This window comes from Vicugna pacos, chromosome 3 (genome assembly GCF_048564905.1).
Source record: "Vicugna pacos chromosome 3, VicPac4, whole genome shotgun sequence".
Taxonomy (NCBI): Eukaryota; Metazoa; Chordata; class Mammalia; order Artiodactyla; family Camelidae; genus Vicugna; species Vicugna pacos.
Window position 1 is genome coordinate 47,097,570 of NC_132989.1, and position 576,716 is coordinate 47,674,285.

Genomic DNA, 576,716 nt, shown 5'->3' on the forward strand with positions numbered 1-576,716 from the left:
TAGCTCTAATGCAGTTGGACATCTCAGGCCCTCTTAGTTCAAGAACTCTATTGGCTCTCCGTCTCCCTAGAAGCACAAAGAGTGTTGATAGCCTCAAAGGGCTCAGAAAGCAGCAGGAGCAGAAGCCACACAACCAGGTTTTTTTTTTTATTCGTAAGTAGGCGCTATTGATTGTTTGATCTGACATAAAATACAGGTTTTAAGGTAGTTCCCTGCTAGATTTAGTTCATTTTTATTTGTGCAACATGAAAGCTTTCCAAGAATGTTCATTTAGAATATGGAAAGATTTATTAGGTATGTATGTGTTAGTGTCAGAAAAATTAAATTTCCAAGAAAATCATTCATTATGTAATATGGGAAAAGAACGACTCTAAAGACAAAAGTCAACTGTATTTGAACGAATTACCCATTCATGTTGGGCTCTGTCTCCCTATTCTTTATTAAAAATTTATCAATTTCTTAGAAGGAAAACCTACTATACAGTGACTCTATATCAATATTTAATGTAACAGTGCCTGGAGCAGTGGATTGCCTTTCTTACTGTGAAAATGGGAAAGGAAATTAAGAATCTACCCTATTTACTAATGGCCAGACCCTCAGATAAATTATAATTTTGTTATTGTTCTTTACATCCTGAGAGTGATAGTGATCAGGTTCTTTGTGTTCATTGATACGTGCTTGCTAGTTTCATTTTGTCAGGCTTAACTGCAGTGCTTAGTGTTATTGATCAGTCTGGAAAGTGCTAGGATGCCCATAGAACACTCCTGTGGTTACATGACTTGGCTCTACCTTGTCAAAAATTTTGACTAACTGGTCTTCCCTGTTGGGTCCCTGAGATATCCACTGTCTCCCTATGTTCTCTGAGGGTGACCCCTAATGTACTAATATTCATAGCACAGTAGCAAAATTCCCAGCAGATTTTTGCTTTCATTTTTACGTCTGCTACATTCAGGAAAAGCTTAAAACATTCCTAACAATTGACAGTCCCCTTGTTATTTCTCTGCTGCTTGCCTTCTACCTTTCAGTGTAAGATGTGGTGATTCTGCTGCTGCCTATATAACATCAAGTTTACCTGACACAAAAGACAGGACATTTATAAAGTAAGAACAGGAAAAAGTGTGTATAGAGTTATATAGTTCAGGCCACGGCTATATTGTATCATTTGGGGTGGTCAAGCAGGGGGAGGAAGATCTTGCCTTTGTTGCTGTTGGCTTTCCTTCTAGGTTACCTGACAGCACAGACATGAGAAAGCTGTTCTTATCAGGCAGTCAGACCTGAAGTGTCTTCACTTAGCCACTGAGTCCGAATAGAAACGATTCTAGAACAACTCCATGGTATAAAAGTTCCCAAGATCTTCCCTTGCAGAAGCATCGCCTTAAAGTGTTCCTTAAGAGACGTTTCTCTGGTACTTAACACTGTACTCTCTCATTAGCAGAAATGCACAAGCGAATGATGCTGCTCCATGGACTTGAATGTGGTTAGAACAGATAAAATTCAGTACATGGAAAAGTACCTTGGTAACAAACCAATTAGGCCATTAAATGCATTTGGAGAATCTATCTCTGAAAAAGCAATTCAGCCACAGATTCTATTAAAATAGCTTTCAACCCTGGCATTTCCTGTTGCTTTAAGACCACTTTATTTTGGACCACATATTATCATTGCCAACCAAATGAATCAGGACCAAGAAATTACCTCTTCATAACAGGACAGTTCACCACAAAATGCATAGATGGTATCCTCAGCTTTCATCTCTAGACCATTCTCTTGCCCAGATTTCTGTGGTGAGTGGGTTTGAAGTCAGTTGGCTAGATGCAGAATGGAGAACACTCATTAGTCATCCTTATAGAAATAAACTTCTGATGATACATTGTTTTTCCAAGCAGAGCAATGCTTTCAAATGCGTAATAATTGGAGATATGTATATAAGTATGAATATATATATTCATATATATGTGCATATATGCATACATATATATATAAAATAACTGGTTATATAAATGTAGATATAGTGTGAATAATCCTTGAGTTGTGTATAGCAATATATTGAGAACATACTTTGGAGCCTACATTGAGAGGTATGATGTTTCCATTGCGTATAGAAAACATGCATTCATTCTTCTTCCTTTGATAGCATGGTTATTTTCAAGGTTTTCTCAGGTCATGTAATTTGGATGAAGTAGAGTACGGTCCAGCTTCAAGAGTGGGCATGTGACCTAGGCTGATCACCTAGATTATTACATCTCCATAGATTTGATTTAGAGATGGGCTTATGATCCTGTCATTGACAGTGAGACTTAATTCTAGGATGTTAGAGTAACTTTTGGGGAAAAAAACTCCCTAGCTGCTGGTAGCCGTCTTGATTCCAGGAGTAGAGAGATAACATAAGAATGGAGCCAACACTGAGGATGGGAGAGCCAAGAGGTGAAGAAAACCAGTGGCTCTGATGGTATAGATTGTAGTCAGGTGAACTTATAAATTATCTCTTTTGCTTATTCTAATTTAAATTGAAATTCTGCCTTTTGAAACCAAAGTAGAATTGAATAATAATACATGAGTTTACTAATCGGGTAGGTCAAAGAAATGCTGTGCACACAATGTGTTAGTATTTCAGCAAGGAATCTGACAGTGTTCCTCATGAAATCTTTGTGGATAATATGCAGAAATGTGGAGTGGATGCAAGTACAGTCAGATGACTTCATCAATAATTGAAGAGTCATGTCCAAGAATGCTAATTCCATGTCAACCTGAAGGAAATTTTATAGTGATGTGCCTCAGGGTTCTTCCCTGGCCCTGTCCTTTTTGACATATTTATCAAAGGTATGGATGAGCACACTGATGGCCTTCCTATAAAATTCTATGGATGACAAGATGATTGGAGCACTAGATAGTATGTTGGATAACAGAAATCAATTTCTAAAACTCATCATAAGCTAGAGCTTCAGAATGGAATTTTAAGAAGAACAGATATAAAATATTTGAGTTAGATCCAAAAACTAATTATATAAGTAACTGGGTAACACTAGAAGCTCAGTTAAGTGTAATTTCAAAATGAATCAGCAATGTGATACAGCTGCCTACATAAATAAATAAAGCTATATTAGATTACATAAATGGGATGCATTGGTGATGGAGGCAGATGTCATATTGAACAAATGATAGTTAGGCAGGTAGAACAGGACATAGAGCCAAAGGAACTGAAGTTTTCAAATATTTCAACCTGAATATCTAATGGTCTGCCCCAATGTGCCAAATCATGTAAAGAGGAAAGGGTTTTTTTCCCCCTCTGGGAGAAGAATTAAGTTAAGCTACATAATAAAGTGGAAAAGGAGGACCTGTAAAGGAAGAGACAGAAAAGCCAGTGGGCACAAATCAAGAAAGAGTTTGGGGTTGTTTAAATACAGAGGGGCTCCAGGGCACTTTTAAGGTGTGAGAGAATAGAGAGAAGAGAAAGAGATTTAATTTGGATTATAGTAATCACTAAAGAATGAACCCAAAAATGTATCTTTACCATAATTACCCAGCTTTTGGTATAACGAGTCCCTGGCTTTCTAAGTGTTACCTAAGACTTTTCATATATTTCCTTTTTAGCCAGGTTCTGCCTCCCTCCCCTTCCTCACCCCAGAAAGTTAAAAGCCTTATGGAAAAACCTACCACATTCCTAACCAAGAAGATATGACAGTGGGTTTCATAACCAGAGTATGATTGGGTCTGGAAATACAGAAAGCTAATTTCTTTGAATGCTACTGATCAACATAGTACTGGAGGTTTTGGCCAATGCAGTCAGACAATAAATTGAAATAAGAGGGATAAATTTTGGAAGGGAGAAAACAGAATTACCATAGTTTGTAGATTATATAATAATTTACATAAAAATACAAGAGGACTAATAAACTATAAGAAGTAATAAGGGAGTTCAAGGTCAGCAAGGTTGAGAAATAAAGTATCATTAAACAAAGACAAATAACATTCTTTAACACCAGCAATAACCAACTAGAAAATATAACAGGAAACAATACATCATTTACAGTAACACAAAAGCTAACAACTACCTAGGAGTTCATCTAATGAAGATCTTTATAGAGAGGAGAAAAGATTTGAATAAATGGAAAGTCACCTCATGTAAATGGATTGGTATCTTTATAATTTTAAGATACGGATTCCAAAAATTGATCTGTAAAGTCAACACAATTGCAATAAAAATTCCAGCAGAATATTTCGCAAGAACTGGATAAACTGCTTCTAAGATTAATGTGAAACAATAAAGGTCTATAAACAACTAAGGCAATTTTGAAAAGGAAGAACAAATAAGGAGCAAGACCTAAAAGTTATTAAGAAATATTATAGATATTAAGAAAAACTGTAATAATTAAAACAATATGTCACTAGGGAAAGAATAAATGATAAATAAATAATAGAGTTATGAAATAGACCCTACAGGAGAACCTTGGGACCTCAAGGCAGAAAAGATGTATTAAAATAGACTCTCAAAGTAAAACTCCTAAAAACAGTAAGGATGGAATTTGAATACATCACAATAATTCAAGGTTCCTATTGAACAAGTGACACTACACACAATATCAAAAAGTGACACACAGGCTGGAAGATCTTCCTAGCATCTATAATAGGTAAACATTAACTTCTAGAGTATATAAGGAATTCTCAATAATCTGCAAGGAAAAACCAGAAGCCCAGCAGAAAAATTGGTCAAAGGGTATGAATAGGCAATTCACTGAAAAACTAATGATGCTAAGCCGTTTGAATATATGGCCAATTTCACAATGAGAGAAGTATTAATTAAGACTATCAGGAGATAGCACTGGGTACATTCATATTGGTAAAATTTAAGGCACTATTGACCTGCTAACAAGAGTCTGGGGAAATAGGAACCCTCTTTCACAACAGGTAGGAGCAGAATCTGGTGTATTCATTTTGGATTGCAATTTGGCAGGATTTTGTAACACTAAATATGTGGAAATGCTGTGATTCAGGGACTCTAGTCCTAGTACAGTGATGTACATGGGGACATGCAAGGAAGAATACTGCACCACTGTTTCTGGCAGTGGGAGTTGGGAGCGATGTGTGTCCCTCTCTAGGGGAATAGGTGAATGTGATAGAGTACTTGTCTAAGATGGAATGATATGCAGCAATCAAAATAAATGAATTAGATCTTTATGTAGTAAGACGGCTGATCTCACATGATATATACAAACAGGGAGTGGAGGAAAAGGGAAATGGGGAGTTACTAATTAACAGGCATAGTTTTAGTTAAGCAAGATGAATAAGCTCTAGAGAACTGTTGTACAATGCTATACCTGTAATCTACAATAGTACATTAATTTGTATTAATTGTTAAGAAGGTGAACCTCGTTTAAGTATTCTTACCACAACAAAATAAAATAGAAACATACTGCTAAATTAAACAAATGAAAGGTATAACACACTAACAATTGTGTAAATGTCGGAAAATTTCACACGTATCAAACAATATTTTTACAGATATACCTATATACACATAAACAACTGTACAGAAGGTAGACTGAAAGAATCCACATTGCAAACAAAGAATAGGGAAGTGAAGTCAGGGATGCAGATGAAAGAGGAAAATGTATTAAGAGGAGGGGCCTCACATAGACCAATTAAGTGGTATGAACTAAAGAGAATTAATTCAATTCTGAACAGGCGAAGATCCAAAAAACTGGGGAGATAGGGGAAGGGAAAGTTGAGAAAAAAAAAAAAAAAGACTGTTTATACCAACAAGATTTCCTTCTCCCTAAAACATTTAAACGGGGTTTCATTACCAAATTTCAGGCAATAGCTACTTTTAAATGATCTATAGAGGAAATATTCTTTTGTTCTTGAGGTCCTGAAGTTCAGACTGTCTGCATATCAAAAGAAATCAATGTAACTTATAAATTATGCATTCTTTTCTTCTTTTCATATGTCTGTCCATCTAGTTATATCCTAAGGCATTGTCATCCATACTGTGTCATAGTATATACAACATTTTCATGTGAACTATACCATTTGATTTTCACAAAGATACATGATACTTTTATATAAAGGTGAGACAGGTATTATTATTTTTGTTGTTATTGTTATGTTGATTTCCCCTTTTATAGATCGTGAATGCTCACATTTTGCCCAAGTTGTCACATCAGCAGAAAGGACCAGAGTCGGATTGAATCCAGATCATATGATGTAAAATCTCATCATCTTGCCATTGAATTCATTCCCCATGGATGAATGCACCCAATACATTATTTTCGTTAATAATGGAAACACTTCTGAGAGGGAGGAATTATTACAGAATGAGGAAACTGTTTTCACCCCAGATCAGGCAATAGCTGTGGCAGGAGCCAGGACTCAAACTCTGCTTCTGTGTATTAATCAACAAAAGCCCAACACTGAATCAACATCAGACCAATGGAAGCAAATGTTTAAAAATTTACTAGCAGTTCTGAGTCCTACAGGCAGCCAACTGAGTCTTAAAGGCTCTTGAAATCTCTAAAACTCGGCTATGGTTTGCAGGGAAATGCTGCAGGCAGAGGAGCCAGGCTCACTGGCAGAGTTACCTCCAGGTCCATCTGTTATAGGCCAGCCACCTCTCTGCTCTGAGAGCCTGGAATCAAGGAAGGATGATGTTTTCCCTGTATTGTGATTGACCAAATCTAATGGACAGGCAGGAGTTTAGACAGAAGATGTACACTAGTTCCTCTTAACTTAAGACCTGGGTCAGTGAAAGCTCCTGAATAGATCTTAATTCCTAAAACAGTTGTGGAAGGTCTGTAGTCAAACTCAGGGACTGTGGTTCTCAGCCCTAGCTGGACATTAGAATTGCCTGAAGAACTTAGAAAAACACTGATGCCTTTACCTAGTAAACCACTTAAATCGGAATTTCTGAGAATAGATCCCATGTATCTGAAGTTTGTTTAAAATCTCCCTGGATATCGATGAAAATGTTCTGAAATCGGATAGTGCTGATGGCTGTACAACTTCGGGAATAAATAAGAACCACTGAGTTGTACACTTTAAAGGGGTAATTTTTTTAGTATGCCAATTATACCTCAATTAAGAAAAATTCTTTCCCAAGTTACTCTAGTATCAGCCTGGGCTAAGAACCACTGTGAGACTGGACAGCATTTCCCAATCTGGGCAGCACCCTGGAATCTTCTAGGAAGCTTTAAAAATACCTAGTAATGACTGCCGTAGACTATGATGTTATGGTCTGGTAATAATCTGGGCATTGGGAGTTTAAAAACCTCCTTAGGTGATTGTAGTTTGCAGTTGGGGTTGAGACTGCTGGTCTAGAACAGTGGCCCTCAACGTGTGCTCCCCAGATGAGCACCTGGGAACTTTGAGAAATGCAGGTTCTTCGTCCCACCTGAAACCTACTGCATCAGAAACTAGGGGAGGGTGGTCCAGCAAACTGTTCTAACAAGTCCTTCAGGTGATGCAGGCTGCAGGTTGAGAACCACTGCTCTAGCACTCAGTGAAATTGCATTACAATCCAGTCTTCATTCCTAAATTTCCCTGGTCCCTAAATGTTTGTGAAGGGCCTGTTTCAGAGGTAGAAAGCTTTTTCGTACCTAGCACCATGCTAGGACAAGAACAACTTAGGGTCTAGCTGGAGAGTGACTTACATGGAGCCAATTAGTAAGGAGGAAACTATGTAAGATGCTGGGTTATAATGTTTATCCTCTAAAAAAGGGTGTTCATTTTTGGTTTCACACCAAATCTTTGAAATTAGAATTACAGAATACCACCTAGGTGGTCTGCTATTTTTTTCTTTTTTTTTACCTCCTGCATTTTGAAACTCAAAATACATTTTGTAACCTCAAATCTTTCATTAACCTTAGCCTTTTGAGCCAGCAATTCTATTTTTTCTTGGTTTTGATCAATAAGTGATTCTTTTTTCCCCCTTCTGTAGCCATTTGAGAGCGTTACTGGAATGACTTCGACATTTTAGAAAATACGTCATTTAGAATTTTGCATTCTATAAGTTTATAAGGAAAAAAACCTAGATCTAAATCTGTATTGAAGATCTTGAGACTTGTTTTTTCTACATGCCAGCCCACAGTTGTGAACTAGTTACTGCATCATTAATTGTGGACTCTTAAGGAAGCAGGTTTCCCTAGATGTTCAGCATTTGTGGGAACATCACCTAATAGATGTAAAATCAGTCAGTGAAGAAATGGCTGGATTATCTGTGCTATGATAGGACACTTCGATACAATGAGGTTGCTAATAATCATCCCCCTAATAGTAACTATTCCCAAACTACCTCTACCAATAGAAGGCTTAGAACTTAATGTTCAACCTGGTTTATTTGAGAGCATTATAGTAACACAAACAAACACACACACACACTCACTCACTCACTCACACTCACACTCACTCACTCACTCTCCCCACCCCCCTCCCCGCCCCAGGCTCATTAACACAGAGATGACAGAGCAATATTTCTGGGGCCTGAATTTTGACTACCCTTACACTTGAATAGAGAGAGAATCTGAAAAACAAAGATTTAGTTCCTTTAAAGAGTGAATTAAATTTGGCTTCCAAGGCTTATCAGCATCAGAATGTAGTTTTATGTATCTCTGTCTACCTGTTACTCTCTCCCAACTAAGAGGACTTGAACTCATTCTACCAGACACATGCCTCAGCCCTTGAGCCCTATCCCATTCCCAACAGGACCCTGCATGGTGCTCCATCACCGTGGTGATGTTCTGACGTCTCTCAAGAGACTTGAGCACATGAGTCAAAGCTCAGAGCTCATTATCCCTACAGAGTCAGAAGAAGATTGCATAGAAGAGTAGTTAGAAATCATGGATGAAAAGTAAAGATAGTTACTTAGAACCATTTCTGGGTATTCTTTAGAGGATAGACAAGTAAAATCAGAGAAGAATGAGGTTGAAAATAATTGGAAGTCAGGTCAGTAAATTTTGTATGTAGGAAATACTTTCTAGTAGAGAATAAAGTCTTGAAACATTAGATGGCCATTTCTGTAAATATATTGGGAGTTACTTTTTAAAAATCATAAGTGAACAAATTCTCAGTGATTCTGTAGAAACTTTCTGCCTTGGAGACCCTGGGAAGTCTTTTTAAATATGTCCCCCACTGGTTCTCAGGACTCTCTAAGTCTTGAAAATCAATTTCTACTCATTCTTCATGAAGTTTATTGCCTAAATATTATTGGTAACATTTTTAAAAATTATAGTCATGCATAGTGATTGATCCATTACCTTTCATTCATAATGTATCAGTAATCTCCCAAAGTAGATAATTATATCATTATATGCAACATGATCTCTGAATATAACAGGTGCAGTTAGAAGGGGGCACAGACTAGATGACAGCAAACGATCTGCTCAGGGATGAACACTTTTTTTTAAAAAAAATTGCCTAGTTTTTCATAAACATTACCACCTGCAGATAATCAGAAAATATACCTGATAGCGTGTACTTTGTTTTTCTGGTACTTGAATTACACCTTCTGCAATTAAAAAAAAAATCACATTAAACATTTTTTTTCATTGCATAACCAATCTAAATGAGGTGTATTATGTATTAGCATTAAAGTGAAGTTACATATATATTTATGTTCTTGCTAGCTGAAATAAAAGTGATTAATAAAATAATTGTTAGCATACTTTTCAGAGCCTCAGTAGAAATACCAAGAAGCTATTTTTGACACTTAATGAAATATTTTTCTCTAAAAATCTAAAAATCATTGAGTATTATACAATAATATAAAATGGGAAAATCTTCTATAGTATAATCAGAAAGTGTGTACATTAACTGTCACGTAGTTTGAGAAGAGAATTTCTTTACATTTCTGCCATGAAAATAAACATTACCTCAAGGCTCAAAAAATAAGAGGCCTAAGTCTTGTTGATCATTCAAAAGGCAATTGAATAAAATCATCTCTCTCTAGTTTTCATAGTTAAGTGTGTAGGGAAATTCTAAATGTGACTGTGAAAATTGGTAAGTTTTCTGAGACTACTTTTCAAAAAATTAATGAGCTTTATTTTTTAGAGCAGGTTTAGGTTCACAGCAAAACAGAGCACAAGAGAGATCCAAAACACCCCCTGCCCCTACATATACACAACCACCCCTGCAATGGACATGCATCCTCCACCAGAGTGAACATTTGTTATGACTGATGAAGTTGCAGTGACATGTCATTATCACCTAAAGGCCATAGTTTACATTAGGGTTCACTCTTGGTGTTGTACATTTTATGGGTTTAGACAAATATATAATGACAAATGTCCATTGTAGTATCATACAGAGAAGTTTTAGTGCCCTAAAAATCCTCTGTGTTTGCCCTATTCATTCCTCCCTCCACCGTAGCCCCAGTAACTACTGGATCTTTTTCTGTTTCCATAGTTTTTCCTTTTCCAGAATGTCAGAGATATAGCTAGAAGAATACAGTATGTAGCCTTTTCAGATTGGCTTCTTTCACACAGTAATAGGCTTTTAAATTTCCGCCATGTCTTTTTATGGCTTGATAGCTCATTTCCTTTTAGTGCTGAATAATATTTGATTGTCTGGATGTGGCACAGTTTATTTATCCATTCGCCTACTGAAGGACATCATGAATGCTTCCAGGTTTTAACAAGTTTTGAATAAAGCTGCTCCAAAAATCCATGTGCAGGTTTTTGTGTGAATATAAGATTTCAGTTCACTTGAGTAAATACTAAGGAGAGCAGCTGCTGGGTTGTATGGTAAAATGTATCTAGTTTTGTAAGAAACCACCAACCTATCTTACAATGCATTCTCACCAGCATCCCACCAGCAGTGAATGAGAGTTCCTATTGCTTCACATCCTTGTCAGCTTTTGTTGTCAGTGTTCCAGATTTTGGCCATTCTGATAGGTGTATAGTAGTGTCTCATTGTTTTTATTTGAATTGTTCCTGATCATAGTGGGTTTCTCACCATTAAGTATGATGTTAGCTGTAGGTTTTTCGTAGATATTCATTATCAAGTTGAGAAAGCTCCCCTTCTATTCCTAGTTTTTTTTAATCATGAATAAGTGTTGGATTTTATCAAATGCTTTTCCTACATCTATTAATATGATCATGTGATTTTTTTTTCTTCTTCAGCCTGTTAAAGTGATGGATTGCATCAATTGATTTTCAAATATTGAAAGAACCTCACAAACCTGGTATAAATCCCACTTGATCATGGTGTATAATTCTTTTTATCCATTATTTAATTTGCTTTGCTACTATTTTGTTGAGGATTTTTGCATTTACGTTCATGAAAGATATTGGTCTGTAGTTTTCTTGTAATGCCTTTGTCTGGTTTATTATTAGGTTAATGGTGGCCTCATAGAAGAGTTAGAAAGTATTCTTTCTGCTTTTAACTTCTGGAAGAAATTTAGAGAATTAGTATTAGTTCTTCCTTAAATATCTGATAGAATTTACTAGTAAACTCATCTAGTCCTGGTGATTGCTATTTTGGAAGGTTAATTATTGACTCAGTTTCTATAATAGATATAGGCCTATTCATATTACCTGTTTTTCCTTGTGTGGGTTTTGGTAGATTGTGTCTTTCAAAAAATGGGAGCATTTCACCTAGGTTATCAAATTTGTGGGCATAGAATTGTTCATAATATTCCTTTATTGTCCTTTTAATATCCATGGGACCCATAGTGATGTCTCTACTTTCATTTCTGATACCAATTATTTGTGTCTTCCCTCTTTTTTCTTAGTTAGCATGGCTAGAGGCTTAATGACTTTACTTATCTTTTTGAAGAACTAGCTTTTGGTTTTGTTGATTTTCTCTGTTGATTTCCTATTCTCAATTTCATTGACTTGTGCCTTAATTTTTATTATTTATTTCCCTCTACTTACTTTGGATAATTTTGCTCTTTGTTTTCTAGTTCCCTAAAGTGGAAGCATAGATTATAGGTTTTAAATCTTTCTTACTTTCCAATACATGCATCAGTGCTATTAACTTCCCTCTTAGCACTGCTTTTGCTGCATCCCACAAATACTGATAGGTTGTATTTTCATTTTCACTTAGTTCAAAATATTTTTAAATTTATATTGAGATTTCTTCTTTGACCTATGTGTTATTTGGATATATATTGTTTAATCTCCTCCAAATGTTTTAGGATTTTTTAGTTATCTTTCTGTTAATGATTTCTAGTTTAATTCCATTGTGGTTGAGAGCCAACATCATATGATTTCGATTCTTCTAAATTTGTTAAGGTATGTTTTATGGCCCAGAATGTGGTTTATTTTGGTGAATGTTTCATGTGAGCTTGAGAAGAATATGTAATCACCTGCTGTCAGATGAATTAGACTATAGATGTCAAGTATATCCAGTTGATCAATGATGCTGTTGAGTTCAGCTATATCCTTACTGATTTTCTGCCTACTAGACCCATTTCTGATAAAAGTGTGGTAGATTCATCTATTTCTCCTTATAGTTCTTCACTGGGGCTGTCGTGTGTGTGTGTGTGTGTGTGTGTGTGTGTGTTAAATCAATTCCTGTACCCACTATCTCTGGAGCTTCCGATTTTCCTTAGCCTGAGGCGGAACACAGGCATCGGTCTTTTTCAAAGCTGTTGACTCCCACAATGAATTATCTCTAGTCCAGATCTTTCTCCTGAACTTCGCCTGTATATCCAGTTTCTGATAAACTTGTACCATTGGCTGTCTCTTGAAAATGTCATTCATTTAGTAAATCCCCTTTGCTACAAGCTCCTCTTGAATACAGTCACCTTTGGTTTGTCTCTGGCTACCTCCATTTCTATGAATTTGAGAAATAACTGCTCACCAACTCCTGTCAGTTCTTTCTCCTAACAAATTCAAAAATGTGTCTACTTACCTTCATCCCCACAGCCATTAGTCAGTCATCTCAAAATTATTGAAGCAGCTTTTTAATTCATCATCCATCCTCTAGACATATACACTACAGCTTGTGTACTCTTGAAAAAAATGTAAATTTGATCATTCACCCCAGCCCCTTGCCTAAAACCCTTTAATAGTGCCCCTTTGCCTTAAGGATAAAGTCCAAAGCTCCCACATATAAGCCTCTTGCTAATCTGGTCCATCTGTCCTCACCTCTCCTTCCTTCCCATCTATCATCTTCCCTCTATTCTGGGAAGTGTGAGGATGTCTTCCTAAGGGGTATGTAAGAATTTCTGGGATGGGGTAGTGTATATTTTGAAAAGTGTGTAACTTTCTGATATATATTCCCTTATTCTCCATATACCTCAGTGTAGAAATCACTGCTCTAAGTCATAAATTCCTTGGGGACAGGAATTGTGTTATTTATCAGGACTTCATGCTTGTCACATTATTTGGTACAATCAGCAAAATTATAATGAATAAATGGCTGCTGGCTGATTGGATGAATATATTTGCTGCAGTTGTGAAAACCAGATTACCAAGTATACTAGAAATGTGTGTGAATTAAGAGCAAGTAGACACTGATTGAGAACCTGAAGTAAGTAAACTGTAAGTAAAATTAATTATTGTTAGTTCATGAATTTTGTTACGTATAATTTGGCTGCTAAAGTTTCTAATTTGCTTCCTTTTTGATAATTGTCTCTATGAGGTTAAACATGTGGATGAGTGAAAAACATGTTTTTAAAAGAACTTTTTGTTTTTAAGCAATTAAACTCAATGGCAGTTGCAAAATTAATACATAGAGTTCCATGAACCCTTCACCCAGTTTCCCCCAGTAGTGACATCTTATATAGCTGTAGTAAAATATCTAATCCAGCAAACTGACATTAGTGTAATACTGCTCAGAGACTGCAGATTTTGTTCAGCTTTCACTGGTTTTTACATGTACGTATTTGTGTGTCTGTGTGTATTGTTCCCTGCATGTCCCATGTATAGATTTTTGTAACTACTACCACAAACAAGATATGGAACTGTTCTAGCAACACAAATTCCCATGTGCTGTCCCTTTATTAGTCACACTCACCTCCACCCATCCCTTGACAACCCCTAATCTCTTCTCCATCTCTATAGTTTGTCATTTCAGAATGTTGCTTAAATAGAATCATGAAGTGTATAACCTTTGAGACTGGCTTTTTTTCACTCAGCATAATACCCTTGAGATCCATCCAAATAGATACACTATGTTTTCTAAGCCAGAACATGCAAAAGAGATACAAATTGAGTCCTAAAATTTGAATAAAGCTTCTTGTATTCTGAAATATGTGGACTTGGGTCTTTTAAAAGTCATCTGGGTTTATTCATCCTAGTTCGTGATTAAAATTATATTTTAAAATTCAGGTGAGATTAATTTTTACATTGTTGGGTAAATATTAATGAAGGTTTCAGGTGTCATTTGGAAAGAAGTCGAGACTCAGATTGTGTAGTTTTGAAATTATGGTCTACCACTTGATACATATTGCAATGTAAAAATTCACAGGGTAAACTCAATTTACCATTACTACAGACTACCAAGGGCCAATAAGGATTTTATTGACTGTTATGCTTGGTGGGAATATAACTTTGGTGAGACTGATCTGAGAGCTTATTTAATTTGAAGAAAGTTTTCTTGATTTCCCTATTCCTCAGAATTTTTCTTGTCTGCCATAGCCTCTTATTATTGTCACCTCTCTACAAAAAGCTATTATGGTTCCCGTATTTAAATGCGTTTTCAATTTTATTCATATTTTTGAGCTACTGGCAGCTATCAGTCTTGTGACAGGTAGCATTTATGATAATATACTAACAAATCGTTTGAAAGAAAAGAAAAGTGAATGATTTATGTCTTGGGTTTAAGAGGTTAAATTTGATTTTATTGTAATAAGACACTTTGAGACAGCCTTAGTTTTGCTGCTGTGAGCCTGCTGGAGTTACTATGCCATATTGAGCAAAAGCTTTTATCCATGTTTAGCCTGAAGATTTATTCATTCTGCAAAAGAAAGATTTCTATCGTCACCCAAAGAATTGACTTGTAGTAGATTTTTGACAGAGCCTTTATCTTGCTAATGCCCTGCTTATGTAATACAAATTTATGGAAAACTCTCCAAAATTCATCTTATCCCTGAGAACCATTTTCTTCTAGTCTTCTTCCCCTTCTCGATTTACTGCTCTCCAGCTCTGTCCATACTTCAGGTAGTGTGACCTGTGTTCTCCACTTATCTTCCCATTTATGAGGGTTCCTTCATGTAGACATGCATAATTTGTCAACAACAACAACAAAAGAGAAAAGCCATTTGAAAATCATTATTCTCAGACTAACTTTATTAATGCTTTTACACTTTAATAAGAAAAAGAAGAAAAACTCAACTGAAACTTGGGGAAGCTGTTATGATTGGGCAGTGTGTAATAGAAGGAAATAAAATGCCGAACTAGTGTTACCTTGTTTTCCCTTTTTATTTGTTGAGGATTTTATAAAGATGAAAATTTCCAGATTTGTCTAGGGCCCAGTGAAACAGGCACTTTATGCAATGTCCAGCATACATGCAAATTTAGATAACATTTCTAAAGATAATTTGATAATAAGAATCAGATAACGTTAAAAATGTATGATATTTTATATCATTATCATAATTTATATAATTTATAATATTTTTAATTGAAACAAACTAAATGTCCAACAATAAGATAATGGTAAATAAATCCTGGACCATCCATATTATGAAATATTATTAATTAAACAGTTGTACCTGTAGGAAGATGTCCACAATACATTATTAAGTTAAAAAAAAAAGGTCCAATCTTGTATGTATAATGTGATCTCAGTTTTATCCCCCCAAATAGATACATGGTGAGAGAGACAGAGGACTATAAGAATTCTTAATTATCAATAGTGGTTGTCTATATGCAGAAGCATCGTTGATTTTTCTAATTATGCCTTACTGTATTATCCAAATTTTCTAGAATTTACATTATATATTTAAGAAAATAGAAAAGCAGAAATGATTTTGAAGTGATAACGTGGAATATTCTAAAGCGAATAAATACAGATGGTTGTATAACTGTGAAATATCAAAAGGCCTGTCTCGAGCTGTTCCCACCTCTCATGATTTTGCTGTTGTTTTTTCACCACCAGGGATCATATTTGTTATTCTCTCCCTCTCATATATCTCTTGTTTTGAAATGTTTTATCTACCAAACAAAATTAAGTAAAATTTAATAAATGTGCTTTCTCAATTTTATTCAAAAAATCGTTATTTTCTAATCATAGCTAAGGAAATAGTCATTAGCAAGTTAAGTTGATGTAATTTTACAAAAAATCAAAAATACAGTGCTGCACTCACTGAGCAGCATTGTTGCAGGAAAATATGCCCAGGCCCTCGAGAGGTCAGACTGAAATTTTGGAGATGAAGAAGGACTTCCATGGCCTGAGATGAGTGTTTTTGCCTGGAGTGGCCACATTGTTTAAAAACCTGTTAACTTTTGTCAACCATCTTCCATTTTTTTGTTTTGCCTTCTAGGTAATTTCCTCAACTTTATTTTCTGTGGAAGTTTTACATTTCTCTCCCCGCCCCCACCCCTCCCCCCCACTATTTCTCTGTTCTTTGTTTTTTGTTTTTAATTCCTTTCTATTTTGTGGATGTATATCCTCTTGACTCTCTGGAAAAAAAATGATAGTCTGTTTTATTTCATTTTATTCTGTTTTAGGGATTTCTTCAAATATGTATCATGATTCTAGCTGACCCTGTTTTACCCTTTCAAAATTTTTAATTGAGAATAATGTACATCCAATAATGTGTGGTGATATTAAATGTATAACTTAATGAATTTTTACACATGAGTGAAATCATGTAACCAACACACAGTCAAGATGCAGAAAATTTTCAGCACCACAGATAAGACCCCCAGAGAAGGAATCACTATTCTAACATTTAATACCATAGATGCCTTGGCCTGTACATAAACTTCATATAAATTGGATTTTGCAGTATTTGTGCTTTTACATCTGCCTTTCACTAAAATATTGCCTGGGAGATTTATCCATGTTGTTGGATATAGTAGTAGTTCATTCTTTCTTTAAACTTGACAAAAAATAACTTTATTATTCCACCATATGAATATACTAAACTTTCTTTATCTATTTTTCCACTGATGGATATTTTGATTACTTCTAATTTGAGACTATTATATATAAAGTTACTATAAATATGATTTTACATATGTTTAGTATACATATAAACTCATTCCTCTTGGGTGTAGACCTAGGACTAGAATTGCTGACTTATAGAATGGACATGTATTTACGTTTAGTAGATACTGCCAAAAAGTTTTCCCTAGTGATTGCATCAATTTACACTCACATCAACTAGCAGTGTATAAGAGTTCAAACTGCTCATAATCCTCACCAGAATTTTATATGGTCACTCTTTTTAATTTTAGCCGTTCTGGTGGTTTTATAGCGATATCCCCATTGTCATTTTAAATTACATATCCCTGATGACTAATGATTTCGACTATTTCTTCCTGTGCTTATTGTACACTTGTATATACTCTTTTGTGGTGTTTGTTTTCAAGTCTTTCAGTTAATTTTTACAAATTAGGTTGTCTTTCCTCTTATTTATTTGAAGGAGTTCTTTGCATATTCTCATAAATATTTTGTCACATATCTAAATTACATACATACATATATATATCCTGTTTGTCTTTACTTTCACTGTCTTACTGTTGACTTTCGTGAACCAAGCTCCTTAATTTTTGTGAAGTCCAGTGTATCCAGTCACTTTCATGATTAGTGCCTATTGTGCCCTTTAAGAAAGCTCTGCTACTGTAAGGTCCTGGATGTATTTTTCTGTGATTGCTTCTAGAAGTTAATTGTTTTGTTTAGGTCTATAGTCCATAGTTAATTAATTTCATGTATGATGTGAGGTAGGGGTTAAGATTTATTTTTTTAATAGGGATATTCAGAAAAAATTTTCCTCAGTCTCCATTGGTCTTCTGTACACACTGTCTGGCATTCAGTGAAAAATAAGACAAAATAGCAAGGGAAAAGCAACATATTAGTAAGAGATAAAGCAGTCAATAGAAACAGACAAAAGAGTGATGCAGTAAAATCTGATCTTAAGTGCTCAGTGTACATGGGTGGGACTTGTAAACAGTTAAGCACCACTGCATGGGGATTTGGTGGCTTTTTTATGGGAACCATTATGTTGGTTATTGTAAATATTTTTTCAGGGAGATTCCATTTCTGCCATAAAGACTCTTCCAGTCTTCTGACCCACTTGGATGTTTAAAATCTCCTTTCATTTGGTATGGTAAAGGGGAGCTAGTGGTCTAAGTTTTTTCCCCTGTGGTCTTTCAGCAGCCCTTTACTCCTACCCCTTGGTCCTTCTGCTATGAAGTTGCCTCCAATTACTTAGCTTTGGGGTAGGGGTTTGGTGGGGCAATTTGGCTTCCTTGTCATTGATATTCCCCTCTCACAGATGTGGGAGTTAGAGCCTTTGGTTTTACATACCAGTTTCTACCACTTAACTGCTTCCTTACTAACCTACTCTGCCTTAGAATCATCACTTATTAAATGGAGATAATACTATTACTTACCTTATAGAGTTGTTGTGAGGGTTTACTGAATTGAACTATGGGAAACTTTTATAACAATGTTTAGCACATACTAAATGCTCAAAAATCATTAGCTATTATTAGCTTCCTCCATTCAAGTCATTCAGTTACCATTCCATTTGCTTTCATCTGAAAAAAAAATGCATAGACTCATCTCCTTGGCTGCTATCTCCTCTTATATTCTCTTTGTTCTTTTAAATTCCTTTGTTCTAACTTTCACAAGATTTGTGGAGGAATTTGATGTAAAAACATGTTCAACCCACATATTTAACTAAAATTCACCCAGCTGACAAATTCAAAAGTTTAAACTGCTGCATAGAATCTTTATAATTTTTCCAGACCATGACTGTAATCACTGAGTGAAATAATGTTAGCTCAAAGATTCCTAACTTTAAGACTCCTTTCAGGTCAAAATTTTATTGACTGATGACATGAAAAATCACACCCACAAAAATGGTGAATTTCATCATTTTAAAGAAAGCTCAAATCATTTCTTTATATTTTTTTCTCCTTTTTCCAGGATACTTGCTTTCCTGCCTGATTGGATATTGGTTGGTTGATTGACAGGTGTGAAAAACACTTTAGGGCTGCTCTTTGGAAAGAACATGGAAAGCTATATAAATTCCTTGATCAAATTTAAATACCCTTAAGCAACCTCCATTAACCTCAACACCCCAAGCTGTTCCCCCAGGCTCTACAACTTACTCAAAACTCAAACTAAATTTAGTTTAAGAAAGAGTCCATCTACAAAGAAAGTAGGAATCACTATTGTTTGAATGGATGCAAAAAAGTTTAAATAACATAATTTCTATAAGTATGTTTATGGCATTAGCACATATTGTGTATCTATGTTATTTATGTTGAATAAGCTATGGTAAACACTATATTAAAAGATTATATTGTTTTACTCATGTACAATAAATATGATTCATAAAGTAAAATAACATTTAGGTTTTTTGTTTGTTGCCCCTTTGTCAATTTAAAAGCAGTTAGGTTATTGATTTTTTTTTAATGTTGTTATGTAAGTGAATGACCTAAAACTTAAGGGTATTTATTAATTTTCCCCATAAATACATTGCAGCTGTGTAATATTTTCTAATTGTATATGTGAGTACATGTGTGGTGTATGTATTTGTGTGTGTGAGAGAGAGGGAGAAAGAGACAAACATTAGCCTATCCAAAAAGACCCAGACTCAGCTGGGTTTAATCATTTAAATGCAGACTGCACCCATTTAAAATTAAATTCAAATAGTTTTAAGGTGGATTGGGGAAATACAAAACAGAATAATGGAAACAAGGCAAAAAGTGTATATATAGGGGGGCTTCCCTAGCAGTTAGTTATTTTAGACTGTGAAGTGATATCCCATGAGAAGCCAAGGAGGCTCCATCACTTGAATCTTTTAAAATTGGACTAGACGAAGCTCGGGAGAATATACCATTGGGAGTAATCATGCTTTGACAGAGAAAGACTGAGAGATCTTTTCCAATTCTAATTGCCATGATCCTGCGTAATTCAATTTGAAATGGCCTTGCTATTCTAATTCACAAAGATCCTATTTTTACTAACTCTTCTCTTTTTCATAATCCTGCTTCTGATATCACTACTCCTTTAAAAGGAAAAAGAAACTCTTAAGCTTGGTTCCCAAGTATTCATTGAATTACACTCCTTATTTCCTTTTTTTTTTTCCCTCCTCCAGACGGACTGTTTTGCAGACTCAGGCACTGCACTCAGGGCTTGGCAGACAGTGATTATCATCACCCCTGCTTTCATCCATTAGAGCTGGGCGTTAGCAGGTAAGGCTGAGGGCTGACAAAGAGGTTTTCAAAACTGGTCAGCATAAATGCTTCCAGGAGGCCAATTCAGGATAATCTATTGAAATATGGATCAGAAATATTGCCAGCCGAGGCTAAATATCTCTATCTGTTGCATGTAAGCCAAAGCAATAGAATGCTTTCATGGGGGAAAAAATAACAAAAGCCATAATTATACTGGAGAATTGTCTGTTCATACCATTTGGGGGTTAATTTTGTGAAATGGTTGCCATTCTGTCTGGGTCCAGCATCTGTCTCAGCCATTTTATTTGTTTTGAGATGCTTCAGGGGTAAGGTCCCTGGAGACCTGAGCCCAGGCGGCGTTCTGGTTTCCAGGAGCCAATTTGTGACAAGATCAAAGGGGTCAGTGGTCCCAAGAGCCTGAGTTACACTTTGGAATTTGCAGGTGTACCTCATTTTACACAGCACTTCCATGTTCGAAATGTATTGGAAAGGAAATTTGAGTGAATTGAATTTTATTAACCCACTAATCCTTTCAGTTGGCAGTGGCCCCTGATCATTTAATTGTTGATCAAAATTAAAGTGGAGCCATGAAATAAATCTTCTTATAAACTTAGACTGCTTTTGTGATATAACTATTAGTGTTTTATGGCAAAGTTTGTTTCCCATGTGATTTTTATTCAACAATTTGGAAAGTGGCGAACTAAAACCAAAAGAAAAAAAAATCATTCTGAAAATTTGAGGTAAAATTTCCAAACACTCCCAAAACAGTAATTACAATGCCTTAAACTTCAAATAGTTATCCATTGATAATATTTAAATTATTAGAGTAATAGAAATTGTTCCACTGTGCCTTACTAATATTCTTTATTTTGAAATATTTCATACGTACAGAAAAATATAAAGAGTAATATAATAAACATTCATTACCCACCACTCAGAATTTTGAAATACTAATAGATTTTCTTTATTGTTTAAAAAAATGAACATAAGTGTATCCAGTTAAAGAATGTTTAAACCTCTTCCTGGTGTTATATGCCTTCCCCTCCTCTCCAAAATGACTTCTATCCTAAAGCAGGAGTATACCCTGCCCATCTATTGTTTACATTTTTACTAAATGTATATGAATCCATAATAGGTAAGTAGTATTTTTGTGAGTTCTTAAAATGTTCTTAAAAGATACCATACTTCAATCTTGTTTTATTTTCATTCAATATTTTGTTTTTAAGTTCTATCTTCATCAGTACATGTAGATCAAGGTTTAAATAAATTTAACAAATATGGGACTGTCCATAATTATTTATTCTTTGAATGATATGCATTTAGGGTTGCTTGCAATTTTTCACTATTATAGACTATGCAGCATGCATAGTTTCTTTAAAACTCTGTAACAACAATTTGAGTTTCTGGGTCTAGAATGCATGCATCTTCATGGATACTACCAGATTGCTCTCCAAATTTATACTCTTATCAATGATATTTTAGTTAAATTAATTAATATTTTTCTTTATGATTTTTACTTTCTGAGCTTGGTTTAAGAATTTCTTCCCTCTCCATATTATAAAAAGATATAATTTGTTGTGTGTTCACATTTATGTCTTTCATTCATTTGGAAAAATTTTTTGAAGTGTGACGTGAGGTAGAGTTCTAATTATCTTGTTTTGCATACGGATGGTAAAGCTGCTTACAATGCCTGCTGGTTTTTAAGGTCACCTCTGTAGGCGCCAAGGTTTAGGGTAAGGCTAGGTATTTCCATCTGTCTTAGATTTGGCTTCTCTTCCCGTCATTACTATGGAGACCTTCCCCTAACACCACATTATTTTAGTTGATGTAATAGTACACTATGGTAATTCATGATATCTAATGAAGCAAATCTTTCCTTCCTATTTTCCTTCCTGAAATTTGTCTTGGTTACTGGAACTTTATGCTTTTATATGAATTTTATAGTCAGTTTTTAGAAAATCTTTAATATGATAAAGTCGTAATTAAAATGTGTGATATAATCTATTCTACTTACAGCAAATCGCTAAATCTAACTGATTGCTCATTACTCAGTATTAACGATCTCCTGCCATGTCGTGACACTTAACTTCCTTCAAAAATAAGCTTATCATGTTCCCCTTTCTACTACAAATACTTTCTCTCAATTTCAGTAATTTTCATGTTATTTCCATTCTCGCAACTTCGGAGACTCTGAGTATCCTTTCCTGCACCAAGTTAACAGTTGTCCTGTTGGGACAGTACTTTGTAAATGTAATGCTTTCTCTACCCTGATCCTCCTCTATCTCCCACTCCAGTCAGTTCTTCAGAGAACACGTAGAGCAGCTGTTTTCCTGTTTTAATCATGCCTTTTGTTTGCCCAAGAACTTGGACTCTACTTTGCTACAGGTTTGAGTGACCCTCCAAGGGCAGGCATCCAATTTCTTAGGTGAACAACCTAAGCCCCACGAGGATTTGCCCTGCCCAGTGTCACGCAGCTAGTCAGGAGAGGAATTAGGACTCTGAAGGTAAAACCTAGTTCAGAGCCTAGGTCTTCTGACTCCTGAACTAATTCTCTTTCGACTTTTTGCTCCCCTCCCCCAAAACCTTCAGATGTTGTCCCTAAGTGGTAGCAACACTTCATCAATTTTACTTCATATAAATCTCCCAGAGGAACTTCCCTTTCTTAGTCTTACATCAAAATGTGACTTGTTGTTTCCCACTGCTTTGGAAATACAAACTTTCACCTGAAAATCTGTTCTCCTTACTTTCCACTGAGCTGTCTCACCTTCTTGGAAACATGTACCTTTTCCAGAGTGTGTAATTACGGCGGCTACCACCACTGCTGCTCCTGCTGCCCCTTCTGCCCCTCCTCCTCCCCCTCCGCCTGCACCTCTTGACAGTAATGATAAAACCATCAGTTACTGCACTCTGACAGTGAGTCTAGGTCTTGGATGACATGATCTCACCTTACCTCACAGACGCAAGATTTGGAACCCAGAGAGGTGAGGTACCCTGCTCGGGGCTCCACAGCCTGGAGTAGGACCCGAGTCTCTAGGCCTCCAGAGCTGTGAGTTTACCTCTTCGTTCTGTGCCCTCTAACTCTCTAAGAACTTAGCACTTTTCAGCACTAGCTTACTCTTGAGTTCAGTTGCACTTACTTTTAGCTGCTTTGGGTATATGACAACTCATACCTGCAGTCTTTAGCCTCTCAACTAGATTGTACATCCTCTGAATACAGGATCATTTAAAACTCTCTTTAAATTTCCTTTCCCCTCAGAGCATCTAGTGTGGAGCTCCGCTCTGAGCCTTCCCATGACTGATGAAGGTCTAATTAGCCTGGAGAGTCTCTGACAACCATCCAAGAAGCTTCTCTGTTGAAAAATCTCCCATTGTGGCAGAGATTAAAACTGGGACCGATAGTTTTTGTGACATGGTGAATAGAATGCCACTGAGAAAACAGAGTTACTATATTTCAGTACAACAACTTGTTTGCTGTCTCATAGATAAAATTTAAGAAAAAGCTGATTCCTCATAACTTACAGCTTCTCTAGTGAATATTATATGCTGTTAATTAGAAACAAATTTGGCCTGTCATGTAAAATACATTAGAAACAATTTTGAGTGAACTTTACTTTAAATATTTTGTGAGGAGAAAATATAAAAGCACGTGAAATCACTGACATGAAGAAAATGCATAAATATAATGTAGTTTGAGGTCCACTATTCACAGTGTTCAGATAGTGCTTTCCAGGAGTTCAGATAAGAGTGGTCAGTGGCCAGGTGTGGACGGGGAAGGAAGTCCTGTCCTCACCCCACTTTGTCTTGAGCAGTCATCTTTTAGCAGTAAGTAGTGGAACAATCTTCAAAAGACCTATTTAAAAGACCCTTAAAGAACTTTAATTTTGTTGGGTTTTTTGGTTATAAAATTTATGAAACAGATTTTTTTAAATTTAATAAACTTTATATTTTTAAAGCAGTTTAAAGTTTACAAGGACAGTGAGCAGAAGAAAGTACAGAGTTCTCATACACCCCCTCTCTGCCCCCACACCTCTGCTCCACCCCCAAGTTCCCCTATTATTAACAGCTTGCATTCATGTGATATATATGATACAGCCGATGAGTCAGTATTGGTACATTATTGTTAACTAAACTACCGTTTACATTAGTGTTCATTCTTTGTGTTGTACGTTCGTCAGGTTTTGGCAAATGCGTAACGATGGGTATCCGCCATTACAGTTGGATTAAAACAGATTTTAAGCTAACAAAGTCTAGAAAGAAGACTAGCAGATATCATCTGGAAACATCTAACTGTGGTGAAACAAGTTAAATGAACTGAAACTCAACTAAAAACTTAGTGAACTTATTCTTTCTTTATGGTTCCTACCAGACAGAAAAGCAATAGAGTGAAAATTAAGTAGTCTTGTCTCTGAAAATTGTACTTATTTTGATAAACAGCTCTGTCAAAACAGCAAACGCGAGCCCCACATCCTCAGGCTCGTTCTCTTCCGTGTACTGTTCGCCAGGTTTGGTGTGAATACTTCATAGTTAAAGTATGTCTTCCCTTGAGAATCACACAGCCATTTAATTTCTGTTCTGGCACTTGGCCTATAGTGTTTATGAGGTTCTATTGAGAAGTGGAATTGATGATTTCTTCCATAACCACAAAGAAAAAATTGAAAGTTACTGATTTCAAACCACTATTATAACCTTTCATGTTTTTCTGGAAAAAATGTTTTCCCTCCAAAATGAAAAAAAAAGAAAAAGAATTTCCTATTAAGTGTCTAACGGGTTGGTATCATCTCATCCTTCAAGATGCTAAAAATTCACTTGAGACTTGGCCAGAGAAAGGCTGGAGTTTCCCCTCTATAGTTTGGAATCTACCAGATGTTGCTGCCTGGTCTGATAGATCTCTATTGATTCCTGCTTTTCACGGCATTATTGTCAAGAAGAGTGGATTTCATCTCTAGGGTTGACCCTGCCTGCCCCCCACAGCAACTTTCTTGTCAGTGTACATTCACTGCTCTTGCCTCAAAGACCTCCCTCCCCAACCCCCACAGCCCCTGAGGACTTAAATGAAGTTAGTGGTGATGATTTTTCCAATATCTTCCCCTTTGTGTGACGTGCCATTTTAATACTTTCTTGGAGAATCAAAATCCAAGTTGTGGTGTACAACATTTCCTCTAGAGCAATGGCCCCAGGCCGACATTTGGCAATGTCTCTAAACACTCTTTGGTTGTTACAAGCGGGGGAGGGTACTGCTGGCATCTAGTGGGTAGAGGCCAGGGGGTGCTGCTAAGCAGCCTGCAGTGCACAGGACGCCCCCCCATCCCCATCACAGTATTACTTGACTCAAAATGTCAATTGTGCGTACAGTAGTTGAGAAACCTCACTTCATCATTTTAGTCAGTCGGCCATTTTTGTCATCCCATGTTGAATTACTGCATTTCAAAGTATTGCATTTGTTGAAATATTAAAGCATTACATCCTGATTTTTTAAAAAAGATAATGTCCAGTAATAGAGGAAAATAATGTGTTTTCCTATCACCTTGCTCGAGAAGAAAGCTACAGTATTTACATAGTAGATAACCTTAGTTGTCACTCAAAATGTAAACTGTCATAAAGGATAAGAGATTAACTGATTTCACTGGTAACTTTTATAGTGTTATGATTTTCCCCTCTAACTACCTCCTCAATATCTTCGCTGACAAAGATGTTTTAAAACAGAAGACAATTAGAGGCTTTTTGTTTATGAAAAATGACGTGTTCAGGCACAAAAGCATGCACAGTGGACCTCTTACAGAATGTTTAAAATTCCTTTCATTATAAGATTTTCTTAAGTGGCTACTTCTCACTTAATAGAAATTCCTGTTGCTGCTACTGTCATTTTTATGCATAAACACCAACATCTGTAGATTTCCAGGGTATCCTTTAGAATTTCTCACCCCTTAATGCTGGGTTGCCTCAGATGATTATTCCATCTTAGAAATCACATTTAAAATTACATAGACATTTGTCTGAGAATATGCTAGAAAAGCCATTGCAAACTGGCAGCCAGGAAACCAGATCCTACTCACAGATGAGCTTTGTTCATCCATGGTGAAATTTAAACGTTTTAAAATTAGTTATCAATATTTAAAAAATAATAGATTGTTCATAAGAATCTAGATATCTCTTTTTGCCTTGGAAATTGGAAAAATCTAGCATTTGGGGCCTGCAGTTTTTCATGACAGCACTGCACTGAGAAGGGACAGCAGCCAGGGCAGCGGCCTGCAGTCTAGATCCCACTCAGCCTGGCTTCCCTCAGCTGCCCTGTCAGTCCCCCCACCCCTCCAACCGTGGGCACTGGAATTTGCAGCTCCTGCTCCCTATGGAGCAACTGAGTTCTGCAACTGCCCATGACTAGTAGGTGGGTCAAACCCTCCATTCTATGGTCCATATGCTAATTTAGGAACGCATATTGTAAGTAAGATAGAGAGCTGGGGCAGCTTAGGAGGGAGATGGGGAACGAGATGAGGAGAACAGAGAGCCTGAGATGTGACTGAAGGGAGGACAGGGTCATGAAAAGAATCTTGCTTTAAAGTAGAAACAGATTCAGGGGCTCCCGTCTGCTTTCCAGTATCAGCTCTGCAGCGCAATCTTCTGAATTTTGGTGAGAAGAGAGCAGGCCAGATAGTGTACAGGAATAAACATTGATGATATTTATGACTGTGTCAGAGGCTCTCTGTCATTGACTTGGCCTGTCATCTCTGCCCCCAGTGGCAGTTCCTAGTCCTGGCCTGTGTTCTTGGCACATCACCAGAATAAGAAATGGAATCCAGAAACAGCTCCATGAGGTAAAAGTCAGCCCAAGAGGGGGCGTGGAGGGGATCATGATGTGTTGGAATTAAGGGACAAGGTGAAGGTGGAGGAAAAGGCAAACCCCGTCCAGAGCACAAGGAGTATCAGATGCAGGAAATGAGATTCAAAGTTTAGGGTGTAAGCCAGAAGAAAGGTCAGGTGGGAAAGATGCAGATGCCAGTTGCTGGTGTCTGCGTGCTTTTGTGGGAAGTCTGTGTTTTGGATGAAATGACAAAACTCTTGATCTCCCTGTTTTTCTATCTGTGGTAGTCTGAGGTCCACCCTTGGGTGGGTCTCCACTTGACAGTGTCTGATTCTCTCATCAGCTGCAGTGATTTCCCTGTGGATGCCTGACCATCTTTCTAGTCATCCAAGCTCTGGAGAAAAGCCAAGGGGTGGGGGGTCTGGGTCTCCAGAGCTTCAGCATCCTTTCCTCTCTCCCTGCCCTCAAACAGGATTAACAAGATAAAATCTTCTTTAAGCTGCAGCCTCTCCTTCCCCCTCAACTCTACAGATGTGGAGATGAAGGGGGAAATGCTCAGGGCTGTGGAGATGGTGGGGGGAGAGAGGGAACGACGTTTGGAGTGTGTTTGGCCTTATCTGATGAAAGAGAGAAAAGGACTGAAAAGAAGGACATTTGAGGAAGGGAGAGAGTGAAAGAATATTAAAATTGTTGCTGGAAGGAATCCCAGGAAAATACTATCCTAGGCTGGGTTTTCCCTGTTTGATATGTGTAGAGGGACCATATAATTTACCACCCAAACCTGGACTCTTTTAAGAGTGAAAGAGGGAGCTATTAGTAATTTTTCCAAGAGAACAGCATGGCTCAGGACTGGCCCAGCCAAGCAGGGCATGGGGTCTCAATAGTTTGGGACAAAATAAGGAACCTTCCTCCAGATTTACAGCCGCACGCTACTGACTAAATTGTAGAGGCCCAGAAGCCTCCACTGTAACCTGGTGAATGATGATGTAGAAAGCAAACACTACACTTGGTTAGGATGAAGGGGACGGAAGGCACTTCTCATCTCTGACTAAGCGTCAGAGTGACCCAGGGTCTTTGAAAATTACAGACATCCAGGAATTCAATTTTAATTATTCCTAATTGGGCCTCAACAAGATTTTGGTAATTCTGTCGTGCAACTTACCCAGACCTCCACAGTTTCTCCCTAGCTTCTAGGTGGCCCTCTCTTCCCTTCCCCCAGAATTGGCCTGTGCTGGGAGGTGGTGGGAGGGCCCTGCAACTAGGGAATCTGGGGCAGGATGGAGTAGGGGCTGCAGTCAAGTGACTAAGAATGTGTATTTGTGTATTTCTTGTCAAGGACAGCTGAATATTAAAAAACAAAGGGAAATAAACTAAAACCTGAACAAAACTGGTAAATCAGGTCTGTTGGCTTCACAGACATGAAGGTTGAAGAGTTATGCTGGGGTCAGGACTTTATCCCTACCTCCAGCCACACATACACATTTATTCAGTCAGTTGCCTGACCTATTCCGTGTTTGGAGATGCCAACATCAAATCTACGTGCTGCAGACCCAAAGATTTTTTTCATTTAAAATGTTTCATACTTCTGGAGCATCTGTTGGATGAGGGCGCTAGACACACCCAGCCCCAGATGCTGCTGTGCTGCAGGGGGTCTCGGGGACCACTTTCACTTTCTAGACTGAGTTACTGAACTGTCGCCTGGAACCCAGAAAGAGCAGGGCTGCTCTGAACTGCTTAACTGAGACAGCATAAAAATTTTTAAGAGTTTGTGCTAGAATCGATTGGTATCAGGCTACAGCACCAAAGCAGGAGTGGTAGGGGCACTGGACCGCAGGAGTTCAGGGAAGACTTCTATAGAGAAAGAGTGGAAGCAAAGAAAGGAAATTCTTCGGCTGGCTGTAGTTTAAAGCCTGGTTGGCTGTTTGTGGTTGGTTGTCCTCAGCATTTTGATTTCCTAACTTTGAGGCATTTGCAGGCTTACATTTAGGTTTGCCTACTGGTGACACAGCATTAGGGCCACATCCATCTAATGGCCTCGTTGTTTAATTAATTTAACCGAGTGGCTCTCACCAGTGTCAGTGGTTACACAGCTGGTAGAAACACCAGTTGGATAGGCAAGAATTAATGAAAAGGATTTTAAATCTCATTGCAGCCTCTCAGAAAATCACCAAGGGATTATATAACCCTCAGCAAGGCTTCTTGGGATCTTCTTGCCTCTGCTCATTCTACCTTCATCTCTCTTATCTCTCAGATTCTCATCCCTTATCAATAGCTCAGTATTTCAATTTCATCTCAAATCTCAGTATCTTCCCGGCTCGCCATGGTAACTGTTCTGTTTCCTTTCTCTCTCTCTCCACTCTCCCAAACTCAGCTTCCCAATTCTGGCTCCTGTAAGCCTTGCCTTTTCTCTCCTCCTCCTTCCGGGATCAGTTTCTGGGGCCAGGGCTTGGTTTCCTTTAAGATGTAAATCCTGCAGCTCAGCTCAGTTCTAATCAGCACGACAAAAGGCCGAGCCTGGAGCTGCCAGAGCTCTCCTTCCTCTTAGAGCCTGGGGTTGGAAAGGGGTGGGCGAAGGCTGTGACGGCTCTAAAATGAACAAATTTGCTCTGCATACTTGTATGCAAACCGATTTGTATCTGCATATATACAAGCGTGACTACATAGGGGGTCTACATAGGTGTCTTGGAACATTGTGGAAAGATTCAGGAATGATTTTGTGTGAGAATGGTACGTATGATCCAGAAATACATGCCAGATGAGTGCTTCTAAATTAATTTCTTTTCCTGAACAACTTTGCAGTATGTAAGTCCATGAAATTTTTGTCTAAGGAACTAAAAATAATTTTCAATATCCCACTGCTGTTAATTTTCATAATAACAAAACAGAAATTATTGTTTATTGTGCTAATAAGGGTCAGATACGAAAAGGTATGTATAAATTCTTTGGAAGAAAATTAGAACACAGTAGCTTTTAGATCCATGAGAACATAAAATACAAAACATAAAAGTTTGCAAAATTGTTCTTGTTTGTGTTCCTCATTAGACTGAGTGCTCCTGGATAAACTGGATTGTTTTGTTCGTCATTGTAACTGTACCACCTAGTATGGTGCCTAAAATATGAGATGTGGTCATTGCTGGCATTTGCTAAGTACCTGGCATTGTGCCATAAACACTGTATCTCAGTCTCCCAGATTTTTCTTGCCATTGGTGTTATGTGTAGAAATGCTTATTCTACTATTTGATCTGTCAAAGTTTGTATCTTTCAGTTCTTGAAGATTCTTCATATTTTCCTTCCTTCTTTCCCTTCCTCCTTTTCTCCTTCCCTTCCTCTCTTCTTGTCTGTCTTGTTGTATTTAAATATTTAGACAAGTGCTGCCCAATAGAAACATGCTAGCCACAAATGTGAGCAAGAAAATTTTAATTTTCCTCGTAGCCACATATTTAAAAAAGTAAGAAGAAACAGATGAAATTCATTTAATAATCTATTTTATGTAACCCAATATATACAAAATATTATTTCAACATGTAATGAATATAAAAAAAGTCAAATGAGATATCTTGCAGCCTTTATACTGAGTTTTCAAAACCTGGAGTATATTTTATATATTCAGTGTATTTCAATTTAAAAGATGCATTTCAAGTGTCCAAGAGCCATGTGTGGTCACTGGCTGTGGTATTGGACAACACAGTTTTAGACCATCTGAGTTAGAGATCAGAATTGCTTATGTCACTCCAAGGCATTTTCTGAATAATCCATCCTTTCTTTACTTACATCTAAAATGACTCATTTAGTTATATACTGATATCTTGTAAGTATGAATGGCACTCAATACACATTCGTAGAAAGAGTGAATGATAGAATGACATTATGATTTATTTTAGAAGGATACAATATTAAAGAACTTCAATGAGGGGGATGACTTAACATTAATAATACCTACAGTATTGATCATATGTTGAATCCCTGACATTAGACCATATACTTGATAAACATTATCTTGTCTACTGCTCACAGCATATTTTTATGAGATTGATATGATTAAAGGCATTTTTACAAAGAAATTGGGCCTTAGCAATGTTTAGTAAGTTGCTCAAGGTTAGATTCATAGTAAATTGCAGAGCCAGATTTGAAACTACATTTGTCTGATTCCAGACTGAACTCTTCATCATACCATACTGCCTTCGTAAGATAAGACCATCAGGACTAAAGAAATAGCAAAGTGAAGATGTGTTCCTTCCATCAAGCTAGAAAGAAAGACTATTGCTCACTGTAGTTGCTGAAATGTTCTTTCTCATTGTAATAGAATAGTTTACTAGAGAGTAGCAAATATTATTTTATTTTCATAAGTTCTACAATTTGTTTCCAGAACATTTATTAGAAAGCCATTTGCAGAAAGGAAAAGAAAAATACCATATGATATCACTTATATGTGGAATCTAAAAATAAGACACAAATGAACTTATTTACAAAACAGAAACAGACTCACAGACACAGAAAACAAACTTATGGTTACCAGAGGGGAAAAGGGATGGAAATGGATAAATTGGGAGTTTGAGATTTGCAGATACCAACTACTATATATAAAATATATAAACAACAAGTTTCTACTGTATAGCACAGGGAACTATGTTCAATATTCTGTAGTAACCTATAATGAAAAAGAATATATGTATATATATGTATGACTAAAACATTATGCTGTATACCAGACATTGACACAACATTATAAACTGACTATACTTCAATTTTTAAAAAAAGGAAAACAGAGACATTTAGAAAATTATTTTACATTCCTTTAAAAAGATTGAGAGTGAGAGTATATAAGATATATTTTATGACTTGAAGCCATAAGTGATTAAATAGTTTCGCAAGGATAGTAGAAGAACCAGGAAGTTACCATTATTATGTTCCTCTTCTGTGCCTCCTCTAGCCACCAAAAAATGTCCTCTTTAGATTGAGATTACAAATTAGTATGCTTCATTAGCTGAGTAAGTCTCTTCCTTACCTCTTCTGTAAGGTGGGCAGCCTGTTGAAAGTCAGAAAATAATGCATTCCTTTGCATATGTAATTGTACAGATAATTGCCTCTATCATTTAAAAATATCATTTGCCAAAATGGTGTCTATGATTAATTATGTACATTTATCATTGAGTCGACTGGGGTACATTATAAAATCCTTTCCCTAAGCTCATGCATCTTTCCTCTCTTCTTATTTCTTAACAACGTAAGTTATTTAGTAATTCAAAACTTGTTGTTATTCCTTAAGGCATAATTCACCTGCACAGAAACCCGCAACTCATTTGCCCTCTGGCTCTGAAGTGTTGCTTTTTGACTTGTGATGTCAAGGAATAAGGATGATGACATTTAAAATCTCCTCTTTTGTATCATGTTGCTTCTAAAACTGAAATCCTAGGGAAAGGATCATTTATTGATATGCAAGTTATCTCCATTATTATCTCCTCAGACCCAGACTGTACACTGTTGGGTGTCAATGTCAAATGGTAACAAGGAAAGGAAAAAGTTAATTAAAAATGTAAAAGTATATAATGATCCTGAAATCTTGCTATGTAGAATTTACCTGATGTGAATTTAATGTAATTAATGATAGTGGCAACTCTCCAAGAGCAGACTTTGTCTTTAACATAAGGCCTCCTGATGGTCTCCCAGCTTCTCTGCTCTGCCCTGAATTCGCAGAATATCCAGACTGATCCTCAGACATTGAAGTCTGACCCTCAGCTGTGAACCCTCTACTCTGTTTCCATCTCACTCAAAGTGAAAGTCACAGTGGTATGCAATCTTTACAAAGGCCTGTAATGCTTGAAAGATCTGGCCCCTACTATCTCCTAGGACCAGAGTGAGGTCTGGTCCCTTCACTCATTCTCCTCAGCCAGAGTAGCTTCTTGCTGTTCCCCCAATACTCTGGGTACTCTTCCCACTCAGAGCATCTGTGCTTGCTGTTCCCTCTCCTGGAATGCTGTTCCCTATATTCATGTATCTGCTTTCTTACCTCTGTAAGCTATTTCCTCAGATGTCTCCTTGCCAGCAAGGTGCTCCCTCACCTCTCTAAGATTGCCATCATCTCCCCAGCCAGAGATTGCCCGTCCTCAGTCCCTGCATTAACTTTGTCCTTGGCATGTATCACACTTCAGTGTACCATGTATTTTACCTGTTAATCTTGTTTATTAATTTATCCCTCCACTAGAAAGTAGGCTCCATAGGGCAGGGATTTTAATCTGTTTGGTTCACTGATGACTTCTCAGCTCTTGAAACAGCACCTGACACATAGTAAATGCTCAATAAGTGTTTGTTGATTGAATACATAATTGTGTTTATTTTTATTTGTTAAATCTGGTGACTCTCTTCCCCAACATAGGCAAGATAGTTGCTGGCAGCTCCAGACCTATATCCACATAACTCAAAATCCCCAAAGAGAGGCTCTCTCAATCCTGGTTTCATTCACAAATCTGAGGCCCTGAACGGCCTGACTGACCCTGTAATGGTGATAAAGGGGTAGTAGTGTGGTAGGGTGCTATGTCATGGCAATGGATGGCTTCATCGGGGTCAGAAGGATGAGAGAAGTTCTCTGAAGAAAGGATCACAGGCAGGCAGGCAGCATTAGTACACTATAAGACCCAACAATTTTATGGTAAATTGTTTTCTTAATTGTCTGTCATTGCATCAACCGTGTGTCTAATATAAACCCTGTGAGAGCAGGGACCAGCTCTGTCCTGCTGCCACCAAATCCTCCAAGCATAGCACATATTACGTGCTCAATAAACTTTGAATGAATGAAAAATAAATGAATCCAAGCTACATGGGATGATTAAGTTTGTTTGGTGGCCTCAGAACGAAGGAGGACATGATGTGAGTTAAATGTTAACAATACTGTGCTGAGACCCCTGAGTTGAGCTGTTTACAATCTGGATTGACCTGCCCCCCTGACCTGCACTCTTTCCCTTGGGTTACTCCTTGGGAATTAGGACTATGAACTTGCCTCAGTTCATCTTGTTTGCTCCATTTTTGACTGGCTCCTTTTGAGGTTGCCGCCTTCCTTCTTTAGAAACGAGAGATCCTCTATTAACTCTGGCTCTAGGTCACAAGTACTTCCTTAAGGCTGGCTTTGTACATCTCTGCTGGGGTTCATTGTGCAGGACTTCTCTGCTTACACCTTTTGAGGGAAATCCTTCATCTCCAAGTCTTTGTGAGCCACTTAACTGTCCCTCCCTGTTAACCTACTCCCTTTTGTGTAAGCCCGAGGTCTGGTTCCTCATGGAAAACACAGGGGGAAACACAGTGTAAAGTACTAGGACACTGTTTCCCATCACTCACTGAGTACATGTTAACGGAGAGTCTGCTGTGCTCTGTGTGCAGTGCTAAGCTCTGGAGAGGTGATGGTGAGCAGTTGGACCAGAAGGGGAAGTAGATGAAATGTTTCACAATATACAGTTTCAGTCAGTGGACAAGCTGTATGAAGGAGAGGAGCTCAGTTGCCTGTGGTTATTTAGGGGAGTCCTGCTCTATACTGTGGAGTCAGAAGAGATTTCCCTCGAGAAAATGGCATCTGCGCTGAGACTTGAAGGTTGAATACAAGTCTAACAGGTGGGAGCCTACATGTTTCAGGCAGCATCCCAGGCAAAGATGGGAGACAGGGGTGCATGGCTTCTCGAGGACATGAGAGAAAGCCAGAGTGGCTGCGGTTAGTGTGGGGAGGATTCTGTAAGATGAGGTCAGAGAAGAAGGCAAGGATCAGCTCATGCAGTGCTTGGTCACTGTGTTGAGACTTTTCTCTTGATCTTGCGAGATATGGGAAGCCGTGAAGTGATGGAGTGTGATGCCAGGCTTTCCCCTCGAATAGATGGCTCTGGCAGCAGAATGGAGTCAATATTGGATGGAGGTAAGAGTGAGTGGCTGAGACTGCTTAGGAGGCAGCTTGATATAGGAAGGAGAAGATGAGAAATGAATTTTTACATCCCTTGGCAGAATACTGAGTCCTCTGCTTTATCAAGTCTGTCATCCAGAAGTTCTCATTTGGGAACTGATGGGGGTCTTTATCCTGACCTTGGCCCGCTAGAGAGAAGTACTGTCAGGAAGGGTTGTCTGGGTCTGTTGAATGAGTAGGTGCACTTTTCAGCCTTGCTGGTTTTGAGGTATTATCGTACAGTCATGTGGAAATGTAAATGAGAAGGCGGGGGATGTGGGTCTGATGACAAAGTATTGAATCCTAGAGCCTGGGAAACATCCACCAAGAAAGTATCACTGGAGCTGTGAATACGAATGTGGTTGTTAAAGATCATGTTAGTAAAGAAAGGAAAAAGGGCCAAAGAAAAACACTCATATTTAAAGGATGGACATTCATTCCACAAATACATATTAAGTATTCACTATGTGCTGGCATTGGACTGTAACTCAGAGTCAAGCAGGCAGAAGAAACTAATTGGAGTTAAAGCAGAGAACTCCAAAAAATGTAGAGGAATGAACATCAGAGGATAAGAAAGTCTGAGGAAGAAGGGTGGCCCATGGTTCAGTTATTGCCGAGGAAGAAAGTGAGATGAATACTGACAGGAGAACTTTGAGTGTGTGTCCACCTTGGATGGCACACATAAGAAACTTGAGCTAGTAAGCAGACTAAGGGAGACTGCACAGAAGTCTTGACAAAAACCTTCTCCCATTCTAGAACTTTTAATTATAGGAACATAAGTCTTGATATGTAAAATTTCACTCTTGATCTCGCTTCCATGAAGCACATCTGTTCCGTCTATGGAAAGAGAGTGGTATATCCCCATCCTGCCACAGCTGTCAGCCAAGAGCAGAGATGTTGTAATTTGAGGTTGACAGCAAGATGACCCTTATGGGGTCACTACAGTTTCTGTCTTGTGGCAGATCCTCCTGTGACATACGGAGGTGCCATGATGTTAAATCAATGTAGCGAGTGATGTGGAGGTTTGAGATGAAGCTAAACATAGCTTCCTTTGATTTTACCTTTTCATTTTTTTTTTCTGGTGGGGCACCGCATTAGAAGAAGAATCACTTCTGGATAAATCATCTTTTCAGGTTTGCTGTTGTAACCAAATGACATTATCCTAAGAGGATCAGAAGGGCCTGAATATTAATTGTGCTCATTTAGGGTTCCATGTAAAGTTCTTATTGAAGAAAGGAGACTCCCTATGAAATTTACAAAGTAGTAGAAACAAACATTCCTGTTAGAAATGTTCAGAAAGTCATGTTGCCAGTTACAGATTTAGCACCAAGTAACTTAGCCATGGAAGTCAGAGTTGTGAAAGAATAACATTTATTTGAGCTGAAAAATATCCAAAGTTTTATTTCTAATAATTTAAGAAATAGATGTATCTGTTATTGCTGTATAACAAAGCACCCCCAAATTTAGTGGCTTAAAACAAGAACTATTTATTGAGGACAGGATTTCTTGGGTGGGCAGTTGAGGCTGGGCTCAGCTGTGAAGCTCTTCTGGTTTTGGCTGGAAATTTCTCATGTGTCTGTCAGCAGCTGCCAGCCAGCTAGTTAGCTCTGCACCTGGGGACTGGCTGGGACAATGTGGGTGAATGCACTACATGTCTCTCATCAACCCGAAAACTAGCTTCAGCTTGTCCACATGGCATTGGGCTGGGTTCATAGAGAAAGAGTGGGAGCTTACATGCCTTTTGAGGTGTGGCTCAGAATGGGTGCAACATTCAGCCAAAGATCAGCTCAGATTCAAGGGTTGAAAAATACTTTCTCTATTGATGCCAGGGGCTACCTGCAAACTTAAAGTGGAAGGGAGAAAGAATTTTAGCCATTTTGATATCTACCACAGATTATGCATCATTTTTACGCTATCTAATTCACATACTGGTAGATAAAATGTATGATATTTGAACTATACTTTTAGAAGGGGAAATCTTTTAAATTTTAGCTTTGATGGCGGTTTCAAACTGGGCCCTCCTTCAAAGCAACCAGTTAGGATGAAATTTTATTAACAATATTTTTGACTTCATTTTTTGCTTCTTTAACTTTAAAGAAAATCCTCATGTTTTCAGTGGTTGTCAGCCTCAGACTGTGATATAACCAATCACAGGCAAAGCAGGACTTCATAGTGGCAAGGAACACTACCTAGCTACTGGCCTGGAAATCTTGTATAAAGATTTCAGAGTTGCCATTGGGGGAAAAAGGGGGCATTTATTTGACAAATGGTACTATTTCTATTTTTGTCTGCCCAATTTTAAATTCCCTGTTATTAAAATGGCAAATTCAGGCACCAGAATAAATTGAAGAAATGAAATATGTAACTGGAAGATACACACTTCACCACTTCACTTTGTAATATGTAGACATCTTATGGATGCAAGGACATTTCATGGAAAGGGAGTTTTAAAATGACTTTGTATGTGTATAGAGAAAATAAAACTTTCTGATGTCTTGGCTCAAACTGAATAGGATCTCACTTAATAACCCATATAGTACTTTAAGATGATTTATTATTATGCTAATATTGTAATGTAATATTTATTAAGCATTGGAAGTGTGCAGAATACTAGATAGTCCACATAAAAGATCCTGATGGTTTCAAGGAAAAGGGCTAAGAAAGGCATTCTCCTAATCCCCAGGAAAGGAGGGTAATTCAGAATCTAGCTGAACTAATAAATCCTATTTAATTTAGTACGTATCATATGCCCCCCAAAAAGGTAGACTAATGGAAATAGAGAGTGATATTCTCTGATTAAAAGGTAGTCATTTTAACAGCACATTTACCTCCCTGACGAGTTTAGAAAGAGTCAGTTTGGTAAAATATTTCTCATTTTAAAAGTTTTGGCCAATAATCCTCTGCATTAGTATCTGATGTTCTAAAATCATAACTTACAGCGGTTTCTATAGAGACCAGCTTCATAACTATTATCCCAAACTACAAAATGAAATGCCTTTAAAAAATTATACCCTAACTATAACTTTATGGCATCACAATAAAATTTACAATGTTGGCATAAGGTATTTGAAAGTCTCAGACTAGAGTTATAAATCTGCAGTAAGAGGATAATTTTCCTAAAAAATTAATAGTATACTTTAAAAGAAGATCTCTACTGTGGCCAAGAGAAATGAAAAAAAAAAACTGAGCCAATTATTTAGATGACTACAAAACAAAATCCGTACTTCAAAATACCAGGATCCAAATTCTCCAAAAGGAGCCTTTTATGAGGGGGAAAAAAAAAGGACATAATTTGAGGAAAGAGTTTCTTAGTTTGCCATAATTCTACCTTGTTTAGCCAGTTAAGATCTGGGAAGAAAAAGTAAAGCCAATGCTAAAAAGGGACTTAGAAATAGCATTTCCTATTTCATGAAACAGTGCTCACTGACTTAAGGGTTGTATCCTCAACTCATCTTTAAGTAGAATTGTCACAGAGGTTGATGAAAATCTTGGGCTAAAATTGATGAAAAATAAGTTCTCTGTATGTGCGTTCATAAATATGCTATACATGTATATATGAGTATATATATAATGTTATCAATTTGATTAAAGAAAGATGTTCTAGCTTTTGGGGGGGTCTCTAAGCAAGGAAAATAATACAAAAATGCACCCTTACATGTTTTGTGGGTAATGGTAGGTGGAGCTGGTAGGAGAAAAGTATCCTGATTATTAGTTTGTGTATATACATGGGAAAAGCACAGATTGATTAACTTTCTCTCTGAAAAGGCTACTTACCATTCCTTTTATTTAAACAAAGGTGTGCTGTAGATACCTATGTTGCCATTGTACTAAAACATAAATACAAACTCTTATTTATTTGTAATATGCATTCATGGTAATGCGTATTCTTTTAAGCAAGGAATGTAGTGTTATTTAATAATTCACAAAGAACATTTTAGAATAGTATTCTTCATGCTGGTAGATCGATTAGAATTTTTAAATCCAGATATATTTTATTTGGTGATTTTTATTTACAATTTGAAGAGGGGATTTTATTACAGAGCAGTAAAAGTAAATAACATGTTCGAATAGTATAATACGACATGCACATCTCTTATGGGAATAGTATCACCTACCAATTACAGCTTTATGGTAAAATACTGGTGACAGAGCTCTGCAGTATATACACTGAATCCTCTGAAAAGTGATGTAGAAATTGGTTGAATCAACCAGTTCTTGTTTGCTTCTTTTAAAATTACATGTAAGCACATACGCATTTGTAATACACAGAAACGTAACACATATGTGCCTAATTACATGGTTTAGTTTATCAAAATGACTGCTCAAAATTCTATATGTTTAAAAAGTTTACTATGTAGGTCTTTTTGAAATTATGTCTTGAAATGAGCAAAACAACACAAAGATGGGTAGTTCATAAATAAGAAATTCTAAAAATGCCTCTTTAAGAGGATTTCAGCAACTTGTAAAAGTGCTTCTACTTATTCACAGACATCAAGAGAAGGAATGCTGTGAAACAAACTCCAGGAAGCACAAGAAAACGAAAGGGAGAATGTGGAAAAGTGAAACATTGATGGTGGAAGTTCAAGGTCACATGCTGAAGGCAGAAATGGGATACTGTATTTAGTAGAGGGTTCTCCTCCCATCCCCTGCCTTTCTAGGCTGCAGCCAGGAGAGACAACTAGATCAGAAATAGAAAAAGAACATGTTCTAAGGTCGGTAAGGAGAAAAAAGCTAGCAAAGAGTTAATTCTAAAGATTCTGAGAAAGCTGTTGTAAAAGGGGGTGAAGAGAGGGAGACAGTTCCACTAAGTAACTTCAGTCTCTGGGCAGCACAGCTGGGTGACAGTTTGGTGATAGAACCTGGGTTCTTAGGGCTTTGGAATGAATCATAAAGTTCTAGGAAGATAGATTATCAGGGTTGTCTTAAATACCATTATGTTAGTCACCTGTTGTAAAGTTTTTTTTTTGTCTAATTATTATTTCTTTAGTCTTTGCTTCTGAGTTTATTTCCTTTATTATCTCTTCTGTGTATCAGTTCTAATTTAACTGCTGTATTAAACAAGAGGTGCTTAGACCATGGACTGGGGGGTTTGATTCAACAGCTTATTCCCTTTATTTGTCTGGACACTTGATTCAGTAGATTTCCACTTCTATCTGGTGGCAACTAAAGCAAAAAGGAAGTCCAAACTAGTCTAAAATTGAAGATGAATCTACATTTAAAAGTAAGCTTTGCCCTGCACATTTTGGAAATGGCCATGTGAAAATTATTTTCAAAGTGTCATTTTCTTTTAATAGAGGATTATGAAATTCACTTCTCTGAAATATCAACATTCCTGCCTTGATGGTTACCTGGAACATTTCTAGAGACAAATAAGTACAGAACTTACTTTTTTGCCTGAAATATTGAAGTAGTTAAGGTAAAAATAGGTTATCCAGATCAGTGATTCTCAGTACTCTGTGCGGATTAGAATTTCCTGAGAAGCTTTTAAAAAATTACAAATAGCAGGTCCCCGCCCCTAACCAATTAAAACAGGGAGTGGGGTGCTGGCATTGTTCTTTTGTAAAAAAACCTCCCTAGGTGATTCTAATTCCAAGGTTAGAACACCCATCTAGATTATTCCAGGCGAAAAAATAATAAACAAAGAACTACTGTATTTTAATCTGAAGCATTGCTTCAGTGTCATTTATTTTAAAACCACCAGTACACTCAGTCACCTGTAGTTTTATATCCAAACATATTGAGAATATAGCTAAGCCTTTCTGCAGTCCATTCCCAACCAACTGTGCAGGTCTCTTAGCTCCCTACAACCCTGTTTCAATCTTGAACTCAAAGCATTCAGACACTCCTGGCACTTTTCTTCCTCCATGTTTTAGCTTCTTGCTGTTTTCTTTCTAACATAACTGAACTTTGTTCTATACTTGGCATAATGCTATTTATCCTTTAAAGGCCAGCTTCAAAGTCATTGCCTCTGAGACAGCAGGCTAATCATAATTACTTTATATAATGCTGATTTGTATAAATTCAAATCACTTGAATATTTTCTTGAAGAGACGAAGTCACATTATGTAGCAATAAGTATACAGTTAATAATACCTCTCTCAAACTTTAAGTATCTGTCATATTGCTGCTTAGTTACTCCAATATCAATAATTACTTAGGTATATAATCTCAGAAGGCATTTGATTGAAGTTTATGAATTATTTCCCATAGACATTTGAATTATGTCCTGAAAATTCCAGTGCCTTTTATTCCAACCCCTTGAATCATTTTAGGGAAAACCATAATGTATGATTCTTTTTCTGCTGAAAATAGTACTATCCAAACTTTAAACAAAGCCCTAATATTTAAAATATTAGAACATTCATATTCTTTTGATATGTTGATTTTTCACATTTGCTTATAGTATGTGTTTCAAATAGGAAATAAGGGGATATAATTTCTTTTTCTTTACTCCTTTTAGCTTTGATGCCACAGGAAGTCAGCTTGCTAACTCCCTGATACCTGATATTTCCCTGACAAAAAAGACTCTGATGAGAATCAGCATTTTCCCCAAGATAGGAGTTGTGTATTCTCATCTTCCTAAAGATACATATGTCCCTTAAAAGCATCCAGAATTATTTCCTGCAAAGCTTCCTCAGTCATAGGAGCACTTCTTAGAGCTGCTATCAGAAAAGCTGAGGGAAGAAAAGCACCATTCCTGCAACTGAAAAAACAAATGCAGCCTAAAATAGGCCAAGCACTTGAACATCAGCAAGATTGAGGGGGTAGGAAAGAACATTTTAAATAAAAAATTGATTAAAAAATTAAAGCTTATCCTTCTGTTCTCTAGCTTAAGTTTTCTGACTTCTTTCTCACTGCTGGAATGTTGTGAAATATACAGATGGTAGAGGAGAATTTGTGTTAATACTTTGTATTTCTTAATTTAGGAAGGTGGTTGGTTGGTTAGGGTGGTCTGCAGCACAATCTGTAATTACACAGATTGCAATTTTTATCTAGTCACAAAGGAAGAGTTACTTTTTGGGGACAATATCAGGATCTCTTCAGATAGGAAAAGTTTCTGTAATTGAGAAACTACTCAACTTTTACGCAAGAGCCCATAACATCCAGGTAATTCCATGCCTATGTGGCCTGTTCGTTTCCCCCAGGTCTGTACTGATCATGACCCCAGATTCTCCATCAAACTCAATCCCTGCCGAGCTACAGGCAATAGCCCCGCTGGGTGCGGACTGCAGGCCCACCACTGGAGGGCGTCTGGATGCTTTCAAACAGCTTCGAAGCGCCTGGAAATGTAGAGCTCGAGGACTGGGAAGTGCAGGAGGAAGAACGTGATATTTGATTTTATTGGGCTAATAAGTACAGGAGAGAACAGACAGGTTTGGGAGCCAAACTAAGCTGCTTGCTTTCTTGGGATCAGCCCTTCTTGCTGAGCCAAGCAAACTCCCTAGAGAGCAAGAGAGCTAATCATACCACGTAGGCCCGAGCCCGTGGAGCCCCGCGAGGGCGAGTCTCGAGGGTTTGCAGCCCCGCAGCGCCGGGCGCCTGGCTAGCTTCCCGTGCTCCGGAGGACACCGTGACGCGTCCCGAGGCGCGGGGACCGCCTCATTATCAGGCAGTCGCGCTTCGGTGGCGGCCGGGCTGAGGTGCTGCAACCTGCTCCAGAAGTCCGGGAACGCAAGGCCTTTTCCGATAATAAAGGAGCTCCTTCCCTGACCCCCATTTCTTGACGCATCGGGTTCGCTCAAAGCGTTTATCCTTTGGGGAGGGGGCAGCGAACCAACCTCGGAGTTGAAATAGAAAAGGTTAAAGGGGTTCCTAGTGGGCTCCTCTGCCGCAATTCATTTCCTCCCGGTCAAAGGTTCGCACTGAATTGTAATCACTTTACACTGTGGTTTTTCTCTATTAAAAAACAAAAGTGTTTTCAGAGCATCACTTTGAAGTCTTGCTTCCTGCTCGTGAGCCTTTAAATCCCTGGTAGGAAGAGGGGAGTTGAAAGGCACATGAGAGATGCTCAGGTTTCCAGATAACCTGGCGCCAGGCAACGTGCGTTGTGAACAACAGGGCAGAGATTTACAAGAACACGTATTCACTGAGGTTCCCTGCCAGCCGGCTGCTGGGACTTTGTGTCACTTGAGGGGCCCAGGAGACAGATTTCGGCTCTCTAGCTACAGGATGGGAACTGGTTTCTTTATAATTGAAAGACCCTACTCTCAGGTAAAAAGATGTCAAATCATTCCTCAGCTCAGATGGAATTCAGCATCCAAAGGGTTACGAGCGTCTGCTGGGTTCGGGCGGAGGAGAGGGCGCCTGGGCACTCCCAGTAATTCAATTAGTCAGGTTTCTGGAAGGTGGGGCCGGGGAGTGGGGTAGGAGGCGTGGGGAAGGAGGAGATTAGGAAAACGCCTCTTTCTCGTGGAGCAGACCAATCCGGTTAGAGTGAAGAGAGAGGAAAAAACCCCGAGCTGTAAGCAAACAGCAGGCCGTTCCCTGACTGGCTGCTCTAGCTATCCCCCACCCCTCCCAAGTAAACTGCAAGGAGGAGAAAAAAAAAAAAAAAAAGCAGCCCACATGACCCGGGCCGCGGCAGCAGCAGCGCTAGCTAGGCGCGGGCTGGCGGCGCCTCCCCCTCTGGGTCCGGGGCTCACACCCGCGCTCGCGCCCACCGCCTGCCCCGCGCCCTGTGCTACACGCCCCCCGCCCCCCCGCGCCGCCCACGTCCACGTTCACGCGCGCGGCCTCGCGCTCCGGTGCGGCGGCTGCTGCTGCTGGGTCGACGCTGCTGTTCGCTTTACACGCAGGTCATTAACGAGGGGGCGTGCCCGAGGAGATTTTTTTTCCCATAAAGCATTTTTTCCTCTCTTTTTTTTTTTCCTCTTTTGCAAAACTGACTTTTACCCCTTTCCACTTCTCTCCAGTCGTTTCAATCCCTCCCGGGCTGCTTGTGCTGCTACAGCCGCACTCAAGTTTATTTTCCCGCCTGGTAAAGGTTTTGGGATTCTGTTGGTGATTTTCACCTCTTGTTGCTGCTGTGCCCACGGAGGGAAAGAGGAGCAGCTGCGGGAGGATCGGGAAGGTTTTCTGATGTAGTCATCGGGGAGGTGCTACACGCTTGTGCGCTCGCTCTTTTTTTTTCTCCTTTCGCATTTCAAACTGATTGATGCATCTCTACAAGTTGCCGGGCTTGGGGTCGGACCAGTTGGAGTCGCAGGGACTCTTCTAAGAGCTCACCCGGGTCTCTTGGTACGGCGTCTGGGGGTTCAGTCTTGCTCCTGGAAGGCGATCGGAGACTGACATCAGCCCATCCAGGAGTTGAAGGGATTCATTTGAAAGTGATTGTTTCCCCTCCCGTTCTCCAGTCGAATAGTTGGGTTGGCGTCGTCCTGCAGGTTTGGGCATCCCAGCTCCTCCTGGCTGGCTGGTTCATAACCTCGGCTCTTCGTTCACTCCAGTGTACTCACTCCCGGCCAAGAAAAGCACGCGCGAGAAATCCCCGAGACTCCGCCAGCGGCCGGGGTGTCGCCTCCCTCCTCCACCGCCGCCGCCGTCGCAGTCTGAGCCCGCCGGGGGACCTGCCGGAAGACGCGAAGAGCCAAACTTTTCTTTGAGGTTTCAGAGGCAAGACCGTTCCTCTCCAGCTTAGCTGCCGCTTAACCAGTTCCAGGACGCCGGCGGAGCTGGGTTTGTGGCAACAGATCCCCACCCTTTTCGGCGCGGCGCGGCGCACCGCCCCGAAGCCGCAGCACCTACGACTCCTCCGAGATTTCCAGGGGTCACCCGGTTAAGGCACAGAGAAGGCGGGGGAAAGGGGGTCCTCAGACTCTTGGGGCCACAGGCGCGACGCCCCCCATCCACACGGAGCCCTCCTCCTGCAGTTTCCCACTGGCCGCCAAAGTAACTTGGAGCGAAGCGGGGCGCAGTGAGAGGGCCTGGGCAGCGGCGAAACCGTGAGCAGCCCGCGGCGCCGACGCTGAGCCGGGCCCGGCGGGCCGGTGTATGTCTCCCTTCGGCCGTGGTGCGCAACTCCCGGTGACTGTGCAGCGTGCGCCGCCGCCCGCTCCGACCCGCGCTGCCGCCGCCCGGCCCGGAGCGCACCTCCTTCTCCCGGGGTAACCGGCCTGCCGCCGCCGCCCGAGACACAGCTTGGCACCCCCTTCCCCCGCCCTCGCCGCCGCCACCACACACACACACACACACACACGCACGCTTCTCTCCATCTTGTGATTCCTTTTTTTCCTTCTGAACCTTCCAGTGGGGGTGCGAGTTTGTCTTTATTCCACCCCCCAACTCCTTCCACCGCCTTTTCTTCTCCCTTTCCTCCCCCTCCCCGGCTTGGTGCGCGCCTCTTTATTTTCTCGCCTCTCTGCATTTTTATTTATTCATATTTATTTGGCTCTTGCTCTCTCAATCTCTCTTCCCTTCCCTCCCACCTTCCCTCCCTCCGTATCTCTGCTCTCTCTCCCCGGAGTGGCGCGTCGGGGGCTCCGCCGCTGGCCAAGCGTGATGTTGCACGTGGAGATGTTGACGCTGATATTTCTGGTGCTCTGGATGTGTGTGTTCAGCCAGGACCCGGGCTCCAAGGCCGTTGCCGATCGCTACGCCGTCTACTGGAACAGCAGCAACCCCAGGTAAGGCAGTGGGGGTGGGGGGGGGAGCGGAAAGCCAGGGCTATCCGGGCCTAGGGGCCCTGCGGAAGGAGCGGCCGCGCCTGGGTCCAGTGCGCATCGGCCGCCTGCGGCGCTCACTCTCAGAGCCTGCATCGCCCGGCGCCGGTGGCTTTCGAGGCGCCCGCGGGAAACGCTCCCGTCGCACCCCTCTTTGTTAAGACGCGGCAAAGACCCCGGGCGTCCCCGGGGTTGCTCAGACCCTCTGCCTCTGCGGAGCGCGGGACACTCGAAAAAGGCGGGAGCCCGGGAGTCGAGACTTCGCTTCCCCACCCGGCAGGCTGGCCAGCATCCGGATCCAGGCGCAGGGCTTGGGCACGGGGAGCCCCAGGTGCCCGCCACCAGGAGCCCCCGCTTGGAGTGCCGGTGCGCAGGGACTGGGGAGAGAACCTGCCAGATATCCCGAAGTTTGGAGGGTTTTTTTGGTTTGGTTTGGTTTTTAATTTTCCTTCCCTTTTTTCCGGTGCGCTCCGAGAGCGCACTGGCTGGGGGAAGTGAAGGGGGCTGGGAAGCGGAAGCTTTAGGTTTTTATTTTCCTCTTTAAGTGGGAGGAAATCATCCGGCCCCTAGGTCAGTCTGGGCCCTGCTTTCTTGGCAGTATAGAGGATTCTCCCACCTCCTCCACCACCCGGTGGGCCAAGGTGCTAGAAAGTTTGGTCTAATGCCGGGTTACGTCATGCATGCGGAGCTAGCTGCTGGAGTTGGCCGAACCGGGAGGTGGGAGCGCTTCGTCTGAAGCCCGGCGGCGTGCAGCAGGAGGAACACGCGCGGTTACCTGGAACCGTTTTGCGGGCGTCCCCGAAGCCCGCAGAGTACGCGGGATGTTAGAGGTGGGCGCCCCGGGTCGCACTAGCGCTCCTGCTGGACCCTGGCCACCCGCAGATGTCCCTTGCTCCCACACCCTGGAATGGGGTAGGAGTGGGGTTGTCCAGAATGCCGGGCGGACCCCTCCCGATCCAGAGTGGGTCCAAGTCCTACTTTCTACCGTGCAGCAGCCCTCTGGGCCCATATTGCTCTGCTTCTCTGGGACTGAGGCCAGCTTCCAGCTGTGGACTGGTCTTAGTCCCCACCAAGAGGGAGGGAAATAGCATTGATTATACGTAAAACCCCAGGCTTTCCCCTAGGTTGGAGTGGAAGTTAGGAGGATAGAAACGGGAGGACAAGGGGAGAGTTTGTGGTTGCTGCGTGTCCAGTGCGCCTGGGGAGAGGGAGCTGACGGGCCACCTCCAGTTTTTCCTACCTCCCAGTGGCCCTCTCCAGTCGGCCTCCCGCCTTCCTTTGTTATGCAGGCTGGGGAAAGATTCCCCCGCTTGAAGTAATGTCCTCTCGGATAAGGATGGGCAGATTTCCTTACAAGCTGTCCACCGGTTTCCAAATGGAGAGTCTCCCCAACTTGCTACCCCAGGAAAGGTAGTCACACCCGGGAAACCCAGGTCATATTTGCACTGCCTGGTCCAAGTGGAGACATCCCTGAAAGTTTGGTTAAAAAGAAAAGTCTCCTGAAGGTGGGTGGTGTGATGGAAAGCAATTTCTTATTTGACATGCCACTTACCACTATTAGGAAAAGAGAAAGAGAAGCCATCCTGCCAGAAGAGATGCCTTTTATTAAAGCTGACAAGACAAATAGAGCAAGCTTTCCAGTTGTGATGGTGTTAAAAGCAAGTCTCATTATGTTGGCTGGTTTTATTCCCTTTTGGGCTTTATTAGACAGCATATACGAAACAGGAATTTATATTTCTAAACTTTAGTGCTTTATTAAATAGAAATTGATTAGTTGAATTTGGGACTATTTGCTTTTGGTTGTCTCCCCCTCCACCCCGCTCCAAACTTCACAGCATAATCTTTTTCTCATTGTATTAATTGTTTTGGATACTTGGGTGTTCCAGTCATCTGGGTTAAAACAGAAAGAATTAGCAACATTCCCACTCTGCCCCTCCTTCTTAACCTGTCAAGCTAGTCTGAGTTAGTTTGAGGACATTTTATCTTAGGTTCTCTCTGTTTTATGCTTTTGATACTGTTGTTTGGTTTGAGATTAGTACATTGATTTCTGTCACAGGTCATGTTTTTTAATAGATCTGCCCTGCATGTAGAAAATTCTTCTGCTCAGGAAGCCATGGTGGCTTTGAACCTACCCAAAGTTAATCTGTAGAATTTTAGAATACCAAGAGTATTCTCAAGTCAGTGTTCTTATTTGAGGTTTGTGGAAATATCTTTCTATTCGATCATTAACAATTTAGTAATGTTCAAAAGAAAGAATGAGGTGCCCCCCCCCAAGAGATTCAGCTCTAACTTTAGTACTCTTAGAGGCTTGTAGTTGTGTTATCTTCATATGTTACCACAGTAAAACTTCTACTTTAAAAAGTAATGTAATTTTAAAATTACGTACTGGTGCACAAATTTATCTTAGAAATTTTGAATAAGATGGTGCTTTTCTGGTGAATAAAGAACAGTCAGCTTGGATGTAATTTAAAAGGAGCCAAATGCAAAATAAGTAATTTAGAAATAAACAGTTCATCACAAAAGATAGTGAAAAAATATTTTAGAAAATTTGCGGAGGTTTACTAAATTTAAACATTTTAATGTTTTACATTTCCTTTTCATCTGCGTTATCACTTTGTAAAGTAAGCTAGCCATGACTTTCGGTTTTACCTAAATCCTCTCTTTTAAGATTTTGCTAAACTAATAAATATAATTAGATGTAAATCTTTTGGGAAAAAGTGGAAAACTTTAACTGCGACTTAAATAGATTTAAAACGCTCTTCTCTTAGAAGAAAAGTTAGATTGGACATATTAAGCTGATCATAAATGGATATTGTGGCAAAATGAAGTAAATATATTTAAAGTTATACTAATGAACTATACTAATGAACATAGTTTATCAGCTGCTTTGGATTTCATTACTGACTCTACTGATACCATAAGCATCCATTGATCCACAGAGGGAAAAATTTAAAACTTACTGTCAGATAGTTTTGCTATTAGGATCTGTCTTCTCAGGTATTCACTTCTGTGAAGTAGATATTCAGTTTTCAAATGCTGATAACTTTTTAATTGACAGTATTTATTGGGCCGTGGGCCAAACTGATTTCGTGCTGACTTGCCAAAGACCTCTAACGTAGCAACTGAGACCTGTCAGTCTGAATAGAAATATAGGATAACATTAGAGTAAATGCATTTTTCATAAACATTTGAGAAGTTGCATGAGTTTCACCTCAATAGTGAGAGCAATAGGAGGATCCTTTTAATGTTATGCCAAATTCTGAACCGGCATATTACTAAGTTTGAGTAATGAAAATCCAAGTCAAGAGGAATACAACTGTTCTTAATTTCTTTAATAATTGAGAAAGCTTTAAAGTGCCTTTAAAAAAGACTTTTGATTATAAAACTTTCTTTGTGTTCTCCCTTAGTAGCTCTTCTTAAAAGATAGAGGTGACTCAATATTAAGAGTATGCCTCTTAACCTGAAGCATGCTATAAACAGTTTGGTGCTTCCAAAGAGAATATTTTGTCAAATGCTGTGTATATTGAAAAGTTCTTGGATTCATTTGACCAGTTGCCAAAATGATGCTAGTATAATTAAACATGTCTCTTTCTGGTTGGCATTAATGAATGGAATAGTAAAATAATACAATGTAAAATATAACCAGCACACTTTAAGAGTACTGATATTCCTCAGCTACTACTTTGCTTCTGTCAAGGTTTGAGTATCACCAATTTGAAATGTTATTCTCTTATGGGAAAAAAATATCTGTATAATTCATCCCGGGTTGTCTAAATTTTAACCTAATCATATATTTTCTCTGGACTTGTAAATTAGACATTTCATGTTAGAGTAGCAGGTAATTGGCACCATTTAGTTTTGCTAACATGTAATCTTGGAGTTGTGAAAGTGATGTGAATTCTAGGTCAGCATTCCCAGACCTTTCAGGCAGTATAGGTCATAAGCATGTGACTAGAGAGAAGTAGTAACATTTTTTTCCTAATCATAACCCTTGGGTATTTTTCCTCTTTTAAAATTTACTTGTTTTGTTTGTAAAAATCTGAGCTGTTACTGTTTTATTATATGTGTACTAGTACTGAGCCTTTTCCACTGACAAATGAGATCAATTTGGTTTAAATCTAAGAATTTGTTTGGAGGAAAGATGGAAAGTTGATTTTGGTTTTGAATGTGTTTTATCACCAAACTTGTTAAGGATTAACTTTATTTTTTTGAAATTTTAAGTGTTTTAAATAGTATTTTACACATTAGAGACTTGAAAGTTTTTCAAGTAAAAGGCATTACTTAGAATCTTTTAACTTTATTAACTCTGAACCTCAGTGTAATGTATCACTTTATTGGATGTAATGAGGTAATTTTATTATTTTGATATTTATATCAAGTTTTATCTGAACTTCTGGATAAAAATAAGATAGTGTGATAAAGATTTATCCCATGTTTTTACCCTCATCCATTTATACAAAGCCTGAAATGAATCTTCCCCCTTTCATCCTGTTTTTGATTTAGACATTTGTAGGAGAAAACTATGCGTCTTATTTTTGGCCAGTTTTCCATAGAAGTTTGAAAGCAGAATAAACTACTGAGATGTTATGTTGCATCAGTTTTATGCATTACATTATATATTCGTAATAAGCTATCAAAAACAGTCAACTGTTTTTTTAGGTGACTAAAACTGGAACATCAGTGCTGTTTGAGGCACACTTGGCTGTACAATGTAATTTGGCATTTCCAGTGTGAGGACCAAGGTCAATAAACTCCTTGTGATGAAAAGAACCAGGGTGAGCCTTCAGTAGTTCGTTACTCCCTGTTAGTTGATTTTAGTGATAGTAACTCAACCTTATTGGCTCCCTGGCTGAATATCTTTTTGCCATGTGTGTTCTGGCTGATAATCAGTAGTTTTAGAGGCTTCCACCTTTGAAGGCTGAGGATCGGATTTGGAAGGAGCCCTTAGTTATTTGGGGGCAAATTAACCTTGTGAATTTCTTGCCATTTAATCTTGCAAGATGCCTTCTGAACAGGCATTTCATTGCATTCTGTCCACTGTCCTGATTTCCTGTTGGATAGGGACAGATAAAGATGAGCGCCTCCTTTTCTCCCCTGTTGCTATGAACCAAGCAAGCTACCAGCTTCATGCTGGGCCAAGAAAATGAATGAATACAATTAGTCCTTCAGGAGTCTTGGCCTTTGCAAACTTAGGCGTATATGCCAAAAGAATGTACCTTTGAAAAAAAGAAAATATTAAAATATAAGATGAACCAAACATAAGAATATGTTAAGAACAGAATTTTACTTAGGGGTAGCATTTGGTTTATTGTTAAGTGTTTTTTTTTTTCCCCAATGTAAATCATTTGATTAGACATTTTTTAAAAAGATGCCCCTGAGCCTGCTTCACTTTTTGTGTTTGTTTTGAATAACTTCCAGGAGTAATGAGGGTTTAAAAAGCTGTAATATTTTATTTTAAGTAATGAACCACCCTATGTTAACTGATGCCATATTATTGGTTTTCTTTTCAGAAACTAAAGAAACTGTTAAAAAATATCAGCCCTAAATAGCATGCTGATGTTGAAAAGGAAGCTGGAGTGTGCCTAAGTATAGTGAGGGAGGCCCTGGCCACTAACCCTGAGGACTCAGTCAGGACCAGTTTTCCAGACTGAGGAAAAGTGGCCTTTTGATCATTTGTGACGGATCACACCTTCATATTCAGATACAAAAACCTCAAAGAGGAGTGTAAGAAATGAGATATTAATATTCACTTTTAGTAATTTGTCTTGCGGTAGTGGTCTTAGACAGCTAAACGTCAATAAATTACTGTCTCTTTTAAGGGCCTGATTTATATTATTAGATTTATATTTTAGTCTGCTTCTCAGCCTGTATCCTGAACTGTTTTGTAGAAAAGTTTCTTGTGATTAATTTGAACTTCTAGTGTTTCTGAACGGGATATTACTCACTACCAGGAGATCTGTTTCTTCTGAAATTTGCCTGCATTTATGTTTTCAAAATTGTCAGTTATAAACAAGGCAGCACAATGACACAGAACCACTTAGTTTAAAATTAAAAGGTAATAATGCAGGTTTTCCTGTATGGTAACTATTATGCCTAGTGTTGAGCATAAATGGAAAACGTTCCTTATATTTTAATAGTCTTTACTGCTTATTGTACTCTGAAGCATTTATTGAGAACTACTGAAATCTCCACACTGTTTTCCAATCTGAAATGTATGTGGATGGAAACTCTTGATTTTGAGACTTTTGAATATATTATTCAAACAGTGTGCCATAAATTTCAATAAAACCATTATTTTAAAATTGTGAAAACTCCTTGAGTTAGCTAGCTGCTGAGAGACAGTAGTGTACCACAGTGATGGTTAGTTCAGCTTTCATTCAGGTAGAATTCTATCATTTTCAATAAGGGAAAATAAACCTTTGTCATCTTGAGAAACATCCTTCATGCAATTGACAGTTGACAGGTTGAAGAAAATGTTACTGTCAGGTCTTATTTTCCCCTCAAGTGAGAAATAAAAATAGTTTTGAGTGATTTTTTAAAAAATCTATTTAAAAATGATTTCACAATGGAGGAAAATGTTTTTAATTTTTATGTGTATGTCATAGAATTAACCTGCCCTTTGCTTCACGGAAGGTCATCAAGTTACAGTTCCAGGAGAGATTGTCTGACAGCTAAGTTCCTAGGGTGTTTACTTTAAAAAGTCAAATACAGTTGGTTGGTTTGTAACAGGATATCACTGGGCATTTTATGGTGGAATTCTGTAAGATATAAAGATCGCTGTTACTCCTGTTACTGCTTCTTAAGTGGCTTGATTTTCATGACTGATGATCATGATTCTCGTATGAAGTACAAGTGGGAATTTTGGTTTTGTGAGATCTCTATGTATGTGCATTGGACAATCACGTTATTAGCACACAAAGATCAGACCTTTTAAAAAAATTGCTTTGCTATTAAAATTTTTCAGTAACTGCACAGTGTAATCCATAGGTTTCCATGTGGAAATGCATGAATACATACTTGGAGATTAGAAAAAAAATGACAAAGTTGTTGTTTCTCGATTTAGAAAAGCTATGTTTTTGGCTTTCAGTTAAATCAGCGTTTCTTTTCTTTCCTCCTAGAAGCAGCCATCTTGTTTTAAGACCGATTTTATTTCTTTCATGAAAATGGTCCGGAAATGAATATGGACGATAGAAAAGGACTGAACCACTTTATAATCATTTTGGCAGGGCTCTACATTTAAAGCTCTATCTCAGGTTATTTGTGAGCTCACTAAAATGCTGTCTATTTGTATTTTGTTGACAAAAAAGGGTATTTTAACTTAGTGATACTATATTTTAAACCCAGATATATTATTTTTTTCATGTTAAATGTTGGGCTGTACCATGTGTACCTATGTAGTTTTCTCTGGATGCTTATAATTTATTATAACTTGTAAGTAATATATTAATAGCTTATATTATCACCCTCCACCCTGAACTCCTGACTTCCTGCTTCTGACTATACTTAGTAGTCTTTTTTATTTGTTGGTTGTCATTCTTTTTTCCAAATTGCTCAGCAGTACCAGAAATCTTTCTCTAGTAAGAGGTACTGATAAATATGTAGGTACCTCAAAAATGAAGCATGTGGGGTGCTTTAAGAAGCATTATATGAAGTCAGAGCCTTTTGTCCCTGGAATATAGGCTTTCTTACTAAACCATTCTTGTGGGTTCTTCTAGAAAGTTATTTTGGAAGTGAATTCATATTTGTTATTTAAAATTACAAGTGTACTAATTGAGTCTGCTCTATTTTTCCACCATGTTTTGTATTTTTGGATACATTTGGAAGAACATGTGGTCTAGTTAAACTTTACCAAAAATTTATACTACACTTCTTGCTACTGCATCTGTTTGATGATGTCTGGAAACGTTATCCCCATGTACTGCAGTAAAAACAGAATTTCTTAAGATTAATTTCAAAGTAACCTGACTCAGTCAGTCAGATTAAACTGGGCACAGATTGAATACTGCTTATGTCACAGATTGCTTCAGTCCATTAGAGGTAGGATTTTTGGTGGTTGCAGATGCAGTGTAAAGGCGGTAAATAAAATACATGTCTAAGAGCAGACTCATGGACTTCTCATCAGAGTCCAGCTATGAGTTGACAGTTTTTGTACCAAAAAGCTTTCCTCTGCTATCCATCATCTGTTTTTCTTTGGCTGTTGGAGAAATCTAAAATAACCGAGTATTCAAAGTGACCTTTTTGTCTTAAATGAACTAACAAATGCTTTTTTTTTTTTACTGCTTCTAAGGTGTCAGAGTGTCCATTCTACTTTTATTAGTGATTTATTTCTGTGTGTAGAAACTATAATTAGCAATGCGCTCTTGCCTCCTATTATGAAAATGCATAGTATAGAAGTAAATGAAACTATTTTCTCCTGTTAAAAATGCAGTCTTGTAGTTTGAATAAAATCAAGTCATGGCTTATTTTGGTTGGGTAATTATAGTGCTAATTGTTATCCAGATTTGATGGTGATGGGCATGATACTTAATGTTTTTTGAAACACAGACACCCGTGGCATAAACGGCTTTATCACATTTCCCTAACTTTATGATATAATATATAGGGGACTTAACCTTCTGGTTAAGTTTTTTTTTTTAAATAGTATTTAATTTTATGGAGATAATTGGGAACAGGAAAAAAGGGAAAAATAATTCTAAATATGAAGAAATTATCTTTTGTGTTTAACAATTAGGTTAAACAAAGTGGGAGCAAACGAGCCTAGTTCCCCTTCTATTGTTTCAGGGCAAGAAAATACAGACAGATGTCAGAATGTGGAAGCTGTGACCTCTGACCCACACAGCATGGCCACTGCCGTGGCACACAAGTGTCCTGAGCCACCATCGTAGCAGCACTTTTTGAAGTGACTGACACTTTAGCTGGAGAACCTGAAACTGATTCTGTAGTTCTTTGCAGCTCTCCGAGGTTTCAGTCTTTTTAGCTCCAATTTTAAGTTAACTTACCTTTTATGAAAGATATTTCTTTGTTTGGCTCAGACAGAGCTTTTGTCACTTCTAGATGGATTCTGTATCCCTGTCGTCACTCTCAATCCTTGCCTCCCAATAAATTTATTCCTCTGGTTGGGATAATGGAGGAGGCTCAGACATATGGATCTGCTGTGCCCAAAGTGTCTGCCTGCTTTATTTAGCTAATACGTGTTTTTTTTTAAAGACAGATGAAAGCACTGGTTTTTTTAAAGGTCTTTTCTTTTAGTCTGTGCTCTGCAATCCTGCCAATAATCCCTGGGTTCAGGCAGACCATTAATGTTGTAGATACTGTGGCATTCAGTGTTTTCTTCATATATTTGTTTACTGTTACTGCTTCAATAAACTTTTATACCCATTTTGGTAGTTTTCTGGCAAGGGCTCCATTTATTAAAATTTAGTGACCCAGCACTAAGAGGGGTACAGTTCAGATAGTGGTGCTCCTGACAGGGTTTTATGTCAAACTAGAGAAAATAATAGGGAAATGAAAGCTGCCAAAATGTGTCTCCCAATTACTAATTAATCAGGCGAGAAAGGACCTCAGTGACAGATCTGGTGTCTGCCACAACACCAACTCCGGGGATGCCTTATTTCAAGTATTGTATAAAACAAATTGAAGTAAGCCTCAGGGAATGTAGCACCCAGACATTTGATACCACCAGTGCTAATTTTTTTTAAGTCTGTGAAAAATAAAGCAAAAGACAAAATTTGAAAGTGAATTTGTGTACTCTTCATTGATAGTATCAAGACATAAAGCGACTCTGTATTTCACTTATTAATAAGCAATGCTTTTATTCTTATTCTGATTTCACTATAGATATGATAGTATTCTTGGCTTTAGTATTGATGCAGCATTGTATACATACTTTATTGTCGACAGAGACTCGGGGGAAAATTCAAAACTTTTTCTGTCATATGCCTGTCATCGATATTTTAAGCATTACTGTGTTTGAAATACAAAATCCACCCCCCCCATATATGTTTTTGCTGTGCTGTCCCAGAGGTTTCAGTCTCTTCTGGCAATGTTCCCACCGTGGTTGCTGGACCCATAGTTAAATGCCTGTTATTAGTGTATTTTTTCCATAGCATTTACAACCTAAAAAGAAAGGGTCTTGTCTGGAACTATAGTTGTCAGGGGAACAATGAAAACTAATTATACACTCTGCTATCACCGTTGTCAACTATACTCTTGGGAAAACAACAACATGACACTGTGTGTGTGTGTGTGTGTGTGTGTATGGATGAATGGGGGTGTGTATATGTATACAGATACTCCATATGAATATATATATACATGGGGTCAGACTTATCTGATGGCTTAACTTAAAACTCTGGATTCCCTGAAGCAAAAAAAAAATATATATATATATATATATATGAAGGACGATCTACTTCAGTCAATTAAATAGAAACATAGCAATTCTTTACTGGGAAGAGGGTTCCTGCTTTATTATCTCTCTTTAAAATATGAACTAAGAGATTCAGCAGTATTTATGATTCTGACTATCTCATTATTTTGAGTATTATTTTGGAATAGTCCTGTTATCGGTACATCTATGCTATGAATGTATTTGACTATTACTATATAATTATCTCTTTTACAAATTGTTATGTCTTTACTGAGCTCTAGAATTTTGTGTTGGTATCTGGTTATTTGAGGACTAATCACTTGGTTTGTTTATTCTGTATTTCTCTCTTTCTCTTTTGATGGCTTTGACCATTTCACTGTTCAGTAGGTGGATTTGAGGAAGAAAATAAAATAAATGACTTTTCTGTAACTTATAGTAGCTTTGGTATGAGATTTGGTAAGAAAAGACTGAGACTATTGAATAACTTGAGGTTTTGGAATGAATTTTGGATTTCAGTCATCCATGCCTTCCCTGTTCTCTGGTACCACATAGAATCAGGACTTGGCCCTCTATAATGTTTTCCATTACTATTTCAATTCCTTGGGTGAATTCTCTTTACTATATTTATAACCAAAGTCAAATGGACAGATTCAGAAATTATGTATTGATTTAAACTTAGTTTTCCAAGTTTTGAAAGCAACATTAAAGCTAACTATGTAATAGTAATAATATAGCCCTATATTGAATATCTGGAAGTTACAGTTGATAAAATATTTATTGAGTGATATGTATGGATACCAGAAGACATACAGTGGATTCAGAGATGAATAACATAGCATATGTACCCTTAAGGAACTTGCAGTTTTGTGTAGATTTAAAAATTTTGTACGTGTAATCACAGTACAAAGTAGAAAATAAGAAATCACATATGGATTTATTCTGCAAATACTTATTGAGTGTCCACGGTGGGCCAGGTATTGTTCTTGGCACTGGAGATGTTGCAGTAAACAATATACAAACAACACCCCTGCCATCATGAAGCAGTCAATTAGTGATTTCTAGATGACTGCTTCTCACACTCTAATGTGCACACAAGTCCGCTGGGGTTTTTGTTGACATGCAGATTTATATTCAGATCTGGGGCAGGGCCTGACATTCTGCATTTCTAGCAAGCTCCCACATGATGCTGATGCTGCTGGCCCATGAGCCACAATTTGAGCAGCAAGGTTCTAGAGAAATCAGTGGGAAAGAGATTACTTCTGGCTCTTCGTCAAGGGCTCTTGGTTGTATTTGCCCTGAATTTTCTGTGTAGTTCTACAGTTTCTCAAGTGGCTCAGTATTTGCATGAATGCAAGTTACTCGTCTTAAGCCTAGTAGTCTTCATTTCCAGTGACTATCCCCCGAATCTCAGACAAATCAACAAGATTTTTACATTGAGGTTCCTGCATCGTTAATATACACCACTCATAAAAGTAACAGGCCAGGGACTTTGTTATAAGTCTTGCTCTTCATAGACAAATCTACTGGAGTGAAAATATTGCCTTGGTCCAAAAAGTTTAAGGAGGATCTGATCATAAATGTCTAAATATATTTGCAGATCCTCCCTAGAGGTATTTTCTGGGGCAATGCCAGAATTACACCTCAGAAACAGATTTTTAACACTTTCCAATTTAAATCCGTATGGTTAAATGAACCTCAAATGTTTATTTCACATTCAGCACAGATGATTAACAGTGTCTCTGCTTCTCCTGGCTGAGTTTTTTGTGGGTGACTTTAGGAGCCTCCACTTCCATGGAGACTAGGGGGGGGGAATATCTGTGTGCTCTAAAATTCCACAATTCTAGTTTCCTTAGTTAGAAATCTTTGTTTCTATAGGGTCTGGGGGATAGAGTCCATAAATATGCTTCTGCGTTTTTTCACAGCGTATATATCATTTGCTTTAGCAAAATAAAATTATGCGATGTTTGTGTTAACAAGTAAGGGTGGAACTAGTTAAGTTTAGGTGACTCTGCCTGCCTGCTTCTTGTTTCTCATGCTGTGTGTATAAATACAATATTACTGCTCTCCTGAGTGAACTTTGAAGTCTCTGAATGTCTAAGTAGACTTATTTAACTGATACACCTTGGTGGAACAATTATAAAAAGAAAGATGAAACTGTTTATCTGTGAAACAGTTATACTTTCATGAAAGTAAGCCAAAAAAGGGAAGGGTGATGAGCACTCTTAATTCAAGTATCTTTTTGTTTTTAATAACAATTATACCAACACTTTTTTATAGTTAATTATCAAACAGAAGCAAATCTTTTCAATTTTAAATCCTTGGTGAAATGGATTTCATTAAAACATTGTGTAACTTTTATAAGAACTATCAATATTATTAAGAATAACCAAGACATTAAGAATAAATCAAGACATTTGTATTTTGCTTGTTTTTTTTGTAGATTTATCTTTATGCTCGTCATGGTATAAATAAGGATCTGAGACAGTGACTTTGAGGTGACACCCACTTAAGAGTTTCCAGTTTTATGATTCTCATAGATAAAGGAATTTGAGAATCTTCTGTGACTATGTATGAACTTAACGTGGTTCCTAAAAAATAAGTGTGCTCTGTGCTTAGAGGATTACTAAATGTAGAAATGGGGTATCTTCAGTGATTAAAATGATATCATTTGCATATCTCTAAGGAATAGCTTTGTTCAAAATGGAGTTGATGCCGTAAAAATGTATGGTCATTGCCATGTTTAGGTAAAAAAGAAGATGCTCAATAGTTCTAACTGTTGTTTTGCCCCTCCATTTTTTTAAAACAGGAAAATAAATGCATTAAATAGTTTTTTTTTTTAACTCACAGCTATTAACAGTGATTTGTCCTCAGATTGATAGGTTGTAACCAGATTCCTTGATAGATTGATATGTGTGCTTTTACAGATTGTTTCAACTGCATAAAGTAAAAGCATTGAATTTATATACTTTTTTTGTTTTTAGTTTTAATAAGAGCAGCTATTTTGGGTAGAACTTTGAATGCATTTCAATGTTGCCTAGACAAGGCTCAGAGAGTGAAAATACTGAAAATCCTACATCAGATTAGATTTTTCGATTGTCTTTCTTAAAGTATTTTGTGTTACATTTCAGATCTAGTTAAATTTCAGCTCTAGTTGTGTTGGAAGTATGCCATTTGTAGTGATGAATCTGAACCTCAGTTTCTTCACCCTAATAAATGGGCATAATAAAAACAATGTTTCTCTCAGATCTGTGAAAATTTAAAGGAAAATATATCTGTAACAGGACTTTAAAAATGGTTATAAAAATTAGAATGTAGATTGAGAGGATCACCTCACTTTGCACAGATGAATCTTGCTCAATAATTCTCTATATTCTTGTAAGTTGCATAGAAAATACATTCTTAAACAAAAACTTAGTTTCAAAATATCATGGGAGAGGTGACTTTTTAAAAAATCAAGTTGTCTTATTTTGTAATATATGTTGCTCCTGATAGATACGCGATTTATGCAGTTACATCGGGTTATCTTTTAAAGGAATTCACATTTCAGGCTTTGTCTTGTGATTTCTACATGAGTAATAATGTGTGAAGAGTGACACTTGAGTGGCAAATCTGCTGGGACCTTCTTCCAGAAAGGAATTTTGGATCTCCTTTGTGAAGTTGGTCAAGTTTATTTTTAATGCCCTCTCAGTCTGTCTCGAATATATTGTTTCCTCTTTGACTTCTAACACCCTGATATTCTTCTTTGGACTTCACAGGTATAATGAGATATCTCCATCTCAAAGGAGAAATTAATGAATACCGACACCCTCTTGGAATGCTTGTATTTCCAATGAGGAGCTTGTTGAAACAAATCAATTCCTGTCTGGGGCTGTTCCTTACAGGCAGCCTGGCTGTCCCTGGGACCCTTGGATTCTTCTGAATCCTCCTGCCAGAAGAACAGGGTTTAGCCTCTTGACGCCTCCGTGCTTAAAACACTGCTTAAAAAAAAAAAAGCAGTCATGTTATCAACTGCTTTTAAACTTAGTGTATATTAAAATACACACATTGATCTTAGGACCATAAAGAAATCATAACAGCGTCTAGCTAAGAAAGGAAACAGAATTTGTCAAGGAACACACATTTTAATGCACTGAAACCTGAGTTTCTTTAACACATTACTGTCAAAGGGCCACTTTCCTGAAGACTTGTCTGGTGGTTATTCAAAGCAGGTTTTATGTCATATGTTTATAGTTATTTGGGATAATAGCAAGTGTGCCTGTTACTTGTTTTACAATCGCAATCATATATAATTATTTTATAACATTTGAGTGAGGTATAAATCTTACTTAAACCCAACAAAATGTAATTCATAAGGGAAATTATCAATGGTCCTTATGTGCTATGCCCAGAAATTTAGTGACAACTGAGGGCAGCACTTGGCAATAAAAATACTAAAGTTAATTTTAGCAATACCAAAATTACTTGAGAGAGCATCACTAACTCTGCATAACTGATTTTCCTGAAAACTACAGTCTTAATATTTAGTATTGCCATGCTCCCTGGAATATCCTATTGAACTTTGTTACTCGTGTATCATTTCATACAAAAGTGGGTCTTTTGTTCTGCTAAATTGGAAGTGAAAATTGTTAAGGGAATGAGCTTGCTGTTAGTTTAGTTTAAGTTTTAAACTTTGTAATTTTATATTACATGGATTCAGTGTCTGATGAATGGTTAAGGTTACAATCCCTTCCTGTCCTCAGTGTTCCAGGCTTCCTTCCTTGATAAAAGGGTAGTCAAGAAGTTTACATTTTGATGATTTACTGAGACTTTGTATTATTAAAAAAATTCCTTATCACTCTTATATGTCAGTTAAAAAATACCAACCAGAGACTCCATTCAGCTAGGCTGACTCAGTATTTCCTTTGCATGAGAGCTTGATTGATCAAATTGAGTGTATAGCAATTCAGTAATTCCTTAAGATGTTCAAATGATTGAATTTAGTTGCATTTTAATTATTTAGCTTTTATTAATATGGTAAAGAGTGCAGTGAAGATTAGAGCTGAACATATTTCAGTGCATTTGATGAATTTAGACAAACATGATAGAACAAGCTGATCCTAGTATACCTCACCTTTTACCTTACACTTTCTGAGGAGGGGAGGTTTGAGTTATCTTCATTCTCTTTACAAAGTGCCCAATTAGGTCAATGTATTTTACATGTTTAAAAAACAGACAGTGGTGAACTGCGCTTTAATAGTAGGTAGTCCTAAACTCGAATTTTTGAGTTTGGACAGCTGCAAATCACCCTTTAATTTCTCTCCTAAAAATTTTTTGGATCATCTGACTTCCCTTATGGAGATACTGTAAAACATGAATAGAATGTAAAATTAGGTCTTTAAGAAAAAGAATGAATTCTGTTTATTGATTTGAATGGAATAATGAGCATTATAATTGGTTACAGCAAACAACTATGATTTTTTTTTCTCCGGTATCTAACTGAAATCTCTAGTAATTTTATATGTTCTTAATCATCTTAGTAAAATTTGCCAAATGTCACTTCAGGTTAGTTTTTTGACACTGACTCCTTAAAAAAAAAATTAAACCAACTGGGCAATTACAAAAATATTTACAGTTAAATAGCTTTTTGTTTTTGTTTTTTTAAATAAAGAGAATATCTCTACGTTTACCTCAACAAAAGGCAATGTAAACTTACAGGAAAAACTCCATAGACTTTGATACAGTATTAGAACCACCTCCCTCCCCAGCCCACCTCTCACCTGCCATCCCATAGTAAGCCACTGTGAGTGGTGGGAAGTGAGTGTGACTTTTTTTTTTCAGTCACTCTTTTCGAAGCCACTGATCTCCCTTCTGGACATTGCCAAGACAGCAGCACGTGTACTAGTATTGCCAGAGCACACTCTTAATTCTGGGTGTTGGGTGATCACAGCTTCTTTTTAGGACACACTTGAATTGGTGGTATGTGTGAGATCCGATTTGGAAGCCACTCAAGGAGTTTGGACTAACTCCACCTTGGGCCCTCGCATTGCCCTTCTGGGCAGAGTAGACACAGTGGCAAGCGAGCATTGGGTGGTTGATGGGATCAAGCCCTGCTCACAAGATATACAGGGTCACATTAAGTGGATTTGCACCTCAGTCTGATAGGGCGTTTTAAGACTACAGTAATCAGCGTTGGAAGACGATTGGTTTTTCTTGTTATGAATTGCTAATTAGTATTGAAAGCCTAACCTGTTTTGTTGAACAGCCTCCTTTTTTTCTCTCAGAGAGTGGCTTGGACAGTAATCTATTTACTCTATCTCTACACTCCTCTTCCTTCTTGTTAAAATAAAATCTAGAAACCTCTGAGGACTCCCCACTGTTGAGTTCTGCTTGGAAGGAGCTTTAAAACAGTGGCTCCAAACCGAAGTAAATATTGACTGGGCCTGGGGCTGGCCGGGACGGCTCAAAGCCTCCTATTGTTCCTGCTTAGTCAGCACTCAGAGCTGGCTCAAGTATGCGTGTGTTACGGAGGAAAAAGGCTGCGGAGGGAAATGAACAGGGCCCACAGCTGAAGTCGTAAACGCGCCATGTAGACTACAAAGGCCGCAGGAGCTTATACTGGGTTACAGAGTTTGGAAGACTAAGAAGTGCCAGACCACTCTCTACCCTGGCTGCTGCAGAGAAGGTTAAGGTGCACGAAGCTGTTGGTCTTGGTGAGTCCAGCCTGTTTCTGAGTGAAACCTTCGTGCTGGTGATGCTGTCTTCTCAAGGGCAGATGAAATGTATAGCATTTCTGTGGACTTGAAAGAGGAGGGGTAAACCTGGATCCCAGACTAATCCTTCTGCCTCCCTGTACCTGTTCTGATGCTTGTCAGCCTTTCTGTCTTCAGCTGTCATGTCAGGTTGCATACTCTCTTGGGTCTCTTAAGTGCTTCCCGCATCCCCCAGGGTATCAAATGGGTGAGGGAGAACCATATGCCATCTGAAATGCAAGTTCTGAAGTTCTGAAGCGGAGATGTTCTTATTCTATGAAAAATTTAAACTTTTTTTTTTAAAGGAAAATTAAATCATTTAAATGTAGAACAGATTCCCTTGTTTAAAGTGGAGTACTTTGAGTTAAAAAGCTGCCTATATTATTACCATTCAATTCAAGAACCCAAACAAACAGCTGGCTGACTTATGTTTTAGTAAAAACCATCCCAGTACATTTACTAACTGGAAAAGTAAACATCCTTAAAATGAAATTCTCATGTGTCCTGACTGCAGAGTGATTTTTAATAAAGACACAATAAAGCCAGTAACATTTTTGGATTATTGTTCATTGTGACTGATATTGTAAGCATCCCTTCATCTTAAATGCCTCGTCTTCTAGGACACTTGATGTGAACATGTCAGTGCTAAAGACTGCATGCACACAAATACCAAGACAATTAGGAAACTCATTAATTGTCAAGGCAATGATCAAAATGTTTTGCTTCACTCAGGTCACACTAAGAATGAACAACAAGCGAACAATGTCACAATAAAGCAAGGAATGCTATGGACAGAGAAGGCACATGTGTTCAGGAGTATCAGAAACTACTTTCTGAAAGAAGAATAATGTAGTCTAGGGCCTTGAATGATGAGTATGATTTTAGTAGAGATAGGGAGAAAGAGTAGAAGAATATCTGGGGATCCATAGCAACAGGAGTAAAGACTTGGGGCTGCAACTTTGTCAGTGGATGTGGGGGATATACCAAAAGTAGTTAATTCAGAGTGGGTGAGATTTGGTGGGAAATTGGAAGTTTGGTCTAGAATAGGTTAGCCATGGTGTAGGGTGTCAACAGAAGGTTGAAGATCTGCAAATGAGGCTTGGTTTGTAAGTGGTTAGGTGGTGGGATGGTAAAAATCAGGGCAGTTTTAGTATTTCTAGATGGAACACAGGGGTGCTCTTTCACATCTAAATTATTTCTCCAATTTATGGATTGAGCTGTTGTTTTCAAACTTCTATTTTAGCCAAAAAAAACATTGTTCATGAAAATCAGTAGCAAAAACCTCTACTATGTAAGACAGAAAGAAAGAAAAACAGAAACCACCAAGTAAACATCAGGCTGCATTTAAAAGAGACTGGGGTCTGAGTCTCCCCCTACCTCTCTCCCCTAGCTTTTGAGAGGCTGTGAGGAGCCCCTACGGCTCTTTGAGCCACTTACAAAACCCTCAGGTAAAGCCTTGACGTTTATTCAGAGGAGGGTATAATGCTGCACTGTTGCTTTTACAGGCCCAGACTTGCTTGTGTGCCCCTCCAGAGATGGATGTATTTCTGAATCACTCCTATTTATTGAGCACTTGCTGTTTACCAAGCTGTGTGCTTTACAGACTTCACAGTCATTATGTATTTAATCCTGACGACATCTTTTGTGAGAAAAGGAATTATAAAGATCTTTGTTCTACAGATGTGAAAACTGAGCTTTGTATACTTTGAACTTGGCCGGTCAGTGGCCTTTAACCACTGAGCTGGGCTGTGAGGAGTGACACACTTTGTATGACAGAACTCAGTAAAATGTTGAAAGGTTACCTTGGGACAGAAGTTTGGAGGAGGCGTAGTGGAGAAGAACAGTGAGACCATGTGTGAATATGAAAGGAGGGTTAAAAATGCACACATATTCCTCCTTGTTGAGCATTTAATAGACTGAGAAGTAGCAAGCTGCACCTGTTGCGCCTACCGCAGATAATTAGTATGACTGGAGGTGCACTGTTTTTTGTGAACTCAGTTCTTTGAATCTAATTGTGAGGCCATATGTATACACAATGTATGTTGTGTATGAAGAATAATCGGACTAGTTGGGAACTCACCAGCCAGCGAGCCCTCCTCCTCTGCATTCGGGTAAGCTGGATTCCGGAAGGCTGGCCACAATAGAGAGCTATTTCTGAAGATTTTCAGGAGAAATTCTGGAATTCCTTGAATAAAGACTTCAGACTTCAACAGTCATATCATCAGGAAATTCTTCCCTCTATTTAATCCAAATTCCTGCACTTTCAGTCAGGTTTGGGTTACATAATAACAATATGGATTTGCTTAAAATTTTTTAAAATGCAGCTTTTCACTCCACAGTAAATATATTCTGAGCAAAAAGCATGTGTTTTTTAAGCCATCAGGAGCAGTATCTGAATGCTTGGATTGATTCTATGTTCTTTTGTGTCCCAGAGCCCACCCCCACTCCCACCTTTCTCCTCTTCCTGTTACTTCCTCTCATCACAGGAGATTTTGCCCTATAGCTTAACAGCCAGTAAATTATTCCTGATTAGTTTCAAAGGCAGAAGTCTCCTGATAGGATGTGGGTGGATCAGGTTCCTAGATAATCTCCAGAGAGACAACATGGAGGGGGAAGAAAGAGTTTTGGCACCTTATTCGTTACGGACATCTGCTTTGCCAGGCTAACCCAGGTCTTTTAGTTGAAATGTGTGCTCAGAAACATTAGGTGATTCATGGCCTTTGCACAGTCCTTGGTGCCTCTGCAGTGGAAGTTATTACCCTTCCTTTACTTTCGTGTGTATGAATAATACTGGTATAAGGATGATACTGTAGTTTGTGCACACTGTCTGCATCTTTGTATGTGTTCCATTCCCTACAGTTTAAGACTCTTGAGGTCAAGGATTGTGGTTTACGTGCAGAAACACTATCAAAGGCTGGCTCTTGATGGTTAAGAGTCTAAGGCAGATCCTGGGGACAGTTCTCAGCATCTCCACTAATTAATTATTGTGGTCCTGGACAAGTTACTTAGCCTTTTCCTGCTTCATCTACCTCATCTGTATTTGAGAATGAAATGCATTTATCTGGTAGGGTTATTGTAATGATTAAATGACATATTACATCAGAACAGTGCCTGACATGGAGTATGTGATTAGTATATGTTAGCTATTAATAAATACTTTTGCATGAATTTCTTCATTTTCATCATCTGTTTAAGTACAAAGAAATCTTACAGTGATACAGAGATATGTTAAGGAGACAGCACTGACTTTGGAGTTGGGTGATCTGGGTTCAATGCTTATTACTCTTCCTTAATTCTCAATTTCCACTTGTGTGAAATAGAGAGGATGTATAATTTGCGATGATCCGTTGAGGAAGTAAATGCATGTAAAATGCCTGCTGCATAATATCTGCTCAGTGAAATCTAGGTATTATTGTTGTTAGAGAATCATTTGAGTATTAACCTATGAGATACACTGTTTGCCTATAGACTTCCTCTCTTCATTTCATTTTCTTGCTTGCCTATTGCCAAATGTTTTGATAATTTAACTGAACTCATGTGTTAATCATGTGGAAATGCTTCCTGATTTTGTCAGTTTGAAAGACAAAGTAATATCTTAAAAAAAAAAAATACCCCAGCCTAGAGTCAGGTGACATGGATGTCACTGTTTTTCTCTACCAACTGGATGTTTGACCTTAAGCAAATCACTGAATGCTCCAGGGCTCTGTTCTTCATCTTGACAACAAGGTGATTGAATTAGTTGATCTCTTATGCTGGAGCATCTGACTCAGAAGATCTGAGATGTGTCAGCGCTTTGACACTACTTAACTGTTTGACCTTGGGCAAGTCACTTAACCTTGGTCAAGTCGAGTTCCCTCATCTGTGAAATGAGAGGATTGTTGTCCTCTGGGAGGTTGTTTTCAGCTTCATGAATCTTTTGGTCTCTTTAACTTCCTTGGATAAAATATATAATGTGCTCCCTTTGTCCCATTTTATCTGTGCAGAGGAACTAATACCAACTAATACAATATGTATAAACATTTGAAGAGAACATACACATGGTTTTTCTTTTCAAATTCAACTTTACAGATTAAAAAAAATTTTTTTCTGTGTTACTTCTAATCATGAATTTAAGAATTTATCTGGAAAACTACACTGAAGTTACAGTTAGTCAGTAAGAAAAATGATATACAATGTCATAGCTTTGGGTATGTTTTATGCCCAAACTAGCCAAGTCACCATCATCCAAGTTAATGAATCCAATCCTGAGATTTGACACAGGGAAACTTTGACAGAATTGCATCTTGATTAAACTCTCAGTTTAGTTTGGTTCTAAAAATTAAGCAAGGTTTTTAAAAAAGTGTTTTAAAACAAGACAAAGGAGGGCCTACAACAAAAAAAAAGTTTTTCAATTCACAGCTCTAAGATCTAAATCATAAGTTGATTTACTGAACTGTTTGATTTTCATTTGTTTTCCTTTTGCTTTTTGGAGGAGATATAAAGTAGAAAAGGGAAGACTTTAGAACATTGGGTAAATAGAAAAGTACTGGAATGCAGCATACAACTATACAATTTAAACCTTTATGATACATTAAATCAGTACGACTCCACTGTCAGTCTTTCGTCCTGCGTTTTTGCTTTAGCGTGTCTAATTTTGCGTACTCATTTTTGATTATTAAAAATGTAAATAATGTCATTGTAGACTTTATAATATGAAAGGAATATTTCAACCATTACTTTAATAATCAGTGAAAACCAAAATGGACAAGACAGTTTGAATCTTTAAAATAGGTTTCAAGATGCCAGTTCACTATACAAGAAAGAATGATTCAGCCAGAAAATCAATTAAAATTTTAAGTGAGTTAAGTGCATTTGCATCAAGATGATGGTAAATGTGGAGACGGGTATGTAAACAGCAGTGAGTAATTATTAGCTCACTCACCTGTTTTCTGCCTTCCTTGCATTAGACAGACCTGCTTACAGAGGAGAAATCGTCTCATTTATTTGGAGACACCTGGCCTACTTCAGGATCTGTTTTCTTAGTTGTTTCTAGTTGCATTATTCCTGATCAGTTTCATGGGTAGACTGGACTGGCTTGACCCCATTTCTGTGGCAGTGGTGGGTTTTCAGTGGACTAATCACGATCACAGAGCACGGAGATGTGTCCTCTTAGAGGTCAGGGCTTGTTCTCATCCAAGTAGATTGATCTGTGAGCAGCAGCCTTTACCGACAGCGGGATGTGTGTCCGCCAGTGTGTTTCTGCATTTAGTGATTTGTTGGACATGAACTTAACATTTTTCATTTCCTTGCCATCTAATAAAAGCAGTCTGACTAAATTTAAGAATCCATGTTTAACTTCTGTAGAATCTGTTTCGTTTTTTCCCTTGGCTTGTAATTTTGTAATCTTTGATCTTTGGTTATCAGAATGAGTATTAAAGTAGGTTTATTTTGCTGATATTTATTACTACTTAACAATGTAGTTATGTTGATTAAAAGATAGTCTTAAAATAAGAGTTAATTATAATAAAAATTTTGATTATGAAACTATGATTTTTAAACTGTATTTTTTTACAAGTATTGAGTTTCTGTTAATCCATTACAGTCAGTTGTACCCATGATGAAATTGTGAGATGCTGAAGAAAGTGTATATATAGTAACTTTATATTTAGACTGAAAAGTTTGTATCTGGTTCCTGTATTTCCAGAATTGCGTAAGATAGAAATGCATTGATATTAGTTAATATGCAAAATAAGTAATTTTATTTAATTACATACATAAACTGCACTTTATCTTATCTGCAAATTAGTTTATCCACTATGTCATTTGCTTTTTGTTTTGTATCATTATCAGAGTGACACCATCACAAAGACGCTATTTTTGAAAAAACTAAATAATATGTTTATAGAGCCGTTATTATGCATAACTATCATTCATTTTATATTTTACTTAAACCTACTTATTAGCTGACTGCAACATGCTGATAATAATATTCAAAAGTCCTGATTCCATAGTAAAATTACTGTATCTGGAGGAACTTGGCGAACTGATCTTGAATGTGTATAGTTTACACACAAAAATCCTACATAATGAGTGCTCGCTTCAGCAGCACATATACTAAAATTGGAATGATACAGAAAAGATTAGCATGGCCCCTGCGCAATGATGACACGCAGATTCGTGAAGCGTTCTGTATTTTTACAAAGAAAAAAAAAATCGTACATAATGAAGCTTTTTCAATAAGATTTCTTCACCTTTCTTTGGAATCAAGGGTATTCTATCTTAAGAACTATGTTCAGTGACAGTACCCTCCGTAGTAATTAACAGTATTCCCAGCCCTACCTCCACACTCCCATGAAAACACTTTATTTTTACAGAAGCAGTAGTTTTAGCATTTTCTCAACAGCTATGTCTTTCAATAATGACACATACATAACATGAGTGAGTGACTGTCACTGGCTCCGTGTTTACAGGGAGACTCAGGAACTCAAGTGGGTTTGTCAAAGGGAGAACTAACCACCACATGTCTAGCTAGTGCCTCCCCCAGTGCCTTTCCCATTCCTCAGTAGTAACTTTCTCACCTCACTAAAGACATTACCACACCACATACACTGATTGCTTTGGTGTCAGGGTCACACCTTGTTAATCTTGTGTTGACTGTAGTTAGCGTAGTGCTGGGCACACAGTAGGCACTTTGTAGAATTTTTAAGATATGAGAATGATGATGCCATTAAGCACATAGCATCTGCTTAGATCCTGCTCATCTTTCATTTCATAGAAAAGGAGCTACGCTTTAGTTAACACGTTTTGTACTTGACAATTACAAGGCACAGAGAACCTATGATTATTCTTCACAGTAGAAGTGTAAATAGATCCTTATTCATTGTCTTTCTCAGCTGCATTGTTTGGTCTCAGCCTCTTACGTATTTGAAGAGATGGATTGATGATGGCAAAACAGGTGACAGGCTTTAGGCCACAGGGAATGTGTGGTCAAGTGAGTTTGGCTTTTTTCATGTTACTGAATCATCCATGTTCACCTGGCGAAAACAGTAACAGCAGACCGACTGATTTAGTCAAGGCTTAGGGTGGGCCTTTAAGGGTGCTTGTTGTTTTTGTTTTAACAGTCATGAAATCAAGAATTTCATCTTCAAAAATGCCAAACACTTTAAAATATTTTGGGGCTGTTCTGTAAAGACTTAATGACTTTAAATCTGTGCAGTGTCACAAGCTATGACTAAAGTAAAAATAACATTTTCTTTTTTCCCCTAAAATCCTTTTGAAGTAAGATTTAGACAAAAACATTTATTTGGTCTGGTGTTTTAGGGCAGATTTAATGATAGAATGAGACTAACTATGAAACTTGATCCAGTGTATTTTGAGCAAATTGGTTAAGATGGTACTAAAAACACTGTCACACACATGTAAAGATTTGATAGAAATAAATTTGGTAGTTATGTTAACATATGAATAGTGAATATCACTTAGGGGGATTTTTAAACAAAATATTGTGAATGATAGTATAATTTTAATTTAGATGTCTCTGGATAAAATGCAAATGAACAATGCAGTGTTATGCAAGTTAAAGGTGGCTAAGAAAACACTCAGCTCCTACAAAGCAGATTTACTCATCTTTCTGTCCCCTTGTTTGGAGATTGTCACATAATAGATGTTTTACAATTTTTTCTGGATGAATTTATCTCATACTCAAACAGTTGAAAACACTTGCAAGTCATGGCGTTATATAATCAGACAGTGTTTTCACCTTTAAAAGTAAATGACAGTTTTTACAAATTTGAGGAAATTCATTTTTTAACTTTCAAGCATCTACTGTGTGTCAGGTACCGACTAGCTAATTAACAAAAGTATTTTTGAATAACAAAATCGACAGTTATTCATGAATAAATAACCGAATTTATCTGCTTGTTTTGTTTTACAGCAAAAAGTACAAGTTTCTGTTTACGTAAGAAATGTCTTTGGATAACATTCCTTTTCCCCTTTAAAGAACCTTCTTCTGCAGGCCACGTTTTCTTCATTAATTTGTATAAAGATTTTTTGGAATGATGCAAAATGTTCTACTTTTTTCTGAAATGTTTCTTTTTCTCTCCTTCTGTTTATAAGTAAGTAGTAAACTTTCCCTGAAGGTTCCTAGGAGATACCAAGTAGCAATATAGTGTTTGTCTGACGAATCTGAGTCAAGGTGCCTATTTCTCTCTAATGGAGGATGACAACGATGGATTTAAGAAGTCACCCCCTCATTGTCTCCAGCACAAAAACCTTCCGCCTGCATCTTTCAGCTTGTATCACCACTTCTAAAGGATCCATGGGCAAACTGCTGAATTTTTATTAATCAGCTTAACTTAATGAGATGAAAAGTCCTTTTCAAAAGAATGAAGAAGGGAGAGACAGATACTGAGAGCCACTCTAATTCTTTTCCATGAAAAAACCATTTTCCTCCCAGATTTTTAGAGAAGACACATTCAGTCCTGTTTCCAGGTAATTCATCTGGCTCGTCTTTCTAATTTTCACACACTTGGGGACTTGCTCTAGCCATGTGCTGCCTTTATTATTATTTTTTAAAGAAAGGAGACAGCTATAGAGAAGAGTTAATGAGAGTTGAGGGGGGAAATACCTTTGGGAAAGGAGGCAGGAAAGCTTAAGCTGATAAAACATGACTCTTTTTTGATGGGGGCTCTGTTTGGATAACTTGCCCTTGTCTAAATTCTTCTCCCTTCCCGTTCTTCCTGCCTCCCCCCTCCTTCCTCTCCCCTGTCTTGTCAAGCCTACTTCATAAACGGTAGCAGCTGGGGACCTTTTAGTGGCATTCAGGGATTACTTCCCTTCGGGGTTTTAATAAGCCCTGGTGCTTGAAACACAGTAAAGGCGCTTCTGGAGACAATCACCATTCAGCCTGGGGACCATGGAACCTTTTCAGGGCCCAGATGGTTGGGTCCAGGCAGGACCCCAGGATGTGGAGAGCACAGCAGATCACCATAGCTGGGAGTCCGTGGGCCCTGAAGGATAGACCAGGAGGCGGTCAGTAGAGGGATGGGTTTCTGTGCGGTCAATAGAGGGTGCATCCCATGATTTCTCAACCCACTTGATTCATGCTCCCTTAAATTGCTGGACTGAAATCTGTGACCAGCCAGAGTTGTCACCACCCAAGTCCCATGGTTCAGATCTTATGAGAACCCCCACGGTGGGAAGCCGCCACAGTGGGGACACTAAGATGGCAAGATGCTGACCTCATTTGGTAGATCTCCTCAGGTGTTACAGAGCTGAGCCTGTTAGAGGTCAGGCGGTGCAGAATGCCTCAATGTTGGAAGAGGAGTGTCTTATTGCCACTTTATTGTTTGTGGAGGCCACCTGGTAGCTTTCTTACGTTACCTAGTCATTTATCCCAATATGTGGCTTTTAAAATTTAGTTCTTGAGTGGATCAGGAAAACACATAAAGATGGTGCCACATGGGTGCTTCAAGTTCATCTGATTTTGTTTGTTTTGTCTTTGTAGATGGGAAAAACAGGAGGCAAATGACATTTTAGATGTCACACAGATTACAGATCTGTCTTCTCATCTATGATTTCTGAGATTTTTTCCCCCTTGCTCTCCTGTACGTAATTCTGTGTTTAAAGTGTTTCCAGAAAGAACTAGTAGAAAATCCCAGGGTGCCAAGGAAAAGGATGGCCAATCCCAGTATTTCCTTTTTCTTTCTATTTTGCACGTGTCAGTTTTCCCTCTCCATTCCATCTTGACTTCATGTCATTCAGGAAGGTAAAAACACAGGCATTTCAGAGGATGTCGTGACTGCCCTATTATGCAGCGTTCTTTACAAGTCACATGGGTTCCAGGGACAGAACTTCCATTTCAGCAGTTTGGGAATCAGTCCACTCTCAACATTCGTTTGCCTTTTAACACCAGTGGGTAAATTTTTTCATTAGGTGGATTTCTGGACACAGAAAATACAATTGCTTATGATTTCACTAAAGCATTAAGTGAAGGCGGTAGAAGCTGCCTGTCACAATGCCGTCTGGTTAGATCAGATTCCCTGGTCTTGTCTCCACTTAACCCACTTCATGGCTTTTAGATCGTGTCCTTCTCTGACAGTTTCAACTGGGGAAACGAGAACAGTTTTAAGCTAGTCTTTGGGGGTTGAGTCTGGGCTCAGTGTGGAGCTGGAATATTATGAAACAGCTGTTCTTGGCCTGGGTGGACAGTCATTGATTTTTAAGTACTTGGGCCTCCTGATGGCATAAAAACCCATTTGTGCCTCTTTAGATTAAGGTTAATTTTTGTGGTAGTGAGTGCAGATGCAGTGAACAGATGCTGCACACTTGCTTTGGCTTTTATACATACTCTATACTTTAAAGTGAAATTTAATTAAAAATTAAATGCATCATTAGGTCATAAAAATAAAAAAAAATTCCCTGATAAGGGTGTATTGCATCAAATCAAATCATGGTCAATGTGGAAAGCTGATATATTAATTAATAAAGTTCATAGATAAATGTGAACTGTCCATAATTGATGCTTTTTTTTCCTCCCCCCATAGTTTATAGCCTACCAGGCTCTTGTATAATCATTTCATGAAACAATTTTAATCAGAATCAAACAGTTACAAGGATTGGAAAATGATGTTTATTCATTTTCTCCAACACAATGAAAATTACAGCTTTCAACTTCTGTGTGAGCTTTACTCTAAGTATTCATACATTTTATTTATTTAGACATGAATAGGAATGTACACCAGGCTGCTAAAATTCAACCTCTGAAATACGAGACAAGTGACTGTGGTGTGGCTTGCAAAGGTGTGCTCAGCAGGACCCCCAGATCGTCTTCTGGGGAAGGAGAAACCTCCCAGTTGTCTGGGAGGTTTGTGATTGACCTTGCGTGTGCCAGCGTTCTCATTTGTCTTTCAAAGTATCTGTATAGTGGTTACCTCTGTGGTTAGGAAATCATTTGTAGCTTAGAGTTGTAATGCTGGGAGACAGTCCGCTCACCTGCAGATAATGTTTCATTAGCCTCTTTCAAATTGACAGGGCTGACTGCTTCCATGTATTCCTCTGGTGGAGCTGAATGATCGCTCTGTTTGTTTTCTTCTTTCTTGTTACAGGTCACTTTCAGTAAGGATTCTCCCCTCAGGCCTTATTAAAGTAACAACCAGATAAACAAACTATGCTTCCCAAATCAGGAAGAGGGGAGATGGGACTTGGTATCCCTAACTCACCTTGGTTTTCTTACTGTGAATTTGTTTTCATTAGAGAAGGAGCATTGCACTAGAGAAAAGTTTACACACAATTCAGCAATTCATGCTGGGATATTTCTATGTGAGCTTTTCTCGTATGCTTGGCTATTAATTAGTTGATTGCATCTAGCCCTTTATTTCTTAGTATTATATAGTAAGTATTTTCTCATTGCTGGAAACAACCTGTATAATACTGAAAATTATCCTTGTCGATGACTGCGTAAATTTTCATCAGTTCGGTTAACCGTTACTCACTTAACCACTACTTTTCCATCTCATTCCATGGCACTCTAGTTCAATGGGAAATAATAGATATTAACTATCCTTCCCCTCAGAGTTTCTGTTACCAGTATGTTTGGGGAAAGCTGGATTAAAGAAGTGACATTATGTCTGAGCCTTTCAGTGCCTTTAACATATGAATAATCACTGACAGATCACGATGGAGAAACTCTAGTTATATGTGGCATATCCCAAACTTGCTGACTATTTAGAAATACTGAATTACTGTTCCTTCACATTAGACATACAACTTTTCATAATGTAGTTGTCCATCATATAAATGACCCATAAGTAACTCAATTTTTTTAAACTTGCTTAAAGCATTCCTTATAGTTTTGTTTTTCTCTAGGGTAGAATATTACTGGGTTTATTGGGTCAAACAGTATTAACATTGTATAATTCTTGGTAATATTGTTAGATTGCTTTCTACTCTCATTATTCTCTTACCAGTCCTGGGTCTTTTTTTTTTTTTTTTAAAGGATCTTGTTTAATGATCCCTCAAGAAAGAGCTGTTGTTTTAATACACATTTCTTTGATAATAAGTGAGATGAGATGCTTGTTTATTTATATGTTCATGGTTTATAAAGGCACTAATAATTGTTAAGCTTGTTCTTATTAAGCTGTGCCTTTAGAATAAAAATACTGCCGGCTCCCACAGTGCTGGATCAGGCGCTAAGATGAACGCTGGCTATGTTCATAGTCTGCTCAACAGCCTTAGAACAGGAAAACGGTTGCCTGGCTCTTAGTAGGTACCCATCTCTCTTCAAACAGTGCCGTCTGTTAAGTCATATAATTTATATAACGACGCTGTGAGGTAGGTTCTATGACTGCCATCTTTATTTTGCAGATGAAGAAACTGAGGCATGGATTAATCACAGAGATGTGGGTTACACTGTTGTAAATGGCAGAACTGGGATTATGAACCCAGGTAGTCGGTTCCAGAGACTGAGCTCCTGACTCTTTCACCGTGCTACCTCTGGTACCACTATTATTAAGCAAGTGTCTGGTGTATTCTTAAACTTACCAAATGAATGCTGCTGTATCCCTGCCCATCCCCTGCCGTTTGCAAAGTAGTAATATTCTAGAAAGTGTAAATTATATCCCATATTTGAAAATCCTAATTTATGCCTGTTGCTGTCCTGTAAGTGAGGAGATAGGATGGAGAAAAGTGGGAGAGTGTTCAATGGCCAAAGCAATATGTTGTGTTTTAAAAGACACACCTTTGTAACTAGAGGCTAATTTCTCACCACCTGCAGTGCAGACTCTGTGCTTCTACAGCATTCGATGATTTAGCGCATCTTTGGTATCTTTGGTAAGATTTATTGTGTGGATCGGAAAGTAGGAGCCTTTAAAGGCAGTTTTTTAATGAAGAGTAATTGCCATGCAAAAATGACCTAAAAAAGTAAACCATTGGCTTAGTCATTTTTCTCTTTAGAAGCTTTTCCATTTGAAATTGATTATGAAATTATATTTTTCTTCCCTTTTGAGGATTTTCATTAAAAATAACTTGTTCTTTATCTGTATTTTTAACTGAATAACTCATACTTGAAAAGCAAAAAAAAAAAAGGGGGCTTTGCAGCTCTCTGTGAGTATTTGGTCATGAACCTTTCTAATAATATGCTTTCTCCCTCTGAAGCATTATTCATCTCCTGTTAGCATTCTCCCATGAATTGAGAATTAGGTTTGTGATTTTCTTGACAGATGCTGGAAGCAGGATAGAGTCTCAGGACTTCTCTTGTCAGTCTAAATATTATATATCGAAAAGAGTTATTTTAACCAAAAATCTTTTTTGGGGGGCTGGGGGGTGGATTAAGGATGGGAGAGGATATGGCAGTTGTTCTGTTTTTTTCCAGACTTTTGATTCCCCTTAAGATTCTATAAAGATTTTACTTTTTGGTTATGGTTTAACGAAAAGAAAGTGACCGATACTGAAATTATTTACTGTTGTTGGCTTTATAGAAGAAATTGAAGCCTCCCACAGTAAAATTTAGTGATAGAATCTTTGCTTAGTTCAGCATTTAGACATTTGTAGTGGTCATTACTGGCGTGAGTAAAATAAAATAAACAAAAAGCAGGCAAATTTTAGGAAGATTTATAGTAGGATGTTCTTATAAAACCAGAAAGTTTAAAATATGGTTGATTTAAACCAGAAATGCTTGCTTGGTTCTCAAATATTTATAAAATGCTGAATACTTTTCATGCTCTTTTCTGATGGTTTACAGATTATTGCCCCGTATTGGTATCATGACACCTACTCCTCTGTCTGAACCTTGCAACCTTCACAGCTGGTTATTATGGGACCGTGTTTGCCCATATTTCACTCTTTCCCTTTCAGACAGCCTTAATGTGGTTTAACTTTTAAATTTTCTAACAGAAGTATTGGGTATGCAGGATACGTAGCTTATGATCTGTATTTGAGTACACAGTCTTATCTTCTTGAGAAAAAAAATTGGCTATGATATTCCAAGTTATTTTAACTGTAATAAATCATGTAATTTGATATAGCGTCTCTTCTGGAAACAAATATGTTACAGTAAACTGATAAACAGATCCTTTATTTCAGATTATCCATTTTATTAATAGCTTGAGAGTGTCCTGATGAAGCTTATATGTCAGTTAGTTAAAATTTGTCATGACTTTCTGAAGTTTCTCACAGTTTTGGGTTATTAATCTCTAAAGGATGAGATAAAGCATTTCCTTGTATTGAATTTGAACATGCTTTATGCTTTGGGGTCCATGAAATATTAAATTCTGTTTGCCATTTTTGCAGGCAAGCTGGGCAGGAAAATTTATGCACGCACATGGATGGGGAAGGGATTGAGGTCATGGCATCTAGGTTCAAGGATTTGCTTTCTTTTTTTCTCATTTAATAGTAATGTTTAATTGAAATCTGTTTTGAGAGGCTCACAGATCACAAATAATATATATAAAACATACACACATACACATACATATAAATATGTTTTCATGGTAGTTTCGTTACTAGCTTTAGTTAAGACGATGTAGATTGTGTCTGTCTGAAACTGATTTCAGAATCAGTGTTGTAGCATGCAGAGTATCTAACGTGGTAGCTAAAATGACATATTTAAACAAAACAAGTTTTGAAGTCATAAAAAGGAATAAGAAAGAGGGGAATAATATTTAAAGCATTGATACTTTCAATAATATTTTCAACCAATTTCCCTTAGGTTTAATTGCCCCAAGAAGTTTCATTTGTTCACAGTCTGGGCGAACTAGCACAGCCTTGTGGAATGTTGGCTCACTCAGGAGACCATCCATCGTGAGGCATGAGTGCTTTTACTAACCTGAACTTCACTGTCAGTGTGTCTGCACGGATCTGAATTGATACATCTCCATTTCTTAATGAGGAGTTTGGTCTTAAATGTAGTGAACCCTCTCACTGTGAGGCTGTCTGTTACCTAAGGCTCAAAATCTATCATAATTACCATTTCTCTTAAACACCCATCATTAAGGAGTGCACAAAATGCTTGCCTTAAAAGGATAGTTTCATGGAGATTGCTTCTTGAGTATGTGTCAGCACAAAATGAAATCCCTGGGGTTAAGAAAAAGAAGCACTTACACGCTGAAAAGTGGTGAAAAATCTACAGATTGAAATACTGCTGGCTGAAAGGCAGCCGATGGGATGCATGTTGGTGCAACCACAGAGGCAGCTAGGTCTGTGCCCCACAGAATTGGTGGGGACATTTCTTTCCCTGCTGGTGAGTTGAAATCCAAAAGCAGGAACCCGTTATGTGAGAAGTAGCTGATTTTGCCTAGACAAGAATAGACATCCAGTTTTGGGCTAAAAATGATAAGGAGTTGGCTTAAAGCAAAAAATAAAATAAAAGCAGTCATACATTAAAATAAAAACTCTGCATCATGATTTATTGACTTTGGCCATATCAATTTGCTAAATCATATGGATGCGATTTAGGAAGAATGTTATTTTAAGACGCTTTGCTCCCCTTTAATTTGACATGACTAAACCTGAAGCCTTCTGGAAACCACAGTTCAAAATGGTTTTTCCCCCTAGAGTTTTCATCAATTTGCATTTAGAAATGTAATATTAGCTCGCATGTAGACTAAGGATTAATTTTGGAATATTTCTAGATAATAGGAGCCTCATTCCAAAAATGAAGTTGAGTATCATTTGACAAGAATTAACTGTTGTTCTCCTGAATTTCATGTATTTTTAAGGCCAGCTTTTGATTTATCAACATCCTTACTGATACCTAGTTTTATTCTTTCTCTTTTCCACTCTTGCGTAGACTGCTAGGATTACTCTCCTTTTTTTCTTTTTAAGGTTTGGAAATGTTGCATTATATTTCAAGAATGATCTCCATAAAGGAGATAAATAGGCTTGATACAGTTATATGAATTTTTTCAGTTTTATATGTATATATATATATCAGTTGGGGTGTACACAAAGTTTCAGTTTAAGTTTTAATTTGCTTCTGTGGATGAAGTACAGCACCCTCCTGGCATTCAGAGGCTGTCAGTGTTACCGAGTTTTGAACTTCCCAGGGCATTTCAAGGAGGATACTTGTTTTCTCTGCAGTTTTTGAATGTAAGTTTTGTTTGTTTGTTTTTCTGTGAATTTTCAAATCGCAATGTAAAACATAGAATACTAATGAAGAAACTTGAAGGGTTTCTGAATCACGGTCAAGAGATACAGTAGTTTCAAAGAGAGTTAGACCAGCCATCTCTACATCTGTTGATGGCCTGCCAGCTCCAGGTCATACATCACACTCAAGCCAAGGTATAGACTCTGTGAGAGGCTCCAAGTTTGTTTCCTTAAAGTTGGAGTAACTTTACGTGGAAACAGTGTGTCTTTTCTCTTAAAACCTTTGCATATGTAATTGTTTACCTTTTTCTGGAAGGTCTAAGATGCCAAGGACCTCGAAAGTAGTGTTTCCTGAACTTCCTGGGCTGCATCCAGGGCCAGAAATGCACATCAGTTGTTAGGATGGGTGGCCTTTGCGATTTTTCATCAGTTTTTGCAAGTGTGAATACTTTTGTGAGCAGTTCATTCATTTTGCCTCTCTGCTCCAAGTGGACAGTGAACAGGAAGGTTTCCTGCTGAGTGTACTGGGGGCTTTCTCCAGTGCATTTGAATCTTCAACATGCGTGCCATTCCCCTGGCCTCCTATCAGTGGTAAAAGGAACATGGCACGTAGGTGTTTAAATTATTCATCGTCATAATCGGCCTTTATGTTACACTGCCTTGCCAGGCCTCTGTTATTCTAGTGCATAATTGATGGTGCTCACAAGTGGAAAAGTTAGAAAAGCGGAAGTAATGTGCCGCAGCAGCAGTGCCGGGAGGCCGCGGGGGCGCGGCGGCGGGCGGGGCGGAGGGCGGCCGCTGCCCAGCGCCCAGCACGCGCGCAAGTACCGGGGCGCATTTGGCATCTGCTCAGGAAATATTTCCCTTATTTTCTGCATGCAGAAAGGGATGGGAAAGGTGAAAAGAGTCAGCACATCAGATTTTTGCAGCCTAACTGCACCTCTGATCTGGGCTTTTGAGTAGAACTGACTAGTTTACATGTAATTTGACCGAAAAACAGATTTTTAACGTTTTTGGAGGAGTCCACTGCAGAAAAGGGCCCTGAGTCTGGCCTCGTTGGTATTAAGATTCACAAATGGCTCACAAAAAAATGAAAGCAGGAAGAAATTTTTAAAAAGCAGAGTGCACGTAAAATAACAAGTTCAGTTTAGACTTGAGGGACTTTTCCCTTCTTGTTATACCTCTGTGTGCACTTATTGGAAAGCAAGAAATGGAAAATATTCTGCACTGTGCATAAAAGTGCACTAGTAACGATGAGTTTAGGGCAGACTGCACATAAAGAAACAAAATACTGAACTTTGAGGTGAATTCTGAAGTCTGATTTTGGCCAAGTTATTTTGAAAGGACAGTTTTTAAACTTAGTTTAAATAATGCACTTTTGGGTACATGAGTAGATTAGGAAAATATTTTCAAAGAATGTTGTCAACAACCATATTGGAGATCTCTTCTGGTGGATTAAAAAGTTGGCTCTATATAGTTTTAATTTCCATCCTTGAAGAGTGTTCATTTGAGACATGTCCTCTGAATTTTCTGCAATAGGCTTGCTAGTGAGAGGAGAGAGGATGGGAGAAGGAAGTGTTCTCTAGATAAAACATGGTGAGATTTTGTGTGTATTTGAAGTGGAAGGTTGTGGAGCACCTGGTTAATTATAAAAGGTATATATCATGTATCTTGGTTAATTATGGAAGCATAACTCACATAACTCAACTAGTGTTATAAAGATGGAAAGAAGAACAAAGAAGAGGGGGAAAGGATGCAGGAGAGAAGGATCAACAAGACGGAGAATAATGTGCTTTTTAAAAGAGAAAAGCAGTAGGTAGTTGGCACGAGGGGAGATTGCTGGTAGAGTGAAGACAGGAAAGATCCAGTATTTGCTTATCTTTCTCATCTACTGTGTCAATGGTTTTCCCTACTGGAATTTTCCCAAAGTGTCATAATTTGGGGGTATTCTTGCAAGGTGCCAGGGCTGTTCCGGAAGGGCACCACTTACAACTACATGGAGCCTGTTAGAGGAGAGGAGAAACTGACCTGGAGAGCTGAGGAGTGGAGAGCAAGTGAGAAGACAGGGAGGAGAGGAAAACAGAGTCAGACAAGAAGAGAGGGAGGAAGATGTAGAAAAAGACAGGGCCCTTGGGAAGAGAGAGGGGAAAGGAGAGGGGAGGGAAGTAAGGAGAGAGAGAAGGGAGGGAGGAGATTGAGTGAGAGAAGCAGCTGCCTTGTTTCTACCACTCGGTGCCTCGGTCCACGTCCGTTCTTCCTTCTCTCTGCCGGGTGCTGGGTGGATGGGGCCAGCACCTCTGCAAGACCGCCAGGAGGACCGAGTGCAGGGCCTCCCTTCCAAGGGGCTGGTTTCTTGCTTCCTTTAGAAACTGGTACCCATCCCATGATAAACTAGTGAAGAACATCAGAGTGATGCCTAAGAAATTTCAAATAAATGCAAAATCTCCAAATTTCTGTTACTTGGTGAAATCTGACCCTAACTAAAGCTCTTCTGATAACTTTAGTTTTCTTCTTTTATTTTTCCCTCGAGGAAATGAATAGTTTCTGTTGAATCTTTTTTAAATGACAGTGGTTAAAGTCTTTTGTGCTGCAGAGATAATTAAGAGGATGTAAATACATATTTATCTTCCATTTTTATTAGAAAGATATTCATCTCTGTGTCTTCAAGTTATACTTCATTTGCATTAAGAAGTAGGTATAAAATAAACATTTGGTGGTAATGATTTCATACCCCTCAGTGTTCTATTGGAAGAACTGTTCTTGTGTATCCACATGAACTAGTAATTTTTCAGTGTTCAGGAAAGCTATGTTGGCTCTGTGGATGTCAACAATTATACCTTTTTAGTTTTACCATGGACAAAATTTATATATGCATATTTATTTCTGTATATATAGTCCACATATATGTATATATGCAAAGTTTACATATATTTTAAAATATAAGTTTATATTTTTCTCCTTGGCCTTTGTTTTAGATGCAGAATATGCAGAATTATTTGCTAATCGTTTATTAATTGTTAAAAACGACTAACTAGAATTTGCTAAATATTGCATTTTTTTGATTGAGTGTACCGTAACACTAAAATTTTATTTCTATTAAAGTAACACACACATAATAATTTTCAAACAGTGCAAAAGCAGTTCAAAGGAACAGAATGAAAATGTCTCCTTCTTTCCCACCTTTTTCCTTTTCACTAGAGGCAAATATAGGAGACTTTAAGAAAAGTATTTAGGATACCTAAAAACCACATGTTGAGATAATATGCTAGCTCTTTTGCATTTATTTTCTATAAGTGCAGAAAATAAAATAATTATGTGAGTTGGCTTGTCCATCCTTCCTTCCTCATGTCTTTCTCACATGATTGGTTTTTTAGTATTGTAATATTAATCAGGATTGATGTCATTATCTTTCCCAGATCTCAAAAATACTACCTTCCTTTGTCCTAAATAAGAACTTTTCACAGACCTCAAAAGACTAAGGGACGACTTGACTGAGACTCACATCCATTTTATTTCAGCTTCATATTTCATCCTTGAGTTACATTGTAATTTTGTTTTCAGTTGCCATTACTCATTGTCAATGTAATATTTAGTATTTATCAACTGTTCTCTGGGTACAATATGGTGTGGCATTTTCAATAATGTACAGATTAGCTGTTTTTCCAGACCATGAATAGCTTGTAGCCTAGGTAGGAAACAAAAAGAAGTACTTTCAGTATTATATATACCTAGTGACAAATTTTCATAATGAATGGATTTGGGAAAGTGTAGCAGGAAGTACTCAATTTACACAAAGTATTCTAGATACTTTGTGTTTTGAGTTTCATTTTATATGCTAATATGTTTTTTGAGACTGTGTCTAACAGGAATCCTCTAAAGTGCTACAATGTATATAACTTAATAAACCTATTACTTTTTTAAAAAATTAAAGTTCTCTCGGTGCTGGTAATACACAGCATTTGATTAAATGTGAGACTTCCTAAGACGCATCACGCCATCCTAGCTTCTTTTAGAATTTAGAAAATAAGCTCTAGAACTGATTACCTGCCACTTGGTAGCTATGTAGTCTTGGGCAAATTCTTTAACTTCTTGGTTCATCATTTTTTTTTTCCCTATCTGTAAAATAGTGATGGTAACAGTACCTACCTCACAGTGTTGTTTTATGGATGACATTGAGTTAATATGTACATAAAGTCTTGGTTCTGTGCATGGCACATTGTAGGAAATTAATAAGCATTAACTTCTATTATTTGAGTGATACATTACTGTGGATGTAGCCTAGTAATCTTGATGCTTTATTTTAATTTATTCTCTCTGATTAATGACATATATTTTGAAACTAACTATTGTACAGCTCTGATGGTGAAAATAAATGTATTTCATAATTGACAATGAGCAGTGCTAATGAACAGGACTTATTCTCCTCTAGTAAAAACAAATGTTTGCAGCTTATGTAAATACCATTTTGATAATTGAAATTGAAATTCATCATGATATAAAATACATGATTCAATAAATGAAACATTACACTTAAATATATATAAATGTATTTATAGCTGAGAATTGGGGCCTTATGACATAGAAACAATGCCTTGAATCTCTTAATGCTAATGTATTCTCATCTTCAGTAGCATGCTCAGTTATTGGTGTGTGTTGTAAATGACCAGGCACTATTTGATGAAACCTTGGCTTGCATTCTGTTGAGGAAGAAGGTAGCTCTGATATAGGCATTTGCATGCTAAATGCTCCTTTGGTGACAATTCCTCAGGTGATAAACTGGCTAATAACATTTATTATTATGTCTTTGTGGAGAAAATGAATGTTTCATCCCTATTTGTTGGAAAGGAGAGAGATGAGAGCTCAAATCAATTCATCCAGGAATTCTAATATTCCTCTTTAGTAGTATTTTTATGTTAATTTCATCAAAGTTAAACAAAAACTAAAGATGGAAAAAAATCACTTAAATATTATTATGACAAGAAGACTGAAAAGGGAGTACACATGATTTCTTTAATAGAAAAAAGCAACATTTAATGAAGCAAAAGGAATCATAGCGTATTTGATGATGCTGTGTAAAATCTAATATTAGCCACGAAAAAAGGCATCTCAGCACTGTTTACAAATAAGGCCAGTTTGAGGGTTAGTGCTGCAGCTTTGGACTGAGGATGCAGGAGGAATGGTCTGGATATGGGGCTGTGGCTTACAGATCTTTTTTGTTCTTAATAAAGAACAGGGCTCAGGGCTCTCTGATTGTCAAGGAAATGTTAAGAATTATTTTTCTCTTAAGTTAAAAAATCAAAACCAAATCCATGTCCCAATACACCAAAAACAATGCTAAAAGAGTCTGAGTTTCACGAACATGTTGTTTGAGGCTGTTTATAAGGCATGTTTCACCAGAATGATACTTTATCAGGGCTAAGCACATAATGTGGGCTTTTGGTCCAAAAAAGCTGCTGTCCATAGTATAGATGTCTCATTAGCAAATTCATAGAAAATATTCTGTGTACTCTTCTGTTTTCTAGGATAATGACTTAGGAATTTTAATTTGGTGGTTCTGCTTTTCCTAAGCAATTAACCATCATTTATGCACAGTAACACATTTTAATTGGACTAGGGCTCGTTTCATTCAAGGACTTATGTGCAGCCAGTGCTTATTGGTTAAATAACAGTGCTAATCAATTCATAAGCTCATGATAACGAGTGATCATCCATCACGGTAGACCAAAAACAAGTTTGTGACACTCAAATATATCAATTGTTTTAAGCTAGCAAAGGAATTGACTTTCACTGTCTATAAACTATAGTGTTGAGACATTCATTGAGCCTATATGTAATCTCCTATACTGTAACTTAAGAAAACCAACTTAAATATGTACAACTGAATTGTACATTTCATTGAAATTTGAAAATATGGTAGTAACAAGACAGGGATTTCTGAGTTATAATCAATAAGACTAATTTAATTTAGGGGTAGCTGAGGAGAAAGACGAAAATCAAGTACTGTAGTTTGAATTATGGAAAGTGTCACATTTAATTTCACAATTGGTTCTGGTGTGTTTGGGGATTTAGAATAATTTTATACCTTAACATTCAATCTTTATTTTACAGTGAATAAGCTAATTTTAGATGACTGCTCAACCTGTGTCTGCTTGCTGTGATGGAATATTAGCTTTGGAATAATCTGGTAATTCTCACTTAACACCAATTAATAAGGAATTAGAATTATAATTTTAGATGTGAACAGAGCACTTCAATTCATCATGTTATGTAGTTTATATAAATTGGTATTAGTGACAGGAAAAGAATCAAGAAGGCATACTGCCTGGCGATGCTTTTTTTTCACTTGTCTTCGTTCTGCTTTGTACATATATGTTGGAAGAAATTGGCTAATTTTGAATTTAATAATCGTGCTAACTTATTGGTGGTTGCTAGACACAGAAATGTACATGAGTCTGTTTCAAAACACCTCATGTGTCAGAGTAGAGCGTATGTCACCTAAGCCACCTAACGTCAAAACAGCCAACTAAATTCACTAGATTGAGTCAAACAACTGATTATTGGGAGGAGGGGGAAGAATTCCCTTGTTTTTTAGCTCTGAGTAGAATTTAAAAAAATTAATTTCTGCAGCCTAAGTTTAGAAGTTACTTTGGTGAGAGTTTTCCTTCTCCCAATTGATAAATCTCTCAGCCATATTTAGATGCTCATGTTTTGGGCTGTGTTAGGGCCAGCCTCATGCCTGCTAGATATGAGCCCAGAAAGTTTATGGAAACATTAAAATTAACCTGATAACAATCACAGAAATTGCTTTTGAACTGTTTGTCTGGCTATTAAATAGTTGGCAGATGAATTTTTTTTTTTTTGGAGGGGGAGAAGGTAATTAGGCTTATTTACTTACTTATTTTTTAATGGAGGTGCTGGGATTGAACCCAGGACCTTGTGCATGCTAGGTACGCAGTCTACCACCGAACTACACCCTCAGGTGAATGTTCATGTGTAAAATATAATCTTTCTGAGAGCCATATTTTTTCCCTTAAATACTATTGTTCAAAAAGGAAGTTTTAAAGGTAAACAACAAATACCTCATGTATCACATGATTTTGCTGAGGCTGCTGTATATGCTGTTACATGTGCATAAGAACACTTGAAAGTGAATTAGCTAAAGTGACTTGTGACTTTGGCGCGGTCATTTTCAAAATGACCCCTTTTGGGGGGTAAAGGGAATCCTGTGACTTAATTTTCATATGGGAAAGCTATTTCTGCCACCACAGTTCACTACTAAGTTGCTGAAGTTCATGGAGAGAGTATTTCTAGTCAACAAAATTAGTAAAACTGATAGGCGGAATTTGGCAGAGAAAGATACATGTGCTGTGACTTTGGGACCAGATGTCCAGAAGGAGAGGAGATAAAAACAGTCTTTTAAGCTAAGCTTAAACCAAGTAAGTGATCTACTTTGTAGTGAAAAATATGCTATCAACACAATCTTTGTGTTATACTTAATGCACTGATAGTTAAAACTTTTGGATTTTATTAAGTCTGCAGTCATGGTACATGGTGAAAGAATGAAAACCATGAAAGTTGCAGGATGTTGCTGGTTATCTGGTAGGGTTGTTTTAAGGAAAACATGTGAAGGGTGTTTCTTATGCAGGTGGGAATGCTAAACTTTGACCATGACTTTAGTTATTAAAACTTAGTCTGTGGTCACTGTCAAGTTAGCATTCCCTTTTAATTATAGCGATAATTGTTGTCTGGATTTTGCCTATTAAAGATAAATGCCTTGGCAAAATTAGGGTAGCTGTTTGTGGTATTGTAAAATCCAGTTACACAGGGTAAAGATCCGTTTCAGACCACCTTTTTTAGATATTTCTGAAGCAAAAGAAATTTCATTTTAAGGATGTGAGTCGGATAAAGTAGAGGGTTCTCCCAACTGCATATTGGGGGAAAAATTCTATACTTTTTGGTTTCCTTTTACTGATATTCTTTGGAATTGGGAAAGAGGTGAGTTGGAAACAATTCCACGTTGTTCAAAGAAATGAATTTTTAGTATCCTGTTAGACTTTACCCCAAACTTCTTCCTTGTCATCTTTGGGTGGCTGGAAAAGGAATTAGCACATCCTTAGGATCATAAAGGATTTCTCTGCCTTGGTAATTTATGGCATTGACAAAGTAGTGAAGTACAAAATTTTTTTGGTAAGTGACTGAACCCCCTTCCTTTAACAAATGTTTTTGCAAGTAATAAGGCAAAATTACAAATGATAAATTATTGTATTGGTGGCTGTTCACCAGCCTGCGCACCCATTCATGCTGTACAGTACTTCATGGAAAGTTATGTTTAATGTCACATAATGAGTCCTTGGAACTGGTGTTCTCTGAGATACTTTGATGGGCTGTTAAATTTACAAATGTTCTAGGGCTATAAATTATCATTAAACATTAGGAGAGAAAGAGACGCATTTTTCTATGCATTTCACATGATTTATTTAAACTTCTAAGCCAGGCAGCTGAAAATAGGTGCAGATTTTCTGTTCACATTTTGGAATTTAATCGGAACTTGGTACATTTCTGGAGCTAGATCAGAGAGAAGTTTACATGGAGGCAGAAGTAGCTCTACATAATGGGTAAAGGAAAATGACTTTCAGTTAGGTCCATTGTTGAGCAAATCATAGGACCTAAGAAATAAGGTCGACTCCTGGTTATTCAGAGGCGATAGATCTTAGATATTACCAGTGTCCTCCTTCTCCTTCCTGGCCACCGTCTCACTGCTCATTAACGCCTTTGCTGGCACCCCTAAAAGAAGTGAAAGCAAGTCAGATTCACTGGAGAGGAACGAGCCTGCAGTGGTTAGGAGAACTGCCTGGCATTCAGTCAGTTCTGGGCTTGAATACTAACCTATGGGACTCTTAAGTCAATTACTCGTTAATACACCTCAGTTTCCCAGGAAGTAAAAATAAAATGATAATATTGACATTAGAGTGTTGTTAATGGGGATTGAGTTAGAAAATGAATGTGAAAGCCTGCATCGTGGCTTAATGGAATATTCAATAAGTAGCAGCGTTATTATTGTTTTATATTAGTTATGCCATTTTATTTTTTTATTTAAGTATAGCTGATTTACATTATTAGTTTAATGCATTAGTTAGTTTCAAGTTCACAACAGAGTGATTCAATATCTTTATAGATCACACTGCCTTTAAAGTTATTATACGATAATGACTATGTTTCCCTGTACTGTATAATATAGCCTTATGTATTTATTTTATACAGAGCATTTTGTGTCTTTTAATCTACTTATGCCATTTTAACAGAAGTCTTGATGGACTAATATACTGCTTAATATAATGGGATGATAATGATGTGTAAAATCAGTGGATTTTTAACCCTTGCTTCACACAGTTAGTCACCTAGGGAGCTTTTATTGCCCCTGCCTAAATACCATGTGTTGATCTCAACACAGACAATTAAGTCAAGATACTTGAAGGTGAGACATGGGTTTTTTTTTTTTTTTTAAAAGCTTCCTAGGTGGTTCTGTATAGCCAAGGGTTGCAGCCAAGTTAAGAACCCTGCTATTCTGCCATCCCTTGGGATGTGGCCTGTGTCTTCATAGCTCACAATGACTGCTAAAGCTCCAGTCATCAGATTCACTTTCTAGGCACCAGGATAGGAAAAAAAAAAAGAAAAGAAAAGGAGCATGTCCCCCTACTTTTAGAAGGCCCATAGATACACTTCTGTTATGTTACATTTGTCATTACTTAATCACCTATCTGCAGGGTGGCTATAGAACCAAGTGTTTGTTTTTTCCAGGCAGCTATGCATTCAGTTCAAAATTGGGAGATACAGAAATTCGTTAGAAGTTCTAGAAATTTAATCTCAAATCAAGGGAAAGTCAAGTATAAGAGGAGGATATTATCTGCTATCTAAATCCCTCTGTCTCTAACACCAAGCTCTCTTCACTCTAACAACAGCTCATCTAAAACCATATTCACATTAACTTGTTTATTCTTCTGTGTTAATATCAACTCAGATCTACCAAAATTGTGCCTGTGACATCCTCCTCCTTCCTCTTTCTTCTTCTCCATTTAATAATTATGATGATAGTTTTTAGTATAAGCCTCATTTAATTCTCCTAACAAACCAATGAATTAGGTTGTGTTCCTATTTGACAGATGAGAAAATAGAATGGAAAGTAAGTCCCTCACGGCCAGGCAGCTGAGAGGGGTGCTGCCAGGAGATGTGTTTGGTCTTGTCAACTCTGAAACACCATTCCCCAAACCCTTGTGCTCCTTGGCTTGCCACATATAGTCAGTTACTAAATATCGTTGACTTGACCTTAATCAGGACACATTTAGTTGGGTTCTTTTGGCTGAGAAGATGAAAATAGAAAGTCTTGGTACTAATGTTTCTTTTGACCTTGAGTCAGGCACCCATCCCTGGTGTGATGAGTGACCTATTTGGGTAACGAGGGGCCCAACTCAGCTTCCTGGGACAAGGACTCTTTCCAGTGGCTCAAAGGCTGGAAACAGAAGCTGGTTGAGCACAGAACCTTCTCTCCCTTCCCTGGACCCTCCTGGAATCCCATGAATAGAATCACATCTTTTGTTTTGTTTTTGTTTTTTATTTATTATTGTTGCTTGTGTGTGTGTGTGTTTAACGAAAAGTTTTATTTATTTATTTATTTTTGGTGTGGGAGTTAACTAGGTTTATTTATATATTTATTTTTTTAAGTGGTGGTACTGGGGATTGAATCCAGGCCAGTCATGCATTCTACCACTGAGCTGTACCCTCCCCACCATGTGTGTTTTACTGAGGTATAATTGACATATAACATATGTTTCATGTGTACAACATAATGATTCGATTTTTGTATATATTGCAAAATGATCACTACAATAAGTCTAGTTGTGTTTGTCACTATACATAGTTACAAAATTTTTTTCCTTGTGGTGAAAACTTTTAAGATTTACTCTCTAGTCGCTTTCAAATATACAACACGGTATTGTTAACTATAGTCATCATGCTGCACATTACATCCCCTGGACTTAGTTATCTTATTATGGGAAGGTTGTTCCTTTTGATCACTTTCACTCATTTTGTTCACGCCTCACCCCTTGGCTGTGGCAACCAGGTATCTGTGAGCTCATTTTTTTCTTTTAAATTACACATATAAGTGAGATTATATGGTATATGTTTTTCTCTGACTTATTTCACTCAGCATAATACCCTCAGGGTCCATCCATGTTGTTCCAGGTGGCAGGATTTCCTTCTTTTTTATGGCTGGATAATATCCTATTGTGGATGGATGGATAGATAGATAGATAGACAGACAGGCAGACAGACAGACACATGCATACCACATTTTCTTTTTCCATCCCTCTGTAGATGGACACTTTGGCTGTTTTCACGTCTTAGCTGTTGTAACTCACGTTGCCATGAATGTGGAGGCTCACAGCTTTCTTTTGCTTAAAAAACCTTTGAAGGTTCTACGTTTCCCAGAGGATGACTCTACCTTCCGGGGCCACCTTCTCATATATTAATCTTTACCACTGCCCTCCCACCCACTGTTTTCCAGTCAGGCCAGGTCACTTTCCTTGCCCTTAAAGTTCCGTGCTTTCTCACTCCCTCTCACACACAGTCATCCAGATCTGCAGTGTTCTTACCCTCTTCCTCACTTTATTGGTTCCTGTTCATTCTCAGGCCACATTCGTTATTCCTGCTTCCATGCACCTAAAGCTTTACACACAAAACTCTGTCATCATACTGATTATTTTATATTGTAATTATTTGCCTTTCTTTCCTTTCTTCTTTCTTTCTTCTTTCCTCCCTCCGTCTCTCCTACCCTCCTTCTATCCCCCCTTCTTCTTTCCTTCCTCCCTTTCTTTCTCTGTAAGTTAATAGTAGGAACTTTTCAAATATCCCACTTTCCCTGGCCTCTCTCTCCTTAATCAAGCACCATAGTGGGCACACAGTTCATGCTCAATAAATGTTTACTGAAGAATTCGTATCCTGAAGTAACTAATTCTTGGAATATGGCAAAATAAGAGCCTTATGCAGAGTTGTCTTAATTTATATTATATTACATTTGCCCAATATAGTGAAAAAATACGTTTGACTTTGCTCTTTTGAAAAGGAAAGAGATTGTGAAGCCATGCTGAAAATACAGAACCCATATTAAGTCAGAAAATGTCTTTTTTTAAGTATCTCTTTTAATTGGCTTGGTACATCTAGTTTGGAAGACAGTATGTATAGATTAGGGCAATAAAGAAATGATTTTTAACTTTGAGTACATAGCATTCATACATATGTAAACGCATGATCAGTTTAAAATAAGTAATTTAGAGTATTGGGTAATTTATGGTACAAATATTGACAGATTGTTGCTGAATTGGTGATGAAAGTGTATGAAACTTGGCCAGCACGTTTAAAAGTTGTCTGAATGTGGGGATCTTGTTTTTGTTTTTTAGAAAATGAGAGATGCCAAGTGTTAACAAAGATTGTGTCAATATTCTTTATTGTTGCAGATTTGTGCAACTTCATTTATAAATGAAAATCAGATGAAGGTTGACAGCTCTGGTGTTGTCAGATGACTTGGAGGGAACATGTCTAAATAAGGCAGCCTGCATCTCCTATCTGAGAAGCTGGTGGGGGTTGCAATTGTCAGAACACAGTGCTCCTGCAGACATCTACAGCCGTTCAGTGCCTCGGGCTGATTTCTTTTGGAGATCTATTTACAAATGGGAAATTGGAGAAGTCAGGGTTTTATAGCCAGAGGTAGGAAAATGGGTCCTGGCTCTGTGTAGTGCCTTTTGGAGAACTGATTAAGCTGTTTCTTCTTTTATTTGTGGAATATGATTGCGTGCGTGTGCATCTGGAGGAAAGTCCAGTTCGTGGAGAAATTAGAAAGGAGCCTGATGTAGATTAGAATTTGCCAACTTGTGTGTTAATTTGATTTTTTTTTTCTTTTTAATTTGCCAAGGCAAAGGCATGGCAAAGTAAGATGTCATGCAGGGTCCAGTAGAGGCATGTCGTATAATATATTCAGCTAAGTCTTGGTTTCTTAACATTTTTGCTCAATGCTGTTGGCTCATTAACTCATTTGACACACGCTTTTAGACTCACCCAATTGATGCCTCACACAGTGGGAATATGAAGAGAAGGGAAGCTGGGCACATCCCTTGGGGAATGGGTAGGATGGTTTTCATAAGCAGAAATATGGAAAGATCCCTTAATCCTTTTAATCTTAGTGGACGTTTTCCAAGTTGTATGTTTCATTAATTAGGCAGTCAGGCATTTTATAACATTTTTTTCAGAGACTCAAGTGGCATGTCGCATGTTTCCTCTTGCTGCATGTAGTAGTTTTCTCCAAAATAGCAGACAAAAGTGGTTTTTTTCCCTCCTTCTAACTTGGACTCTGAAACTTTGGTACGTGCTGAAACTGTCAGGAAAACTGTGCCTGTCCTGCCATCACCAGATCTGACATTGCTGAAGATTATGCCAAATGTATTTTCTGACACATTTCAGTTGATTCAAGCTGAGAGGTACTTCTTATCTTTTGATTTGTCAGTCTGTTGGCCTGAGGAATATGGCTACAGTCTCTTGGAATCATATAACACGTGGAAGCTGAATCACTGTTTTCAAGTGCTGTCAATTAGTGTTTGGAATTGGAGGGAAAAAAAAGCCGGTGCATAAGAATGTCACAAGTTCAGATAATGAATTTTGTTTAAAATGAATTTCATGCTCACACCTTTTCTTACCAATATAAAGTAACTGAAATACATCGAGATTTCATTATCAAATTAGTACTGAAAGCTTCAAACTTTCCTTCTGTGGCCTTACTTGTTCGAAAGAGAAGGGAGAATTGCTGGTAGGACTAAATGGGGAAATCTTTGAATTGCATATATATTATGCACATAAAGGTATTGTGCCTAGAATGGGCTTGGCAATAGTAGCAGCTCAGCAGATCTCTGATGAGTGAATGAATGATTGTAGATAGTGTGCTAGGGATTTTTTTTTTCTTCTTGAAATGTGTGATTTTTAGTCTACGTATTTAATATGTTCATTTACTTTAAGTGGATACCTTTCTGTATGGAAGTACAGTTGAGCTGTATTTTGCTTTCACTTCTGTTTAAATTTCACCGTGGCCCTGGTAAAACTTGACAGTGTTGATCTGCCTTCCAAGTCTCACAGTGCTACCACAGAATGTAGGAAAGAAGAGGGGTGCTTATTTTAGTAGTGATTTTTCACTTCTTTCCTTTTGAACAGATGCAAACACTTTGGCACAAACTTACCTTTCAGTATGAAAGTTTTTTTTTTCCCTTTCTTTCTATTTTATTTCTTTTGCCTCTTGTTATTGTAAGGTCTAAAGTTGCAGATTACAGCTGGGCAGGTGGTGAGCATGAGGTGGTGGTGGTGTTGCTGGAGGTGACTCTTAGACTGCTTCTCTGATTAGGAGGTAAACTTCCTGGAGCAGAAACCTATTTGATTGAATTTAACAACTCTCCCAGTTTCTGGTGCAGGGACCAGCATCTGGTTGGTACTGAATGACTGTGTTCTGAATGGAACCTTAATATTTGAAGGAGTAGGAAACACTGCTTCAGTTCCATTTTCTCCTGTACTTGGAGATTGTGTGTGGGTATATGTGTGTGAGAGAGAGATGGTCACTTTTTTATGAATTGAAATACGTAGTAAGGTAGGATAGGAAGTAGCAGTATCAGCTGAGGCTGGGTCAGTTTTCCCGGGGTGAAAGCTGGAGAGATGCAGAAGCCTTTAGATTTGGCTCTTGGAAGTACCTTCATGGAGGGTCAGAGTTTGCTCCACAAGACCACTGGTGTGCCTGCTGCTCTTGGACGTGAAGACAGGCACTAGGGTAGAAATTGACCCTCTAATTGACTCCTGGAACGGAATGGAAATGTTAGGTCTGGCTATTCTCAGATGTAGTCAAAAGTACTCAAACTCTTCCAAATTAATATTTGGATTTTTTTTTAAATCTAAATTTTGTTTGTTAGTAAAAAGGATTGGCTCCTAAAAGTTTCTCAGGGGCATTTTCTCAGACGACAACTTGAAACAAATATAGTAGATCTTGATGTAAAGAAGCCTTTATTGGTGCAACTAACTGCTCAACATATTTAAATATTCCTTCATTGGCAAAATACTTTGTATCCACACCTGAAACATGGCTCTTTCCTTTCTTTGCTTCTTTTGTATATATGTGTATAGAAGCACTGGAGCTTTTTTACTTTTTTCTTTTTCTTTTTTTAAGGGAGTGTTTGTGAACTTCATTCATATTTATCTCCCACACTGCATTAGCTCTCTGTTACCCACATGTGGTTTATTCAGCCTTGGGAATTATCTGCAGAAATTTGTCAAATCCCAGGCTGTGCTCCACCATCCTCATTTGTATGAATTATGTTAGTGTCATCAGCGTGTGCTGCGTTGAGCAGCCTGAACCAGGCATAGCTGGGAAGGCAAATCAACCCATCCCCTCTGTATCATATTCTAAGGCAAAATATTCATCATTTTAGTCAATCTTTTTCCCTTTGAAATCATTCTAACCATTATGAGCATTGTTGACTATGAATTATATGCACTTTGATTAAAGATAAAGCACCACATATTATAACATCTTATAATTCACTTTAATTCTCCAAACTTTCTTAGTGAAACTAAATCCTTTTGACTTGATCAAAGGTGCTACATGGAAAGATTTGATTGAACTTGGGATACTGGTTGCAATATAATGCTTATTAAATCCAAGCATAGCTTCTCTAATTACCTCTCTAAACCCTTACTTAAATAAAATACTAGATCCTGAAGTGACTTATAATTTGAAGAATAATTTAAAAGTGGATTTTCTTTTGTTTTGGATATTAACCATCTTTGGGCTTTAACCATGCATTCGCTCTCTCTTACTCTGTGTAGATAATATAAAGTGTGTCTAGTTTCTGACCTGTTCACTGTAAAACATGGCTTTCGGCATAACTGGGGGAAAGAAAAGATGAAAGAAGACACCCCGCCTTGTGCTGATTATATCTCCAACTGACTGAGGTTTCTGATAATGGGATAGAAGAGTTATTAGTCAGATTTTAAGAGAAGCCAGCTTTTAGAGTACAGGAGAATTTTTTTTTTCGGTCTGCTCTCTAGAAACCAGAGAGGAAAGGACGCATAATGGGATGCTGTACTTGTGCATTTTGGCAAAGATCTAATCTTTTTGAATTCATTGCTTGTGAGTTATTATTTCTAATCACACGCTTGATTGACTCCAGCTAAATGACTGTCTGACTGCAAAGGCAGGGGTGTTAAATCCAAAACCATAAGTGCGCATTTTAGCTGAAAATGGGGATCATCACGGAATGCCTTCTCAATCAGTAGTGCCTGACACCCCCCTTCCACCCCGGATGTATTTTTAAATAGAAATCCTCTTGCATCCTCATGTAGGAACAGAGCATCACAGAGCGTGATTGAGCTCCAAGAGAGAAGATTGAAACCCTGGAGGGGATATCAAAATGATAAAAACTGAGGCTCCAATGGTGCCACAATGAGTGTAGTTAATATGCCACTTTAGTCTGACAAGCCAGTCAGGTGCTCCTTAAAACTTGAGATTACTGTGTCATTTTAAAGATTTTTTTTAAAGTGGAAGTAAGAGAGGTTAGCGGTAATATCTTTTAGAAACAGAACTTGGCCATTTTTCTCAATGCTTTTTGTACGAAGATCTAGTAGATACCTGATTTCTTCTTTTTTGGGGTGGGGGACGGGTCGTTCACGTTGGTATTTTCCAACATCAAAACATCGTGGCTCCTGAATAATTTGTTTTCATTCACAACAGAACGAGATAAAGGAAAATCCCATGTAGAAAAAGAAAACAGCAGTAATATCTGAGCTGTCTTTCCACATAGGGCTTTTTTTGGTATCACTTATTTTAAAAAGTTAGAGTTGTTTGAACATTTAAATATACTGTTCATCATACTGTTATATATGGTTTGTTGATTATATCACTATTCTTGCTTTAATATCCTACAAATATTCAACAATTGCTTCTGGATTTTTGAGAGAGAACAATCCCACAATTTGGAACCTAACAGGAGATTAATGTGAATGTATCTGCCTGGCGTTCTGAAAGCTAAAATATAACCATAGGTCTTTACTGGAGAAAAGAGCCTTTTCTAGAGTCCACTGCATGTGCTCCAAGATCGTATGTGTGTTGCCTTCAAAATAAGGCAGAATTATAAATGGACACATGATGAATGGTCTGAACACCTTTCTGCTTGGGAGAACGCCAGTGAAAGCTGAGTGTTTTCATGTATGACTAGCTTGTTTTTTTTAACCAGTATATTTCAGTGGCAATTTAAAAATAATTGTAGCTTTTACATTAGATAATAATTTATATAGGATTTAAGATTCTGATTTTATGAAACCGCCTGAAACTGAAACACCGTTAACACCAAGTTAATATGGTAAATCTTCTGTGTTTTATAGTTTAAAAATAAAATTTTCATTTTATCTCAGCATTGCAAAGCTTCCTTCTGAAACAGCCATCCGGTTCTATCTCATGCCGAGGGAGGAGATTGAAGTTGCTGTGAACCAGTTCCAGCAAGAAGCATTATCTGTGTAATTAGCGCAGCAACTATACGGTGAGGGACGTGGATTATGTGTGTAAACTATACAGGGTGTGAGAGTTGGGTGTTAATCTTTTTATGAAGGTCATTGGATGGTGAGTAGGAACAGGTGCTAGGACGACTATGCATTCTCCAAGGATCAAAAGGTTAGATAAACTGCTTTTAGGATTTATGCAGGGTAGTGATTTTCATGTCAGTTTAATTACCCTTATGTTTTACAAGACTGTCAATCAAGATGCCTAGAAATCTTAAGGAGTTGGAGGCCCTGAAAATTTTTGAGGTCTTTTCTGATAGGGTTTATTTGATAATCATTCTTTTCATGGTGACCTTAGTGGAAATGAAGAGTCGTGAGAACTACAAGGCCCGCTTCAGTGTCAGAAGAAGATTTAATCAGGAGTCTATCATCCAGTGAGAAAAGTGCCTTTCATTCTCTTTTCATTTATTTGAAATTACTCAGTGATTCAGGAATCTCTTACTGGGGTCATTACTTTGCTTTTTAACTTAGCACTGTAACTCTTGAAATACTTTATGTAAATGATTTCCTTCAAGGTGCACTGTGTTTAAAAAGCTATCAATCAGTTGAAAATTGTTTTTAATTTATTTGACGGTAGAGGCACAGTCTGTCAGGAAGAAAGAGAGAGAGAACAGAAGTTCATGCAGCAAGGGTCATGCTGTGCCATCCAGTCACTGAGTTAGAATTTTCAGTGTTTTCTTCCTTTTTAGGAAACGTGAAGCATCTTGAAGATTACGTTTATTTTAATTTGGTGGTAGTAATTACACTGGTCACATTATAGTTAATAACTTGCATGTCATTTCTTCAACCCCAAAGGCATTGAAAGTAAAAGAAGCTTACGTGATATTAAAAAATACCCTCAGCAATTTTTCCAGGCCTGTTACTTTTATAAAACACTTGAGATTTTATTTTTATTAGAGTAAGAACTTAGAAACGAGAAACTAGCAAATAAACTTAGTGATATAATTCAAGTTTCTATTGCTTAGTTAATAAAATGAACAAGATCAGTCTTTCCTAAGGTTTACCTTCTTCTTTCTTTTTCTTTCTTTTTTTTAATTACAAAATAAAATGGTTAAAGTTATATAGTTTCCAGTCTTTTAGGGAATTATCTTTGGTTGTTTGTGTTAATTTATAACTGTTTCTAGATGATGAAGCAAATTTTCTGGCTTTTGCCAAAGTAATGAGTCTTTGAGAAATTTTATTTGGAAACAGTTTGTTTTATTCCCTGTTTTGCTACTGAGCATGTATGTCTAGAATGTTATTTCCTTTAACTGTTACTCATCTAAGAGGATTCTGGGATCTTATTGCAGATTTTACAGTCTGGTAAACACAAAATGTATTCTCATAGTGGCCCTCTTCTGTTCTCAGCAGTTCATTAAGGAGGCTTCCCCTGTGTTAATAAAGTGACTGACGGGACTATCACAACCGGGGCTTTTATGTTGGAGAGCTGCTCACAGCTTTGTTCCAGATCTTCACTGTGCACTGTAGTGAGTGCTTCTCATTGCATCTATGTCCTGATTAAACACACAGCACACGCTCCTTGATAACTTTTTAGTACTGATTCTGTATGGAACTCGACAGTTACCAGTTAGGTTTAGGGTCCAATCGAGGTAGATATTTTGGATGAGCATTTATTTAAAAAAATATATATATTGTTTCAACTTCTTTTTTTTTTTTAATTGAGTTCTAGTCAGTTTACAATGTTGTGTCAATTTCTGGTGTATCAGCTTCTATTTTGAAAAGAGAATTTTCACTTTCTGGGCCAGTTTTTTGCTCGCTTGGGCTATTGATAATGTTCTAAAACATACAAGCTTTCCTGGTTGTAAGAGTCCAGAATCCATAGTTTAGATGGCCTAATTAGACTTTCCTCAGTGATTCATGTATTTTCCTGATTCTGTACAATTTAACTAAGTCATTATAGTACAACTCATTATAAATGACATGGAAGTTATAATTAATCAAGTTTCATGTTTATCAGTAAAATTTACTTTCTAAGAACCATCAGAAATAAATAAAAGAACTAGTTCTGGTCTAATAACCTGAAATAATTTTCATGCAGGTGTTTATATATAACATATACCATAGCGAAAAATAGCTCAAAGTTCTTTTCTGGGTGATGCTATTTAATAAATGTAAATTTTATGTTAAAATTCTTTGTTAACTTCTGAGAAGAATAGATACATCTGAAGGATATCTGTTAATTATCCCTTACTCCCCACTTCCTATCCTATGCTAATGTTAGGTTAGTATGTTGTCAAAATTGTTGCATCACTGGGTACAGAAGCAGTTACCCATTCAGTTTCTTTGAATGAAATCCAGCAGAGAAAATGACTTGAAATAAATACTCCTTGCACCTTCATGCATTCCTTGGTTGCTACTGTGGTGCTTTTTGTTACTAATCAGGTCAAGGATGTAGGTTCAGGCTGCATTAGACTAGTTTAATTCCTTTCTAAGGCTAAAAATGCGTGTTCTGCTTCCTTACCAATGTTTATCTTTGGAACTAATGAAAGATCAGTGTGACTATAGCAGCACAAACCCATATCCTCCCTGGGGGAAAAAAAATTGTAAGCTCAAGCTCTGTGTCTATCATATTCACATATCTGCAATTAGGACCTAGAATTCTTAAAGGAAAAAAAAAACTAAAAAAAAGAAATAATAACCTTCTGAACATATGTGCCTGCCAAGAAAATAGAATAAAGAAAACCTAATAAATTTATATACAAAATTTGAATGCTCATTAATGTAACCCCAGCCTCCTTTTTCTGCGCCATGGGTCAAGCTTAAGTCAAGAGCAAATCGTTTTATTCTGTCTTCTGTGGAATTTTTACCACCTTAGGTTTTTGTAGGCAATGCATGATGTTACATAGGAAATAAAGCATATGCTGACTCAGTATTTGGTTCACTGTGGGTTAAAACATCTACTAACATTTAATTTGTACTTCCTGATTGAATATAAGACTATTTTAAACATTGTCTTTTGTGATATGATTTTTGTAGCTTTTCCTTAAACTATGGCATTTCCAGCTCGGTTTTTATGTCGTTATTTTTGTCCGTGGACTCTGGCCTCGTATGTGTGGTGGAGTGATAAAGCTGTGTTGCTAGGCAGAGTTCTGCCAGGCAGTTCATGCTGGGCTTCATATCTGTCATTGCCCCACTTTCATGTTTCTATGAGGATGGAAATGAGTTGAGACAGAATATCATTGGGAATAGGCGCATAGTTAAGTGCCCAGGTCTCCTGATTCTCCATTGAGTCATCATGAGTGTCTCTGAACAGCACCAGTGGTATTCTTGGCACGCGAGGCTCAGCGGGAATAACACTGAAATAGCAAAGATCGAAACCTGCGTTGCTAGAATATTCTCCGCTTGCTATCTGACCTTTTTGGTCTTCCCCCTTTGAATATGTGCCTATGCCTCGGTGCCGCTATGGAAAGATCAGGGCTGCCATCAAAAGTGCCAGGGAGAAGGCAGGAAAGATGTGAATAAAATGAGCAGTTGGTGACATGACTGTATTAATTTTTTTTCAATGTTCAAGGGATTTATATCAGAAACAGGGGACTTTGACACCGTATGTATTGAAAAAGAATTGAATGATAATTCTCATTTTTCAATAGCAAAACTTGAGAGGATTTAAAAAGAGAGGCTTCTTGTGACGATTCAATGATAGCATGACAGTTCTGTAAATGTAGAGTTGGCCCTAAATAATTTGCCTTTATAAAGACAAAGTATCATGTTGCATCTTAGTAGTTGACAAAAATAACCGGTCATTTGCCTTTTCACATAAAGTGTTTGGCTGTATGTATCTGTAAGTGAGCATGATCTTGCAGTTGAAGGACTGTGTTTATTATTAGGCTTTTCAAAATGTCTGCCGGGCTTTGGAACCTCAGAAAGGGAGGCGGGTGCAGCGTGAGGTTGGTCTGCTCAGCATTTCTCTGTAAATGCTCCTCTCATGATATGCCTGAAAACCTCCAATATTATAATAATGCTAATAAAAATGGAAAACTCTGAATTCTTTATAGATGCATAAAGAAGTGTAATTTCTCTGTGACCTGAATAACTCTTCGAATCACTGCTCTGGCCTTTTGAAAGAAGGCAGCTCGACTATACTGCTTTGTGTTCCTTTGAATGTCTTGCTATCTGACTGTTTTAAGGACCAAAATAATAGAAGTGAATTTAACTCAGGGTTATACTTTGAAGGACAAGTGGGGTCCCCCCCCCACCCCGCCCTGCAATTTTTTCCCTTTTCCCAGTCTATTGAACAGTGCTATCTAGCCTGGCTTCTTAAATGAGAGGTGATCTTGTTGATGAATAAAATTAAATGATAATACAAATTTTCACTTATTCAGACTCTCCACCTTTTGGTTTTGTCCCTTTGAGAATCATAAATTGGATTTGTTATCGCGACCTTTCAAGAGGCACCGCTCAGTCATCCTGTTTTAATCGTTGGCCGGCAGGGACTGGGGTGGCTGGCAGAGTGCGGGGGCACAAGACTGAGCGCGGTACACTTGGAGGCCTGTGGCCTTGGGAAGCAGGTAAATTCTGGGAGAAATGATTCTAACAGTGACCGATTCTCTCAGGATGCTGTGGATGGAGCGGGGGACACAGGGCGAGGTGTGTGCGGCAACACAGCCTCTGAGTCCTAGTCGGGCTGGGGCGATTTGGCTTCCCCGACACGGCTCAGTGTTCGAGGCACTTGCTGTGTTTTAAGCTCTCTTCTGCTTAGGAATTATTTTTCTTGTTTTGACGTGGATCTACTACTCCTGCCACTAACGTTAATAACCAGGGGAGAAAGATCAAAGGAGGCCAAGTCCCGGGAAGACTGGAGGAGGGCAGCCTGGCCTGGGCTGGCATGGCAGACAGTTAGTTTTAATGACCACTTTTATAGGTAATTTTAGTAATGACAGATTTCAGTTTTTGCTTAAATGAATGGAAATTATTGACAGTAAATTTTCATTGTTTTTGTTTCTTTGTGCGGTACTGAATGCCGGTGTAAAAACCGGTTGCAGTCATATGAACGGTACAACCAAGCACGTTTTATTAGAAATTTGGAGAGGACACCCTTTTAATTACACTGTGTAATTTTAGTTGGTCTTCTTCCAATTTCCTTCTTACTTAATTTAACCTCCACTTGATTATTTGAGATTTCTTGCTTTTATGATTATTATTAGCTGCATATAGATGTGTATAGAATATATAAAATCCACTTTTCGCAGGAAGAAATATTACATCCCTGGCTCACAGGGTGAAGAAACCCAGGAAGTTTTGTGGAGCACCTTTATTGAGCATATCGCAATTAGAAAGCACTGTTTAGAGTTAACTTAAAAAGCCTAACCTCTCCAAATTCACAGAGTGAAGTGTTCTGTTGGCTGGGTATGTGGACATTCACAGAGACTGAAGTCTTTGCTCAGCTTCTGGAATCAGCCGAGCCCGGGGTGGGCTGCCCATGACCATCAAGTGTGCTGTTGCGGACGGGAGGGAGGCTGTGGCCACATGGGGCTCTGCAGCCCTTTGTGGAGGGGAGCCCGCGTGAGTGTGGCCGTGTCTCGCCCAGCAGGGGGGTAATGCCCAGCCACAAGGGTGAAGTTGCCTTCCTTCCTCCTCCATTGCCGAGAGCTGGGTCAAGCCTGCTGCCGGCCGGGCTGGGCCTCGGAGCCTCCATCCCCTGCTCCAGGGAGCCCCTCTCTCGGTACCCTGGGGCCCTGGGACTGCTGCTCGTGGCCTCCTGGCACCGTGGCACAAAGGGGACAGAAAGAACATTCTGCAGAGGGCATCTTCAGTTGAAATAATCAGGCAGAAAGACCTGCCTGCATGCTATATACATGAGTATGTCTGCATTAGGGAGGAGAGCCTAGGGTTTGAACGGTGTATCTCTATGGTGAATGAGGCTTAACATTTTAAATTGTGTATGAAGCTGTGGGCCACATCCTGGGATGCTGGCTTTGTTTTGTTGCAGCGATGGCTAGATCGAGTCTCCTAATACAGTTGCTTAAGAGGCGGTACAACGTGTATCACAGTATGGGTTAGAAGGTGCCGAGCCTTTTGGGGACTGAACTGAGAAACATGAATTCTGAGTGTCAGACAAGACACCTAGAGGCCGGCATCAGGCATTTAGTTTTTGAAGCCCTTACTTCAGTGCAAGTTAGACATTTCTCTATTACAACTTGTGCTTCAGAATTAAGTGCAGCAGCAGTGATGTACACATTGCCAGCCCTCTTCAGGCAAGAACGAGGTCTGTGTTCCTTTTGGCTTTGCTGATCACTGTTTTCCTCTTATGGTGCTGAATTTTAAACACTCAGAGAAATTTGTGAGCAGATGGATAGTAGATGGCTTGGATGTACAGGCTCTGACAGCTTATCTGTATTTTAGTGTGAAGGTGGTGGATTTGGAGAGCGTGGAAGAGAAGGGTTGGGGAGACGGGGAAACGCTGAGGGATGTATAGGTTTGTTTGGCCCAGGGCTGTTCTTAGATGGGCCAAACACGATAAGCAAGGTGAGTACCTTTTTGACACTGAAGGTTTATTTATATTTCATTTTCTTCTTTCCTGTGTTTCCTACCCTTACTCTTCTCCTCCCCTGCACAAACTTTGTTGAGAGGCCAAGAAGAGAAAAAGACAAACTTTTGGATTTTCAGCTGAAAAGATGCAAGATCAGCTACCAAATATCATAGTCTTTGTAACTGAGTATTGATTTTAAATGTCACAACAGATCATGTTTTTATTGTTGGCGAGATAGGTTAGTAAAATCTTAAATCCATGGGGGGAAAATCATTAGTTTTAAAAGTTTGTATGTTAAAAGACTAGAAAGTAAAATAGATAGTATTGTCTTGAAACAGTTTTTTTAAGGTATTGATTGACTGGGCTCAAACTCCACTGCAAATGTTTGGAGACGAAGAAATGAGTGTGGTGGCATCCCCAGAAGAGTGCGGGCTAGCCACTTCGCTGTTCTGTTTCAGTGTGTGCGAATGTGTGTCCCTCCCAAGGGCTGGAGAGGCGCACCCCCTCGCCCCTCACCCATTTGTCATCCAAATGTGCTGATATCTGTTATTAGTCCTAGTATCTGATTCAGAGTTGTTTTCATTGGAACTTGTGGACAATTTCTTTTAGGACGTAAACTTTATATTGGCTATCACTGTGTGGGTGAAATTTTTAACGTTTTAAACATAACTTTAGAACTCAAGGCTAATGACAGGATAACTGTATTTATAGTTTTGTTTCAAGTTGGTGTCTATTACTAATATAGTTACAGCACATTAGATCTTGTTACTTTTATAAAATGTTAGAAAAACAAAAACATCAATCCACTGAAGATATGAGAATACAGATTTAAGAAAGAAGTTAGAAGTATTTAAATAAGAAATTGGCACTGGAAAGAACAAAGTGGGGACTTTTCCCAGCATCAGCAAACCCCAAAAGAAACCCTTTCCTATTCATTGATCTGTAAAGTCTACATTTAAAGGCTATTAAAATGCATTGTGCTTGGAGACAAGGAAAGAGGTGGAAACTAGTATTTATAAAGTTCCGAATCTTGTTGCGGGGTATTATTTGCTAGCCCTGTGAGCCAGGAGTATCATCTTGATTTTACAGAAGAGGAAAACTAAAGATTCAAAGATGCTATGTAACTTGCCAAAGTCATACAGCCAGTATGCGGTTCATGTAAAAATTCTGCCACATTACATTACAAGCTGTGTGTGTGTGTGTGTGTGTGTGTGTGTGTGTGTATGTGTATGTTGTACTTGCATGTTGTGTCTGTGATCATGGTAGAATAGCAGGGGCTGAAGTATCAAAGCAATTAAAAACAAAACAGGAAGTTGGATAGATGGATGGATGGGAGGGACGGAGGAAGGAATAATAATTTCCCTTTATGAATCAAGGGGATTCATTTACTCATTCACCCAGTGGGAAGAGAAAAGCTATTTTGAGAGTTAAGACCAACACTATTTTAGCCTGTTCTTTATTCTGCATTAAAGCATTAGATGTGAGCAAGTCATAGAAGCCAGAGAAAGTCCATTTCAGTGGATGTTCATTATGGTACAAGTGATGATACCAGAGTCTGGGAAAGTAAAAGGATTTTTTTTCTTTTTAAAGTTAAGTTAAAATGTGACTTCATTACATTAAGTGGTTGCCACAGCTCTTTTTCTGAGCACATGGAAGTGTTTGATTTGCTGTATTTGGGCAGCTGGAGCGCTGGGTAGAGGGCTTGCTTGTCGTGCTGCATTGATTGGGAGCATGTGGTCTGTGTTGTATACTCTTCACGAGTGTAGTCTCCTGCCCTTGTCTCTGTTTTTCATCACCTTCTCACCTTGAAGTGACCTGGGTGATATTATATAGGAAACAGGAGTTTTATTAAAATAGGAGTGATATCCATCCCCTAGAAAACCATTTTATTCAGTGCCAAGAGAAATAAAAATACCTCCCTTCCCCCTGCTTCCTCTCACTTCCCCATATTGGCTTTACAAGGAAGAAAGAAAGCCCGTTATTGAGGACAATATTGAAGGGAAGAGAGGTCAGGGCAGGCAGGGGAAAGGGAGATTCTTGTAAGAACAATACATTCTCTGTGTTATTTTAAATAGTATGTGACATTAATTTTCAGTTAGAGCTAGAAGTCAAAGCCTCTTGAAATATGTATGGATCAACAGAGCCACTTTTGCACCCAAGAAAGGAAAAAGGTGCTGGCAATGAGCCATATTGAGATCTTGGGTTGAGAGTCTGAAGGTGGAATTGGGGAAGGCTGGGGCAAAGGTCACCACAGCGACAGGATGTACCATTTGTGGACTGGTGGGTCAGCCTTCAGTCTCCAGTTAGCTCAGGTTTGTTGTTTCTTTAAAGTTTCTCTTAGTTATCATGACTACTATCTGCCAGCAGTGCAATTTTCTGCTGTAATTGGATAGAAGAGGACTTTTAACAATTATCAAATAAAAGTTGACAGCAGTTTACGTCAGTGTCGTGGCAGGTAACTTGTGCCTCTAACATGCTGAGTTATGGTCTCCAGCCCTGCGTACAGTTAGGAGAGCCTGTTCTCTCCGTTGGGTCATATGCATGCTTTCCTTCCTAATACCCATAAGAGGCTTTGGGGAGGGGGGAAGGAGAAGAATATAAACACAGAAACCACATCCTAACAGCTGCCTCGAGTTAGCTCTGTTTTCCCCCCAGCTTTAAATCTTACAGCGTCACCTAATTTGTCCCACATGGCTTTCCTCCCAGTGGAGGTGCTGTCCCTTCCCCTGCTGCACTATTGGAACAGAAGCAAGCAGTTATGAAGAATTAACTAGTTTTGCTAGTTTAGGTCACTGTCATTAGGTTGCTGGTCAGCAGGTGCCCACAAATAGGAAGCAGATAACCATTTATAGATTGGGAGACACTTCCAGCAAAGTTGGAACCCATTTAGGGGCCGGCATGGACCTATCAGAATTACCTTCCGTTTAAAAACTCCCTGAAATTAGTTGACCAAATGAAGGAGACTGTGAACCAGTGAGTGGACAACTGTGATTTGAGTAGCTATGTGGTGCTGACCTCAGATGACCTATCACAATCATCTAGGGTGTTCACAAAATTCATATGCGTGCCCGGCTCCTCCCCGATGTTCCGCCTTGATTTTAACAAACCTGGGAGCGAGGGGTGTAGGCTTAAACAGATTTGTGTTCCAACATGTCTCCACGGGAAGTGGGTTGCAACTTGCACTAATTATATTCATTTTTTTTTTAAGTTCCAGATTATTTCTTTCTTGTGTGTTTTATTCATGTCTCTATTCCCTCTTCCAGGTTTTTTTTTTTTTTTAATACAGTGAGGCTGAGGACGGATGCTTATAGGGCAGGAAGAATACTGAATGAAGTTATTTCCTTCACTGAAACCAGTGTTCTCTTTCTCCTTTCCAGCTCCTGTTTATTTCATATTGCTGCCGAGATAGTGAGACGTGAAATCCACACAGCTGATGTCTTTTTCTTGTGACTTCTAAAAAGTGAAATTGGTCCAGTTTAACACAAATCTTGATTTTTTTTTTTAATGACAGGAAACAGCCGTTCTCTTATAGATATTTAGCCCTCCAGTACTGTCTTATTCAAGATTTATGGGTTATCTGAATTTTATTGCATGTATGCAGAATACTTGTTTGTGTCCTCTAAAATGTGAGAAATGTGTGTACTTCACCTTGAAAAAGAAGGACCTGAATTAGTCCTTATAAAATCACCTTGTCCTGATGATTCTGCTAAAGAACTGATTGTCTTTTTGTGAAGTAAGGAATAAGCCTATCACGGGCTTGCTTTAAAAGGTCTCTTGCAAAGCGGATTAGCTCACCATGTTCTATGAGCAGGAACCATGCTGCAGCTCTGTAAAACTATACATACAAAGTAAATTTCTGCTCTCATTTTGATTTGCTCTTGTAAAAGAAATTTCATGCCTACCAGTTTCCACTTGCTGACATAAGTCACAACTCCTCACGGGTAGAGTGGGAGAACGATGAGGATGCTGTCTGTAGTGTGCGTCTGTTTTTAATGTTTCTCTGCTCTTAACAAATGCAGATTACCGAGTGTGGGAAACAGGTACAAAAAAACACCAGTGACAAATTTGGTGATTGAATATTTTTGATGTCGCTAGGGCCAGTCTTAGGAGGCGAGTCACAGCAGTCATTGAAATGACTAAACTTGCATTTCGTGAAAGTAACTGACTGAAATGGAACCTTTCCCATGGTTCATGTGTATCGTTCAGAGTGAGAGCACTGGTCTCCTGAGGTCTGGCCTATTAATCTCTGTTAAGTATAAGTCCTCATGTAACAGAGACAGTGGTTTATCCTGTCACTTAGAAAAGCTTGTAAATGTATGTGAAAGTCAGGGATATTTTCTTGAAGAAGCATCATTAATTCTGTGTATTCTTCGCTTGCTAAGCTAAGAATGGAACTGGGGGGTGGGGTGGAGGGGGCACAGTTCCACTAAGAGGCACACTCTTCGGTACACCTTAAACCACAACCTTCCTTAGGGTAGCAATTCGTCTAGAGTGTTCAGGAAGGAGGAGTTCTGCCTAAATCTGCTTAATCCGTTAAACAATGAAACAGTTATAACTGCTCTCATTGCAAATGGTTCTAAAATGTCACAGTCATTACCAGACATGGTCTGGTAGAGTATGGTGAGTTTTCTCAATGAACCAGGACCCTCATTAAGAACACCGGTTATTGAACTCTTTGGTAATACTGGAATGCGTTCGGGAGCCTTTGAGGTCTGTAGGTTTAGCCTGACTTTTCTATGATATTTCCCAGATGGCTGGTTCTCCTGCCTCTTGCCAGTGTCTAGGGCTTTTTATCCCAAAGCCCACAGCCTCTGGTCACTGCACTCCTCTAATTAGTTTTTTTTTCCCCCTTCTTTTTGCCCCCTTTTCATAGTTTCTATTCTCCTCTGCCACTTTTAAACCACTAGGAGCCAGCTCTGACTTCCAGAATCTCAAATTGGTGTTTCTCTCCTTTTTCTGTTTATAACCGAGGATCAGTTTGAGGGTTTCGGGTTGAATCCAGATAAGAATTACCTTGTAATTAAGTAGGGTTATTAGTCCTGTCCACAGCCTGGGAGGTGTGCGGTGGGGAGGGGCAGGGGTAACCACCTTCCTGTTACAGAGAGTACGTATGTGGGCTTTGCAGTTGCTGTGTTCATTTCGCTTGAATGTTCCTTTGTTTTCTTCCTGAGGTTCTGGGATTCCTGACTAAACGTTGACCCCCAAACAAGAAGCAATTCCACTTTCCCTTCTAAAGGCAGGCAGTTCACAGGCTCTGATTTCAGTCTTTGCCCACAGTCTCTTTGCCTTTTTTCTTTCTTGGAATGGTTATTTGTTAGGACTGTACTTCTGCATACATTAACAGGCCTGTTTAGAAGTAACGAAGCCCCAAACCCTGCCCCCTCGTCCCTCAACAATATCTGGAATTATGTTTCATAAAAGGCTGGGTTTTCAGTAGTCAAGTGAAAGTGAAGTGTGTCGATTTTCCAAATTTAACTCCTGTATTAAATGGAGACTGTGAAAGGGCTACTTATATTGAACATGTCTTTGCTTTGAATTCCATTAATAATGTGTGCATTTCCTGAGTGATCATAAATTCCCATTCCTTCTTTGAGGTCACATCTCTTTCCTAAGATTAACCGGAGTGTTAAATTCAGAGTAATGCTCATTGTAAGTATTCAGTAAATAAAGGAAAATTTAAATACATGCATTAAGGCTAGAAAGGGAGAAAATAATTAGTTCCTGGAAAGCTGTGAATTACTCTATCCAAAAACATAGGTTTTTGAGAAAGCATCTAATGTGTCTAATGAGTATTTTGGCATGCATGCTTTATTGTCACAATGAGTCATCATCATGCAGTCACCTCCTCAGGACTCCAGGTTACCCCCACAAATTCATCTAGCTTTTTTTTCCCCCTTCCTGTTTCTATAAGGTATTAATCAAAAGTAAAAGGAGAAATAGTAAAAACATGGTTTAAAGAACTTAGAGCACCTGGAATAGTGTCTTGCGACTAGTTAAGTACTGAGTTCACACACTCACCCTTAGGAAATGTAGTTAGTGTCAGTTTCAGGCAATCCTTTCTGTATTTAAATCTTATGAACTCCTCTTTAAAAAGAAGATCATTGCTTTATCCTTCTAATCGGCTGAGAAGTTTGCCCTGTTATTTTTCAGTCTTCTTGAGATTAAATGATACAGATGTCCTAACCATGTTTACTTTTGTGCACTTGATTCATTTAGGTTGATTTTTCAAAATGGTGTTTATTTCTACAGTCCTGAGAAGATGGTGTAGCCCAGTGCAATTCTGAGCAGAGGCTGCTAGTGAATTACCTTGTGCGTCTCTAATGCTATGCCTTGAGGTTTATATTACCTTCCTTTGAGATTTCCCCTCTGTCTGTCCTGCCAGAAGACCTAAGAGCTGAGATCGAGGTGGTCCTGCATTGTGAGTTCTTTGCTTGCCAGCAGGACAAAGTTTCCCTTCCTTGGAATGTACTACAAATAGTGTTTGTTTCTGGTAATAATATATTGTGATTGTACTTCCTGTGAAATGATGTAAACCTCTTTAGAAGTCACTTTTAGACTGAGCATAAGCCACCCCTAGGGGTAGTGAGTTCTCTAAGTTTGCCACATATTTTATAAAGACTGCTTGCTTTTTTTTTTTTTTTAATTGAAGTAAAATGATTTGTGTTGGTGGGAGGAGGGGAAGTCCTGAGGTCAGGACTGGAAATAGTGATACAAAACAGAAATCGCAAATGTTTCCATCAATCCCTTCCCTGCAGCCTACTACACCCCAGTATCACTGAACTGTTGCAGGTTCCCCAAAAGGCCTGTGGTCTTTAGTCCCCCATGCCTCCATGCAGGCCAATCCTCCTCTTGCAGGCAGAGACTAGGAGAGAAATTTATCTCCTCATAATCATCGGAGGATCTGATTTCTTAAACACGGTGAAGCTCTGAGAGGCTATGCCAAGCAAACAGCTGGATTGCACACAGGTGGCCCTTGAGCAAAACCTAACATCGCTCCAGGCTCTACTGATAACTTCCTCTCTCTTGACACGCACACTAGTAATTGCTGGCTACTCAGTGACCTTTGTTGGAAACCCAAGGGTGTCCGTTCCCCCAGGGTCCCTGGCCTTGGCCCACATACCAGACCCTCCCAACCCAGTTGGGGCTGCTGCTTCTGTGTCTGAGCTCCCTTGGGGTGGCCTGGAGATACCCTGCTAAGTTGATGCCCCAAACCTTCCCCGCAGCCCCTTGGGCACTGCTCAGAACTGACCCTCCCCCATGTACCTAGGGCTGGGCTGGCCAGACAAGGTGACATGACACCATTCAAGACTACTTGCTTTAATTTCTCGTATTTGCCAGGCTTGAAGGGAATAAGAACTTGATCATCACTTTTCTCAGCTTTCTCTCTTGTAGACAAAGGCACTCTAATCTTTAAAGGTCTTCTGAGCCTCTCCCTATCTTGATCACAGTAATTTCTCTCCTCTGGACTGTCTTCAGCTCTTTAGGTGGTAGAGTCCAAATTTAAGATGGAATACTTGAGATTTGTGCATTAAGAAGGAAACACTTTTAACAACAGCTGATTACTTTGGGCTATGGTAGTGTATGAGTTTGCAGTCTGTAGTGAATAGTCATCAGTGGCCAGCAGTTCCTCTTCTTGGGTTCTGACACCCTGTAGCATGTGAATCATCCTCCAAATGTAATTTATATTCATTTCCCTTAAATGCCCACCATTACAGTTGCCCTTCATTTTAGCTCATGCCACTGTTCTGTCTCTTCACGCAGCCCTGTGAAATCTGCAGTTCATCTATTGTCAACTTCGCGTTGATTCCCGTTTTGTCACTTCTAAACCTTGGTGCAAATTCACTTCCTCTGGGAAGTAGAGTAGCCTGCGGTGAGCTTTGACTCACACTGATGACTCACTCATCATGCAGATGACGTCACGAGGACGTCAGCATCCAGTTTCTTCTGCTCTTCTGGGTTTTGTTGTAATTATCATTTCTTGACTCTATCTACCTCATATTTCTTTTTATGAGTTTGGAATGTATTCAAGAGATAGGGGAAAGTCCCGAAGGGTAGCTGCTCTTTGAACTATAGCAGACACGTTCAGGGTTTTCCAGATGTGTTCCTGGAAGCAACTGCCACTGAGTGTTTGCAGGGTACACCCGAGGAGATGCATTTCTGGAAATGGGAGCTTTCACTGCGTCTTCATAGCAAAGTACCTACAGGAAGATTTTCCTGGAAACACTGGTAATTACTCTTCTTTCCTCAATAAATCTCCAAAGCTCTATAGGTAGCTGCTTTTCATGAAGTATTTGATGCTTAGTCCTTTAGACTTCAGTGATATTTATAATCACTACATATTATCAAAAATTTTCTCTTAACTTCTGTTATCTGTAGAACTTCTATCTGATTTTACGTTTTAATAGTTAATGCATTCAGGAGGTTAAAAAAAATCAGCATGATATAAAAAGATACATATTAAGTTTGCCCTCACCCTGTCTCCATCCCCCTGGTCTCCATTATCCTCTATAGAGAGAACCTCTTTTATTAGTTTTTTGGGTACTCTCAAAAATACAGGCACATCCCAAGATAGATTTTTATAATCCCTACTTTCTTACTCAAAGCATATTATGTGCTGTGTTCTATACCTTGCTTTTTAAATTGGAGATTTAAATATGGGAATTCCATATCAGAACATAGAAAGCTTCCTCATTATTCTTACTGCTTCGTACCATTTGATTGTGTGGATGTGCAGTCGTTTATTTAGGTGGTCCCTAGTGATGGACCCTGGGGTTGTTTGCAGTATTTTTCTATATAAATAATGCAATAATGTATAACCTTGTGCACACATCATGTCAAATATCTACCTACTGATCTTTATCCTGTTTCCTTACCCGTTTCCTTGTAGACCTCATAAGCCACTGTAAAACTGAGTCAGCATGATGTTTTTATCTGCTTTAATATAGCCACAGTACTTCCTGAGTTGGGAAGCAATGTCTTGAACTTCAGGATGCCCCCAGTCCAGAACTCTTGGGATTCGTTTGAGTCCTAGTTCTTTGGGCATCTTTAACTTAGTGAATTGAGCTAAAAGACAGTGAATATAATTTAGATGATGTATGCCCTATTCAGATAAGCTAAAGAGTTAAACTTGGTAGTATTTGCCATACAATGAAATATTAACATTTTAATGAGATTATTGGCTCTTTAGAGAAAAAGAATTAAAAAACGTTACATTGCAGTTTAAGTACTGAGAATTTAAATGTAACTGGATGAGCAACAAATTAGTGTCATAGTACACTGGTCAGGCAGGGTTCATAATTCTGATTCTAAATTCTGACTTTCATGGACCTTTTATATGTTGATCTCTATGTATTTATGGATTCAGAAGTTGGTTTGTGTGTGCATTTATAATACATAGCCTCCCAAAGGAAAGATTGTAAACTTTTCAGGTGAATAATTGTTTTATTCCCCAGTCTTTCTTTTTTCTTGTATTTCCCATTGTACCAAGAGCCTGTGGTCCATTATGAATCTTGCTTTTTCTGTATTTGAGCTTATCTAGTCTTTCCAGAATTTAATTTCCTCCATTCATGGATAAAGTCCGTTTATTGCTTATCGTCTAACCTATTGGAGTATTCACTATCCCAGTCAGTTTTGGTGTCAGAGCCAGTCACTATGGAGAAGATGTTTAAAATGATGCAGGGGCCAGGGCAAGACTCAGGTAAGGAAAATTACTCAACTCCTCTGAGTTAAGTAATTTACAGGGGCATCTCTTCTGTAAAATGTGAGTGATAGCACAGTGTCCCCCTCCAGGTTATTGAGAGGTGGATAGTGGCAAGGCATGTAGTACCTAGCATGGTGTTTGACACGTGTGAGGCGCTCGGTCAGGAGCAGAAATAGTAGATGTTCTACATTATCTCCTACATGTATTACTTGATGAGTTTCTGTTGTCTTTGAGGACTCGTAAGGATTATTGTAAATGGTTGAATAAATTATTCGAATAGTCTTTAATGATTTTCTTATTCAAAAATAGGAAAATGACCGTGGAAGTTGGTAGAGATCTGTGTTAGTGAACTGTGATTGTTTGTGCTCTCTAGTTTGTTTAATGCTTCTCCGTTGTTCTGGCAGTTGATTAGGCATTCTGCGGGGGGATGCACTTCTATCAGCACATTATCAGCAGCTGAAGAATTTTCGGTTTTCTGCTCACTCAGTGCTTGTAAAAATTGAATATATATCGTTTCCCCTTTATCATGTTGAAAATCTCTGGTTCATGGTCTGTTGAAATTCATCTTGTTATATTCAAAATGCATCTCCTGGAAGCAGCGACAATGCACAAGGCTTGAGTACACTTAATTCGCAGTATTTTTGTTTCAGTTCCTTTTCTGCACTTTTTACTTGGAGATATTTTGTTTTAATCTGTTCTTCCCCTTTTCCCTAGCCAAGTTTTTTGTTTGTGAAAAGTAATATTTTTCCAGGCTATATTCTGTGTGCTACAATATGGCTGTGTTTCAAGATGCTCTTCAGCTCTTGCATCCAGCTACTAATTCTGTGCTCTGAAAAAACTAGATGATGTTTGTGGTGATGGGTCAGTGCCAGTGGAAGGAAATAATTTTGCGGAAGATGAATCCATTTCCAAGTAATGTTGGCTCAGTAGAAGCTTACGTTGGAATTTGTTAGGCTGTCTGATAGAAACCAAATTTGACCAAGACAAGGTTGTATGTATATGTCTTTGTCTACTCATGTATACCTTATGATATGTGTGTATATATATGTGGTAAAATTTCATTTTGATAGTTAACTTTTAGGCTTTAAAAGGATTAAAACTAGTAGCTTTAATTCCACTTAGTAAAATTTTTTGGTGGGTGTTTTAAAACATTTTAAATCAAATTTTATAATAACAAGCTATTTTCTGAAATAGTTTTTACATGCCTGGCTATATTTCATTGAATCATTGCACCAGTCCTGAGACAAGTATTATTAATCATAATTTACAGGTGTGGAAATAAGCTCAGAGAAGTTAAATAACGTACTCAAGGCTTCAGAGTTTAATAAGTGCCAGAGCTCGATTTTGAGTCTTGGAGTCCTGGGGTCCTGATCTCACTGATCGAATTTTTTGATTGATTTGTCATAGTGAAGTGACAGTTAGATTTCACTTTAGGACTTATTTTGGGGGGTTTTCTCAGAATATAAAATCTTAGTGGTGACAGAAATAGAGTCCCCAGTATTTCCCCCTCATCTGCTCCGGGCATGGAGGAGTGTGGTCACAACCTGCTGATTCCAGATATCTCATTGCCAGGGGATAGACAAATTACAGTTTTACAAGTTGCATAGCTTTTCAAACATTTTGAGGCCAAAGATAAATTTGGGTGCTCTTCCAAATGATCAAAATTATTATTGATAAATTAGTAAAAAAAAAAAAAGACATCTGTTATCACTTTCTACTGAGAAAATTATGTTTTCTTCTAACAAAATAGTTTTAAGTGAAATTGTAGCTTTGCTTCTTACCCTTGCATTTTATTTCTCAATCTGGATTTGACAAGCAGTAGTAGAAAGCAGGACTTACTTTTTTCCTAGACAACTTAAAAAAAATTAGTATTTGGAGTCTTTTGATTATCTCCTGCTAGGAATATGTCGTTTTGCTTGTTACCACCTGGAAATATTTCCTTCTTCACTTTTACTTTTTAAGGTTCATGTATTATTTTCTCTCAGGTGTCATTCATGGAGTGTATTATACCCCCATTTTAGAGATGAGGGAATCAAGGATGGCTTAATTAACTTGCGTGTGGTATACAGCTCACAGTGGCAAAGCTGGGCATGAAATCTCAGCCTGTCTGATTCAGGATCTTGTGCTTTTGATTCTGTCCGTGCTGAGGGGAGTAGGTGTGACTTGTAGCCTTGCCTGGGTTGGGGGGGGAGTTACTCAGAAGTGAACTCTTCTCTCAGTAAGGTTTGTAATTTTTGAGAAAGTGGAGTTCATAGTAAATTAATTTTATCTTTCCCTGCTCAGCTTCCCCCACGTGAGTTACTGCTGCTTTTTCTGTAAAGGATACTTACTGAATAATAGATTTAAAAGGGTACATGGCAGTACATAACAACAGAGCTTCATGATCGGGTGAGGTGATTTCAATTATTAGGGTTTGGTATAGGCTTATGTCAAGTGTATCCATTTCATAATGAGCCCCCAGTTGTATAGTGAGTCCTGCCTTTATTAAATTGTACAGAGAAATTCCTTTGTAAAGTATGACTGACTTTTCTTCCTCTTAGGAAGACAGATTAATAATTTTTCACTATTAATGAGGTTCCATCTGCTCATCCGGCCTTCCATTCTAAAGGTTATACTTATTACCATATTCACAAACCAACCCAACTGTGTAATCGAAGTTTAAAAAAAAATTTTTTTTAAACCAGACTCCATCTTGGTTTCTATCATGTATTTTTTGGCTACTACAGAGCAGGACAAGTGAGTCCACTTCCTCCTCCTTCCATGTTTTCTCAGGTTCCATTTCGTTTCTTCTTGTCAGCCAGCCATCTGCCACAAGTCACAGAAATTAAACTGCCTGATACAAGGGATAGTCGTAAAAGAAGGAGCGCACCCAGCAGTGCCGTTCTGGCCAGAAGTCCCCTTTGGGATGTGGGTCCCGGAAATGAGCAGAGGAAGGGCCTCCATGTTACCTGCACATAGGGATGGAGACTTGCGTTCCCTGCTTCTGTGTTCTTCTCATTTCAAGCAGGGCACTTCGGCATCTGTGCTGAGCATCTGGCAGGGCACGTCTGCGGGACACCGCATGAGGGGAAGGATGAGGAGACGGTTGGAAGAAAGCAGGCCCTGACTTGCTAGCTAAAAATACGAATCAGTGAAAGTTCCATGCCACAAATTGAGTAAAATTTGATGATAGGGGATTACTGGAACATTTTATTAACTTGGGTTGTGCTTTAAAACATTAACTTTTGAAAACAGTTGAATCTCCGAGCTTATGTGTAAGGGTTTGGCTTGTGGATGGTGGTGATTACAGCAGCTAGTGCTGGTATCCAAACCCCGTCTGTCACACCCTGCAGTGACCGAGCTCATTTTTTCCTCTCTCTGCGTCTCCTCCCGCGCCCCTCCTGCCCCACCTGCCTTCCTGCTTTCCTTCCTTTTCTTGGCCCTGAGCCCCTAAGGACCACCAGGTACCCCTTCTTGTTACCCGTCATTATAAGCCTGACGTAGCTTTGGTGACTCATCCAATCGCTTTATTTAGAAGGTAAGTACGAATAAGTGTCAGTTTACGTAATCTTTACCAGTCCACCTTACCTTCCAAATTGGTCTTTGATAAAAGAGCCTTTCAATCTTCCACACTATCACAGATGTTAGCATTTTCAGTACGGGTGAAGCAGATTATATCAAAGAGGCAGAGGTACCCAGGCTTACAGTATTTGAAACAAGATTCCTTTTTTCTATTCAAGTTGAATTGTTCGAAGAGCCAGTAACAGACAGCAATGAGAGGACGAGCACATACCTGGTTTTGTCTTCTCTCTTCACTAATCAAATCACCTTTTTTTTTTGGAAGCCAGAATTTGTCAGTAGGCAGAATGTAGGAATGTAGTTCTACTTTAGTAGCTTAAAACAAACGAACAAACAAAAAGTGGATTATAAATAACTGAAGGATTTTCAGGTGGAAATAGAGTGATAGCTGGGTCAGGAGAGGAATTAGATCTGAGCTGTCCTGGGAGACCGCGGGCAAGTTTGTAATTATTTGGTGAGGGGGGTCCTTTATAGCAACATCCTGCCTTTTACCCTGCTTTTTTCTGAGTTAGCATTTTCTTTCTGGTGGTTTCTTTTTTCACTTCAGTCCCAGATCTGTGGTTCTCAGCACCAGCTGCATGTTTGCATGCCTGGAATCACCTTGGTGGGGAGGGGAGGACTTGCTGGGATCCCACCCTTGGAGAGTCTGATTTGATTTGGATCAGGTGAGGCCTGAGTGGTGGTGGTTGTTTTAATAGGTCTCCAGGTGATTCTAATGGGAGCCAGAATGGGAGAACCTGTACTGTAGAGGTTTAAAAATCACTGACCAAACTGGGCATGCCCAGGAACCCCGGCGTAGGTAGGATTTTAAGTCAAAAGCAGGGCAGTTTCCCTGCTGAAGACTCAGCCTTCTCGACCACATTAGCAGATTGGCTGGAACTCTCCTTCCAGAGAGAACAGATTTGTTCTCCTGGTGCACAGCCATGGAATAGTTCAACACTGAAGTCCAGTTCTCTCCTGGGAAGGCGCTGCCTCCTGGAAACAGCCTGGCCTTGCTTTGACAATCCCGGGCGGATGACTAACAGTCGGGAGAGTGCATAAGGGCTGAGTCGTAGCTCCCCGCTTCATGGGCTCACTCAGCTGCTCTCAGAGCTGTTTCAAAACAGGTGCTAATGTACATCCTTGGACAGCAAGAAATCACCCAGAAACTGCTGACCAGGAGCGTGAACAGAGATCACATGCTACGACTTCTTCTGGAGGTTAGTTTCTCACACCCTCTTTTAATATTTTTCACTGCTGTTTTTGTGAAATGTTAAATTTGACAGATTCTGCTTCATTGATGCTTTCTTGTGGCTACTCAGAAAAATGAGTCGAAAGAAGCTTGGCTTTTCCCGTCTCCACTGCAGCTTTTGAGCTGAACTCATTCACAGAGAAGATGGCCGAGGGCTCCCTGGTTTGTCATTTGGGTGGAGAAGTTCGTGTGAGGGGTTATTCCCAGCCACAGATTGCACTCTTCACCTCCCCAGCCGTGCGCGGCTCCCTGGCCCGTGCTGCTCTCTGATGGCAGTTCATCCAGGCTGAAAAGGCCCTGTCTCGTCTCTGGGGTCCTTCCCTTCTACGGGGGTCCTGTTTTGCTTGAGTCTGTATGTGCGGGTTTTTGGTAGGAGTGTTCTGATTGGGATGTCCAAACTCCATGGAATTTAAAGTTTACAACCATCTGAAAGAAGTCATATTGTTGGTCTACCTCATTTCCTCTGCTTGAGACAAGTTTTCAATAATTTTTAAAGCAGCAGGATTCAGGGGTGTGGTCAGATTTTCAGATTTAAAAAAAAATTAGAGGATTCATAGAGTATTTAAAACCTGTCCATGTTACAAATAACCGTGCAATATTTGACTTAGCTTTGCTCAGGAAAGAGGGCTGGATTTACATCCACCAATTGACTTCTTGGTCAGATTTGCATATCAGACGTATACTGATTTAGCAGAGATTGAATGTTGGTATAACGGAAGATCCCTCTACACAAACTATTTTTTTCTTTTCATTTTTTTTTACATTTTTTTATTGAGTTACAGTAATTTTACACGAACTATTTTTTAAATCTTGGAACCCATTTGAAAATACATTTTAATATGTCTGTAACTTTAACAGCCGTAAAAGTAACTACTTTGAGAAACAGACTGGAAAATATTTTGGGCTTGTCTACACTGAAGTTTTAAAAGTTTGATCCTTCATGGACTCGGTCGATCTTTGCTAAGCATCTTCCAGGTGTTAAACTCCTTGATCTATGCCAGGTGTCTCAAACTCAAATGCCAATGAAGGTCAAGAGAGGGTCAGAGAAATAGGTGAGGAAGATAGTGTTGTAGAAAGAAAGAAGGACCGTGGTCATCTGGAGGGTGGAGGCCCTACCTCATGGGGCAGCTGCTGTTCAGCTCTGGCTGGGCATGAATATTAATCTGAACAGTGTTGCCAGATGTTACCACATTTTTATGAGAAGCTAATAAGCTCGATTTTTAGGTCAGTTCAACATGGACTTTTAAGTCTTGTTTGGAGGAAAAAAAATGCTTTGTCAGCCAAGTCAAGTATGTATGTACTGAGAATTTTTGTGACCCCTGATCTTTTATGGCTCTGTTCTCTGCTCCCCACCCGACCCCAAATCCATGGAAACCATTTGAACAAGGCAGCTTACTTTAAATATATTCTCAGCACTGAGTATCGTATGTGAAGTAATTAAAAATCATTGAAACAACAGATGGTAATAAAATATGTACAATGATAGATTCACTTCACACATAGACTCCCCTCTTGACCCACCCACACAACTGTTAAAATTTTTACACTAAGAACCAAATGGGCTACAAGCGTCTGTGATTATTGGTGTGGAAAATGCTCATGAATATGGGCACATAAACTATCCCAATGAGTATCTAAATGAGTTCTGGTCCCATTATTTCTCAAAACAATTTCTGAAAGCACTTGTGGTTGCAGTGAGCGTAGTCCAACCGTATGGCCTTGGAACATGCGAGATTCTTGCCTTACGTGTACATGCCATTTACTTTTAAGATAAGATCATGCTGGTGAATAGAGATCCCAGATCACTGACATTTGACACAGAACTATAAATTCTCTTCCTCTGGATAGAACTCATTTGGAAGTATGTCAAGAATGTCATTCTTCCTAAGGTTGTGGTTTGGAGGGCAAAGAAGGTTAGAATATAGGAAGGAACTACCACTGTAAGAGAGGAGATGAGTGATTCCTGTTTCTTGAGCATTTTTAGGAAAAGTCTTGACAGCCTTCCTGAGTCATTTACATTTGTTCTCTTAAGTGCTTTGATAGAAGGCATTCTTGGGGTACAGATGAGGAAGCCTAGGAAGGGAAGCCTAATTTGTCTATTCAAGATGACTATCTCCAGTGAGAGCGAAGTTGACATTCATTAAGGCATTTCTGGGCCACCTTAGCTGGGGCTACCTCTTCCTTCTGCTGGAACAGACTGTCGGGCTGCGGTGTGTAACCTGGTGGGTGCAGAACCACGCCTGGAGCCAGGGTGTGGAATGTGAATAGCTGTGTTCCCCAGTCTATGTGAATGTTGTGTCAGTCACATATTTGCATAAAACAGGGTAATACAAAAGTAATTCATGGTCAAGAGAAGGCAGGAGCATGAGGGAATTTCTTTCCTTGCAGGGTTTATAGAGGGAGAAATTTAGGAAATTGAAACTGTAAGCAGAGAACAACACAAGTCATTTAAGTTTATTAGCAAGGGGTAAAACTCAAGCAAACAGATGCCTTAGTATCTAAGATAATTACTTCCACAGAAACCCCTCTCCTCTTTGGGGATCAACATAAGTAAGCAAAGGAGAAGGTAAACAAAGAGCTTTAAAGAATGATCTCTTCTGGACTTAAAAAAACAAAAAACAATGATGATAAAATACGAAAGATACAGGCAGATTGCCTCCTTTTCATTTCAAGCCCCATTTGGGAGATGTATCTCTTTGCAGGAGCAACCTCATGTAGTTCAATTTCATTCTAGAGTTTTAAAATATTTACTATGGAAAGGAGTATTCATTCTCTTTACTGGGTGTGTGTGTGCATGTGTGTGTGTGTCTATGTCTATGTTTATAATTAGGTTTTCATTTGTTGGAGCCTATTTAACTCAATTGGACGTTATAAGAGCTCTTGATTGTATCTTTTCCCTCTTACTTGTTTTAGGTCTTTTCAGTTGCTTTTTGCAATCTGGATAGGGGAGTATGGGAATTAAACTCAAAGGACTGATTCTGGTTCTTTAAGCAGTTTGGGGACTTAGTCTATGAGAAAGTGAAATCTGTTGCTTATATTTAGAGTTTGTGGCTCTCTGTAGGCTTAATTCATTCGTCCTGGTCCTCCTTGTCAAGTATAATTTGGTTGGCTTAACATGCCTAAATCCATGACCATCTGCATAATTTCTCTTTGAGTTTGTTCTGTTTGCCCCAAATTTGCAGCCTTTTGAAATGGCAAGTCTGTCGTCTGTCCCTAGACTCTACATATCACTCTCACAAGACCACATACCTGGTAGGGGCTCAGGAAAAACTGTCAACAAGGTTGGAATGTTGGAAATCTTTTTTAGAGCAAGTTGAGGACCTTGGTACCTTTTATAGGAGCTGGAGTGGAATGCACGCTCCTCACTTTGCACTGCAGCCAGAGCACCTGTTCAGTGAGAGGAATCAGCTAAATTACTAGATGTAATTGATGTTTGTGCAAAACATAGAACATTTGTTTTTCTCTCCTTGTGGTTAATGCTCAGCTTGATAATTTAAATGAGGCTTTTCCCTCTCTCTTCCCATCCCTCTCTACATTCTGTTGAGCACATTTTTTTCCCTCTTAGCCTTTGTCTCCTGGGCACTAACAGTTGTTAAATGTTTCTTATGGGGGATAATATATTTAGGAAACAATTTCCATTCAGGATTGTCATGCTGCCTGGCCCCTTTCTACCACACAGGTGATGAAATGCAGATACGATAGTTACCTTCCGCAAGTCGAGTCATTTTAAAGTGTATGCACGTAATACATAGTTTTTAAATAATCTCGGCTAAGAGCATAAACTGGTCTATGAACAAGGATGGCCTGATGAAGCTCGCTTCCCTGTAAACATGGCCTGAGCGGAATCAGCCAATTTCAAGGCAGATCAGTGTCAGTGCAGAGAGACCAGGATAAATAGCCAACAAACATCTCTTGAAGAAAAGAAAAATCATGAGAAGATCCTCTTCTGGGACACGAGGATAAAGTTGAGGTGACCAGAATGGGCCTCCCAGGTCTGTATTCTGACTGTGCAGCAACGTGCCAAAAGGCCTAGTGGCTGCCTCTGTTGTTGTTTTGTCCGTTTTTAATAAAAATAAAATCTAGTTGTTTGAAAAACTGATTCTGACCATGTAAGCAGCAAGTAGAATTTGAACACACTTCCCAGACAGGGATTTGGCTTGTCTAATTTCTTGCCAACCCATTTATTTATTTTTTATTTATTTTCTATTATAATTTATTAAAATTTCTCTCGTTTTCCTTTTCCCTACATCTTTTTTTTTTAATCAGTTGAAGTACAGTCAGTTACAATGTGTCGATTTCGGGTGTACAGCACAATGGTCATGCATATGCATACATGTATTTGTTTTCATATTCTTTTTCATTGAAGCCAACTCATATTTTTAAATGAGTTACTGCATGAGCCAGGGAAGGTCATTGTTAAGTTTATAGCTTCATCCTTGCTCGTGGTAAGTCGTGCAGCTCTCCCAGTTTGTCTGGCTTTGATCACTTTCTCTGGTGCATGTTGGTTTGCAGCCTGATGCTTCACATCATAGGGCCTGGGGTTAGTCTAGTGCACTGGGGGGTCCACATGTCTTCCCTTAGCACCTCCTGCTGCCTGGATTGTTTGGCTACTTGTTAGAGTAGCGACCCCAGAAGAGAGGAACTGTTATCATATCTTAGAATTGTAGGTGACAAAGAGAGAAAAGTGATGACACTGTCTTACAGATACAGGGCGTAATCACTGTTACATACACAATTTCAAGTGTAAATGCCTGATTTTCATACCTCTGAAAACCTTACATATTATTTCTGCCACTTTTCCTCTCCTCCTTTCCCCCAGCATACAAGTAGGTCAAGAAGTCTTCTGAGAGTCCTGAAATAACTTTCAGGTTTCTTTGGAGGCCAGGAGGCTTCCACTTTCACTGCTTCCCGAATTTTCCATCAAAAGGAGGAGAAGAGGGCAAGCAGAGAAGGGAAGTGCATGGTTTGGTTAAGCCTGTTAGCAAGCATTTTTCTGTTTTATACATGTCAGTCATTTAAGTGGCTCTTGACTGCTATTATGATTTTACTTAGAAAATTAGCCCTATGGCCCCTTATTTTCCCTTGCCTTCTGCATTTTGCTAAGCCACAGGTGAAAATAAATGGGATCTCTAAAAGATTTGGTGTGTCCATTTAGTCTGCATTGAGGTACAGTCTGAAGGTTCCATGAGAAATAATCTAGTTGACCCCTCCATGTAAGATTACACCTGGTCATACCTGAGAGGCATTTGTTAACTCCAGAAATGGACGCTCTGCAGTCTTCTTTGATAATTCACGGATATGCTTAAAAGCTGAAAACTTCTAAAGACCAAATTGTCTCTAATTTTTAACCTAAATTCTTCCCTTATGATTTTTGATGGACTGTTCTTGGTTTCCCTTCTGAAGTGACAGGCTTCACTTTATAGAATAGGTGTGTTCCTTTAAGATTGGTGCATTTCTGTAAATACTAGGCCATTGGAGCTATTTTCCCATTGACTTGCATCATAAAATTGAAAGCCACATTTAAACCACTCCCTGCATTTAAAATGTGCACATTAATGGAGAATAATTATTTTGGGGAGAGGGGTAGTAAAAATAGTCATCAAGTAAAAACACTCCAGGGGTGCCTGAAATACAGTAGCACAAGGTACATTCTCTCGGGTCTGGATGCGTGGGAGAGCGCTGTCCTACATTTCTACATTCTGTTCGTGGTTCTAAGCCCTTGCTCAATCTCGTGCTTTTAGCTGTTCTTTCTAAAGATGGATTTATGAGGTCTGCTATTTCAGCTGCTTACTCAATAGGCCTAATTAGGGGTGGGGATGTATTTGTTTACCATCTTTGGTTTCGTTCTTTATAGGAAAGGCTAGCTAGCGTTTCCTGATTTCTAGGTATGAAGTGCCTTTAAAAACCATTACTGTGAGCAGTTATTTTCATAATTGCAGATCTTTATGTAGTGAGTTTTTTTTAGGCAGGCTTTCTTCTTAATTAAGCATGATTGAGTAAAACAAAAATACCTGAATATGAGCAATCCCATGAGTCAGCCAAAGAATTCGGAAACAAAGGAAAAAATACTGTAAATATAATATTTTTCAGTCCGGTGGTATGAGAAGTTGCATGTTAAAAACAAAACAAAACAAAACAAAAAACTGCACTCACTCCAGCATTAGTTTGGGGATTTTGATGTCAGTCTGATTTTTCTCTTTGAGTGATCTGCTTTACATAGTAGTCTTCATTTCAGCAGTTTTACTTACATGCTTTGCAAAGCATTAAACATACCAGTGAACTAAACTGTCCCCAAAATGTAGTTTCATTTTATATCATACAATATCTTCCACTGATTTATCACCAACCAGATGTTCTTATGTAACTTAACTTATAACCACAGTTCTGAAACATTTAGGGCTAATTTCTACTATGGTACTGTCTCAACTTCTCTCATGGAAAGATAATTATCTTTTTCATATTTGAGGACTGACTTATTTTAAAGGGTTGACTAGCTCAATGAAATCTACCCCACCCCCACTTTTTGCCGTTAGTTCACGTGTCTTGGATAGTGGATGTAGTACCTGATTTGGTGCCACACTGTGATTCATCCCAAGTTCATTATGAAAACTGTTTATTTGTAATTTGCAGCCACGAAAAGAATGCTGTTCAGTTTTCCTACTTCTGCGTATGGCTTAATATTATTTAAAATTGATCAGCACCTTAACTTGATAACCAAACTACCGTTCTGTCTTTTGAAATAATTTATCCTTCCAGATCCCAAAACTGCTTTCCTACTTGCCTTGGACTGGCTGTTGCTTTTAATAGAAATGACAAGACAGTGAGGTACCCCTCTTTGCCCTCTGTGTGGTACAACAGGAATAAACCAGTGGTGGGTATCAGTGAGAGGGTCCTTGGTTTTCATATTTTACAGAAGTTGACTTAGAATTTCCATTCAGTAGCTCTTATTATAAGTGAGAAGCAAGAAACTGACCCCACTGCATCTTGCTGTGGGTATTGCATGAAACTCTTCTTCAAATCCCAGTTTGGTTTTGTCCACATCTGTTGGAGGATGACTTTTCCCCCTGATCAGAGAACATTCTCCATCTGATGTGCCCTTTTTTTCCCTGCAGTAGAATAACCAGAGGACTAATAATTAACCATGATGGCTTTTTTTTTAATTGAAATATGGTTTACAATGCTGTGTCAATTTCTGGTGTACAGCATAATGTTTCAGTCATACTATACGTACACATATTCATTTTCATGATGACTGTTCTTACCACCACTTCTGCTCTTGCTTCACGACAGTTGAATGCCTGCAATTGTCAGACCCCTTAAGTTCTTTATGGGGAGCCTCAGGATATTCTAGCAGCAATGCAGTTCATTCATTTATTCCACAAAGATTTATTGGGTACTAGGAAATTCACACAAGATACCATAGTGAAAGCAACTATAAAAATTGATAGCAAGTTGTTCATCAGCAATAACTATTAGTAAATGCTGTCAGTTGGGACGGAAAACAAATCAGACGTTAATTGTGCCCATTAAATTTCTTAATGGTTGAGTTTTTATACTAAGAGAGACTGGCAATATTCAGAAGATGATGAAAGACTCAAATAATATTTGAAATAAAAATGTTCAGTTATCACACTTAAAACTTAAATAATAAATTTAGGAAATGCTTAAATAATAAATTTAGGAAATACATAAATCTCAGGGAAGACACTGTGGCCAGCTACCAGGACTGTGCCCTGGCTGTGTGCCTTTTCCTAAAAGGGCTGAATTCTGGGCAGCCAGTTTTGCTATAAAGGACATCAAAAAAGGGGGTTTAACTTCAATGAGCCCAGCTCCTTGGTGTCTGGAGGCCATTTGTTCAGGTGAAACTGGTGGCTACTGAATTCTGGTCACATGAAAAAGTTTGAGGTTACTTCAGAGGATAACTCCAGCAGTGTTCTTGGCTTACTGCCCAATCATTGGTTTCTTAAGAACAGAGTTCTGTTTTGTAGACTTCCTAAGGGGGTTCTTATTGGTTCTGTGGGGAAAGTGCTGATATTCCCAGAGGAGCTTGGACCTCCTTAGTATTCCCATGGAGCTTATTGGAACCTTTGGGAGAGTTTGGTTTGCACATAGTGTTTCTCCGGAGATGTGCACTTCTCCATGGTCACTGAGCCTGCCTGGGTCCATGATGCATTCTCTTCTGGAGCTGTGACTAGGAGTAAAGCCCTCATCTCTGCTCTGAGGTGCAGGTCAAGTGTACAGATCACCAGATGATCTACCTGTATTTGACCCGCCCATTCTGTTTGGTTTGCTGTGATTGTCTTCCAGAGTTGGTGGTGAGAGGAATGAAAATACTCAGTTTATCTGTGCATTCTTGAGTCACCAAATAAGACATACACTATTCTAATTGAATAAGAGCTGTCTTCTTCCAAATAAAATACTCATTGGTAACAGCACTTTTCAAGTCTATATTCTAAGATGCAACCTGGTTTTCCACCCAGGGTGGCAGTGCTGACATCCTGTTATACAGACCCTTTTCCTCCCTTGTGTCCACTTTGCCTTTGCTCTCCAGTCCTAGCGTGACCCATGCTGGCCTTCCAGGGGCAGGTGTTCCTACAGAGTGCCCACTCTGTTTGTAGCAAGCCCCAAGAACTTCCATCGAAATTCTCATTCATTGGAAAGATGTCTGAAGAAGCAAGTTCATGTTTAATGAGTGAGGAAATTATACCCCCATAATCTCATTGCCTTGTCAATGCCTGGTACACAGTAGTGCGTAATTAATATTTTTATATCCAAATTATTGTTCTAGTAAAACCTGATATTTTCATATTTTCCTTTTTTAGGTACTTCAATCTGAACCAGAATTTTTGGCCAAATTATTTCTACTTCATTTTTAGTTCTTTTAAACATAGTGAAATTTGTTTGGACAGTCACTTAGGCTGCTGTATTTGGGGTGGGGTGAGGTGGCTGCTCTTAGGACAAAATATGCTAATTCATACTAAGCTAGCTTCTCACTTTTTCCTCAGAGAATAGTTGTGAGAACTATGGATCTTTGTTTACCTAAATTTTATAGGATTAAAATTCTTTATCTTGGTTCTTTATTACTAGTTCATATATATGGATGTTATACACATGACCTTGTTTTTGAACTTTAGAAGGTGTCCTGTTGTTTCCCTATCGGAGGGAATTAAAGTTTTTGGTCAGGGAAACTTAGGACTCCTGTTGTTACAACCTTTTGAGCATAAAGGAACCCTCCTAACTAGATTATAGTTCCTTACAGCTGTTTCCTTGAAAAGCTGATCTTCTATTCATCTGTTTTAGATGGAATGTGAAATTAATTGACAATGATCTGGCCAGAGAGTAAAAGATAAAGAGCACATTTGTTTTTACTTTTTTTTTTTTATAGGATCGTGGTAAATTCCTTAAAAATTATGCTTAGTTTCGTTCTCAATATTCATTTTCTTCAGAGTGGATGAAAATTAAAATAATATTTAAAAATTAGCTGAAAAGATTATCATCTGGTCACTTTTATGTTCCCAAATACTATGCTCTGAGGCCTGTAGCAGAATTCGGTGGAAAATTGTTCCTGATTGAGCAACACCAAACATTTTTGGCTTAGCTTCCTGAACTAGTAAAAGATACGTAATGTACAAGTCTTTAAGTCTTCAGAAGGCCCTGTTCTGTCTTCAAACATACATTAAGTCATTTATTATCTGTGATAGTGGTTGATATGTGCTCAGGTGAACAAAACATAATCCCAGTCCCAAATGAACTTAAATTTCTTAGGCAGATATGCTGAAGGATTTTGAATACAAGCAGTTTTAAAATTTTTATTTGTTGAACCCACCAAAATTTATTGAGTAACTGCTATGTGCTAGCCTTCAGCATATCAAAAGCATGTAACACTACACTAATTAAAAGTGAAAACAGGCTTGTAAGTAATATTGCATCACTGTCAGAGCTACTACTTTGTAAAAGTCTTCAGTCTGTCTTTTTCACACTCATCTCCCACTTAGAAATGATTGATTTATATACCCTTGTACTCAGAATGAGGCTTGGCTACTGGGGTTTGTCCAAGTACGTGCAGAAAGCAGTTCTTTTTCTCCCTTTCTTTGAAGAGAGAGGATTTGAGGTGTTTTCTATCTCTGATTCTCTTTCACTTGTTGGCATTGACCTCAATTGATGTCAGCCATCCAAGGAGAACCCACAACAGGCAGTTCACTTCGCTTCTGAATGTTGAGCAGAGATGTTTTGGCTGCTAACATGATACAGAAGTCTTGGTTCTCATGAGGCCCTGGGACAACCAGTTTGTCTCTTAAGACATAAAAGGATCTGTTTTCCCTGCACTAGGGACATAGACTCTACTCTGTTCCCATTTACACACGAAGGCAGGCAGCTGCGCGGGTGGAACTTGAGTCTCAATCACAGGGAGTTATAACATACGAAACTTGAATGTGGCAACTGTTATTGTCTGCAGTCGTGAACTGTCTGGGGAAATTCAATCTCAGCCTTGGGCCTGGCAGTGCAGGCTCCAGCAGCACCGGGTCACCAGTGCAGATGACTTTGGAGCTGATTTTAAACACTTTTCATTGGAACTGAAGTATAATTCTGGCCTGCAGCTTAATCACATATTCGAGGTGCTCTGGACCAGTGGAATTTTTTTTTTACTGTTTTTGGCTGTGACCATCCCTAAAGACACAATGGGTCTCTGGTGCTCTTTGTTATTCCTTCATATGCCTCGGGGGTAAAGGACCATGATAATGAATAATCTCTCAGGATCACATCACAGGGGGAATGAAACTTTATAGCAAGTGGGGAATGAGGTAGACTAAATTATTTCTAAAGCCTCTTTCAGGACTGTCTATGAAACAGTTTACCCTGTATTAGTTTGTTCCAAGGTGAAAAATAGGATGTTACTGGAAGCGATGAGTAGAATTTTGGCAGACAAGTGTACTGGGGACGAAGGAGCTGGATCTGAGTTACACGGGCGGGCATACTGATATTGTTTACAGCCTGAATTGCTCAACTTTAACTAGATCTTGCCGCAGTCGTACTCTGATAAGTTTTATACACAAACATGCACATGCACACATGTCTTAAAAATTTCTCATTGAGAGTCATTTTCCAGCTTTACCTCAAAGCACAAATTGACAGTAAAAATTATTCTTAGTATACTGGCTCAGTGCTGAGATCAGGAAATTCGCTAAGCTTTTTTCTTTTTAACATGCTGTTGTTAAGATCAGAGATTCCTATTGTTTGAAAGGCAGCAAATTGACCAGAACAGCCAAAGTCTTGTGTGGACAACAGAATGGGTTATATACGAAAGGGTATGTCTTTGTTTTTGCTTTGCAATTGTTCACCCCAATTTGTCATCATTTCAGATAATCATGATGAGAAGAAGATCCCTGCAAGGGGGCATAAATAGCAGGAGAAAAGGAATTTATTAAGGTATAGGTCCTGTTCTCACACAAATGTCCCTCATTTTTAAATTCAGACATAGAATTTGGTATCTTATCAAAACTGTCTCCGAATGGACTATTCCTCACATTGTTCATGAGGTCCTGTCAGAGATTTCTTTTAGAGTTAAGTATCCTCCATTGCAATGGCAGTTGGTGACTGAAAAGAGCTCTTTAAATTGTAATTTGTATGTAACTATACAGACTTGTCAAGTCCCTTCAGAAGTGTGATTATGTAGTCCTCTAATGTACCATTCTGAGGGGCTGAATTATTGTTAAAGTCCTCATCAAAGGCATATAAAATCAGCCTTGAAAGTCCAGGAAATGCTATGGGTGACTGCAAACTGTTAAGAGATTTATGGATAAAGACTTTTATTATAAATGTCCTGACTTGTGGTTGATTAAACATCCTACCTCCTTTGTTATGTAGTTGAAATGCTGTAAACAGCTGCAGAGTTGGATTGACTAATAAGTGAAGTCAGCGAATGACACAGGTCAGAAGTGCAGCTCTTGGTGTTAAGGTGGCAGATGAACATTCTGCTGGAAGGGAATCAAGGGGTGCAGCCTCTAGGGTGGATGAAAGCATTTTAACTGAGTCATTAATTCACCCTGCGTTTTCTTAAACTGAAGTTACCAAGTCATGTGGCTGATTTCTGTTAGTAAGAAGACTATGGCACTATTAATGTGGCTTTAATTTTTCTTCCTGTTCTACATATAATGATTTTATTGAAGGTTAGGTGGTCTCTCCCTTTTTTCTTTGAAAGACTGCATCGCAGAACTCTAGAATTGTCGGGACGTCCTGTCTGCTGTATAGGTCTAAAGAAGAACATGGCTGCATTAAGAAAAGGCCTCAGCAGCAGACCTGAGTTTGAATTTGGGTTCAGCCACTAGCTGTTTAACCTTGGGCAATAATAATGATTACAGTAATAGCCACTGTTTATTACATATTCTTTGCGTACATTTGAACTCACGCTCTTAGCCCTGGAAAGTTGTCACATAGCTGGTTAAATGGAGAAGCCAGAATTCCCATCAAGATGTGACTGTCCCTTAAATTCATGATCTGTCTTCAGGGTCACAATTACTTAAGCTTTGTGCACTTCAGTATCCACATACATAACATCGAGACATGTTAATACTTCTAGAGATGTTGGGAAGAACAGAGAGGGAAAGTTGAGTTCACAGCGTCCAGGAGGCCCAGCAAGTGGCAGTTCTGATCAAAGTCACAGCGTGATTGGCGTAGCCTCCACCTCTTGCGGCTTCATAGGCCCTTTCCTCCTTGAGAAAAATACTGAAAATTCTGTCTTAAGATTGTGCTGGTATAAAAGCAAATATAATTAAGGTAGACTTTATTTGTGTTTTCTTTTATTCAAAACAAAAAAGGAAACCTTGTATAGTCCCTCAGGACTGGGGCTCCCGGGCCTGGCTGTAAGTTGCCCAGATCCTCACAGGTTCACTTTTTACCTTCAGAGCCCTGGCTTTTTCTTTGGGAACCATGTTGCTGTTATGTCCTGTCACTTTGTTGTGAATTCTGCTTAGCCAGTGTCCATGGGTGTGTGTGTGTGTATTTGGGGGAAGAGATCTGTCATCATTGGTGTTCGCTGGACAGATGTTCTCAGCAGTGGGTGCTTATGAGGATGGTTCTTGACTGACACAGTCTGGCTTCTGCTGTTTATCACTTATTTTTCATGGTGCTTGACACATCTTACAACTTTCGGACCACTCATCTTCGTACTGAAAGCTATGTATAGAATGGTCTGGAAGAGTTTCTCACTTCTTTTCCCCTCTACTGATGAGAACTGGCAGTTACTTTTGGCCCTGTGTGGCCCCTCCTGGTCCTCTCTGGATTGGAAGCTGGTTTCCAGGGCAGATTTTCCTTGTCTCGTACCCATGAAATCCACAACCAAACACTGATTACAATCAGCATTTCTCAATTTGCAGAATGAAACTCATGGTTACTTCAGACTTGATGGACTTGGGCCCAGTCCTCATGCCTCACCAGTTGGATTGACTCATAACTAGTTTAATGACTTGGTGTTGGGCTGGCTTAGCTCACAAACTTCTCCAGGAGAGGCCCTCTTGTATCTTCTCAACACCTAAGCATTGAAAAATTCTTGTTGACTGACTGAAGGAATGAGTGGCTGGCAAAAAACCAGCCAGTTACGTCCAAGGTGCCTGTTTGGTTGTGTTTATAGATTCCATCCATTAAAAGCTCGGCTGTCTGGGTGAGGCCCCTACTCCCTCCACAAAGTTGAGAATTTGAGAGAAACCTTGTATAATCTTATCAGGATCCAGGCTTTGTTCTTTGATCAGTTAAGGGAAAAAAATACCAACTGTCAGGCATAACCCAAGATTTCAGGAAGCCTTCCACAGCGATGTCTGAACCCCAGTGCTCCGAAAAGCTTTTGTCCCTCCCGTGGATGGCAGACAATATGCTTGCTGAGGCAGCCGGTGATATAATTAAACTTTTGACCACATGCATGACTTTAAGTAAAAAAGTGGCTAAAGCTCTGTGTCTAACGTGATTGAGGGTTGGAATCCAATGCTGGGGCTCCCCCAACTAATCTCTCCTTTCAGAGTTCACTAGGGGCTGCCCTTCTGGGGGTCCAGAGTTTACAATAAGACCCTTTTATACTTAGAATGTCAGCAAAATACTAAGACGAGCTCTTCCCGATACATGAAGGGCTAAGCCTACCCATTCTCTCCTCTTGCCATTTGGTCTGATTCTGTCCAGGACAGAATCAGATAAGTGGGTGTCAGATGTAATCTAGCAGGACTGGGGCATCCTGAAATTCCCCCACTTCGATGTGCTCTTTGTATCTCACCCTTATCGCTAAACCTTCCCTGGGTTTTCTGTATTTGCAAAGGGCATAGCTGTGTCTTTTTGGGTGGGGGGGCTGTGGTAATATCTGATATTTAGATTTCATAGGAACTACGAAATGTTGTTCATAGACACAACAGCCCAGCCAAAAAACTGACTGCATCTGGGAATGGCAGATTTCCCGTTTTCCCATGCTCCTTTCTCCAGCAAGGTTGCAGTTTTATCTTCATGATCGACTTGCTTCAGAGTGGCCGGGTGGCCAGAGTGCCTCTGAAAACTCCCTCAGGGCCTGAGAAAATCTGTATTGGCATTTAGGTTAGTCACTTTGCAGGTGAAAGGTATTCTGATTTACATTTCACAGTCTGATCTGCTGCCAGCTGAGGGTGGAAAAAAAAACATAAAAACGGGTACAGTTGGCCACTAGATGTTTTTGAACGAAGACTGAAATATATATACTTATTCTTCAGGTGAAATTCTCTGCCTGAAACTTACCTAGGTGGGCAGGTTGAAACAGATTGCCACGTTCTGGACCGGAGATAACCCTGGAATGTTAACCCATGGGGTGAGGGGAGTTTGTGTGTGCAAGGATTTCACTATCAGATTGTGGATTAGAGAAAGGGTTTCGTCACACTTTAATATTGTGCAGTCTAAACAGTTCTCCTAAGACTCTGAAGGAGGGAGGTTTAGTACGTTTAGAGTTCAGTAACAGTAAAGCAAGCTGTCTGATCATGTTCCCTCATCTTCATGAACTAAAGAATTTTGAAGCTTTATAAGAGGCTTTATAAACAACCATTGTTGTGGTTTCCTCTCATATAGGACTACTCCTACTCGCTTGGTAAACAGAGTGTTAATTAATACAGACATATATCCCGCTTTATTTTTGTGGATAAACATGATCGGGAAAAAAATCTGAATCAGTCTCATCTAGGACAATTGGAAAAAAGTCAGCGTAGTTCCTGAGGATGCATTTTTTAGTGTAGTTCTTTTGTATTTGTTATGATTCAAAATTGATTTTATGAATAAGGCTGCAGATTAACCTTTCTGTAACTGGCTGAAAAAACGATCACTTGAAAACAGTCCCCCCTAATAGCATTCTTTGTAGCAATCAGAGGTAATCTGCTTGTGTGCAGTCAAGTTATTAGCTCATTTCCTTAAGCCGTTTCCTAAACTTGTTATCTGATTGCCAGGATGGTCCCAGTTATTGGATTGGGGCGTAGTTCCTTTGCTGGATGTAACTTTGCTCAGTACAAAGGAATATGATACGGACCATGGAAACGGACGTTCTGTTGGAACACTGTGGTAAGAACAGAAGACTAGAAAACATCCACTAAAAACTAGACATTTTGTACCATGCCAGTGCCTTTGGCGACCAGTTCTGGGCTGTCATCATTTTGGGCCGATGTCCTTGAGTTGCGTTTAGCACAACCTTTGAGTTACTGTTTGCCTGGTATTTCCTTCTCAAGGAGATGAGGAAGTTTGCGAAAAAGAAATTAAATCCTGCCTTTTTTTTTTTTTTTTTTTGCCTTTGAGATTTCCGTGAAAACTTTTATCTCTGGGGACTGCTAAGTATATTTGCTATCAGCAAATGCTAATATTCTAACTAAATGATTTTGGAAATTTGTGGAAGTAGGTCATATGCTAAGTAGGTTGAATTCTAGACCCTATGTATTTTTTGTTTGATCTCTTTCTTCATAATTTCTTGAACTTTTACTTTTTTAGTCCAGTTTTCCTGTGAGCTGTGAAGTCTTGGAGGGTGGGGACCGCATGCTGTACAACTTGTTTTCATTGTGCATAGTAAGTCTGCTACGGAGTTATTAGGATCCCAGAGAGCATGACTCATTTCCTTAAAAAAAAAAAAGGTAAAATTGATCATCTTTTCACTAGTTTGTAAAAATATTAATAGAAATATTAAAACATACGAAAAATCTCTAATATTTTCTGAACTAATAGGTATAAAAAGAAGTCTTCCTGTACTTAAAAAATTCCTAGAAAACAGTTTTCCCTTCAGAAAATATAGTATGTGTCCAGGTAACCACAGAACAAGCCGGGTATTTTGGGGAGATAATGTAGTTCACTTTCTGAATTTTAAGTACAGCTGAATGTTCTTAAAAATTTTACTGTGGTCAATCTGTTGATAAAATACGATATTTTTCCTGATTATTCAAAGATCACTTCCAATCCATCAGGGGAAGAATTTCTTACAGATTAAGGGTTGTTTTTTCCCTCTTGGACCTTTTTCACTAACCACTTGTTACATTTATACCTCCAGAATAAGACTAAAGACAAATTCCATTTTTATTCTTTGTTACGTTTGAAGAATTAATGTGAAAGAACATGGTGTGTTGTGGGGAAATGATTTTTCATGTTAGCATTAGCAGAAGCAGAGCTAGTGCCCTCTGCTGTGCTTCTTACCATATTAGACAGGGATGTCCTTCAGTGTCTTTGGTGATGATGGGCATAAATCAGATGGAGAACAGTGGTATGTAGTGAATTGAGCACAACTGCATTTTTTAATATGTAAGTAGGCTTAGGTTTTTATCTCCCTTATCTTAAGCCCCGTCAAGATCAAACTCAAGCAAGCATTCACATCCACAATTGAATCTCACCAGCCTTTTTCTTTAAGTTAACATTAGTTCAAACTCTCCCCACTGCTTCTGTCAATAGATCTTTTAAAGGCAGGCATTAGAGTTAAGTTTGCCTTAGTCTTTTTTTTTTCCCCTTCCACAGCTCCAAGCCCAAGGGCTTCTTTTAATAGGCATTAGTTAAGGCCCAGAATTGAGTAGACATTTGTGAAGGAGACTTGAAGTTGGGAACAGAATTGGCCTTTATAGCTTTTCCATGGGGGGAAAAAAATCTTCTTATGAGAATAAAGGCTGCCTACTAATCTGCTCCCATCTGGAGAATGGAGAAGCCAGAGGTTGTTGGCACCAGGTCACATCCCTTATGTAAACTGTCAAATTCTTTTCATATTAATGGCATATTGAGCTTAATCTAAAGGGCTTTGGTATCAGTCAGAGCTTATTTATTGATTTTTTTTTCTTGGCAAAGGAGGGGGTCTTAGTATTGTTACAATATGAGAGAAAGACACTTAGTATCCAAACAAGAGGTTTTGATTCTTGAGGACTTTTTCTCATCCTTACACGTCGCTTTCCATTTAGTGACATTTGAGGCCATGAGTACAAACCCTCAGCATTCTTCCAAGCAGCTGTTTTCCACCTGATCTTATTGAAGAAAGTGTTAATATGTCTTAAATTCAATAAGAAGGCCAGTTGATCGCTATTGTGCTTGTCCCTACACTTGAAATAAAGCAATAGTGAGTCTAAGATTGTTTCTCTTACAGATTATTTTGCACATATGTGCATGCGAGGGTAAATATAGATGTGCATTTTTGTGCTTCAGGGTATAATAGAAAAGTGAAAATCACCTCAAGTCTTATAAGGCTCCTGCTACTGGAATGGCAAAGGATAAATATCCCTTACTTTTCGATTATGAAACCTTTAACCTCCTGTGGACACAGGGCCAAACATATTGCGAATGTCTTGACAACTCTATTCAAAGCAGAACCTTATTCCCCAAACTGGTACCAATTGATTCTGCTCATTCTAAAATTGTTCTGCTCTTCTTCTCTTATATATAAAAATAGACCTACACCCTCACTTTGAGACCTTCTGATAGGTAAAGGTTGAACTCTCTAAACCACAGCATGGAAGCCCAAATAACCATGTCATTTCCGGGGATAGATGTCTGCAGTACAGGCTAAAAGAAGTGGTGAATAGAAGCCACTGTTGTGTTATATATTGTCCACGTAGGATATTTTGGCAAAAACAGGTCTAACTTTGAGTAAGTGGTCATTGACCAAATAAATAACAGAATAAATGCAAACCTTCTTTTTGCCTGGACAGTCTCTTGGTTGCATAAGGAATATGAAGAAATGAAACCTAAAAATTTCAACAAAAATGATGAAATAAAGAGGAAGCACTGAGATGTCCAGCTTTTAGAAATTCTTCTTAAATTCTCAAATGAGAGCATTTGTCCTTGGGGCTTGTATTTGACTGGCACTTCTTACCCCTTGATTACATATGTAAACCAGAAAATGAAAACCAGACCAAATGACCCATCGGAGATGAAGCATGTTTGTTCTGCCCATTATATTTCTCTGCTCATGCCTAGATGCCTTGCCTTCTCTCTCCCCAGTGTTTGAAGTTGAGAGCTGGGAACAGACATGAGATTGAGGTCCCAGGGAGAAGCCACGCTCAGCCTGAACTGGTGAACTCACTGGGACTAAGGGCAGATAACGTGAGCAAAAGATAAGCAAGTGTGACATTTGTGCCAGTCAGGGAGAGACCCACCCGCCCTTTACAAACAGGTTTCTCTTTGGTTGTCAGAGCGTCCGGGTGCTTTTCCTTAAGTAAGAAAGCCTTCCCAGTTGTTGACGGTGGGAATGTGCTTACACCTGAGCCCATGCTACATAGGATTTTCTCCCAGAGACATTGAAGGCTAGGATTCCCAAGGGATTTGTTGTAGGGGACAGTGGGCTGATGTTACCAAACAGCAGGGTGATTTTGTAAGAGCCCAACAGCACAAGAAATGAAAAAGAATTAGGTGAAAAGGAAGGGGATTGAAAACTGTGGAGGAACATGAAAATATCTGTGTGGATAGTAGCATCGTATAAAAGAGAAACAGTGGGAACGCAAAAAAACTGATTTTGTTCTCAAATTTTGTTGTCACTCAGTTCTGCCCTAAAGTTTGGATGTGTTTTAATCCAAGACTGCAGTGATGTGCTCAGGATTTAAGTAATTACTATTAAGAATGTCATAATAAACTCTTGCCTTTAAAAGGGTCGTCAAGATTTCCTCCGGTGGTCAGGCACTGTATATGTGAGTGACTGAAGACTTTTTATAGTGGGACCCCTTTTGTGTCTGCGCCCCTCTCCCCCTCCAACTTTCTAAACTTCTCACAGGCAAGACAGCAATCAGGGTCGTATTCATTCTTTTCAGCCAGCTTGGAATTTTTTGACTGCAGAGAACCGTGACTGGACAAAGATTGTGGCACTGGGACGGGACCTTCAGCTCCCATTGTGTGCTTTACAAGGGAGTTACTCTGCCAGAGCTCTTTACCCCTTCCCGGCCTTATATCCAGAGAGATCTGCGGGCTGCCTGGAGCTGGACCAAGAGGCGGAGTTCAGCGCCGCGGCCAGCAGGGGGTGCCCTTGCCAGATAAGAACAGGTTTCTCTGTGCCAGAGCAACTCAAATCATGTTCTCTGCCAGTCTGTCCTTTTTAGTCAGTGTGGCTCCAGATCCGACCCCAGAAGCATTTTATTTTGCCCTCTGAGTTTCGGCCCACACCTATGTGACTGTACTGTCCACATTGCTATTTTCAGTTTCTTTTTTGTTGTTAGCAGTAGGCTCTGCTTTGCCATAGCTGCCGTTTGGTCACCTTTCACTTAGAAACTGGAGAGTGGTTTTCTTGCCTGGCCCTGTATCTCAGGTCAAGTTGAAGGGCACAGTCACCTGCAGGGAACAGGACTGCATGTGTTCATTGAGCATTTTGCTGTTTTACATGACCTAGCCATAAAGCAATGTCTATGGGAAGGGAAAAACCTGTTTCATAACGCAGTGCCCAGCTTTGTTTTCTCTCATCAGGATGACAGCCCTTTGGTTCCTGCCAGTGGGTATGCGGCGGGAAGGTGGGGAAACTGGATCATGAAAATTCCATGGGCTGGTGACTGCTCATTCTTTAGCCTTGTAGCTGGGAGGATACCGTCTGGTTCCCAGGGTGGCTCAGTACAGTGTTTAATTCAGAGAGCCCAAACCTATGTGATTAGCATTTTATTCTCTAAGAGAAAAAAAAAAAGGACGATTCTTGGCAATTTTTAAGCAGCTTCAGCATAGTCTGGTGGGAGGGGGTGATTGGAGGAAGTGTTTTGTTTCTGGAAACTTGGATTCAGTGTACTTGTCGACTGGACTGTGCTGGGTAATGCTTTCCCCAGACAGCGAGCCATCTGCGCAGGGAGAGTTCACGGGCACACCCGGGGGCTTGTTCCCACAGTGTGGTGCTTTATGCCTGAGAGCCTTTTCTTGAATGCCTGAGCCACTAGGTTCCTGTGCCCTCTGCCCCGTGCTGGATTACAAGCGGCCCGGACGCTGGAGCGATTCCCGCTCTGGCTGGGCAGGCTGGAGAGCACAAGCCCCACAGCAGGTGCTGATGCTTCCGAAGTCCTTTTGTGCAGGCCCCTAAGCTCTTCTCCCCACTCACTCACAGCTCCCCAAACCCGGCCACCCTATGTTCCCAGTTTTTGGATCTGTTCTCAGGCAGCTGCGAATACTGATGTGCAGTCTCCTGTATTTAAAAAAAAAAAAAAGCTTTTGCAACAGGTAACCCCCAGGGAGGAATGTAAAATCACTGAGCTCACATCTTAGTTCGCTTTCAGAAGCCTGTGTTCACTGAGGCTAGTGTAGTTTATTTTTAGCCAAAGCAACTTATTTAACAGCATCAGTTTTCTTTCTTTTCAAGCCCCTTGTAAGTAACTCGGTGGCATTTCAGCTGTATAAGGACACAGAATCAAAGTTCTTCGCTATCTATTGGGTTGCTCACATAAATGGACCTCTTCAAACAAGTCATGTGCAAAATAGAGTTCTGAAATTAAAAAAAAATTTTTTTGGAGAAACTGATGCTTATATTTTGGTCCTCTCTTCCTACTATTGATGAAATTGATTCCTGCACCCTCCACTCCATCTCCCTTCTAATTTTAAAAGTCATCTCTAGAAGCTGTCCTTCCCAGAGCCTCATTGTCCATGAATTATATTGTGAATCCATTTGGACACCGACCAGGAACTTGCTATAATTGCTCACATGCAAGTAAAACCTTTCTCTGTGTATTAATTAGTTGATACAAGGGATTAAGATGATTATATGAAAGGCATTGCTGCTTCCCTCTGAATAGTTAGACTAAGGTGGGTGCCAAGGCATCGTTTGCTCCCATTTGCTCAGCATGGTCCCTTGATAAAGGCACAGAATCTGACCAGTGAGGTTTCCTGAGACAGCAGAAAATGGGGACCATTTGGATTCACTGTTTCTGTTGATGTGAAATGTGGGATATTAATCAAGGCTAATTACACGCACTGGATTTGGAACAAACTGAAGGCCAGTTCAGGGCATGGTTCTCTGCGTAATTACGGACTTTAAGTTACCAGGGTAATTACTAGAAATTAGAGGCCCTTCCTTTATGGGTCTGGCCTCTCCAAATGTGGAAACAGTTTCTTTCACCATTAGGAGGTAGCCCTCTGCTCAGGGTTCGGTGTTACACAGATACAGCCAGTTTTTAAGTAGGCCTGGGTTACGCTCTGTCAAGGTTCTGGAGTTAGGGCAGCAATCCAGGTAATTTTGGCCTATTTTTCTCCTGTCAGAGACCTTCTAGGGCTTGAATTCAGAGTAAAAATCAGTATATATATGGCCTAAAGAGAGGAACTTTATAGTTTTTTGTTCTTTGCTAGCAGACCATTTCCTCTGGTACTATATTCTTTTAAAAAAGTAATCTGCAAGGCTTTCTACTAATTGAACACCAGCTTTTTCCTTGAAAAACTGTCGTGTATAATGCTTCCCAGCGTATAAGTGTCTGAGAGTATAGCTGTCATGTTTTGGAGGTGTCTAGCTTCTTAAAGGCTCTTCCTTGCGGGCTGGGACCATCTACCATTGTGAGACACCTGTGGGGAGGTGACGGTTCAGTTCGAGCACAGAAAGCCCCAAAGGCCACATTCTCATTCCCTGGGACATCTCGCAGCTAGCGCATATGTGTGTGGCCTAAGAGCACCAATCCAGTGTCCCTGCCCATGACTTGGAGTCCAGAGGGAGGGACATGGAGAATCAGGGACACTTGAGAGCTCCCTCCATTGGCAGTGGTCTGCAGTGTCTGCTGATTGGGGCAGAGTGGCAGTGGGGTCTGGAATCCAGCAGCTCAGCAGAGTGGCCAGATGTGGCCAGGGTGGTTGGCTCCAGCGGCTGCATTCTTATGTTTGGGTCCATTTCCTTCTAATCTTCTAGGAGATTTTGTGAAAGACTTGATTCTCTGGTAGGAAATACCACTTTTCCTTACGTTCTCTGAGTTGGCTTGTGTTCTGACTGATATGAGCACCATCATAAGTGTCTGTATACCCACCTTAGAGTCCATATGCTAAGAATAGATTTAATTATGTGTGTGTGTATAAACACACAGATATCTATGCTGCTATAAAACACACATGCATTCTTTGTGTGTATATCTGCATGTGTTTATTACAGTTGTGCTCATGGAAAGGACTTGGTTTCCAGGCTAAAAAGAACCAGGGTGGGAGAGAAACTACTGATTTTTATAAAGTCATACTTTTGGCCATCCATGTATGAGATATACTCTATATGATGAAGTTGTTAAAAACTTTTTTCAGGTAGTTTTCACAAGTTTCGAACAGCTAACAGTCTTAGGTTTTGTTTATGTTGGCATTTCTGAATCTTTGAGGTGCCACAGTTATTTCTATGTCCTCCATCCTACATTCCTTGCTCAGAGGAACTTGAGCACATTCTGGGCCAGAGTCTGAGAATGAGTGGTGGATGAAGGAGTCATTGCATCCCCGAGTGGAGGCAGTCAGGGACCGAGCTGTCGGTGCTGCGTGGTTTCCTTCTTGCCTCAGTTTTTCCCCTTGAATTGTTCCATCATCACCATGCTGCTTGTGGGCATCACTTTACCATTCCTCCTTCCCCCACCTGCCTCAGCGTGTCCCCACAGCAGGACCTTGCAGGTTCCCCCAGTCCAGCCGTCTCTGAGCTCTTTCCCAGCTCTCCCATGGTCATTCTCTCCCCGTGATCTTTATTTTTCCTCCTCCTCTCTTCTCTCCATTTGCTGCCCCTCCCCCAGAGGAAGGTGGATGTCTAGATTGAGATCCACAGATCAGCCATGCAGAGGGTTTATGTATGTTTGTATAAAACTTGAATGTATGTATTAGACACACTTTGCATTCCAAGCCACCCACTGCTTCACCCAAGAACTCACACTTCCAGTGCTCAGTGCCACACACCCCTATTTCCAAGTGCAGCCTGGAAATGCCACCTGGACTGCACCCTTAGGCTTTTCCTTGGCTAAGAATATTTCAGGGAACCTGGTTATTAGTATTTTAAGGTTGATAGTTCTGCTACCTTATGAAATCAGAAAGAGTGCTGTTACAACTGTGGGAATGTCTACCTTTTGTCCTTTCTTGGGAACCTGTGTGTCTTGGTTTCAGGCATCTCAGCCCGAGGTAGGTATGGGGAGAGGACTTTGTCTCAAATTCCGTTTACCTGGCGTGGCATTCTCCCTGTTTCCAGAGTAGACAGAGGACAGGTTCAGGGCCCAGGTTTATGTACACACATGTGTACACGTGCTTCCACTTCTAGCAGGAGGGAAGCCCAAGGTCACAGGAGTAAATCAGCAAAAGTGGAAGCCAGGGTTGTTGACTTTTATTTTTTTTTTAATGTTATTCCCTGCAGGCTCCCTCATAAATTCTTGAAGAACTCATATACATTTTTTTCTCCCCTGCATTTTGAAGATTTATTTCATCTCTGGCAGTACAGTAAGGAAGTGGAATTTGGTCTGTGGGGATTTTTTTTTTTTTTTGTACAGAATATCAGTGATGTCATGGAATGACCAGAGTCCTGTTTTTTATTAAAGGACACATGGAAAGTTGTACTCCACATAATGACAACTCTTTCTTATCCTGTTGACTTCAAATAACTCACATCTAGGTTTAAGTTCTTTTCAGCAGTTTGTAAAAGTTCAAGTAGTCATTGGATAGAATTTGGTGGATTTTTTTAAAGTAAGCATTAACTTATCAAATTCAGATGAGAACTTACAAAGGGAAACTGTAGTAAGAAGGTTTATTGAGGACAGTAAACTTCTTGCGATCATTCTTTAAGGATTAGCCAAGGTAATTAAGGGAATCATAAAGGACTGCATTTAGGGACATATTTGGAAGTATTTATAGTGTGGTAAGAAACAGGAATTTGATGGATACTCTATTCCTTAATACTTTCACACTTTTGTAAACATAACTGGAAGAGACCCAAAGCTTAAAACTCAAACGATATCACAGGCAGTGTTTATCGTCTTCTGCTTCCTCTATGGTTGATAAAAGTTGACTGATGGGATTTGAAAGGAAGCCAGGAGTCTTTTTTTGTACGTGTGTGATGTCTGTAAAGCGGCAGTAATTTCAGGCGCTCCCTCTTGTAAAAATCTACGTATGCGTGACAAGGAATGCAGCATTTAGGAATTTGCTTACGTGTTTTAAAATATCATTAACAAAAGCATTGGAGATGATGGCTGCGCTTTGTTGTTTCTATTTTTTTTTTTTAAGCTGGACTGTTTCGTTGTGCTTTATTCCAAGCTGCTTTTAGCAAGCTGGAAACCATCTCCCCTGACACAGCCTTTCCCTTTACGTTTGAACTTTCCTGGCAGAAATGGCTTGTCGATAGAGTCCAAGCGAGTTCATTCCCTTTGTGTGTAGAGAATTAGACACATGAATGCCACAAATTAATCAAATGTAAGTCTAGAATAGAAGGCTCTCACCCACTAACATGACTGTGAAAGCCGCTTTGAGTAAGAGGGAAGGGACCCATCAAATATACATGAAAAATCGAGAGTTTATGAAGGCCCGGGAACTGGGGGGCTTGCCCGGACCTGCACACCACCACTTATGGAGGCCCGAGCAGAGGGTGGGAATGGAAGGACCACCAGCCCTGGAGGTGGGGTTTTCCTTTTCAGATGCTCTTCTTGCATTGAGAGAAGCTTCTGGGACTATCAATGAGCCCCCTGCTGAGGCAGGTCAGAGGTCAAAGTGCAGGGCCAGCTGCCAGCCTTCCTGAGGGACAATAGCAAAGCCCTTCTGTACATATGACAAAAGGATATTCCCAAACCATGTTTTTAGACACTGAATGAGACAACAGTTAAATTAAAATTATTCTACCTCCTGTAAAATTAACCTTTTCCTCCCTTGTCTGTCTTCGATTTGAAAGTTGATTGATTTTACTCTTATTTGTTTTGATGTCACCCACTCATTGGGTGATTTACAGAACTTTAATCATTTAGCCACTAAGTTTTACGAAAATTTATGCCCCCTTGAACACTCAGAAAATAATATTGTAAAGGAAAAAGTTCCCTTGAGGTTTTTTGTGTTGAATATACCTAATATTATTCAGCTTCCATTAATGAGAAAAAATACATGTTTCTAGATGGACATAAACTATATACTAGCTACAGCAAGTTTTCTTGTGGAAACGGTGATAAATAGCAGTATCATCATGTGATTGAATTTAAACTCATACACGCAGGTATCATTTCCCAGAGAAACATTTAAAATCAGAAGTTGAACTCTTATGAAAATATTAACGAGAATTACCCAAGTATTTATTCTGAGATGCTCCAAATCTGGATTTGATAGAAATGTAATTTATGTAAACATAAACAGAGGTGAAATACGAGAAGTCCTAATATTAATGTAAAAACAAAATGAAAACTTGGCATTCAAGTCATATCACATAGCTACACGTACTATTTTCCTGACTCTGTCTTGAAAAAATTGAAAGTTACCCATAAAAATACTACTTTGTGGTCTTTCAGTTCATATTTTTTGTTCCCGGTGTGGCTTAAATTTCATATTGTGTTTATTTTTCTTCATTCTCTTCGTCCTCGCACTGAAACCACAGAAGGTTTCCAGTGGAAGGCAGGGTATTGTATCACACTTCCTGGTTGGTGCCAATTAGTTCCAGTGTGGACTGTCTTTGTGGCTTTCCGTTGGAGTGATATCATATTATTGGTCTTCACAAGTGCCAGAATAGTTCCAGTTTTCTGTCTTCTAGCACCAAATCCCTGAAAAGGTCACGTACAATTTAACCACTGGCCAAGCACACATGCTCTGAGGGGTGTGTGGTTTCTTGAGGGGATGACTAAGAATGGAGATGTGCAGCTTTTTACATTCAGTCCTCACAGTCAGCATTTATGGAGCCCCTCCAGCTACAGACTCGTGGATCAGAGAGTGATAGTAAATCACTGCTGGACATTTATTATTGTGTATCGTTAGCACATTAATCATCCTAAACTTGAAAAAGAACCCTTGAGAAAAACCAGAAAAGGATAAGGATCTGGGCCAGAGTCCCTGTCATCGCTGATGGTCCTGTTAGGACACTCTTCATCAGATGATAGTCCAGCGTATCGGCTCAGAAAACTAATCAAAGCAAGCAAGAGTATCCCAGTTGTGGCTGAACCATCTTTCCTTCAATAGCGTGACAGCTGACAAACACTGGGTCCCTCCAGGATGAGTTAGGTGCTTTGGGGGTAGTAGTGCAGTTTATATCCTAATAATGGGAACAGGGCAAGGAAATGATTATTCATCAATAGCCAGACTGATGTAACAAATACTATCAAATATATAGCACACGCTTTTAGGATTTAAAGAAAAGGGAAGAAGTCTTATGTGATGGGGGAGGTCAGGGAGGATTTCGTAGCAGAGGTGGATATGCAGTGTTAGGATTTTGAAGTGCAGAATGGAGGGAAGGTTAGGAGCCAGGCCAGAGAGAGACAAGAAGGTCTGCCTTTAACAGTTGTCAGGCCACTTTGCCTGGAACATCTTCCCACAAATAATGTGTGCTGGCCACTTGGGTAAATAGACCCAGCTGCTCAAGGCCCGGAGGCAACAGATCCTGTAAAATATCTCTCTCAGACCCAGGACGGGCCTCCCAGCCCCCTCCCCCCAATGTGTAACCCCTCTGGAGCACAGTAGTTGAGACGTCCTGATGGTCACAACAGGTATAAACAGTGGCCCATTGAGGAAATCCTCCGATAGTAAGCCTGAGAAATTGTTTGTACCAGGAATGTAGGTGGGAGCTCTGACAACTTTTGAGCAGGACTGTGATGTCTTGAGAATTGTGCTTTAGGAAAGGTGCTCTTGTAGGGAGAGACTGGACATCGAAAGCCTAATTCAGAGGCTGCTGCATTAGCACACGAAAGAGAATGTAAGTTTGTACACAGGTAGACTCTGGGCAAGGAGAAGAAAGTAGATGTCTCAAGATTTGGAAGAAAAGGCATCTGGCCACAGGAGGAGGCACAGATGGAGCAGGTGGTGACGTCTACAGTGTAAGGCTGGGGTGGACGACGGGGTGTTTGGAAAAAGTCAGGCTTGACCTCAGATAGGGAGCTGGATGTGAGGAGTTAGTGTGAGACTGTGCAAAAATGGAAAATAAGAGTGATCTCTTTTGAAAAGATTTTATCATCAAAGAGAATGAACTATTCCTTAAGGCCTGTTTCTCCAAAGAAGTTAGAATCTTTTTTTTTCACCCAGAGTTGGGTTCATCTTTAGGAAAACTTTTGCATCCATCTCATGACATCATTGTATGATTGCAGAGCCAAAGGGTGATTATCTCCACATCCCGCTGACTTTCATGTTGGTTTGCGAATCCATGGAAAAGGACACCTTTCCCCCTCACATTTTACAACACAGTCAGCCCAGTAATTTAATGCTGGTTCTTCCAATATAAATATTACATTATGAATATAATTTCCCATTATTACCGCAAGAAATTTAGCTGGATACTAAGAATAATTCGGCTTTATAAGGTCATATACCAGTATGTTCTTTCCAAACCAAAACATTAAAAATGAAGGGAAGTTCTTCTTTTTTTATGTCTTGTATTACATTAAAAATTTCTCGCTGGAGGAGTCAAACTTCTGCACAGTGTGCACTCAGCAGAGGCTGTTACGGTGGTCTGCTCAGTCTACTGTGGATTTGGTAATAGTTTTTTAAAAAATATTCATGCTCACTTATTTCCTGTGGAATCCATTCATTACTATATGTCTAATTCTGATGTTTTATTAGCCACGGGACAGAGTAGAATACACCAATTACACTCTATTCCAATTGGATTTCAAGCCAAAATCCCATATGGAAATACTGTGTGTGGGAGAGAGAGACACGAGTCATGGTGAGTGCAGAGACAGTGGAGCGGGGAGACTGAGAGATGGGGGAGGGGGAGCAGTGAGAGAGACAGAAAGGATGGAAGGAAAGAGTTAGAATGATAAATGAAAATCTAAAAAGGTGGGCTTCATTTCACTGGTATTAATTTGGTAAATTATCCATAATTTATTAGAGCTTGTAAACATTGTGGTACAAGGTACATTTTTTTGCTCTGTTAGTAATGAATTGCTGCATCATTAATTTTGTCAAGGGATCAAGAAACAACATTGCTGAGCTTGAAGAGAGCTCCTAGCTGAGTAGAGTTAGGTCTGAAGCTCTGGTGTAGCTAAGGAAATTGAGCAGTGAATCCACAGGACTGTTTCCTGACGGAAGAAACCGCCTCTCACGTGTGGCGGGGCGCACTGACCTGGGTGGGAAGGAGGCTGCATGGTCCAGTCTGCCTTGGGGTCCTTCTGTTTCACTTTGCCACTGTTCTGGCCCTCAGGATGCAGATGGCTTCATCCTGAGGAGGGGACTGGCTGAAGTATTGTAATATATTAACGTATCTTTTCCTTACTTTCAAGTATGCTTTGAAGCCATGGGTAAAAAAGATACACCTTTAAAAAAAAAAAAAAGTCAGTTGAAATAAAGATTATAAAAGGTGAGGATATTTTAGGGATAATTTAGTAGAAGAAGTCAGCGTATCTATTTAAGCATTATATTTGGCTTTTAGTGTCCTGGTAGCCATGGGAAAGGAAAGACCTAATTATGTAGTTGTCATTTTGTCATGACCAAAAGATGCACGTGACATGGCTCTGAATATAAATGGGACCAGGTAGGATAGAGTTTGAGTCTTGTAGTTCAGATTTTATGGCTATTTCTTTTTTTTAAATTGAAGTACAGTCAGTTACAGTGTGTCAGTTTCTAGTGTACAGCACAGTGTCCCAGTCATGCACATATACACACATAGTCATTTTCATATTCTTTTTCATTAAAGGTTATTACAAGACATTGAACATAGTTCCCTGTGCTATACAGAAGAAACTTATTTAAAATCTGTTTTTATATGTAGTGACATTTATAAGTCTCAAACTCCCAAACTTAGCCCTTCCCATCTTCTTTCCCCAGTAACAATGATTATTTACTATGTCTGCAAGTCTGTTTGTTTTGTAGATGAGTTCATAGTGTCCTTTTTCTTTATGTTCTTTTTTTTTTTTTTTTTTTTTACATTCCACACATGAATGACAATCATGGTATTTTTCCTTCTTTTCCTGGCTGGCTTCTCTTAGAATGAGGATCTCTAGGTCCATCCATGTTGCTGAAAATGGCAGTATTTTATTCTTTTTATGGCTGAGTAATATTTCATTGTGTATATATACCATGACTTCTTTATCCAGTCATCTGTTGATGGACATGTAGATTGCTTCTCTGTCTTGGCTATTGTATATAGTGCTGCTATGATCATTGGGGTGCATGTATCTTTTTGAATTAGAGTTCCCTCTAGATATATACTCAGAAGTGGGATTGCTGGATCATATGGTAGGTCTACTTTTAGTTTCTTGAGGAATCTCCATACTGTTTTCCACGGTGGCTGCACCGAACTGCATTTCCATCAGCAGTGTAGGAGGGTCCCCTTTTCTCCACACCCTCTCCAGCATTTATGGTTCATGGATATTTGAATGATGGCTGTTCTTACTGGTGTGAGGTGATAACTACATTATAGATTTGATTTGAATTTCTCTGATAGTGATATTGAGCATTTTTTCATGTGCCTATTGGCCATTTGTATGTCATCCTTGGAGAATTGCTTGTTTAGGTCTTCTGCCCATTTTTGGATTGGGGTATTTGATTTTTTGTTGTTGTTGTTATTAAGTTGTATAAGCTGTTTATATAGTCTGGAAATGAAGCCTTTGTTGGTCATATTATTTGCAAATATTTTCTCCCATTCTGTAGGTTGTCGTTTTGTTTTGCTTATGGTTTCTTTTGCTGTGCAAAAGCTTTTAAGTTTAATTTGGTCCCATTTATTTATTTTTGTTTTTATTTCTATTGCCTGGATAGATTGCCGTAGGAGAACATTGCTAAGATTTATGTCAGAGAAAGTTTTGTACGTCTGTTTCTTATTCATGACCCTCTACAGACCAAACCCATGGCTGTGAACGGTAGCTCAGAGAAGACATTTCAGCAGTAAAGGTAAGGCAGGTTGCAGTTTTCTAGGTGCTGAGATGGCCCAGGTGTGCTTAACTTAGTTATCTGGCCGGAAAAAGTAGAGTCTGGTAACCTAGAGATATGAACAGGATTGTATCCCTTACTCTGCACGTCTACTGTGAGATGCTTCACTGGTTCTTCATAGGACTAGTTAATTGACAGTTAAATCCTCATCAGTGTTTAAAGCAGTTATTCTCTGTTGGTTGAAAAATAGAGCCTGTTCTTTAGAAACCTGCTGTTGAGGTAGCCCTCCCATACAGAGCTACAGCCTCTCAGGGTCCTTAGAGCTAAGCCTCCAGTGATGCCCTTAGTGCCTCGCCTACAGGATTCTGATCTCAGGGTGCCTCACCTCAGGCTCAGTCTAAGCACCAGCTGTGATGGTGGATGAGGTCTGTCCCTGCTGGGTTATAAGGATGTGGCTGGGACAGGGGCAGAGAGAGGAGCCCAACTCTAAGCCAACTCCTGTTTTGACAGATGAAAAATCTGATACTCAGGAGCATTAAGCCACATACCCACATCACCTATCTAGGATATAGCATATGTGAAACTAGAATGTATAGAAATAAATAGCTTGACTTATGTTTGTGGCCAAAAGCTGATCCCCATTAGAAACAGCAAGTGGGAGATGGCACAAGTAATTGAATGGAAAGGACAAGTGGGTACCATTAAAGGTGAATGTTGGATCAAGGTGTGTTCACATTGCTTTTTACACAAAGAGCCAAATTTACCTGCTCTTTATGGTTGGGTTCCTGGACCCAGTTTCATATGTGGAGGGGGTGGTTTCCCATACCCACAATCAATTCTCAGAAATTTTAGGATGCTGGGTGTCCTAAAAGTCAACCCAGTGCTGACAGTATCTACCCAGAGATAGCATCAGATTCTACAGGTAAAGGGCTCGGTTCCACAAGACTGACACCGGACCTCCCCACCCATTCACATACCAGTTACCAAGTCCGGGTTGTTAACCTGTACCGGTTATAAATCAGAGGTTCTTCTGACACCCTCCTTGAGTTCAGTTAGCTTGCTAGAGCAGCTCACAGAACTCAGAAACATTTTACTTAGTAGATCACTGGTTTATTGTATGTAAGAGGATATAAATCAGGAGTAGCCAGATGGAAGAGAGGCGGAGGGCAAGGTGTGGGGAGAGGGCACAGAGCTGCCATGCTTCTCCAAGCTCAGCTTTCTCCAAATTGCTGCGAAGCTCTCGGAACCCAATGATTTAGGGTTTTATGGAGGCTCCATCACAGAGGCATAATTGATTAGATCATTGGATTTTGGTGATGGAGCTTAATCTTCAGCCCCTACAACCCCCAGGTCAGGGGGTGGGTGGAAAGTTACAGCCTTACAATCGCAGGGTTGACAATCAGCCCCCACCCTTAGGTGCTTCCCCAAAGTGCCTCATTAACATAACAAAAGACACCTTTTATCCTTCTCAATGTTTAAAAAATTCCTGGGGTTTTGGAGAGCTATGAGCCAGGCATCATGGAGGAGAACCAAGTAAGCATGAGAAATTTTGGTTGCCTGAATTATCAAATAGATATTTTTCTTATAAATGTATTATTGCATCATACCATACTGAAACAGAAGAGGAAATTCCATCAGTTAACTGGTTACCTTGTTGAGGGAATCAAATAACCTTTTCTTCTCACTGTCCCTCTCCACTTTATATTATTTGAAAAGTTTTAATTGGCCCGTTGTTTTTAATAGCAGAGCCAATGACTGCTTTTTAAGTAAAAACGGAAAATCTTCATATATTGGCTGATAAGCATTATGTAAAATTCGAAGTTGAAAGTAATTCTTTAGCTTTTCAATGTAAAAGCAATCTTTTAAAAATATAATTTCAGCATAAGACGATTGGATCTTCAGTGTTGGAGCATTTGGAAAAAAAAGAGTATCTAGTTTTATATAACTTACCCTAATACTCTTAGAATACCAAAGTGTTTTTACTGTTTTTACAGTAACAAGCTTGAGATAGGATCCAATATGAATATATTATCCTCACAGCAAGCCTTTTCCTTTAGTCAATTTCAGAACACATAATAAGCAAAGCAATATATAAGCACCATGTATATATATGTGCAATCCTTGTTTCAAAGTATATTCATGTTCTCAGATTTGGGACGGGGTAAAGCATTCAGAAAGAAATATTTTTTTTGAAAGCAAATAAACTCCCTAAAGGATAATTGCTCTTCTAGAGACATCAATATATATTTCAATATTTATCTCTGCAATGTGGTACAGTTCTATTTGGGGGCAGTAATTTCACTCCTAGCACCAGGATGGCTGCAGGAGGACTCCTTCCAGAGATGTAATGAATGACCTTTAAACAGCTCTATTTGAGACTGTATTTTCCTTCAGAGAGAGTATAAATATTCTTTGGATTGTACATATTACTTAATACTTTATCTGGATAGCGAAGTGGACTTAAACAGATGTAATCTTTTCTTTGTTAAATTAAGAGTTCTCATTCTGTCCTGAATTATATTGTAGGAGAGAAAAATGAGGAGGGGGCCCTTTAGAGAGTGTTCTATACAAACAGCATTATGGCCAGGAAGAATTCACTCATTCTGTCATGTTAGTCAGTAAATACTCACTGAACATTATGGGCCTACCACTGTACTGGATCCTAGGAGGGTTGCAAATAAGTAAGACATCCTCAAGAAATGTGTATGTGTGTTTTTCCTTTTTGGTGGAGACATAGGGGAGAGACTTAAATGACAGTTTAAAGGGAAGAGTCACGATGAACAATCAGAGAATGAACTCCTAGACAGCAGACATCGCTGAGAAGGGTTTTGCAGGAGGTGGGACTGCAAAGATGGTGAGCACTGGAGAGGCCCTCCAGCAGGGAGGGGAAGGGGTGCTTCCTTGGGGGGCAGGGCTTCTGGCCCCCGCTGGGACCAATTCACTCTCCCAGGGATGGACTAACCTTATTCTGTGTCAGTTTCTTCAAATATAAGATGATGTCCAACATCTCTACTTGCCATTCTGCCATCTAAGCACACCCCCCCGAGCTGTAGAATTCTCTTCACGTCTACCTCCAATTTTTTGCTTAAACATTAAAGTGAAAAAACCTCATATAAACTAACTTTCTTTTCTCTTTTCTAAAATTCAGCCTAGATTCTTCGGCTCTGTAAATATTTCCCATTTGGATAGTAATTACATCAAGGGAAATCTATACATTTAAACGTATGTGGTTTTCATGGTTGCATAATAACTGAGTCGTAATTGGATAATTCTCATTAATGAAAAGACAAGAAAATTAGTAAGTCAAGACATGGTTAGGTCACAGCATCTGACCATCGTGACTTAACCTTCCCTTTGCCCTTATCTGCTAACACTTTGGCCTTAATCTGGACAAAGAGCAATTTAAATCTCTTTCCATTTCTATCTTTTTTCTTAAAGCAGCTTCAAGTCTAAACCTCTAATAAAGAAAGGGATAATAAAATAGCAGGGAAAGTATAAAGGAAATTATATTGACTCTCCTAGAAGTTTTGGAAGAGAAATAGATTCTCTTTCCTCAATGTTGTAATAATAATAATCATGGTATGATTTCTACTTTGCTAGACTCAGGACTATTTGAAAATCTATAATGAGTATAATCAGGTATTAAGCATTTAAAAATTACTATTTCCTGAAAGCCAGGAAATGATTTGCCCAGTGGAAAATTCAAAAGAAAAAGAAAAAAGAAAAAATCCATATATATATATGTGTGTATATATATATATATATATTTTTTTTAAACAGTATAATCCATGTGTGATGGAGTCAAGGGTGGGAAATGTATCTTGGAGTATAAACTCGAGTGAATCATTTAATCTCTTTGGGGCTCAGATTTTTTTTAATTGCAAAATAATAGCTAGTATTTATGTTAAACATATGCCAGGCACTATCCCAAACCTTTCATATTTGATCTCTTAATCTTTGCAATACCACTATAGAGTACGTACTACCATAGGATTGTAATTTTGTTCCTTCTTGCTTTATCTTCCCTAACATTTCTATGAAATTATTTGAACTCAAGTCTCTTTGATTGTCTCTGTGCTATGAACCACTATCCTGGACTGGCTTGTTACTCACATTTTATAAGAGACCAAATACTTTGATTATTTAAATGTGAACATATTTCTAAACATATACAATAATAATAAAACTTTGAATGTAAAAAGTACCTTATCTTTAAAGGAACTCTAGGAAAGGTCTTTTATTAATTTGTAGCAAAATATTTCACATCAGTAGTAGAAAGGCTTTTTTTTTTTTTTTAATCCCTATTGTACAGAGGAGAACCACAGCACACACAGAAGTCCTGGGAGAACGTAGGAGAATCCCACAACTAACTGGGACTGAATTCACTCCTGTGTATGTTGTTGACAAATATCATAGTTTAGAAATGAGGAAGCAAAAGTAGGTTTCACCACAGTGCCCCAGACACCACAGTCTCTGAATTCCGGTCAGCCTCAGCATTGGCTGCATAATTCTTGAGGTGACATTGGTCCAGATTCATGCCTGGATGCCAGCCCCCTGACCTGTCCTTCCCTCTCTCACCCCTTCTTACCTGACTAGTAGTTGCTGGGTACCCACCATGTACCTGGCACTGTGCTAGGGACCAGGGCCAGACAGTGACTGCCCGCAGGCATGGACGCTGCCCTTGTGGAGCTTACAGGTCAGTGGAGGGTGATAATATACAAGGGGACATAAAATTGCAAGTGTGCTGAGTGTCATAAAGGAGAGAGATGTGGGAGGCTACGGGGGGGGGGGTTGTGGGACAGGAGCCTTAAAGTCTGGACTCCAGCAGTCATTTAATTTCTTCCTAAGTGTTCCAGCCTCGATACGAACAGTCTCCCACATCGTGGGTAATTTCAGGCAGATGAAATGTGCTGAAGGGATCTGAATAAGATCAAAATTTTGATCAAAAGATATCTTCCTGTGGATTTTCATTAGTGGAAGTTGAAGTGGAGTGATGAGTTGGCTTCATAAGGGCATTGGTTCAGGTAACTTTCCCTTGCAGCAGACCAGCTGGAGTGGAGAAATTTATTTGGGAAGACCATTGTGGGCAGGGCAACAGAGTTCAAGGTTGAAGGGTAGAAAATGGGAATTTTGCTTTGTGCTCTGTCACCAAACAACTTGTGTGTGTTTTTTGGTAAAATCTGGCAAGACTCTTGCGACCGTTAAGAAAGGCGTACATGTGATGGTTCTCACAGGGCCTGGCACCTAGTAAGTACTGATTAAATTCACTCCTGCTTGTCACTGGGTGGTGTGGAAGGAACCAAGGTGGACACCCTTGATAGAGAGCTGATGTTGATCTACAGAAAGGGTAGTTTGTGATAAATGTGAGCCAAAGAGGGGCTGTTGGATGGACTTAACCAAATAGGCAGTAAGTGGTACAGGGACTCAGGAGGGGAATATTCCAGAGGGGGATAATGGTGTGGTAAAGGGAAAACATGGGTGTGTCCAGCAGCACAGACTAAGTTGCCCAGTTTCCTGGAGTGCCTGATCGTCATAGGGAAGGACGGAGGATGGAATGGGGAGGCTGGGTGGTGGCACTTCAAGGGGGCTGGGGTAGTTCAACCTGTCTCCCAAGAAAGCTTTCCTTCTCTTCTCAGCCTCTTGGATGGAGATCAGATCAGAAAGGCGTTGTAGAATGTTATTTTTACTCTCTGTTCTTGAAATGGAGCTTTGCACTAGCTGGTATATTCCAAAGAAGTTCCTTTCCATTATTTTTAGCTTGAGATTTAATGAAGAGTGGTAGTAAAATCAGATTAGCGGCAGTGTGGACTCCCATTATGGAAGAATGTGTATATCTTACATCTGACTTGAAGCTGTTAGCCATTCTTTGCATTCCTTTCTTCTGTCACAGGTTAATTAAACTCATGTTGTGGTCAGCGTGTACTTTATAAGGCAGAATCTTAAACATGTGGGATAAGATGACTAGATGAGAAGTTAAGGGGTGGGAATGCAGATCATTGACTTGAAGGCTCAATTGTCATTTAAAATAATGATGAATTGACATGTCCACAAATATAAGAAAATCTCCATTCCCCTTCTACACACAAAATAAACAAAACAACGGACACGAAAGCACTGAGAAAACCTTGAGCACGGGTAACTGCACAAACAGGATTAGAAAACTGCACGTTGACCAACCGAACAGATTAATGTGCGATACGTATCTGGCTGTCTTGAGGTTCTGAAGGTGTACCAGAGCAAGATAATAAAATTGCCTGTCAGGTAATCTGATTTGAGAATTCCAGTCATCTGTGAACTGGTGTGAGGGCTAATCAGCCAAGAGTTTGCCAAGACTCATTGTGTTCTAAGCTGCTGCACTCTCTGCGTCTCTCTCTGCAGGACGTGGTAGACAGTGTCCTGCGCAGAGCAGGAGGTGAGGAACCCGGGAGAGGTCCCAGTTCAGAGGATGTCTGAGGCCCAGCTCTGGACTGAGCCGAACGTTTCTCAGTTGTTCAGAAATGGGACAATTATTCACGCCCAGCTGCTCAGCAGACAGCACAGGGACCTCCATCCCTCTCAGCTGGCAGAAGTTGCTGTTGCAGAATTGAACAGCAAGTGTCCCTCCCAAGGTGTGCAGGGTGTAGGCCTTTGAATCTGGGTGCTGGCAGATAGTAGCACTCTGACCTTACCCACGATACAGAACCTTTCTGAGACTCGGTTTTCCCATCTGCAAAGTGGGCCTAACTCCTGGGGTTGTTGGATTCAAATCCACCTCACAGTATTTGTACCCGATAATCTGTAGATATAATCTAAGGTGTAAATAAACTGATGTCTTTTTGCATGTCATTGATATTTTTCTTTGCCTATCAATTAGTTTCTTCCCACTGTCTTTTTTCCTGAAAAGGTTATAATTGTTTCCTTCTCTTTCACTTAGTGTTTCGATGGGGATAACTAGAGAAAGCTCACAATTGTTTACTATTTACTAGTAGGTTTTTGTTTTATTAGGATCTTACATGTATTATGCAAATACTCATTGTTCTTGTATCAGTGACGTACTTTGGGTACTTTGGGTACAAGATTCAACTGGAACTTCAAAATGGGACTATTCTTAAAAAGGTGCTCAAAGCTTTAAATTATTTTTCTTTCTAATACAAGTGAGGTGTGTGCTTTTAATATATACATCTGTTTATATTCTAGAATAATTTAATTTCTCCCTTTTGTAATTTATTAGCCTTGAAATATTTTATAGGAAAAACAATAAAATGCCTCAGTTATACGAATTGTTACTGTCAGTACCATTTCAAAAAAAGTGCTAACAAGTTACAGGGTGATCAGCCAGCTTTCTTTCTGGACATCAGTTGCTGCTCGCCTTTTATTTGAAATAACTCTTCAGTGTATGTATAGAAGTTATAAAATTATTCTACTTTTTAAAGAAATTATATCTGAACTCCTTAAGTATTAATTTCCTTTTACAAAGTATCATAAAAGATATTATCACATCCCAGTAAGATAGTAATCAGAAAACAACTGCAGAGATGGATAGAAAATATAATGTGTGGAAGAACATGCTCAGTGTCCTTTTTTTTTTTTTTAACAAAAACATTTAAATGCCTTTTCACTGATTCTATAAGGAATTGGTCTCACAGAATGATTTTAAAGTATATATAATTTGGGGGGAAACATCTTTCAAAATCAGTATACTTCATTTAGTAGAGAGAAAATCATAAAGGGAATCAACTTCTCATCTCTATTATCTGTTTAGTGAATGCTGTAGAATTCCCATTGGATGTTGCAGAAGATACATCAGTGTCAACAGCAATGGCCACAAAGTACAGTATCCTGCCAGGTAATGGCTCTATCACTAGGACAAGGGAGTCTGTGTGAGGACAACAAGGATTCTATTCAAGGTCAAGGTCTCCTCTGTATGTTAAAACAACTGTACCTCAGGGAGACATGAAATGGAGATGGTCTCTCCCCTCTAGGGATATACAATCTAATGGATGGGTTTAGCTTCCCTGGGGTTACTGTGGCCTTGACCTTTGGAGGATATGAGAGCTGGGAGGTGGCAGGGCATTGGTGGAAGGGGGCCAAGATGTTCGTCGGCTCCCATCTTTCCCATTCCTTCATCACAAACGTCTTCCCTAAGGTCACAGCAGCACTGATTACAGAGCAGGTACTTAGTGCTCACCCCGTCCTAGTGGGGACTCCTGGCTGCCCAGCTCAATGGGGTCCCTGGGGGAAGGCAAGTAAATACCTAAGTTCCGAGGTGTTTACTTGAATTGGATCAGTGGCAGTTCTCTTGCTCTCCCTGTCACTCTTTCTTGATGTATTTGTATCTCCTCGTGGTCAGGATTCCCCCTCTGGAGGGAAATTTATATCCAAAGCCTAATTCCTTAGAGGAGAGTGTAATAATTAAACAAGTTGCATTTGTTTATCCCTTCACACACATTGTCTCTTTTGTACCTTGAACTAACTCTCAGAAGTAAATTATTATTGTCTCCATGTTATGGCTGATACAAATGGTTGCTCAAAGTGGCAGAGCCAGGAACTGGACTCAGAAATCCTTTTCCTGACATGGGCTAGCCTTTTCCTCTTCACCATTCTGCTAACGGCTGTCTGCAATATCTGGTGCATGTGGATGGCCTCAAAACAAATTATTTTCTAAATTTTTAAAAATATTTGCCCTCTTGACTTTGTAAAATAGAGAGCTCTGTGAATATAGAGTCCTGTGATGAGGTGATGTCCATTCATATAAATGGTTTATGGAGTGATATAATTTGAGTTATCGGCATTTTTAATAGTGCCTTGCTCTAAGTAGACACCAGTATTGTTTCATTCGTGGAACAGTGAGAATGGTTCACTTAGACCTTGGAGCCGGCAGTCCTAGCCTTAATCACAGCTCTGTCACTTCCCAGCATTCTTCTCTCATGAGTTACCTGACTTTCCTCTGCCTCAGTTTCCTCATCTGTTAAATGAGGATGATAATAGTACCTTCCTCGTGGGTTGCTTGAGGATCAGATGATTTAATACATGCCTGGAACAATGCCTGGCTCATCGTCAGCCTTCAGTTAATATTGGCCGCTATTAGTACTGTCATTCTTAGTATCGTTACTGCTGTAATTCTTGTCCCTCACTTCTGCTGTTGTCATGACCACACAGCTGGTGTGTGGTAGGCTCTTGGGCGTTTTCTCACTTTGCCCAGCAGTTACCAGAGACCATGAGAACACTGGGCATGTCTTGCAGTGTTTTGGCTACAGTATGTGGCCAGGATTGCATACCTCTGCCAAAGCTAGAGTTTAAAAAAAAAAAGTCATATTTTGGTAATATATGTATTTCATAGTTTTGAAAAAAAATGAATCTCAATTTAAAAAAAAAGAAAAAAGAGAGATTGTCATGAAGTACTCTTTGAGCTGCATGTGTTGGTCGTGGGACAGAGTAGTGGGGATTCGTTCAGCTTCGTAAAATCTAGCTGACTTTTTTTTCTTTAACCTTACATATTTTGCTTATAGTTCTTTCTCTGAGTTAAAAGAACTACCATGTCTTAGGGGAAATTTTATAGTAAATGTTCAGAGACACCAGTTCTTCTGATGAGACAGAGGAGAGAGAATGAATCAATACTGCAGAGAGGGGTAAAAAGGTGTCATCACTAGCTCTTTCATGATCGTGTTTCTCAGTGCACTGTCTGGTGGAGAGGAGCATGGAGATCTGTAAGCAGTTGCTGGAGTCAGTCAGGAGTCCTTCGCAGATCCCCGAATCGAGAATCTAATCACGTGGGTTTCTTGTAGTCTCTGTGGCTGATGTAAGGGACATATATGTTGTGCTTTGGTTTCCTGGCTACTACAGAAGATTTAGTGAGAATCAGATGGGTTACATGTCAAACTAATTTGAAGATTAAAAGCATTTGAGAGTCAGAAGAGTGTAATGGTTTCAACCAGGAGCTGGCAAACTACACATTAGGGATTGTCTACGGCAGAGGCCACGTGGCCCACAAAGCCTGAAATATTTACTCCCTGGCCCTTCAGAAAATGCTGGTGGACCCTGGTTTAGACCATGGACTTGGATGCCACTTCCTGGGGTCTGAATCCTCGCTCTGCCACCTACGGAGCCCTTGGGCTGGTGAATGAACCTCTCTCAGTCCCTTCATCTGTAGAATGAAGGTGGTGACAGTACCAGTGCCGTGGGATGGCCAAAACTGTGAAATGAGTTAATGCACATAATTAGACATGGGAAGAGTGCTCAGGGCACCAGGTGGCACTTATTAAGTGCTATGTAAGTTTCCATGGTATTAAAGCACCTTGCCTAATGTAGGCTACCAATGGATGAAATGACATTTTTTACTGGATTCTGATCATGTAACGTTTGATATTTATACACTAAAGCTCTTAAAATTGCTCAGTTGACAGTTATAGAAACAGACTACGTATGTGCCTTTGTACCTGGCAGGACTATTACCTGAATATAACAGTATTTTACCTAGAATGCCTGAACACTGCAATGGCCTCGAAGTATTCCCGGAACTGTGGAAGTCGAGTTGCAGATTACTAGGTAATAGCATTTGAAGTAGCTTCAGCTGAGACTAGGCCACCTTATGATGTTGGGTAAATTGAAATAAAAAGGGAAAGTTTGGCATTCTATTTGAGTTGAACTGTCAAATAAAATGCATAAATTTTATTTCAGTTTAGAACATGAAACAAAAATGATGTGTCATAAAATTAAGGTACATCACATACATTTTATTGTTTAGCCCTCATACCTGAACTGCAAGGTATGTGTTTTTCTTCCCATTTGAGAAGTGGAAGAAGAAATTGAAGCCCAGAAAGATTAGCCAGTTTGTCTGAAATGTAGATGGTAAGCACACAGTCATTCTCCTCTACAGCCATGTCAGAAAGGAATGAAGTCCAGTCTCCTGTGTCCAAGTCCCAACACTGTCTCTCATACATACATACATGAGGAAACTGAGAGATAATGTAAATGGTAATATATTATATGTACTGTTTAATTCAGTCATATAAAAATAAATATTCCACACTGAGTTGTTGTACTGTTTCTATGTTAAATTGGTATTGGGCATCTCTGAGAACACTGCTGAACACAGTTACTGCTTACGTGAGAGGACTGGCAGTTTTATGTACCCGTTAGAAATTAGACGTTATCTGAAAGCATTTCTGTGCTTAGTGGGACCCTGTGTGAGAGCACGTGGGCTGGGATGAGAGCTATTTTAGAGTATTCTTGGCTAATGTCTTTTCTGCTCCAAGAAGACCCTGTAATAGGCAGTCCCCTACTGGAGTATGGCTTGCTGTCGTAAGAATGTGTCTAAGAGGCAGAAGCCTAAAAGCTACAAGGTAGACGTATACCATAGAAGGAACAACTTACATTTCCAGAGAGCTGGAAGTGATAACCCGTGGCTCTCTGTTTTTGAGGCACCCACTGCTTCTGCCTGGGTCGGGCAGCCCGGTGGGTGGGGAGAATCCTGATGGTATAGGAGGCCTGGAAAGGTAGTCTGCTTGTTCCTCGTGACTATAGAGAGCAGGGTCCCGGGTGGCCACAAGGCCTAAGCCAATGCAGGGACTCACATGGGGTCATGCCCTCCCTCTCATGCCATGGGAAACTTGGGACCCGTCATGTTTCAGATAATGTCTAAGAAGGCTGAATTTGGTGCGAGATACTGAAAGATGTGGGGGCCTGTGTGGATGAGCCTGAAATATGATCGTTTCAGGCCCATCTGTTCTCAAAAACCTCAGTTTACTCTTAGGGACTAGATACTTATCTCAGTTTCCATCTGCTGGAGAAGACTGGAAAGCTGCCACTTATTAGCTCTACGAGTTTAGCAAATTATGAGCTTCCATTTTCTCACCTGTAAAATAAAGATAATTCTTGCCCTGCCTGTCATAAAGACCTTGTGAGGATCAAATGAAATAATGTCTATTGTATCTGAGTAGAAGGATTATGGCATGTAATTATTTCCTGATTAATTACCAGGCAGACAGAGATTGGTGAAGTGCCTATATATTTGAAAGCCTCAGTACTTTTGGCCACTGTTAATTGTTAACCCAAAAGAAAATAAGCATTCCTGAAACTATCATGAAACCTATTACAATTTCGGCTTAATTTTTTTTTTCTTTTTACTCTAAAATGTATCAGGATCACTACTTTAGGAAACAAGGTTCTTGGCAAACTTTGAATTTTTTTACTCTCCTTGAGTTCGCATATAAAAGAAATATCCAGCTTGCAAAGTATACGTGTGCAAGTGTGTATGTTCCCTGCTCAGTGTGTACAGTATGTCATTTTACTTAATTCAGACACTGAAGGGCTTGAGTCTAGAGGAAATCCTCAAAGTTTTTTGGCTAAATCTGCCAATTCCACTTTGCACTGTTGAACTTGGTGGAGGACTAGTTCGACTACCAAAATACAGTGAAGCCAACTCTGTTTTGAAAGACTGCTTCCTGCAGATGGAGAAACTGACAGGTGGTCTCACATTCTGCATCTCTGGGCCTAAAGCAAAGGGATGAGTCAACAGATACTTAGTATCAGTCCCTGTACCTCTGCTGGAGACGTCTCCTGCTCACATCTCATGCCAGCTGTGCTTCTCAGCACTGGGTTATCTGTGTGGTAGTGTCTTGTAGCCCATTTTGTAACAGGAATCAAAGCAGCTGTTTCCCAGATTTGAAGCTTTACCTGTTGATCATTTCGGAAACTTGTATTCCCTGCAAAAAAATGGTCTGAAGGCATGTCTTTATTTTGATTTGTTGCCCTTATAAAAATAATAATTACCTTATGTTAAGTGTGAGGGAGAACTGTAGGAAAAAAATACTTTGATCATTAACGGTAGCATTATGTATCTGGGATCCAGCTTTCCCCTATGTATAGTTCAAGTGTGGGAAAAGAGATTGTTTTAGAAATCCTTTGTTTCATAAAGTTTATGTTAGTTCTAAACTTCAAAGAATTAAAAGGAAAGAACACATGGTTAGCTTTATCCACTTGACCCCAACTAAAATAATGACTCACATTCTGAGGTTTAACTGAATTTGATTTCAGCTATGTTAGCTGTATTTCTTTAGGTAGGTTAGTTTGCCTCTCTAGTCCTCATTTTCTTTATTGTAAAATCAAGGTCTAGACCACTTGATTTTTGTGGTTCTTAACTTAGACAATCATCACAGAATTTTGTAGAGATCTTTTTAGGGACTTGGAGCCTACTACATAAAGAATTAACCACCTTCTATGAAACGGAATGCTATTTTAGGGTATGAGTTTTGTTTGTTCAAAAAATAGTGATTCCATCTAAACCAAAGCACTTATTTTAAACTATTTTACCAAAGTTATATTACCATGGAATTTTTTTGGGGGGGGGACACAATTACACATTTGTAATCATTCACAATTAAGTATATATCATCAAGAAGAAATTACTCTTTTTTTTTAAATGGTTAAAAATCACAGGAATCTTCATATGAATATATAATCCACTTTATATCTTTTTTAATGTTCTGCAGTCAACACAACCAAAAATACCCTGCCAAGGATGAACACTAATTCTGTATTTATTTGCACAGCACACGTTGGTTTCATGAGGTCAGCTTCTGTGTCTTTGAACAGCATCAGTGTCTTGCCCTAACTTTTCAAACCATAAACTGAAAACCCCTACCAAGAGAGCTTTGTTAGAAGGCTTGGAGAACCAATCACACCTGTGCCATGGTCCCAGAAGTTTCTCCTGCAGGGAGGAACCAGTGTTAGTCCAGGAAAGCAGCAAACCTATCTTGATCCTCCTCTGAAAAGTCAGTGCTCTCAAGAAGATGGAGTATGAATTTCTGGCATCTCTGGAAAAATGTATGGCTTAAACGACCTTCCTCTAGGGGCCTGGAGGAAACTGTATCTTCTCTGCTTTTTCTACTGCATTTCAATTTGCAGCCAGTCCAGTGGGATACAGTATATCCATGATCTACGTGTACAGTAGGAGAATGAAGCCACAGTAAGTGATACAAAAAGCCACTTCTTTTGCGGCTTGATTAAAACAATCCACTTGTCGTTGCTTGGTTGTCAGCTTGGGCTTGTCTCTGTGACTTCTTCTCTGGAGCTCACTCCATCCATCATTGCAGAGAGCACAGAAGAGGGAATATATACAGTGCCCTGTGCTTGCTTAGGCCTTAGCAAATATCAATTCATCACCAACTTGACTTTAAAAAGGGACCATTCATTGGCATGTTAGAAGATTACAATTTACCCAGTGTTCCCTGGTGCCAAAAGAGTCACATGACCGGATCTGAAAACAAAAAGAATTCCGCAATATGTTCGTGGAGTTACTAATAAAAATAACTGCTGGTTGACAGGAAAGGCATATGGCAGATTTAAGATGCATGACCACAGCATCTTTTTCTTAAAAAAAAAAAATTGTTTCCTATATTAGGGATGAGTGAGTGTGTGTGTGTGTGTGTGTGTGTGTTATGCACCAGAAAAATCCCCAACCCTGACAAGCCATTGATGAGGTGTTTTCCATCTTCACTAGCTTCCTATTTCATTGCTCTGCCATTGAGCCCTTGTAATACTGCAATGAATAAATGTAATCAAAGCAATTGGCTGCCTGAGATCTTTTTTAATGCACTGCTTCGGACGCGGTACATATGCTGTGCAAATAAATACAGAATTAGTGTTCCTGTTGGAAGCATTTGGTGAGAATGAGTGATTTGTCTTGCTTATGAAAGGTGCATACATTTCCGCTCATAGCTGTTTGTCAGCAGACCTCTTTCTGCTTATGGAGTCAGAGATGGAATTCATCATCTGTCAGCGCGCACGCAGATGTGCTGGAGACCAGATTGATCCATGCGGATGGGCAGAGCAGCAGCGCCCGTGCTGGAGGGCGGCCCCTACAAATTGTATTATCTTGTGAGACTGTTGTCTCCTAGCTCTTTTCTAGACTGTGGAATAAGAAGGAAGGCTGTCTTTTCCCACTCTCTTTGCTTCTGCATCTGAAAACATAGCCACTTCGGGATAGCTTAATGGAAATGGAAAACCATCTCAGTCTCTCTGAGTAGTGAAATCTACTGAAAATCCATTTCTCCAAAGGTCCACTCCCTCCTTCCTGATCACAAATACGTTTTTTGATGTTGAGTTCCAATTGAAAACCAAACACTAACGCCAGGATTAGGGAAGTGTCATTTGCTCTGTTTTCAAAATGCTACTGACAAGATTTTCTCTTAGTTCAGAGAAGTCATTGTTGCAACGACAACATTAAGAGGCAGGAGAGAGAGTGTTTTACTTGGAGAAAACCAATGGCTTTCCAAAAGTCTGACTTGCTTTCAGTCTGTGCAAAAGGCTCATTGAAGCTGAGTTGAACCTGAGTTGTCAAAGGCCCTTCTTGCCAACAAACCTCTTTTGCACTTGTGTATGGTTGAAAATGACCATCCAATGCCGGCAGATTGAAGCGCTGAACACCCACTGCACAGGAGCTGCACGGGGCTTTCCCACCACAGGGTCTTGACTCCAACCTAAAGTGATTAAGGACTTCAGAGCCACATAGTCCTCTAAGGGCATCTGGGAGGAAGAATGCATCCTCATCCTTAACGAATGAATGGATGAACTCGGAGGAGCAGAGCTTGCTTACATCATGAAACAGGGGTACAACTGACCTGCTGAAACCCAGGTAGGGCCAAAATGTTTTTAATTGTACTTCTGTGGCCTCTGGTTTTCTTCTGTAGTCCCCCCATGAATATTTTCCTTTGGGTGATTTCTTTTTAATCAGATGGGTAGGAAAACCATTTCCTACTCAATATATCCAACACATAAGACCATCAGAAATACTGCATGTGTTTAAAATGTGGCCCATAGTCCCGGACTGATCTGGCTCACAGCCGATATTACTGAACCAACACTGAGGCCTTTGGCCAAGCCCTGATACCGTGGCAGGCAGGTAATGCTTGTGAAAGATGTGGCTTTGATAAACTAAGGAAAGTAAAAGTCTCATTGTGTGATTTTTTTTATTCCCTCAGTTAGCTGAGACCTGGACAGGGCTTTAACAGGTAGAGAAGAACGTAAGTTTTCGCTTGTCATTCACCTTTTAGAAGTTGTCCATTACACTTGTCATCAGTGATTTTTTTTTTAAAGTCACATGGCTTCAAAGACAGCATCAAGGATGGAGAGGGGAGAGGTGGACAAAAGTAACTAAAACGATGTGCAGATGTGTTATGAGATGAACCATCAGAAATGATGGCAGTCTTTCAGGGTTTGTTTATCACATACTCGAGGTTATTTCACCATGTATTTATCTAACAATTAATGTGCCAGGTGTTATGCTAATCATTGACATTAAGATGTGACTCAGACATTCTCTGCTCTGACTACCCGGGAGGGTGACAAGTAAATAAATACAGTCCTCGGTGGCAAGTGCTGTCACTGAAGAGCATGGCAGGAGCATGAGGAGGGAGTGGTTTGTTCCGTGGGACCAGCCCCTAAACTGCACTTCTCCCTTCACATTCTTTAAGTAGGCTCTGAAGATACTGTTTAGTGCTTAGAAGGATTTATTGTCTGCTTTTTCCAAGTGCTGCTTTTGTGTAATTTGAAATTCATAGTTTTATATTCTTTCACAGATCACAACCCCTCTCCAAGAACCAGCTCGCTCCTGGCTTGCAATGAGGCCCTCAGAAAAAGGGCTCCTCATTCGGCCTGGTTCCTGGTGCTCAGGGACACCATGGAAACGAGGGGACAGCTCTCTGATGCCCCATGCAGTGCCCTCTAAGATTTGTCAAGGGTGTCTGCGGGGCTGAGCTCCAGCATTGATGCGTGCGTTCTGTGGGCAAATGCTGCCTCTCAGCCGTGAGCTGTCACTGCAACTGTCTGACTGAACACCAGCAAGTGCGCTCTAGGAGGGAGAGCCTTATTGCCTATTTTCTCTGTTTCCTAAATGATCTTAATTTCTTGGGTAAAGAGGCATCCATTCTAAATCTTCCTCCCACCGGGGGTGATTCGCACAATAACAAAGTTTAGATTACCCCAAATGTCAGGACCCCCACGGATATGATGGGCTTCCCTCCAGAGCCCACCTGACAAGCTGCTTCTCTCTCAAATACCTGTACTGCCCAGAACTCACAGCCTCTTGGACGGTACCATTTCCTGCCTCTTCACGGAGTTTGGGAGCCAGAGCTGACTCTCTGTACCTTTTGATTTTTGAGTTTCAGAATCTGTGGAATGAACAGAGTGCTTATTTGGGAGGCATTTTTAATCCCATTTTAAAAACCTATGAAATATTAAAATATCTAAGTGATAGTCTCACCAAGGGTAGTGTTTAGGATATGAAAGTTACAGTTGTAGTTGACATTTTGGCTTAATGGCTTCCAAAAAGTTGGAAATCTTAAGAAAAAAAATTTTGATTATACTTTGGTATATTTGCCACCTTTTTACCCCGTATGTGGTCTGTGTTCTTCATTTCTTTCAGTCTGTTGTGTTCCCAAATGATATCCTTTGAAAATGTTGTGTTTTCTTTGTAGAAAGTTTATTTAATCAATAGTAAATGGAAAACAGCTAAATTAGAAAGAACACTGAGAATAAACCATGTGAATTACTTGCCCCCACCAAGATACTCTTTGTGTGAATTTCTGGGTGAGAAAAATAACTTCCCCCTCATTTCCATCAAGCCACGAGCAAGTTAGGGGTAGAACAGTATTGTCATATTTGAGAAAGGAAATGATTGACACTGTCACTTAAATTCATATGTCTCCTTAAAGGAAATATAAAAGGGCCTTTGAAGAAGTTGCTTTGAAATCTTTTTTTTTTTTTTTAATATGGAGTCCTCAACTTCTTTTCCCTTCTACTGGGTTCTTTCAGGTTGTTTGGTGAATTTGGCTCTTGTCAGAGCGGAGGCTCCGGGAATGTGCACCACGTGTCTGACATTGTGCAACTCTGCCGGGCAGCCCTGCCCGTTCGGGCTTGGAGCTGACCTGTGGGTCCTTCCTCGCTGGCCTCTCCCACTTCTGGGGATCACAGGCTTCTGGTGTTGCCAGGCTGTGTAGCAATAGCGTGAAACACGTGAACGGGCCTGGTAGGAGGTCACCGCTTTTGTTTTACCTTGTCCTTCTGCTCTGAGCATTGGAGCCTGGAAATCAGGATGGCGCGAACAGTAGCTACCCACTAGGTTGTGAGGCAGGCCTGTTTACTTCCTCTTGGGTGGTTAAAAAATTCCCGCAGCTGAACTATTTATTACAAATGAGAAGCATGTTCACTGCCCAGACGTTGTGAAAGCGACTGATAGACATTTCCCTAAATACCAGCCAGAGTTTCTGGATACTTGTTCTGGAATGCCAAGAGGCATGAGTCAGGCTGGCTGATAAGCAGGTGAGTGCTTTCCCCCCCTTCCAGTACACACGAGTCATATGTGCCAACAGACAAGGCGTGACTCTCTGTGTCGTCCCCTCACCCCCCCTCGGTTTTGTACCGCAGCACGGACAGTGAAAGTCAAGTCAGGGGAGCGGTTTATGAGCAGCCCTCGCGCAGGCGGCAGACTGTCCTTACTCCACGTGCAAATCAGTTCATCCTTTTTACTTTCAAAGTTCACATCCCAAGTAACTCTGTCCTCTCTTCATCTTTTACTGATCTGACACCAGCTGTACTTGTCTTTTCCGCAGGAAATTCTCACTGAGCCCATAGGACTAGGGAAGTGGAGGTCTTATCAGAGTTTTCTGTGTCCTCTTTGGCAATTTCTTTTCTGTACAGTTTTGGGGGCAGGGGGTTCTCATTTCTTGTTCTTCGAGATTTTAACTTTTGGTAAGCAATCTTAGGATATTAAAAAGTTTTAAATTAGACAAGATTTAAAAGACATGCTATGACAATGTATTTTTTTCTTAAAATGTGACCCCCATTGTGTACTCAGCTCTTCAAGCATATGGGAAATAGAAGGGTTACGTGTAATTGGATTTTAACAATCAGTATTTTTTTTTTGAAAGGAACTTTTCATAAAGAATTTTCAGTGTTTTAATATATCATTTGCTTGAGAACATGTGAGTTTGAAGGATGTTCACTCTATACTATACCAACAGAGTTGTATAAAAAAAAGTAAAGCTGGAGTCTATCAAACATTTATAATACAAAAATAATTTAAGTATCTGAAGGTATCAGTAGAACAGAGAGAATAATTAACATGTTGGCTGGCCTGTTTCGAAAGGTCAGCCATGAAGATTCACCATACGGAATTCAGTCAGGTTCTCCAAAGACAGCTCTTAGTTTTCCCCTATCCGCTTACCAAGTACAAAATAGAGCTGGCTTCTGGCTACTTAGAATATTATTTGTTTTTCCTCATTACAGTGTGTTTATTGGGCTTGAGGCTGAGGTGTGCCTGCCTTAATCTGGGCGTGTGTGTGTGTTTGTGTAGACAAATAATGAGACCTTGGCACCTGGCCTGTATACAATCTATAACCAATATAAGTTTCAGGTCAACATGATATTATGTTAGAGGAAATGGACCATAGCTACTCTAATTTTTGTTATTTTTTTTCACAGATAATTTGTGGAGTAGCTCTATGGTAACTTTTTTATTGCTGTTTTTGAAGATGTAGACTTTGATTACATTTTTCTGATTATAATATTTATCATTTGTAATGTATTTGTAAAGTTCTAATGAGCTAAATGTAAAATAAGAATCCGTAGATAATTGCCATTAGTGTTTTTGGTGCATTAACTTTTGGTATTTTTATTCTGTATATGTATGAAAGCTTTGATTTGTTACTTCTATGGAATCATACTGTGAATATAATTCTGCAACTTAATTTTTCTCACTTAATATTATAATTGTTTTTACCTATCATTAAATTTTTTATAAAGTTTTTTTCTCTTGAGTTAAACTTTTAAACAGACATCTTTATCCATATTTTGATAATTGCCTTAGGATACATAACCAGAATCAGACTGTCTTGGTCAATATCTATGAACAGTTGAAGATTTTTGAATGTATATTGCCTAATCGCTTTTAATAAATCTCTTACAAATTAATAGTCCTACAACATCTGAAAGTACCGTGATCTTTTTATTAGCTTTAATAATTTGTAGCAAAAGTGACTTAACTTGCCATGTCTTTGATCACCTCACTGAATGGCATTTTCATGTATATTACATGTTTGCATTATTCTTCAATCTGCTCATATTCTTTGAAATGATGTTTTCATAAAGCTGGGGCAAAAGGTTGAAGATAATCAACTTTTTTCAGTGACATCCTTTTCATTTCAAGGAGACTTTTTAAAAAAATGTGAAAGAATAAATAGGATTTTTTTAATAGTGGCAGACAGTCATGCATTCTCAATCTGGTTTAAGGTGATACATTAGAATAACTACTTGGTGCTGCTTTTGTCTTGACTGTATCTCAGTTACAGGCAGAGTTGTGTATATTCTTCAAGTTTAAGGAATGGCATCCACTTTGTGTTTCCCTTGTCTGCTTTTTAACTCTGGCCTCCTCCCCCACCTCACCCCCAGGATAGATCCTCACCTCCCTTGAGTCCATCTGTCAGGTCATCTGTCTAAGGAGTTAACATTCCCTCACCCTCCCAGAATTATCTGGAACAAAAAGTTATGGCTAAGGTAAAGCTGATGAGCATTCCTGCGTGAAAGGCAGACTTAGCACCTTAACAATCCCTATGTGTGATCTGAGGCAAGAATCGACTGGCCAAGGTGCGATGGCAAGAGCCATATCCAGAAGCCTGTTCTGACCTCCAGCTCTGGCCCTAATGCTTCTTGCATTGAGACCCCTCCCCACCCCTCTTCTGCTTTTAAGTAGAATTTTCCTCCAGTGGTCTGCTAACTGGTTGGAATCCTTCTAAGAGCTTTCAAAGTCAGGTGATTTCTCCTGCCCCCCTTAAAGCCTGCTTGGCTTCCATGCGTAGTCTCCACATGTGTGGTGGGCCTGGATAAAGTGCATTACCAGCAACCAGGTCGCAGTTGATGTTTTCCATTTTCTCTTACCCCATGTGCAGAGGAGCAGGGGCATCCCATGGGGATTCAGAGCTGAGCGTAGCCCTTTGCATTCCACTCCCCTTGCAAATGGTGCAGCTCTTCTTACCACCATAAATTAAATGAGCACGGGTGGCCTTAAGAGTCCAGGCTTGGAAGGCACGATCATTTCTCTGAGAAAATGATCAAGGCCACATTAAAAGAACCCAGAGTCTCCCAGGCACGTCAGTGTGGCATGATTTTCCTGGATGTGAATGAGATTTTCGAGTCTGCCTTGTTGCTAGAGTACTGGTGTACGATGCCTTGAAAGCTGTGAATATTGTGATAGTGGCTTTTGTTCTCGTGTGTGCAGTCCTTAACTTTATAGGCCGGAAATGCAGAAACCATATCAAAGCCAGGCAGCCTTAACAAAAGAGAAAAGCTGAGTGCCTCAAAGGAGCTGCTGCACACAGCAAAGAAGCACATTCTTCCCCCCAACCCCTGTACCCAGACCCAGATGTTCACCTGATGTCCCTGTAGCCGAGTCAGAACTTTACTTGATGGAATATAAAATTGGAGCATAATGTACAGTAACTATTTCATCTCTGCTTGAGCCTTCTATTCCTGCTCTACAATTCTTGGTGAAGTTTGTATCTCCAGTGCTTACACAGTCCTACACAGAGTAGAACCTACAGTCTGTCAGATGAATTCACTGGATACCCTGGACTTACCTCATCCTTGTCACCTTTGCTTGTGCCAGGTAGCCAGGACTACTGTCCCGGCATCCAGCTCATCTATATCCCCCTCTGCCTCTACACGTTCATTACACTTACTGATCAGATCATTGTTACGTTTCTTAGTCATGCGATACTTAATAGTTAATCTAAATTTTTGTGTCTGGATTCAGTGAGACTGTAAACTATTGGCGAGTAAAGACAGTGCTTGGTACTTCTCAAAATGCCAAGCATAGTGTTTTGCACATAGTAGAGGCTCAGTAAATACCTTGGTGATTAACTTGTTAATTTTGTCTTTAAGAAAGAGGTTTTGAATGGATAAGTTTCAGAGAAGAATCCAGGTGTTCCACTATATCGAGTTAACTTGGGCATGGTGCTGAAATTTTCTTGGCCTCAAGTTGTATACTAAATGAAAATTGGTGATGCGTACTCAGGGGAATTATTTTTAGCCTGAACTTTCCAAATTGACTATAATGAGACACATCTCTAGAACTTCTCCCTCCCCTCTTCCTGCTTACCTAGCCTTTTAAAACTCACCCCAGGGTCCACCTTATGGCAAGGCCTTCTCCACCTTTCTAATCTCAGTCTGCTCCTTCTTTGCAACCCTGTAGGATGCTGACTCTCCTCTGTTGTTTGCTTAGTATTTGCAAATACTACAGTGTATTATATTCTAATCATTTGTGTGTATCTGGCTTCCTTCCATAACTAGATTGCAGCCTCCTTTGAGGTCTCAGGACCGTAGTTGAATCCTTTTGCATACAGCACAGTAATTAGCGTGATGTTTGTCCCTGGATCTAGGGGAAAACATTCAGAAACTTGTTTTGCGTGGCTCTGTTACCTAATAACTGTGTGGGCTGAACAGATCATTCTATCTCTCTGAACCTAAGCTTTGTCTCACAGAACTTATGAAGAATATTAAGATTATTGATGGGCAGGTGTTACAATTGTTAACCAATGTACTAATGAAAAGATACTGTTATTATTAATTGTAAAAAGTTTTTTGATCCCGCTGATAGTAAGTTCCTTGAGGGAACTCTGTGTTTTCTATATCTCCAAACTAAGAATCATACCTGATTCTCACACACACGGTGCTGAAAAGTATGTTTTTTCTGACCGATACATTAGTAGGCCAGTTGGAAGACCCTGAGAGTCAGTTTTACATATTTTTAATAAGCAATACTTTCTGACTTAAGAATTTGGGCATGTTGTCTATCTTTATTTCGAGGTTGGTAGGTAGAGCATCCATAAAAAATAAGAGATTCCAAGCAGTGTCCTAAGTGTGCTTGGAATAAGTTTTTAAAATATTGAATACTTTTAATTAATAATATATTTGGCCACAGCAAATATAAAGATGCAGTTGAGTGGCTTGTGGTAGGAAATGAAGGAACGAACTTAAAAAAAGAAGTTATAATTCTTTGTCAGTAATTTTATACCCTAGATAGATAATAGAATCACCTGAGTTACCTTTAAAAAAAAATCATATACTTGGGCTCTGCCCCAGTGAAGTCAGGATTTATTCTTTGTGTAGAGTGGGCCATTGTTGGTACAGGTGAATGGTGTGAAAGGAACAGGTTCTTTGCTGATTTCTACATGCTGTCATTTAGTGTCTTATTAAACTAGCTGCTTCCCTGGCAGTAGGTACGTTGCAAAGAAATAGAACACGGAGGGTGGAACAACTATATGGTGTCATCTGAGTCTTACTAGGAATTCAGTGAATACCTCGTCCATAGGAGGTACATGGTACTAAGTGTGCAGACTTGCTCAGGCAGTGGTCCCTGCCATGGATGAGGGCTTGGCTGTAGGAAGAGGGCTGTAGAAGATGCCATGGAATCAGAGGAGACAGGATGCATTGCGCCTTTAAAGAGTAAGGAAAGACTTCAGAGGATGAAATTGGAACTTCCCAGGTAAACAAGAAGTGTAGGACTAGATGTTGAATAAGGAATTCTGGCTATTTGCAAAACAAGTGATACCAGCATCTCACCTAGACGTTGCACACAGTGGCTGTTCCAGGGATGTTAACTGTGAGGAACGACAATGCTGATCTTCATGACTGGAATTAATTGCTAACTCCAGTTCAAAAGGACGTCAAGAAATGACTGTCACTGAGTAAGAAAATAGCCCAGACACTACATTCTTTGCATATGACTTTCCCAAATCCAGAATTGTCTTCTTATTACTAGTAGAAATTATTTGTGCTAGCAAAAATTATCTCTGCTATGAGAGTGCTCTGTATTTTCCCAAATTTAAGAATACTTAGTTTTTGTTCTCTGTAAAATATTCTTGTGCAATGACGAATGGTATGGAATGTTTCTTTTCAAGCTTCAATGATCTGTCAGTTTTGTTTTCCCATCCTTATTCATGACTCTGTTTCTGTATTTTACCTTTAGAGTCGTCATAGTCTTAGGAGGAGTGCAGTCAGGCCCATGTAAGACTGTTACACTGAAGTTTTTCAGCGTCATTTGTCTGATGCTGCTGGTAGATCACTTTCTTTTTAAACAGCACACTGTGTTGTTCGTTAGGTGGGGGCCATTAGGTCCCCAGTCTCTCTTCTGCTATGTCTGCAGTCATTGTTCACCTGGTACCCGAGATAGTTATTTTCCTTTCTCCCCTCCCACCCACCCGCCCACCACGGTTGAATGCCGCCCTTCTATTTCCCTCGTCTCTTGGACAATACAGGTTATTATCCTCCATTTATCCCCCAGGTCTGAGAGAGAGCTGGATGAATTAGGTCCTCATATTTTACCCTCTTTTTCTCAGAAAAGCATACATGTAGGAGGGTAGGTCATATTCTTTCACAAAACATATAAAAAGTCATTTTTCCAGAGAAAATGGAATATTTTCCTTACTGACAAACTTCCATTACACTTTTATTTATTTATTTTTTGTGAAAGAAATTTGTGCTGTACAGAATCAGGCTCCATTGGAAGCTATACCACTCCTTCTATCAGTTGCATTTTCCATTAGCACATCACTTGATTGATAAATTTCCTAGTATCCTGTTAAGCTGTCAGATTTTGATAAGGTTTCTGGGGAGCTCACATGGAGTGTTCACTTCACCCCGTTTCAGTGCTGTTTTTCTTATCTGTGGTCCAGCAGAATTAACTTGGGGTTACGGCTTGGCACTTCCTCCTGGTGCTTTCGCTTTGGCGCTGCAAGCGTGTCATGAAGCAGACATAATATGTGTACAAACAGCTAGAGACACTAGTAGACTCTTGTCAGCTAAAGAGCAGAAAAGCCTCTGAACTGTGAAGGAAGGAAAATTGTGTTGCATACACTAAGGATAGCCTGCTTGAGTTTATCAATGAAACCGCAGCCAGTGTTCTGTATTAAGAAATGAACCAGGTTTCTGTTCCTTATCTTCCCTCCTCAACACTAGATGGAAAGGTAATTAGTAGCTCATGCAGTTTGCATGTGTTGCTGGCCCTTAGCTCATGTGTTTATGTGAAAACACTCACTGACATACCCAAAAGGAAAGAGGCCTCAAGTACTGTTCCTTACCTACGGGAGATAGCATTGGACCTTTAGGAATCTATGTATCCTCACACTCTCTGGTGAAAGTCAAGATCTTGAAGTATTTACTGCTCCCGGGTCTAATTGGTTTTAATCTGTTGTTATCGTAACAACCTTATCTCTGCAGACAGTGGCATGGATAATATTTGGAGATCAGAATTCAAGCCCAGACATACAGTGTCATCTAGCAATTGAATGTTACTTGATAGTTCTGTGTGTGGCTCAGGTGTTGGGGAGCTCCTGCCTCTGGCTGGCAGTCTTTATAGCATCATAAAATGGTTCTCAGGGGAAGTCCAGATATGGAAAGCTTTCCGAATAGAAATGGCTAGAGAAGCTGGGGTAGAGTGTAGTTCAGGCTCTCGTGCCGGTTCCAGTCATTGACTATTGCCTAATGACTATGCAGTTCAGGTCTGAGGGATGTTTAATTATTTCTGTTATTGCATTTTGAAAAAAGGATAAAGAAGCCATCTAGCTCCGTGACACGGATGCTGATATATATTTTGGGGGAGTCCATTAAATGGACCAACATTGCTTTCCACATGCCCAATTTAATCCCTTGCATGAGAACTACATAAAACATACTCTTTATAGGAGAATTCTTGATGGATGTTTAACTGCAGAGATCTAATTAGATGCAGAGCAAGACTTTCCCCAAATGATTAACTGGCAAGATGAGGTAGACCTTCCTTTGTTTTGTTGGGATTTGGGCTTTCTTCCTGTAATATTCCTTTTTATCTTTTAAAATGAGTTTCTGAAGGCAGAAATGGAGACAGAGCAAGCACTTGACACAGCTAAGGCTTGAAAAGTATTATAGTTATTCTTCTGGGCTTTTCCAGGAGTGGATTACCTCTTTAACTTCGTGTGGCCTGTGTGGGGGAGATAGGGAGAAGCCCGATTCAGGCTTCTGTGTAGGTGAGCGCCAGAGTGTTCTGCTCATTATATGTTTTAATTGCTCAGTTCTGCCTGGAATGTAGATTAACTCTCTCACACCTGAAAGAAGATTCCCCCTTCATATGGAGAGCAGTGAAGACAAGACACAATAGGATGACAAATGAGATCGCTAAGTGGAGCCCTGATCAATAGAGAGTGCTGTCCATTTGGGTAATGGACATCCTTGTCATCTCAGCTGTTAAAGAATTCAGCAGAGATGAGTCCCCAAAGGTCTGCAAAGTCTAAGGCATCCAATACAGGAAACATTACCACCTCCCTTCCCCAACCCCAATAAATAAAAAGGTGCATCTCAGGAGCTCACTCTTTAGCTGCAGTAAGCTGGCGTGCATGGAATTTATTGCACTCTGTTTTCAAAAATCTGTGCACAAAGCAGAAAGACAACCTGGAGACTGGGGAAGGATGGTCTTTGTTTTCTCAGGCATTAATGGTGGTATGAACACCTTGGGTAATCTTGTGTGTGGCGAGGAGAGAAGACTTCCGATTTCAAATTAGGAGGTTGTTGAAACTGCCCTTTTAAAATGTTCTCCCTTCCACCTGGCAATTTAAACCCCACATATTTGGCACCCGAGAAGCTTGACGAATAGCTTTTGTCAGACAGCCATATGGCAGATGGGGTGGAGGTCACTGCGACGCCCAGCCTTCCTCTCAGCGTTGAGCACCATTCCGTCCACACGTCTGATTCTGACAGAGGACTGTTGATGCTTTTTCCTTTCTAAATGCCTTCAATATGGCCAGTCTCTACTCCTCAGGAGCTCCAGGCTTTCGTCCACAGTGCACCGTGGAGGCCGGATGGAGGCGATTTCTTCATCCGTCTTGCCACTCCTCCTTTAACCCAGCTAGTTTCCCCGGCCCACCTCCCTGCTGGAATGTGCAGCGAGGGTTTCCGGACGGGTGTGCAGAGGAGGGTGGGTGCGCTGGGCAGTCAGGTGTGGGTCATTAATTTTCAGTGCTGTTGTTTAACTATTAATGAGGTCATGGCCCCAGGGCAAGACGGACTTCACCGATCAGATGTCTCTCATCTCCCAGCAGGCCGTTCACCTTTAGTCAGAGTTCCACGCTAATAATTGTCCCGGGCGGTGTTCACACACCACTGCTTCATCTCTTAACCTCAGCTTCTTCTAGATAAGAAATAATTCCTCCTGCCCATCTCCCCGGTCATCCATCTTCAGCAGGGCCCATAAAACAGAGCCGTTCCCATTTTCCATTAACCTCTATGTCCTGAAACTTAGAGCCATATAGACTTCCTCTTCTTGCTCAGTAAGAGACGTCTATCGGCCACCTTTTACAGGAGGTCTTAAATTATGCAGAAAAGGCAGGCCTCACCTCTGTTGACCTAGCCACCTGCTTTACCTCTTCTTTCTCTCCTATTTACCATTATAGTTGATCATTTGTAGAACTCAGGAAAGTAATTCACAACTGTCAGCATCTTTATTATATTGCAGCTAGCAGCAGAAATCGTAACCTGAAGGGATATCTACTAAATCAAGATTTCTGTAGCATAAGCAGTGTAAATGAATTCCTGCACTTTACATTATTATTTTTATAATGTCTTTATTAAAAAGGAAAGGAGAAGATGCCTATTTAGGAGAAGTACGGAATATCCAAAGGCTGACAGATGCTTAGGGTTGGGAAAAAAAGCACATTAAACATCCTAAGCTCTGGCTCCGGCCCATTTGGAATTGTAGCCATCCCCTCAGCAGGTCAGCAGCTGACCTCCGCGTGGCTGTGATCTCACCAGCAGTCGAGGGGTGATCCCTATTGCTTCATCCTCCTCCTGTTCTCGAGAGGAGTGAGAGAAAGATCTGTTCTGCATGACAACCCTTCAACCCAGGTACTGGAGAGTAAGTGTCATGTTTCCTGAGACAGTCTCTCTTCCGGCCAAAAGATCTCCAGTTTTTTCAGCCATTCCTCATCTGTCACGCTTTCTACAGGTCTGCCATCTTGTCTGCCCCTTCATTTGTCAGTAGAATTTTACAAGAGGACGTCCTGAGCACTGCAGTGGTCTGTGGTGTGACTATGTAACAAATAAGGCATAGGGTATGTCTCTTGAATTGGACTCTAGGTTTGGATTAAAGGCCAAGATTATTTAGGGTTTAGGGCCCAGCCTTGTCTCACTGGTTCATGGTGAGCTTGCAATTAACTAAGATCCCTCAGACCAGTTCACATGAGCTCCAGTTAAAGTGGAGAGTCCCCTCCCTTTTAGCTCTGGGTAGTTGACTCTTTTGAATCTGACTGCAAGGCTTTATTAAAAAATACTTTATTTAAGGGCATCTTGTCAAATTCTGAATCTATCATCTTTTACAGTTTTAATTCAGTAGAAAAAAAATTTTTTTTAATTCTCTTTACAAAGTGATGCATCTATTCTAGTAATGTATACAAATTTGGCAAAAGGAAATAACACAACTGGGTGCTTCTTTACGAGAGAGGCAATGCACAGCTCCCAGAAAACAACGATTGGCACCAGCTGCCTTTTATCAGTGTGTCCCCTATGCCGGTCCCAGTGTGGAACAGTGTCACCATTATTTCTCATCCTTACAACAAACCTACAAGGTGAATATTGTTTCCTCTTTTACGACATGAGGACCAGACTAGGATACGTTAAGTGACTTACTTGAGGCCATGACACTAATAAAAGGCATGACCAGGATTTGAGCCCAGATTTTTCTGTCTTTTCTCTGCCTTGATGTCTGTGTTCAATTGTGTATATTAATTTGGCTTTTAAGATAAGTACCCAAGTTCCTGAAAATTTTGCCTAGCAAATCAATGGATTAGAAACCAAGAATAAAATGTTCCCTTAGTGGAGATAACTTTCCCCATATATCATCTATGGTAGTCATTCAGACATTTACAAAGATTTGGTTCTCTTACTTTGCAGGCATATGGTTGAATTGCACTTCCCAACTTTATTTTGGTGTGACTAAGTGACTAGCGGCGGTCAACCAAGTGTGAGTGGAAGTGACCCATGTCACTTACAAGCAGGAGCTTTAAGCAGCAGCATATGCTTGACCATAGTAGCCACACTGTTTCCCACCTCTGGCATGAGCATAAACAGATGTCAAGATAGTAATTGTCGACCTAGTAGTCTCTGACTACAGTAAGCTCCTCACTGACCTGCAGTGGGCATATAGGCAAGAAATAAATCTTTATTGTTTTAGGCTACTTAAATTTGGGAGTTGATTGTTACTGCTTTGTAACCTAACCTATCCTGACTATTCCAACTAGATTACCAAAGCTAGAACATGATTGAAATGTTTGTAATGAATCCTAACCCTTGTTTAAGATTAAAAGAGAAAATATGCACTTACCTTAAAAATAAAAGCAAAAACTTCTGTACATGAAAACACATAAGACAATCCTGTGTCGGCAATATCTAAAACCTCTATTTTCTTATTATCTATGTTACTAACGCACAATGGAATCAGCATTTACATATAGAACATTATCTTAGCCTGGACTTTCTAGGAGGCAGAGCATGAATCAAAACTTATGTGCTAAAACTTTGTTGGGAGTCGGGGAGGGTTGACCATGCTATTCCAGGGACATAAGAGTGAGGGGAAAAAATGAATTGAGGCAGGAAAGTTGGGAAAGCAGTACAAGGTGATGTGTTGTTAAGCTGGCCATAGCTTTAGCACAAAGCAGAAGTGATCACTTGGTCGTGTGGGATGGCACCAGAGAGGCAGTATTTCAGAACCACTCTGCCTTGGACCAATCCATCAGAGAAAGAAAAGGCAAGCAGTTCATCTACCAGCTCTGTGCCTTTTCCTGTCTCTCACTTGTCAAAATCCCATGATTTCCAGTTTTGCTGGCTATACCCTGCCAGGCAGCTTCTGGGGAGGCCAGAGCACTTGTGGGCACCGTTGGACAGTGTGTGGAGCATAGCTGGCTCTTCTAGCCAGCTGGTTTTCTTGGTCTGTGGTGTAGTTAGTGGTGGCAGCCAGAGTTGATCTGGTCTTGTGCATAAATTGAGTCTAGTACAGACATTAACAAACCTTGAGTCTGGGGCCTTTTGCTACTTAGGACTTCTGTTCCTCAGCCTGTGAACTGAGTAAGTGGATTGGATGATTTGAAAGACTCCATTATTCTAACATCCCAGTGATTTAGGCTAGTTTTTAAAGTTGTACCAACCATTTGACTACCAATATCGAAATAATGCATCAGCTGATCTGATTTAATTGTTAAGAAAATCGAATTACTTGAACCTGAACAATCTTTTTTTTTATTTAGTTTTACTTTTTTATTTTAAAATTTTAAAATTTTTATACAATTTTAAAGGTTACTTCCCATTTACAGTTATTACAAAATATTGACTGTATTCCCTGTGTTGTACAAAATACATCATTGAGCCTGTCTTACACCCAGTAGTTTGTACCTCCCGCTCCTCACTGAACAATCTTAAAAAAAAAGAAAGAAAGAAAATTTTACCCTAGACAGTGTTTTTTAAATGTTTCTTTTTCACAATGAGCCATAGTAAGAAATTTAAGTATTGGAGAAAACACATATACACAAATAGGCACACATAATGAAAATCAAAACTGTACAAAAGAATATTTCCCTTAACATATGTAAGTAACTGTGATATGTTCTATTCAGTTCTATTTCTTAAAAAAAAAAAAAAACTCAAAACTAATACCTACTAATGGCTCATGATCCAGTTCGGAAAGCCTAGAACATATCCTACCCATCTGTCTTATCATGTTGTATATGGTAAAGTAGCCCTTTACACCTTAATCTAAGTGTATGATAAAACTAAAGTATTACATTTCATTTGCAGTACTTTTGACTATAATGGCATCACTGAAAGAAACACTGCGCATTTAATTTTCAAATGGCTTTTATTGTTGTATTTAGGAAGAACCTTCCAGCTGTGAGAAGAGGGAGAGAAAAAATTAATGAACTATTAATACAACCAAGAATAGAAGTTTATGGAAGTTAGCTGGAGGGTTTCTTGTCACTTTAGACTCATAGTACGTCCATAAGACTGCCATAATTTAACTGAGAGGTCAGTCAAGTTTTATCATTCCATCTTTATTAAATTCAGAATATAACTTTTTTTTTTTAACATTATGGAGTTTTAAGTGCACTTCGGAGATGCTCTGAGTAAATTAAGTTGATGTTCATTGTGATGGCAATAAAAAAAAGTTTCCTAATCATGAATAAGGTACTTAGTAAAAGCCATTGTTACTTATTTTTTTGTAATAACTAATAGCCATGGAGTGAGGCCCAGAGGTCCTGTTTCTGGCTTAGTTCAGTAACGAGCGATGCAGATGAAGAAAGATATTTTCCTGTGTCCTCACAGTCAGTGGACACAGCAGCCCTGTGAGGTGAGCAGGGTGGGTACTCTTTCCGTTTTTACAGATGACTAAGGTGATGAGTAACTTTCTCTGGAGTTACCAGCCCTGTGTCAAGATGTGATTTTTGCATTAACAGTGACAGCACGGTTTCCTCTAGTCCATTTATCCGCCAGGCTTTATTTCTGGAACATCATTTTATTTCTTGGCTTCTGAAACAACATCTGTAGGGAACATTCTGAACAGTGTGTACTTCTAGGGGTAAGAGTTATGTGATTGTTCACGTTCTAAGGTTGGGTAGGGGGGCAGGAACGGAACCTGGCTGCCTGATGGGGTTATTGTGGGTCATTATCTGACCTTCCTCGGATCCTTCCACATTTTCCACCTTAGTTTTCACATCTGTTAAGTGAGGTTATTATGAAACTTCACTACCTGACACGTAGGGTGCCTGTGCACCTGATAAAAGATAATGTATTTGAGAATAGGTGAATTAATTTTATCATTATAATCCTATTGAGATTGTTACTATTTTCCCTCATCCCATTCTCCCAGTACATACACACATACACACACACACACACCATTAAGAAGAATCCTAAATAGTCATTTTTAAAAGAAAGTTTATCTAAATAACCAATTTGCAAACAAGAACATGGGTTATTTGGGTTTTCTGGTTCTTAGACAAAATACGAGGCCGTGTTTTCAGGCCAGGTACTTAAATAACGTAATTTTTCCCAGCACAAAAGTATTTTCTCCTGATCTACCCAGGAGAAAATAAAGTAGAAATCTGATCTTTTCTAGTTGGTGATTCTGTATCAAAAAATGTAACTACACATGGTACCTACAGTTGTTATATTAAAAGAAGAGCATAGGTAGAGTCCCTTTCTTTTCACTTTAAACCCTCTTGTCATAACTTGCAGACTTTTCTAATGGCTTGACTGTATTTTTCTGGCATGCTCAGTTAGAGGATCACTGCAACTGAAGAAGTTGGAATTTCACATTGTACTTAAGAGTTTATCCTCTCACTCCTCTTTTTTACCATAACGCTTAATTATTTAGGAATCTGCTTTCCTGATCTTAGGATGACTTGCTCCTCCATTGATTTAGTTGTTAGCATGAAATAATGCACTTTCACATTCAGAAGTAAATCCTGTTCTGGTCTTCTCTGTACCCTTTTCACTTGGGAAACTGTTTAATCAGAGAATCTATTTATAATCCATGACAATGTAAAAGCACACATAAAGATGATTTCTAGAAAGGCAGACTCGTATGGCTTTTGCTTGTGGAATATAGCAGAGTAACCATGGCAAAGGGTGTCTGTGTTCAGATCCAGACACGTCTGGGCTGTTTGCTTTCTCCTGGCAGAGTGAGCAGAAATCCCATGTAAACCCAGTCCTGGTTTCAGGAAGAATGTTTCCATGTAAACCTTATGTTGGAATGAATTGATGAAGAGAAAATGTAACTCCGGCTGTAGACCCAAGGAGCTAGAACCAGGATCAGGCTTCTCTTTTGAGTCTTTGAGTCTTCTAGATGAATTTGATTGTTAGAAAAGCAGTGTCCTCCTTCTAAAATCTAAAATCTAGTTTGTAAGATTATTCTAGAATGATACAACTTCTTTGTCCTTTTAACTTCCTCTATAAGCTAATAAATTGCTGTGGTTTTCTGTGATTGTGTACTGATGGTTATAAGCAAAATGGTATCATGTATTCTTTTGATTGACTTTCTGGGGCAGTTCTGGTGCTTCTGCATGTCCGTCAGAAACATCTCCTATAGAGCAATCTAAATTTGATTGCTAACTAAATGAAAGCTTTGAAAGAAAGAAAAAATTAGAATTAGGTTTTAGGAGAATCAGAGCACTTCCCATTGCTGCAGATTTGAGTGAGGTGCTCATTGCTCAAAAAAACCCTTGAAATTGAAATATCCTCATTAACATAAGAATTAGGGAAACAGAGAAGAAAGCAACATACATTGACTATGCTGTAAACACTACGTTTATATCCACTGTGACATGTGCTGGCCACATATCCACTATGTGCCCAGTGCTTTTTCCTATCCATGCCCTCATTACTCTCCCAATCACATTAATCTCAAACCTTCCCAGAGTTATCTTCATTTTTATGTAAGAAATGGAGGCTCAGAGAGGTTAGCTTTTCTGCCTGAGGCCCTCCAAGCAATGCTGGATATGAAAGAAAATCCCTTTAGGGTATCTCTGACTCTGAAACTCATGTTCTTTTCCCTTATGCCATGCTGTTACTCTGAGATTAATAAATGTAATTCAGAAGTGCAATTTGTGTATCACACACGCATATATGCCTAATCTGCATTAACAGTATGAATTTAATTAAAAACTGTGAGCTCACATGCTAATACTTTTTTATAAATTTAATTATTTACTACAATTGAAATTCTCTTAAGAATATGAAGCAACTATCCAAAAAGTTATTAAAGATGTAAGGTGGCATGACTACAAGCAAAGACAGATGAATACAGGTGAAACCCTGTATCCCTTCTGCCCGTCTGCTGATTTTCTGCTGGTTCACCATAGGCCTGAAAGAATACCAAGTAAAGTTACCTCTCCTTGGGCTTTATTATGCGGTCCAGCAGTATCTGCTGTATAAAAACCCACTTGAGTTTTCAGTAAAGCAAATAATTTCAAAGTTCTCTATCTTCAGTATATTGTCAATATCATTAGAGCTGCAATTAGTTAAGTGTATGTTAATGAAGTGATAGTAGTTGATGTGTTATGAAGTGAATAGTAGATGGTGTGTAAATAATATGGAATGTCCTTTGTTTTTCACCTACCTTAAAAATGCAACAGTGGCTTAAGGTACTTAGACACTAGCCTTTTCTGAGGTACTTTCTGCTCTGTTGTGACTCATTCAGCCCCTGTTCTGGGCCTTTTTCCTGTGATCAGGCAAGCAGTAGTGTTTTGCTGTTATTAATATTCCTTCCCACCTATTGAGTCATTGTTCCTACTGGGACAGCTGGGTTCCAAGAACGGCCTTTATGTGAGCTCCAGTGAATTTTGTGCCCACAAATCTTGTCTGCCAGGAACATAGGTGAGTAACTTCAAGTTGAAGAGTCACTCATTGTAATTTTAAGTTAGAGTGTGCATGGCTCAGTGACTTCATCTACAGTAAAGATTGGCTGGGCAGAAAGAGGTTAAATACTATTATTTTGGTTGATTAACTACATGAATTACAAAACAGAAGAACCCAACAGATTGACTTTAAAGGTACATACTACTGGCATTAAAGAAGAACCTTTTAATTACTATCTCGCACCACCTTAAAGATACTCAGAAACAAACCTGTTACTTTAAATTGCCGCACAATTTAATTATTTTCTATTAGAAGAGTGAAAGGAATTGGAAGAAAGGAGATATATCTGCTCTTGTTAATTGCAAATGGTAATCTACAGTTCGCTTCTGCTCCCTGCCATTCTTCCCCACCAACGAAGTGTGAAAGTACCCATGCCTCGCTCATCTGCATAAGGAGAAGGAAACTCTCATTTGTTATTACAAAGGGATTTATTTCAATAAAGAAATAAAGTGAAGGGATGGCAGATAAGTGCACTTTTAAACCTTCTGAGCATCACTGAAAGGGTGGAGACCTTGGGTCCTGAAGATGATCTCTGTATTCTGCTAATGACAGAGCCTCTTGGTCAGATGGATATTGTGCCTGGAGCCATGATAATCCTCTGTTTTTGGCACTTTGTTGCTTTTTAGCAGGCAGGAGACACAAACTCATTGCTGATTCTTTTGCTGTCCACCTGCTGGCCCCCTTGTGGTCCAGAACTTTTGAGTGATGTACCTTTTTGGGTATTTGTACCAAGGGCCAGGCACATTGGTGAGCAGTGTGCCTGCTGCAAAGCAGTGGGACAGCCTTATACGTAGCTTAGATTTTTTGCATTTAAACAAATGGAAAACAGACAAATTGAGTATCTGAGACTATTCATAAAAATAAAAGGAAATACAAATTTCCAGTTTTCATAACTGACATACCATGGTCACTTCCCAACTCTAGATAATGCTAAGATAGCTACCCTCCCGAGGGGTCTGGTATATGTAAAATGTATCAGAAGTAAAGGTAAGAACAAACCAAAGAGAGGGCAATATTTTACAGGCTGTGGAAAGACTTGCCATTGTTGATTTTTTTTAAAACAGTAGTAATGGAGCTTAGTAACATTAACTTGGTAAATTAAGCCATTTTGTCTCTTTTTTTCATTTGTCTTGTGGAATCTGTATCAGTGGAAGTTAAATGGTTTTTAAATTGGATGCATCCTGTTTAGGTATTGGAAATACCCTTCTGTTTGTTAACAAGACAAGGTCCCTGCTTTATTTTGAGTCAGGAAACAGACAGCCTTCAAATAAATGAATAAACAAGAGAAGTGGAGATGGTGGTGATGTGAATTAATAAGGTAACTAAAAATCAGAGATGTGATAGAAAAGAAGAGGTGGAAGAAAGCTGCTAAAATGGCTTGGGTGGTCAGTGAAGGTGGTGACTCTTAGGTAGTGACATTTGAACTGAGATCAGAAAAATGAGAGCCAGGGGACATAGGTTTTAGTGGCTTTGGGGAGCATAGAGTCCTGGGTGACCTGTGGATGTTTCAAAGATGTGCTTACATCCCCTTAAGAATTCGGTGGTGGACTGTAAAGTGCATGCATATGTGTCTTGGAGATACACATACCATTGTTTTTCAACCAAATATACATGCTATTGGGATTAGTAAAATACAAATTCATATAAAAATACTATTGCAGTTAGAGTAGTGTTTGTCGTTTTGCATTTTTTTAGGGTTCGGATAAAAGAAATACAACTACTTGCATGTAGGAGTTTTCATTCTTGAAAAGATTAGGACCCACAGCTATATGATGATTATTGATAGCTACATTTCTGCTGCATGAACTCTTCCATCAGAATAAGGGAGAATAAACTAATATGTAGGTCTAATGATAAAATGGCTCATGTTCGTTTTCCACTTCGATTCAAATCGTATTACATTTATCTGATAATTAATATTTATGAACCAAATTTAAGAGAATGGAAGCGTGGAAAACAGAAGGGGTATTTTATTCAATATGATTCATTTAAATATTGTGTATGATTATATGACCAGGATATGAATAATTAGTAACTACCCTGAACTATTGCTGTAAAGATAATTTGTTAAAAGAAACAGCAAGAACATCTTGATCCATAGTCATTATCAAGTCACTCTGCCTTAAGCCGACCTAAATGATAGCTAGCAGACAGTAACATGGTCTCACACATTCCCAAAAACTTTCTAGTTACAGTTTGAAGGTTAGGTTTTCTTGTACTTCAGCTGTTCAGAAGAGAAGCTTAAGGTGGCAGAATTATTCAGTTCTGTGAAACAAACACTGAGTTCTTAAACTCAATAGGAGTTTTGATCTGCCTGCTAGGTAAAAAGAACAGTTGATCTGAACACAGGTAACAGCAGATGCTCAGTATTTTGTCCCTATTATCTTGAGAAGACTGTCATCTTGAGTATGCCAAAAGTAGCCACATAGCTGAAACCTTAAAACTTACCGTGCCTGTGTGCTTTTTCATACATGTTCAGATTTAAAGTACTTTGATTTCATACCTGAGACGCTTTTATTATTTTTATTTTCTTTAGTAATTGGTTTCTTGAGTTCTTTATTAAGAGGGCTTTCTTGTATTAAGAAGAAACCTTGCCCTTTTCTCACTCTCCTTGATTTGCTGCATTTGTAATGCTTTTAGTGATGTTTAGTGAGGCAGACGTGGTATGCAGACGGACTCCACCAGCAAGCAGAGCAGGAGAAGGCCTGGCGTACAGTGCAGGAGAACAGCCTTTGTTATCCCAGAGTGACATGGTGATTTATGAAGTGTCAAACCCTTTTGCCTTTGAAGAATTCCGGCCTTCACATCTGTCTTGTGTGTTTATTTCAGTTGTCCCAGTGACACACTGTCGCTGTAAGCCCTGGATTGATTCTGTGGACCTTGTGGCAAATGAATGGAGGGTCCTTTCCCCCTTTCCAAGAAAAGACACAAAACTGTGAATGAGGAATCAGGAGAGGAGCGGAAGTCAAGTCACTGTGCTGTGTCACTGCCGCCCGCACGTCACACTTCACACCTTACACCTCAACACGGCCGGGCCGTGCTCACTGTTCAGAGGCAGACGAAGCTTTCCTTCAGAGGCCAAATTTCAGTCTTGACTGCCTCAGAATGAAGATGCTTTAACAACCCTCTCTTAAAAATAACTGTATTTTTCAAATGAAAATATTCAAACACATTCCACCTTAGCCATGTGGCATTTTTTTTAAAACTTGAATTGTCTTTGGAATACCTGATCTATGGCTTGCTTACGGTGTTTGTTTAAATGTCTGATTTTGTATTTTTTCTGCTGTGTGTGTTTTTTAAGGAAAGCATGTCTCTCAGTACCCCCAAGAACACTTTTTTTAAAAAATTTAATTTTGGAAGAGACAACAGTCTTTTAAAAATCTGTGTATTTTTCCCTTAGAACTTTGACACTGGGCATGTCTGTTTATTGTTTCAATATTATATGAAACTCCGAACAGGGCTTTCTACAGGATGAAGTGGATTAAGTGAGGAGTTTTCCAAAAGGATTAAGCTAGGAAAAACCTGGTGTGACCTTGTCAAGACAAGATTAGTTTTATTCCTTTTCCTCAAAGAATGGCTTGTGTTTTCAGATGAAGGAGTACAAATTGACCAAATTTCCAATTTGGTAAAAATCTACATGTTAGCATGTATACTCAGGTAATTTTAATTGATGATCTATGATATAGAATCAGCAATTGGACCATGATTTTGCTCACCAGGCTTGAGTTTTAGATTGAGAATTTTTTGATGGCTAAAAATTTGCATGGGCAGCAGCTGATAAGTGGTCTCTTTAATAAATGGAAGTCTAGCACAGAGACAGGAAAACACAAGTTCTTAGAGCAGCTGTCTTTGTGTACCCCAAAGAGTGATATCTTCCTTGGCTGAAGTCATATTCATTAAATTAATTTAATAATGTATCCCGAAAATAGATTTATTCTCTGTAACCACATATCCCTAACATCATTGTATCAAATGAAACAGGCTGGGTGTTCTTGTTAAATCTGAGTCACAGGGATCTTCAAGTGTAAGACTTGAATAATTAACACAGTTCCTCTAATGACTAGAAATCTAGGAAATACTTTTCACTGAGTCTCTAGGAATTCAAGTATGACAGGGAGAAAGAGTTAAGTTTGGCTTTGAGGTTTAAAGCTGTGTTTTGTTTGTTTGTTTGTTTGTTTGTTTGCCTCTGAGACATGCCTAATGAAAATAACACTGCCATACGTTATAGAAACCAGTGTTGCTTTTCCAAAACGACTAGAGCTTCAGCAGTACAGAAGGATGCTTTTGGGTTCTGGGGTTACTGAAGTGTACCTAATGGAAATGGCTACAGGGGGCCTTGCCTTTGGCAAGGGAAGATCCTTGCCCTGGGAATTTTTAGTTTTCTTTTTTTGGCATGGTGTACCTCGGCTTCCCAATGGGTACTGATTGACTGGGAATGTGATTTGCAATCCTTGAACATCCGTCCGCCCACCAGTCCCCCAGGCTTTGCCTGTTACATTGTTCTCCATAGTCCCTGCCCTTCTATTAAGCGTGGTCAGGACTCTCAAGAGATGTGTGTGCATTATCAACCCTCCTGCCAACACCAAGATCCTGTCAATCACAGTGACCTCTGGGGGCCTCCAGTAAGCCTGGTAAACAAGGGACCAATGTCTGCAGTAGCTTTTTTTTTTTTTTGGAGTGGGGCTTTCTAATTACCCAGTTGTGTATGCAAACACTGAAGGCACATTGGGCGCATCAAGTGGGTCTCTGCTTTTATTAGGAAACTCTTTTGTTTTCTAAATAGAATATGTCAAACATATTCCTTCCTTTTTAGGCAGTTAACCTTTCATCTCTCCTGTAGCAGAAATTCCAGTCTCTGGGGCTCACTAATTTTGTATCTGAAATATTCTAAAGTAGAAGGAAAGTGCTGTTTATAGTGCCTTTATTAAAAAGCTTTTAATTGTCTTCTGTTGCTGCGTATATAGCTTGGATCCCTGCTGAGTATACTTCACTGCATGAGAAAAATACAATATTTTTAAAAGGCACACCAATAAACTCAACCTAATTCCACTTTGACCCTGACAATTGAGTAGACAAAGTTCTTTTATAATGTTCTTTCTTACTAAATTATAATGAAAATATGAATTCAGTAGATCTTTAGGAATGTGTTTCTAAGTGATCTCCATCCTCTTATTTTTGAAAAAAATCTTTTTATGTAGCTCACTCAGTTTTTTCTTCACACGTTATCACATACGTTTCAATAATATAGCAGTGCCACTTATAATATGACTTGTCGTAGAAAATGATTCAGACGTAATGCAGTTTGATTCACAGGTAAGGCATGCTTCCCAACTTTTCTCCTATCTTGGCATACACAGAAGACTATTTCTAGTTCATACAGAGAGGGGCTAAAGGGATAACGATCCCAGCAAACACTGCAGGAAGTGTTCGACACTTGAAACGTTTCTCCAAATACTGAACTGAGTATTTACAGCAACCCTGTGGGGTAGGTACTATAATTATTTCTGTTTATGGACAGGGAAATGAAAGCACAGGGAGCCTTGAAATCACGGAGCCAGTAAGTGGTCTACCCTCTTTTGACCCAGGTAGTTCATGCTGTTACCTGTGTTGTACTTGACACCCTTGTCATCCTCTGGTGGCCCATCATGAATGCACAGGATTGGGGAAGAGAACAGAGCCATAATTTGCAAGGTGAACGCTGAGGTTGCATCATTTCCTTGTAATTGCTTCCCCCTCCACCATCATAGTTTATAACCTTTTATAGATACTAGACTTTCTTCTCTCTCACTCTTTTCTTAAATCAGTTTTACTGAGATGTAGTTTACATACCATAAAATTCAAGGGGTTTAAATGTGTAATTCAATGAATTTTAGCGTATTTACAGTCATGCAATCTAATCACCACAATCTAATTCTGTAACATTTCCATCATCCTAATAAGTTTTGTGCCTATTTACAGCCATTCCCCCATTCCCACCACAGCCCTGGGCAGCCTCTCATCTACCTCTGTTGCTAGACACTTGCCCCTTTGTAGGCATTTCATATTAATGGATCCGTCCAATACATGATATTTTATGTCTGACTTCTTTCACTCAGCATAATGATTTTGAGGTTCTAGATCCTGGAATTTCATGTAAGACGTTTCATTATTTGCAGACCGCTTTCAGATGTCTTCTAAACCTGCTACCATGGAAGTGGAGTGTTGGTTTTACTGACTCACTGCTGGGGTTCGTAGCTGTCACAGCAGGTTCAGGTGGCTCTGCTGGAGCCCGAGGAGTTTATCACTGAGGGGAAACATCTTCGTCATCGAGCCTCCCACAGAGTCAAGGGCTTAGATGTGGGCTTCATGCTACTTAAAGCATCCTTTTATTGACAGCTGCATATGTACTGGAAAATAGGCAGTTTGAGAGGAACAAAAGTTGTCAATACCATGAAGGAAGGAAACTGAGGTGGTTATTTCTTATGTTAAAAGTTAAAACATTGGTCTTAATAGATTAGCAGATCAGCAGGTTTTGTGGGGATTGGGGGTGGGAATTATGTAGACACAGGCTGAATCATTCTATTTCTAGAGGTTTTCCTGTTTGACTTTTAAGGATTCTCAGAAATCCCAGCTGCTTAGAAAAACAAAACTCTACAATGTATAGGACTATGATCATTTGACTTGTAAGGATAAGTAGCACAACATCAAGGGTAATTAAACAAATGGATGATGTAACAATCTGTATAGTGAACTCAGCTTTGTACATTTTAAAAATGACTTTGCCATGATTTTCAGTTGCCTGGGTGTGGATTTTCTTCTATACAGCAGATCTCATGGAGAGAGAGATACCTTTAGGGCATGAGCCATGAGAAGGAGCAGTAGGATGAGGTTATGAGATTAGGAAGTACCCAGAGTTCTATATTATAATTCATTGATTTGATTTGTGGAGCCCAGGCCTTGAGTAGATAAAATAGAGCACTTTGAAAGCTACTGCCCAAGCCTGGCTCTGATTTGGAAAGTGAAATCACATTTGAGACTGTGTATCATTTGGGAAGACGCCCTCGTCAAGAAATAGTAAATTTCCATTCAAAAAGAATGGAACTTACTGAACCTTGTTGTAAGTCAGGCACTGTCCTAAGTGCTGGGGACAGAGCCATAAGCTGGTGTCAGTGCTGTAAAGCAGGGCGAGCTAAGGGGGTGAGGGGTGTGGGGATGTCATGGTAAGCTCATCTTTCATGCAGAGGTGAGATGGGAGGAGAAGCCCGGGAAGTGTAGGTGTAAGTCAGCCAGGGTGGTGTCTGGGGGGACACAGGCCAGAGCGTGTTCCTGGCGTGGCTGGAGTGACACAGCTATGAGGGGACAGAAGGAGATTATCAGAGGTGGAAGGAAGGGCCCGGGGAGGCTGGTCAGGTAAGGCCTCCTACCATTGACATTTGCAAATTCTCCCAGGTCCTAGCTGCCTAAAAAAACCAAAACTCTACGATGTCTTGGACAGTGGTGGTTTGAATTATAAGGATAAGTAATACCATGTCAAGGGTAATTAAACAAATGGATGATATAGGAATCTGTATTGTGAAATCAGCTTTGTTCATTTAGAAATAGCTTTGCCATGATTTTACTCTCTGAGGGAGGCAGGAATTCACTGGAGGGTTCTGAGCATCGGTTTCTCCCCCCTCTGAAGCATTTGGGTTTGGAGTTTGTTTTGCTTGACAATAAAAGTGTTGGCGCCTTCCTATTTTTCGGGTCACCATTAGCTGTGGCACTCACTGACAGTTCCCTTCTCATGGAAACATAAATTTGCCCTTTCACGTCTGCTTCATCAGGTCTCTCTTTCAGCTTCGAGAGTTTGGATTAAGAACAAGCATTTCACAAATGACTCTCATTCCAGGTGGGCTGATGTGATCTTGGCCTACCCCAGGGAGGGGAAGTCACTTCACCTGAAACAGTAACCTTTCCTCAATCTGCACAGTCTTCTAGGAGCAGAAAAACCATGCAAATACTTTCTGATTGTGTATTTGGAATTTTCTTTAAGACGGAGCTCTGCTGAATTCCCGAGTGAATGCTTCAATCTGTATTTAGTCTGAAATTCTGAGCAAAGATGAAACCTCCCTTGATAGGGGCCCTGGTCTCTTTCACTCTGGGAAATCAAAGGTGTTCATAAGTTGGTGCCAGCAGGGAAGGGAAGGGTGATGAGGGTCTTCTGAGGTGGCAAGGCACATAGCTAAATTTGGGGACGGAGATGTCATTTTAGCATGGCAGACACAGCAAAAAAAAAAAAAAAAAAGGAATGTGCTTAATTTTGTTCTTTTTGTTAAGGCAATGTGAGGTTTGTTTTTTTCTCTCGCCATGGTCCTGTTTTTGTGTTCAGCACAGATGTTCAGGAAATGAATTCCAGCGCCAGCACCTGTGCGACACTGACCCAGGTCTGCTTTGCAACATCCTCTTCTCTCACTGTACCTCACAGATCAGCTCACATGTGACACTTACTCCCACTCCCCTCTGCGCATCCACCCAGAGTTAGCCACCCGGCATTTCTGTCCCTCCATCTGAGTTTTTGGACTTAATGCAAAAATGATACGGGGCCTGGTATCTCAGTGGTAAGTCTATTTTAACAGACAGGTACCGCCAGCCTCTCCATTTAGAAGCATCATACGACTCCATGAGTGCAGTTTTGCAGGCTTGTAAGAAGCTGGTGCCCCACTGCACCCTTCATGTAGAATAAGTAAATGAGCGGTTGATTTCAGTGGGGTGGCAGTGTCCTATTTTTAGAATATCATGTTTTCATCCAGGGCCGTTCACATAGTTCTCATTGTAAAACTCTAACATCTGTCCAGCATACAGCTTCAGACATCTGGCTTCCACTTGCTATACAACAGGGACACTTGGACTCATGTCCCCATTTTTACAATGGAACAGTACCTGTTTCTGGATTACTCTGAAGGGGGAGGTTAGCAAATGATACAAAAGCATACTGGGAACAAAACCCACAGAATCAACATGCTCATCACATTTTATTGCTCATTGAGCTCCCAAGTTAAGTGTTTCCTTGTAAATCTCAACAGGCATTTTCTTTTGATCAAGCTTATGGTTCTGTCTCTTCCCTTAGCTCTGGAGGGTGCTAAGCTGCCTCTCTGGAAAAAGCCTTCTCTCTTTTTCTTGGTCTCGAATTTATGACTATGTTTAGGTTTACACATAGCAGCTGGACCTCACGGCTGAGGCATTTGTACTGCAGAGGTGGGGACCCAAGGCAGGGAGCAGGTGGGGAGCACACATCACCCAGGATGATGGGGTGAGTGCCCCCAGCCAGAGCCCTGACTCCCTCCAGACGACAACATACACAAACACCTACGAGAAGGGGTCAGAGCACCTAGAAACAGAACAGCCCAGAGAGAGACTTAATTAAACTCACTTGGCAACTTCTTCACCAAAGAGCATAGACTTAAATCCACAGTTGATCTTCTCTACAGCAATTTTAAGTCTTCACAGAGCTTCACCCTTATTTTTGTGACTTTTTCTTGGTAAGCAATCCATGTGGAGGTAGTTCAGAATGAGCAACCTGAGGTGCAAAAGAACTTAAGTGATTTTACTCAGAAAAAAAGTGGTTGGCAAGGTTACCTTTCAATGCAGAACAGTGTTATTGGTAATTACTGCCCGATGGAGCTGGCCCCCTAGAGTTAAGGTCCTGAATATACTTCTGTGAAAATGCCACAGTATTTGTGTTGCTCTGGCAAAATTTTATCTCACGGCTCTATTTTAATGGCAGTAATCACTGAAAATCCACACAATGTCCTCAGCTTCCTAACCTGGGAGAGCTTTTTCAGCTTTGGGCCTTCTGTGGCTCTATAATAAGAGCCTGTAGCTTCTAGAGAAGATAGAAAACACATCAGAGCATTGACTTCAGAGTATGTGAAGAAACCAGGTCCTCCCCCCCCCCGCCCCTCAGCTTGCAAATCGGTTGCTTCTACCTAGACTGTTGGAGCAATTTACACCCTACTGAGGAGCCTGCGTGGGGTTCTTTAACCACAGAGCGTGGATTGATTGACAGCCCCTGTCTTCAGCTTCAACAGAGATGGAGTGAGCGCTTATACAGACTCAGTGGGGTGGGACTTCCCGTTGAATGCCGCTTTATGTCTTTTCAGCCAAATGCCATTTACGTCTGCCCACCATTTGAAATCTCCTTTGACTTTCTACTTCTTACAAAAGGAAGTAAAACAGCAGCCATAGATAGCATCATGGCATTTCCTTCGTTTTCCCAAAATGCACCTTTTGGGTGTTTTGTGCACCAGATCTTAAGGAAAGTGGGTCTTTTCAAATGAAAATTTTGTGAAATCTTACTATGATGTAAGCTAATGAAAATTTGGGGCAGTGTACTGTGAGTGGATGGGGGCTATAATTGCTTCTTTGCCCTTTGAACAAACCACATCTGCATATAACATGTTCATGAGCCACGTTAAATTAGTCAGTTTGGCTTTTTTTTTTAAGAGAGAAGTAAATGTGTGCATTGATGGACAATGACTGTTTTGTGAGTTTTTAAATGGACAGTTTTGATGTTAAATAGGCAGTTGTGGTGAGGATGAATTTAGAGCTGTGCTATCAGACAGTTTAAGGTAATTTACGGATTTCAATTTAAAGGAATTTTTTACTTTTCTGTCTGAAGTTGGGATGTAGCATTTTATGGACAGCTGGGCATAGAAATCACTCCAGCAAAATACAGTGTACATCTAAAGCAAACGTATTTTGCAAGAGGGAGTATACCATTTACTTTAAGAAATAAATGTTCAAAAACATCTTGATCTCAACATCACTTTTTCAAACTGTGTGGGAGGATTAAGTCCAGGCATGCAATTATGTTGAAATAATTATGTAACCGTTGTGATGACCATCTCACCTATATGGTTGAGTTTACCAGTTAGGTTTGTGTCTGAGAAAATTCTAAATCAAGAATAGATTTCTGATCCTGACAAATTCCTGACTGGGATGGTTCATCAGGATCCTAGTCTTTCTAAGTAGTTTTGGACAACCTAATCACAACTTTTTTTGACATTAAAAAAGAAGTTAAAGCCTGCATTCCAGGAGGTTTATGAGAAATGATTGGGCAATTCAGCTGGTTTTCAACGCCTATTCAAGATATCCATGTAGTTTTGAAATCATGATGTCTCATTTTTCTAAACCCTGACTCGGTCTTTGCAATTTATTTATTCATCCGTTTATTTGAGAAAATTTATTAAGCATTTACTTGTCATTAACATTTAATCATTTCTGACAGCTACCATTTAAAATGTTGACATCGTAGCATACAGTGAAATGGTGATCATGTAGCATATTGTTAATAACTAATGGTTCACCATTACCATGAATTATTTAATCATTATCCGTTTATATTTTGCATGCCTATTATGTGTCATTCAGTACAATACACAAATATTTATTGAGCATCTACTATGTGTCAAGAATTCTTCTGGGTTCTAGGGACATAGCAATGAACGTAACAGGCAAAAACTTCTGCCCTTGTGAAGATAGGCTAGCATTTCTCAAATACACTTTAAAATCATTCTGACATATATAATTGTGTTTTTAATGAATGTAGAAAAAGTTGGTACCGTGTTGATTCTTTTAGCTGAAAAAAACTAGTAGTTGTATCAAAGGGTCTGAAAGGTCTACCTGAAGACTTCTAGTCTTATACTTTAAAGGAATGTAAGAATATTTTAGGCAAAATTGCAATGAAGTTAAGATGTTATGAGTCAACATTGTTATGTAAGTGACACAAATTCTCATTAGCTCCAGAGCAAAGCCATTCTATAAACAAATTTATAAGGTAGTGCTTTGTCCAAAAACAACTTGAAAAATTGAAGTTTTCTCCTAGATAATTTAGACTGTAATACCCAAAGTAAGTAATTGAGAAAGTATAAGTATCAGAATAATATGGCATACAGTAAAGAAATACTGCGAAAAATAAGTGTATGAATGATTAAATGAAATGTTTTAAGTAGTAGATAAGTCTAATTCCTGATGGCACTGGACATGAGAAAACGAGTTAGATTATTAAAATTAAATATTGAAACACCTTTAATTGAAATTAACTTCTAGAACTTTTTTCTCAGTGTAAAAACAGAATTATTCAGTGTTATACATATTTGTATTACTAGCTTGTTGTATACTGTTTTCTGTGTGAAAATAATACTGGTTCTAGCTTGAGTTACCTTTAATTTTAAGAAGAATCTACTTGTTATAGGTGTATATCTCAGTGACCAAAGATGATTAGAAAATGGCAGAATTGACCTTGATCTTTCAACTCTTGCCAGTTTGACAACATGAAGCCATTCCGAAAGTTTGTCTACAGTTCATGTATTTAAGGTTGGCATAATAGAGGTGAAGACCACATTTATATTTTAAAAGCAGAATAAGTTGAAGAAACTCTGCAGCATAAGACATAAATGAAAATAGTGTCTGTTCATACCGCTACGAAAACAAAATTCAACTGAGAATAAATCTGAAGATCTAATTGGCTTCATTTAATGATTCATGAATTGGTCCATATCCCACCTAGCAATAGGAGCTCCGTGGAGCTGTACAAAGTAGAAGACCTTTATTGGCCAAAACTGGGAAGCGACAACGAAAGAGCAGATTGTTTCAGGCAAGATTACCTCGCTTCCCTTAGGGGGACATAAGAGGTCTACTAGATAGATTCCCTCACTAGTGCTGACCAGGAAATTCCAGACTGACTGGTTAAGATTACGTTCCTTGGGGAGGTTGATACCGTGATGAGGTTAGGTATTCAGTCTTGGTTTGGCGGTGTGGGCTTAGCATAAGTAGCTCCATTCGGGGCCTGTTGTCTCTTTTTAAACAATATCTAGCAGCTCTGTGATGATATCTATTGTATGTGCGTGTGTGTGTGTGTTACTTAATTACCCAGACAGCCGCATCTGTGGTCTGGTGACCTTGTGTGTGAGGACCCAGGATGCTCGCATGGTAATTGTGGTCACTGGAGGTGGATGCTTTTCTGACCTAAGTCCTGGCGTGCTTTCAGTTATATTCTAAGAAGCCCTCCATCTGCACTTCTCTTGGCTCCTGGTTCCTCAGAGAACCAACAGAAAGATAAACTGCAGGTTTAGTTCAGTGGGAGGAGGGAGGAGATCATTTTTGCCCAAAGGCATTATTCTGTGATGTTCCAAAGATAATGGGAGAGATTCCTTTCTCATGGGTAACTCCCCAGATTTTTTCCTATGAGATAACATACTGCCTTGAAGACTAGTCTTTTTTTTTCCTCTTAAGATCTTTATCTCTGTAATTGTTAGATTACATCTTGTCTTCTTTCCGGGCCTTCCTAGGCAGGCCAGAGCCCAAAGCCAGTTAATCTCCTTGCTCTTTCTCAAGAGCAACATTGTCCACTAGAAATAAAATGTGAACCACATATGTCATTTAAAGTTTTCTAATAGCTATATTTTTAAAGGTAAAAAAAAGAGGTAAAATTATTTTATCATTAACCCAACATATCCAAAATATTATTATTTCACCATTTAAACAATATAAAAATATTAATGAGATGTTTTACATTTTTTTGTACCAAGTGTTCAAAATCTGGTGTGTATTTTACGCTTAAAACACATCTTAGAGACTGTGAACATCTAGAGAGTAGGGCTTGGCATTTTTCCTGATTTACATCTGAACCTTTCCTCCACCCCCACTTTGCCTGGTTAGGTTCTTAATACAGGCTGCTGAATGAATGAATGAAGGCTCCATTTTTATTAGACCTATTGTTTTAATCTTCTAAAGTTCATGTAGATCTTACTGAAGAGTTAAAAATTTATTTTGTGCCAAAATACACTAGAAATTCTTTTTATAGTGTAGTCACTATAAAAGTTTATAGTTGTAGGGGTTGGCGGAAGCAAAGCTGAGTTAGGAGTCTAGATTTGTATTCCATCGAATACTAGCAACCTTCTGTGTGACCTGGGGCTAATTGCTTAACTTCTCTGGTCCTCTCAACCTAGTCATCTGTAAAATGCTGTGGGATTAGATTACCTCTAGTATCCTTTCCTAGTCTCTGATTGTGTAATTTGGGTTTGAACAAATGTAGTTTTTTCTTTTGACAGTTTATATTATAGAAGAATAATAGCTCTCCTTTGCTGACCTTTGCAAACAAACCTGTGATCATTTTTATGAATTACTTCTGTATTCATATTCTGTTCATTTTCAAAAATTGAGATTCTTATCCCTGAAGGTGGTGGCATCATTTTCTGTATCCTTAGCACATAGATAATAAGGCAACAATGAATCATAAATGAATTTTTACTTATATTAAAAGCTATTGGCTATAGTTTGCTTGGTGGAGAAAGTTGGGGTATTTCAGCAGTGGTGGATGGAGCAGCTGCCTTTGTTTTTTGTTTTTTTTTTATTACTAAAGAAATTCTGAGTAGACTTGATCCCTAAAAACTCGATTTATCACATTTTTCCTCATTCATGTTTGTCTTTACTGCCACCAAAAATGTTTTCCCTACCTTGCTCTTCTGACCATGTTATTCTCAAGCTCAAACTGTTCAGTGCCCCCAAAGAACACATTTGAGGCTTCTTAGCTTGTCATTAAAGGTACTGGATACTCATTCTGCCCGTCGACCTGCATTGCTCACTTTTCCTCACACTGAGTCTCCCTGGAATTGCAGGTGGGTCTGCCTGCCCCCCTCGACGTGTCTCAGGCAGTCCGTTCTCTAGCCGTTGCCCCTGCTCTTCTGCCCCCAAGACTGCCCCTCTTCTCCTCCAATTATCAGAATCATTCCCATCCTCCAAGGCTAGGCGGGGTGAGTTTCAAGCCCTGTCGTCACCCCAATCCATAATTCAGCAGCTGTGCCGAAATAACCCTCGCTCTTATCTGTCGTCCTCGCAGGCTGTCTTAAACAAGCACCGACTTTTATACCAATAGATTTTGGACTGTTTCTCCTACTAAGTTGCAGTGTTCTCAGGACAGATTACTTTTTTTATTACTGCCGCAATTGGATGCTGGGTTCTAGTCCAGGCCCCAAATATAAAAGGGGCAAATGTGTAGGCAAGTAGTTATAATTGAGATGGAATAAGCACAAACATTGCAACATGCATAGGGCACCTTGGTGGACCAGTGGAGGGAGTAGACAGCTGTTCCTGAGGGAAATGTGGGGAAGGTTCACGGGGCTGGTGAGTCATTTCAGGCAGTGGGGACTGCACTGTTAAGCCTGAGTGCCGTGGAACATGGAGCATTTCCTGTGCCTCCTTTATGGGTCTCCTTTACAGCAGTGTGGCCCAGTGATTGGGTGTACAGACTGGGGACAGAGGGCCTGGGTTCGAATCTGGATCTGACTTTTGTTGGCTCTATCAGTTTGGGAATGTTTAGTCATTTTGTGTTTCAGTTTTCTCCAGTGGAATATGGGAATGATAATAATAATAGTTTACTTTGGGGAAAAGTAGAGAAAGAAAGAGGAAGACAGATACTTAGGAAGGAGGAGGGGGTTTCAATGAGTTAAATTAAGTAAAGAATTTAGACTAGAAAGTTTTTAATCATGGTTAGTTATTTTTATATCTCTTAGTGTTGATTCTCACGATGCCATGGACATAGAAGGTGTTCGATGAATATTTCCTGAATGAACATTGCCACTAATCAATCAGTTACCTATGCATAACTTCTGTCTGTTACAAAAACAGCCATTTCTAATGATAGCTCTCAGCAATACACTACTTGTTTGAGGGGTGGGTGTGTGTTAGTGATATGTGCTGGGTTCATATTGGCTCGCTGGGGGAAATTTTCCAATTCTGAGATCAGTGACCTGAAACTTCATGTCTACTGTGATTTCCAGCTGCCTAGATTTCTGAGACAGCATGCCATAGGCAGTGTTTGCAGATTTGTTCATGGAGAATCAGTACACAGTGTCCCTTAGAGTTTCACATCTTTTGTGTGGGATTCAGTTTCTTTACTGAAATACATATGAAATTAATAACATGGTGATGCCATGAAGCTCTCCTGAGTCATTTAACTTAAATGATACTATGTAAAATTGCCTTTCATACAATGAACAGTTTTTTTTCTCACAGATAATGCAATGTCTACTGCTTCACAAATTATAAACTGTGAATATTTACTTAGTATATAGCAGGTTCCTCATCTTAAAATTCATAGCATTTTTGCCTTAAACTGAGATTATCTCCAAGTCTTTGTTAGGTGCTTTCTTTTTACAGGACTTGGCCTTTTATTGTTAATGTTAGAGTAGTTCTTCCAGAACAACCTGCATGTAAAATGCAGGAAACAACGGCTACTTTTTAAAAAAAATACATATAGTAGCTTATTGAAACAATAATTGAATAATAAATATGATACTATAGAGCCAAAATTTAACTAATAATTATGTTAGGTTTTACTGTTATAGCTGTATTTTTGAAGCATTTGAAAATAAAATAGCAAGAAGTATTCCAAATGATTAAAATCTGGAGTCTCCTAAAATAAGTAATGAAAATCATTATCACTGTATTTCCCCACATACATGCAAGACATTTTAGGCTTGCTGTCTAAATAGGCTTCATCAACACTTTTTCCTGGGCTCTCACCAAACACCTTGGGAATAGGTAGGGAGCCTGTTCTATTGCTTTTACAGATGGGTAAACTGAATCACAGAGCAGTTAAATGATTTGCCCAGGGTTATGTAGTAATTAGGTATCTGTATCTGTACTCTTTTCGTTAGATCATTCTGCTGCTCAAAATGTTTATTTCTGTAAGCATATAAATGTTTCGTACTTCGGTAATTCATTTTTATTTCTATGTAAGAAGATAAGAGAGGATAGCAGGTTAAGTTACCTGTGAGAGGGTGTGTATTTTAGTAAGGTGGGTCTAGCCTCTGGTTCTTTTTTATAGCGTATCACTAAAAATGTGTACTCCTGGAGAATAAGAAAGAACACATTGTGTCAAATTCATTAATGGCATACATTGAACAACAACAAAAGAAAAACTTTGTCTCATTTCAAACAGCCACCTTTTAAAACAGTATGTCAAAAGATGCTTTAACTCTTATCAGTCTGTAATGCCAACCTGAAGAATGAAGCTGTTATTCAGATAATTTAAAAAATACTCTTGCCTCAAATACCTTCATCCTGCCACAAAAAGACCTTTGGGGAATTCCTTTCCTGTGTGGCAGAGTTCCTTACAATAAACATACCTAAAGAAACCAGAAAACTCACTTCTCATATAACTGCTGCTTGAAAATGTTGGTCTGACTGATATATGAAGGTAAAATTTTCAATAATGTGATTTTTTAATGAAGAATGAAAATTGTCTGATTATTTGTTTAAAGGTAATTTTATGCATGCTGTCACTGAGGTTTTTAGTTTTTTTTAACAGATAAACAAGTTTCACTGGTGCGAAATGTTATTAATGATTATGAGGAAAATAATTTCAAAGTGACTGCTGATACTTTGGGTTAAAAATGGCCTTACCTTTGAAGACTTTCTCTCTTTAGAACTTAAGTGTCTTTACATATTTTGCCTCATTTACTTTTACGGCATCCTTTACAGTGATTTGCATGGGTGGCACAGTACTTCCCACATAGGTAGTGAAACCCAGGCATAGGTTAAATGATTTACTCTTAATTTTATGCTGCCTTTTTTTCAGGCACTTTCTAAGGCTTTATGTGACCATTATTCTAAGCAGTGCATAATTCAAAGCAGTGAGGAATTATGGGGACTGACTTAGAACACCACTGCTAAGAAAATCAAGACTATTCAGGGCCCTTAATGACCCTTACCTCCTAAATGCAAGAATGGTTACAACTGTTGACATTTTGCAGTCATCGTAAAACGAAGGCATTGTAACTGGGAAAAACATATTCAGAATATCGGGTAATATTCTATTTGCTTCACAGCTCATCAAGGCGGGTGTCTATATGAGCTGGTGATGATTATACCAATTCTGGAAACTTTGATAGTGAGGGCACATCATCTTGCATGGTAGACAGGATTACTGGACATAGACGACCAGGTAGTAAATAGTGAAGTTCACAGTAGACTTTATCCCGTGCTGGCCCTTTCCCAACGTGCCGTGATACATTTTGAGCTCTTCCATTTTAGTTTCCATTATCTACCACCCAAGTTCTCAATTCAATTTCAGACTCGGGCAAAAGCCTGTAATTCTATTTGTTTTGGGTAAATTTAGCAAGCTGCTCCTGATTACACCTTAGCCAGAGACCATCTGTTGACTGGCGTGCCTCTCAGAGGAGTGGTTTCTGTAGGCGATGAATGGGAAGAGGATTGGAACACCGCTGCTATTAGTAAGCAGATGCACTGTATCAGGGATCGTCCTTCCCGCCTTTCAATCTGCCAGCTCTCTGTGTTGATGGAGTGTCGTATGCCTGCGAGTCCTTCCATCCCGAGGCAGCGAGAAGTGCTCTCCTAGGGGCCATTTATCAAGTGCTTCTACTGGCCTTTGATGGAAAGGAATTTAGGAGTCATAGTTTGATACACTTAAAGCCCGGCCACCTTCTCCTCTGCACGTCCTGAGTACGGATGTATGTGTATATATATCAACCCCATGTACATGGTTTTCAGCAGCTGTGGTCACGTGCTGTCAAAAGCCCCACAGACGAAACAACAGGATACAGCTGTGCTCTGTAATGTACTGCGTAAACCTCCACAGGATCAGGCTCACAATTCTTTAAAGCGGTAAAATTATTGCCGGTTCATTTGCATCAGATGGGGAAGATGTGCTAGATAAATTTAGAGTGTTGAAGAACAGTTTTGATGCTGACAGCGCTATGATGAGGGTTCTTTCTAAATGATGGTGTCGTTAGCTCAGGGCTGAGACGAGGCGGGTCTAAACACAACACAGGCAGTCGCTTCCTGTTGCAGGGAGGCACGGTGGGGGGAAATGGACAGAATGAACATAAATTAGCTTCATCTCATTTTCTGAAAGAATTGGAGGAGGGAGTGAGGGAAGGAGGCTGTGGATTACCAGGGTGCTTGAAAACTGAAATTAGATCAGTGAAGTGAGAGGATTGGTTTCCGCCCTGTGTTGGGGGAAAGGGAGCAACGCCTCCGTGCTAACAGCTGCAGGTTGGCGTAATTAACTGGCTTCTGTAGGAAGTGCCTACGGTCATTGTAGAAACCCATCAGCTAGGATATTCCTCCTTGAGTTCAGCTTCTAAAGGTTGGCAGAAAGGGGTGGGGTAGTAGTATTGTATCCCAGCTGCAATACTTATCTTTAAGGCAAGAAAGAGTTTAAGTGTGATAAAAATCTCACAGGATTCTGGATCCATTACTTTTTTCACCTGTTTGTCACCTATCATTTTGATGTTATGGTTTCTCTATTGTTTTCTCAATGCCACGAATTAAAGTGGGGTCGTTTCCTCCACCCCCAGCTCTCACATACAAACTCAGTATTCTTTAATTCTGGTTATGAAAATCATTTCAGGTTCATCAAAGTGAGGGTTCATGTAGGACCACAACAGAAATATATTCCCTAGTGTATATCTTAAATTTTAGTTAACAGTGACTGTATTAAAATGTTATCTCAATTAAAAAATTATAAACAAATAGAGAATGTGCTACATATAAAGTACTAAACTATTTTCTAAAGGATTAAAATTAACAATCTTGAATGAGAAAAAATAGTTTCTGGGAATTTCTCTGCTAATCAGGGCAATTTGATTCATTGCTACTGAACTGATGAATGTGAGGCTGATTTAATAAGCTATAATATTTGCATTTACATGTCATCTCTAATATAGCAGGATATAATATATTTAAAACTACTGCAGATCATCACCAAACCACATAACAATTGTTAAACGAATTGAATAAGAGGCCTAATTTACAGATAAAGGCTGTAGTTTGCTGATTATATAGTTGATATTATGAAGACAATAAGAAATATCCTGAATTAGCAAAGGAATATTTTAAGACAATATTTAAAAATCATATAGTTGATTCACTTTCTGAGAATGAGGCTTCACCCATAAAAATAGTTTTAACAAGGGTCTGTGGTCTTTAGGAAATGACATTGATAGATATGCTGAAGAAGGCATGTAGAAATTGGTGCTCGTGTTAGTTTAGATCATACATATGCCACTTCCTTACCTAGCCTGGTACGTACCCTGAAACAGGAAACATAAGACCAAGATGACACATGTCTGAATAAGGAGTAAAAGTTGGAAACAGAAGCTAATCCAGTGTGACTCCTCCCCACTGGTTCACGGGTTTCTTCCTGCAGGCTCCAGGAGGAATGATCCTGGCCAAAACAGACCTAGGAAATACTAGGATTTAAAAAAAGTATCTTTCAGTTCTGGCTGAGAAGAAACAGAGTCAAGGTGATTTAAGTGTGAGGCGAGTATCCCTTGAAGACCTTTGTCATAATATAGCTCTTTTATCACATTTGAACATATGCTCAGCTGCCTGCAGTGTCTCATGTTCTAGTCATGGCAGAACAGGCTAATTTTTAAGGGATTTGATTCCATGACACAAGTAGGGAAATAAGACTAACAAGCATACATTCAGGATAGACCTATAATAAAGTAAGAGATAAGACAGCCACACCTTGTGAGGACAGTGCTGGGTGGACATAAGGCCAGGCTAATACAGAGCCTTGTCTCTTTCATCTAGAGAAAATTGAACTCCGTTGAGTACGTATTGAGGCACTGTGGGAGAGACAAGTACATGATAGGTCTCTGCTTTGTACGAGGCTTCCTATGCTGGTAAAATCATTAGAGAACAAGAAGGACTTTGCGATACAGTGCTATGGTAAGAAGACTCTGGGAGGCCACAAACACAGTCTTTAGAGGATATATATGTAATATACATATGTTATGGGGAAGAGATGAAAGATCTGTCTTTATGTCCCGTGGATCACAGTTACTAGTGATAAATTTGCGTTAGTTTTGCCTCATTGTAGGTGATAAACAAAACCCCAACAAGCATATCATTACTGGGGATCAGTTTATAGATGGAGATTATATTGCAGTGGTCTCCCTGGATGGGGGATCTGCTTTGAGAAATGCTCCCAGGAGTAGCATTTGGAAGAATTAAAGAGGAGGGAGAGAGAAAAGCTATAATTGAAGCTTCAGTGAGAATATTGTCAATGCCAAGTCACCACTCCCTGGTGCCGTGGATTCTTTCCTGCCAGCCGCAGGATGGATCATGTGGGCTGAACGTGCCCAGGACACTGCAGAACTGGGACCGGGACCCGTGGGCTTTGTCCTGCTGGCCCCTCTCAGATATTCCAGTTGGTGCTGCCAGCTTTACAGTCTCCATGGGCCTGTTTACCTTGGTGATTTGCATCTGATGCATTTATATTGGTCTTTTTTTTCTCCCTGGGATCCTGGAATCTCATTTATTCACTAGTGCAATAAAAGTAGTGGCATGAAAATCCCTCCTTAAAGCAAGGAAGGGAAGAAGTGTTTAGGGAAAACAGCAACCGTGCTAACTGTGGCTCTAATTAAAATACCAAAAAAAGCCTTGTTCTTATTTAGAGGTAGCTAACATCCGCATCTCTGGATACACACAGATCAACGTTAGTCCATCTGTGGGTATCCCTGCTAACTTTTTTTTTTATCCAGTCAGTGTGTTTTCATTTCAAAACAAAACAATAACAGCCCTAGGATTGAAACACAAGAATTCTTTGGCCACAGCTTGCAAAAACCACGCTTGGTTGTGTGTGTAGGGAAAATTACTTTGAATAACAAAAGCACAAACAAGAACTGATAGAATAAGAAGCAATTAAGGTGGATTAACAACAGTTGCTGAATTCCAGCTGTTGGCTGCAGATGCAGCTTGGCTCCTTAATGCAAACTAGTTGAAACCCGTTGCTATTCGGAGACCAGGAGGGAGGGAAGTGTGCCCACGATGCTGTCCAGACCAGGCATAGCTTTCTTGCTGTCCCTTGAAGGGGATTTAAATGTAGTATCTAGGATGTGTTTTACTTTCTCCTGATTTCTTCTGTTATTTAACTTCCTTTGCCTTCTGTTATTTTGACATCTTTCTCTGTATTTTCTGTGTCCTTTTTGATTGAGAATGAGTAACCAAAATCTGTGTGCTTGCCGTTTGGTTGTGGAACACTGAAAGCCAAGAGAAGAGGGCAAAGTATGTGTTTGTCTCTGTTTTCAGTGGGAAAGAGGAGCTCACAGTAACAGAAATCACAGATTCCTTTTACTGCTCTGAATAATTATCTGGGTTGTTTCCTGGGCTGGGAGCTAGGCCACATTCAGAACCTCCTTATGGAGGACAGCCTCATAAAATTATAGGCCCAACCACGCAACCCTGGGAAACCACGTGAACAGGTAATTTACCGTACGTGGTCAGACACCGTATGCGGTCAGTCCCCTGCCGCCTCACCACAGTGTGTCTTATTGCCATCAAACCCATGTCCTTGGAAAGCCATGCAGTCAGTGACGAGGAGTCGGCTGTCTCACAGAAGTGGCCAGGGGTCCTCTACTGGGCCAGCTTCCAGGGCCCCGTGTTCAGAATGCGTCCCATGTGCCGTTCAATGCTCGCTGTCACCATCTCAGAATTCTTAGTCTTATCTCTGAACCAGTGTTTTGTTGTGCATCAGCAGAAGTGGTATATAAAATACATATTCATATTTTATGGAGGGATAAGTTGGGAGTTTGTAATTTGCAGATATAAACAGCAAGGTCCTACTGTACAGCACAGGGAACTATATACAGTATCTTGTAATAGCCTATAATGAAAAAGAATCTGAAAAGGTATATACATACACACACATATACGTATAACAGAGTCACTATGCTATACACTTAGAAATTGGCACAGCATTATAAACAGATTGTCCTTCAATAAAAATAAAATAAACATTTAAAAAATTAAAAGTAAAATATGTGTTCACCTGTTGGGGCACAGTTGGCAAAAGTGTTCACCACGCCCCATGAACATGGACTACGATGTCTGGGAGCTCAGGGACTCCAAGGGTGGACAGGGTCAGCGTATAATGGCAGCTGCTGTTTCTGTGGAGTGTTGGTAGAACATGCACACATCAAGAAGTAACATTTTAAAAGTTGAGTTAATTTCAATTAGCTTCATTAAGTGCTTCACCGTCCTAGTAAGAACAAAGTACATATGCATGTGTGAACTCCAGTATACAAGCTGTGACCTGGTGATTCCACATACAAGTTAAATGCTCTTACATTCACCTTTAGAACTGTCGTTGAGCCACATAAAGATGAATGGTAAAATTCATGCTAATAATTAAATACTTCAGTTTTTCTTTATTTAGAACAACATTAAATAGCAAATAAAAAAACATCACAAGAAATTGAGAGACCATGGAAGAAAGGGAATAGCTCTGTATTTTAGTGCATTTAATTTTTCCCTGCCTTTTGAACCAGAGGCCCTTCGTTTTTGTTTTGCACCATGCCCTGAAAATTACGGAGCGGGCCCTACTCAACTGGTCTATAGTCTCAGATTAACGGGTCTAATTGAAGAGGATACTAAGATCTGATGCTCCCTAGGTAGCCTGTGAGACGCAGACACCAAACAGATAACACATCTGTGCCTTCTTTTGAGCCTTAGCTGAGGCAGAGGTTCCCGTTTAATTAGACGCCACCGTATTTCAAAGTTTCTACCTGTTCAGAGAAACTTTGGCAGACTTCACGTTCAGGCAAACTATCTTTTCGTGACTGTAATTCTCCAATGATATGTGAGGATCCTTTCACCTTCTAGTTGTGGTTAACAAAAAGAATTCTGTACCAGACTAGTAACGTTATACAATCCACCCCTCTTGCCGGGCCTCTGCCCCGCCCCTCTCCTGACTTTTCTGTTTTCAGCGGAATGTGTACTTGTTCCTGCAGATGAGTCAGAAGACCATGGGCGTGTTGGTTTATTTGCCCTCATGAACGTCAGCAGTTCTTTGACAGAAGTGTGTCTACTACCACGGACAGAAACACTGTCCGGCTTGCACTTTGCTCATGATATGTGTGAGCTCATACACTGCTCTCGCTGAAGGCGACTTACTAACTGGCTTCTTAGTCCAAACTGTGTTACTAAGTGGAAGCAACTCAGGGAGCTGGCTATAAAGCCACAGGCCCCTACTTAGGGCCAGTGGGAGAGCTGGTCAGGAGGAAGGCAGGCAGTGAGCCATGCAGAGGAGCCCAGGGGACATCGTTTCCCAGACTTTAGCAAAAAACCAAGAATGTCTTGCTCCTAGGAGCCAACCACATCAAGTGTCTACTTGATACTTTCCCCAAATCAGTTTATTTCAGCAGGCGAGCTGATGGCCCAGGGTGAGATGGAGAAGCCAAAAACCCTACCCCCGATCTGGTTTTTGTTATAGGTTTGCTGACCCAGATTTCTCTCCAGCATATTTCTCCCTAGGAATTGGTCAGGCACATAAGGAAGCTGCAGTTACACTTGAAGTGTGTGCGCTCTGATTGCTTAGCAAGCCCCAGAGACTGCATCAGCTATTGTCTTGGGCCAGAGTTGGCACTACTGCTGCAGGAGAGACATGTTTGCTCCTTTTGCTGCGGATCTGTTTTTGTGAGGCCAGGCGGGGTGTGGTAGGGCCCCATGTGGGAGGCGGCTGTCATAAGGGCTTCACCTCTCTCCTTGGGCCAAACCATCATCCTCTGTTGAAATGCAGGCAGCTAAGAATGGAGTAACTCACTAAGACTTGACCTCAGAAACTTGACAGGAACCCGAACCCCTCATCTTGTCTGTGGCAAAGAGCTACAGAGTGGAGCATTTTTGTTTTTAAAATTAATATTGGGAGGATTGTGTGGAAACTGGAGGAGGGAGTCATGAAAAATGTGGCCAGGCAGTCAGGAGGTCGACTTCTTGGTCTCATCTTGGACCAGTACTGGAGATGCCCTAGGCTTTCCTCCTGCCTTTGACTACAGAGAGCACCTGCTCCCTGACTGCCTGTCCAGGAATTCACTTCTGCCTGCCCTGGACCCTGTGACCATCAGCACCAGGTCCCTTAAAAGTACAAGTAAATATTCTTCTGCAACTTAGCTGTTTACAAATACAAATGAGTACAAGGTAAGTGTGGGAGTTTTCAGAGTCTTGTTCTTTACTTGGTTTTTCTTCTTGAAATAGGAATTTGGGCCTTATAACCATTCTCCTTTGGCAACTTATTTTCAGTACCTGCAAAGCGGGCTGGTCGGAAGAGGACCCTTAGTGGGGCCCACTGAGCAGAAACAGGGCATGGGAAACACTCTGCAATTACCTGACACATTCAGCTTCTGAGTCCTTTAATTTTTCTTATCAGTAATTCACTTCAGATAACAACTCTGGAGATAAAATAGGCCTTAGGGGGCGGCTAAAGGGAACGAGAACATAGGTTTTATGGGTCTTTTTTATCTCCTGTTTACTAAAAAGTGTTTGGTTGTAAAAGGTAAAGACAAAACTGTTGTGTCTGCTCCAGAAAATGAAGAAGTAAACATAATTATTACAGAGGGGCATTAGTGACAAATAGCATATAGTTACTTTTCCCTCGCCGGTGGCTTCCAATCTCGACTTCATTATTTTTTAGCACTTTTTGGCTCACCATTTGAAAATCAAACACAAGAATAGGCCTTAAGGCTAATTTTCTTCCAGGGCGAAATTGAGGGACCTGACTTATCTTCAGCCTAATTTTGTTCTGAGGACCATAAACAGGTGGCTTCTTTCTCTAATGGAATCCCAGTGTGTGAGAATGAATGATGTGGGTCATTTGGAAGAGAATCAGATAATCATGATAAATAAAGGAAATAATACTTGTTTGCTTGAACTGCTGAATATTTGTCAAGAATGTGTTAGAGGGAAAAATAACATGCTCTGCTTTAAAAACACATTATCTATTTTTTAATATCTAACTTTTGTAATATTGAAGTAGGTAATGGTCTTTCTAGCTGAAGAGTAATCATAATAATAGGATGACATATGACTCTTTCTTAATAGTGTCTGCCTAAGTGCAATGTTTTAGATAGAAAGTCTTGGAAGCATTTTCACAAAATTGGTTATGAATATTGGTTTGTTTTTGAAGAATTCTTTTTTTAAGTTTTGATAACTATAAGAATGGAGGCTTTCCTTTAAACACTTGAGGAAAATTTGGGGGAGGTGCTTTTCTTTATTAAAATTAAGTTTTTCTGTTTTGAGTGTGTAATACATGCATATGGTACAAAATTCAAAAGCTGTGAAAGGGTTACACACTGAAAAATGTCTCTTTCCCACTCCTCCTCTCAACTGTCCAGTTCCCCCAAGTGGCAAATCTTTGTTCATAGGTTTTGTGGGTACACAAAGCCATAAAAATTGCAGATTTCCCTTACTCTAGTCCTTAAGGGAAAAAAAAAACCCAAAACAAAAACAGTGGAAACCTTCTGTATTGCCACAGAGAAACTGCTGGTATTAAGAGTCCCACTGCTTAGAGCACATCCCATCCCATAATTTTTAATATGCCCGGAGGAGGAGCCGTGTCCTCTAAACACTACCTGGGGGCAGCTTGGCTGGACCATGGAAAACCCAGCACAGGTCCTGTCCCTAATGGTGACAAAGTCAAGGGGCCCTGAACATTTTATAGCTGAATTCTGCTAACACTTTTACTCCCTAATTCATAAATCATGTCAAGATGTGGCTTGAATGAGAATAAATGTAAAATGTGTTCTTAAGCCCTAAGCAGGCACGGAGCCCAGTTTGTTCTCTTGGAGCTGGGTTTGAAAAATTATTAAGTTGAAAGGGTTAATGACATCTCATTCTGTTTTCAAATGTATAATGAGTAGCAACTCTGAAAGTTACCATAACAATGCTGGAATGGTTAAGATGGTGTCACGTTGGAGTATGTGTAACTGGGATTAATAAGATTCTTGTCCTCAATGAATGGTGACCCAGCAAAGTGCAGATGAATCTGAGCATCTCCTGTAATGCGTTGACTGTGTGTGTACACATGCAGTCTTCCATACCTGTATTAGCTTCCTTCATCTGTGTAGTGACAGATGCGAGTCAACAGTTAGTGGTTCCCCCCAAGGGAACTTCCCTGTCTGATGTACTTTGAAGTACAGGTGGTAGCTGGCCCCGCCCTGCAAGTGAGGTGAAGTTTGCACCCCACACTGGCATCTCAGTTCTTCAGGACAAGGGTGCAAGAAATGCTTGACTTCCTTTGAAAGTATTGATGAGTTGATTCTTTTTTGGAAAATGTAAAGCAGTCCATAGAGAGAGCATGATTGATGGGAAGTGTGAATGGGGTGGATTAAAAATGATTATACTGGAAAAGCATGGTCCTTGCCATGGGTGTGTGCTTTTTCTCCACCTGTCACAAATAAGTGATTTGAAAAACAGCTTATGTCCAGTTGCAGGAAGGAAACATTGATGTTAGACCTTGTAGGTGGAAGGTGTGAGTTGTACCAACCAAGAAATATTCAGAAGCTTCAGGGTCCAATGAAGTAAGTTCTAGGGACCTTCTTAGTTGATGTTGGAATAATGCTTCCTCAGGTATTATTTTAAAATCAACCCAAAGCAAATTTAAATCTGTGAAATTTTGTTTAAATTTTGTTTACATGCGTTTACTATACTTTTGAATGACATACTGAATGTGTTAGTAGCGTTGGTAATGCTTAAGTTTTTGATAATATAATGACGTGTACCTTGAATTCTGTTTCAAGTACATATTCTACTTTGGAAGATTTATTTAAGACTGAGTTTCTGAGGTTTGAGTATTGGATGATTTCTTAAGAGATATTCTGTATTCACTCTTAATATTTCTTTCAAGATGTAATTTTAGTACATTGTGTGTGTGTGTGTGTGTGATCTTAAGAAGAGGCTCAAATCAAAAACCAGATATAGATTTTGAATGGAATTCTGATTTTGACTTGGGATTCATGAAATAATTAGATGCCTGTAGAACTACATGTTGACAACCATAGCTTTCAAAAAAATATTTCAACAAGAAAAGGCCCCTGTCAGCCCTGCCTGGTGGTGAATAACCAGAGATATTTGGGAACTAAACACAATAGAAGAAACAGGCACATCCTCGTTTTACCTCACTTGTCATCTTTGCCTTTGGGAAGTAAGTGAAAAAGTCAAAGTGAAACAGACAATAAATCCACAAAGACTTCTGAATAAACTTTGAAAAGAACGTTGCCTTGCACAATGTAAATAATTTGTAAATATTCAATGAATGAATGAACAAATGAATGAATCAGTTATTGAATCAGTAAAAATTTAATCATATCCCAAGAAGGGGGGTAAAATTTGCATACAACAATTAGTATTTCTCGCTGCTTGTGGTTATAGTATATTTTTCTTTTGCTTGTCCCATTGCCACTTTAGAAGCCACATCTTCGGCCCAGAACTCATTTACCCCATGAGAAAACCAAATCTTGCTCCCAAGATTTGTGTTTTAAGTATACCATCAATTTTGCAGGACCCCAGGTTTTACAACATGAATTTAAATTAGAGACCCTGAAACCTGGCAATTGGACTGCTAGGCTGTCTTGGATTTCTGCTTCTGTATTTCCATAGGCATAACCTCCCTTAAATACATTTCTCATCCAATGCTGTATGTAATACAAGCCAGCTTGTCTCTCCAACCTTACAGCATAGGGAGTAATTGTTCTAGAATTAAACTCAGCAAATATTTGTTGGCACCTGTTACACAAACACTGTGCTTGTCGCTTTAGGAGATACAGCTGTGTTTAAGACACAGCTTCTGTTTTCAGGGAGCTTTTACAGTCAGAGGGCACGTAAGAGCAGTGCAAATATAGCTGTCACTCAAGGCGCAAGGTGCTATGAGGCTGAACAAAATTTTCATCATTTCCCTGCTCAGGAAGTTACAGTGACTCTCTATAAGCCTTTGAAACAAATTAAAAATTCCCAGCCTTCATAATTTGATAGGATCCTAGCTGCTTAAACTTGTGTTCTACTACAATCCTCTACTCAGCTTCTGTCCTCTGCCTGATACTGTCCTGAACACATCCATCCACACACTCTTCCCCTCCTTTGCTCATTTACCGTTTCTGCAGGTAGCACTGGTGGTCAGATACTGTGCTAGGGACGCTGGGGGGAAACAAAAATGTGTCAGTCCCTGCTGTGAGCAACTCACCATCTAGTGGGAGGAGAAAGGCAAGAAACCAAAGTTCTTACGGATCAGTGTGTTGTGATAGAACACATAAAGTGCTCAGGGAGGCCTCCCGGAGGAAGGGAATCTTGCCAGAAGTTGATGAGGTGCTCACCAAGGAGAAGAGGGAGCGGGAAGCATTACAGGCAGAAATGGTGTGAAGCAGTTCATGGATGCAGGGCAGAATGTGGCATGATCAGGATGCTGGTGGCAGAAATATAGCATAGGACCAAGGGGGCAAAAATAACATGGGCAGAATCCAGGAGCCAGATGATGGCGAGCCTTGACTCCTACGCCAGGGAGTTTGTTCTTTATCTTCTGTTAAGAAGATCCACCTGGAGCTTCAAACACAGATGTGAACAGATGTGGATCTTAGAATGCTCTGGCAGCAGATGCTGGAGGCAGACAGGCCAGAGGGTTGGAACCTTCCCATGCAAAGGAGGAAAGCAATGAGGAGGTCCTAAAATCATTGTCAGAGTTACAGCCCCTAGATCTTCCCTGCCTCACGTATGTATACATATATGTATAATTTTCAGGACAGGATGTGTTGTGCTGCAGTAACAAACAGCTCCAGATCTCAGGGGCACAATCAAGTTTATTTCTTACTGCAGGTAACTGGTCTCCAGTCAGTGACCCAGTATAGCTTCAGTGAGGCTGCTTCATTAGCGGGGCTTTGTCATTTCAACACAAGCTCCCATGTAAGAGAACATGAAGGGTCTTGACTTCAGCCCACAAGCGACTTACCTTCCTTCTGCTCCCAACTCTGGCAGGTGGTGGGAAGGGTATAATGCTCTGTGTGCTCAGAAGGGGGAGAAAGTGGATATGGGTAAACTGTAGAAACCCCTACCACTCCATAATCTGTCGTCATTTTTTTCATTTAGTTCATCGGGATTTCTCTGTATTATCTGATCCACTCTTTACTGTTTAGTTTTGCATTTCCTTAAAATTATCGACTTGTTGCTTTCTGGTGCTTTGTTTCTCGTGCTGCCTGAACCTGGTAAGTTCTCCAAGATGGGGTTCTGTTTTCTACGTCTTCTCAGTTTCATAGTTTCTTACCGGTCGTGACACTGAGGGACCAGCCAGGAAGCTAAGCGGGTGCTTGTGAAAACACATGGGATTGCATTTATCAGGTTTGGCTCTTTTTCTTTCTGAGCCTAGATGGTCTTTTACACGCACCCGGGAATCATCTGATTTGTGTTTCTTTTTGCTTGGGATTTCACGTCCATCGCATGACTGGAATTTGATTGGAACTCAAATGAATCAGTAGAGGTCGACTCTGTTTTACTGTAAAGCCTTTAATGTCACTTTGCCTATGAGACCCTCATTCCTTGTACCTGCCCAGCAAAAATTGCACATTTACCCTGAATGTGACATTGCCTTGGCACATTTGAAAGGTGAATCTGAAAGTTTAAGGGCATCTAAATATGCCATCCTCTCTTCGGCATCCAGTTGGCGAGGTTCAATAGAAAACAAATCAACTGCCATCCTCTGTTGAAAATAAGCACGCAAAGCTCTCGCTGAAAAAAGGAATCTTGCAAAATGAATTCATACGCCATAGAAGGTGAGGTCGGGACCCATGGAGCGCTCTATCTGAAACAGCGTTTGCTCGCCCAGACGGCACATTTCATCCTTTCTTGGTCAATCTCTTTGACTCCTTCCCTCCTAAGCCTGACGTTTAAAATCGGTGAGAGTCAGTGAAACAAACCCCAGTTCCGATTAATTCCCCATTGAATAAAGACAGAGTAAGTGAGTATCTGTAGCTTCTAAACATAATCCATAGGAAGTAGGTAGGGCTATAATTATTTCTGGCCCCAACCCAAAAAGCCAACGGATCAATTCACTCTTTCTCAAGGACCAATCCTACCACAAACATTTTCTGCCCTGAAAAAAGAGACGTTCATTCAGTAGTAACAGGGCTAGCTGTTTATCTGTCATCTGGCGAACCTGAAACACTTACATTATGCTGCACACCTCAGGAAGTTACTTCCCGGCTTCTACTTCTTCCTGAGAATGTGCTGCTGTGATGTGTGTGTGTGGAGTCTTGCTTTATTTTTTACATTGAATTTGCATTTTAACATTTCTTCATTCTTCATAGTTATGAGGGAACTTTCTTTTCTCCAGTCATTGCTACCTTGGGACTGCTGGTATTGGGAGCTGGGCTAAAACTGGGCCATGTAATGCAGACAGAACTGAGATGCAGAGAAGGGATCTGAATAGAAGTTCAAGGAAAAAGAACAGGATTAGGAATTCACCCCCCCCAGATGTTTATTCCCTGCCTTTTTCCATTTTTGTCTTTTGCCCTGTCAGTGTGTTTCTCCTGCAGTGTCTTTATCTTTGTTTCTCTCCCATCTTCCTTTTTTTTTTTTCTTTTAGATCTTGCTTCTCCTTGGCACCTTTATCTGTCAGATAAATTTCCTTCTCTATGCCTCACTGTAGTTGCCTGAAACTCTGCTGTCTCAGAATTGGGATGCAAATGCAAAATAATCAGAACTGTCACAACAATAACAGCTCCTCATCTTCCCTGTGCCCTTCCTAGCTGCCCTGGGCTTTAGAGGCACTGTCTCTGTAATCCTTCACCATTAGTCTTACTTAGTTTATTTGCCTGAGGTCATACAGCAGGGAAGTGGCAGAGATGGGTTTCCTAGTGGTCTTGCTGTCAGTAGTGAGGCCCTTAGAGTAAAATCTTGGGGCAGTTATACAGTTTGTATCACTGACTCACACATCTGAAACTCAGAAGAATTCTCAAGAGACCATCTGGTGCCACCCCAGCTTTCTGATTAGTCTCATTCCAGTGGACTACATGCACAACGTCTGTTCCATTGGATCCATTTACAACTTCTATATTCGTTCTGAATCAGATCCTCAATGTGACTTGGAGGCCATGCAGTGAGAAAGAAATTTCTCCCATGTTATCGTTGCTGGAACCTGGCAAATTCCAGTGCTGACTCCATCAGTAGAAGCAGCAGTTTGGAGAACCAGGCGTCCCCTCTCGCTGTGGGCACCTACTCCATAATTCTCAGAAGACTTGAAACCATTAACCTTGGCAGGGGAGCAGAGAGAGCTCCTGAGCTCAGCTTGATACAGATGCTAAAGGTGTTCAGCAGTTGCAAAGTCGCAGCTGTGTTACCTGTTTGGCACTAATTAGGAGTTACCATGAATCTGCTTGACAATTAAGGACAGAGTGAACTTTAAGGCAGATTGGTACCATGGGACAGCAAACAGTTCTCAGGCAAGCATAATGAAAATTTGCACCAAGTACTGGGTGTTACCGAGACTATAAACTTTCTTTAATAATGCAGATTCAAATGGATAAATAAAAGTCTGAAGTGGGCTTTCTGCCACTTGGAGAGAGTTGCTCTCGGGGAATAACACTGTTTCAAATCCTTGATGGTGCAAGTAGTTATGTGTGTGTTGTATCACCTACCAGATGAGTCATTACTTCAACACTAGCCTTAACCACTTCTTGGATTTCAGTTGCTTGGTTTTGAACTAATGTATCAGAGTCAGAACAGCTTAGCAATTAAATAGCTCTCTAAAGTGGGAAAGCACAAAAAGGCTCAGTTTCTCTAAAAGTCAGACTTGATGGGACATGTTGTAAGATAGAACTTCCCCAGGTTTAGTTTCTGTTCTTCCTTGCTTTCTTTTCTCTCAATAATTTGTGCACATATGCATCTGTCCCCATTCACTTGGCCCTAGGTCATGAGGGCCCTTAGATCACGTGCTTTTGGTGGGCTGGAAAACTGCCTGAGGGCAGGCCAAGGGCTCTGTTCTCTAAGGACCTGCTGCTATGTTGCAGGCAAGGCAAGATTGCCTGTCATCATCCAGCGTCTAAGAAAGAGACAGCAGCCTAGATGTGACGTAGAGCTAGGATTCAGGGAGACGTGCAGAGTTCAGGAGAAACCCGCGTGCCATGAGGTGTAGTTGAAAACTGTAAATATAATTAAGCCAGGTGGATTCCATGACGACAAAGCGGATTAGGGCCTGGGTGGATCTGGTAGACCACTGAGACCTCTGTGAGTCAATGTCAGTTTATTTATACCCCTTCTCAGAGGGGAAAAACAACAACAACATAGTTTGATGTCTAAATGAAGTAATCTCTGGGAAGAAAAGGGAGATTATATTTGTTAAACTGTATAAAAAAATCAGAAGATAATGTGGCTTTGTTCACAGTATTACATAAAGAAGATTAAAGACGAGGAACAAGCTGCTTAAACACTGTAAACTAATTAGTTCGACGAATTGTTTTCCCGAGGTTCATGAGATATGAAACATTGGCATCAGTGCGTGAAATACACTCTGCCTCAGTGCTCTTTTCAATTTATTTTTCTGTTAGTGTCATATGTATGTATATATATAAAAAACACCAGCCAAAAAGAAAGAGGTTACAGAGGAGACCAAAGCCTGTCAGATGACTGGGGCTGACACCTTGTCATCTTAAGCCTGGCGCGGGAGGGTCCTCCTCTAACACCCTGTATAAATACCAGCTTCGTCTTCTGCCATCACAGGCCACGCTGCTCTCATGATGTCCTGACAAGGCCCCCGGGAGTTCCTGCTGCTGCTCGGAGCGCTCTGGCAGCTCCCAGCATGGCGGGGCCAGTCCCGGGTCCTTCCTTAGCTGGTTTCCCGGAAGCTGGGTCTTTCCTGACAGCAGCTGTTGGGGACCCAGAAGGAGGGCGGGGCCAGGGACCTGCCATCCTCAACTTCTCCTGCCCATGTTCAAGCTAGAGATCTACTTTCTTTTTTTTGATTTTAAAATCAAATACTTACTAGGTGGGGGACCAGCAAAGGCTATGTTTTTATTCCCCAAACAACAGCTAAATGTATTTACTTAATTTAAACACGAATAGCAAGTTTCATTTTTTTTTTAAATGTCACACATTTTCTTTCTCAGAAATTTAACTTTGAGTTGTATTATTAGGGCAGTGGATGAATTCTGTTGTCCCCCTGACTCTCCATCATCACTTGTCTGCTTCCCTTCCTGTGTTTATTGTACAAAAACAGGGAACATCCTTGCTCCCTACTGTAAGCATTCTCAGGTCTCCTAGTCGGAATGAATCACTACTTTCTCTGTGTTCTTAGAGAACTAGGTATACAACTGTGCATAAGAACGCTGTCCTCTTTCTTTTTATCTTACCGTCAGACTTCTTAAAGGTGCACTTGCTATTGTCACTTTATCCCTGGCTCCTGGCCCAGCCCTGTGGAGAACGCTGTCCCCACAGCACCTGCTGACCTCCTTATGGTCAGATCCATTGATCTCAGTTCCCATGGCCCCAGGACACCACTCCCACTCCCTCCAGCATTCAGGACTGTGGCCGGCTTCCTTTCTGAAACTCTCCTGAATCCAGGAGAGCCGGGGTTCTCTTTCCTCATGTACAGTTGGACCCCTCTCAGGCCTTATTTCCAGCTATCATCTCTCTGCAGAGGACTCTCATACCCTGCTGCACACCTCTGTGTCTATCCCATTCACTGCTGTAGCCCCAGAATCTCGAACAGTGCCTGCCATAGAGCAGGAGCTCAGTAAATCCGTGCTGAGTGACTCATACAGGACTCCCTAGGATGTGCGCTTGTCAATGCCTCAGACTCAGGAAGTCAGTCACCACACGTACTGCGCTTGTCTGCCAAGCCTGTGTCTCCTCAGTGGTTCATCCTTTAGGGCTAGCTCTCCTCCCCTGGGCTCAGATTCCGGTCATTATCGCGTTCGCCTTTCTGCTCACTGCTAAGCCGTCCCCATCCTGTGAGGTCCGCTTCCCCACCACCTCTCAGTCCTTCCCTCATCTTCACTCCCTTTTCTAGACTCTTGTGCCAGCCATCAGCAAGTCTTCCCTCGACAGCTTAATCCAAGGGTCTTGTAACTGCCGTCCCTGACATCTGTTCATCCTCCTCTCTGCTGTCAGGATGACTCCCCCCCACCAGTCACAATTCTGAGTATATTGAAAACATAGTATCATTCCTTATCATAATGAAGTCAAGAAGGTTAGTGTTTACCAGCTCTTTGCCTTTCAGTCTGGCACTTGTTTATAGGTCTCACTCCAGTCTCCACTATTTCTGTGTCCTCACTCAAGCCCAGCTTCCCCAGTGTCTCAGCACCTTGGTTCTGTTTAAATCCTGGCTTCTTCTGAGAAGGTCCCTGTGAAGCCCTCCTTTAAGGTTGTCTGCCTTCTAGGCACTTAGCAAAGGGCACCAGTTTCATAACTGATTTATTGATCACCTCCCCCTTCCCACTAGAAAGCTTTGGAGGGCAGAGTCTGTGTCATTGGGCTTATATCCATCTAGTACCTAGGACAGTGCTTTACATGTAGCTTGATGCATTACATTAAAAAAATTGAATTCTAGCCTTTATTACACTTTACCATCAATTATAGTTGATAATGGATGGTTGGCATTTCTTGGTTGCTTGTCACTAAACTCCTTAGGAGCAGAGAGGGTCTCTGATATATCTTTGTATCCTTTCATAGGGCAAGAAGTAGGTTCACACAGAATGTGGTTGAATTTCATTTTAAATAAGGAGAGTGAATGTTGACGGGATAAAAATGCTGATGGTGCTAGCAGTATGTTGATTTACAGAAAAAAATTCTTGAATTTGAGCATTAGTGTATATTTCGTTAAGCAGTCATATCAAAAATTGGCTTTTCCAATTTCAACTGGAGCCTGTGTGTATGAAGCATATCTGTAGGGTACTTTGTACATAGAAATACATAGTATTCTGTATTTTCTAATGACTTTTTAAAAAACTGATAAAAGCAGACACTTGTAGGTTTTAGACATCACATTGTAGAATTAAATCAGTACTATTTCAACTGAATTTCTGTATTTTACTTTTTTTTATATATATAAAAGACTATTTCCAGAGTTGCAGGTATTGTACTCTCGAAACCCTATTTCCTTTATCTTGTTTTTCAAAATATACTGGTATGCTTTTTTAAAATTACTACTTTCAGACAGTATAGCAAATTAAGAGTGAGGTGAGTGTGTATATGTCCAAAAAAAAAAAAAAGAGTGAGGGCTCTGGAGTCAGATACTCTAAGACTCAGTTTCCTTATCTGTAAAATGGGGCTAATCACGATCCTACTTCATCATACACTGTGAAGATGTGAGGCTGTGCCTGTAAAGCTCTTAAAATGCTTGGCACACATTTACTCCACACATGGTTAGGTAATATTATTCCTTTATTTTAACTGGGATTTGTGTAGGGAGGGAGTTGTGTATTTGGTAGGGGAAACTGTAAAGAAAAGGACTTTCCTGGTGCTTTCTAGCTCATGGACAGCAATGGCCGTGAGTGACTCCCTGGAAGACTTGTGTCTCCTGTAACCTTAAAACCCTGTGACAGCATTAAATCACTTTTTTGTCCTAAATAAGGATAGTTATCATTTAGTTTTTTTAAAAATATGTTTTCATTTATTGAGGTCAGTGCATTTGTGTCGAACAATTGAAACCTGACAAGAAAAATCAAGGGTAGCCTGGGCACTGCTCAATTATTACTCTGATCAGATTTTAATTAGCCCCAGATGTAGAAGGAAGTGCTATTTTTATTATCCATTACCGTGCGCTTGCTTACATATTTACCCTGAGGATACGAGGGTTTTATTAATTATTTCTGTTGGCAACCAAGACAGTAGTTTTGACTTCTGAATTGAAATTTGCCAACCTGTTTCAACACTAAGAACCACTGTAAAAAATGAGCAGTGCTATTGACTAAACGGGAACAAATTTCTACAAACTAGAGTAAGTCGTTGTTGGGATGAGGTCAGCCTTACCTCTTATTCACCTTATTTCAGACCCCATCGCTTACAGATTATTTTTTTAATCCATTAAAATTACTTTTTGACTTTGAGGACTTTTTTTTCCCCCGTCTTTATTGAGGTATAATTGACCAATAGAATTATAAGATATTTAAAGTGTCCATTGTGATGAGTTAATTTGAGGCCTTTGAATCGATACAAATTGTCATCATGTATTTGCGTCTCTTTCAGTGTAGTATACCTTCCTGACCAAATGGTTAGCGTTGCTTAACTATGTGTTTTTGGAACAGCCTGAGAGAAGGATAAAAACTTCCATGAATAAAATGAAGGTTTTGTTTTAGAAAGCAAACTAATGAAGTATGAGCAAGCCTAATGACAATAGTAAATGGGAGTATGAAAAAAAATTCAGTCCTTTTACAAAAATAATTAAATACTGAGGGACGTCTATTGGTTCCAGAAGTAAACTCAGGTCACCCTGTCTCAGTTACTGAGACTGATGAGCTCCAGTTGGTATGTTTATTCCTTTGCCCCTGCCAGTTTTTGGCATTTTTTAATGCTGTCTAGAAGTTTGCAACTTTCTTGCAATATATTTCTTCCTGTCTGACTTTTACGACTTCCCCCATAAAATGTATTGGTTGTCTGAGTCTCACAAATCCTAAACTACTTAATGGCGGTGGCTGCATCCATTATGCTGTTCTGTGTGTTTGTGTGTTTTTTCTCAGACATCTGTGTAGATAGCTTCTGAAATTTACAAAACCTTTGTGACTAATCCCACAGGTTGACCTGAGCAGGGGCAGTGTTTGTTGCTGCTAATTACATAGGGCAAACCTTTGGGAAATAGGCCCTTTGTTAATGATGAATCTGAGCAAGCAACTAAACATTCCTGAATAATGCGGAGAATATTGCTCACTTAGGTTCTTTCTGCCTGTGGATCCCTGCCTGCCTCTTCTTTCTCTGTAGAGGTCTAGCCACTGTGCTTGATGTGCATATTAATTGGTGGACAAGGAAGAGAAGGGAGAACTTTTTGGCAACAGGGCAGACAAACAGCTGCATGATAAGGCACCTGTGGATTATTAGGTATAGCATAATGAGTAGTAGTGCTGTCAGGGCATTATATATTTATCAGTGTTTTTTGTCAGGCTCTTTCCTTCCTAGAGCTTGAAAACCTGCTCCTAGATTGCAGTGGTTATCACTAAAAATGGCCAGAAATCCCACTGCTAGCAATCAGTTATGCTACTTCTAAATATAGCCTCTGATTGATAGCTTCTTAAAGTGAGTTTCAAAACCAAGGGGAACTCTCTTTAGACTAGGTATGTATTTGATTTAGGGAATATTGATTTACATAATTAGGAAATAAAGTATTATATGATTAAAGGTCTAGAGACATTTACTCTTACCTAACTTAAAAAAATAATACCATTCATATATCGTGGCCGGGATGAGTCACCTAAGAACTGATAAAAGACATTTTCACATCTTGAGATATAGGGAAGTCGTTTGCTTATACATGAATTAACTTCAATTTTATGCTAAGTAAAATAGCCTGCTTGTGGCTTATCGAACATACATTGTACGTCTGCTTTAATTGTTTAAAAAAAAAAAGGGCACATTGACTAGAAGTAAATAATTTAAAAATAAAGATGAAATGCCCCTTTTCCTGGGACACCGGTGCTGGGACTCTTTTGATGGTAAGACTTCTGCCCCAGGTGCCAAGGCCATGCTGTATGTGCTGTACATGTACGTGCTTGTCTTTTTTTTTGTTTTTCAGACCTTGAAGAAATGTATCTCTGACTTGTTTAATGTTCTTTATTCTGACAAGATATAAAACTGCTGAAAACCATGCTTTTCTAGAGCAGTTTCTCAGAGTAATCTGGGAAGCAGGCTTCTGGGCTCATCTTCACTTTGGCTCAGATAAAACTCTATCCTATTCTTATTATTGATTGTTTATTGATTATTTTTATCAACAGAACCATCCTGTAAAAAGAAACCAGTACAGCTAGAAATCAGTCAAGAGAACCCAATAGACAACCTTGAGAACCTTTCACTCGGTAGCATGGTTATTGCTATCAGCTCCACCCTAAAGAAAGTAGGATTATATAGTGAAAAGAAAGGATTTATAACATGTATCGGAAGGGAGCAGGAGGAGTAAATTAGGAGTTTGGGATTAGCAAATACATACAGTTATATATGAAATAGATAACAGAGACCTACTGTAAAGCACAGGGAACTGTATTCATTATCTTGTAATAACCTATAGTGGAAAAGAATCTGACAAAGAATATGTATACACACACACACACACACACACACACACACACATACATTTACATATACTTCAGTTAAAAAAAACTTGCCTGAAAATGAGAAAGGCTTATAGTTATACCAGTTGTTTTTCTATACTAGAAAGGAAATTAATTTCCAGTGCAGTAAAATAAACAGTGTGTATATGGGAAGATATGTCTTCTGGAAGGAAGACATCAAACCATTTCATGAAGGAGTCAGGATATAATATAAGCCTAAAGGAATATGCTTTGTTATATATGATAACATGGTTTGGATGTTCCTCTGTGAGTATTTCTGTGCATGTGTGTATGTGTGTGTGAGAAATTACAGATTTTAAAGGCAGCTAAATGTACTAAGAGTAGAGTATTTCTTTAAGGAGTTAGACTCAAAAAATCCTGACACATAAAATTCTAGGAATTGGAGTTGGTGGAAAGGTAATGAAATATTCCCCCTCTCCCCCAGATTCTTCTCAGATACTCTCATTGAACTGATCATTTGCATTTATTTTATAGTTAATTAAACCAGAGGGGAGAAAGAGCAGGAATGGAAAGGTCTGTTTTGAAACTCTAAACAAGCCAGTTGAAGGCTTTGTAAACAGCACCGATCCCTGTTTCATGAGGGAGTTAAGAAAATTGAGGTTTACATATTTCCGTTCTCAGTATTGTGTACTCTGTTTTGCTCTCAAGAGTGTAGTTCTTTTAAAAACTCTCAAGCCACCCTGGTATCTTCCATCTCATGTTTTATTGATTTTCAAACTATACCATTTCAAACAGGTGCCATGCTGTGAAAAACATGAACACAGTTTGAAACTCACTCTTGTAAAATATTTTGACATTAGACATCTTAAAAGGGTCTGGGAAGTGTTGATATTAATTAACAACATCCCATTGCTCCAGAAACAATTCAGCCTGGGTATTTTGAGGCCCTGAAGTAGTGTAATCTTAGGTAGAACAATCCAAAGGGCTATCTCACTTGGGGGTCGTACAAGTAGGGTATTCTCATGGGTAATATGTACTAAGGTTGCAGATACCCTAGAAAAGTCTGTCTTCTAACGTGTAAGTCCTGTGCGAGGTTACAGTGCTGTTGACAGAATCATTGAGCAGCCCTCAAAATTACACTGGCTTTTCAGGCTCTGCTCCCTTTTTAGCAATGCATCAGGTTAAAATACCTTCTGAAGCACTTTGAAAATATTGTGCTCCTGAAGACTTTAAAACTCTCCTGACATTTTTCTCCCAGGAGCTCACCAAATCCTTTGACATGCACAGGAGTAGCATTTTGTTTCTCTTGAGTTCCTTGGAAAGTTAGCATAAACCCCCATCTTTCGCCAAAACCCTTAAGTTTGCTCTGCTGGATTTTCATAGGGCATCCCTGAGCACTGCCGACCATCTGCTGTTTCACACCCAGCTACCCGAGGTCATTGATACCGATAGCTGGGTAGGTGTGAAGTCTGTGAAATGATTAGCCACCTCACAAGAGTGGGGAGAGGTAGCAACAGTACCTGTTGGAAAAGATCATGTGTGTTAATTCACAAAGACAAATTAATTATTAACATTTAATACTGTATAACTTACAGGGAGGACGAAAGAGATTGTTCATTCACTGTGCCACTGTGACACCTTTGTTCAACAGGGGACGTGTTGCAAATGCCGCTGGTAGTAACCCAATGATGCATCCTTTAACAGCTTATTAGTAGTCATTTCCCGGTCAAGTAAATATCTTAGCCCAGAAATTTACTTTGGTAAGGTGCAGTCAGAGCATAGAAGCAGGAAGTAACCTTAAATTGTGCAATCACTATGGGGCAGAATTCTTCTAAGAGACAGTGATTTTTGTGGGAATGTAATAGCCCTTGAATGTTGAAGCCTGGACAGTTACAAGTTGCCACAATTTGTCCTTTCACTTAGAGTGGCCTTGAATAGTCACGGGTCACATCTACTTTGTCCTTGATCTTTGTGGCTTCTCCTTGTTTCCTATGGCTGGCAGGTTCACCAGCATCATTCTGGAGTAGTTGTGGTCTTCCCTCTGCCTTTAGAATGAGTGACTTGGCTGGAACCTGGTGGCCTGGTATCAGTAATTTTCATTCCCAAGCAGATAGAAGAAGATAGAAGTGGTATTCCCTAAACTAGTCAATATTTGATACCATCAGGCCTGCCATTGCATAACAAGGTTGATGACCTGAGACATTCTCTCCAGCATGTTAAAGCCATCCCAGAATGCTGTAGGTGTGAGAGTTGCAGCTGAGCCACGCTTCACTGCCATCGCAGCGATGCATGGTTGCAAGATAAAACCTCCCTGTATTGTATTTAATCATGCTTGGAAGAAAACTCAACAAGGGTTTCAGCCCCTCTGGGAAATTTTTACATTCAAAATTGGAATTCAGACTGTCTGAAATCCTTGAAAACTCTATCCTGGCTGTGCTGATGAATATTTCTTAAAGTAGAAGGCAATCTGTAAGATATTATTGATTACATGGCAAGCTCAGAGAGGTGACAAAGACAGAGGTTCTTTGGCAGGAAATACAAACTTACACAGCTACTGCAGCCAGGCAGAGACCCAAGTGAGAAAATCAGGCCTGGTGTTCAAGCTTGGTGAGTAAAGACCGTGTGGAAAGGGGTGGCTGCTCACCCGTTCTAGCAAAATATTTTCATGGAGGAAGAATATGGAACCAGTGATGCCAGATCTCCGAATTTTTCACCAGAAGGCAGAAGTCTGTGCTGTATATGAAATCTTTGGATTTCTAAATATTGGTTCAGAGTTTTCTGAAACACTGTGTTGGCTAAAACGTATACATATGGAGCTGAAGGTGGCCCATAGGCCACCAGGTTACAATCTGCCTCCTATGGCGATTTATATCTAAGCCATATCAGTGACTCATTAACTACATGGATGTTAAAGTCAGATGAAAATAAAAGTGTTAATGAATTAAAATATTGAATCAAAACCTGTTCTGGAGCTGGAAGAGTGTGTCATGAGATGACATCCATCCCACATCAAATTATAGATGGCTGAGCTAATTGTATTTTTAGAGTCATTGAACTCTGAGAATCGGGTCTAAGATAGCCACCATTCTGGACTTTGGGCATAGTTCTGTCAGCCACTCCAGTGAGCTGTAGTTAACATCATGAGACAGTGTCCCTAGTAATAGCCTAGAGAAAACAGCCTATTTGTCATTGGTGAAGACATCTAGCTGTTCTCAGTGTATGTATGCAAATCAGAATCAGTGGACTCCAGTGGAATCTGTGAGAAGCTGAGTGCTATCATTTTGGGGAATTGAATAATAAGAACAAAGAAGATGAATAAAATAAGTACTTTAGGCTCAAACTCCACTTAGTTCAGTAGAGCCAGACTGCTACAAACCAGGCCTGGAAGGTAGCATTTGGGAATGACATGGCTTCCTTGAGCCAAGATTGGAGTTGTATAGAGTGTAAGTTCCAGAGGCAAAGTTTCATAGTGTGAGCTGTACAAAGGCTACAACTTCAAGCTAGAGCTCCATCAGTAACAACGTCTTGGAAGAGGGCAGAGTTGTTTACAGAAAAACAGAGGTTAGGATCCCTGGAATGAGTCGGAGCAATACCAGGAGGTAATGTGTAGGTGAATGAAGGGGTCAAGCAGGTGCGGGGGAGGGTAGAGGTGGAGGGGACTCCATTTGCAGTGTTGAGATTCCTGTAGGGGCTAAGAATATCAAAGGTTTATTCAAATACCCTGCAGCCTTTTCATCAGCTCGACATTTGCGTCCCTTGGTCCTACCAGCTTTATTTCAGCAGTGAGTATGCTCGTATGACCTAGCTGGCTCAAGTTACTGATTGCTATCTGTTTGTCATTCTAGCTCTCTTACCTCCCACATGAGTTGTCCCCTTTTTGGTGCAAATAAGCTGTCAGGGCGGGCCTGGCTTGATCTCTGTGCTGCAGATGTCTCTAATTAACTTGATTGAGACAGGTCCCTGGGATCCTGTTGCACAGTCTGACAAGTCCCCTGTCCCAGGAGGCACTGTCCCGTCACCTGATGCATTCTTCTTGCTAACATCCTCTGAGGAAAGTTTGTGAAAGAGTAAAGTCTTCAAGTGACCGTGCTTTTAATATGAAAGCTGTGGAGTGATGGTTGTTAAATAAGCAACTGAGAAATGTAAAATGTATCTCATGTTCTCCTTTAGGGGCTGAGAAACAAAATCTCCAGGGACCTTTACTAACTTCTAGTGTGTTAACATCTAAGATGTTAACATTTTCATTGTTACTAATACTACTAACATTATTTGTCCTGGCTGAGAGGAACCTGGTCTTAACTCATTGCAAGCATGACCCTCAGATGACAGTGATAAAACAGTGTTTGAAAGTACTGGTTTGACTAATTCTGAGATCTGCAAGATGTCCATTACTGCAGGTGAAACCAGCCTCTGGCACTGTGAAAACTGGAGTTGTTTTGATTGCCCTCAACATCTACATTTATTCTCATTTTTTTCTGAAGTCATAACTTAATTACTATTTTGCCTATGTGGTTTTGCACACATACGTATGTGTTTTCTGTAAAGAGCTATAGCGTTTTCTGCAATTTCCGGAACTTCTTGTGTATCACTTCAGACTTGGGGCTCTTTATTTGGACTCTCTGCATGGATATCTTACAGCAGTTATTTCTAAAATATCCTGACACAGAGGTCACTTATTGGATGTGGAAAAGAATAATAGGGAAATCTTCAACTATGTATAAGAACTACTATATGTAGAGTATTAATGTCTTCATTGTCCTTATAACTATAATGACAGGCTGTAGAGGAAATTACTGAGTTCCTAGATGCTTAAATTCTGCTTTCGTTCTTTACCATTTACATCTGAACTGATCACCAAATATATCCCTTTGGCACTTTTTGGTGGAAGTCACACTGTTTTGGATCACAAATACTGAACGGAACTTGAATCTACTACCCCGAAGGGCAGCAAAGCCGATGATCTATGACACCGGGTTGTGGTGAAGGAAATTACAGCAATCATTGCAGGGCATCAAGCAAGGAGAAGTGGCAGCTAGTGCTCAGAAGACCTGAACTCCCCAGTGGCTCTTAGGCAAGTGTTTTCAAAGGCACCATTAGGGATGAAGAGGGCAGGGTGTGTGATCAGCTCACAGACGTTTTTCTGATAGGTTGGTGGTGAAGTAACAGGGTGATATTTTGGGATTCTTCATCCTCAACCTTCTAATTCTGACCAGTCTGGGGTCTGTGTGGTTGTGGTCAGCGCAGAGTCACCATACTCCACCAGGTGGGTGTCATGGTTTCTGCAGAACAACTCAGAGATATGCATCAGATTGTTATCTGTATCCCTTCAGGAGGGACAGGAGTCCTGTAGCTCTGTTGTCCTAACCATTAACTGCTTGAGCCTGCGCTTTGGAGCTCCAGGAAGGCCAAACCAGAAGCGAGGGGCACTGAGGGGCTTGTACCTGGGAAGGCTCCACGGGGTCCTGCTTGGTTTCAGTCCCCTGTTTTCTTTGATACCCCTCAATCCTGAGGGGACTTGGGGAGGGACAAGGAGAGGAATATAGTTTTGGGTATTAATGTTAATTGTAAACTCAGCAGGGGAACTCGGTTTTAGGGGGACTGGATTTCATGACCGCAGTCCATCGTCTGGCATCGCTAAGCAACATGGCCTTGCCTTACCTATGATTTTCCAATGGACTAACCTGTCAGTAGAAGTAGTTCACTTATCAGTTATCTAGGCTGCGTTATTTATTTGGAGGACTGTTGTTTTTATCCGCTACTGACTAGTATGGATTTGTAGACCACATACCCCAAAATGAGGGGCAAAGAAAAGATGAAGACAAGGCCTTATCAATGGCAATGACCATGCCCCAGATTTAGAAAAGATAATCTTTATAAATATATGTTTCATGTGTAATAATGTTCCCAGTCCTGAAGAATTGGATGAGTTCTTTGTGGGCTCTGAAGATGGGGGAAGCTTTATAGAGGCACTCAGCCCCTGAAAGAGTGAGGGAGTGGAAGTCAAAGGAAGAATCAACAGAGGCCTAAGATGGGAGTTCACAGGGCAGGTGAGAAGACCAGGTTGGCAGAGGAGCCTAAGACTTGAGGTTGGATAGGTTCCATGGTGCCAAAGCATGGAGGATGTGAAGGAGCCAGCACAAGTTACATTTGCTCTTACAGAAGAGGAAGCCCTGGGAGGGGAAACTGGAAAAGAGTAAGAAGCCCAGAGGGAGGGAATGATGGTAACCTGTGGCAGTAAGGCCTGTGTCACCCTGTGGTATTTGAGAAGATTCTGATACCTCTGAGCAGGATTTAGTAGATGAGCTTGTGTAGAAGAACAGAGACCAAAAAAAAAAAAAAAAGAGAGAGACATTTTTCTCCTGATTCATTTAATCATTCTTGTGGCCATGTCTATCAAAGAGTAGAGAATAGAGGAATGAAATTTCAAAATGTTCATTTTACTTATTATTAGTAATGTTAAGCTTTGATGAATGAGAGGGGAGGATTTATGGATTGTTGAAGGGACTGCTAACATCGAGGGTGGTTACGGAATTTAGAGGCACATTTTAAACTTCCATCTATGCATCATTAGGAGAAAACATTAGTGATTGACTGATTCTATCAGCTTCTCTCTTCGGTCCTCCAATTTTAATCAAGTAAGACCAAGACAGGCATTAATGGTTTATCTGCTATTATACCCTCTCCCTGGTCAAGTCTCAGTGCTGACATGCATATGGTAATTGGAGATTAGTCATTTCCTGGGATACACTTCATCATCCTTAGAAGCCATACAATGATGATTGGGTGTCATTTGCTTTTGGTCCAGCTTGGAGGCTTAAAACTGCATCTCTGGCTGTTCAGATAAGCCTTGTTCAGGACTGGTTGGCAGCCCCAGGAGCAGCAAGTTGTGGTCCCAGGACCCCTACTACAGCCATTTTTCAGGATCAAGAGCAGACGGCCAGAGAGTGCTGGCAGTGACCCCGATGGGGTCATCCTTACAGGGAAGGAGAGGCTCCTCCCGCCGTAGGTGTGCTTCTGAGTTTTAGAGCCCCTCCTAATGAATTTCAGACTGAGAATCTCATTCTCCTAGAACTATCACTTGAGAATCAGAGTAATTATTTCCTATTGCCCTTTGTGGAATACAGTTATAATTGCATTACTGTTAACGGTGTTCGCATTAACACTTAATTGTTAATGTCCTCCTAATTTGGAGGAAATCGTCACCTCTTCATATTTCATTGCCAGAAAGAGTTGTTAAACTCAAAGAGGATAATTTGAAGCTTCAAAATAGAGAAATGAGAAATGATGCTGGAATTCAGAGGCAGCATGTGGGCAATGACTTCTCTTTCCGGGGTGTGTGTGTTTACTTTTAAGGTATTATACGTCTGCTTCATTTTGAAGTTCAGCCACAGTGCACAGTCGATTGCTGAAAAGTAACAGGGATTCCTGTATGGCGTGGCAGTGGCTCTGGGGTTCATGCTAGGAAAAGGGCAGAAACTTTCTCTCATAGCTGGCGTCCGGTTTGAGTGTTGAAAGACACATTAACAAGAAAAGAAAGACGCCACTGTGGTGAGGTCAGCCAGACGGTGGTGGGCTACAGGCCTTGACTTTCAGATGACTGTGAACTTCTTCCTTTACAACACACTGAGCTGCCTGTTGTTCACAACCAAGAGACTCCTTGGCTTAGCTCTGCAGCAGGAAACTGAAATATTTTGAGAAGTCTTTATTCAGCCTTGCAAAAAAAAAAGAGAGAGCGAGAGAGAGAAAGAGGAAATACCAGAATTTTATCAGTCTTTGAATTTCTTAAGGGGAATATTGTTTGGGGCGTTTGAGGATCTACACCCCAAACAATCTGGACCAAACATTTATGTGAACGTAAGCCGGGCGCCTCTATGACACTGGATGGAAAGAACTTTCTTAGGGGCTGGAAAGAGGATTAACAGGCTGGGTGGATGTTCAGCCTGGGCGATCACACAGGGCCTGATGCTTGATAAAATGTTACACTGCTACTGACTGGAAGTTACTAGTAATTTTTTTTAACACGGGGGTCCCACATTTTCATTTTGCGCTGGGCCCTGCAAATCACGTAGTTGGTTGGACTGAGCACTCCAGGGTGACTGAAGCAGAACGTGGTTTAAATTTCACCAAGTGTGCTCAAAGCCAGATCCTCCTCAACCACCCACAAGTAATGAAATTCTGCACTCTTATCACCACGCAAACTGGTTTGACAACATTGCAGACTTGTTCCTTTAAAAAAATGTCATTTAGTTAAGCAGCTGGATTTCCTTAATGCTTACATGATGCCAAGTAACCCGTACGACCTAATTTTGTTTTGTTTTGTTTTTAACTTTTTAACTGTTTCTACAAGCCACGTAGGCTATGGATTCATACTGAAATAGGAAGCATTCATTAATGAGCTTAGTTTCATAAGTTTTAATATATGTTTCAACCAAAAGAGCTGTTAAAGCTGGTGGGATATTAAGAGTGGTGAGGTTTTAACACACACACCCTGAGGCACATTCCTTAATTTCTCAGGGTGTGATTGTTGAGACCTGGAAGATTTCAAAAGCACCCGAAGGAAGGTCACCTGGCACTGGGACCTTGCAGAATGGACTTTTAATGATTCCTGCTAGCAGAGCTTGGTTTCTTATCAAGTTACTTACTGACAAGTGAGGAAATACTCCATTCATTTTATTTTGCTCTGTGACTCATTAGCTTTATTTCTCATAAGCACCCTTCCCTTCCGCCTACAATCTAAAAAAGTTCTATCATTAAAAGCAATTTTGTTTTTCCTGCCTGCGGGAGACTATTTTCAACAAAATATGTGCATTTTGACAATGTGAGTCTTGCCCATTTAAAGCTGTAAGTATAATTTCATTTTTATTGGGTGATAAACTTTCTCTCTGACAAAACAAAGGACAGTGAAGATTTCTTCCCTTTTAAAAAAATGTGATTTTGCATTTCTTTACGCGTTCTAAAGCACATTTTACATAACTCTGGTTTTAAAAAAAAGAAAGTTATATGGCTTTGTGTGTTATCAGTTCTACAAGGATGTCAGTGGTGTTGAGCATCAAATGAAGCATAAATAGGTCATGAAAAGAGAACAAAATGCTGTGTTGCATCTGAAAATTGGGATTTAAAGGCCTCGTTCCTGTAACTATAATATGATGAATTTAGTGTAAAAAACTCAAAGCCTGGTTTTGATGTCAGCCTGTATGCATACATGCTTTTGTTAGCTTTTCTGATTATTTGTGATCTGCTGTACAAAGGAAAGGACCTTGGTCATGGGTCACAGATCCCTTTCCTCTTCGGCCTGGGAAAGACTGCGCGGTAACATTTCCGAGCCCTGCCTCGAGGTCTGCTGCCCTTACTGCTCAGAGCTGGCTCTCCCTGCTGACTCGCACTCAGATTTTACTTCTGGGTCAGTAAAGCCAAAACGTAAAGCTGCCTTGTGACCTGGCTGTGAGACAGGATTTTGCAAACTTTGGACATCCATGTGCCACTTGCAAAATTTTTGCTGTGTGCATGCCAGAATTTACTTCATGTGTTCTGAAAAATAGACCCTAATATTTTTTACCTAATATTTTTTCATGGAAACTTTTTATCCCTCTCCCAAATATCCCTTTGCCATGAGTAATTACTTGCCGTAAGTAAGCAAACAGGGCTTTGTTCCTGAAGTCTACTGTTAAAAGCAGAGCTTGGCTGGTGTTAGAGAGGTGTCTGACCCACTGGCAACGTACTGAGATTTTCTCCATGACGACTTGGAAGAGGGTTCAGAAGGGAATAATTTTCTCGTCATGTGATTCCTTGTTAATGCTGTATCCACATCTCACCTGTAGCTCCTGCAGTCCTGCTGGGGGTCTAGATCACTCACTTTGAAAATACTGCCTTAAGTGGTAAGATGGAGAGATACTGAAAGGGCCCCTCACTTGTCATGTTGTCCAGATTCCACCTTCATAATCATTCCTGTAGATTTATATTTCGAGTTTGTTCAGTAATTACCTATTTAAATGTAAATTACCCTGTAACCTCTTAGTAGTCTTCTAAAGATTGGAGCCTCAGTCTCAATGAGGAAAACCACCAAAGATGAACACAGGCTATAGAGATTCCATGACTGTGGAATAATAAATAAAACACTTCAGATGAACGTACACTCTTTGCAGTTAACTTCAGGTTGTAATTTCTTCTTAGGGGTTGATCTCAGTCTCAGCTAGTCTCTCTTCTGTCCCTCACCCCTGACCGTGGCTGTCACATCGTCCACAACACGGATGCCAACACCACTGCACCTTTCCCTGATGGGCCACCCCAGATGTTGAAGGCTCTGTGCATCTTAGTTGCAGAACTCAGCACACTAACTTACATGATAGCTAGTGGGAGCTCGCCTCACCTTCTGCAGCAGACACCAAGTGAGCGCTGTGTAAACAGGAGATCTGACTTCATTGATTGTGAAAGTAGAAAAAAACGCGTGTCACAAGCAAGTTTCTTTAAGCTGATTTCGCAAGAATATTCCTCCTGCAACACTGCTGGGAAGGGTAGCATCCTGTTCACCCAGATTTGGCCCAGTGACATCAGCTATGTTCCTGTGTGTATGAATCATTAAAACGGGCAGACACTGAGGCTCACTGAGGTGTGGGAGTAGGGAAGGGAATTTGGGACAGAGAAACCACTGCTATCATTTCAGCCCTGGTGCTCAGCTCCGCTCGAGCTATCTTTCTCCAGGCCCAGCTGCCTGGCTAGAATGTGTGGACAGGGAGGATAAGGTATTACCCCTGCAGAGCATAGCAGTGACTCCACACTGACTGCCTGCACCTTTGACACAGACTGTGGCTTAACACGATTTATGAGCTGTGCATTGTCTGTAAATCCACCGTGGAACTTTGGTATCTTAGGGAAGCACTGGCAGTGCAAGGACAAACTGTTACAGCAGAGGGGTGCATCTCTAAATAACTCAGGCACCGTCCCTGGAGTGATAGTTTTGTGAAAAGTGCTTTGAGGTCAGAAACACCTGGGATCAAGTCCTAGTCCTGCCATTAGAAGCTGGATGGCTTGATGTGAGTCAGTCAGCCTCCTAGTGCTCCAGACTTTCTCATGTAAGCTGGAGGTGATAAGGAGATCGTGGGTCTTACTTGCTGGATATGCTAGTGGAGGCAGGGAGGTGGAGAGCATGCAGCAGTGTCTGACGCCAGTAGTCCTGGAACCTGGTTCACTGCTCTTTTCCTTGGTTCTTAGTGAGCATCTCAAGCCCTTTCTGGCTCAGACTGTGTGTGTATCTTTGGGAGTGCACCCCTCCCCCTTTTTTTTTCTCAAAATACTTAGGCATCATGACAGTACATGTGAAATAGGACATTTCTGCAAAAAAAAAAACTGGAGATGGAGAGAAGAGGGTCATTATTAGTGTTCAGTACATTTCTGATGCTGCTGGGATGGATCTGCTTGGGAATAAACCCTTTGGTTGTTATTTAGCGACCTGTTTGGCTTCTGATTCTGCTGGACTTGAGTGCTCTCAGGCTACCTGCCATAACTTCGTGAACACCGTGGTTTTGCCATCACAGTGGCTCACGCTTTCTGTGGGGCAGTGGCAGAGAGGTAATTAGGTTTGTTTATGTATTTATTTATTCTTGAATGGAAGGACTAGGGATTGAACCCAGGACCTCATGCATGCTAAGTGCATGCTCTACCACTGAGCTATACCCTCCCCCTGGTTTATGCTTTATTAGGTAAAGCCACATGTTTGTGTCATGTCCTTGGAGGAAAGCAGTGGCCCCTCGCTGTTCTGCCCTACTGAGAGCAGCCCACCACTCATTGCTAGGATTTACCTGGCGTATCACTTCTTCTAGTCCTCTCCATAAGCTGCGATGGAACACGAACTAAGAATCGGAAAGAAATTACATTAGGTTGTCATCTTTGGTAACATTCAGCCATTATCTTTAGAGGCTGAAATGCTGCTGTTCATTCTCTCTAGGTACACAAGAAAAGATGGCTTTGGGAGGGACTCAGAGAGACGTGAAGGTGAAGCCTGGGATAAGCCATAATTTGGGTCACATTTGAAAATAGAGCTTTTCGGTCGCTGTTGGTAACCATTGGCCTAAGGAAAAGCAGTGGCTCCGTAACTTCTCTTGAATTGTTTTTCTTTAAAACAAAAACAAAAACAAATAAACCTCACACTGAAGAGAACGTTTGGGTCACAGGTGTAAACCCTTAGGCTCTGCTTCCTCAGTGAGCTCCATGCTGGTCTCAAGGACAAAAAAGAAAGAGAGGAAAAAGTTCTGCTTGAAAAACAGATTTTCCTCTCCAGGCAGAGGGACGGCTGTGAGCACAGCCTCTGTCAGGACCTGGAGTCAGGAGGGAGGGTTGGAAGCAGGAGCCGTGGACTCAAGGTGTTTGTTTCTCCTCTCCTCTTTGCTGGCATGATGAATTTCACTCGTGGATTTAGTTTTTGCTTCAGAGTTTTTTCTCCATGTGATAAGTGAAGGTCAGCTACTTGGGGATTGGTAGTTAATTTGAGCCTATGGGCACCTCCTCTCTTGCCTGGGATTCTATTTGTAACATTTTGCTCTGTGGGTTTAACTAAACTGTCAGGACGGTGGAGGGTAAGTGATTAGAGTTCATGGTAGAAAGCTCAGCCCGGAAATGAAACCGTTTGCCACCCCAGAGAAAAGAATTGTGGCAGGGAAGGAGAAGCCTGCACCCGGAATCCTCCGTGATGCTTTGTTTTTCTGGAAAATGATGTGTGGAATTTCTCCCTTGTCCCCTGGGGACGTACTAACGGTAGATTTGGAAGCAGCGTCACCTGCGTGGTTTGTCCCCACCTTGGCGAGAGCACAGTCTTGCTCCAGTCCCTCCTGGGTAGGATTGTCTCAGAAACTCTCATCAGAAGTCATCTCAGGGCCAGCACTGTGACAAGGGTGATGAAGGGTGTAGGGACAGGCTGAGACACAGAGACCTGAGGACAGCGGAGTGGAACAGGCCACCTCTTGGCTGATACGCTGGCCCTGGGGCTGAATTAAAGCTAGCCCAGTCTCCAAGGTTAGGAGCTGGAGTTTGCCTGAGTTATCTCCTTCCTCCTGTTTAAACCTCATAAAGTTCCTCTTGCCCCCTTTCTGTATTCATTGCTTCTGGCTCAGAGATTGATATTACAACTTCCCAAAAGCTGTCCAAAGTTTTAAAATTATTTTCTTAATGCTTTCAACCATTTTCTTTGCTGCTGTCACATAAAGTAAACCTTGCTCTAATGTGAGGTGGTTGACATTGCCTGGGACGTTCTCACAATCAGATGCTTAGAGCTGGGGGCGGGGTGACTTCACGCCCTTGAAGTCAACATCAGCACCTTCGGGTCATCCTTGAAAGGAAGCAAAGTACATAGACAATGGAAAGAAAGGATGTGAAAGCATATGAAAGAATGTAGAAAAGCTCATTCTTAATGAATTTTAATTGATCACAAGAAAACTCTTCGAGCAAGAACTTCCCCACATTAAACAGTGGTTTAATTTTGCTTGTATCTTGAGTTTTCCACTTTTTTGATTATCAGAATTCTTCTAAGCCCTCAAACAGATTTTAATTTTTACTTGCTTTCCAAATTGTTTAGGTCAGTTGTTTTCACTGAGAGTCACAGTGTCTCTCACTGAATCTTGGTGCTTTATAAATTATACACATGTACACACACGTATGTTTGTGTGTCGTAAATGTTTTTTGGGGTAATCTTGGAAGATAATCCTGAAAATAGCGAGATGTGGTAGCTTAGCTTTTTCATTCCAGTATTATTTTCTGATTATAAAAGAAATACATTATCACTGAAGAAAATTAGAAATATATATATTTTAAGTGCACTTATGAAAATAAACTTTATAATACTACCAACCAGCGTTGATTTTATATATTGAGTTTGAGATACATATATGTGTGAGTATTTTAATGTGATCAAGATTATTTTATATGTTGTAATCTGCTTTTTTATTTAGTGATATGGTAGTTATTTATTTTACTAGATCAGTGACCAAACTTAACTTTCTCAAAATCTTTGGAGAATGATTGTGGTTATATTTTGGAGCAAAATAAAAAGTGTGCTGCCTTTGAACTAAAGCATGTAGGACTAGGGCCCCCTCCCCAGTGTGGTTTTAGCACCCTCTCTTCATAGATAAGGAAACTGAGCCTCTAATTCTTTCTTTCTGCCGGCCCCCTCCCACACAAGCCATCCTTCCCACCGCTTCTGAACCCCTTTGGCTCTTCACCCTTTGCCGTGATGATGACAACCACCTGGAGTTTTGGAGTGTGAATGTGTGTGTCCTGGCATTTTCAGGATCTCTCCAGAGATCCCAGGGCCTAACAACACACCCTGCAAACAGAACATTCTGAAGAGCTGCAGGAAATCATTGATCAAGAGGTTGGTCTGTGCAGGGCACATCGGAATTGAGTTAGCGTGTAGCCTGAAGCAGAAAGTGCCCGGCTGCTTTCATGGCCCTTTGAAAACATGTATAAGTACTTGGTGAGAACTTGAGAACTCAGTTAAGCTGCCTTTGATTCCAAAGATACCCCCAGGGCCAGTGAATAAATTACAGATGGGTTTTTTTTTTTAATTTTTACTTAATGCCTATATTAAATAATTGATTTTTTATGAACCAACATTACTAAATAAGTTAATCAAGTTATTGCTGGATTTGCTTAATTTTCCCCACTTTTTAAAATAATGCCTTGTTTAAAGAGGTAATAGCAGGATCCTTTGTTATTGTATAATTGAACACTTTTGACTGATAGACACAATACTGCGTCAGTATAAGCTGTTTCATGTCTGTTCGGTTGGGTGGTGGTTCACCTTTCTCCCCTGTATTCTCTTGCCTAGATTACAACCTGTAGAAAGGGTCTTTTTCTCTGTATTTAATATCTGGCACATAGGGCCTCTCTTTAGGGGTGTATCAACTGGATTCTCAAAGATACTATTTGGAGCTTGAACTCAGTGACTTACTAAGTGGTACCTTTGTACCTTTAAAGAATTCTGTTGAATAGCTTTCTTGCTATCCTTAGGCAAGTTCAGTTTCTACATCCCTGTACCTTGTCCTTGCTTCATCTGAAAAATTGCGTAGAACTACGTGTTGTAATTATGGGTATTTTAACCTATGCTTTTTCTTGCAATCTCTTTTCAGAAAATCTTAACCTTCCTTGTTCTTTGATGTTTTACATTTCAAGGTCTCCCAAAACCTGGGAATTGGAAGAAACCTCAATGTCCTGTAGTCTGATTCCTAACTCTTTCATTTAAATGGGCAGGTGGTCAGAATTTGAAATTTCTACACTCAGAAAACAAAGAAACATGGGACAAGTTTCAGAAATAAGGGGCTGCTTTTTGGTTTTGACAGCTACACCCACCATATTTGCATGACAAATGTGGAATGAATACAGAGTATCCTTCTGTTTATCTCACTTGAATACCCTAGGATATTTCTGAAGGAGGGGTTAGTCAGAAACTCATTTTCTCTTGTTTTATTGACTTAGCTACATGCCTCTTAACTGTTGTAGACACCCATAAGAAGACACAGCTTTCCTTAGGGAATCTGAAATTGATTAGCGTCTCTGATGAGCCTTCAAGCTTCATGATTATGTTGGCATCATTTTCTCCTCATCTTCCTCCTCTTCTTCCTCCTCCTTTTTTTGGTAGAGAGAGGAAGTGGGTCAGCTCTATGCCAGTTTCAGCTTTTTCCACATTTAAAGTTACAAAGTCTGAGTTTGCTCAGATTTGTTTTTTTACCAAAAAAGTAAAAAAAGAAAAAAATGCAGCTGATATCTTCTCTTAAGAATGAGACTTTACTCCATCAAGTTTTCAATAAATCAGTTACACTGATATGCTTGCTGTGTGACAGACTGCAACCGAACCTCATTATTCATACATGTCTGTGTGATGTTACTGAATCAATTTGTGCTGTATCCATTTTGCACTCATGGATAGTTCACGGTCCCTTATGAGCAGAAATAGTCAGCAGGCAATAATAGAAGGCACGCAGCACAAATGTTGGGACCCATAATCCTTTGCTCTGTGGTGCTGGGTCCATTTTGAAAATTCATTTTTAGTGTCTTTTTTTTTTTAAGTTCTGGTCTCATCAAAATGAGTATGGCATCAGCAAAATAAAAAAGCAGATACTTTCCAAACCTTAACTAATTTTCCTGCTTTTATTCTAAAAATGATTGTCCAGTAAAAGGGTCTCCATCCCTTCTGAGGCGCAGAGCAGACTGTTCCTGCACACGGTTCCTTATTGGATCTCATAGTCGTCTATACAGCACAGTAGCCTGTCCTGATTCAAAAGATGGCATGAAACCAGAAAAGCCAAAACTGCACTTCAAAATGTTACCTTTGCTGCTACGAACAGTTCATAAGGATAAGGAACTAAGTGGCACAAAACAGAAGACAGGATAAGAACCGGCGGGGCACCCCCTGTAGTCGCCCAGGTCGGCGGGTGCTGGTGTCCTTCGGCAGCTGGAGAGGGAGGGCTGTGGCTGTTACAGCAGCGGGCCCACGTGAAGCATCCTGTGGGGCCCTTGTCAGCAGATGTCCCCTTACCGAGATGCGCTGCGAGGTGAGGGCCCACCCATCGCACGCGGGTCTCAGAACCCACTCCTGCCTGTGCTGTTGCTTGACAGCTCGATTTTGACCACTCCCCTCCTAGACTTGTGTGTCTGTGATGTCTCTGAGGAAGAAAATAGTAACCTCACAGGGTCTTCAACTCTTTTACACTTACAGAACTCCAGGAGAGGATCTTTGTAATGTAGTCCTGAAACTCAGGAATTCACTCTACTCTGAGCTCAATCATTAATACACTTGGTGATCTTGTTGAGTGAGTCCATCTCTCTGGGCATGTTACTCGGCTGTAAAATGTGGACACAGGGTGAATGATCCCCAAAGAACCTCTAAACTCTAACCTTCTATTTGTTTGTAGGAAAAAATAGACTTGCTGTTCCCCTGGGCATTTCATTTTTGTGTGTCCTGAGCATTAAAAAAAAAAAGTGTTCCAGTTGATATTTGCAGCCCTAAAATAAAACACTGTTAATTTAAAACATTAATTTAAAGGAAAGAAAAAAATGTTTCTTAGGTCAAAGAATTGTCAGATCAGCATTTACAGAAAAGTATATTTCAATGTCAGGGTAAAAATTTAGACTACATCTAAAGTGCCTTTGTAAAGAATCAGACTTTTAAATAAAATCTAGAATACATCTATTTAAAAATCGGTAATATCTTGAAATTTTCAAAGGAAGATGAAAATTATTCTGGTTTTTTCCCCCTGGTGAACAGTGGGTGATGAATGCTGAGTTTCTGTTGCACATAATGAAGAGGCAATAAAAAAAAATATTGAAAAGCTCACTCTTGCATAGAGAGACTTGGTCCCTTTAACAGATGTTTTAAATGGGGTCGTGAGGTAGAGGGAGTTTGGTGCTTAGTCCCCTTCTGATCTCAGCAAGTAAGTCATGATGCTGACCCACACTGAGATATGTTCCAGCACTGTTTTCGACGTCACAAAATTGCTATGAGCCATGGTTTATTGTCTCACTACTTCCAAAAAGGCTCACGTAGCTCCGGCCCGGACGTCCTGCTGTGCCCTCTGTGCCCTTTGCTCCCCTTGTGGAGCCCGCCCCACCTAGGTCGCTGCTGCTCACTTGAGGGAAGCCCTCTTCAGGCCTTGCCTCCGGGAAGCCTTTTATCTCCAAGGGTGGACTTGGGATCCCGTCTTTACATCTCAGAATATAATTGCAAGTTTGTGTGTCTGTCCCCCTGACTAGGCTGAATTCTGTGAGCCCAGGAATTATAACTGATTCATCCTAGGACCCACGTCCAGCTTGATACCTACCGCTTAGGTAGAGCTCGGTGAAGGCTTTCGACTGACTGATGAGAGGCATATCATGTGAGACCATTCAAATACTGATAATTTTTAAAATGTAAAGAGGTCAGGGAAAACAAGTACATCAAAGGTAATACCTTACTCCTCTTGAGCTCTAAGCTGCCTGCAGCCAAGCCCAACAATAAATATAATGTGAGCAAACATAGTAGAAAGCAATGTGGTTTAGAAGGAACAGCATAGGGTTTGGAGGGAGAGAGAGGGGGCTTTGAATCCTGGCTTCACTGTTTGCTCATGACCTTGGGCAAGTTCTAGGATCTTGCTTCATCTCCTTTACTTCATCTGCAAAATGGGAATAACAGTACCTACTTCATAGAGCTGTTCTAAGGAATGGACAAACTCAGACATGTGCAGTGACTACAGTTACTGCTTGGGAGTGAGGTGGTTGAGTCACTGTGGGTTTTTTTTTAAACTTGGTAGACTTTACTTTTCAGAGCAGTTAACTGTTGCATGTGTGTGTATGTGGTTTTTTTTTAGAGTTAACTAGATAACTTATTTAAATTGCATGCTAAATATATAATTAATTGGGTCAGAGGTCAAGTAAAGTACCTTTATCTCTAAAGACTATCCGGTCATTTTCTGTCACCCCGTGGGGTGCAGTACCAGGTGGCATATGAACTTTCTCCTGGAGAAGATGATTTGAGACATAACAGGTCAGTGTGAAAGTTAAAGCAGGAAAAATCATAAGAGTTGGGTTTCTTTCAGTAGCATTTGGAATTCAGAATATATACAATTTTTAAATGTGTTTTAAAAAAAAAAAGGCGGGGGCAAAGTTTTCAAACAGAGTTGAGTGGGTCACTGGGGCTGTTCACTTGGTAGGTTGACAGGAGGGCCTGTGAGTTTGTGGCCCCAGCTGACCCTGGGCAAAGAGGAAATCAATGCAGAACATGTGACTTACCAAGAGGGAACACCCGACTGGAAAAGCACAATAAGGGTGAAGGGAATAGTGGGTAAGGGCTGCACAGAGAGTCAAAATGGACATCCTGGGTCATGTAGATTCTTGAGAAGCTCTCTGAATATATAAACAGCATTTGCCCTTAAAGGAAATGGATTTTAAAAGCCCACAGAAAGTTCTTTTAGGGCCATGATTAATGAGTGGAAAGCTAGAACAGCCGAGGAGCTCACTTGGACAGGAGGTGGGTGAGAGCAGTGACGGGGCAGCCCCCACCCAAAGCAACAGCCAGGCCAGAATGATTTGCTGGGACAAGTGTGGCTTGCTTGACTGATACAGACAGATACCCCAACCCCCGGCACGGTTGCAGCAGCGTTTGGTTTCAGAACGTCTCTTCCTAAAATGGAATACTTTCCAGCTCTCTAGAGGCTTCGCAAGAGCTAAAAAGATTTTGCTTCTGTTTACTGGGCTGCTACACCTGCCACTTTTTACACCTTTACCTGGATGGAAAGCACTGTCACCCACTGCTTTGCATGTTCGAGCAAGCCTGCTTCGATGGATGACAGTGCAGGAACAGCTGGCTTCTTCAAGAGCTGATTTGCGCTGCCATGACGCTACCTAAACAATCATTACTTACTTGTGCTTCCTTCAGCGCTTAAGCAAGTTGCAGCATGTTAGAAAAGAGATACTGGGAAATGGCCCAGGGCCCTGGGATAAAAATACATGTCACACCCTAGTTAGCGTAGGTGAAGTTAACCTGAGACTGATATGTATGGACCCCTCCTTTTAGGAGCCTAACCACACCCTCATCACCCCAGAGCTCTGAATGGGCCTTCTCCATGTGGAATGTGGACCTGTAGCCAGCCCCCAGTTTCCTAATTCTTTTCCAATTAAGAGTTCTAAGTTAAAGGGACAGTTACTGTCTCCAACTTGGGTCTGTCAAAGCTAACACTGTGTTAAACAGTGGCAGAGTGCGGAGCATTTCCCGTCAGTGGAGGGCACTTCACTGCAGGAAGTACTCAAAATCAGAAGTTTGGCTTCACCCAGTCAAGGCAACTGTGCATTGAAGTTGTTCTGAACATATGCTAATATTAACCAGACCAAAGTGTTAGTTTTACAGATCATTACGATGCTTGTGAAGAATAATTAGCACTGAGTAAAGTGGAGAGAATTACCCATTACCGGGTATTGCAATGATGAGCTTTAACAGCAAAGAAAGAGAGACATTTGGGGTGTCTTATATTACATGCCTGTGTGTTGTCCTAGCGAGAGGGAATCAGGGTAGGTTAAAGGCAGTGAGGCGCTTTCTGTCCTAATCTGATACAGTGTTTTAAGTAATTTGTCTGTTGAAAGCAGTGTCCACTTCTGATATTTAAATGTAGTATGTTGGATCTTCCCTCAGTTAAAGCTTTTCAAGGAAAATGTTGGTCAGATTTGAACACCACATACTCATGAGTTCCCAGGGTGGCTGGTTAGGAGCTTATCCCACAAAGAATTTAAAAAATGTGCCAGCTTAAGGAGGTCAGAGGCTAAAGCATGGAGGTGTTTAATGTGCATTTTTTTCTGTCTCACTAATAGACTGTTGACATGGGTCTTTTGTGACTTCCCTGGCTAACTAAATATATTCAGGATCTGAGCAAGGGGAGGAGCAGACTGCTCACATTTCAGGATATAAGGTTTTGTTTAATTTCAGTCAGTCATTTGTTGATGGCAAGTACACCAGATGAAATGCCTCCTCCGAAGGAGCACTGAGATCTTTGGGTCTGTGTGTATAAATCATCTTGCCTGCCAGGACATCACATCCAGCAAAGCCTGTTGACACTGACAGGGACCAGCTGTGTAAGGCCACGGCCAAGACATTAGGTTTTGACATCTGCTGACTGACAGTTACATTTGGAGGCACCAGTCAAGGGTTTGAGATTTTGTCGAGCCCGTCAGGTAGATGGTAATCGCATTTAATGTTATCACATGTCTTTAAACACTTAACCGAAGATAAACCCACCTCTGTTCATGGACTTGAGCTCAAAATAACCTAGTTTTAGCTTCTTCAGACTTAAACACTTCGTGTGCTCTCGCTCTCGCTCGCTCGTGCGCTCTCTCTCTCTCTCTCTCTCACACGCACCCTCTCTCACGGCTCTGATTTTTGAAGCCACAGCAGGAAGACAGTTTAAGAAGCAAAAGTTATACTTACAAAACAGTTACAAAATGTTTTTTCCTGGAATGTTTTCTGCCTTATTCTATCCCTGCCCATCTCTAAATATACTAAACATGATAAATTGATGAGCAAATTAAAAAAAAATAAACATAATGCATTTTACATTCTTATACTAATAAAATTTCAGACGGGAAATTCATGGTGGCTACTGAAAGTGTTAGTCTTTGCGTATTGCAGAATTGCCCTAAATTTTCACTTTCAACAGCTTAATAACTTCTGGAAGTTTTCTACTTCTAAATCTCGAGGTTTAAAAATCACGAACATAGAATTGTAGTTGAAGTAGATAACCAGTCTAAGTAAAAGAAAGATTCTCTACATGAAGCTGAAGTCATTTTAATCTAAAATTGAAAGAAAGGGAAGATCACAAAGTAGGGCTTCAGATGATGAATTGAACTGACTTTAATGTAGCATTTTGGGTGATTAAATATTTATTCCTAATCTTTATTTAAAAAATAAAGCTACATTTTTATGTATTTTCATCAATATTTAGGTGAAAATAAGTAGAAACAGTTAAGGAAAGAGTTTCATTTATCTTCAATTTCTCATTGAATTTAACCTAAACTGTTTAAAAATAACTACTAAAAAGTGGGTTATAGAATTTTATGACTTCAGTTTCCAGTCTTCAGAATTTCAGTGACAAGATAGGAATACATTTTTACTTTTAGAAAGCCTGAATATCAGCATTTGCTTTAGTTTGTACAAAGGCAATTGCAAAGTGACAGAAGGAAAATGTTCACGCTAATTATGAAGGGAATTGCTGGCTTTGTTCATGTTGGAATCCCTTTCACGTTTGAAGAGTGAGTTAATGGTGATCTGCACTTATTCATCTGTGCGTCCACCTCTCACACACGCGCACACACACCCCTCCATTGGCATTTTTGCCTGCAGGCTGCTGAGAGCTGATTATTCTTCTAATCAAAATCATCACAATCAAGGGAGACAATTAGTCAGGTTAGGCCTCTGCTGATTTCTGCGGTGGCCCTTAGCGTCAGATGGCCTTGCGCACTCTTGAATCATATCAACAAGTATTTCAGTAATACCTGCCCTGCTTCACCTGCTGCCGTTAGGGTCTGTCTGCCTTTCAGCTGTGGAATTGCTTGAGTTTGTGAGTTCTTGTTTTTTTTTAAATTGAGACCATAAGGTATTGAAATTTTCAAAAGTGGAAGCTTGGCAGCCCTCATTGCTGGTGCCATTTTGAAATTACCTAATCAAGAGCTCTAAAAATCATGAAATCAGTTACCTATAAATAGGTGTCTGTTCTTTTCTGCACTTACTATACACTTACGGAATTCAATTTAAAGAGTTTGATTCCTGTGTAAAACACACATATAGTGCACAAGACAGAGCCCCACATGTAATAGACCTACCATATTTTAAGCCTTACTTAAATCTGACATAAAACCCATTTGGCAATAATACACTTTCAAAATTTTCAAATGTCAATCTTGTTCTGAATATAAGATTTATTTATAATAATAATCTGGTCATTGTCTGATTTTCCAGATACTAGAAGTTTTCTAGTCAAAAACTATGCCTGTTATCAACTCCTTTAATATCTAATGTGTCTTAAATAACCTTCACATCCTTCTAGTTGGACATTTTGCCAATTTTAGAACAGTCTAGAATGTAACTATATGTTCTAGGGTTTTGTAGTCAAAAATACATCATTTATTTCAATCTCCAGATTAAATAGTATATTATCATTCACAAGTAAAGTATCTTTAGAATGAAGCCAGAAGATTAAATGGAGATGTACTTAAAATGTTGTGGTGGCTTATTTTTCTTATACAAGGATGCAACGTTCATATATATTTTTTTTTAAAAAAAAGGAGAAAGAGAGAACCAGACAAGTGTTCCTTGTAATTATTTGAAGGCTTAAGGTGTTTTACTGAAATATTAATTTCATGTCTTTGAGTAAAGTCTTTGTGTGTGTGCATTTTAGTGTGTTTTTGAGTTTTCTAATGTAATTCCCCTGTAATTCTTACATTTAGTGGTGACACTAACAGAATATCAGTTAGAAAATGATTCTTTAAAAGTTTAATACGTAAGGAACAATTTGTTTTATGTGAAGAGATTCTTCTTTCATAGTTCTGATCGTTTAATGAAAATAGATTGAAATTTTCCGAGCAAATGTCAGCTTCATACGTCCAGCATTTCTTAAATGGGACAAGGCTTGGGTAATTTATTTAATTTTCCTAGGCATTTATTCACTCATTCAAGCTTTCATTTATTTATTCATTAATTACTTCAGCATCATTCATTCTCTCTCTATATAAAGAAATCTGTATGTATAGACATGTATTGAGAATATTTACTTTCCACTTCTCAAAACAGTGAATATCTCCAAGTGTATTTTCAAGGCTTTTTTTTTTCTGTTTCACAAAGTTTAGAAATATTTGTTGGGTCTGTTTGTTTAGGCGAGTCATATTTTTATCCTAGTTGCTGCAGTCTGTAGCTTGAACAATCTTGCATGTTTTTTTTCTCCCACTACACATATGCCGAGATAGCTAATACAAACCAATGTAGCTGATTTATCCAGTTGCGCTATGGGCAATTAAACCAGGAGTATTATCTCAGCAGGAATAAGTGGGCAAATTACACATGTGAAGTAAATGGGTCTTTGAGGCTTGAGCACATAGGTATTACTGTATAAGAGGCTACGGTAAGATTCCTGTAGAGATCAATGGAGGTTTATTGATGAATGCCAGAGAATAGAGAAGTGATGTTATAAACTTTTAACAGTCTAATAAACTACATTTAAGGTTTTTCATCTTGCTGAGATCTACAGCTTCTATGCAGTAGAGGAGTGTTATCCTCTACGCATTGTCAAGAAAGCTCCACTTCCCAAGGGATTAACCCCAAGGGATCAAATGCCAAGGCTATGCAGTTCTCGGTTACCTGCGGTTGTCTAAAGAAAATGGAAAGCCTCCAGATTCATTACCTTTGTTCTCTTAAGAAACGTGACGAATGATAAAGCATTGTGTCTTTTCAAATCTGGCTTATGAGTTGCAATATGTAAGCAAAACTCTCATATCCTCATTGGCTTGTGCGGTCTCTGGTTGACCTCAAGTATACTATATAATTTTAGAATTCTAAACACCCGCAGTGTCTCTTACAAAACAGAGTCCAGTTCATGTGAAATAATGAATACTTTGTTGGAAGATGTAGTAGATGAACCACATACATCCAGCACCCTGGCTTTCACCCCTCGCCCTCTAATTTTGCTCGATGTTTCATGTGTTTATCAATTATAAGTAAAATTTAAGGGGCAAAAGCAGAAAAGCATTTGAGTTACTGAGCAATACTTTTGGGCATCAGGCTCTCATGACTGTTAAGTATGAGTTATAGCTTTGAACATGTTTAAAAACATAAAAGAGGAGAAAAGATTGAGTCAGCAAAACTAGTTAGGAAGAAGGAGAATGGCAGAAGGCATTTCATAATTCAAGGCTTGGGACTTAATTTAAAGCAAGTCACAATTAGGCTGATAGCATCAGTTTTCTAGGAAGTGAAGATTTTGATGTCACCCAGAGAAGCGGATAACTTTGTCTTTGGAATCCTGAACCCAAACGTACAAAGGTCCCAGGGTGTTCTAAAAGCCATTCTGTTTCATTGAATCAAAATGACCAAGAAACATTTTTGTTTGGCACATCCTGGCCCCTCTTATAAACCCCCCTCCTCCCTCTTAATGCTAAAGTTGAGGCATATAAAATATTTCAAGGCTTTCTGTCATGATTACCCCAAATTTATTGCCAAAAATAACAGATCATTGGAAAGGACATGATTTGCCTCACCTTTGGGACCTGCCGGTCTATCTACCATGCATAACAACTGAACATTTATATCAGCATATCCTTCATCAGCGAGCCAAAAGGGAAAGTTAGAGAAATAAAAGAAATGACCTCCATCTGCTTCACATATTGTCAACAGTTTTGGAGACAGACAAAAGTCTTGAATTACCTCTGCACTTAAGGCACCTAATTACCTTCCGAAAGGCTTTGGAAGAGAAGAAGTTTTATCTGTCCAGAGAGGGTAATACAGATGTGATTTTTTTCCCCGTCGTTTTTAGTGGGAGGGAACAGGTGTAAAACGATTTTGATTAAGTGCACATTATGTATTTATATCCCTGTAACGGGGACGTTGGAACCGGGAGAGCTCCTCAAGGACTTTGGATGTTAAAGAGACCCTATGAAGCAGTTTAGAAGATACGTGGGGGGAAATTTCTAAGGGATGACCTCACTGATTTTCCTCTTCATCACGCTTGCCATTTCCTCTTGTGCTGCTTCAGCCCTCGGTTGGGTTGAGAGCAGGTGGGGGAGGAAATGATGTGATAAACTGGAGCTGCAGCTTCTCTTGTAGCTTTTCATCACTGATGACATTTCTGTCTGGTCCCTAGTTCTGCCACTCTCCACGGGGAAGAGTGGACTCCTTTTCATGATTTTAGCCATATTTTGGTCCATCCCCCTCTTCCATACCAGACACTAGACACTATTTCAACTTTGAGCGTTTGGTTAAAGCTGCTCCTCATGCCGCAGAAATGGATGTAATGAATGGAAATCCAGGGGTGGAATGCTGGTGAAATCTTAGTGTCCTATGTCTTACTTAATTTCAGAAATAATTCAGTCACAGAATATGTGCTAACTCCTCTGCATGATCTCTGTGCTAACTGAAATAGCATTGTAGAACCTTTAGAACTTTGAGTTTTTCATTTATTTATTTAAAAGGTGAACTACAGAGAGATTAAATGACTTGTGCAATTCACACCATATTTAAGGCAGACACAGTATTTAAACCTAGTCTTTTAACGTCACATTGAGCATTCTTTCAGCCACTCCACATGAACTTTTAACACACGCAGTGCTTCTTGGGCAATGAAAAATAATGAACAAATGTTGAGGATTACTTTAACCCTCTTCTGATGTTTCTGCCTCTTTGTAACTTCTCTTATTCGTGTCTTTTTCTTTAATCTCACAAATGCCCTCCTTGAAGCTCCTCACACCGAGGCAGTCCTCAGAAGCTGAGGTGAAGAGTTCGTGTCCTACTCACGTTGTAGCTTCCACATCACAAAGTATCTTGCACAAAGTAGGGCCTCTACAAATAGTGGCTGAATGGATGAGTAAGCGAATTGTTCATTGTCAGGTGCGGGGGAAGTAAGGAATCCTCAGCTGAAGCCTCGGTGTCTGTGTATCTTTGTTTGCCTGGCCTGTTGCAGCAGATGCCTGTGATCATCCTTCCCAGGCTTTCTCCCCACTCAGCCCGTCTTCTCTGACGAAGAGAAGGATTCCTTTAAATACGTATCCAGTCACATCCTGAGCCGTCTTAAAAATCTTCACTGGTTCTTCATCGCCTGCCCAACTCCTTTTTCAAAATAGTTTTCACCTCCCTCTGTAGCCTCATTTACCCTCTCAACAAGCTCCTTGCTTTCCAGTCTTAGGGTTTGTACCTGTCACTCTTGCCTGGAAAGCCCACTTCCTCCCCTCCTCTTGGAATAATTCAGTCCATCTTCCAACACCTGGCTCCTTTGCGAGGTCTTCCTGCACTCTTCCAAAGTCTGTTGCTGTTTCCTATTTTCCACAGCATTTGGTACAGATTTCTCTTCTAACATGTATCACATTTGATTGCAGTGATTTATTTGTGTGGCTGTTTCTCCCACTAGATTGTCAGTTTCTCTGGGGCAGGAGTATGTCTTAGTTCATTTTTGTTCATCTGCCTTCAAGAACAGTGGCTGAGCCACAGGAGGCAGTCCGTATATGCTTGTGTCGAATGAATAAATGAATGAATGAACAAAGAGAGACAGGACATAAATATGTGAAAAGCCAATCAAATTAAGAAAGGATGGAAGTCCATCTAATATCATTGCTGAAGTGAAGGATAATTTTGAAGTCTAAGTGAAAATAGGCCTTTTTGTAGAGAATGTCATTTATTCTAATGAAATGTGATCACACTTGGTCCATAGAGCTGACCTCAACAGAATTGGGAAGGCTCAAGTATTTCTCTGGTATCTCACCCTACACCTCTGTCGTTCTGTCCAGTGCCCCTTTCCTGAGCTCGGTTCTCCCAGCACAGTAAACTCTTCCTCATCAAAATTTACTCACTGTGTCCCATCATCTCTCAGGGTCTTAACTGTGCTAGGTGACAGGTATTAATGAGTCAGAGAAATGAAAACCATGTTAATGCATTAGCTGGTGAGTATAATTTTCCTCCCAAAGTAATGCTTTATACATTTAAGAACTGAACTTCCCTCTTGGGGAGGTAGTTTTGTTTAAAGATGGCTTTTGTGTCCCAGAAAGCACACCACACAGGCAACAGGCCCATCCTTCCTGCATGTATTTTCACATCCAACGTACTTCCAAGTCAGAGTTGTCTTTGTGTGGACACAGTCCCGCCAAAGAGTCAGCAGTTCTCCCCAGCTCATTCTATAAGTTTCTTTTAGAAATCACGTTTCCTTATTTCATAAACAAAAATTTATTGTACTTATACTCTGCCTCCTCAAGAGATGTTGCAATGACTATCAAAATTTTTCCTTTCTAAAAATCTTTGAGATGCTCAAGATATTTTTCAAAGTAGTAAAAGTCTTTGTCTGTCGTGGTCAGGTTATGTGAACAGTGTCAGTGTACATGGTCGTCTTACCTGTACTGTTTGTCAAGCACTGTCTAATAAGCACATTACAGTCAGGCCTCATTTTCTCATTTAATTTTTTGTTTAATCCTAACACACGTCCTAGGAGTGAGGCATGACTATTATTCCAGTGTTGCAGATGAGGAACCCGAGGTGTGGAGAGGGAGGGGAATTTGCCAAGGTTACTCAGTTAGTAGTAGCAGAGCCCCGACTGGAAGCTCAGCAGGTGCCTCGCTGTCCCTTTCTCTTGACCTCTTTGCTGTGCTGCCCAGCACCAGTGATAAGATAGTTGTCTCTTTTTAGTTATCGGTTGGGTGCCTGCAAAGTCTGGAAAGTGAAGATCAAGCTGAAATATCTCTAATCAACTCTGATTTCCTCGATAACCACCAGACATTAGGAAACTTTACAAACCATATGTGCTGAAAAGGCCAGGTGCCACGGGGAGGATTGGAAATGAAATTTTCTCTCCCTTCTCATTTCCACTTTTTACGAGTGACACCTCCCCAGTGGGTCAGAAGATGCCTGTTAGTGTTTCTGGGCATCTTGGACGATCTGCAGCCATCCTTAGAGAGGTCTGGGGGCTGAACTCCACGCCTGCCAGGTGTCCCTCTGCCCCTGTCGACATCCCTGCCTGAGCAGCTCTAGAATAACCAATAAGCTGAGAAGCCTCCTGTTCACAGAATCCACAACTTGACTCCGTTGTCAAATTCGTGCTGCCAGTAATCCTCCTGCAGGAGGAGGACAGCGGATTCTCCCTGGACTTTGACATTTCCCTTCTGCCTTTTTGGACAGAAGTAAATTAGTGAAGTGAAAACCACCAAGAAATAGTTACAAACCTTTCAATAAAGCACATAAGTGCTCTATACAAAATTGATTAAAATACTCTGTAGGGTTTAAAGTCATATCTCAAAAGAGCAAGTTTTGTACTTTACTGTCCTGGGATCACCAGCTTTTAGATCACTTCATACTTAAGTAAGGTTTTTTTTTAATCATTAGTCCCGAGACTAAAATGAAACTTGTTTACTTGAACATATAAACAGAAAGCACTTAGACTAATAAATATTGAAAACTATGTGACAATGTATATGTACACATACATTTTTTTTTCCCTCTAGAATGAAGCACTAACCAAAAGCATTATTTGAGACTGGGAGCAAATAAATAGCAAACCAGGCTGAAAATTGTTCTCCTGGAGTTTAGCCCTTTTGCTAGTTTTCACAGTGAAGGTTATTTTACTTCCAAGTTTGACTGTCTTACCCAAGTGGATTTGGAAAGGGAGAGGTATTCCTGCCCTGCGTGTAGCAGCTGTGCTGACTGGTTTTATAATCTGTAATCTCAGATTGCGCTTCTATTTTAATTTCAGCGTGCCTAAAGCACAGGATTCTTCTCGAGCGTTCCGACATGACTATTAAAAATCGAAAAGCGAGGTTCAGCCATTAAGTATTCTCATCTTCCCTGAGATTTTCTTTCTGATGTGATGAAGTGAAATACTTTTTCCTGTCACCCGTAATTTCTACTTACTCCACCATCTTGCTTATGCAAACTTTTAAATAGGCTGTAGATGGAAGAGCATATCAAAATCTGTAGTACACATTTTGTCTGGCTTTGCATTATTGTTAAGTCAGCGAGGATCTAATGGAGTGCGGGGGGGATGAGAAGACAAGATCCAATCAATAGACGCAAAAGGCAAATGAATTTGCATAAATTAGCACTCTAATAGGAAAAAATACATGCGGGTTCCCTTTCATCTTTCAGACGATACACATTATTGAAAGAGGTCTAACGGATACCACCCTGATTTATCTTTACCTTTTTTCAGGGGTGCAGAAAGTAGAAAATGCAAGGAACTTTGAGCACTGAGGTGATTTTTCTGAACCACTGAAATCAGATCAATGTATCAGATACAGTATGCAGACTCAGCACATTATGTCTGTGTGGATGACACTACCCAGTGTTGCTCAGAGAAGTATAAACACTCAGAGATATCCAGAGGAAGGTTTGTTCCAAGACCAGAGTTTGTCTGGAGGAGCTAGTCTGATCCTGACATTCAGACATTTTCAGTGAACTCTGCCTTTACACCATATCCACGAAGGACATGGCAGGAGGAATTTGTGAGACGAAGAACGTCTTGGTGTCGAGGACCTGGGCAGTCACAGATCATCTGCCCTGCGGCACCACCCAGTAAATGTCATTAACCATCACTACCTTGACTCTGTAAATTCTTGGGGAGTGACAGCAGTGTGCTCTGTTCCCCATTATACTGGTTATCCTCTGCATTGGGGGGGCTGTGGTAGCTCTGGTACAAATGTCAGAGGGCAGCAAGTGTCTGCACTACAGCTTCTTTCTAGTCTGAACAGTTAGCGGTGCCTAGGAATTTTCTCTTTTTCCTATTCCATCCACCTCTTTGTTTATTGCTTCTGCCTATGGGAAAGGAGCTAGGTGTATAAAAGGCTGCCAAGAAACCTCAGGGCCTTTGCTAAAAGGCAGAAATCTCAGCCATGAATTTGCCATCTCACTTGGGCAACATTCAGTCCAGCACAGCGACCTGCCTGTTTGTGCTGCCGGTTGATTTAATATGAGCCAATGAGAAATACCCTGGTGCTTCTCCAAAGAGCTCGCTTACAAACAGGAAGAAGTGGATATCCTCTTTCATGATATTAGAGAATACTCTGGTGTGACGTAGGCACTTTTTAATATATGTGTGAAATTTGTTGTCATTTACTTATTTATTTTTTACAGCACCTGGAGAACTTTTGCTTTTTGGGAAACCTTGTAGACATGCTATCTTAGGGAAAATACCATCTGTATTGTTGGAAGAGAAAGAAGAATTAACTTGGCAGTGTTGTTTTGCTCTCAATCCAGAAAACCAAAAAGAGTTTTAAAAAAAAAGTGTCTGCTGAGTATCAGCATTTCTTATCTTTTTCTTTGCATATTTTAAAAATAGATCTTTCCTTAGGTCTCTTCCATTATTGTTGTTAACTGTAATCAGTACTTTATGGTTATATTATATAGCTTTGTTTCATTAGGGCAATGAAAATGGTATTGAACAATAGCAATATAATGCAGGGAAACAGTTTGTAATTCAGCTGGAAATTGCTAATGCAGTAGACAGTCGATAATACAATCAGCTCGACTTTCCTAGGAAAACACAAGCTCAATTTCCTTTATTTTTCTCTCAAATTTTCTCATAGGGCGGGAGTGAGGGAAATGCTCTGAACAGCCCTGGAAAGCTGAATGCCCCTGGATAGAGAATTTCTTTATGCACTGAATTTTGAGTGACATCCACAGGTCCAGAGAAGAGCTACTATTTAAGACTCAAATTCTCCCAGGAAATTTTTTTTTTTGTAAGAGACTAAATAATTAACAATCCTGAAAGGAAACAGCTGGGTGAGATGGTGCCTCAGAGTTCCTTCCACCAGCAGGGTTCTCTGTAGTCTTGATGCAGAAGTAGGGTTCTTGTGAAATCATTATCGAATATCGGGTCCCAGGGGAAGACCGGGGGCCCTTTCTTTACAAGCCTGTATCAGGCATGCTGTGTGCACTGAGGACTTTATAGTTACTGTAGGTTAAGACTAGTAAAGACGCATGATATCTAGGACTGCAAAGTCAAGCCGCATGGTGTCTTTAAGGACTGGTGAGTTAGGATTCTGTGAATCTTGACTCTAGTAATTTGGTTGTGGTTGTTGTTGGGTCAAAACCAATTGTAGAAAGTTTTATGTGAGGGGAGTTCAGGGATTCAATAGTATACATAAATACTTAGCTGCAAATAGAATGCTGAGAATTCCATTTTTAATTCAGTGAGTGCTTGGGGATGCTGGGTTGCAATTTACCATTAAGAAAAATGGGAGTGATGTGTCTCATTTTGAGTTGCCCTATAAATTTTTTCTAGTCATTAGAACCAACACAGTCTCCTCACATGTGATAAGAGTTTTTAAATGTCCTAATTGTCTAACAGAGAATAGCAGTTATTTCACATTTCTATAGACTTCCACACATTTCTGACATCTTCACAGCTATTAATTATATCTTGAAGCCACCACCCTGATTTTAAAAATAAACAAAGCTAAATGTAATACCCTGCCAGGAAGTGCTGCTGTGCGTAGGTAAGTTGATTGCTTCAGCTTTCATGCCAGGAACATGTATGTAAACTAAACCAAAAAAAAAAAAAAAAACCACTTCCCATAGTTTCTGCTTTTCAGTTCATTCTCTACGGTGGGTTAGAACGGCTTGTGACTCCTTAGGATTCAAAACCCGGTCGAGGTGTGTGCAAGCTCCCACTCATGTGGCGAACACAGCTGCCGGTAAGATCAGAAGGAAAGGGGCTTCTGCAGCCTGGACACCCCCCGCCTTCCTCCGGCTCTGCACGGAGCTCCGACGGGGCGTGTCCTCTTCGCCAGCCTCGCAGACGGTGCTTCCAGGCTGCCTGCCTGGCCAGCGCGTGTCACGTGTTGCTTCCTCTAGTCGTGCCCACGCAACCATAGTAACCGGCACATTTAGTTCAGTTAATGATTGGATCCATTGAAGCGTCCTTGGGTAGGCTTCGGCTGTTGTGAATCTTTTCTCAGCTGCAGTATGCCTGAGACAGGAAATCTGAGACTCTACCAAAGTGAATTTCCTGTTTACTTACACTTGTACTTCCCGGGGATAGGGTGAAAGGTGTATTTTGTATTTGGCAGAATGGGAAAAAATCCAAGCTCCCTTTAGAATACCAAATGGCTTATGATTTTAACTAAGTACTTGGCCTGGACAGAGTAGGTGCCCAGATGTTGAATTAAAACATCAGTAAATGAAATTGTCATATTTTGTGAATAAATTGATCAGTGTGATACAGCCACATTTATGTGTAGACTAGATACAGATTCTGTGCTAAGTTCCAGGCTCATTTGGGCTCATCAGGCTCCCATAGGTTTCATACACGCCGGCTCCTCGACATTGAGTTTATAACTCAGTGTTAGCTCACAGTCTCCCTCTCTCGAACTTGAACAGTTGGAATGGACATGAAACGTTCCTGTGCATGTGGAAGGAACTTCGGGATTGGGGATTGTATGACTGAGTGCTGAGGAAAGCCAGTTGTGACCCTGTCCTCTCAAGGCTCAGGGTGCTGAGTTGTCACCCAGCCTGGAGGGCCTGTTATCTCGCTCTCATTTCATCATCTTTGTGCCCTGGCCTTAACCAGCCCCCAGAAATCTCCAGTGCCCGCAAGTGGCTCATGCAGAGCTTGTCTCGGGACCAAAAATTCTGAAAGTTCAAGAGGAGGGTCATGTGTGTTTGCTTTGAACTTCAGCTCTTTTCCAGGGTAGACATTCTGAAAGTAGAGCTTACTAAAATGAAAGGAGAAGGGGGGAAGCGCAACTCTGTTCTCTGTCACTGAGACAGACAAGCATTTAAGTAGGCAGAGAGATTATAGCACTTGAGAATCCCCTAAAGTGCTTGGATTTATTCCTGAGAAATAAATGGTGAATTGTTTATTTCTTTCTCCCCCTTATGCTTCCTTGGGATGGAGCAATTAGTTTCTTATTTTTTATGATTGCATTATTCTTGCATATATCTTTCTGTGGTCCAGGCTATAAAAGTAAATAGAGGATCCAGCTGTATGAATGAATATCCTTTTAATGAGTGTGGGGAGGAAATAATAATACTAAGTAGTGCAAAACCATTTTTATGTGATGAACCCAAGTACCTTTGCTCCCGACTCTCCAGTCTTGAACCACAGGCCACCAGTAAATGTGTGCATAAAATGACAGTTTTATGGATTCTGGTGTTAACGAGGGTACCTCGCGGTCTGTTTTGTCCCCAGAATGCACTTAATCTGGTTTTTGAAAGGCGGTGGCATATTCTGTTTTAATTTCCAGGGTCAAGGAAGGGTAGAATGGAGTGTGTGACTTTTCTGTAACACCCTTCATTCTGTCTCTGGGCGAAAGCCTTGCTGAAACAGTGAGATAACCAGTTGCTGGGCGATAATACAGTCATTTTCGTGGTGCCATGCGTTAATCTCAGAGATGGAGCAACCCTTACTTAGGAATACACTGTGCCTTCTCCCCTCAGAGCAGCCACTTGCCTGGAACAGCAGACGGGTATTGAGGGTCTCCCCTGCAGGGGCTCGTTTGTAGAGGTGCCGGTAGTGACTCAGCTCCTCTCTCTTCCCTCCCTCTCTCCTCTCCCTCCTGGCATTGCTGCCTTGTTGTTGTTTGGTAATTCTTTGTATCTCTGAAGTCCCTGGCAGTGATGTAATTCAGTAGCACCTAGCCCCAACTCTACCATTAATTAACTTCTAGATTGTATTAGTCTGCTCAGACTGCCGTGACAAAATAACATAGGCTTGTTGGCTTAAGCAACAGAAAATTATTTTCTCACAATTCTGGAAGCTAGAAGTCCCAGCCCAAGGTTCAGCAGGGTCAGTTCCTGGTGAGAGCTCTCTTCCTGGCTTGCAGAGGCATGTGAAGGGAGAGAAGGGAGAGGGCACACTTCCTGGTGTCTCTTCCTTGAAGAACACTAATCCTATTGGATCAGGGCCACACCCTTATGACCTCATTTAACTTTAATTCCATATCTATCTTCCAACACCATCACACTGGGGGTTGGGGCATCAGCATATGAATTGAGGGGCAAACAGTCTGTATCACTCCCCAAATGATAGAAGAAAAAAAATCCTAAAATAGAGAATCATAACATGAACTTTGTAGCAGTTTGTAAACTTTCACCTGACACTCTGCTTCCTCCACCAGCGGTGGCCCATGTAAACACACTCTAATGATCGTAGCCAGGGAGAGTGTGAGAGGTCCCAGGATAAAGCCAAGTAAAGAATCGCAAATACCTGTTGGCCATCCCACCTCCCAACAGTAGAGGGATGGAAGGGGAGATTTAGAACCCCCCAAAATGCCCAAGGACAAAGGATGGGTTCTGGCCTTTTTCTACAAAGATTTGGCTCACTATTTGGTAGCTTGGAGGTGATGAGAAAGTTGCTTTCCTCTCGTGACCCTGGCTTGAGGAATCAAAGCTGGATGTCCTGACAGGAGGGGCACAGTCTGTATTGCCCGTGAGTCCCGTGAACTGGAGCAAACCCTGGGCATATCCCAGCCTGGTCTAGGCCTGACCCGAGCAGAAGGGAGCCTCCGCACCGAGAGATTTGTGAGATTGCCAGCTCGCGGTTGCTGGGACACAGCTCAGAGCAGAACAGTGGTTGGCAGAGGCTGAAAGGGAGCCTTGGGTGTTCCTGCCAGTGTGATAGGCAGTTGCAGGATTTTGTGAAGCAGTCTGATGAACCCTCTCAAATAGAGGCACCTAATGCTGCTCAGCTGTGTAATTGGGATGGAAATGGGCCAATGAGAGGCGGTAGTTTATGCTTAACCTTTTGGGAGTCTTGTTCCAGGAGACTGGGGGCGGGGGGGAAGAGGCATTACAAATAATAAGCTTCTCCGCCTGATTTGTAATGAATTAGTAATAAATGGCCTACCACTCTCCGAAAGTCTGACGATTACAGAGTGGCTCCAGCTAAGTGCACGGGACCACATCTTATTTTGATCAGCTGTAGCATAGCAAAGACATGTAATTATCATAATCTAACAATTAGCCTGGCATCACTTTCCAGTGTTTAATTACCCCGATAAATGGTAATTGAATAGAGGACTTAATGACAAGAGAGAAACTTTCATTCTGCCTTAGGTGCTTAAGTTGTCTACGCGGCTAGGCATGATTTTCGAGCGTTGCGGGAACAACAGTCCTGATGATCATTTTCCTTTCTGCAGTCTGCCATTATTTTGCTTCCTGAGCTTGACCTTTGTTTGTAATATGATTTAGCTCTTCTACAACTTGGATACTGGGATCCAGAACACAGAAGGAGATGATTGGGCGCTTTACCCAGTTTTTCTGTTCTTAAGCATTGCTTCTAATTACCTTCAGCTACACTTCCCCTTCTGGGACGTCTCTCAAGTCACCACTGTGTGCAGACACCATGCCACGTGGCGGGGATGCAGCGATGCGCAGACCTGCACTACCTCGGGGGAGCTCTCTGTGTGGGGGACAAGGTCTACGCAAAAATGCCGTGACACCCCTAGTGCCGGTCATGCGCTCCCAGTGCAGTCTGAGTTTTCACCTACATCTTTGCATTTACCTTGAATGAATTCAGTACGTTCTATGACTCCACCCGCCAGCTCATTTCTCACGACTCCAGATCTCACCATGGCCTCCTTCCTGGTTCCAGATTTGTATCCCAGCTGCTCACAAGGCCCTAACCAAACCAAGTAAAAGTAACGCCTTCCCACCTGCCAGTTTACACAGAAACAGCAACAATTTCTGCTTTCCGTCCTAGAGCTTGTGGAACACTGCTGTTACTGCTGTTCCCTCACGGTGCCAGATACTTGCTTCCCCTTGTCCATGAAGATCAAACGTAACGGGGACCCATCAATACCGACATCCTTTCTTCCAGCTTGTTGTTGTTTGTTTAACAATAAACTAGTAGAGATTAGTTCCATGCCACATAGATTTCGGACACCCCCCCCAGTTTTGGGAAAGTCAGGGCCAGATTTCAGACCTATGTGGTAATGATTTCAATGGGTTATCATCAAGCCAGAATACCAAATATTCATTTTACTGCTCGTACATCCGTTCTCGAGAACTACGAAGTCATTATGTGAGTTGGTTACTAGGAAGGACATTTACCATAGCTCTTTGGCTATTCTTAATTTTGAAACTGGGAATAGCCTGAATTCTGCTGGGTGACTCCATCCCCACAGGATACAAAGGGCTAGATGTATGTGAGCAGTTTGTCAGGTGGCAGTTTGTTGGATTGACTCCCACATCCCCTGAACGGAATTAATTTGTTTAATCCTATTCTCCCAGGACCGTGGCTGGGTAACCTGTTCACTGATTTCCCACGCCTGCTTTTGGATCTGTGTGTGTGTATGTGGCAGGTGTTCTGTTCCTGTGCTTGACATGATGCAAAAATTTGGAGAACTTAGGGCACAGAGGAGAGCTTTGTCAGGGAGCTCCTTGCTAGCAGGAGTCAAGAAAGAGGCTGTTTTGAGTCATGGAAGTGACCTGTGTTAGGACGCACTGATTGCCAGGCGGTAATTCTTTATTTTATTTTAATCCCTTTGTGAAAACCGTTTGCAGTGGTCTGTGCTGTGTCGGGTCTGTCGAACTCTGCCTGGTTAATTCTTTGGCTGATTTATCCTGTTGACGTTGACACATTCTTACTCCATGCCCGAGGCCTCTTTGGGGGCTTAGAAGCAATTAGACTGTCACCCAGAGCTCCCAGTCCCTTCCTGAAGGAAAGTCTTGTTTAGGCTCTGCCAATTTAATGCTTTGTTTCCTTTGGAGCTCCTCAGTCAAGCTAATAAAACAAACTGCAAATGAGTTAAAACACTGGAGGAGAGAACCTTTTGTGGGCCTCGTGTTTAAAACAGGTACTACTCCTGGGAGACACTGGTTCTAAAAAGTCATTCAGCCTGATGTGACTCGTACTAGAAGAGCCACAAGCGCAAGCTATTTGAGATGTCTATCCATCTATTTGATATGAGTAGTTAGTGTTAATTGAGGATTTTAAACCACTTGCTTTTAAAGCACATGCTCTCACACACGCACAGAAAACAAAAAAGGACAGGCTAGTATGCTAAATAAATTCTCAGTATCTGGCCAAGTAAATTATGTCTTATTCCCAGCTTCCACAGTTACTGAATTTAAGGCAGGGCTCTCATGCTGCAGAATTTGTAATTACTAAAACATTTATTTCCTTTCTTCCAGCTTGCATGTATAAGAGCTTGATTGGAATTTTTATTAATGGGTACACAGAGCACCAACTCTGGGTTCTGAATATTTTGTCAGAGCGTGCACTGCAGCCTACAGCATTTCAAGTGCGAAAGAAAATGTGGGAAACCTCTCTGCAGTCCATTTTGGGTAGATTTTTTTTTTAACTTGTAAATCTTCACTTCTGTGGGAATTTGAGGTGTTACTGGTATGTTCTAGAGCCTGGAAGAGCCGGATTGGACTGCTTGAAATGATGTGTTTGGGTCATCATGTTCTATACCTCATTCAGCCTTAAGAACTGGCCTGGTAACAGCAAAACTGTCTATGACTCTGATTGACTCAGAACTGAAAATGAACTTCAATTAGCCATACATTTGAAAGGTTGACACGTTTCAGCCTGTGAGACAGAAGGAACATTTAAATCCGCCAAACAAATCTTTCTTCAGCCCCCAGTAGTGTTAATATGATCTATCTTCCCCAAGTTTGCTTTGCTGTTTGTATTTCTTACTTTAACCTCTGCAGAAAAACAAAACCAAAAAAAGAGCATCTTCAGATTTAGGATCCGAAAGCCATAAGGCTTGCATTCTGTGCTGAAAGGAGTAACAGGAGACAAGAAGAGACGTGTTATGCAACAGAGCCTGCCGTCCTGCCCATCTCTTCACAAAACATATTTATAAACCAAATCTCCTGTCTGTTGCTGGGCCCATTACATCCTTCAGGACAGATGAGAAATTATTCTGGTTAAAAAGAGACATCATATTCTGAAATTAGCCTTTAAATCCATAATAGAATTGAAAGACTGTGCAGCCAAGACATGTTCACTCTAGATTTAGTTTAAAATTTGGGAGGAACCCTGAGCTGATAAATTTGCTTAATCTTTGACCATAAATCATATCCTTCTTTTCCATTTCAATTTCAGACTGTAATGTATTAAGTTGCCTTGTAATTAAAGAAGTGACACTGTAGTTCTGTTCAAATAGGAATATTAAAACAATCACCTCTTTGACAGATTAAAATACATTTAAAACGTAATAATCAACTATCCAGCTCATGAGAAATAACATTTTCATTATTGAATCCTTTAAAACATTACATGAAAGGGGGATAAAAGTGTCTCACAGCTTCCTAACCTCTAGTCACTACTCCGTCTCCTTTCAGTAATGCAATTTCTATATTTATGGAGAGAAGAAATTTCACTCAGGAACTGCTTGATAAAATACCTCAGTACATATTTCCCTGGAAGCAGGCTCTCTGCTGTGCCAGCAACATATGCTAAAGGCCAATTTAGAACGATTTAAATAGGCACCGTACCCTTCCTTTTCCAGCTACTCAAATGAAATGCATTTTGGCTTTTGCCAATGAGGATGGAATGAGAGAAGGAAGACTGCAGGGGAAAGTGGCTGAAGATGAACTCAGACAAAGATGCTAATGGTGCTGGTGGTGGTGCTTCTCTGCAGCCTGAAATCCAAGGCACTGCCTGTGTGTCCTGTGGCCTCAGCCTCACGGCTGTCAGTGTCCACAACCCAAGACCATATGGTAGAGGAGGAAGTAAGGTCAATGAAATGAAAGCCGTCCACTGAGATAGAAGGCTAGGTGATGTCTCCTTGCCCTGGCAAAGAGGAGCCAAGGTCAGAGTGAGTTGAGAACTTCTGCTTGAGGTGAAGGGCTGAGTATTCAAGTACTAGATGTCCCCAGTGGGGGGACTCAAGTTTGGAAATAAAGTATTGAGTTAGGAGGGACAAAGTCTTTTGGTTCCGGTTAACTCTAATCTTGAAACAACATTTTGGTTCCTATCTCAGTAGAAACTTGGGGGTGCGTTGTTGATAACTCAATGAGAAGAGAGACTGTCGACTCTTAACCTCACTTCTGTTGTTGTTATTTCATTTGAATTCTGAGGCTCAAGTCATGATTCACTTTATCCAGGCAGGTGAAATATGGAGAGAGATATTAATAATGGTTTTAAATTTATAATAAAAACTGTGTTTGGCTGTGGAATGTCACGAGGTCAACACTGAAGACTGACGCACACACACAGTCTGCATGTTGACTTTCTAGCTCACATCCCACCTTCAGCTGTCACTTTTGCTATCAGTAGCCCCGAAATGTGCCTTTTATCCAACTCTCCAGGGAGCCTGTGGGTCATCAAAAACAATCAAGTGTATAATTCATTTGGGGTAGTTGTGTTGATTACAAAGAACTAGTTGCTGTGCTGAAATTTATTCTTCTTAATCAACTAAAATGACCCTTTTATAATATACATAACATTCTGAACCAGTCTCCTGCCAAATGTTGATAAATGTATACAGTGTGTTCTTGCCATAAAAGAGTATATATAAACTATTACATATTGTGTGGAACATTGGCCTGAGTAACTGTTGCAACCCAGTGGAGAACAAGGGCCATCACTCTATGCGTATGAGGTGTTTCCTGGCACTTGAGACTTGTATTGTGAGAACACAGGCAAGGCAGTAATCATTTTACTCCAACACAATCACTTTTCTAAGTGTGGTAACCATGCATGCTTTTACATTGTAAACCACTGTGATAATTTAGTAGAGATTGTATTGTAATTATTGTTGGCTTGTTGGTATGCAGCCAGAAATTCTTACAGTTCATAATATGCAGTGGTTTCAGAGAGGTAGAGAACCATGGAGAGAATGGACGGAATTAAAGATAAAGAGTAAAGAGGACACATTTACAAGAACATTTCCCAAGAAATGTACAAGTGTGGTAAAGCAGTGGTGAGCTACCCATGACATTTGTAAATATTGGCATGTGGAATCACTCTTCTTAGAGGTGAATTTGCTCACTTAATATGAGCTAAAGTTCATGAAAGCAGTTTCGTGATGGAAAAAAAAATCCTTTTAAGTGAATGGCTATTGTGTCTAACAGCACTTTATCCCGTGAAAGTCTGGAATGAAGGTCATGAATCAGGGAGCTAACCCTGCGATCTGAGGCTTCTTCTAAACGCTGACGCACCCTTCAGTTTTCTGGGCAGGAGTTTTGGATCACCCTAGTGGGGAGGAGAGCAGGGCTGAAGCCCTTGCAGCAGGCTTTCCTAGAAGAGCACTGTAAACAGGATGGGGAGATTACAACCGGGAAAGCTTTGAGCCATCATGGTTAGGGGGAAAGAGTATATGCTTCAGAATCATATCAGACTGGGGTTAAAAGTCCTGACTCTGCCGCTTATTTCCTGTAGGAAAACAGTTGAACTGAGAGGGTAACAATTTCTCTGAATGTCATTTCCTCACTGATAAAATGAAACTAATTATAACTACCCAAGAAGGATTTTATGCAGCAGTGTATGTAAAGCCATAGTATAGCAGATCCTGGACATGGCAGATATTTGTTGCATCAGTGAAGGAAGGAGAGAACTGAAACCCCACCAAAAATGAGAATTGATGGGGAGGGATAGCTTTGTGGTAGAGTATGTGCCTAGGAAGCACAAGGTCCTGGGTTCAATCCCCAGTGCCTCCATATAAATAAATAAATAAAACCTAATTACCTCCTCCCCGAAAAATGTATACAGTGCTATATATATGTCAATTATATCTCAATAAAATTGGAAGGAAAAGAGTTTTTAAATGAGAATCATCCCTCTGGGGGAAAATATAGCAGACCTAAGAACCTGACTTTAGTAATTAAATCTCAGTTCTGAGGTGAGACTGCTTGACTTTGAATTCTGCCTCCATCTTTTACTAGTTGTGTAACATGGGGCACGTTGCTTGACTTCTTAATCTCAATTTCCTCATCTTTACCCGGGGATACTAAGAGTGTCCTGTGGGACTGCGATGGAGATTAAATTGAGATAATGAATGTAATATAAGAACCACTCAATAATATTAGCCATATATATGTACTTCTTCACAGTAAGGCCAGAAAAGAATGGTTCAGTGCTACTTTGTAGCCAGGAAGCATAATTTGGGATAGTCTTAGAATATCTAACCCTGAACCTTTCTTTGGATTGTCCTTGGCTACACTATACAGACACCTTTTATGAGCTCCAATTCATCATTGTTTTTACGTTTACACTGTCCAGGCTTTGAAATTTACATTAGTAAACTTACTCAAATTAAATATCTGAAACAGAGTGTAAGTTGATTCTCCAGTAAATCATCATTATTTGTCACGTGGATAGAAGGGTATAAGTACTAATTGCTAGTGCAATCTGATGTTTTAAAATTGGCTCCTCAGTGATCCATTTACCACCCCACACAGTAAAGCATCACCAGAAAAGGTAACTAACTAGCCAACGCAATGTAAATCGAGTCTTCAGGCTCCTGGTTTGCTTTATTAAAATTACAGCAACATTAACAGGGATAAAAGTAGAGGTGCCAAAAACTATGACAGTTCGTAAAATAAAGCAATAACAGAATGGGACCGGACAGCGGCAGTTTTTTTTATTTTCACTTTTAAGCAGCATCAAGTGCTGGAAGGAGCTAAAATGAGTGACATTTGGGAAGAGGGAAAACTTCCCCCTTGAATGTCTTTAAAATCTATAATAATAATATAATAATACAGAGCACATCTGGGCACTGGCTTCTGCTGCAGTCCTTGTCTGGCTCTCATCCAGAGCTGTCAGCCCCTCCAAGTGCCGATGATTCATACCCCAGCACCCTTTTATCTGAACGTTGCAGTGTCTTTTCTTTGTACTTTGGCAGCGATGTTACCTTGATGTTCAGAAATCTTTTAAAAGCAACACAGGCTTTCCTTGCATCTTGACAAATCGTTGTCTGCCAGTAATGAAGAAAAAAGCAAACCTGATTTCGTGATCATTGTAAATGTAAAGAAATAAATACTTCCAAGGGTTTTTTGTTTTTACAAATGGTTATATATTTTGAGATCCTCGAACTGAAAAGTGATCTGATCATCTTTTGTTATTTCTCTTGGATAAATGAGCACGCAGCTTTTGAAAAGCATGGGGCAAGTGGAATTTCTGGGGATCATTTGCTATTTGAGGATAGAATTTAGGATTTTTATGTGATTTCCTTTCTTCTGAGATTTCTAAAAAGGGAAACATAGGGATTATTTTTATTTCTGTTGTAGGCTCTTACTGCTGTGGTTTAAAAATTAATATCTTGTTAATTACTAATTTTAATTTTAAGTGCTTCACTGTATCCTGATCACAGTAACAGTGCTTTACAGGCACGTGTATTTTTTCATACATTTCCTCCTCTGAGGCTTGAAGCAGCCGTGTGAGGTCGGCAAGGAAGATTCTCATTATCATTCCACTTTACATCTTAGGAAACTGAGGCTCAGGAGACTTACGACTCTCCTACTCAACCAGCAGCAGATCAAGTCCTTAAATCTAGGTCTACTCTGTCAAAATCAGTAGTATTTCCACTGTTATCATGGTTTATTTCAGAAGGGAGTCTTGGCTTGGTCAATGAATATTTAGCATCCAGAGCAAAAGCAGTAGCACTTCTTCTGCTGGGCTGATTATTGGTCACAACCTGTCAGAGGTCTTTGTGATGTTTGGGTGCTACATCTTAAGGGGAACTAGGAAACTAGAATGATGAGGAGAGCCTGAAACTGTACCAGAAATAACCAAAGGGAATCAGGATTTTCAAGTCTGGAGAAGGGAGGCTACCAAGAGACACAGCTGACATGTCCACATGTTTTATGGGCTACCTGGTAGAAGAGGAATTAGATTTGCTCTTGGTAATTTGAAGCAGCACAAGTAGGATCACTGGATGGGAATTACACAGAAGCAGATTGATGCTCGGTATAAGAAGAAACTTGCTAACATTTAGAGATGTCCAAAAATGGAATAGACTAGCTCACTGTCACTGGGAAGTGTTCTCGCTGAGGCTGTCTGACTTGAAAATTATATGACTTTATGGGCGTCGTATTTCAGCACTAACATAGTTTTATCTTGACCTTTCTAAGGACTCAGAGAAGAATTTCCTTACCTGCTAAAAACAAAGGGATTTTGTCAGCTTTTCCACCCTGATTTTAGAAAGTTGTGTATGTAACAATTCCTGTTTCACACATCACTGGGTCCTGGGAAAAACTGTTCTGTGGACAGGGGAAAAAGCACATTAGTTAAAACAAATAAGCAAAACTTTCTGTCAGATAAGCATTGAAGCAGTGTGGTGTGTGCATGTGCATGTGCCTACATTTTCACTATTTCAGGATGCAGTGGCCACGGTTTTGCAATTTTCGTCTGGCCTGTTAACTTTCCTTACTCATCCGTCCAGCCTTAGAACACAACGTATGAAATTGAAAGAAATGGAGAGGAAAGTCATTCTACTTGGAAGGTTTCAGTTTTCTTAATAGGGAGAGGGATAGGGCAGCAAAACGGAGATTGGTTAAAAGGGGTTTGTGACAAAAGCAGACGCACCAAGGGAGATGCCTAGCGAGGATGTGAAGTTTCTGTCCCAGGTCTAGCTCAGTGGCTCAGTGCTTCATCATTCTGCCTTCTGGTTTTATCTTCCTCTCAAGTGGAAGTGTTGTTCTAGGAATTTTCTTTCTGACTTTCAAATTTTATGATTCGAATTCTCTCCGTTTTATGATTCTAATTCTCCACATTTGCATTGGAAATTAAGAATAGTCTCAATTATAACAAAAACAATTCATGTATTCTTTAAATTTCTTACTCATTTATTCAAAAACATGATTAACTTAAACACTGATTTAGAAATATGAAGACTTTGCTTCAGTATGTGTGATTTTAAGGACAAAAGGAAAACAATGAATCGGTACCTTCAGTACTTAAAATGAAAGGGAAATGCTCCACTGACAGGGTATTTTGAAGCAAATATAATAGAATTCCTCTAAAAACGGCTTGTTACTTAGATTTGGAACAGCAACATTTCAAACCATGCCTCAAGTCATGTGGCATGAAATAAAAACTTACTATAATAAATCTTAAGCTCGAGCACTATTAAAGGGCTCAACCACTGATTCCAAGCAGGAAACCTTTCCTGTATGAATTATCCCATCTTCTTCTTCTTCTCCCAACAGATTCCAGAGGGGTGACTACCACATTGACGTCTGTATCAACGACTACCTGGATGTGTTCTGCCCTCACTATGAGGACTCTGTCCCGGAAGATAAGACTGAGCGGTATGTCCTCTACATGGTGAACTTTGATGGCTACAGTGCCTGCGACCACACTTCCAAAGGGTTCAAGAGATGGGAATGTAACCGGCCTCACTCTCCAAATGGACCACTCAAGTTCTCTGAAAAATTCCAGCTCTTCACACCGTTTTCTCTAGGATTTGAATTCAGGCCAGGCCGGGAATATTTCTACATCTGTGAGTATACAGAGATTTATCACATTATAGGGCAGCTGCAAAAACCCAGGCTAATTTTTTAGCCATGTTTCAGTGAATTGCAGAGAGCTGGACTCTGCATTATAGATGTCTCCTTGTAAATGCGTACACCGGAATTCCTAGATACATTAGCTAAGAATTGAGAGCACAAATTAGATTAAAGACACAGCACCTCTGCCCGTATGAAATTGCATGTCAGCCTGTTCAGTGAACCACTGCTGACTTGTATTTCTTTTATATGAAAATTGCTAAGACTTCTCCAAAGCTCAGGAAAAGAAAAAGATTCCTGAACGAAAAATTAGAGGAAATAATTAAATTTGCATAGCTTGGAGTCGCTGGATTTCTTACTCAGGTGTCAGCAATATCCTTTGAATCACCACATTTCCAGTGGAGAAAACTGAAACTCCTGCAAGTGTCAGCGTGCTGACGATAAATACTCTCTTTGCACCAAGGAGAAAAGACAATTATTAAGAGCAGCTGTGTCTTTAAACAGGAAGGAGCATGAAGAAGCATCTAGAAAGGGTTCCCAGGGAGCTAGTGTAAGTGAGTTTCCCACCTGTGAACTTACCGCTAAGCGACTCTGTCCTGAGAGAGCTCTAAAACTTTCTCCGCCGACCCCTGCGTGAATCCCATCGCCCTGGCCTTGTTTTTTCTCTGTCGTGAATGCTTTTTAAGGCATCGTACTGGTCATATATCCCAGGTAAACGCTTCTCAAACTTGAGCGTGCGTGTCACCTGGGGGTCTTGTTATAATGTAAGTTCTGATTCGGGGCTCTGCGGTGGGGCTTGGGATGTGCATTAAAGGCTCTTGGGTGAAGCGGCTCCTCCTGCTGGTCTGTGGACCACACTCGAGTTAGCAGCGCATTAGGAAGTACCTAATTCAGGCAGCTCGCTGTGTATCTAGACTTTCCTTTAACTAGTGTCAGATATTTAAACTGTCTGACCTTTTCCACATGTTTTCATCGTCGGCTGAAGGAGTTAAAATGTTAAAAATGCTTCGTTCAAAAGTACATTGACCGACAGGCTTATTGTGACTCAGAAATGTGGAGGATGCAGGATGAAAAGACACTCCTGTCCTCAAAGAGTGACCATCGGGTGGGGAGCAGACATGTAAATAGGCGATGAAGGTGGAAGCAGACAGTTGCTGAGTGCGGGGGACAGGGGGATTGGGGGCAGTGGCACCTGACGTGGAAGAACCTGGAGGCGTGGCCACACCGGTGCCCAGGGCGGGTCAGGAGGGGCTCCCAGCGAGCCGAGCGCTAGCCTGTCACCCCTGCTTGCCCAGCAGACCAGGCAAAGGACGGTCTTGGTTTTCTGACTCACTTCTTCAGTCCCGGTGTCCCCACCCACTCCTAACCTACATGTGTCCCTCTACAAGGATTTGTAGCTCCTCTTCTCTAGAAAACAGAGCTCCGTAATAACCCGGATTTCCCCATCACAAGAGCACTCTCACTGGTATCAGAACTGAGTTTAAAAAGGAAATTGAACAGTACCAGTTTTATTATCTCAGTACATATTTCAGTCGTTAGTCATGAGAAAACATATAAAAGTCTTGATAGTATCTCACATTTGATCCATAAAATAAGAAAAGGAATATTGAGTCCCACGGAGGGAAAACACTAGCATACAGTGAATTCACACTTTCTCAGGCAACAGGCTCTTGCTGTTGGCTGATTTTTTTCACTTTGTGAAAGAATCTCATTCAGAAAAAGGGAAGAGGAAGACTTCAGTTGTGGGACCGACACTCATTAAGTGTCTGAAGTATCATCCTGTTGAGAGGAAACGATGGCCAGCTTAAGAATTTCCATATTGGTTTCTCAGATTAAAAAACAACAACAAAAGCAAAAAGCCAACATGAACAGAGAGCACTAAGATGGGAAACACACACTCACCAGCTAGCTGGTTGATTGCATGATTATTAGGAATTATAGAGTCCATTGAGGTTCATAAGCAAGATATTATTATTCAGATGTACCCACAGTGCTTATGACTGGTTTTCCCTCATTTGTGGTTAAATTCAATATTTCACTAAAAATCATTATGTGTCTTCTATAACATTCATTTAATGGAGTCATTTAACTGTCAAGGGCTCCTGTCAAAGTAATTGTTCCAAAATGCTTCAAAATATCAAGAGCTTTTTGCTGTTCAGCTGAGTTTAACCTGAATCATTTTTTTTTTTAATGAAAGGTAAAATAGCACAGAATTAGCAGCAAAAAGATGTTCATTTACAAGAAGCGCCGTGGCCTGGTAGTTGGTTAAATTGAATTTTCAACCAGGTTTTAGAACCACAAGCACATCCTTTGCTGTCTATTCAGTAGGGAAAGGGTTTCCTCTCTTCCTTTCGCCACTGAGAGCAGGGGCGGCAGAGCGAACGTGGGCGTCTCTCACACAGTAGACTGTGGTCATAATTAAACTAGAGGATTCTTAGGGGAGAACTGGCCCTCAGTTGAATTTTCCTCTCTCTTAATATGCGTGGAATGAACAAGATGATTGGGAAATGGCTCTTTTCACCCTTATTACGTTACCAGGCACTCTACTGCTGATCTCAGGAGCAAGCCTGACTGCCCACTCGTCAATTTTATGGAATGTCCTTACTAGGCCAGGGGAATATTTCAGCTCCTCAAGGCCCTTAAAAGCTCTTCCAAGGTTTCCAAGAGAAAAATGAAAGCTGTAGCCTTTTGGCAATCCTGCTGGAGGAAGGCTTAAGTTTAGTGGTGGCTATAGGGGGCCAAAATGCAGATACAAACTAGGATTTGGGAGAAGGGAAGAGGAGCGTTTCATAACAGGAAATCCACCTCGTCACTCAGACTCAGGACCCAAACCAGAGTATTCTTACCAAGTTCTGCTTATCTTCAGCAAGATGTATTTCCTTTTTAATTCTCCATGTTACACAGAATTTTTAAAAAATACAGTTGTTGGATAGATCTTGTATGAAGTTTCTTTCCTGTTTACTTTAAAAATTAAGTACCCTCCTCTGTCTAGGTTCTCTGTTCCAAGCGAGACGCTAGGCCACGTGGTCGTCTCCTTGGGAACAGGCGGTGTATTAAGCTGTTCTCATCGCTGATTGTTGCTCAGGCAGACTCAGCCCATCCCCTCAATCTGACAAACACTGTTTTTAAACTACAGGAGTTATAAGTATAGAAGTTATTTTGGTAAGAGATTGGCACCCGGAAGGTCGGTGGTTTTTCTGTCGGTGATAGGTCTGCAGAACTGTGCGTCAGTAGATTTTGGCCGTTGTCAGGTATGTAGACTTCCCAAGGCAAAGAGTTATTTAAGAAACCTCAAAAATAATCACTTTAGGAATGGTTCTCATAAACACTAACCTAATGAGGACATGTGTGAAAGAAGTTTCATGTTGTTATTTTTAAATCAGAAGATGCAAAGGGGGAAAAATAAGGGCGCAGTAAGTTATTTTTGTTAAGTCAGTAGAAACGCTGATACTGAATGTCCTGTTCTGTAAAGTAAGGAAAACTGAGTCGTGGGCCTTTCTCTTAACTAGCTGTAAGGATCTCGGGTACATCGTTTAATCTCTCTGGATGTCTCATTCCACGCCTGTGAAATAATGAGGTTGCAGTAGATGATTTCAGACTGTCGTGGAGTTTCAGTGTCCCAGCTTGATTGTATGTTGTCGTGGGCTCTGCACACCAGGGTGAGAGCCACGTCTGTAAAACGGCCCAGCCCAGTGCCTTACTGAGTAGATGGTCAACAAACGCCAGTTAAGAGGATATTTTGGGGAAAAACGCAGAGTGGAGCAGTGTATTAGAGTTACTGAACTAGTTCTATCTTGGCCACCCGACCCAAGCACCATCGTCTGGTTGTGACGAATGCAGCGGGCTCCTGTCTGTTTCTGCCTCCTGTCACTGCTTTGTCAAAGCCCTCCTGTCTCAAGACAAAAAGCCCAGGTCTCTAACCTGGCAATCACGGCCCTCCTCGGTGGGTCCTCTTCTCTTCCCCACCCTCGGCCTCCTGGGCTTCTTGTCCTAACACCCACTACCTGCTGTCTCTGCTCCCTCCATCCTGCCTGCCTTGGTCCTCACATCTGCCCAGCGCCCCCTGACATCAAGGCCTTGGTCCTTCATCTTCTCTCTGCCTGGGGTTGTCGCTGGCCCAGGCACTCTCGTCCCTAGGTCTCACTTGCTTTAGTTTGTGCCCCAAACTGTCTTTATCCGAGAGGCTGTTGTGCCCTCCCTGTATAAACACAGCGTCTGTATCTTCTCTGCACTCTTGCTCTGCTTTCTTTTCCCTCAAGCGCTCATCACCCCTGACGTTACTCATTTGTGCTTGCTTGTTCACGAATTTCTGCTCCCTGCCCTGTATAACGTTACTTGGCACATAGTAAATGTTCAATAAATAAGACTCACTAGTGTTTGCACAGCACTTACTCTGTTCCAGGCACTGTGCTAAATTCTAAATTCCTACAGTTCTCAAAACAGCACAGTCAGGAACTGTTCTTAGTTGTCATTTTATAGGCGAAGAAACTGAGGCACAGAAAAGTTAGGTAACTAGAAAAAAGTTCACACCGATGAGAAATAACTGATTGGAGAAGAAATTGAGTAACCAACTGAAAGGAAGTGAAGAGATAAAGTCCTAGGTCTTATATGCTTAAAAGGGAAAAGCATACTTTATTTTGTATTAAAAAAGAAAAGAATGGAAACAATTAACACTACTGTTTAGAGGATATTATTTTATAAACTTTACTGGAACCCCAGATCAGGTAGTAGCAAGATACATGTTAAACGCATTTATGCATTTTCAGCTCTGCAAAGCAGACTTTTCCATCTCCAAAAGGTTTTTCAACTATATCCTCCCAGATGATTGACCCTTTTAATTCAGTAACTTCAGAAGCCAGAAAAGTTGAATTTTCAAAGAGATTCTTCTTAAATCCACTGCATATTCAGCATCCAGACTGAATAGTGATTGAACACTTGATTCAGGAAATGAGTTTTAATGAGAGGCCGACAATAAGGAAGACAAATTCATTTTCTGAAAATCATACTAAAAAGGCGGACAGTTCTAGCATTTGCCACATCTAAGGTATAGCTGATTTTTTTCGAAAGAAGATACTCTAGAGTAAAGACAGTTTACAGTTGCAGCCCTCAGATGGAAACCAGCGCTTTCTGGGAGATTTTTAGGAAACACTCTTCCTAAGCTTATTGGCAAGTAAACTTGAATACACCTGGTGCTTTAGTGTTATTACCCCCCCCCCTTCATACTGATATGCTGATGGAAGTATAGAGCTGGCAAATGTCCATTCCTTTGAAGTTAGAATCCTGAAATGTCATTAACAAAATGAACTTTCAGGGAGCTGAAGACTTCTGCTCCGTTCTTTTGAGCATGTGTGTATATTAGAAGGAAAATCACAGGGACAGTTGATGTTACTGTGGGCATCATTCTTAAATCCATAGTATCTCACTGCTGGAATGCATGTGGTTAACTGCTCATTCCCTGCTTTATATACTTTAATTAAAAGTTTACAATCTTAAGCTGTGAAGCAATTTTAATATGCTCTACACAGTTTTTAAAACTGACAAAATAAGTGACATAAATTCTGAAGGGAAGTCTTACTGAAATGATCAAGATCAGCTTCAGAAATCATTTGATTGTACACGATAATTATTGACTCCTTTAAAAGGTGTAAGAGTATTCAGTAAATTCAGAGAATACTAACATAAAGAAAGTGCTTCACTTGCCAACTGGACATGTTCCAAAAGCTTATTTACAGGTGAGTTGTGTGGAATTCAGAGTGCAGTTTCTCACCGAAGTGTTTCTAAAATCAGCCCAACCCTCCATAATGTGGAAAATCTGCTTAACCATAATGTTGATTTAAAACTGTCTATTTTAAATGAAAAATAGTAGAAAACAGCCAGTAGAAGAGTTGTTGAATATTTGTTGAATGAATAAATACCGTATTAGTGAACCAAATAGAACAAAAAAGCAATTAAAAATTTTCTTGGATGCTGATGTTTGAGAAAAGCAGGCAAATGAGAAGCATCAGGTTTACTGCACCCACGGCAACAGGTCTCTAGTTTCTTGAGTGATGTGTTTTGATCATATGCTGGGGATTATATCACAGGAGAGGGGGATACATTACATCAAGGGAGAGAGTGGAACATGGTTGAAAAGAAAAAGGGAAAAAGGCATAGACTCTGTTGAATGCACCCTTGGACTCACATCACTCTTCTGTACCCTTAATCGCTATGTGACTTTGGGTAACTTAATCTCACTGAGCCCCCGTTTCCTTCATCTGTAAAATGGGTATATAATAATAGTTTACTATCATAATCTTTATTCTTTCCAAGGCTCAATTAAAGACGTATTTTTCAAAGGACCAGTTGACTACCAAAATAATAACTTCAATAATTGACATCCAAAAAGTTCTGTACCCTTTGAAAAGTCGCAGCAACTTGAATAGCCCTGATTGATATTTTAGTTTAGTTAAAAAAAAAAAAAGCAAAACTCATAAATGCCTTGTAAAAAGTCACATTTTAAGTCCATGCCCTACACTCTGAAGGAACATTATGCCAGGATTATATGCCTAAGGAAGTCTTCATCCCCTGTTAGATGTCTGGTTTTTCAGCAGCTTACTTTAGTAATCTACATTAAGAATTATTTTGGTCTTGACAGTTCACACGAAGCCGCCTTTTTTCTGAGTTGTTCCTATTGAAATAGAAGAGTGTCAAAACGGCACATTTATCAAAGCAGGAGGTAATCTTTTTCATCTTTCATAGTCTTTTACTCTTGCAGGGGAGGTGACCTGTAAGTGCAATGTACTTTCTTAAAATGAACAACTCAATATTTGCTTCAATGTGTGTGTGCATTTTGCTTTTATTATGGACAAATGTTTTTGATTCCCGGAGTCCTATTTTAGCATGAAATGTGCTAGCACATACTTCAGCTGAGATTCAGGGGGTTTATAACGGAAATTTCCAGGACGGTGGTCAAATATTAATTCACCTCCTGCATTTTTTGTAGGTATATAGACTCGGAGCATGGTATTTCGTGAGACATGCTTATATTAAGAGAGAAGGGAGTTTAAGGGCAGTGTTAGGAAATTGACAAGTTTTAGTATTTTCTAGAGTAGAAAAGAATGAGTAGGACACAGACATCACATAGTAATTGCTCAGATATAGATACAGAGTGTATCTCAGTTTCTAAAATATAGGGGTTTCTTAAAATGTTGTGAAAAATTTTGAACATACAATGAAACAGGTTTTCTCCACTTGACACTAGAAGTTTGGGATTTTATCAGATTTCTCTCTGAAAATAGTCATTCTCTTCCCTTTGTGTACTTCCAGTGGTCTTTAGTGAACCTGCAGGAATGCACCTTTTTATTTAAAGAATGAGTTGAGAGAATTGTGTCTGTTTCAAGTTGTCCCTAGCCATCTTTTAGGAAAGCTTGAATGGATTTCAAGGGCTCTTAAACGAAAGTTAAATAAAGAGGATGTTTAGGGACTTCAGGATATTTTTCTGTGTTAATTGTAAGTTTCTCATATGAAAACTGTTGTTTATTGCCAGGCGCCCTGTTAGCCTTCTGAACACTATGCTCAGTGTCCGCTCAGGCACGGCTGCAGTGAGGATGCTTCAGCCAGCATGGTTCAGATAGTCTGAGTAAAATCAAAGGTGGAGGAGGCAATTAATAGGAGCAAAGGGTATTTAAAAACACCTTGTTATTTTTAAAATTTTTGACAGTATCGTTTGATCAAGTGGGAGAATTTTAAAAGAAATGTATGCCCTAGTAAATGACTGAGCTAAAGGATGAGGTACGGTTGAAAAGAATCAAATAAATTAATGCTGGGGTTCTGAAAAAGGAAACTGGGGCAAACATCACTGCTTAATAGATTTTGACTTTGGGAGCATTCTTAAAGTTCGCATAGGGAGCCTTAAAAGCTGTTGAATAATTGGGGCTTGATGGCATTTCACGGTATCAGCCTTAAGAAACTGAAGGCTACTCTGCCCACTGATCAAATTTTTCAAAGGCTGTGACACTCAGATAGGAAGTTCAAAAACAAAATAATTTTTATTTGTGTTCCTTTTAGGAATTGAAAATTCTGTTATGAGATTGAGGGGACATGTAGAGTTCTGACCTCCTGAGGGGGAGGAAGGAATTATGTCTCCTTTCACTTCCTTGTAATGCCACTGAGATTAAATGCTGAAATGGAAAGGAATGAAAGGATTGTTCTTTTTATCCCTAAACATCAAAAGTGGCTGCATCTCCGAGAGAAATGACGCACCTGATTAATTGTGTAATTTCACAGGGAAGCAGTAATTCTCAGCCTTATAAACATGTAATGTACTAATTTGGTTTCAGAGTTAACTGAAAACAGTTTAATGAGCTGCTGCATCGGGTGTATGTGCAGTGTTACATAGAGCAGATGCCAGGAGAAATGGAAATAACACGCCAGTGACACTTGGAATAACAGTGTTTATACTTCATTGACTTCAGGTTGTCAGCATGCTATTCTCTGTGTTTCCCTTAGTAACTTATTAGGGCAACTGAACTCCAGCGTGATGATGTCTAAGTGTCATTTATTGTAAATTACACAAGCATGCACACACCAAACGCATAGTCAATCTTGAGGGAAAAAAACAGAATTTCCTCATATAGATGACCAAAATATTTTCTGTGAGATGTGCACACAGAGTGAAAGGTGACCCTCTCAACACTGTGCATGCGGGAAGAACAGTATTTTGGCCTTTCATCAGAAAAAAATACCATTTCTGCAGATTTTCCCACTCATCTCTTCGTGCTCTATTTTAACAGAATGGTCGTGTAACTCTTGGTTTGAAAGTTGTCAGACAGCCTCACAGCAGGCTTATATTATCTACAGAGTTCTTTATGAGGAAATATAAATCACCACAAATGAGACTTTTCACAGCCAGAGATATGTAGAAATTTGTGTCACTGCTTTGCTGGCTTGCTAAAAAATATCTCTAGGCTCCAAAGCTCTCTCACAACTCATCCCCGCTCCCTACCCTTTTGGGAAGCAATTCTCAAAACTTGAGATTTATGGTCCAGAGAGCTGATAGTGGCTATAAAGTTTTCTATTTTCTCTTTTCTTTAATATTAATGCAGAGAATGAGGCATTATCATTCATTATTTTAGTTCATGAGTTTCCTGTGGGCTTGAAATATGGTTTCTGGGGATGTGGTTCACCTCCCTCTAACAGGGGAAATATGTGGACTTAGGCAGCAGGCTTCTTTTCCATCAAATATTTTTAGGCAGGTTGTAGAAAATCCACGTTAGGAACAGAACCTTAACATACGGGCTGAGCCAGGTTCAGTTTTAAAATTTAAAGCTTTACAAAATACTAATTCATTCTGAGCCCCCAAAGTAAAGTATCATGAATTGGAGAATAGCCAGCCAGTCTGTCATTGTTAGAAATTAGAATTATAATAGCTTTTCATTTTACTGTTTCCAGAGATGCACGTATTTCCCCCTAGCCTGATCGGCATTAACATTAGATAAGCTTTAGTTCGTAGTCAGCACTCCCTTTTGCCCTCATGTCTTTGAAAATAAATACTGTCTCTGAATCACTAAGAAAGAGTATATCTTGTTTTTAACTTAAACGTACCCATTTTTTAGTCGATATCTGGTTCCTAATGTGAATTTGCTTTTTCTGATTTTTTTTAACAAAAGTGTTTCAAAGTTAACTTGTTATGTACATTATCACTGGCTCTGAATTGATGAGGTTTCCTGTATGTTTTGCTTTCACAGTTTCAGTGGGTCCCCAACCTTGATTTCAGAACTTCTTGCTCTGTTGTAGGCCTCATTTTTAAGGCAGAAATCTAAACAAGGAGAGTGAAATAGAGGTGAAAAATATGAATAGGTAATTTTTAAAAACTCTTAATAGACTGCTTAAAGGTCTTGCTGTGTACACCAAGGGGAAGTTCAGCTCAGTCACTTTTGAGACCATGTAATGAATATTGCAGAGATTTAAATGAAAAAAAAAGTAATTATTATTGTAAAAGCAGCATTTTGCCAAAGGCTTACTCCTACATGACTGATAACTGCTCCCCGTCACTTGTGACAATTAAAATGGTAGTGACTTAGCATTTACTGCAGGTTCACTGTGCGCCAGGCACCGTATCGAGCACTATATTTGTTTGAACTCATTAAATCCTCATCTGTGAGGTAGGTACTCTTATTATCCCCATTGTGTAGGTGAAGAAACTGAGGCTGAGAGGGGTTAAGTAACTTGCCTGAGATCATAGTTAGCGCTGGAGTCAGTATTTGAACCCATGCAGTTTGACTCCAAGTCTGTGCTCTTTCTTTATTCACTTACATCATAATAAATATTTTAAAGGAGTTAAAAGGAGACAGATTTCAAGCCCCCTTGGCAAATCTTTATGTAAGTCCTGCGTACACTCTGGATCTAAAGGCGGACCCTGCTCTACAGAGGGCTGATGCGAGGTATAGAGGAATGTTTCATGTCAGCTTATCCTTGAGATTCACAGATGAGGAGGTGTGTGGAGTTTGAAAGCAAAGCAGAGCACTATTGATTGGTGGTGGGGTCGGAACATGACGACATAATAAAATGTGTCTTTGGCTCTCCCCACTTCAATTGTGATGAAGACATTTAATGATTAGCAAGACTATTGAAAGTATGCATCTCTTTGGTACCCTGAGTCGTTTTTCAGAGGTTTAAATCTATGAACAGAATCAATAGCACGGTGTGGACATTGGAGGATATTATTTGGAGCCTCGTGGCCGACTGTCTCAACATCGCAGCTGGTTAACGTGACGCGTTGGCAGTTCCCTATTGCCTTGCCTTGTCCCGAAGCAGCACGGCCGCTGCAGTTGGTTTTTTCGTTATTAGTTGTACTTGCTGTTGCCATTGTGGTTATTTAAAATCCACCAGTTTCTCACAGACTTGGTTATTACACATTTTTGCAAATTCAAGAAAGAGGAGTAGAGATTCCACAAGAAGGGCCACTTGGAGAACTGAGAACATTTGAAATCCTCAGAATGAGTCTGAGGAATCGCAGCAGCTGTGGGCAGTGCCCACACTCACACAGGGGTCCTGGCACTGGTTCACGAGGGCGATGCCAGAGCTGGGGCGACCACCGGGCGGTCCTCCAGAGAGCAAGCTGCACGCAGCTCATGGGATTTCCTCTCACCCGCCTCCCTCCGCTGATAAGGGAATCAGAACAGCAGAGACTCTGGGATCAATGAAAAGACAAATGTGACTGGAATGGAAAGTATTTGGAAAATAAAACTGGATAGATTGGGCTAGATTATGGAGGGCTGGTACGTCTGGTCTGAAGAATGTGGAACTTACCCAGTAGGCAGTAGGAGGGAGGAGTATGTTTCTGAAGGGGAAACTCATTTGGGCCTTACCATATGACTGCATTGAAATCACTGGTTTAGGCCTACAAGCAGGCAGGCTACGTAACTATAGCTCACAGATAGTGAGCGCTCAGTCATTTTCCACGTGTACGTATGTTGTCTCATCCATACCTTATCTCAACTATATGTTAGGCACCATTATTGCTCCCATTTTACAGATGAGGAAACTGAAGCACAGAGAGGTCAGATGACTTGTCTGAAAGCACACTCTCCATGGGTCGTGGAGCCAGAGCTGAGCAAAGGCCTCGTGACTCCAATGTCCATGCCCTTAGCTCTTTTCCATGTGTGGCAAGTAACATTTGGAAGCTTATTCCATAAATAGTAGTGGTTCTTAGGAAGAAATTATTCTCGTCTCAGAGATATGCATACCCTTTGCTTGAATTTTTGCTGTTTCTGTGTTCCCTTCAGCTTCCTTGCCATAGCTGCAGAGTTTTATTTTTTTTTCCTTGCACAGGCTTCTACGATGTTTTTATTAAGTGGAATTGCTAAATCAATAACATTTGCTGGATTATTAATTTAATCAAATAGCTGAATTTCTGGCCTCTTGATATGATGTGTGGGTTCGTTATTAAAGTCCGTTTTAGAAGATTTATTATAGATATTTCCTAAAATATTTATATTAAAAATGCTTTACAAATCCATTTGTTCAAGTTTACTTGGGCTGTCAGTGCTTGTATGCCATTAAATTTGTAGAAAATCTACAGTGGCTGTAGAAGGCTCCATTTCAGTAGTATGCATTAGTTTCTCAACAGTCAGCCCTTCAGTACTCACTGAGCTGTGTTTACCCATCAGGTCGATGTAGCAGACACTGTAGGCGACAATAGAAAGCACTTGGTGCAGTCTCTGTCCTCCAGGAGCTCACAGTCTCGTGGGAGAAAAATACGTTCATGAAAATAGTAGCGAAAAATAAATAAATCATAAGAGTGACACTGTCCATTAAAAGAGAGAAAAGATTGCTTCAAGAGGAAGACACTAAAGGTGGGAAGTGCTGATTCAGATCTCAGGGCTTGACACTGTCTTGACTGTAGTCGCCCATCTGCGTAAGCGGGCGAAAACGCAGATTCTTGGAACCCACTTCCAGAAAGTCTAACTCATTAAATTGTATGAAGTTGTGGTAGGGTACTTCATTTTTAACAGGCTCTCTGTAAGTTTCCTTTGCAGGCGATATTCCTACCACACTCTGGAAACGTGGGCTTAGAGTGGGAGTCGGTGGGTCTGAATTCAAGACATAGAAGCAGTGGGTACGGGAAGATCTGGGTGAGTGGCATAGAGCAGCGGCATCGGGGCTGAGCAAAGGCAGGCTTCGTCATGTGAGTGTTGGTTTTAAACTCTGATCAGACAAGGAACACACTAGTCCTAGTCTGAGATAAAGACTTAGATAAATTAGGATTCTAGGAATCAGCTCACTCACCAGGGTCATAACAAACTTTTCCTTCTGCCTCACAAAGCAAATTGTCTCATTGGCTTCATCCATACGTACGATAGAATTTCACCAGGCCGATGCAGACAAAAACCAGGTAACCCTTTGGGGTTTTTTTGTGTTTCTTACACAATTGTAAAAAAATTTTTTGTTATGAAATGATTTCCCTTTACAAAGTGGTAAACTGTGTTGAGTGAGGATAAGAATCAGAAAGCCACATGAAAATAGAGAGGAAGCAGGCAAAGGTGTAAGTGATAAGAAATAATTCATTTTGGACCAAGAATTTAGAAGGAAAATGTGTTTTTGAGGAGGAAGGAAAGAATAGTGAGAGTAGGTCCTGTAATATCCTACTTAGGTGACAGAGGTGGGGAGAGCATGTTGAAGAAGTGGGTGCCTATTGTCTGTGACCTTCGGTGCTTGTCAGTTTATGTTTTCTTCCCCGTCATGTTTAGGTAGAGTCTGACGAAAAAGGAGTCTCTAAATGGGGCCATGATTCGGTTTTGATTAAAGGTCAACAGTGATATGTATTTAATCACTATTTTCTACTGATATATTGAGTTAGGCAGCAGTCACGTTTTTAACCATATACTGTATCCTGATTCTTAGAAAGTAAGGCCATTATTTAATAGGTTCCTTTTAAAAATGTTATTAAGCTTAGAAAAATAGATGAGAATGAGGAGGCCTGGGTCTTGAGTTCATCACTTATGAGGTGCGTTAATTTGGGCAGGAGGCTTCAAGGCATGCCTCAAGTTTTCCATATATAAACGAATTAATTTGCTAGTTTAATAAATGGTATTCTTAATATTGATATTTGAAAGGCAATTAGTTACTTTCCGAGTTTCTGTCAAAATTAATGGTAGCTACCATGACAAGTTTTTATGGGCACTTTAAATTATACATTTACATGTGTCAAAAATAGTTCCTCTCATCAACTAGTTTGAAGTACACTGGTGGTCAGAAATAGCTGACTGTCATTTACTCACAAGGGCATTTTTCTCTTACTCCTTGCAGAATCAAATATGACCAAAATGTATTCAATCAGCTCACTGTGGTTCATTTGGAATGTTCTGCAGGGGTGAAGACGCAGAAATGCCGGTCTGTCACTTAGAGAACCATTCCTTGGATCACATCCAAGTCTGCAGTGGTCAGTTGAATTCATTCAAAATATTTTCCAGGGCTAACAAGAAAATTGGTTTACCACTGGCAGGTTTTATGCACCTGTTTTTTCCCCCCATAGCTTCTCATACCTGAAAAATATGGAGAAATGTTCTTTTCCTAAATTGAAAAAAACAGCTGTAGTCTAAGTGAAATGGGATAAATTATCTTTTTCACAATTACCCATTAAAGGGAGAATTAGAATTAATATTAATCACAGATGTTTCATCAAGTTTTATTATCAACCAGATTGACTGCCAAAGTGCTTTCTGGAAGACATTTTCTCTCCCTCCCCCCACCTGCTACTGAGAACAAACTGTTATTATGGGTCCTTAGATAAAGATTAATGGTTTTGGCAATTCATTTGAGGAAATCGGTATTTTAGTGTACATTCCACTCCAGCTGAAGGCGTCTGAGAAGAGCGTGGCTTGTCACCTCCTTGGTAAAATTATATAGTGAACACACAAGACAGTAGTATAATTCTTTCTGTCATCAGAAACAGATTAATCAATAAGGAGCCCGAGGCTTATGTCACCTGACCTGTATTTTTAAAATTCTTGTTTATAGATAAAATAAGCAAAATGCCTGCCTGTATTTGAGCAGCTGTATTTTTACCTATCACCCTTGAATTTCATTTTTATGTCAGCTCGCTTCCTGGAAATTCATCACCTGCTGTGCGACCCTTATAATAATTCTGAACATTTGATAATGCCCCTCATCCATTTGCAAAGTACCCCACAGATGAGGTTCTCCACTTGTAAACAATTCTCATCAATTCTAGCTAACTTAAAAAAGAATTATTTCCCTACTAAAGAGATTATTTCAGCTGAAGACCTCAGGATGGACATAAACCAAGGCAGTGCTGGGGATCTAGAACAAAGAAATAAGCGGACAATTAGAATTATCTCATCAAGACCCAACCGTTGGATTTTCTTGACTCTAAGATTTCTCCATTCATTGTGTTGCTCTTTGCAAATGTTAGTTTCTGACATCAAGTTTAAGTTTGGGAAATTCTGGGTTAAACAAAAAATTTTTTTTCTCTATGAGACTTCTTAGGGCCTTAAATTTGATACCATGAATTGTAACTCTCCAAAGAGTGATACAGTATATATTGTTCACCAAACTAATTACACTTTGGAACCTTGTTTTCATTGGAGCATCTTGAGGGGCCTGGCTTCCATGGGATAAGGATACATTATTTACAAAATACCATTGAGCTTTAAAATACACTAAGTATATACTTCTCCTAGTCATGAAAAATGTGACATACATTTAAATAGCATTCACCACCCAGCCCTGTGTATGTAGCTAACACAGCCAGACTTGCTCTGTAGTGGAATCCACATCCTTGCCTCGAATCCTCTTTTAAGATGAACAACAAATACAGTTTAGTTGTTTCTTCCTTCAAGGATATGTGTGTTTGTAGTGAATCATGCCACTTAAATTCCTCTGGTTGTTCCTATGAGAGCTGTTTTAAATTTTAAAAACAACCTTTGTCACTTTTCTGGAGTCTTATTTTAAATGTGGATCCAAAACATGAAAACAACACTTTGATTCGATCTGCTAAGTAGACCAGTATAATGCACGTTCACTTTGCAGTCCGCTGTGGGTTTTGTTTCTCCTGAGATAATACCCGTGCTTTTAGTCTGCCTCTCTCCTGTCCGGTGTTTTGTGGTTTTTTTTTTTTTTTTTTGAATTTCATTCTACTTTATGGACCATTTCACATGTTGTCTCGGAGGACTAGTTACCCCACCCAAATAGTTCTACTTATAAACATAGTCTCAATTCCATCCCACGTCCTTTATCAAGTCCTTTGATGAAAATATTAAGACCTCAAGAATGACTAAGCTGAGGGCTGGAGGAAGGGAGGCACTGATATGCCTTCAAGGTTGGTCCTGAACATTGATAATCCTATTTTTGCAGGGAATAACTAGCCACTTTTACACTCGCCAGTACACAGTAGTAATCTTGTCATCTACGAAAAGTCTTTTCCTATGTTGCCAACGTAGCTGCTTCAGGCATCCTCCCTGCTGTACCCTTGTGGGTCCTTCTCCCCCAGGGACCTGTGTGGAAGGTGCCCCTGGTGCTTTGAGTCATTAGGTTCTGCTTGCTAGGCTGAAAGTGTCCCCAAATCCTCGATATCTTGAGAAGCTTTTCTAGGATACAGGTATATAGGGTCACTTCCTACACCGGTGATCCCAAAATGAAAGGTGCAGCACGGTCCCTACCTCCGTGAGTTCAGCTCCGAGGGTGAGCACGGAATATGCATTCAGTAAATGCTTTTTAACTGCCTTGTGTCTGGTACTCCCCTCAGACTAGTAAGAGTATCTAGATGGCCAAAAGGCCCCAATGGAACCTGCCCCCTTGGAAGCTTTTAATGTCTCTATGCCCAAGTTTTATGTAGAATTTAGCTCCTTGGATTAGATCCTTTGATTCAGAGTTGATGCAAGCACCCATCCCATCCCATACAGAGCCTCCAACCTCCATCTGTCAAGTCTTCCTTTAGAACCCTGATGACAGTTTCAAAGTTTGTACCATACTCTCGAAAATGTAGGGTCCTGAGGGCAGGCAGGGACTGTTTATCTTCTTTCTTATTGTAGACATAGTGGCACAGGGAACGGAAGGATGGATGGATGAAGAATAACAATGTACCTCTGTGAGAGTTCAGGGGATTCACCCAGAGCCCACCAAGGCTTTGACAGTGAGGATTCCTGCTTTGTAGAATGTGTGATCGGTGCAGGTTTTTAAAAAAACTAAGACACACCCTGAAAAGTATTTTTTAAATTCTGCTTTCTATTCTAGAGGAAGTGTTCAGCTGTATTGAGGTCAAAAGAAATAATTAATGTTGACTTTATCCCCTTGAGGAAACTCAGGTCTGTATCATTTTAAACAAGTGTGACATATGAAAATTAGGATTTTACAAAAGATATGTTACAGAGTGATCATTCCATTGACAGAAATGGAATTCTTCTCAATAGCCGTTGAGCATTTTTTAAATGATTTCGATTTCCAAAAATCCAGTTTACGTAGACTTTTCGGGATCAAATTGGTTGGAAGGAGCAGAAGGAGTTGAAAACTTTGAAGAGACAGCTGTAGGAATGTGAGGAACATTTCTTTGAGAGCGGGACAAAATTCTAGATGCCCAGTGATTGAGAGAAAACTTCATAAACCTCTTCCTTAGTAAGATGGTGGCAGAGCGGGAGGGGCGTGTGTGCTGGATGGCCGCGGCCGGGTTTGTGTAGGTGTCACGCCGGCTGCAGGTGCACACGTTCATACAGTTTTGTGCTGTGCAGAGAGTAGAGGCTGCTGGCTACTTATGAGAAGTAACAGTTCTGTGACTTCATTAGTTTTTCAAATTAGTATCACAGACAGCTCCCACTTTTCACCACCGTGCTTCCTGGAAATAGAATCATAAAGCAGAGTTGTAAAGTGCCTCCCATTTTCCTCCAGGAGTAATATCTTAATTGAGACTGTGTCTCTGACCATATATTTGAGAAAAAATAAATCAGAACTATGATCAACCCTCTGTCAGAGGCAAAGATGCAGTAGCTGTAACCTTCCACATTTATTCAAAATAGTAAAAATTATACTCTTTTCTATAACGGGGACATAAATGTATTACACACATTGATTTTACATGCACTCTGAAGGATATGTTCAGCAAATAAAAAGTTCAACTAAACTATTTCATAAATTTTAGCAGAACTAGCTATACTATAAGTTCATTAAATATTTAATCCCTGATGATTTGGTTCTTTGTATGTAAGAGGAGCTTTGGGGATGGTTGCTTTGCCCTAGTTATGTCCAAGGTGGTTTGAGTGAACGCTTTTTTCTCTTTTGATGAATGTTCCTGTGCCAGATCAGCCTGTTCAGTGTCCTTCTCCCAAGCAAGATGGACTTTGGCGGGCTACACGGCCTCTCTGAAATGCTAAAAGTAAAGCTCAGTTTCTTAAACGTGTACAATGAGGTGACTGAACTAGTTGGTCCCCAAGGTTCATGACCTTGAGTTTTGTGATTCAGTGACTTGAGCTTGCTGGTGGAGGTAAGGATGTAAAAGTGCTCAGTTTAGCTGTTGGGATGGTGGTGATGAGATTTGCTTCCAGGTCCGCACCACCTCCTTATGCACGTTCAGGCTAAGCAGGGCTGCCGCCACTCGGCACTGATCCAAATACAAGCTACCAGCGGAGACCTGCCCTCCTCCTTGGACTTGATACTAGGCTGATGTTTTGTTGTCACACCCTCACCCTTCACAAGAGTGCCGTGAAAAAAACATCCATCAGATTATTAGTAGAAGCTTTTTCAAAGGTACTTAAAAATCATTTTGCTTTATACAGATATGTTTTAGTGCATCTTAATTGAATATGGAGGAAGAAACCCCACTCTCTCTTGAAAAATAAGCCACCTACCTGTTCACAAGTACAGCAGCCTTAAGGGCCTGCTTACACTGTGGGAAGCTGACATGCCTGCTCAGTGACTGGCTTTTTTATTCTACTTTTTCTACTCCAGACCTGATTTTGTGGGCATTTATGGTAGATCAGTGAGCAGACAAGCATTTTTTGAGGGTGACCTTGTCTTTCATTTTGTCCTTTCTTTCCGTCCTTCATTCAACAAATATTAATTGAGTGCATATTGCTGACCAGATATATTTTAGACTCTGTGAATACAGTAGAGAAAAAAATTGGCAAAAGCTCTGCTTTAATAGAACCTACATTCTAATGACGAGCCAGGGGGTGGGGAGGGGGATAAACAAGCAAAGAAATAAAGATGAAATATGTCAGGTAGTTGGTAAATGCTGTGATGAAAAAATAAAACAGAGTAAGGAGATTAGAGACTGTAAAGGTAGGGAAATCACTATTTCCCATATATTTAATATATAATATATTAAAATATATTTATAGAGGGTCATCTATATATAAGGTTATCAGTGTAATTTCATATTATGTAATGATATGTTTATATAATTATATAGGGGTGATAGAAAGTGAGTGATCAGGAAAGGGCTTTCTAATAGGTAACACCTGAGGAGGGACCTAAAAGAGTAGAGGAAGCAAGCCATGAGTTTGTCTGGCAAAAGGGCTTTCTGGGCAGAGGGAAGAAAAACCCCAAGGGCCTGAGAAGAGTTGTGTGCCTATATTCCGCATGGCTGGGACAGGGTGGACGAGGGAGACCTCTGTGAACATGTGCAAGTGTGTGTGATGGATCAGAGGGCGGGGTCCTGGTGGACCACGGTAAGGATACAGGATTTCACTCTGAGGGAGATGGGAGCCACTGGAGGGCTTTGAGCTGAGGAGTAACATCTGACTTGGGTTCTGCCAGGATCACCCTGGACTCTTCATTTGCCCACAGTAGAGCAGAATCCTTTGTTTCCCTGGTGGATGGGATCCTTTGGCTTCAGTCCATGAAGGGGAAGACTTTTTGAAAAATAGATGGTGCAGAAAAAATACTACATGAGCTGTTGAGTAGGGCAGTCATAGATCAGATACCTGCACTGCGAAGGAAAAAAGAAGAAATAGAAAGATACAAAGTCACCCTTAGCGCACCCTATTAATGACCTCATATCCTTATTGAATTTAAGGTAAAAATTAGTGACTCTGCTGCATGTTATTTTTCTGAGGCATCCGTAAAGCCCGTTGACCCTGTCTATGTGTGACCCCTCCCCCAGACAGAACCCTCTGTTTGGTTTTGGATAAGAGGAATTTCTGCTTTACATGTTAATTTTGGTTTCTGTGCTACAACATTGTCAGCTAATTTACGTCTCCTCTGGGCCCAGGCTAAGGCGCCACACGGGTGGGAGCAGGCAAGAGCTGCCCAAATCCCAGGGGATGCCGTGAGGTCAGAGACAGCAGTGCCAGGCTGAGAAGACTCTCCTCTCGTAGGCTGTGTGTACTAAGGACGCTGCCAATTTTCTGTTTTCTTTTGGAACATTGGGTTACTGTGTGTTATTTCCTCTTTCCTCCTGCAGTGGTGCGTGTGGGTACTTAGGAGTGCATCAGTTACAGTCATACAGTATTAAAAGGCTTTTTCTTGACATGCATTAGGAAATATGCAAAGGGCATGTGTCTGCAGCAAAACTCTCACTTGGTTTTTCTTACTGAAACCCATTGCGAATGCTTAACATTACACTGTCAAGTTCCACTGAGTTTTAACCTAGCCCCAGACTTTTTTGGAAGGACTTATAAGAGCCTCTGGGAAATTATGAAACAAATATTTGAAGTGGGGCTGTCATGAAGAAAAGTAGGATTTGTAAGCTGAGGTTGTACAGTTTTGGCATCAGAAAGACTTGGACTTGACTATCCGCCCTGCCATCCACTAGCTGTGTGTGTCGTCAGCGAGCTCCTTATCCCTCTGAGCCTCAGTTTCCTTGTCTCTAAAATGAGGATAATAATACCTGATTTGCAGAACTGTTCTGAGGATTAAATTTAATAAACCTGGCACAGTGCCTGGTGCATAGAAATAGTAGATAAATGGTAGCTATTATAATAATAATATTATTATGCATCCTGAAATGAAGTTCCCTCCCACCAAGTTCCATATCAATTAAGAAATAATTTAATGTTTCTAATTTGTATTTGGTCAAGCTAAATAGAGAAAAAGAAACATTATGGGGAAATAATATTCTAGAGTAATTGGTGCCAAAAGAATCCTAAAATAAAAATACAAGTCTTGTTATTAATCCCTTAAAGCAATCATTTGTGGCCATTCTGTGACAGATTTATTGACCACAGCATTCATTTAGAAATGCGAACCTAATGAGAACTTGGCCATTAGTTGTGATAATGGTCTGTCATTCTGAGCTTGAACCACGTGTACTTATTTGGCCTCCCTTCAAAATAATAAATTATTTCAAACTCATTTCATTTCTTGAAAAATGTCCCTATGATTTAGATCATGCTTGGGATTGTATGAGTATTCCTATAATCCATCATCCAAAATAAACTATATGACTCTGGGCTGTTTCAAGATTGAGAAACTTCAAACATTTTTTCAGAAATTGCATGAAGGGTTACAGAAGTTTCTCAAGCCTCTGATTTATCTTTTTATGCCTATGTTTGATTGTTATTCTGTATTCAGGTTTATTTTCCTTTTAAAATAGCTCTGCGCAAAGAGAATATACTGCTAAATACTATTCCAGGCGAATGTTTGCAGATGCAAATGACTTCTATTTAAGGAGCCTGTGATTAAAACTTGAAAGAATGTGGCCCTAGAAAGCATGTGAATAACCTTTGAAAAAATCTCACAATGGAACTGAACATGGGATGTTTATAACCTAGGATTACAGCTGTGAGGGTGTGTGTGTGAACACACATGTTCAACATGCTACAGAGGACCGCACGCTGAAACGTGTTAGTCTGATTCCACTTGAATTTAGATAAAGTAACTACTTTATTATCAAGAAACTGTAATGTGGAATCAACTAGAAGGAACTCGTGTTCCATTTGCCTGTGACAAGTGAGCCGGACAGTTTCCGCAATTTCATCTTTCTTCTAAAGACAAGATATCTTTCTGATAAGTTCTTCACTGGGCCATTTCAATCTCTCATAGGTGCTTTGCGGCTCGAGTACATTTCATTTTCTTCACTTTCTGAGTGCTCACAGAGCAGGCTGCTAATAGTGAAGTCAGAAAAGCTGGGCTCATCGGCAGACGTGTTTTTTCATTCAGTCTATTTGTGCCCAGGGATGACCAGCTTTCAGGGTTCCTGTTCTCGAGACTAACCTCCTGGGGTCGCCTGAGAGAGCAGGACAAGCTGTGTGTCTCACTCTGGTGGGATCGTGTCTTTCACCCTCGGGTGCTGTTGGTGGTCCCGGCTCCCGGCCCGCATCTGGGTTCTGGAGAGCAGCCGGGTTCAGGCCCCGCTGAACAGGAGAACTAATGAACATGTCATGCGCGTTTCGAGTCTTCCAGGCCCTGGCACAGCTGTGGCCCTTTCCCCCCCTGCTGCGAGGCACAGCACGCTGGCCATTTGTTGGCAAGTTCATATTTCACACTGCAGGGAATTGAAATGATTGAACAGACAGAAGAAGAGGTTTATTTGCAGTAGCCTGCGTATCCCCAGACTCTGATTTGGCATAAAACATCTGCTTCCTGATCTGCTTCAAGGCCAGTTCCTTTCCTCCGACAAAGGTTACGACTTCAGGCAAGCTGTGCTTCCACTGGCAGGAGGAAATTTGCCCGAAGACTTGATTTAGTCGGAATCAAAGCATCCTGCCACAGAATTTCTTTTTTCAATTATCTCTGAAGAGGCAGCCAGACTGTAAATGTAGCGGTGTAATAAATGTAATGAAATAAGGCAGACACTCCTTTCCCCCCACCCCCGCTGCTATCAAGGGGAGGTCCATACGCAGTTGGGAGTCCACGCCCGCGAGCCCGGGAGACTTACCTGGCTACCTGTCAGCACGTGTGTCTCGGCAACAGCACATTGTGGGGATGTCCCTTGGACGTGTTTTGGCTCATTGGCGTGAGAAACAAGCGCATGCATTGGTTTCACCTGCAATGTTTACATCTTTCTGATTATAAAAGCAAATCGGCATGATGCTGAATGTAATGATTACTATTTTTCATGGTGAGGAAGCTTCATATAGCCTTCGTTTTGTGGTATGGTCCTAATTACTAATTATGTTTACCCTCATGATTTTGTTGTGCAGAGTCATATGTTTTGTTCAAGACAGCCCTTGCTAGCCTTAAAGACATATATACAAAATTAAACCCTGGCATTTTATTATGTTCAAGCAATTAGATGCCATCCTCATAATGAGAAACATGACATCTTCATCGCTGCTCTCTGTATTTTCTTGTTGTTTTAATGCAGACATTTACCAGAATTGAATACAGTCTTCCTCCTACACACACACGACACACAACACACACACACACACACACACACACCCTAATTGAATATCTGCATATCTCCAAGGAGTCCTGTGGGTGAAACCATGTATTCATCTTCTTTAGTTCTTAGGCCACTTTGGTTTAAGAGTAAGAACTGGTGCTTTTATGAAGTGCCTTTTTCTATAAAGTCAAAACCTCACAGCAGTGCACAGAAAGCCGATGGTATAAAGGAGCTAAGTAGAGTCTTTAATAGAGAGAGCTGGGTTGTAAGTGTTTTTGTTCCTATGGAGCAGATAGATTTGGCTCCATCTGTTCCATATTCATAACAAAGGCGCGCACTTACAAGAGGGCCAACTTCCCCAGAGCCGCCTGGTAATGATCTTTTCACCAGAATGAAAGCATCTCAGCCCGGTGGCGTGGCCCCGAGAAAAGCAGCTAGCAGGGTCGCCCTTCAGAACCCCGATTTCCTTGAAACTCAGGTTGACATAAATTTTCCCAGTACGTAGAAGGAATGAAAAATAGACTGATTTCTCATCTCTCTGCAGCACTGTGCAGTTGGGAGGTTCAAAATGTGTGAGTTTTACCTCCCCTTTATGCAACCACAAAACATTGGTAATTAAATAGTATGGGGGGAAGTTTGCACTTGAAGTATCACAGGGGAGAGGCTGTTCTTCAAACTTCTCAGTTGTTTCTATTCAGACTTTTTAATCTTTTCAAAACTGAGGTTAATAGAAATATGAGTTATACCAAATAAGGAAAAACCCCTGTTGAGTTTTGTAATTAGCAAAACTTCAAAGCCAATTTCAACCAAGATCTCTTAGATTAAAAAGATAAGTTGACCTAAGAGTACGTACTTTTTCTTCTACTAAGCTGAAGAAAAATAAAATGAATTTTTTTTGCTTAAAATGCCATGCTATATACAAAAAAAAAAAGTCCTATTTATATGACATATGGAGTCAGCATCAAAATGTAAGTGATCCCTTAAAACTTAAATAGCATGTTGGTATTAATATCCTAGCTGTCTGATAAATGCTTGTGTTTATATGCTAGCTTCACAAGCTTCTTAAGAAATAGGAACATAATTTGAAGTATGCTTATCCTCTTCTCCATTCTGTGGACTTTTCAAATACTAGAAGCTTCTAAAAATACAGCATTGATTTATTAATATACTTCATATTAAAGTCATAACTGTAATGTATCAAGCCTTTATTGTCTATCTTGGTATCATCTCTGCATTATCTGCTTACTAAACTAGGCTTTCTGGCAAATCACACAGTAAACAAGTATCTTAAAAAGTTTGTTGCAGCAATACAGTGGGCAAAGTTTTCATCTAGCTACGAGATTGCTCTGCATTTTAGCAAGAGGAAATACAAAGGTAATACTCAAAGAGAGTGAAAAACATAACCGTTCAGTCAGTGAAGATTTCAACACCTTGGTCCCTTTGGTTATTTTTTGTAATGTAGGGACCTGAATATTTCTGGCTTATCCAGGAGGTGTATGCTCTTTTTATAGTTCCTAGTATAATTGGCAGTTAGAGATTTGTTTGTTTCCTGGTTTATTGTCTGTATCCCAATTAAACTGTAAACTCCAGAAGCAGGAACCATTTTTTAATACTCCACAGTGTTTCCAGAACCTGACATAGTGCTTGGTACAAAGCAGGCACACAAAAAATATTTTTGAAGGAATAAATAAATGAATGAAGTATAAACTGAATAAGCCAGAAATAGTCAGGATAGTTTTTGTCTTTTTAGTTTCGATTTAAAATTTGACATTTAACTTACCAAGTAACAAGTTGAAGAAAATAATTCTTTAAATTTTCAAATTTTGCCTATTCCGATTAGTTTATACATCTTATTATGTTATATGTAAGATGGGTAGATTTAGGTATTTGGCTCCATTTACAAACTTGGTTTAATTAAATTCCTTTAACCATTAAAGATTTAATATATTCTCTTTTCTTTTTAAGTACTTGAACTGACTATAAAACCTTCCCAAGTACTTAAGTAATTCTTACCATCATCATAATTTAAAGTTAAAAATAAGAGGTTTAAGCTCTCTTAAATGTTTTAAAACTGCATGTCAACCTAAAATTTCACTTAGTCACAAGTCTAAATCAATTGTTCCATTACATATTTTAAATTGGAATTACATGTCTGACCTGTTAATCTAAAAGGCCAAAGTTTTCGTACACTTTTAAGGGTTGTTAACGTTCCACATTCTCAGATGCTTTTTAACACAAAAATTACTAGCTCTGTGGTTTTGATTCTCTTAAAAATGCCTCTACTTAGTTTTTAAACTCAGCTGCGACTCAAGTAGAGTTACAGTCCCTACACACAACTTTGAGGGTACGCTCTCATGTAACGTTTGAGGTACCATACCTTGCCAGGGCTTTGAGGGTTTCAGCCAGGAGGGCTTGACTCTCACCTCCGATCACAATCATCCCAGCATCACTTTCCTATTCTTACTTAAGCAGCCTGTGGTCAGCTGGATTCTAGTGACACCATGCCTTTATTCTCCTGTGCACTGGAGGGGCCTGCAGCCCCTACACAGGCTGATCATTTGATGAGATTCTGCATATCTTTGGCTCTAAAGATGCCCACATGTCTTATCTCTTAGACCACATACTCAAAAACATGAAAGTAATAACCTGCTTGCATCTTGTATGTCTCTCTGGGTTCTGGCTAGTAGGTCACGGTTTCCAATATCATTCCATAAGAAGGAGCCAGCAGAGAGGGCAGAGGAACCCTCTGGGACAAGGGATTTTTTTTTTTTAATTCCTTAACTGTTCTCTTCACTTTTTTATTCTAAATGCTGAGTTGCAGTTTCTATTTAGGCAACAAATCACTTTGCAGCTATACAGATTTTTGTTACCTGTAGACCCCTCTTCAAATCTTTATTGAACACATGCTAAGAACAAAGCAGTGGGCTCCCCAGAGGGAGCCCCCAGGGGAACTCCTCACTCCAGCAGCAGAGATGCCATGTAACAGCCAGCTCCAGGACAAAACAGGATATGGGGGATGTGCTATTAAGGGGTCAGAGACAGATCAGTGTAAGAACCCACAAGAAGGATTGTGTGTTGGAGAAATGGAGACATATCTCACATGGCCAGAGGGAGCTGGGGTTTGAAGAGGCAAAGGGAAACCATGTGAGAAAAGGGAGACAGGGAGGTTCTGGGAGGAAAGATTGTTGGGACTAGCTATTAATATGGATTAAAGGAGAGAAAAGAATAAGAGAGATAAAGAAAGAAACCGAGATTGGGGCGGATTATGCAAGACCCCGGCTGCTGCGCCGCAGGGTGATGCCAACAGCAGTGCCCAGCCGTTAACTTTGCTGGGAACGGTCTCTGTGTGGAGACAACCAGGGCAGACCAGAACTCAGCCCCTATCATTCGCTTTGACTTGATGCATTCTGTCAACATAAATTCTCCATCGAGGAAAGTATGTTTTGGTGGGAAACAAAGTGTACCATCCTGGTACCCAAATAACTCCCTCCTTGGTAGAACCTGACGTTCACAGAGAGCATATTAATTTGCTCAGGCCTCTAGGGTTCCATTAGGAGCCCGCTGCCCAAACACACAGCTCCTCCTGCTACTGACTACGAAGAACAACCAAAGAAACAACTAATCTGTGTAAAGAGATACTTACCCAAATATGATGCAAAAGAATACAAGAGACAGGACCAGGACCTGCTGCCAGCAGCACAGCACCCGCAGCAGGCGTGGGCAGGTGCCGCGTCTGCACCACCTCGGACTGGTTTTACTGGGGCTGTGGCTGTGGCTGTGGCACGGTTAGTCTGTGTGGCTGCAGCGGCCGTCTCGGTGCCCAGCCTGGTCGCTTCTCGGCAGGATTTATGTCCTCATCTTTGGCAGTGCCCCTCTACCATAATAGCATGCTCACACTCTGAAAATGGGTTGAAAAAAGACCTCACAGAATCTCAGCATGATTTTCAAGAGGGGCAGGGTCTTCCAGTGCCCTTTTCATAGTCTCTGAACTCTCACCCCAGCCTCTGTGCACATCCTCACATAAACCCCCTCGCCCTCCACCCACTACATACACAGAACTATGGTAGAATCCAGTTTTTCTAATTGAGGCTAGAAATAAAGGGGTTTTGTCCCTCTGGTTTTCCTTATGCCTCATAGCTTTTTACCACAACTACCCAGACCAGATCCCTCCTCCTTCTCCTGTAAATTTGCACTTAAAACCAGAGACTGCTTGCAGAGGGAGCAATACAGACAGAGCTGATGGCATCAATCTGGGGAGCAGTGAAGTGATATTCGAGATCTGTAGGGATTTGTCACCTGAGTTTCCAAGTGCAATATAAAAGTTCACAGCCCCTCTAAAGTAGGTCATACTTCAGCTCTTCTTCTAGAGGGGAAGGCCCCCAGGGAAACTAGGTGGGTTAACCAGCTGGCTGAAAGGCACAGAGTCAGTCAGACTGGGTAAACCAGGGAAGTTCAGGCCACCATTGTACACACACTCAAACCACGAATCCATGTCCCTTCGAGGCCCTTCACCAAGGAGGACTGGGATGAAAGTGGGATGAAAGGTTCAAAGAAACTATTAACCTTTTTCTCGGGGTTTCTTTGAATTGTGTTGACTTGATGATTTCTTAGTAATTTACTGTCCTATATTGACAGTGACACTGTTCTGTTAATGCTGTACGAATGAGTAATGGGATTTGTGGCTGTCACTGCTTACCAGTTAACAGTCACCCCAATAGCATATTACATGGGTGACCCAAGGAGCCTGTGGTGAAATCATCACATACATAGTTCCTCTCTGGCATTTGAGGAATTCTGCATTCATCTGAGTTGTCATCTCTGTTGTTACTACCTTTATTATGTGGCTTCGAGCTGAAGAAGTTTGTTAGTCATTCTGCCTGTTTTCTTTCGTCAGATTATACTTATTTGGTAGAGCAGATGAAATTCACGAAAATCACCACAAACGAGAGATAAAGAAAGATCTGACCTTAATGGTCTGGGACATCATTTCAGTAGTACAGCTTCAGGCAAACCCAGGTCTCAGAAAATAGTTAACAACACTAGTTTATAATGGGAAACTTTTTTTCCTAACCATTCAAAAATGTTCAGTGAATTTTTAAAAATAAAAAAATATCCAGTTAGGAACTTAACTCTGTTTCCTCGTGTTTAAAGGTTTTGTTAACAATTCAAATGATACCTAAGTGTTATTTTGCCCTCTGTGCCTATGTGGACTGGATTCCTTCAGTCGTATTGTAGAAAAAGAAGATAAAGTTTAGATTAAAAATTTGAGATTTAAGTTGACTTAAATTTTTCCTAAAGAGAATTAGAAATGCTTCTTATAGAGGATATTTTGAAACCATTCTCTGAAATCCAGGGTTTTTGTTTTTGTTTTTGTTTTTGATCATGCCTTAACAGATATCAAAGTACAAGGGACGTAGCTTTCCTCAATAAACAGTAGAAACAAGTTTGTTGTCACTGAGCTTTAAAAAGCAAGTAAAAGTTTGTCCACACTTCAGATAAATGTGCACAAAGACATGATAATACCTTGTTTGTTTATTCCTAGAGATCAGTGAAAAGAAACTTGTCCTCAGCCATTTGTTTGAGGTTGCTAAGAAAAAGTAATTGATCTATGAGGCTCAGCTGCTGGGATTTCAATAATATTTAAGTTAGCGTTTGCAATGAGAACTTTGCCTAAGGGCAGAGAGATGGGGGGGCGATGGGCCGAGGGTGTGGGTACCTCCTAATTTCTCTTCTGTCTGAGGCTGCACAGCTGGAACTCATTTTACTTCTCTCACCCTGAACTTTAGTCTAATTTTTCGTCCCTGTGAAGTTCCCTGGTGTTGAAACCAAGTTTTAGTTTACAGAGTGCACACTACCCTTATTTTATTGTTGGAAACACCCCTCTTCCTTTTCTAGATTTTTTTTTTTTTTAGAAACACCCCCAGAACCATATCAAAGTATCTGATATTTACATGATACTTTAAATTTCTCCAAGGCTTCCACCTTTAGTTAGTAACCTTGTTTCCAAGTTTTACATCTGGGACTTTGACCTTAACCTGCCAGGGAGTTAAGTCTTGAGACACCGTGGGCTGCGGGGGAGGTGAATCGCGTGGGCAAACGTAGCGTAGCCGGCTGCTGAGGTCGCTCTTAGGACGCAAGCGTGATACACCCGGGGCCAAGAGCAGGTTATGAAAACATGTGACTTTTAGATCTCAAAAGGCAGACTGGTGAGATGTATTCCATCATAACTGGTGATTTCATTCTTAATAAGAAAATCAGGTATTGTGCTGCTTAAAAAAAAAAAGTCAGATAGCCAGCTGCAAATTGTTGCCTGGGTCTTCTTTCAAGAGGCCTAACTTTTGTTTTAAGATGTTTTTGAGGATCTGGTACCCATTTTCCAAGAAGTCCATATGGCTCTAGTTAATGTCTATTCTATTCCCACAGCCTCTTCTGTTCCCCACCCTCCACCCACGTACACAAAATGGATTCTGTTGATTCATTAAATTCTAGAAGACATTTTCAGTAGTACCACTTATTTAAAGGGGCTTTACTTTTTCTGTATTTATTGTGAAAAGAATATTGCTTAATTCTGCCATTACCTGTCTCATTTACATATACCTGTGTTGTACATTAAACCACAGGAATATCTACACAAGGAAAAACTGGGCTCTGGTAACAACTAATAACCTATCTTTTTTTTTTTTTTGACTTGCACAACGTGAGAAACATTGCCCATGGCAAACATAAAGGAAAACTGCATTAATGCCCCCACACGTGCTCATTTCTTTAGAAAGACGAAAGCAGCCGATTTTTAAAAACAAAATTTCCCAGAGTACCCAGAATGACAAGGGACACAGAAAAGGAGAAGGATTTGGCTAAAGATTTGAGGATGGATAAGGTTAGGCAGAGAGATGATACAGTGGACCAATGAGTACATTATTGGGCCTGAAAATGGGAAGAAAATATGATACAAGAGTCTCACCCCTCTCCTGGTATACTTTCAATTAGTCATGAAGAACATTTGTTATCTTGATTACATCTGAGTTGGTTAAAATCTCATAACATGTATATTTAATTTGATAGCCTATGTAAAATAATTAAGTTTTTTGATACAAAGAGAAATTTTAACTTATTATTCAAGTTCTTTTATTTCTGGTGTCTTCAAGCTCACCTTTATATTCTACTTCTCATATATGAGGAAAGGTCTTCTCTCATATGACTAAGTTTACGTTTTGGATCACATCTCATCTGGGCCCACCCAGCAGCGTGGAGTTAAAGTGAGCCTAATTACAAGCAGCAGCCCAGGACCGCTACACGAGCAAAAACAAACTCAGCGGCTTGGGGAGGAAAATGAAAAACAGTTTTTAAACTCTGGCGTGAAAATAAATAGATGCGTCTCGTAGTGTTTCCTTAACAGCGGCTTATGATTACCTCTCTTCAGGGCCTATTTTAAGTGGCCGTGTAACAGGAGCTTAAAAAGTAAACTCAGTTATTTAGTCAGGAAGGGGCTGCTGTGTGGGACCCCGGGTGCACCAGGGCCTCAGTCCCTGGTCCTTGGTCTCAGGTCGGCTGGGGGGAAGCCTCTGACTGCACGGTTGTTTGTACGTAGCACTGTGACAGTTAGCTCTTGAGTAAACCAACCATCCCCAAATTGGTGGCTAAGACAGCATTTATTATTTCACAGTCTCTGTGGGTCAGGAATCCACGGGCAGCTTAGGTGGGTCTCTCTGGGCCTGGGGGTCTCCCAAGGCGATAGTCATCTCAAGGCTCAGCTGGGAAGGATTCAATTTCCAGCTCACTCACATGACTGTCAGCCAGACTCAGTTCCTTGCGGGTTGTCGCACTGAAGTGTTAGTTCCTTGCACGTGCTTGGCGCGAAGTCTCCTTCTGTTCCTTCTCATGTGGGCTTTTCCATTGAGAATCTCATGATATGGCACCGTGCTTCAGAAGCGAGAGAGAGACAGCAAGAGCAAAAGTGCTAAGGAGAAGGAATATGAAAAGGAATACACACACACACACACAGCTGGATCACTGTGCTGTGCACCAGAAATTAACACAACATTGTAAATCAACTATACTTTAATAAAAAATAAGTAATAAAACAACTGTTAAAAAAATCCTGTGACTAAGTAGGATTAAACTCAGGATAGAAGAAAGCTTAACAAAGAAAGAACATATGTAATAGATGCAGAAGAAACTTTTACAAAATTAACAGCAATTTATGATGAAAAATTGATGGTGACTTAAGGATTAAAAAATAATTTCTTCATCTAACAAAAAGCCTTGCCAATAACCCACTGTATACACAGGTTAAAAAGAAAGGCGTGTTAAGGAGAAGGAAGTCACAGTCTGTCTTTTACAGCATCATTGCTGTATTCTGCTCATTAGAAGCAAGAAACTAGGTCCAGAACACTCTCAAGCGGAGGGGAATACGCAAAGCGTGCATGTGAGGTGAGGATTGTTGACGCTAGGTCAGAAGCTGCCTGCCACACGCAGGATGCCATGTCTAAATGATGGGCCCACAGTGAATTTTGATGTGACTACTGCAAATACTTGCAAAATTTACAGCCTTTCGAAGTGCTGATTTGGGGGCCTTTCTGTATCAAATCAGCACATAAGTGCTGAGCCGTGCTCACCTGAGCCCCAGGAGACCAAGGAAACAGCTTTTCAGGAATGGGTGAAGTGGTGCCCCTGTCTGAGGTCATGGAACAGAGTGAAGATCAGCAACCCTTTATTCACATGATACTCTAAACACAGAGAACCAGAGGGCCCCTAGATTGTATTTCATTATGTGTTGTAAGGTTGTGATTGGTACTTTGCAGGTCGTTAGGGGGAAGAGGCCCTACGGATTGATTTATAAAATTGCTATTAAGATCACGATGTTGGAGTGCGCTTGTTTTACTGGTCCCCATACCCCTACTCCCAGCTTCCTGAGTCCAAAAGTACATTTTCAGCAGTAAACTGAGTAAAGGGATGTGAATTTGCATTACATGACAAATGTTTAAGACATGAGTTAAATTTCTCATTTTAATCTGACAAATTCTATTAGAAAATTCATCTATCTTTTTTTTCATTGAAGTATAGTTGATTTACAATGTTGTGTTAATTTTCTGGTGTCCAGAAAAGTGAGTTGGTTGTACATATATATTCCTTTTCATATTCTTTTCAATTATAGTTTATTACAAGATATTGAACCCAGTTCCCTGTGCTATACAATAGGGCCTTGTTGTTTATTTGTTTTAGACATAATAGTTTGTATCTGTTAATCCCAGACTCCTAATTTATCCCTTCCTCCTCTCCCCTTTGATAACTATAGTTTGTTTTCTATGTCTGTGAGTCTTTCTGCTTTGTAAGTAAGTTCATTTATACCATCTTTTAGATTCCACATTTAAGTGGTATTTGGTATTTGTCTTTGACTTACTTCACTTAGTATGATAACTTCTAGGTCCATCCATGTTGTTGCAAATGGCATTATTTCATTCTTTTTTATGGCTGAGTAGTAGTCCATTGCACACATATACCACATCTTCTTTATCCAGTCTTCTGTCAGTAGACATTTAGGTTGCTTGCATGTCTTGGCTATTGTAAATGATGCTGCTGTGAACATTGGGGTGCATGTATCTTTCTGAATTAGAGTTTTCTCCAGATATATGCTCAGGCGTGGGATTGCTGGATCATATGGTAAGTCTCTTTAAAGCTTTTCAGGAATCTCCATGCTGTTTTCCACAGTGGCTGTGCCAATTTACATTCCCACCAACCACGTAAGAAGGTTCCCTTTTCTCCACACCCTCCCCAGCGTAGAAAATCTGTGTGTCTTTATAGAAAGAGTTCAGGTCGAGGTTTTTCTTTACCTGTTGCAGGTTAATGTTTCTTTGTGGTGGCTAAAGCTCCAATTTGGGAACTTAGAGGTGAAATGTTGTTGTCGGTTGGCTTCTGGGGGACCTGTCAAGCCTGGATAACACCCCCTCTGATAAACACACCCAGGACACCCTCACACGCCCTGACAAAGCTATGCTGGGAACTCACACAGACCTCAGCTACCACACAGAGCCCTGCTCGTCCCTAAACTGTGGTTCCTCTGTGTCCCCAGCTGGGATGAGTACAGCACAAGGACCACACCAGTCTGTCTGATACATCTTTGCATCCGTAGTACCTAACAGGAAAGCTGGTACATAGTAGGAATTTTAAAAGCATTTGTGTGGATGGATAAAGCTGCTGTAACATATCATACATGGTAGGAGTTCTTTGCTGTCAGCTTTCAAATGTTCACTATTTTCTAAGGAAAGCAGCATAAGAATTTATAAATTTTGTCTTAACTAAGAGTGTTGCTTGTTGTAAAATGGTGTGTCTCTAGAATCACAGGGATTAATATTACCTACCTACCTCCTGACAGAAGCCAGGCACGTTTTAAGTTTCTACACCCCCACTCATGTCCATCTTCAGTCTTGCTCATAATTTGATCCTGAGAGAATTTTCTTTATACATTTACTTGTGTAAATATCACATTTTTCAATTCCTCTGTTGTTTGTGTTTGTAATGCTCAAGCCTCTGCTTTTTTTGTTTCTGTGTGACTAGTAAGGCACTTTCATGTTCCCTTGTATCTTCGAATATTACTAATAATAGCTCAGGGGTGTGGGGTTAAGAAACCTGGAACATAACATGGGATAGAGCTGCTACCCCAAAAGGGGAAGGGAAAAGACCCCAGTTCTTGTTGTAGCCGAAAGATAAGAATCCAAACGGGAGACGGAAGCATTGTTCAGCGAAAGATTTTAAAGGTTTTATTTAGCAAAGGGCGAGTACACCTCCAAGAACGGGAGGCAGGCTGATCCAAGGGCAGAAGGCAGTGGGCTTTGTTTGTTCCCTTCTGTTGTACCTTCGCTTAGAGGTGGTCTCTTGATTGACAGCTCTTGCCCCTGGCGTGCTTGGTCATGCTTGTCCCCTTTTGCTCATGTCCTTACCCATCATGCACACAGAATAACCCACGGTGGGGGGCCTAAGCCACAATGCTAATTGTATTACAATGAGCATTGGGTCGTGTGCAGTTAGGTCCTTGTCGATGCTGTGCAGTTGTGGCTGTCAGGTTCTAACTGGTTTCTTGCTGGCACTTGTTTAGAGGAAGTAAAGCCCCTTTAAGCTGAAAGTGGGCACACCACCATCTTCTGGACTCTGGACCACCCTCCCTCTCCTCCACCTATCTGCCCGGTGCCCCCGCTTATCTGAATACCTAACAGAGCCAAACTCTTACTTTTTTAAACCTTGCATGAAAATTGAGTTTTGCTGAAATATGGAAGAAGTTGTTTTGGTGTTATTTTTGATTTTCAGTGTGGTAGATAAGGAACTCAAGTTACACTGACGTAGCAAGGCACACCCTCTTAGGTGGGGTCTGAGGGTTAAGAGTTTCCGTCCTGAGCTTAGTCTGGAAGTTGTGGAGTCAACTGACTTAATGTGATCTGCATTGTGTACTCACATTATGTGTTTATTCTTTGCTTCGATTTTTCTAAGGATTAGCATGTAACAGTCAAACAGCATCATAAGGTACCAGTCACGTTACCCCATCATACAGCTTTTCTGGTGACAGAGAGCAGGTGAGGAAGTAATAGGGAAGTTTGATGGGGAAGGTAAGTCTTTTATACAACCAGAAGTACATTTTGTATCCTTAATTCACAGAAGCAGGCAGGCCATCCGGTAGCCAGGACTAACTGCCCCTCTGAGAGCCGGTGTGAGAACCTGGGACTCCTCCTGGGCAGCTTAGCGCTTGCTGCTGTTCAGTTATTCTAGGGCGCTCTGCAGTGATTTCTATGTCTATAATCTATAGATTATAGGATTCCTCCTCCACATCAATCTGCAAGAGCTGTGCTAACTCTAAGAAGTACCTTCACTCAAACAATTAAACATCTGATCCTGCCTGGAGCCTATTACATCTTACAGGAAGGATCATCAAGTAAAATCAGGTATTGCATGTGGCAAATCAAGTTCTCAGGGCTTGTAGTGAGTCCACCCTAGCTCAAAAATCCATAGAACAGCGGCGTAAATATCCATGTGTCACTTTTTCACACAACCTCTCATGAATAAGACATGAACTCTCTCAAGAATCCATAGTTTTTCTAATGAATTGGAGTCACCTACGTGTACTGTATTTGTGACATGCACATTTGCAGCTGGGGCCACAGGAGGGACACCATTTCCTGGATCAAACCACAGAGTACAAATATTGTGCCCTAAATAACACACTAGTTACTGTAAATGTCAGTAAAGGGAGTTTCTCCAACTTTGATTTAATGAAAGCCGACGGCAAAGCCAGCTGTTAGCGCTTCTTAACTGCTTGTCAGGGAAGGGGAGGATGGGAAGGGCTGAAAACATCTCTTCTGTGTACACTTTGGTCTTAGAATGAAGCACGTTTTCAACAGGTGTTGAACCGCGACACTAGGGGGTCCTTTCCAGCTTGATGTCTTTTAAGTGGTGACTTTGTAAGTTCTCTTCCAGGACGTGGACCCAGAGGGACAGGAGGAGATTTGTGGAAAATTAAGTTTGAAATTTGCATCTTGAACCCTCTCTCCTGCAAAATCAGCATTTTAGTCTTCTGGGCTCCCTATGAGGGACAATAAGAATACAAGAGAGAGAAGGCACACACCCCCTCGTCACTGAGGGTATTACCAAAGTAATTGTGAGCCATGTGTGTTTTGATTGGTATCATCTGCTTTTTCTGAACAAAGAAACCGCATGAAGCAGAGGGAGGGGCGTACGCAGCACTCACTGCTGTAATTTTTGTCATTTCTAGAATGCGTTTGTAAACATGTTTGTTAAGGGGTCTTACTGCCTTGGAAGTCCCTTGGACATTAGGCTCAGTTTGGAGGGGACAATCTTTCAAACGCAGGGAAGTTTTACAGTCTTATTATCTTGAAGAGGAGAAGAAAGTTTCTTCCTCAAATGATTTATAACTTGAAACACGTTGTCATGTTTTGGTAAGCCCACTTTATTAATTCCATCCTTCTCTGTGGCAAATTTTTAAAAATAAGTGGACCATTGCAACACAGTACTTTCTCAATAGCATATTGTACTTATAATAGCATGATGGAAGCTGCCGGGCTGGGTTTAGTCATATAGAATGTGGAGCCAAGTTCCGAGTTAAACCTCTAATTGAATTACCTGCAAAACACTGACAGACAGGCTTTCAGGACAGACAGAGCTCTGCTTTCCCCAGCAGAAGTAGGTCATGTTTAAGTTGGCCTGGCAACTGTCTGTTAGCGGTTCACCTTGGGCTCTGGTGGGCAGCGGGCCCCTGTTCCTGCAGGAGGAGGAGCCGCTGTGTGAAAGCAGGAGGGTTCAAACATTATCTTCTTATTACAGAGAAAATTGGTAACAGATCCAGTTAAATGGAAGAGCCTTTGAAATAAAAATCCAGAGTATTTTTCTGTAGATTACCAGCATTCCTGAAGGATTCTTTCTTTCTTGTATCAAAAAGGGAGGTTAGGGGTAGGAAAGGAGCCCTTTCTTTAGCAGTCAGTGTCAATCTGAAAAGTATTTTTGTTCTGTCTTCTGGGAGGGATTAGAGTGCGTTCCTGTCGGGCATGGAAGAGTTTACTGTAGACGCTCTGCATTGGAAAATGAAGAGTAACCACTGTCCTTCTCTCCTCTCGTCCTTGCTCTTTGTCTCTTTCACAGCCTCTGCAATCCCAGACAATGGAAGACGGTCCTGTCTAAAGCTCAAAGTCTTTGTGAGACCAACAAGTAAGTTCCGGGGAGTGAGCTGCCCAGTGTGGCTTCACTGCGCATGCTTTATTGTGTGGTCTGGTTCACAGCGGTACAACTTTTTTTTACTGTAAATCCTGTGTGGTATCTGTTTGGTATATCAACATCCATGTTTTAGTTTTCATCCTGTTTTTTCTCATCATTTTTCATGATGCTTTTATTTTAAGTACACAGCAGTTGCTAACTTGTTGTTTCTTAGACTGTTGTACGTGCACAGCAAATGGGAACAATACTGGCATTTGGAAACATGCCACTGATTGTAAAACAGTCTCTACATCAGTAAAAGGAAAAATTAGAGAGAAAGAAAAAGAAAGAAATGGGAGTTGAAGGGTGTCTTCACTAACCTATTTGGCTGTTATCTCTATTTTTGTTATAGATAGCTGTATGAAAACTATAGGTGTTCATGATCGTGTTTTCGATGTTAACGACAAAGTAGAAAATTCATTAGAACCAGCAGGTTAGTATGCTTAGAGAATCTCTTTTAACAAATGCATCTCTCTCTCTGGTGTTTCAGTACCTTTTTTCCTTTCTTCCTCTCTGCATGTTTGCATGGTAGACTTGCTCTGCTTTTGCTCATCGCTAGCAATGCTAATATGACTTATATTCTACCTCATCCCTCCAGTATCTTTGTGTAATGCATGTCAGAAATGATGACTTTTCTTTTTTGGACATGGGTTTGATATAATGCATCGTCCTAGTCTAGAAGCCCCATCAGAATGCTAAAATCTCACTACTTTTTGCCATATCCTCAGAGCATGCTGGTGAATCACTGAATGTTAATGAATCTGTTTTCATTGAAGACAGGAAAAAATTTCTACTGTGTGTGCTTATCAAATTTTACTTCTCTAGTACATCGAAATCTATCGATAGGTGTAATAGGGGAGGAGGAGGAGGAGGATTATTATTAATGATCACTTATGCCCAGAACAGATACATCCTCTCCCGATGCTGTATGCAGAGGATTTCTTGTCCACCCCCACCGCCCGCACCCCCTGCTGCTGCATGTGGTAGAACTGTTACACTCGGACTGCACACATACAATAGATTGCATGTAAACACATATACACAAAATCCTCTTTATTTTTGATGGAGTTTTTTACTTTTTAAATTAGCCTCATCATGCTCAGTTATTGGCTGGAGTTGCCTGAGAGGAATGTGCCCTTAGCTGAAAAAATGAAGCAGGTCCTAAATGGAACTAATGACTGGCCATTATTAGCCATCTGCATGTTTGCAGCTGAACAGCAAGTTCTTTCTTTCAGACTGATCCAAGTGACATACCTCCATGGTTGTCATACCTTCCACAAACCTTCATTAACCTAGACAACCTTATGTTTGTGCTTGGCTGATGGCAGTGCCCTGCCTCACAGGTGTAGAGGGTATCGTGACCAGAAGTGACCCCGGCAACCACCTACCAGTCATTTCCAACACACGTTCCTGGTTACCCTGGGTTCTTCCTAAGGGTGTCTGTGGGAATCAGAAAGGAAGCAGCAGCAGCTCTGGATCTTCCAGCCCTCGCACAGAGCACAGAGCACAGATGAGAGGTGTGGACAGTAAGCGAGCTCTCAGAGGCCTTAGTGACTCCCAGGGATCAGTCAGCTGCTTTAGAGAGCTACAAGGGCTGAGTGCTGACATGGAGACATTTTAATTGTGTCCTGAAAATCTAGAAGCATTACTGTGACTTTTCAAGGTACCAGACGCCTCACAAGCTTAAGGACCTTGGGCCATCGTGGGATCTGTGAGTTAGATGAGCTCTCTTTTAAGGACCACAGAGTCTACACTTTTCCTTTTATAACTGAGACTTGCCCAGGCCATGCAACTAGTTACACACAGATCCAGGTGTAATATTCACCTCTCTCAACTCCCACGCCACTGTTAGTACACAAGTAAGATTCTCTTATCATTACTAGACGTAGACGGCCATGAAGAGAAGTTTACCATTTTGGCTTTGTAAGTCAGAAAGACCAGTAGAGTTGGGCGTGTTGTTATAAACATAACTTACCCCGAATTAGATCTTTTTGATGCACAGATGCACAATGTAGGCAGAGCTTTCCAGTCATCTTTTTTCCCCCAGGTAAATTCCATTGCCTATCGAGAAAGCAAGAGGCTGTTTAGAAACATAACAGATTCCATGTTTTTCTCTGGTAATGAAGAGGCACAGTGAGGACTATTCTGACATTAGGAAAATTACCTTTGAATTCAACTAATGCTAAAACGCAAGGTACCAAGTTGCATTACTACATGAGCATATTTCACTCTCTCTTTTGGGAAACACTCTTTTTCATTGAGCACTTAAACCCATGATGCCCCTATAACTGACAGAATTTTGCAAAAGTTTGACAGAAGGTAGTCAGACAGTGGTGGTGGGGACTAGAAATGCAGGTGTACACACAGGAGAAGCTCCCTGAGTCAGTCATGACTTACATAAGACAAGGTTGAGCTATGATCCCCTGGCTGTATGAATGCAATGAGAAATTTGAGTACTTGCCTGTATTCTTTGGAAAATTCAGACTTGCAGCTCTGCACCACTGTGTTGGATGGCTGACTCTAGACCCAGACTAGATGAATCCAGCCAGGCTGAAAGGATTCTACTGCATGTTCTCAGCAATGTCTACTAATTCACCTGTCTTTGGAATGTATTTGTCTTTTTTGTTTGCTTGTACACTCTGCCTGCCAGTTTCCTATCATCAGGGACACAGGATGATCTCAGGGCCAACATATGCCCCATAATATGCTCCAAAGTATGGCTAGCGTTCTCTCTCTCAACCACTGAAACCCTCATGTTGTGGAAAACTGGAGCCAGGAGGCAAGACTTGATTTGGCATCTCAAGAGAACTATTTTCTTCTTCCAAGCCACCTTCACTGTTCCCAGTGTTGGAAATTCCCTGTGTTTAGGGTAATTTCCACTGGGATAGACTGTGCCTATGAATTCCTCCTTGTAAGTCTGGCATTGCTCAGATTTACCCAAAGAACAGCCAGTTTTCATTTTGCTTCTTGAGGGCCATAGAAGCTCAACACTGAGGCCCTGTTTCATAGAAGGATGCTCTGGAGAATCCTGAGCCAGGACCAGTACGTTATGGCACAAAGAGAGGACCGTGGTGCCCCAAAGTGACAGATTTTCTCCTTTGAAGGCAAGATGGTACTTACTGATAGGCTGCTTAGAAAAGGGCTAATTCCAAAGATGGCCATGATTTGAGGAGCAAAAGGCACATTTAGCCTCACTTTACTTACATGACAAACAAAAAGCTTTCCTCTCAAGGTTCTGCAACATTCATTCCCCCGTCTTGTGCGGCATGGGCCTAGAGCATGGACAGCCCTCGCTGAGCACCTGGATGGATGGGGAAGGCGGGCACCCTTCAAGCTCACACTGAGTATCTAAGTGTTACCTGGCACCTTTTATCAGTACACTTCCTGGGAGTGGTATCAGTACCACTTCCCCATGAAGAGGATCTGGTAATCTGCGAGTGAACATAAGATGAAGAGCCCAGTAGGTGGCCTAATTTCAGGTGTATAAATGTAAGTGGTTATTTCAGAACGAACCCTGGAGTCCTCAGGGTTTATGATTCTTTCCCAGTTAAGCATGAAGTGCTCTTAAAAAAGTGATTTGAATTCTCTTTTCAGGGCAATTGAGGGCATTTATGTCTCCTCCTAACTATAGATGTGATATATTTGCAAGGCTCAGGAAGGACAGAGAAGAGAGTCCAGAAGTGTTTGGCTACAGCACGTGGGGCTTTATATTTTCCTCTGCACCAATTTAACTTCCCATTCTCAGTTCCTAAACTTTATTCTAGTCTCCTAAGCTAATAGCCATTCCATGCAGGTTTGCTAGGGTCCAGGAGAAGATAGCACATTTGACCCAGGGATGCAGGAAGGCTAAAGTGGTAAGTGCGCTGCAGAGTAGAAGCCACACGGCTGAGGGAGCATTTCTAAGTCCATATTAGGAGTGAACATAACAAACAGAAACAGCCCACGTGAGCATCTGAAGCAGAGGCCCACCCTGAGCCTGAAGCGTGGTTGCTTTAGGACAAATAATACAGCGTGACTCTACCTCGCAATGAAAAAACATTCTTATCGTGACATGTGCGGTGTGAGGATAGAAATGAATTTACAATTAACAGTCACTCTATTAAGAGGCTCAAGGAGGTCGTTCAGGGGCATCTAGGGATGATCCTTCAAGGTCTATGATAATTGGGAACAACCTCTACAACCTCCCTTGTTCCCATTCCCTCTGACCCTTGAGTGAGTGCAGCATGATGGTCACTGAGATCCTACTGGAAGTTGCCCTGATGCTAAAGTAAAATCTACCACAGAACCCCACTGTTGGCCCCACACGGAGTTCAGAGAGCACTTAGCCTAGAAGCCCAAGGTAGGCAGGTGGAAGGAAGAAGCCAGCAGCCCCGGAGCACAGGGCGCCGCTTAGGCACGCCTCCGGTCTGTCTGTGGTACTAACTAACTGCTGCAAAGTTCCTGTTTCGAAGTTAAGCCTGTTAATCACGCAGATCGAGAAGGTGCTCCAAGGTCAGAGGCAGCCTTATAGGGCACTTTATAGCTAAATAAAAGAAACTTACCTCAGTTACTCCATTTATTGAGAGGAAAATTTGCATCCACGCCGATAATTTGTGTGCCCATCTTCAGCCTGATAAAAATAAAAATAGTCAAGTTCAAGTAATTTAATCCTGGCATTACAGGGTTTGTAATAGAAACAGCACCCTGACTGATTTCCCAATTGTAGGCAAACCAGTGGGTACAGATTTATTTAGGTTTAGTGAGTATGTTGTATAGCTTATTTAAAATGCTGTTGTTCTGGCATTTAATTCTTCATATTTTAAAATTCATCTAGGCATCCAATAACCAGGCATTCAACACTAATCCTGTGAAACCACTAAACAAGAGGAAAATGGGCAGCCCATTCTGGTTAACCACTAATATACCAACATTAACTGCATCCTGCCACCCCCGCCCCCTAACATTTTACTTGCTTCTCCATGACACATGGGGTTTAAAAGGCATATTCACATCTCAAGTTTGTGCATGGTGTGTTTGACGGCTAGCAGTCAAAGTAGCTCACGTGCCAAAGGTTACAGTGTGAAAACATTTTTCACCTCAGTTTTTAAGGAAAGTATGAACATTGCTGAGCAAGTCCAATTTTCCCTGCCTCTCCTTTGTTTGCTGTAAATAATGAGTGATTATGCAGACATCAAAGTCAATGGTGGCACAAGGTTCATTACCCTACTTTGCAGAGGGTGGCGAGGTCTGTTACCAGCAGGCTGCTGCAAGAGAGTTATTAAGGATGTGAAATCTCATTGGAATGTGTGCTTTCTATTTGAACAGATGACACCGTACATGAGTCAGCCGAGCCATCCCGCGGCGAGAACGCGGCCCAGACACCAAGGATATCCAGCCGCCTTTTGGCAATCCTACTGTTCCTCCTGGCGATGCTTTTGACATTATAGCACAGTCTCCTCCCGTCACCTGTCACAGAAAACATCAGGGTCTTGGAACACCAGAGATCCACCTAACTGCTTATCCTAAGAAGGGACTTGTTATCGGTTTTTTGGCAGATGTCAGATTTTTGTTTTGTTTCTTGCAGCCTGAATTCTGGGCAACAACTTGGGGCCAGGGAGAGCTAAAGTAGTTGCTGCCTCCCTCACCCCAGTCACCCCACCCCCGCCCTTGCCCTTTCTCACCTCTTCCAAATTAAATGGACTCCAGATGAAAATGCCAAATTGTCATAGTGACACCAGTGGTCGTCAGCTCCTGTGCATTCTCCTCCAAGAGCTCACCTCCGCTAGCGCAGCGTCCGCGGTACACGGACGAGGAAGGATAGTGGCAGACGCAGCCAGTGATGGCGAGGCCCAGGAGGGTTTTCCTCTCCCACACAGTACTTACGCCTTCTCCTTCAGGACTGGATGACGACCTTGCAGGGCGTCCTGTCACCATGTCAAGTCCAGAGGGGCGGTATTGAGACTAGATATACTATTACACCATATCCTCTAGGAGTGTATAAATGAACAGGCTTCTAAAAGGTTGAGACACTGGGTTGTTTTTTTTTCTTTTTCTTTTTAAAAAGATGACTGTCTTAAAGCATTCTTGACAGCAAAACTTGTGCTCCGTAAAAAGAAGCCTTTTTTTTTTCAAGGAAGCGGGTCGGGTGCCAGAATGCTAGCACAGAGCAAGTTGTGAAAACAGGTGTGGTGGGGGTATGTGTGAGTGCCTCTAATTTTTTTTGGTGACTGGTCAGTGCACACCAGATTTTTTTTTCCTTTGAATACAGATCACCATGGTGCTACAACTTCTTCTTTTTTTTTTTTAACTGAAAGAGGCATTTTTATGAATAAAGTGACCTTCCCCGAGGCTGAGAAGCCAGGGTTGATGAGTGTATACGGAATAGCTTTGGATGCTCCTCTGGGGGACAGTATGGACCAAGGAAAGGATGTCAGTGGCCAGAGGAGATGTCATTTGGCTTTGCTGGAGCGCCAGTGTGCTGTGGCCTTTCCCCGACTCCCACCCTAGTACCCACATTTTGCTCCACACTCCACGACTACGGGGGCTCGGACACCAACCCCTGTCCCCAGGACAGTCAGTCAGCACTACTGGGGAGGGCTAAAGGGAAATTTGGAATAAAAATTCCAAAGCTTGGAATGAAAAAATTCAAGAGTTGCTTTTATATTCCTTCCCTTTCTGACACAGCCTAAAGTTTAGGGGGAACGTGTTTATCTGTGGGAGATAAACAAGATGGAGTCCCAAAGACTTTAACAAAATATTTTTTTAAAAATCCACTAGAATAGAAAATACATTATTTAGATATACTTTATGCTGAGAGTGAGTATATATGCTTGTCCTATTTAAATTTGTGAGAAAAAGTGGTATCCCTTGATACATTTAGAAATATGGGGGGCTATCTTGTTTCATTGTGGGGGCGGGGCAAGAGGAGACTCAACGCAGGGTGACCCTGTTTAAAGAACCTGAGCATGGCCACAATTACCAGGAAATGCAAGCCTTGGGGTTTCTACTGATGAGGCTGTCACGAACTTTGAACTCCAAAGCCTAGATAGGGAAAAGTGTTAGACCGGTGGAAGAAAAGTCAAGCCTTTTTTTTGCTCTTGCAGGACACAATAGAAACCATGCCTTTCAAAACAAAACAATAAATACAATGATCGTATAAGATGTGAAAAACTGGAAGCATTCCAGCACAGTAAGGGTGTTTTCATATATTTTTTTTTAAATGTACATGTTAAAAAAAAAAGGGTCATGTTATGGATTGACTTAATGAATGGGAATTTGCTAAGAATTGTGAGTAGTTCTGAATTAGAGAAATACGTGAATGAAAGGCAGCTGTAAAGGCACTGCACCCTGGAGAGTTGTACACATGTCGAAATGTAATCTGGGCTTACCTGATCCGCCTGGAGTGGATGCTAACGCTGGGTCTGTTCGCACTTGGAACCGCGTGAGCAGGGTTGCCAGCCTCGCAGACACCATCGGCCCTGGTCCCCCGGACATCAGAACTGCTCTCGAGTGGCCGAGTCTTATCACAGAAGGCAGCCACCATTTCACTGAAACAGAAGTTCACAGCATTGGGTTCTTTTCTGCATTAACTAGTTATATACTCAGCACTCTCAGTAATGCTTTTTATTAATAGTGACAGGCTTGTTGGTCCAGTGGGATCTGGGTTGGGGCGGGGAGGGAAGATACCTTCTAAAGTGGATCACTAGTCAGAACCAAAATAATCCTGCATGTTCTATAACCACAAAGAAATCAAATGATCCTGTAATGATTCCAGTTAGTCATAACTACATTAGCAGTGCTAATTTCATTTTAGAAATGGTGACTTCTGTGGTTTTCTAGCATTTGTCTCTAACAAATGATAAAATAATTACTCATGGCCCTCTCTGCCATCGTCTTTCATTTTTCACAGTGAAATTAGACCCCTTTACTTCACCGTTGTGCCACGACAAATTAAGTGTAAAAAAAAAAAAAAAAAAAAGCAAGACTACCCACACCAGTAGACAGTGTGCTTCTTTACCTAGAAGTGACGTCATTGTAGGTAATGCTTGCCACGGAGTTTGAGAAGATGACTGGTATCAGACGGTTTTCATCTTGTCCAAGAAGTGCTGGTGGCCTTTTGTGATGGTGTTACAACCCTCCGGGGGCTTAGGAGGATGTTGATGCAACTTTATAGCAGCTTTTAATTTCAAAAACACTTCAAAAGTCTGAAGGGCAGCCTTTGCCGCCTCTCAGCCCCAGTCAGTCAAACCCCAGCGACCTTTGCCCCTGGTTGCCAAGGGCTTTGCAACATGAAGCAGGGAAATAAGGATCTGTCTGTTTAGTGGATACCGTGTATCCTTTAATAGACCAGGTAACGGTTCGTGTTAGTTTAGACTATTGTTTTGTACTGTACTTTCTTGGGTGGCAGAGGAAAGAAAAGTAAAACGTTTAAAAAAAAACAAACTGCGTTCTTTAAATTCTGTATTATTAGCAACCTCTGTTGTATATAGTGTTTGATAATAAAGTATTAATTTGATTCTTACGTCTTTTGTAAGTGAGAACAATAGTCTTTCAGGATACAAAACACCCATTGAGGCTTTGAAACACCCAATGTAGATGTGGCTAAGAAGAGTCACAAATGGCCGAGACACTGCTCCATACAGGACTCACGTGTGGTCATCGCCCTCCTAATCGAAAGACTCCATCTTGGGACCTGGAACAACATGACTTTTTAATCAATATTTTGTCCTCAATGTTATCAAGGTCTGATGTTGGAGCCCTGTGGTGTTTTTCCCCGCCCCTAGCATGTTGGTTTGGAAAGGTTTAGGGACTTTAGTAGCGGTTCTGTACTTTGGTTTTCTGTTTGTGGTGGTCTTCATAGACTTGCATTCTTCCCCAGGAAGACTCTTGCCAGTATCACGTGCATGGGAAAGGTTGCAAACCGTGCGTTTTGGAAGGTTAAGTGGGGGTTCTTTCCCTCTGTGTCGTTGTGCAAGAAGTGTCACATAGTACCTGTGGCCTTTCAGGGACTCTGTTTTTCTCTGGTGCCTTAGCGACGGCAGCAACCATTTTTTTTTTTTAGTTTCCTGAAAACAAACAAACAAAAAAACAGTTTAACAGTTTAACCTCCTTCCCTCCATTCATTGCTCTCAGAGCTGTGATCACTGGTTTTCCTTTTGGAAGCCACCTCCACTGACACCCCCATTTGTCTACACCTCCTCCCCTTACTTCTTATGTGTATTATTATTATTTTTTGGTCTCTCGCCTTCCTCCCGCGTTTCATTTGCAGTCAGAACCGTGAAAGGGCAGGTCTGTCTCTGGTTTGGCATCACTGAGTTTTTCCCATGCATCTGCCCCAGAGCTGCTCGGGTGTGAGACAGATCTCCCTACAATAGGCTTGCTCCCACTGTCTGTACAGTTTAATAGGTGCTGGCATGTTGGAGGTTACCCATGAGTCAAAATCCGCTTTCCATGCTTACTCTTGACACCCCATTGAAGCCACTCATTGTGTGTGCGTCTGGGTGTGAAGTCCAGCTCCGTGTGGTCCTGTACTTGTACTGCCCGCTTTGCAGTTCCTTTGCACTTACTCATCGAGTGCTGTTTTGAAATGCTGACATTATATAAACGTAAAAGAAAATGTAAAAACAAAACAAGACAAAAACAAAAAAACCAACCACACACTAACTCATACGTTCTGTATTTGTATATACACGTGTCCGTACAAGTATACCTAAATAAAAATTAAAGATTTTCATCATTTTAATTGGAGCCCTCCTTCTACTTCTTTGTTCCTTGAATGACGCCTTTATTTCAGGGGCTACTTGTACTCTGATTTTTTTTTTTTTCAAAATCTTTGTGGACAGAAAACATAATACGACATGCACAAGAGAAGGCCTGAGAAGGTCAAAGAATGCAGGCTTCAAAATGGCCAAGTATCTAGGCACATTCCAGTTGTTCTGCTGAGAAAATGGTGACATTTCAGCCTTGTCTCAGTATCTGAGTCTTCAGACAGGCGCTATGACAAGCCCTGCATCCTAAAGCGAGTGTTAAATACAAACGCTAAATACAAATCATGTTCTCTCACTCCGCACCTACTTTTTCAACCCATCAAGAAAAAGACAGAAATAATCATTTTATAGAAAACATCTTACACTTCCAAAATAATGACAGAAATGATAATCATCATCTCAGTACCACCCCAAACCGCAATTCTCAGTATCAAGGAAAAATTAACTTCCTACTCCGTGACCTTGGGCAAGTCACACAATATCTTTGGGACTCAGTTTCCGTACCAGTAAATAACTGAGTTGTGTAAGTGACTTGCTAGGTTTTTTAAATGGTGCCCTTGCTGGGCACTGTACAGCCCACTCTGCATCTGAGTGCTGTGAGTGAGTGTCTTTGATGATGACATTGCTGTAAGCACGATTTGAGAATTTCATCTGTAGAGGGAAAAAGCATCAAATGTCTAACATAATAGACACCTAATGCATTTCAAGACTTGGCTTTAATTATACCATGTTAACATTAAACTCATTGAAAGCTTTTTATTATACTTAATTATTTGACGGGGCACTAAACACTAATTATAACTTACGGTAACCTTTTTTGCTAATGAAGAATGACAGCTTTATAGAAGGAGGAACAACTCATTAAAGAAAAAAAAGATGTACTGGACTACCTATGTGATATTTTCAAACCAGAACAGCATTACGTGGTCATTATCATCATCACCATCATCATCAAAAGCATTTAACTGATCATGACATTGTGCTTAGCGCTGTGCAGAATAAAGTTAATGTTTACAGCCGCTACTTGTAAAGTTTATGACATAAGGCAGACAATGTGTGTAAGCCTACCGTAGTAATGAATTTATAAAGACAATATAAAATTCAAGCATTTATATTATGCTTAAATGAGAAGGGAAAGAGCTATTTTTAAAAAACAAAGTGAGTGGAAAAAAAGATTGGAATTTTAAGATTAGGAAGCTTAGAGTTAAAGGAAGTCATTTTTACATAAAGTCAAAATGGAGTTAAGAGCTTCTTTATAAGAAACAGAAAATAGAAAAATAGGAAAACTTAGTGAATTAAAAACCATTGTGGAACTTACAAGAATAGTGAAGTACATGGAGTAAATTTTCATAGTGACTCTGGAAATGAGAAAATCCATGACGACACCTGAGTATCACTGAAGCAAATTTTGAAGGGATAGGTCCAGAAAAATCACCCTAGTACCCTAAGAAAGTAGGGCAACTGATGAAAAGATGACAATTTCAGATTCTGCTCAAAAGAATAACCCTGTACCTGTTCCTGAAGCTGATACTGTGCCTACACTGACTTGAGATGCCCAGTACCTCAGCTAAGATGAACCCTACATTTTTTCACACTAAGGGGATAAAGAGCAGAACATACAAAAGTGGGGACCAAGATCACTTGAAAGTAACTGTGAGTTCCTGATTAAGAGGCCAGTGCCCGACAGACAGTGCTGCACATGTAACAGGAAAGCAGGCAGGACCAGAGACGTCCTGTACAGTGTTGCAAGATCCACACTTTGGTAGCAAAGTACTTGGAATGAGTGAATAACCTACTGTGTTAGAAAGAATCAAAGGAGAAACTGATGAGTAAAACTCATATGTACTTGAATCTCTTATCCAGTGATGATGATTAGAATCTTTTATCTCTTTTTATAGGAATGCATATAACTTAGGTGCCATAAAGGAAGCTCAAGATACTGCTGATGAATTGCTCATTGACCATTCTCACAGTTTCTTAGGAACTGTTTGCAATAGTTTCTCAGAGGTTGTTTGCAAAGCTTAGTTTCATGTTCTGCTGATAATGTAAGCATACTTCAGGAAACCACTGGCAAAAACGCTGTGAAAAGCATGACAAGTTTTGCACAGTCCCTCTGGAAAACACGTGCTTCTGAAAGTGCTTATAAATAACTAATCAGGCCAATAGTCTCTGTCAGTTTTTAGTTTGATACATTCCGTTATATTAGTCAAGTCGTTCAGTGGTTAAATACATATGTGTGCCTATTTTTAAAATGGAGTTGTAACTGCTGAAGGACCCTGTTAGTAGTAAATTTGTAATAACTGTGTGTTCTTTTTTCATACGGATGATAAATGAATGTACAAGATTAAAAAAAAAAAGCAAGAAACTGCATTGCCCAAGGAATTGGTCAAGGGCATCTCCAAACGTTCATTTGCTTCGGGGAGGGGTGATTTAGTCAAACCACTTAAAAAATAGCATCTAAGTAAAAATCAGTGAGCTTGTTGTACAAATGCTGCTTCCAGGCAAGTTCTCGCCGTCCCTTCCCCTTTCCAAACAGAAGGCAGCTCCTAAGCCCTTCCTATGTATGATGCCTGGAGCAGCAGAAGAAAGGGGACTAAAGGCCTTGCGTACAGCGTATCCCAACGTAATGACCCTTCTGACAATTCCCATCAGAGATCGTGACACTCTCCCAAGAACCTCGATACATACTGAGAGTAAAACACAGTTTCATTCATTTTCATTAAAAATCACCCCCGAGTTCTGCCGTCTTACTCCCAGCAATGGCATAGTTAGGGTCCATCCAGAAGGAAGGTCAAATAAAAAGTACTTTCAGTTCCCCTCCTTGCTTTTTGACTCAGTTTAGTTCCTAAACGTAGGGGATTCTGGAATACGAATAAAAGAAACCTTTTTAGGAACACGAGCAATGTCCTCACACCCAGGGAGGAGGACACCAGCATCAGAGCCACGCCACAGACATGGGAAGGAAGGCCTTACAATCTGGGGTAAGAGCACTCCCTCCCTGAGGCTGTCAGTCAGAGTTAATTCAGAAGAATTCAATCTAGTGGGTGGCTCTCTGAGTCAATAACATGCTTTGAAATATCCTGGATTTTCGTCATGATTATTCAAGCAAGAACTTCATGTCACTTGGTAACACATGGATGCTTGTCGATCTTGACAAGAACACAAAGAGAGGGACAAAAAAAAAATCTCTAAAAGAGATTACAATGGGGAAAAAGAACAAAATATTTTTGCATGCTGTTTTGTTCACCAGTGCCAGGTGCTCCCTCCAACTGCATACATCATAGGTCACCACAGTCATTTTCCTCCCATCACAGCCACGAGACAAGACACTAAAGTAAGAGAATGAACATGTTTTTTCCTAAACACATCTATGAAAACGCATTTTATCAACACCCGAGTATCTTCTCCTTTTGGTGTTCAGAGTCTGTACTGTTGGACCAGAAAACAGCAGCAAAAACTGATTTATGTAGCACAGAGTTCGGAACACCTAACTCCTCAGAAACATATGCTCTGCGTTACTTGATCTAGACACATTTTCTGCAGTAGACAGAACAGGAAGATCTGTGTCTTTTTTCATTCCCTCCAAAAGACAGTGTGCCAGCCAGAAAGCCAAGTCCATTTATTTCTCCTGCAGGAGCCAGCGTGGTCCTTCTCCTGGAAGATGCAGGTACTTACAATAGTAATAGGCTTTGTGGTTTATTGAGAGTATTTCATCCCAACATCTTACGGGCATAAAGAATAAAATATCAACTAATGGCTCTTTCCAACAAGCTTGGGAAGAATTAAATGGAAAGGAGGACTATCATCATTCTTCCCTGGAGGCACGAGAAGAAAGCAGCCTAAGTCAGGTAGCCCAGGAAAGAACCAGAGGCAAGTTGAGCCAAAATCTGGAGAGGCCCCCAGTCTGTGGCTCTTCCTAAGAACCTGATTAAGAGCTTTGGCTGAAGGAGAACAATGGACATGTTTATTGCTTCTTTAAGAAGCTTCAAATACAGTGCAGTTGGCAGAGGGGCATGAGGCAACGTCCCCAGATTCTCTTCTCTGTCAGTCAGTGTTTTTATTATAAAAGTGGACTTCTCAAATATAACTTTAATTCTCTAATTTCTCAAAATTTCCCCAGTTTTGGTACATATTCCAACTAAAAATGAGGAAGAATTTCAGAAGAGAAGAATTTGTCCTGTTTCTTCTTCATTTTCCTCTGCCCCACATACACACATTCACACTTGGACATTTTTTCTAATTTTATGTATTCACAGCACTTTTTTTTCTCAACATCATCTCTGCTAAGCAGTGTAAGGACACAGAGGGTCACCTGAGATACACTGAAACATCAGTGTGATAACACTGAAAGCCAGAGGGCAAAAATGTAGTGGTTAAAAGAAATCCTGCTAGTGGATGACCAGCCAGGCCCTGTGGTATTCATAGATCTGCCCGTGGTGTAGGTAATTTCCCAGAACCCAGCTGTAACAGAAAACTATGGACACCAGAGCAAGGAGAATCACTGGGCATTTTGAATCCTTGGTGTCTTTCCCACAACCTAGCTGACTTCCCACCCACACAGTTCCCCAAGTTCTGGGGCCGGGCAGAGCCATCATGACACCTGTATTCAGGCCCCCAACAGGCATGAGGGGTCTGGCTGCCTAAGTGTGAGACTGTGGATGATAAGCACCAGAGGGTTAGGATCTGTGCCTCCAAAGGGCTGACCAGCCTGGCGCAAGGATCCCCAGAGACGACAAAAATTCCTGTTGGTTCAGGATTTCCTTAAACTCTCTGTAGATTTACCTTAGTCTGGACCGGACGCTGGTGCAAATTTCAAACCCTCATTTTACTTCTTCAGATTTGAGGTTTCCTGTGAATTAGAGTGCCCTGTATTCTGTGTGGGTCCTGCCCTTCTCTGGTCCCTGTCAGTATTCAACAAAGCAAGTTAATCTCCCCAGTAAGTGACAGCTCTGCCCCTTGTAACTGGCATGGAATCAATTTTTTTACTTGATTTGAGAAGTGAGGAGAGTATCAAGCATTCAGTACTGGCCAGTGGGTTCATTGGCAAGCTGAAGCAGCTTCAGCTGCAATCTGTTCCACTGTCCTCATCTCTTAGTTCTGCTTGTTCTTTTTCTTTTTTCTTTTTTCTTCCTTTTACCAGCGATCCTGCCCACAGACTTTATCTACTCTGTCTACTGAGGACACCAGGCTCCTTTGCTAAGTTGTTCCCAGCGGGCGCACACAGCCCACTGCTGCAGCCCAGCCAAACTCTGACAGCTCCACAGGGAGGAGGAGGAAAAAGTGGGGAGACTATATTTCCACAGAAACTGACCACAACTCCCCAGAAGGCTATGGGGAAGCAAAAGAGACAGCAGAGAAGGCGGCAACGTAACTGTCGTGGGGAAGCCTCCTTACTGTGCGCACAGCGGGGATAGACAGCCTTTCAGGAGTGTGGTCCCCCAAGTACCAGAAAATGTTTTTCATTCAGCAATATAGAAAGAACCAAGAACTCATCTCAGAGGAATGGACTTTCATTTTTTGGTAGGTGATTTGCAAAGGGAAAGATTGATTTTCCCCTCACTACAGTACCTCCTCTGCTTCTAAACCCATCTCTGCCCTGATTGGATTTAAGATGTAAAGGGAGGAACAACTGAATGATGCCTGTGCGGTGGGAGGCAGGCCCAGACAGGAAGAGGTCTTTGTCCAGCATAACCCTGTAATCAGTTCCACACGGCTGTGCTGCCCACTGTGGCCACAGAATCTTGGTGTAGTTGTCATCTGGAGACCATCCCACTGGGAAATGCACGAGGGTCCACAGCACAGTCATGCAGTCTGCCTGCGGTCCCAGTGAGGGCGATCAGTGCCTCCCGCCCCAACCCCTGCCCACAGCATGTGTGACATCAGTCCATGGCCTTGTGGAGCACACAGGTTAGGGGAGGAGTCCACATTCTGAGGTAGGATCTCTAGGCTCCCCTCTCAAGAAATAGGCCCAGATCCCACTGAAACCAGAATACAAATCTACATTCTTTAAAACAACTTGTTTCTGTGGAAGCTAACGGGGTTTATTCTACAGTCTCCTGCGGAGAGTGACTCCAGGGAACCAAAGAGAACAGCTGGAATCAAGCAAGTTTCTCATTTTAAAATGAGATTTAGCCTTATTATGGACTGCATGTTCGTGTCCCTCCAAAATTTGTATGTTGACTTCCTAGTCCCCATTGTGATGATATCTGGAGATAAGCAACTCCCAGAGGCCTTAGATCATGAGGGTGGAGCCCTCACGATGCGATTAGTGTCCTTATAAGAAGAGGCAGGAGAGAGCTTGCTTCTCTGCTCTTCACTGTGCAAGGACACAGCAAGACAGCTGTCTGCAAGCCAGGAAGAAAGCCCTCACAAGAACCTGGCCAGGCTGGCACCTTAATCTCAATTCCCAGCCTCCAGGGCTGAGAGAAGTTTCTATAATTTAAGCCACTCAGTCTATAGAACTGCCCAAGCTAAGACAACCTTCACAGCACACAATACGATGCCTTGATTTTTATAGATCAAGAAAAAAAATCCACTGGAAAGGACAGAGGGAAAGTGAGATACACCATGCCTCAGAATCCAGAACCTTCTGTAACTCCCTGATCTTGGCCAATAAATGACATCAAATCACAGGCAGATTGAAAGTTCTTTCACTTCACCCAAAACGAACCCCAAGAAAAAAAGAGTATCAAGATTCAGTCTTTCATTTAGCTGTACTTTATGGAGAACCCATTATATGCCAGAACCTGTGCTAAGCGCTGTGGGTTATTTTTTAATAGGAGACTGGCTCCACCCAGGTAAGGCGCCCCGTCACTACGGGGCTGTACACATGGGTTGTGGAGTGTGTCACATCCAGTCCCTTCTAAGGAAGAGAAAGGTGGCAGTCTTCAGAAACCATGTCACATACCACATCTTCCCATCCATGGTCAGAGATGATTGGACAGGGAGTGGGCATCTAACTCAGAGGCAGCCAATCCATAGTCAGTGTCCTCTACATGTGCGGGCAGGTGGAAATATCTCTGCCCCTGTTTGCTGTTTAGTAATTACCCACTACAATTAGTGTCCATCTTGAGACGTCATATAAATAGGATGATTCAGAAGAGAGGGGGATTAACAAAAAAGGAACAGATATACAGAAAACATTTTGGTCACATTTCTTCTAGCAAAGCCCTAACTTTTACCTGCTCAGTTCCATAGAGCTGTTTCCTTAAATCCAGAATGGGTTTCCAGTTCCAGTCACTGTAATATCTGGTCATTAACTGGCTTCTATTTGGAAGTTTTCATGAGATTCTGACTCCATTATTGGTACAGGCATCCTTAAAATAAGTCCTCATTATTTGAGCCAGCCTGAGTGAATCACAGTTCCTTGCAAGCAAAAGTCTATTAAACAAATATGATAGGGTAAGAGGGCTATGAAGAAAGTGCAAGGGAAGCACAGAGGGAGTAATTAACACTGCTAGAATTTTAAAAACCTGGTTTTGAATTTCAATGTCATAGTACTGAAGAAGTTTGCCATATTTCTAAGGTCACTGTATCTAAATTGACACAATGAATTATTATAAAATGACATACTTGATTTTCTTGAAGACTTGGAATTCTTCTTTTACTGAAGAGGTCAAACATAAAAAATAGTGTAAAGAGTCTCTCCTCCCTGCTGATATTCCCTATCAATTGGCACAGGGAGGAGTTACAAGAGTAAGTCTCTAATTAGAGAGCATTTGAGATGGGCCAACAGACAATGAGATGAATGCCAAACACCCCCACAAATGAGCTCAAGGATCGAAAAAAAAGGACCCACTCTAATCCCACAGGAGCAGACCAAGGAGAACCTTCTTTAATTGGTCCTCTGTTTGGGAACCTGGAGTACTCTCTTATTAACATGTGACACTTCCTTAACAAAGCGATATACACGAGCAGCCAGTCTAATACTTGGGTTGGTGGCAACTTGTTTCTACTCGGCATAAGCTCCTGGAGGAAAGCAGAACTTGCTGAGCAGTTTCGACTGTAACCAGTATTTTCCAGCACCTGTTAGCCGTTATACAGGGAAGGAATCTCATTATCAGACATAAATGCTGTCAGAAAGGCATGGAGGAGTCCTGTCCTAGCACAGGCAAGGGCCACGAAACACACTGGCATAAATACTTTCTCTCTACAAGCTCATACTGTTTAAAAATTCCTTTTCAGTGGGGAGAATCCTTAAGCTGAAAGGCAGGAAAGAAACATTTCCAGGCATGCATTTGTGGTACGAAAGATGCCCCCGCTGGTTTAAATCTGTGTGCTCTGAATGGGAGGGGTGGCAGCGGGGAGCACGTTATTCCAATTCTACTCAGCTGCTGCTGAAGTTTGCCTGGTTCTCTGACTCCCGTGAAAAGCTCTCAGTACTGATGGAGAGTGCACAGTTTAGATAAACTGGATTAGAAGAAGAGAGAGAGAGATGGATAGAATTCTTTCTTAAGACACTAAAAATGGGATGGCTGTCTGCTATAATAAATCCAAGAAAGGAGCCATGCTTATCTCAACTCCAACCTGACGTCAGTAATTATACAGAACATGAGAAGAGAGGTCCCTGTTAACCAAAGCAGGGGGTTTATCTGGCCTTTGTAGGCTCCTGGATAAGCCCATTAGCACTGCAGCCTCAGGAGTCCCTCTCTTGTAGTACAGTGTTTACCCTTATCTTCTGCGTGACACAAAAGCACAATCAAGACAAAGCCAAGAAATATGTGGCTCTTCACTGCAAGGGAATGCCTCCCCTGCTTATCTCTTTTAATTATTATTTATATTCTACATTTTGTTTTCAGGTTAAAACCAAGTAACACAGGGTAGGAAAGCCACCCCGCATTTTCTGAGCTCTGGTCTCATTAGCCAGATTTCCTTAAAACTCTGGGACTTCAGAGAAGTTTTGCCAAGTGGCTAAATGAAATGCACACAATTGCAAAGTGTTATGAATATTTATGATGGTTTAATGATGGGCCTTTTTTTTTCATCCATGAATAATAAAGATTCTAACAAGAACAGATAACGAGATGGGGACAAAACAGTGAAGTGGTTAACACAAGAACTGCTCTTGGAGGGACCCCACTGAGAGCAGCAGGAGCCGAGGGCCTCTCCTCCATCTCTTGCCAGAACCAAGTGCAAAGCAGGGGCGAGCCTATTTTCCCCACTCTTTTAACAGATACCTTCAGCTAAGAGAGGCATTTTAAGTCCCTACTCTGTGCTAACTTCACGGTCTCCTCTGGAGGTAAAGGAAGCTCAGAGTCACAGACGTCGTTGTCAAGTGACCTTCCACTTCTAACAGCAGTATTCGTTTCAGGCTTCGGCTGCCAGCAGCATTTGCTGCTTTGCCTCTTCCGAGCCAGTTACTAGTTAAAAAGCACCTGGTGAAGGCTGAAGTTGCTGGGCTCTCACTCTACCAGCTGCTGACTCTCTCACAGGCCACAGACCTCAATTTGGGAAGGGTCTTTGGGAGAAGTTTCTAAAAGGTAAACATTAAAGTTGTTATCCCCACCAATATTTCGTGTATCGAAGGCAAGTAGTTCCCTGTGTGACCCTGCCACGCTCTGGCGTGTAGGGACGCTCTGTGTCCCAGCTCCTGGTCTCTTGCTGTCTGGCCTGGGAGTATACAGCCCTCTCCCGTGAAAACCCTGCTGGTGACTCAAAGGACAGCCACTGACGTGATGGGGTCAAGGAGTTCTGGCTAGCTGCCACCTTTGGCTTAGGTGACTTACTCACATGAGGCACAGTTTCCTCATCTACCAAGATCATGCATTCAGCAAGTATTTATTGAGCACTGACTATTATACGCCACCAAATGCTCTAAGCGTGTGTGATCAAGGAAGAAGAGAAACAATGGTCTTGTCTCAAGAATCTTACAAACTGGTAGGTGAAAAAGAATATTTAAAAAACAAGCAAACCAAGTAATTGGTGGATCCTTGATAAAGTGGCTCAAGCAACAAAGAAAGGGGACTTCTGTGTTTATCTTGATAATAGGCTTGCTTAATGCCATAATGATAAAAATTTCAGAAAAGTTGTATGAAGATCAAGTGATATTTTTAAAGCCCTTAAAAACCGTGTGTCTTTAATAGAATCACATGATGAAAACCTTCGTTAAGTAATGACCTTATCCTGCTTCATCTCCTTTGGGAATCTGAATTTTCATGTATTGAGCTTAGTGTACACAGACATAAACGTCCACTCTTCATCAACTATCTTTGAGATTGAAAAACAAATGCCAAACAATAACGCAGCCTAACACTTGGTTAACCCTTGGGTTGGGAAATGCACGATCATGCTCGTGAATCTATTGACGCAAACTTACGGGAAAGCAATTCTCATCTGGGAACTCATTTAAAGAGTAAATTAGGTGCAGAGAAAGAATGCCCGATAGGTCCCTACGATTCCTTCACTCACTCCCCATCTCCATATTCCTCACCGGTATCTCACACAGCCCAACGTCCCTGCTGCCAATTTTATTAAAGCCTGCTGTGTGGGAATTTCCTTTCTCTGCTTTACTAGCTACCAAGAAACCCCTTCAACGTGATTTTTCACACGTTTTCTCTTCCTGTGCTGCGTCTCAGTGAAATTTCATCTCCCTGACTCACTGTTAAGTGCTTCTCATCTGAAATCACACTCACTCATGACCTCAAAGTGCGAAAAGAGCAAGTCACAAAAGAAGAAAGCCCGACCGAAGTCCTCCCTCCAATTACTCAGACGTTAAGCAAAAGCTACATGGGGATTTCTCAGTCAACCAGGACTAACTGAACACGAGCATCTATGGAGCAGAAGATGAGTCCTGGCACACAACACACCGCACTGCACAGCCCTTCTCCCTTAATGGAGCACATACATCTGCCCAGGTATTAAAATCTGAGCAAATGATGGTAGGTGTTTCATGGAGCAGAGAGTAATCAGAAACTGGATTCTTATAGGATAGACCCTGGATCACCTCCCCAGGGAATTAGAAACAGAGCTAGAGGAGAGAAAGCCAGAAGGGAAGGAAGAAGAAGAGAGGATGAAGAGGAAGAAGGCCTAACAGACTGGAGACTAAGAAGCAGGTTTGGAAGGAAAGCCTCTGCCCTTGCCACCTTACTAGCAGGAATAACTCAAAAGTCTCCTGGAAGAAATAAGCAGGCTTTGATTTTTTTCATCATACAAAACAAAAAGCTTAATCACCCCAAAATCTGAAATCTGTGCAGGTGCATTCCAATGGACCTAATTCCATGGACTAGGAGCCTCAACAATATATTCGAGCACCACGTCCACTAACAGCTGACAGGATGAAAAAAACTGTCACAACATCAAAACGTTAAGAAAGAGCAGGACCTCAGGACATTTGCTTCTGACTAGTGCATGATGGTCTCACTTGGTCAGCTGGAGACCCAGTGTAACACTTGGCCAGACGTGAGTCCTACTATCAAGGACTTGAAGTCTAAAATCACAGATAAAACATCCATGACAGAGAAAGGAGGAAGATGACAATTTAAAATAAGCTCTTTGTGTGGCTATGTGGGGTCAGAAGGCCAGGGGAAGGAAGACTTTCTGCTTTCCTGCTCTTTTTATCTCAGTTTACAAAGGATGAGCGAGAAGGGATGTGTGGGATGAGAGAAACTAAAAGGAAAACAAAAATAAGGCACTAACGATCTGTAGAAAAATATCAGTGCTAGTCTGTGTCAACTATTGCCACTCAACAAGTATTTAATTAATTAAGGTAATTAATTTTTAATGGTTGCCTATTGCGGCAGAGAAGTACTGAGGTCATGGGGAAAACAGACACGGACCAAAAACCTATGTGGAAAAAATTTACAAAGTTTTAAAATAAAAGCTAATCAGTAAAGTAAAACAGTACCAGGTTGTACCATGATGGCTAACTGATCTCAATCTAATTGTGGTCCCCTTGATCTCAAGCATTTGCTCTGAGATCTCAAAAGATGGGCCAAGTCTAAAATAAAGGTACATGATGGAATCCACAGAAACCACACGAGACAAGCTCAGACTGACAATCAAGTTGTCCTAAGCCTGTAAGAGAGTGTCTTAGTTGTATCTAAACTTGCTGTCTTATAAAAATCACAAGTGAGATGCTGATTTCTGTTAGCTTTTTGGTATGATTTAAGAGATCACTGGCTTTGGAATCAGAGAAACATGAGTTGAAATCTTGACCAGGCTTACTTACAGGAAAAAATGTCTCCACCTCTTCACCCATAAAGGAGTGATAAGGACACCTCCCTTAGACGCAGTCACTACCAGAGTTATCGAAGATGCTGGATGTCAAGTAACAAACATGGGGATTGGCTCATGGTAAATGTTCATTAGTAACTGTCACCAAGAAGAACATTTGAAACAACACCTATGACATATTTGAACACAGTAACTACGTCCTCCTACTTCTCCTTTCAGTGCTTATCTTCTGTTTTCTCTTCCCTATCTTTCTTTTCCCTTAACCTGTGATGTAAATGTGTAGCTTTCCCAAATTCAACCCTGATTTCTATTGCTTATCATACTCCCTAAGAATGGAGGAAATGATGAAAATGTTCTTGTGTGACAGAATCAGGAAAGCTCTACAGAAGTACACCTGAGATGACAGCTTTATAAAAAAAAAAACCCCTCAGATTGTATCCTGTCAACTGACAATCCCTTGCTTCTCAACAGTCCTCTGGAGGCCATACATGTACTCCCAATGAAGCTACCTTTGTTTAAAAAGTGTTTCCAACAACTCCCCCCTTTTGTAATTGTTCTAAAAATTTTTCAATGTCCTTAGTGATGATAGATTTGTGTGCTTCAAAGGTGCATTTAATTTTGAGAAATAGCCAGAAGTTCTTCAAAGAAAAACTAGTAAGTACAGAAGGTGATCTATCTGGGTAGTGCTGCTTTTAAGCAAAAAATGTGATGTATTTTGTAAAGCATCAATATAACTTTCTTGCATGGATTTTAAGCACTTCTGAGGGAAAGTCTGAAGATATTGTGAATAAACCCATATTTTTGGAATCAATGAGTTTCTAAAGTCATTTCTTTGTTGGACAACTATTTTTGCTATTTAACTCCCTTTGTGTTTGTTTAAAATACACAATCACAGTCATCACTTTAGAGTCACTCCTTATAGACCCAGAGATGGTGATGACATTTCTCACATCTGTAATATATCATGTAATAAAAAATGTGTGAAACATTTAGTAATTAGAAATGTTTACTATGCAGTGAATCAGATTTCTCTCTTTTTTCAGCTCAAGATGTGCGTTTTATATGTTGTGTGAAAGTACTTGCGGCCTAATGGAAACATCTTGGTCTAGAAGCTAGTTAACAATATTTTCAAGGCTTCATGTGAAGGTAGACAGCACTGAAAAAATTTCTGTTACTGGGCACCTTAATTACTGGTATTTTTTGGTCAGTGCAGTAAAAATCTCCTATAATCATAGTCATCCCAAGGTATACGAGACAGCATACTTTATGAAATATCAAAGAAAGACAAAGGTTCTGAGTCAAGATGGAGAACCAGATACATGGATACACTGAATCTGCAGCTACATATAGAATGATTTCCTCCAAAAACTAGCTGAATGACTCCTGTATATCAGGCAAATGAGAAAAACAAACAAACAAACACACAATAAAGTAAATAGGAGAGCCCAAGATAAAAATCTTGCCATCCACCCCACTCAGCTCAGTGACCCACATGATGGAATTCAGAACCCTGAGCTTCTCCTTGAGGAGCACAGGCTTTGCAGCACAACCTGGCACACCAACTTTGCAACTTTTAAGACCTGCACATGAAAGACAAGCTCCCAAACATCTAGCTTTAAAAGCCAGTGGGGCTCGTGCCCACGAGGCCCACAAGGCTATAGCAAACTAAGAAGCAATTCTTAAAGAGCTCACATATGTGGACTCAGCCACCTCAGGACCTGACTGAAAAGCACCCACACACTCTGTGAAAGAGGCTTCCTTGCTTATCTCACAGTTCAGGCCTGAGGGGAAAACATCTAATTTAGCACATTTCTGGGGGGTCTTCTGCTTTATTTTCCAAACACAGAGGCTATCTTTACACTCCACCTCTGCCTCACTCCAGTTCATCATTATCTGTCAGAGAGGAAGCTGTACCTTCATCTAGCACCCCAATTTTTGCTGCTGCCACCCAGAGGACACCTCTGGAGTGCCTGGCTCTGGTGGCCAGCAGGGCTCCCCATTGTGGGTCCCACAGACTTGCAACAAACAGAAAGAGTTCTAACCAGCTACCACCCCAGGGCACAGCACAGACTGTGGCTCCCAGTCTTTCAGTAAAAGAGGCTTAGTTGTTCTTCAGAACTGCCTCCTGAGGAGCAGAAGCCTAATTAAACACACATCTAAGGACTACTACAATCTTCTTGAGAGACCAAAGAGGAAGAGCATATCTTCACGCTCTCCCTCTGCCATGCTCGGGGTACCAGAAACTCCTGGAGGAGAGCTTGTACATGCACCTGGTGCTCAGGTTTTATATCTGGTGCCCTCGTGTTTTGGTTGTCACCTAGGGGTACCCTTAATCATCTAGCTCAGGAAGCTAGCAGGGCTTGTGGTCACAAGTTCAATCGGACAGTAGTAAAGAAAAAAAGTTTTTATTAGCAATCAGCCCGTGGCTCAGCACAGAAGAAGATAGAGAAGCCCATCTCCCAATCTTCCCTGAAAGAGGTATATCCGCATGCTTTAAAAGCTATTGTCTGATAATCTGGCTTCCAATCAGCCTGAATCTAGGTGCTGACTGAGATCCTCCCTTTGGGACAATGACAGGTCTTAGCAAACTCTCAACTACAAGGGGTCACTAAAAATAAAGTAGGCTAATTAGATAATCACAAATGCTTGAGAGACAACCAAGATCTAGAGCAGATCCTTCAAAGTGAAGAGAGGTGACTGTGTTATCTAATGTATAGACACCAATTGAAAGTCAAGCAAAATGAAGAAAAAGAGGAACATGTTCCAAAAAGAACAAGATAAAACCTCAGAAACAGACCTTAATTAGATGGAGATTAGTGATTTACCTGATAAAAGTTCAAAATAACAGTTATAAATATGCTTGCCAAGCTCAGAAGAATGATAAACAGAGAGAAAATGTCAATGAAGACACAGAAAATATAAGCACCAAAGAAAAGTCATTAAGCTGAGGAATATAAGAATTGAACTGGAAAGCACAAAAGAGGAGTCCAACAGCAGACTAGATGAAGCAGAAGAAAGGAAAAGTGAACTCAAAGACAGAGTAGTTAAACTCAATAAGAGAAGCAAAAACAACAACAACAAAGGAATAAAAAAGAGTGAAGATAGTTTAAAGGGGTTATGGATATCAAGCAACCAATATTCACATTACAAGAATCCAAAAAGAGGGGAGAACAGGGCGGAAAATTTTTTGAAGAAATAATGGCTGAAAATTTCCCTAACCTGAGAAAGGAAATAGACACCCAGATCCAAGGAGCCCAGAAGAGTCCAAACTAGAGGAACTCAAAGAGACCTATACATTAGTGTCAGAAGTTAAACACAAGGAAGGAATCTTAAAAGCAGCAAGAGGAAAAAAAACTGGTTATGTATATGGGAACCCCCATAAGGCAATCAGCAGATTTCTGAGCAGAAACTTTGCAAGGCAGAAGAGTAAAAAGGAAATAAAGGTTAAGGCAGAAATAAACTGAGACTAAAAAGAATAGAAAAGATCAATGAAACTAGGAGCAGGTTTTTTCCCTTGAAAAGTTATACAAAATTAACAAATATTTAGCTAGATTCACCAAGAAAAGAAAACGAGGACTCAAATAAGAGGATCCTAAAAGACTACTATGAAAAATTATACACTAACAAGTTGGACACTCTAGAAGAAATGGATCCACTCCTAGAAATATACTACCTATCAAAACTGAATCATGAAGAAACAAGACACCTGAACAGACCAATTAGTAGTAACGAGATTCGATCAGTTATCAAAAACTTCCCAACAAAGAAAAGTCCAGGACCAAATGGCTTCACTGGTAAATTCTGCCAAACATCCTAAGGAGAATTAATACCAATCCTCCTCAAACTCTTTCCAAGAACTAGAAGAGGAAGAAATACTTCTAAATTCATTTTACAAGGTCACCATTACCTTGATACCAAAACCAGACAACAATTCCAGAAGAAAAGAAATTAGATCACTCTTGTTACTATTCTTCAACATAGTATTGGAAGGCCCACCAGAGCAATTAGATAGAAAAAGAAGTAAAAGTCATCCAGATTGAAAAGGAGGAAGTAAAACCACCTCTATTTGCAGATAACATAAAATCATACATAGAAAACCCTCAATACTCCACCAAAAACGTTAGAATAAATGAATTCTGAAAAGCTGAAGGATACAAAAATCAATATTCAAAAATCCATTGCATTTCTGTATAACTAATAGGGAACTACCAGAAAGAGAAGTTAGGAAAACAGTCTCATTTAAAATTTCATCAAAAGAGAACAAAATACCTAGGAATAAATTCAACCAAGGAGAAAAAAGACCTGTACACTGAAAACTGTAAGACAATGATGAAAGAAACTGAAGATGACATTAATAAACAGAAAAAATGATTGTGTGCTCATGAATTGAAAGAATACTGTTAAAATGTCCATAGTACACCAAGCAATCCACAGATTTAATGCAATCCCTTTCAAAATACCAATGGCATTTTCATAGAACTTGAAGAAATAATCTTAAAATGTGGGGGGTAAGCCAAGATGGTGGAGTAGAGAGACTCACAGCTCGCCCTCTCCCATAAGTACACCAAGAATTACACCTACAAACCCACTGAATCACACAGAACAGGTACTAAACTCTGGCAGAGTGTCTCTCGTTTCAAAATACAGGAGGATTCTCACAAAATCTGGTAAGAAAAAAAAAAAAATCAGTGCAGGACCGGTCCTGCATGGAGGGAGTGGCATAAGAAGAAAGGCACCCTCATGATGGGACAGCCCCTCTTCAGCAGGGAGGTCAGTGGGGACAGAAGTGGAATTTCTGAGGCTCAGAGGAGGAAGTGGCAACCGCTTGGCAGGTAGAACTAAAGGAAACTGCCATGAAGGGTCCTTGCAGTCTCTGGCCCTAGCTGGCAGTGATGAACCAGGACTGGCTGCTGGAGATCCGTGATGAGCCGAAGTAGAGGGCTGGGGCCCACTGCACAGAGGCAGCCTCAGGGGACTGGAGGGTGGTATGAATTCTGGCTGGGAGTATGTGTAGAACAGAAGAGCTTGGGATCCCCATAAAAAGCACCACTGGTGGTGGGGAGTGGGGCATAACACAGCCAATTCCTCCTCTTGGCTCCACTGGTTGTGTGTTCTCATGAGAAGAGAGGTGGCGGTTGGTCATAGGCATCACTGCTCTGCAGAGGCAGAGCTGAAAGCTGAATGCATACCCAGCAGCCCTGCAGCTTCACAGGCAGGATGAGATTTGCTTACAGCCCCAAGCAGAGAGGGTGGATTTCTTCTCTCTGGACCCTTTGTGGACCTGCGCCTCTGGGATGAACAGGCAGTGAGCAGAGTTCTGACTCACTGCAGGGGACGACTATGGGTATTTACAACAGGCCGGGCATACTGGACCATGTACGGAGGCAGGGCTGGGGACTGCGTGGACCCTGTGGTGCACTACAGATTCAAGTGTGTGACTGCATGCTTGCGATGGTGGTGGGTCCTACACCTGACACTGGCAGATCTGCACCGGTGATTCCTGGGGCTCAGGACCTGGGGGACACCAGAGCAGGTGGCCAACATTCCTACAGCTAAGAGAGGGACAAAGGTAGCATCAACAAAGAGTACTTTGTAAGCCCAGAAAACAAGTGACAGACATCACCACAGAGGGCACTTCCCAGTGGACATCTCCTGTCTACTCTTCTTCCCAGCTTGAAGCACTCCAACCCTGCCTACTGCACATGACAGCTCAGAAAAAGGTCTAGAAGTCTCTATTCCAGCAACCTGTCAAATCTGTGACAACCACAGAACAAAAAAAGGAGGCCCTGCTCTGATCACACCACCAGCCACACCCCTAATCAAAGGTATAACAGCCAATACACACAGCAGAAAGATGTGGTAACCATTCATACTAAGAACAACCCTCATAACAAAACTATTAGATGCACACAGTCTACACAGGAACACTCCCACTTCAATTAAAAACAAACAAACAAAAAAACCAGCCCTTAAAGAGCACAGTAGATAACTGATACTCCTAAATCCACAGAGCCAGAGAAATATAAGTAAAATGAAGAAGCAAAGGACTACTCCCAATTAAAACAACAAGAGAAATCCCCTAAAAGATCGATGAAACAGACCTTATAATCTACTAGATCATGACTTCAAATAGGGAATGATCGATGATGCATTGAAGGAACTAAAAGAGACAATGAACAGAGACAGAGAATATTTTAAAAAGGAAATTAAAACTAGAAGAGCCAATTAAAAATGGAAAACTCAATTGCTGAGATAAGAGCCAAGGTAAAGGCAGTCTAAAGCAGACTAGATAATACAGAGGAACAAAAAAGTCACTTAGAAGACAGGATAACAGAAGTCACCCTATCAGAGCAGCAGACAGAAAATCAAGTAAAAAGCAATGAAACCAATATAAGGGACCTATGAGATAATATAAAGCATGCCAATCTATGCATAATAGGGACCCCAGAAGGAAAAGAAAGAAGGGGGGATTTAAAAGGTATTTGATGAAGTCATGACTGAAAACTTTCCAAACGTAAAGAAGGAAACAGATATTTGAGTACAGGAGGCACAGAGGGTCCCAAATGAGAAGAAACCAAACAGACCTACATCACAACATATTATAATTAAGATGGCCTAAGTTAAAGATAAAGGATTCTAAAGGCAGAAAGAGAAAAACAAAGAGTTAGGTACAAAGGAACCCCCATATGGCTTTCAGCTGATTTCTCTACCCAAACACTGCTTGCCAGAAAGGAATGGCAAGATATATTCAAAGAGAAAAAGCTGCAGCTTAGGATACTCTATCTGTCAAGACTATCCTTTAGAGTAGGAGAGAAAAATAATTTCACAGACAAGTAAAAACTGAAAGCAATATTAAACCTATACTAAAATAAATACTGAAAGGTCTACTCTAAATAGAAAAGAAACAGGAAACTACAGAAATGAGAACACCATAATTGAAAATGAGATAACTACAGTGAATTGTAAGAGAATAAACATGAAGATGTACATAAATAAATAAATAAAAGAATAACAAAATCTTACAAGGTGGGAGAGAGGAGCAAGAAAATACAGATTTCTTTTCTCTCTTCTTTATTTTTTTTCCCTTTTATTTTTTGTTCTTTCAGGATATGTCTGAGTCTACATGACTATCAGTTTAAAGCAAACAAAAATAGTAAGGGATTAACATACTTGAAGAACAGGGTATCACAAATCAGAATACAATACAAAATACAACAGAGTCACAAAAACTGAAAAGAAACCAAGACTTTAAAACAAAGGCCATAAAGAGAGAAAAAGAAGGACACTATATAATGATCAAAGGAGCAATACAAGATGAAGATATTATACTCATTAACATATATGCATCCAATACAGGAGCACCTAAATATATAAAACAAATACTAACAGACATTAAGGAAGAAACTGATGGGAATACAATAATAGTAGGAGACTTTAACACCCACTAATATCACTGGACAGGTCTTCCAGATAGAAAATCAATAAGGCAATGGAGATACTAAATGATACAGAACAGTTGGACTTGTTTGATATTTTTAGGACATTATATACCCAAAAAACAGAATATACATTCTTTTCAAGTGCTCACGGAACATTCTCTAGGATAGATCATATTTGGGCACAAAATGAGCCTCAACAAATTTAAGAGGACAGAAATTATTCCAAGCATCTTTTCTGATCACAGTGGCATGAAACTAGAAATCAACTACAGGAAGAAAAACAAGGGGAAAAAACAAACAAAAAAACGACTGCATGAAGACTAAACAACATGCTACGAAAGAACCAAAGGATCAGTGATGAAATCAAAGAAGAAATTCAAAAATACCTTGAGACAAAACACAATGAAAACACAATCATACAAAATTTATAGGATGCAGCAAAAGCTGTCCTAAAGGGAATTTCATAGCAATACAGGCCTTCCTTAAAAAAGAAGAACAATCTCAAATAAACAACCTAAACTACCACCTAAAAGTATTAGAAAAAGAAGAATAAACAAAACCTAAAGTCAGCAGAAGGAAAGAAATAATAAAGATCAGGAAAGAAATAAAATAGATTTAAAAAACCCAGAAAAAATCAGTCAAACCAAGAGCTGGTTTTTTGAAAGAGTAGACAAAATTGACAAACCTCTGGCCAGGCTCACCAAGAAGAAAAGAAAGAGCACACAAATAAGCAAAATAAAAAATGAAAATGGAGAGATTACAACCAACACCACAGAGATACAAAAAATCGTAAGAGAATGCTATGAGCAACTATATGGCAATAAATTGGAAAATACAGAAGAAATGGACAAGTTCCTAGAACACACGGTCTACACAAAACTGAATCAAGAAGAAAAAGATCATCTGAACAGACCAATCACTAGAAGTTAAATATAATCAGCAATTAAAAAAACCTCCCAGCAAACAAAAGTCCAGGACCAGATGGCTTCACTGGGGAATTCTATCAAATATACAAAGAAGAGCTCATGCCGATCCTTCTCAAACTCTTCTGAAAGATTGAAGAGGAGGGAATACCTCCAAATTCATTCTGTGAAGCCACCACCATCCTGATACCAAAGCCAGACAAAGACACTACCAAAAAAGAAAGCTACAGACCAATATTGTTGATGAACATTGATGCAAAAATCCTCAGCAAAATATTAGCAAATAGAATTCAACAACACATAAAAAATATAATACACCATGATCAAGTTGGATTCATCCCAGGGACACAGGAAGGTTCAACATATGCAAATCAATCAACATGATACACCATATCAACAAGAGAGGACAAAAATCATATGATCATCTCAACAGATGCAGAAAAAGCATTTGATAAAATTCAACACCCATTTATGATAAAAACACTTACCAGAGTGGCTATAGAGCGAAACTATCTCAACATAATAAAAGCTATTTATGACATACCTACAGCCAGTATAATATTCAATGGTGAAAAGCTGAAAACCTTCCCCATAAAATCTGGTACAAGACAAGGATGCCTACTCTCACCACTTCTATTCAATATAGTATTGGGAGTCCTAGCCATAGCAATTAGACAAGAAAAAGAAATAAAATGGATCCAAATTGGAAGAGAAGAGGTAAAATTGTCATTATATGCAGATGACCACACACAGAAAACCCTAAAGGCTCCACACAAAAACTACTAGAGCTAACAAAAGAATTTGGTAAGGTAGCAAGATACAAAATTACAATATAGAAGTGTCAGTGGCATTTCTTTGCACTAACAATGAACTATCAGGAAAGGAAAGAAACAATCCTTTTTAAAATTGCATCCAAAAAAAATAAAATACTTAGGAATAAATCTGACCAAGGAAGTGAAAAGATTTATATGCAGAGAACTACAAAACATTGACTAAGGAAATTAAAGATGACAAAAGAAATGGAAAGTTATCCCATGTTCTTGGGTTGGAAGAATTAATATTGTTTAAATGGCCATACTACTCAAAGCAATCTACAGATTTAATGTGATCCCTATCAAATGATCTAGGACATTTTCACAGAATTAGAACAAATAATCCTAAAATTTATATGGAATCACAAAAGACCCAGAACTGCCAAAGCACTACTGAAGAAAAAGAATAAAGCTGGAGGAATAACACTCCCAGACTTCAGAAAATACTACAGGGCTACAATAATCAAAACAGCATGGTATTGGTACAAAACCAGACATATGGATCAATGGAACAGAACAGAAAGTCCAGAAATAAATCCACAAACTTTTGGTCAATTAATCTTTGACAAAGGTGGCAAGAACATACAATGGAGTAAAGACAGTCTCATCAGCAAATGGTGTTGGGAAAACTGGACAGCAGCATGTAAATCAATGAAGTTAGAATACTCCCTCACACCACACACAAAAATAAACTCAAATAGCCTAAAGACTTAAATGTAAGACAAGACACTATAAACGTCTTAGAAGAAAACAGGCAAAACATTAATCGACATAAATCTCAGCAATGTTCTTCTAGGGCAGTCTACCCAAGCAACAGAAATAAAAGCAAAAATAAACAAATGGGAACCTAGTAAAACTTACAAGCTTCTGCACAGCAAAGGAAACCATAAGTAAAACAAAAAGACAACCTACGGAATGGGAGAAAATTTTTGCAAATGAAACCGACAGAGGCTTGAGCTCCAGAATATATAAGCAGCTCATACGACTTAATAAGAAACAACCAAACAACCCAATCCAAAAATGGGCAAAAGACCTAAACAAGCAGTTCTCCAAGGAAGACATACAAATGATCAACAGGCACATGAAAAAATGCTCAATATCACTAATTATCAGAGAAATGCAAATCAAAACTACAATGAGGTATCACCTCATACCAGTCAAGAGTGGCCATGGCCATCATTCAAAAATCCACAAATGACAAATGCTGGAGAGGCTGTGGAGAAAAGGGCACCCTCCTACACTGTTGGTGGGAATATAGTTTGGTGCAGCCATTATGGAAAACAGTATGGAGATTCCTCAAAAGACTAAAAATAGAGTTACTGTATGATCCAGCAATCCCAGTCCTGGGCATATATCCAGAGGGAACTTTAATTCAAAAAGATACATGCACCCCAGTGTTCACAGCAGCACTATTACAGTAGCCAAGACATGGAAACGACCTAAATGTCCATTGACAGATGAATGGATAAAGAAGGTGTGGTATATTTATACAGTGGAATACTACTCAGACATGAAAAATAATACAATAATGTCATTTCCAGCAACATGGATGGACTTGGAGATTGTCATTCTCAGTGAAGCAAGAAAGAAAAAGAAAAATGCCATGGTATCACTTTATGTAGAATCTAAAAAGAAAAAAAAACCTAATTACAGAACAGAAACAGACTCACAGATATAGAAAACAAACATGGTTACTAGGGGTGGAAGGGGGTGGGAATGGATAAATTGGAAGTTCAAGATCTGCAGATACTAGCTATATATACATAAAAGATAAACAAGTTTATACTGTATAGCACAGTGAACTATATTCAATATCTTGTAACTTACAGTGAAATAGAATATGAAAACAGGTATATATGTATGTTCCTACATGACTGAAGTACTGTGCTGTACACCAGAAATTGATACAACATTGTAAACTAACTTTATTTCAATAAAAATAATAAAAAAAAGTTTATGGAATCACAAATGATCCTAAATATCCAAAGCAGTTTAAGAACAAAGCTAGATGCTTCAAGCTTCCTGTTTTCAAACTATATTGAAAGCAACAGTAATCAAAACATATGGTAATAGCATAAAAACAGAAATATAGATCAATGGAAGAAGACAGAAAGTCCAGAAATAAGCCTGTGCATGTATGATCAATTAACTTATGACAAAGAAGCCAAGAATATAAAATGGGGAAAAGACAGACGTCATTACATGGGAAAACTGGATGGCCACATGCAAAAGAATGAAATTGTTCTACTAGCTTACACTGTACACCAGAATAAACTCAAAGTGGATTAAAGATTTGATTTAAAAGCAAAAAACTATAAAAACAGTAAAATATAAAAACAAATTAATGATTTATACACCCCGGGGAAAATAATTTTCAGCAAAATACAAAAATTTAAAGCATTCCTTTTTTTAATTTTGTAATTTTTTTTTTTACTGCAGAATAGCTCAGAATGTCACTTCTGTTTTAAATAACAGAAGTGATAGCTGAGTAAGGAAATGTAATTTGGATTATAAAATTCTTGCTTTATTAAAAAATCCTTATACAGTTGGGAAAAAAAAAAAAAAAAGACTTGAAGCCGTAACACTTTTGAAGAAAACATAGGGTTTAAAGTTCCTTGACACTGGTCTTGGCAATGGTTTTTCTGGATTTGATACCAGAAGCAAAGGCAACAAAAGCAAAAGTAAATAAATGGGACTGTATCATACTAAAAAGCTTCTTTGCAGCAAAGGAAACTATCAACAAAATGGAAAGGCAACCTATGAAACAGGAAAAATATTTGCACATCTGGTAGGGGTTAATAACTAAAATACATAAAAACTCATATAACTCAAAACCAAATATAACTCAAAACCATATAGCTAAAAACCAAACATTTCCAACAAAAAAGTGGGCGGAAGAGCTGACTAGACATTCTTCCAAAGCAGTCACACAGATGGCCAATATGTAAATGAAAGACTGCTCAACATTACATATCATCAGGGAAATGCAAATCAAAACCACCATGAGATAGCAGTATTACAGTTATAAGGTGTTATCAGAAAGACAGGAAATAACAAATGTTGACAAGGATACGGAGAAAAGGGAACCCTTGTGCAGTGCTGGTGGAAATGTAAACTGGTGCAGCCACTATAGAAAACAGCATGGATATTCCTCAGAAAATTAAAGCTAGAACTACCATGTAATCCAGTAATTCTTGTTCTGGGTATTTATCCAAAGAAAACAAAAACACTAACCCAAAAAGATATATACACCCCATATTCACTGACACATTATTTACAATAGCCAAGACATGGAAGCAACCTAAATGTCCACTGATGGATGAATAAATAAAGAAAATATGGTAGACACACAAACACACAGTGGAATATTATTCAGTCATGAAAAAGAAAGAAATATTGCCATTTTTAATAACATGGATGGACCTTGAGGGCATCATGCTAAGTGAAATAAAGCAAACAGAGAAAGATATATACCATATGATTTCACTTATTATATGGAATCTAAAAAAGACACATCACTATCTAATTAATAGATACAGGCAATAGATTGTTGGCTGCTAGAAGTGGAGTGCAGGTGGGGTGAGCAAAATGTATGAAGGTAGTCAAAAGATACAAACTTTCATGGTGACTATAGTTAATCATACTGTTTTGTGTATTTGAAACTTGCTAAGAGAATAGATCTTAAAAGTTCCTATCACAAGAAGAAAAATTTTTCTGTTGCATGGATGGATGGTTTGGATATTAATTTGACTTATTGTGGTGATTATATATCACCACAAATATATATATACAATATATACAAGTATTGAATTGTAATGTTGTACACATAAAACTAATACGTGTCAATTATAGCTCAATTTAAAAACTGATGTTCATTATAGTTATGGTGTTAACTATATTTTATTATATTATTCCAAATTTGATCACTCATGCTGATGATTTATGTACAATAGGTAGAACAAATTTCAGTCTGTGCACATGTTCAATTGAACATCATATTCCACCAGGCAATCATAAAGGAACAACAACACCTAATTTTGTTTAAAAGTCTCCAAACTTGTCTCATATTCTCTCTTTGTCTCCTTAGCCCCTAATTAATTTTCGAGCCACTACTAGGTACCAAGTCTGTTCCTCATGTTATTGTCATCGTCCTCATAACAACACTTTAGAGGTAAAGAATCTGAGTCCAAGAAAATGTGGGTCTTTTGCCCAAAGACTGCTTCCTAAGGAGCAGAACACGGACTTGAGGTCAGCTGTGTGTGAACACAAGTCAGGCGTCCACCAACAGGCCCTGATGACTCAAACTGGGTTGAGCAGAAGACATCTACTGACCCCTGCCAAGGTCTTAACTGAACAAGGCAGGGAGACTATGGTATTATCTAATCAATCTAAGAGTTTAAGGGCTGTTATGACACACTCAGTGAATTCAAATATGTCCTCCCCTTGCTCCTTCAGGTAGTATTAACCATATGCTTTCTCACAGCCTTGACTCTGGCTTTCTCCAGTTTTACCATTTGGCTCCTCATTAAACTTATTCTATTACGGTAAACAAGGAGAGACAAAAGAGAGAAACTAAAAAGGTGTCACCTTAGTTGTTTATCCCTCCATGATATATAATTCATACCAACACACTAAGATACTAACACACTTTTCTTGACAACTTCCTTTAAACATCAAGAATTCCTTCCGTCTTTTTTCACTGTAATTTTCTTCTGTGTGTGGGTTTGTCTACAGGCAGAGACTCTGAGATTTAGAAAAGTACTTGGTTTCTTCATTTACTTACATATGTGTGAAATTCAACTGACGATTTAAGTTGGGTTTCTTTTTTAAACTCTGAAAATCGGTATTTAATTTGGGCATTTCACCATCTTCCTTTGTTTGTTGTTATGCACGATAATCTAGTGTTCTCTTACTGTGAAAAATTAAGGGCTGCCTAGTCATGAAAGAAGAATGAGCAATAAATATGCTCAATCCGCTATTCTCAATATAGCTGAGAATAAAAACTGAACTACAGTCTTGATTATGGGACCACATTTCATTCCTTATATTAACTATAATTTAGGTCCTTTAAAAAAGTGAGAATGAACTAACAAAGAGGATTAGGCTTGGACATAATTGAAGCAGGTAGGTAACTTTCAGGGAGCCTGTATTTTAAGAGGTACAACAGAATCTCCTAGTCACCTATCCAGTAATTGTTTTTTTTTCTTAATATCAACCTTAATATCAACCCTCCTGAATGTATTTAGGACAGAGATATTCCCAAGAAAAAATTGTGGTTAATGAGATGCAAGTCAAAGTTGTTTGGAGAACTTCTGAGGAAATACTACAAAAGGGGGACAGTTAGCCCAACACACCCTCACCTATCCTCTTTCCTGCCTGGATATAGACATAAAAACAGCACCCATCTTAGACCACAAGGTGAACTTGAGGATGAAAGATATGCTTTCAAAATAAAGAGGCAGAAAATTGGAAGGGATTGCATCCCTGATGACCGTAGAGCACCCAAACTCCTGAAATGCCTATCACTGGACTTCCTTTATGTGAGAGAAACCCATTTATTTGTCACTGTTATTTCTAGTCTCTGTTACTAGCAATCAAACATAATTTCTAATTGATACTGGAGTAAAATACTACTGCCTAAATTTAGAAGGCAATCTGTCTTGTTAGTTTTAACGTTTGATCTCTGTTTAAATGCCAAGTCCCCTGGAAGAGGCATCCTTGCTGAGTTTAAGGTCATTTCTGTACAGCAGGTTTCACAAAGAAGAGCGAAAGTACAGAAAGCAGGCTTTAGAGTGAACAAAAAAGGTCCCTATAGTTGTCATAGAGGGCATACCAAATAAACAACTAGGAAAATAATAAATTGGCTCATGTTAATGTAAATGGAAGAAAATCAAGAGACTTTGTATTCAGATTTTTGGAAGATGCTAAAACAAAGGGAAAAAAAGTGAATCACTTCAGCAGGACAACTTGTGCTAAGTCAAAAGAATAACACTGCAATCCTATTCATCTGACATGTCTCTTCCTTGAATTTTATAGTCACATTTCCCCCCCAGGGACTAACTAGGCAAGAAGGATCCACCTGGGGGCACCTTCTTATTACCAGATATCCAGCCCCCTCCGTGTCCCATCCATAAAATTTACTATGTTATTCTCAGATTGATCAGCCCCTGCTGATTTTAAGAGTCAGGGATTTTTACAAAAATATTTTAATACCTTTCACTCTTCTTTCTCTTTGAAGTTCCAGCCATTATAATTCAGCTATTTCTTGGCTCATAAACTTGGCAAGGTTTTCTGGAAAAAAAAAATTCATCTTGTTGGCAGAGAGGTTTCTCATATGCTGACAGTTTAGCTTATGTGAAATTGCTGAGTAATAGGAAGGATAAAATAAGGATACTAAAGGGAACAGGAAGCAGAATGCCCTTCACAAACGAATTCCAGACACACTGATTTTTGCTTATCTAAGAAGAGGAAGGGACTTTCCTTTGAAGCAGCATTCACTGACCTCCTGCTAAAAACTGTTTATTCAGTGTGATTTCTCCATTGGATGGAGAGTAGTCTTGTCTTCTTCCCCAGACCTTCCTTAAGTGCTGTTCCAAATGTAATCCTGTACTGTCACATCAGAGCAGCCTTGTCTAACCCTTTCTGCTAAGCAACACAGCTGGAGGCCGAGGACCACTTAGGATGCCTCACACTCAAGTAGCCCTTCATCTCAAAACAAATCTCTTAAAAATCTCTCTTAAAAATATTCCTTGGACCAAGTCTTTGTAGACAGTTCTATCTGACATCTCATAAAAACTGAAAAGAGGAAGCTTGTACACCTCTGAAGAGAGCCCATCTCCATCTCTGCATCTAAAAGCACATGGAAAATATTAATTAGCTAAGTTCTTGAGTATACAATGCAGGAGATACCTGCCCTTGTTTTCTCCATGTTGAATCCCTTTTCCATGCTCCAAAAAAAAAAAAAAAAATTGAAGAGAGTAAAAATGGTTGAAATTAAAAACACTTTCATACAACATTCTATTTTGCTTAACAGTGCCATAATTCTACTGTACTGTAAACAAGTGGATAGAGATATTGTAAAATTAGCTCCAATTTGCATAATAATGCTTTACTGTTATAATTTAGAGACTACATTTGCACAAATCTAATAACAATTCAGCTTACATCTTTTTGTTTTAATGTATTTTATACAAATAATGTCAAATTTACAATTAGGTTCCCGAAAGCAAGCCTGATGAGGACATTGTGTTTTTTCAAGTTTAATATTCCACATGATAAGATAATTCTAGCCTTCTTAAATTAAAGGTCACCGCCTTTTCTGATTTTTTTTCCTTGAGCAGGGCAAAAAAAAAAAGTTTTTGAGACTCCTTATGATCTCGAACAACAAAAAAAAAATACCCATTGATATCTAAAACAGCTCAAAATACTCAAATTATATTTTCCCATTTTACTTTCAGGGAACTACAGAATTTACTCCTAAAATCTAATTTGAAAGTTTTTTTAAAAACATTTTTTATTGATTTATAATCATTTTACAATATTGTGTCAAATTCCACTGTAGAGCACAATTTTTCAGTTATACATATGTATTCATTGTCACATTTTTTTCTCTGTGAGCTACCATAAGATCTTGTGTATCTTTCCCTGTGCTATACAGTATAATCTTGTTTATCTATTCTACAATTTTGAAATCCCATCTGTCCCTTCCCACCCTCCACCCCCTTGGCAACCACAAGTTTGTATTCTATGTCTATGAGTCTGTTTCTGTTTTGTACTTATGCTTTATTTGTTTGTTTGTTTTTTAGATTCCACATATGAGCGATCTCATATAGTATTTTCTTTCTCTTTCTGGCTTACTTCACTTAGAATGACATTCTCCAGGAGCATCCATGTTGTTGCAAATGGTGTTATGTTGTCAGTTTTTATGGCTGAGTAGTATTCCATTGTATAAATATACCACCTCTTCTTTACCTGTTGATGGACATTTAGGCTGTTTCCATGTCTTGGCTACTATAAATAGTGCTGCTATGAACATTGGGGTGCAGGTGTCTTTTTGAAGTAAAGTTCCTTCTGGATATATGGTGAGGAGCAGGATTCCTGGGTCATACGGTAAGTCTATTCCTAGTCTAGTGAGGAATCTCCATACTGTTTTCCACAGTGGCTGCACCAAACTGCATTCCCACCAGCAGTGTAGGAGGGTTCCCCTTTCTCCACAGCCTCTCCAGCATTTGTCATTTGTGGATTTTTGAATGATGGCCATGGCCACTCTTGACTGGTATGAGGTGATACCTCACTGTAGTTTTGATTTGCATTTCTCTGATAATTAGCGATATTGAGCATTTTTTCATGTGCCTGTTGATCATTTGTATGTCTTCCTTGGAGAATTGCTTGTTTAGGTCTTTTGCCCATTTTTGGATTGGGTTGTTTGGTTGTTTCTTTTTAAGTCGTATGAGCTGCTTATATATTCTGGAGCTCAAGCCTCTGTCGGTTTCATTTGCAAAAATTTTCTCCCATTCCGTAGGTTGTCTTCTTGTTTTACTTATGGTTTCCTCTGCTGTGCAGAAGCTTGTAAGTTTCATTAGGTCCCATTTGTTTTTTCTTGCTTTTATTTCTATTGCTTGAGTAGACTGTTCTAGGAGAACATTTTTGAGATGTATGTCAATGTTTTGCCTGTATTTTCTTCTAAGAGGTTCATTGTATCTTATCTTATGTTTACGTCTTTGATCCATTTTGAGTTGATTTTTGTGTATGGTGTAAGGGAGTGTTCTAGCTTCACTGATTTACATGCTGCTGTCCAGTTTTCCCAACACCATTTGCTGAAGAGGCTGTCTTTATCCCATTGTATATTCTTGCCTCCTTCGTCGAAGATTAGTTGACAAAAAGTTTGTGGGTTCATTTCTGGGCTCTATTCTGTTCCACTGGTCTATATGTCTGTTTTTGTACCAATACCATGCTGTCTTGATGACTGTAGCTCTACAGTATTGTCCAAAGTCTGGCAAGGTGATTCCTCCAGCCTCTTTCTTTCTCTTCAGTAATGCTTTGGCAATTCTAGGTCTTTGATGGTTCCATATAAATTTTATTATGATTTGTTCTAGTTCTGTGAAATATGTCCTGGGTAATTTGAGAGGGATTGCATTAAATCTGTAGATTGCCTTGGGTAGTGTGACCATTTTAACAATATTGATTCTTCCAATCCAAGAGCATGGGATGTCTTTCCATTTTGTAAAGTCTTCTTTAATTTCCTTCATCAATGGTTTATAGTTTTCTGTGTATAATTCTTTTACCTCCTTGGTTAGACTTATTCCTAGGTATTTTATTACTTTGGGTGCTATTTTAAAGGGGATTGTTTCTTTACTTTCTTTTTCTGTTGATTCATTATTAGTGTAAAGAAATGCAACTGATTTTTGAACGTTTATCTTGTAACCTGCTACCTTGCTGAATTCTTCAATCAGCTCTAGTAGTTTTTGTGCAGATCTTTTAGGGTTTTCTATATATAGTAACATGTCATCAGCATATAGTGACACTTTTACCTCTTCTTTTCCAATTTGGATCCCTTTTATTTCTCTCTCTTGCCTGATTGCTGTGGCTAGGACTTCCAAGACTATGTTGAATAGGAGTGGTGATAGTGGGCATCCTTGTCTTGTCCCAGATTTTAGTGGGAAGCTTTTGAGTTTTTCACCATTGAGTACTATGCTGGCTGTAGGTTTGTCATATGTAGCTTTTATTATGTTGAGGTATGATCCCTCTATACCCAATTTGGTGAGAGTTTTTATCATAAGTGGGTGTTGAATTTTATCAAATGCTTTTTCTGCATCGATTGAGATGATCATGTGATTTTTGTCCTTTCTCTTGTTGATGTGATGTATTACATTGACTGATTTGCTTATGTTGAACTACCCTTGTGCCCCTGGGATGAACCCCACTTGGTCATGATGTATAATTTTTCTTATGTGTTGTTGGATTCTATTTGCTAATATTTTGGTGAGGATTTTGGCATCTCTGTTCATCAGTGATATTGGCCTTTAATTCTCCTTTTTGGTAGTGTCTTTGCCTGGTTTTGGTATCAGGGTGATCATGGATTCATAGAATGAGTTTGGGAGTATTCCCTCCTTTTCAATCTTCTGGAAGAGTTTGAGAAGGAATGGTATGAGTTCTTCTTTGTATGTTTGGTAGAATTCCCCAGCGAAGCCATCCGGTCCTGAACTTTTATTTGTAGGGAGGTTTTTTTATTGCTATTTTGATTTCATTTCTAGTGATCGGTTTGTTCAAGTAGTCAGTTTCTTCTTGATTCAGTTTTGGTGGACTGTACGTTTCCAGAAACTTGTCTATCTCCTCTAGGTTATCCAGTTTGGTTCCATATAGTTTTTCATAATATTCTCATATAATATTCTGTATTTCTGTTTGTTGTAATTTCTCCATTTTCCTTTCTTATTTTGCTAATTTGTGCTCTTTTTCCTTCTTTGTGAGTTTGGCCAGAGGTTTGTCAAGTTTATTTACTTTTTCAAAAAACCAGCTTTTGGTTTGATTTTTTTTTTTAATTTCTATTCTATTTATTTCCTCCCTGATCTTTATAATTTCCTTCTTTCTGCTGCCTTTTGGGGTTTTTTGTTCTTCTTTTTCTAGTTCTTTTAGTTGGTGGGTTAAATTGTTTGAGATTGTTCTTCTTTTTTGAGGAAGGACTGTTATCACTATAAACTTCCCTCTTAGCACTGCCTTTGCTGTGTCCCATAACGTTGTGTGGTTGTGCTTCATTTTCATTTGTCTCAAGGTATTTTTTAATTTCAATTTTGATTTCCTCATTAACCCATTGGTTTTTAATAGCATATTGTTTAATCTCCATGCTTTCCTTTTCTTCTCCTTTGTTTCTCTGTTGTTTTGTAGTTTCATGGCATTGTGGTCAGTAAAGATGCTTGAGATAATTTCTATCTTCTTAAAATTGTTGGTTTCTTTTGTGCCCAAGTACATGATCGATCCTGGAAAATGTTCCATGTGTACTTGAAAAGAATGTATATCCTATTTTTGATGGGTATAATGCTCTGAAAATACCCACCAAATCTTTCTATTGTATTATTTAATTTCTCTCTTGCCTTATTTATTTTCTGTCTGGAAAATCTGTCTAGTGATGTTAATGTGGTGTTAAAGGCTCCAACTATGATTGTATCCCCATCAATATCCCCCTTTATCTCTGTTAGTAATTGTTTTATGTATTTAGGTGCTCCTATATTGGGTGCATATATATTAATGAGTGTAATATCCTCATCTTGTATCACTCCTTTAATCATTATAAAATGTCCTTCTTTATCTTTCTTTATGGACTTTGTTTTAAAGTCTATTTTGTCTGAAATCAGTACTGCAATACCTGATTTTTTGGCTTTTCCATTTGCATGGAATATCCTTTTCCATCCTTTCACTCTCAGTCTATGTGTGTCCTTCTCCCTAAAGTGGGTCTCTTGTATGCAGCATATAGAAGGCTCTTGCTTTATTATCCAGTCTGCCACTCTAGGTCTTTTGACTGGAGCATTTAGTCCATTAACATTTACAGTAGTTAATGATAGATGTGTGTTTATTTCCATTTTGAACTTATCTTTGCAGTTGATTTCGTATATCCTCTTCGCTCCTTTCTTCTTCCTTTGGTGGTTTGGTAATTTTCCTTTGTATTATCATGGATTTTATTTAGTTTTTGTGACTCCCTTGTAAGTTTTTGGCTTGTGGTTACCCTTTTCTGTAAGTCCATCAGCCCATCACTGTATCTCGAACCCATTCTACTGAGAACAGAAAATTTAAGAAAGAAAGAAAGAAAAAAATACTCTGTATTTTCTTGCTTCCCTCTCCCACTCTTAATGATTTAGATGTCTTTTACAATTTCGTGTTTATTTTACTTGTAATTCATGAGTTATCACCTTTCCAGTTATGAGCTTCTCATTTCTGTAGCATCCTGCTGCTTTTCTATTTAGAGTAGACCTTTCAATATTTCTTTTAGCATGAGTTTAGTGTTGCTAAACTCTTAGTTTTTGCTTGTCTGTGAAGTTCTTTATCTCTCCTTCTATCCTAAAGGATAGCCTTGCTGGATAAAGTATGCTAGGCTGCATCCTTTTTTCATTCAGGACTTTGAATGTATCTTGCCACTCCCTTCTGGCCTGTAGTGTTTGTGTAGAGAAATCAGCTGAGAGCATTATGGGGGTTCCCTTGTAACTCACTCTTTGCTTTTCTCTTGCTGCCTTTAGGATCCTTTCTTTATCCTTGACTCTGGCCATCTTGATTATGATATGTCTTGGTGTGGGTGTTTGGGTTTTCCCTGTTTGGGATCCTTTGAACTTCCTATACTTGGATATCTGATTCTTTAAGTTTGGGAAGTTTTCAGTCATGATTTCTTTAAAAACCTTTTCAATCCCCTTTGGATCTTTCTTCCCTGTTATGCGAAGATTGGCACACTCTGTATTATCCCATAGGTCCCTTATGTTGCTTTCATTTGTTTTTATTTGTTTATCTTGCAGTTGTTCTGATTGGGTGCTTTCTATTGTCCTGTCTTCTAGATCACTAATTCGTTCCTCTGCATTATCTAGTCTGCTTTGCACAGCCTTTAGATCCGTTCTCATCTCAGCCAATGAGTTTACCAATTCTATTTGTATCTTCTTTATAGCTTCGATTTCATTTTTGACATATTTTATATCTCTAAACACTATTTCTTTTGGTTCCTTCAATACTTTGATCACTCCTTTTTTTTGAAATCTTGATCTAGTAGGCTATCAATGTCTATTTCATTGATCATTCTTTCGGGGGTTTCTCTTGTTCTTTTAATTGGGAATGGTTTCTCTGCTTCATCTTGCTCATATCTCTCTGGCACTGTGGCTCATGGAGTATCAGTTATCTACTGTGGTCTTTAAAGGAGTTTATTTATCTATCTAATGCCTATGTAGCGATAAAACTTGCTGTTTCCAGGGGCTCTCTGTTTGCACCCTCATCTGTGCTGCTCCCAGTGCCTGTCGGCAAGCAGATGGCACCCCCTCCCAGCATAGCGTTCCTGCCGGAAAGGCAATGGGCCACCCGCCGTCTCCTGGCGCTGGTCACTCCACGGCTCTGTGCCGCTGCGCACTCTGCCCCTGGTCCCCACTCTGCAGGCGGGCCCTGGGAAGACTGCAGAACAGCCCCGCACCTGCTCCGTGTCCAAACTCAGCTCCTTGTCTGTCCTGGTGGCGCGAACTTTGCGAGGCAACAGGGCAGAAGGATCCTATCTGACTCGGGCTGCAAACAAGTCACTGTCTGGCCTTTGAGGCTGCCGAGCCCTCAGGCACGGATTCAGGTTTCGCCCCCGCCCCCACCTGGGTGCCAAGTGCCATGGGTTATGGTGGCTGCACCTGAGCCCTCCCTCTCCTCACCGAAAACCTTCCGTGGGTTTTCAGAGATGGGAGTATGCAGCCTTCCCCCCAGGACACATCAGCTGTGCTGTTTCATGGAGGGCCCAGGCTGTTCTGCCCTGTGCACCCACTCATCCACGTTGCGCAGTCCCCTGCAGTTCCCCAGGGCTGCCTCAGTGCAGCTGTCCCCATCCTCTGCCCGGCTCGGGCAGCCTGTCCCAGCCCCCAGCTCCTGGCTTGGGTCTCGGGCTGGGTGTCGCAGGGACCCTCTATGCCCGTTTAACTTAGTTCTGTAGGTCAAGTGCTGCTCTGTACAGATCCGAGCTTTGGAGGCTCCCCCTCCGTCCCTCTGGCCTCTCCGTTGGAGAGGGGGAACCCAGCAAACGAGCACCAGTCCTCCTTTGATGTTCCCTCCCTGCGGGACCAGTCCCGCACTGTTTTGCCTTTTCATCTTTTTTTTTTTCTTTTCTCCTACCAGATTTTTGGCGTCTCTGTCTTTTGAAGAGGACAACGTTCTGTCAGAGTTCTGCAGGTGCTCTGGTTGGCTGAGTGGGTCCATGGATGTGAATCTTGGTGTATCTGTGGGAAAGGGTGAGCTACGAGCATCCTACTACTCTGCCATCTTGGCCTCCTCTATCCTGGAAGATGTTTTTAAGTTTAAAATTAATTACATTTAAATATTGGGCTGGTGGAGCAAACTGCATTAAAAGATGTTTTTATTATATTTATTGTCACAGATGTTAACTTAATGGACCTAACAATTACTGTCTTTTGGACTTTTGCATAATTCCACCTGATAGAAACTGAATTGCCACATAAGCTCTGTTCTTATCTGAGGCTTTGTGCTCCCAGGGCTACTGGGTCAATGATGAAATCATCGCAAGTCCTGAATCAATGCTTTCCTTGAGGAAAATTTCAGTAATCATGGCTATCACAGGGCATCTCTTTTTCACAAATGAGAACAGCAGTGGGTTTTTTGTAAAAAAATTAGAAGGGTTATTAGAATATATAAGCAACCTAGTTTGTCAAGGAAGCTGATTAACTATAGAAAAGACTTTCTTGATGAGATTGGTTGTTAAACATTCAAACAAGTTACCAAAAGAGGTGCAAAAAGATATATTCTCGGTGATGCTTTAGAAATCCTTAATTCTGTTCAGGGCTGCTTCATACTGTTGTGTAGGTTACTGGCTAAGGGTCAAAGTGAGGGCTGAAATCCAGCCTACACCCCAGCTGGCAAGCTGGGAGCTCTGAAGTACAGCAACATAAACCCAAAGGAAGAAGCACTTTTTCTGGTTTGCACAAGGGCACTCTATGAGTTCATGAAAGCGCTAAGTCTGACTCCCTAGATTAGTATAACTGTGGTTTGGCCTAATGAAAGAATTACCTTCTAAGGTCTCTCCTTCCCCAAATTCTGTAATTTTAAATAAAGTCCCCATGAGATATAAACTGGAATCACTTAACTCAAAATGCTAATCCCACAATAATTTTAACAAAGAGCGATCCTCATAGTAACATCCAAGTTAGTCCTGGTTCAATGTATTTTTAAGTTCTACCCACTGTTTGGTTGGAACTTGTGATTAAATCTATCACATTAAACAATATCAATACTTACCCAATGAATTTTATCACTTGGACAACTAATCACAATAATTAGGTCAAAATCCCTTTCTATACCCACTTCCATCTTCTTCTAAGTGACAGCAATATTTGTTATTTTATTTTATGTAAACTCTTAGATAAATACTTCAACTGTCCTCTTTGGTTTTCCAAAAAAAAAAAAAAAAAAAAAAACCTAACTTCAATCTTGCTATCTCTGAGGTGGCTCACAACACTGACCAGACTGCTTCTTCATTCATAGAGTTGTCTAGAAGACTTACTGATAAAAAATTGTTTGGTTTGGAGAGACTTTGCACTTTATAAAAATCTGTGCAATTATTTGCTATGTGAGTAGCTTTATTTGCCATGTATTCTGGTCATTTTAAGACATCTGACATACTCAAATGACCAGAAAGCACACAGAAGAAATAATGTAGATTTTAAACCGAGAGAGGGGAAAAAAAAGTGGATAAGGTAATAAAATGCATGCATGGATTAGAACCTAAATTTTAATTTTATATGTGTGCCTTGCAAATAGCTATTTCATTAGTGGTCTGAAAAAAATGTATTTGAGTTAATCCCCTCTAAAATGTTTTTCTGTCATCAGCTTTATAGCTTGTGAAACTTTTTCTTAAGGATCACTGCCCATTAGTCTCTCTAGGTCTCCATACATAAATTGTCAGAGGGCAACTGAGACAGAGTATACAGAAAGAACAAACATAACATAAATTTAGGTGTATGTGTTAGAAAAACAATCTTATATGTAAAAGAATATGACTGAGGTCCTCCTTCAGTTAAGCCTAGAATGCCAGCTGAATTCTTATTCTGGCTTTCTCTGATGAGTATTGATCAAGAGTGATCCTTAATAGTCACAACCCATGAAGCTCTAGCTGAAACCCCTCTAGGACTGACTTAAGGGGAAAATACAACTTTATTAGTTAAGGCAAAACAAAAACAAAACAAAACAAAAAACTAGGTTTTTCTTCTACTACTCATACTAAAATGTGAAGCAAACATACAAAAGGAAAAGAATGCATTCATTTATTTTCTAGGCTAGAGAACAAGAGATCTCATATACTCTGCAGAGAGAATCCTTGATAATGATTCAGCGATTCTCAGACTTCAGTCCCAGGCGATTTTAATATTTAAAAAATCTGCATGCCGTCTATATTATTTGTTTATATTTTCCTTAAATTGCTTACTTATAGAAAAAAATCTAAATACATTTTTTGAAGGAAAATTTATGTCACTACTGTAAAGGGACAAGACAATACCATTTGAGATAACTAACAATAAATATAATAAAAATAATCCAGTTTTACTAAATTCCAGCTGGGCAGTTTTGCTATCAAATGCTCTCAGCCCTAGCCTTGCTGTTTGTTAAAGTAAGAGAGAGATGGAGGGACGTGGGGAGAAAGAGACCGGCACATTTGGGAGAGATATTTTAGAACTACCTAAGTTTTTCTAAAAGCCTGAAAGATCTTTGAAAGGGAAATACATTTCTTCATATGGCATTTAAAGTTATTAAATGTCAGGTCTATCCCACTTACAATCACCCATCTTTAATGGTAGTAGGGGTAAAGGACCCAAACTTTTGGGAACACCGAACAGAGATTTCTGCTATCACTGGGACACCCTTCTGCATACTTCTGACTCAACACCATTTTTATCCCTTTGCCACTTATAGAAATGGGCCCAGATGGTGAATAGTGTCCAGAAGACACTTTATAGGTACAAATTAAGGTAAACACAGTTCTAGCTACTGTGATTACAAAGATGCAGCACCAGTCATTTAAGTGCTTAAGCAAGTGGAATACTATTACCTAACATTTTAGAACTTCAATTAAAAGAAGAAAAAGTATTGCATGTCCTGATATACTTTGTTAGGTATTTCTTCCATCTTCTTGGAAAAAAGAAAAAAAAAGAGGTTCCTATTCAAGACAGCAATATAGAAGAATTTGAGCTAGTAAGTCTCACTGTTAAGACCTACTGCCCAGAAAAAAGATTCCTTCCAAAATATTACTGCTCACTGACAATGCATCTGGTCACCCAAGAGCAATGATGTGACAAAGCACCTGGTCACCCAAAGGCACTGATGCAGAGGTACAACATCCATTCTGTAGCCCATGGATCAAGGAGTAATTTCAACTTTTAAGTCTTAAGAAACATATTCCATAGGCTATAGCTGTCATAGATAGTGATTCTTCTGATCGACCTGGGCCAAGTCAATTGAAAACCTTCTAGAAAGGATTCACTGTTTTCACTGTCAGTAAGAACACGCATGATTCACGGGGACAGGTCAAAATATCAACATTAACAAGAGTTTGAAAGAAGTTTATTCCAACCCTCATGGATAACTTTGAGGCGTTCAAGACTTTAGTAGAGGAAATCACTACAGCTATGGTGGAAATAGCAAGATAACTAAACTTAGAGCTGAAGCCTGAAGATGTGACTGAACTACTGCAATTTCATCATAAAACGTGAATGAATGAGGAGTTGTTTCTTATTGTTGAGCAAAGAAAGTGGTTTCTTGAGATGCAAACTACTCCAGGTGAAGATACTGTGATGACTGTAGAAATGGCAACAAAGGATTTAAAATATTACATCAACTAGGTTGATGAAGCAACAGCAAGGTTTGAGGGGATTGACTCCAATTCTGAAAGAAGTTCCACTATGGGTAGAATGCTGTCAAATAGCATTACAGGCTACAGAGAAATCGTTCATGAAAGTAGAGTCAACTGATGCAGCAAACTTCATTTTTGTCTTAATTTTAAAAATTGCCACCACCCCCCTACCTTCAGTAACTACCACTCTGACCATTCAGCAGCTATCAATAGTCAGGCCATACCCTCTGCTAGCAAAAAGATTATGACTCACTGAAGGCTCAGATGATGACTAGCATTTTTTTAAATAAAGTATTTTTAATTAAGATATGTACATTATTTTTATATATAATTCTACTGCACGCTTAATAGACTATAATAGAGTATAAACATAACTTTTATATGTACTGTGAAACCAAAAATTTGCGTGACTTGCTTCATTGTGACATTTGTTTTTGGTGATCTAAAAACAAATCTGCAATATCTTCAAGGTAAGCCTTAGTAAAAGCAGTGAATTAACCATATATAAAGCTAGTATGAAGGCTAAAGACCAAGCAGTAAAATAATCTATATATAAAATAATTACAGGCTACCCTTGAACAACATGTGTTTGAACTGTGTAAGTTCACTGATATGCAGACATTTTTCACTAAACACATACTAAAGTACTGCAAAATCCATAATGAGTCAAATCTACAGCCGTGGAATTGTGTATATGGAGGACAAACTGTCCAGTTACATGCTGATTTTCAACTGCATGGAGGGTCAGTGTCCCCATTCCCTGCATTGTTCAAGAGTCAAGTGTAGTAAGTGACACACAAAACAAAAAGACGTAAAATATGATCTAAAAAACTTAAAACATGGGAAGTGGGCAGTAAAAACATAATCCTTGTAAAATGCACTTGAACTTAGGCAACCACCAACTTAAAATGGGCTGCTATATACATAGGTTGTTATATATGAACCTCATGGTAACCCAAAACATGTAACAGACAAAAAGAGAAAGGAACACAAATATAACGCTAAGGAAAGTCATCTGATCACAAGGGAAGAGAACAAGAGAATAAGGAAAGAATAGAGAAGAATTACGTAAACAACCAGAAAACAATTAATTAAATGGTAATAAATATATGTCAGTCAATAATTACTTTTGATGTAAATGGACTGAATGCTTTGATCAAGAGATCCAAGGGTGGCTAAACAGGTGAAGAAATAAGACCCATATATATGCTGCCCATAAGAGATTTGCCTATGAGAGATCACCTAAATATATAAAGGAAATATTAATAGATTTAAAGGGAGATATTGACAATAATACAGTCATAGTAAAGGACTTTAACATCACACTTACCTCAATGGATACATCATCCTAACAGTAAATGAGTAAGGAAACACTGGCCCAAAATGACATAGTACTCCAAATGGACTTAATAGATATGTATACAGAACACTGAAATCCAAAACAGTAGCATGTACAGAGATGCTATTTCTTTTAAAGTGCACATGGAATACTTTCCAGGACAGATCACATGTTAGGCTACAATAAAGTCTCAATAAATTTAAGAAGACTGAAATCATAGCAAGCATCCTTTCTGATAACAGTATAAAACTAGAAATCAATCACAAGAACAAAACTGGAAAAAACAAACATTTGAGGGTAAACAATATGTTACTAAACAATCAATGACTCAAAGATATCAAGGAGAAAATTAAAAAAATACACTGCAACAAGTAAAAATGGAAATAAAATGTTCCAAAAAGCTATGAGACCCAGCAAAAGTAGCAGGAGAGAAGCTTATAGTGATTAAGGACTACCTCAGGAAGCAAGAAAAATCTCCACAATCTAAACTTATACCTAAAGGAACTACAAAAAGAGGAATAAACAAAGCCCAAAGTTAGTAGAAGGAAGGAAATAATGAAGATCAGAATGGAAATAAATGAAATGGAGACTAAACGAAACAACAGAAAAGATCAATAAAACCCAGAGCTTGTTCTTTGAAAAGATAAACAAAATTGATAAGCCTTTAACCAGACTCACCAAGAAAAAAGACAGAAGGCCCAAATGAATAAAATCAGGAATGAAAGAGAAAATGTTGAAACCAACACTACAGAAATAAAAAAAAAAATCACTAGAGATTACTATGAACAATTATACACCAACAAATTGAACAACCTAGAAGAAATGGACAAACTCTGAGAAACATACCATTTCCAAGAATGTATCAGGAAGAAATAGAAAATCTGAACAGACCAATCACTAGTAACGAAATAGAACTAGTAATCAAAAAACTATGACCAAAAGTCCAGGACCAGATAGCTTTACAGGCGAATTCTACCAAACATTTAAGAAGAGTTATAACTATCTTTTTCAAACTATTTCAAAAAACTGAAGAGAAAAGAATGCCTCCAAAATAGTTCTGTGGAGCCAGCATAACACTGATACCCAAACAAGATAGATTATAAAAAAAGAAAATAACAGGCCAATATTCCTGAGGAATATAGATGCAACAATCCTCTACAATATATTAGCAAACTACATTCAACAATACATTAAAAGGATCATATGTCATAATCAAGTTGGATTTATTTCAGAAATGCAAAGATGGTTTAATAGCCACCAATCAACCAATATGATACACCATATTCACAAAATGAAGCATAAAATTATATAATCATCTCAGTAGATGAAGAAAAATCTTGATAAAATTCAGCATCCATTTATGATTTTAAAAAATACCTTTCTACAAAGTGGGCACAGAGGGAATACACCTCAACATAATGAAGGCCACATGTGAAATGTCCACAGCTAATATCATACTCATCAATGAAAAGCAAAGCTTTTCTTCTATCATCAGGAACAAGGATATCCACTATCAGCACTTTTGTTAATGGAGTATCAGAAGTCCTAGCCACAACAATCAGACAAGAGATAAAAAGCACCCAAGTTGGAAAGAAAGAAGAAAAACTGTCACTATTTGCAGATGACATATTGTATATAGAAAACCATAAATATTCCAAACCAAAAGGTATTACAACTAATAAATAAATTCAGTAAAGTCGCAGGATACAAAAAATCAACGTACTGAATTCTGTTGCATTTCTATATATTAGTAATGAATTTTCAGAAAGAGAAATTAAATAAGACAATCCTGTTTAAAATTGCATCAAAATAAAACATGTAGGGATAAATTTAAACAAGGAGGTAAAAGTATACCCAGAAAACTATGACACTGATGAAAGAAACTGAAGAGACACAAATAAATGGAAACATATACAATGCTCTGCAACTGAGGGTTAAAAGCTCTAAGTCTGTCATAAAATCAACGTTATATCAATTACCATATGATTTCACGCTTATGTGGAAAATGAAACAAATGAACAAACCACACCAAACTGAACCAAAACACATAGGTACAGAGAACAGAGTAGTGGTTATCAGAAGGGAAGGGGAATGGGGAAGGTGAAATTGGTAAAGAGGATCAACTGTATGGTGACAGATGGGAGCCAGATTTTCAGTAGTGAGTACATTGCAGGGTAAACAGAAGTCGAAACATAACTGTATATACAAGAAACTTACACAGTGTTGTAAACCAATGTTACCTCAATAAAAAATAAAATAAATAAATGTCACAGGGATGTCATGTGTGACTGTAGCTAATACTATATTGTATATTTGAAAGTTGCTTAGAGAGTACATCTTAAAAGTTCTCATCACAAGAAAAATACATTTTTTATCTACATGTAGGGTGATGGATGTTACTGAACATTATAATGATTAGTTTGCAATATATACATATAAAGAATCATTGTGGTGTACATCTGAAACTAATATTATAAGTAAATTATAAAAATATGTCATTTATGAAAAAGAAAATATTATATGTCAATTATAAAAAAGAAAATAATCCCACATACTATTGCATCAAAAAAACAAATACCTAGGAATAAACTTTACCACTTGGGTGAAAGACATGTACAGTACAAACTGTAAGACACTGATGAAAAAAACTGAAGAAGACACAAATAAATGGAAAGATATTCTGTCCTCATGGATTAGAAGAATTAATATTGTTAAAATGTCCACAATACCCAAAGCAAGCTGCAGATTCAATGCAACCACTATCAAAATACCAAAGGCGTTTTTCAGAGAACTTGAACACATAATCCTAAAATTTATATGGAACCACAGAAGACCCTCAATAGCAAAGCAATCCTGAGACAGATAAACAAAGCTGGAAGCATCACAAACTCTAACTTCAAACTTTATTACAAAGGTATAGTAATCAAAATAGTATGTTATTATCATAAAAATGGACACACAGATCAGTGGAACAGAATAGAGAGCCCAGAAGTAAACACATTCATATATGGACAATTAATTTACAGACAAAGCAGCCCAGAATAAACAGTGGGGAAAAGACAGTCTCCTCAATAAAAGCAAAAATAAGTAGTGCTACATCAAACTAAAATTTCAACAAAGGAAACCATCCTAGAAAAGTACCCTACCAAATAGGAGACGTTTGCAAATCATGTATCTGATAAGTAGTTAATATCGAAAAAAAATATGTGAAGAACTAGTGTAAGTTTATAACAAAAAAAATCAAACAATCCAGTTAGAAAATGGATGAGAGTCTGAATATTTTTTGAAAGAAGACATACATATGGCTAACAGATATGTGAAAAGCTGCTCAACATCATCTGACCATAAGGAAAATGCTAATCAAAAACTATAATGAGATATCACCTCATACCTGTTAGAATGGCTCTTATCAAACAGAGAAGAAATAATACTGTTGGTGAGGATTTGGAGAAAATGGAACACTGTGACTGTTGGTGGGAATGTAAATTGGTGTAGCCACTATGGAAATGAGTATGGAAGTTTCTTAAAGAATACAAAATAGAACTACAGTATGATCCAGTATTTAGAATTCTGGGTATTTATCCAAAGAAAATAAATACACTAATTCAAAAAGATATATGCACTCCCATGTTCACTGCAACATTATTTATAAAAGCCAAGACATGGAAGCCAACCAAATGTCCAATGGATGAAAGGATAAAGAGGATGTGGTACAGGAGAGAGGAATGGGCAAGAAAGTGGAGTAGGAAGACCCTAAGCTCACCTCATCCCATAGGCACCAAAATTACAACTATTTACAGAAAAACCATTGATGAGGAAGACTGGTAGATTAACATAAAAGATTTTCTACAACTAAGGGTATGTATACAAGGAACCAAAATGAAATGGTAGAAGGTTAGGAGGGGTAGAAACACAATATTGCCAAGATCCATACCTCCAGGAGTCCTACCCACAAAAGGGAGGATAATTATAATTACAATTGCAGTGTTTCTCCCCAAAGAATGAAGGGTCCAAACACCACATCAACTCCCCAGCCTTGGGGGTAATGCATTAGGAAGAAGAGCCCCCAGAACATTTGGCTTTGAAGGCCTGTGGGCCTTACTTTCAGAACCAGAGGGCTGTGTGAAATAGACTCCACTCATAAAGAGCACACACAAAATCTCACACACTCCAGGACACAGGACAGAAGTATTCATCTGAAAGGAGCCTGGATCAGCCACACCTGCTGATCTTGGAGGGTCTCCTAGACAGGCAGGCGGCAAGTGGAACTCACTCTGGGGACACAGACATTGGCAGCAGCCATTTTTGGGAGTTTGTTCCACCATGAGGACACTAATGCCGACAAGTGCCATTTTGAAATTCTCCTTCCAGCATATTACCCACAGGACCTGGCCCTGCCCACCAGCCTGACAAGAGCAATTCTGGGATGCCTTAGGCCAAGCAGCTAGCTCACCAGGGACACAGCTCTACCCACCAACAGGCTTGCTGCCTTAAGATCAACTGAGCCCATAGCCACCCCATGAACTGGTCCTAACAGGCAGAGGACCTGTTCACCAGTGGGCCAACACCAACTCTGAGACCCCCAGAACCCTGCAGCCAGAAACCCTGGGACACAGCTTTGTCTGCCACCGGGCTGGTACTAGCCCCAGGACCTGGCCTCACATACTAGTGGTCAGAAACCAGACGCAGAACCACCACAACCCTGTAGCCTGCCATGTGAGGACCCAGCCCCACCCACCTCCCTAGCTCTGGGACACTTTGGGCCTGTCAGCCAGCTGACCCAGGGTCTGGCTTCACTCATCCCACACTGACACTAGCTTCAGGACACCTGAGACCATGCAGCCAGCCATGTCAGGAAACAGCCCCACCCACCAGTATACTAGACTACACTAGAACAAGGACCCTGGCCCTACAACCTGCCAACCCAGAACATTGTTTTGCCCACCAGTGGGACAGCACTAGCCCCAGGATCCCTCAGGGTATTTGTAGCCAGCCACCTCATTACACAGCCCTGACTACCAACAGCAGGTAGCATCCACACAAGGCAAGGTCTGTCAACCAATCAGACTAGGGGCTAGCCATGCTTAACAGACTACCCAAAGTAATCAGCTCAGTTCAACAGAAGGACCTAAGCAGTCACAGAGAGAGTTCCCCTGGAGCATATATTTCTGGTGACCAGGGCTGAGAATGCTGCTGGATTACATTAACAGATGTAAAGGGAGAAATTGACAGTAACACAATAATAGTAGGGGGACTTAAACACTCCATTTATATCAAAGGATAGATCATATAGACAGAAAACCAATAATGAAACACTGGCCTTAAATGAACTTATATATATGCATAACATATATATAGACACACACACATATATGTAACATTCTATTCAAAAGCAGCAGAATACATTGTATTTTTCAGTGCACCTAGAACACTGTCCAGAATAGATTACATGCTAGGCCACAAAACAAGTCCCACTAAAGTTAAGAAAACTGAAATCCTATCAAGCTTATTTTCTGACCAGAATGCTGAGACTAGAAATCAACTATAAAGGGAAAAAAAATGCAAAAAATACAACTACATTTGGCTAAACAATATGTTACTAAACAACCAATGGGTAACTGAAGATATCAAAGAAGAAATAAAAAAATATCTGGAGCCAAATGACAGTGAAAACCATAATAATCTAACATCTATGGGATACAGCAAAAGCAGTTCTGAGATGGAAGTTTATAGTGATACAATCTTACCTTAGGAAACAAGAAAAATTTCAAACAACTTAAACTTTCACCTAAATAAGTAAGAAAAATAACAACAGCAAAACAACCCAAAGTTAGTAGAAGAAAAAAAAATTTTTAATGAGTACAAATAAAGACTGAAATAAATAGAAAAGATCAGTGAATATAAGAGCTGATTCTTTAAAAAAATAAACGAAATTTATAAAACTTCAGGCAGACTCATCAAGAAAAAAATGAGAGGACCTCAATCAATAAAATCAGAAATGGAAAAGAATTTACAACCAACACCACAGAAATACAAAGGATTGAAAGAAATTACTATGAACAGCTGTACACATAAAAAAATGGACAACCTAAGAGAAATGGACAAATTCCTAGGAAAGTACAACCTCCCATGACTGAAACAGGAATAAATAGCAAATATCAACAGACCAATTACCAGTAATGAAATTGAATCAGTAATTTAAAAATAACTGCCAAATGTCCAAGACCAGATGGCTTCACAGGGAAATCCTACCAAATATTTAGAGTAGAGTTAACACCCATATTTCTCAAACTATTCAAAAAACCTGCACAGGAAGGAACACTTCTCAACTTGTGCTACAAAGCCAGCAAAACCCTACAGCAAAATCAGACAAAGCTATTACACACAAAAAAATTATACGCTAGTATCACTGATGAACAAAGATGTAAAAAAACCTCAATAAAATATTAACAAACTGAATTCAACAATATATTAAAAGGATCATACAACATGATCAAGTGGGGTTTATCCCTGAGATGCAAAGCTCGTTCAATACCAGCAAAATCAATGTGATACACATTAACTGAAGAATAAAAATCATGAGTATCTTAAAAGATGCAGAAAAAACTTCTGAGAAAATTTAACATCCATTTATGACTAAAAAAAAAAAAAAACTCCACAAAGTGGATATAGAGTGAATATACATCAACATAACAAGGGCTATATATGACAAACCCACAGCTTACATCAATCTGAAAGTACTCCCTCTAAGATCAGAAACAAGACAAGGATACTCACCTTTGCCACTTTCATTCAACATAGTAGTCGAAGTCCTAGCCACAGCTAGACTTTTTCAGACAAGAAAAATAAATAAAAGGCTTTCAAATTGGAAAAGGGGAAGTAAAACTGTCATTGTTTGCTGATGACATAATATTATACATAGAAAATCCTAGATGCCACCAAAAACTACTATAGCTTCATCGATGAATTTGGTAAAACTGGGAAATAAAAAAAATTAATGTACAGAAATCTTTTGCATTTCTATACACTAACAATGAACTATCAGCAAAAGAAATTAAGAAAACAGTTCGATTTATCATCACATCAAAAAGAATAAAACACCTAGGAATAAATCTAACTATAAAGGTAAATGACCCACACTTGGAAAACTGTAAGATACTGATGAAAGAAACTGAGGATAATAGAAACAGATGGAAAAATAGACCTTGTTTCTGGATTAGAAAAATATTGTTAAAATGACCATGCTACCCAAGGCAATCTACAGATTCAAGGCAAGCCCTATTAAAATATGAATTGACATTTTTTCACAGAACTAGAGCAAATAACTCTTAACATTTGTAATGGAACACAAAAGACCCTGAATAGACAAAACTATCTTGAGAAAGTACAACATAGCTGGAGGTATCATGCACCCTGACTTCAGACTATACTACACAGCTACAGTTATCAAAACAGTATGATACTGGCACAAAATATACAGACACAGAGATCAGTGGAAAAAAATAGCTCAGAAATAACTCATGCACTTATGGTCAATTAATCTAAAAACAAGGAAGGCAAGATTATACAATGAGTTAAAAACAGTCTCAATTAGTGGTGCTGGGAAAACTGGACAGCTATATGTAATGAAATGAAATACAACATTTTCTCATACCATATACAAAAAGAAACTCAAAATGCTTTAAAGACCTAAATGTAAGACTGGAAACCATAAAACTCCTAGAAGAAAACATAGGCAGAAACCTCTTTTATAAATCACAGAAACTTATTTTGGCTATGTCTCCTAAGGCAAAAGAAAAAAGCAAAAATAAACAAATGGGACCAACTGAAACTTTAAACCTTTTGTACAGCAAAGGAAACCAGTGACAAAAGAAAAAGACAACCTACTGAATGGGAGAAGATACTAGCAAATGATATGACTCATAAGGGGTTAATATTCAAATATATGAACAGCTCATGCAACTCAATGTCAAAAATAAAAAAAAACCCAATTAATAAAGGAGCAGAAGACCTGAATAGACATTTTTTCCAAAGAGAACATACAGATGGCCAACAGACAAATGAAAAGATGCTCAACATCATTAATCATCAGGGAAATGCAAATCAAAACCACAATGCTGTATCACCTCACACCTATCAGAATGACTAGCATTAAAGAGTCTACAAATAATAAATGCTGGAGAGGGTGTGGACAACACAGAACCCTCCTACACTGTTGGTGTGAATGTAGTTTGGTGCAGTCACTATGGAAAATAGTATGGAGATTCCTTAAAAACTAACAATAGATTTACCATATGATCTAGCAGTCCTACTCCAAGGCATATATCCAGAGAAAACTCTAATTTGAAAAGATACATGCACCCCAATGTTCATAGCAGCACTATTCACAATAGCTAAGACATGGAAGCAACCTAAAAGTCCACTAACAGATAAATGTATGCAGAAGTTATGGTATGTATGTGTGTGTGTGTGTGTGTGTGTGTGTGTACCATACAAAATGGAATATTAACCATAAAAAGAATGCAATATTAGCCATAGAAAGAATGAAATAATGCCATCTATGACAATATGGATGGACCTAGAGGGTGTTCTACTTAGTAAAATAAATTACACAGAGGAAGAACATTATCATATGATTTCACTTATATGTGAATCTAAAAACACAATAATATCACTTACATGTTGGTGAGGATGTGAAGAAAAGGGAACTCCTGTACACTGCTGGTGGGAATGTAAATTGGTGCAGCCACTGTGGAAAACAGTGTAGAGTTTTCTTAAACTAAAAACACAACTACCATACGATCCAGCATTTCCACTCCTGAGTACATAGCTAAAGAAAATAAACACTAATTTTAAAAGATACATGCATCTCAATGTTCATAGCAGCATTATTTATGATAGCCAAGATGTGGAAGCAATCTCTCCATCAACTAACTATATATGTGTGTGTATTTGTATGCCTGTATATACATATATGTAATACAACATTACTTGGCCATAAAAAAAGAATGAAATCTTGTCATCTGTGACAACATGGATGGACCTAGAGGGTATTATACTAAGTAAAATAAGTTACACAGAAAAGAAAATTATATTTCACTTATATGTGGAATTTAAAAAAAAGAAATGGAATAATCATATCAAAACAGAAACAGGGTTATAGATAGAGAATAAAGAGATGGTTGTCAAATAGGAGGGAAGTGGGGGTGTAGGGAGGAAACAGGTGAGGAAGATTGAGGTGCAAACTTCTAGTTGCAACATGAGTCACGGGTATAAAATGTACAGTGTGGGGAATATAGTCAATAACTATGTAATTTTCCTGTGGTGACATATTGTAACTAGACTTACCCTGTTGATCAATCTGAAATGTACAGAAATACAGAATCACTATGCTGTGTAACAGGAACTAACAGTGTTGCAGGCCAATTATACTTCAAAAACAAACTCACAGAAAAAGAGATCAGATTTGTGGTTACCTGAGGTGGGGAATGGTGGGAGGGGGAACCGGATAAGGCAGTCAAAAAGTACAAACTTTCAATTATAAGGTAAGTATGTACTAGGGATGTAACTACATGATGATCATTAGCACTGCTGTATGCTATACATCCAAGTTGTTAATAGTAAACTCTAAGAGAGCTCATCACAGGGAATTTTCCTTCTATTTCTTTAATTTTGTACATACATGGAAGGATATTCACTACAGTTGTAATGATCATTACAGGTTATATGTAAATCAAATTATGCTGTACATCTTAAACTTATACAGTGCTGTGTCTCAATTACATCTCAATAAAACTGGGAGAAAAGAAAATAGATGTGGTATACGTACAATAGAATATTATTCAGCCATAAACAGAAAAATTCTGCTGTTTGTGACAACATGGATGGACCATGAAGGCATTATGCTAAGTGAAATACATCAGACAGGCAAAGGCAAATACTGTATGATCTCACTTATATGTGGAATCTACAATAAACAAACAAATAAATCAAACTCATAGATAAAGAGCACAAACTGGTTATTGTCAGAGGTGGAGTGGGAGGGTGAGGGAGTGAGGAAATGGGTGAAAATGGTGAAAAGGGACAAACTTCCAGGTATAAATTAAGATCTAGAGATGTAATGGACAGCAAGGTATCATAGTTAATAATACTGACTTGTACACTAGGGAAAAAAAGAAACACAATATGTAGCAAACATGTAGATGTTCAGCTCAGGTAATCACAATTCTTAATTATGGTGATCCTGTTCTCACACAGCTTTTCCAAATTCTTACTAATGTGTCTTAATAGCTAACATACGGAATACCCTTAAAATCTGAAGTAAAAAAAGCTACCTAATAAGACTGATACTAAAGCAATAACTTAATGCTTTGGTTTCATAATATTTACAACACTGCAATTAATACTTTCTCAAATGAACCTCATAACGTTCAGATTCAACTCAGAATCCCACTTTACAAAGTTAAATAATTTGAATATTCAAAATGCCAATTTGCCCATGGTCCCATGGCTAATAAATGGGAAAATTAAATTACCTTTTGATTATTTTCTCACCAAGACATCCTCATCATAGATAGCTTTAGTGCACTCCTTCCTCTGTCCAGTTTTCTGTTCCACGCTCATGTCAGTTGATATTCCCTGGGCTCCTAATTTGTACCGGGCACTGGGACAGGAAAGGATGTGAAAAAGAATGGCATACCGTCTAGCTAATCTGGGTTCCTCAGAAACGGCTTTACTTCCTTATATGCCATTTTTTGAGGGGCCATGACCCCTGGAATTAGGATGAAGGACGGCGCAGTTAAGCAGGGAAGGAGGGAGAGAAACACAACTAAGTATTACCGAGTTCACCAACACGAAGTGGAACTGATCCCTCAGAACCGCCCTTTCAAAACTTTGGTAATGTTTATTTCAGACGTTGCATGGACGGGTTTAGAAGCCGTGGAGAAAAGGGGACAAATTCATCTACCAGCTTCTATGTCTTTGGTCGTAGGTTTGTGCCTTGGGTGGTAAGTTTGTTACACTAGGTGTTGCCCATACGTGAACACCTAGGGGGTCCACCTTTTCCCTGTGAAACCGCGGATGCCTAGGGTTGGGGGGAGGAGAGGGCCCATAGTGTGGGCAGAAAAAACGTACTGCCGGGTGGTGCCGGCAGAACGTCCAGATTCCCCCAGTGGGATGACGGAATGAGAGTCAGGGTAGGCAAGGGAGGTGGTACATGAAAGGAATCTTGACAAAACTCAACGTGAAAGTTTTAACACTCACCATCTGGGTTTCCAGCCCTCACGGTGGTGAGCAGGAATCTTCACACAGGCATCTCTCAGTATCTCTCACCTTACAGGTTTCCAAACCGGAAGTCCTGCCTCTCCCTCCTTAAAGTCAACTCTCCTCTAAAACAGTGAAAAGAGATTTATCTTCACTATGATAGAGATAATTTCATGCTTTCAATTAAATAGCCATGAGACAGATAAAAGAAAACGGGATATACAATGAGCATGGCTCAGGGAACAAAATTTAAGTCTAATTCACTCAGTTAACATTGAGAACTAACCTTAGGATTGTGTTACTAGCTGCTCCAATGCAAACACTATCAGTCCTTGCCCAGGAGAAAGTACCTTGACTGCACTTGGAATTCACCTGGGGAGCGTGAACAAGATTGCTGACCCAGGTGCCACCACTAGAGACTCTGATTTAATTGGACTGGTTTATACGTTGGGCATTAGGATTTTAAAAGCTCCCATGTGATTCTTCTGTGCAGGCAAGGTGTTTCAACCTGTGATGTAATGCAGGTTTCAATCTAGCCTAGAGAATGTTAAACTTTAGCGCATAAGAGTCATCTAGGGAATTTTCTAGCATGCTGATTCCCAGATCCATGGGCAGGTTTATGGCTTACAGTCAGAAATCTGCATAGTTAATAAGCGCCCAATGAGACTCACGTGTAGAGGGCTTAGACCTCACTTTGAGAAACATTTCCAGTCTTAAAAGGGTAATGGCAAGAGTGAAAAGACTTCAGAGGAGAACACAAAGGTTGTTCCTCAGTTGAAAAAAAGTATGAGGAAATATTAAGATTATTTATTCTGATGACAGGGCCAAAGGAGGATTTAAAAAATGGAAGCTAGAGATGGTTCCTCCTGGAGGGGAATATGCTGTATGGTGAACAGCTGTTCTTTATCTCCTCCAGGGTAGGTGAGGAGCAACAGCCTTTAAAGTGTAGCGTGTGGGCTTTCGGTTATATGCAAGGAAGGAACTCCTGGCAGTAGGAGTTGTTAAGCACTGATTTAGGTTATTAAAGAAGGCTGTGAAATTTTTTTCTCTGGAGGTTTTCAAAACCAGTATAGATTCTCATCTATCTGCGCTGGCTAAGGTATTATCCTGCTCAAAGGCAGAGGGAAGAGAACAGATAACTTTAAGTTCCTGAATGGCTTATGATGTGGATTTGTAACTAACAGCAACAGCAGTTAAATGTGAGTGTGGAGGGACTTTCAGAATGGCAGTGAGGAGCCTGGCAGACCCTTTTCCCAGCAAGACAACCATTTAACTGATGAGAATTATATTTATATATATATATTTAATAAATATATTTATATGAAATTATAGCTCCAGAAACTGTCCTAAGGCCATACAGCAAACAGAGAAACATTAATTCAAGAAAATCTACTCAATTGCAGTGAGAACAGTCAGCGTCCCTGGCATTTGAGCCACAGCCCCCTTCTCTTTCCTCTCAGCTGTGTTTGGGAAACTTTTTTCTGGGAGTTCTACTCTGGGTGCAGCCAAGAAGACTAGAGGGTGTGGGAGTGGAGGGGAGGGGACTGGCTTTTCCCCGAGCTCCCAGTCCAGGGCTATGTTTTCCCTTTGCAAGGGCTCAGGCTTGCAGGTGCTTATCAATCCCCCTTTCCTACTCATATTACTGAACCTCTATTTAGGGCAGGTGTGGCTGAAAGCACTGAGGTTCCCATCCCCTCATCAGCCCTTTACAGGGCAGAGACTCTACCCGTGTGGCAGTCTGAGAATACTGGGGCTCCAACTGCCCCTGCCCTGGCAGTGTGGATGCTCCACACTGGAGGGCAGGGGCGGGCAAGCTGAGAAGACAAGGGGCTACTAACCCCAACTCCAGCACCCACTTGTAGAGCAGGGGTGTCACTAGGGAGAGACAGACCACTGCCTCAGCTCCTGTGTCACAGTGGAGAGGTTCTGCTCAGGGAGAGAAGAAAGTTGTAAACAGCTCTGTTAGAGGGGGCTGACTATATTTGGAACAGAGCTTGCAGAATTCCAGGCCTAAGGGTATTTTTGAAAACAATGGAGACCTTGGTGGAGTGCAATTAAGAGGGTTTGGTAGCTCCATGATACTGGTAGCAGCAAGTGAAATAGCAGAACAGCCAAAAGTTTAAGAGAGAGAACCACAGAAAGAGACAGCCAAGAATAACTCCTGGAGTCACAGTCAACCCTGTGAGGAGGAAGGGCTGTGCCCATCTACCAGGTACTTACTCAGAAAGAATCCAGGAATTGGGCTGATTTGAAATCATTCCCCAAGTTGCACACAGATTCCCGAACACAGGGTAGAAGCCTTACTGGCACAAGGGATTTAAGCACAACCTCTTGACAAAACACTGGCTGAACAGTAAACTGCTCTAGCCCAGGGCCAAGCCCTAGGAAGCCAGGCTTAAAAATAAAATTATGTGCATCCCTGGCAGTTGGAGAGACTGAGTACATGCCCCAAACTGTACCCTCTCGGGAGAGGTTGAAGAGGGAACTTCCAAGCTACTAGTCTCTGGCTGATGGTGAGGCAAAAACTTAAACTCCCTGAATTGTGATGGCAGTCCCCAAGCCACACAGACATCCAGTGGTAATGGGTAAAGTCTAACTGACCATGGAGGCTTAAAACAACTTTTGACCCGTAAGTAGACTCAGGAACAACCCCCCAAAAAGCCAGGGTAAACAATAAAAACAAGGGGAAAATAATCTGAGCAGAGACATCAGAGACTGCACATTACAGGGGAAGTAGACTTAACAGTTCAACAAAGTCATCAAACAAATAAACAAATGCTCAAACAACAGCAGCAGCAACTCCTCAGAGGATATCAATATTCACAGTTGCTACAATATATTATCTAAAATGTCCAGTTTACCATGAAAAGTTACAAGATGTGTTCAGAAACAGGAAAGTGTGACACATACACAGGAAAAGTGGCAGGTAATAGCAACCGCCTCTGAGGGGCCAAGATACTGGACTTAGCAGACACAGACTCCAAAGCATCTATTAAAAATATGTTCAAAGGACTGGAGGAAACCATGTCTAAATAATTAAGGGAAAGGATGACAATGTCTTAGCAAATGGAGAATATCAATGAAAAGACTAAAAGTTTGAAGAGAATCAAATTCTGAAGTGGAAAAGTACTATAACCAAAACGAAAAACTTACTAAGAAGGACTCAAAAGTCGGTTTGAGTTGGCAAAAGAAAAAAATCAGTAAGCCTGAAGTTAGATCAACAGTGAGCACATAATCCAAAGGACAGAGAGAAAAAAGACATAGACAGAGCCTTCTAGAAATGTGAGATGCCATACACGTATGTGTAAAGGGAGTACCCAGAGGAGGAGGGGAGAGAGAAATCGGCAGAAGATACATCTGTTGAGCTTTCTGGTCACGTAATACTTTTATCAAATTTGGAAGTTTTAGCCATTATTTTTTCAAACTCTGTGTTGGATACCGCAGAGAGATCCATACCTCGATACATCATAATCAAAATGTCTAAAGCCAAAGATAAAGAGAGAATCTTGAAAGCAGTAAAAGAAAAATGAATCATCACATACAAGGGAACTTTAAGAAGATTAATAAGCAACTTCTCATCAGGAACAATGGCGGCCAGAAGGCGGGGGGACAACATACTGACAATGTGTGTGTGCAGCAGGGACTGGAACTTGTGGACCCTATGCCTTGGTGACTTCTCATCACACATTGTCTTTTCTCTCTCTGCCCTGCATGATTTCCTCATTATTCCCTGCATTATCTCCTGATGGTTTCTGAATTCCTGTGTGGAAAAGTTTATTATTTTAATTAGTACAAATTTATTGAAGTTTTTAGAAGTAGTCCTAGACATTCCAGACTCTCTAGGATTAAGACATATCTTTGATTCTAGTTTTAGGTTGTGAGGACAGAGGCCTTTGTCTTGCACATTTGTTGTTATTTGCTCAGCAGCTACTCCTTCTTATGATGGTATATATGATGTTCTTTTGGCGAACCCTACCTCCCTCCTCAGGCCATGAGGCTTATGAGGTTGATCTAAAATTCTGGCTTTGTGAGGGGCATATAACAAAAATCTGCTCTATCAAAGACTTCCCCTGGCCAGGCTAAACCCTGATAGGTTTAGGGATGGGCACATACCCAAGCCATGCTAATGAAACTCAATTTGAGACTTTCATTAGAACAGTTAGGAAGAAGATGTTAATGTTACTCAGCTGGTAGGATGTAAGCCCGGGGCTGTTGTGGGCCACCAGGAGAAGGCTTCCCAGAGACACAGGATGACACAAGGAAAAGTACAACTGAGAGACTGGGAGAGAAAAATCTTGTCCTTATGGCATTAATTTGAGCCATAATCAATCCAGTTGTGACTGAAGCTACTTCTAGCTCTGATTATATGAACAATATACCCCTTTTTGCATATCAAGTTTGAGCTGGGTTTCTAGTAGACTGGAAAGAGTCATGAATAATGACATGCTCTTCTTCTGCACTCTTCATAAACCTATGCATGTGTTAACTTTGTAACTAAAAAAATAAATTTTATACAAGAGGCAAAACAGAAATACGTACACAGAGACTTAAAAACAGCTTAAGATATCTTAGAAAGCCATTTTCTCTTTTTGTGAATTTGTTGAAAAAACTGGAGCAACTTTAATAATGAATTCAGGAAACTGATGCCAATTTGATCTTCTAATAGCTCGTGTGCTGGACAGTGCTCAGTAGTGATGCTGATCTAAGGGGGAACACATCCATCATTATAGCGCGCTTACATCTCGTTAACCATCCAGGCCTGGAGAGGTTGCTGAGGTTAGAGGTGGAGCAGGGTGGGCAGAGGTGACTAGCAAGAGAGCCCTGAACATTAACTTGGCGCCTTGTTGAGCTATGTAGGACATATGAAAAGATCCAGGGAGGCCACATTTAAAAATAGCATAATGAAATTAGTACACTGCAATCTGCCCCGAGGAGCAGACATGACCTGACTTGATGAAGCTTCACATACAAAATGGATTTTATTTTTAGGGCATTCTATCTGGGATAACAATGGCTCTGCTGATAGGAAGGTGGTGGATATAGTTTGTCTCAGTGGCTGGCACTTACGCTTGAAAAGAACAAAATAGCATATTTAAACTGTCAAGCCCTAATTGTTTCATTAGATGGTGGTAGTCTTTGACAAAAGGAGCCGGCTAACTGCTGAAAGCAAGAATGATGAGCAGTAATTCTGGCAGGGCACTGGGGCGCTGCACTAGTTACCTCTCCTCCTTTGTTTCTTCCCAGTTCATCTCTGTTACAAGAGGAAGTCTCATTTTCTAATGTAATGACTGCTATTAAAATCAGTTAAATGCCTTTCATGAGCTCGGTGGTATATCTTCTACATATTTTTAGATATGAATGAACCACGGATGCAAGTTCCAGCATTTGTATGCATCTATTGGGTCTCCAGCATTCGCTTTCATATCAATTATAGTAATGACAGATATTTATTTAGGACTTTGAACCCGGCAGGATCCTAAGATGATTTACACATTTTATACATTCAGGATGAACTGTTTTGTTTACCACTAACTTGCAGCCGCCTCACCTTATATGTCAAGTACCACGTCACCACCAACTGCCTCTCCTGTATGGAAAATGGAGACCCTTCTGTCTGACAAAGGCGAACTTTTTGGTTGGCAGGAGGCAAGAACTCAGCTTAATATCTTGACAGGGCACAGCAGAGAAAGCCCCAGGCTAGGCATTTATGGTAAATAAAGCAGTTTGCACATATTAATTTTATAAAGCATTTTTGCTCTTCCCTCCAATGCTGCACATCTGTGAAGTATCAAGGGAGTGACTGAGTTGGGGTGTGAGAAGGGGGAGTGGGTTCTGATTTATTTCTTGCTGCTCAGTGGAATAAAGACCCACAGCATGTTTTCCATTTACACACATTTAAGAATTTAGAGGCTGCTTAGAATGAGAGAGCGGTTATATTTCACCAAGAGACATCATAAAAGCTTTCTCCAGTTTGAAACACAAAAAAATCAGATCCCATAGATAGCTATTTTTTCTCAGGTACAAGGAACCAAATGTGATTAATGCCTTTTTCAAGGGCCGGAGTCTCCTTTCCTGGATGGCCAGAGAACTCGCCGAGGGATCCTCCCAGCTGCCCGGGTCTGTGTTCTTCGCAGGGAGGGATGGAGACTCCTCCGCCGGTGGGCTGTGTGGACCTCTGCCATGGAGGCTCCCCCTCTAAGTTCAGAAAGCTGATTTATCTTTGATTTGGGGTTTTTAAATTAGCCTTGTTTAAAATCATCTATCTCTTTCCAAGGGCAGCTTTCCTTTTAGCCAAGCTTCACATTACACAGTGTATATAAATTTTAGCTGAGTTGTTTTCCAGATTCAAGAGTCTGAAATGCTGAAGCCCATGTTTATCACCATCCTAGCTGAGTTGTAGCAAGCTTGTCCTTGTCAGACAGTGGTTCTGAGCCTGATTCAGGCCTTCTGCTTTATTGGTTCTTGTTGAATGTTGAAGAACGATGATTTTGTTGGAGAGAAACTCAGTGTTTAAACCCACTCCCTCCTTAACTTAGCTAGCTGGATTCATGAGGGGGTCACAGTCATCAAAAAACTCCATTAAGTGAGAAGAAATCATCAGGAAAATGTGGAAAATATATTGAAGAAGGAAAAGATGCCTTTTGCCAAACTCAAAACTCAAGTGGAAGGACAGTGCTTGTGACCTTTCCACCCATCCTGGTGAAGAAATGCTGCAGAACATTCCAGAATCTGAGGGACACTCACCAGGAAGAAACTGTAAGCTGGATGCACTTAGAGAATGAGCAGGCAAAAGCAGACGCTTAGTGAGCAAGGCTAACCACCCGGCGTGGTGAAACAGGTTTCCCGCACAGGCTGTCTTGCTCCCAGCGTGGACAGGGCTTCAGCTGCTGCTTTCAGCGGGTGCTGACACGGGGATTCCCTTACTCTTATGATTCATCGCTGTTTCCACAGGCTTAGCTGCCATGCAGCAGGTTTCATGGAGGTGTGACGTGCTGAGACACTGGAGATGGGTCCCTTGCCACTGGGGACCACTGAACAGAGGCAAATATCAATCTTTTTCAAACGTTTATTTTGTCTGACTCATGTAAGAATGCATTTCAATGGTCTAATTTGGCAATCTGGTTTTCCAGGTAGTAAGATGAACAAACAAAAACCTCTAGCAATGATTACTACGCCCCCTCCTCCCCCCACCAACCCCTGGTTCCATAATTTTCCGGCAATATATGAGCAGATATGGGAGGATAAAGGGATTTATTTATCAAATACAAAATGTTTTTGATTCTGAAAATTTTTTCTAGAAATTGAATAATTGCATTTCCCAATTTTTTTTCTTTCTCAAATGCAAACAAATAGCCTGGAAAAAATTTTTAAAATTTGGGAAAAATAGTGACCTGGTTTTGGATACTGAAGCAAATAGTTTCACCTAAAGTGAAATTAAAATACAGGGCAATAAATTTCCTGCAGGTCTTCACAGGATTATACTGTTGATCAAAATTGTCATCTGTAGGTGAATAGGTACACTTAATTTCTTATGTTTATTTTTTTCACTCTGAAAAATTAGTATTCCCATTGTTTCCATAGATTATTATATTACACTCATGAATCAATCAAATGGTAAAAAAGTGCTTTGGATAGCAGGCTTCTCTAAGTTTAAGGAGTTATTGTCAAGGCATTAAACAATAATTCACATGCCCATAAAATTGGCAAAGTGGAATCTTGGCTGTAAACAGAATCTGCCATCCTGAACCCTTTTGACAGGCTTCATGAGACTCTGAGTATACACATGGAATTAGAGAATGATGGGGCTGGATATGAACTTACGAGCATCTGGCTTAGTGGAGGGGAGACAGATCCAGCGAGGTTGAGCAGGCAGCTAGTGAGAGATGGAGCTAGTCTTCAGGTATCCATTTGTAGTTGCAGTTCTTCCAAGGACTTCTAGGAGTGTCAGCTATAAAAGTAACACTGATCTTAGTGATTCTCTTGCTATTTTTGTGACCTTCTTTGTAATAATCCTTTAGAGTTTCTTTAGGGAAAAGAGTGGTCAAGCTTCGGAACTAGGGTTTTGTGGTCATTTTTGAATGTTAACTTTTACCCAAGTAGGAGCAGGACAGCCTAAGAAAGAAATTCCACTGAGAAGCCCTCTGCACTTGTCCCAGCCCTAATCCTTCCTAAGAAATGTGAGCAGTAGAGGACTTCTAAGGTACTCTTCAACTCAGAAGTCTAAGATTCCATGCAGGGCAATTCTATTTGCCAAAATGCTTTACTTAGGGGTCACATATGTAACAGTCTTCCGAATTCTTGCCCTTCATCCACTAAATCTAGTCTTGCTTTTAACCACCTAGGACATCCATCTATGATTCTTTTGTGTATCTAATGAAAGGTCAAATGATTTGGCCAGGACTGGAAAATACAATATAGTTTAAATAATTCTCTGCATACTTTTGGGTACACATTCTGAATTTAATAATAGGGATATTATAAAATTGTTTTAGCATAACTGCTAAGACTCAGATAAAGGAAATAAGAAAAACTAAAAACATTGAAATTTTCTTATGCTTCAATGCACTTACATGGAATAATAGTGTATGTAAAATATTAATGCTTCAGAATCACACTAGGTTAGCCTACAGTAGCATGCTTGACTTCATAGAAAAAATAAAGTCAGGCACATCTAATGCATGATACTGATAAACTCCACGGGTATTGGGAGGGAGGGATATTTAGACAACATAGCTCAAATGGTTATGATCTGTTAGAGTTGAATAATTTTTGATGTAGACAAAATGGTAATAATAATTCTAGAGTGGTAGAATGTAGCTCATTAAAAAAAAAGTATTCTAGTAATGTTCCTGGGTGGGTGTGGTGGAAGGGGAGATACTGGACACTACTGAGTAAGCTCATAGGTAGAACATAAGTGATATTGAAAATTTTACCTTAGGACTCACAGATCTCTCTCCAAAATTCTACTCCCCTGTATCACTTCCCTTTGTGTGCCAGACATCACAAAGAGATATCTTGCTGTCACCTCAATGGTAGCATCTTTTTTTTTTTTTTTAATGGAGGTACTGGGGATTGAACCCAAGACCTCATGCTTGCTAAGTATGTCATCTACTGCTGAGCTATACCCATCCCTCGATGGTAATATCTTCTATATAAAACTTCTCTTGTTTTTGAGCACTGTTTTCTAACTCCCAATGTCTCTAATAAAGATCTTCTCTAGGTCACCCAAGTTTGAAATCCTGAATTGACCCCTGACTTATCCCTGTTTTATCAAGTTACCCCTATTTTATCAAGGAAACCTGGAGATTTTTCTAAGCATCAATTCTATTCTTTATTCATTTTTTAATGATGTTATTGTTACTTAAGCCAATCTCTTAAATAACCCACTGGCATTCCGTATCAAGAGGCTTCATTCATTGTTCATCTTTCTTCTGGGTTCTGTGAATCCACTAATGTTCAATCCAAGACTTATTTCTCCATTTGCTGAATTTTATCAAACTTATGCCCTTGCTCTTGTCTTTGTCTTCTAAACCCTAACAATAAGCTAACTTATACCAAAAACTTCGCAAATTATTGCCTGCCTCATGATGTCTGATGTAGTTTACACATAGTATAACCTTCCCACTGAAATGTAAGCTCCTAGGGTGCAGAGATTGCCTCTCACAGTTATTCTAAATTTCCCACAGAACCTACTTGGTGCTGAGGAGTAATAGGTATGCTAAAACAGTATGTGTTAACTGATTTCATATTTACGGAGAGCTACAAAAAATATCATTTATATTGTCCATGAAAATGATCTTCATGTCTAGTTTCAGAAAATTCAGGGTGGGTTACAAATCTAAATATATATAGATTTTCCTTTGGAAAAGGAAACATATATATTTATGTTTGAACTTTGGATTTTTTGTTTCCATGGACCTGTAATTTTTTGCTGTGAGCTGAAAACAACACCTAAGAAGGCAACAGATGAAAGTCTGCTGAAAAAATTTCTAATTCCTATGACACCTAAGAATCCTCAGAAGATTACATAAACACATGTTTGTTTTTATCATGAAATATTTGACATTTTGATCACTTCATGTTTGGATATTATTGAGGTCACATCAGATTACACATTGAGAGGCCTAGAACTGATATGTCAACAAGACATCTGATAGTCACATGAAAATAGGAAAACAGAGTGAAAATGCAAATGTTTTCAAATTTTCTCTTATCCTACGCTGTACTGAGGTTGCCTCCTCTACCTGATTATGTACATTAATACAAATAGCTTCATTGACATTTCAGAAACTCAGTTCAGCGGTACAGATATCATCCAAAAAAGAGACGATGAACAACGATGCATCAGATTCACAATAAATCTATGTGAGACTTTAAATTTTAGGAAATAGCTGTATTTATTTTTATTGTGTTTTTTATGAGGAGCCTTTGGAAAAGCTCGTTCCATGATCTGATGTTTATGGTCAATTCAATCTTTCTTTGAAGATGAGCTACACCCATAAAATAAGCCATGACTCATTCAAATGCTTATGACTACACGATGCTCATTTGTAAGGTTTGAATCTTTACAACCGTATGGACACACCTCATCTTGACAAGCCTGAGGTGCCGGGGCTCGGTAGAGATGTAAGTATGTGTCACTACAGACTCAGGAATAAGCATGCTCTTCCATTATCCCGGCTGACCTCAGTGTCTCTGGCTATATAAACTAGTCTGTCCGCTGTGAATATTAATCATCTTGGCGTTAAACCTGAGAGTCTTTTAAAAGAGACGCTTCCCACTCCTCAACAATAACAAACAGTTTAACATTGTGTTTAGCAACTTGTCAGCTACTCTACCTCTGTCAAAGACATCTCTTTGGTGATTATATCTCAATCATGGCTGGACCACTTTGCATTATGCATCATATAGAAGTGAGATGTCCACAAAGTAAGTTAATAGCATTTTGTAATGTGAAGAAAAAATCAAAATTAAGAGAGATGAGAGCGAGAGGGAGGGAGACGAAAAAAATAAATAAAAGAAGGTTATAGGTAACACTCCTTGGGCACTACCAGAAGCTTCTACAAAATTCATACAGATCGACTCATTTGATCCTTGTCACAACCTCATGAGACAGCTGCTATTATTATCTTCATTTGTTTGATGAGGAAATGGAAGTACAAGTAAGTACAGATTTAGGATTTGAACTCGGGCAGTCTGACACCAAAGCAGAACCTTTAAATTTCTATGGCCTACTTCCTCTCAACATAAAAACTGCTGATTGTTCTTTTGGAAACAGTTATAACACAAAATAAATTTGGGTTTGAATTTTCTATCTGCTTAGGCATTGTACTACAAAATGCTTAGACAGCTTATTGAACACTGAAATATTTCATCAGTCAGTTGATTGTGAATCCATGAAATGGAGCTATTCATTTGTTTGGTGATGGGTGGAAGGAACTGACAAGTAGTTTTCACTCAATGGGTACAGTGAGGGTCATATGAAATCGCATAATGGTTAAGAAATGTATCTATTTTTTTGGGTTCAGTTGGCTTCTTTTTATCAAGTCTTATTCTTCATCACTTTCCTAATTTTATTTTAGAGTTTCATGCAGATGTGCCCAGCCTTCGTAAATGTCAAGGCATTAGCCAGCAAATATTAATTGATTAAACGTTCACTTCCCTTCCTGATGTACATGTCTAGAGACTAGAATCTTGTGGGTGCTTTACTGAGGGCTGATCAGTAGAATTAGTCATTCAGCCAAAAATAAAGGGTAAAGTGTGAATATAAAGTGTGTAATGTTTTATCCACAGACCACTGGAAAAAAATGGTTTGGTTTTGATAGTCTGTTCATGTGAGGTTAGCAGAGCAAAAAAAGAAGATTAGAAGATTTCATTGTTTTGTATGAAATTATTTCCAGGTATCACTATTTGAGTACTATGTCAACTATGGTAGAAATCTGTTGTTTTCCTGCTTGGCATCCAGGCTATACATTGGTAGAAACTCCTCTCCACTAGTCTCAGCTATGTGAACCTAGTTGAGTTGACTCTGTTTCCAATTCTAGAGGCAGAGCATATAGCCAACGCCTAAGCCAAACAACAAATCACATTCCTCTAACACTTGTAATTAATTTGAGCGTGTCCTAATCAGTTCATTAGGGCATTTGAGGTGTACATGGATTTAGGAGGATATAGCCATGGGAGCTTCTGGCTGTCAGTCTGAAGCCATAAGACTGGAGCCAATATTGAGGATATTAAGTTGAGAAATGAGAACAAAAAATTCAGCAACAAAAAGTTACAGATCAAACCATCTAAGCTCTGGCTCATTCTTTGCTTGAATTCAGAATACCTTGTCTTGTTTGATTATAAGGGCCAGATAAAAGCAGATTTCTTTCTTTTTTTTTTTTTTGCTTAAGCAATTTTGAAATATGGTTTCAATGATTTGCAATGGAAAGAATCCTAAATAAAAAATGAAGTGGAAAAGGAAACAAGTGAAAAAGCTTCTTAAAATATATTTAACTTTCCTATTGGGATATTAAGGTATTAAAGTTAGGTGAGACAATTTGAAATCATCTTCATCAGTGCTTTTTTGTTGTTGTTGTCATTGTGTTTTAGCCAACACACTGGGCCTAGCAGAATCTCCCCCTTTTAAGCTGCCACTGATATCCTTGACAGTACCTGCTGAAGTGGTCATCCTAGAAGGCCACGCTGGGTCCCTGTGATGTTGAGCTCCTGTCACATCTCCGGGACCTGAAAAGGGGTAAGTAAATCTAGAGGTTAAACTGAGCCAAATGTTTTATCTCATTTGAGTATTTGCACTATAAGACAGGATTACAACCAGAGAAAGAGGAGCACTTGAGCTGTAGGTCATGTAGGTAATTTTCAGCTGTGTGCAAATTGACTAGTGAGAAGAAAAAGCAAATGTTAGGTCAGGAATAGGAGACTTCAATTGACAAACAAACAAACAAACAAAAAAAAAAAGAAAGAGAGAGAAAGGCAGGAGAGAGCAAGAGAGATGAGAAAACATAAGATTCTACAACAAATAAAAGAATGATCTAAGTTTCTGACTTGCCAGTTTCACTCCTTCTGTAACCTGACTGAGAGTCTTGTCCAGTCATTCATTCATTCACTTGTTTATTTATTTACTTAACAGCAACACTGAGTCATCTCTTTTGGGACTCGGTGTTGTACTATATTCTAGGTTCTAAAGAATCAGTGGTAAACAAGACAGATGAATGTCCTGCCTTTGTCAGGGAGCTTATAATTTAAAAGAGAAAACTGAAAGACAGAAAGAAGGAAAGGAGGGAGGGAAGGAGCAAGAAAGTGAGGAAGAAATGAAGGAAAACTTACATATATATGGTGAGAGAAAGAGTGAGAGCATTAGAAGTGCTTTGAAGAAAATGGTAGACGTGGCAAAGGATACTGTGGTCCAGAAAGGCATGTGAGAGTAATGTTATTTTTATCAGTTGACCAAGGTTTGAGTCTCTAAGGTGACAGTGACAATTGAAGGCAGTGAGAAAGCAAGCTACTCTGATGGCTGGACAAAGAGTTCCAAGGAGAGAGCAGAAAATGCCAAGATGGGAACAAAGGTGGTGCTGGGGAAAAGCAAGAATGTCAGTGTGGCTGGAGCAGAGTAAGCCGGGAGGAGACTGGGAGAACTGGAGATCAGAGTGATATGTAGAGGAGAGAGTCTGCAGGGCCTTGAAGGCCATGCTAAGGCCATTGTGAACAGGTGAACTGGAAGTGCTTGTGTTTTCCAACAGTGTAGTCCATAACTGTTACTATTTACTTAGAGCTAGCTGGAGTAGATTTCTGTTTCTTGAAAACAAGCAACCCATGACTAGAATAGTTATAAAACATTTTTCACAAAAATATTTTTTCCTAATTCAGTATCATGTAAAACCCTTTCCATATAAAAAAGATGAGAGCAGTGCCATTGCTGAAAATTATTTTAAAAGTTCACATTTGTAACATCTGATCACTCTAAAGCTGAATTAATGAGAAAAATGACACTGTTTTAATGAACCAAAAAATGTGAACTCTGGGTTATAGATGATAAATGCAGTCTCAACCTTTAATCTTATTTTTGTATTTTGCACTGCTAGCCCAATATTGAAAAAAATTCCAATTCACACCAATAAATAGGTGCAAATGATAAACGACTTTAACAGCTCACCTTAAAATCTCAAGATTTTCTTCAAATAAACTGACCTGGAAACTTGAAAGTGGAGCAATGGTTAATTCTCTTTAAAACATTTGGATTCTTATCAATATCTAACATATTTGCATTCTTTATCGAGAAGATAATATAAGGGAGGCTATAAAGTTACCAAAAAACTTAACAAAGAAGATGTTCAAACTACTTATATTATGGTATGACAATATATGCGTTAGGCTTCTTTGTTACTACATAGCTGGCTGTTCCACTGTGGCTCCGGCAAAGTTTGGGCTGCCATGAACAAGTGCAGCCTGTTGCCGTAGGTACTTCCTCGAATCATTTTCCATGAAGTGCATATAGGAAAGGACAAATTTATTGAAAGGCCAGGTCGGAATGACTACTTACTCTATCAATAATCCAATTTTAAGAAGTTCAAATGTATGCCCGGAGATCATTATGAGGTCTATACAAACATTTGTTAACCTGCATGCATAAATGATCAGGTTGGTAGATAGTTTCCAATGGGCTAAAATTTGGTATAAAACATTATTTAACTGTGCTATTTGCTTTGTTACATTTTTAAAAGTTTTTAAATTATTTGAAAAATTATGGTTTTAAATCTAAATTTTGCAAAACCCAAAGCTTCTCAGGAATTTCAGCGGTACCTGAATAATTCTTTAAAAATGATGAATCAAATTAGCCCTCAACATCACAGGCTATGAAATTAAAGCCTTGTGAGGAAACCTGGAAAGATAGAGGAGGTCTAAGATGAGAACACACGTCCCCTTGTCTCGCAGCTTGTGACTCTTTCCACTTGTCACACTGCTAAGTTTTTTTCTTAGGACCAAATAATGAAAGCATGTCAAAATTTTTGACCTGGTAAGCTTAATTTTCAGATCTTCCAATAGAGTTTATGAAACATACTGTAACATCTTTACATTTATTTCTATAGCGTCTGTAAAAGGATGTTAAAATCCAGAATAAACTTCTAGTTACTAGAAGTAGCTGATATTAGAATAATTTTGTAGTAGGAAGAAAAGCCAAAACCCCCCAAATCTCTTTTACACCCAACTGGATACCTGTTTCTGAAATGAGACATACTGGTCCATCTCATCTGCGAGTATGTAATCTCCAGGGAGTCAGGGCTCCTCTGTCTTGTTTTCTTTGGAATCACCAGTATGTCTCATTCCAGAACAGTGTGCGGCACACAGTAGGTGTTCAATAAGTTTCTGCCGATGTTTTAGCAAAGTAGCCAGAGAAATCAGCTCAGGACTTAATTCCAAGTGGCCTTTGCTTAGGTAGAATTCATAAATGAAGTTATAAGGGCCAATTTATTGGAGGCCAAAGTTCTTACAGTATTATCATTTAATGTTTAGATTCAGATCTTAAAGTCGTTTCCTAACCAACTTTAAAGAGCTGAGAGACCATTTTTATCCCTAACACCGCTAAAGGTTTTCAAGTTTTCTAATTCAAGTGTGATGAAACTGCATTGTGAATGGCCAATCCTGATTTTAATAGTGTCTCCATTTCACTTAGGAGTGTTATTCTGAAACTTTAGCTATTCATGGCTTATATCCTAAATATGGAGACAGTAGCCTCTGATTTGTCTCAGCTGCTTGTGGTTGGCACGGATGTGCAGGTATACAAATGCTGGCCCATTTTCAATGGATGTCATTGGTAACCTCAGTTTCATTTATTCAGTTTAGTTTGTTTGCATTCCTTGGAATCTGGGTGTGTGCTGTAAAAACTAAAGATGGGGAAAATTATAGAATCAAAACTCTATTTGTATGTTAATTATATCCAGCTGCTATTCCAAGTTTTTGTCCTGTTCAAAACCTGTCTCTCCTGTCTCCTCCCCCCACCTCTCTCTTTTAAATAAGAACCTGTCTTTTAAGATTCTTTGTTTGGTATTATGGATATCACTGATTTAGTGTGCAATTTACTTTGCCCCTGAGATTAGCTCCTCTCTTTCTTCCTTATTCCTGGGCTGCCACTCCTCGTCCTAACAATGGTCCTTTATTCCTTCATGCCAACGCCTTACTGCTGTGCTCATGTGTTGGATCATTGCCAAGGGTGAAACTCTGAAAACTTTATGGAAGTGCTGACGCCAGTAAAGTTCCAAATGGAAGAACATAATAAGAATATGATCTTAAGTTTCTAGGAACTGTTCAGTCTCATAATGACACTGATAAGAGTTTTCCTCAATGGCTTCCTTTAATGGAGTGGCCACCACTCCTCTGTTGAATGATTGCATCTGAACTGTGGGAAAGTTTTGGGAAAATGACAAACAGGATGTAAGTATCGTTGCTCTTTGGAAAAAGACCATTTTGTCGGTTAAACTGTGTCCCCATAAAAGATGTGTTTAAGTCCTAACCCTGGGTACCTAAGAATGTGACCTTAATATGTAAACAGGGTCTCTGAAGATGTAATTAAGTTAAAATGAAGTCATGCTCGGTTAAGGTGGGTTCTAATCAAGAGATACAGAGAGATACAGGGAGAACATCTTGTAATGACAGAGGATTGGAGTGGTTTGTTTACAAACCAAGAACAACGTAAAGGATTTCCGGCAACACCAAAAGATAAGACAAAGGCCTGGAACAGATGCTCCCCTAAAGCCTTAGAGAGAACATGACCATACTGACCTCTTTTTTGGACTTCTGGCCTCCAGAACTGCAACAATAAATTTCTCTTATTTTTTGTGGTAATTTGTTATGGTAGGCTGAGGAAATGAATACATTCATGAAGATAAAAATGTGGATGACCTGAAGAGAATGAATTTGAGTTGTTTCAGTCATTATATTCTGATCTCTTTCCCAATAAAACTTTTGAATAAGTTTCACAAACCATATATATATATATTTTGTTTTCTGCTTTCTTCCTCTATTATCTGGCAGAAGCCTCTCCCCGTCTTCCACTTAGCTGAGGTCCTTGGCCCCCTTCCAGTGCCCTTTGGGAGCTGCCTTTTCATTCCTGACCACTCTCTCCCTTGGCGATGCCTGAGCTTAGTACTGCACACTCAGGATAGCTCCTGTGACTCCCTTTCTTCCTCCTCTCCTTACTAAACAGTCTTGCCTAGTGTCACGTTCTTTCAGCACCTTGAGTCTTCCCAGGAAACATGTGATCTGGTCTGCCAAGTAAATATTGGGTCACTGCATAAATGACCATTGCTGAGTTAAGATGTAAGGTCTCATAAGCAACGTGTTTGTTTTAATAGAGTCAATCTTCAGGCATAACTTGGGCAGAAAAAATAAGGCAAGAAGGGGAAATTTCACAATGGGGAGGGTGTGGGTAACAGGGAGGCCAGATATCTTGGGGCAAACACACCTGTCATATCCTTTGGGTTGTATCACATGGCCAACTGCCTACTGTTCCCCGTCTTTGAACTCTGCTGGTGGGCGTTCGAGTACTGTCCCAAGGGCAGGCTACAGGAAGAAGCGCCCAAGAGCCTAAATTGAGCACACTCAGATAATTGCCTCCTAAGTAGGAAAGGCTTAAAGTCTGTTCACAGTCCTTGGGCTGTTTTTATTTTACTTTCTCTGTAATTGGAGATTTTTTTAAAAAAACACAAAATTCCTCTTTCGTGAGGTGCCTCCCTCTACCACGAAATGATACAAATGAAAGCATGATATATGTAACAATGACATATGAAGTCTCCTGCTGCCGCTGCCACTGTTATACTCCAGACCTCTTAATTCATCAAACACCCAAATAAAGAGTTACAAAGTCTTGTTAGTACTGTAGTGTATGTATATACCCCAAACATTTCGGGGTTCGTATGTATACACCTCAATAATTTTGGGGTGTCTATGTATACACACATACAGCCATACACAAATATATACATATATTATTATACTTAAGTGCTACTAAATAATCATTTGTCTGTAATTTTATATTTTGATTCAAGTTTTGACTGACTTGAATGAGCAATTAAGATTTTTTTTTCCGCCATTGTACAGTCACAGACCAATTCAAAGGCTAGATGCCCAAAGCTAATTGCATATCTATTGTGACTTAGTCTTACACAACTTTGCATTTTTCACTCTGTTTTCTGGGGTCCAGGTGATTGAATATCTGTCTTCTCTCATTGAGCACCCACTCAGGAAACAGCTCCATGAAGGTAGTGCCTCTGCAACAAGATTTAAATAATGACAACTCCTACTGATTTTCTGCCACGGTAAATAGCTGTAAGTACTTTTTGAAATAATAATGCTGGACTAAGTGTTCATCCTCAGTTAATCAATGTGAAAACATCTTAGAACTTATTCAGGTCTAAAAATCCAGAAGGTATCAATCTTGAAAGTTTTTTTTTTTTCAGGTAAAATGCAAATTTCCTTCTATTTCTGTCATGGCCGACAGCATTCCTAAGGCTATTACCAACAAGCCATTGTTTATTGACAGATAAAACCAGAGTCTTCGATAAGGGAATCTGGAGCCAGGAGGTTTGAGTTCAAATTCCAGCTCCTCTATTCCAAAGCAAGGTGCCCTTGGGCAAATTACTGAACTCCTTTTTCCTTGATGTCCTTATTCATAAAATGGAGATAATAATAGTACTTACCTCATGTGGTTGTTGTGATGATTGAGTGAGTTCACACAGATGAAGCGCTTAGCATGGTGTCTGGCACTTAGGAAGCACTTAATAAGTGGTAGCTATTATTTTTATTAATAGTGTGAATTTTTCTTGATTTAAAAGGAAATAGCCCTTCAGATTCCTAGGTGAAGCTGGAACTTTGGTCAAGCGGATTTTTGCTGCTGAAAAGGAAGGCTCCTTCTTGCAAATGAGGGCTTATAGGAAGACATTTTTAGGGCATAGAAAAGTGTGGCAGAGACCAAAGTGGGCAAAAGCTGAGTGGCTGAGGACCATGCAGCTGCAGCAAAGAAGGGGTTTCTGTTCCATCAGTAATGGCCTGAACTGATCTCCGACTGCTCCTGAGTCCCTGGCTGCATCAGATGTGCATAGGGTACTATCAAGATCAATGCTTTAGGCAAGCAACTGGCTGTAGGAAGCAACTGGATTAGAAAACATTTGGCAAAGTTCAGGTATTTGCTAATATATTGTCTTACAGAATGTCAAAACCAGGCCAACAAACAAAAGGATTATCCAAAAAGTGACGTTTGTTACCAAGTTGGAGACGAGCCCAGGATCAGGAGAGAAGATGAGCTGGCCAGAGAGGAAATCAGGTCAAAGTGCAGGGAGGCTGAGTCAGGAGACCAGTCCTGTGCAGAAATGAGATTACTGTGGAATTGTATCTCACCAAGCCATGAGATTCAAAAGGCCACATTTGTAAAAAATTACACAAAATTACCCTTAAAAATTCTTTTTATCCTTCATAAAGTATAGTATAGGTGGTTTGATGCATATAACCCTACATAGTATATGTAAAATATATAAAAAAATTCAACAGTATCTGAAAATTAGTATAAATACAAAATATAATTTTATAGCCTTTTATAATATTTAAAACGGAATCCTGAGCATGGATACTTGAATTCATGTAAGTTAGATGCACCTAACATTCTTAAAACTGTGGTCAGGCCCTGGGCTAATTTCTATTCTCTGGGCTCCAAGTTCTACCATTTTTTCTTAACCTGCAAACTTCTTCATGCATATTGAGACCTAAAGACTAACGTTTTTGTTATTGTTTTTGTTTTTGCGGCCCCCTCCACCCCCAAGAAGAAAGGCAGTTGGTAAAAAGTGATATAACATGTGCGTACTTTGTTCTCCAAGGTTTTAAATATTCTAGGCAGTTGAATATCAGTTTTAACAAAGGTGCCTCTAGGAAAGTAAAAAACAGAAATTCTTGCATCCATGTCTATTTCTAAGAGGGATTGGCAGGGTTTCCACATTTTAGGAGATTAGCAGAAACAAAAAAAATCACGTGTGCCATCACCTTAATATAGGTCACCGAAATGACAGAGCATTTCTGCTCAAACCTTCTTGGATGCTTACTTCCTAGTGAGAATAGAGACTGTTTATACAGAAAAAGCCTTAAATATTGAATGAGAAACCAAATGACTGTGGTGTGATTGAAAGGATATCAGGGAATCCTTTGCCCCCATACCTGGTCTATAATAAATATAGAATTTTATTGTGAGTGATTTTTTTGTTTCAAGACTAGCCCTGCTTTGGTGGGGTAACACATTACACTTAACAGTCACTACGCTACAGACAAGCTAGACAAATCTCCATTTCTTCTTACTGGATGATGTAAACCTGAGTTTCCAACCTCCCTTGTAGTTAGGTTTGGACTAAAGGAATGTCAGTGAAGGGATGCCTACCACTTCCAGGTCTGGACTTAAAATTCCCTGCCTGATCTTCCAATGTCTCATTCTGTCATTACAGAATGGAAGCAGCCTGAACCCTCATTTGGAGGGAAGCCTCCTAGGAGACCTTCCCCCTCACATCAGACTGTACACATGACAAATATACCTTTTCATTGTTAAGCCTTTGGGATTTTGAGGTTGTTTGCTATAGTAGCTAAGGTTATTTATTCAAATAGAGACATTTATATCAGAAGTAAAGTACTTTCATTAAAAATATATATATATGTATTAGTCAGCATTGAATTAACTGTTGAGAAGTAAGTAGTGGGAAAAATGACATTGGAGTCTGGGAAGAAGGCTGTCCCTGTGACACAGTGGCAAAATATTTAGTACAACTGTTACCTGCAATAAATTGGAGGTTGGAACAAGTCCCTATTCAGCCTGCAGCTTTAAGGGTAATGGTTGAAATGAATCAGAGCATCAGTATGGGCCAGCTATTATAGGCTGTATTTTCCAAAGTATTACAAAAAGAGATGGGCTCAGGAAAGAACTGGCTGGTTTACAAACATAAATGAAAGGGAATAATGGAGTCCAGAACTGTTTGGTTGAAAAAGCTGTTTCTAAATCCTAAACAGGAGAAGTTAGGTTGAAAAAATTGTTAGTTGAATCAAGCAACTCAAGGCAAAAATCAGATTAAGGGAGTGTGCCTCCCTTAGCTGACCATCACCTAATTCCGGCTGGTGGTTTACTGATAAGGAAGATTACCTCATCCTCCAGGTTGCAGATAGCCTCGAGATAGCCATCATTAAATTGGAAGAGAGAGGCACTGAGACTGAGAAAGCAAAGTAGCAAAGCTCATTTAAGAACTGTACTTCAGAATGTTGGAAGTGTTTACCTGCTCATGGCAAATGTATTGGAAGCCTATTAAGTTGTTGAGGGAATTGTATTGCCAAAGAAACAGTGAATCCAGACTGAAAAATTCCTTGCTGCTTGAATTTTAAGTAACTCTTGGGCCCTGTAGCAAATGCTATCACTGCACCATCCTTAGTTACCCAGCCTACCCCAGCAAACAGCTGACACATCCCAGGCCTTTATCTCTCTGCTCTGGGGGACTTTGCCTCCAGGCTGCTTGGAATTAGTGCCCCAGGAGTGAGCTTAAATCAAAGAGAGGCAGGAGTTTCTGTACCTCTCATGGAAATTGTGTTCCACATAGTTTCTTAGAGGGTCCTCAGAGGTTTTGAGCTCCAGTTTCTCTACTAAAATCTCCCTTGTGGTAACCTACTCATGAATGCTCCCTTTACTGACTTTCCTTCCTTCTATGTCTTACTTCTCCACAACTCACAGTGCTTTTCCAGATCATCTCTCAGTTAAAGTGCCTGCACCTAAATCCTTGTTCAAGGATCTTATTTTTAGAGAATGCATATTAAGACAAGTCTCAACCTTCCATGAACAGCAGGCAGGGCTTTAAATGCTCTACAGTCTCTAAAGAGGTCATCCTCTGAAACATCTCCATCAGATATCACCAAGGAGGACAATAAGCAAAAACAGGCTGCCCAGAAGATGGACTCAGGGGCCATGGAGAACAACTGACAAAGGAATTTCTCCCAGTGAATCAAAGCCAAATTAAGGAACTGTCCCATCTGTCTAGCAGAACTTTGGAACTGGGAAGGACCATCAACTACTATTTGATTTGTATTCTTCCTCTTTCTAATGGGAGTGTTGATTGCAGTTTTCCTGTCCCTGTTACACCACTGTTCAAGGAATATGCAAATGAGGAACAGATAACTTATCTTTTAGGTTCATTTGTGGCAGCAACTAGATTACTTACATCCAGTCTGGGTGAGAAGACTATGCTTTGCCCAGAGAAATAGGATTTTGCTAGATGTAGTAATCAGAAGACAGTGTGGGAGAAATACTGAAATAGAGATTTGATGAACAGAAGGGATATTTGTGTAACAGACTGATTAGATGTCCATCAATCCTGTTTCATTCTCCTGAGCACAAAAGAAAAATACATTTTTAACTTCCACTGAAGTGATTTAGGGGTCATGGACTATGGGCAAATGTGCTGTCTGCAACTTCCAGCCCTGGTCATAATGTTTCCTATATCATTGTCCATGCTCTCTCTTCCCTTTCCTTGATGAGAATGTAGGCCATCTGTGGAAGACGGTGGCATAACAAAGGTAGAAGAAACTTTTATCCTGGAGCCACTACTTGGAGATCTGCCCAAGGAAGTTTCCCAAGCTTTCTGGACTGAGATGTAAGCAACAAGTAAACTTTTATTTTGTTAAGCCACTGAAATTTTGGGATTGTCTGTTATAGCAGCTAATATAACTCATGAGGACTCATAGAGACACACATATCAGTGTATTTATTCTCTTGTTCTAAGATATGCTTAGAACTTGCTTTGATGGTAGAGAGGGCAGCTAGATCATGATGAGATCAGTGAACATTTAGCAAGGGAGCAATTGCTTCTGAAAGAAATCACTTGATTTCCATACCATCAGATGAAAATCACTTAATTTAAGCTCTTTGTTGCTGAGATAAATATCCAAACATTAATTCATAGCAAATTTTAATTCTGAGCAATTTTAATCTTTGTAACAAAGGTTTACCTATTTCTCTTATCCCTTTTCCTCAGACATATTTCCTATCCTTCTGCTGTACCCAAGAACAGACATGCTATAGCGATTATATAGGTAATAATATCACAGCCCTGCTGTGTTTCCCCAGCGCGAATGCAATCAGCTACACCAGACTTCCTAAATTTCTTTCCTATAGATTTTTCCTATTACTTTTCTCTATGGCAACAGCCCTAGAAATCTAACCCCCCTTTTATTTAGAAAAACCAATTTGATTAGAATATAAAACCCTGAATAAATTTGGTCTTAAAGACATATTTGATATTATCTTTTCTTTGAATTTCATTTCTAATGACAGTTTCACTCTAAACTCTATAAAACATGGAAATGAAGTTCTAAATGTTAAATACTAACCATGTGTTTGAGATAGTTGGAGGGGAGGTAGGGATCTCAGGGCGTTTGGATCTATACAGCAACAGATGTAAAGATCAAAAAGGGAAAATCAGGAGTACGAATGTAGGGAAAATACTTTGAAGTGTAAGTGTCTTTTACCAGAGGAAACCAATTTTCTCAATTTACTCACATAACACTGGAATGAACAAACCCTCAGCATGCTTGAGCTGATGCTGAAAGGTTGGTAAACACGCTTACTGACGGAAGAGTGTGCTGTTAGTTTTCTCCCTTCTCAGTCTCTTTCACTACATGAGGAGAATACAAAAAACCAAACAAAACAACAAATAAACAAAAACAGAACACACGGTTTGGGAAGATGGCTTCGGACTACTTAGAATTCTGAGTAAAAGGACAAATGGGACATTTTAAATAACTGCATATGTCTCTGTAAGCAATGATCAGTCAGCAACTCTAAATCTTTATACATCTTTATGTCATAAGTACTATTATGGAAGTAGATTTGTAAGACACCATCCTCTTGCTCTGAATAAAAAATTTTAAATTTTTTGTGGTTTAGCATTTATAACTATTGTCCAAAATTTTAGTAATTTTTTATTGCCCTTATTTAATGAGTAATAATTACTATTTGGAGATCTTCAAAGGTTGCATGATTAAGAAACCCTAGGGAGTCTTAGGGCAAGAGTAGCATGTGGTTTTAGAGCCTTTTTTTTAAAAGAGGCTTCAGGATCATCTGTTTCCTTTGGCTTCTCTGGAACGACCGTGGATCACTTTGCCTCTTCCTTTGGTGTGTGTGCTCTGGTGATCTCAGTGAACAACATGTTGGACTCTGTGAATTTGCTTCCATATGGAACAAGTTAGCAGCTATTTAATTTCTAAAAATGTTTATGAAGTCCACAGCCCATTGTTATTTTTAGAGACGCTCGTTCAGATCTTTGCCAGACGGTTATTTCAGGACTCCAGAGATTCTTCATGAAACGCCTCCAGAAAACACACCACCTCAAAACTATATTGAGTTATTGTAAAGATTAAAATTAAAGTATTGATTCTTTGTCTTGTTTACATTAACTCTCTTCTAATAGAATTTGTTTGTAGTTAGCCACATGACAAACAGATATTCTTAAATGTAAAGATTTGCCTATAAGCTTATTTTGTTTTATAATCAATGAGTGAATTATATTCACAATTGACTAAAAAGTGTATATGATAGTTTTAGGAATCATGTAAATCATTAGATAAACTTACCCCAAAAAAGCTGATTTAAATTCTTCTGTTTTTAGCATGTAAAGTGAGCCTTAGAGACAAAATTTCACTTATGCTTGTGTCAGGTTTCTGGTATCATGGTCCTTAGGTGATTTAATTTTTCTTCTTCGCTGATTAGCTCAGAGTTACCCATTTGTTGAAGGAATTGGCACTAGTTAGTATTCAGCCTTCATTACTCCTTCTGAAAGCTCCTTGTGGTTAAATGTTGAACACTCACAAAGGCTGATAGGTATTTAAACGTGAAAATGAATCCTTATAATTAGATTTACTCTTTTTAATCAAGGATGCAAAATACTGTTTCTTGTTCTCAATGAAATTTAGAGGATGAAGTTGAGAAAATGTAAAAGTAAATGCATCTGGTTTCTGCCTATTTGAAAATCTGAATTTCTCTTGAATTGTTCTTATCTGATAATGTTCTTCTCATTACATGATTACTTAGTTGTAGCTGGAAGGGAATATGTGAATTATAAAAATGCTAATCTGGTGGCATGAGAGAAACATTGTGGTGACGTTTATCTCTGGGTGGCAACTTAGGGTAAAACAATCGTGGAAAATGGAAATGCCATGAGAAAGGAAGTGGGAAAGGAAAATGACTCATATAAGGAAGTGTAATTTGGCTTCTCATTAAGTTTGGAGTTCCAGGGACCTTAGTCATTTTTTACACATACTACCTGTTGTGGAAGACATCATAGGCAAAATAGTAAAATGAAAGCTCTTTTTATTTCTTTTTAAAGTTGGTAGAGATTCAATGGAGATTTTTTTCTTATATCATTAATTTTAAAATAAAATGAATTTGTCAGTCTCAGGAACCTCAATCTCTCTACGATGAAAAATAATTTTGTTTTGATTTATGCATTTAATATTTCACACTGGAAATGTAAAACTACAGCAGTTATTTTATAGTGACTGAGATCAGGAAATATGGAGGTAATTCATTATATTTATTATTTTTCTTTATAAAACTATAAATCAATGTTATTGAAAATTAAATGTATGGTCTACTGTAGGGGCACTTCTGAGATATAACAGTACTTTCCAAAAGGCTTTCTAGGATATGACAGAAACTTGAATTATTCATAAAAGTCTTGGATTTTCCTTCAACCGAATCAAATTAATAAAACAATTTCAATCCCAAAAGCTACGAATGCTCTGTGAACAAAAAAAGAGAACAAAAATCATGAATTTATCTTCCATTTCTTTTTGAATTTTGTATACTGGGAATCACCAAGACCAGAAGAGTAGATCTAAAAAAGAAGTCAGAGGACTGAGTGCTCTATCATTGTTACTTTGCTAGTTTAACACACTAGCATGATAATGTTTGTTCTTCCATTGTCATTGTACTTCCAAGAAAGACTGTTCTTGTCATAAAATTATATAGATGCATTCTAGTTTTCAGGATTAATTATCATCCTGCATCCAAAATGTTTTGAAGTCTTTTGTGAAGTGGAATCATAACATGTGATAAGATAAATATAATCAGCTATATAAAATAAATGCAGAAAGGAACAGGGGTACTATGTCACTGGGTATACTAGATAAACAAACTATTTAGTTGGCCACTGAACTGAACTGATTTGAAATTTCTGGCATCCACAGCAAGAGGAAAATAAGTTGATTATATAACCTTTCTTGTTTAATCTCAAAGCAAGCATTTTTATTAGTCTGTGGAGAAAAAATTATTTCACGATGTAAACTCAAAGAGAATTTTTTATATCTTTGTACAAGGGACTTTTAATAATAAAGTAAACAATGTCTTTAAGTCCAGCTTCATCTTATAGAAGCATTATTCAAATTGATCATTCTTGAATCTGTCCTCTTTGAAGGCTGAGGATGTAATATTAAACCATAACTCAGTGAAGGCATTCCTATGGGGGCTCTGATAAAGTATAAGTATTTCACTTGTTGAAGATCTGGCTTAATACAGGGATACAGCTGGGAGAATCCAGAAGGGGGAAGTGCTTTCAAATCTCCTTCGGTCTCTCTCAAATTCAGATGCTTTAAGCAGGCCTCTAGTAAGTGCTGGATCACAGTTAATTTCAGGATACAGTTCTCAACCAGAAACCCACAGATAGGAGTGAGGTACAGTTATGCTATTACAAAACCCAACTTGCATTCTCACCTGCTCAGAAAGCACAGCAACTCCGATGCTTGGAGACTATGCCAGTGTTTTCTAAATCTTCCTATTTGCCTAGCTGTTGTAAGCACAGGGCATGATGGATTCAAATCAGCCAGAAAAATGTTTATCGTACCTGTGGAAAGTCCAATTTCTAAGCAGAACTATATTTTGATATCCCTGCCAGGAAGAGAAACCTGCAAGATACATACAACATACCTAAATCTGTGGAATGGTATTATTTGCAAACGTCTTTTTAAATGTTAGAGGATGCCTACCAGATGTTACCAATTTTGATGGACATGAGACCAAGTGACCCCTTTTGATTTTTACAAATTGATGAGTCCAATGCTTAAGGTCTTTGTTTTATTGTCAGAGAAAATTCAACTCTTTGGCCACCGTAAAGAAGGATGTTTGGCACCTTGTTTGCTGTAGTTCATTCATTGAATGGCTCTATCATATCGTGTATTTGAAAAGATAAAAGCAGTGAGGCTGAGTGCAGCACTCTTAGAGACCACTTTAAAATTAGACAAGTGGTCACCATGATGCCCATGTCTACTCATACACTCATGGTCTAATGGTCATATCAAGTTTGGGCTGTTTGTCCCACAGACTGAAGACCGGCAAGATAAGAGGGGGTGAGGTCAAGGTATTGGAAGTTGAATAATGGTGCTGGAAAGCAGTTTGTGGCTTAGAGTTTAAAAAGCATGCCCAACGGATCAAGCAGTTGAAATAAAGAACACAGAAAGTATCCATTTGTAAAAAGCTGGCTCTTCTGAAGGACTCTGATTTCTAATTTTATCAAGATAAGAACGTGGTAAGTAGAGATTAGAAATAGTCTGGGGAACAAGAGTGGAGTCTCTTAAAATCACTAAAGTGATTTATCTAGTACTTTGTCTGTCTTGGGTATCATTATTGTCTTCCATCAACTGTATAAAATGTGGAGACAGTCAGGTGAATTTAAGTGGAGATTTATGCTTCTATTAATTCTTCCTCAAAAGTCAAAGTATAAATAACCATTTATCCAAATCTTCATTGTTTTCTCTATGCCTGAATTTGAAGCTTCTCACTGAAATCTTACATGTTTTATAAAATGTATCACATGTTTTTAGCATATATATAAAACATCTTCTATATTTATTATATATATTTACATATGCTGACAAATTTTTGAATATGGAAGTAAGAGCAATGCGTTAGTTTCCTAGGGCTGCCATAACAAATTTCCACAAGTGGGTGTCTTTAAACAATAGAAACTTATTCTTTCCACAGTTTTGAAGGCTACAGTCTGCAATCAAGGTGTTGCCAGGATCATGTTCTCTACAAAGTCTCTTTTTGCCTCTTCTAGTTTTTCGGAGCCACAGATGTTTCTTGACTTGTGGAAGCACAACTTCAACCTCTGCCTTGGTCTTCACATGGTCATCTTCTTTCACTGTGTCTCTCCTTCTCTTTTTATAAGGACACCGGTTATATTAGATTAAGGGCCTACTCTATTCCAGTACAACCTCCTCTTAACTGAATTAATTACATCTGCATCCAGATGAGGTAACATTCTGAAGTAATGTCAGTTAGAACTTCCACAGATCTTGTGGGAGGACATAATTCAACCCAAAACTAGGGAATATTTTGGGTTTTTTTTTTTTTTTGGTGGGGAGGGGAAAAGTGTCATTCTTTATAGAATCAAGAATATGTAAGGCCATACCTTTGTTTTCCCTGATAGAAAACAGCCAACACAGGGTTTACTTCTCAATTACCTGTGATTTGAAAAGGAAAGGTAGAGATTAGTGGACGAATTGGTGAGATATACCTTCTACCTTGACTTCTTCATTTTGCTGTAAACTCATATTCTCACCCATCCAATTGTGGAGTCAGAATCAGGAATAATGATATTGAAAATCAAAGTACATTTAAGGAAGAAGGAAATAATTTCAGCAGAGCTAGGGTATCAATTTGAAGAGTGAAAATAAAATAAACCTATAATATTAATTGATCATTAGTGATGATATCTCTTAGATAGCCCAGAGGGTGCCATTTATACTATAAAGATACAGAGAATGATTTTGACCAGCTATTTTCATCGAAGTTTCAAACATTTATCTCTATAGGAAGAGCCCATGGGAAAACAATTTTCTGATCTAAATCTCCTTTGTATGGAAGGAGATGTGGTTCACCATTCATTAGTTTAATGACCTTGGGTAAATAAGCCCATTAATCTTTGAATTTTTCCTGCTTTTGTAAAAGGGGAATAATAGTAACTTAGTCATTAATTTAATAGGCACTTTACTATAAAAGCTGTTTATATACTATATTGTAATATACACAAATGTTAGAATTTATTTCTGGACAGTGTCTTCATGGAGCCTTCAATAGGCAGTAAAGCATAGCACTTGTGAGCACAGGTACTGAGTAAGACTGATTTGGATAGAATCTCAGCTCCACCATCTACCAAGGTGTGATCTTAATCTCTCTGTGTCTCTGTTTATTATCTGTAAAATGAGGATAGCAGTATTTACTTCCTGAGTTGTTAAGAGGACTATGCATGTTAATAAATGGGAAGCAACTAGAATGGTACCTGGTACACAGCAAACACTCAATAAATGCAAACTGAGGATGATTAACATCAACTCTGGCATTCAGGTCTCCCCAGTGAGTGCTTAGAACATACATTTTTTAGAAGACAACAAAATAGGTTCCAAAAACACAGGATGTTAATAAACTCAACTGAAACCAGCCTTAGCAAAGGGAAATGGCCAAATTTAGTGCTGCCCAAATAATGTCAATGGTTTCTCTCCACCGGCTAACTTTGCCTCTTCTGCTGCCTCCTTTCACATGTCTGGCAGCAGCCAAAGAGCTGCACTGCACTGATTTCAGAGTATTCATCATTTTAAAATAAACCCTATAGAAAATGAGTGAGCTCTACCATGAAGCTTCCACAACAAGTCTAAATTTCACTGATGTAGCAGTTTTGGTCACATCCCATTCTTGAGCCAATCCCCATGGGCAAGGATGGATGATGTGCTGACTGCCCTGGAGTGGTTCAGAGATTGAGATAGAAGGAAGGGGTGGAAGCTGAAATGAAATTTAGGGCTGTTGAAGAAGGGAGGCTGGATGTTAGCGAAGCAAGTGCCAACTACCCGTTGAATGCCAGAGCATCTTGGACAGTTGCCTAAAATACCCTTGACATGATTAATGTGTTAAACTAATGATAAGAAAATTGTATCGTATGGAAGTGTAGATAATATTCTGAACAAGTACTAGGAGATGATATGCCTTGAGTCATTCTAAATACAACTCTCATTAATTTCAGGCATCTAAGCTAGTGATTTCCTTATGTCTGTTTGCATGAGGTAATGATTGAGGATATGACCACCTTTATTCCTTTCATTGCAAAATTTGGATTCAAGCTAGTCATAGAACTGAAAGGCTAATTTAGATGAACCTCTATGAATGCTTCTACTCTAAAAAGCAACTAACGTTTGTTAATTTTTCTTTTCATTTAAATATGATAGATTGAAATGTTTAAAATCAATTTTCAAGTGGTTTAGACATTAAAATTGGCTTTGATCTTTTAGCATGCTTTTATTCTTAAATGTGTGTTATACTGTTAATATAATAGGAAGCAGATATTTAAATTGAATTAAAAATGGCCTGACAGCTAAAAAGGAATAATTATGATTTAAATAAAACCAAAACTGTAGACATGTATTTTTGTGACTATAATTTTTACAGAAACTCACTTTCATGACTATGGACTTTATAAAGTATAATGTAAAAAAGTGACTACAATTACATTTACATAAAACATCACAAATACAAAGAGAGAGTATATGGTGCCAATTTTTCCACACTATTTTAGAAAATTTGGGTTTTACTATATTACTATTCTCTAGAGGGAAAAAAAATGCTTTAATGTAAAAGTATTAGCTAGCCATAAAAGTGTTACAAAAACTTTAAAATTAGTAATGTAAATGGCTTTCCCAGTTCTTCCCTGCAAAGTAAAAACACTAGCCAACAAATTGGAAGCAAAAAAGTCTTTGAAGAAATCACAGAGCTAGATACTGCATTGACGTATGGGGCACTTCCAGCAAGAATACGTCCCAAAACATCATGAGAACTGTCTATTAACACAACAGTTAACTTTGTATCTCATGGATCTACGTGTTTCACTACATTTTGATAGGTTTATTTATACAAATTATAATCACTTAAGGACACAAAAAGTTACATGGTTTAAGGATTTCAAAGAGGGAGAGATGTCTTTAACTTTTATCAGAAATTTTGTAACTGATTATTTCAAATTGGGGTGTGGGCATTTATAAAAACTCCTTGAGAGAAAGAAAAGTGCTTCTTATATGCTATCCAAGTTGGCTGCTGTGTTGCTTGGAGTTCAAGAATAATAACCAGGAGTATGCCTGCTACAATGCCTTTATTACTAAATCGTTGGCTAACTAACATTCATTGGCAAACTATTCTCTATTGTACTATGACTTGTTGTCTGAGGACAACAGTCTGCTTCAAGACTGACCAGACTGAGGTGGGTGGTGTTTTCCTATCTTTGGCGCAGCTAGCTATCCCAGCAAAACTATAGTATGGGAATCTGTCTGTTCTCTCACAGTGAGGGAAAATTTCCAGCCAATACATTTGATTGTTCTTGTGTAAACAGCCCAAGTATTCAAAGGAACGACTTGACATAATGTTATGTGAAACCAGCTCCTGCCTGTTTCTGCTGGATACACCCAGCTCAGAGAGCTCTTTGTTAAATTACCTAGAGTCTGGGAGACAGGGCACTTTCAGCATGGCCATAAGAGTCATTAAAATACTGAATTACTTCTGTACCAGTTGGTGAATAGCCAAGGTCTTGAGTAGCCTTCCTCACCAACATCCCCTGGCCATCTTCACCTAGACCCTGGGCCCCTTCACCTCTCCATGATACAGCAACTCAAGGTGTAATTCCTGGCAGAGCAGAGGCCCTCTGTTCCACTGCTACAAGCAGCATCTGCTCTAATTGGCCAGTGCCTATGTGCTTCTGGCTGTTGAATCTATTGAATCCCACCCTGAAAAGAGCTAGTGAAGTATTAGTTGAAGAACAGAAATCAAAAACCTCAGGACAATGATCAAAACAGAGCAAAGGGACTGCAGCAGGAAACCAGGTGGCCTTCAGATCCCCCTGCTTCTTTAAGGACAGTCTTCCTTCCTCATTCTTCCTGCCTCCACTTTTGGAGTCGGTTCTGTTTACAATTCTTCTTAGGACTTACAGCGATTGCTCTCAAGTTCCATGGTGGAGCATTTCTGCTAATGAGCATATGCTGGAAATGTGTGGGTAGGATGATAACAACCCACCCACTTTTAAGCTTATTTTAGAAGATGCAAACATTAGAAAATGAAAATTAATTAATGAGCAAATTAAGGCAAATGCCAAACATCATGCATTTGAGATTTATGTATTTCCTTTTTTCTTTTGCCTTTCTATTTTCTTTTAAAAAACCAAATTACAGTGTGTCTCTAGTGACTTAAAACTCTCTGGTAGCTTCCCATTACTCTGAGAATGAAATCCTCACCCCCTATCATGACCTGCAAGGTTCTCCACAATCTGGCGATGGCTGTTCTCTCTGAGCCGATCTCGTTGGTCCTCCCCATCCTCACTCCACATCTGGCACACTCGCCTTCCAAAGATGCGCTGAGCTGACTCCTCATCTTGGAGCCTTCGCACTAGCTGCTCCCTCTGTTCCAACTCTTCTGTGTGATCCTGTCTGTCATTCAGTTCTTGTCTCCATAGAGAGCCACTTCCTGATTGTCCTTTATGATATTGCTCTCCTTTGGTTTATCCATAGCTCCAGTCACTATTTGAAATAATTTTATTATTTGTTCATGGTCTGTCTCCCTCCTTCTGAATGTGAGTTGTGAGTACAGGGACTTTTTTAAGGCTTGTTCACCACTGTAGCCCAGTTTCTAAAAGAATGAGAAGCAGTGTAACATAGAAGAGGCAATACAGAGGAGTGGTCGATATGCAGGCTTTGGAGCTAGAAAGCTTGTGTTAGAAACTCAGTCCTACCACCTAATCATTGCTGCTTAACTGTAGGAAGCAGTAGCATCCATGCTGTAGGTTCCTGAGAAGATTAAATGAGCTAATACATTAGAAAATTCATTTAGAACAAAGTCTGGCACATGACAGACACTATATAAATATTTGATGTTTTTATGTTGTATTGTTTTCATCAGACTATAAGCTCCATGAGGGCAGGATTTTGCCGTTTTGTTTACTGGCCAATCCTTAGCACCTACAATGGTATGTGGCTCATGTTGGTACTCAAAAACTCAGGATGTTGAAGTATCTTTTATTCCCTAAATGACATTAACTGTAGGAATTTGAGGGTAAGCTTTTTAAATTTCCTTCCTTATTTCCCCTGACATCTTTAAACACATAATGCCATGGTTAAATATTGGGTTTACTTATGGCTGGAACTTTCCAGTTCTGGTGACTATAGCCTATGTAAATTGCTCCAGTTGTTAACTGATGGTAATACTCTTTCTTTCTAAGCTTAGCTGGACCTTAGAAACTCTTCTCAAACCAGTGTTGCAGGATGATGACGCTAATCAGAGTAGGATGCAAGGTAAAACCCATCGACTACCCTAAGGTCTAGGGGATGTGCTGGTTCTAGGACCGACATATATGGAGTTTATTTCTGTTCTACCGTCATTTGATAAACTTTCCTGTCCTTGCATCTCACTGGCCACTCACATGTGACAGAGAGAGAAACCAGGAAAGCTATTTCTGATTTCTTCCCAGGACACCATGGGACTTTGTTTTATCTTTTACAGGGTGGTTTACACTCAGATCACAGATAAGAGGACTATGAGAAATTATTAAATCTCACTGCTTTAATTAAATGTTCTCCACCTGACTAATGGCAGCCAAAGAGGTACAAACTTGAATTCACTCTACACTCCTGAAGTGTTACCATTGCCTAAATATGAAAATTAAGTACTACTGGCTTCTCTTTAAAAAAAAAATGTTGTATATATGAAAAATCTCAGAGACGCTGATAAGGGTGTCAAAAACATTCAAAGGAGAAAGCAATTGTTATTTGAAAATCTTACTCTTCTTTACAATTTAATGAGATTTTGTTTGTTGAAGTTGCATTCACATTTATTTCTTGCTTTCTGATCCAGGGATTGTTTAAATTGGCTGATTGGAGCATGGCATTAATGAGCTCATAGTCAGGGGTTCAGTTCCCTGTCGTCCTGTCAGAGTCAGTTTCAACACAGACAAGGCTGTTCTACAGTCACTGACCCTACTGTCATTCTGTTCCCTGCCCCCTACACATGTGGCCAGATGTATACAAGGTAATGGCTTCATTCTCGCATTCAATACAACAACATTTACTAAACTCTTATTACGATTATTCCATCAACTCTAAGATAACAATGATGATAAGATGCACCACCACTTTAATATTAGGAGTAAAAGAAACTATATTGCATTAAATAAACCCAAGGATCACAACGTGTATAGAAACATAAAATGTAAGAAAACACATTTGTCTTAGAATTTGGAAAATATGGTTTGGCGTGTAACTCTTTACCATTACAAGGAAACAACACAGAAGTATATATTTTGTACTTTCGATGGAGTCACCTTTAATTTAATACACACTTTATTAGATCTAAAGCTCATTCTCTGTATAAGACTAAACTCCTTGCCCTATATACTGAGATAGTATTCACTCATTTATGTAGCTATCTATATTATTTTAAATATATATTTTTATATAAAATGACATATTTTATAAATACACAGTTATATATAAATACAGTTGACCCTTGAACAACACAGTTGTTGTTGCATGGCTCCTCTTATACGTGCATTGTTTTCATTAAATATGTACTGTAGTACTACATGATCTGTGGTTGGTTGAAACCAGGGATATGGAGGAAGTGGGGATATGGAGGGCTGTCTGTCAAGTTACATGTGGATGTTCGACTATGCAGAGAGTTGGTACCCTTAATCCCCACGTTTTTCCAAGACGCAACTATATATTATATATTTATGCATAAATACAAGTATGTTTTATATATATATATATATATATATATATATTATCTATATCTATGTATCCTATTTTCATGTACCAGTAAGGGTGAAAATTAAATATAAAATTAAAATAAATGAGAGTGATAAGACCCCAAATAGAAACAAGGTAATCTGTTAACGAGTGCCTGGGAAGAGGAGCAATCTACTTGGGGTTGGTCAGGGAAACCAGAGGAGGACACAGTTGAGCTAAAACCCTGACGAAGAGATATAGCAAACAATAGGAAGCCAGGGGGCAGAATGTTCCAGGTAGAGGGAACAGAGCAAGAGTTCTAAGGTGGAAAGGAAACTGGCATATTTGAACAGCAACTACAATAACAACTAAAGCCAAGAGTCTGGAGCTAGAGAGTGAAAAGTTGATGATATAATATGAGTTCAAGATGATAGGCAGGGCAGAGATGACAGGGGCTGGGAGGCTACAGTAACGAGTTTTTATTTATGATCAATGGGGAGTATTGGAATAGCCAAACAGAATCATAATGTGTTTTGCTTTGCACTGAAAAAATTTCATTAGATAGTTATGTGTGTCCTAAGTGGGGCAGGAATGGAGGTAGGAAGATCAGTTTGTGGGTTATTACAGGATAGAAATGATGAAAGCTTGGTAAGGGTGAGAGTGGTGATGACAGGACAGATTTGGGATCTGTTTTGGAGATAGAGTGTCAGAATTTACTGATGGGATTGTTTTTCGAGTGGGGAAAAGAGGAATCAAACAAAATTTTGACTTGATCAACAAGGTGGGTGGTAATGCCACTTTGAGATGGGGAAAGAATCACTTTTTTGACAGAAGGTTGAGAAGTCAAGACTCCTGCTTTGACCATGATAGTTTTGAGAAATGCCTATAACACATTTAAATAGAGATCCCAGTCATCATAGAAACAACATAAAACAAACTGATAATATGAAAATTTTGTTTTATGTCATTTTTGAAAATGTGAGATATTCAAAGTGAAGAAACTAGAGTCATCGAGCCTAACAATTATTTAGCAAGTTAATTCTAGAAAACCACGATTCTGGTTCCTGAATTCTTATCTTCAATAACAGCTCAAAAAGGAATATTGGTCTGTATTGATGTGGTATTGCATTATAAGATACATTTTAAAGATGTATTTTAAGAAATGTTTATAACATAGTAGTAGGAAATACTATATAAAGTCTTATTATTATTATTCCCTCAGCTCTGAGACATCACTGATGATAAGATGTGCCATCACTTTTTATTAGGAGTAAAAGAAACTTTATTGCATTAAATAAACCCATGTAATACAAGATTTATTTCTATAATAATGGCATTTGAGCTACTGCCTGTAGGCCAAAGGGTTTTCCAAGCACTGAATCCAAGATAGATAAAAAATGATGGACAAAAATTTAACAGATTCTATTCTGGCAAATATCTGCAAGAGTACATGATGGACAAGAAGTTTAAAACATATTATGTTGTGATCCAGACAGAATATACCACATTCCTTGGAGTTCTTAGAGGTGTATCATATTTTGTTACTATATAAATAGCCTTAGACTTACTTAGGAATAATGAACCACAAGATTCAGTAACATGGTCTTGTTTATAATACCAAAAATATGAGGTATTCAAACTTATGCAACTTAGGATACCAGAGCTTTTATTTATATAGTGCTGCAAATGTACAGAAAGCTAATAGATTTGAGTGGTGCCAAAAAAAACCCCCAAAACGACAACAAAAAAAAGCAAGAGCCAAGTGTTATAATTTGGGTTCAATGGAAAGCCAACTGCAATGGAGATATGTGTGGAGCTGCTTTACTGGGTGTGGTCTTGGGAAAGGCACTGCTAATGGGAAGAAGGAAGCAGGGTTGTGTAGAGGGAGAAGCTGAACCACAGTGCAATTGCAATAGAGCCCTCAGCCAAACTCACAAGGAGCTCTCAGCTGGAACGGCTCTTTTGAAGTGTCTTGGGTTAAGGTAAGGGGTCTTGGCTTGTGTAACCGCTCACTGACTACGGATTTAATGTGGGTGCAAGCTTAGGTGAAGCACCTTCCTGCAGCTGAGGGCAGTCCCTGAGGAGGGACTCTACACTGGGCTGTCAACAGACAATACAACCAGCAGCTGGGAATGAGTGCCTTGGTCCTGAAAGTGGGTGCTAGAGTCCACCATCTGTGCTACTCAGATCCACTTGCCTTGTGTAATAGGCTCACCCTACCTGGGAATGACTCCTCTGGGATTCCGAACGATTTCTTTTCCTGGGGACACTTACTACAGTGATGTTTGTAAGATGAACTATATTCCCCTCACCACAGCTGGTGGTCTCAGGGCTGCAACTGAGCATCTTCTTCCTCGACTACCCCTTCTAGATTCCTCTTAGCTTCAGCTCGCACCTCTCTTTGTCTAGGTGGTTTACCTAGACCTTATCTCTGACTCAGATCTTAACTCTGGGAGGTCATTGTGCCCTTCTCAGATCATAGCTGGTGCACTTGTCCATTTATTTTCAACTAAATGACTCCTTGAGGAAAATGTTTCCTTACCTGCTGATCACTTGGCTCAAGGAGCCCAAAGTGACTGGGAAGTAGCTTACAATATGGTGGGAATCTTTCTCTCTCCCCTCATGAAAGCATTCTACTTTCACCAATACCAAGACAAGATGAATCACTGCCAGCAACAGAGACCAAGGCTGAACTCATGATACAGTACCACCTCTAGAGGAGACGAAACATTCTTTGGTGGCAAGTCTATTACACTGAACTTTTCTTCTATCCTGTTATCAACTCTATTATACTACCTGTTTCAGGATGGAAGAGGTCCAATGTAACTGACTGCCACCACAGGATGTTTTAATTCTCCATGGGATAAAGCCATAGTTGGGGTTTGGTTTTAGTCTTTGTTGTCCATTCAGGAGCAGTGTCACTAGATAAGCCTGAGTGGAAAGTCTGTGCTGTTTGGAACATCATGCCCTCTATCCCTGCCAATGTGGCTACTCTGTTCATGCAAATACTGTTTCAGCATTGGGGTGGCTGATTATGTAGGCTGCAAAATGTCCCCTGCCCAAAACATCTTGTCTACTTTGTTGATTGATACCTCTTCTGAGGTGGATGACCTTTGGGAGGCAAAACCACATGACACAAAGATCTTCAGACTTTATGCCCACTCCTGCATCCACACACCTCTTTGCCTCATGGTCTCTGACCTTTTAACCTTTCTCCTTTCAGGCTCCTGAGCAACCACTGAAGCTATGTACCACTTCGGGTAATATACCTGGCTCAGGCCACTTCTTTTTCTGCACAAAGTGGATGACTAGTAGCACCACCTGAAGCTCCACTGGGAGGATTTCCTCACTGATGTCTTTCAGGTCCGCCCTGAAGATGAAATGGCAAACCATCTTAGTTTGTACCTGCATGCTAAGCTAAATCATCCATGCTTTCTCCTCCAGCAGCTGGTTATAAAGGGACACCCCATCCTGGGCATAGGTGTGAGATGAGAAGACACTGGTGAAACAGGGGTGGCTGTCCTAAGGAGGTATGGAAGGTAGGGTTGGGCAGAGGGAAAAGTTAAACTGTGGCTCAGCTGCAGGAGAGCCATTAGCAGACCCCACAGGGAACTGGAAAGTTAGTATGGCTCTTTAGATTCATACTGAATTCCAAATTAAAGCCAGAAGCTGGAAGCTGTAGTTCTGCCTGGACCAGTCATTAGATGTGGGCTGCCTCTACAGAGAGAATGTAACCTTGGGTGAGGCAAGTCCCTTGAGTTTAGGGCAATTCCTGGTGTGGGATTAGCATCACTACAGGTGGTTGGAGGAGTAAGCGCCTAAGTCTTGAAGTAGGGGATCTTGGTGGCACACCAAAGATCCATTACACCAACCCTCAACCATACAAATTTACCCAGGATAATTCATACCATTTGAAGAAATAAGGCAAACAATTACTGGATTGGTTGAAGCCAAAATAATACACAATAACAGCACTTTGAATTGGGGAGACTACTGGCATTCTGATAACCTCAATAACTGGGCATCATACAGGTAAATGTTGAGAGGGGAGAGGCAGGAATAAAGGAGCAGAGTACTGGGATCGAAATGAGATGTATTATCACATCTATGTCCATCTGAAGCCTGGTCTGCCTCCCTTCATGCTTGAGACCGAGTGAAAAACACCAAAAGGCAGCCCCAGTACATTCAGTCATGTGTGACAAAAACCTGGCTATCATCTTTGACTCTTTTCTTGCCTCCACATTAGGTTCAATCCCCGCACTCTGTGGGCAGGCACTCTGATTTTTCTTAAACGCACCCACTCCTCTTTATACATACTGCCGTAGTTCGAGCTCTTAGTCACTTTTCCCTGGCTCATGGAAATGGTTTGTTTCCCTGCCTTCCACCTCACAGCTTCCTTGGGCTTTTATACACTGCACTAAACTTTAGCTACAATGATTTTTTTAGAAAGCAGATGTGATAATGTTATGTTTAAAATTCACAAATGGCTACTTATTGCTCTCCTTATTAATTCCAGTTCCCTAAATGGAATACAAAGCACTTCCTGACCTAGTCTCTGCTAACCCCTTGTCCCCTCTCTCACCACTCCTGCCTGGCCTCCTTCTCTATTAGTCTTCTAAGCCTGGGTTTCACTCACACTGTTCCCTCTGTCTTCTGGGCTTTAGCTTCAGTTGCTGCCTTTCCCCAGAAAGCTCCTGTGGAAGGGAGACCAGTGGTTCCCCAAAGACATCCACATTCTAGTCCCTGCAACCTTTGACTATGTTACCTCAAATGGCCAAAGGGCCTTTGGAGGCTTGATTAAGCTAAGGCTCTTGAGATGGGGAGATTAGCTGGGATTACCCAGATGGACCCAAAGTAATCACAAAATTCCTTATAGAAAGGGGGCTGAGAGTCACAGAAGGTAATGTGCTGAAGAAAGCAGAGGTCAGGGTGAGGTCATTGCTAGAAGGGGGCTGTGGACCAAGGAATGCTGCAGCCCCTGGAAGTGAGGGACAGATTTGCTCTTAGAGTCTCCAGAAGGAACACAACTCTGCTGACACCTGGATTTTAGCCTAGTAAGACCCATTTCAGATTTCTGACCTCCAGAATTGTAAAAGAATACATCTTGTGGGTTATTTTAAGCCACTAAATCTGTTGTAAATTTAGTGTAACAGTACACCTCACCTGTGGCCGAAGTCTGTTAACTCAGGCTCAGCTGAAGCAACGATTCTGGTGGCGAGATTCTCCTCTATGTTCCCACAGCTGATGCAATATTCCTTCTACTTTGTACAGTTATCTATTTGCTCTCCACCCCCACCCCTTCCCCTTCTAAACTTTTAGACCTGCTTGAGAGCTGTAACTCTGTCTTACCTTCTTTCAGTCCCAGGCAGCAAAATACGTGGTACATAGGTCCAGTGAAGTCATAACACCTCTTTTGCCACTGTCACCCCAAGGTTTCCCTCTACAATTCAAAGCCACCGCTGCTGCTCAGATGTAGGGGACATTGTTTTCTATTTTTGAGGACTTAGGCTTATTTGGGGTTTATGCAAAAAGAGAGTGTAGTAGTTCACACAAGTCAGCTCAGATGAGCTGGCAAAGTCCCAGGCACAGGAGGGGTCCTTCTGCAGGGCATTCATGGAGGCCTGGGCAGACCTTGAACTGAGCTTCCAGTCACAAAGAACACTCCATCGGGCTCTTTGCACTGTGCTCCTGGAATCTGGAGAGGTGGCCATCAGCTTTCCCTGGGGCCCCTGGCGCTGGTCGAGCAGCTCCCTGCTGTCCACTGTGACCTCCTCCTTTCTGAAGCCTCTAGGTCTGTCCTGCCTCAGCCTTTTCTTTTACCTGTTCTATTTCTATGGCCTGAACTTCCTTATTTGCTTCCCTCAGGCCCCCTCTTTTGATTCTCTAGAGATTGTTTTAGAAATTAAAAACAAATACCCCAAATTGACTTCTCCTCAAGGCTATGTGCTTGCCTCTAGCTGATTGGGGTGGGGGGGAGTCACAGGAGTTCAGAAGAAAAACACAAATATTCCAAAAAATTATCTCGCTGCTTTCCAGTCTCATTATAAATAAATACTGATGAAATGGATGAGACGTGAGTGAGAGGAAATGGGCGAGAATATCAAGGTTTCAGTCAGGGAAGTATTTTTACTTGGTGGTCCTGATACCACTGGTTGACAGTCTGTTTTTGACAACCTCCAGGCTGAACACTTTGTCTAGAAACTGAATAACCTGGAAAATGCTGTCAAAGGCTGCTGTGAAGAAAGCTCAATTTGTAAGGAACCAGATAAGAGAAGATGCAGTTTAGGTACCCCAAGCATCCACCTCTCCCACACTCTTCTTCCCGATTCATATTTTTGCATATAGTGGGAAAGAGGGTGGTTTTCTTAGGCCTCTCAGTCCTCCTTAGCACCAAGAGCCCCTCTTGGTCACTCCCTTTTCCTCTGGGCCAACACCCCCTTTGCTGTGACTACCCTCTTGAACTCCTGGAATCAGGCCCCATGGCTACTTGATGACACCTCACTCTTTGCCAGGAGAGTCCGGTTGTGGAAGGGCTGCCTGTGCTGCCTCATTCTTTCATTCTGCACACCACTGTCGCACTGGGGGCAGAGGTGACTGAGGCTACAATGGACTGAGTTGACAACACAGCAGGAAACAATCTGAAGTTCCCCAAGCCCCTCAAGGAGATGATCTCTTCTCAAAATTTGTTCTCACTTCTCTTCAGGTCTCTTGGCAAAACTGGGTACTTTGTACATCTACCCTGGGTCACACCACCAGCTTTCAGGGAACCCCGCCTGGTACTCAGAAGGCTTGGTCTGATCTCAGATTCCATCTTCTTCCCCGTCCTTATCCCTTCCCTTCTGTAACACAAAGACCCATTTCCATTGCTTTGAAATGACAGCCTGTCAAGACTTCATTGTGTTCTTATCTGAGGCCCTCAGTGCCTCAGTCTGTCTCTGGGAAAGCAAGGGGGGAAATTCAGTTCTCTAGCTAGATTTATCTCATTTGTAGACAGCAGAAAATCCACGGTCATTGCCAAACCTCTGCTAATGGTTTTTAGTGGGAGATAGCAGAAGTTTTCAAAGGAGTTTTCATTGTTACACTGGAGGGAAGAGGGTGAACGGGAGAATATAAAGCTATGCTTTACAGTTTGGTGAAGTCTTCGTCCTGGGAGGGGTGGTCTTTTCATTCTACTGCTCAGGAAGGGCCCTTTCGTTCTGATGGTTGCCTAGCTTTGTTCCCACAGTGAACTTCTTTTATTCTCTTTAAAGATAGCAGGATCAGATGTAGAGTGACCCCCTTAGCACCTCCCCCTTCCCATCTTGAGCTGCTCAGAAGCCTGATTCTTAAAACAAGCTCAGGTATTTCACCAAGTGATGTGTCCCTAGTGGGGAAAAGTCACAGCTTTATTGATTAAAATCTTGGTATAACATCCATAATTGGACTTTTCCTGTTAACTTGGTGCCAGGTTGCCTCACCACTTTCTCTAGGGACTATACATCAGATGCTATTTTTCATGCTCCTGTTTGCTGATAAGGGCTTGATAAAACCACTAGTTTGACCTGATATTAGATTTCCGGAGATGAAAGCATTGGTACAGATTGCCAAATGTCCTCAAATGCACTGACAATCCATACCAGTATTTTAAGAGAAATGTATGACTCGGGGGAAAAAAATATCTTTAGGTTTGGGGGTGTGTGTGTTTTCATTCTCTACCTTCAGCATGTATTTTTATCCATTGCAAACAAGTTTCAATCAATAATTAAAATTGGTAAACAGATCTACAGGAGAAAAATCCTTCAGCTTGAGTTTAACAGATTGCCTCTCCAAGTCACTCCCTGACACAGCAAGTTACTGAGGGAGTTTGTGCCAGTAAATAGGAAAGAATGGGGTTGATTAAAAAGTAAAACAACACAAAACCTGACATCCTGTTGTGAGTTTAAAAATAAAGCAAAATGACTATTAGCAACCCATGTTGATTTCTGTCAAACTATCTTTTATCTGTGCAGTAAGGACAAAGAAATAACACAGGGCTTCTTGTCAGAGTAAGTTTGGGCTTTATGGGAATTCATGATTTCTTCCCCCCCTCAAACTTCTGTCTTTTTTGTTTTCTTAGGATGTTTCTCCTCCTGTGGAGACTCAAGAGACACCTATTAGTCAGTCTGGAGCCTACAGGTATCTGAGTTGCAGCAGGAGGAGAAACGAGATGTCTTTCGGCTTTCCTTTCGTGTAGATTTGTTGCATGTTTACCAAGGTGAAAGGATTAGTGCCCTGGAGATCATTTGCTTTCATAAGCTTTAAACTAGAGCAGCAAAAGTTTCATGCCTTGATTCTCTTCCAACAGCTCTTTCTCTCAGCAAGGCATAGAGGAGCAAGCTGAGACTTACAGATTGCCAGCAGACTTTTCCAACAAAATTGCCCTGTCTCAATCAGTTAAACTGGGTGGGAAGGGAGAGCTTCTGCCAGTTTTCTCCCATCTCTTCCACCATGTGGAGAGACACCCGAAGCATTCCACAGCGCTTTATAATCAAGATGAAATACTCCAGATTTCTAAGTCTCAATAACACCCAAGCCCCAGACCATATGTACGGATAATTCACGTAGTTTCTAACCTCTGCATTTTGCATATAACCTCCCTGTCAAACACTGGTTTTCTGGTGCTTCAGAAAGAATAACAGTTAAGAAGAATACCAAAGCTAAGCACTATTTTCTTTTAATGTGAAAAAAATAGTTGTTGGTATAGAAACTAAAAATTTTGCTCTGCAGCAATTTATAGCAGGTACTTTTCCATCTGACTGACATCTACAAGATAATGATTTAAAATGTTGGTTATGAAATGGAATATAATAGAAGCTAGAATGACAGCTGAAAAACAAACAATAACCCCAAAGCTGGATTGAAGCAAATTCAAAACCAGGTAAATGCAAGCAGCCCCCGTTCCCAAATTACTTTACTTAAGAAATACAAGAAGAAAAGAAAAGCGAAAAAAAAGAAATTAATTTACCCTCTTCATATTGATCCCTCCCAACCCTCCACCCTGGAAATTAGGGTGTGGCAGGAGTGACTATGCCCTTTAATTACAGTATTTATGTGGGAATGGACATCACACTCTTACAAGGCAGTGATCTAATTCCCAAATAAACTGATTAAATGAGGGTTTCCATTTTGAGCACTAGAAACAAGGAAACAATGGGAAAAACCAAAATAAGTTTCCACTGTGAATTCACAGATTTTTTCCCCCTTTATTTTCTTACACAAGCCCCAGCTGATATCTTCAGAATAACCAACATCAGAAACTCTAAATATTAAACTGAGTTCCCATTAATCAATTCTGTATTTGGACAATTTAAAATCTGAATTGCCTATCATACCACTCATTCGCAAAGAATGACTTCCCCTTGTATTTCACCTCAGGGGGAAATAGGTAAGGTCTTTTTCAAATTGTTAGCATGTTATTTATAAGGCTTGCCTTGCCTTTGCTTAAGTCCAGTCTACCTCTGCTTCTTAGCTGCCATGACTGTTGTTCCTCTTTTTATTTATCTTAAATCATTCACCTTCTCCAGAATCCTTTCATCAATGTTTAAATGTGCTGGTATCTTTTCCATTTAAACACACAACAAGTAAACAAACATAAGAAACCACTTTCCTCACTGTAGCTCACTCTCTCTGCCTCCTTCCTTCCTTTCACAGCTACACGTCTCCAGAAAGTTGTTCTTACCAAGGGACCTCCAGCAAAATTTGCATTTCAACAATGGGCAAGTTATTTAGTAAATATCTGTAGGCTCTGATCCTTAGAGATAGACAGGTGAGCATGGCTCCTCCTTATAACCTCACTTTCAGGTGGTGTTATACTGAATGCAAATCTCAGTTTGAAATCTGCTACTTCTGCAAGTATTTATTAGAAAATAGGCACAAAATTCATAGAACCAGTTCCCATAAAATCAACTAAGTCCTTAATCGCTGTCCTTTGGCAAAGCTTTACTCTAAAGCAGACCCTGAGACACTCAGGAGAACTTCTAGTTGGATTAGGCAGCAGAGCTCCATGCATGGGGAGGACAAAGGAGCACTGCTGCTGTAGACTTAGGCTCTAGAAAAAGATTTGTGGCTAGTAGGTTTGCTAGATTCTTTAATTTCTTTCAAGTGGGGATGGCAAAACCCATATTTCTTTGGTTCTCCAAACATCATGGACACTGTCCATTGCACAAAAGAAAATTTATTTCTAATATTGATTATGCTAATTAACTACCCAGGGTAGACTGAGTTAATATTTGAAGTGTTTGCCTTAGTGCCTCTGTAATCTAGATTCCTAGTTAAGCTCCTCTAAGTGCTAACTAACCTCTCACTGGGGTTTGATTACTATTAACTTACATACACATGTAAATCACTCTACTTATCCTGAAGAATTTTAAAGAGTATTAGTATCTAGTTGTCCAATAGGCATCCTTCTCCCTATTTCTGCTTCTACACCACTCACAGCTCGGTCCACTCTCAGCTGGCTTCTCTCCCCGTGTCCAATGAACTGGTTCTCTAGAACGTCATAAAAAACCTTCGTGTCAAAAAATTCAGTGGATGTATTTTACTCATTTCACTTAACTTCCAGTTACATTTAGCACTGTTGATCACTTCCACTTTCTAAAGGTCACACTCTACCCCATGAAGACATCTTGGCCTCCTTGTCTGCCCCCCACCCCCATGCAAAGAAGATGGAAAACAAGCAGAATGGTCCATTTCTCTTGGACGACTTCCCTGGCTCACCTCAAATATTATTATCTATTGCTCCCACCAGAAGATGACAAAAGAACACAGGGCCAAGCTCTGGAGTTTTCCAAATACCAAGATCAACCAGATGCCTAGGAACCAAGAAAGGAGTCTGAGAAGGACTGGCCATGGAGGTAGGATGAAAACCACCACAAAGTGAAAAGCAGAGAGCATGTTTAAGGAATAGGAAAGAGACAACAATATGAAATGCTACTGAGAACCTGATTAAGATGAGGATAGTAAGAATTGACAGTGTGGAGTTTGTTGCAGGTGGTTGTGACAATATTAGTGCAGTGGTGGAGACAGAAACCAAATAGCTGGGGGCAATGAATGGGAGATAAGAATGTGAGAATTTCTTCTGAAAAATATTCCTGTGAATTGGAGCAAAGCAATTGAGTGACACTTGGAGGGGGATATGGAATCAAAGAAATTTTATTTATTTATTTATTTTAACATAGACAAAACTGGAGCATGCTTGTATGCTGATGAGAAAGAGCCAACACAGGGGCAGAAACTAAGTAGTAAATCCTAGATAGGATCAAGGAGTTGAATTTTGCAAAGTTAGTAGAAGGATTGGTACCTGATAGCAACTGGGCAGTCCTTCAAATGTAACAAGCATGGTGAAGAGAGAAAATGGTTAACTTTGTAATTTTAAAGGTGAGATGAATAAGGATCTAATAATTTTTTAAATGACTGGGGTCTATAAATAGCTAGAAAGATGGAAGAACTTTTGATTTTATCAAAATTGTATATAGGTAAACCCCGTCAGAATTCTGGAGGTGGATGCTACCAGGGAAAGACTTTCCTTATAATATGCAAAAGTATAACAAAGAATATCAGGTGCGTGTATGTACATGTGAATGGTGTGAGATGCTTGTAGATTCTGGACTTTGATGTGACTGAGTTAAGATGCACAGTGTCGTTATTTTTAAAATTTTGTTGTATGATTTGAAAGGCACCCATTTCAATGGAAGATAGTAGTAACAGAGATGACAATAATAAATAACCTGATTCAATAAAGTCACTTCCTTAACTGCTGAACCAAATGATAGACATCATGTTGACCGACCACCTCCTGCTCACATAAGAACCACCCTGGCAATTCAGTGTTGGCTGGTTCTGCAAGAAGCCTGTGCCTTGTTCTGGCTGTAGCAACTTCAACTCAGAAGTACAGTTTGGCTACAAAATTCACCACTGCCATCCCACAGGAGTCTCTTGAAGAAAGGCTTTCGAGGAGAGATTAAAAACAACTGTCATTGGCCACTCCATTTGTTAAAGAGTCTCAGACAGCATCCTGCTCTCAACTTTTGGATCCTTCATTTTCCCCTTAAACATTTGAAACAGTTACCTCTTCCACAAATTTTCCAAAAACAGGACATTTCTCCTACCATTTGGGAGAAATGGAGCCAGTGTTTAGACTGTCATGCATGGACTTCCACTAGCATAGTTTTTTCTAAAAGGTAACTAGATATTCATGTTACTACTACTTTTCCCTGGAAACAGAAGTCTCCTATCATTATTATAGGCTTAGAGCAAAAGAAACAGTAGGGCAGAAACCCAGTTTGTAAACATTACTGAAGAACCACACCAAATATACGCATCAGGTCAGATACGGGGAAACTCTGGATTTAGTGTTCTTAAAATGATATTTAAAGAGTGTTTAAAAAATAAGCTTTTATAAGGACTTTTAAAAATTTGTTTTTAAAGGTAGTTTTAGCTTATCTGGTTGTGCAGATAATCTTCCCTCCCTAAATCAGTGCCTCCCTGTTTTGTTAAGTCCATGGCCCAGCAGACTGAAACAAAAGGTGTGAAGTTCCTCTCATCCATCTTAATGGGGTGTTAATGACTGTAGAGGCTGACTGTGACCATTTAAATGTGAGCGCTATTAATCACCTAGAAAAAACACAAAACACCCAGCTTGAACCACCAAAATGTAGTTGCAAGGGACAGTTGGGTCCAATTTTGTTTTTGAATGAAGACTTGTATTTTAAAAAATGAGCTGCCCCCATGCCAGCTTGGCAGATTTAGAGCTAAGCCAAATAGGCAATGGCCTTCTAACCTATTGAGACTTAAAGAGCTGGTTTTCCCCATGAACTTGCCATTTAGCTATTCTGTATCCAGTTAGTAACTTTTACCAGTGCTGTAAATTTCTACCAGGCAGTCATTTGGATGTGTGTGTGTTTTAAATGCCTAGAGGATAATTATTAATTAATTAAAATAATTTTCTATTTCTATAACTTTCTTGCCCTGACTCCTCTTGCAATGTACTTGTCATGTCTGGAATTTTTTTTTTTTCCTTTGAAGAGGAGGAAATCATGGCTTTATCATTGGCAAGGTTGACAATATTTGCAGAAGGCTAAATTAAAAATCTGGAGGAGAATGTCTTACTGTTGATGTTTTGCAGCGTGGACTAATGGAAGAAAAGACATATACTGATTCTACTTTACAGAAAATCAGAGGCTCCTCCCTTCTGATGTTAGTATTTCTACTACTGTGTCAAATTAACAGAAGTACTAGTGGTGCAAAGTTTCAATCGAGGAATGTGCAGTTCAGTGTGTATTCTTGGTCACCTCACTGATACCTTGCCTGGAGTCAGAGATTAGTCATCAAGGGGTGGTTTATTTATTTTTGTGTTTCTGTAGACAGCACTGAGACTATGCCAAAGTGCGCCATTTGGCTTTGGAGTACGGCGACATGCAGGCAAGGAGCCCTATTCGGTCCAATGTCCTTTGCTGTGACATTATACTTCTCCAGCAATAACTACCATTGGGAAGGATGGCCTGGCCTGTTCTGACCCTGCTTCATGTACAAGATGCAAGTTTGAAGCATATTTATCTCAACTGCTGGACATGCTGATTTTTATTTTGTTTTGTTTTGTTTTTTTCTGACAGGAGCAGCCAAGCCACTTTTGGTTTCACCACTTCTTAAGTTCACCCCTTACTTGTTGCCTGGGGCAGAAGGGTCTTGGAGAGTTCACAAAGAAAACAAAGTACTCCAGTTGCCTCTGAAGTTAAATAAAACACTTGCCTATGGGCCAGATTATTCCCTTCCCCCTCTCTCAATAGAAAGAGGCAGAAAAGCTGTGGATTTTAATAAGGCTAACATTCGAGGTTTGGAAAAGGTCAAATGACCACAACTGCCTGATAAAGTATTTGCTTTTTTTCAGTATAATATTTGAATTTTAAAATATGATATTTAAAGCAATTATTCTTCCGAAGTTCACTAACTTCAAATGAGTAGGTTCTAAAGGGCTAAAAATGCTCAGTGCTTCCCAAGAGTTGTCACTGATGCTGTCGTTGAGACTTCAGGGAGGATCTGAAATTTAAGGCATTTAAGGTATACCAGCCCCTTCCCCAAACTACTTGCAGGTGGGGAGAGAAGGCAACCTGAGCCCAGACCAAATAATATCAATGTATACAGAGAACACAGGTTACTACCATTGTTTGTCTTCTTCAGAGTTCTCCATTATGAAAACTCAAGGGTGAATCTTCGGAATAATAATAAATGTTGCCCACATCATCTTTTCTCCCCCTGTCCTGTTGTGGGTTATTAGTTAGACTTTGTTGAGTCATTCTGAATCGAATTATCCCCTTGGAAGATTGAACATTATTCTACTACTTCTAAGGCTACCTGTGTGTGAAGACAGCTATGTAGGAGGGAGAGTCGGGGAAACTGACTGATTTAGTTTTTCCACCAGAAGCCCTGGATTCAAATATTAGTTGGCTTTGATTCCAGCTCTGAACTGCCTTACTGCGTGGTCTCGGCAAGATGGTATGTTTTGTCTCAGTTTCCCTACCTGTAAAAAAAAAAAGTGGTGTAATTACACTTGCTTACACAGTAGGCTGTAGTCTTGAACAATAAATGAATGACTGCAAAGGACTGAAACTGACCAGAGAATGTAGAAATTCTAATGTTATAGTCTTATTCTCTTACAGGGGGTGATAAAGTAAAAGTGAGGCTTAATTAGTTAATGTAAGTAAACTGAAATTCCTAGATGAAAGGGGCTGGAGAAATTCAAATTCATTTTATTATTGTTAATAAGAGGTGTTACACCCCTCTCTCTCATCTTCCTCATCTAATCAGCATACATTCCTTGGTTTAAAGGGAGTGTTCTCTCTCCATGTAATTTTATCTACAGTGTTGAGACATTGCTTATCATGTTTTATGGATATGGAGTTTTGAATCACTATAAACAACTCCTTTTTTCATAAACCTTTTTTTTTTTTGGAAGAAAGAGGAGGCAAGTTGGCTCTTGGTTCATAAGTATGTGAAAATGTTTTTATGAGGTTCCTTTACAGATTCTGTTCCTCTTTGTGACCAAAACCACCTTGCTCACGGGTTCATGTTCACTCCACATTCTTAGGCAAGTCTCCCTCTGTCTACATGGCGAGACTCCACTTTTATTTATATATTATTTTATTTAGATATATAAAATATATTTATAAATATATGTATATATATATATATATATATATATATATATATTCTCAAATTGTACTTCTAGATTTTAACACAAAACCTCTGTTAAGTCAGAATAGTTCAGTGGAGGGCATATTTACTTTACTTTAAAATACCTGACTTAAAAAAAATTTGCAAGAGTGGAGAATGGAAAGTAGAATTCTCTAGTGAAAGAAACTTGGCATTTCTCTGACGAATGTGAGCCTCACCTGGCTGAGTGGATGAGAGGGTACGGAGCCAGCACTGGCTTTAGTCAGAGTGAGAACTGGCAAATATAAACACTTGGCTCCAATCACTCTAGTTCTGGATCTTTCACCCTGCTTGGTGAAAACCACATTGAATAAGTATGCAAAATTTACTTGTACAAAAGCGTAAACAATGACTTATTAAAGTAGCATCTGGAGGGAAGTTCACTGACTCTTTTATTCAAGACATTAATAAGGATCTTTATCACACTGAAGTATGCTGGGATTATGAGGCATAGATGTTTACTGAAAATCTAACGAATATATAACCATCAGGATGATTAGAGTTAAGTAATGACAGAAAAAGTGTTCCAAAGCAGGTGATGATTAAATGTCAAATGAGAGTGGCAGGTGATGAATGCTGTGGGCCTGAACTACTTTTGAATGAGTTCATAGTAAGTAGATCTCACTGAGGGTTAGAATGGCTGCAAAGTCTTGGTGGCAGATGCAATAATTGAGATGACTTCTTGATTCAGGCATTGGGATTGATGTGGAGAGAGAATTAAAAAAGGCTTTCTAAACTTTCTTTGATAAGATGAATAAATTCTGGAGATCTAGGGGCTACAGTTAACACTGTATTGTACACCTGAAATTTGCTACAAGAGTAGATCTTAAGTGTTCCCACCACCCGTCTCCACACGCGGTAACTATGTGGGGTGGTGAATATGTTAATTAATTCAATCGTGGTACTCATTCCACAATGCAGACGTATTTTAAATCATCATGTTGTATCCCTTAAATAGTTTTACAATTTTTATTTATCCCCTCAGTAAAGCTGGGGGCAAAAAAGGCATTCTAAATTGGAGGACCACGGAGAGAGTTTTGTAAGGAGGGATGATCACCATGTGTTCATGAAAAATGAGTAAATCTGTGACTAGAGCAGAGGACCTGCAATTCTTTAATAAAAACACACTGCAATGTGTAGACTATCCACAGAACTGTACAGTTTCTACGCACTGTAATCTTCTAGTATTTGCTCAAGGCTGGAAACCTACGTAGTGAGCTGGAGCAGCAGTCTTTTGGGAAGCTGAAGCTGTGCTGCCAGCACTTCACAGGGAGATGCAGTTTTGAGACTCTTCTTCAGAGAAGTGACAGCTACTAATACGCAAGCATTGGTACTTAAATAGGCATAAGCTACATACATTCCTCTTCTAGGGTAGATTTTTAAGCAATTGTTAACTGTAAGCAGGTGAGCAAGGAAAAGTCCAGGTGGGTGAGCCAAGAACTTCAAGAAGTCCTTAATTTGCTGTGACTGAAACCACACCATAGACAACCTCCTACATTTTTCAGTATATAGAACCTCTTATCCCTGCCCCAACCTGGATGAAGAGATCTTGGAAATAGTTGGTAATTGGAATCTGGAAGCAGAATGAAGAATGACTTGTCAGTGACTAACTCAGTATACCTGTTCTGAGTTGATTTTTACAAACTCATGTTTTACAATCTCATTAACGGTTGTTAAAAACACCAACAAAGAAAAATAGTGCCGTTTTCCCCCATAGTGCTGTGTAAAGCCAGCTGCCATTTAATGACTGCCTGTTACATTCTCAGGCTCTGAATATTCCCTCTCAAAATATCATCTCCAACCCTTCCCCAAATCTCCAAAGTGGGTGCTGTGATTCTCTTTTTAAGAAAAAGTAGGAAAACTGAGTCTCAGAGAAGTTTAACAGCCAGGATTAAAAAGTAGGTGTAAGTCCAGTCTGTACTCTTTCCACTATGCCATTCTGATTCTTCTCTGTTTAAACATTAATTTAAAAATGAGTCATTATGCTTTCTAGCCTAGTATTACTCTTCTAAAATCTGGAAGTAATATTACCCAGAGTACCCTGAGACCATTTTGTGTTGGCTTTTTTTTTTCTTTTTTGATACTTGGTATTTAATTACACTTATGTAAGTCTGGAGAACATTTCACAAGAGAGACTCAATGCACTTATAGCCTGCACATTATATCTGTGAAATTTGAAGCTGTTCTAGAGGTGGAGATTTAGAGCCATGCGAAAGGAATTCCCTGCCCCTCTCCTTGCTGACTCCGCTTCCCTGAGGCTGCTGCACTGCACAGGGGCTGCCGGAACCCACGTGTCCGTGCAGATATCAGTCCACAACACAGAAGTTGGCAGCGCCTGAAGATTAGAAATGGCTGCAGATGTTGAGGGATGAGGAGTTCAAAAGCAGCCCTGCTCTGTGGAATTCCACATTTGAGACTCTCTTTCTTTTGGTCAGGAAACTAATAACTCTCCAGTTTGGAGTTAAAACACTGCATTGCTTTCAACGGAAATATAAAAGCGCACTTGCCTTCTCTGCCTAGGCTGAGGCGGCCCTACCCTTTATGGCTCATCAACCGTGTGCTACAGCCTTGGCCCCGGACTCACACCTCCTCCTTGTGACTGGCACTGGTTGAAAGGAAGGATTATGGCCAAGATGTGATCTGGCTGCACAGAAGGGTGTGGTGCCAGCACGGAGCCCCTCTCTCATCTCCAGCCCCCAGCACTTCGTCAGACATAGCTGTTTCTTTGGCTTCCGATTCTTCCATGATTTTTTTTAGACTTGGCATTTTTTAACTCAACAACATCCTCATTATTTATTAAATACAATTCCTCAATTATAAAAACATCAATACATCAATACATTGCCTGTTTTCCACCTTGTTCCTTTATTCCTTTTCTGCCACTCCCCTATCCCCGACAAAGAAGTCAGGATTCAAAATCAGTTGAACAAAATTTAATCGTGTTGTACTTTCCAGTACACCCACTTGTTCCCCAGAAAATCCTTTCTCTTAATTAGGTCCTGGCCAGGTATAGATACCGCCTTTGTGGAGCTTCATGGCCCTTGCCTGTACGTGTGTGCATCTCAGGCCAGTCAACCAGATCAATCTTTCGTCTATGTGTCAATACACTAACCACACCACCCACTCGTCAATTTCTCTTTCAAGTTTCAGTCTTTCTCAATTTCTCACTTATGTTCAGTTTGCTCATATGACCCAATGAATAATTCCTTTTGTCTCTCTTCTCAATCACCTTTTGTCCTAGTAATAAAATTGGAGGCTGTGACTTGGCCCTTGAACAAGCTTCAGGATCACATGGTAGAATTGGATGAGAGCTATGGATTGAGACTGAAGACAAGAGTACTTTTTCTAGTTTAGCAACATGGGACTTTGAACAAATCTGTTTAACTTTCTGAGCCTCAGTTCTTTCTTCTGAAAAGGGACTGGACGATTGATCTCTAAGGTCCATTAATTCATTCAAGAAGTAGCTAATGAGTGCCTGCTCTATGCCTGCCCTGAGCTAGGTGCCATGGATGCAATGGTGAGAACAGAGACACAGTTTCTGCCCTCATGGTGCTTATAGTGTATGGGGTTATCAGCTGTCAATGAACAATTCCACAAACAAGTGTGTGTTTATCAGCCATTATAAGTGGAAGGAACAGTGCCACAGGAACAGCCAACAAGACATACTGTGGCAGTGGGAGCAGGGGAGGGGGATCTGTCAGGAGCGGAATATGGGGAGTCACGAGGGGGATGGTGCAGGAGGTAACTAAGCAAGAAGGAGGAGGGAGATGAACATTCCAGGCAGAGGAAACAGCAAAGGTAAATGCCCTATGGCAGAAGGGAACGAGGACTATGGGAAGAAATTAATAAAGACCAGCAAGGCTGCGAGAGACCACACTGCAAAAGGCGGCTCAAGGTGAGGCTGCAGAGGTAGAGGTCAGATTGGTGAAGCCTTGTAAACCAAGTCAAGGACTTTGAAATGTATGCTAAGCATGATTAGAGAATATGAAAACAGTGGAGTGGTTTGAGACTTGATTTTAAAAAGGTCACTAACCCCCTGAGAAGACAACTGATAGGAGGCAGTAAAAACAAAAGTGGAGAGTCTTTAGGACCTCCAGGCAAGAGAAGAGTATGACTTAGAAGAGGGTGGTGGCAGAGAATGGACAGAAACGGACTGTCCTTCCAAGCACATCTCATGTTTTCCCCCGTGACTCACACTTTCAGTTACCCCAGAAGTGATCTGACACTTCCTGCACTACATCTTTATTTCGACATCACATATGGCACATCATTTACTTTTATTTTGTTTGGTTATTCATTGTCTCATTTCTCCCACTGGACTGGAAGCCTCTTAGAGAAATGATAACATCTTGCTCATCTTTTTATCCCCTGAAAAATCCAGCCTCATATCTAATGGGTGCCTCGTGGGTGCTCAGGTGGAATCTGTGATTTTCTCCATGGGCAACTTTATGAGCTGCTGTGATACCCACCCCAGAGACAGGTGAGGAATTCCCTGGCCAGCCTGAGTGGCCTCTGTACGTCAGTTAAATTTTCTCTGCCTTCCTCGAGGAAACAAAAAAAGGGGAAGGGCTGTGGTAGGAGGAGGAAGGAAGAGAATTTTTCCTGTCAAGATCATACTTTGCAGTCACATTCTTCCCGGCCTCCCGTTCTCCTGTAGTCCTCCTGCCCATGGAATTCTCACATGCACACAGTTGTCTGGCTGTTTCAAGTGTTGGACGAGAGTGGGAGAGAATTCTGGATTGTCAGGATCATATAGGCCGAGGCAGATAAAGCCCCCTTGCCTGGTGCTGGGTTAAAGGTTTAGTTCCTTCCATGGGGCCACTGCTTACTCTCTGAGCTTCAAGGTGTGCCCCACATGGTTAGGGGTCCTGTCAGCAACCTGTTCACATTGTTTCCAGCCTCTCTTCCAAGGCAGGAACTCTCTTCAGGTCTTTTGTGGCCTGTGGGAGAACAGAGTCCTTTCTTACTTGGGACCCAAATCTGGCTCTTTGGGTTTCTGGCTGAAACACTTGTGTGACTGCCAGTTTGTTTCTTGAGAAATTAAGAGCCCTATGTTGGGTTCTCTTTCCATGAATTCCATTTTCTCTAAGTGTCTACTCTCTTTTGTACTTCTAGGGGCTTAGATTAGTCATTCTCCAAATTTTGAGATTTTAGAACAGTTCATCATGGATTTTTCCTTTCCCTCATCTACTTTGACAAAGAAAAAAAGGAGAAGAAATTTTAGACTTCCTCAGTGCTCTTTCTTGTTCCTCAGAGCCTACTTCAAACTCCCTCCGCCACAAGCCATTTATAGAGTTCTGTAATAGACAATAATGTGCTAAAAGGAATAAGACTCCTTATTGTCTTCACAGTTCTTAATCCCTGCCTCTCCTCCGCCGCCAAGAACATTTAAACTCAGAAAGCTAAAACCTTTCTCTGGGATCACCCTTCATTCCATATTTATTTTCTGGTGAGAGTGATATTTTTCTCTGGCTGATAGTTTTTAATCTAGAATTAGAAAATACTAACACTAGAAGTAACCTTAGAGACCATCTAAATTTTTATCCATTCTTAGTCTATTGTTGGGAAACCCAAAGGCCTGTTGAGTTAAGCAGTTTGCCCTAAATCATTTCATTATTTAGTACTAATGACTAGAATCTTTGTCTGCAAAGGCTTCATTCTCTACTCTATGCTTTACAATTCTCTCCTTCAATTCTCTACTGAAAGTCACACAGCAGAACAAAGACAGCGTGTACCCACAGGGTGTTGCATTATTCACCCATCAATCATTCGTCAAATATTTATTGAACACCTATATAAGCATGGCCATTTGCTGGTGCATAACTAACATGCATAAACAGCCTGCTTTAAATGCAAACCAAATATAACTAATTTCTGTTAACCACCTACAAATTTTAAGTTCTTTTCTAAGAACTGAAGCAATAAAACAAAAACTTTTGAAGTTCTATAATGTACAGAGTGTCATTTTAGGAAGGACAGGGAGAATGCCATCTGTTTATTGTGCTGAGTCTTGGATTTCTTGAATTTTATGTAAATGGTTTGGTACAAAAAGATACAAGTTAACTTTTAGAGTTTGTGAAAAAAAAAGTATTGGGAATTAAGGTCATTCACAGAACAGCTCTATGGCGGACAAGTGTTTGGGAAAATCTACATTTAGAAGGAAATTGTTATCATGTTAATTATCCCTGAAAACTGTGATCAGGTTGTTTACGTGTTTTATAGGTAGCTTGGTAGCAGAGCTCAAAAGGAGTGGATTGGATAGCTGAGAGCTGTCTGAAATTGCACTTGACTTCACTGGAGGGAATGCAGAAAGATGGAGGTCGTTTCTCAGCAGTCTCTTTATTAACTGCTCCCCTTCAGATTCAGCTGTCTGTGGTCATTTTAAATAGCAAGCTTCTGAGACAATAACCAGGTTTGACAGTAATTGCAAAGGTGGAAGCGACTGTGCCCAGACCACAGCCCAGGGTCAGAAGGCTCTTCATCCATTTGAAGGTAAGAATCATGATGTGATGTTGAGCAAGCTCTGATCCAAAGTCAGAAGTCTGGGTGCTCTTCCTCGGTCCAGCTCTTCATCACTGTGTGACCTCGGGCAGGCAGCCCAACCCGATGGACACTCTCCTCACCTCTCAAATACTGATAAAATCTCCTGCCCTTTCATGGCAGTGTTGTTGTGAGGATCAAATGAGATCACTGATACAAAAGTGCTTTCAAAACTCAAAGTCCTTTGGAAATATAAGGCAATTTTATTCCAAAAACTCCAGAATTTTTACCAGTAACAGAAGTATTTACCTCACAAAAATTAATATACCTTTCTTTTGTGTGTGTTGGGAGTCTGTGTGCATATTTTACTCTGTGAATTTTTGTTACTCTTCTTTTGAAACTGGCATGAGATAGACTCAGTGCTAATAGGAAATAGCAGGTCTCTCTTACTCCTTTGAAGAACAAAGAGCAGGAGGGAATGTTATTACAGAGGCTCAGTCTGATGGACTGATGAGGCAGCAGCCACTGGATGGCCACCAGTCATCTCCCACTCCCATAAAGTCATGGGGGTGCATCACAGAGCACTGCTGTAAGGTTCCAAGTGGTGTTTACAGTGTATCTAGGTGGTGACAAAAATTTGTTTTGCCAGTGCTGTGGAGCCTTTTGTGTTATGGGAGAAAGGACTAAAAATCCCTTTGTAATGCTGGATTGCATAGAACATGCCTTCACATCCCACTGGTTCATTTCGTAAGAATAACTGAGTGGGCACTGCCCTGGGCACTAGATATAGGCCAGTGTTGTTGGGAAGACGGATGCCATGGAAAAGTTATATCACATGGTGATACAGTTCCAGGCTGACGTCAGGCTAGAATACTTCCCCCAAGCCTGCGTCCCTTACCCTGGCCACCTCAGAAGGTATGTGTCCCAGAGAGTACAGCTACAAGATGGTGGAGATCTATTAGCTTAACCTCTGTAGTACACATTTTCACCCCCATTCCACCCTATCTCTGGTCACTGTGAAGATAACAGAAGTGAGAAAGAAATTTGAGTTTACCTAAGATAGTCTCACAGAAAATAAACTTATGGTTACCAAAGGGGAAATGGGGGGGGGGTAGGGACAAATTGGGAGTTTGGGATTAACATATAAGATAGATAGCCAACAAGGGTCTACTGTATAGTACTGGGAACTGCATCCAATGTCTTGTAATAATCTATAATAAAGAAGAATCTGAAGAATAGTAGATTCATATATATATATGTATAGCTAAATGATTTTGCTTTATACCTGAAACAGTGTAAATAAACTATATTTCAATCAAAAAAAGAAAAACAAATAAAAAATTTTGAATTTGAGGTAGTAGTAGTAATAAGTTAGTTACCTCAATACATTCATATAGCAAATATTTAATTAATAAACAAGATTTTTGTCCTCAACCACCTTATTCTACCTAGGGACACAATGGTCAGACAACTAGAAATTCCTAACCTGGGGCAGAAGAAGTTTTACTGTAAAGGGCCTGCCATAATACACCAAACATAGAATGAACAAATGATATACCTGGACATACATATGCTACTATTTTCTAAGTGCATGTATGAGCTGTTTTGACTAACAAAATACATATCCTCTTACAAGTTACTAAATTCATTGTGTCTCTCTCTACCATTTTGCATTTTACTTTTGCCTGTGTGATTATTTTATTATGTCTCTCCCCAACAGACTGTAGGCTCCATGAATCTGTTTTCACACTCCATTAAGTCCCTGGTTACTCAAAGAACGTTTGTTAAATGTTGATTAAGTGTATTTTCTCAACCAACAGGTTGAGAAATTACAAATATCCTTTGCTGCCCCTTGAAATTTTATAATATTAAAAAGGTTCCCTCCTTTGGGTTGAGGTTGTGACTCTGAGTGTGGGTCAATAAATGAAAGATAAATAAGGTACAGAAAAAAGGCCTAGACGAGAAGGGGCAAAGTACAAAGAATTAAAGCGGATGGTTAGGGATGACTAGCTGTGGAACGTCACCTCCGCCTTCAAGTCTCATTGTCTTGTGTTGCTTTATAATCTCTTGATTTCCAAAACTTTCTGACAAATCTTGCCTCATAAGAGCTTTACAATAACATGTGAGTAACCTGGTGAGAAAGGGAATAGAATGGCTGTTGCCTGGTTCTTTTCTCTTAAGACTTTACACAGTTGCTGATGCTCTGAAGGACAGAGCTGGAAGGACTGAGGAGATTGTTCTTGTCCTATAAGTGTCATTTTACACTAAGGAAACAGAATTCCCCTAAGGTTTCTATACAAGGTCATACAGCTAGGCAGTGGCAGAAGCAGGACTAGAATCTAGTCGGATTCAGACTCTTTCCAGCCCACTTTGCTGACTCTCTGTTAGGGTTGGGTTCACAATCACTCAAATATTTGATTTGGGAGGAGAACGTGGTACAACTTATGAATAAAGTATGGATTCACATTTATGGTTTATGTCATCAACCTTCTGTTTTCATTCAACTTTCAAAACATATGCTCCTTCAAACTATCAACAGCTCAAGAATTAGCCAAAAATATAACTTTGACTGTAAACTTGATGTTAATATTTATCTAATTCTACTAAAAATTATAACCTTTAAGTCAGCATGTATTTATTCTGTTAAGTCTTTACAAATATGCTACTCACCTTAATAAGAGTGAGCAAATATGTTCTTTCTTCATCATTTGGTCATTCTTTCTACACAATACTTCCCTTCTGTAGTCAATATCGTTGCTATTTCTGTATTAAGAAAGATAAAGACATAAAACAGTGTTGCAATAAATAGCTGGCAAGCTACAGAGACACTATTTTAAAGGAAAATTGTCTCAAGACACTTTAATGCTTTCTATTGCTATGGTTGCAGAATTACTTGAGGGCGCATTGCTAAAGGGACCTCTAGTACATCTATTAATGAGATTTATAAGAACATTAATAGGTAAATCCAAACCCAACTCCATCAATAGTAATGCAAAGGAATGCAGATCTAACTATTCAACTTGGGGTTATAAATATTCATGCAAAGTATCTATTATAATGAATACAGATTCTGTGTGTCCTAAATATGTGTGCAAAAGAACATGACACATATGTTGACATCATAACAAAAAGCAAACTATCATTTATAGTGAATATTCTGATCTCAGTTAAACTAATATAACCACTAGTGACACATCTGCTCTTATCAGTAAAGAAAAAATGTGTGCTATCAACTAGAGACTTAAGGATAGAGAGTTAAAATATTTCCCAACAACTTTCAATGCCGTTGTCACACTTAGTCTTTGTCATCAACCTGAATAGTACTTTTAAGACCATCTGCTGGGTTCCAAGAAGTACCATCATTTGGTGAAGAGTGAAGGAGATTAAAAAAATGACACTGGAGAACAGCTCAAGCATGGAGAAACTGGAAAACGTATCATGGCAGTATGATTAACATTAAGTAGCTATATGAGGAGAGAGAGAGAATTCTAGATAGGTGGAAGTGAGTGAGTCCATCCTATAAAAGTATGTGATCACAGCACTGAATGTCTTAGTGAACTCTGCCACTCAATGATTTAAGAAATCAATGTCACTTCAAAATATTACCACTGCCCCCCCCCTTTTTTTTTTTTACAAATGCCTTGCTTTATAGTTCTCCTTGGAAATACTGCTTGATAAATAAGATTGTCTCACTATTAGGTCTCTGTGTTCCTTAAATATGAGAATTCATTTAGATTAAGATGAACACAAGCCTGATTTTTAATTAATTCCAGTGCCACATTCAGGTACTGAAGTGTTTATTTCATATACTGATACAATAGTATGTGGCCTCAAAGAGTTAATACATTTTTTCAAAGTTAGAATATGGAGGATGTACAGTATTTTCCAAGCTTATTAAAAAAGCAAGTTCATTAACTATGTGCTTTTAAGAATAGTTTTTTACATAGATAAAATTATTGGACAGCTTCTTTTTCTTTCTTTATGGACTATTTAAAATATAACTGAAGATCCCTATGTTTATTTATTGTATGTGATTTATGATTTTTTAATTGACATATAGTTGATTTACAACATTGCATTAGTTTCTGGTGTACAATAAAGTGATTCATTTATATATATATATATATATATATATTCTTTTCCATGTTCTTTTCCAATATAGTTTATTATAAGATACTGACAACAGTTCCCTGTGCTCTACAGTAGGAACTTGTTGTTTATCTATTTTATACATGGTGATTCATGACTGTTTAACGCTTTGGTCTATATGTTTTGCCTCTAACAGCCCAACCTCAGATAGCATTGTTGTTTCAAAGGCAGCCATCAGTCTTGATGCTGTATAAACACATTCAAGGAAAGCTAAGGTGGGCTTGCAAATTAACACTCTTAAATGTTCATTTGAGATGTGATTATTTCATATGTGTGTTTGTATTTTTTTGTATGCAACCATTACTTTCTTTATTTTATACATATTAAATTTCTGGCCTTTATCATCTCCCTCATGTTTCTTCTGAAAATGGTTTATTCCATCAAATGTTCCTTCAAGAGCATCTTTTGTCAATGATGCACTCTAGCCAATACTCTGTGAACATGTATTTCTGCTTCAGAGGGCTTCCCACCCAGGAAAGACATCTTTCTCTACTTAAGATAATATTCATTGGCATTCTAATCCACAAATATCTTCAAATCAGATGCTTATGAATTGAGCCAAGACACCTAAGGGTTAGAAAGAGACCTAAGAAACTGAAGGATAGCCAGCTAATTAAATCTTGTTTTAACCCTTAGATTTTTCCACACTTACTAATCAGCGTCAGTTTAAATAAATTCAACGGCAAAATGGTATATAAAGAAGCAACTTTTATGTCCTTCTCCAGAGTTCTTTCAAAGTCTGTCTTTTTAGTTTTAAAAATATATACATAGTAAAGAAACAGCAGCAGCAGCTCAAACCAGAAAAAAAAATCATGGAAAAGAAATAATGAGATACAGCAAAAGAATTCCAAATCACTACCAGCTGCTGAACAATTAGCCTCAACTGCTAACAGGTGTGTAGAAAAGCCCATGTACAAAGTTACCTTTTGTCACTGTGCCTTCCAAAAGGGCTTTTGGTTGTAAAACTCCCAGAGTATTTGCACTATTTAGAGGAAATGCTGTGTGTGTGAGTGCATGCATGCATGCGTGCGTGCGCGCAAGCGCCCATCTTAGATAAAGCTATTTTCTTTATAGATCTCCTTTTATATCGAAAAGAAATTAAATTTTCATATCACTCAGGTCATGGAGCCATGGGTTGATGGGGGATGGAAGGAAGTGGTGGTATTCACAATCTGTGGGCCTTGAACCTGCAGGTTTGCACAGAGGGCTTCTGGAATAATGAACTTTTCAAAGTGCATACAAATTATGTTTTGCATTGATTCTTCATTGAGATTTCAAAGCTTTCATCAGCTTTTCAAGAAAAACACCCTCCTCCAGTGTAAGACTAGGATGGTCAAAAGTGCATGAACTTTTAAGTCAATCAGCCCTGGGTTAGAATCTACGTATTATTTGACCTTTCTGAACGTGTTTCTTCATTTATAAAATGGGGATAGTGATACTGACCTCATTTGACTATTTAATTATTTAAAGCAGCAATTTTCAAACTTCAATATGCCTGTTAACCACTTGGGAGCTTGCTAACATGAGCACTGTCAGTAGGCCTGGGGTGGTACATGGTATTATTCTACAATGTCCAGGGAGCTCCCAGATAATACTGATGCTGTTGGTCTGCATCCCACAATTTAAGTGGCAAGGACTTCAAACACTGGTTCTCAAATTTAACTGCAAAGTGGAATCACTGGAAAGTTAAAAAAAGATAATGATATCTGGGACCCACTCCCAAAGTTTTTGATTTAAATGGCACTGGGTATAGCCTGGGTGTCACGATTTTTTTAAAGCTCCCCAGATGCTCTGAATGTGAAGTTTGAAGCATCACTGATTTACAGCACAGTACCTGAAACATATCACATGCTCTGCAACCATTAGTTTCCTTAGGAGACTCCTCAATTATTGGGGTAGGGTAATGAAAAAAAAAATTCTTTCCAGTGGTATAAGAACAGAAAAGATTGCTGGCAACTACGCAAGTTGAATCTCATTCTGCAATAGACTTGCTGTGAGACCAGAGGTGTGGTTTCTTATCCTGTCTGTGTTTCTTATACTTAAACAATTGGAAGGAAAGGGATAATTATCCTTTAACCTCACATATTTGTTGGGAAAATTAATGTTTATACTGTGCTTTGAGACTCATGGATGAAAAGATATTCAAGACATTTAAAATATATAAAGGGAAAGGATAGATACTCTTTAAAATTTTTCAGTAATTGGCTAAACAAGCGCAGATAATGTTGGGACAGTAGGAAGAAAGATGTCAGTGAAGGGGATGTTGACATTGGCATGTTTTCTTCAGTTGCTTGGAGACACAAAACCTATATTGGTTCATTTTACTGGCCTTAATAATTTCTAAAGGATTTCTTTTCTGGTGGGAGCTAGAATTTCAACTCAGTCTCTGGGTTTTTGAAGAGTTCTTACCCAGGCACAGGCAATGGGCACCACTCCTAAGCTGCTATCAACAACAATCCTTGGCAGAAAGAACTCCCAGCCCTTCACAGTGACCTTTTGGGGTGTTTTTAAGCAAATGCTTTTAGATTTGTAAGTGTTGATCTCATTTACGAGTGTCCATATTCCTTGAGCATGTTCTTTGCCTTTACTATAAAACATCAAATATTTGGAAAGGTCATTTATTGAGGCGGGGTCCAACACAGTGTATGTAAAAGGGAGTGAGCTCCTCTGTGCACTGGACTCAAGCATTTGGAATGTAGAGATAAGGATGCCAGGCCAGATGTCTTCCATTCCCCTCCAGATCAAGTCTCTACTCTCCATCATTCTGCTCTCAGCCCTGGAGGCTGACCTGCATGGGCTCCTTAAGTGGCTCCCTTGTCTTCTGGCCTCAGGTTGGATTTGGTCAAGAGGGTGCCCTGGCAGGAGACACAGGGAAGGAGGAGAGAGAATGGAAGTCTTCATTCCTCTAGTTCCCTTCCTGAGTGGGCTGAGCACATGCCTTGACTAAAAGTCACAGCTTCTGTCAAGGTGGCCCTCTCCACAGGACTCTCTCCTTCTTGGTTCTAGTATCTTTCTCTTCACCTACCCCTTCAAATTTATGATGGTGACAGGCATGTATTACTGGACCCAGAGTACTGCACTACTGCTTATAGTTTCCTTCACTCTGTCCATGATTTTGTAAATGGTCCTCTATTGACAAAGAGTTTACCCTCCTTGAATGATTTTTATTTGGCACAAATAGAAATACTGTGAGAGAAGGGACCTCATCTCTCTTATTTGCTGTTGTATATCCATTGGTATTTCCTGAATGAACAAATCAATGTTTGAGCCTCTTCTTCATTGGCTGCATTTGTACACTTGACTTAAGGGTATTGATGAGTTAACAGGGGAGCAACTGTGAGCAATGGTGGTATCCTTGTGGTTAAACTTCTTTAAGAATTAAGGCCTTACATAGAAATTGTCCATGTTCCTTTTGCATATATTTATTTTTAAATCCTTACAAGTTATATGGAATTTTGAAAATATGATATAGTAATTGTGGTAAAACAAACACTTGTTTTTCACATTCCTCTCGCATACCTAATTCAGTAGATTACGCTCACACACAAGCTGAGTCTGCTGCACAAATGTGCTAAGCAGTGTTCAGTAAGTAGTACGGCTGCATCTCTTGAACCCCATTCTTCTTAGTTGCCCTATCAGCTTCTCCACCTCTTTTTTTCTCCTTTAGCAGTAAAAGGTGCATTCACACTCTGAGATAAGAATTAGCAAGCTTCACTTCCCATCTTGAGATTAAAACAGTCAGATTTTCATTGGTGTTCAATTTGAGCCTCCACTTGTCCAAATTAACAGTAAATTCAAATGTTCCCTAGTAACTCTCTTCCGAAACTTTTCTGCAGAGAAGCTTAAACAAGTTGGTGAGTTAGGGCTCCTCCTAAGGAGCCTGGATGCACTGTTGGGGCCAGGTCTCTCCAGTTGCTAAATTTTGGACAGCCTCCTCCCGACTCTTACCTGCTTCCTCTGACAGCTCCTTGCTGCTGTCATGACAAGAAAGTTCTGTTGTCACTGCTAGAAGCTGGTCTTTAATGGCTCTGACGTTTGAAGGTAAACCTGATTTTGTGGGCTGGATTGTGTGACTCCAAGTTCATACACTGAAGGCCTAACCCCAGGACCTCAGAATGTGATTTGTTCTTTTCGTAATTTCTGGTTTTTTTTTTTAATTTTATGGACAGTGTTTCTTTATCTCTTTGAGGTTTCTAAAATATCCTTCCCTTAATTTAAACTTATTTTCAGATTGCTTTATTATTTTAATTTGGTATTAAGTAAATTCATCTTCCAATCGGTGACTTGGTTGGCTTTCCTTTTTGGTATTATTTTTTGCTCTGTGTTTTGTAATTCTGTTGTGCAGGCTCATCTTGAAAAAGAGGTCCATCCCCTCTCCTGTTCTCCTTTTCTCTCTGGACATACCTATCCCTGTCTAGAGATTTTGTGGTTGCATCCAAGCAGCTTCTTAGGAACCCATTTTCCCCAGCTAAGAACATGGTTCCATGTAGTGTTAAAGCTAGTACACACTTAGTGGATGATTATTGGGAGCCTGACTGTGACGTTGTGTTTGCAACATTCTGCCTCTATAGGTCTTGTATTAGTTTTCTAGAGCTGCCATAACAAAGAACCAGAGCTAGGTGACTTAAACAATAAATTTATGTCCTCACAGTTCTGGAGGCTGGAAGTCCAAGATCAAGGTGTCAGCAGGGATGGTTTTCTGAAGACCTCTCTTCTTGACTTGCAGATGGCCATCATTTCCACATGTCTTCATGTTGTCTTCTGTCTGTGACTATGTGTCTGTGTTGTAATCTCCTCTTCTATAGAAAACAGTCATGTTAAATTAGGGCCAGCCCCAGTGATCTCATTTAATCTTTTTTATCTTTTTAAAGATCCTATCTTCAAACACATTCAGAGGTCCTGGAGATCAGACCTTTAACATATGAATTGAGAGGCAACACAGTCAGTCTATAATAGGCGTGATATTTTAGATAAGCTATAACCTCAGAAAATATTCAATTGCAGCTCTTTTTAGCCTCTTTTCTTCAGCATGAAAACCTATACTGGCTCTGTTTTCAAGCAGAGAGACAGGCTTCAGCCCCTACATCCATATGGATTCAGTCCCATTATTCTACACGTACCAAGTTCCTGGTTGCCCCTGACTGTTTCTAGACATAGAACCCAGTACAACTGCTGCTTCTGTCCCACTGGCTTCTTTGTACTTCCAGGCCATGGAGATAACTGCTTTACTTTGAGCTTAGCTGTAAATTTTCATCTTTCTCTTATAATATTTAATCTATCATTTCTGTATGTTTGGATTGTGGCTGAGAGTTTTCAATGCATAGCTTAACAGTACCATTTTAATGAAGTTCCAAAAATATTTTTTTAAGAGAAAAATAAAATTTTTGTTGATATCAAACTTTCACAAGAAGCACAAATGTGACCAGTTGATCAAGTCTCTAGTTAGAAGTATATTTAGACATTTCACCAAACTAACATGATTACTAATAAACATAGGATATTAATTAACTTGAATCCAACAATGTTCTTCCAGATATATATCCAGTTTGTCTAAATACATAGTAGTACAATTTAAAAAGTTTAAACATATCCCAATTTTTAAACATTGCACAATGTAGTCAGTTATTTTATAATTTAAACAACTGGGGTACAAATAATTTTTGAAAGTTTGAATTACTTATGGTAATAGGGGGGAACATTGACAAGGGTAATGAAAGAATGATAAATTGCAAATAATTTCTATTTTGTTTTGCTCTATATTTCTGTACTCTATTTAATCCAGGTGTTTTATGTGTTGGGAGTTTATACCATTTCCACTCCAATGATAGAAACACATTCTGAATATCTGATTTGGAAAATTCCCCAGCTTCCCATCCTGTTTTATCACTTGCCAAAGGCTTTCCTGTTACTGATTTCCATGCTCAAGAGAGATACTGGATTGTTTCTGACTGATTCACAACATCTGGAGCTCACCTTATCTCTTTCTAAGCTCATCCATGGTCTGACTCACATCTCCCTTAAGGAGCAGAGTGGAAGGTAATGATGTGTTTTGGCTTCCATGGCTTTATGCAATGTCTGACCTTAAGAAGAAGAGAAAGAAATGTTCTAAAATCTTGCAGAGGTTATATGTAGACTAAGACAACAGAAATGAGAGCTCATGTATGCCCTGTGAGTAACCCACAAAGGGACTGATTCATTCATAGATGTGATTGTTATATTGCTGAAAGTTTACTGTGATGATTTTGACAAAGACTTCAAATTATTGTCAACCTGTTCCAGTCTGCTTGCACAATGAAAACAAAAAGACAAGCTAATAAAACCATACTCTGAACTATTTTGGTGATCACAAATATTACATAACATCTCGAGATGATCTGACATCTCCTGTTCACAAACCACTCAGAGGCAACCCCTTGCACATGGAAGAGTGAATCTACTTGAGCCTCCCAAACAGAACACAATCTTTGGCCTTGACCTATAAATATTTACTGATATAGTTTACTCTCTAACATATAGTGCTCGGACTACTTGTCAGAACTGTTGTAGGTACTGAGATATAGCAGTGAATAGGACCAAATTTCAGTCTGGGAGGGACTCAGAGCTTGGTGTTCATGTTTTCCTATTGAAATATGACCAATTTGGACCCATTAATAAGAGCGATCTATGCAATACTTTTCTACAAAAATGCTAACTCAGTGCTTTGAGATCTAAATTTTTGAATTCCAGTTGAACTACTTTGATGCATATGTGGATAAGGTGTGGTCAGTTTTTCTGACTGTACTTTATGATTCTATAATTTTTCTTTTGTAACGCACAGGCCCAGTCAATGATGAATGTAATGGTTGTCTGTAGTTAGGTTACGCAAAATGGAGAATCAAAGAAATTACCCAGAAAACTTAGAAGAAAAAGATGTTGTTAAGGAAAATCCGAGGTTTTCTTACTCAGATTCAAGGGTCCATTACCCAGATTCACAGGACAATTATATAAATTTCCAATTTGCTTTATGCATATGGACAAAACCAATCAGAAAATGTTGAAAAGGCAGAGGAAAATGAGTTTCAACTTTTCCAATATAAATAACTACTTTTTTTCTATAACCTCAGTTTTATTACTCAACACCACGCCAATAATTTACTGTAATAAAAATGTGCTATAAAAACAGTTCACATGGAAATTGGTTTTGAACTTAAAAAGGCACAGCCAAGTTTAAGAATGAGCTGACCAAAGTTTGCATGGAAATTTTGTGTGGTTCTGAAATTGTGTATGTGGGTTTAGAATTGGCTTGTAATTAATCATCTTTTAGGATATTTCATATGCAAAAATTTCTGAAAATATCATATATAGCTTTGTAGCCCAAACTTTCTCCAATTATTTGGAATCAAAGTTTAATTCAGTGTTTCTCAACACTGAGATTTTCAAGTCTTCTGCTCAGGATCACTTGGCCAGATTACTGGGGTCCACATTAGACCTTCTGAATCAGAATCTTAACAGCAGTATTGAATCTTGCAATCTACATTTGAAATAAACTGTCCAGATGATTTTAACGCATACTAAAGTTCAGAACTCATCTTAACCTCATCATATCAGAAGACACTTAATTTGCTGCTCTTAAAAATTGCCTTCTGGCTTCTATAAAATTAAAATTGTTGTATTAATTTAAAAAATGATAAATTTAGTTTAGGCAACTGAAAAACAGTGAAGAAAAGATGTATTATTGACGATTTTTTACATCTTGTAGGACAGTTCACACGATGTAAAAAATGGCTGCCTAACCTCATTTCTGTTTCTTCAAGTTGACTAAATCTAGTAATTTAATGTCACAAATATGGTTTGTAAATTGATTTTGAAATTAAGGTTTTAAAACATAGGACTCTTTTCCTTGGACTTGTATAATAAAAAGGGAAAGGATTTACTATAAACATATAACTAGAATGACTAAGCTTGTAATTCATCTATTTTGGGTCACTTACATTTCTTTGTAACCCCAAATGAATCTTGGAGCCCCAGGTAGCATAATTTCCACAGATAATCATATTTATAGAAAAATGCGCAGCCAAAAAATATAATTAAAAATGAATTCCAACATCATATAAAGAGGATCCCCTGATTAAGTTTCTAAAAATTCCTTCCTAAATTCTCCAGTTCTCTTGCTACCCTGAACAGTTATTGAACACATCATAAATTTGAAACTCCCTTTCCATCTTCAAACTGGTTAGCTTTTCCCCTCTTCCTCCCCAGTCCTCTCTATTATTTAGGTAGATATAATCTCTGTGCATACCCTTCTGTTTCTCTTCACTTGTATTTCACAAACTAATCTCTTGATTACTGTAAGTCAGATGACCTGAGAACCTGATTGACAGATGCTCTCTATTACTCACTTCTAATGTGAATAATTAGGAACCGACTAAAAATAACGACTGCACACCTGGAAGGTTTGATGGTGGTTTTAGATTTTAAAATTCCATTTCAATCAATATATCCTTAATATTACCGTTGCCAAATGAAACTTCAGCTGTGTGAGTTCTATGAAATAAAAAATATTTTCATTTTTGTAATTTTGGCACCTATTAAATGATATAAAATCTTGCGGTCTACAATTTCAATATCTACTATGAAATATGATATATAATTAAAAATGGAATGCTACACAGTACATATTCATTGCTAATTCTAGACTGCAGCAAAAATATTTTCATGTTAATGTTGGTACTTTCACAGTTAAATGTGATTTAAACACTATGGAACCATATATGGACCTCAATTTTTGCTGCAGGGAAATTTTTATTACATGCTTTGTCTTCAATTTTCTTTAGTAACACTCAATAATAATACACTGCATTTATGTGGCACCTTTTATCCAATGACTGCAAAGCACAACATAAACATTAATTCTTAAAATTCTCTAGAAGATCACTAAGTATTTTTAAACTCATTAAAATTTTTAATAAGAATATAAATGAATGCAAAGGCTGGAGCTAACATATTAAATGGCATGGTTTGCTACAGAATAGAAGCTTTATAGTTTTTGCTCCTGGATTTTGAAATTCAGTGTTATTAAAAATAAAACAAAGGATTTTTTTCTGAGTACAAAGTAATATATATTCATTGTAGAAAAATCTGGAAAGTACTTAAATATGAAGAATATAAAAATTACTCACAATCCAACAATATAGAGGTAAGCACTCAATATTCAACATACTTTCTACAAATCCTCTTTATATGTTCATATACAAATATAATTCTATAACACACCATGAAGTATGCATATGTATTTTTCAGCTAATATTATATTTAAAGCATTTTCTAATGTTTTAAATATTGTTGAATAAATTTTTTTCAATGACTACATAATAAACACTAGGTAAATACATAATAATTTAACTATTCACCTACTTTTTCAATATTTAGGTTATTCCAGGTCTCCAAGATTATCAGTAATCTGTAATGACCATTACTATGCAAAGCATCTTTATCTTCCCCTATGTTTATTCCCTTAGGGTAGACTTTAGAAGTGAAATTATTTTGTTAAATGATATTAAAATACTTAGGCTATTTGTGTTTAGAAATTAGTTTCCAAAAGGTTTTACTGAACTGTTTGTCAAATCTTTTATTTACAAAGTTAAAACTGGGTTTAAAACCCATGATAAAATTAATTTACAACTAAAGAATACAAAATAAAATTACAAGGATTAAGAGCATCACCTTCGGAGTCATTCTCAGGTTTGAATTTTACCTGTGTGACTCCAGGCAAAATAATTAATTTCTGAGTCTCAATTCCACATCTGTAGATTAGGGATTACAATGCCTATTTTATATCTTCCCTATTGCTGTAAGTTTTAAATGAAATGAGATATACTAAATAATTAGAACAATTTCTGGAAATTTCTCACTTTAATGTCTCATCCATTTCCTTGCTTTAAAATTTATTTATATGCTGACAAATCACAACTATATAGCCCCAGCTCAGACCTGTTTTCTGAGTTCCTGACTTGTATATTCAGTTCTCAACTTGACAATTCCATTTGTGTCTCAGGTACCCCAGACATAAAAGTTTCCAAAACTCTAATATTTGGTATATTTTCTGCAAGTCTTCACATGCACATATGCAAATATATTTTGTTTCACAAAATTATTTCATTATTATATGTATTTTTTTAGGGTTCCCCAGAGAAACAAGGTATATCTATATCTATACCTAGAGAGAAAGAGAAAAAGGCATTTTAAGTGTTTCGTCCATGTGACTGTGAGAGCTGGCTAGTTCAGTATTTACAGGGCAGTCTGACAGGCTGGAGAATCAGGGAAGCCTTAATGTCGCAGGTCAAGTCTGAAACAGTCTGGAGGCAGAATTCCCTCTTCCTTAGAGATCTGTCTCTTCTCTTTAGGCTTTCAGCTGATTGGATGAGGCCCACTGACACTGTGTAGGGAAATCTGCTTTGTTCTAATATTTAAATGTTTATCTCACCTAAAAAATACCTTCCTAGCAACATCCAGACTGGTGTTGATCAAATACCTGGGTACTATGACCTAGCCAAGATGACACTTAAATTAACTACCTCATCAAATGTATGTGTGTACCAATTACTAATCAAATGACTCCTTACTGCATAATCTTATGACTTTGGCAGCTTTCCCCATCTGACTATATGCTTTCAGAATTTATCCATTTGTACAAGCTGGGTACCTGGAATTGATACAGTCTTCTCCCTATCACCACATAAATCTTTCATCAAGTTATGTGTATTTCACTTTCTAAATGTTACTCCAACCTACCCCCTTCTTTCATCCACTTCTATCACCCTTGTCCAAGTCATCACTGTCTCTAGTCTGGGCTATTACACTGTTCCTACTCTTGCCCCATCTATTCTCAACCAGACAAGCAGAGTCAACTTTAAAAACCCAAATTTTTTCTTTAAAAGTTTCCTATTTCTCTAAGAATAAAACCTGATTCCTTACCATTGCCCACAAGGCTTTGCATGTTCCGGCCCCTTCTCTCTATACTCACTCACTGGCAACAATGTTGTCTGTTTTTGTTCCTGGATACTGTCTCAATCTCTCCTGCTTCTGGACCTCTTTATAAGTTGTTCCTTCTGCAGATTCCCTTGTTCCCTAGTTTTTTTGTGTGCCTAGGTCCTTCATATTTCAAAGTCTTAGCTTAAATTTTCCATAAGAGCAGCCTTCCCTGCACACTCTGCCTAGAACTACCCTTTGTATGGAACCTTGTTCTTTTCCCCATATGAATAGCCACAATGCTTTGTAAGTTTATATTTAGTTGTTAATTGAATGTCTCTCAGACTAGCCTATAACTTCTGTGAAGACATGGACCATGGCTGCTTGATTCACTATGGAACATCCATTGTCTATAAAATACTGTCTGCATGAAGAGGGCATTTAGTCAGTATTAAATAGAATTAATACAGACTTACTTAATAGGTAAGAGCTACTACTTTCTATAATTTATTACTATTAAAATTGGAAGATTATAGTTTGCTATTGATTACAGTGGGTTTAATGGTGGCCCCTAAAGAGGTATGTCCATGTCCTAATTCCCAGAACCTGTGAAAAAGGATCTTTGCAATATAATTACGACTCCAGAGATGAGATCATCCTGGATTATCCACATAGGATCTAAATCCAATGGCAAGTGTCCTTATAAGAGACAGGAGAGAAGACACAGACACAAAGAGAAGTCTATGTGAAAATATAGGCAGAGATTGGAGTAATACATCCACACAGAGTGCTGACAGCCACCAGAAGGTGAAAGAGGCAAGGAAAGACCCCCCTCCAGGGCTTCTAGAGAGAGTGTGGTCCTGCTGACACCTTGATTTTAGACTTTTGGCCTCCAGAACCTTGAGAGAATACATTTCTGTTCTTTTAAGCTGTCTAGTTTGTGACGATTTGCTTAGGCAGCCCTAGGAAACTAACACAGTGGTGGAGTCTGGTATTAAAGTCTTCAAAAGTTTCTATATTCGGGAAGACCTGCATTTTGAAATTTTCAGCAACCTTTTAGTATGAGAATGTCTGTATCTTTAAAACCAATAGAAGTGTTGTCTGTGTAAAATACTGACACCACTAATTCAGAATATAGACCACTGTACTGTAATACTGATTATTATCACCCCTCCCACACACAATTACTCCTTATTTGCTGAGATGAAGGCATGTTTGCATTTTTCTTTATCTTTCTATATCAGTGATTTCCACTTCTACAGATTTTTTCCTAAAATAAATGCATCACATATCATTACAAAATGGGTTCCATTTTTCACTGTGCATAAGGGAAGTTTAAATATATTTAGCCTTCAGTTGTAATGAAAAAATAATTATTATTATTTAGTACTTACAAGAATATAAGGTTAGTTTTTTGTTTTTAATTTTTTACTAACTGTACAAATGAGAAAATGGAGGCTCACAGAAATTAAGTAACCTTTAAATCTACCGCACTAATAGGCAAGAGAGTGGCAATTGGATATGGGCCCTTTTAACTATTTTGTATTCTTTACCAACACACCACATCCATATGGAGGGTGCTGCCATGCTCCTTCTAGAACTCATAGGAAGTTACTTGAAAAACACATTCATTTTAATTGGCTAGAAATTTAATGTACTAGTCCTCTAAGGAGAAATTTTGTTTTGTAAGAATACCATAAAGCACTAATAGTAGAACTTCTGATAGGGGAAAATATTTTTAGGATAGTCTCCTTGAACTACAGCCAGTCTGGGATATGAAGGTACTTACTGTGCACACATATAAAGCTGACCCTGAATTTGTAGGATGTGACTCATTGAAACAGATGGAAAATTGAAATCTGATTTAGTGATTTGGGCTGACAGTACAGTTTTATTAAACTGATTAACTTCATATATACTTGTATAGAACATCATCTGTTCTACTTCGGGGGAGGAGCTCAGAGAAACTGTGTCTGTCACATAACTGTGTAGTGTAACGTGGGCTGCCGAAGCCCCTCACATGATGTGTGCTTGCACTGATCAGTGCTGAGTAGCTCAAGCATGGGAGTGTGAGAGCCTTCTGTCCTTCCAACCATTGAAGTTCTCTTATCAGTATATTTTTCTAGTGGTTGGAGCAATTATTTCACCTTGCCAATGTGGAAAATCCTACCTGGAGGAAAATTTTGACTCATATGCAAATTCTCATTTTGTTATATACTAGCTGTCAGTCTTTCAGCAGAGTAACCAACTTTGAATTCTGGATCCCTCATCCCTAGCATCTGATGAAAAAAATATCCTGGTATTATTATTATTCTTATTTAAAAGCCCAAATACATAGTGTATTGCCTAGTACTTAATTATGTACTCAATTCATATTAATTTCATTCTTTAAATCACTCAACCAAATCTTCTGAAAACCTGCTATGTGCCAGTCAGAAGAAAGGATCATTAAGTACTTGATGTCAGGTGATATGAAAACCTGATCAAAAACTTTTAGTGGTACTCCTCTTCCCTCCTGCTATTTCCAACCACCCAGCTCAGGGGAAGTCTGAGAAAATGAACTGGAACTCAACGGCTTCAGTGGAAGACTAGCCTGGTGGAATGCCATCAGTAGCCCCAGAGACCCTTCTCTCTCTGGCAGGCCACCTGTGAGCACTGCTGCAGTGACCAGCAGATGAGGGTACTCAACATCACTCTGTTAGTAATGTTTTTTGATAGCTGTCAATTCTTAGGGAAGCCTTAATGGACGAGGAACAGTCTGTGTAGGCCAAATTATGTAGCATCAGAGACAAGGCTATAAATGACGTTTCAAAGCACCTAACCATATCAGTGGAATGGAATTGGAAATGGTACTGGAAGACATTGGCTGGCTTTATGTTCTGATAGCATTTTTGCCTTAATATTCTTCTTTGGTCAGTGTGTTGGCGAGCTATAATTCTAACCATTTTGACTAAATCATATGATTGTATCTTCTTCAGTTACATACATAACTGGGCCAAAACAAAAATATTTACTTAAATTACTAAAACTGCTCTGTGACAACAGGAAACTCAAAATTTATAAAACCTAAACAGGTATATATTACTTGCAGAGTATAGAGCTGCCTTATCAAAAATACCAATTGAATGAATAAAGTATACAATTAATGAAAGAAGAAACAAGAAGCCTGTCCTCTGGGAGCCTGCAATGTAATACTGGCATGAGGAGTCCCACAAGCATGTATGTAGCCAACGATCACTTTTTCAAGGGTAATGAGTATTATTACAATGATAGGATAAAGGCAATGTGAATCTGGGAAGGCTTCACGGAAAATGTGAGTTTTGAATAACGTTTTGCATGTTTTGAAGGGATAAGTCTTGGCAGATAGATTGTTTTTTGGGTAACACAGGCAATTTGAATGTCCTCTACAATCTCTTCTTCTCACTTTACACCCTTTCTACATCCCTAGGCCACATCACAACTTTGAACTCCTCTTATGTGTTGAATATTCCCAAATTTGCATATGTGATCCAGAAGATCCAATTGCTTACTGAGATCTTTACTTGTCTTCACTGGAAGATTCCTAAACGCAAACTATTTAAGACAAAATTCATCAATACCCTCCCCTTTGCTCCTCTTCCATGCTGCCTCTCCCAGTGAGGGGCATTATCATCCATCTACAGGCTTAAAGGAGAAATGTATGACTCATTTTTAACATCCCTACACCCTCACTCTTACTTCCAATCAGTGGGTAAAGCCTATCAATTTTAACGCAGAAATACTTCTGTTAACTGTCTACCCTTCTCCACCCTCATAGCCATGTTCCTAGTCCAAACACCTGCAAGAACCTCCAAATTTGTCTTTAAGTAATCATCCTTGTCCCCTCCACTTCATTTTTTACCTTTCACTTAGAGTGATCTACAAATGCAAGTCAGATCAAATTACTCTTCTGCTTAAAACTCTTAACTGTCTTTCCATTATTAGCAGGTTACTAACCAAACTTCTCACCACAGACTTCCAGGGCTGCTCTATAATATGACCTCACCCGCCTCTTCGATTTCATTTAGTGCCGTGCTACCTCTTACTATCTCAGTTATACTGGATTCCTTCCAGCATCACAAACCACCATCTTTCTCTTCTCTGATCTTTTCCCAAGGCTCTTCCCTTTACATGGAGAAACAACTGGAAGGATTCTTTCACTCAGAAATAGATGCTTACAGATGGTGATAAGGGCAATGAAACAGAAGTACAGAGTGTGATAAGGAAATTAGAACGGAGGCTGGAGGAAGCACTGAGTAGGTATTGGCTAGTGTGGGGTAAAGAACATTCCAGGAAAAGTGACAGAATGTTCAGTGGCTCTGAGGTAAAAAGATCATGTCAAGTTAGGGGACATGAAAGGAAGAAAACAAAGAGTGCATGAGAGAGCAAGTAGCATGAGCTGAGGCTGGAGAAGTAGGTGGGGACCAGGTGATAAAAGGTCTTTGACCACGCTGAAGATACTGGGTGTGAGGAAACACTGCTTGTTCTGTGTGATGGGCAGATGGGATCAGAAGAATCTGGAAACAGGAACATTTGTTTGTAATCTTCTAATATTAATGCTGGTGGTTGTGGTTTAGCGGTGGGAACGAAGCAGTGAAGGTGTGAACACATGAACCTAAAATCAGGAAGAATGAATTAGTAGAACTTGTGCTGAACCTTGGGGACAGACTGAAGAGGGACTGAAGAGGACTCCACATTTATAATGCTGGGTGCCCAGATGGGTAACGGTACCCCCAGACCACAGGAGACCAGTTAAAATGAAGCAAGGGTTTGAGGGAGAGGACACTGGGCTCAGTTTTGTCATAATTAGTTTTAGATCCTGGCAGATCACCAAGGAGAGTTATTTTGTAGACAACACAAAATATGTCATTAGAAAAAAAGATGAGGGGTCAAGACCTGAGATACTGATTTGAGAGCCATCTGTGGTCAGGGAGGAGTAGTTACGTTGCTCTGCAGTAAGCAGGCCGGTGTGACAATATAGAATTTATTAAGCCAGGTCAGCTGGGTTCCTGGATTTTCATTAAGAGTGCTTAGCTGTATCAGCATGAGGCAGAAGGATGGACACTGGTGCTTGCAAGGGAACAGGAAAGCTCACAGAAGGGAGGATACAGAGAATGAGAAACATTTAACAAGCCTAGTGGCCACTGCCAGAGTTAGCATTAGGGAACAACTATAGAGAACACTGTGTTCACATCAACATTTCAGAAAGCCTTAAACAGTGAAAGGAAGAATGGCAGTAGTAGAACAGGGGCTGGAAAGTGTATGCAGATGGAAAGAAAGAGCTGATAATGTGTTGATTTTATATGAAGGATGTGTGTGTATGTGTGTGTGTGCGCGCGCACAGGCACGCAACACTGGGGGCAACTGCCTCTTCCTTTGTGGTCCCTTTTTTGAGTGAGAATCTTGCCTTGGCATTTGTTAGTGATCTTAGGCAAGGCACTTAACCTGTTTGTATTTAAGCTTCCTCAACGATGAATTAGAGACAAGCCTGCTCTTCTAGTAGGTGGCCATGAGCTTGAAGTGAGTCGATGCACAAGAAAGTGACCAGCAGTGAGTATGCTCTGTTTCGGCCCTCTGGGTTCCAGCAGGTCATCAAGGGAGTGAGGACCACTGCCTCTGGTTCTCTCTTGCTGCCCACAGCTGTTGGAGCCCTCATGCTCTTTCACAGGGCCTCTTCATTTAGAAGGAAATCAGATGCCATCCGCCTGACAACTTCATAGATCTATTTCCATGAAAGACTATTGCCACAATTTTTGAATTCATGAGGATTACATCGATGCAGCAATGAGCATCAGTGTCCTTGATAACTCTTTCATCTCTAGGTTACACGGAATAAGACTGCACATGTAAACTCATTGTAATTTGCAGAGCTGTACATATCTTTGAAAAATGATTTGTAATTCTCATGGCTAGCTCGCATTTTTTAAATGACTCTGAGCGGAACAAGGACAAGCCAACCATGTAAGGCTTTAAAGAGACACCTGACAGACACAGATATCACGTATCTGTTTTGATAGTCACTGGGACACTGGGAAGAGGTCTAATTCCACTGATCACAAATACATTTCACAAAGACTTATACCTGGATGTTTTCTCATGTTTCTCATATATTCTATGAAAGTGTGTTACTTTTGGAACTTTGCTTTCCTTGACTTAGGGGAAAAAAGGTAAAAAAAGATCTTAGATCTTTATTTTTTTTTTTCAAACTGGCATGGAGTCCAAAAGCACTTATAAGTATAATAACAAAGCAAGCAGGGATAATGTTGTAAAGATTGCTATGAATGGATGCTCACTTATTTCTGACTATAGCCGAAAGATTCCAACTAATAATCCCCAGTGGCTTTGCAGGAACAAGTTTATTTTTCTTCTGGGAACATTTCAAGTTTCTACATTAGAATGTGACAAAACACATTTTATTTTTTAAAACTTGAGATCAGGGCAAAACCATATGCAAATGACAAAATACACAAACTTGAATGCTCAGAACACACGTACCATTTAAGTGGGAGCTACTGGAAGATTTGTTCTTACAGTGAATGGGAAACGGAGTGTTTGAGGACCCATGCTGTGTCTGCGCCAGGGGCTGTACTTAACCTTGGGAGGCAGGGCTGTGGTGGAGTGGGAGGTGAAAGAAAGACTTAAACTTCATCTACCTACAATTAAATACCCTTTAATTGGCCCAAGGCAAAACCGCTGTGTTCACTCCCTTCTTTAGAGAAGCCTCAGGCTGCATACTTTGGCATCACACATATTCTCTCTAAGGGGGTCTCTCACCAGCACTTCACTTTGGGTTCCCTTATGCAAAAATGTTGGAAGGATGATGAGAATTAGCAATAATTAACCGTCTCTTTAAAGCAAATAAGACTTTTGCCTTAAATACTGTATTCATTCTGAGTAATAAATTGTAAGAATTTAACCTGAAAAATATGGATTGATTACTACTGTCTCATTCTCAAAGCATTAACTTTGGACTTACTAAAAATAAGCATCAATGGCCATAGCAACAAAATCATAAAGAACATGAAAGGATCACCCACATAAAAATGTCTTTATTATTAGCTCATAGGTTTTAGTCAATTAAAAGTCATTTTGTTCCTAGAGATTCTTTTGACCAGCTCTATTTTTCCTATGCCTTCTTTTGAGTGTTTTCTTGTTGCCAGCTAAGTAATTTATTTAAAATGCAGCACTATTTAAAGCATATGATATTAGCATGATTTGCTCTGAGGGTGTTAACCTAATTTTAAAAAATTTCAAATTCAGTTGTAATATCTCAGTGGTATTACGCTTTGTTAAAATTGCATTTCTGGAAAAACTCACTCATCTGTAACAGTTTAAACATGAACCCTTTACCCATATATTAGCTGAGTAAAAAATGAATTTCCTTTTTACTGTTTTTCTTTTCAATACATCTTGTGAAATCATAAGAGAATTCTGCAATTTATATAGGGAAATTTGGCTGCCATTTGCTTGGACTGTGACATATGACTATAATTTGTAACTTTCCTTCCAACACTTGGTTATTTGTTATCTGAATATCTGAGTTTCAAAAGTATGAATTAGTGTATGAACAATGGAAAAAGAAAAAAGGTATTCTGTAACTCTCAAGGGGTATGGTGTGCTACCGTCCTTAGAAATATGGGTTGGGAAACATAATTAAGTACAGAATTTGTATTCTGCTTATCTTAGTGATTTACATGACTCTATGTGACTTGCATCTTCATTTGATTTTTACATCTTTCTATTTGTAGGTTGTTCATTTTGTTTTGTGTTTGAGATTGTGCACGTCTTTGGTTGTTTCTAAATGTCTTTGAAATTTTATCAAATTCACTTTATTCTTTTAGTGTGTTTTAAAGAAAAATATATTAAAGGCATAGACGTCTTGGAGAATAGGGCATTTATTCCTTTAACGTGTATTTATTAGGCAACTGCTATGTGTCAGTTACTGTACTGGGCACTGGAAACACAGTCTTAAACAAGGCAGACGTGGTCCTGTCTCAGTAAACAAATAGTTTAGTGGTGGATACAGAGGAGCAAACATGATGTGGCATGGGATAGGTGGCAGCACTGAGGCACACAGGAGGGGTACCCGCCCCAGAACTAGCAAGTAAGGGAGGGCTTCTGGGAAGAAGTGACAAACTCGATACTTGAAGGATGAAGCAGGAATTAGTCAGACAAAAGGAGTTTAGGGTTTGGATGGCAGCAATGGATGGCAAGACAGTATTCTATTCAGAAGGAACAGTTTCATTATATAAAAGACTGGAAGTAACAGAAAGCATCAGCATCTGAACAATAAAAATCGGCCCTCACTGGTAATGGAGGTAGAGCCCTAGAGACAAAGTTATGAGATATTTGGGAAGTAAGAGTCAACAGAAATGGTAATTATTGACTGGATACAGGCCTGGGAGAGGTAAAAATCAAGGGTGACACCCTATTTTATTATTTCAGCAACTGGATAGTTGAAGAAGAGTAGGTTAATTGAGAGCAAGGCAGGCAAAATTAGTTTCAGGAACATTAAAGAAACATAACATAACGGTAGGACTTTTAGGTGGAGATGGGGTAGACAGACATTGAGTTCAGGAGAGAGAGCTGGGCTGGACTTACAGTGCTGGGATTCTTTAGCATATAGCTGGTATTTGAAGTCATACGAATGGACTTGATAAAGTTTGGGAGGTCAGTATAATTAACTAGAATTTAAGCCTGGACAACAGTGTGTAAAAGATGGTTCAGATGGTTCCAAAACAACTCTCAAAGTCCATGCTTTGAGAGACCATGCCTTATTGAGTTAGAGTAAGTTGTCATCAAAGAGCATGTAAGAACCACAGAGGTCCTCGGATAGCTCCTACTTAAAAGTCCAAATAAACAGAAATGTTCTAGCAACTTAGTCTCAGCCTTGGTTTATGCTTCAAAGGGAAACTATCCTCAAAGATGGAGACACTAGCATGATTTGAAATGAAGTCCAAAGATCCTATCGGACATGTCCGACACGGTGCGTGCCATACCAATAGTTTCCTTCTAAGGGAAAGTGCCTTACCAACAAGAGGGCTGTAGAAACAGCCCTGGGTGGTCATGCGTCCCCTTCCTACAGACCTATCTGATTGGACCAGGGTGGTCCTATCCCTAACCAATTCCTAAGCTGGCCAGTGTCCTGAGATGGTTTGGCATGAAGAACTGCCTGAACAGGCAAAATGGTGATTAGCTGGGTCAGATGTTCTAGCTCAGGAATTTGAACTAGGGCATCTGGGGAAGGAGTCAATTAGTCGGTTTTGGGAAGGAGTATAAGCTAAAAAGAACCACAAGAAGAGGCCCTGTGGCAGCAAGAAAAATGAGTAAACTGATGGTATAAATAAGCAGAATTTATGAGTAAGTAGAAACTGAAACAAAAATGACAGGGAGTGGAGGATAAAGTGGCTAATTAATACCAGTAAGAGGAACAGATGCAGCCAGAAAGGAGCTGAGTCACCACCATAAAGGCAAAAGATAAAGACCTTCTATTAAAGAGCCAATAAGGTTAGTGAACCATGCTGGATTTTTCTTATTCCCAAATATCCTCATCTCTAAAGATGTTCCACAATACTCTTTTGTGTTCTTCAATACCCTTTAGTAAGCTCTAATTAATTAAGATAACCAGAGTCTTTATTTACTGGAAACAAACTGTTTTACTAACAGGATCCTTCAACCCCCAAATTTCTTGTAGGCTTGCCTGACAGACAGCCTGAAAAAAATACACCATTAGAAATGCATTTGCTTGCCAATCAAAACTACAAAGAGATATCACCTCACACCAGTCACAATGGCCATCATTTAAAAGTCCACAAATGATAAATGCTAGAGAGAGTGTGGAGAAAAAGGAACCCTCCTACACTGCTGGCGGGAATGTAAATTGGTGCAGCCACTATGGAGGACTATATGGAGGTTCCTTAAAAAGCTAAAAATGAACTTACCATATGATCCAGCAATCCCACTCCTGGGCATATATCCAGAGAAAAATATAATTCAAAAAGACACATGCACCCCAATGTTTATAGCAGCACTATTTACAATAGCCAAGACATGAAAAGAACCTAAATGTCCACTGACAGATGACTGGATAAAGAAGATATGGTATAGTTACACAATGGAATACTACTCGGCCATAAAAAATCATAAAATAATGCTATTTGCAGCAACATGGATGGACCTGGAGATTGTCATTCTAAATGAAGTAAGCCACAAAGAGAAAGAAAAATACCATATGATACCACTTATATGTGGAATCTCAAAAAAAAAAAAAGACACCAATGAACTTATTTACAAAACAGAAACAGAATCACAGACACAGAGAACATACTTATGGTTACCAGCAGGTAAAAGGGGTGGGGGAGAAACAAGTTGGGAGTTTGAAATTCGCACCTCTTGGGGAGTGATGGAAATGTTATGTATCTTGATTGTGGTGGTGGGTTCATAGGTGTAGACATCAAAAATCATCAAATTGTACATCTGATATATGTATAGTTTACTGTACAGAATTTATACCACAATAAAGTTGCTTTAAAAAAGGAAAAAGCTTAACAATAAACAATGAACAACCAACTCATAACTATAGAGAATATCCATGAAGTGAATTCTAAACAAAAGTCCAAAGAGACAAAAATAAATAAGGGAGGGAGGGATGGAAGGAAGGATCAAATCTTATGTGAACCAAATTAACTTTTATTAAACCAAGTAACTATTTAAAAAAGAAACTGTGTTTCTTTGGGCTTCTTTAGTAAAATATAATTATCACCAAGTGGTATAATATAGAAAGCCATTCTTCAACACAAAGAACAATTGCTGAACCTCTGTTACATACTGAATATTTTTCGTGTGTGTGTGACTGTGTGCTGAGATGAGGGTGAGGATGAGGGAGACAGTGGTAAAAAGCACTGAGGAGTAGTGTGTATTCATAAGAAAAAGTCCTTTCCTTTAGAAATTTACAGTTCAGTTAGGCATATATTCAAGATTAAGAAGAACTTTAAAGATCATCGAGCCTTGGGTTAGTAAACTCAAATGTCTACAGGGGTTGCATAAGGATAGTGCTGAATGACGTGGGCTGAGTGGGAGCTGTGGGGAACTGCAGAATGCACGTCCTATCACAATATGGTTTCTGGGCAGAAGGTCTGCCCAATGCTTATACATCAAAATTTTCAAGACAGCTCAATTTTTATGTAAAAACTCCTAAATTTTAAATGTTGTTGTGTACTTCAAGTTAAAGCAAAACAAAAGTCTTTGGAACCAAAGAAAAACATCTGCAGATCGCTTTCAGACCATGGGTCAGCAGTCCATGATCTCTGTTCCAGACTAGTGAGTTTCAAAATGTTGAAAGATTCAGAACCTTCTTGCAAAATAAATTTTATGCCTGAAACTAACACATAAGAAGACAGAAGCAGAAGAATTGGGGGTGAAATTGGGCGAGGAAGTGGAGCCTTTCTATCCTCATCTTCCACTTCCACCCCAATCAGGCCCAAAGGGACCTCAACCAATCTTGAGAACCACTGAGGTCATTCAACCCAGTTTTAACATAAGAGACAGGGAGGATCCCAAAACTACTGGCCCAAGATAATAGTACTTAGAGAATTATGCAGATAATGTCCCTTTTTACACTAAGGAGTGTGTCCTGCTTTATATAAGATGGCTACATATTCTTTTTTTTTTTTTTTGAACCTGCAGGACCACTTTTCTTTTTTGTGTGTGTTTATATTTTTAAAATTTTATTGATTGATTGAAATATAGTCAGCTTACAATGTTACATCAGTTTCTGATATACAGCATGTTTCAGTCATCCATATGCATACATATATTCCTTTTCATATTCTTTTTCATTGTAGGTTACTACAAGATATTCCCTGTACTATACACTAGAAACTTGTTGTCTACCTGGTTTTTTGAGGATTTTCTTGTATTTCCAATTGTAAGAAATCTTCTGCCAAAGTTCAGTAGGTATTCTGTGAGAACTGTCCCCTATGTAGATGCAGTTTTTGATGTATTCCTGGCAGTGGGGGAGCTATGCTTCCTTGTACTCCACCATCTTAGCAACCCTTAAATATTCTGACTCTAGAGTCACACTGTCTGGATTTGAACTCACTTCTCAAGAGCGAATTTAAAAAAGTGACACTTAGTCTCTGCCTAAATTTCCGTATCTTCAGATGAGAATACTACTACTACTAAACTCATTAGGTTGTTGTGAAGAGTAAATGAAATAACGTTTTTTATGTACAGTGTGAAGTGCAGTCCCTGGCACATGGTACGTAGTGAATAAATGCTATTTATTATGGAGTATCTTTGCAAGTCATTAACATCTTAACAAGGTTTATTTCATGTGAAAACAAGCTGTCACCTATAAAACAGTCCTGGGAGAAGGGATATAAGTTTTGATGAGAGCATCTTATACCTGGAGCATGGGGAACTTATAGAAAGGGTGGGCAATGGTGGGTGGATTTAGCCTACGGTTTTTGTTTTTCTTATTTTTTCTCTGTAGCGCTAGCCCTTGTAACTCCTTAGAAGTGAAGAGTTTAGAGGTTACCAAAAGACTTCTGACCTTCAAGCATACACATAACTCATCATTACGATCTAAAGGGTTGTGAAGGTACCCAGAATCAGATGTGATAAGCTGATCAAAGTGTTTAAATATTTGGGGGTTAATTCTTCACAACAGGAACCATGTCCTAATTGGTGGATACACTCCCTCCTCCACCCACAATGGCAGATATGGCCCCTTTATACCCCTTGTCAAGCACCTCAGGACAAGAGCTGTCACTGTCTGGGGGAACAGTTTTGAAGCCTCTCTCAGTAGAATCTGTTTCTGTTGGCAGTCTCCTTGGGATAATAACCCATGTAGACATTCAGTAACTCCTAAACACCTACCATGTGCCCAACTTTAGGGTTCAACTGTGTCCCAGTCCAGATGGCTTTATCAGCCCTGTTGGTCTGGACGGTGATTCTAGGGCCAGGTCAGCACCAACCTGGCACCGGGCTCCCTCTGCAGGCACTTTAGGGGCATCTGGTCAAAGGAAAGACTGGTGCCTCTTGGCAGAAGGAAACTTAACTAACAACCATAAAAGGATTTTCTAAATATGTCCACAATCCAATATAACCCTAGGTAATTTGATTTGTAGGAAATGGAAAGCAGAACATTACACACAGAGTGCTTATCTATAATTCATAATAATTACTGTAACAGGGAATCTATTGTACAGATAGATGCAGAAGCACAAATTATACCCCCGAAGGATGCACTTCTGGCCAAAACAGCCCTTCACGTCCTCCTGATCTACCTACTCTGTAGAACCCCTTACTGAGGTGTTCATAGATTTAAAGCTTTTTTGGGTCACCTGTTGAAAGCTGGGGAGTTTCTCTTTTCAGTGAGATCACTGACCCATTTTGCAAGAGAAATTCAAGCACCTTCTGAGCCTAGCTGTACTCTGCATTTTGGCCTTTGGGCAATCACAGCATACTATATGGGAATTTATTGATTTATTTATTTGTGGTATCTGCAATCTAGTGTTATGACAGGAACGTTTTCTCTTCAAAGGAAAGGATGGGGCCTCTTTTGTCTCTTGTTCCACTGAAGCTTCAAATTCAACTGTGCTGAAGGTTGATATGCCTTTAGCGGATGGGGTCCCTTGTAAAGGGGCTATGGGGATCAACGAATTTGCAATAAAAAGAATGGAGAAAGTAACCTTTGTTTCGAATGCAGACTTTAGAACTGCATATTCTTATACTATACAGTCCATTTATCTTTGCTGGATCGTGAGATATGAAGAGATATTTCCTAAGAGTAAGTGTTGAGGATTGCAACATATTTCACAAGAAAGTACTTGTAGCATCTTTCTTTTTTCACTTTAAGCATTACTTTAGTATCTGACATATCTTTCCCAGATGCCCCTTCTGGCCCTCCCAGTCCACCCTGAGAGCTTTTAGTAGCTGTGACTTCAAACACTGATCATAGTCTCTTTCAGTTGTTCATTTTACAGTTTATAATTGTCCATCATCATTTGCTTTGGTCTGTCTGGGAGGCATTCAAAATCTAGCCACTACTTTATTTTTAGTGGCAGAGCGTGTCTACCCTTCAGCTGCTGGGAATGCTGGGCCTGGCTGCGAATCTTGTTTGCTTTAAGTTGCAATGCTTTCGGCCCCATGTGTTTTAGTTTTTGGAAGCAGCTGTATTGGTAAAGCTTCTGGCTGAATTACCGGACAAAGCCCGCATTATAAAAATCCTCAACTTGTTTGCTCTTCACTTCAAAAAGACTGTGGGCTGCCAGCTTGTCATACTCATATTACCCACATGCCTGCTTGAGTTTTCACCAGCAGGCATGAATCTCTTGGTCTCTCTTTTCTTTCTTTCCTTTTTTTTTTTAATCTGTTGGCCTATAGCTATTTGGTTTGATACTGATCTGTCAAAGACAAATCATAAAGGGGCTGGCACAAGACAGCTGGCAGTCGATGGCCCTCCCAATAGCAAGGAGGTTTTGGATGAAAGATTTTACTTTTCCCCCTGGTCAGCATCTTCAGAACATGGCTGAAACGGGCACAGAAGACTTCTGCGGGCTTTCGGAAAGCTGATGGCTTGGTCCTTGAACTCAGAATGTGTGTGAGGTGAGAGTGTGTGTATGTATTGGCATCAGGGACCCTAAGGCAGTGCAGCAGGTTATGGTAGGAAACAAAAACACGGTGTGGTTCGTAAACAGTTCTATAGGCCTAGACATCAAGAGGAGAAGGAAGCTGCAGTTGGTTGGTGGCCCATGAAAGCACTGGGATCTCATCATTGCTATGTCGTTGCTCAATTGCTTAACTTGCCACCATATCACTGCTTTCATTGCTCCTAAATGAAGCCTTCTGTTTCCCTAATGTTCAAAATGCTTACTGGGCCTTCACTGCCATTTCTGATTTTTATTATCACCACAACCCAACTGTTTTTCATCTTTCCTTATGATTTGTTCCCTGCCTTGAAGAACTTCTAGATAGTTGAAGAGATCAGTGGATAGAAGTTGAATTGATCTGCAGTTGGTTATTGGTATTTATATTGGATATTATGGATTCCATCCTGTGTTCAAGAAAAATGACAGGTGACAAAGAGAATTAGCTTCCTTTAGGATTTTACAGAGTCTGGCTCTGACAGGAGACATCAGGGCAGACTTGAATAGTAGAACTCCAGATTTAGCTTTTGGAAGTGTTGTCAGTTTCAAAACCTTAGTTTAAGTAGTAATGAATCCTGTGCTTGAATTAAAATCAGAAAATTTTTTCTGAGCACTGCCAAGACTAGAGGTGCAAACTTTTAGCGTTTGGACCTGATCTGGTCCACAGATGAGATTTTAGCCTGAACATTTATAACTCCACCAAATGGCTGTTTTTTCTTTCAGTTGACTTAGTTGTCATCACTTTAAAAACTTAAAAAATGAGAAAATTCACATAAAAATCTTGCTTTCCAGCTCCTCGGGAAACTGTAAGATCTGGCAATACTGGGCTTATATTTTTGCCTACAAAACAACTGGCTGGAGATTAATAACCACTGACTCTCTTAGACAGGCATGAATCTAAATGGAGTCATGGGCTCCATGAATCTCTGTGAATTCTCTGTCACTGAGGCCAGCATTAATTGCCACTCATCCTATTTGCAATTTTACCTTTTTAAAGGCAGCACATGGAAACTTTAACATTGTGCTTTCCTCTCCCATTGTACTTACCTGCTTGGATCCTAAAAATATTTGCATTTGTGGTACCTGCCTTCATCTCCCAACGAGGTATGGGAAATACAGAGCAAAAAACGATGGTTTTATCAAAATACTTTGGTACTTATCAAGACACTCAGGCACTAGGTGCTGCTGGATTTATTTTGTATGGTTTGTTTTCATAAGATTCTGGTGTCTGAATACTTGTGGTATCAGGAATAATGTCTAAGGCAGATGCAAAAGAGACATTCTGTTATCTCTGTTAGCTCTAAGTGATTCAGTATGGCAGTAAGGCACTAGGGCGGAGAGGGAGTCTATGAGGCCACAGGACTGTGGAAAGCTTAACTATCATGAACTATGAACACTTTGAAGAAAAAAAAAAGCCCTTCAGATCTTTCTCAATGCTAGAGATTACAAAGGAAAACCCAGGCTTGAATCCTACCTCCTTTCAAGACTGCATCAAATAAGGAAATGTGAGAGCCACTGGGTATTGTCTTGAGGCTCACTGGGGTACAGATTCCCCAGCTAGGTTCTATGTGTGTATGTGGGGAGAGGACCACAGATGGAAGAGCCCACTAAGAATTCATTCACTTTACTCTGGGCCCCTTGGATTTGGGGCATTCTGTGCCTCTTTGTGGGAAGAGGCAAATCAAAAGGAAATCTCATAAAATATCCTCTGGGTGCTTGACAAATATTTTTAGATGAATTTGCAGCATGATGTTTGTTTGTTTGTTTGTTTGTAATAAGAAAATCAGGGACAAAAAGTGATCGGCTCCTGGCTTTTTAAAGACTGGCTCCCCAGGAAGACATTGCCATTTGAAATTACTTAACATTTTTCCCCCAATATAAATGCTTAAGGCAAGAACTAGATTTTATACCTAGCAAATAGCAATGTAAATGTCAAAGAACATATTCCAGAGCATTACACTTACAGCTCTTAAAATGGCATCTTAGAATGGTATTAATCACTGTCAGTTTTGTATACAACATTTCATCAATTAAATAGCAAGAGGACCTGTCCTTTCATGGAAAGCAAATAACACATATGGATTTCCTCTTGGCAATTAGCTGAACATTCTGCATTTCCTTCTTGTTTGCAAAAAAGGGTTTGGACTGAAACCATCAACATGTTTGTCTTCTTCATTGGTAAAGCAAAGCAGATGTGTAACAGCTTTAGGAGAATCCAGATTCATTTATAAACTATCTTGTGAAACATCTTGATGTGGAAGCATTTCTGCATCGTTAGATCTTTCAGAGCTAGATAGAGGGTGACACCCTATAAAAATTGTGAAGTGCTTTAAAGTTTGTCGTGTCTTGAGCCGAGGTTTTCAAGACTGTGTCACTATGTGTATGTAGAGAGGAGTTTAAAATGTTCAAGCTTAATGTGAAAAACTTGTTTCCAGCAGGGACTAGTTTCAACTAGGTCTATGGATTTATAAAATGATGAGGCAATTTTAGGCAGCAAAGACTGATGATAGAAGCGCAGTTTACATAAATGGCAATGGATTAGCACTTAAACCACTTTCCATGTATGTTTAAACAATCTTCCACAACCCTCAACAATCTCTTTTTATAAACTTCATCATTTATCTAGGATTAAAAGGGCAATGTTTTGACAACATTGTTGATTTACATGTAACTCATCATTTGTTTATCATTTATCTGAGATGATTAGTGCCTGAACTTCATATGCCTGGAATGTGTATTACACTTGTTTACATTTTTGGTAGATGATGCCCTTTTTAATGTACTTTTCAGGGCTCAGGACAGCTTGGTGACTTTGATGATCTTTCTAGCAATCAGTCCCATCTAAGCCTGAGGGAAGTTGAAGATTTATAACTTTTCAGCACACTTCAATTTTAGTGATAATCCATCAAAGTCCTCAGTATTCTTCTCAGATCCTAGCGTCAGACCTGGTCCGACAAGATGCATTGGCCTCTGAAAATTGGTCCTGAGGGCCATGAAATCTTGTAAAGAGTCAGGAGTACGGCACCAGGCATAGGTATTCCCAAATGCATAAGTGTAAGTGAATGGAAAGAAATGTAGGTATCAGTACATCAAGAGATTCTCTATATTTGTAAAATGCACACACACACTTAAGCAAGATGTAATTATTATGCCCCAAAACTGTTTATTCATCTAAAATAGCTTTTGCATTCATTCCTATTTCCAATGATAGAGTATGCTTGGCTGCCAACTATATGTTACAATTTTTTTCCCCATCTAGAATCATCTTAAATTGATTTTGGAGCTTAAAAAAGAAAGAGGCATCCAGGGAAAGTGATGGAAAATAATTTCTATTTGTAAAATAATTTCAGTGGTTGGGTGTTACATGAAAGATTGTACACTTTATCAATTCAAAGTTTAAAAAGGTGAGGATTTGTGTTCTTATTCAACATAAGAACACACATTTTTGTTTGTTATGAGAAAAGCACTCAGAGCAGAGCCAAATTCTGCTCCATGGGGGCTGTGGATGGTATGGGGATTCACCAGCTGGGAGAGCTCTAGGTGTGTAAGCCATGAGGGGCAGAGTAGGAAGGAGAGAAATATGGCAGGAACTGAGCATGGAAAGATAGTTAAGTGGCAACTTCCATGAAAGGGAGAACTGGGATGAAAAAGAGATATCCAAAAATAATATTAAAGAAGAATTTCAGTGAAATTTTGTGTAAATTCTCCTCATTATACCTTAAAGCATTTCACAATCAAGATCTACATAGTATTTCAGGCTTTCTGTGGCCAGACTTCCATTTCATTGAATACAGTACCTCACAGAGACTTGCCCAGGTGGGAGTCAGATATATTTGGGCTACATCTGAGATTCTGCATTCAAACCATTACCCTAAAACTAAACTGAAAATCCACTTTCACTATGACCATGTATGTTTTAGAATTATATGGAAATGAGTACAATGAAACTTGGACTGCATGGTTATTTCAATTGAATGCAATTTTATAAAAAATGGAAATATAGGGATGTTGCTTCTATTATGTGTGTATCTGTCTATAGACTATATTTATAGCAGGGAAAGATAAATGCAGAGGTTTGAGAGGGAGTTAGTGGTAAGCCACATAGTTCTAGAACTAGAACAAAAACAGGGAGAACTGATCTGCATCAATACACATGATGCCCAGGTAGAACTTAGATTCAACAGTATGTTATTAGATGATGGACTAGCCAAAAGTATCAAGAGAAGAAGAGCTAACTGAAAAGACTCAGTCTCTCATCTCCTAGAAGATAAAGCCCCCAGATGAGGAGGTCATGGGATATCAGTAAGAAAACAGTTAAGTAAGGAGGGGTATCCAACAGCTAGAGCTTAAGGTAATGAGGACAGAGTGGTGAGTTGCTGGAGAAACTGGAGGTGAGAAAGGGGAGAGCAAAGGAGACAACAATTTCCTTGTATTACGTTATAAACTAGATCACTCATGGTGTCATTAATTCTTGGCCTGACTCTACCTGGCTAAGGATTGCTTTTAAAGACAAAGCTTTCAGATGAGATGAAGTTAGGGTAGTTCATGTGATGGCTACAGTTTCTTAAGAGGAAAGATGCCTGCTGCACCTGGCTTGCTAGAGAACAGTCCTCTGGTAGGAGTGGATCTGGTGCTATCAGTCTGTGTTCTGTAGCATCATATTGGCTGCTTTGAGATGAATGGCCAAGGATCAACAGAGGAAGTCTTAAAAACTCCTTTGTGAACAAATAGGCTCAAAATTAATTTTTAGTTGAGACTCAGTGGACACCCCTTTACTGAGGAAACTGGAGTTGTTCCTGGAAAGGGAGAAGATGCCAGTGATAGCCATGCCTGGACTCTTTCAATGTTTTTGCATTATCTCACTGGACAAGAAGAAATCTCTGGGGACTTGGCTGCAACTGTGGGACTGGAATTAAGTAAGTTTTGAGCACATGGGTAGAGGCCAGCTCGTCTAGAAACTTGTGAAATTAATAGGAGGTGCTATGCCAGGGACTAGAGTAAAGATCTCTAAACGTGGTTAGAAATGCCACTGAAATGGAACAAAGATAAATAGCCTCAGAGCAGAAAAACTGACTGAGAGTCTACAGGCACTCAGGTCATCCACAGATTCAAACTCACCAGGAACTGCCACAGAAAATAGCTGAGATTCATATTCTGAATTGATGACTATGAATTACAACTATCAACAAGGGGTACTTTTCTCAGTATTTAGACCTCAGGGTCCAGATTGAAGCAACTGAACTATAAGCCATCCACCAGGGGGCAGTAAATTGAAGCATGGTCAATTTAGAACTTGAAGCCGATTTACTATTTATAGGCAACCTTCTGGATTTTGTAACTAAACCAAAGAAACATCATGATGCTTTTTGGAGGAAAAAGGGGCGACTCCAACAAACCTGAAGGAATACAAACTAGTAAGCTTAGGTCTAAGATGCTGGCATGATTTGGGTGGCTAGAATGATACAGTTATGCTTCAGTTTCATGGAGTCTGACCTCCCAGCAAATAAGGTCTTCCTAACTGGGGACAAGTGGTTTGCAGACGCTGAAGACACTGCAGACGATCACGTGGGAGACTTGCCCCTTGCGTGTTTCAGGAGTATCATGGTGATCATGAACAGTTGCTTCCATTCTCTAGCCGCCCATTCCTCAGGGTTTTACAGACCTCAGCATACATACTCAGGCTGCTTGGAAATTTGGGGGGCAGGAAGGGATCCCACCTTTGCTTTTGTGGTCTTAGCAAGGGCTTCCAGTGGCTGTCAGCCTAATGAGGGAAAGAATTAAGTGAATACACCTTTTTTCTTATATTACCAGCAACAAATACTCTGTGGGAGGCTGGTATCACCTCAGAAAGCTAACAAGTTTTACTCCTGGACTTGCTGAGAGGAGCTCTGAAGGAACAAAGTGCCGGAGGGGACTCATGGACATCTCAGTAAAGGCTGCAAAAGGAAGCTGACTATGAGATTCCATAATGAAATGGAAGAGTCCCAGGGCAGCACTCAGACCATGCTAGTCTTTATGCAATACATCAAGATATGACAGAGAGATGCTGTAACAGTACATACTACTAGCTAATGCGTATTTTGCATCTGCCACATGTCAGGCCTTGCTCTACATGTTTACATATAATAACTTACTTAATCCACACAATAACCCCAGAGTGAGAATCTATCATTATTGCATTTTGCAGGTGAAGAAACTGAGGCACAGAGAAGGTACGATCCCACAGTAAGGACTGAGAGCTCTGCTGTGCCTTTACCATGCTGTTCTGCTTTTGTCTGCAGACAATTTTCTTCGTCAGTTTCAGGAGGCCAGAGTGCCAGGGTTGATTATTATGAGAAAGACAATTGTAAATTTTGGGGAGAAAGAAACATGTCAAATAAGATATTTGGAACCCTTTTTATGTTGAATGCTATGTATCCTCTGTCCCTAATACCCTCATACTTCAGTTTTAAGAAATTATGAGTAAAAATCTAGATTGTTCTTCAAGATTTCTGGAGTTGAATTTCTCTATGTTTGAATGCCATGCTATGTTAAAAAAAAAAAAAAAGTCCATGAGGGTGATTAGCTATATTCAGGTTACAACACTTGGTAAAATTTGAAGAAACTTTACCATTGGTTATGCAGTTGCTGTTTTTCCTTGTCTTGTACAGAAGGCCCTCTCTCAAAGTTATTAAAGTCCTTTATAAGCTGGGAACTTGGAATAATAAAGACCGCAGTGTGATGTGGCATCACTCTGGCAGGAGTTAAAAGCACAGTGTGTGATTTTATCCTGTTTTGTGTCCCAGTTCCTCTTCTTAAGAGTTGTGTGACCTCAGGAAAACCACAAGCACTCTCTGGGCCTTAGGATATCTTCTATAAAAGAGGGGAAATACTCTTTATTTAATAAGGTTCTTGAGAGTATTAAATGAGAACGTGATTATAAAACACTTGGTAAAATTCCTGGCACATAGTAAGAATATAATGTAATATATTACTCTTGTTATTACTAGCATTTCTCTTTCCTGATTGCTAATACTAGTTTGTCTGAATTGCAGAACACATCAAGTGAGACTGCTGAGATTTGATTCTAGTAACCTACTGCCGCAGTCATTAACAGCCATCCACAGTACTAGACATAACGATATCCCTCCGTTTTTTAAAATAAGGGTTTCACCTGGCTTCTGATGTCCTTCCTACCACTTACCTCCTCTTCTCTTCTTTCCTGGTTCCTGTTCAACTTCCCATCTTCCCAATATCGAAGTATGCCAATGCCTGGTCCTTGGAAGTTTCCTCTTTATCCTCACTCACTCCCTTGGAATCTCTTTTCAACATCACATTTACACTGACTAGTCCCAGCTTTATCTCCCCAAACTAGAACTCAATCTAGACTCACGTATTCAATTACTTATTAGCATCTTCACTTAGATGTCTAATACACACATCAAATTAATCATGCTCAAAATAGAACCCTTGATTTTCCTCCTAACATTTACTCTACCCAGTCTCCCCTACCCTCAGGTGCTAAAAAAATAAAAACAAAAAACAAAAAACCCATTCTTGGTTCCCCTTTTCCCTCATGTACCACATCCATTTCATTCCATCAGGAAATCCTACTGACTCCGTCCTCAAAGTATTTCCAGTGTCTTATCACTGATCACTACCCAGGTCCAAGCTGCCATCCTCTCTTGTCTTCATTCCTGCAACTACCTCCTTACTGGCCTTTCTACTCCTGCCTTTGCCTCTTTCAGTCTTTTCTGAACACAATGTTCAGAGTGATCCTCTTAAAACTTAATTAAGAGCTTGTCAAACCTCTGTTCACAACCAGCATCCCTCAGACCAAAGCCAAATTAAAAAAACAAAATTGCCTACAAACTTCTGCACAATCATGGTAACTTCTGCCTCCACTTTTCTAATTTTTCTCCCACTCCACACTTTTTCTCTAGACATCCTGGCCTCTTTGCCTTTCCTTAAGTGTATCAGACTCACTCCTTTCTAAGAGCATTTTCACTGGCTTTTCTCTCCGCCTTGAATACTTTGCTCCTAAATATTGATAAAACTCTCCCTCCTACCTCAAAATCTTTGGCCACCCTATTTACAATGGTAACTCCTTACTGTCCCTATCTTCCCACATGAAGATAAAGTAGACTAAGATATTAGACTGCAATATTTTTGCCAAGCAGTAATCACTGATTAATATGCTCTAAATTATATTATTTATTTTGTCTATTGTCTTGAGTCTCCAACTTGAGTATTTAGCCTCCATCAGGCAGCAATTTTTGCTGTTATAGCCACTGCCATATTCTCAGTGCTAGAACAACATCTAGTTTGGGTAAATGGTAAAAACAGCCCCTCAGTGACATGTAAGACTAAGCACTAGCTGAATAAATAAGTATTTGTTGACTAAATGAACAATCTACTTAGTCCTTACGGATTAGACACAATGTTTTGGTACCTTACTCTATCAAATTACTGCAACTCTGTTGCGCTTCAGCCAACAGGTATGACTGAATGCTACGAGTGAATTTCAGTCAATGTGCAAGGCTGATTTCAAATATTTGGGGCAGTTATAACTATAGACATAGATATAGATCTTGGCCTCTGCCATCGTAAATGTTTAGTGCAACATTTCCTTCTGGGATGTGTAGTTAGGAAAATCATCTTGGTTCTTATTCCCTACTCCCCACCAAAAAATAATGGAGAACGTCTCAGTAGAGCTAAAAAAGTAAGAATGTATTTGTTTATCTCCTCTTCAGTGTTTATAATTATTTTATTTTCATTCTCACTTGTGATGCCACTGGTAATGCAAATCACAGAACCCAATACTAAACTTACCCTGCTATTTGGAATTCAGGCAATCATTGCCTTCACCACCTGCTCTTTTCTTGCCTGCTTTGGAGGGGCTATTATATTACATGCATGGACTGTCCAATGAGCAAAAGGCCAGGTGTCACTTTGAGTGACAGCTTCCCAGTTGCAAACACTGTAATTCCATTCATTCAGTTGAGTGACTGTGCGGCTGAATGTCACTTGGTCTTCAGAATACCTCCTCTCAACTTCCATTGTTTTGACTGCATCTGGGAGTTGATGCTGCAAGGAGAGAGTGAGGTAATGCAGAGAGCACTGACAGTTTGCAGCATCTGCAAGCTGGGGCATATCTCCTGTTGCAATGTTTATATCTTTGGCTAACAGTGATATAATTCCTCCTTTTTTTTTTTTAAGTTGACAGGTAGTTGGGATTTGTGCTTTTGTTCTTCTATAAAAGGAGAAGCAGATTCATGTGTTCTGCAAGGGTAGGATTTATCTAGTTCTTAGATTTGGATCTAATGCCTCAACAACATTCCTGTATTAACTTGGATGAATGGAAATAATAAAACTATGTCTCTGCTAATCTGATTATATCTGTCACTGTACTTAGAGTGCAGATGACTGCAAGGCTGATCTGGATGCCATAGTTCTCATTTGATGTTACTAAGTGTCAAGACCGCCACAATGATGAGCTTGGCAATGAAGCGGTCTCGTTAATTTGCCACAGGTGACAGTCAATGGACTGGTGTTTTTCTTAGCGGCGTTTAGCAGGGCTGTTTTTTCTCAAGTGTCCTGTGAAGTTAAGTGAAAACATCTACATTGCCACTGACCCCGATAGTAGTACAGTTGCTTTGGTTAGTTCAACAATCATAAAAACTGAAAAGACCTATCACTCCTTGGAGGCAGATCTTAAAGTAGGTAGAAAAGGCATCTCTCCTCATGGCATACCTGGGTTGGGGCTCAGGCAATTTATTCTTTATTTAAACAACAGTGGCATCATATTATGAAGGTCCTGACACTTGGGCTGGGTACTGGGATACTCTATCTGGCAAGACTATACTTTAAAGTAGAAGGAGAGATAAAGAATTTCAAGCAAAAACTAGAAGAATTCAGCAATACTAAACCTATCCTAAAAGAAATATTGAAAGATCTACTCTAAATAAAAAAGAAGCAGGAAGCTATAGAAATGAGAAAACCATAATTGGAAATGTGATAACCACAATTAGTTGCAAGAAAATAAACATGAAGATGTTAAAAAAAAAAAGAGGACATCAAAATCATAAAAGGTGGGAGGGGGGAGCAAGAAAATATCCTTAGTCCTCTTTTTTTTTCTTCATTCTTTTTAGGATGTATTTGAGCCTACATGACTACCAGTCTAAAGCAAACAGATATAGTAAGGAGTTAACATACTTGAAAAACAGGGTAACCACAAATCAAAAGCATACAATAGAGTCACAAAAACCAAAAAGAAACCAAGACAATACAAAAGAAAATTATCAAACCAGAAAAATACCATATGATGTCACTTACATGTGGAATCTGAAAAAGACAAGCAAACTTATTTACAAAACAGAAACACACTCACATTCATAGAAAACAAACTGGTTACCAGGGTGGGGGAGGTAAGGTGCTGGGAAGGGATAAATTGTGAGTTTGAGATTTGCAGACACTAATATATATAAAATAGATAAACAAAAAGTTCATACTGTATAGCACTGGGAACTATATTCAATATCTTCTAGTAACTGATGGTGAAAAAGAATATGAAAATGAGCATATGTATGGTCATGTAAGACTGAAGCATTATGCTGTACACCAGAAATTGACACATTGTAAACTGACTATACTTCAATAAAAATACATATAAAAAAGAAATTGGAAATACAGGATGGGAGATGAGGTGAGAGGTCAGGCTGTGGCTGAGGATTTATGAGTCATTAATATCTGCAAAGAAACTGAGAGAAGTGGTAGATGAGAAGTGGGATGTGGCACCGATGAGGCTATTACTGTTGAGAGAAATAGGAATCCGTGAAGAGGGCACAAAAATAATCACTAGACAAAGGGAAAGAATAATGTGGTGACAAACAAAAGAGTTTATTAAGCAGTTTTTAAAAACACTGACCAGTGGTTCAGGTAATCAACAACAACAAAGAATGAGAAAGGGCAATGTGCTTTGCTTTCTTAAGGCTCCTCCTTGGGGGCATCCTTCTGTATGGCTGTGATAGGTCTATATATGTACATACTCCTGCCATTTAATTTTAAAGGTGTAAGCTCTGGGTAAAAGAAGCTTGGCAAGGCATAAGACATATGTTGGACTTAGTATATGTTTCAAAAGCTATCAGATATTTTTTGAGCATCATTTATATACTAAGGATTAAATAAAATAGGTAGAAAGGGAGATGGTCAGACAGATGGTCAGTCATAATACAGAGTCATAGGTGACCTGTGTGCTTATAAACAAGTGCCTTGTGGATACAGGGCTGGAGTTGATGGAGTATTTTTCAGGCCTGTGAGGATGGCTCAGAGGGAAGGTGATAACAAAATGAATTTCAAACAGAGTAAAAAATGAGCAAAGGCATACAACCATGTGAATGGGACAGAATTGAGGGACAGCAAGACGTTATGTGTGGCTGGATTCCTGGCGATGAGGCTGGAAAAGGAGGGCCTTTGGGAGTTGTTCTGCAGCACTGTGGCTCCACTGAGGATTTTAAACAGGGGAGGGGCACAGGTGGGTGCTTTGGAAATATGATCCTGGCATACTCGAAGAGGATGATTAGAGATGGGAGAAAGTGGAAGCATAATGGCCTGTTGAAAGATAGTAACAATTGTCAGGTAAGACATAATGAGGGTCAGTGGGCAGAGTAGTAGGCATGGGAAGGAAAGAGGGAAAGTACTTAGATATGTTTCAGAATTGGAAGTTCTCTGACTGGATGTGGAAATGGGTGTAAGGTTTAAGAAAAATTCAACAGTGCTTCCTAAACCTGAGGAAGCAATGGCAGGCCTGGGGGTGAGGAGCTGGCATTCTGTATTTAGATTATTACCTACCACATCCAATCTGGGGGAAAAATTGCCTTCATCCTCAAATAGCCAGAACCCAGCTGCTTCTCATCGCTTCCCCCTCTACTGCTCTAGCTAGACCAAGCTGCTGTCCTCTCCTGCCTGGATTATGACCAGGCAGTAGTCTTCCAGCTTCTACCCTTCGCTGCCTATAGTCAGTTCTCAATGCAGCAGGCAAAATTATTCTGCTAAGTACAAGGACAAGCCTCTTCTTTTCTCAGTATCTTTCAATAGCTTTCTACCTCTCTCAGAGTAAAGCCCAAATTCTCACATAATCTATAAGAGATTCTCCAACCTGCTATCCCTTCTGTTCTCCCCTCACCCACACATGCACACCGACACACCCATTATCTGCCACTGGTTCCCTGAGCCCCAGCTTCATTGGCTTCCTTGTGTTTTCTGTAATACACTAGGTATACTTCTGCCTCAGATCCCTTGCACTTGCTTTTGTCTCTGCTGGGAATGCTTTTTCTTGGAAATCTGCATGGTTCTAGTCTCACTTTTTTTCATGTCTTCACTCAAATGTCATATTCACAGAAAAGCCCTCCCTGGTTACTCTACCAAAAATGTAAGCATGTCCCTTCTTCCCCTTCCGTTTAATGTTGATTCCTAGCACTTGCATTGTTTAGCATACTTGCCTTTTACTTAATTACCTGTTTACTGTGTGTCTTCCTCACTAGAATATAATCTTTTCATGAAGGTAGGATTAAAAAAATTTTTTTAATGCTGTATCAGTGCTTGGCACGTAGCCAATGCTTAATATTTGCTGAATGAATATAAGTTTCAGGGAAATGCAACTTATAATGAAAAGGCTAAAATTAGGAAAATTATTTTCATGAGAATAAGAAACATTAAGAGACATTCTCAGAACCCCACCAGACATGTTATTCATTAATATTTCTCCAAAATGCTTTACATAACATGTAATATACATTGTATAAGTAATAAAGTGATAACAAGAGATATTAATTCTTGCTTATTCTCTAAACCGTTCCATTGAAAATTATATGACAACGCATGTCCCAGCTCGCAACATCTCCAAACAATTCACCAATGATGTAACTATGAACTGTAAGCTTTAGGGAAATGTGTCTTATACAATGAATGAAGTGGAGGTGGAAAACGTAATTGTGTAATGTCCGAACTAAAAAATAAATCGAAACAGTGACACAGGTGACGATGATGAAGTCAGTCTTATGAAATGCATGACTGATTCATCCATTTGTCAACACTGACTGAATCTTTCCTTTGTGCTAGGCACTGCTCTGATGGTAGGGATGCAAGACTAATAAGAAATACTACTCACTGCAGATAAAACTCTCACTGTAATCGCAACTCAGGCAGGAAAATGAATAATTATTTTACTGTACAGTAGAGTTATACAAAAGATGCTGTGGGAGGCAATGAGGAGACATGTCCAATGAAAAAGGCCTTTTGCCTGTGTGATCCAGAATGTAATTCAGAGGAGAAGAAAGCAGTGTACATGGTTTCATGAATATACAGAAAAGTGAATGAGTAGAAGTATAGTTTGTACTATTTTCAATTAATCAAACTTATAGCTGAATTTATGAATGATGCAGCATCCTTGTAGATGACTGTGTGTTCAAAAGTTGAAAAACTGAATCTGAAGTTCAAGACAGAGGTTAGGACTAGGGAGCAGCATTTTGATTCTGATTTTTAGGCGATAAAGTGGGGGTGAGTAAGATTACTCAGAAAGTATGTATCTTTTTCTCTCTCTCTCTCTCTCTATCAATGCGGGAGGAAGAGAAGCCTGTGACAGAAGTGGTAAAAAAGTTTCAAGGGAGTTGGAGTCAACCCAGGAGACTCACTTTAAATATTAAGAAGGGAAAATCTGAAGAAATTCTCAATCCTATCAAATCATTCATGGTATCAAACAGAATGACTAAAATAAAATATAACTTATAAAAGAAAACACTACAGATGACTTCTTTAATTGATGGGTAGACTCAAAGTTTTAAATTGGTTTTATTATTCTTGAGAATATTAGGCACTTTCATAGCTACAAAAAAGGAATTCAGGAAATAGAGAAAAAAATCATCAAATACCAAGTTTCCAATGTGGTCTTGTCATTGTGTCAGCAAACATATTACCTGTATTTTTTTATTATTATTATTAGTCCAATAAAAGCTATGGCTTTTTCAAAAATTCAGGTTTGGATAAAGTCCACGTGATGTCTGGATTTTCAAAATCTAACCTATAAGACCATAAGGAAGGTATAGCATGTATCCAATTTTATGGTATCTATATACTTGTTTCCAGGTCATTTGTTTCTTGCCCTCTTCTTTCCTAATATTTCCTACAGATTTTCTCTGTGGTTTTTCAAAATCCCACTGGCATATTTTTGTCATACCCAACATTCATCTTGTTGTGGGTTGAGATATTCCTTGAAGATCAAATCACAGAGCCTAATAAAGCACAGATAATGGCATTTTTGACTATGTGGCGCATCTGTTTCTTAATGACTTTAGGGGCCACACTATCTGGTAAGTGGAAGAACTGGCACTAGGGAAGTTCGGGTCACTGGCTGGTGGTGATATGATTACTGGCTGGAAGCAATGTGGATGAGTTGGTCTATGTCTAATCCTTCTGTGGCTTCCTGTGTGACACACTGTAATGAAAACATCACCGCAAATTATAAGAATTGTCAAAATGCGCTACCAGAAGATTTTTTTCTTTTCTTTTTTGCTCTACAGTCTGCTGCTAACCCCAAATTTATAGTGCTTTGTATTATACACAGAAGCTGCTCCCACTCAGTGGACGTACGTAGGAGCTGAACAATTAACACACGACAAGAAGGTTAAACCCTCTCTAAAGTCAACGGATTTGGGTGTTGAGGATAGTTGTTGCATAAACTGGAATACAGAAATAGGTTGAAAGTCAAGTTTTACTCCTGGAGCTAAAATCATACTTGCTTCTAAATTCTAAGTATTGAGTTTGAATATTAAAGATAGTTGTAGTCTACACTTACCACTACTTAAGAGGTTTGGGGCGTATGATGCAAAAGTTAAATACACACAGGCACACTCTCTTCTATAAAACTGCTTAGTCATTTGGGTCCTTCCAGGAAATTTATAGCTTTAACTATTTATTTGAACCATGTAAAGTAGATCAAAGCTCTTTGGGAAATTAAAAGATCTTAACCAATTCACTATTGAAACCACTTCACTAGAGTAATAATAGATACAGTGCTAAGAGCTTTTCAGGGATTTTCTCACTTCTCCTAAGAGCTTGAGAGATAAGTAGTATTTTTCCATTTTGCAGATGAGGTATCAGACAGGCATGTACAGGGAGCAAGGGCAACGTCATAATTCAGACTACAGAAAGTCTGACTCAAGAGCCCAGGACGTAGCCACTCACCTAGCCTCTGTCCATCTCTATATACTGTCTCATGTGCTGCCACTTACTTTATCTCAGTTGAGCTTCTCAGTGCTGTCAGGCAGGCAAGTAAAAACAATTATCCCTAACTGGAATATGAGGTTCATAATTAAATGACTTATACAGGGTCTCATAAAAAAATCTGCGACAGACTGAACTAAATTCCAGTTTCTTAGTTTCATTTTAGGCTTGTTATTTTGTTAATCAATTTCCTTCCTTCCTAGGAAAAAACAATGAGATGTTCTAACGTAGCATATCTGTGCCTTTAAAAAAAAGTATCATTAACATTTCTCTTAAAGGTTAAAAAAAAAGTATATTCATTTTTCTTTGATGCTCAATCAATAGGTAGTTGCAAGGCAGTCTTGAAGGGGTCAGAGATAAAATTGTGGAAGCATTTGGCTTATAGGTATTAAGTGGAGGTCACAGAGAATGTGCTCCCCCTTGGAAAAGTACTGTGAAAGTATCAAGCCACAGTCAACAAAGAAATACCACCCCCAAAGATCTTGATGCATATGGTTAAGAGTTTGAAACAGTTCAAAACTATTATTCTACTTTCAATGGTCCCCATGGCCAAGCCCTCCAAACCTAAAGGATGCAGTGAGTTAAACAGAAACTTAATGCATGCTTCATATGGCCAAAGCACTAGGAGGGGAGGCCAAAGATGATCGAGACCAAGCCCCAGCTTTCAAGGAAGGTCTTTTTAATAAGGAATAGGAAATATGGCAACAGTGTTAACAGGAGACAGAATGTGAGGAGTGCCGTAAGAAAAGTAATAAATACAATCGGGTTCAAGGCAGGGTGAGAGCACATCTGGCTGGGGGCAATCCAGAGAGTTTTGAAGGGAAACATTTTGTAGGATGGGTAGGGTTTCAACAGGGGAGAGGTGTGTGCGGTGAGGGTAGTAGGGGAATTTCAACAGAGTGACTTTCAATCCACAAATTGAGAAAGAATGGAAGGAAGTTTACATTTTAACCTCAATTTCTTAAAATGACACCTATTTTTAGTGGTTCTCTGCAAAGAAGAGAACGTGAAATACACTATAATTAAATCTAAAACTTTATATTGATAAGGCTTTTCTTCCAAGGAAGTTAAAAGAATTTTGCAATCAAGATCATTTGAATGATTATGTCCTTTGCAGTAAGTGGAAACTAAAAAAAGAAGAAGAAAAGAAAAAGAAAAAAAATTTGAGTGCCTAAGTAATTTGCCTTTCAAGGAAAAGTCACTGGAAAGTAAGAAATAGAGTTAGTACCATCTTTGGAGTTTCTTCTATTTCTTAGTACAAAATGACAGATTATAAAAGCTTAATTCTGGAACTGAAAAATGGATATTAGTGAAATGAACAGAAAAACGTTTTATAATATACTTGCAATCTACAACTTTTTTATAACAATTTCTTCTAAATATGGTTAAGTTTACAAAGGTCCTTTGCTTTTCACAAACATCCAAAAGCTATTTTCCACCTGATAAAAATCTCTCAGTTCATCATGCTCGAATGTCTGAGACTCATTAGAACATACTAAATACATTCTACTTATCAAATGAATGAAAGTACCAGAAGGTTGCTATGCTGAACACAACCTATATAACAAACATGTGTGGCAACTCCCAGTGGACCTATTGGATTGCAGTGGTAACAGACAGTGAACTCAGTCCAGTCCTTAGCTGAGTCTGAGATTCTCCCTTCTCTTAGGGCACAAAGCATCATTTCCCAGGAATTCTTACCCTAAAGTGTTTATATTATTAGCATTTAATTATGTTTTGGCTCATATAGGCACCATCATGTTCAGAATAAGAGAAACTAAGGGATGGGGACTCTGCAGTAAATCTGAATTTGAGAACAGCCAGAAAGTTTTTATACAAAACTGTCAGGTTGATTTAGGTGAAGCTTGAAGCTGTTGTAATGAATTCAAAGTTTAATTTTGAGAAAAAAGAATGGAATTTTCTTCTGAGTGAAAATAGTGTCCTAATCACATGATTTAATCTGTCAATTTGATAACAGAAATTCAGTCTAAGCTGAGAAAGAACTGATTAATCCATGATAATAGACCACTTGGAAAGTCTTATGTTTTTAAATGGCTCAAATGCATTATTTTTAAGAGTTTAAGAAAATTATTTAAAGAGGATTTGGGGATATTCTTTTCTTTGTTATTTCTATATTTGGTCCCCAGTTTGCCTTTATTTAAAGATGGCCTTTAATTTTTAGAGCAATTTTAGGTTCATAGCAAAACTGAGCAGAAAGTACAGGGCTCTCACATACCCCTCTACATGCACACACACTGTACACTGGAGTGGTACATATGTTACAATCGATGAATCTACACTGACACTTCATTATCACCCAAAGTCTGTAGTTTACATTAGCTCACCTTGGTGTTGTACATTCTATGTATTTGGACAAATGTATAGAGCCATGTATCCATCACTGCAGTATCATTCACAATGATATCACTACCCTAAAACTCCTCTGTGCTCTGACTGTTTCCCTTCCCTTCCTCTCTAACTCTGGCAATCCTGATCTCTTTAAGTCTTCACAGTTTTGTCTTTCCCAAGACATCATATAGTTGGCAATATACAGTATGTGGCCATTTCATATTCGCTTCTTTCACTTAGTCATATGAATTTAAGTTTCCTTCATATCTTTACACAGCTTGATAGCTAATTTATTTTCAGCACAAATATTTATTGTCTAGGTGCATCACAATGTATTTATCCATTCATCTATTGAAATATGTCTTGGTGACTTCTAAGCTTTGGCAATTATGACTAAAGCTGCTATAAACATCCTGTGCAGGTTTTTGTGCAAACATTTTCAACTCCTGTAGGAAGAGGCCAAAGAGTCTGACTGCTCTAGCCTGGCAAGAGTATGTTTAATTTTGTAAAGAAATTACCAAACTGTCTTCCATAGTGGCTGTACCACTCTGCATTCCTCCTGTAATGAATGAGTTCCTGTGCTCCACATCCTCTCCAGCATTTGGTGTTTTCAGTTCTGGAGTTTGGCTCCTCTCCATAGGTTAGTAGTGGAATCTCGTTGTTTTAATTTGCATTTCTCCAATGACATACGATGTGAAGTATCTTTTCATATGCTTACTTGCTATTGGTATATCTTCTTGGTGAGGACTTTGTTTAGGCCTTTTGCCCATTTTTAAAATTAAGTTGTTCATTTTCTGATTGTTGAGTTTTAAGAATTCTCTGTATACTCTGGATACCAGTCCTCTATCAGATGTGCCTTTTGCAAGTATTTTCTCCCAGTCTGTGGCTTGTCCTCTCATTCTTTTGATGTTGTCTTTCACAGAGCATAATTTTTTAATCTTAATGAAGTCTAGTTTTTCAACAATTTCTTTCATGGATTATGCCTTAGTTGTTGTATCTAAAAAGTTATCATCATTCTCAAGGTGATACAGACTTTGTCCTACGTTACCTTCAGGAGTTTTATAGGTTTGCCTTTTACATTAAGTCTGTGAACCATTTTCAGATAATTTTTGTGAAGGGGGTAAAGTCTGTGCCTAGATGAATTTTTTGTGTGCATGTGTTACTGTCAAGTTGTTCCAGACCTGCTTGATGAAAGACTATCTCTGTTCCATTGTATTGCTTTTGTAATACAAAGATCAGTTGACTGTATTTGTGTGAGTCTATTTCCAGGCCCTCTATTTTGTTTCCTTGATCTACTTGTCTAATCTTTTCCCATTATAGAGTGATCATCTTTTTTTTTTACAATACAAATTATAATTAGTTGTTATTCTAAATCTATGAAAACAAAACAGAAAGCTCTTACATGTTCTTCAAAGAGGTCAAAATATTATAGTTATACTCAATTTTTTTCAGGTCTGTGAGACACAATGGACAGAACAAGATATTTCAGTTTCTAGTGAGTTGTGAAATTGGGTGCTTAAATTTCTAGAGGAAAGATCTGCAATTTGGGGCCTTAAAAGGAGGCTTACTTGTCTTTCCTTTCCTGCACTCTGCACTGGACTGACTAGCTTTCTCATGCTTAAGCACTCCTGGCTGGGACGAGAGGTTCCCATGCCTAGGGGCTTGTGCTCTCAAAGCAAATTTGAAGGTGAAAGAACCAATTCTGCTGGGAGGAAAGGTGTGGCGGGAAGGGTTTCAATAATCCTGAAGCTTGCCCAAGGGTAGAATTAAGTGTTCAAATTGCCCTCCCTTCACCACCTTTCCCTTTCTTTGCAAATGCACTCTCTGCAAATGTAGTGGTTCTAAGACTTAAGTGTTCCTGAAGCATCTTTTTCAAAATACAGATTCCTAGGTTTCACCATTCAAAAGTTATGATTGTGCAGGTGTGATCAGGTCACAGGAAACCACCTTTAGAGCAAGGTCTCACCAGGTGTTCTAACACATAAGGCTTGAGAAATTTTGGCATAGAGGTAGCCTAATACTAATAAATCAAGTGCTAGAGCATTAACATAAGTAAAAATAAGCATCAAAGATGTGCTAATATCATTTAAAGTTCAAGATGTTACCAACTAAAATGCAATTAATTAAATCAAGTAACAATAACGCTTTGAGGAGGTTACAATTTCTAAGATTCTCTAAAGGAACAATGGACACACAAAGACGTGTACGCCCATATACGTACCTAATGGATTCAGAAGATTGTCACTAGGTCATAGTAAGGCACTGCAAGTGGTGTTGCTATTTATTGACATGACTTGAGTATCAGTATTCTTATTTGAAGCTACTTATTCCTCAAAATTCATGTTTTCTAAGTGACCACATCATTAACGGGCCTAAAATGGAAATTAAGTTTCTGGATAATTTGTTTCCAAGTGCTGGTACTTTATAGGAAAGAATTTATGGTAAAGTAAAGATTGACAACACGAGGTGGAACTTGTTTCACTGGTCCATGGGTTCATTTTGATTGCTAAATATTTTCTGATTTCATTTTTTCTCATGTATTAACATTTCACACTGCCCATTCCCCAAGGTATTTTGATTATGCTTCTTCCTTGTGAGCTACGTGGGTTTCCAACCTAAGAGAGAATCTAATTCTTTACTGAGACAGTACTCATAAGAAGCTGTTTTCATTTAACAGTACACTGCCCTTTCCTTGAAAATTTATTTGAAAGCTGTTAAGAAAAATATGATAAAGCCAAACCTTATACGTGTCATACTCAACAGGTTGCATAATCTCCCTTTTAAAACCTTAAGATAATTGGTATTTTTCAAGAATATTAAAAAAAAATTCCACCACCAATGATTAAATATACAATTAAACCTATTTTGTTAACAGTAAGCTTAATTTTATTATTAGCTTTTCAAGAACAATGTGAACAAAGCTTTTTTGTGATTTGTCCCTGGAAAGCAACTGTCAGCTGTCAATTTTATCACAGCTCAGATCTCTTTATGGGTGAAATCTAACATTAGTAACTCCTCCCTCATCTCATGGTTTAACACTTTCTGAATGTAATAGCTTGATTTATTCATTTAACAACTGTTTATTGAGGGCCTACCTCAAGTAGGGCATTGCTCTAGGCACTTAATGCAAATAAAGATTCTATCATTCAGTTCTAACAATTTTTTTCTACTAAAAACATTTACAAGAGTGAATCATTCACAGAGTTAAAAAAATGACACAATGTGCTGTCGTTGGAAGTTGAAAATAAAGGCTGCTCCTCATCTTACCTTTTTTGTATCTAATTCCCCATAATTAACCATTTTTTATATATTCAAAGGTATATACAGACAATTTTCTATGCGTACACAAGAATATATAGAAATAGAGAAATATTTACATAAACTGTTTATAACCATATGGAACAACACTAAAGTACTGTTTAGCAATTTGTTTTTAAATCTCAGTGAATATAAAGTGAATATTTGTACATGTCAATCATCTCACTGTTACTGGCTGACAATCTACTACTAGATATTAAACTTACCTTAATTAAAAATTTTTTTTTCTATTTACAATAACAGTACAATGGGTGCAGTTATGCATATCATCTGATACTCTTTTGCTAATATTTATGTAGCATAAATCCTAAAGAACCTTAGCATTAGAATTGTTAGGTCAAGAATACATACAATTGAAGTTTTAATAGGTTTATCAAATGATATTTATGTTGAGTTTTCTATTGTATAATAAATTACCACAAATTTAGTGGCTTTAAGAATACAAATTTGTTTTCTCAGTTTTCAAGGGCCAAGAGTCCAGGCATGGGTTAGTTAGGTCCTCTGCTCAGGGTCTCACAAGGCTGCAGTTGAGGTGTTAGACAGGGCTGGCGTCTCATCTGAGATTCAAGGCCTCTTCTAAGCTCATGTAATTGTTGGCAGAATTCATTTCCTTGCAACTACAGAACTCCTGCTGGCTTACTTCTTCAAGACCAGGAGGAGAGATTCTCTGCTTCTTCTGACTCTGACCTCTAGACCTTCTATTAAGGGCTCATCTGATTAGATCAGGTCTACCCAGGATAATATCCCTTTCAAATTAAAGTTGACTGATTAATTACATCTGTAAGGCCCTTCACTTTTGCCATCTAAGGCAATATGACCATGAGAATGACATCCCGTAATTTCTGCCATTTTGTATTGATTAGAAGCAAGTTCTCACCTATCCTAAATGTGAGGGAAGAATAAAAGGATATAGGTCACTGAAGGCCAATTTAGAATTTAGAATTCTGTGTACCACAGTATTCTGAGTGTTAGAATAATCGATATTCTCACCAAACTTTTTGAGAAAGCCTTTATCAGTCAGGGTTTAGTCACGAAAACGAGGCACTCTATGAATTCCACAAATTAGAGATGTCAGTATTTGGAATTAGAGGCTTCTACAATCTTTGGAAGGGCCAGGGAAACAAATTCAGGTAGCTGCCAGCAAGGATTTCCAGCTGTTGCAGTGATTTCTGGTGGTTCTTTAGAATTGGCCAATAAAGTGTCACAATCTCCAGGAATCTCTGACCAGTTAGCTCAGTCGGCAGTGGGACATAGGTGGGTCTCTCAAGCAAGTCAGAACCTCACATCTGCACACAAATCTGGCTGCAACAACCTCTAGAGAATGATGTCCCTCCCCTCTCTTCAGCATCCCTCACCTGACACAGGAGTCTCATTAGCATGGTACTTGGAACCACATGATGATGGTACCTGGAACCACACAATGAAGGGGGTTTGGAGAAAAGCAGTTTCTAGCTGCTCTTTTGTGATGAAAGGGACTTTAAGTAGGGGGAAGTGATGCTGAGCTAACACCAATCTAGTGCCCATTCCCCACATTCATTTCAACAGTGAAAATCAGCAGTCTTTAAAAATGTTGCCATCCTGACCAGTGTGAAAAAACAGTCCTGTGTGGTTAGTTTTTACTTGCATTTCTCTGATCATCAGCAAGGTGGATTGTTTCTTTGTTCTAATATTTTAATCCAATCTTAGCAGTGTATATTTTACATTTTGGAAACTACAGATAGAAACTTGGGATGTTCAAAGCTGTTTTACATATAGCATCCAGCTGCCCTCTGACTTCCATTCAACGACTGATTTAAAAGGAAAAGAAAACAGAGCCAATTCTGAAAATCCAGCTTCATCTTTCATTATCAGGGTTTTGTTAAAATTACTTTATCATACAAAAAATGCTTAAATATTAAAACAAGCCCAAGGATCAGATGGCAGAGATAACTCCAATGAGTTAAATAGGGAATAATTAACAGGAAAATAACATTTTCTATCAGTGTCTTAGTGTTAAATCTGTAAGATATCAATGTTATATTTTACATTCAAAAGCTAATTTTAATTTCTTCCTTTTAACTTCATATCTAGTAATAAACTGTTCTTTCTGAACACAGTAAATGGGTAACACACAAAAACTAGTTTATAACCAGACCTCTTTATCATCAATAATTCAAAGGCTAAAAGTGGGGCCTAGTGGCAATCTCTGCTATTTAAAAAAAAATCATTATGTTTAATCTCTACATGCTAATCAGCCCACTTGGAAGGTACACATTGATATTTCCTTCATGTGACTTTTTCCGTTTCATGTTATATACTTTAGGCTCTTTTTAGCTATTAAATGTATATGTTGCATACCATCAAGATTTGCTTTTATTTTATTATGATTCAATTTTAATTTGATCAACAGAAAACTTGGTGAACAGCAAATGAACTGCATTTCTTGGCAAGCTTGGATATGATTATTTTTCATTTTGTTCATTACAGAATGTGTTATATACACATTCTATGTACTCTACCAAAATAAAACAATATTTTTAGAATGCTTCTGAGCAGTTGATTGTGTAAAGCAGGGACTTACTTGCCAACTATAGTGAAAGATAAACTTGTAAATGGCTACAAATAAGAGAAGTTAATTCTTCCTCATGGAACAGTCTGATGCAGGTGTTTCTGATGTGCAATCTGCTTTCCTCCATGTGGTGATTTCAGGGATCCAGGTTTCTATTATCTTATGGATGTATAATCTCCAAGGACATGAGGGATGTCCTGTGCATCCAGCTTGCAGTGGGAAAATCCCTAGTAAAATCTTTTAATGGATTAAGCTGCTTCTGGAAGATCATGTTAAGTGTACGACACCCAGGGAAACTGTTCAGTTGGACAAAAATGGCTCATAGAAAGAAGCAGATTAAAAATTTAGTTTTCCACAAGAAAGCCTGCAGTCTCATGGAGTGTCCCTTAAATTGAAAGAGAAATATGGTGTGGGGGGGAGGGAGCAGAAGGAGGAAATGATGGTGGTGGTGATGGTGGTGTTGAGAAAGCAAAAACAAACTAACAAACAGAAATAAACAAAGGAAATATGGACCATGTCTTGAAATGATCTATGGTCATTTCATGAGAGAGACTTATTGCTTTTTTTTTTTTTTTTTGGATAAAGTCATGCAGCTAAAGAGCTCATAAACCTGGACTAAAGACCTGTGATTGCTCAAGATTTAAATCAAGTCTTAGGAATCTGCCCTTCTCATGGACAGGTAACTGAGAAATCTGTGCAGCCCCTTCTTCTAATGACCACTTCAGTCACAGCCAAAGAGGATACTGAAAAGGAAAAAAAATCTCTTATAGAATGGGGCCAGGGAGACCTTTCTAAGGTGTGGAATTAGGGCCTAATTAAGGAGGATCTCCAAATTTTCGATTGGAAGACCTCATACTGTTTGTGTAGTAGGATTTCAGAATTGCTACAGGCCAGGGGTTCTGTGACTCTCTCAACCATCTTATTTCCAATAGGCCTTTTGCTGTGGTAACTGTTTCATCACTGTGCATTGAGTGGCTGCAGGACAGATGGATTCACATTTGAAGGTGATTTAGAGATGACTACGCATCCCTCATAGATAATGGACTTTGATGAGGATGCCAAGAGGATGGGCCTTCCAGCTCTCTCCCTTGAGGAGGGCTTGAATGGGATCCATGTGCAGAAAAAAGGGAGCAAAGGAATGTTTGGTGCTCAGAAAGGCCGACTGTGGCAAACACAGTGATGTTCACCCAATGTTCCATCTGCTTCCTGACATTTCTCAGCCTGAGTCCCCAATTCTGTGGAACAGTTTCTTACAGTGTCAGCCCTGAGGGTGGGGGAAGTGGAGACAGGTAACATGGAAGGTAAGGCACATAACTGGGAAAAAAATACAAAAAGTAGAAAACTGGACAGGTTTAAGACAGGTTTCTCTCATTTTAAAATTTATGTAGGAATGATACAGAATTTATCATCCATTTGATAGAAATGACAGTAGCTGCCATTTATCGAGTATTTACATATGCCAGCCACTCTTACCAATTCATTTAGTCATCACGATTGCCCCATGAGTTGGTAACATTATTATTCCTATTTTACAAATGAGGAAACTGACACACAGTGAAGTTAAGCAGCTTTTAAGTGGCATAAAGCTAGTCAGTGGCAACAATAGTTTAAGTGACCTCAAGCAGATTTATAAACAAAGCAGAACGCAAAGTCAAGAAAGGGTCAAGAACCAAGATTAGAGTACCAGAAGGCTCTGTGTTACAGTAATTGTCATGTTTACCAAGAGGGCAGGAAGCACCAGAGACTGGTTATTCCCAACTCTATTCTGTGGATTTGTCCAACTAGGCCAGTTATTTGAAGGGAGAATTTTATGATAAAATTTTACTTAGGAGATATTTTACTCCTTTTTCTCTTTTTGTATTTCAATCATACATAGGTTTGTGAAACATGTTTAGCTGAAATACATAATAGGTATTTTATAATTATATCATATTTCAAATTCCAAATACTAGTTTAACAGTATATAAAATGAGAATAGGACTTCAAATTGTACTTGAAAATCATTGTATGTGTAAGAGATGTTATTCTTTGAAATTGTCTCTTAAAAGTTTCCCTACATATAGCATTTTTAAAGGAGAAAAGAGACAAAGTACAGTAGCTTACACTGAACGGTTGGTGTTGGGTGATTTTTTTTTTTTTGCTTTAAATTGAGTTTAATATACTATTTTTGAAAATGATTTGCTCTTAGTGCTACCAAACTACAAATGCCATCAAATATAATGAGGTGTTACTGTTGCTATCTTTTGCTAAAACCACTAAAGTTAAATGTGTTGTGGATGATATTTTCCTTTTCACTAGGCACTATTAATTGTGTAGCAGAATGCTTTTTAAATTTTTTTATTACACTAGTAGTTGCCCATTAACTTTTTTACCCTGGATTCTGTTATTTATTTTTAAATTTCAAATTCTAATGTTCATACTACTGGAAACCATAGAAGTACGAAAACTAAATGAATTATAATAACACTGTGGTCATGTTACACTTTTATCTGACCTTTTCATTTAAAAATACGTAATTTATGCTGCTTATAATACTGTTAATTTTCTTTTTCTTTTCTCAATGAAAGAAGATATACAAATTGAAAATGGGATGTAACCTAAAAGTAATGGCTTAAGATAAATATCTGCATTTGAAGTAGTTCTCTCTTAAAGCACCCTAATGTCTTAAGAAGGGACACCCCATACTTAATACCAAAAATAGATCCTCTTGTGGTGAATGAAAATATTTCTATCCTTTTAGTTATCATAAGAAGTTGCCCACTGTAAGATTCAAGTCCAGAACTCGCAGTGCCAACTAAGAATAACATCTATTTTACTTCAGATACCTCTTGTTTCAGAAATGATTTAATTGACATGACCTAATAGGTACACCATGCCCAATGGAACAATACCATTTTTAGCATGTTTTTTCCCTGCAGTTCTCATCACTGTTGCACAAGAGTTGATTTGTGCAATATGAATAATGTTTTCAAAACCTATGCAACAATGTAATGAACTCAAGAGAAGGCTGACTGGCATATAAAGTGCTGAACAAGCACACTCCAATTAACATGGGAATCTTGTGACTCACATCAGTACTTCAAAAGCAAATTATATGCGTCATTATTTTGCATTTATTCCCTGGGATAAATCTAACAATATTAATGAAACATTCAAGGAATGCCCTGAGATTCTACAGGATAAATATAATGTTATCTTGCCTTTTTGCATATAAATTTTGTTTGCATATACCTACAGAAGTTGTGGCTCTCATAGTCAAAGAACTTGCTAAAAAGAACTCCAGGGCTGCGTTTTGAATCTAAAATTACACTTGCTGTCAGGTGACTGGTAACTCTCATAAAAACATGAGGTTAACCATTGTCCATCTGTCTGTCTACTCAGATAGTTTAAAAAGTCAAGAAATATATTTTCAGGTTTCTTATAGCTTTTAAACAATCAATATGTAAAATGAATATTAAAGATAAAATATCTCAGTTAGCTTTTATTTAACTTTTTGAACTTTAAAGGTAGTTAAGAATAACAGTGCTCTTTTATTATTGAATATATAATCATTTTTACTTTTTCTTAATATTTTAAATGATTCAATAGGAGCTAATATTGGTAAGCTTTTTTAAAACATTTTTTATTGATTTATAATCATTTTACAATGTTGTGTTAATATTAGTAAGCTTGATCAACAAAAGATCATGATGTATGTCATTTATCTAATCTAGACAAAATAAGAAAATATGAGTCCATCCAAGTAAGCATCCCAGGTAGACTGTAAACTTTAGCTGTAAATAGATTTTTAAAAATGAATTCAAGAATGAACTAAAGGGAACAGAATGTTACAGTAGAGATAGTCTGGGGCCATTAACTGCTTGAATGATCAGCACCAGAAATAATAAAGCAGAGAAAAAAGATTTATTCATAGTGTCTGGAATGTTAAAAAGGTATCTGGTGACATAAAAAAGTAATACTTAAGCTTGTGAGGAAGTATATGATTATTAATTTTATAAACATTAAAAATATATGAATATATGTATTTTGACTATGCAAATATATATTTAAAACAATACCATAATCTTTTTGATGTCTGCCTTCTGCCTTCACCTCATAAGTCCTAGCTTTGACTCCATAGATAGGGACTAACCCTCCCAGAGGGCCAGGTTTCCAAGGTATGAAGCTTGTGATCAATGCCCCACTACACTCTATTAAGGAAATGAATCCTAGAATGCTGGCTGGAATACGCATTTTGGCAGAATTTATTATAGATAACAATGTATTTCTGGTAACATTACAAGGAATGAAAGCTCTATTAACCTGTTAAGCACAGAGGGTATAAAAATGCTAATAGGTAGAAAATCATGGAGACTGGGAGGAAAGACTTTGCTGCAGCACTGTGTTCTAAATGGATGAGAGAGATTCAGAAAGCTGTTTGCACATGGAACTAGATCTTAATCTCTTTGTCATAAAAGGGGAGGGACTTTTCAAACATGGACACCTGCTTAATCTCCTCCCTCTTCAGGAAGCCCTCTGGCAGAAGCACAAGTTATGTGATTCCAGCATGGGCATGTACACGTGGACCTTGGCTACACTTTCCAGCACATATTGCTCTCTGCAGAAGTCTATGCAGTCGTATGGTTGTCCCTGGGTGGCCATCTGTGGCCATTCTGCAGTATGTCAATCCTCATAGAGTGCCTCAGATGTTATTCTAGAGAACCGGCAGTGTTCGTTCCCGTTCACGCACTTCGGGAGGTAAATGTGGAAGCTGTCTAATGGAGCCCAGGGCTGCCCCTGAGCGTGGGTGCAGTGGACATCAGCCTATGTGGGGAGACGTGAGGGGACACAAGCACTCACAAGCCTCCAGTCTTGCTTCAAAGGAGCTGTGAAGAATGAGAAAGAATAAATATGGTCTCTAAGCTTGCCTATGTGAAATGGCAAATTATGCTGGCTGATTTCAGGGTGGCCAGGAATGTTCACGGATCCAAAATCTTGCCCTTTTCTACCTGTCCTTGCTCCAGAATTGCACCAATCGAGTATTCATTCTTCGGGAGTAAGACTTTGTCCTTTCTAGGAATAATCTGGAAATCTATCTATTGCAGTGAGGGAAAATGCTTTTGTACTGTTACTTTTCTTTTCAGGAAACAGGAACTTGAAGGAAAAAAAATTGAGAAGGTGAGGACAGAAGATATGGCTCCATTCATTCCTATTTTGTTCATTCATTCAACAAATGCTAGGTTTTATGGGGGAGATACAGAGACTACAGCTGTTGTTGATCTCAAGTTCTTATGATATAGAAGAGGTATTAATAGAAGTATTTGGATAATAGTAATTCAAGGGAAAAAATCTGATTACTGGTAAAACTTAATGGTTGCCTTAACAGGTTCACTATCAAACTGTTTGCTAGTTACTACCAACAATCCTTTTTAAATTATTATAATAGATAATATGCCTATTACGTGGCAACCACTATCCTAAGTGTTTTCCTTGAATTAACTCATTTAATTCTCACTGCAGCTTTAGGAGATGGCTCTATTTTACTCTATTTTATGAGGAGATTAAATAATTTTTCCAATTATTTGGAGAGAGTGGGCTTCTGAACTCTGCCCAAACAAGATGCTGTGGGTAATGAAAGAGAAACCAGAAAGAAAAATAAAACTGGAGCACTTGCCTGAAAGGGCCCAATGGCTTCTGTGTTCAAAGTACGCGAATATTTTACTGAATTAAACTTTTCTCTCCCAAATTAGCATGACAATAATGCTTTTAATCAAGGGGCCCCTAGGGAAACTTTTGTTGAGGTCAGCTTGATTCATCTAATGGGATAAGGTGACCCCAGACTTATTTATCTATGTGGAAGAGCTTCGTATTTTGCATAAATGAAATAAAAGTAGTCTGCTTGATGATATTTTAAGGAAAAGAAAATTTACATCCTCCATTTCCCTACATGTCTCTTTTCCCTCTTCCCCTATTTTCTTGCTCTTAGTACTGATTTTTTTCCCCTAGAATAGTTTCTCCAGATGGAGATATTCTTTTAAAATCCCTATTAAATGGTTTTAGGGTATATCTATTGCTTTCCCCTGCCCAACAACTACTTCTGATAATAGTAACTTGTTTTGTCTTTGGGGAAGCACTTCTTGACAACTTTCAATCCAGGTAGTTTGGGTGGGAACAAACTAATTTCCTCGGGGCCTATGATTTAGGTCTGGACAAACTGCTACACTTTTAGGTCATCGAGGCCAACCTATAGGCACTCAAGCCTGAGTTTCTTGTCAAAACTTCCGGAAAAGAGAAACTCTTTCCTTGATAGCTATAAACAGAGTTGGAGGTGAGACTATAGCTGCTGGTGGCCATTTGCCACTGTGTTAAAAGAACCTACAAGAGAATAAAGTTGACAGATGAAAGCAGAAGCCAGAGATGATGTGAAATAATTTTCTGAAAACATTGCTTGCCTACCAAATGCATCTGTACCTAGAAAATCTCTAGAATTTTCCATTTCATGAGTCAAAAATTTATTTCTTTGTGTAAGCCAAGTTGCATTGCTTTTTCTGTCTTGCAACTGACGAAGTCCTAACTGAAACAATGATTGCAGACTTTTGCCAATGTAGCACCTGAGACCATTAAATGCTATTAACAATGAAGGATTTGGATTTGCTAAAATTCACCAGGAGAAAGGGTGGCCAAGAGGTAGGAGTCAGGGCGTTTTATTAACAAGAGTACTGGAAAAATCTCTAAGATCATAAACTTCTGGTCAGGAGAAGTAGGAGAAGTGTGAACTGATACAGCCTTAGATTCACGCCACGATGTAAATTCAATGAAAGCAGGAGCTTCATCTTACTCACTGTGGTATTTCTATCACCAAGCACACGCATGGCACAAAACAGAAGTTAACATGTGGCTGATGAATGAACATACCAGAATACAATGCTAAGGGAATTACTGAGAAGTTCATTCACTCATTAAGCTAGATCCAACTACACTGGTTATTGTGAGAAGCCAGGTTTAATTTTCAAACAATGGGGCAACTCTGTAGCTAGACTGAGTGAATTAATACTAGAGAGGCTGTAGGGCAGAGTGGTTAGAGCACATGCTTTAAAGTCAGACAGAATATTTGGATCTAGGCACCATAATTTGCTTCTCTAAAATCTCAGGCAATCTAATTTAATTTTCCTGAGCCTTAATTTCCTCAACTGTAAAACTGGGAGCATAATATCTCATGTGTTGTTATGGAGATTAAATGTGATAATGAACATAAAATCTTAGCACAATGGTCTGGCACAGAAGAAGGGCTGCTATCATTTTTCTTCTTTTTACTGTTATTCATCTCATCATAATTATTATCACCATGAGTCGAAACAGTAGACTGGAAGGAACTCTAGACAGTACTAAAATACCTTTGCTCTAGTCCTTATCTTTTTAAAAAAATGTTAAAACTATGTTTCTAATCTTGGACAACTCAGATCTCCTAGGTACTGTCTTTTGCATAAAACATACTTATGGAGAAATGAGATTACATATAAAAGCACTTGACAAATTGCAAAGCATGATAAGAATGTGAGATGGTATTATTTTCTCCTATTTTATACAGTTTTGTAAATTTGTGCTTTTAGTATCTCTTATTTGGCTCACTTGACCTTGGCTCTCAAACCAAAGTGTTCATAAGAAACACCAGGGAACTTTAAAAATGCACTTTCCTGGGTCTTGACCTCAGAAGATTCTGATTCAATAGGTCTGGGTTGGGGGATGAAGCTGCATTTTTAAACAAGCTCTTCTTTTGATGCCAATGCAGGTGAACTGTGGATATTCTTCGTGATGTCACCATTTTGTGATGTGTAACTAATCTGAAGACGGCCTTGACCACTCAGGAATTCTAGATCCTGCCTGATCTTAAAGCAGTGATAGGTGAAGGCTAGTACGAGAGCTATGGCCCACTGTGCGTCGTCATTTCTATTTGTAGCTGAGTGGAGTTGGCAGCAGGCACAGGCTGGCAGCGGCTTGCAACACACTCCTTGTCAAAGCACATACTGTTTCTGCAGCTGGCATCTATTCCCTGTACATCCCAATTATAACAGTATTACTGAGCCTTGTGACAGTCACACATTTCATCACCTCGGGGGACTGGGAAGAGCAGGTTGGCCATGGCATGGGTGCCCTGCTCCCTCCTTTCCTCATATTCATCATTGCTTAGGAATCTTGTTGGTCCCACTTGGCAATGAGTGTTTGCTGTTCCTAACTGGAGATGTTTGGAGTCCAGACCAGGTCAGAGATTATGTACAAGCTGCAGTTTATGGAGAGTTTACCTGCTGTAAAGCACTCATTTTTGAAGCATTTCTACTATTAAAGTTGTCATAATTATGATGATAGCCATGTCTCTGCCCTTCTTTGGTGGGCCTGTATGCTTCAGTAAACCATTCCTACCCTTGGATGCACATGGATGGCTTTCGATAATTTGAGAGAACCATAGGGTGCATTTTACTCTACCTGCATGATGGAGAGTTTTGACCCCTACATAACTTTTTCCTCTTAAGGAAAGCTATGAGGCTTAATAAAATAGATGTTGCACTATTGAATGAAATATACAATTACTATATGGTATATACTCAAAACGCCTTTACTTAGTCACCTAATGGAAAAAAAAGAGTAGCAAGTTGATACACAGAGAAACATGTGCAGACTACCCATCATTTGGAAAATCACTGGTACTATGTTATATTTAAAAGTTATAACTAAGAAAGATATTAAAATATACATTTTTTTCTTTTTATCTATCCTGACATTATGTGGGATCAATAAATATTAATTTCAGAACCCACTCTGGCCCTGCTTGCTCTGTGGTGCAACTCCACACTAACGGGAGGGCTGCTGTGGCCAAGGGGAGTGCATACTTGTAAGGGATGGAGCTGGGCTGGACTCAGAATGGCATCTGAATGGGGCAAGGGTGTCTGTTGCTAGTGCTTACGGAGGCAGTGGATCAGAAGAAGTCCAGAACATCGACTGGGGCCAGGACTGTCACAGCCCATACCCAGACCTATACTGAGTGCCTGCTCCAAGCCCTCTTGCCCCAGCACTGCTCACCTTTGGGCCTAGACTGCAGGTGCTGGCAGTGGGGAGAGCATACTCTTAGAAGGTACAGAATCAGCTTGAACCTGAACCTGAGGGCTTCTGCTTCAGCAACTTGGGACTTGACCACACCCTCATTAGGATGGTGTTTGCCAATGAACAGAGGAGAAGCCCTAGCTCACACCTGGCTCTGGCTCTAGCCCCTCAACTCCAGCCCTACTTCCCATCAAGGTGATAGCTACCAGTACACCCTGGGGAAAGACGTGACTTGTGCTCACAGTTAGGTCCAGCTCTCCCACCAAACGTAATGAACACATGCAGGCTATACAGGGACACTCCTAAACAAGGACACCTCTTCAAGACTGCAAAAGGTAATTGTTTCACCTAATTTCATAAAGAGAAAGTTAAGCAGAATGAGAAGAAAAACAAATTTATTTCAAAGAAAAGAACAAGAGAAAATCCCTGAAAATATCATTTAATAAAAAGGAAAGAATTTACCAAAGAATTAGCAGCATTATTAAAAAGAATGCTACTAAATTGGGGAAAACACAATGAGAATTTTAAAAAGAAATTAGAAAACATGAAAAAAAAAGTCAGAACATAAGAATACAATAAAATGAAAAACAGACTAGATGGAATTAACAGCAGACTCAGTGATACAGAAGAATGCATATGGGATCTGGAAGACAGAAAAATGGAAATCACCCACTCAGAACAGCAAAATAAAAACAATTTTTTTTTAAAAAAAGAGGAAATTTTAAGGAACATTTGGAACAACATCAAGTGTACCAACATTCTCATTATAGCGGTCCTAGAACAAGAGAGAGAAAAAAGGGTCAAAAATGTATTTGATATAATTATGGCTGAATACTTTCTTTCCAAATATGAATAGGGAAGCAGATATCCATGTACAGGAAGCACAGAGGGCCCCAAATGAGATGAACTCAAACAAACCCAAACCAAAACATACAATAATTTAAATGGCAAAAATTAAACATAAGGAGAGAATTCTAAAGGTAGCAAAAGAAAAACAGAGTCACATTTAAGGAGATCCCTATAAAGCTTTCAGCTGATTTTCTGCAGAAATTTTGCAGATAAGAAGGGGGTGGCATTATTTAAAGAGATGAAAGGGAAAAACTATCCAGCCAGGATACTCTACCTAGCAAGGCTATCATTTAGAGTTGGAAAGATAAAGAATTTCTCAGACAAGCAAAAACTGTAAGAATTCATCAATAGTAAACCTACCCGAAAAGGAATGTTAAAGGGTCTTCTCTAAGTGGAAAAGAAAATGCTACAACAAGAAGTAAAATCTATAGGAAAGGAGTATCTCACTATTAAAGGCAAATATTTAGCAAAAACTTTGGCTTAACCATTTAAATAAGCTAGTACAAAACTTAAAAGACAAAAAACTGTATCATCAACTATAACTACAATAAACAGTGATGGGATAAACATGATGTAAAATATAATTTCAAAAACACAAAACATGGGGAAGGAAGTAAAAAATATGTAGATCTTTTAAAATGTGTTCGAACTTAAATGCCCACTGGTTTAAAATAAGTAGATACAGTAATAGGTCAACATATATGAACCCCATACTAACCAAAAATCAAAAGCTTACTACAGATACACAAAAACTAGAGAGAAAGTAACACATGCATACCACTAAAGAAAATGATCAAATCACAAGGTTTGAAATCACAAGGGAAGAAACTAAAAGAAGAAGAAAAGAACTGAGAACTACAAAAACTACCAGAAAACAAGTAACAAAATGGCAATATAGATCAGGGAGAAAATAAATTAAAGACAAAAAAAAAATTCAATGAAACCAAGAGCTTTTTTTGAAAAGATAAACAAAATTGATAAGACTTTAGCCAAGCTTATCAAGAAAACCAGAGAGAGAACTCAAATAAAATAAGAAAGGAAAGAGAAGAAACAGCAAATGATACCACAGAGATAACAAAAATTCATGAGAGTACTAAAAACAGTATTTGCCAACAAACTGGACAACTAGAAGAAACAGTCAAATGTCTAGAAACATACAAACTTCCAAGACTGAATCAGGAAGAAATAGACAATCTGAACAGACCAATCTCTAATAAAGAAGCCGAAGTTGGAATTAAAAACAAACAAACAAAAACAAAAAAAAACCAAACACCTCCCAGCAAACAAAAGCCAAGACCAGATGCTTCACAGAGGAATTCTACCAAATATAAAGAACTAATTCTTATCATTCTCAAACTATTCCAAAATACTGGAGAAAACACCCCCAAACTCATTCTATGAGACAACCATTACCCTGATACCAAAACCAGACAAAGACACTACAAAAAAAAGAAAATTATAGGCCAATATCTGATAAATACAGAAGTAAAAATCCTCAATGAAGTATTAGCAAACCAAATTCAACAATATATAAAAAGGATAATACACCATGATTAAGTGGGATTTATCCCAGTGATTCAACAGTGGTTCAATATCTGCAAATCAACCAATGTGATACACATTAACAAAAGGATAAAAATGACATGATCATCTATATAGATGCAAAAAAAAAAAGCATTTGACAAAATTCAAGAACGATTTATGATAAAAACTCTCATCAAAGTGGGTATAGAGGGAAGATAGCTCAACATGATAAGGGTCATTTATGACAAACCTACAGCTAATATCATATTCAATGATGGAAAGCTGAAAGCTTTTCCACTAAAATCAGGAATGAGACAAAGATGCCTATTCTTTCCACTGTTATTTATTATAGTACTGGAGCCCTAGACACAGCAATTAGATGAAATAAAACAGAAATAAAAGGCATTCAAATTGGAAAGGAAAAATAAAAGTGCCATTATTTGCAGATGACATGGCACTACATTTAGAAAACCCTAAAGTCTCCACCAAAACACTATTAGAACTAGCAAATTAATTCTGTAAAGTTGTAGAATACAAGATTAATATACAGAAATCTATTACTTTTCTATACACTAATAATGAACTATCAGAAAGAAAATTCAAGAAATTGATTGTTTATAATTACATCAAAAAGAATAAAATACCTAGAAATAAATTTAACCTAAGGGAAAGATCTAACTTTGAAAACTGTAAGACATTGATGAAGTAAACTGAAGACAATATAATAAATAGAAAGATATCCCATGTTCATAGACTAGATGAGTTAATATTGCTAAAATGTCCATACTATTGAAAGCAATCTATGGATTTTATTCAATCCTTATCAAAATACTCAAGACATTTTTCACAGAACTACAACAAATAATCCTAAAATTTATATGGACCCATAAAAGACCTCAAATAGCCAAAGAAATCTTGAGGAAAAAGAACAAAGCTGGAGATACCACACTCCCTAACTTGTGACTACACAACAAAGCTACAGTAATCAAAACAGCAGGTATTGGTACAAAAACAGACATACAGATCAACAGAATAGAGAGCCCAGAAATAAACCCATGCATCTATGGTTAATTAATCTATGACAAAAGATGCAAAAATATACAATGGAGAAAAGATAGTCTCTTCAATAAGTGGTACTGGGAAAACTGACAGCTACATGAAAAAAGAAAGAATGAAAAGAGAACATTCTCTAGTACTACATATAACAATAAACTCAAAATGAACTAAAGACCTAAATGTAAGACCTGAAACCATAAAACTCCTAGAAGACATAAGCAGAACACTCTTCGACATAAATTGTAGCACCATTTTTATGACCTGTCTCCTAAGGCAAAGTAAACAAAAGCAAAAATGGGACCTAATTAAACTTAACTGCTTTTGCACAACAAAGGAGACTATCAACAAAACAAAAAGACAACCTGCTCAATGGGAGAAAATATTTGCTAATGATAAGACTATATTCAAAATATATAAACAGCTCATACAACTCACTATCAAGAAAACAAAGAACCCCAGTAAAAAAATGGGCAGAATACCTGAATAGATACTTTTCTGAAGCAAATATATAGATGCCTAACAGGTACATGAAAAGATACTCAACATCACTAATTATCAGAAAAATGTAAATCAAAACCACAATGAGGTATCACCTCACATCTACCAGAAATACTGCCATCAAAAAACCTACAAATAACAAGTGTTGATGAGGATGTAGAGAAAAGGAACCCTAGTATGCTACTGATGGGAATGTGAATTGATTCAGCCACCATAGAAAACAGTATAGAAGATACTTAAAAAACTAAAAGTAGAACTACTATATGATCCAGCAATTCCACTGTTGGGTATATACCCAAAGAAAATGAAAGCACTAATTTGAAAAGATACATGCAATCAATGTTCATACAAGCATTATTTACAATAGCCAAGACATGGAATCATCCTAAGTGTACATACACACAGAAACACATAAACACACAGAAACATACACAGAATGGAATTTGTAACAATCTGGATGTACCTGAAGGGTAATAGCTTAGTGAAATAAGTCAGCCAGAGGGAAAAAACACCATATGTTATCACTTACATGTGGAATATAAAAAATAAAACAAACAAATGTATATCACAAACACTAACAGATTCATTTATGTAGAGAACAAACTAGTGGGTTACCAGTGGGGAGAAGGAAGAGATAGGGGAAGTGGGTTAAGAGATACAAACTACTATGTATAAAATAAATAAACTACAAGGACATACTGTTCAGCACAGTAAGTATAGCCAATATTTTCTAACTTTAAATGGAATATAATCTATAAAATTTTGAACCACTATTTTGTACACCTGAAACTAATAAAATATTGTAAATCAACTATACCTGAATTTTAAAAAATAAAGCAAACAAACAACAAAAAACCCAACTTCTCCTTTTAGATCAATGATATATTTGAGGGTTATATGGGACTACCTGGAAGAACATGACTGCTGATGTTAAAAATCTGGGATAATAGGCTAAAAATAATTGATACAAATAAGAGAAATGACTAGCAAATGTAAATATTGACAATAAATGTGGCAGTAGTCACCTCAGAGGCACAATCTTAAGCTGCAGTAGAATCTCTCTCATGAAAAAAATTAGCATGGTCCTAGAATGTAAGAAAATGTAGAAATTAATAAAAGAATTGATTCATGAGTGTTTTGCCCACCATAACTTACATATATAGAAGGAATTTGGAAAAGAAAAAGAAAATGGTTACAGATTTTATAAGAATAGAAATCCACTTATGTGTTGAAGTTCAAAGAATGAGAGTTGCATAGTTGTACAAGAGATAGGTGGGATCTGACATCAATTTAGTAACGGCCTTCAAAAACTGGATGCAAAAAATTAATACAGAAAGTAATCAATTTTCACCCCCCATTCCATTTCAGCAGGAGCAAGAAGAAATGTGCCTTAATTCAAAGTCTGACAGATTTAGATTTTAAGTTGATATTTCTGGAAGGAGAACAATTACTGAAGGATGGACTTATGAGAAAGAGCTCTAAAGAACAATACAATCTATATTGTTCTGTTAGGATGGTTTGTGACTAGCTGGGCCAATGTTGAGAGGTCACAGTGCTTTTTAAGGTTCCTCAACACTAGAATTCTATGATTAAGCCTAGTTGTAGCATGGTATCCAGGAGGAACAAGCAAATGCTGTGAAAGAAGTTCTCAGAATTGCCTCAAACTCAAAGGTTGAAAGAAATGACAGTGCAGTTTTTGGCTTAACTTGGAGCAGATAAGCTACAGCTGTAGGAAGGCTGGTTACACATACTGATCTGAGGTAAATTTCCTGCTGGAGAAGTGCCACACAGACTGAAAATATCAATTAGGACTGTCATGAACCGGGAACTTGGTAACACAATCCTCACCCTAATTTTTATCCATGATGATGAATAGTTATTTCTTTGAAAACAACAGGAACCAAAGATTTTCTTATTCTTTTAAAACACTGATAAAGTTACATTTTCCCCAAAGTTAATTTTTCTATTGTGGTAAAATACACACAGCATAAAATTTACCATTTTTACGTGTATAGTTCAGTGGCATTAAGTACATTCACAGTGTTGTGCAACCATTACACATTCCAGAACTTTTTCATCATTCCAAACTGAAACTCTATGCCCATTAAACAGTAACTCCCTATCTCTCCTTCCAGTAAAGTTACTTTTACAATTAATCATATTAAGAAACTGTTGATTAATGGGTAAACAGTAGTTCTGACAAGAGGGTACATTTAATTATGGTTATCCTATCTTAGGGGAAAAAACTGTGAAATATTTATCACCAGCTGAAGGATATAGCCATTCATGGTTACAAGTTCTAAAACTGGAGGAAGAAATATCTAACACAATTTTAAAAAACAAACTTTAAAACTGGAGTATTATCTAAAGAGGTGATTATCTCTACCCCCTACCATCAATCAAATTTGTACATATCTAAATATTCAGGCTTTGGTTAGAAATACTTTCTCATCTATATCTATACTGTTAAGAGGCTGTAGCTGTAATATAGTCAGTGGTTGGGCTTATATTAGTAAATGACAGGTGACAAGATGATGATTGATTTTTGTATCACAGAAGCATATCTTCAGACTTCTGTGCTTTCCAGGCTCTTATGTCTTGGGTTTCTAATGAATATAGGTCAGTAATCTTTTCAAAATGTTACTAACTTTGACGGAGAGACTTCAACATTCTATATTCAACTTTAAATGTTGTAAAATGTTTGTTGTTTACTTTTGTAAAAAACACCAGTGCTAGTCTTATCTATGTGTATTCGCTATAAAATCAAAACATGACTGGCTCCATTAGCATATACAGTGTCTGTAGGGTGGGCACAAAAATTGACTGGAAAACTGGAAGGGATATTTAACCCTTTAAGTAAAGTACTTTTTCAGGTAAGGTCTATGTCAATTTTCTTTTTTTTAATTTAATTTTTAATTTTTATTTTGGGGGGAGGTAATTAGGTTTATTTATTTATTTTTTTTAATGGAGGTACTGGGGATTGAACCCAGGACCCTTGTGCATGCTAGGTATGTACTCTACCACTGAGCTATACCCTTTCTAACTTTCATTCTTTTTTAAGTTATCTGTCTTTTCTTGCTGAGCTATTAATATTTTCTCTTTATCCTTACTGTGCTGCAACTTTACTCTGCTATGTCAAGACTGGGCCTATTTTTATTTACTTTTTGCATTTTAAATCTTGGAAAATTCTCAGGTATTATCTCTTTATATATAGTTGACCTTCCATTTCCATTTGGTGGACCACATCAATCCATCTTTTGGTGCTGTGTTCTGAGTGCGCTGGTTAGTCCTATCTTCTAATTAAATGAATCTCTGTAGTATTATAGAGGTTTTTAAAAAATTCAATAAATACTTTTGTCTTGAACTTCTAATCGGTTCTATTCATTCTTCATCTGTTGCTGATTTCATTCTTGCCTTTTCATTCCTTAAAGATAGAAACTATTTTTATAAGGATTCTAAGACTTTCTATTATGGTGATTTTGAAAATTTTTTAAATTCTATTTCATTGGTAGTGAAAGAGTCTCTCAAGTATTAATTTTGTTGTTCTTCTTCTTATTGCTAATCCCTAGGGCTTCCTAAATTTATCATGAGTGAGTTATCTTTCCTGTCTGCCTGCCTTCCCTCAACCCCAAACTCATTTCTACCTGCCCTCTAATTTTGGGGTGGTTTTCCCTGCCCTGTCCTAGGTCTTGACCTAGACCCCAACACTGATCTGGTGAGCAGCACAGCCCAGGCCCTGCCTAGGCAAAGTCCTCCGGGCTTCCAGCCTCTGAAAAGTCACAGCTTTATTCAAGGGTAGCCTCAGGCAATGAGGAGTTCTGTCAGCATTTCTTCACTGGCCAGCAGCCCAGTTTAATGATGCCCCTCCTGTTTCTCTCCTTGAATCTGCAAAGGCCCACAGATGCATCCTATGCTCAAACCTATTTCTAGGGCATAATTTAAAAATTATTATTAAAAACCTTATTTTACTGTGGTTGTATCTTTCTATTTATTTATTTCTTAAAAATTATTGCTCTCTTTAGAGCGGAGGAAAAAAATTCAAAGCTTAACTGACAGTGTCAACCTGCCTATGAGGCTGAGGTTACATGAGCGGACTGTTGAGATAATTAATGCTAAAATCTGTTTATGAATCTAATAAATCAATCTCTTTGAACTCAGCATTAAATAAATGTTTTGTGTATGCTCTAGCTTGAAACTTGGAAGATGAATCAGCTGATTTAGAACAAAGCCCTTCCAGTTATTAAATGATTATTTCAGTACAAAAGGGAGGAGAGACATAACTGATACGAGGCAGTCTGGCCTCTAATAGCTTTAAGATTTATAATTCTAAAGTCCACTATTTTGATATTTGTGTATATTTCATGCAAATGCAATTTTTGTCTTAATGAAATGGATAATGATCTCAGATAGTCTCAGAAAAAAAGTGTAAGTTGGGGGAAAATGCTTGGTGATACATATTATGATAAGAGTGAAAAATGGAAATAGCTACAATAGCCTACAGTATTAATACTGTAGGAAAAAACTGAAACTGGTTAGTCTGAAATTTCAAGTGGGTCAGTGCCCTGAGTCACTAACTTTGCAAAGTTTTCTTGGGTATATTTCTTTTTCTAATGAGTTGTCACATGTGCTTAATGTCAACAACCAATAGGAGTTTCTTGTGAGATTCAAAAATGGTTGCATTTGCTTGAAACATTGAGCATATGAGTCATTTACAAAAGCGTGTACAATAATTAAATTGGAGTAAGAGTAATGAGGTATAAAGATCACACTCACTAAATTTAAGAGTGATGTTTTGTTGAGCTGCCAAGAAAATTAAAATATTCCCACAGAAATTTATGAATGGTACAGAAATCTTTGACAACAGTGTAAGGTTACTACCCCATTTTTAAATTAAACATTCAGCCAAATATCAGCAAATTTGATGAAATGCAACTGGAAAAGGTGCATGCCTTTATTTTATTTTATTTTTTAGCTCTTAAAGACTCAGTTTTGCTAAGACACGTTTCACCCAAACCTTGCCTAAAGGAAACCATGTGTGTGAAGATGAACACAGTGAAGCAGACCATGCTTGTTAGCTGATTTGCACATAAAGAATATCTGTTCTGGGAATGGACAGAAAAATAGGTGTCATGTAAACATGTCTCTTTATCCCCTTGAGGAAGAGGCAGGGCAAGTGAAAAAAAAATTATGCATTCTGCTGGCTTAGGAACTCTAAGGGCACATTAAGCCTGATTTGTAACTCTTCCAGGCACAATGTACAATTTTCATAAAGAGACTGAACTGAAGATTCCCTGCCATTGTTCTGTCATCCAGCTGACCATGAGTGTAAGTATACAAGATATTTCAGCCTAGGTTCTTTGCAGTATTTTTTCAGAAAAAAAGATTGCTAATTAGGGATTCATAAAACTTACAGACATAATTTGTAAAAGCAACAATCAATTGTTTATTTTTAAGTGTAAGTGGAAAACTTGCTGAATAGGTTATTTCTCCAAATGACTCATGTCATCAAACCAATATAATCTATATGAAAGTTCATTAAGATGTTCAGAAAATCTAGTGGTCATATATAAACATGGTTTTTGAATTCTTCATCTTTTCTAGAAAGCGGTGACTGGAATTTTCAGATCTGCTCTCTTTTACGTTTTCATTGAAAATACTCACTTATGTCTTCATTATTATTACTGAGTACTTCCACAGATTTTGTTTTCTGGGACAAGAATATTGCTATTTCAGATTCTTTACTATGTCAGGGACAATAAATGTAATCAAATGGTAAATAAAAAATAACAATTTCACATTTTTCAGTGGTGAAATTAAGTGGGCCAACATTCTTGTATGCTTCTAAAGAAATTCAAGAACTTAGCAAGCAAGTTTGGCAGATGGGACCTCGAATAGAGACTGGCTCAACTTTGCTTATCTAAGGTATGGAAGTGATAAGGGTCTCTATGATTAATAATGTATTAATAATAATATTAACTAAATGGTTCAGTTAAAAATCCTTTGCCCATTATACCTAGGTTCCTCTTTATATTTTCTCTTCTTTATTCACAGGATATTGAACTCTGACTATAAACATCAAAATCTTAATAATATTTCCCTATATGTCTTTGGTCTACTGAAGAGTATGAAAAATAATTTTTTAACCCAAGGAGAACTACACAAATAAGTGATTACATTGAATAATTATTATAACATAATACTATGTTTACAAGAACACAAAAAATGTTTACAAATACAATCAAATTTCCAACTTGCCAACCAACTGCACTGAAGTCAAATGCTAATAGGTTTTAATTCTTAAGTATCCTATTCTAAATATTCTTTCCATATAGATCATAGAAAATAATGTGGGATAAAGATATTTAGTCTCCTGATCTGAGATTTATATAAAAGCTGTAAAAGCCTATATTTGTATGTTTTGTCTTCTTTAAAAATTAGAAATATTTAGGACATTCAGAAATAAACAAAAATCAGTACACCTAATAACCTACCACAAACTTAATAAATAATATATTACCTATACAATTAAAGCTAAAAAACCACACCCTCTGATTCCACTCACCTCCACCCTTGTCCTCCCCTGAGGAAATCATTCTCTTGAACTTGATATTTAAAGCTCCAGTGCACTTCTTATAATTTTACATCATATATATGGTTTAAGTTTTATGTACATGATACTAAACTGGATGCATACTTCTGCTTTTTGCTTTTATTGCTTGATATAAATATTTGAGATTCATCCATGCTGATAAATGTAGCTCCACTTTATTAACTTTCTGTGCATTGGATAAATGCACCATCATTCATGTCTTCTCTTACACATATGGGCATAAGCTATTTCAATTTTTTTAGTATTACAAGCAATGGTGTCATAAGTCTTTTATGAATATAACTGTATAATTCATGAATGAACGTGTCTCTAGGATATACAACTAGAAGTGAAATTGCTGGGTCATAAGACATTCAGTCTTCAAATCTATTATTATCAATTTTTTTCCAAATCTGTCTCTCCCAATTTGTATTCTCACCAGCAGTAAATAAGGATTTCCACTTTTCTATATCCTTGCCAACTCTTGATAGTGTCAGATTATTTTTTCTTAACCTGATAGTGTGCAATATGATTTCACAGATGTTTTAAATGCAACATTCCATTCCATAAAAGGATAAGCCTCTTTTTTTAATGCATTGAGTGACTGATTATTCATATTTCCTCTCCTATGAATCGCTTAGCTCATAATTTTTGCTTACTTTTCTTTGTGGTATTTAGCTTTTCCTTATTAATTTGTAAATTTAAGAAATACGGATACCAATAATTTGTTGGTTATATGTTTTGCCTATACCTTTTCCTGGTCCATGTCTTATTGTTTAATGCTTTTAATACTATTTTTTTTAAGAGTGATCCTTTTTTAGTGGAAGAACAAGTGCATGCATATACGAACAAATTAATGTATATGCATATACATACACACACAAACATAAATGCATGGGAACATACTCACATATATACACACACCCAGAAAAAAAGATTTGGAATGACATATACGAAGAAGATATCACTAGTTGTTGGAATTGAGAATTTTTTTCTTTTAAAAATCTTATCTGGGATTTCCATTTACTGGTCCAGCAGGTAAGGAGCTTGAAAGTTGCCATTCCATCCTAACAACAAGTAAAAAGCTGAACCAACTGAAAAATTAACAACTTTTCTTAGATCCATAAAAGAAGTGGGATCACAGAGCTAACTACTGCCCTCCAAATCTGACAGACAGACAAGGTGAATACAGAGAATCAAAACCAGCCAGAAGAAAAACTTCTGCAGACACCAGTACCAGGCACAGGAAAACCGGAACTACAGTTGGTGAACTACTAGGGGTGCAGGCTGGGCATGTCTGAGAGACAAAAACTCCAGGGGGCCCAGTCACTGGAGTGTCCCTAAACATTAGGGAGCTTTACCTCCTAAAGATCGGCCTGGTTCTCACAATGAATACTGAAGAAAAATCTCCTCTTGCTTGTGGTAGAGGGAGAGGAAAAGGAACAACTTTAAAGTAAGCCAAAGCATTTTGTTCTGCTCTTAGGGGAAACAGTTTAACAGATCCTAACCTGCTGAGGTTTTATCAGAATCTAACTGGCCTGGGGTAGGGAAACAACCAACTCCAGCTCAGGCTAACAATCCTGTCTAAGTGGTGGAAAAACTGAGAAGCATGTGTGAAGGTCACAGTTTAGAGGCAAAGGCTCACTAAAAGATGGGAACTTAATCACAGGGCTATAGAACACTTCCTCTTTTCCTATACCTTACCACATCACTAAAGGTCTATTTATAGCAGTTCCATTAACCCAGTAATATCATGTCTGGCTATCAAGAAAATAATTACAAGACACACTAAATGGCAAAAAAATACAGTTTGAAGAGACAGAGCATGCATCAGAACCAGATTCAGATATAGCAGGTTTGTTGGAATGATCAGACCTGTAATTTGAAACAATTATAATTAATAGTTAAGGGTATCAATGGATAAAGTAGACAGCATGCAAGAACAAACAGCCAGCGTAAGTAAAGAGGTGGAAATCTAATGTAAGAACCAAAAAGAAACGCAAGAGATCAAAATCACTGCTAACAGAAATGTAGAATGCTTTTTACAGATTTAGTAAGCTAGACAGAACTAAGGGAAGAATCCCTGAACTTAAGGATTTCTCAATAGAAACTTCCAAAATTGAAAAGCAAACAGGAAGAATTATTGAAAAAATTATAACAATATCCAAGAACTGTGGTATAAACTACAGAACGTATAACTTACTTACAATGGATATACTGGAGGAGAAAAAAAGAGAAAAAGGAACAGAAGAACTATCTGAAACAACAGTGACTGAGAATTACCCTCAAATTAATGTCAGAAATCAAACTACAGGTCCAGAAAGCTCAGGAAATACCAAGAAGAATTAATGCCAACTCACCACCCTCTAAATCTAGGTGTATTATTTTTAAATGCAGAGAAATCAAACATTAAGAAAAAACCCTAAAAGAATCCAGAGGGGAAAAAACCCTTTCCTATAGAGGAGCAAAGATAAGAATTACCTCAGTCTCTCCTCAGAAACTGCAAACACAGATAATGAAAATATTTAAAATACTGAGAGAAAAAAAAATCCCACCAACCTAGAATTGTGTATCTTGTGAAATTATCTTTCAAAAGCAAAAAATAAACAAAGAATTTCTCAGACAAACAAAAATTAAGCAAATATGCTGCCAATAGAACTGCCTTGCAAGAAATGATAAAAGATGTTTGTTAGAGACAAGGAAAATGATATAGGTCAGAAGCTTAGATCTATATAAAAAATAAATAAAGCATCAGAGAAAGAATAAGTAAATAGGGAGTGGAGAAGCCTGAGGCAAACTAAATGGAATACACCTCTTGTAAAAGTGCAACCAGAAATTTTTGGTGACTATGGTTGTGAGGAATTACAGGACTTCTAGATATGTGTATTTCCTGTAGCTGAGGTCATTGTCAGAGCAGATAAATTAAAGGTTTTGTGAATTCCTGTAGTCTTTCTCAGTTATCACCTCAAGTCCATTGCGGTGGAGGCAGGAAAACAAGGACAGAGAGAATGGAGATCCTGTAGTCTGAGGACTTGGCTTTTCCAGGCAGTGTTTTTGTTGTCTCAGACTGAAACAGGCATCACTGTTGCCAATATTTCCTATACTGATGCAGGGCTTCCCTTCCCCAGGCATGAGGAAAGAAAAAGTAAAGTCAGTATGGGTTTGCTAAGCCTGGTTATTAAAAAAAGAGTGGGAAAACCAGAATTTTTCAAACTATTTTAAAAAATCCCTAACTGTATTAAGGCATAATTGACATATAATAACCTGTATGTACTTAAGGTGGACAATTTGAAAAGTCTGTCATACACATAAACTTATGCAACCACTACACTGTGATAAAAGTAGGAATAGAGTAGAACTTCCCTAATTTGGTAAAGAATGTCTATAAAAATTCTACAGCTAATATCATATTTAATGGTGAAAAATTGGAAGCCAACCCACTAAGATTAGGAACAAGGCAAGGATGTCCCCTTTCACAACTGCTTTTCAACATTGTACTGGAAGTCCTAGAAAATGCAATAGGCAAGAAATGGAAATAGAAGCTATAGGGTCTGGGAAGGAAGAAATAAAACTATATTTGTTTGCAGATGATAGATTGTCTATAGAAAATCTGAAAGAAGTGACAAACTTCTGGAGCTGATTACAACAAGGTTGGAGGATACAAGGTTAATATAAAAAGTCAACTACTTTTCTATATACCCACAATAAACAAGTGGAACTTGGAATTTAAAACACACTGTCATTTACTATGATACCACAAAAAATGAAATACTGAGGTATAAATCTAACAAAATATATACAAGAGCTTTATGCAGAAAACTACAAATCTCAAGTGAAATATACCAAAGAACAAAATAAATGGAGAAATAGTCCATGCTCATGGATAGGAAGATTCAATATTATCAATATGACATTTCTTCCTAACTTAATCTATAGATTCAATGCTGTCCTAATCAAAATTCCAGAACGTACTTTGTGAATATTAACAAACTGATTCTAAAATTTATACGGAGAGGCAAAAGACTCAGAAGAGTCAATACAATATTGACGAAGAAAAACAAAGTTGAAGAACTGACATTACCCAAATTTAATACTGTAAGGCTATTGTAATCAAGACAGTGTGGTGATGGCACTTTTCAGATTGTCTTCTTTCACTTAGTAATATGCACTTAAGTTTCCTCCATGTCTTTTTATGGCTTGACAGCTCATTTCTTTTCAGTGCTGAATAATATTCCATTGTCTAGATGTACCACAGTATATTTAACTATTCACCTATTGAAGTACATGTCAATTGCTTCTCAGTTTTGGCAATTATGAAAAAGCTGCTGTAAACATCTGTGTGCAGAGTTTTGTGTGGACATGTTGTCAATTCCTCTGGGAAAATACCAAGAAGTAGCCCTTGTGCTTTTAATATTTTTCTTGTCTTATTTCCCTGGTTATTACCTGTAAATAGAATGTTGAATTAATCATGATGGGTGGTCTTTCCCCCCCTAGCTTTATAGAGATATAATTGATTTATTACATTTTATAAGTTTACAAGGTGTACAACATAATCACTTGATATAAGTATGTACTGCAAAATGATTACCACAATAAGTTAACATATCCATCACCTCACAGTTATGATTTTTAAGATCTAATCTCTCAGTGATTTTCAAATATACAATACAGTACAGAACTTATTCATCTTGTAACTGGAAGTTTGTAACTTTAGACCATTTTCCCCACCTCCCACCCCTTGTCTCTGGCAGCCACGAATCTATTCTCTGCTTCTGTGAGTTTGGTTTTTTCAGGTTCCACATATAAGTGAGATCATATGGTATTTGTCTTTCTCTGTGAGACTATTTCACTTAACATAATGCCCTCAAATTTCATCCAAGTTGTCACAAAAGCAGGATTTCCTTCTTTTGTATGGTTGAGTAACATTCCACTGTATACATATACCACATTTAAAAATAATTCATTCATCCATTGGTGGACACTTAGGTTATTTCCACATCTCAGCTACTGTGAATAATATTGGAATGAACATGGTGGCGGGGGAGGTGGATATCTGAGATAGTAATTTCATTTCCTTTAGACATATACCCAGAAGTAGATTGCTGAATCATATGGAGTTCTGTTTTTAATTTTTTTGAAGCACTTCCATACTTTTTCCACAGTGGCTGTACTGACTTACATTCTCACCAAGAGTATATGAGGGTTCCCTTCTCTTCACATTCTCACCAGCACTTATGATCTCTGTTGTTTTGGTAACAGCCATTCTAACAGGTATGATGTGATGTTTCATAGTGGTTTTGATTTGTGATGTTGAGCATCTTTTCATGTTGGCCACTTGAAAAAAAAAAAAAATATATATATATATATATTTTAATGTCTATTTAGGTCCTTTGCCCATTTTAAAGTTGAATTTATTTATTTTTTTTATTTTTTGTTATTAAGTTGTATGAATTCCTTATATATTCTGTATATTAACCTCTTATCAGATATATGGTTTACAATATTATCTTCTATTCCATAAGCTGCTTTTCCATTTTATTGCTGGGTTCTTTTGCTGTGCAGAAGCCTTTTTGTTTAATGTAATCCTACTTCTTTATTTTTGCTTTTATTGCTTGGGATTTAGGTGTCATATCCAAAAAATCACTGCCAACACCAATATCAAGGAGATTTTTCTCTATGTTTTGTTGGAGAAAGTTTTGAAGTTTTAAGGTTTCAGGTTTTACATTTAAGTTTTTAATCCATTTTGAGTTAATTTTTTAAATCTGGGAATCTAAGGTAGGAGTCTAGTTTCTTCCGTTTGCATGTGATTATCCAATTTTCCCAGCACCATTTTTGAAGACTTTTTTCCCATTGAGTATTCTTCTCTCCCTTGACAAATATTAGTTGCCTGTATATATAAAGGTTTATTTCTGGCCTCTTGACTCTGTTTCATTGGTTTCTGTGTTTGTTTTTATGCCAATATCTTACTGTGCTGATTACTATAACTCTGAAATAGAGTTTGAAATCAGGAGGTACGATGCTTCCTGCTGTGGTCTACTTTCTCAGAATTTCTTTGGCTATTTAGTCTTTTGGAGTTTCATACAAATTTTAAAATTGTTTTTTACTACTTCTGTAAAAAAAAAAATGTCATTAGAATCTTGGTAGGGATTTTACTGAATCCATCCTATGGCTAGTACGAACATTTTAACAATATTAATTCTTCCAATCCATGAACATGGGATAGCTTTCCATTTGCTTTGTCTTCTTCATTTTCTTTCATCAATGTCTTAGAGTTTTCATTGTATAGATCTTTCACCTCCTTCGTTAAATTTATTCCTAAATATTTTGTTTTTGATGCTATTGTGAGATTGATTTCTTTATTTCTTTTTCAGACAATACTTGTTGTGGACATTCTTATTTTACTCCTGAATTTACTCCTGAATTTAAGTTTCACATTTAAATATAATACTTGCTACAAATTTTGGCTAGCTACACTTTACTGGATTAGAAAAGCTCCATTACTGTTAAGAAGTTTTTCAGGAATGAGAGTTGGAATTTTATTAAATAGTTTTCCACATTAGTTGAGATAAACATATGGCTTTCACATTTAAGTTGTGAGTATGAATAAATTATAATTATTTTTTTATCTTAAACCATCCTTGAATACCTGGAATAAACCCAGCTAAGTTGTGATTTTTTTTCAACTTTGGAGGATTCATTTTGCTAATATTTTGTTTAGGATTGTTGCCTTTATGTTCATAAGTGATTAAGAACACTTTCTGTACATTCTGCAAGCAATGTGATCTCAATGATTTTTTTCCAATAAAAAATACTTTCTTCTGGAGATTACTTTTCAATTGTTCTTAAAGAGAAAGATTAAAAAATGTGGTCTGTGAACCTGGGAACACTTGTTTTTTATAGGAATTCACCAAGATTTTACATATATTTTCTTCTTTTTCTTAAATCCTAAAGCTATTTTCCTTCCTTCATTTTATAGCTTTCTTTTCCTCTCCAATCTCTCCAAGCACTTATTGACTACAGAATTCACTTATAATTTATACATGATTTTCTGACTACTTTCTATTGTTGTTTAGGATGTTAGTTATTTTGCTTTTTTCATGTTTTCCTCATAAATAATAAACACTTTTATTCACATATTGGTGTAGGACTTTACTTTGCATTTTTTAGAAACTCAATATATAGTTTAATTTTTATTTGACTTTCATTAATGAAAATATCACCTTATACTAAATAACACTTAGTTTGGTAATCTAAGAATTTTGGGAAAATTCTAATTATCTTTTCAGCCCATGAGTCTTAAAACTATTGTTTTTCATTTTATCCTTTACTTCCATTTTGACCAACTCTCTACTTCCTCAGCACCCATTACTCTCTCCCAGGAGATTGTGAGTTGACACTTCTACATGGTCAGCTTTTCTAGGTCATTAAGGTTACTGTCAGAGAAATGAAAGATGTTCTTGGCTAAATATCTGACTACTCTAGTCCATGCCATATTCACTTATTCCTAAAAGCAAGACTGTCAACAAAATTTCAATATATCCTGAATAGCTTCTAAAGGTATAGAGTTCTTTTACTTTAAAAGGTAACACAAATCTTCTCAGTGGGAAAATAAATGATTGAATCTCACCTCATTCCAAATGAATTAGAGTTGGTGGCTTGTGTGCCTGGAACTGACTTACAGTACTTGATGCTAAAATGTAGCCCCTTGTAGTAGTTACAATAAATTAAGGCTTCTGTCAGAGGCTGGAGTCATGAAAGTTAAAAGAAAAAAATATATTGCTACCCTTTATATTTTAGGCTCTGATAGGAATTTTGCTCTTCAGCAGGTTGATAGCACAAAATAGACAAATTCAATATTGTAGGATACTGTGCCAAATTTCATGTGTAGAAGCTTTTGAGTGTCTTGCATTAAGCTGTGAGTTATAGCAGTGAAGGCTTAGAAAGTGAGAAGTGGCATATTTCTTGAGGCGTATAGGGCACGCAGGTTCCATAGTTCTCCCTTTGAATGACAACATAGTCCAACTTTCCAGTGAGAAACATGCTGGTGTGTTTCTCTTCCTTTATCCATTTCTGAATAACATGAAGATGCTATCAATTTAAAAACTGTCACTCAAAGGGCATAGAAATGTTTTTCAGTTAAAAGTTCAGTGACAAACAGAAGACAAAAGCAGTAATGGGTACTCTGAGAAAGGCGATCATTTTCTACAGCTAATTATCATTATTTTTTCTACATGGAACATTGTTGAAAACATACTGAATAATATATGCTTTGATAAGATGTGTTTGTAAAAAGCAGCATTCCGCATTACCTCTACCAAGTAACTTAACTACCTCTTAGAAAAAAAAAAAGAGAGAGAGAGAAAGTCACTACTAGTATCATTCAGAGTTAGAATACATTTGCTGGGATTATTTTTTGTCCTTTTATCTATGTTTTCTTTGCTGTTGTCACCAAGTAAAAAATGAGGAGAAACCTAAGGGTAAACTGAAAGCATTTTCAAGATATCAGTGTTCTGTAATTGGATCTATTTTGCCTTCTTGTACTTCTCCTTTTCTGATAAACTTCACAGTAACTCAGGACTCTTTCTGCTCCAGAGCACTGTAGCAACAGGAAACTGCCCAGACATCTTCCCAATGTGTGGATTCACCCATTTGTCAATGGTCTGAAAATAATTTCAATGATGTGACTTGTCTGTCCAGCTATTATTTTTAAAATTGAGACAAATTAAGTGGGCATCCTCTGTCTTCAAATGGAGAGCCTGAAATATTAGCAGTGAAAACAATCTAAAATATTTTTAAAAAAAAAGAATCTGAGAGTGGCTCAGATTACCTGAACTATAATTACCATAAAACCAATAGCAATGGAAGACAGCAAGAGTTCATACAGCTCCTGGTGCTGGGTATTAAAAGGTATGAAAATAGAGACGAATTTCCTGATTTTTGAAGATAATCCAAGTAAAGCTAATGCACAAAAAAAACAATGTATCAATACAGAACTAGAAAGTGAAAAGGAAGCAGATCTATTCCAAATGTGATTTAAATCTCATTAAATTTTGAATATTCAGTGAGAATCTCCTAAGGTTTGAGTTTCTATTCGGGAGTAAAATGGATTCTTAAAAGTGCATTCATCTACGCTGCTAGAGTATCATTTACTAACAAATGATTGCAGCTGTACCCAAGTGGCCTAAAAGAGTTTTAATGTTGCTTCCAGATGTGCTTAATTTATTTCCAGGGTATAATGTTTGCCTTGGGAGCCTTGTGTGATTTTCTCACTTATCAGTGCCAATTTCTTGGGGTTAGGTAAAAGTTTAGTCCTCTTCTAGAAGGGGAAACAGAACAGGAAGATATTACAGCTTCATTAGTATCAAATGAGAAACCTTTAAAAATCCTGAGTAAAATAGTATATTTTGTGTGTACTTCATGAGCTTCCACACCTGGCCTTGTTTCTGCAAGGGTTTCCTAGGATTCTTCTTGCCAATATTCAGTACTATACAAATAATAATGTCTGTGAGGAATTTTTAAAATTCAGAATTTTGAAAATTGCCCTGTAAGTTTAGCTTTCAAAAACTCTAATGGTTGATTTGTTATAAAATATTAAGAGGATGAAACAAATCTAATTTTCAGCTACTCAAGGGACTATTGAATTGTAGCTATTGACATTCTTTGAATATTGGATATGAGTAAGAGTATAAGATATTTATTACAGAGCAATCATATAAATTTTATTTTGGAGCACATTAAAATGAAGACCAGTTTAAATCCATAATGTTTCTAGAGGAATTGTGAGATACTTATTAAAGCTACTTTGGTGATGTGCAAACTATATAACTGGATTTCAAGAGGTTTTTCACAAATATAAGTCAAATTGTTGAAGATATTCAAATGTATTCTACTGAGTTTAAAGACTTGCTAAAATAGGTGATCTAAACTAACATGTTTCAAAAGCATAGAAATCATCTTGTGGGGGCAGGGAGAGATAAATTAAGAGTTTGGCATTAGCAGATACAAATTATTATACATAAAATAGATAACAAAGTCCTACTGTATAGCACAGGGAAGCATATTCAGTACCTTGTAATAACCTACAATGGAAAAGAATATGTGTGCGTGTATATATAAATATATATATGACTGAATCACTATGCTGTACACAGAAACTAACAACCTTGTAAATCAACTAACTTCAATTAAAAAAAAAGAAAGAAAGAAGAAATATTCATCATCTTGTGAATGGTGACTTGGTGTCCATATTGAAACTGAAACCTTGGCCTCATGTTCTGTACTTTTATAGTACTCTTTCTAACACAGCATGGATGTTTAAAAAAGCAATGAGAACAATTTCCCCAATACCCAAATAACCATTCTGGAAGAGCTTGTAAACTCAATTCCTTATCTCCAGAATCAAAGTTACAGGAGAGGGCGATCTTCCTCATTAAGATTTAAGTACATAAGTCAGGAACTGAAACAAGAATAGGAAAATTGCATATTATCAAAATTAACCTTGAAAATCTTTTATTACCCCCCAAAAAATATTTTCCTTCTTTTATGTTGGTCAAGAAATCCTTAAAATCACTCATACATTCTTTATGTAGGTTTGACACACATAAGCATTATGTTTCATGGTTTCATGCATCCAATGTCTGACTAATACAAATGAAATGATGTTCAAATGCTTCCTATTTTTGGAAATAAAATTATCACATGATACAACTAGAATATCTTGGTAGAAAACAGGCTCATGAAGGCTGAAAATTTTGTTAGTTTTGTTCACTGATGAAATTCAGTCACCTCCTAGAATAATGCTGGTCATATAGCAGTAACTCAATAAATATGTGAATATATATGTCAAATAAATAAATATGAATTAGATAGATTTAAAAAGTGAATGAATGAAAGATAAATGAACATGTCTCATAAACCTAGTTCACAGACATTTTAAGTTAATACCAAAATATCCAGCTAAAGAATTGGTTTTAAGGAGTTAGATTAAATAAACTTCTGACATATTTGGCTTTTTAAATATCTCTTTTGGCTTGATAATAATTTTGTGTATTTTGAATAAAGTGATAAAATGGCAATAGCTTTTAGTAGTTATATATAGACAACTGCATTCAAACTCGTTACTCACTGAATTTACCACACATTTTGACATCAGTTAGATACAGTGGAAATCTACTACTGCAAAGTAACTATGCAAAATAAAAGATGATGAGAATTAAGCGACTGCATATGAAACTCTTATAGGAGCTTAAATATTTTTTAACAATATGTCTCACAAAGAAATTCAACCTTTCAAAACTGAAAATATTTAAATTTCTTATCTGATGGCTTCCTCTAGGTAAAACACTAGTTAGAATGTTATTAGTAATTCAGATGCTCTAAGACACTTGCACTGGAACTGGGTTTCTTCTTAGGAAGACTGTCCTTAGGAGTCATGGTGTCATCAGATTTTGAAAAGTGTTCTCTGTTCTGTCAAAGGTTTGTAGATTTTCTCTCTTCTTCCCTCCCTCCTATTTTTCCCTTCCTTCCTTTTCCCTTCCTCCTCCCCTCCCTCCCTCAACTTCCTTCTTTTTCTTTGAATTGTTTAGAGTAGGGTCACAGATTTACTTGCTATACAAAAAAAAAAAACAACTGAACCTCTTTCCTTCTCTATAACCACTCTGACTTCCACAATGAAGTCTCGAATTGTGGGGCTTCCCAAGTTGTGGGGAAAAAGAAACAAATATAGTCTGCTTGGGCAATCTGAATCCTATTAAATAAATAATGCTATCAAATAGATAGCTAAATGCTTCACATCTTTTAGATAAAGTGTTGCCTTACAGATTCCTGCCCCTTCTCTCATTCTCTTCTGGCATGTTCATTCAAAGCAATGATTTCCTGGCAATGCTGAAGACTTGTGGCAGAGCATAGAGGGTTGCTTGTGGAAGACAGGTGCAGCTGTGATTGAGCTCTGCCTCTCGAAATTCACATATCAGCCACTCAAGGTTGACGTATTTGATCAGTTAAAGCAGTGATTCCAAGGGTCTAATAAAATAAAACCTCCACGTTTTAAATCATTAGTTAAATTCAGTTTGGAAATAGTCTTATGTTAATTGGATAACATAGTTAAAAGAGATCAGCTATTTAACTACTATGATAGCTAAGAAGATAAAGACCAAAACTGAAAAGAAAGATAAGGAGTTCTGGAAAGATGTGCCCTAGAGTAGGAGGAGTAAGCGGGCAATTGGCCTCTATGTCTAGCAGTTCAATTTTTAGCTCTTCTCCCTCTTCTGGAGAAGAATCAACCTTTCAGCTTTTTTTTTTCCCCCCCAAACAGCAGCAGAGGGAGAGCTTTCCCTCTTTGGTGTTAAATGTTTGATTCATTCATCACTGGTTTGGTGGAGGAATTATGCATTTTGCTTTAAAACTCTCTGATGAGGGATGCATTTAGAACTGTCGGAAGCAGACACAGAATTTCCATGTTAGCAAATAATTTAAAAGCATAAAGATAATTATGCAAAAAAAAATCAAAACACAGTAAATGACAGATGAGTAACCAATACACTGGATCTGATCCTAAGTTTCTAGGGTCATGGGATGTTGGAACTGACATGAGTTAAAATTGTCCCCTCATTTTTTCAGATTTTATGGCTTAATTTTAACTGCTCAATTAAGTATATTTCTCCATGTGAGTAAACCAAATTACTTTTTTTATGCTTTTATTTTACTTTGAAAAGTCTTGACATTTTACATACATATATGTATGCCTTAAATAATGAAATTTTGGGAGATAAAAATTCTATCAGATCTTTCAACTATTGGAAGGAATTTTACCTTGAAGCTAACAAAACTTGTTACTTCTACAATAACAGGAGAGGCCCTAGAAATGTGTCCACAGAGTCACAGAATTAAGTGAAGTTAGCTAAAGATATGATGTTTCTGTTCATTGTTGCTTCTCTTCATTCACAACTTCTTTTTTGTCAGATAACCCTGGAATGTTGGGAGTTATGTCTCAAATCAGACCAAGGCAAAGGTGAGTTGTGGATACACTAAACTTGGGTTTAGTGGTCTATGATTTCAATCCTCAGTCTGTTAGTTAAGTTACTGGCTATCCAGGTATAGTTGGAATACTCCAGATGTACACTGGGCTGATTCTCCCGGGTGTGTAGGGCCAGAGGTCTTATTATGATATGATCGTGTCTTACCAGTAGTCAGCACCGGAAATGTATGGGTAGAGGTAGAGAAGCAAGGTCCAAAGTACGTAAGTAGAGAATCAGATTTGTAGAAAACACTTCCAGTCATCAGATATTTTAAATTATAAGTTGAGGATTCAATTAACATCAACACTCAGTCAAAACAGAAGTTTTCTCCTATCCTGAATACATTCAGCAATGCATTTCATGAAATTCAAATGTACCTTATGTTGTTTTTATTTTTGATGGAATTTTTTCAATATAGAATATATCAGAATTTCTGTGTCATAGGACACAAATTCCTAGGAGTTCTACAAATTGATTATGTCTGTGCTGACGTTTGTTTTATGCATCTCTCTATTACTAATGAGAACAAATTCGATCAATTATGTTAGGAAGATTAAAATTATTTTTTAACTCTTTTTGTAGAAAGATATCACAGAATTGCTGTCATTTGAAGAAGTGATCAAAGAATATGCAGCCAAGATGGAAGAAAAGCATTATAAGCATTTGTCAGGTAGTTTGTTAGGTGAGCCTTATGGCTTATTTTTCCACATTCTGTAATGTTTGCATCATTTCCCCAAAATTTTAGATTTGATTTTGCTGTGATTTCATTTCTCATTCTAAATTAATATCTGTATTCATATCTAATCTTGTATTCATAATGTTGTAAGCTTTCTCTGAAAGAGAACTACCCAACTTCTATACGGTTCAGGCTCCACAAAACCTAAGTCCGCCTTGTAATTGAATCTAGAACAACTGTCAGTGTGTATGGGGGGGGGGAGTGGGGCTGTAAAAGGGCAGAGGTGGGGGTAAAGCATGGTAGGTTCATGAGGGGAGCACATCTTCATCAGTTCATTTAGTTGCCCTTACTCACTCTTTCTCCGGAGATGAAATAGAAAAATGAGGTCCATGAACAATTTTTAGATGAGATTGATACCATCAAAGGCATCTGGAAGCTATATGGGCTGACAGAGTAGCCCATGGAGGCCAAGTGTAACTTTTTCTTTCAAATCTGGCTGTCTGAAATACGCCCCTGTTTGCCATGAAATGTTTTAATGTTTGGAATCTTTTCATTAGTTCTTCCTATTCTTTACTGGAGCAGGCTTATGTTTCTTCTTACAGACTGCCTTTGATAGAGTCCTGATTCTTTTGTGGCTCAAAACCACGGACCCTGAGCAGCCCTAGCTATACTGCTTTATGCAGGGAAGACGCCATCTGTCCATTCCAGCTCCAACTTTAGCCCTGACTTTGGCAGTAATTCCCTACTTCTTAAGACTAGCACTTCCCTCTACAGGAGTTGCCCCCTAGAGTTTGGGAACTCTTTAAAGGTCTGATAGAATAGCTGGCACAAATGTTTCATCTGCTTCGGGTTTGTGGGTCTGAACACATGGTTTCCAAATGTCACATTTGGAACGTGGAATTCAGTGATTCGCAAGCATTTTGATCAAATCATTGATTTTATCCATTGTCTTCTGTGAAGGAACAATACGTGATGTCGGGCTCTTTTCAAGCACATGCTCTTCCTTCCTCTTCTATATTCAGCTGACATGTTCTTTCAAAGATTAGGGGCATTTGGGATCTGTGTGTTTTGAGAAGTAACATGAACTCATTAGCTTCACATTCTAAATATTTTAATAATGTTACTGAAGCTTGGAATGCCACCTTTATTCAGCTCTTTTGTTTTTCCACCACAACTTAGCAGTTATAGTGAATGGCAATACATATTAATAAGCAGACAGTTTCATAAGACTCAGGTTAATGATGATAATTATTCCTACACAGTGTATGCTGACAGTGTGTGCAAAGAGATTCTCTTCAAAAAAGCCCCAAGGCAGTACAGATAATTCTGACACTGAGTACGTTATCTGAGAAGAAGGTTAACAATGCTATGTGATACTCGGCTTTTTTTCAAGTGAACATTTTAATTACCTGGGGATAATGTCCATGACTGGAATTCAGTGAGTGGGCATAGGGCCAGTAGCATCTAAGGAGATCCTTGAGAGAGAGTCAGAATTTTAACCATTAAAAATTACAGGCTTGCAAATAGGGACACTATCTGGAAATAAATAAGCATAGTCAAGAATTAAGAAAAGGTCAGTGTTTTAACTCAAATTCTCATGGTGGGTTCCCAGTTTGGAGTAAACATTTATTTTTTGATTAACCGTGGTAGAAGTATGAAATTGTTAAGTTCTGCTCCCTTTATTCTTTCCAAGTTCATCAAATTCTCCACAAAACCAAACACTCTGATGCTTACTGACCTTGTGCACTGTTTTCTATTCCTCTACTCTAGGTTGCTCTCCAAACCTTCCTTTACACCTGAAGAATTTATGACAAGTGACTAATTAACAGTTCAGAGCGACACTCCACCTTTTTCCTCCCAGGGTCAACTGCCTTTCAGAAGTATTAAAACTTTAAACCAGGCATCTCAAAGAAAACATCAGCTAGGGCTTGTCAAGTAACATTAATGAGGGAAGCTAGCATATTAAGGACGGCAATAAAACTAAAAGGGAGGCTCCTAGAAACGGGCCGTTATTGCATGCCCTCAGCAGATTATTTCCACATAGACTTTCTGGTCCAGATTTGCTAAAAACGTACTTTTTCAAAGAATGTCTGAAATGTGGATTTTTGTAAATTCTTCCCATGTTTAACTTTTGTCCACAAATTCTAACACTGCATAGGTCGGGCGTAACACATTCAGGGCCAAAAATAGTCCAGAAGGCACAAGTTAGTAACTTCTGCTTTGAACTGAAGGATATACGTTACAGTGACTGTAATTCACACACTTCTGTTCCCAAGCTCAAGAGAGACTGGAGGACCCACGCTCCTCTGACGCACTTCCAACCCTCTGCCCTTCTTCATGCTATTCCATTTACTCTGGGTGCACCTGCTGCTCTCTCCAGCCTGGGGACCTACTCACTTTTGACGGCCTCTGTTAAATGTCACCCTCTCAGTAAAGTTTTCTAAGCCTCTTCTGTCTTCCCAAACTATATCTCTACCACCTCCCTTCCTTGGAGAATGAATCCATTTTCTCATTATGTTGCTGCGTATCTGGCACAAACTGTAATTAGCACTTAACATAACATGTACCTATTAAATATTTGTGGGTGTGTTGGTCTCCCCAGTTACAATGTGAGATCCCTATGGAGAGTCCTCTTTTTATTTCTTTATCAGCATCACACTGTATCTGCCTCATAACAGACAATAAGTACTTGTTGAGTGAATGAATGGGTAAGTGAATGAATAACAGAAAGCTACTTGAAAGCTTAAGTAACTCTGCAAACATCTCTGCTCCCATTAGGGGGTGTGAATATGGAAGACATTCAGTATATATTTATTAAATAGGAAAGGAATGTTGATCAATGGGGGAGGCTACTCTTTGAAGAGGGAGTGGCCCAAAGGAAATTCTCAATGCTTGTAGCCCCTAAATCATTTCCCACCAGGATAAAATTGGTTCTTAAACTCCCTCTGATCCTAAAATTCAATTTAAAATTAATATAAATTATCACCATATATTTATGTGTGTATATAAATATATAGAGAGATACATATATATATGAAGATTCATTGCTTTCATGATGACCTTTCAGCATATCTCTGAGTACTTCTAACTAAGGCAACTATGTAAAGGCTTCAATATCAAAATTGAGCAATTACTACTGAGGTGATATATAAGGTATACTGGTTATAAAGTAACTTTTTTCAGAAGCAAGTCGGGATGAATTTGAATAAAAAAGCCATCTAGCAGTACTCCATCCAATTGGTATTTACTATAAATGCACACAGTTATTTGAAATATATTTGTTTATATCAAGGGTGTTTAGTCTGCTCGTTACAGTAGTGAAAATCTGCTTGAGTTCTGTTTGAGTCTGCTAGCAAACTGCCTTACCAGAGCCTGATTTTGATTTAAAAATCTAGATTAATTTGAAAATATGTTAATGATTAAGCTAACACTCTAGTATAAAGGTATCATCCAAGAACTCTATCTTTCATGCTGACCAAAAAAGATACATACGGGTGAAAGAAATGAAACTTCTATATAACAGACACCTGCCACGCTTATGGTCAGTTCTTAGTCTTCTGCTGGTGTTATCCCTGCAAAAGTAACTGCTTGTTCTGTAGATGGCTCTAGCTAGCTGAATAGTTCAGAGGACAAAATCAAATGATGAAGGCCAGTTGTTCAGTCATTTGTACATTTTGATAACAGTAAGCTAACTGATTATGTGAGAATCAACCAATGAATTAAACATCTAGGTCTGTACACAGCTGTGGCATGGCAGTCGTTCTTTTAAAAAGAAAATAAAAGCTGTTTGTTACTTAGTCTGTGTTAGCATGCTGCATGATACTATTCAGGAGCCTGTGCCATTTTACCTGACATCGGACACTTTGACAATGAGCGGTTATGAATCACGCACATTTTTCCCATTGGGGTGATGCATACAATGTAACTAAATTCAGAGCATATTTGAATCTCTTCCTGGGGCTAAGACAGACCTGCCACTGGTCTCTCTGATTCCTTTGGTAAGCCCTTGTATATTGTGCAGTGGAAAATACAACAACAAATGTTATTCAGCAGAAAGATAAAAGCCCAGTCTATGTAAAGTGAGACAGAAGAAATGGAAACTTAGCACGTGGATTTTGCATGCGAGCCTCATAAAATGCAAGCATGAATTTCCTCTCACAGTGAGTGTGGTCCAACATTAAATGAAGAATGGGGCATGATTACGAGAGATAAGATCAGTAGTTAGAGAACATACAGCAAGCTGTTCTACCCACGTTGAATATAATTTCACTCCTCTGATCTATTAGGCCCTCTCAATGCACATCTTTGTAGATTTTTGCTAGTTCTCAGGAATGCATTAAAAAAACCCTACAGGCTATAACCAAAATTACTGAATATTTTTTAATGTCTCACATGTTGACAGTCCTGATTTTTGTTATATAAGAAATAACTGTCGATAGTGCCATTTAAATCCCTCCTTTTTAGACTTGTGAATGCTAATGGCTGGGCTGTGGAACTTGAGCTTTTCCTGTAATCGTTATTCCTGGTTTCCTGTGGTGGGTATGTATTGAACATAAGAAATTAGCTGCAGAGAGAATTAGAGGGTGTAAGTCTGAGTCATGTAAATGCCAAAAGCTTTTTGTGACATTTTTCAGACTTTAAAAATGGAAGTATGTTATTTGCACAGTAGCTCCTGATGGAATATGACATACTGCAGCGATGTGGTGAGTTTAAGACTGGGCTGCAGGCCATTAGGAACCCTCTGTGAGAGAGCCTGGGGCCTGAGCAGAGGAATGGGACTGAGCTACTTGGAAGAAGCATGGCATTTGCTGACGAGCCAAAGAATCCTCGTAAGATCAAGAACTGCTGATGAGAACTGAGAACTTGCTTGAACCTGCTATCATAAGTAAGGCTTAGGAATATAATCTTCAGCCTGATGTAACTGTTGTCTTTATTCCAGATGGTCTTACATCATCATCATTATATCAGCACACAAGAAAAATCACAGGGCTAAGTACATACCTTTACACTTATGTTTCAATTAAGGCTGAGCTCTTTAATTCAGTTGAAATAAGTCTTTCTTAATAGAGTTAGAAGCTTTATGGGGTCCTAAGAGGCACGGAGGAGGATGTGAGAGTACACAGCAGAATTTTCTCTTGAGGAAAATGGAGGACTCCCATCTGTCTCACTGTCCTTCCCCTCCTGTGCCAATCCCTTTTAGCTTTGGAGAAAGCCTCTTAGGGAGACAGAAACTATCTTTGGTTTCACCTTTGGTTATTAAGCAGATCTCCTCAGAAGTTTTCTTCTACTTCAGGGGCTAGCCTTGCAAGCCACTGAGCCTACACTTTTTATAAAACTGGGAACACGAGGGCATATCTATCTATCTATCTATCTATCTATCTATCTATCTATCTATCTAGGGGATAAAGTAACTCAAAGTAACTCAGTAATCTCATGCTAATTTTGATATTTTCCTGCAGGGTGCAATGGACTATCATTAGAAACAAGCTTGTTTAAACATCTGTTCCCAAATCTAGAAAATTTAGTGTTCAGTTTTTGAAAGATACAGAACCTGGAAAAATAGATACACGACATTTGGGAGAAAAGAAGTCAGATGACCAAAGGGACTCCTAAAAGAATTTTGTAAGTGTAGTCTGGAAATAGATGATTAGGGGAGAAAAACGAAACCAAAAACAGGAAGTAGGGGTCTCCCTTTCAGACATGTCTTCTGGGAAGCCTCTGTCCAGACTTCACTGTGCACCCAATAAATTTAATTCTGCTTTTCCTCTTAAATTCTCAGTGATTCTTAATAATGCCATTAAGCCTCTTCTCCCAAACCAAAACCATAGCTGCCATTTTTGACAATTTCCTCCTCACCTTCTCCCTCTAACTTACCATCAAGACATGTTGGTTCTACTGTAAACCCCATTATTTCTCCTTGCTTTCTCCTCTCTGCTGCTTATTTTATCATAACTAGACTGGGCAGTTTTAAATGGTCTCCTCTCTTCCTGTCTCACCTCATTTCTCCATCTTCACTATTTATATAAATATTTCACAGTTTTGTGATTGTGAAATATTAGTATTTTTTTCCTTCTCTACTGATGCTCGGGCACCTTGCAAGTAAGTGTGAGTCTCTTATGCATTGTTTCCTGGGAGCCATAAAAACCTGCAATCATGTCCTTTTCCTCCCCTGCTCAGTTGAGGCGCTATTTTTCTGTTGTCCATGGGAACAAGGCTACGCCAACAGTCAAAGCTATTCACAATTTGGGTCCTTTCTTACCTCTCAGATTTACCTGTCATTCCCTTGTGTTCCACTATTCACAAATCAAACTGACAGTGTTACAGCTGCATGAATTGTCATTCATTTTCTTAACTTCATACTTTTTTCAAATTTAGTTCCGTCTGTCAGAAATGCCTTTCCCCATCTGACAAATATCTAATCTTCCTTTGAGACTTCTAAATATCATCTCTTTTCTACTTTCCTGACACTCCCAGGCTAAGTGAGGGGTTTTCTCCCTGTAGGCCTTTATACTTTGAGATGTATTTATCTCTGTATACTTCTGGATTGACTGTGATATTAAAACCCCTCTTAAGACAACAGCTTTGTTTTATTCATCTTTGGATTTCTAGCTTTTAGCACTGAAGGGGAGCAAAATATTCACCTCAAAATATGCCTCTTTGGCATATTGATTATATTAGGCTGATTATTTTTAAGAAACAGCAGACAGAAAAGATGGGGAAATGGAGTAAAAGTTATCCTTCTGTAAGAAACATTCAAATTTTAAGAGAAATCTCCACTTGTACAGGTGTCTTCCTGGTACCAGGAAGAGAAGGATGACTAAATTTTAAGGAACTGTTATCAGTGGAGAAGGCAATGACTTAAATCTGCACAACAGGTATACACTTGTTTACTATGCTTTTCCTGGTAATTTCCCATGACTGACTCTCATAAATGATATCTTCTTCTGTCTTTAGCTATAGATGGCATTTAAGGTGATGGCTTTAAGCCATTTCAGTTACTCAGTTTTCCTGAGTCTCTCCCATGTATACAGGAGGTATACATGTCACTAAACTTTTATTTGTTTGTGTCTTGTTAATCTGTCTTATATCAATTTAATTATTAGACCAGCCAAAGAAGCTAGGAGGTAAGAAGGGAAAATTTATCCACACCTGCACCCACAAAACCAAACCAAACCCATACTGCGATGAAAAATTAAATGAATGAATTGAAGATATAACTCAATACTATCTCTTTGCATCAATTTTCAAAAGCAGTAGAAATCTAATACATTGAATATCCTATACATTGCCTGCACAGAATATGATCCAGGGAGTAGTAAATTCATAGAATGAGCATCTGCATTTTTCCTGGAACAGAATCTCTGGTCACTTTGAGGTTTACCCATCAATGCCATTTGAAGAAACATTGTTCTGCTAACAATGTGCCACTTTATTGAATTCTATTACAGAATTTCACCACAGGTTTAATTATTGCTCACCTTGGTGTCAGGGTGCTTTTCTTTTATTAACTAATCATCTACTGGCCCACTGGGGTTCTTCTAGCCTCCAGGCTTTTCAAGATGTGTCAAATCAGATTATCTACCCTTATTTTATAAGGATTAAAATTTAAGTTTTTTCTAAACTCCGTGAAGAACTAATCTACCATTTAATATATGCAAAATATACCAAGGCATGCATTTGCATAACCTGAACTGAGTTAGTCATTAGAGCTTTGTTAATTAGCTTTGGAAAAGTAAGTTAGCTGAACCAGAGTAGTAAATAGATATATTTGATTAAATTTTTATTTTATCTTACAGCACAGAGTATTGTAGTGTTGTTAGAATGGTTTCTAAAAATCAGTTATGGAATAGAGATCATGGAACGGGTATTGTGTACAGTAACATGACAATGTCATACTGCAGAATATTTTTGCTCCACTAGCTCTCAGAAAGGAAGAGTTTATGAATTGGATTGGCCTTGAAGTAACTTATTTGTAAACTGTTTTTGTTATTCCAAATCAATATGCTGAGAATTACTTTTATAAAGCCTAGCTTTCTAGAAGGCTTTTGTGATGAAATCATCTGAAACTTAAAGATGAGGTATTTTCATGTATCACAAAGTGCCAAATGGCATAAAACATGTCAAAAGTAGCTTTTGATTTTTAACCAGTTTGAAAATGAGAGTTCAGTGTTTCATGATCTTTTAGACCATACCTAATCATCTACTGGCCCACTGGGATTCTTCTCTAAACTTATGTTCTACAAAGCCTAGTCATTATGTGCTACAGATAATAAAGCTTCTGATCTTTAAAAACATTTTTTTTTTTTGTCTTGGGGTATAAGTTTTACATGCAGGTCCAATACATGGTTAATAAAGCGTTAGATCTTTTCTGTTAAGTACATACAATTAGTAAAATATTTTACATGAAATAGATCAAAAAAACCTATAAGTTACATAATTTCTCACATAAATGAAATGTGTTGGTGCAAATCTAAGAGTAAGATTTATAATTTCTCTTCATTCCCAGATCTCACTGCATTTAACAATAATTAGTAATTTAATCCAAAAGTAATAGATAATTAGAAAATATTTGCTTTTCATAGTTGTTTTAATTATACATCACTTCTGACAGGTGTTATATTACTATTTTTACTTTCAAAAATGTCAAAGCAATTTGATAAATTTCAGTTTTACAATAAACTTATTTAGGAAGGGCCAACTTAGGTAGAAAATGTCCTGTGTTATAAATTCACTCCAATTTTACTGGGATTTATTTGGCTTGAATTTCTCTTGAATGAACCTGGATTTAAGAATGAGAGAAGATTTGAAGGCTGTGTTTTCTTATTTTGTTATTTACTTATTTAATAATTTGCAGTCTATAATGACGAACTTTTCATTTATCTTACTGGTGTGTGAATTCCCTTTTAGTCCTCTCTATGTATGTATTTTTTGTTTTTGTTATCTTTTTCTAAAGTGAATCCTAAGACAAAATGTTATACAATATACAAAATAAACATAAATTCCAATAAAGGTTCATAGATATGTATGTCTATGTAACTCATCATTCCAGCCAAAAGATAGAATGTTTTGATCACCCTAGAAAGTTCCCTCCTGTTCCTCCGCAGTAAATCTCGACACGGCCTCCAACCTCTAACAACCAACAGTTTGACTTCCATCCTCACTGATTACTTTTGCCACTATATGAACCTCACATAAATAGAAACACAAACATTCTGCTGTGTCTGGCTTGTTTTGCTTGACATAGGTCATCCATATAATGTGGATCAGGAGTTTGTTTCTTTCTATTGTTGAATAGTATTTCATTGTATGAAAGTACCACAATTTATTTATCCATTCAACTGCTCACAGACACTGCAGCTCTTTTCATTTCTTTGTTTTGTTTTATTACAATTAAAGCTGCAGTGAATATTCATGTATATATCTTTTTTGCCTAATGAGTTTTCACTTCTCTTGGGTAACTTATCTAGGTGTGGAATTGCTGAGTTATACATGTTTAACTTTATAAGAAAATGCCAGATTCTTTTCCAAATTGGTTGTATCATTCTACATCCATAGCAGCAGTGCATGAGAGATCCTCTTACTTTACATCTTCATTCACACTTGTTTTTGTCAGTTCTTACCAGTGTGAAGGGTGTGAAATAATATTAAATTGTAATTTTAATTTTCCTGGTGATTATTGAGCATCTTTTCATGTGCTTAGTGTGTGTCAGTATATCTTATTTTACAATGTGTATGTCTTTTATCCATTAATTTTTTTTAACTTTCTGCTGAATTCTAAGAACTCCTTTTTATATTCTGAATGCCAGTCCTTCATCAGATACATATATTGCAAATGTTTTCTCCAAGTTTGTGGCTCGACTTTTCATTTTTAATAGGAACTTTTGAAGAATAGAAGGTTTTAATATTGATCAAATGAAGTTTATCAATACTTAAGTTTATGGTTTGTGTTTTCTTATTCTGTCTATAAATATCTTGTTTACCTTAAGATCATAAAAGTTTTCTTCTTGCTTTTTTCTAGACATTTTCTATTTTTAGTTTTTGTATTTAGGATTATAATCCATTGTTTAAAATTAAAGTATAATTGATTTACAACATTTTGTTAGTTTTAAGTGTACAGTTAAGTGATTCAGTTATACATACATACATATATATCTCTTACAGATTCTTTACCATTACACGTTATCTAAAGATACTGAATATAGTTCCCTGTACCATATAGTAGGTCCTTGTGGTTTATTTATTTTGTATGTAGGTCTGTGTATCTGTTAATCTCAAACTCCTAATTTATCCTTCCCCACCTGTTTCACCTTTGTTAACCTTAAGTTTGTTTTTTATTCGTGTGTGTCCGTTTGTTTTGTTAATAAGTTCATTTGTGTCATTTTTTTTAGATTCCACAAATAAGTGATATCATATGATATCTGTCTTTGTCTGACTTACTTCACTTAGTATGATAATCCCTAGTCTCATCCATGCTGCTGCAAATGGCATTATCATTCTTTTTTTATGGCTGAGTAATAGTCCATTGTATTTATATACCACATCTGCTTTATCCAGTCATCTGCTGATGGACATTTAGGTTGCTTCTATGTCTTGGGTATTATAAATACTGCTGTTATGAACACTGGGGTACATGTTATCTTCTCAGATTAGAGTTTTCATCTTTTCCCTATATAATTGCCCAGGAGTGGGATTGCTGGATCATATGATAGCTCTATCTTTAGTTTTTTAAGGAACCTCTATATTGTTTTCCATAGTGGCTGCACCAATTTACATTCCCACCAACAGTGTAGGAGGGTTCACTTTTCTCCACAACCCTTCCAGCATTTATTATTTGTAGACTTTTCACTGATGGCCATTGTGATTGGTATGAGGTGATACCTCGTAGTTTTGATCTGCATTTCCATAACAATTAGCAATGTTGAGCTAGATGTCTGCTGGCCATCTGGATGTCTTCTTTGGATAAACGTCTATTTAAAGCTTCTGCCCATATTTTGAGTCCTTCCTCCCTCTCTCCCTCCCTCCCTCTCTTTCTCTCTTTCTTTCTTGATACTGAGCTGTATGAGCTGTGTGCATATTTTGGAAATTAATATCTTGTTAGTCACATCACTTACAAATATTTTTTCCCATTCCATAAATTGTCTTTTTGTTTTGTTCATGGTTTCCTTGCTGTGTAAAAGCTTTTACTTAGGTCTCATTTGCTTATTTTTGCTTTTATTTCCATTATGCTGGAAGATGGATCAAAAAAAATACTGCTGCAATTTATGTCAAAGAGTGCTCTGCCTATGTTTTCCTCTAGGAGTATTATAGTGTACAGTCTTATATTTAGGTCTTTAGTCCATTTTGAGTTTATGTTTATATATGGTATTAGGGAGTGTCCTCATTTCATTCTTTGACATGTAGCTGTCCAGTTTTCCCAGCACCACTTATGGAAGAGGCTGTCTTTTCTCCATTATATATTCCTGCCTCCTTTGTCATAGATTAATTAGCTTTAAGTGCATGGGTGGGCTCTCTATCCTTTTCCATTGATGTATATGTCTGTTTTTTTTTTTGCCAGTACCATACTGTTTTGATTACCATAGCTTTGTAGTATACTCTGAAGCAGGTAGCATGATTTCTCTAGCCTTGTTTTTCTTTTTCAAGGTTGTTTTGGCTATTTGGGGTCTTTTGTGCTTCCATATACATTTTAAAATTACTTGTTCTAGTTCTGTGAAAAATGCCATTGTTACTTTGATAGGGATTGCACTGAATCTGTAGATTGCCTTGTGTGGCATGGTCATTTTAACAATATTGATACTTCCAATCCAAGAACATGGCACATCTTTCCAGCTGTCTGTGTCACCTTCAGTTTCTTTCATCAGTGTCTTATATAGTTTTTGGAGTACAGTCTTTTGCATCCTTAGGTAGGTTTATTCCTAGGGTTTTTTTTTTTTTTTGATGTGATGGTAAATGGGAGTGTTTACTTTTCTCTTGCTGATTGTTCATTATTAGAGTATAGAAATGTAATGTAACATTCTCTGCATATTAATTTTGTATCTAGCAACTTTACCAAATTCACTGTTGAGCTCTAGTAGTTCTCTGGTGGTGTCTTCAGGATTTTCCATGTATATTATCATGTCATCTGCAAACAATGACAGTTTTACTTCTTCCTAATTTAGATTCTTTTTTCCCCCTCTGACTGCTTTGCCCAGGACTGTCAAAACTGTGTTAAATAAAAGTGGCAAGAATTGGCATCCTTGTCTTGTTCCTGATCTTAGAAGGAATGCTTTCAGCTTTTCACCATTGACTATGATGTCAGCTATAAGTTTAATATCTACGGCCTTTATTATGTTGAGGTATGTTCCATCTATGCTCACTTTCTGGAGAGTCTTTATCATGAATGGATGGTGAGTTTTATCAAAAGATTTTTTTTAATCTATTGAGATGATCATACAATTTCTATTCTTCAATTTGTTAATGTAGTGTATCACATTGACTGATTTATGGATACTGAAAAATCCTTGCATCTCTGGGATAAATCCCACTTGATCATACTCAGTGATCTTTTCAGTGGATTGCTGGATTCAATTCGCTACTATTTTGTTGACGATTTTGTCTCTATGTTCATCAGTGATAATCAGCCTATAGTTTTCCTTTTCGATTATAACTTTGTCTGGTTTTGGTTTCAGGGTGATGATGGCCTCATACAATGAGTTTGGAAGTGTTCCCTCTTCTGCAATTTTCTGGAATGGTTTCAGAAAAATAGGTGTTAACTCTTCTCTAAATGTTTGGTAGAATTTGCCTGTGAAGCCATCTAGTCCTGGACTTGTTTGTTAGGAGTTTTTAAATTACCAATTCAATTTCAGTACTGGTAACTGGACTGTTTATATTTTCTATTTCTTCTTGGCTTATTCTTGGGAGACTGCATCTTTCTAAGAATTTGTTCATTCTTCTAGGTTGTTCATTTTATTGGCATATAGTTGCTTGTAGTAGTCTTTTATGATCCTTTGTACTTCTGTGGTGTCAGTTGTAACTTATCCTTTTTCATTTCTGATTTCATAGATTTAGGCCCTCTACCTTGTTTTTTTTCTTGATGAGTCTAGCCAAAGGATTATCAATTTTGTTTTCTTTTCAAAGAATCAACCCTTAGTTTTATTGATCCTTTCTATTTTACTTAAGTTTCTATTTCGTTTATTTCTGCTCTGATATTTATGATTTCTTTCCTTCTACTAATTTTGGGTTTTGTTTGTTCTTCCTTCTGTAGTTGTTTTAGGTATAAAGTCTGGTTGTTTATTTAAGATTTTTCTTGTTTCCTGAGGTAAGCTTGTAATACAATAAACTTTCCTCTTAGAACTGCTTTTTGCTGTTCCCATAGGTTTTGAATCACTATGTTTTTGTTTTAACTTGTCTCTGGGTAATTTTTGATTCCTTCCTTGATTTCTTCAGTGATCCATTGGTTGTTTAGTAGCATATGTTTAGCCTCCATGTGTTTGTGGTCTTCAATTTTCTTACTTGTAGCTGATTTCTAGTCACATGGCGTTGTGATCAGAGAAGTGTAATCAGAAAAATCAAGATATGATTTCAATTTTTAAAAATTTACTAAGACTTGTTTTGTGGCCTAGCATGTAACCTATACTGGAGAATATGCACTTGAAAAGAATGTGTATTCTGCTGCTTTTGGGTGAATGCTCTATGAATATCAATTAAGTCCATTTTGTCTAATATTATTTAAGGTCTGTTTCCTTATTGATTTTTTTGTCTGGATGACCTGTCCATTGATGTAAGTGGGGTGTTAAAATCTCATACTACTATTGTGATACTGTTGATTTCTTCTTCTATGTCTGTGAGTATTTGTCTTATGTATTGAGGTGCTCCTATGTTGGGTACATATATACTTACAATTGTTATATCTTCTTCCTGGGTTGATTCCTTCATCATTATGTAGAGTCCTTCTTTGTCTCCTATAAAAGTTTTTACTTTAAAGTCTATTTTGTCTGATATAAGTACTGCTGCTCCAGCTTTCTTTTGATTTCCATTTGCGTGGAATAGTTTTTCCATCCCCTCACTTTTCGTCTGTATGTTCCTCTAAATCTGAAGTGAATCTCTATAAGCAACATATATACAGGTATTATTTTTGTATCCATTCAGGCACTCTAAGTCTTTTGGTTGGAGTATTTAGTCATTTACATTTAAAGTAATTATCAATATGTATGTTTTTATTGTCAGTTTGTTAACTGTTTTCATATTGTTTTTATAGTTCTTTTTATCCTCTTTTTTCCACTTTTTTTCTTCCCTTCTCTTGTGATTTGATGACTATCTTTAGCATTATGTTTGGATTCCTTTTTCTTTTTTGTGTGTGTATCTATTATAGATTTTTGGCTTGTGGTTACCATGATTATGATCCATTTTGAATTCATTACTGTGTATGATACAAATACACTATTTATTTTTATTATCCAATAGCTTGCTGTTAATACACAGAAATACACTTGATTTTTTATATACTGTTTCCTGCCAACTTATAAATTCACTTGCCAGTTTCTATAAAAATTTTAAGGATTTTCTATTAACATAATTGTGTTGTCTGAGACTACATAGAATTTTAATCCTTTGTTTTCAGTGGGTACGCTTTTTATGTATTTTTCTTGCCTTACTGCCCTGGCTAGAACCTTAAGTACAATAATGAATAAAACTAATGAGAGCAGAATTTTTGCTCTCACCAGTTTTATTCATTATTATAGTACCATTTAGTATGAGGCTAGCTGAAAGTTTTTTTAAATAAAATAGAAAAGTTCCTACCACTTTTAACTTGCTGCAAATTTTTATTTTGATAGCTGCTGAAATTTGTCAACTGTTTTTTTCTGTATTGATTGAGATGATTATGTGATTTTACTTGTATGTGATTTTACTGTTTTATTCTGGTTATGTGGTGAATTACAATAATTTTCAAATGTTGAAATAGCTTTGCTTAGTTCTTGGATAAACCCCACTTATGACTTATTATCTTCATATTTTGTTACATTCTATTTGCTATATTTTTGTTAATTTTTGTGCCTATATTTATGAGAGAGATTTCCTATAATTCTATTTTTCTCTCTTTTCCTGCCTTTTCTGGTTTTAACTAAATAAGCATTTCATTTGATCCCATTTCATCTCTCTTCATATTTTAATTATATTTATTTTTAAAAGTTAGTGGTTGTCTTAGAGTTTACAATATAAATTAACTAAACTATGTCTACCATCAATTAACATACCACTTCACATGCAGTGCAGAGACCTTATTAAAAAATATTTCTAATTTCTTCTTCTCATCTCTGTGACATCACTGTCATTTATTTTACTTATCCATTTACTACAATCATGCATTATAATGCATTACTTTAAATAAAATATGACTGTTATATGTTTAGTTAATTATTGAGGTTAAGAAAAATAAGATATTTTGTTTTACTTTTATTTCTCCCTTCTCCAGTAGTCTTTCTTCATGTAGATTCATCATTATGTAGATTTCTGATCAATATAATTTTTTTCCCCATGAAGAACTTCTTTTAACATTTATTTCAGGGTAGGTCTATTGTTCATACATTCCCTTAGTTTTCATTCATCTGAAAAGTCTCTATTTTTTCCTTTCCTTTTGAAGAATAACTGGTGTTATTTCCCTCCCTTTCAATATTTTAAACATTTCACTCCATTCCCTTCTTGATTGCATGATTTCTGATGAGTAGTCTGCTGTAATTCTTAACCTTGTTTCTCTTTGGGAAAGCTCCCCATCCCCACTCTGCTCTGGTATCTTTTCAAATTTTCTTTTTGTCTTTGGTTTCCTGTATTTTGAATATGATATGCCAAAATGCAGATTTTATGGTACTTTTCCTGCTTGGTTACCCCCAGAGCTTTCTGGATCTGGATCTGCAGTTTGGCCCATTTATTAATTATCTAAATTTCTTAGCCATTATGAAAATATTTTGCTCTATTCTTTAGTCTCCTTCTGGTATTCTATATACACATATGTTGTTCCATGTGAAATTCTCTCACAGTTCTTGTATGTTCTTTTCTTATTTTTTTCCTTTTTTTTTAATTGCAGTTTGGAAAGTTTTATCAATCTATCTTCAAGCTCACTGATTATTTGCTTGGCTGTATCCAGTCTACCAATGAGCCATCAAAGGCATTTTTTCATTTCTGTTACACTGGTTTGATATCTGCTATTTGATTCTTTCATAGAATTTTCATCTCTATGCTAGAGTCAGAGAAATGCCCTTCTCCCAGGTGGAATAAGGCTCTGGTAAAGTCTTTCCCACCAGAGAGTAGGCATTTGCTATAGAGAACACTCTGAGCACATTTCATAATGGTTATTCTTACCCTACCCTACTCAGCCAGGAGACATCTTTCTTGGCTCCTCATTATAAGAATTTTGTGAGGTTTCTGGAGTAAAAGTGTGACCACCTCCTAAGATTGGAGCTCCACTAAGTTTCTCAAACTCGTCTACTCTCAGGTTCTAGCAATTCATCAAAATTATCATTTAGTGCTCCTACCATCTTATTATGGCTTTTGCTCCAAGAAGCCAAATTGAGCTGTGACTTTCTGAATTTGTCTGCCACTCCAGATTTTGTGGTGGCAGATTGTCCTGTTGCCTCATTTCTCTCATGGATCTAACAAAAGACTTATTTTCCATTATTTAATCTTTTTTTCCCTTGTTGTTTAAGGATAGGAGTAATAAGTTTCAAGCTTTTTGATGTCAGAGCTGAAACTAGGAGTTCTAATTTTCTGTTTTTATGATACCTTGTCATTCTTTGATATCAGGGATATGTTGTCCTCATAAAACAAATTGAAAAAAAATTCATTCCTCTGCTATTTTCTGAAATATTTTGTGTGAGAGTGATAATCTTTCTTAAATGTTTGAAAGAAATTGCCAAACTAAGACTGGGTTTGTTTTTGAAAAGATTTTTTTTATTATGAATGCAATTTCTTTAATAGATAGGACTTGTCAGATTTTTCTATTTCCTCTGTTGTCAGTGTTTTTAAAAAATTCAATCTACTTTTAAGTCTCTTTTTCTTTCCAAGAAATGTTTCCATTTGATTGTCTAACTTACTAGCATGAAGTTGCTTACAATATTTCTTTGTTTTCTGAATATTTTGTAGAGTAATAGCCATTATTTCAATTTTGTTATTGCTAATTTTATTTTTTCATAGTTTTTCACAGAGTTATCAAGTTTATTATTTTTTTAAAGCACCAACTTTTGGATTTGCTAATTTTCTCCATGTTTGTCAGTCATAGATGTCTGTTCTTTATTGCTTCCTTTTTTGTCTATTTGCTTTGGGTATATATTTTTTTAAACCTCCTTAAGGTGATAAATTAAACGTTTTACTTTATAACTTCATTCTTTTCTGATACTGGCATCTAAAGCTACAAATTTCCCTGTAAGAACTGCTTAACTGCATCTCACAAATATTGAAGTTTTACTTGCATTACTATTCAATTAAACATTTCCTTTTGATTTTTCCCATCTACTGTTTATTTAGAAATGTATTGTTTAATTTTGTAGTATTTGAGAATTTTCTAGAAATCTTATTTCTATTCATTTCTAATTAAATTCTTTGTGGTGAGAGAACATACTCTGTAGGATTTCAGTCTTTTGAAGTCTACTGCGGTTTACTGCATATGTAGATACATGCTTTACCTTGTTTAATGTTCTACTGACACGACAAGATTTGTTTTTTGCAGTCTTATCTTAATGTCAATTAAATCATAATGGTTCATGGTTTTCATATCTTATATTTTTGTACTGTTTTTGTATATTTATTCTGTTAGTAACTATGAAAGATGTGTTCAACATTCCAACTATAATTGGTAGATTTACCTATTTCTCTCTTCAGTTCCATCAATTTTGTTTCAATGCTTTCTTATTAGGTTCATATTTAAATCTGTTATGTAGTCTGTTGATTGGCCTTTTTATTATTATATAACATATCTTTTATTTCTTCTACTACTCCTTGTATTGAATTATATATTATGAGCTAACTGACATGTTGCAGCAAGATGGATGGGAGTAGAGAATGCCTATTTGGTAGGTTAGTAAATACCTGTAACTAACTTTTCCTTCATATTAAAAAAAATGAAAGTAAAGCTTCACATAGTGTAACTTAATATTATATGTTTCAACATATAATAGGAGAAATGAAAATGTCTAAAATCGTGTGATATTAACACTTGCCCACTTTATATGATTTTATAGCTTACCACTTTTTACAGTATGATTAGCAGTTGAAAGGATATGGTAAAGCAAATGACATGAGAATTTAAAATTTAGGGTTTCTTTCTTCTATTAGTTTCTAGTTTTAGATTTATTATTACCTAACTGGAGTTTTCAACATGAAATATATATCATAGTAGTTTTTATGTAATCAACAAAGTAAAAAAAGACATGTGTTAAACATAGAATTTTACATGGCAAAGTATTTGCCATGGATAAGATTACAGTAGCTATTTTTGAACATAACTTAAAATCATTTGATTTTAAGTAAAGATTGAAGCAGCTGGGTCCCATCCTCTTTCACTCTGCAGACCCAAGAGTACTGTTTTTTAGCCACCACTTTGAGCATTTTTTAAAATTTATTTTTTAACACACTCCATTCCTTCAAATGTTTCTACTCATTTTCTTCTTAATAATTTTTCTGGATATATATAGGAGACAGAATTCTCTTCTTGCCTAGTACAATACATCAAAAAAGTTTTTCCTTTAAGATTAAATTTTCTTAACTGACATCTCACTTTAAACAGAATTCTCTATTTCTGTGACTTGTGAAATTATCTGCTAAACCAATTCTTCCCCAGTATTGAGAATTGTGTTTCAAAAAATCCCTGCAATTGGAGAGCTAGTGCATGTTTTCTGTGTCTTGTGTAACTCTGAGGTCTGTGTATTCTCAGTGGAACCATGAAAGCTCATATTGATATTTTTTATCTTCACCAAAGTAAAGCAATTAAATGTCCTGTTTCACAGTATTTTACTCAGTAATAAAGGGTCTTGTACTATTAATATATATAAATCACTTGTTTGCTAAAAATAATGAATGTACCTCCTTCTCATCCTTAACATAATGATTTGTAATGATTTATCCCCTTATTCTAGCTAATGTGTGCACTAAGGAGTGTTTCTTTTTATGTTTGATACTTCATGCAGATGGTTGACTTCTCTATGGCTTTATGGCTCATGCTGGTTGATTCCCTCTGTTCAAGTCCTCTGTGGTCCCAGTGAGCCAGAGTGACTCATCACTGTCACATGAGAAAGCATTTTCATGTATTCGACATGATCTCCCACTTATTCTCACATTCTATTTTCTGTTCCACCCTGAGTTCCTTCTTTTTCAAATTCTCTCCAGAAAAAAATTAGTTACAATTCACATATACATGATTTTCATGTAAGGAAAATATGAGCCTGAGAAGGATATGATATACTTATTTGTCTCTGTCGTTTAAAGAACTTAGAAAAACATTCTATTTTGGAATAATTCTTTAAATTCATTATCATATTGAGCATATGATGGATAATCAGGCAGTTCTTGTTTTATGAGTAATATTAAAGTTTTAGCTACCCATTCATACCATCCAGGCACTTCTAATTCAACATTTGATTTCCTTCCAGTTGTGTTTTAGTAATTGCAATTATTTTCCCTAGTTCATATGCAAATCATGGCTTTTCTGGAGCCTTTCCATGTGTAGAATTTATTTGTTCTTGTGATTTAAGAAACTTAGATGTTAAAATTTGATAAAAATACAAACAACAAAGTAAAATGGCAATGTGTATATAAAACAGTGTAATTGAGATTTCTACAAATTAATTTTTAAGAATTTATAGTTATTAATCTTGTGAAACAGAAGTTGTTCAATGATATATTACTGGACCTGGAGGACTCCCAAAATGGCAAGTTAAATAATTTCCCTAACTTAAACTAGTCCTAACAAAACACTAAAAAAGAAAAAAAAGTTGAGATCAGCTATTTTTTACAGTTGTCATAGAAAATGTACCACCCAATTTACAAAAAATGGGCTAATTTTATTAGGAACTCTGTTGAACCTTCAAACCTGAGGACCAATCTCTGGTATATGGGGCTTTAACGAAGTTCAGCCATTCAGTGAAGCTAGCTTAAAATAACCTGGGAACTTTTCAAATCACTTTAAAGATACAATCTTCATAGCACTTTAGCTACTAGTAATCTTTATGGGTATGCCTGTCAGTGAGAGGTTGATGCTGGTTATTACTGCAAAATTACTTAGTTGAAATGATACTGAATGGTTTTAAGGGAGATGATGGGTTCTCAACTTCAAACTCACATTTATATCTAACTTTTCATATTCAAAACTTTACATGTCCAAAACTAAACTCCTCATAGTATTCTCCTTGTCCCAAATCTGCACCTCCTGAAGTCTTCTCTTCTTGTCTCTGTTCTCTAGCATTGACATCACCCATAACTCTTCCCTTTCTCTATACCCCAAGTCCAACCCAACTGCAAAGCTCCTTGACCCTATCTTCTATGTATTTGGGATCTGGTGTCTCCATTGCTCCCACTAAGATCTAAGTTACATCATTCTTGCCTAGATTATTGAAACAGACTCCTATTTATTGAATAAAGTTATTTATGGCTACTATGGTTTGGCATTGGGCTTAGAACTTAACCTGTAGGATTTTGATTAGTCCTCATAATTACATTAAAAGACTACTAGCCCTGTTTTGCATATTAGGGAGCTGAGACTTTAAAAAGTAATTTTACTAAGATGATAAAGCTTGTAAATTACAGAGCTACTACTGGAACTCATTTTTTTTTCAATTCCATATTATGACTTTCAACACCTCTATAATGCTTAATCTTTGTGGCAATCTTAGTTTTAAGTAACTACAAAACTAGAACAAAGATAAAAACTATAGTATAAGAATCTTTTATAATACTTATGAAATTTAGAAGGTAAACAAAAAAGTTTTTAAAATCCTAGAACTCTAAAGTAGTTATGATACAATTAAAATGGCAATTTGGGGTAGAATTATTAGGGTAATTGTTCTACATCTTTAATTCTGTGCAAATGGCAAGAACTGCAAGAGGTCTGTGATATTACCCTACTTGCAAGATAACCAGTTTGTCTGCCAGAGTTTCATAAATGTTTGCAGAAGACATGAGAATCCTGGGACAAGGGTAACAATAAATCATTTACCTTATAGGTCCAGTCTCGGAGAACTCTTTCTCATAACAGTATACTAGGATATTTTAATAGCACATAAGTATCTGTGGCTTAAATGCAAAGAGAGCTCTGACTTTAGAATATATTTCAAAGCTACAGTAATCAAAATGTATGATACTAGCGCAAAAACAGACACATAGATCAATGAAATAGAAAGCCCAGAAATAAACTCACGTAATTATGGTCAATTAATCTATGACAAATGAGACACAAATAAACAATGGGGAAAACTATATGGGTAAAAGAATAAAATTAAACCATTTTTTCACACCATATACAAAAATAAATTCAAAATAGATTAAAGACCTAAATGTAAGACCATAAACCATAAAACTCCTAGAAGAAAACATAGGCAGAATAGACTTTGACATAAATTGTAGCAATATTTATGGATCTGTCTCCTAAGGAAAATGAAACACAAGCAAAAATAAATAAATGGGACCTAACTAAACTTAAAAGCTTTTGCACAGCAAGGAAAACACTGACAAAATGAAAAGAAAACCTACTGGGAGAAAATATTTGAAAATGTTATGAGTGACAAGAGGTTAATATCCAAAAATATAGGAAAGCTCATATAATTTGATATCAAAAACACAAACAACCAGATATTAAAAAATGGGCAAAAGATCTAAATAGACATTTTCCCAAAGAAGATATACAGATAGCAAACAAGCACATCAAAAGATGTTCAACATCGATAATCATCACTGAAATGCAAATTAAAGCCACAATGAGATATCACTTTACACCTGTCAGAATGGCTATTGTCAAGAAGACCACAAAAACAAATGTTGGGAGGATATGGAGAAATGGGAACTCCTGTAAATTACTGGTAGGAATTTAAATTGGTGCAGCCACTATGGAAAACAGTATGGAAGTTCCTTAAAAAACTAAAAATACAACTACCATATGATCCAGCAATTCCACTCCTGGGTATATACTGATGAAAATGAAAATACTAATTCAAAAAGATACACGCACCCCAATGTTCACAGAATTATTGACAACAGGCAAAATATGGAAGCAACCTAAGTATCCACCAACAATGAATGGATACAGATGTGATACACACACACAGAGAGATACACACACACACAGGAGTACTACTCAGCCATAAAAAAGGAATGGAATTTTGCCATTTGCAGCAATATGTATAGATCTGAAGTGTAATATGCTTGGTGAAATAAATCAAAGAAAGATAAATCTGTATGTTATCACTTTAATGTGGAATATAAAAAAATTAAATGAATGCATATAACAAAATAGATGTAAGTTGACAGATAAAGAGAATAAACTAGTGGTTACCAGTGAGGAAAGGGAAGGGGAAAGGTAAGGTAACAGAAGGGGATTAAGATGTACAAAATACTATGTATAAAATAAGTAAGCTACAAGTATATATTGCACAGCACAGGAAATATAGCCAATGTTTTAAAATAACTTTAAGTAGAATATAATCTAAATAAACAGTGAATCACTATGTTGTACAATTGAAACTATTATAATATTGTATATCAACTACACCCTCAGTTTAAAACATCTGAAAAATGAAAACAGTATTGTTGGGGGAAGAGACCAAAAAAAAATGCAGTTAAGTGCAATCTAATGTTAGTTTCACAGCTACACTGATCAGAAATAATGGTTAGAAAGGTATTTTACACTTTTTACAGATTCACAAATTTTGTTTAGATTCTCTGTATGCAACTGAATCCTTAGGCTGAACCACCCAAACGAGAACTTCAACCTAATTGAAGGTGATGAGAAAATGAGCATGTAAGAGCTAACAATTTCAAACATTTAACTATTTTCTCCCATTTAATAATAACTTGTCATATAATATATTAATAACTATTCCATTTATAGTATTCCTTAAATGAATTTAAGATAAATTCCACTGTTTGGGTGGATTTCAGCATGTACTGAAGAAAGGAAGAGGTGTAAACACCTCCAGTTGACCTAAACATTAACCAACTCCAAAAATGGCTTCTTTTTGGTACCTAGTAATATAGAACTATGTATTTTAGAGAGATTTAAACTTGGTGTGCACAGTTGACATATTTAATACTGGTATCATTGTTTAAATAAACTGTTTTTCCCCTACCAACAATTTTTAAAAACATTATTCCTTATTTTTAAATGCATTCTTTAATTTGTTTGACAGGCAGACATGTTGTTTAATAACAGAATTTAAAATAATGTCCTTGTGTACAAACAGCAGAAAGGATCTCTAAAATAGGCTCTGGGCAGGACAGCAGCAGGAGGAAGAATGAGTAACGGGAAAAGAGAATGTCACCTGATGGCTGAGTCATTTTTTTGCTAGTGAAGTTGATGTGGCCCTAAGCAGATTTGGTCATCCATGCTATCAAAATATTTAATCCAAAAGATAATTCCAAGGCCATATTGAGGGTATTCTTATTGAGACCAACTTTTATAAACAAAACTGAAGCAGAATTTTGAAAAGTATCAATAAAAAAGGTCATTATATGGATCTTGCTTGCAGTGATGTTAAACAGTAAAGTGACTAGCAGGCCAGCAAGAATCTTCATTCCATTCTCTTCTGGGAAGTTTCCTACTTTAACATTAGCCTCTGTGAACTGAGACAACTCCAGTTCTCACTTTATGTTTTGATTAAGGAGTGTGCATCTGAAAGTCTAAGACTTCAGTTAGGTGACTTGAAAGGTTTTCAACAAATGATTTCTATTTTTGTGGCCCACAATGGCTGATGTGACATTGCTGGAAGAATGTAATTTTTAAATAGGCAATTTAGAAAGATTTTTCACCCTGAACCTCAACTTAAGGTCTAAGTGAAACTTGCTGTTGTGAAATCTATGGTCTGACTGCTTTGAACTATATATAATGTAATTTAGTAACTATGTTGTACCTAGATATGGCTCGCTTTACATTTATTCTACTTGGAGTTTTTGGAGCTTCTTGATTTTTTCATTAATTTTTTTTCCATCAAATAGGCCATTACTTATTTGACTAATTTTTTCCTACTTTTTTCTTCCCTCTCTTTCTGGGACATCCTTTGTACAAATATGAGTATGTTTGATGTTGTCTCACAGTTCATGAAGAATTTTATTTTTCTTTAGTCTTTTTCTCTCTGTTCTTCAGATCATATCATTTCTATTGATTCATTTTTAAGTTTACTGAATTTTTCTTCAGTCATTTCAAATCTACTTTTGAGCACATCTAGTTGGGGGGATAGGAGCACCTCCAGACAGGAATGTCCCAGACTTCCACCATTCTTCCTTGAGGTCCAGCAATTTTTCATAAATAAGCATCTCTACATATGCGGTTTGGTCAGGTTTCAGAGTTCTGAAAGGGTTGTTTTTGACAACATGGTCCAGTTTTATAGTTATTTTTGGAGGAAAGATTGTTGACCACTTCATGTCAACATAGCCATAAATCCTGCCCTCAAATGATTAAATTAAATTGCTTAAGATGTATGTTTAAAATAGTTCAACTCCATTATCTAAGAAAGAGAAATCAAAATAATAATGAGATACAAATTTGCCTATAAAATTAGCAGGGATTGAAAACTTGCGTATATTGAATGCTGGCAAGAATTCAGGGATACAGGCATTCCCAAGTGTTTCTAGTTACAGTACAACATCAAACTTTGCACCTATTTTCTCTTTTTTTATATTATGTTTCCCTGAACCTAAATGTATAAAATGTTTAAAATTGTTGCTTAGATTGAAAAAAATTGTTACTATGACACATTACAACATGCAAAGAATAATTTAACAGAGTACAGAGTTCAAAGGAAGTCTTTCTCCCAGGCTTTCACATCCTCTCCCTGCAGGCAATTATGGTTAAGTCTTTCTTGTGATTATTTCCAGAGCTAATCTATTTACATGTCAGTTTAAGTGTCTACAATATAAGCTTTCTTTAAAAAAAAAAATACAGACACTTGAATATTCAATATGCAGTGTTCTCCAGCTTGTATTTATCATTAACAAAATATGATAATGACCTATCAATGTAGGAAGATACTCTGTATGTAACCACATTCTTTACAATTTTCATTTCAGGAAAACTACAGAATTTTAGCTTTTTTTTTTTTTAAACAAGTTTCTACTTTTGCATACTTAAGAAAATTCTATAATGAACATGTACCAATTTTGTAATGGCAAAATAGACTTTATTATTAAATATGTATGTACTTTGATTTATTAATTTTACTTCCATAAATGTATTCTAAGAAATGATTACAAATGAAAAATTATGTATAAATAAGTTTACAGTCAAATAAATGTTAAAATAAGAGTTCTAAACTCTAAATTTACTGACTATATACAATGTGGCTTATTCATTTGAAAGATATTTAAGCAGCTATCAAAATGATAATAGTAGCTAATGTTTTATTAAATACTATTATTCCATGCCTTGCACTGTTCTAAAATCTTTAAATGTATTACCACTTTTCATTATAAGAATAATTCTGTGAGATAGGGGCTTTACTTTTTCTTCATTTTATAAATGAGAAAACTGAAGCACAGAAAAGTTAATTAATTTGCCCTATGAAAAGTTTGTAAGGATATGCAAAAATACTTATGTTGTCTTAGGGTCAGGTTCCCCAGAGAAGAAATTTTGAAATCATGCAGGAAGAGGGTGCACCCAAGAGGATCAACACCCGAAGGGAAGCAGAGGAAACAGAGTCAAAATGTGATGAAGATACTGTGTGGTCACAATGAAGGTCTCAGCAGACCCTGCTGAGAGCTCTGGAGCTGGGGTGGCCCTTCAGGAAACTCCTGAATTGAAGTAATAGGGCTGAGCCTTTGTACCCTGCAGCAAACATGAACAGTCAATAGCAGATGAGTGTGACAGCAGAATAAGAGGTGTGATTCCAGCAAGTCTGCTTCCAGTGGCTGGGGGCATCTCCCTGAGGGTGCCTCACCTGAGCTCTGCTACCTGCCAACTCTCCTAGCATTTGAGGAAATTAGTGCCTCAGTCCACAAGGGGGATCTAGGTGGTATACAGAGCAGCTACTGCACATATGATCATAAATCACTTAAATCCATATAGGGTCAAAATAAAAAAATATTTATACATGTATAAATATTTATCAATACATGTATAAATATTTGTCTTTTTTAGCCCATATTGATGTACTATGTACACATACACACACACATATATATGTATACTTAGAATGAAAAGAAAATATGCTTTCATGATAAGAAATGATTTTTTTCTAATTTAAATTACCTCTTTTACAAGTATAAATATTTTAAAATAAATGGTTCCTCTCAAAACTTCCTTCAGCTTGGTAAATGTAAAAAATTTCAAGCGTGTAAGATTTTCCTAATGCATATATTGGAGTATATAAGACAAATGTGGTATCAATGGAAAGAAAACTAGGGTTTAAAAAGACTATTAATTCCTCATTTGAATAAAAATGATAACTACAGTTTTATGTCAGGGATAAGAACATTACAAGAATATGTGTACTTATGAAAGTTTCATATAATAGAATGTAACTTTCTTATATTACTGTTGAGAAGTTCTGTAATTAGAATAACTCCTTTCAGCCCAAAACTTCAAAGACAAAATCCATTCACAGTTTCACAATATGAAGTATATGCAATTTGCTTCTTGAATTACTCTAACAGACTTCTAAAATTTCAGCTTTTCATTTCTTCATTTTTGCATTCTCTTTTCCATGGAAAAGAGTAAAGAGAGTCAAGAAAAAGAATAAAGGAAACTGGAGTCAGGAGGATAAAATCCTCAAGATTCACAATGGAAATGGCTGCTTCTGGGTGTGTCAAGAGTACAATTTAGCACATCTTCTGGGCAGCTTTCAATATTCCTGACCAGCACCAAGGTGCCAACTGCAGATTGCCTCTGGCTATTGCAGGGATCATTTCCACAAATATAAACTGGTCTTTTACAATTTTCTCATCTTTGCTCTGAGCTCTCTCTCGTGTGCTCTAATCTTAGGAGATCCAATATTAAGTTGACACAGTAACTTTTGGCAGTCTTTTCCTGTATTCTTTTTGGTGTTCTTAAAGCCACTGCTTCCTTTTAATACAATTTAATGTCTCCATATCATTGTTGTGCTGGGCATCTTTGGGAATCTAGGAAAGTAGGTGAGGGCTTATTAATCTGACCCCCTCAAGATAATGCTTAAGCAGTAGCTTGGAGGGACATACGTGATGAGAGCAGGAAAGTTTCAGAAGTCACATTCCTGGGTAATAACATATTACATTTTGCAGACACCCAGGATATAACAGTTCATGGAATTTTTATGTTTAGGGATTTCTCCACTTCAGGAATTCTGAAGGGGCAAGTCTTCAAGCTCATAAAAGAGATAAAAATCCTACAGCACACACATCTGACCTGAGGTCTGTCAAGCAGACTCACCTTTGTCAGACCTGGACTTGGGAGTTAACGTCATGACTGAAAAGGGACTGAGAATTTGTTCTCTCTCCTTGGTGGTGACAGTAGTGGTGTAGGTTGAATGGAGTTCCCGGGGCAGGGTGCTGTCAGAGGTACTTGCTGTGGTCACTGATGCTCCCCCTTTGGGATATACAGCAGGCTGACTCTTGCTGGCTTCCCTGCAGTTGGGTAGAGATATGTGATTAGTCCTGACCAAGGACTTGTGAGCAGAAATGACAGCGTCATTTCTGGCTCTGGTGCTTAGAGCTGATGTGAGGGTCTCTGGAGCTCCTCCCCTCTGCCACAGTAAACAGTAAAATTCTAGACACTGGCTTCTATCAGCCTGGGTCCCAGAGTGGGGAGAATGTAGAGCAGAGCTGCCTGTGATCTGTCATGGGGAAGTAGTGTGAGTAAGAAGAAGTCTTTGCTGTTTTAGGTGACAAAATAACCGTGAGCATCATGACTGATGCAGGAGCCACCACAGCAGTGTCCGTGCTGTAAAAGTGACAGCTGAGCCAATTGATATCTGGCTAGTATACTTATCCAAGCAGTTTAAAAACTTTTTAAAAAGTATGATTTTGGGCTATTTCCAAAAATAGTCTTTAGCCTTGTTCTTCATCCTTTTCAATATTTCTGTGAACTTCTGTGCATCTTTCATACACTCCTTTTTGTCTCAAACTGCCAGATACAACACAACTCCCAAACAGCTTGGACTCCTTCAGGATTCTGCTATGAATTTCTCTTCTAAAAACCTGTATCAAATTTTTGGAAGCTATTGATTTTTACAATCTAAACCTCCTCTCAAGAGTAACAAATTTCAAAAATGTGCTAAATGTATAAAACCTGTGCAGGGTATTTACCCCTAACTTTATTACTTTCAACCTCCAAGGGTTTATCTTACTTCTGTGCAATAACATTTGCTGAATAAGTAAGCATTCACCCCTGTTTTTCTTAATTGTGCTATTACCCTCAGAAATATCCCTTCTTACATTCTGCTGTCCAGATTAAGCCAGCCTGATCTCATTAAACTGACCATTTCAGATGGGTCCCAGGAGGTTCAAGGACTGTGTTGGCCACTAAAGATCAAGTCCATTCAACTTTCCCACCCCACTACTGCCAGCCAGGAGTGTGTAAACCCTGGGAAGCGTGGAGCACGCCTTCTCATTGTGCCGTGCCATCTTACTCTCTAGGAAGTCAAGTTTGCACAGGTTAACATCTCATGTTTCTTCCAACTCTAAAGTTTGAGAATGTCTTTCTTTTCTAAGTAACAACTGGCAGCTTAGAACTCATCCTACTGTAAACATAGTTTTGTGGGCTTTTATTTTCTAATTTTACCTTTGTTCATTTTGAAGTGAAGGTGGCTCCTTGGGCCTTGAGTGCTTTCTTAATGGAGCAGAGTTCCTCACTTGTGGCACTATTAAATTTGGGGCCAGATAATTTTTTGTTGCAGGGAGAGGGGCTGAATGTGTAGGAGCATCCTACCTCTACCTGCTAGATGCCAGTAGCACCCTCAAGCTGGTGATGACCAAAATTGTGTCTAGACATCAGTGAACATTCCCCAGGGGGCAAAACTGTCCCAGATGAAGATCAGTGCATTAAGAGTATCCCCATTTGCATCGTACCTCCATTTTACTTTTTTAAAAGAGCTATTTCGGCTTTAAACTTAAGAATCTCACTCTGTAATGTCTCTTCTAGATAATTCATAAAATATTAATGTTAATCCCAAGTATAGGAAATAGCAACATAATCTCTCATTTCAATTACTACTAAACTTCTATCATTGTACAGAGTTGGTCATGGGCTATATGCAAACAATTACAGTTTTTAAAACTGAAACATCATGTTACCCTGTCTCCATTTCAAACATTCACAGTAAACTCCTTTACAGAATTTTAGCACTATCAAACTACTTTAAATCTCAAGGGTAAGTTAATTCTTTTTTTTTTTTCCTTAAAAAATACAGTATTCCATCCCAGAGATTTAAAGTGTTGTGTCCTGTCTGAACAGAGTAAGAAGAATTAAGCTTTTCATTACTCTGTGAATTTAGTGATCACACCATTTTTGGTGATAAAATCTCTGTTGTTAGAAGAATTTATTTATTACTTTTCTCTGTTCCTACTTACGTTCTTTAACCTGGAGGTCACTGCTATTCAAAGCGTAATAGTTAGCAGGGGCCCAGAGTGACAGCTGACAGATTTGTTTGCATGGTAGTACATGTACGTGTGTGGCGAGTGTGTGTGTGGAGGGGAAGATGTCCCCATACATCTAGTCACCCTATGCTTTTTTATTTTTTGGGTGCAAGAGACAGATGTCCACCCTGATAATATTTTACTGATAACCCTGTGGCTGGAAATTGACTTGCTACCTATGATAAAGTGAAAATGAGGCCGAGTCAGATAAAGAGGAAATGAAATAGTCTGTAGAGAAGAAAATGAGCACGAAGTCAATAGGTGAGAAAGAAGGCTACGGCACAGTGATTCAGGATTATTTGATCAATGCAGGGGAAATGCAGAGGGAAATAGCAAGCCACCCAGTTGCTTAGTACGCTATCCACACATCAGTCAGATAGCTGTCTGTGAAATGATTAGCTATTTCAGTGTTGAGTGGGTGATGCTGTAGTGAGAAAAGCAGGAGATGTGAATGAACCAAAACAACTCAGGTCATGAGACAGCTGTATGGATAGACGCTATTTGGATCAGCAAACTACTCCTAACAAAAAAAGTGTGAAATTACGATTTTAACATTATTAGTATCAGTACTGCCCTTCAGTATTATATACAGTTCACATTACTTTAAGAATAAACAGTAAATTGAAGGGAGAGCAAAGGCAGAAGACAAAAGAAGCAGGGCTTCCTTGAAAGTACAAGCATAGGTTTAAAAATTAATGAGCAGGCAGATGTCAAAAGAAAGCGGGAACTTGAATGGGATGGTTACTGTGAAGCAGACAGACCCTTGTGATCTGTCCAGGCCTGCCTATCACTAATAGCCGCCTCTCTGAGTCTTCTTAGAGTCTCTTCACTATTATCTTTTGAAAGTGGTATTTGCTTTTATTTAAGTCTGGCTCAGGCACATATTTGAACTCAATTTATTTTTTGCTCTGTCAAACTTAAAAAGAGCTGCTTTGTTTTGGTCTCTCATGAGTTTTGAAATATTTTCATCATATGCCTGAAGATATGTTTTACACAGCAGGTGTTAAGGATCCAATAAGGTCTGTTGGACAAATGATTCATAAATATGTGTTCGCAGGCTGTACAATAGTTGAATAGAACCACACAGATGGAGCCACCCTATTCTATTGAGGAAGTGGTATGTGTTTTTGTAGAAACTGTGATACACATGGTTTTTAGCCAAGGAGCCAGACTCTGAGAAAGTTTTTGGAATAATTTACTTATGTTGTACTGATTTGTTCAGTGGGAGTGTGATGTAAATATACCCTTATTGCACATTACAGAAAGGCCTGGAGGGTCTTAATAAAAGAAATTTGAGACTTCTTAGGGTAATTCTGAGAAGAATATAGATAAAATGAATGCTACTGATGAAAAAGATGTTATCTGGTATTTTTAAAGTGACGAAGATTAAGAAGTAAGCTTGAATACTTGGGTGAAGGGTATGTTTTACATCAAATAGATGATGACTAAAGACCAGATTTTGATTCCAACACATTCCATTTTGTACAAATGTCACACTGGTGAGCAGGAGACAACTGTTTTCTGAAAGCCTTGGAGATGGGGTTATCCAGGGCCTCTCTCAATCATATTTTAGCTAAAAATTGGTAACTGAAATGACAGGATTTTAGTACCCATACATTGCATCCTATGAAGCAGCGTTCTGATTTTGATGGTACTTAAAAAGCCTGAAAGCCCATGTCCCCTCATTTACATGAAAATGCTCTTTTGTTTACTAACACATTTCCCAGGGCATCCCATCATCAGGCAGGCACTCACAAGGATGGGAGATCAGTGAAGAGACCCACAGAGCCTGATGTGAGAAGGCATTGAATGCTAGGAGAAGCAGCTCAGCTTTTATTCTACATGCTTAGGGGACCCACCAAGCAAAGGAATGGCAGGATCACAGGTGGGCTTCACGATGATGCCAGCAGAACTAAGAAGGCATTTGAGGAGAGAGAATGAGCACAGTGAAATTACTTAGTGGTGTTCTTCCTGACTGAGGTCAGATAACTGTACACACAAGTTCACTGAATGACCAACAAAAGCAGATCACAAGTGCCCTCATGCTGTTCAGTGCATTTGCTTAAGACCCCCTTGCACATACTGTACCTGCGCAACCCAGATTTCAATCCTGAGTTTCTCCTTCTTGCCTCTGGACTGTCTGTATCCCAGTTTCGAGACCTCTGGATAATTTTTTTCTCCAAAAGACTTGACGTTTTCCTCTCCTACAAGGCTACCCACCATGCAAACCCCCTTGCCAGTCGCCTGGATTGTTCTTCAGTCTCAAATCCCCATGCAGCGGATAGAATTTGGACGATTATAATAATCTTAACACTCTAGCTGAGAGGTAATGCGGGCTACAGCAGGGAGTTAATGACTAAGGGGGATATTAGAGTCAGAGCAACAGCACTTGGTGACTAATTTAGTATGAGGGGCAGGATAAGTAGAAGGCAAATCTCTGATTGTGGCCCTGAAGAATCTAGATGACTATCTGGGGGCCTCAACTGACACTGGAAGACACGAGAGCAACAGGCTTTTTAAAAAGTTAGTTAAATATTCAGCATGTTAAGTTCGAGGTACCTGTGACATATTTTGGTAGAGTTGTGCGAGAAATTCTTATGGAAGACCACATTTAGATAGACAGATATGCAAGTGATTTTTAGACATAAAAGGTGAAACAACTGGAGAGCTGATATTTGCCATAGGAAAGTGTAGAGTAGGAAGACAGAAGGCCAACGAAGGATACTTGAGTTTATTCACCCTTAACTGTTTATGAGAAGGACAGATATCGGCAAAGAAATTCCAGGAGGATTCAGAGAGGCACGAGAAGAGGCAGGAGTGAGGAGAGAAGGAAAGTGGAATACTGCGTATCCTTGTTCTTCTTAATAAAAAGCGTATAAAATCGTCTGCTGTGGAGGGAGCCAAGAACGAAATACACTGCCATGGCATTTGACTGAGTAACTCATTGTTTGATGGCTTTCTTTGGTTAATTGTGCTTCTTCTTGGTTAATTGTGTTCTGTTAACTTGAAAGTAAAGACCAATAAAAAGAAATAAGCACAGTTTCCACTGCACACAGGTTAAGGCAAGCCTTTGATTAGTGACTATAACTCCAGCTTAAGTGTTTGTCACTATTTTTGACTTCCTTGCTGGATTCATAATTTACATGAAAATATCTAATAGGTGTGCAACTGCTGGATTCCTCAGCTGGCCACTTGATGTTTTTGGAAGCTTCATGTCAGTGAATTCTGGACATCCTTCTGTCTACCTCCTCACTTGTGTCTTCCTATTTCAGCTAGGTTTGTATAACTACTTTCCTGGAACCATGTTGCTCTATGGTTTAAATGGTCCACCTTAGCAGATGCACATTTTGATTGGTATTCATGGAATTTGAAAGATGAGTGATATGTTTCTGTTTAATAGGTCTTCATGTGAAAGTGATGAAATTTTTAAAGAAGTTGTTCATATGCTCTTATCTTTTGAACATGAAGGAAGTAAGTATGCACAGGTATGTGTGAGAGGGAGGAGGGAGACAGATGGTGGGGAGGGAGACAAACAATGACAGGATGGTGGTGTGGGGAGAGAGGGAGGGAGAGGGAGAGGACTGAGAGCAGAGAGTAGTCTGATGGGGTTTCAATTCAGTCTTTTTGGGACTAAGACAAACTGATCAATCACCTGAGTGTTCTAATGACATTTTAATCAGATTTTTCTTTATTTCTCCATGCTTAGTTTTATGCATTGCCTCTGGCCTGGAAAAGTTAATACTATTTCCAGAGGGTCTAATTGAGAAAACTAATGAATATTAGACCTTATGGGAATTAGACTCAATAGGAGATAAATTCTTATTCCTTTAATGTTTCTTCTTTATATATGAGAATAAGGAGACAGGATTTTATTACAATAACAAAACACTCACATACCACCAAAAGATTACTCCCATTCTTCAAAATAGCATCATCAGATGTGCATGACACATACAATTTTTAAACTAGAGTTGATACTAATAACACTTTGTGCATTAAAATATTTGACATGGATGGAAATTATGTACCCATAAAACTATGTATTGGTCAGAGATCTTTCCATGTGTGATTAGAAATCATGCTAAATTAACAGCACTAATATTTTAGAACTGGAAATAATATAAATAATCTCTACATATATAGTAAACGCAAATATATTCATGTCTTATTAATTGTAATATTGGTTTTATTCAGTATAAGATGTGGGGTAAGAGAAAAAGAATCAAGGATGCAAATAGAGTATTTGCCTGAGCAACTGGAAGAATGACATTTCCACTCAATGAAATGGGAAAATGTGGGACTAGAGAGGTTGGGGATGAGAAAAATCTGGAGTTACGTGTTGGACATTTAAATTCTGTAATGGTTATTATATGGATGTATGAAGTTCAGCTTCATAAAGACCCAGATAGGTGTCTTATTTACTGAGGAATTTCCATTACCTTGAACCAGTATTTCTTGAATAAATGACTAAATAAGTTTCACAATAGAAGCTTGAGACATAAATCTTGCCATTGACAGCTTATAGGTTGTACTTACAGTTAAGAGTCTGAATGAGATTACTAAGAATGAGGTCATAACTAGAGAACAAATGAGATGCTTAGAAGTCAAGTGTCTGAGTACTGGGGCATGCTGAATTCTGGAAAATGAGGAGAATCTCTACCTGTCTTATCTCTATTTCCATCTCTACCTTGGTGCCTGCCATTACATCTATATCTATAGTCACATTCATGTTCTTATCCACAGCTCTATATCTATATGCATATTGATAACTATATCCATATCCAACCGAATCCATTTCCATTTCTATGTAGGCACAGATAGACACATGAATATATATATCACAATGTATGTAAAGAGATTGTACTATACTCGATCTTCAGCTATTTGTATTTTTAAATTAGTTATTTACATTCCTTGGAGACCTTTCCATGATACCATATCCTGCTCCACCTCACTCTCTTCTAGCTGCAGTCTTGTAGTGTTGCAAAATTCAGAACAGTTCCCCACTGACTGACACTCAGTTTGTTCCTATTTAGATTATTTCCCATTGCTAACAGCATTCCAGGTTTTTTTTTTTCAATAAATTTTTACTGAGGAAAAAATGATTATAACTAATATAAATGCACACTTATTACACTTCTGATTTTGTTTTTCTAGGAAAAAGGATAGCCAAAAAAACCTAATATACCTCTACATCAGTAGGTGTATTTCTGTAGGACATATCCCAACAGATGAATTTCTGGTTAAAAATATTTGCAGTTTTAAGTTTGACAGACATTATCAAAATGCTTTACAGCAAGGCAGCCCTCTCAGTTTGTAAAGTTTTGTAAAAAGGTATTCACAAGTTGAGTGATCACAGTCTCAACTGATTCATTTCTGTAAAGTCAAAACAGTACCCGACACAGGTCACAGAATATAAAGTTCTGATTGGTGATGGGAGGAAGGGGAGTTCTTCCATAGTCACAAGGCCCTGGGACATTTGTATAATTATGGCTTCTGGTTCCATAAAAGACCAAATCAAGGCAGAAGTTTACTTTTGATGTTGTAACCACTTCATTCTAAAAATTGTTACTGTTATAAATATAAGCCAAACTTCGATATAAGTGGTAGACAGTTAGATAGAAATGAGCACCAGGCAAGGGGAGAGGAAGGGGGAAGGAGCAGCCCAGACAATAACAGTACACTTGCGCTCAGGATAAGGGGCTCCAAAAACTTTCCCTTTTCTAAATGAGGGCAAGCCAAGAAGCCGGCTAGAATCGAACACTGCTGCTGCATTGTAAAGAGAAGGACCAGGCTTAAGTTGACCCAATGCTCATTACAATGTAATTAACATTGCAGTTTGAGCTCCCACCTGTAGGTTTCTCTGTGTGCATCATGCGTAAAAACATGCGTAAAAGAGATGGGCGTGCCTGAGCACAAACAAGGAAGGTGAGTTGTCACTAGTCTGAGTAGTCAAAGAACCTGAGCCATCAATTAATCAATCAATCACGAAAACACCTCTAAGCTAGGATATAAACAAAGAAGTGGTACCATTTTTCCTCTCTTGGGTTGTCCTGCCCCCAGTTCTTGGGGGTGTACTATGTTTTACTACCTTTTTACTTTACTAATAAAATCTTCTGTTTATATCATGCTTTCTGTCTCTCTTAAAAATTCATTTTTTTCAGGTGACTAAGAACCCAGGTATGTTTTTTCCCCTCTTCCCAGTAACATAAACATTTAGAATTTAATTGCATAATGTGCTTGTCATAACTGACTAGCTTTTTGGACAAAAATAAATTTATATATTCACACTTTATCACCTAAAGCAATTTCAAATGAATGGAAGTGTTAAATATTAAAAATAAAATCATCAAAGCACTGAACATCCACCAACATCACCACAACAGCAGTACCAGCAATTAAAAACAACCAATCTAAGAATGAATATTTAACTATAATTTTAAGAGAAAATAACTTCCAAAACCTCCAAAAGGTTGAAAAAATTGCTAAATTTTAGTAGAAGAGTATTTCTGCATAAAGTAACTGAATCTCTCAGTACTTTAGAAAAGCATACAAGAAGACATAAAAAGTAAAAGTTAATATTGGTTGCAACAAATATCAAATCAAATATATTACTATATCAAAATATTATTCAACTAAACAAACCAACATTAAGACTTAAGAAAATGGAACAAAGCATGAAAAACTATATTAAAGAGAAATTAGAACCATAAACACCTATTTGGAATAATAATGCTCAATTTCACGAGAAACCAAATAAACACATATTAAAATGATGTACTACATTTAATCTATCAACTACAACACTTAAAAAGATACTGAGAAAACGAAGTGGCTCCAAGGATGACATGAAATGGACATTTTCATAAATTGCTAGCAGTAATTTTAGAGAGCAATATAGTGCTAAAGACCGCACTTACAGATACTATGTTCTGATTCACATATAAATTATTTTCTCCCCCCTGAGAAAATAATGTATATATGAAATAAATATTTAATTATTAAAATTAATAGTTGAGGTATTTATGAAAGCAAAAACTTATTCTACCTAAATATTCAATGATTAGGAAATAGATACCTATGAGTATACCTATATAATGGATTATTACACAGAATTTATCATTGCTTAAGAGGAACAAGTAATACTAAGGACATGATTAGCATGTAAGTGAAAAAACACAAGATCCAATCTGATTAGACATTATGATTAGAGCTTTAGAGAGAAACACTCAATGACAGATTAAATGAAAGGAAATACATCAAAATATTTATAGTGGTTATATTTGGCTGGTGGGTCTTTATGTACTTCCTAAGTATACACTTTTATATATTTGAAATGCACTTTAGTTGGAATATATAACTTTATGGTGGAACTGTAATTTCATGAAATAAAAAATATTTTTGTTCTGTATTATAAAAATTCATTCTGACTCTTTCTTCTTGGCTTTAGGGAAATATATACCTTTTAACCTCTGGATTCTGAGGCTTTTCCTGAAATTCCATATGATAGGAATTCAAATCTTTCTTGAGAGAAGAATTACATACCTGAAAGAAGCAGTCTCTGGGTCATTAATTCTGCCTCCTAAAGAATTTTCAGAGTTTCCAGTCTTCAAAGCACTCCCCTCTGTCCTATATGAGAAAGATAAATTCTGTATTGTATCTGTAATGTGGTCAGTGCCAACTTTAGCAACAGGCAGTGATGCCCCCTCTCCAACATGAACCTGTGTTAGTGCATCCATTTTAAAGTTTCTGAGAGTATAAATCTTGCTCAGTGCTTTGAATTTGCAGAGAATCTATCACCAGGGCAAGCAGACCAAGTACTGTGCCCCAGCAAAGGGAGTAGAGAAAGAAAATTGAGGCATTAAATAAGTTGCCCACTGTAGAGTAGTTGAAAAGAAAACTGATACTCAAAATTTCCACTAAGTGATTTCCATATCCTTTAAACTTTTCAAATTACCAGGATACACTGAAGTCTTTAAATTTGTTCTACCTTATGACCACTGAGTTAGCAGAATTAAAACTCGGGAATGTGAATGAACAGTGTGCCTGACAGCAAAGTTTCCCTTGAGGGCAACTCAAAGTAGGAGTAGATGTGCATTCCAAAGACAGGACTTTTCTGCACCCAACTTCAAGATCTAAGTCTTAGCATTTTAAAATGAACTGTCAGACCTGAATCACAAGTAATAATAGAGATTAATCAATAACCTAAGTGTAAACGTACATGTATATTTATATGTATTATGCCAGGAACAGATACACATATTTGTACACATATATATTATGTATGTAAGGCACGTTTACACGCTCTTTTAGTAAGCTTAAAGTTTATATTTAGCTTGTGAAGTAGTGGAATATGGTGGGTTATCTCCTGACCCAGCATCAGGTCTCTCAATTGCTATCTAATTAATTAGGAAATAGTATTTGCTCACTTAGAAACTACAAACCTAGTCTTTTATTCTTCAAAGTAATTTGTTAATTAATTTATTCTTATATTCAGGTGCATATTTGTTATTTTTATTCTGACTTCTGAAACATTTTCTACATCTCACTATGAAGAGTAAAATATTTAATGCATTAACAAAGTAATACTTATCAAATGAGTGGTCTTTTTACACTGACTCTTCAACAAAATGCATTGGTTTGCTATCATCTGAAACACTGTGCAGTTTATAAATACATTTCCTGGGAGACCTCATCAGCTTATGCATTTTTTAAGAGACACCTAGCTCTACTGCAAGTCATAGGCAGTATCCAGCATCGCAGCTCTTCCATCTGGCCTAAATTTTGCTACCTCTATTTGTACATCTTCACATGAGGAACACTCTAGGAACTAAAAACTGTTCTTTCCTTCATTATGCATGTGGCGTGCAATGCAATTTACCACCTAACAGATGTCATAGCTAAGTACCCAGGATCATGTCATGATTCATTCATCTTAAGACAATCTGCTTCAGAAATGCATGGCTTTTTATAAATTGAAAGAATTTGGATTTTGAGTAATTCTATAAAATGCTATTTATAACTTTAATTTTTTCCCTTAAAACACAATTACAGGCTTCAGATTGTTTGTTTGCAGGATAGCCGCCTCTTTTTGGTTTGACTTTGAATGTCTCTGCCACTGAAAAATAATAAAAAAGTATCAAATTTTTTACCAGAATGGCTATAGCAGTAACACTGGCTATTATCCTAAAATTGAGGTTTGGATGTCTAGGCAAATCTGGTGAAACATTATTTCTCTGCCCTCATAAAGCAGGCAAAAAATTCCTGCTGGGTGGTATTTTACATAATATTGTCATTAAACACGGTCTATCTTTAGCGGAAGAAGCAGACAGTAATAAGTCAAATAGGAATGAAGAATTATGTGAATCTGAGGAGATACACTTGCAAATGAGTAACTGAAATTATTATTAAAGGTAGAAATATAACATCTAGGTTAATAGACAAAAAGGTTGAAAGAAATGTTTAACTATTGAGAGTAATTACGGAAGGATTTTTCGTAAAAGAAATGTTTTGTAGTCTCCTATTTTTGGAGGTTTATTTTTCTATGCTGGAATAAAGAACCCATAGATTCTTCGCTGCAGCTGTTTCAATCTTGATTAATCTAAGTATTGTGACCATAAAAGGGAAAGTAGCTTAATTAAAAAATGTTAGAGCAGAATAGAATACATCTGCAATAATCTCCCTTCTCTTTTTGACTAAATGCAAGAAAGAACATCATCCTTTCTTTTAAAGGGAACAAATCAATACCCGTGCTCTTGCAATTACCCTCGAGGCACAATGTTACACAGACGGGTGCACAAACAAAGGAATCATAGGTTAAAAACCATATCCCTCAACATTAAAAAAAAGAAGAGAACTGTTTAAGTCTTGCTACATTTATTTCTGTTCTTCTTCCCCCAGTCAAACACTACCACCACTGCAACTCCCAACCTTAATCTCAAACAACATTTCTCCCAAATGTGTAAGTCTGTTCTTTGTTATTTAACTGTTTTTAATTTCCTCTCAAAGGGATCCAAATTGATTTCCTTATTACCTTGAGGTGAATATGTCTCATTGGGTTGATGTTTAGATTGTTTATAAAATAAATTTATCCTTTTAATATTTACACAGCTCTTGAGAAATATGAGGTAAAGACACAGCAGGAAAGTTTCCTAGTTGGGAATTCTGTGTTTTCCTCTCCTGTGAATACAGAAATTGATTTCCTATGTGCATTTGTAGGAGCCTGATGGGAGATAGTTTTCTTATGATTGTGCTACCAATTGCTTTCAGTAAGTATCTGTAATGAAAGGCTACAATGAAAGAGAATACATAGTTTAAACTGGAACGGGTGAACACTTAAAATTTATTGTATATTGGTAAAAGTTTCCTTTTTGATAAGTTTAAGAATACATCTAAAATTTTTCAAGAGTCACAACAGGAAAAGCAACAGTATTAGGCAGACAGCTTTGCAGTATTAATCATCAAGATCTATGATTCTAATATCATTGTCTTACCTCCCTCAGCAATTATCTCAATTTCTTTACCACATAACCAACCTAGTTCCATGGCAGTTGCATTACATCATGGCTGAGACAGATGACAATACAGACATAAGTTATTTTTCAGTGGGAATTAATTTCCCACGAAAAATTGAATTATTTGTTATTTTCAATTCTTCCCTGTGTTTGATTTAATTTTAAAGGATCTTTTTACTACTCCATGTGAAAATAATAAAACATTTTTAATAATGCCCAATAATACTGTATACAGAATAAAACCAAGCACCACCCACCGCTTAGCTCCCCAGAGTCCATATTAAAGGCTAAACAAAACATACCACACAAAATTAAGGGAAGGAATGGGACCAAACTAGACTGAACAATAGGAGAGTATTTTATTTCTTTGGCTTAAGTATAACATGGGAATATAAAGCTATCCGTATTCCTAATATAAAACTGAAAATAATACTTTGCTTTGCAGGTCCTTCAGGAATTGACAGAAGAGGCTATTTGGTTAAAACATTTTCTAATTCTCTTCATTTTGGCTACATTCAGGGCTATAAACTGCATATGTTTGAAAGAGCAATTCCTGTATTGTTTTTAGAAACATACTAAGGAAACCTCTTTTTTACACTGTGGGACCATTTTATAGATTCTGTTTCTTCTACACAGAAAATGTGCCTGCTATCCAGCTGGCTCCTTCAGAAGTTGCTTCTTGGTATGGGCAAAAGTCCCTGAAAAGACTCAGTTGTCAAGTTGTCTTGAGGTGCCCCTGAACTGACTGAAAAACTAATAAACTTGATTTCAGGAACCTAGAGAATAAGAGAAGCTATCTTTTAAGGACATATCTTGTTTAAAATTGGCAACAAAGAATGGTTGCAATTGAGTTACTTGCTGAGGGAAGGGGATCTATAACCACCAAGTTATATCTAGCAAAAGACTTAGCAATGGAGAAACAATACATATAGGGTTTATTCAGTCCACCCTGTCATTAGATCAGTTCTTCTAGTCCCAAATTCACATTGCTACAGAGGACAGGCAAGTAATGCAAATGAGTGAAACAGGGCAGGTTAGGCATGAGTGTTTGGAAAACATTTGAGTTTCTCACGAAAAAAGAGAGATGTACATGTCATTGTCTCTGATGAAATGCATGTGGCCAGAAACATACACACAACTATCTGAGTCCACTGATTGATCCCAGTAAGCAGCAAGTACCAGATATTCCACTTACTATTTGTTTGACTTGACACATTTAAAATGCTTCAACTAGTACCTTGTACATACCAAGGGCTTTATACATTTTTATTGTTATACATGTTTGTTCTGTGCCTCTTCCTCAATTTTCCAGTTTTTATACACATGCACAGTGCAGAGACACACATATACTCACAGACACACTCACTGATAAAAATATTAAAAATGAATTGGGAGGGTAAGACAGAAGCTCCAAGACTGGATAATTCATATCCACTTTCTACTCTCCTTCACCCTTTTCTGTCTTCTCTGTGCCCCAGAAGGCTGACCTCTATGAATGACACAAATTGCTGGCTCCTGTGCCCTCTGGCTTCCAGGCAGATTTGTCTAAGGGGAGGCACCCACTGCAGACCGGAAGGAGTAAGGAAAACAATGCCAGTGGGTTTATTTCTCTGCTTCCTCCCTGTTGGAATGCTGCTAGCTTGGTGGATTCCTCTGTGAAAGGAGCCTTAACAACCTTCAAGGCTCATGGCTGTCTCACCTTCGGCTCCTTTCTCCTTTGCCCCTTTCAGCCTGGGAGGTGGCAGCTCCTACTCTTGCTAGCCCTGACATGTTTAACCACACCTTGCGGTGGGTGAATGCTCATGACTGTCAATCACTGTCCTCAACAAGCCTGTTGATTATGCCATCTCTTTCTTGCCTGGACCCTGACTGATATAGGCTCTTATTTAAAATGGCTTAGTATCTCCTCTCTTCTTTCTCTAAATTCTGCTAAAATGATGGAAGACACAGTAAAATGATAATGAACCTACAGAAAACCTGGCTATCCAATGGGGTAGTGGCTACACAACATATGAGTAAATTGACACCGACAGTGAAAATCAACTGAATTGAGATCATGCACCAACCCGACCATATAGGGGACCTTCAAAACAATGGATTTCCTTGCTCCCCAAACAAAAGCCTAGAACAATCAGTATTAGAGCGAAACTGGATGAAGTGTAGCTAGTGAGATTGGCCTGAAGTTACTAATAGGGCAAAACATTTGAAGCTGTCTTATCCCTGGGAGGAGTTCTCCAAGAACAAGCTGTGAGAATAGCTCCCTGAAGAGAGCGTTTTGACCCAAGAGACACTCAGAATACCTTTCGCAGGCCAAAGAAACAGGATTATTTCCAAAGTTACAAGTGGAATAAAGAGACAACTCCCTGGAATGGCTCTAATGACATTAAATGCCTACAGGTTTAATTGTAGAATAGACAGTCTTTGAAAATACCAAGTTAACATAAAAATTATAGCATTCTTGTTTCTACTTATCAGGCAACCTAAATTCACATAGTTATTACAGTGTGAAAAAATAAATTTTGAAAATACATTATTCAGATAAATAAAAAATAATCAGGCAATTTAGTTTATTTAAATCTATAAAACTAGATTTTTTTTTCTGAGTATTTAAATGAACCTCCATGAATATGCTAAAACAAAATACTGGAAACAATGACTGTCTAGATTCACTGAAACTTCAAACATTGTCAGAAGTCAAGACTGGTTTTCTTAATATAAAAGTATAGTGCTCCAAGTGACGGTGGTTAAGAAGGGTGTATGGGTGTGTGTATGCGTGTAAGCGTGCACACACATGCTCCTCCAGGCAAGTCCACACTGCTGAAAGCAATGAAACGGTCTCCACGTGGTATGCCCCTTCCCTTCATTACTAGCAACCAACTTTTTATTGTACTTTTCTTTGGAATGTACATAATATAAATGTTCAGTTTTGCTGCTGCTTCATTCTAAGCAGATGAAGTGAGGAAAAGTAGTATTTCCCTTTTATTTTCTTATGCAGTAAATGTAAGGGATAGTTAATGGTAGTAAAAATGAATCTCTTGCCTATAATACCAGCAGCAACTTATAACTAACAACAACACAACCAAAACATACCCTAGAACATTTTGTAATTTTAAAATAACTTATGTTTATTTTTGTGGCTTGACCATCAATTCATTGCAAATAGCTGAAAACTTCTGAACACCTAAACACATTTTAAACATGGTGTGAAGTGGCAGAATTTATTACTATGAAATCCTTTTAAAACCAACTTAACATCATAGAATCGTAACTTCTTCCCTGACTAAAGCAAAACAAGTCAAAGCAAAACAAAAACAAAAACAAACAATGGCCATAAAAGGAAAAGAAAGAACCAAAAGTGGTCAGAAGTTAATAAACTAGACATAATGCTTCAGTGTCTGAGTCATGTGACCCAGACCAATCACGTAAATGCTTTTCAAACAATGCAGGCTACATACACAGTCATGAGAAGTTTCTACGATAGTATGGGTCAGTGGACGTTTATTTCCTTGGATAACAGAAGTTTACTTCTCACCTGAATCCCTACAAAAGACTTTTGGAATATTTCCTAGACTTTTCCTAGACATGAAGATGAGCATATTATTTATCTATCCTTGAATATAATTCCGCCAAATCTTAAAGGGGGTTCTGGTATCAGGCTTCCTGAATCTGTCTTTGGAATATCTAACTCATTAAGGACTTTTATAGATGGCTTCCTTGGCACAGGCTCTAAGTAAAGTTCATATTTATTAGGTCCAAAATATCCATTGATGCTTTTTTTTGTTTTCCCTTAATTGAAGCACTGAGGATTGAACCCAGGACCTCATACATGGTCTATCACTGAGCTATACCCCCAGGCCCTCCATCGATGCTTTTAAGCCCAGAATAGAGAATTAGAATTTTAAGATCCTAGATCATGAAGTTAATTAACTTCCTGAAAAATAATTTCAAAACAATACTAATATTTGCTTTTATTTAACTTAATCTCCATTAATAAACATTATTTTTTGAAAAGAAAATAATTCTTACTGTAGTAAAATACACATAACAAAATTTACCATTTTAACCACTTTTATGTGTACAGGTCATTGGCATTAAGTACATTCACACTGTTGTGTAATCATTACCACCAGTCACCTCTGGAACTTTTTCCTTTTTCCAAAATGAAACTCTGTATCCATTAAACAACTCCCCTAATCCCTAATTTCCCAAGGTCTTGGTAACCACCATTTTACTTTCTGCTTCTATGAATTTGACTACTCTAGGTACCTCAAATAAGTGGAATCATACAATATTTGTCCTTTTGTGACTAGCTTATTTCACTTAAAATAATGTCTTCAAGGTTCTCCCATGTTATAGCATATGTCAGGATTTCATTTCTTTTTTAAGGGTGAATAATATTCAACTGCATGTATATACCACATTTTAAAAATCCATTCATCTATCAGTAGACGTTGGTTGTTTCTACCATTTGGCTATTATGAATAACGTTGATATGAACATTGGTGCAAACATCTGTTTGAGTTCCTGCTTTCATTAATTTTACGTATATACCTAGAAGTGGAATTGCTGTATTATGTGATAATTCTGTTTAATGTTCTGAAGAACTGCCACACTGTTTTCCACAGAGGCTGTACCATTTTACAGCTCTACCAGCAATGCATAAAGATTCCAATTTCTCAAAATCTTGCCAATGTTGGTTATTTCCTGCGTTTTTGGTAACAGCCATTTTAATGGGTGTGACGTGGTATCTCATTGTGGTTTTGATTTGTATTTCCCTTATGACTGGATATGCTGAACATCCAAAAAGAAAATACTTTTAAAATTTGTTTTTTTAATTCCAATCAACACTGAAACCAGAGAGTTGATTTTTTTTCTAAAGTCCTTTGGATCAATCTTACATTTTTTAAAGGAAAATTTAAAAATTACAGCATGTTAAAATTTTAATTAAATCCATTTCATAAATAAAAGAGCATCACAACTGCTCTTTTGACTGAAATAGCAGAAAAATATTTTCTACATCCTGTAAATTGTTCATTTACTACCTTATTTTGAGATTATGAGAGTAGCATTAGGTAAAAAGAGAGAGTAGTATTAGGTAAAAAAGAATTCTAAAATATAAGAAAATGTTTACACTGCAAGAAACAAATAAGCCATCAAACAAGCAAGCTATGGTATTAACTAAAGTAAGCTGAATTGAATGTCAAGAAATGACTAAGAAAGACAGTGGAAATTTTTAAATTTAAATTTTAAAAAATCGTCTTTAAGAGACAAAAGCAATTTAAAGAGCCTGAGATGAATTAGTGCTCTCATTTTAGAGATCTTTATTAATCTTGTAGATAAATAATGGAAAACATTGTTGGAAGAAGCATGAAGAAGGATGGTTAAAGCCAAGAATACGATCTATTTGGAAAACAGATGGCTTATAAAAATCAAGTTTATGAACGAAGGTTTGCAGGAATTTTCCTGGTTGGATTTAAGATGGGTTTCCCCCCACTCTGAGTATTTCCATTTGATCAGAGAAAGCTTTATGGTGATATTTCTGAAGCTAGTGACTCTGATGCTGGCAGCAAATGAGTTTCAATGGTTTTCTCTAAAAAGTAGTTTCATATTTCCTTTTCCAACTCACTAAATTACTCAAACAAAAGTAACATGTGTAGTTTGCTGGAGGCCATATAAAGAAAGAGAGAAATGTGTTTGCACAGCAACAAAAGACTGTGGCTTTATTGACAACACCATCAAAGCTAATCCATTTGCTTGCCAAGACAGTGTGAATCCATTGCAAGATGTGTTGAGTCTGCTGGAGAAATAATTTTCCTGGAGCACCCACTTGCGGACTATAGCTCCTTCTTCAAGTCCCAGAAATGAAAGATTTTCTGTGGTAACGCATAGCTGCTTTTCTCTTTTTGTTTTTATCTTTTCAGAAATTACATATGAAAGAAACAATTTTGATTCTGTCATTGGTCAGCAATTTTCTATCAAATCACTAAAAAGATTTACTCTGGGAGCCCTCTCCTAACCATCTGATTAACAATCACTTTTGATCTTAATGAGCTAGAATCACTTAAGATAGGATTCCAGGAATTATTTTGAACTGTTTTAATCTGACTAGAAGTATTCTTATTTCGATGAATTAATAGGGAATATTCCAAGTTAGAGAAATTTCACTTCTGTCTTAATGATAATACATACTGAATCTATGAATATGGGGCACTACAAATCCACAAAAATCTTATTTAGCTTTAATCCAAAGATTTTGCTCTATTTCTTAAGCTCTCTTTTAAAGACAATGAGGGGTTTAAACTAAAACCCTTTTGCTTGCTTATGAAGATAAACTTTTGCACTGCAAATCACTGACATCTTGTTATCTGGCTGAGCCAGTTGGGATGATATAAACAAGCAAAAAAACCCAAAAACAAAAAACCTCGATTCATGGTCTTGATTTTGATGTTTAATATAGTTGGCTTTAGATACTGTAAATAGTTCTGTGCTATAATTTGTTCAATGCTATTCAGGATCTTCTAACTTTAAAAACATTATTCAACTTATCTTAAATGTAGAGATGAACATGTTTAAATGGATTCAGAAAACTAATGCACTCTTAGACTTGGGAATTAACAATGGGTTTCAGTTTGTATGATTTCTCTTTTTTAAATCTTTAAAAAAGTTTTATTTTATTTATATTATTGAAGCATAGTCAGTTTACACTGTTGTATCAATTTCCGGTATACAGCATAATGTTTCAGTCATACATGTATGTACGTATGTTCATTTTCATATTCCTTTCCTTGTATAATTTCTTTATTTAATATTTGATGTGAAATATTTTAAGAAATGCTAGAATAATTTTTATGATTCTGATGTGTTTATATTTACTGTCAGGTAATAACTTACTACATTTGCTAGCATATAACAGTATTGGCTTATATGCTGCACCTGATTTATAAAATCTGGACAGAACATGAAACTGTATTTTGCCATGATGTTTGGTATTACTAAATTCTATCACTGGGAGGTGACATCTTAAAACAATTGTGGAAAACTTTCTTAAAACCAGAGAGAGAGAACTAGGACTCTTGGGCCAGAAAAGACATCAAGGGGTCATTTAGTTCCTTTCCCTTATGTAGGCCCCTGGCTTCCTGGGCTCAGAAGGGAAGGTGAGACATTTGATATATAGGAAAATGTTACTCCTATTCATACTTATTTTATTTCATCCTTAAAAACACACACACACATTCATATTACTTTAAAAATATACCTGTAATCAGCTATAAAAATTTACATATCTTACAAAAGTATATGTAAAAAATTTGAAAATCATTCCTTTAAGCAATACAGAAATCAAATAATCCTGGCAAAAGACTGAGGAGAGTGTACCAAAGATGTATTTTATATACTCTCTGCATCATATTTCAATTCTTACATGAAGTAGGTACTTAATAAGTAGAACTGAATAGTTTTCCAAGGCTTAAATTATTCTTCTTGATTATCGATGGATAAATGAGTCAGACAATTGTAAAATACTCTCTTCATATTTTCAATTATTTATGTTTTTAAAAAATCATTCAGCTTCATGAGAATGTAGAGAAACTCATCTTTGAGAGGAAGCAAGTGAGGGAGTGTCTATGTGTCTAGGCAAAAAAATATTTACCAGATTAGAAAATATTTCATCTGGAACTTTTTGTTGCTATATCTAATAGCTGATTGAGATTTTCACATTCAAACATGGTTACAGAAGCAAAAGATATTTTTAAATTTATATAAAGACTGTGAAAGTTAAAGATATATCTATGATTCTAGATAATCTAATTACAGATAATATATCCAAATTTATTTTCTACTGAAGTTTCCTTTGATAATAAGCAAAATCTCTTTGTTCTTGTCATCAAAATTCAATTTAACAGATTACTATTGTTTTAAGTGCTCTGGTTCAGTAATTTATCTTGCTTTTTTCACCATTCAGGAATTATTTCCAAGGCAGTTATTGACACTACATATTGGTTTTTACTTATACAGAAGACTGGCTAATTAATATCATAAAACTGAGATAGTAAAAACAATGGCAACATACTAATGTGTCAGATACTTTGACTATTACATTTAATCCTTAAAAGAACTATGTAAGGTGGGTTAATTATTAATCTTGTTTTATATTTAGGGAAACTGAAATTCAGAGGGTTAAGTAACTTTCTCACACTGCTGGTAATGTGAAAATCAGATGTGAACCCCATTTTTCATGGCTCCAAGTTTATCAGAGAGAAACACTTTCCTACAGCTATCATGTAGGCCCTAGCATCAGCCAACTGTTTTACGTATACATACAAGTAGTGATAAAGTTGAGGATATGAGATCATTGTTCCTGTAAAAACAGTTTCAATCATACATTCAAGGTGGCGATTTAGTGTATCTTCTATTTTAAAAAGCCAGGTTTCGTGGTTCAAACCAGTCCATTGCTCTAAATTGAAGTAAAAAATCAAGTAACAATCTCTATTACGACTGCTGCTTCTTTTTCTTATTCTTTCTGTTGTTATTGTTGCTTGTGTTCTTCTTTTTCTATTATTATTATTATTATTATTATTATTATTATTATTATTATTATTATTATTATTATTATTAGATTGTGATAACATTTACAGTTTTCCTTCCTTTTGGAAAACGCTGCTTTCCCTACTTCAGATATGACTTCATAGTGCTACAGATAAAATTTTTGAGAGCTAAAATATAAACTTTTCAAAAAATATATTTCAAAACCAGATTAAAAGAAATCCTTCTCTGAGAGCAAATGCAACTAACTAACTTAATTTCTTGGATACCTCCTAGTTCTGCAGTAAGTGTGCTGATACTTTCTTCTTCAAAGACAGATATGTGTATAGTCAATAATAATAACATGAAAATGCATAGCAATTGATGTGTACACCAGATGTCATGGGTATACTGAAAAATGAGTAATGAATTCTGGAGGAAATGAAAGGGGAAGGCTGATGAACTTGTCTTGAAAGAATTTTACTAAGCAGAAAAGACAAGGAGGAAATACACTTATTACCATTTTTTAAAGTAATTGACTTCAAATATTATATAATGGAATGATTATAGGTAAGATTATTTACTATTTTAACCACTGAAGGGAACTCTGGGAATATAGCTATTTCAATATGTCTCATCTCTATTGCTCAAGTTCAGTCAGTCTATGTCTCCTGAACAAATACTGTAATCCCACTTAAAATAGACATACAAATAGTCCAAATTAAATACTGGTAAATAGAATTCAACAATATGAAAAAATAATAATGCACTTACATGACACACAGTTTGTTCCAGGAATACAAGGGTGATTAAATATCAGGAATCTAACAGACTAATCTGTACACAAACAAATCAAAGTAAAATAATCACAGAAGTAGAAGATGAAAATAACATGTTTAAACTTGTCAGCCAGCTTTTGAAAACCACTAGGTTAAACAATAACAAATAAATCTATTTAAAGATAATAATTATCATGGGTGCTGGATCAGGCTGGCTCAGTAGGAGGACAGGAGCTCATCTCCACCCCCAGAAAAACATTAAAAAAGACATACACGTGGAATAATTCTCATGGAAAACGAACTGGAAACTGGCAGAAGAACTCCTATACAACCAAAGATGCAAGGAAGATCTCTGTGTAAATGGATAGGATAGAAAAAAAAAAGGCATCAGGTTGGGACCTATGCTCCTGGGAGAGATCTGTAAGGAAGAGAAGGTCCTCACGAGTGGACCTTCACCTTGGCGAGTGAGCAGGTCAAGCCATAATCTGGCCATGCCAGTCCCGGGGCCCTGCATGGGTAGAGACAGGCCCCTCTGCTTGCTGGGAAATGCTCTGAGATAGGTAAAAGGGCTGAGAAGCCTAGATACTACTCGCCATGAGTGTGCACCTGCTCACTTGCTGATGATTATGATAAAGAGACCCTTGCACTGTTGACTACTGCCTTACCACACTTCCCAATCTGTTTGGGCAAACATTCCAGTCCTGCTAAACCCACACCACAGCCTGGTGTGGGATCTGGGTGGAGAATCAGTTTAGCTGCAGAGACACATTGAGGTAGCTGGTGTGTGAGCCGGGTGGAGTCATGGGAGGCCACTGTTAGCATATGTGCAGCATGTGTAGCTCCAATAGGAGTCGTCAGCGTGTATGTGGGGTGGCACCACAGGAGCACAGCACAGAATCTTGGACAGACAGACCCTGGGAGAGAACTTGATGGAGCTACACAGAGACAGCCTGGAGAGCCTAGGGTGTAGTCTGAGTAGAGCAGTGATGGCCAATGACAACACATTTGGGAATAAGCAGTGGTTCATCTACCAGCAAAGCACCCTGGCTCCACCCATTCTACATCACAGTCTAGTACTAGATCTGGAGCAGGCAGGACCCTGGAGAAGCCTACCACAGAGGCAGCCCAGATCTCTGGTGGCAATGCAGCCACCTCACTTCCTGTAGCCACAAAGCTGACTCCTAGCCCGTCTACTTCACACCACAGTCTTGCACTAGATCTAGAACAAATATAATAGAGAAAAGGACATGATCTTTGGCTGCTTCTGAGTGAAACCATGGATGCTTGCACAGGAGGTGCATAGATCCTCTATGACCATACAGGCCTTGCTTGCTTGAGCAATCACCCCTTTTGGGATGGGATATGCACTGAAAGGCAATGGAGCCTGACTGAACCAAATTCTCAGGGCTTCTACTCCAAAAACTGAGGAGCAGACCCCACCATTAACAGGGCAGTGGCAACCATGGACCAGAGAGGAAGCTTCACCTCACATTCAGCACAGACTCTAGATATTACACCACCAAACACAACCTCTAACAAACAGATAATGGCCAGCACACTGGCATCCATACTGAAACCAGTCCTTGTATTAAAAACACAGAGTCTACACAGGGACACTCCAACATAAAGGTATCTCTTCAAGCCCATAGTAGATAACTATTTCTTCTAAATTAACAGAGACAGTAAAAGTTAAGTAAAATGAAATGGCAAAGGAACTACTCCCAATTAAAATAACAAGAGAAATTTCCTGAAAGAACAAATGATGAAACAGACCCCAACAGTCTACTTCTAGACCCTGAGTTCAAAAAGGAGGTAGTAAAAATGCTAGCTGAATTAAGAAAGATTATTGAAAGAAATGCATATTGCTGTAATAAGGAACTAGAAACTACAAAGATGAAGCAATCAAAAATAGATAATTCAACTGCCAAAAAAAAATCAGAAACAACAAATAGCAGAATAAATGATAAAAAAGAAAGAATAAGTGATCTGGAAGGCAGAATAATGGAAATCACTCAAGCAGAGGAGCAGACAATTGAAAAAAAAGTGAAAGCAACATATGAGATCTATGGGATAATATAAAACATGCCAACCTATGCATAAAAGAAGGAGAAAAGAGACAGAAGGGGACAGAAAATGTATTGGAAGAAACCATGGCTGAAAACTTTCCAAACAAAATGAAGGAAACATACATCCAGTTATGGAAGCACAGAGGGCCCCAAACAAGATGAACCCAGACTCACACTAGGACATATAATTAAAATGGCAAAATGGATTCAAAAACCATAAAAAATTATAAAAGTGATTGTAACTATAATTAATGGTAAAAGGATAAGCATGAAGATGTAAAACAGGAAATCAAAATCACAAAATGTGGGGAAAAGACTATAAAATTGAAGAGCTCTTGGAATGTGTTTGAATGTGAATGACAATTAGTTTAAAGCAAGTATAAAGAGTTATGTGTCAAAATATCTGAACTCTATGGAAACTATGTATCAAAAAAATTTAATGGATTCACAAAAACCAAAAAGAAAGAACTCAAGCATACTAGAAAAGAAAATCATCAAAACACAAAAGGAAAAACAAAAAGAAGAAATGAACAAAGAACTACAAAAACAACTGGAAAACAAGGATTAAAATAGTAACAATTAATGCCTATAAATAATTAAATGTCAAAGAACCAAATGCTCCAATCAAAAGACACAGAGTGTCAGAGTGGAGGGGAAAAAAAAAGAAGCTACAATATACTGCCTACAAGTGACTCAAATCAGGGCAAGACACAGGCAGACTGAAAGTGAGGGGATGGAAAAAGACGAAATCAGGCAAATGAAAAAGACAAGAAAGTGGGGGTAGTAATGCTTATATCAGATAAAAATAGATTTTAAAACAAACGCTATGAAGAAAGACAAAGAAGGGCATTATATAATGATGAAGGGATCAATACAAGAAGAGGACATTACACTCGTTAATACATATGCTCTCAATATAGGAGCATCTAAATATATAAAACTAATGCTAACAGACATAAAGGGAGAAAATGACAATAACACAATAATAGCAGGAGATTTTAAAACCCCACTGACATTAATGGACAGATAACCTAGAAAGAAAATCAATAAGGCAACATTGGTCCTAAATGGCATAACTGGTCTTAATTGATAGCTAAAGGAAATGGCATCCAAAAAAAACCAGAATTCAAATTCTTTTGAAGCATGCACGGAATGTTTTCTAGAATAGACCACATACTAGATCAGAAAACAAGTCCAACAAATTCAAGAGGATAGCAATTATCTCAAACATTTTTTTGGACCACAATGGTATTAAACTAGAAATCAAACACAAAAAGAAAAATGGGAAAAGGGCAAACACATATAGATTATAAACAACATGCTACCAAAAAAGCAGTAAGTCAATGATGAAGTCAAAGAAATTAGAAAATACCTTGAGAAAAACAAAAATGAAAATATAAATCTATAAAATCTGTGGGATGCAGCAAAAGCAGTTCTGAGAGAGTAGTTCATAGTGATATAAGACTTCAAGAAACAAGAAAATCTCAAATGAGCAACTTAATCTATCACCTAGAAGAATTAGAAAACGAAGAGTAAATAAAATCCAAAGTCAGTAGGAGGAAGGAAATAATAAAGATGAAAGAGGAAATAAACAGAGACTAAAAAACAGAAATCAATAAAACCAAAGGATTTTTCCTAAAAAGATCAATAAAATTGACAAAACTCTAGCTAGGCTCACCAAGAAGAAAAGAGAGAGGACCCAAGTAAATAAAGTAAGAAATGAAAGAAGAGAAATAACTGAAACCACAGACATACAAAATATTCCAAAGAGAATAGTAGAAGAGTTGTATGCCAACAAATTGGATAAACTAGCAGAAATGGACAAGTCTCTAGACATATAGTTTGCCAAAACTGAGTCAAGAAAAAATAGGTAATTCAAACAGACTGACCACTAGAACTGAAACAGAATCTGTAATAACAACTCCATGCAAACAAAAGTGCAGGACCGTATGCCTTCACTGGGGAAGCCTATCAAACATATGAAGAACTTACACCTATCCTTCTCAAACTATTGCAAAAGGCTGAAAAGGAGGGAACACTTCCAAATTCTTTCTGTGAAGCCACCATCACCCTGATACCAAAACAAAGACACTACAAAAAAAAGAAAACTACAGACCACTATTTTAGATGAATGTAGATGTAAAAATCCTCAATCAAATCCAACAGTGCATAAAAGGGATCATACACTATGATCAAGTTGGATTCATTTGAAGGTCACAAGGATGGTTCAACATATGCAAATCAATCAATGTGATATACCACATCGGAAAGACAGAATCACATGATCGTCTCAACAGATGCAGGAAAAACATCTGACAAAATTCAACATCCACTCATGATAAAAACTCTTATCTAAGTGGGTATAAAGGGTACATCGTACCTCAATGTAATAAAAGCCATTTACAACAAACCCACAGCCAACATACTACTCAAGGATGAAAAGCTGAAAGCCTTCTCACTAAATTCAGGAACAAGACAAAGATGCCCACTCTCACCGCAATTCAACATAGTGTTTTAAGTCCTAGCCACAGGAATCAGACCAGAAAAAAGAAACAAAAAATATCCAACTTGGAAGGGAAGATGTAAAATTGTCACTATTTGCAGATGTCATGATACGCTATATAGAGAACCCCAAAGTCTCCACACGAAAACTATTAGAATAAATGAATTCAGTAAGGTAGAACAATGTAAGATTAATACCAGAAATCTGTTGCACTGCTTTAAGTTAATAATGTAACATCAGAAAGAGAAAGTAAAACAACAATCCTGTTTAAAATTGCATTAAAAAATACCTAGAAAGAAATCAAGGAGTTGAAAGATTTATATGCTGAAACTATAAAACATTGATAAAGGAAACTGAATATGATTCAAAGAAATGGAAAGAATCCCATGCTCTTGGATCAGAAGACTTAATATTCTTAAAATGGCTCTATTATCCAATGCAATCTACAGATTTAATGCAATCCCTATCAAAAAACCCATGGCATTTTTTTTCCTTACAGAACTAGAATAAATAATTCTAAAATGTATGTAGAACCACAAAAGGCCCAGAACTGCTGAAGCAATCCTGAGGGAAAAGAACAAACGTGGAGGTATAACCCTTCCTGTCTTCAGACTATACTACAAAGCTACAGTAATCCAAACAGTATGGTATTGGCACAAAAACAGACAGACAAATCAATGGAACAAAATACAAAGCCCCAAAATAAACCTACTAACCTATGGTCAATTAATCTATGAAAAGGAGGCAAGAATACACAATGGAGAAAAGACAGTCTCTTCAACAAGTGGTACCAGGAAAGCTGGAAAGCTATGTGTAAATCAAAGAAATCAGAACACTCCCTCATACCACATACAAAAAATAACTCCAAGTAGTTTAAAGACCTAAATATAAGACATGACACCACAAAAATCCTAGAAGAGAACATAAGCAAAACTTCTCTGACATAAATCATAGCAGTATTTTCTTAGATCAGTTTCCAAAAGCAAAAGAAATAAAAACAAAAATAAACAAATAAGACCTAATCAATCTTAAAAGCTTTCGCAGAGCAAAAGTAACCATCAACAAAACGAAAAGACAACCTATGGAATGGGAGAAAATATTTGCAAATGGTGTGACCACCAAGAGGTTAATATTCAAAATATACAAACAACTCATATAACTCAATATTGAAAAAACAAACAAACCTATCAAAAAAAGAATGGGCAGAAGGCCTATATAGGCATTTTTCCAAAGAAGACATGCAGATGGCCAATAGACACATGAAAAGATGCTCAATTTCACTAATTACTAGAGAAATGCAAATCAAAACCACAATGAGGTATCATCTCACACTGATCAAAAAGTCTACAAATTGTAAATGATGGAGAGGGTGTAGAGAAAAGGGAACCCCCCTATACTGTTGGTGGGAATGTAAATTTGTGCAGCCACTGTGGAAAACAGTATGCATGTTCCTTAAAAAACTAAAAATAGAGTTACCATATGATCCAACAATCCCACTCCTTGTTATATATTCGGAAAAAAATACAACTCTAATTCAAAAAGATATTTGCACCCCAATGTTCACAGTAGCAGTATTTACTGCAGCAAGACATGGAAACAACCCAAGGACTCATCAAGAGACAAATCGATAAATAAAACATGATATATATACACAGTGGTATAGTAGTCACACACAAACAAAAGAATGAAATAATGTCATTTGCAGCAATATAGATGGGCCTATAGTATATTATACTTAGTAAAATAGGTCAGATACAGAAAGGCAAATACTGTATGATATCACTTACATGTGGAATCTAAAAATAGTATCAATGAATCTATATACAAAACAGAAACAGACTCACAGACACAGAAAGCAAACTTATGGCTACCAAAGGGGAGTGGGAGGGAGGGAGGGAGGGAAAAATTAGGACTGTGGAATTAACAGTTATGAACTACAATATATAAAATAAATAAGCAAGAAGGGTTTACTTTACAGCACAAGGAGTTATATCCACTATCTTGTTATATCCACTTAAAATGGAATATAATCTGAAAAAAACTAAATCACTCTGTTTTACATCTGAAACGAAACAATACTGTAAATCAACTATAATTCAATTTAAAAAGCTAGTAAAGATATTTATTAAAAATAAAAATCAGTATTTTTCTAAGTGGCAAAAATTACTACAAATAATATGAAGAATATGACAAACATATCTGCCATTATTATTATTATTATTCATCAATCTGGAAGCAGTAGATAAACACTAACACAATATAATCTAATGATTGTTACAAGTGTTGAAAAAATAGAAATAAATGTTATTCAAAGAATTCTTGCTTTAAAAAAATCCACTAGAATTAATAAGAATATGTGATACACTGGGTAAAAGACAAAACAAAATTATGACCTTTTTCCACATTAACATAAATTCCTAGGTATAGGTATAACAAAATGTCCACAAATGATAAATGCTGCAGAGGGTGTGAAGAAAAGGGAACCCTCCTACACTGCTGGTGGGAATGTAGTTTGGTACAGCCATTATGGAAACACTGTGGAGATGCCTCAAAAAACTAAACATAGGCTTACTATATGATCCAGCAATCCCAGTCATAGGCATATATCTAGAGGGAACCTTAACTGAAAAAAGATACATGCACCCCAATGTTCGTAGAAGCACTATTTACAATGGAAACAACTGAGATGTCCATCGACAGATGACTGGATAAAGAAATTGTGGTATATTTATACAATGCAATGCTACTCAGCCATAAAAAATAAAATAATGCCATTTGCAGCAACATGAATGGACCTGGAGATTGCCATTCTAAGTGAAGTAAGCTGGGAAGAGAAAGAAAAATACCGTATCACTTACACGTGTAATCTAAAAAAATGACACAAATGAACTTATTAACAAACAGGAATAGGCTCACAGACATGGAAAACAAACTTATGGTTACTGGGGGAGGAGGAGGTGGGAAGGGATAAATTGAAGTTTGAGATTTGTAGATACTAACTACTATATATAAAAAAGATAACAAGTTTATATTGTATAGCACAGGGAACTATATTCAATATCTTATAGTAACCTGTAATGAAAAGGAATATGAAAATTAATATATGTATGTATATGTATGAGTGAACTATTATGCTGTACACCAGAAATTGACACAACATTGTAAACTGACTATACTTCAATTAAAAAAAATGTTATGAAAAAATAGTAAAATTCTCTGGAATTAATTAAAAAAACTTATATAAAGAAAAAAAATATTACTGAAGGACATATGTAGGACATGAAACATGTCTTTTATAAAGGGAATGTTGCTCGACTGGATAAAAAGACTTGCTGTTATAAAAAATAAATTAGACAAATTACTAATTAGAATCTCAACAGATTTTTTTCTCAATGGGATAAATTAAAGTTTACATGAAAGAAATACTTTAAGGTAATCAAGAAAATTACGAAAGAAAGTAACAGAGACTTGTACTATAAAATATTGTGATGACACAAAACACCTCAATTCCAATTGATACGATATTGGTATAGATATAGATAAGCATGTCATAGGACAGAAGAGCAAATCTAGGAAAAGATCCAAATGTATATGAAAACTTAATACAGAACATAAAATGATATTTGAATTCAGAGTGAAAAGAGTGGTTCATGCTCAAGCCATCTATCTGGAAGGCAATAAAATAAATTAGGATCCCCACTTTATAGCATATAAAAATCTGAATTCTACCTGGGGTAAAAACTGAAATGAGAGTAAAACAACAAAAACCTTAACAAAAAAACCTACATAAATTATTTGAGTCTGAAAAATATGGGAACACAGAAGGAATGCTTTTAACTCAAATTAAGAAAATTAGAAATTATGAAATTAAAGATGAATATTGTAAATTATACAAGGTTATACAGAGATACAATATACAAGCAATAGATAAATAACATATTTGGGGAAATGTCTGAATGCAGAAGTAATATTAAGTATAAATATAAGTTATAAATGCCATAATATTAAGTTACCATATGATCCAGCAATCCCTCTCCTCGGTAAATATCCAGGAAAAAACACAAACTCTAATTCAAAAAGATACATGCACCCCAATGTCCATCCATGGCAGCACTATTACTATTTATTGCCAAGGAATGGCAACAACTCAAGTGACCATCAAAAGACGACTGACTTAATACAATGTGATGTGTATATAGATAGAGAGATAAACAGATGATGGACTATTACTCAGCCATAAAAAGAGTGAAATATTGCCATTTGCAGCAACACAGATGGACCGAAAAATTATAGTTAAGTATATAAGAAAAAGATAAACACTATATGATATTATTTATATGTGGATTCTAAAAAATAATACATATGAATCTACATATTAAACAGAAACAGATTTACAGACATAGGAAACAAACATGGTGGGGGACAAGGACAAATTAGGAGTATGGGATTAGCAAATACAACTACTATACATAAAATAGATAAGCAACCAGGATTTACTGTATAGCACAGGGAATTACATTCAGTATCTTGTAATAACCTATAATGAAATATAATCATAAAAATAATCACTATGCTGTATACCTGAAACTAACACAATATTGTAAATCAACTCTACATCAATAAAAAATTACTGTATTTATGCATCTCTTGAAAATTTATTATAAAACTTTATTTGTAAACCCCAAGAGAGAAGGAATATTAAAAAGCAATTATAGGAATACGAAATAGCAATTTGTAGCAATTTATACTGTAAACTCACTAATATTCAGGGTAATTTGATAATGGGATATGGCCTATGCTCACTACTTGAAAAAAATAAGGCTGATAACTATTTTTGGTGCAGTGATACGATAAAGGGTCACTGATAGAAATATGAAATGTTTTACTTGTTTTGGACAGCAGTCTGGAACCACTACTGAAATCTATTTCCATTCATCCATTATTTATCTATCAATCTATCTATGTATCTATCTAACAATCCCACTCCTGTGAATCTACACAGAGAGGAAAACACCCATATGTATGCATATATCTAAAAGGAAATGCATTTTTCTTTGAATTCATCTTTACAACAAAACACTAGTTCACAGTGGAACAAATTACGGCACATCAAGACTTGGGACTCATGCAGCCATGCCACAGAATGACACAGAACACACAGGTTGATTTGAAATGATGTCATTAAGTGTTTTTTAGAGAAGTAAGCAAGATGGAGAAAAGTACGCAAACATATTCCATTTCTGAAAGAAACCGTGACCAACCCATAAATATGTATATGCAAATATATAGTCATGTACGATTATATGATGTGAGAACAGTATGAACGTATGTATATGAAAAAGTTAATATTCTGCTCCTTACAGGGAAGAAAAGCGAGGAGGAAATAAGTGGAGGAAAAAGGAAGGAAAAAATACTATACTAAGAAAGTCTTAACATACTTGATACGATCTCATTTCTGTTTTAATGTGAAGCTACTTTTAAGCATGCATATGAAATTCAAAAAGTTAGTAAAAACAATGGGAAAAGGTTGGGATGGATGTCTATATTATGAGTGCCATAAAAGAGGATAAAATATGTTCTATTTTAATTTCATCACAGAGGTTCTATGTCACATATCTGTTATTTATTTTTGGTCATTGTATTGGCAGAAATACTTTTAAATACTGTATTTACTCATATGGATATTTAAAGGAATTAGCATGTACTGGGGCTTTGCTAAAATTCCGTCTTTGGAATTCATGCTGTAGGAAAAGACCTCAAGGATGCTTGGAAGTTCAGACCCATTAAAGATGGGAGACAGTAAACTGAATTTCCTTGGATTCTTTTACAGGAAATGGTTAGGAATGCATTGTGGTTGTTTTCAGTCACTTTGACCTGGTGAGCAGGCAGGCACATAGACTGGGCCTCTACAAGAGTTGAAAGGAGTCAGGTCATTAAACCCCTTGAGAATGGAAGGAAACAAGCTTTTCAGAAGAATCAGATAGAATTTTAATCGAAATCTCATTGCCAGCTGGGCTCACAAGGGCATAGGAGTTTGTCCCTCCAAACTGAAATATGCTCCTGGTCTCCCATCTCTGATTATCTTTCTGTATGAAAATCTAGTATGATTTCCCTACCTACATCAAAAGAACTTGTATCCTTTGCCTGCGTCTGCTGGTGTCTTATCCTTATGTCATTATGCATATGTTAGAAAATTGCCTTCATTCATTTACTCAACAGGCATCTTCTGAATCCTCGCCTACCATGGGCTAAACAAGTGCTATGTACACTATATGCATAAACTTGTATTAGGACAGCCTTTTTGTTACTTCAGTACATCTACTCTCTGGAAAAACTTCAAGATTTCCTAGCCTACCTTTGTAATATTAATAGTTTCCTATAAAGAGTTCTTACAATAGATGTGCTAGAGAAACTGCTACTTACTGTAGTGTGGTGGAGTGCCTTACACTGCATTCTGTACAACAGTAAATACTAAAGAAAGGTTCTAGTGCATTTGATGATATCTGGCCAGCTTACCCATAATAACTCTGACTTCATTGTGGAAGAAGGGCCTTCTATGCAAGGCATAAAATCCAATTGATTTTTATGAAATAAGATGCTATGAAGAAGAAATGCATTAAGTGTACCGTATCACAATAATTTCACTTTGTAAGCTAAATGGCTTTTGGAACATTGTTGAAAAGGCTGTCACCATTCTGAGCATACATAAAAGAGCAAGATAAGGCCAATAATTTAAAAGTCAATGCTATTCCTATTCAAAGATTTCTTTCCTCAATTAATAAAGCATTTTCTCCTCTGTGTCAGTTAAAAATAAAATCCGAAGTAACTTTATATGATATGATCAGACATAGAGCAAAATGTAACTTATGTTGATTCTGCAAAGTTTCTTTATTGAATTCTGGGATTGCTGCTATCTAACTGCCATTTAAGGTACCTTATAAAATCTATTATACATATTTTAAATGACACATTTTTGCTTGGGCAGCATTTATATAACTCTTTTAAAGTTAGTTTATTTCAGAAAGCTTGGTTAGTTAAATTTTGTAAACATTTCAAAAATAATGGTATATGAATGCAGATAGGAAAAGGAAACCCATCTGATTTCTGGGAAAAAATGCTCTGTAGCTCTTAAAATCAGACAATAATCTGCAGTGAGTTTGGTTAGGTGGTTAAACGCCGGCAGCAATGGCTCTTAATTTTTTTTTTTTTTTGCCCCACTCATCTGAAGAGTATAGTATACTCCTATCAATAACAGGGACATGGTGACAGTGATTGTGAACTGGAAGAGAAGACAGAACACCACCAACCAACCAACCCACATGAAAGAGATGATTCTTAAATGCTCTCCCATTTGAAAGTAGTAAAAAGTGTATGGAAGATTCGTGGATCTAGCAATTTTAATTTTCATTTCTGGTGATCCTAAGTGAAGTGATAGACTGGTTCAGTATCTGGCATCTAGATGCTCAGTGAACATATAATTAAATGAAACAAAGAATGAAAGAGATTTTTTAATATCCCTTATTTCCCATTATATTTATATAAAGCAGTATACATTGATATGTCATTTAAAATTTTCAAGTTACAAAGAAATTCTCATGGGCCTTTAGAAAAACTATTTGGTAATATCTAGCACAATTAACATGTATGCATATTTTTAACTTTGTATTCACTTCTGAAAAATCTATCATACATCTAAAACAGAGAGGTCCACAAATGATCCTTTTAATGCTATTTCTGAAAAATAGATATACACCAAGTGACCATTATTTGAAAAACTATATGGAACCAAACTGGATAACCTAAAGGAGATGGACAAATTTCTGGAAACATACAGTCCACCAAGATTGAATCAAGAAGAAACTGACCATTTAAACAAACCGATCACTAGAAATGAAATCGAAATAGCAATAAAAAACCTCCCTACAAATAAAAGTCCAGGACCAGACAGCTTCACTGGGGAATTCTACCAAACATACAAAGGAATCATAACAGTCCTCAAACTCTTCCAGAAGACTGAAAAGGAGGGAATACTCCCAAACTCATTCTATGAAGCCACCATCACCCTGATACCAAAACCAGGCAAAGACACTACAAAAAAAGAGAATTATAGGCCAATATCACTGATGAACATAGACGCCAAAATCCTCACCAAAATTTTAGCAAATAGAATCCAACAACACATAAAAAAGATTATACATCATGACCAAGTGGGGTTCATCCCAGGGACACAAGGCTGGTTCAACATACGCAAATCAATCGATGTAATACATCACATCAACAAGAGAAAGGACAAAAACCACATGATCATCTCAATTGATGCAGAAAAAGCATTTGATAAAATTCAACACCCATTTATGATAAAAACTCTCGCCGAAGTGGGTATAGAGGGAACATATCTCAACATAATAAAAGCTATATATGACAAACCTACAGCCAGCATAGTTCTCAACGGTGAAAAACTCAAAAGCTTCCCACTAAAATCTGGGACAAGACAAGGATGCCCACTATCACCACTCCTATATAGTCCTGGAAGTCCTAGCCACAGCAATCAGGCAAGAGAAAGAAATAAAAGGGATCCAAACTGGAAAAGAAGAGGTAAAAGTGTCACTATATGCAGATGATATGGTACTATATATAGAAAACCCTAAAAAGGCCACACAAAAACTTCTAGAAATAATCAAAGAATTCATCAAGGTAGAAGGTTACAAGATTAATGTTCAAAAATCAGTTGCATTTCTTTAACGATGAATCAACAGAAAAAGAAAGTAAAGAAACAATCCCCTTTAAAATAGCACCCAAAGTAATAAAATACCTAGGAATATATCTAACCAAGGAGGTGAAAGAATTATACACAGAATACTATAAACCATTGATGAAGGAAATTAAAGAGGACTTTAAAAAATGGAGAGATATCCCATGCTCCTGGATTGGAAGAATCAACATTGTCAAAATGGTCAGACTGACCAAAGCAATCTACAGATTTAATGCAATCCCTATCAAATTACCCAGGACATATTTCACAGAACTAGAACAAATCGTAAGAAAACTTACATGGAACCACAAAAGACCTAGAATTGCCAAAGCATTACTGAAGAAAAAGAAAGAGACTGGAAGAATAACTCTCCCAGACTTCAGACAATACTATAGAGCTACAGTAATCAAAACAGAGTGGTATTGGCACAAAAACAGACATATGGATCAATGAAACAGAATAGAGAGCCCAGAAATGAACCCACAAACTTTTGGTCAACTAATCTTCGACAAAGGAGGCAAGAATATACAATGGAATAAAGACAGTCTCTTCAGCAAATGGTGTAGGGAAAACTGGCCAACAGCATGTAAAGCAATGAAGCTAGAACACTGTTACATCATACACAACAATAAACTCAAAATGGATCAAAGACTTAAACATAAGACAAGATACAATAAACCTCCTAGAAGAAAATATAGGCAAAACATTATCTGACATACATCTCAAAAATGTTCTCCTAGGACAGTCTACCCAAGCAATAAAAAAAAAAGCAAGAATAAACAAATGGGACGTAATTAAACTTACAAGCTTCTGCACAGCAAAGGAAACCATAAGTAAAACAAAACGACAACCTACGGAATGGGAGAAAATTTTTGCAAATGAAATTGACAAAAGGTTTGATCTCCAGAATATATAAACAGCTCGTACGACTTAATAAGAAGAAAACAAACAACCCAATCCAAAAATGGGCAAAAGATCTAAGCAAGCAATTCTCCAAGGAAGAAATACAAACAATCAATAGGCACATGAAAAAATCCTCAGTATCACTAATTATCAGAGAATTGCAAATCAAAACTACAATGAGGTATCACCTCACACCAGTCAGAATGGCCATCATTCAAAAGTCCACAAATGGTAAATGCTGGAGAGGCTCTGTAGAGAAGGGAACCCTCCTTCACTACTGGTGGGAATGCAGTTTCACAGTGCAGCCACTGTGGAAAACAGTATGGAGATTCCTTAAAAGACTTACCATATGACCCAAGAATCCCACTCCTCAGCATATATCCAGAAGGAACCCTACTTCAAAAAGACACCTGCACCCCAATGTTCATAGCAGCACTATTTACAATAGCCAAATCATGGAAACAACCTAAATGTCCATCAACAGATGACTGGATAAAGAAGAGGTGGTATATTTATACAATGAAATACTACTCAGCCATAAAAATTGACAACATAATGCCATTTGCAGCAACATGGATGCTTCTGGAGAATGTCATTCTAAGTGAAGTAAGCCAGAAACAGAAAGAAGAATACCATATGAGATTGCTCATATGTAGAATCTAAAAAAATTTTTAAAAATAACATAAATACAAAACAGAAACATACTCATAGACTTAGAATACAAACTTGTGGTTGCCAAAGGGGAGGAGGGCGGGAAGGGATAGAATGGGAGTTCAAAATTTGTAGATACTGATAGGCATATGTAGAATTGATAAACAAGATTATACTGTATAGCACAGGGAAATATATACAAGATCTTGTGGTAGCTCACAGTGAAAAAAAATGTGACAACGAATATATGTATATTCATGTGTAACTGAAAAATTGTGCTCCATGCTGGAATTTGACACAACATTGTAAAATGACTATCACTCAATAAAAAATGTTTTAAAAAAAAGTAATTAACAAAAGTAAAAATGATCATTCAAAACAAAACCCCTATGTATATGATATGATTCTATTTATGTAAAATTCTTTTTTTTTCTTTCTTCCTTTTTTCCTATCTATCTATCTATCTATCTATAATGTACAAAGTCAAACATGAAAGCTGGGTCACTAGAATGTTGATGGTTGTCACTCAGTGGCATTATTACAGTATATGTTTTACTGGCTTTCACTTTTATGTATTGTTTGACTTTTTGTATATTGTTCACATTATTTGAAGTTTTTAACTTACCAAGGAAAAATATTAAAAGTGAATTCATTCCTGGCTTTCAAGGATAATAAAAATCTAACTTACTGACAAAGTAAACACCAAAGAACTAAATCAACCAATCTATTAACTAACGAGTTTTTTAAAAAGCCATAGGTATATTTATCTGTAAGAAATATTTGTGATTTGAAAACCTGTTTTTCCCATCTAATGTTGGTCTATAATTTTTCTTTGAAGGGCAAATTTTAAAAGTGTTAAAGAGGCAGAAATAACTAAATAATAGCTTAAGCTATTTCTAAAAGCTATTCTCAACAAAGAAAGAAGGATCAGACCAATAGTTCTCATAACTCCCTTTCTCTAGATTGGAAGCTGAGGGAAGAAATATGCTATATCCCCTTAAAAAATCACTGAAGAAAATCCTTCTAAGCCAACCTGTAGGATATACTTGCATTTTATTCAACTTTTTATCATTGATGACCATTCAGTTTTCTTCTAGTCAGGGAAGATTTTTCCCTTCATATCTGCTGGACTGTAGAACAAATGGACATCTTAGTTATGATGATGAGACTGTTTGAAGGCTCTGACCCATCACCACCCAATCCAGGCCTCTTCAAGCAGTATGAAGACAGCACCACAGTACAGTGGAACTCCCTGGGTTCTGAAATCAGGCAGGATGCATTTCAAATCCCTGTGCCACCTCTCATGAGCTGTGAAACCTGGTAAGGTATTTCCTGTTCTGGAGTTTCCATTTCATTATCTTTCAAGTGGGCACAGCAACTCTTACTCTTGGAGATGTAGAAAAACCTCAATGAACTATATCTACAAGCACCCAGCTCAATGCTTGGTACTTCAAAACAACTCAATGAGTGATAACCACTATTGTTATTACTTTTATATGTTTCTATACATTTTCAAATGTGTTAATGTCACAAAAAATCATTGCTTCTATGGGTATGTGTATGAGCATTATTTATATCAAAGGGAGGACTTATTTTTACTTATTTTTAGCTACTTAAACAAGCTCCATGCATCATTATACACTAATACAATATTCTACCTTCCCTGAATTGGGAGGAGTGGGAGAAGTAGGGCTGATTCAGGATGATGAAATAATTATATTTAAATGCATTCTCTAACTCTGTGCCATGTGATCTTAGCTGGATCCTGCTCTTCCTTTTACATATACGAATTCGCAGAAGAAAAATATAAACCAAGAATTATTTTTACCAAGATTTCAGTGAAAATCATGATGATATTGCTGAGCACTGAATCATTAATTATCACTTGCATAGCCGAGAAAATGCTGCAGTTCTTGCCAAAATGCACTGTTTACTGAAAAGAAGCCAACATTCACCACTGAAAAGATAACATACTCAGAGAAGTAAAATGAAACACAGAATTAATCTTGTGTATATTAAATATGTTTCTGGAAGCCACTTAATTTGTGATTTGAACCTTAGAACTCCTAAATTAAGGTGGTGTATACCAAGAATTTTCTTCCCTGCTAAACTATACTTGTTAAACACTTGCATTTTTTTCTGCAGAAACCACCACTGAAACAAACATCAGTTTAAAGTGGTTCTCATATTCCTTTAAAGGCATCAGTAAAAAGTGAAATTATTTTCTTATGTAATAAGAAATGGTTTAATCAAAATACTTATGATAATACACTTTTTCTTTAAAATGATTCCTACTTATTAAGATGAAAGTAAAGCAAAAGTAAAGAAGAGAAATACAAATTACTGATAGCCTCATTAATCAAATGCACAATTTATTTTATACATTTTCTTCCAATTTTATTTTTTAACCCAGGTTAAATTTTTTTATCTCCATCATTGTAATCCTAGGGTATGTGCCTGTTGCTTCTGTAACCTGCCTGAAAATTTTGTATTGAGTAGTTAATTAAAACAGACACAGCATTAACTTGGTGACTTTAAATTTCCTCTACCCTTTGTGATCCAATGTTCTGTTTTCTGTTAGGTTTCAAAAACAATGTCTGAATTTTAAAAAATCATATAGTCAGATTGGAAAATAATTTACCATACTATGAAACTAATTTGATCTTTTCTCTGTAAATTTGACAACCTCTTATGCAATGCCTGAATTAGATGATGCATTTGATTAATAACCATATTCAGGATCCCATATTTTATGTAGGAAATTTCCCACCATCATGCTTTTAAAGAAGATTAAAGAACTACTGTGGTAAATCTGTTTATTCTCTGGCAACATGAAAAGTTATAAGGGAAGAGACGTATAGGGTAATTCTTATATATATTCTTCTCTAGTTATGACTTCTTTTCATTAACTACCTTGTAATGAAACATTTGGTTACTGTCACTGGTAGGCATTAATTGTCAGGAAATACATATTTAAATAGCTCATATTTTAGAGCACTTTAGTGATCACAGGATTTTAAACAGTATCTACTTTAGATTAAGATGTCAGAAGTATCAAAACTTGTGAAGTGTGATGTGAAAAAGTCCATATGCTAGACAAGAATAATCTCAATACAAAGCCATTACATAATCATCACTGTTTTCCTCACGCCTGAGTGATAGTTCTTAATATTCAATTAAGAAGCCAAGTTACTAGGCTCAGATGCTGATCCAAATCTCAAAGAAAGCTTTATTTGTTTGACCCTTATAACTTGTTAACTTTTATTTTATTAGAGTTTGTGACTAATCCAGTTGCTGCAACCAGGGAATCTAGTCTACATTTTTATTATCACCATTATCATCATCAACTATTGAGAGATGGTCAGGTCTTATAAAATTCTGAACTAAGTTTCTTTGAGATATTGATTTTTTTAAAAGGGAAGTAAGGTCAGAGAATCTTTGACCTACATTAAATCTTTTTCATTTGCTAACATAAACAGGAACTAATCATAGGTGCAAGGGATTAACAGACACAGGAGAATAGATTACATATTTTAAACTTTACTTTGGAGACCTGAGGGAATGCTTTAAGTGTAGAATTGGATTAACCTTTTTGACACTTTCCTTAAAATACCTCTAAGTTATGTGGCTTTGTTTCTCAACTCTGTGGGTACTTATCTAATGGTTCAGGTTTTGAGGTTATGAATGAAACACTCTTAAATTTTACCAAGAATATGAAACTAAAAATATTTTCATCATTTGTCAGTCCGCAGGTGCCTTTCTGCAGCTCTTTTCAATAAAGAAGATAGTCAACGGTGAGAGCACCACTTTTGTAAATGTCCCTTTATCTGAGCAATTAATTCCTGAGAAATTTGCCAACAGTGGTTTTTAATAAATCAGTAAGGTTCTTCATAGTGAATTATACTTAGTCTTTCTCAAATCTATTTATAAACTGCACATAGTTATAGGTACCCCTACATTTATCAAGGTTGGATAAAGAGGTAACATGTCCAATATTGCTCAAGTATTTTTTTTGCTTTGCCTCATCTGCTATTCACCTCATCTTTTAACATGAAAAAGAGAATATTCCTCATACTAGTATTGACCCGCATTTATTCACTTAATGGACAGATGTAAGGAGAATATTATGATCAACGATGAGAATTCTGAAGCAAGCAAAAGAACAAAGAGTCCTCCTTTCAAATTATTTTACTCAGAAAATTATATAAAACTAATTTCTTTTTCTCATTCTAGTCCTGCTTCACTTCATTCTCTTACTCTTCCTTTAATATAAGATATTCTATGTAAATCACTATTAGTACAAGTACTATTTTCAATTGAGAGTACATGGTTGCAAAATTTTCAGTTTAATTTAGACGTGCTATTTTGAAATTTCAACATCACCAGACATTCAAATACATTTGTTCCTCAAGTGAAAGGTATTTTCTCTAGACACAGAAAACAATCTAGCTTTACAATATTTTCCATTTTAATTTTGACTTCTCAGTTACTGTTTGCTATTAAAATTATTCCTTTGTGAGGTTCTTTTTGCCAGACTTTTCACATTGGCTTCACATTTGCGATCACGCCATGGAACGCTTATCTAGATTCTACTCAGCCTTTTCCTCCTGTGTCTGAAGTACTCCTAGGTGTCAAACAGTGGGAAGTAAAAAAGCATTTGAGCGCCATCTGTTTGCCCAGCACTAAGCACTATGAAGAATGCAGAAAAGATATTGAGACATGGCTTCTAAATTTAATCCACAGTTATAATGTGCCCAAAGCAGCACCAGTGGACTACTGGAAGTATTAATCACCCTTTCTATGGGCTAATTTGCTAACAGCATTTAATTTACGCCCTGGGAAGACCAATAGAACCCTTTTGGTGATTGGGTCCATAGTGAAGTTTTACGTGCGTACAGACCGTATCTCTGTGAAACTGAACGAAGTCACAAGATCCAATAAATTCTCCAGTTTCTTAGACATTGTCTGCAAGTAAGATGGGGCGAGTCTGGCCTTTCTAATATAATGTGATTCCACTACACTCTATAATTGCATCTCTCTTTGGTCAGGTGTAGTGTTCACACTGAAACTTTGTATGTGTTATTCCTACAACTTTTCTTTCATTATTTTCACATACCCTTTAAATTGTTTCTATCCTCCATTATAACATACCAGTCAACACTTAATGATTTTTATAGGATCCGCTTTATGTAACTACTTGTCTTGTTTTTGTGTGGCCCAGTTTTCAGAAGAAAAAAAGATCCAGTTTTATTAATTGATATAATGAAGTGGACAGATACATAAGAAGCTAAGTTAATAAAATACATGCACTCTTTCATAGTATTTCCCAGGAAGTATCCTCTTTATATTTATATATTCTCTTTATTTTCATCTTTTGTTAAACAGAAACATCTGTAAGACCCTTGATTTTTACCATTATATTGACATTTTTCATTTTTAGTAGATGTCTATTTCAGGGAGAATATTCCACACTATAGTGCATTATGTAGAAATGAAACAGCTCAGCTCTGACGAAGGTGTCAAAAACATAGCACAGTGTTTAGAATCACCTGTTTATTTCATCTTTCAAAAAGGAATGACTACATAAAC

The 576,716-nt window shown here is 38.6% G+C and overlaps 1 protein-coding gene, 3 long non-coding RNA genes and 2 other non-coding genes across 10 annotated transcripts in view; 3 read left to right on the top strand and 3 right to left on the bottom strand.

The window, feature by feature from the left end:
• The first annotated feature begins 43,586 nt into the window (after positions 1-43,586).
• EFNA5 (ephrin A5) lies at positions 43,587-310,856 on the top strand. Of its 2 annotated transcripts, XM_006207985.4 has the most exons (5): positions 43,671-45,630; positions 265,552-265,844; positions 302,252-302,317; positions 302,715-302,795; positions 307,667-310,856. In XM_006207985.4, the coding sequence occupies exons 1-5, from the start codon at positions 45,506-45,508 to the stop codon at positions 307,786-307,788; spliced, it is 687 nt and encodes a 228-aa protein (XP_006208047.1). In that variant the 5' UTR covers positions 43,671-45,505; the 3' UTR covers positions 307,789-310,856. The 2 variants fall into 2 exon arrangements, with proteins under 2 accessions (XP_031529055.1, XP_006208047.1); XM_031673195.2 differs by lacking the exon at positions 302,715-302,795 and having other exon boundaries at positions 43,587-45,630.
• LOC116278208 (U6 spliceosomal RNA) lies at positions 68,833-68,939 on the top strand. Its single transcript, XR_004187605.2, has one exon. It is a non-coding gene; the product is annotated as a U6 spliceosomal RNA (small nuclear RNA).
• On the top strand, positions 261,991-262,062 carry TRNAP-AGG (transfer RNA proline (anticodon AGG)). The gene has a single exon. It is a non-coding gene; the product is annotated as a tRNA-Pro (tRNA).
• On the bottom strand, positions 287,787-307,790 carry LOC116278185 (uncharacterized). Of its 4 annotated transcripts, none has more exons than XR_012071256.1 (7): positions 307,679-307,790; positions 306,904-306,971; positions 304,338-304,423; positions 296,393-296,530; positions 292,254-292,508; positions 288,161-288,268; positions 287,787-288,032 (listed from the first exon to the last, which is right to left on the bottom strand). It is a non-coding gene; the product is annotated as an uncharacterized lncRNA (long non-coding RNA). The 4 variants fall into 4 exon arrangements; XR_012071255.1 differs by lacking the exon at positions 307,679-307,790 and adding an exon at positions 307,564-307,670; XR_012071254.1 differs by lacking the exon at positions 307,679-307,790 and adding an exon at positions 307,564-307,670 and having other exon boundaries at positions 304,338-306,971.
• Positions 310,857-346,945: 36,089 nt separating the features above from the next.
• Positions 346,946-381,888, bottom strand: LOC116278139 (uncharacterized). The gene is made up of 9 exons (XR_012071258.1): positions 381,791-381,888; positions 380,409-380,528; positions 377,785-377,826; positions 376,287-376,358; positions 371,451-371,577; positions 363,630-363,754; positions 362,903-363,030; positions 361,047-361,116; positions 346,946-347,446 (listed from the first exon to the last, which is right to left on the bottom strand). It is a non-coding gene; the product is annotated as an uncharacterized lncRNA (long non-coding RNA).
• Positions 381,889-387,226: 5,338 nt separating this feature from the next.
• LOC116278187 (uncharacterized) overlaps positions 387,227-576,716 on the bottom strand; it is a 210,820-nt gene continuing 21,330 nt past the window's right edge. The window contains exons 3-6 of the long non-coding RNA XR_004187583.2: positions 543,985-544,068; positions 422,817-422,909; positions 392,102-392,153; positions 387,227-387,310 (exon numbers count right to left, since the gene is read on the bottom strand). This is a non-coding gene — a long non-coding RNA (uncharacterized lncRNA). The remainder of the gene's footprint in view (positions 387,311-392,101; positions 392,154-422,816; positions 422,910-543,984; positions 544,069-576,716) is intronic.

Coding starts and splice junctions, on each gene's coding strand:
- EFNA5 (XM_006207985.4), top strand. CDS start 45,506: ATGTTGCACGTGGAGATGTTGACGCTGATATTTCTGGTGCTCTGGATG. Junction 45,631..265,551: donor TGGAACAGCAGCAACCCCAG/GTAAGGCAGTGG, acceptor TTCTCCCAACAG/ATTCCAGAGGGGTGACTACC. Junction 302,796..307,666: donor AAATTCATTAGAACCAGCAG/GTTAGTATGCTT, acceptor CTATTTGAACAG/ATGACACCGTACATGAGTCA.